This window comes from Ovis aries, chromosome 9 (genome assembly GCF_016772045.2).
Source record: "Ovis aries strain OAR_USU_Benz2616 breed Rambouillet chromosome 9, ARS-UI_Ramb_v3.0, whole genome shotgun sequence".
Classification (NCBI taxonomy): Eukaryota; Metazoa; Chordata; class Mammalia; order Artiodactyla; family Bovidae; genus Ovis; species Ovis aries.
The window spans coordinates 37,907,449-38,484,164 of record NC_056062.1 but is presented as its reverse complement, the minus strand read 5'-3'; the positions used below and the strand labels follow the sequence as shown (position 1 = coordinate 38,484,164).

General features: G+C 39.1%; 1 protein-coding gene and 2 non-coding genes across 7 annotated transcripts; all 3 read left to right on the top strand.

Moving 5' to 3' along the window:
* The first annotated feature begins 102,552 nt into the window (after positions 1 to 102,552).
* On the top strand, positions 102,553 to 102,658 carry LOC114116513 (U6 spliceosomal RNA). Its single transcript, XR_003590416.1, has one exon. It is a non-coding gene; the product is annotated as a U6 spliceosomal RNA (small nuclear RNA).
* A 137,915-nt stretch (positions 102,659 to 240,573) lies between these two features.
* TOX (thymocyte selection associated high mobility group box) lies at positions 240,574 to 549,669 on the top strand. 5 transcript variants are annotated; one of them, XM_042254236.2, is made up of 10 exons: positions 240,574 to 240,821; positions 382,586 to 382,651; positions 402,895 to 403,137; positions 491,181 to 491,462; positions 506,394 to 506,624; positions 518,563 to 518,643; positions 540,313 to 540,702; positions 541,777 to 541,818; positions 547,087 to 547,238; positions 547,541 to 549,669. In XM_042254236.2, the coding sequence occupies exons 1-10, from the start codon at positions 240,720 to 240,722 to the stop codon at positions 547,575 to 547,577; spliced, it is 1,626 nt and encodes a 541-aa protein (XP_042110170.1). In that variant the 5' UTR covers positions 240,574 to 240,719; the 3' UTR covers positions 547,578 to 549,669. The 5 variants fall into 5 exon arrangements, with proteins under 5 accessions (XP_042110170.1, XP_042110171.1, XP_004011744.1 ...); XM_042254237.2 differs by lacking the exon at positions 382,586 to 382,651; XM_004011695.6 differs by lacking the exon at positions 541,777 to 541,818.
* On the top strand, positions 282,687 to 282,758 carry TRNAC-GCA (transfer RNA cysteine (anticodon GCA)). The gene has a single exon. It is a non-coding gene; the product is annotated as a tRNA-Cys (tRNA).
* Positions 549,670 to 576,716: the final 27,047 nt, after the last annotated feature.

Genomic DNA, 576,716 nt, shown 5'->3' with positions numbered 1-576,716 from the left:
GATAAGAAGCCTTCCTCTGAGCATAATTAGGAAATACAATGGGCAGAACCAGAGGTGGAGTTGTAATAATAAGTCAGTAAATCCTCTTTATAACTTTCATTACACGAAAGTAAAATATATCACAGGAGGTCATATTATTCCAAACTGATGTCACCTCAGAGTTAAAAATAGCAACTTGCTTTTGTCAACTGAAAAATGTGGCAATATATTTTTCATGCCAAATAATACAATTCATAGAGACCCTAAATGGAATCCCATTCTTGGTCCACTAATTCAATTGATAATTACTCTTTCCAGAATATTGACAGACACATTGCTGCTTAGGTTTGGTAAAGATCTTCAAGTAAAAATAATACTATGTTCCAAATTTTCTTCTGGCTTTCAGAATAGCTGAAGTAATACTTCCTTGGTTTTAGAAAGGTCTCTTTTCTCATAATAGGAATCCAATATCTGGAATCAGAATGCCAATAGATTAATTAAGAGCATTTCTTTTTGTGCTAAAGTCCAGAATGAGTTTCCTAAGTGTTTTCATGGTCTGGTTTCTATTTTATTCTACTGTGATTCAGAGTTACCCAAGTTTAAGGAACACAGCAACTATACTCAACATTTTAATAGACTGATATTTTAATTGATCTTCTACACGAATCTTTTTCATTCTAAGCCCAATTTTGATCCTCAGATTATCTCCCTAGACATTCAGAAGTTATTGATTCTTTACCTGCTTTTTATGTAGTAAAGTCGCTCAGTTGTGTTCAACTCTTTGCGACCCCACGGACTGCAGCCTACCAGGCTCCTCTGTCCATGGGATGCTCCAGGCAATAGTACTGGAGTGGATTGCCATTTCCTTCTCCAGGGGATCTTCTCGACCCAGGGATCGAACCCAGGTCTCCCATATTGTACACAGACGCTTAACCATCTGAGCCACCAGGGAAGTCCTAATATCTATCATGCTGACTTTCACATATTTGTATCAACTATTCATTAAAAATCCATTTGGAATTTTAACATTTCACAGGATGAACTGTCTTTACAGACCAATCGAAAGGATAAAACCTGATATAAAGAAAATGTTTCTTACAAGTAATCTTACAGTTCAGAAAATTGGGGTGAATCTTAGGTCTTCAGACTTCCTGAAGTATAATCTTGGGTCAAGGTTAATGAAGGTGAGGACACAATTCGTTTAAAGCACTCTAAATATTCTTAGAATCCCTACTAATTCTAGATTAAACTAAAATATTTGAAATTTGTGCTCTCATATTGAGAGGAACTGACCATTCCCAGTAACTCCCAGACCTGGGCACATTTGTGATGTTATATTTGCCTTCATGTAGTGGTTTTTTTGTTTGTTTGTTTTAATTCCATTTCTCTAAGAAATAAAGAAAAGGACTTGAACTAGTAGCTATACTTCCAGCATTGAAAAGTATTTACTTCAGTGCGACTCTCTTAAACATGAATTGCACTAGAATGGCCCACAGTATCTGCTGCGTATTGAACACAAAATGGGACTTATCCCATGCATCAAGACTAAATGAAATCCTTTCAAATGTTGGTCTCCTTGCCAATGTGCAATTATACTGCAGATATTTTTTCAGTCAAACATATTTCTCATTAATAAAATAGCTCAAAAAATTTGAGGAAGATATCAGATCTGTATTTTTCACTTACCGATAATCTTGTCTACTTACTTGTGGAAGGATAAAACACAGGATTTAGATCCAAAATAGCAATTTTTTTAGAAGCCAGCAGATTTACATATATAATATGAAGCTTTCCATGTCACTTCCCATTAATTTGGATGTTTGGCCTTATTCCAGTGTTGATGAAGAAGATGAAACAAGAACGATAAATTGCAGGACTCACTTGGGTTTTTCTGGCTGTCATCAAACCTATAAACTTGTCTGGTCTTCCATTTGCAAGAAATATTTAAGTCATTTCAACAGCCTAGCCACTGTGCTCACGGCTTTAGGGAAATGACTGAGTCAAGGTTCATCTCAAAGAATAAACACATAAGGGATAAACCTAGGCAAAAAATAATTTGCTAAGCGCTTTTACAAAGCACAAAGTACAGAGTTACAAAGTACTCTGAAAGGAAAGAAATCAGGGAGGCTAGGTTACATGGAGGAGATGTTTTTAAGTCATGCCTTTTAAAATGACTTTCTCTTAGTCCCTGCTTATCCAGTACATTAGAATATTTGGCCTTAGATATGGAAAAAAATTGTATTTGCAAGATAATAGGTATCTTCTTAAAAAGAAAAAATGTTTATTTTGTTTTTAACTTTGAGGTAACCTCATGTCCATGGGTAAATTGTTTCACGTCTCAGATCTTCTCAAACCCAGCATCATGAGGATTGATGCAATATGAAAAGTGTTCAATATTTGACACACCGTCAATAACGATGCTGAATACCTTCAGTGACGTTATCTATGTTACTCATAGTATCATAACCATAACAAAGAAATTTTAAAACTTAAAGAGAAACATCTCAGATATTGCAATCCTAAAGGGGAGCCAACGAAAATATAGTCTTGAAGTGTTTGCCTCCGTTTGCAGTTTCCAAGGGCTAGATATTTCTCTCCAGCATTCAGAAACAAAGCCGATTAACTTTCAAGAAAAGTTCAGTTTGTCTGAAAGGACAGTTTCAGCTCTATGAGGTCGTCAGTTGGTAACTTGGATTCACTTTGCACAACTATTCTGATACCTGTTATTCATTTGTTTTTTCAGCTTTCAACGGATATTGCTAATGAATTTTAGATATGAATTGGAGAATATGTAGTTTGAATATGATATAATTCATTCATTGTACATAAATCTTATTTTCAAAACCACAGTGATTTTTTTTTTTCTTCTAGTTGGGCCTTATTCAGATAGAGGCAACTGCTACTGGCCACAAATATAGGAGACCCAGTGGTAATAAAAAGACCTTTATGATGATCTGTGCACACCAGGCTGGGCAAATATTGTGAGATTCCTTCTTACCATGAAAACTTTGCAAATACAGTCCTAACCAAACAGTGTACAGTCCTCTTTAAATTTTAATTTTTGGCACAGAACCTTTTAAACTAAGCTAATTTAGGTTTTTTAGTTTATAAATCTTGTCTGACTTTTCTAACTAAATACAAGCTCAGTGTGTGCCATTCGAGACTTGTATCTTTTCTCTTTTAAAATATACATAATTATTACCAAAATAAGTTGAGAAGTTTGTTCTTCTCTATGTTTTACCTTGACTTTAAAATGAGAATACTCTATGACTCTCAGGAAAAGAAAGAGTTTACACTTGGAATTTGAAATCTTGAAGAATGTAGAGAAAATGTTAACTAATCCATCTGAGAAAAAAAAAAAAATACCTGTAGCTCACCAGGCTCCTCTGTCCATAGGATTCCCCAGGCAAGAATAGTGGAGTATGTAGCCATTCCCTTCTCCAGGTTGTCTTTCTGATCCAGGGATCAAACCCTAGTCTCCCATACTGCAAGCAGATTCTTTACCTTCTGAGCCACCAGGGAAACCCCCAAACCAACTATATTTCAATACTAAAATAAATAAAATGAAGCTTATGTGAAAGGCCAAAAAAAAAAAAAAAAAATCTGTTGTTTAAGCCACCCAATCAATGGTATTTTGTGATGACAATCTGACCTAATACAGTGTTCTTCTTCTTAAAGAAGTCCCCCTGAATTGTATAATGTCATACAAAATTTGGATTTGGTCTTGAAATTAAAATTAAGAACTAGGCAAAGTGGATGGTGGAAGACTGAGAAAATAATTTCAGTTTCTTTCCACCATCACCACCATGTCTGACATAGTTTTTCCCTCAGTAAAATATCAACATATACCTAAATTCTGGGGAGCTTCAGTCTTGGGCAAGAAATTAGAATATTAGCAAAAGAGTCTTTCTGTTATTGTTTCTATATAGCATAATGCTTTAATCTTCAGTGGAGAGGCTAGAGCTCAATAGAAAATAAATAGTCAAAATGATGATATTAATAGTACTGTATGAGCTCATTGTTTGCAGTCCTCATTTTAGTCTCACAATAAACAGAACTGGCATAGGCAGGAATTCATATGATTAAATATCCGACTTGCAAACATGAATATATTATGAAGTGTTAATGTGATACATTAAGAAGTGATGTCATGTGGCATAGATTTTCTATTGGAATATGGAGAACATGTTCTATTTCTTTTTTTTGTAACTTCAAAACAATTGATTTTGGCAAATTTGGGGGCGGAGAGTAGAAGTTTTAAAGAAAACCATTTCATGCCACAGAGAATCCAAGATAAAAAGCAGTCATCTTGGACTTCCAGAGATGCATCTGCCTTTCTGGATCGCTGACTGTGGTATTTAGTCTATTCACAGAGCCCACCTGCTCAGAAATTCTTGGTGACTCAGTATTAGTTGCAACATGTTAACCTGTGTAGGGTTTTCCTTTCTCCCCAAAGGAAGCAGCCACTAGAGAAGAAAAGTTCCTGTTTGGGATATGGGAAGTCTTTAATCCAGATAAAATTTTCCATTTTTCTGTTATATATCATGACAAATTGCTAGAACTTCAAATGATTAACTGTAAGTAGTGTGGTTTATAGCCAAAGATGAGGTCTTAGGTGAATCCTAGTTGTCCTGGGATTAATCAAGAAACACTGAGTCCTCTCATTGTGTTACCCACTATAGCACCAGCCACTCAACAAATAAAGTCAAATAACAACCGGTGCTTTCTAGGATATCGCATCATATTAGAATACCAAGACAAAAACAAATGTAATTTTCCATTAAGTGCAGTAATACAGGCTTGTACATTCTAAAGGTAACTAAGAGAAAATATAACTACCATATGATTCAGCAATTCCATTCCTTGGCATATATCTGGAAAAAATGAAAACACCAGTTTGAAACAATACATGCACCTCAATGTTCATAGCAGCATTGTCTGCAATAGCAAGATATGGACGTGACCTAAGTGCCATGAATGGATCAATAGATAAAGAAGGTGTGAAGTGTGTGTGTGCATGCAATGGAATATTGCTGTTGTTCAATCAATAAGTTGTGTCTGACCCTGCGACCCCATGGACTGCAGCACGCCAGGCTTCCCTGCCCTTCACTATCTCCTAGAATTTGCTGAAACTCACGTCCATTGAGTTGATGATGCCATCCAACCATCTTATGCTCTGTTGCCCCCATCTTCTCCTGCCCTCAATCATTCCCAGCATGAGAGTTTTTTCTAAAGAGTCAGTTCTATGCATCGGGTGGCCAAAGTGTTGGAACTTAGCCTCAGCATCAGTTCTTCCAATGAATATTCAGGGTTGATTTCCTTTAGGATTGACTGGTTTGATCTCCTTGCCATCCAAGGGACTCTCAAGAGTCTTTTCCAGCACCACAATTTGAAAGCATCTATTCTTTGTCACTCAGCCTTCTTTAGGTCCAACTTTCACATCCGTATATAACTACCAGCAAAACCATAGGTTTCACTATATAGACTTTTGTCGGCGAAGTTAAACTGTCTAAGTTTATCTAGCTTTCCTTCCAAGGAACAAGTGTCCTTTAACTCCATGTCTGTAGTCACCATCCACAGTGATTTTGGAGCCCCAAAAAATAAAATCAGGCAAGAATACTGGTGTGGGTTGCCATGTCTTTCTCAAGAGGATCTTCCCAACTCAGGGATCACACTAAAGTCTCCTGTATTGGCAGGCAGGCAGATTCTTTACCAGTGAACCACCCAAGAAGCCCACCAAAGAATATTACTTAGTCTTAAAAAATAGTGAAATTCTGCCATTTGCATCCACATGGGTAGACCTAGAGAATATTATGTTTAGTGAAATAAGTCAGACAAAGACAAGTATTGTATGATATCAATTATGTGTAGAATCTAAAATGAAATACAAATGAATGTATATGCAAGACAGACTTACAAATATAGGCAACAAACTAGTGGTTACCAGTGGGGAGGGGGGAAATAGGGGTATGGAACTAAGAGATGCATTCTACTATGTATAAAATAGAGAAGCAACAAGGTTATGTTGTTTAGCATTGGCAAATATAACAATTATCTTGTGATAATTTTGAATGAATTATAACCTATACAAATATACTGAATCACTATGCTATATACCTGAAACTAACATAATATTGTAAAGCAACTATACTTCAATTAGAAAAAAAAAAGAATACAAAGAAAAATATAATCTCATCTCCCTGGTCATATTTTGATGCTTATTCCGTCAGTTTGCACCTCTGCTGTACAGGAGATAACTGCATTGCAACATGTCAGATATTTTAGAACATTTTGTTCAAATACATGAAGCAAAAATGTTTTCTATTTTTCAGTAGAACTTATTCTATGATATGAGAATGTTAACACATAGCACATTTTTCTTTGTCATGTCTCCAAGTCTTCTTTCTCTACCAGAAAAATCTTATTCCAAATCAGAATGACTGATATTCAATTTTTTTTTCTCTGTAGTTGATAAACCAGGGCAAGCTGGCAGGGCTCAGTTTTCTGAGCTAATGTCATTTTGTTTCCAATAACAGTTTATTTACCTCTCTTGGAGAGCAAAGTTTTCATGCCAGAAGTAGTGATGTAAAGATTAAGGTGATATTGTACATGTAACACCAGACCTCAGTGAGAATATATTTTGGAAAGAAAAAAAATAAATAAAGGTGACAATCAACTTAGGTATGCCAACTAGCCAGGGGCTCAAAGTCCACAGCAAAAAATGTCTAGTGCTTTATTTTCCTGATCTCAAACAATTTTTGGTACATAAGGTAGATTGTGGATGTTGTCAGCAGTCATAGAATTGATTTCCTTAATACATCATTTGTAAGACATCATGTCATACAGGGTGGATATTCATATTTTAGGATTTCCCTAGAGTTGCACGGAAACATAACAGTCAGTCAGTTCAGTCACTGGGTTATCTCTGACCCTTTGAGACCCCATGGACTGCAGCACGCCAGGCCTCCCTGTTCATCACCAACTCCTGGAGTTTACTCAAACTCATATCCATTGAGTCAGTGATGCCATTCAACCATCTCATCCTCTATCATCCCCTTCTCCTTCCATCTCCAATCTTTCCCAGCATCAGGGTCTTTTCAAAAGAGTCAGCTCTTCATATCAGGTGGCCAAAGTATTGGAGTTTCAGCTTCAATATCAGTCCTTCCAATGAATATTCAGGACTGGTCTCCTTTAGGATGGACTGGTTGGATCTCCTTGCAGTCCAAGGGACTCTCCAGAGTCTTCTCCAACACCACAGTTCAAAAGCATCAATTCTTCAGCGCTCAGCTTTCTTCACAGTCCAACTTTCTCATCTATACATGACCACTGGAAAAACCATAGCCTTGACTAGACAGACCTTTGTTGACAAAGTAATGTCTCTGCTTTTTAATATACTGTCTAGGTTGGTCATGACTTTCTTTCCAAGGAATAACTGTCTTTTAATTTCATGGCTGTAATCACCATCTGCAGTGATTTTGGAGCCCCCCAAAAATAAAGTCTGACACTCTTTCCACTGTTTCCCCATCTATTTCCCATGAAGTGACAGGACTGGATGCCATGATCTTCGTTTTCTGAATGTTGAGTTTTAAGGCAACATTTTTACTCTCCTCTTTCACTTTCATCAAGAGGCTCTTTAGTTCTTCATATTTCTGCCATAAGGGTGGTGTCATTTGCATATCTGAGGTGATATTTCTCCTGGCAATCTTGATTCCAGCTTGTACTTCATCCAGCCCAGCATTTCTCATGATGTGCTCTGCATATAAGTTAAATAATCAAGGTGACAATATACAGCCTTGATGTACTCTTTTCCTGATTTGGAACCGTCTGTTGTTCCATGTCCAGTTCTAACTGTTGCTTCCTGACCTGCATACAAATTTCTCAGGAGGCAGGTCAGAGTGTCTGGTATTCCCATCACTTTCAGAATTTTCAGTTTCTTGTGATCCACACAGTCAAAGGCTTTGGCATAGTCAATAAAGAAGAAGTAGATATTTTTCTGGATCTCTCTTGCTTTTTTGATGATCCAGCAGATGGCAATTTGATCTCTGTTTCCTCTGCCTTTTCTAAATCGAGGCTAAGCATCTGGAATTTCATGGTTCATGTACTGTTGAAGCTTGCCTTGGAGAATTTTGAGCATTACTTTGCTAGCCTGTGAGATAAGTGCAATTGTGTGGTAGTTTGAGCATTCTTTGGCATTGCCTTTCTTTGGGACTAGAATGAAAACTGAGCTTTTCCAGTTCTGTGGCCACTGCTGAGTTTTCCAAATTTGCTGGCATATTGAGTGCAGCACTTTCACAGCATCATCTTTTAGGATTTGAAATAGCTCCACTGGAATTCCATCACCTCCACTAGCTTTGTTCATAGTGATGATTCCTAAGGCCCACTTGACTTCACATTCCAGGATATCTAGGTCTAGGGGAGTAATCACACCATTGTGATTATCTGGGTCATGAAGATCTTTTTGTATATTTCTTCTGTGTATTCTTGCCACCTGAAAGGTCCATACCATTTCTGTCCTTTATTGTGCCCATCTTTGCATGTTCCCTTGGTATCTCTCATTTTCTTGAAGAGATCTCTAGTCTTTCCCATTCTACTGTTTTCCTCTATTTCTTTTCACTGAACACTGAGGAAGGCTGTCTTATTTCTCCTTGCTATTCTTTGGATCTCTGCATTCAGATGCGTATGTCTTTCCTTTTTTCCTTTGCCTTTAGCTTCTCTTCTTTTCTCAGCTTTTGTAAGAGCTTCTCAGACAACCATTTTGCTTTTTTGCATTTTTTTTTCTTGAAGATGGTCTTGATCCCTGCCTCCTGTACAATGTCACAAACCTCTGTCCGTAGTTCTTCAGCCACTCTATCAGATCTAATCTCTTGAATCTATTTCTCACTTCCATTGTATAGCTGTAAAGGATTTGATTTAGGTCATACCTAAATGGTCTAGTGGTTTTCCCTACTTTCTTCAATTTAAGTCTGAATTTTGCAATAAGGAGTTCATGATCTGAGGCACAGTCAGCTCCCAGTCTTGTTTTGCTGACTGTATAGAGCTTCTCCATCTTTGGCTGCAAAAAATAAAGTCAATCTCATTTCGCTGTTGACCATCTGGTGATGTCCATTTGTAGAGTTTTCTCTTGTGTCGTTGGAAGAGGGTGTTTGCCATGACCAGTGTGTTCTCTTGGCAAAACTCTATTAGCCTTTGCTCTGCTTCATGTTGTACTCCAAGGCAAAATCTGCCTGTTACTCCAGCTATTTCTTGTCTTCCTACTGTTGCATTCCAGTCCCCTATAATGAAAAGGACATCTTTTTATAGTGTTAGTTCTAGAAGATCTTGTAGGTCTTCATAGAAGCACTCAACTTCAGTTTCTTCAACATTACTGGTTAGGGTAAAGTCTTGGATTACTGTGATATTGAATGCTTTACCTTGGAAACAAACAGTGATCATTCTGTCATTTTGAGACTGCATCCAAGTACTGCATTTCAGATTCTTCTGTTGACTATGATGGCTAGTCCATTTCTTCTAAGGGATTCTTGCCCACAGTAGTAGATAAGTATAATAACCTTACACTCTTGTCAAAGCAGGTAAAAATATGTGACAGGATCCCTTCAGTTTTATAAGCGGGTAAGAGTAATTCTACAGAGTCCCAGATATACTGTGTTAGCTAATAATTTTGTTTGGTTTAAAAAAAATGAGAGAGAGAGTGGGTTTGATTCGTTTATCGAGGCTTGTCTTACAAAGCAAGTGCTTCTTTCTACAATTTCATCTTATGATATTCTGATTGTATGATGTTACAGTTAATGTATTTAAAACTTCTCACTGTTTTATGGACATGATTGTGGGGAATCCCATGAAACTGACTACTTTGTCTTCCCTAAAAGAGACTTGAGGAACTTAAAGCTGAGCTAGTGGGGTTTCCTAGGTGACACTAGTGGTAAAGAACCTGCCTGCCAATGGAGGAAACACAAGAGACAAGGGTTTGATCCCTGGGTCAGGACTATCCCCTGGAGAAGGAAATGCAACCCACTCCTGCATTCTTGCTTGGAGAATCTCATGGACAGAGACGCCCGGCAGGCTCCAGTCCATGGAGTCACAAAGAGTTGGACATGACAGAAGTGACTTAGGATGCTCTCAGTGAAACCAGAAGCCAACCACTCCACCAGGGTGAGCTCTACTTTGTCTTGACATTGTCTGTTTAGATGGCCAATCCACTAGCAGGAGCTGTGGTGTCCATAGTTTGAACTGAGTTGCTCTCAGCAGTCAAATGGGAAAGGATAGCAAATTTGAGCCTTTTGACATGTCATTGAAAGGCAGGGAAATTCAGTCTGTGGAAGGCAGGAATTAATATCTGTTGAGTCAAACTATTGATTGTTAAAGAGAACTTAGACCTGCAGTCATGGTAGCTTAGGGATGGTGCAGAAAATTTCACACTACCCCAGTGACCTGGGGAGAGACAGCCAGCAGCTGCCAGGAGAAAATTTTGACTATGGCTCAATCAACCAGGCAAATTTCAATCACTGGCCATAGACATGGGGCCAAGTCACAGGTTTTCCAGTTCCCAGTTATGCAAGAATGAAATGGAGTATACCAAGCTGGAAAAAATTCTGGAGTAATCAGAATACAGAGGTATAAATATGATACAGCGTTAACATAGATAAGATGATAACTGTGCTCAGCACATTCCAAGTGTAAACCATATATTCACATTTATACCTAATTCTTCAATTTCATTCACGAGTCCACTGAGAATTTATAGATATTTATAGATAAGTATTACATATACACTCACATATATAAACTAATGCATATTAAATTATTTTACAAACTATGACACACTTCTAAAAAACTGATTTTCAGTGTACTTGCATAATTCTATCAATAGCAAGCACTATTATCATATTTTGGGAACAGGTTTACTTATTTTATGCTGCTTCTATCTTCCTATTTTTCTTGTTAATTTGCTCTCAGGATTACACCCCTCAAAATCTGTCTGAACTTTACCACCCATAGTGAATTCAGTTTTATAACTAATGAGTCATGTGGTTCAAACTCCACGTTCTTTTTTTAGAATCCTAGTAGGTTTCAAAATATACAGTAAAATAAATCTCCCCTTAATGTTCAAAACATCAATTTAGGAACCCAATAATTATCTTCTCCTTTCTCTATGTGTTATCATGCTCTAAGCAACATTTCATTTCCTCTTCAGATAAGTCATATAATATTCTTTCTGAGGGCACATTATTGCAGATGTAAGGATACAGTCACTTCTATGAGGAACATCAAGGATGATTAATATAAACTATAGTCTAGACAAGTCTAGTAGTAGTAGTTTGTCGCTCAGTCATGTCTGACTCTCTGCGACCCCATGGACTGTAGCCTACCAGGCTCCTCCCTCTATGGGATTCTCCAGGTAAGAGTACTGGAGTGGGTTGCCATTTCCTTCTCCAGGGGATCTTCCTGACCCAGGGATTGAACCCGAGTCTCCCACATTCCAGGCAGACACTTTAACCTCTGAGCCACCAGGGAAGCCCAAGTCTAGAATGGACTATTTTGGAATAGAAGGGGAAAGAGTCTTAGATTGGAGAAAGAGTCTTCATTTCTCCTCTTGTTACCAACTTGTTATAATCTCATTTTATAATTTAAGATTCCAAACATCTCTTTTCTTTAATATTCAAAATATTCTTCTCCCTTTACCCACAAAAGAAGAGAAAAAATCCTGTCTTTTTGTTTCAGATTCATTCTTAAGAGAATGTGATCTTAAGTTTTAAAATTTATGGAAAGTAGATTAGTATCTTTACAGTTAAGCATCTCTCTTGCCATTTAGAAATCTTATAACTCAATTCAAGTAAATTGCAGGGAGTTGATAGGTATAAATTTACCTCATTATGCATTTTATGGGGAGAAAGGAAAAATAATTGTACAAAGACTGTTGCTGTTCATTGGTTTCATAGGATCTTTAATCTTTTCTCAAAACTGCCACCTCCCTTACATTTCAATGTAGGTTTTGTATGCTACAAGAAAGCGGAGAAGATTGCATTTAGAAATCCATGAACTTCAGATTTAAAAAGTTGCAGCATTTGTTCCCAGTTGTTTTTCAGTTTCTCTCAATTTATCATGAAAAAGAATTTCAATCTCTTCAGTCTTATGAAAAGGTCTCTGCCGTATACATTTGTTTGATATTGAGCCAGCGATCTGTAAAAACTGTAGACTATCTAATAGCTTACAAAGAATAAGCCTGGCAAACAAAAATTCAGTGTGAATCTTTTTTTAGAAGTATTAACCAAAAACCATAGCTTCAACCAATAAATAAATGGTTTCTTTTGTGTTTTTCTGTACCCATGGTTCCCATGGGTTTGTCTACTCACCCACACAATCTTGCAGGCTTTTCTCTGCAGTATCTGGTGATCTTGTTTTTCTTCCAGGAGCATAGGAGAAGGAGAAGGTTAACTCTCCTTGGACAGGGTCTGTTCACACAGACACATAGAGATGGTCTAGAGCAAGTGCCTGGCATCACCAACAAGTTCAGGACCAAGTACTCTAGGGGTCAGAACCTCTGTGAGTCATACAGTAACTAAGATCACCATCTGCTTTGCCTCTGTAGACACAAGACAAAAGCAAGGTCAGTAAGTGAAGTTTCCAGGAATGCTCTGAGCATTAGATGTCCAAAGTTAGAAGACAAACTAGATTGTGTATTTTTTTAATTAATTACTTTTACTATGGACTTTTTTCTAGTTGCAGCAACTGGAGGCTACTCTCTACTTGCAGTGCATGGGCTTCTAATTGCAATGACCTCTCTTGTTGATAAGTATGGGCTCTAGGGCCCATGGGCTTCAGTATCATGTGAATTGAATCGCCAGTCTATGTCTGACGCAGGATGCAGCATGCTTGGGGCTGGTGCATGGGGATGACCCAGAAAGATGTTATGGGGAGGGAGGTGGGAGGGGGGTTCATGTTTGGGAATGCATGTAAGAATTAAAGATTTTAAAATTTAAAAAATAAAAAACTAAAATTAAAAAAAAAAAAGAAAAAAAGTATTTTGAGATAAGACTCAGTAGCTGCAGCTTCTGGGCTCCAGAGCACAGTTCAGTAGTTGTGGCTCATGACCTTAGTTGCTCCAGGGCATGCGGGATCTTGTCAGATCATGGACTGAACCCATCTTTTCTGCACTGGCAGTCAGTCGTATTCTTACCACTCTTTCTGCTTTATGGACTATGCCAAAGCCTTTGACTGTGTGGATCACAATCAACTGAGGAAAATTCTGAAAAAGGTGGGAATACCAGACACTCTGACCCGCCTCTTGAGAAATCTGTATGCAGGTCAAGAAGCAACAGTTAGAACTGGACATGGAACAACAGACTGGTTCCAAAAAGGAAAAGGAGTACATCAAGGTTGTATATTGTCACCATGCTTATTTAACTTATATGCAGAGTACATCATGAGAAACATTGGGCTGGATGAAGCACTAGCTAGAATCAAGGTTGCCGGGAGAAATATCAATAACCTCAGATATGCAGATGATACCACCCTTATGGCAGAAAGTGAAGAACTAAAGAGCCTCTTGATGAAAGTGAAAGAGGAGAGTGAAAAAGTTGGCTTAAAACTCAACATTCAGAAAACTAAGATCATGGCATCCAGTCCCATCGCTTCATGGCAAATAGATGGGGAAACAGTGGAAAAAGTGTCAGACTTTATTTTTGGGGGGCTCCAAAATCACTGCAGTTGGTGATTGCAGCCATGAAATTAAAAGACACTTACTCCTTGGAAGGAAAGTTATGATGAACCTAGACGGTTTTATTAAAAAACAGAGACATTACTTTGCCAATAAATGTCCGTCTAGTCAAGGCTATGATTTTTCCAGTAGTCATGTGTGGATGTGAGAGTTGGACTATAAAGAAAGCTGAGCACTGAAGAATTAATGCTTTTGAACTGTGGTGTTGGATAAGACTCTGGAGAGTCCCTTGGACTACAAGGAGATTCAACCAGTCCATCCTAAAGGAGATCAGTCCTGAATATTCATTGGAAGGACTGATATTGAAGCTGAAACTCCAATACTTTGGCCACCTGATGCAAAGAGCTGACTCATTTGAAAAGACCCTAATGCTGGGAAAGATTGAAGGTGGAAGGAGAAGGGGATGATAGAGGATGAGATGGTTGAATGGTGTCACCAATTCAATGGACATGAGTTTGAGTAAGCTCGGGAGTTGATAATGGACAGGGAGGCCTGGCGTGCTGCAGTCCATGGGGTCACAAAGAGTCAGATATGCCTGAGTGACTGAACTGAACTGAACTGATTCTTTACCACTGAGCTACCAGGGAAGCCTTGTGTATTTTTTTAAATGAAAGTTTCACCATTTGCATCAACACTTTCTATTATTAAGAGAAGCATAGAAAAGGGTATGAATGCCAAGAGTGTCTGCCCAGGTTTGTCTACAATTTGAACCCCCAATCTTAACCATATATTTGGCTTATACCTACAGGTTACTTAAACTTACATGACTTAGTTTTGTCATCTCTAAAATGAGAATAACAAAAACGCCTACCTCATAGGACTATTGTGAAGATTAATTAGTTTATACATGCTAAGTCTTCTGTCCATATCTGGTGTATTTTAAGTACTCAAGTGTTAGCTATTACTATCCAGCAAGCAACAATAATGCCACTTATCCTATAGTATGTGGACTTACAATTCTCATGACCTCTTTGAGGGCCAAACTTGCCCACAAGAAGCAAAGCTAATCATTGCCATCAGCTGTACTATCACTGGGATGGCAGGTCCTCATATAAATGAGCATGGAATTCCAAAATATAAATGATTTCCAGTCAATCACATGTGATTGTACATCACTTTGCATCAGTCAGTAAGGACAAAATTCTCAATCTGATAGGAAGCTCAAGGGTGAAGTCAATTACAGTTGCTTGATATTTTCTGATTGCATATTCTTTGTAAATATTTTATGTACCTAAGTTATATTGTCACAGTTGTGTACTGCATATGAAAAACTATAAATAATTAGAACTAAAATCTTTGGGCCCAAGAAGAATGATACATAAGCAATATTTAGCAACACTAAAAATATATGATTTTTGTGCATACAAATTTGCAGCTTAAAATAGGACAAGATGTAATAGATAAATAAAAATAATATAAACCACATTGGAGAAATAGCTGAAATAATAATCATGGCATCAAGAAAACAGTGTGTCAGTTACTTGGGGGTTTTGTTGTTGTTTTAATAGACTTTATTTTTTCAGACAATTGTAGGTTTGTAGAAAGACTGAGCAGAAAGTTTAGAGTCCCCGTCACCTCTTCTCCCTACCCACTACATACATTGTCCACTATTATCAACATCTTACATTAGTAGTATGGTACCTCTGCCAATGCAGGAGACATAGGTTCAATCCCCGGGTCAGGAAGATCCCCTGGGGAAGGAAATGGCAACTCCTTGCAGTATTCTTATCTAGGATGTCCACAGGGTCACAAAAGAGTTGGACATGACTTGGAAACTAAACAGGAACATATCTGTCACAATTAATGAATTAATATTGGCAAATTGTTATTAACGAAAGCCCACACCTTCTGTTAGTGTTCACTGTACATTTCCATGTGTTTTGAGAAATGCATAATTGTATCTATTGTTACAGTGTCACACAGAATAATTTTATTCACCTCAAAAGTCCCCAGAATTTCTCCTATGCACCCCTCTTTTTCTCCCCCATAACCTCTAGCAACCACTGATCTTTTTACTGTCCCCATAGTTTTGCTTCTCCCAGAATATCATGTAGTTAATATCAAGTGTTATGTAACATTTCCCATCTGGCTTCTTTCACCTAGTAATATGTGCTTAAGTTTCTTCCTTGTCTTTTTGTGGCTCGATGGTTCATTTCTTGTTAGCACTGAATAATATTTCACCATATGGATGTACCACAGTTTATTTACCCACCCACTTATTAAAGGACATTTTCACTCCTTCCAAATTTTGAAGTTATGAATAAATAGCTGCTCTAAGCACCTTGTGCACAGGTTTGTTTGTGAACATAGATTTTTCAACACAATTGGGTATATAAATACCTACACTAGAACTGTGTTTTGTAAGAGACTAACGAACTGTCTTGTAAAGTGGCTGTAGGATCTACATTCCCACCAACAATGAATGAAAGTAGATTTTTTTTTTTTTTTGGCTTCATATCTCCATTAGGACTTGGTATAGCACTTTGAATTTTGACTATTCTAGTGGATATGTAGTGGAATCTTGTTCTTTTAATTTACAACTCAGTGAAAAATAATGTTGAATATCATTTTGTGTTTCTTTGCTACGTGTATATCTTTTTTAATGAGCTGTCTGTTCAGACATTTGCCCAGCTTTTAAAAATTAAATTATCTTTTATTGAAGGACAATTGCTTTATAGAATTTTGCTGTTTTCTGTCAAACCTCAGCATGAATCAGCCATAGGTATACACTTTTTTGTTTTCTTATCATTGAATTTTAAGAGTAATTTGCATATTTTGGTTACAAGTATTTTATCAGATATGCCTTTTACAAGTATTTTCTCCCGACCAGTGACTGTCTCTTCATTGTTTTAGGAATGTCTTATAAAACAATAGTTTTGCATTTAATTCTTCATGTTGGAGAAATAGATGAACTTGATGTATCAATTATTTTTAATAAGTTGATCCAGAGCTGTTTCTGAGTTTGTACAAAGATAATAGTGTGAAGATTGAATTGTCAATGACAATGGTTCAGGAAAATTATGAGAATATAATCAATAACTCTGGAAATATTTTTAAACACACTAAAAACAAGTGAGGGAATTACAAGAAAAGAATTTAAATTGTTCTTTGGAAAATATATATCAAATTTCAAAAAATTCAAAATGGGATATATTATATATATCATATATATGTTACATATAATATATATATATACACACATACATATATATGTATGCATTTCAAAGCCAACTCGGGTTTCAAAGGAAATTAAAAGATTATACTTGACTTGGGACTGCAACGTACTCCCTGGAGCCAAATGGCAAATTGATGGCTTCTTACACGCCGAGTCCAATGAACTGGCAATAGCTGTGTGGAGGGCGGTATAGAGAAGGCTTAGTGGGAAGTGAAAAGCTGTGATTGGTTGGATGGTGGAACTTCTGCTGTGGAATGCAGTGTTCAATGCTTTATCCTGGAAAGAAACAGCTCCTATATAAGTCATATTTTTAATTACAGAGTACACTAAGACAGAGAACTGATAAAAAAAATTAAGGTATTGTACCATGAACTGAATGGTGATTCTTTTCTTCTTTACTTTCTGCATTTTGAGCAGCATGAAAAGACAGGCTTAGTTTAGTTCTTGTTTTGGTGGGGGCAGGGGTCTTCATCCTTGGCATACTGGAGCAGGGTGCATATGTTGTCGCTTCTGATGAACTATAGCAAAAGAAAAATGGTTTTCAAAACATTATAGATATTGGAATCATGTCTCTACTTCTTAGCTTCTCATTTAATCATCAGTTAACAATCTTTAAAACATAAAAGATAATAGGAAAAAAGGAAAAAAAAATGTGTTGAAGAATGGTAACCTAGCTGAGAAAGCACATCCTTTACCAATAAAATCAGAATTAAGAAACCTATAAGATATCAAATGGTAACAAGAGTAGATTATTCTGTGGCAAATACTTGATGAGAAGAAGAGAAATAATTACCTTCTAGCATGTAAGTCCTTCAATTCTAAGCCAGAGGCTCAGTCAGCTTGCTTAAGAAGGGCTAGTGACAGGTTTTTCAGAAGCTACAAATTATTAGCAAGATTACAAATTTGACAATTGTCTTTTCTCGGTGTTCAAATTCAAAATCTAAGACTTAGCCTAGATTGTGAAGATGTACTTGTCTACGCTGATTACAACTTTATCCAAATATTGGTCTGACACCATGCAGTGATCCTGTAGCTTAAGAGTACTGACAGCTTCCTCCCCAGATCAACAATTAAATGGCAAAACTGGTTAATTGTGTTTCTGCCTTCATTTCAAGTTGAGCAACTATCTAAATTTAGCAAATAAGCCAAACGGGATCTCCAAGCTTGTCAAAATATGATGGCAATTAAATTGACATCTCTTCTGCACCTAATTTTTAAAGGAATATATTTTTCAAGGCCTTGACAGTCAAAAACTATTTAGATTATTTATGACATTTCCAATGAGTTAGTAACATTTTTTATTGCATTACATTTTGCATAATATAATTTGTCACTATTTCTTTATTAAGCTTGTTTTATATTCATAGTTGTCCCACAACACTATATTTTCCTCTTTGTCAGCCCAGAACTTCATTATGAAGGATGAGGTTTTATCATTTCCCAGTGATGCAAATGTCTACAGTGAATAAGTGTCATTATGCAGAAACAGGAATTTAGTTTTCCTCCATTAACCAGGCAGCCTAATGACTCAACAAGTTTATGGCTTGCCACAAAATTTGATAGCTCAATGTGAGTTAGAACAAATGAGAGTGACATGGATATAAAGATTAGAGAGCTGTACTTTTCCTTTTCTTTTGTGAGTATGAGTTTTCTTACTTTCCTAAAGTGAGGGTTGGGTTTCTATTAAATTCATGAGTAGGGACCCATCTTGACATTTTCTCCTGAGAAACAGTAACTTAGATTCTCTGTTGCCAGCTGTTGGACTGATCACTTATTTCTCTTGATCCAATTCAGCCTGAGGGCGTAGTGAAATGGGTGCTCCCTGCTCACACCTCTAAATCAAAACTTTGTCAAGACTGCAAGTCCTACAGAAGAAAACAAGCACATTCAGTTCTGGAGAGGGTAAAGGAAGATCCCCATAGTGAACTATCCAAGTATCTTATTTATAAATCCAGGGACGCCAAGAGATGTTTTGGCACAAAAAGTGCTCAGCTTAAACCATTAACTCTAGAATGTGCAGAGTGACAGGACCTACAGGTCTTCTCTCTCTCCACTATTCAAATATATTTATGGCTTCAAATAAAAGATGAAGGAGAAGGCAGTTAGAAACCATGTACTCTAGCCTCTCTTATACCTTTACAGTAGTTATGAATTGGTCATTCATTAACTTTATTAACACAAAGCTGAGGATTTCGATAATTTGCAAAAAGAAGGTAAGACTGTTCTATAAGTCAGGATGTAGGGAAAGGTCACTACATGGAATACTGACCTCAAAAGACTATCCGAACAGTGAGAGATCAGGCTCCAGACATCTACCATCTATTTACTTAATCATTCATTTCCAGTACACTGTACAGCATTATCAGTACTGTTAACCTTTATCCACATAGGACACAACTTTATCAGCTAGGGTATAGTACTTTTGTGTAGTCCTTTTGGCCTTAGTCTTATGAATTCTATTCATTCCCAAAGTTACTTAAGTTAGCATCTTTTTTCTCTCACACTTTTCATCAGGTTGCATTATATCTCTGTAATACAGTTAGATTCTGCGGTCACAGTCTGCGTTCTTTCCTAGGACTACCCGTAATTCTAAATTATATGCGTAATACATAAGCATACACACACACACAATATTTTACTTGGGTAAATTAATATTCACTCTTTGTGTTGTAAGATTTTATGGATTTTGACAAAATTTTTGATACTTATTATTTATTTATTTGTCTGTACCAAATCTTAGTTGCAGCACACAAATTCTTATTTGAGGCATGTGGGATCTAGTTCTCCAACCAGGGCTGGAACCTAGGTTCCCTGAACTGAAGGCACAGAGTCCTAATCACTGGAAAACCAAGAGAGTCTCTTGACAAATTCTCATAGCCATGCATCTACTATTACAGTATCACACAAAATAGCTTCACTACCATAAATATCCCCATATTTCTCTTATTTAATCCCTCTCCCCTTCCCCCCACCCTCTGGTAGCCATTGACCCGTGTACTGTTTCTTTTTTTTTTAGCCGTTTCAAGAGTCCTATAATTGGAATCATACAGTATGTTGCCTCTCAAGATCAGCTTCTTTCACTCATTAATATTCATTTAAGATTCCTCCATGTCTTTTCATGGCTTGACTGCTCATTTCCTTGTATGATTAAAAGCTCTCCCCTTGTATGGATATACAACAGTTTGTTTATCTTTTCACCTATTGAAGGACATTTTGGTTGTTTACAGTGTTTAGCAATTATGAATAAAGCTACTGTAAACACATGTGTGCAGGCTTATGTAGACATAAGTTTTCAGAATCAGTTGGAAAAATAATTGGGTGCCTTATTACTAGAGCATATAATAAAGACTGTGTAACTTTTTAAAAGACTTTCAAATTGTGTTCTCACCAGCAATGCCTGTACATTCTTGTTCTTCTGCAGGCTCATCAGCATTTGGTATTGTCGGTTTTTTATATTTTAGCCATTCTAACAGGTGAATAGTAGATCTTGTTTAAATTTGCAGTTTTCTAATGAATAGTGATGTTGAGCATTTTTTCACAGGCTATTGCCATCTGTATGTATTCTTTTGGGTTTCCCAGGTGTCTCAGTGGTAAAGAATCCACCTGCCAATGCAGGAGACTCAGGTTCAATCCTGGCATCAGGAAAAATCCACTGCAGAAGGAAATGGCAACCCACACCAGTATAGTTGCCTGGGAAATCCCATGGACAGAGGTGATCAGAGGGCTACATTCCATGGGGTTGCAAAAGAGTCGGACGTGACTGAGCTACTAAACACCAACAACATACCTTCTTTTATGAAGCATCTGTTTAGGTCATCTGTCCATTTTTAATATGATTATTTTATTATTCTTAGGTTTTTCAGTTATTTTTATAATTTGGACGCAAGTGCTTTATGAGGTGTTTTTCGTTCTCTTAAGAGTGTCTTTCACAGAAAAGAAGTTTTTAGCTTTAGTAAAGTTGAATTCTGTTTTTAGTGATGCATCTAGAAACTGTTAAACCAAAAGTCATCTAAATTTGTATTTACATTTAGGTCTATAACTTACTTTGAGGGAATGTTTGTGATATGTGTAAGACGTATCTAGACTCATTTCTTTTGGCATATAGATGTTCAATTGTTTCTATGATACTATATCAATCTGCTCAAATTGTTAAGACTAATGTTCTAGAGTATGGTCTTTCCTGATGAATGGATTGATTCTGTGATCATTATAAAAAGTCCCCCTTTTATTTCTACTAATATTTTTATTTTAAAATTTGTCAGAAACTACTGCAACACTCCACCTCTCTTCCAGCTTGCATGATATCCTTTTACTTCAAATTATTTGTATCTTTGACTCTACCGCTTGTTTCCTATAGAGTTGTTGTTCAGTCGCTAAGGTGTGTCTGACTCTTGGTGATCCCATGGACTGCAGCATGCCAGGCTTCCCTGTCTTTTACTATCTCTCAGAGTTTGTTCAAGCTCTAGAGAGTTGGATATTGTTTTTTTTTAATCCAGTCTAACCATCTCTGCCTTTTGACTGAATTTTTAATCCATCTGTTGAAATGGATAAATTAACTATTTAATTTAAAGGTAATATTAACAAAAGTGTCTTCTTAATGTTAACCTCTCATACTGGGGCACTATTTGCCCTTCTTTGAAAAGGATTATATTCTGCTAGATATTTATTAAAATTCTTCTTTAAAAAGAATTCTTCTTTAAAAAGGCCTCTTAGGTCTTATGATTTCATCTCTCTATTATGTCTTTGTGCTAAGTTAATTACTGATTTACCTAAGATTACAATAGCTTCCATCTGCAATCTTAAATAAAGTGACACTAGGGAAAGCAACATATAGGTTTAGATTTTCAATAACCGTGTGTAACCACTTTATAATTGAGCTATGGTAATAGAAACGAGATTGAGATTGGTTGCTAGCACTATTTGCAACAAAAGAAATAAGGTTCTCAACCAGGATATACAATGCTGAATTTTACAAAATCAAGAAAAAGCATTTACTGGCCATGAATTGGAGTGCAGAAAGTTCTACATATTAACATAAGCAAAATGAGGTTTCTGGCCTAAGGCATCAAATCCAATCATTTCATCTCTCCAAGTAGCTTTTTCTCTATTTTAATATCCCCACAGGCACACACTCACAAGGACAGAAATGATGGAAGTGATTTTGAATTTTAAATCCAAATCAAAGTCTAAATGGAGTACAGAATACAATATTTAGCATACCAGCCTCAGCATCCTAGCTCTTAAGTCTCAGAAAATGAAAGGATCTATTTAAAAATTATGTTAGAATAAGATTTGTTTATTGAAGTTCCTAGTATAATTTGGCCTTTGGATTTAGGTAACAAACCTAAGTGTGGAAAGTGATCAGTATACATTAAGAAAGCATTATTATTACAAGTACTCAAATTATTACAATACTGTTAGGTTAGCCTTCTGTGTAAGTTTACTGATTGAATATCATATGAAGGGAATTTCTACATGATAAGTTTAATTTAGTTCAAAATCAAGACACAAACAGAATGGACAAATTTATGTTATATAAACAAATGATATAAAAATTATACACAATCAAAAGGAGCAATTAACTAAATATTTATAGTATCTTCAAATTGGATACAATATTGAGTATACATTATATTGAGTTGCATCCAAAAGCTGGAACAGAAATTAGAAGGCTGATCCTTTATGTCCAATTAGGTGATCGTGTATTTACAATGTTGGGAAATCAGTTCACCTTCGACATCACCAGCAGGTTAATGGATATGAGGTTATTAACAAATTCCTCCACTCCTGAAAAACGTTTGGTGGTTCCCCATTATAGAGGGATAAATCTCACCATCATTATGCTCATATTTAAAGCCACTCAGTTATTCTAGCAGCTAGAATTTTGGACATTATCTGTCTTCCATACTGGTGGCTCACAGTTTAAAGCGTCTGCCTCCAATGCGGGAGACCTGGGTTCGATCCCTGGGTTAGATCCCTGGGTGGGGAAAATTCCCTGGAGAAGGAAATGGCACAGCCTCATCTTCTGAAATTTTGACTTTGAGACTAAGAATCTGTGTAAGGTAAAAGAAAAAGAATTGATAACATTTATTTCTAAACAAAAGATAAAAATCAAAGGAGGAATAAAGAATAAATAGTAAACAGTATATTTCAGATTGGATCTGGGGAACACATCATAAAATTATGTTCCAGGGTCAAAGCGATGTGTGTGTGTATATGTGTGTGTGTATGAGTGTGTGAAAGTGTTAAGTCACTCAGTCATTCTGACTCTTTGTGATCCCATGGACTGTAGCCTGCCAGGCTCCTCTGTCCATGGAATTTTCCAAGTAATGGCTACTGGAGTGTGTAGCCATTTCCTTCTCTAGGGGGTCTTTCCCACCCAGGAGTCGAACCCAGGTCTCCTGCGTTGCAGGCAGATTCTTTACCATCTGAGCCATCAGAGAAGTCCCCAAAGCGATAGTGTTTACATAATTAATCAAGCACCTCTTCCAGCAACCAAAAACCCTGCCCCCACCCTGCCCACATCACCATATTTTGGTGTCAGAACCCAAAAGACTTCCATGCAAACAGTGTATTTGAGAAGTGATCTCAGGGAGCAAGAATAAGTTACTAGGGGAATAAAATATGAAAAAAAAGACAATCAAAGCATGCATTCTCCTGATGGCCATTGATGAAGGCTGCTGCTGCTGCTGCTAAGTCACTTCAGTCATGTCTGATTCTGTGTGACCCCGTAGACGGCAGCCCACCAGGCTCCACAGTCCCTGGGATTCTCCAGGCTAGAACACTGGAGTGGGTTGCCATTTCCTTTTCCAATGCATGAAAGTGAAAAGTGAAAGTGAAGTTGCTCAGTCGTGTCTTTCTCCATGATGAAGGCTACTGGTGTCCAGTTCCACCAGGACCTTTTGTTGGGTTCGTGAATACATTGATTACACCTAATCAACATTTCCCCTTTTTTCTTTTTATGAAGCTCTTGCCTACTTCAATAGTAAATGAACCATGAACTTCCAGACACTCAAGCTGGATTTAGAAAAGGCAGAGGAACCAGAGATCAAATTGCCAACATCTGTTGGCTCATCGAAAAAGCAAGAGAGTTCTAGAGGAACATCTACTTCTGCTTCATTGACTATGCCAAAGCCTTTGACTGTGTGGATCACAACAAACTCTTGAAAATTCTTAAAGAGCTAGGAATACTAGACCACCTGGCCTGCCTCCTGGGATATCGGTATGTAGATCAAGAAGCAACAGTTAGAACTAGACACAGAACAATCACCTGGTTCCAAACTGGGAAAGGAGTACGTCAAGGCTGTATGTTGTCACCCTGCTTATTTAACTTCTATGCAGAGTACATCACATGAAATGCCAGGGTAAATGAAATGCAAGCTGGAATCAAGATTGCCGGGAGAAATGTCAACAACCTCAGATACACAGATGACACCACAATTACGGCAGAAAGTGAAGAGGAGCTTATTAGCCTCTTGATGAAAGTGAGAGAGAACAGTAAAAAAGCTGGCTTAAAAGTCAGTATTCAAAAAACTAAGATCATGGCATCCGGTCCCATCACTCCATGGCAAATAGATGGGGAAACAATGGAAACAGCGAGAGACTTATTTTCTTGGGCTCCAAAATCACTGCAGATGGTGACTGCAGCCAAGAAATTAAAAGGCACTTGCTCCTTGGAAGAAAAGCTATGACCTACCTAGACAGCATATTAAAAGGCAGAGGCATTACTTTGCCAACAAGGGTCCATCTAGTCAAAGCTATGGTTTCTCCAGTAGTCATGTATTAATGTGGGAGTTGGACCAAAAAGAAAGCTGAGCACCAAAGAATTAATGCTTTTGAATTGTGGTATTGAAGAAAACTCTTGAGAATCCCTTGGACTGCAAGGAGATCAAACCAGTCCATCCTAAAGGAAATAAGTCCTAAATATTCATTGGAAGGACTGATGTTGAAGCTAAAACTCCAATACTTTGGCCACCTGATGCAAAGAAGGGAGTCATTGGAAAAGACCCTGATTCTGGGAAAGATTGAAGGCAGGAGGTGAAGGGGATGACAGAAGATGGGATGATTGCATGGCATCATCGACTCAATCAACATGAGTTTGAGCAAGCTCAGGGAGTTGGTGATGGACAGGGAAGCTTGGAGTGCTGCAGTCCATGGGGTCTCAAAGAGTCAGACACAACTGAGCAACTGAATTGAACTGACTTGTCTAATTACGTTGAGTTAGTATATAGCTATTTCATTTGTCTTGATCTGAAAGGTGATTCGACATTAGAGTAAGGAGTGAACTGTTAGGATAAGAAATCAACAAATGTGAGCTTTTCTCATGATTTTAACAAGTGGGATAACCCATGGGTGGTAATCTCAAAGGCATAGTTGGTGGCTTGAATGATTCTGGGCATAGGATTAAAAAGCTGGTTTAGCCTAGGAGTGATTGACATACATTTTTGCTAAATACCAGAATTACCAGTTGAGCCCCTCACTTCAGTTCAGTCATCAAACTTGGTAGGGATGGGTGTTGCCACTCTTTGAGGCTTGCTCCAGCTTCCTCTGTGCTCCAGAGTGGAAATTGGAGAAGGGGGCAGAAGTGAAATTCACAACCCAGGGAGGAGCTTCTGTAGCCCAGAGCTTGGTTGTGTGATTCCTACCGGTGATCATAGGCTGCAAATACACCAGGGCCAGTAACACACAACTCTAGGGAAGTGAATGCCCTTCCCCAGTGGGCCTGTCTTGACTCTCCCTGCAGAGCAGGAGAGGTGGGAATATTTAGACATTTCCTGGGACATTTGCAGAGCCCCCCATGAATGACTGCTCTGTGACACAAAGCTGGAGCACAGCAGCTACTGAATGCTGTTCTCCTCACTGCTTTCACAGAATTTCATCAGTTTTAATGAATAAATGCCTCCTAGTCTTTTGTAAGCTCTTGGGTCAGTCTCTGGAAACAATAAATGATTGTTTTTTACTAATTTCAACCAGTTTAACATCTGCCTCTGAAGGGGAGAGTTTTCACTGAGCCCCTTGCCCTCTCTCTCTAGAAGTCCAAAATCTTGCATTTTAAATCCAGTCTTGCAGCCTATATCTAGCTTTCAAACCCTGAACAGATCACCTTGACTCAATTTCTTCATCTGTGCCTCTTCATATGCAAAGTAGAGATAATAATAGAACCTACCTCATGGGGGTGTTATAAGGATGAAATGGTTTTATTTTTGTATATACTTGGAACATTGCCTGGAACAGAGTTTGTGCTGCTTTGAAATTGGCTACTTTCCTGTCCTTGTGTGCAGGTTTCAGACACTTGGCTCCACATAAGTATACATACACAAAAGCTTGTTACTTACTGCTGTGAAAATCTAGGATGAAACCTATTCCAGTGAGAACCAGGAACACATCCACCTTCATTTCCTTTTGATGGAATGCCCTGCCCACTATAGAAACATTGCCCCTTGCATATCCCTTGCTAACCAGTCAGAGTCATGACTTCTCTTCTCTGTCCTCTAGAAGTGGGATGGAGAGAATGTTTGAAGTGTTCTCTTCAACTTTCCACATTTGTGGGAAGAATATGATTGAGTGCATGTTCTGTGGAAAATAGGAAGGGGTGGGACTAATAATTGCTCTTTTCCAAACAAAAGCTAATACTCAGGTTTGACGTATTTTTATTTCATTGTTATTTATTTGTTTCCATTTGTTGCCACCCTTTGAAAGGTATATACAGAAGTTTGTAGATGAGTGCAGCAACAGAGAATCTCAGTGGAATAACATTGTTTCTTCCATGTGCCAGTCTTAAACTTTCATAATTATATAATCATATTTTAAACTTGTGTTAGTTTCTGTGCTTCAATAAGCCCTCAACAAGGATATCTGAATAATAGAATTGAAAAGTATACTAACAGCACAATAAAGTTCTAATCCACTAGTCCTTGAGAATTAAGTTGATTCTGTTAATAATAATTCCAAATATTTGTAAAACAAAAATAAATTGGTGGTTGGAAAAAGTACTTAAAGAGATGCAAGTGCTTCCTGAGTTCTTCCATGTATTAATGGTGCAGTTGAGGCTTGACATTTGCAGACAGCGGGTCTCGATCTTCTCTGCAAAATGAGATGGTTGGCAACATCAGCACCTCAGCCTGGCTTAGGCTACCTATCTGGATTACCTAGGAGCTATTTGGAAACGATGATCCTAGAAGCCACCCAGGAGATGCCAAATCTAGCAAGCTAGATTCTGGGAATATGCTTGTAGTTTATAAGACTGACTCTTAGAAAGCCAGGCTTATGGACTTGAGTTTTGGAAATGCTGGGGTCAGCACTGTACAGAACTGTAGTTCCTTAAGAAGTGAAAATGGTAAAACACAATGCTCTTCCACCTTCTGCCTTATTCTTCGTGGTGTGTATTTTCTGCTAGCAATTCTTCCAAAATCCTTTATAAATCTGTTTAAAAAGCCAAGGTTAGGGCTGAGTCACACGGAAGTTGGAAGTAGAAGGAATTTCTACCCTGACAGTAGCTCTAGATGAGAAAACCACAAATTCATGGAGCTTCACCCTCTATTTAAACCATTAAGTGTCTCAGCTAGTCTCTGCCCATTCATGACTCTTAGCTTCCGTCTGGCTGATTCATTCCCCAGTTCCAGTAGGAATGTCAGGAAGAGGAAACCTGATTGACCCCTCTTAACTCTTCATTCTAAGCTACATGGTACATGCTGCTGGTAATCACTTGCCACTTGTATAAATAATGACCCAATCCTTCCACTAGGGACTATGGGTAAGGCAAGTTCAGCTGACAGATTCTTCTCACTTAATGGTCAATAATCCAATTACATTTTATTTTTAATAGGTCATTATTATTCATGTTATGTAGACAATCTTAATATGTTTGGCCTCATCGACTCAGTGGACAAGAATTTGAACAAACTCAGGAAGATAGTGAAGGACGAGGAAGCCTGGCATGCTGCAGTCCATGGGGTTGCAAAGAGTCAGACATGATTGATAGATTGAACAATAACAATAGACAATCTTAAAGCTCTAATATTGTATGTCATATTTATCATTTCCCAACCAAATTTTTATACACATTAAGAGATGAAGTGGAATAAATCCATACTAACCAAATACTAAACTAAATAGCCTAGACATTTTCAAGGAACTCAGGGATTAAAGATTAACTTGTTCTACCTTGGGGTCCAATTAAATTTGACGACTCTTTGTGTAAGGAGGGCTGAAGTGCCTTCAGGCTCAGATATACCGCCATTAAGAGGGTGTGGTTTCTCATTCATATATCAGAGAAGCATAAGTTTACTTCCTTTTGCTCCACAGAGCAAAGGAGAAAGAGCCAATTTGTAAACTTTCAAGAGACCTGATGAAAGTCATTGCAACTACTCTCATGCCTGCCAGCTGTTCAGAGGAAAATCAGAACAACTAGCCTGCTTCTAGTTAGTCTCTGTTTTAAGTACACTTGGAGCCTCACAAACATTGTCCTTTTCCCTGAGATTGGTATTCAGCTTTGTGACTACTTCTCAAAACCACAGGTCATTCCCTACATCAGAATTAAAACGAAACTGTATATTTTTAATTTTTTCTACTGCTAACACATTTCTGGGTACCACTTACTATCAAGACATTACACAAGCTGTTCCCAGTTTAATGACTATTGATGCCAGGCCATAAATTTCAAGGTCAGTTCAAAGTCATGCAGCACTTTGCCAAAGGGTGCAGGGATCTGTGTGTGAACTTCTTTGACAGTTCCTGCCAAGTGATAATTTCCAGATTCTTCTATATAAAAGCTGAAGGGGTGTTTTAACAGCTGTGTCAGTCACAGGAGCTAAGCTCCAGAGAGATTGCATTCTTTGTTATAGTTTCACACCATTTCTTTAATTTACATAAATAACATAGTAATGGAAAGTCAAGATACTTATTAAAACAGTTACAGATAATATCAGTGATCTAAAAATGCATCAGGGCCTCTTTGAGCTTTATGAAAGTTCAGTCCATGTATATACATACGAAGTGGTGGAAACCCAGCCCTGTAGAATCTTTCACTGGTTATCTTTAGGATCAGTACCATTTTCTGCATGATCAGTTTTGCTGAAGTGATCAGTATTGATCATGTTGTTGTTCTTTAGTCGCTAAGACATATCTGACTCTTTTGCAATCTCATGGCGGAGAAGGCAATGGCACCCCACTCCAGTATTCTTTCCTGGGAAATCCCATGAACGGAGGAGCCTGGTAGGCTACAGTCCATGGGGTCGCTAAGAGTCAGACACGACTGAGCGACTTCACTTTCTCTTTCACTTTCATGCATTGGAGAAAGAAATGGCAACCCAGCAGCAGCAGCAGCAATCTCATGGACTGTAGCCCGCCAGGCTCCTCTGTCCATGGAATTCTCCAGGCAAGAATATTGAAGTGGGTTGTCATTTTCCTCTCTAGGGGATCTTTCCAACCCAGGAATCGAACCTGTGTCTCCTGCTTTGGCAGGCTGGTTCTTTACCTCTGCACCACCAGGGAAGCCTGTATTGATCATGATCGTATGCTAAATTAATGAGTTAGTTTCATTCCTGACTGCACGCATGCACAACCATCATCAGCCATATGCCGCCAGTGTAGAAGCTGGATATATCAGAAGGCACATTCACCATTTCAAGCTACACAAGCATCATTTAGCTGAATGCAATGGTGGTGTTACTTTCCTTCTGGGAGAAACTTGTGTGCTAGATAATCTGACTGATACTATGTATTGAGAATGAAGTCAGAGAATCCATTACACAGTAGGAGTGAATGCACATCCAGGAGAAATGCAAGACAGACGCCATTTCAAGAAAACAGAAAAATCAAGGTCCTTAAGTTAATGCCCTGTGCCTTATATAACACTCAATACTTTAAACTTATCAACCTTGAAACTTCCCTCCCTCCCTCTCTCTCTCATACACAAACACATACACACACATACAAATACACCTGTGCTCTGAGTCTGAACCTCTGGAAGATGGCAGACCAGCTCTCGGGGAAGGGGATCCAGCCAACTCTCCTCTTTCCTCCCTGAGTAGCACTGTCTCTCCTTGATCCTCTCCTCCAGTCCTTCATCCATCCTAGGGAGGGTGCGGTGTAGGGGAGGAGTCGAGATCCAGTGTCACAGGCCGTTCTGATGGGACACTTACAGGACAGCTCAGATATTGACAGTCTTTACAATTTAACGGGTTCTTCAGAGCCCCTGCGCCCACCCCATGCCCAGGAACAGGGGCTTTCTGGCATCTCGCTAGATGCGTCACCATCCCCATCTCCTCAGTCTCCTCCCTCCCCAGGTATCCTGTGATACTTCCAGCTCCTCTAATGAGTTCTGGCCCCCTGCCAACAGCCTGCTTGGCCCCAGGATTGCATGTCTTTGCCCCAGCAGACTCTTGGAGTGCCTACAGCTGCTTTTCCTTGTCTCCCTCGCCAGCTGCTGCCCCAGCCAATGCTTGCCCTGGCAATTGATCTGACTGCAGCTCCACAATCCTGATTTTACACAGCAGTTTATTTTGAACTAAAGGCTCTCTTCAGTGAAGAAAGGGGATGGCATCAACCACCCAAGGTAACTTTCTATCACTTTTCCTGTAACATGTGGAAAGCCACAAACACATTGACACTTGTAGGTAGTGATAGAAAAGCTCTGGGATTTTACTATTTGCAGGGTAAGAAAATGGGCTTCCCCAGTGGCTCAGATGACAAAGAATCTGTCTGCAACGCAAGAGACCCTGGTTCAGTCCCTTAGTGGGGAAAATCCCCTGGAGAGGGGAATGGCAACCCATTCCAGTATTCTTGCCTGGAGAATTCCATGGACAGAGGAGCCTGACAGGCCGCAGTCTATGGGGTCACAAAGAGCAGGACACAGATGAGTGACTAACACACACAGGGTAAGGAAGGGTCCTCTTTCGTCTGGTTACCTCTACTTTGACTTATTTACTGCCTAGCTCTCCGGCTATGGAACCTCACTGTAGCTCCATGTCTGCCATTTTGTTTGGCCAATGAATGGATGAATAAATGAAAACCAGTCTGGAGAGGCTGAAGTTAATGCAAACTGAGTTTTGTTTTGCAGATACCTCCCTTCCTCCACTGGGGTGTGGGATCCGCAGGGTCAGGGATGTCTGTCGGTTTTATTCACTTATTATTCCCTGTAACAAGAAGACACCCTTCAGTGAATGTTGGCCAAATTGAAGGAATTCTTGGGACAACGTGGGCTCAGGAGAGAACAAGACAACATTGTTGTAAATGGAGAGGCTGTGGATTAGAGGTGGGGGCTCAATTCTTTCTCAGGTGACTGAACTTCATTCGTAAAAAAAGGGTACAGTGATCTCATATTTCAGGGGAGTTCTGTTTTATTCAAATATTGCTGCTGCTGCTGCTGCTGCTGCTGCTGCTGCTGCTGCTGCTGCTGCTGCTGAGTCACTCAGTCGTGTCCGACTCTTTGCGACCCCACAGACGGCAGCCCACAAAGTTCCTCTGTCCCTGGGATTCTCCAGGCAAGAACACTGGAGTGGGTTGCCATTTCCTTCTCCAGTTCAAATATGGAGCTTCTTCAAAATAAATAACCCCCAAGGGCTTCCCTGATATAGCTCAGTCGGTAAAGAATCTGCCTGCAATGCAGGAGACCTTGGTTTGATTCCTGAGTTGGGAAGATACCCTAGAGAAGGGATAGGCTGCCCACTCCAGTATTTTTTCCCTGTGGCTAAATTGGTAAAGAATCCACCTGCAATGAGGAAGACCTGTGTTTGATCCCAGGGTTGGGAAGATACCGGGGAGAAGGGAACAGCTCCCCTTCCAGTATCCTGACCTGGAGAATTCCATGGACTGTATAGTCCATGGGGTCGCATAGAGTGTGACACGACTGAGCAACTTTCACTTTCAATGTTGTAAAATGTAAGCATTGGTTTTTTTTCATATAGGTATGTGTTTTAATAAACCCTCAAATTGTCAGAGATTATCAAATACTTTTGGCTCATGCATCTTTGTATGAGTTTGGGGGAGATCCCACTGATACCAGGATTTTCTTGACTCTGTGTGTGTGTGTGTGTGTGTGTGTGTGTGTGTGTGTGTGTGTGTGTGTGTTTTCTTTGTCAGTTGATTTCTGGAAAGAGTTTGACAATTTTTCCTGCCAAGTTTTTCTTTGCAAAAGTTTAATCCCATGCAGTTCCTGTGAATGAAATTGCTGATATTGGCCAGTGTTGCCATATTTTCCATATAATGTTGTTAAAATTCTACTACTTGCTATTTTACTTGTTAGTTTATCCCAGGAAAAGCAGATTTTATTTCTATTTAGTTTCAAAAATATCTTCACAACTTTTTTGAAGAAGTTTAAAGTGCTTTGGTGTATATTTTTGGTTATGTTGTAAATCAAGTCTCACGTTCGAATTTAATTTTAAGAATCTATGACAGTTACAGAATAAATATAGTGATTTATTTTTGCTTCAGACTTTTTAGTTCAGCAGCTTCTAAATAGGAACACACATTCTAATTAGTTTTCAAATTTCAATTAGAATGCTCTAATAACTCTTAGCTTTCTGACATTTCTCTTGGCAAGAGGAATAAATGTAGTAAAATTCTTACATAGACTGCTACCAAGAGCAAAGTATTAAAGGCACTGAGTTAACTAACGCAACCAAATGTAAATTTATATTCTTTGAAACTGTAATTAACTGTTAATTAGGTGTCAATTGAGTGCTGAAGCATATTTATTGAGGTTGAACAACAAAGATATGTCTATTACCATATACTTGTTTGTCAAGAACTATGCTCTCCATAATTGTGTCATTGATTAAACATGAATACCTTCCTGCAGAAATCAGATTTGCATATTCATCCTATGAACAAAGAGGCCTTCATCTTAAGTGATATTTTGTATAATATATTTTCTTTTTGAGTAACTAGATTCCTCTTGGTTTTAAGACAGATCATAGTTCCAATGAATTGCCGTGAGAAAAAGATGTAGCTATATTTCCCAATCTCATTCTGCTTTTATATGTACAAAGCTACAGATTTACTGCTTTGGAGCTTCTTCTCCATTTTATATTGGATATTTCAAAAGAAGTGCTTTTCTAAAAAACCTGTACTGTACTATATACAATATTCCAATTTGCTCATTTTAAATCCCCCTTTCTTCTTTAACATTGGGATGTATAAAGGGAAAATTAAAAATATATCAAGCACATGAGATTTCAAAGATTTTGCAGCCAGAACAATCTGTACCTCTTGGAAGAAACCTTGGGATTTTAGCCCGAGGGAGAAAAAACAATTTAGCCACTACACATGCACTCTTCTTGCTTTCAAGAAACCAATTTTCATGTTCATGGAGATTGAAGAATGTGTAGACCAAACTCTTCCCAACTTAAAAATGCAGTCAAAATTGGTGTTTCCTATGGGAATATGACATTTCTGGTAGAGAAACTCTTCCAACTTGCTGGAAGAAATGTCAACATCATAAAGACTGTACAGTTGATACTGGAAAGGACTGAGTGGTGCCACAGATGAGTTTATTTAGTAGGGGAAATCACAGAGTTGCATTACCCTACAGTCCAATTCTTGAGAAGGGCTATTATTTTCTACTTGGCTTTTAAAAATAGTTGGTATATATGGAGTATAATACTATGCCTTAAAAAAATAAAAAGAAGTGTAAGAATTTGAAAACTAGGTCCTTACTTTTTCCTGTTATTTTTCCTAATGAAGTAACCTATTTATCTTAGCCCACTATAATGATTTAGGTTCCCTTCCTTTATTCCAACTTTAGTTTTCTAATCTTCAGACACTCAGGGAGTAAATAAATATAAATAAGACACCACACACATATACACCCACAACACAGCAACACATGTCTCTGCTTGTTGGACGTTTGTTTTACCAATGTGTTTTGTGAGGTTTGTAAGTATACACCTCTCCCTCAACTCTGCAGGCACACTCAGGTGTAAAATTATATTTAAATGTAAAGACCTTTATTTTAGGAAATTGATTCCTGAATTTGAAAAAAAAAATCCAATAAATATTTTTGGCAAGTATTTATCTAAAGAAAAGAAAAACTAAAGGTTTGTAGAGAATGAACTGAAATACTTCCAGAGGAATCAACATAAAATATAAATAATTAAAGGGGCTGGAGTTCAAAGGGGATCAAACCCACAAGTGTGTTCCACATTCTTAAATAATATTATAGAAACAGATTGATCATTTCAGAATTTTAGAGTACAAATTAAACACCCACTGTATTAGTTACCTATCACTGTGAAACACATTGCCCAAAATTAGCAACTTAAAACAACACTCAGTTGTTATTTCACAGCTTCTGAGGGTCAGGAATCTGAGAATGTTGTATACAGATCCTCTGTCTCAGAGTCTCTCATATGACTGTGATCAAATTGTCAACTGTGGCCACAGTCTCTCTCGAAAGCTCAACTGGAGAAGAATCCACTTCTAAGCTTACTCGCATGGTTGGCAGGATTCAGTGCTTCATGGGTTGTTAGACTGAAGAATTCTGATCTTTGTTGGCCAGGAATTACCCTAAGTTTCTTCCCGCATGGATCTTTCCAACATGGCAGCTTGCTTACTAAAGCATACAATCCAAGAAAACAATGGAAAGAGTCCAATAATGTATGTCATAGTCTTTTATAGCACAATCATAGGAGTGATATCCCATCATTTTTGCCATATTCTCTTCAAAACAATTCATTAGTTCCAGGTCTACAGTCAAGGATGGGTGTCAGCCAAAGGCATGAATACCAAGAGGTGGAGATCACGAGAACCATCTTTGAAACCTTCTTACTATACAGTGTTGTATTAATCTGCGCTAATCTGTTTAGTTCAAATAAGACTTGTCCTTAGGAAGATTGTAAAGATAGACACAATCTTGCTTTCATTGATAAGCAAAGTTCCTACTCCTTGAGAATCAGGGCTACATTTCTTATGTACACACCTGATAGAAGGAAGCTAGTGAGACAGTCAGGATTCTCTTGGCATAGTGGAGAAGTGATGCTGGGAGACAGGAGGAGAACAGTCAGGTTCTCTTAGTCATGATGAATCATTGCTGACTCGAAAAAAAAATTATTTCAAACTCTCTCTCCATGCCACTTGCCATTTTCTGGCTTTGCTAGCTACATACAAAATTTACATCAGCAAAACTACTTCAGTCATCAAGACCTCTCTGGTCTCTCCAAGTAACATTAGTGGATATCCCTCAGGGCCTTTCACACACTTAATACAAATCATTTATGTTGACTATAAGTTTCCTTGGGTGTCCTTTACATGACAACTTCTACCCAAGTTAGCAGTTGGTTAATGTAAGAATATATAGAGTGAAAACAGCATCTTTAACCTTCTCTTTGGGGGGCATATGATCATCCTGTAAGTGCTCTCAAGCTTCATTATCAGACAATGTGGCAGTGCTTCCCAAGTGGAATTCTTAAAGTATTGCCAAGAAGTTCACTTGAGCTTTTCCATAAGATCTTATAGAATAATCTGAACGAACTTTTTGGCCTATGTGATAGCAAGTACAAATGAACAATGAGATTGGGAAAGCCATAAGTAGGGAAGCAGATCTCCTGATAGAAAGAGAGTCTGCCATAAAAAGTCTGTAAACTTCAACTTGAAAGAAAGCTTTACAATATATTTTTTGAGAATGACTGTGGTCCTATTTATCTAGAAAAGGGTGCTTAACTACCTGTTTCAGATTAGTTTAGTTACCTAACCAGACTGACTGTAGATTGGCAGTTACTAGAGAGAGGGCCCCTAATAAATAAGTTTTACAGTGGCACGCTGTGATCGTACAGTTGTTTGTACTCTGCATTGTGGCCATAGAAACCTCAATTTGAATCCATGTCACAATAATGTTTCTTTCCTTGGACAGGGAAATGGCAACCCACTCCAGGATTCTTGCCTGGAGAATTCCATGGACAGAGGAGTACAGTCATGGAGTCATGAGAGTCAGATACGACTGAGTAACTGAACCACAAAATAATTTACTGCACTTGCAATAAATTGCTTGTAAACAACATAATCTCAGATAATATTTGCTGGCTAAATATATGTCATAAATTCCGAAAAGAATACTTTGGATTTCAATTTTCTATGATTGAATTTTGTTTCGTAGAAGCTGCCAATAGTTAGAATTATTTGGTTAGTTTACGTGTATTGAGTCATCCCTGATATATTCATTGAGCACTTGTTATAAGTAAAATATAATGATAGAGCCAGTGGAAGGCAAAATATACACACTTTGGCCTCAAAATTCACAACCTTGGTTGATGCTGAGTAGTGCCATGAAAGCAGAAAGGATAGCATTGTGCAAAGAGTGTGTAGTTTTGACTCATAAAGACCTGAATTTCAGAGAGGGCAATGGCAACCCACTCCAGCACTCTTGCCTGGAAAATCCCATGGACGGAGGAGTCTGGTGGGCTGCCATCTATGTGGTCACACAGAGTCAGACACAACTGAAGCAGCAGACCTGAATTTTGATCTTAATTCTGTAACTTGTGAACTATAATCTAAACATTATTTAAGCTCAACCATTTTGGTCAACTTTCTGTTCTATGTATTTCAGACACATCAAATTTTCTCAAGTTGGAGCCATTAACATATCATTTTTGGAGATGGGGAAACTGAACCTCAGGGTGTTCAAGCTGCCCAAACCCACACGCCTAAAAAATTCCACAGTCAGTATTTGAACCCAGATAGCTGGGCTCCTGAGTCCATGCTCTGACCTACAGTGACAAAATGCTCCTGGTCCCATTTTAGAGGTAAATACATCATATTGATTTGTGTAATTTGAGAGATACGAATATTGCTGAAGGAATTCAGAAAAAAAAAAAAAAGCTGACTTTATTTTACAGGGGTGTTAGAAACGGCTTTTTGGAAGAAATAACAGTTGATCTAGACCTGGCCCTAGAAGTAAAGAACACACCTGCTAAGTTTCAGTTCGATCCCTGGGTGGGGAAGATCCCTTGGAGGGGGGCACGGCAACCTACTCCAGTCGTCTTTCCTGGAGAATCCCATGGACAGAGGAGCCTGGAGGGCTATGGTCCATGGGACCTGACTGAAGCGACTTAACGTGGACTCACGTAGAGCCAGCTAGCATTTCTGTAGAAAGAGAGCAGGAGTGAGAGGGACATGAGTAAAGGCAAAACATGGAAAATGTCTTTGTTTTTACACGGTGAACAAACCATTCTGGCTAGAGTAGCATTTCTAAGTAGAAGTTTAGTGGCAAATAGGGGCAAAGGGACAGATTTCAGAGAACACAGATTGTCAACCTGTCTAAACTTCATTCTGTAGGCAGTGTTGAAGATTTCACAACGAAGGAGACTTATTAGCAAAATGACAACTTATAGACATTAAAATGGCAGAAACAAGATGATGCCAGAATGGAAAAGACTCTGGCAAAATTTTATATAAACAGGAAAAGCATTTTTACTTTCAAAAGATGAATTTAAAATATTTTATTCTTTATAGCCTTGGGGAATGTTAACAACCTCATATCCACAAACAGGCACAGAAATGGGCATCTCAAAATGATAGGAAAGAAGAAATGTGTTGCAGATTAGATTTTTAAATTGGAATGAGAGGGCGAAAGGTAAAGTCTCCCATTTCTCAAATATTAGAACAGCCATGTTGAGTAGTAACATTAGCGTCTTCTGAAATATATAAAAATTATGCTCTATTAAGCCATCCAGCCTTTTGCTTTAGGACTTTTACTGTCCTGTAAATATTCTGCAGTTGGCAAATTTGGTAAATAGTGTACAGCTGCAATAAGCAGGTAACCATATCGAATAAGTCAGTGTTGTTTCTAGAATAGATGAAATAGCATGTGTATAATTTTGAAGACTGTTTTCTAAAGTAAAGATGGTAATGAGAGTAAGACCGCTACTTCCATGAAATAAATTCAATCCCTTGAAATGGTACTTTCTTGTTGCTACAATCCTTTTGGAAAATGACATCTTTAACTGCAATGATAAGATGCATTTTTTACTTATGATTTAAATCCCACGATATTTCAAAGTTGTTACCTTGAGGATGGCATTTTTTTTAAAGGATATATTAAAGGAACACAAGATCATTAACTGGTTAAAATCACAAAACATCTTTATTCTTTATTGTTACTATTGTTTGTACTTTGTTCAGCTTGGAAAATGTACAAAGTAGGCTCATTTCATTTTAACATTTAGTCAATTTCATTTTCTACTACATGAGCAAATTTTTTTTCACAACGAAGCAAGATAATAAGTTTCCTCCTTACTCAACCTTACTTCTCTTCATCTTTTCCTCTCTGTCTTTTCAATCAAACTCTCCCACCCAAAAAGAATTGCTCCAATTGAAATTTCTAAGAAGTTCTATTACTCCCCTGAAAAAAATCCTTCTCCTGAAAATTGCTACAAAAGAATTTCACCCTATTACTCACTCTCTTCTTGGCACTTCATTAACATCAGTATTAAATCAGTCCCCAATTGGAATCCTGTATTGTGCATGAATTATTCTGCATGAGTGGCCTATTATTATTCAAAAGTCTTTATTTTTTCAATTTCATTAAAGCTATATAGTTATATTGTTACTTAATAAGGCAGGTTTGCATTCATTTCCAAGTCTGGGTAAGGCACATAAAGACATTTTGAATATGCCCTTCAATGATTAGGTTAAAGATATTATTTTGTGGGGTAGTCCTTTTAAAACACAGATAATAATTTGGCCACCAATAATCCACACCAATGGACCTTACTTTGTTTTGCATGCATATTTCTTCTGTAATTGATGACACAGGTGTGCTCTCTTTCATAAAATACATTAGGATATGCAAAATAAATTGAATAAAACCAAATTTTACTAGAAGCATCCAAGCACATTAGCAATTAAAATGTTGATTTCATAATTTAGGTTTATTAATCACTGTATATGCTGCTTAATGAGAAAAAATACAGTTCTGAGAATGTGAGTTTTGTCAATTCAGGTACATTTGGGTAAATGCTAAATATGTTCAATATTTGATTAGCTAAATAAATGGTTTGAAATCCACTGGATAATTTGTAGTTATCTGCACTATTTCCTTCTGACTTAGTATCTGGAAGATGCATAAGCCAGTTGCATCAGGCTGGAGCAATTAACTGGTAATTTGGAGCATTTAACTGGAAGATTGGCTTGCAAGGAGGTCTCTCAGCCATGATGCTCACAGGAAATGGATTCTGTATGTAATCTGGCTCAACAAAATGGTTCATGAAACAGTTTCACAGCAAGACTATATTAGAAGCCAATGAGCCCTTGTGAAAATGCTTGTTGGGAAAAAAATTTGGTGTAGTCTAAGCCAACTTTAGAACATTGGCCAAATTAGTTAGATGCCTTCATTTTTACATCAAGAAGCACCATTTTAATATGGAGAAACAAAGTCCAAAAGCAGGTTGGAGAATATTTAAAAGTCTTACATATTGAGCCAGTTTTAACCTCACATCATTCTAGTAACTCATAACTTTAAATATACTTTCCACATTTCTGATTTTTCTTTGATTTCTTGCAGTATCATCCTGAATTCTGTTAGTTTCTCCTTTCCTACCAAATCATTGTTTCTTCTTAACATCAAAACACTAAATCATTGCTGTTGGTTTACTCCAACTTCTATCAAAGCTTAAAATAATTACTACTTTGGAAAATTTATTTAAAGAATATGTCCTTCATCTCCTCTTCCAGAAAGTCTAAATCCTATCATTTAAGAAAATCAGACCAATAGAAGGCAAAAATTTGAATCAGTTGGTTGGAGAATTTGTAGTATGGAACCTGGGGTAGGAATAGGCACCTGACTCCAATATGGAAAATCCTGGAAAATCCCATGGACTGAAGAGCCTGGCAGGAGTTAAGAGTCAGCCATGACTGAGCGACAGCTAAGTTACTGAGCACAGTACAGTAGTATGGAAACGGTGATTATTACTGAACCAGCTAGGAAAATCCATTAATTGAAATGAAACCCATTAACTGATAGAAAATCCCAAGGTAAGAAAATGTGATGGGACAGTGAAAGGAGAAAGGAACAAGCTAAGTGGAACAAAAGAGCAAAAAATCAAAGAGCCTAAAAAGACAGCCCTCAACCTCCAAAAGAAACCTCTTCCACTCCTTATGAGGAATTCCATAATTCGGTATAATTATGGTTAAATTACTATAATAAGGGATACAGCTGACAAAGTACACACACACACACACACACACACACACACACACACACACAATGGAATATTACTCAGCCATAAAAAAAGAATGAATTTTTCCATTTGCAACAAAATGGATGGACCTGGAGAGTAATATGCTAAGTTAAATAAGTCAAATAAAGGCAAATACTCTGCATTATTATTTGATACTCAAGTATCATTTTACTTGCGATCTAAAAAATTAAACAAACTAGTGAATATTACAAAAAAAGAAATGGACTCACAAACATAGAGAACAAACTAGCTGTGAACAGTGTATAATGCATTGTATAGCCCAAAGACCGTAGCCAATATTTTTCAGCTACAAAAGGAGTATAATCTGTAAAAATTTTTAATTACTGTGTCATATGCCTGAAACTAATACATTATTGTAAATCAGCTGGGTGTGTGTGTGTGTGTGCTCTGTCCTGCCTGATTCTTTGCAATGTCGTGAACTGTTGCCCGCTAGTCCCCTCTGTCCATGGGGTTTTCCAGGCAAGAATATTGGAATGGATTGCCAGTTTCTACCCCAAGGTATTTCTTCCCAACCCAGAGATCAAACCCGCATCTCTGGCTTCTCTTGCACTGGCAGGGAGATTCTTTACCACCACCGTACCTGGGAAGCCACCCAAAGCAATTACACCTCAATAAAATAAATAAATAAAAAATATGAAAAGTTTATTTTAAGTACACACAATCAGAACTTTAATTAATCAGGAAGTGAGACTCTTCAAATTTTGTTATTCTTTTTCGCACATGTATATATATAGATCTTGGTTTTCCAACAAGTTGCCAAGGTATTTCAGTAGAGAAAAAAGAGTTTTTTCAACAAACAGAGCCAGAACTTGATCAATCACATGTAAGAAGAGAAAAAGAAAAGAAATGAATATCAACTCTTACCTCAAACTGAAATCAAAATTCAGCTTGAAGTGGATCATAGAACATTCATAAAACTTTTATAAGAAAATACTTGAGAAAACTTTTATGATCTTGTATTAAGCAATTATTTCTTAAATAAGACACACCAAAAAAGCACACACCATACAAGACAAAACTGGTAAGCTAAAATTTATAACTTCTGCTCTTCAAAAAGCATTTAAGTAAATGAAGACTAGCCATAGACTCAAAAATGTTGTCAAGACACATATCTTAGAAAAAAATAAAACTTATATTCAGAATAGATAACTCTTCAGTTCAGTTCAATTCAGTCGCTCAGTCATGTCCGACTGTTTGCGACTCCATGAATTGCAGCACGCCAGGCCTCCATGTCCATCACCAACCCCTGGAGTTCACTCAAACTCACATCCATCCAGTCGGTGAAGCCATCCAAACATCTCATCCTCTGTCACCCCCTTCTCCTCCTGCCCTCAATCTTTCCCAGCATCAGAGTCTTTTCCAATGAGTCAACTCTTCGCATAAGGTGGCCAAAGTATTGGATTTTCAGCTTCAGCCTCAGTCCCTCCAATGAACACCCAGGACTGATCTCCTTTAAGATGGACAGGTTGGATCTCCTTGCAGTCCAAGGTACTCTCAAGAGTCTTCAACACCACAGTTCAAAAGCATCAATTCTTCGGCACTCAGCTTTCTTTATAGTCCAACTCTCACATCCATACATGGCCACTGGAAAAACCATAGCCTTGACTAGACGGACCTTTGTTGGCAAAGTAATGTCTCTGCTTTTTAATATGCTATCTAGGTTGGTCATAACTTTCTTTCCAAGGAGTAAGCATCTTTTAATTTCATGGCTTCAGTCACCATCTGCAGTGATTTTGGAGCCCAGAAAAATAAAGTCAGCCACTGTTTCCACTGTTTCCCCATCCCCATGAAGTGATGGGACCAGACGCCATGATCTTCGTTTTCTGACTGTTGAGCTTTAAGCCAACTTTTTCACTCTCCTCTTTCATTTTCATCAAGAGGCTTTTAGTTCCTCTTCACTTTCTGCCATAAGGGTGGTGTCATCTGCATATCTGAGGTGATTGATATTTCTCCTGGCAATCTTGATCCAGCTTGTGCTTCTTCCAGCCTAACGTTTCTCATGATGTACTTGCATATAAGTTAAATAAGCAGGTGACAATATACAGCCTTGACATACTCCTTTTCCTATTTGGAACCAGTCTGTTGGTCCATGTCCAGTTCTAACTGTTGCTTCCTGACTAGCATACTGGTTTCTCAAGAGGCAGGTCAGGTGGTCTGGTATTCCCATCTCTTGAAGAATTTTCCAGTTTACTGTGATCCACACAGTCAAAGGCTTTGGCATAGTCAATAAAGCAGAAATAGATGTTTTTCTGGAACTATCTTGCTTTTTCCATGATCCAGCGGATGTTGGCATTTTGATCTCTGGTTCCTCTGCCTTTTCTAAAACCAGCTTGAACATCTGGAAGTTCATGGTTCATGTATTGCTGAAGCCTGGCTTGAAGAATTTTAAGTATTATTTTACTAGTGTGTGAGATGAGTGCAATTGTGCAGTAGTTTGAGCATTCTTTGGCATTGACCTTTTCCAGCCCTCTGGCCACTGCTGAGTTTTCCAAATTTGCTGGCATATGGAGTGCAGCACTTTCACAGCATCATCTTTCAGGGTTTGAAATAGCTCAACTTGTATTCCATCATCTCCACTAGCTTTGTTCGTAGTGATGCTTCCTAAGGCCCGCTTGACTTTACATGCAAGGACATCTGACTCTAGGTGAGTGATCTCTTACAACTTAATAATAAGGAAAATAAAAGCTCAGTTAGTTGAATTGAATCGCCAGTCTATGTCTGACGCAGGATGCAGCATGCTTGGGGCTGGTGCGTGGGGATGACCCAGAAAGATGTTATGGGGAGGGAGGTGGGAGGGGGGTTCATGTTTGGGAATGCATGTAAGAATTAAAGATTTTAAAATTTAAAAAAATGAAAAATAAAAAAAAATAAAAATAAAAATTCCATAAAACATTTGAACAGGAACTTCACCAAGGAATAGCTGTGTATGGCCAACAACATATAAAAATATTCAAAATCATTAGTCTTAGGAAAATATATATTAAAATCACTATGAAATGCTATCAAATAAATGTTAAAATTGCTAAACTTGATAATACCAAGTTCTGGTGAAGACAAAGAGCAATTTGAACCCTAAAACATTGCTATTGGAATGTAAAATGGAAAGCAATTTAGCTATTGTTTAAATAAATGTAAATGTATGTTTATTATATTACCCAGTAATCCTCCTTATCAATATTTACAAAGAAGAAGAAAATATATTTTCCAGCTAATAACTGAATACAAATATATAATAGCAGATTCATTCATAATTATCAAAATTAATTATAATCCAAATGTCGATCACCTGGTGAATGGATGAACAATTGTGGTGCATTCATACCTAGGCAGCATATTAAAAAGCAGAGACATTACTTTGCAAAAAAAAGGTTTCTATAGTCGAATCTATGATTTCTCCAGTAGTCATGTACAGATGTGAAAGTTGAACCATAAAAGAAGGCTGAATGCTGAAGAATTGATACTTTTGAACTGTGGTGTTTGAGAAGACTCTTGAGAGTCCCTTGGACTGCAAGATCAAACCAGTCAATTCTAAAGAAAATCAACCCTGAATATTCATTGGAAGGACTGATGCTGAAGCTGAAGCTGCAATACTTTGACCAACTGATATGAAGAGCCAACTAATTAGAAAAGATCCTGATGCTGGGAAAGATTGAAGGCAGGAGGAGAAGGGTAGAAAAGAGGGTTAGATGGTTGGATGGCATCACTGACTCAACGAATGTGAGTTTGAGCAAGCTCTGGAAGATGGTGAAGGACATGGAAGCCTGGTGTGCTGCAGTCCATGGGGTCACAAAGAGTCAGACATGACTGAGCAACTGAACAACAGCAACAACATTTAGTGGACATTTTTTGCCTTCAGTAATTATTAAATAAATAGAAATGAACTACAGATAGACACAACATCATGGATGATCCTCAAAAGCGCTATGCTAAGTGAAAACACGTGGGCCCAAGAGGCCACTCATGTATATTCTCATTAAGACATTCTGGAAAAGGCAGAATCATAGACAGAAATCAGATTAGTGGTTGCCAGGGGCTAGGGGAGATAAGAACGGAATGATGACAAAGGATCATGATGGAGTTTTTGGATTAATGGATATGTTCTTGGTAGAGGTTACAGGACTTTATATGTTTCTAAAAACCATCAATTTGAAAACCTAAAAATAGAGTGAATCCAGGTATATGAATTATACCTCGATAAAGCTTTAAAAAATTATAAATGGCCACAAAATAGAAGGAAAGCCAACAAAATGTGGTATAATAGAAACGTCACCAAAGGAAGTTTTTCCAAAAACTTCATCCACTGTCGCAGATGCTGCCAAGATGTCAAGTGAGAGAAAAGGAGAGAAGTGACCATGGGATTTGGCAGCATAGGAATTCCCCAGGCCCTTGGCAAGAGCAGTCTGTGGAGAGCAGTGGATAGACATCCGGCTAGAGCAGATGGAGAAGAGACCGGGAGCTGGAGGAGCGGCTCTGCGAAGACTGGAAGATGAGACATTGCTTAGAGGGGGAAAGGAAGTTCATGAAATAAGGTTGTTGAGGTTTTTTCAAATAGAAGACACACCAGGGCATCAGCGTACATAATGCAAAAATGTATCATAAAGACAGAAACAATGATGCTGAAAAAAAAAAAAAACCGGCAGGTGGAGGAATCGCTTTGGAGCAAGCCTTGATGAATCTAAGGGGCATATGGGATTCCCCAGCCTTAGCGAGGGACTTGTCTTTGGGAAATCTTTATCTCTGGTAGCAAAATGAATTCACACTTGAACTTGACTACATATATATAATTACATAATTGTACCCTACTCATTTATGAACATATTTTTAAGACTACACCAGAAAGATACCATCTGAAGAAAGCAGAAGGAATAGGTGTTTTTGAGGCAACTGAATTGAGCAGATTGTAACACTCGGGCAAGACATTAAGCACTGTGATTTTTGTCAAGAGAAGTGGAAAATAAAATGAATCTGGTCATGCACTTCTTTTCCCACAATAGGGAGCAGGCAAGTTGGTCTGCTCAGAGACAGAGTTTTCCTTCATATTAAATTCAGGCAGAAATTTAGCCATGAGTTGGGCTGCCCTTGAATAAATTCTGTACTGACAACTTTTTAAAAAGTTATGAAGTTCTTCTTTCAGCCATGTACGAAGGCAGAGAGAGAAGATGAATGCACCAAAAAGAGCTTTGTGGAGACTGTGTGTGCACGTGCTAAGTCGCTTCAGTCATGTCCGACTCTTTGCGACCCCATGGACTGCAGCCCACCAGGCTCCTCTGTCCATGGGATTCTCCAGGCAAGAGTACTGGAGTGGGTTGCCATGGCCTCCTCCAGGCGATCTTCCCTACAGAGGTGTTGATCCGGCATCTCTTATGTCTCCTGCATTGACAGGCGGGTTCTTTACCACTAGCACCACCTGGAAGCCCCGTGAAGACTGAGAGGAATGCATAGTTGACATCTGGCTAGGAGGAAAATTATAAAATACATATAATTAGAATGAGGGGCAGGTGGAGTTGAGGGGAAGGTGCAAATGCCACTGAAGTATGGAATTCTCTCACATATTACCCACTAGAAAACCTACTCCAAATATCATACTTTCCTTGTTTAACATGTTTTTCTATATATTCTCCACTCAATTTTAACCTCCATGAAGGATTAAAGCTTGGTTCAAGCCTACCTCATATTACACATATGGCTCTGAATTATACCAACCCTCAACTATCTATAGAAAGAGTGTTTCAAGCCACTGGGGAAAAAGTGAAAAACTCACCTTTTGTATTAAAGTGAATCTATCTAACCACATAGCATCAAGGTTGCAAAATGGCTCCCACAGAATACATGTGTAATTCAACAATTAAAATCCTCAGATGGAGACTTCCGTGGTGGTCCAGTTGTTAAGACTTCACCTTCCAATACAGGGGATGTGAGTTCAATCCCTGGTGGGGGAGCTAAGATGCCATGTGCTTCACAGCCAATAAACCAAAATATAAAGGAGAAGCAATATTGTAACAAATTCAAAAAAGATTTTTTAATGGCTCTAAAAAAAGAGTTAAAAAAACTGTATTAAAAATTACATTTAAAATGTCCTCAAGTGGATTAATTAATTTATTGATTCCTAAAAGGAAGAGAAGTAGTTCTGAGTGCATAAATGATACAAAGAAAAGCCAGATGTAACCATCAGAAAAAGATAATAATACTTTTTATTTTCTTTTATTCCTTTGCAGCAATTAAACTATATATTCTATATGTATTTATTCATTCTATTTTCCAAGTTAAGAAGCAGTTCTTTTTAAAAGATAGGGCATGTGATTATTCAGAATATAGTTAGAAGTAAAAATTTGCTCTGTTTATATCCATCTGATTTTCTGACTTTCGGTGTTAGTCTGAAGTGTGTGTCCATGAGACGATTGTTAGCAATTACGAGTTTCAGGTCTCTGGGGTACCCACCCTTGGGTACACAGACAATTACATTTCACCTCCTCTTATCACTGCAGTTCACTTTTTTCCTCCTCTGTGACCTTATATCCTTCTTCAGTGTAGCATCTTTTGTGTCTTTTGTACTCCCAACATTTTTATGATTGAACACAATGCTGGTGTATTCTGCCCTGTCTTTTTTGCTCCAAGTTCTGTGTGCCTGAATTTTTGTAATAGATGGTAAATGTGAATTCTTTTCATTAAAAGTAATCTTTTCTCCCCCAAAGCTGTCTTTGAAAGCTGCTGATTTGTTATGAACGTTCAAGGAAGAATTAAACTTCTGAAAGTTACCACACACTGTTCCAGCTGAGGTCCCTGCATTTGAGCAGTGTTAGGTACACAAAGCAGGAAGGCAGGTTTCATCATTGTTACAGAAATAATAAAATAGTAGCAGGTATGACAACTGGCATGCATTGTAAAGGGGGTACGTCTGGCAAACCATAGGAAAATAAAGCCAATCTGAAATGATTCAATGTAACACAATTCAAAATACGTCATGTCAGCTCTATGTGAAATGAGTTTTGAGGAGCAGTGTCCAGTCAGCAAGGACCAAAACATTCATTCTACATGTAATTCCACTGTCACCAAATTGCCCAGGCATACCTCTGCCAATTAGAAACGTAGCAGTATGGAAAATAGCAATCAAGCGCACTACGTTTGATTCATTCTAGGACCAAGAGATGCTGTTTGTAATTAATCTTCTTTTGAGAAATCCAGATATTTCCACAGATAATGTTCCTTGAAACAACAGATTCTTTGCTATGCATTAGTTATAATTTCATCACTACTGAAAGATGAAGACAGACTTTATTGTTGACCAGAAACTAAATTTATCAGCCTCTACCCTAACACTCCCTGGTGGCTCAGTGGTAAAGAATCCATCTGCCAATGGAAGAGATGCAGATTCTATCCCTGGGTTGGGAGAATCTCCTGGAGGAGGGAATGGCAACCCACTCAAGTATTCTTGCTTGGGAAATCCCATGGACAGAGGAACACGCTGGGCTACAGTCCATGGGGTCACAAAACAATCAGACATGACTGAACAACTAAACAACAATACTCTAACTCTCAGAACTCTGTCCTATCATGCTTGCATTAGTTTCATTGTTGCTGCTTGTTGCCTCCCTATCAGCTATCATACTCAAACCAAATCAGTGACTGTCTCCAGCAAATCCCACCACACCTCTAATTTCATCACTTACAAGAAACATGCAAAATTTATTTTGCTGAGGTCATTAGACACTTCACTTATGAAAGTCCATATTGCAGCCAGAACTTATTTGTTAGTTCTGCGCTACTTTATCTGGCCATTTCTTCCACTCTTGCAAACTGTTCTGTTGAAGAAAGCCTGAAGGGATGGTAGAGTTGCACAGAAGGAGCCCTGCCCTTGGATTGCTGTTGGACACATTGGCTCCTGGTTCTCATTTGGCTCCTTACTAAACTACTTTGGGCATATCCCCTAGTCTCTCTGGGTTTCATTTTCTCCCACAAGTAAAATTAAGGGGATATGCTAAGTTATTTCTAAGTTCCCTTCCAACTCCAGCATTTAATTATTTCATTCAGACAGCGTTAACGTCCTCTGGAGTTTTCCATTCATCAGAATGTTCAGAATGAATGACTTGTTGATGAAAGCTTGTTGAGAATTTTGGCCTTTGGAGTGTTCAGCATAACATTACTTTTCTCGTAAGTCTCATAAATTCCTGAAAAAGACTTAACTATTAAAGAAGACTTGATGACAGTTGGTTAGCTCAAAGAAAGATAAAAGGCAGTGCTCTAGTTAAGAGGACTCTTTCATTTCAATAGAAAAACTGGCAAATTCTAATCCCTAGCACTGAGCCAATGTCAGAAGTTTTTAAAATATTCCGAAGACCACAGTCTATAACCCTGACAAAAGACACATGGATCTACAAGCAAGAATCATCAGGCTGGAATGATGAGCTGATCCAGGAATCGATTAACCACAGGCATGAGGTTTAACACTTGGGGAAATGTCATCAACACTATGGAAAAGAAAGTGAATCATCTATGTGCCTAGGCAAAGTTTCAAAAAAGAGTCTGAAAGTGAAAAACAGATGGTGAGATGACAAGCCAAAGATATCTGACATTTTCACAACATCTACAACACAGCAGCTTTTGTAATGTTCTGAGTGACAAGGCAAACTATTAAGTACTTATTGAAGACCTTTTATGTATTCAGCACTGGGCACTGAAAAGTAAATAAAAGACATATAAATACATACTCTTGCCCAGCGGGAGCTTGCAATCTAATTGGGAAAATGATTAAATAGTAAAGCCTTTTTATTTCCTGTTCAGAACAAGAACAAGAATAGAATTCTTAGGTAAAGACGATGAAAATGATTTCTCAATAGTCTAATTTACATCTATATTCTGTTTCAAGGAGAAAAATGTTCAATCTGGTTAGGAATGTTCAGGAATGGAACTAAAGCAAGATGGTTATGTAAAGAGGCTGTAAGAAATTAACAATTTGTTTTAAAGGAATTTAGGTGTCTAGAAGGATTACATCCTGATATACCACAAGAAGCTAAGATGGAATTCCAAATATCACTGACAATAATTTTAAGAATACATGGAGAATGAAAGAAGGATACTAATGTTAGGAAAACAGTCATTAAATCTGAAAAACAAGAGGGGGTGAAAGATTACATCCAGATTTGTATCATCAAAATTAAAGAACGATAACTTGAAGATTAGAACAAACTGTTAATCAGGTGAGTTGTGATCACTTAGGACAGAAGAAGCACTTAATAAAAGACAGTATAGCATCTATTTATTTAAGAGATACTAAGACTTCAGTGAAAGTGAAACAGAAAAGCCTCTAAGCCAGAAATACATCTTAGTGGGAAAAAAAAAAAAACTATGTAAAGGCTGCTGTTCATCTTCTTTTCCCCAGTCCTGAGGACCAGAATCCTGACTGTAATAACTAAGTAGTGTTAGTAACAAAATATGTTTTTGAGCATTATGCTCTTAGCAAGGACAAAATAGATTTTGCATGCATTTTGTATGTGGTATGTGTGTTTGTGTGTGTGTGTGTGTCTGCTCAATCATGTCCAACCCTTTGAAACCCCAAGGACTGTAGCCTGCCAGGCTTCTCTGTTCATGGAATTTTCCAGGCAAGAAGACTGGAGGGGTTTGCTATTTCCCATTCCAGGGGATCATCCGGACCCAGGGACTGAATTCATGTCTCTCGTGTCTCCTGTATTGGCAGGTGAATTATTTAGCATTGTGTCACCTGGGAAGCCAATTTGCTACACATTATACGACAAAATGAAAGGTTCATACAGGTGGTCCTAGGTCCACCTGAGATGCTCCGTGCTCTCTTGACTGAGCCGTGTCCCCCACTGATAATCTGTGGGACTAGATCTGTGTGTCTCAGAAGACTTTCCCCAAGCTGACCTCATGGGACAGCTTCTAAGTTCTAGAACCACAACCACTTGATCATAAGACTTACAAGGATATTTCTCACCCCCTTGAATTGCATCTTTAGCAATGGATTTCTGTCAGAGGTTTTGTTTATCTACCATACACTCTGTGGAACCCCTGCTGCTGTCTTTACCAGACCATGGGAATCCCTATCAGGGTGGGGGTCGTCTATTTGCCCTGAGTTTAGGATCCTTCCCCTTTCCTGTGTTATCTTTGCCACTATCTGCTGCCTCAGAATGTTGTGGTCATGGATGCAATGGTCCTAAAAGCTTTGGGGCAGAAGGAATTTCTTTGTTTTTGGAGATAGAGCTAAAAATCACTTCCCATTGCACAACACCAATTTTATTCCTGTGTCACTCTGTTTGAACATTGTCCAGGGAATGTGGCTTATCACATTTGCAAAAGATACAAAATGAAAAAGAGTCACTGAATGAGAAAGATATGAGAAAGGGTAACAGAATTAAGATTTGCAACTATTTCTAGGTGTGAAAATATAGATCATTTAGAGATGGATTTTTAAGTAAAGAATGAGAACATCTTGCATTCTGATTTGATTAAGTTGATTGTACAAGTAACAAGTGGATGATGTCGCTCAGCAAAAGTTTAAGCAATAAAGATAGAGGGGTTTCAACTGATCCCAAGCTCAACAAAAAGAACAAATATTGAAAACTGAGGTCCCAGTAAAGTAAGTATGGTGTCTTTTGAGAAATGGAAACATTCCCACATCATTCCATACTTTCCAGATCTCATTTTGTGTATCATATTTCATTTTACTTGCCACATTTTAAGAAAAACATTGTCCATCTGGATCTCTTGTTTATTACGTAATTTGGCACTAGTTATAGGTCAAACTCCAGTGAGGGTGGAGAAGAGGGTAACAACGTGTTGTTGCTGTTGTTATTTAGTCACTAAGTCGTGTCCAATCCTTCTGCGACCCCATGGACTATAACCCACCAGGCTCCTCTGGGATTTTTCCAGACAAGAATACTAGAGTGGGTTACCATTTCCTCCTCCAGGGGATCTTCCTGACCCAGGAATTGAACCCAAGTCTCTTGCCTTGGAAAGCCCAGGATAAGAAGTACCAGCTATCAATTCTTGGGCTTCTCCCAGTTCCTAAAATAAGTTATATCAACCAGTGCCTCTTCCTAAAGTGATCACATCCTTTTCTTTTGTTGAAAATCTCTAATTTTGGGTCTCTATTTTTCATACCTGTGTTTTAGTATCATGAGAAGAAACAATGCTATTGCTAAAAATCATTGCTCCTTTCAAAAGAGTCTGAATAGTTTTCCATGCAGAAAAAAGTCTTTCATCCTCGTGAATCAGAGTATCACCTCTCCTGTCATGCTTCATTGCTTTGGCCCAGTGTCAATAGATTCTGTTATCAATCACTGTTGAAAATAAAAGTTTATATTGATGCTGTGGGGATTTATTTACGATATTTGTTACATGAAAGATTTCATGGGCGGTGCTAATCAGGCAGTAAGAAGGGACACCTATGCCACCAAATGAGGGTCACAAGTATTTCTAGATGAGGGCAGCCAAGATGAGAAAGGGGGCTTCCCTGATTGGCTTAGACAGTAAAGAATCTGCCTGCAATGCAGGAGACATGGGTTTGATCCCTGGATCAGGAAGATCCCCTGGAGAAGGAAATGGCAACCCACTCCAGTATTCTTTCCTAGGGAATTCTTTGGACAGAGGAGCTGGGCAGGCTAACAGTCCATAGCGTCGCAAACAGTCAGACATGACTGATGGGCTAACACTTTCACTTTCAATATGATGAAAGCAAGCAACCAACATCTAAGAACAGAAAAACTGTGGATGTATAGCCTGAATAAGAGTGAGGAAATATATACAGCTACAATGCAGCAGACCCGGGTTCTATTCCTGGGTGGGGAAGATCCCCTGGAGAAGGAAATGACAACCCACTCGAGTATTCTTGCCTGGAGAATCCCATGGACTTCTCCACTATAAGCCTGGCAGGTTATAGTCCATGGGGTCACAAGAGTCAGATATTACTTAGCAACTAAATCACCACAATATATAGCTACACTCATGTGTTTGATGTATGTCAGGAAGCAAGGGAGTGGTCCCAAAGGTAGAACTGGGACCAATGAAGATAAGCTATTTGCATTTAGAGTTCAGAATGGAAAATCTAACAGGATCTAGCCAAAGACGTGGCAGACTGCCTTCTGAAGTCAGAGTTCCCCAATGTAGAAACTGTTCTAATTTCATAACAGAATGGGTTTAGCCAAGAGGAACTTTTATAACACTACAGAATTGTTTTCTTAAAGACCTGATTATCTTTTGTCTGTTTTAACAGCTGTTAAACACAATGAAGACATTTTCTAATTTGGCCTGAATTGTTCCAGAAATCACAGGAAAATGTATATAATAGTTTTATTCTCTTAATTTGAGACACATAATGAGGATGGAAATCCCAAATGTTTTAAAAATGCTATATTTAGAAAAAGTTAACAAAGAGAAATAAATCCAATACCAAGTTTGGATATATCACCTTTTTCTTACTGTAGAAAATAGCTTTACAAAACAAAAAAATTTTAATTCTGTCCTTTTAACCATTTAACCGACCAACTGGTAGATTTTGTAAAGTGATAAAAAAAAATGGCTCAGTTGATTAAAAGTGCTTTCCTTAAAGAATTTTGAATGACATTAGTATTTACCATTGGTCATTTTATGTTGTTAATATTTCAACCCATTTTCCATACTTAAAAGAAAAGACTTTTTTAAATTTGGGAAACTGTATTAAATGTAAGTATAGAATATTCAACTCTGAAATACTATATATCAAATATAATGTCATAGGTTAAATTGAGCAGGGCACTTTAAGGATTATTTTCTCTTATAATCACAAGATACATGTGATATCTTTACAAACGTAATACATTACTGCTCGGTGTGTCTGTGTGTGCTCAGTTGCTAAGTTGTGTCTGACTCTTTGCAGCCCCATGGATTGTAGCCTCTGAGGTTCCTCTGTCGATGGGATTTCCCAGGCCAGAATACTGGAATGGGGTGCCATTCCCTTCTCCAGGTGATCTTTCTGACCCAGGGATTGAATCTATGTCTCTTACATCTCCTGCACTGGTGGGCAGTTTCTTTACTACTACTGGAAAATAGGGCACAACTGTATTCTAAAATCCTTCAGTTCCATGCTGTGATTATCTCATGGGGAATTGTCAGAGCCTTCAAACAGAATTCTACTTGCACAGCATTTCTGTTGGATACTCTCCGTAGCCTGGATCTGATGTAGAGCCTTCTAGGGCAGAACACTTGCTAACAGATCAGAATCACACAACAGATGTGGGATGTGGGGTTTCCAAAATCCAAAGAGGATTTTTTTTGTGAAATCCAATCCTCCTTTTTCGTGGGGGTTTCCCAGGTGATGCTAGTGGTAACGAGCTGCTTGCCAGTGCAGATTAGATGCAAGAGACATGGGTTAGACCCCTGGGTTGGGAAGGTCCCCTGGAGAAAGACATGGCAACCCCCTCCAGTATTCTTGCCTGGAGAAACCCATGGACAAAGGAGCCTGGCAGGCTGCAGTCCATAGGGTCACACAGAGTCAGACATGATTGGAGCGATTTAGCATGCATGTCTGCACAATCCTCCCTTTTTAGTAGCATGTGGTGTAAGGTTCAGTGGCATATTTTCCCACCACCTAACAACTGTCTTACTGGAGCAGGTAGAGCAGTACACCTCCAACTATCTGGCTGCAGGACCAGTTTTTATTTTTCCCAATTCCTTATGGACTGATAATTTTATAATCTGCAAAATCCCAAACTTCGATGTTGCATCAATGTCAAAGTGCTACAAAAGTTTTTAAATGCATATTCTCATGTAATATCTTTATCTTGCCATGAACAGGTAACACAAAATTTATGGACTAGCACCTGGAATATCTTCTCTGTGCCAACTCTATTCTAGAACAAACTGGGCAAGATTCATGCTCTCAAGTTTATGTTCTAGCAGAAAAGAAAAATAATAAAAATAGAATTATAAATGATTTAATGTCTGGTGATGATGCATATTATAAAGAAATAGTAAGGCACTGTGAAATGAAAAGTGAAAGTGTTAGTCGCTCAGTCATGTCCAACTTTTTTGGACCCCATGGACTGTAGCCCACCAGGCTTCTCTGTCCATGGGATTCTCCAGGCAAGAATACTGGAGTGGGTTCCCATTACCTTCTCTAGGGGATCTTTCCAACTCAGGGATCAAACCCAGGTCTTCTGCAGATTAGAACCCAATCTTCTGCATTACAGTCAGATTATTTAATGTCTGAGCCACCAGGGAAACCCTAGTAAGACACTATCAGGCTGTAAAAAATGGTGACTGGGAACTATTTTAAATAGACTGATCAAAGAAAGCTTTTTTTTTTTTTTTCATTATCGGATAACATCAGAGATGAGACTAAATGAAATGAGAGGACAAAACAGCCGAAATGAGTAATCCATGCAGTATAACAGCTTTGGAAAGGTTCTTATTTGGGAGGATCGTTCGACCTCCCAAATTTGGGAGGTTGGGTTCAACCATGATATCCAAACACTACCAAAAAATGTCAAGGAGTAGGGAATGTACAGAGATTTTTTAATGGAACTCCAATATTCAAGGAGATTACATCTACAGTATTTACTTTAGTATAAGTCCTAGGATTCGGAAGAAATTTCATATGGCTAGAGTACAGGTACCAAGGGGAAAAGTGGTGGGAATTGGTGGTTGGTCATGTAGGGCTGGAAGTAATGTTAGTGCCTTGAATTGTTTGAAGTTTTTTAAGTGAGGACTGTAAATAATGGAGAACTATTCATGTTTTAAAAAGATAACAGGCCACAATGGGACAAATAGTTGAGTCTGAGAACCTAAGTCTGGTATGTGGTTTCTAAAGTCCTGATATAAAGCAAATTAATTTCAACATATTAGTGCCAGTAAGCAGAGAGAACAAATTGATAGATGAATAATCTAAATTTTTTAAAAGCTTTCTCTATGGCGACACATAGAGGGAGCAATAAAATTACATTTGTTAAATAGTTCCAGCCATTTCTTCCCTCCCATACTCAAATTAAGAAGTTAACATATGGAACCATCATCCAGTGACAGGGCAAATTTCTAAGGCAATTCAGGATAAAGCCATTTATCTCATGAATTCCTTGGGGTTTGGATGAGGGGTTCACTAATCCCGTCTCATTCCTGCTGCTGCCACTGTAGGCTAGCTGCCTGGTTTAAGCTTCCTGTGGCTACTTTATTTGTTTAAAACTCTTTTTCGGTGATCATTATTACTTAGAATTGGGGGGAGAAGGGTTCAACCATGATATCCAAACACTACTGAAGAATGTCAAGGGATAAGGAATATACAGACATTTCTTTTTTAATGGAACTTGGTACTTGGGGAGACTACATCTTCATTATTTGCTTTAAGATGCTATTAGATTAATTGTATTTAAATCATGCCTATTCTCCCACAGTGCTTCGTAACCATTCAGTAAGACAATACTTATAAAATGATAATGAGCTTTACTAGAGGATCTTTTACCACACTAAACCAATTTCCTGAGGAATAATTTAACAGGAAAATTAGTCTGTGAAAACCAAATGTATATGTTTTGTTGCATTTAGTATTTCCTTTTAACTTTTTAAAATTTATTTTTGCCTGTGTTGGATCTTCGTCGCTGCACATGGGATTCTCCAGCTGCTGCACATGGGGGCTTCTCTTATTGTGGTGCACGGACGGGCTCTAGGGTGTGCAGGCTCAGCAGTTGTAGCACGTGGGTTTAGTTGTTTCACGGCGTGTGGGATCTTCCCAGACCAGGGATTGAACCTATATTTTCTGCATTGACAGGCAACCGCTGGACCACCAAGAAAGTCTACATTTAGTTCTGATTTCAATTTAATACAAGGGAAGAAACTGTTTACCAGAAACTAATGTCAACTACCAATTTGAAAAAAAAAAAAAAGACAGCATCCTTCTCTTTTTAAAAGGCTAGAATAGAATATAATTTCTAATATCTCTAAGGAGTGTACAGAGTGATCTTGGAGCAAAGTTAGACGATTTGGTGTTCTAGAGGTGTCTTAAAATCTCACTGGCTCCCATATTCCAACCTGTCCACATCATCTGTCAAAATAGTAGGTGCCCACAACATGTCAAAGGACAGCAAGTCATTAAATCCTGCATCCTTGCCCAGAGCTATTGGGATCCGGGATGTTTCCTTGCCCCATATAGGGAAGGGGGAGGGAGAAGGTGGAAAGAGGGAATCTTGAGTGTGAGAATTGTGGATTGGAACAAAAAGACTGTTATTAGACTTTGCTGAGTGCCAAACATGAAGCCAATAGAACCAGGGCTTATATACCTGCACTTAGGCAAAATTTCATAGAAAACATAAGAAAATCCTCACAGAGATAGAAAATCTGAAGTAAATGTACAGAAGAGACCCAGAGGATCCAGGGACAGAGAGTCTGCCTTGGCCACCATGAGGTCCATTTGTACTTTGTACTTAGCCCTACGTCTTCACTACATTCACTTTCATTTAAGCTGTTTTCAGTCAGTTTCTGGTTCTTGAAAATAAAGACAGATCTCGTGAGAAATCTGTATGCTGGTCAGGATGCAACAGTTCGAACTGGACATGGAACAACAGACTGGTTCCAAAACACAGGGAAAGGAGTATGTCAAGGCTGTATATTGTCACCCTGCTTATTTAACTTATATGCAGAGTACATCATGAGAAACGCTGGGCTGGATGAAGCACAAGCTGGAATTAAGATTGCCGGGAGAAATATCAAAAACCTCAGATATACACATGACACCACCCTTATGGCAGAAAACGAAGAAGAACTAAAGAGCGTCTTGATGAAAGTGAAAGAGGATAATAAAAAATTTGGCTAACCCCCAATTTCACTATCAGAATGACCCTAGTTTATTTATATATTTGCTCAATTTATAAATAATTTTTAATTAAAATTTATTTAATAAAGACCCCCACACACAATGAGTCAGGTTCTGTGTTATTACTTTACATTTATTCGTTCATTTAACAGCTAATGTACAAAAATAAATCAATGCTGATATCTTTAAATCACTCATAAATCAATTTATAAATGTTACAGTGAAATCAATTTATAGATGTTACAACTTGCTTAAAGTGATGAAGCAAGAGAATGCAACAAAGTCAAGACTGATGGGATGGTGTTAAAAGTGTAAATGAAAGGCTTTATGCAATAAACGAGAGTGGCAATTTGAGAGGGTTCAGGGAGAGACTGTTTAGCATTATCCAAAAGATCGTCTGCATTTTAACAGAATTGCTCTATAAAATTCTTACCAAAATCTGGTGGCTGAACATATGTGCACAATAAAATAATTTGTTAAAAAAAGTAATTGGAGAAGTCTTGCTTGGTAATAAATATTATAATAGATGTATATACTTTCATGGAACCAAAGAATCTTTTTTCTCAATAAAATATTAATATAATACATCACTTACTGGAATAGGATGAAATTCATTAAATAACCAAATAAAATTCCTCTTTTCCAATTTAATAAGTGAAAAGAGTAAATGCATATAATTCATTTGTAGTGGTTGTTCCTAATACAATATAATGGAGAAAGCAAAAATAATACTGATAAAGACCTTTCCATATTAGAGTGAAATGTTTTTCTCTCTATTAATAATCAGAACCGACTATAGTAAGACTCATCTGCTATCAATAACATAGAAAATCTTGTTCATTATCTTAATTGAGAGATGCCAGGAAGCAAAATATCATAGAAAACAACAGTGGGAGGGACCATTTAACTACTTGCTAGCTCAATTTCCAATTTCATTAAATCTGCTACAGTTACCTAATGCGGACTGGGAGGGAAGGAAACTTTAATTTAGAAATTTGCTCTAATTCTTTCTCCTGATTTTCTGCTACAAGCATAGGAAACAAAAGACATGTATAAACTTTTACCGATATTCTCTATTTTATTTGTGGGATATTAATAGAATCCTTTAATTTCTCTTTTTGCTAAATGAATGGCCAAACAAACATCTCGGACATTTATTGAAGAAAAGAATATAAAATGTTAAGATTATTCTAAAAAGTACTGCTACTTATTGGAAACAATAATACCATATGTAACTTCAACTTTTTTTTTAAAAAATCAAATAATTTTAAAATTATTTTTAAAAATACTTTTCTTAAATATTAAACTCTAAGAAGAATTGATACTTTCAAATTGCTGTACTGGAAAAGACCCTTGCAAGTCCCTTGGATTGCAAGGGGATCAAACCAGTCAATCCCAAAGGAAATCAACCCTAAATATTCATTGGAAGAACAGCTGTTGGAGCTGAAGCTTCAATATTTTGGCCACCTAATGCGAAGAGCCAACTCACTGGAAAAGACCCTGATGATGGGAAAGATTGAAGGCAAAAGGAGAAAGGGGTGGCAGAGGATAAGATGATTAGATAACATCACTGATTCAATTGACATGAATCTGAGCAAACTCTGGAAGATAGTGGAGGACAGAGGAGGCTGGCGTGTTACAGTTTGTGGGGTCACAAAAAGTCAGAAACGACACCACAACTAAACAAAAGTCCAGCAAAAGTCCCACTAGGAGCAATGTCAAAACTTCTAAGCCATTTGACAATATTGATCATTTTTCCCCATAATCTATGAATAAGCATTTTCTGAATCCAAATCACCACCTGTAGTCTTGCCACCTAAAGAAAGCAGCCAATTCATAGAACTGTTTAGCTTCTTCGCTGCCTTCTGTTGGTTAGGATTGGTAACAATAAGATAGGTCAGGACAGACCAGTGCTGCTTGGGGAAAGAGAGAGTGGAGTGTCAAAGGAAGGTCTATTTATCTTGATGAAGTCTCTGTGTAGAAATCAGAAATTGTTCAAGCATTCTGATTGTATGGTGGTGGTGGTGGTGGTGGTGGTATTCTATTAATTGACTTGGAATTAACTCATTTCCCCTTAGTTCTCCGAATTTCTGCCCCACTGTCATTCAGAAATATACCCTGTTGATTACAGAGCACTGAGATCATGTCTTTTCCATTTTTCTAAATTGTTATTTGACGAGTGTGAATAAGGAAAGGAAAAATTTTAAGAATGCAAATCCTTGAGCATACGCACAGCTTCAGATGGCACTGCCAAGTCAGGAGGGCAAGTGCTGGAGCCAGCAACTAGTGAGCACAGAGATGGTTGCGTGCCCTCTCTGATTGATAACAGATTTGTTAGAGATGATGATACGAATGTCATATTTTCATACGGCACATAAATAAAATAAAAATGTCAGAGGATTGCATAAACTGATGATGATCCAGTGGGGTATGAAGGTCATTCCTTCATGAATACAGAAACCTTCCACATCTGAATATCAACTTGCAAATGCATTATGTAACATAATACTGTATGTTTATGCTTTATACATTTTAATGAAATATTAAACAGTCTTATTTTGAGTTCTTAATCTAAATCGCTGTAGAGGTCATGACAGTAAAACGAATGCAGTTGTTTCCTTGGAACAATTTTTTTTTAAGCCTTGCCCTTCTCTAACCTAGGAATAACCAAAATAACACAATTATAAAATTTTCTATCATCATGTCTTTCCTTCACAATTCTTTCTCCCCTGTAGGGTCAAGGAATACAATTCTCTAAATATCTGAATATCCCCTAACCTATCTCTTCATCCATAAGATCATAAGGTCAGAGGCAAATCGACCAGCGAAGATTTTGCTAAGGTGGAAAGCTGTCCTGTACAGGGAAAAAAAAAAAAAAAGTAATCTATTTCCCCCATTTCTTCATATTAAAGGCTTCTGCTGCACAGTAGGCATAAAATTAATAAGCAGTTTACATAACATTTGCAATAAATTGCCATATGAAGAAGCTTTCTCAATTGTGTGACTCTAGGACTGAAGAAACAAAACTATAAACTTTACTCTTTACTTGCCTTGCTGCCAGCGTCTTGTCTAAAACATCTGCTCAGGTAATATGTCATATCCAATAGCCTGTGCAGGTTAGGCCAGTACATAATAGAAGTAAATGTATTTTTAAATGCCAGGTTTTAAAAGAAGACAGGCCCACTTGGTATCTCATTACAAGTGAAATGACTTTTCATGTCATCCCATCAGTAGCAATGCTGCTTTGGGGAGAGTTTCAAAGGTCAACATCCATAACTCTTTATTCTCTACTCATTCACTATTTTCTCATGAGAGAAATGCAAGAAGACTATTTTCTAAGTGGACTTGTGTTTCATCTAACAAATGAAAAAAAATTGCTGCCTGAGTTGCTGTATATGCCAACAATCCCCTCAATTTGATATATACTATTACCAGAGGAACAGAAAACCCTCACAAGCAACAAACAAGTTAAAGCTCTTGTTCCTTTCCTCCATCCAAAATGCATGATCGCAGAAAATGTGCTTGAAATACTCTGAGATACCTAGAGACAATCCCTCAATGTGAATGAGAAAGAAAATTACTGTCTTTAGAACTGCAAGATATTGATTTCGGGAAAACATGTTTCTCATTCTAGTCAGTACATCATCATCTGGTTAATTCCAATAAATGTTGATAATAGAATTAGCAATACAAAGGAATCACATACAATAGAAAGTAATGATGCCTTCTTGTCTCAGGCTGTTCATTCCTCGCTTCCTTCCACAGCAACAAAGTTTTCTGAAACTCTTCTCTGGGCAAGGTGGGTTCTAGATTCCAGAGAAATAAGAATGACAAGGGTTATCAAAGTCCTTGCCTTTATCCAAATATAGAAGTAAATAAGCAAAAGAATAATGAAAGGACAGTAGTTTTAGGTAGAAAAAGCAAAGTAGAAAAGTATATGAGGATTAGTTCCTTCTATGGAATTTTCTCAGCTCATGATCTTATAGGTAAAATCAGAACAAGAGAGAGAAATAAGAAGATAATGTGATAAAAGTCAATCATGGTAGTGGACCTGGGACCAGCCCACATGGAGGTGTGAGCATCACGGTAACTTGGTAGCAAGCTGGGGCCCCAGTGTACTTGGAGAATTAATAGCATACTTCCAGGCCATCCATAAAATGTTTGCTTTCTACTCCTCACCACCCACGCCCCACCCGCAAACTAACTGCCCATCCCATTACAAAATAACTGTTAAGAAACCTTGGTAATTTGTGCCAACTAGATTGTCTAATTTTACTTTCGTGTCCTTCTCCCTTCCATTAAGACGCCTATGCTCTCACTGTTATCCCTCAAGTACCTTGCTGAATCAATAGCTGTGTAATCCAATAATATAGTTCCAGATAAAAGTATAAATGGCAGAGAGTGGTTTTTATTATGTTAGCTCTATCAAAGGCTTCCAATAGCTCAGCATAAACAAAGGTGGGAAATGTTGACATTCCAGAAATTATGGAAGACACAATGGGAGTTATCTTTGGAAAATGGGGCTTTTAAGATTTGCTTGGAGGACAGCAACCAGAGCTGTCACCTTGCTTTGCAAGTCATGATGGCACTATACCATCTGATCAAATTTTGTGGCAGACAAACAGACTTTGTGTATCTACTGATGTAATGTAGCATGAATGCCACAGCTTCACCCATAAGTATTCCTGACAAAAATGTTGAACCTGAATTTAGTCAAGTCTTTAGGACTAACTCTCAGAATGGGAAATGCAGAGGAAAGAGAAAAAAATTAAACAAAACCATGAGAAAACTATCAGACAAATCAAAAAGTGGAGCATTGTAAGAGATAATAGATCTGATCCTTCAAAGAATCAGTGGATGATTTATGCATAAAAGAAACATTAAGAAGCCAATTAATTATTACAACACATTATCCTTGCATGATTCTGCTATTTTTAAGAAATGACTATCAAAAGTATTTTAATAACAATTGTTGAAATTTGAATATGGGCTAAGTATTAGATATTTTTAGATTACGGTTCATATTATTAGCTGTGGTAATGCATGGTTTTTATGTAGGACAATGTCAATTTTTTCGGAGATGCTGAAGCATTTAGGAAGAGTGTCATGGTGATATGGTTCAGCATAGAAAAAGTTGACAATTTTTTTTCAAAATTTTTATATGATTAAAGACTTACAACTAAAAATGGGTTAAACTTTATCTTTTTTTTTTTTTTTTTCAGAAACTGAGTTCTTTCTATAGTAAACGGCCAACAAAAGTTTTCAGGCTCATGGAATTGTAGTACAACAAGCTTCAGTTATCCAGAACTCTGACTGGAGTCATTCTAGAAATCTATATCTTCCAGAAAACCAAGTTAATCCCTTATGTTACAAATGTAAAATGTTATTCTGAAAGTACTGTGAAATAATCAGCTCTAAGTACAATTTACATAATATAATGGAATTGTTTTTTACTGAACCCAGGTCACTCTTATAAGCAGTTGACATTCTGACACTGGTGATAGGAAACTTATGACTGAGTTAGGTTGATGATATATCCCTAATACTTATTTTCCTGAAAATTTCTGTGATATCCACCTGACCTGAGTCGTTTTTTCTTTCTTTTGCTTCTGCAGTAGTATTTGCTGACCTTGTGCCTTGTATCAGTTATGGTCTGAGTTCCAAGGATGAATGAATGTTCAAAGGGCTAGATAAAATTGCAAGGGCAGGAAACGTGTATTTGGGAGCAGACACACTGAGCCTGAATCTCTAAGGAATGGTGCAGAATCTCATTTAGGAACCAGGAGAAACAGGTCAGGTCCATGAAAAGATGGAAATGTAAGGAAATCTCCCTGGGGAGAGATTCACAGAAAGGGTAATTCTTCAGCTAAATCTTCAAATATGCCAAAGAATTTGGCAGCTAGATGAGGAATGTGGAGTGTCAGATATTTTGAACATGTGTTACTACAAAGATAGTGATGTCTTCAACTGAGAGTGAAAAGACAAAAGTTGTGAGATCCATTTTAATGAAAAAGATGAATTCAGTGATGCCTCCATCAATATGACCATATGATAAACTCTCTCACTGACAAGACAGCAATAATCAAAGTCAGATATCACTTCTGTCTTCTTTATTTACCAGCCTTGTAAGAAAATGGAAAAGAAAGTTTGACACAGGATCCAAGACTGCCTGACTTCAAATCCCGGCTCCATGACTTACCAATTGAATATCTCTGAGCAACTTAAGCTCTATGGGTTTGAGCTTCTTAAAAAACTACCTCATAGGGTTAAGAGGTTGAAATGAGTTAGCCCACATGAAAGGCTCAGAAGCGTCTGGGACAGTGTATGTACTCAGTCAATATTAGTAATTCTTAAATTATTAAATGTTCAAGGGTGAGGTGTCTTCAATTATTATTGCATGGCTTGACTAAATATATCATCTTCTGGTTGATTTTTAAATATTCTTTTTTTAATTCAAAATTTATCCCTCTCATTTTTTAATATTCTTGATAGCTGCTTTAAAATAGCAATGGCATATAGAATAGTTTAATAGAAATAGCATTGCTATTTTGTCAAAGAAAATTTAAGCAGACTGGCCAATGAAATGAATACTAAATAAAGAAAAACAAAGGTCAAGACTTTTTTCAGCATTTGGTTGCTGCTCCCATTGTGTTGGCTATGAGTAAGACACTCAGCTTTGTCGCTTTCAGATTAAGAAGGAAAAATGTCCTTGGTTACCATCCGCTGCATCTGGCTGCCTCTAAAGAGACTGTAAACATCTGGAGGGCCCACTTCCAGACATGAACTACAGGAACTGCATTTAGTGGTCCAGTTGTCAAGATATCTGTGCACAGCCCTCCTTGCTCTTCCTGACTAAATTGCTATGCCTACTCTTTTTCCCTATAATATTCTAAATCTATTGTGCATTTTTTAAAAAAGATTGAGAAAAATTGCAGGTGGTAAATTTAATGTCCCATCACTCCATGGGAAATAGATGGAGAAACAGTGGAAACAGTGTCAGACTTTGTTTGGGGGGGCTCCAAAATCACTGCAGATGGTGATTGCAGCCATGAAATTTAAAGATGCTTACTTCTTGGAAGAAAAGTTATGACCAACCTAGATAGCATATTCAAAAGCAGAGACATTACTTTGCCGACTAAGATCCATCTAGTCAAGGCTATGGTTTTTCCAGTAGTCATGTATGGATGTGAGAGTTGGACTGTGAAGAAGGCTGAGCGCCCAAGAACTGATGCTTTTGAACTGTGGTGTTGGAGAAGACTCTTGAGGGTCCCTTGGACAGCAAGGAGATCCAACCAGTCCATTCTGAAGGAGATCAGCCCTGGGATTTCTTTGGAGGGAATGAAGCTAAAGCTGAAATTCCAGTACTTTGGCCACCTCATGCGAAGAGTTGACTCATTGGAAAAGACTCTGATGCTGGGAGGGATTGGGGGCAGGAGAAGAAGGGGACGACCGAGGATGAGATGGCTGGATGGCATCATGGACTCGATGGACGTGAGTCTGAGTGAACTCTGGGAGTTGGTGATAGACAGGGAGGCCTGGCGTGCTGCGAATCATGGGGTCACAAAGAGTTGGACACGACTGAGCAACTGAACTGAACTGAACTGAAATTTAATGTCAGGAGAAAGGGTTTTATGTGTTCTGTAGCGATTCTGAACTAAGCCTATAGATTCCCTGGTTGTCCAGTCGTTAGGACTCGGTGCTTTCACTGACATGGCCCAGGTTCAATTCCCAGTTGTGGAACTAAAATCCCACAAGCCACACAGTGGGACCAAAAGTAAATAAATAAGAAATTTAAAAAGAACTAAGCTTTCTTTAGAGGAGAGCACATAAAGTGAGCACAGATGAGCTCATGCCAATAGGTTCCCCCACACGATGACAGGGGGACATTAAGAAAACCTGTCTGTTCTTGAGAGTTGTTAGCAATTACTTTGATCCATTTGTGTCTTTACGAGGTTCTTTCATTTCTCCTTCTCTGTTCCATGCCAGGTCTTTCTGAAAGGGATTTTATGGTAAGGCAATTATCCTCCAATTAAAAATGAACTTTTAAAAATCTGAAAGGGCTTTTGTGTGCTTAGTTGCTCAGTCATGTCCAACTCTGCGACCCCATGGACTGTAGCCCACCAGGCTCCTCTGTCCATGGGGATTCTCCAGGCAAGAATACTGGAGTGGGTTGCCAGGCTCTTCTCCAGTGGATCTACCCAACCCAGGGATAGAACCCACGTCTCCCATATTGCAGGAGGATTCTTTACCATCTGAACCACCAGGAAAACCCAAGAATACTGGAATGGGTAACCTATTCCTTCCTAGGGAAAACAAGGAAAGGAAAAATGCAGCATGGAAACCCATGGGATTTCCCATCCCTCTCTTATTTTTGCTTTTCTATCTCAACTTTCATTTTTATCCATTCTAGCCTGTTTAGAAAGGTGTGTTGGATCCAAAATCTATGAGCAAAAAATTGAATATACTATAAGTAATCTTTCCTTTTCCTCTAAAAAGAATTTCAGTATCATAGCTCGCAAATGGGACATGATCACCTCCATGTTATAATCAACTCTAAAAAATAGTATAATTCTCATTGCCCTTCAAAACATCAATACAAGGGGCATGAAATAATGATTTAATATTATAGAGCATTTCATTTCATCTACAAAAGTACCCATGCAGTCAGCAATGCTAACAAATGTGCATACTCAATTCAAATCTCAGCAACCTGACATGCTTTTCATTATTATAATGTCAACTTTTCGAGGGCGAATGGATGAAGTGAGAGTTACCTCCGACTCATGAACGTTTGAGGGTGACCACCTTTCCTTTCACTCCACCAACGTGAAAGGCATGAATGACCCCCATCGCCCTCTACAGCTTTTGTGTTTTTTTTCTGATTCGTTCTGATTCATGTCTCCAGCAGATGCAAAGAACAGCTGATTCTTTCCCTCACATGGGCTCTTTCACCTTGGAGAAGAACTTCCATCAGCTTTTCTGATCCAAAGCCTAGGAATACTTACCTTCACCTCCAAAATGTACTAAATGCCTCAAATTATATGTTCTAACCTAATTCTCTTTTTCATGTTTTTTTTTTCTTTTTAACATGAGAAGAATCTCAAACTCCAAAAATTCACCAAGTATTGTACTTCATATTAGTAAAATTTCCACATTCACAATACAGACTCTCAATCAAGAAACTCAAGAGAAAGTCATTTTTATTATAAGATGTGCTTGTGTTCTACAGTAATGAGAGAGAGGGCCTTGCTATCCATTTCAGAGTAGCTGGTATAACATTATTTAGATTTCCAGGGACATTGTTTATATGAAGGGATATAAGATATTGCCCCATTATCAGCATGTATGTCAACTATACTTCTAGATTAGAGATTGTATGTGTAGTCACTGAGTTCAAAATCTTGTGCCATCTTGATTATTTTTCTGCCCCAGTGGATGCATTATGTCCATCCACATTCATCTTCCAGTACTATATGTTCAAAGCTGCCTAAAGAGCGGGTATTAGGGAGCGGGTATTGAAAAAAATATATATACAACGTTATGATGGTTTTATTTTGGTGGTGGCAGAAATAGTTCTTTAGGATATCAGAAAAATTATAGATATATGATATATAATTATAATATACAGTTGTGTGTATATATATAAAATCTCAGTGCTCAAATTGGCCTGGCCCTGGAAATGAAACAGATGAAGCAAAGAAGCTAAGGTTGATCCTTACAAGGCTAGAGACTGACAGAAACAAACAGCACCAAGTCCACAAGGGTGGGGAGAATGCCAGGTCAAGCAGAGTTCATGCCAATCTACTAGTACATGGAAAGGATGTGGTTAAAGAAAACGTGGGTGGTGATTTTTAGACTCAAGTGGGTCACAAACCAGTGAAGTCTGTCCAAGTGATTGAACATCATACAGGAGTGGGGGTCATCTGTCTCTGGTTTATTTCACTTACCATAATGCCCTCCAGGTTCATCCACACTGTCATGCACAGCAAGATTTCTTTCTTTTCTAAAACTTAAAAACATTGCATTGTATTTTTTGTTGTTGTTTGCTGTTTAGTCACGTCTGACTCTTTTGCGACTTCATGGACTGTAGCCCACCAGGCTCCTCTGTCCATGGGATTTTCCAAGCAAGAATACTGGAGTGGGCTGCAATTTCCTTCCCCAGGAAATCTTGCTGACCCAGGAATCGAACCTGCATCTCCTGTTTGGCAGGCGGATTCTTCACCACTGTGCCACCTGCAGGCTTATATCACATTTTCTTTATCTGATGGTCTACTGATGGAAATTCAGGTTACTTACAAAAACCACATGATTTATAAGATAAATCAAGTATAGTAAAACTCACAGAAGCAAAGAATGGAATGGTACTTTCCATGATCTGGGAGGAGAAGGAAATGCAAAGGTATTAGTCAAAGAGGAAGTGCATGTTCAGTTGCTCAGTCAGGTTCACTCTTTGCAACACCATGGACCATAGCCCACCAGTCTCCTCTGTCCATGGAATTCTCCAGGCAAGAATACTGGAGTGGGTTGCCATTTCCTTCTCCAGGAATCTTCCCCACCCAGGGATCAAACCCACGTTTCTTGCATCTCCTGCATTGGCAGGGAGTTTTTACCACTGAGCTATCAGAGACATAGCCAGACAAATGCCTTTATTTCACATTAGATAAGAAACATGAATTAACATATATTTCAGCAGTATGCATCAGGAGAACACATCATTCCTCCCATAGTAAGTCGTGCTCTAATTGGGGTTTGATGATTTTACTACCTAGGGTTCTCAGTACTTTTCATCTAGGGTGAAGATATTAGATGCAGAAAAGAATGAGGGGAATACTGATGAGTCCCATTCTCAAGATCATGAAAGGGAAAGTCAGAGAGGTTCTCAGTTGCCATGTCAACAATGGAGTAAAAAACTGGGGACCATACTAGAGGCACCATGTATGATGTTTTAGGATTTGCAGCTTCCTCATCTTTGTTATTTTTGGTCTTTTCAGAGATTCACAGTTAAATGTGCATACAAATAATTGTGCGAAGGGCAAGCAAGAGACTGGAACTTTTTCTACAGTGAATATTCTGGGGTGCCAAGGCCCCAAGGAAAAATGTGGGTAATAGTGGGTTTAAATCATAAGTAAACAAATAAGGTTAACTTTGGGAGCACTTGCTATGTATCAAGCAAGAATCTAAAAGCTGTATGGATACAGAGACAGATGTAGGTATGGACACAGATGGAGATGCAGATGCAGACTTGCGGATGGAGATGGGAGGACAGAGAAACAGATACGCAAAGAATAAGAGAAAGGGAAAGCAAGCCGAGCATCTGCTGCCTGCCCCAAGAAGGACAAGCCAGCAGAGGAGGGCAGCCCAGGACAGAAAAGCAGCCCGAGGCTCAACTGTGCAGGTGAACTTCCTATCTTTTATAATTAGAACTCTTCCAGTTCGCTGATGCTCAAGACAAGAGCCTGACTTCGTGACCAACGAAGGTCAATTTCTACATACCAGATCTGAAATCAGCCTGATTTGTAAAGCTGCAGCAAATTTTTGGCCTTTCTGATTCCACTTGGAGAAGCTGAGTAACCCCCAAGTCTGTCTTGTCGTGTCTTTCCGTGGAGGAGACACAGAGACAAGGACTCATGGGGTTGGACCAAGCATGTGGAGCTCTGTCTCTCACACTGTGAAACACGGAGCAAGTACATCAGAATCACCTTCAGTCTTTTCATCGTCCTTATTTCTTTGTTTTAGATTTGAAGTGTCTGGCATTGAGACCTGGCAGATTATAATCATTGGCCCAAAGAAGGTCCTTATCTTACCACATCACACTGCATTTTGCTTTATCTTTTATCTTCTCCACTGTCCTGTTTACCTCCTGGTTCAGTCTCCTCCCACAACAGGGATTTAGGTCTAGCACATTTCATATCCATCTTTTCCAACCGCCTTCTGTACGTTTACTTAGGTATATGTATCTCACACATACATAGCTCATGCAATATTCATTCAATAATAAAATATGTATATTATTCATTTTTGTTTTTACTAAAAATCTTGTTCTCTCCCAAGTTTATTTGGCTAAATATTGCATTTTTGAGAAACTCTGTGCTATAAAATGTAACCTTAGTTCACATTTGTGAGTTTTGAAGGACATTCTACCCATTTACATGCCACATCTTACTTCTCTCTCTTATTGTCAGATATTTGGTGTTACCACCAGTTCCTTTGTGCTACAGTAACTGGAAATAAAACAAAAACAACGTATCATGTTGATACAACCTTCTTCTGGAAAAGGAAGAGGAGGACAGAGAAAAGAGAAAAGAAAAAAACAACTTTTATGAATTGCACACGCACTCTTGAAAGTGATCAGAAGTGATCATAACATTCTCCCCTGGAAAATTATCTGTTTTTCACTGATCGCAGTATAAAAAATGAGTTCTTCAGAAATTCATTCTGCAAAAGACAGAGTTGAAAAAGTGGACTCTCTTTATTGTGGGATTCCTTCAAGTGTTTAAAATCTAAAGGCGCATGCGATTCTCTCCCAAGACACGAAGTAATGATAAAAAACACTGCTTTAACGAGAATATCTGTGAACTCGTCAAACTAGAGTTCCACAAAATATATTTCAGGAACCATCATATTGTTGTTATTGCTATATTTTTTTAAGGATGCAGTGATAATATTGGAACCCGAATGAGATTTCTCATCAAAACAAATTAAGCCTTGAAAAGAAATGATGCCTTAAAGAGGAAGGCATTTTGCTTGTAGTTTGATATTATTCATTTTTTTCCCCAATATTATGTATTTTATTGTTTTGTGGTTTCTATTTTTCCAACAGACTAACTCACAAATCTCTGTACAAAACCATGTTTAGGAGAATCTGTGACTGACTGCTTATTAACACTGCTTACGCTTTGCTACTCTTTTTGCCTGATCAAATCCACCAGCATAGGAAAATCTAATCTCCTGCAATTGGTAAGCCAAGGAAGCAAACTTGGAACTTGGCTGTGAGAATAAGAGCCTCCACGGTCCAGTCTGCAAGGCCCAGAGTGCTCTGTTTCGTGAACCAGCTCTGAAGATGTTGGCCACACAAGTTCTCTGACCCAGCACCTGCAGGGTGAGCACTTCTGTTTAACCAGTTCAGGGTCAGCCAACTAGATTCAGTATATTCAATCTGAAAATGCAAGCCATTGTTAAAAGGCAACTCATTGTTAATAAACAGGAGTACAATTGCATGGGAACCTTCAGAAACTAGGTTTTCTGGTTTGGGGTCTCCATAAGCCAAACTTTGGAAATTGAACTTTGGGAGGAAAATGGGGAGCCATTATTTACCATGTTACATTCAAACCCGAAATTTGCAATTTAACAAGCAAAGGACTTTGGTGTGCCTTTGGGGAAAGCAAGAGATGATTCCAGATAAAAGGCCATACACTAATTTATCTCATCTTTATCATTTATTGTTGTGAACTACTAAAGCTATGCTTTATTTATTGCAACTCATCCATATATAATTCTCCGCGGTTTATAAAAACAGCATCTAACATTTCCACCCCAACTTTATAAATTGCATTGATTTATTTCTGTCTCTTAAGCCTGAAATCATTTATTACAACAACAAAACATTCTCGTATTCTGGTGATTCAAGAACAAAGTCGACCCACTTACTGTGTGGTGAGCATTGACAGATGGCCAAATGGGGCGATAGCTTTGATTTTAATGTGTCTTAAGAGAGTAAATGAAGCAAAGGCAATCTTCATCTCATGTGAAAAGTTGGATTTTTCTGTGCCTTGTCGGTAACACTGAGGTGCCATTCTCACAGGACCTCATTGATTTTCCACTCAACCATGACCATTCAGATGGCAAAAAGCAGGGTCAAAGAATTTTTAAAGTTGTTTTTTTTTTTCCTTGTTTATGAAAGTACCGACAGAATTGACTCTACTTCCTTCAGTGGTCATCAGCAGTTTGAGGGTACAAAGTCTTTATGGGTTTCACAGGTTATGAATTTCTAATTTTACACAAAATGAAGTGGTTTTGTCGAGAGAATCATTAACATCACAAAGACGAGGAGAATAAAAATTCTTCACACCTCCCCACCTGTGATTGTAGCATAGATCACGGATGACAAAGCACTTTGCTTTACTGGCGTAAAGCTCTGAAAGGCTACAGACTTCAACAGCAGGACATGAAATAATGTTTGTAATAGAGCAATAAAGTCTGGGGGCCGTGAGGATGGCAACTGGATCTCAACTTAACTTTAAATACCAAGTACCATTTCAGTAGGAAGGTTAATTTCATTCTCTCTGAGAGGATGAAAGATTGAGAACCATTTGGAGAGGGAAGAGATGACGGTTCAACTCTACAGGAATTTTAGCCTCTAGACAACATTTAAATAAGTGGAAGTATCAACCCCGTGTATTTCAGATTTGTACTTCTGTGGTACAAGTATTAGTCACAGTCAAAACAAGCTATGAGACCACTAGTCTGTTTCATTACAGTGCAGTCCTTGACTACACATTGATATGAATTTCTTAGGTCCATAATCTAGTTGGTGTATCTGTGTTTACTTTTCACTTTTCAATATAACGTAATAAAACAAGAACAGACTTTGGAGTTGAACCAGAAAGACCTGAATTTGTTCCTGCTTTGTTAGATTAGGAAGCTGGACTGTCTCTGTCTCTGTAACGGGAATAATGGCATCACCTGGTCTACAAATTTATATCAATTAGATTAGATTATCAGAAGTGACTAGTAGTGTCTCTCATTCAGTAAATTTTAGTTCACTTAGCATATGTGGCTAATCTGCTACAAGAAACTTTCTATTCAAAGTCTGAAACACACACTCTCATCCTCAAAGAGGAATGGACATCATGTAACACTGTGCTCCTAGCGCCATATTGCTCCAATGCTCCAGGAAGCCAAGTGACTGTCAAGCTCTCTACTAGGACATCGTGCTAGAGAATAAAGGCAACATCCCAGGGATCCAATATTCTGTGGTGCCACATTTGAATGACAGCCTAATGATGTGGGACCTCCTCCAAGCCCATGCTTCATCTGCTAGTCTCAGCATTTCTGAGCATTTCAGGGTTTACTCGCATGTGCTGCTGCGTGGTGGGAAGCGGAAAATGAAAACTCCAGCATGCCATCGGCAGGAAGGCCGCGGATGCTCATTGGAAAGTGAACACTGAGTGCCCACAAACGGAAATGCAAACGTTGACAAGATAATTGCAAATATCGCAAAAATGAAAAACCGTTCCACCCAGTCGAAAGGAAAGAAAGCTCAGAGTCTTCCATCTCCATATCATGCTGGCAAGGTGCTGAAAACAATCACTTTTTCTTTCCACAGCCTTACCAACCACCTCCTTGCCTTGGCTTCTCCCATGAAGCAGCGTTTATCTTTGAGATGAAAGACAAGCTCTGGGGTTAATACTCAACCGAGCGTGAACATTGCTTCCCTTACCCTAGCAGGAAGGCTAAATTATAATAAATAAGTAAATAAATAAGCACTCTGGGTAAGTTCCTAGCTCATTGCTTTGCTTTTTGCCTTTAGTAGAAGGGCAGACATAAAGGACATCCTTTATCGAGATGAGCACATAATATACTACCCACTTTAGAGTAAAAGAAAAGGTTGATGAGTCAGGACTCCGAGACCACAAGCCCCAGGTGCTGTCCAGGCAAACCTGGATGACAACCAGTTTGCCTCCTGCCCATCCTAAAGGTTAAGGGAGGAGCGAGAGCCTCTGGCATTTGGCACATGGGCTTCACTGCTGCTGCTGCTGCTGCTGCTGCGTCACTTCAGTCGTGTTCGACTCTGTGTGACCCCATAGACGTCAGCCCACCAGGCTCCCCAGTCCCTGGGATTCTCCAGGCAAGAACCCTAAATGGATAGAATTAAAAATGCTTGGCAGAAATAGAAAATTTTTTACAGGTACAATTCTTTTTTTCTTTTGAGAATTTCTAACATCTATTCCCTAACAACTTTGAAATATACAGTACAATATCATTAACTGTATCTCTATGCTGCAAATTACATCCCCAGGAGGACTTACTTGTTTTATAACTGAAGACCACCTTCATCCATTTCACCCACCTCCTATTCCTCACCTCCAGCAAATGCCAATCTCTCACTGTATCTAAGAGGGTTTTTTTTTTTTTTTAAAAAAAGCTTCCACATACAAGATCATAAAGTATTTGTCTTCCTCTGTCTAACCTATTTGACTTGGCATATTGCCTCTAGGTCCATCCATGTTGTTACAAACTATAAAAGTTCTTTCTTCATGGCTGAGTAATATGCTGTTGAATATACATTTTGTTTATCCATTTATTTACCTATGGACAATTAAAGTGGCTTCCATGTCGTGGCTGTAGCAAACAATGCTCAAGTTAATATACGGGTGGAGATTTATTTTCAAGTTAGTGTTTATGTTTCCTTCAGATAAATACCTAGGAATAGAATTTCTTTCTATTTTTAATTTTTTGAGGAATCTCCATACTGTTTTTCATAATGTGAAAGTGTTAGTTGCTCAGTTGTGTCTGACTTTTGCAACCCCATGGATTGTAGCCCACCAGGGTCCTTTCTCCATGGGATGCTCCAGGCAAGAATACTGGAATGGGTTGCCATTCCCTTCTCCAGGGGACCTTCCAGATTCAGGGATCGGACCCAGGTCCCCCACATTGCAGGCAGATACTTAACTGTCTGAGCCACCGATAGCTGTGCCAATTTACATTCCCACCAATAGCACACAAAGGGTCTCTTTTCTCCACATCCTTACTGACACTTTTAATTGTCTTTTCGATAATAGCCATTTTAACAGATATGAAGTGATATCTCACAGAGGTTTTGATTTGCATTTTCCTAATGGCATCACCAACTCGATGGACGTGTTTGAGTAAACTCCGGGAGATGGCGATGGACAGGAAGGCCTGGTGTGCTGCAATTCATGGGGTCACAAAGAGTCGGACAAGACTGAGAGACTGAACTGAACTAAATGATTAATGATGTTGCACACCTTTTCATTTATCAGTTGGTCTGTATGTCTGTATGTTTTCTTTGGAAAACTATCTATTCAGATACTCTGCCCATTATTTAATCAGAGTTTTATGAGTTCTTTATATATTTTGGATATTAACCCATTATCAGATACATTATTTGCAAGTATTTTCTGACATTCTGCCATTTCATTTAGTTGATAATTTCCTTTCCTGTGCATAAGTTTTTTGGTTTAATATATACCTGTTAAAAGTAGATCCACCACGGGTGTACATGCAATCCCAAACATGAAGCCCCCTCCCACCTCCCTCCCCAGGATTCATGTCAATGTATGGCAAAACCAATACAGTATTGTAAAGTAAAATAAAGTAAAGTTAAAAATTTAAAAAAAAAAAGTAGATCCATGTTTGTTCTGGTTTTGCTGCTTTTGCTTTTGGTGTCAAATCTAAACAGCATCGCCAAGACTGATACCAAAGAGCTTACCACCTAGGTTTTCTTCTAGGAGTTTCATCATCTTATGTCTTACATTCAAGTTTCTAATTCATTTTGAGATATTTTATGTATGATGTAAGGTAATGGTCAAGTTTGACTCTTTGCATGTGGCTATCTCTCAAAAGCATTTATTGAAGAGATTGTCCTTTCCCCAGTGTATAATCCCAGCTCCTAAATTAATTTTATTTATTTATTTATTTATTTATGTCTTGTCTCTCTATACTTTTCCATTGAAATTTGTGCCTATTTTATGCCAATACCATATGGCTTTGATTACTATAGTTTTGTAATATAGTTTGAAGTCAGGAAGCGTGATGCCTGCAGTTTTGTTCTCTCTCAAAATTGCCTAGGCTATTTGTGGTCTTCTGTGGTTCCATGATACATACCACTGGAATTTTGACAGGAATTGCATTGAATCTATAGATTGCTTTGGGTAGTATGGAATTTTAACAATATTAATTCTTTGTATCATGAGCATGGAATATCTTTCCATTTATTTGGGTTGTCTTCAATTCTTTTCATTAATGTCTTATAGTTTTCATGGTACAAGTGTTTCCCTTCTTTGTTAAATTTATTTCTAAGTGTTTTATTTTTTGATGGCAATTGCAAATGGCATCATTGTTCTCAAGGTTCATCCATGTTGTAGCATATATCAGAACTTCATTCCTTTTTATTACTGAATAATATCCCTTGGTATAAATATACCATATTTTGTTTATCCATCTATCCATTGATAGACATTTGGGTTGTTTTTATCTTTTGCCTGTTATCAACACTGCTGTTATGAGCATTCCTGGACAAGTTTTGTCTGAATATCTATTTTCAATTATTTAAGGCATTTATTTATGAGTGAAATTGCTGAGATAGATATATAGATAGACCTTGTGAGAGTTCCAATTCCATTCCTTTTTAGAGGGCACAGTGAATACCTAAATCATAAAATCTTTTCCCTTGCCTCCTGGAAACCAGAAAAACACTGTAGATGATAAACAATATTGATTTTAACTCAAGCAGACTTCCCTGGTAGCTTAGACAATAAAGAATCTGCCTGAAATGCAGGAGACCTGGGTTTGATCCCTGGGTCAGGAAGATCCCCTGGAGAAGGGAAGGGTGACCCACTCCAGTATTCTTGCCTAAAGAATTCCTCGGACAAAGGAGTCTTGCAACTACTTACCTACCATTAATCCCTAATCCCTACACTCAATACTTCTCTACGAAATGTGCCCTTCTTTCTTAAATTGCATGCATTCCAGACCTGGCTAAGGAAATAATATAATGATTAATGGATTTCAAATATATGCTTATACTTATTTCTATACATATCACAGGTTTTATCCCACTTAAAAATATGTATGCTTAATTCAGTATTTCCAAAGCCTTGTTAAAAGAGACGAATATTAATTTATGGAATATTATTCTTGCCTGGAAAATTCCATGGAAAGAGGAGCCTGGCAGGCTGCAGACCATGGAGTTGCAAAGAGTGGAACAAAACTAAGCAACTGAGCACACAGACACACACACACACAGACACACAGACACACAGACACACAGAAACACACAGACACACACACACACAGACAACACACACACACACACACACACACACCATGGCAGCTGTGAAGAAGACACTTTAAAAAAAGAATAGCCTCATCTATCCCAATGCATCTCAAAGAATACCAATATGCAGCCTTCTGCTTCTTCATGAAAAGTCAGACTTAACTGGAATATTTTCATGTAATGAAGTGGAGAATCTCTTAAACTTCTTGACAATGTCTGTGGGATTCAAAGGTGTCCCAGAAATCCATTTGTGAACTGTGGACTTTTAGGAACTGTATTTTAAAGCAATACAATTGAAACTACATGTAGTTTAAAGTTGTACTTCCCAGATCTATTATTCTGGCAAAACTCCAGTGGGAAGAACTTTAGACCTGCAAAACATTTTAATTAGCATGACACAGCTGAGAAGTTAATAAAAGGTACATCTTTATTGTCCATGGGAATCATTAAAATCAAGACGGCTGAAGTTGACTACTCATGAGGATAAATATTACCCTACACAAATTTGCAGTTATGTCAAAAAGTGGAACTTGAGTTTCTAATCTATCTTTTCCCTCTTCTTCCTTCCACTATCTCTATCAGAGCAGAACATGCTAGCCCACATCCTTCCTTTATGCAGAGGAGAACACCACTTTGGGGTGTGTAGAAATCTCCACAGGTTATTCTGAGCCTTGAGTTTAGCACCCAGGCTCACCAGGACTGGAATAGAGAAACTCCTTCTGCCTGATAACACTGACCACATGCTACAGTGGGAATGGTACTGAGATTCCCAGAGCATATTACAGCCACCATGTCCCTCAGCATCCCTGCCCAACCACTGAAGTTGATGGAACTGTAATACATGAGATGGTGAATTCATGCCTGCAGTGCTAGAAACTTCAAGTTCAACAGCCAAGTCAAACTCAAGCTCCACTGGTTTCAAGACTCCTGCCCCTACTCACCTAGCCCAGAATAACCTCTCCTTCCTCTGAACTCTGAACACACTTATTATACCATGTATCTGACCTTGGCAAATACACCTTTGTATTCTAGGTTTTTATTTCTCCTAATAATTTGAGTATATCATATTTGCTAGCTTTAATTTATCTGACTTTGGTCAATTTATCCAGTGCAGTGTTACTAAATGCAAGATTAGTAACTCTAGATTGATTGTCTATGTGTGTACATATGTGAGATAAGAGATATTTGAAATTTTAGCATGCGTTAGCATATGAGTCTACACATGCCAGCAGTCTGAAGCAACCTGAGCTATAATATAACTCTGAATTCAAAGTTTTAATCAATCCCAAAGTGCTCTTTCAATAGTTTATATTTTGGTGGGTTTTTTTTTCCATATGTTTCAAATACACAACACAGGAAAGCCATTTAAATGCAACATAAAAACCATGCCTTAGTATAATTTGTGAATAACCAAACTTATATCCTTGTATCAAAGCTATGGTGCCTTCTGTTCCTGGGCAATTTAAAATTGCCTTTTGGGGAAAGGGGTCTGGCCCTTTAAGTATGAAAATTAAGTATGGATATGAAACATGAATTTCATGTATATTAGCAAAGGCTACTCTGTGTTTCAAGTTCAAGCCTCAGTTCCAAAAGGTTCAGAGCTGACTGGGAGTGAGCAGTGCTAATACTTTCTCCAGGTAGAAAATGAACATTTTCTATGAATGTGCATTTGGCATGGTCCTCATAGAACAGCTTCATCTCATTTTAGCAAGGGAGAAGATTTAAGGGCTTTTCTATTGTCATGCCTATTTCCAGTATGTGGGATATGCTTGATACAGCAAGTAATCTGGAGACATGTTTGGTAACTCATCTGACCCTCAACTGTGACTTGACCTTGAAACAAAGTTCCAACTACGTCCCTCTCTGATTCTAGACTTGCACTGTCACATATGGCGGCCTCATGTAACTACTGAGTCCGTGAAATGTGGCTGGTCTAAATCGACAAGTGTTCTAAGCATAAACTGCTTCAAAGCTTGGTATGAAAAAACTTTAAAATATCTCAGTTATTTTTATATATTCTAACTTTTAAATAGTATTTTTGAATGCATCTGCTAAGTCACTTCAGTCATGTCCGACTCTGTGCGACCCCATAGACGGCAACCTACCAGGCTCCCACGTCCCTGGGATTCTCCAGGCAAGAACACTGGAGTGGGTTGCCATTTCTTTCTCCAATGCATGAAAGTGAAAAGTGAGAGTGAAGTGACTCAGTCGCGTCCGACCCTCAGCTACCCCATGGACTGCAGTCTTCCAGGCTCCTCCGTCCATGGGATTTTCGAGGCAAGAGTACAGGAATGGGTTGCCATAAAAAAATGCAGTAGCATCCAAAATCCAAACAGCCTCAATTCCTTTTGATCTCAATGGAAGTAAAAGAGCCACAAAATAAACACCTTCCCTCTTCAATCTAGATCAGCACAGCAACTGAGGTGTCAATCAGAAAGGCAGGAGTTGTGAGACTCTAAAAAGTAGACAGGAGGCCAGGAGACTAACAGAAGCTTACTGATGGGAGAAAACTAAGAGTGGCATCCAGGGGCAAAAAAATAGACCTCGAACAAGGCCATGAAGTGTGAGCTGGGCTAGAGGTGATGCTATGGTGAGAAGATGAATTGGGGTGGGGCCAGGTTGATAGCTTTGAGTCTGAAATGTTGAATTTTGTTACCTTTTGCAAATATTGGGTTGACTGAAACATTCATTTTGGGTTTTTCCATAACACTACAGACACAGAACAAAAATTTTGCCCCATCCAATACTATGTCTTTTGCTCAATTGATTTTTTAAAAATACTTGATTAATTGCATATGCCTTGTATATTTCTCTATCCTTTTAATTTCTATTTCCTGGTAATTAAGTTGCCTCACCTTCACTCCTGCTGATTCATTCATTCACTTATTCATTAAATAAATATTTATTTTGCTTATTTCTACTATTTTTTTAGGTATTCGGATTGATGCTGAGGACATGAAAATAAATGAAATATGGTCCCAGTAGAAGAGAGTCATCGAAATACATGGAGTAGAAGTATGTGCAAGAGTTTACAGGAGCACAGAGGAGGAGGTCTCTAACTCTGTGAAAGAAGGCCAGGCACATTGAGATGGTATTTGAATTGAGTCCAAAGGCGTTTGCAAGAAAGACAAAACAGAACAAGTCACTCCATGCATATAATGCAGCAAGGTCAGTGACATGGAGACAAGACAGGTCAGAGTACATTCAGAGAATGATAGATGGTCCGTGCGGCATCCGAGATGCACACAGGTGAAGGGACAGCTGGAATATGGGCAATGGAGACACAAGAAAGATTCTTTCATATGAGGCCTCCTTATCCTGCTAAGGAGAGGGGCTTTATCCTACACCAGTGAAAGAGTACAAACCAGAGTTAACAAAATGGAATTTGCATTTTAAAAGAATCACGGTTTTGTTCTGCTGCAGAAACTAATACATTGTAAAGAAATTATGGGCTTCCCCGGTGGCTCAGAAGTAAAAAGCTAGCTGCAATGCAGGAGGCACAAGAAACACCGGTTCAATTCCTGGGCCTGGAAGATTCCCCTGGAGAAGGAAATGGCATCCCACTCCAGTATTCTTGCTGAGAAAATCCCATGGATGGAGGAGCCTGGAGGGCTACAGCCCATAGTCACAAAGAGTCAGACATTACTGAGCCACGAAACACACACACAAAGCAATTATACTCCAATAAAAATTTATTTAAAAATAATATACATGATGATATCACATATACATTGGAGGAGGAAATGGCAACCCACTCCAGTATTCTTGCCTGGCAAATCCTGTGGACAGAGGATACTGGTGGGCTACAGTCTATAGGGTCACAGAGTTGGACACGACTTAGTGACTGAAGATACATCACATATACATAAATCCTTTAGAAGAGAGAAAATGATTGTACATATACAAAACACATATTATTTAGATAATTTAATAGCTTAGTACATCATGCAATTATCTAAATGATATTAAGTTTTTGGTCATAAACATGATTTAGTAATCAGGATTAAGTATTTGTATCAAATATACTCTAAACTTGTAATTATTATAAAAAAATAATAGTGCCAAATGGTAAAGGCTAAAGAAGTCCTTTTCACTTAGTAAAAGAATGGATGGGGATAAAAAAGGATTATACTAGTTGCAGGTGATAATGAATCAGAGAGAAATGAAAACTGGGGAAAGAGAAACAGCTTAGTCAGAGGTTGTCAGAAGGATTTAGGAAGGAGTAGATAGAGCTCTAACCTATGCTGGCAGGAGGAGTAAGGAGGAGCAGAAAGTACGGAGAGATGTTTTAAAAAGTGGCCTTGACATGGAATGGGTAACTACCATCGTTATCTATTTCCCCCTAAGATACACAGCCATGAATCAAAAGGTCCTTCCATATGCAGGATACTGTGATAGTCAAAACAGAGAATCAGTTGCATGCTTTGAGGAGAAAAGGCTAATAAGACTAAGGCAAATAGCAGTCTGGTTATGTTTTCTTAAATGCAAGGCAGTAATGGCTGGAGGACCTGGGGGAACCGTCACTGTTACCCACTCCGCCTTCACCGTGCTGGTGATGGGCTGGCGGCAGAATAGGAAGTGGAGGAAAAGGAGTCTTTATGAGCTTGTGCATCAGTCAAATGTTTAAAAAGTGGCATTATTCTGTATTGTGTATTTTAAGAGACAATAAAATAGAAAATTGTTGTAAATTGAAGTTACCAGTAAGAATAATAATGACTTACAGAATCCCAAGAAAAAGCAACTAGGTTATTTCAAAAGAAGATATAGATTTATTCATTTGGGGGCTATTTAACAATTTCTTAAAGCAGAGAAATTGATAAATTCTTAATATATTAATTCTAGAATTTTAGAAGCCCCAGGAATTAGGTTTCAAAGGATTTAAAAATATTGATTTCTTATAAATCACATTTTATTCACACTTTTAATATACATTCTTTGTTAGCAAACTGGAAATTGAGCTGCTTTGTTTGAATTACTTTGCCCATGAACCATTGCTGTAATACATTAACAGCAGCATATGAAATTGGGGATGGATGAAAGGCTCATATTCACTCTTTTCTAAATACAGCAAAAGCCCCACATTTCCCATTTGATGGAAGATTGCTCCCTCTGAAATCCTTTGGAATAATGAGCCTTGAACCTTCCAGTTTCTCTCTCCCAAAGAAAAGGACTCAGGGAGGTGGCCATTTGTGAATGACAGGGGTGCCATTCTCCTAATACCTTGCTCAGAGACATCTCAGGAGCAAAAGCACTGGCTCGATTATCAGCACTGGACACCTACACACAGATCAATGTGTCTCCGAGAAGGAGGTTTACTTCCATTCTTGTTCTCTCACATCGCGTCTTCTCTTTGTTGGGCACAGATAGCCTTGTAAATATGGGTTAAAATTTTCAGAACTCATCAGTACTGAGTCCAAAACTATATGCAGACTGTTGCTTTAATGAATGAAAGAACAGTCCAGACCAGGAGTCTTCCGAAAAGATGACATTTAGTGGTCAGAAGAGAATAACTCACGGAAGCATGTTTTGCCCAACTGGGTAGATGGTGACACCTACCAATTGCTAAGGGTCCACAGGGGAGGAGCATGTCTGGGGAGAGATCTCTTGTTTGAAGAGCTTGTAGTACATGCCAAGTTGGATTCAGGACTAGAGGTTGGAAAAAACCTGGAACAAATATATAAATTGATGAATTACTAGACAATGATGGAAGAAAAGGATGTGGATTCCACCCTCCATAAATTCTTTCAAAAAGGAGAAAAGGAAAACGTGAATCAAGGGTTTTCTTCTCTAAGCCTCAAAAGTAGAACATCTATTTCTGCTAGATGCTTTTGAATAACAACCAAGAGTAAAATTATTGTTCTTTTTTTTTTCCTTTTCTAACTTTTTAACGTGGAGATTTTGAAAGAATTCTTCAAAGCAATCAAGTGTGTGTTTCTCACAACCTCTAGGCTGTATGTTCTTAGGGAGAAAATATTTTCTCTAAATCAAGCTTGGTAAGGCAAACTTACTGCAGAAAAACAATACCTATGAATAACTAACAGACACATTTTAGTGTTAGCCTGTCTACTCTAGCAGACACATGTGACAATAGCACTCCACTAAGGACATGAAAGGGCTTCCCTGGTGGCTCAGACAGTAAAGAACCTGCCTGCAACGCAGAAGACCTGGGTTCAATTCCTGGGTTTGGAAGATCCCCTGGAGGAGGGTATGAAACCCACTTCAGTATTCTTGCCTGGAGAATTCCCATGGACAGAGAAGCCTGGTGGGCTACAGTCCATGGGGTCCCAAAGAGTCGGACAGGAGCAACTAAGCACAGTATAAGGACATGAAAACATCCCCCTTCAGTATCCTTAAATGCTTTTAACTCCAATTAAATTGTTAATATAACTACTGTCCTGCTATAATCTAAAAACAATAAAGATCAAGCAGTCTGATCACATATAAATAAGGTTAAGTTTGAGTTATAAGAAGCTCACAGCCTTGATGTAAAACGCTTCTCTGACCTCCTTTAACCAGCATTTGACTTCTCTCTCTAGAAATATAAATATCTTCATGCAAAACAGCCAAAAGAGTGTCCTTTCTAATTACACTCACTATTTTGCAGAGAACTAGTCTTTAAAATTATTTTTTAACAATAAAAATTTAAAAAATCTTTATAATTTCCTAAAACAAGAACCATAGGGATTCTGAGATAAGAATTGTTGTTGCTAAGTCACTAAGTCATGTCTGACTCTTTGCGACCCCATGAACTGCAGCATGTCAGGCTTCCCTGTCCTTCAGTATCTCCAGAGTTTGCTCAAACTCATGTTCACTGAGTTGGTGATGCCACCCAACCATCTCATTCTCTGTCGCCTCCTTCTCCTCTTGCCTTCAATCTTTCCCAGCATCAGGGTCTTTTCCAATGAGATAAGAATGCTCTTCGCATTTCCCTGTGCTAAATGATGCATCTCCTGCAAAGATGTCTGTTTTGGAGTTGTTCTAAAAACAAGCAGAAGGATGGGAAGAAAGTGCTCTGATAGACTTTTCCACCAGTCCATCACTTTCCACTTTTCACGATTCAGTGCAGAGCAGCCAGAAGATCTCTGAGGCCAGCATTTCATTCACTCTCCCCTGACCAGCCATGAAGAGAGGAAGCAACTACAGGGGGCAGATCAGCATTTAGCTTGAGGGCAAGATTTGACGTCATATGGTTCTAATTAAAGTCCAAAAAAGAGCTGATTTCACAGAGCTTAAAAATCACACTAAAAATATCCTTTGAGACTTTTTTTTTTTCTTGGCAGCTTGGAATTACTGCAAAATATTTAGTATGGCACAACACATTAAAAAAAACAGTAAACATAGACATATTTTATTAACTAATAACAGACTCTAATATGTTTAAGCAGCCAATTACTGTCTTCCATTTTCTTCACATCTAAAGGAAGAAACAAAGAGCTTTGCATGAGAATTTGTGCATTTTCCTGGACAAAAAATTTTAATAATCTTTGTACTGGTTGCAGACAGGGTTCTTGGCAAATTTTACTGTATTCAATATCTTCTAATAACTTATAATGGAAAAGAATCTGAAAAAATATTATGTATTTTATAGAAATATATGTATATGAAGAAACATTAAAAATATATATAAATACATATATTACTATATATAATAATATATGTGTGCATGCTCAGTCACTTCAGTCATGTCTGATTCTTTGAGACCCTATGGACTATAGCCCACCAGGCTCCTCTGTCCATGGATTCTCCAGGCAAGAATACTGAAGTGGGTTGCTGTGCTCTCCTCCAGGGGATCTTCCCAATCCAGGGACTGAACCCTCTTCTCTTGTCTCCTGCATTGGCAGGCAGGTTCTTTACCACTAGCATCACTTGGGAATCCCATAATAAGAATATTAATTATATACATATGTCACTGATGTATTCTTGAAACTACATGATATTGTAAATCAACTATGCTTCAATTTTAAAAGAGACAAAATACAAACAGGACTATTCGAAAGAGAGAAGTGTTATGAGAGGCCGTGTGTGTGTGTGTGTGTACCCATGCAAGCGTTTCTGTGCTTTCTTGCTCTTGCTCTGGGGGTGATGTGAGAAGGACAGAGTCAAAGGAAGAGAGGAAGTGTAGGGGACTGCATCTGCAGGGCGGGCAATCATTTCCTCTGATGTTCCCTTTCCGAGAAGGCAGTTGAGTCCTCGGATCTGGACGCAGGAGGCTGTGCTTTCATGGGCCGGATACCTTAGTGCTTAAAGCCACTCTGGTGAAAGGTGGCAGTGCCTGGATGTGCTACTCAGAGACCTATCACCAAGTTCTCTGAGTTTCAGTCGCCCCATCCATGTAAGTCAAGGCCACAAATACGACTTCATATGATCAGCTTTAGGCACGCTAATATAGACTGAAGTGTGAGGAAGAGTCTTTATCAAGTCTTCTTGGACAGAAATTATGATGGAGTCTTGGAGGTTGGGGTCACATTCATGGAGGGCTTGTAGGACACTGAGCTGCAGAGAGGTATGCTTGCTCCTGCCTTAAAATGAATGCAAAGAATGTAGATTTTTACACAGAGTCTGCATTTAACTCTTCCTCCTTGAAAAAAGGGGGGAAAGAGAAAACAAGACAGAGGGAATACAGTGTGTCTCATTTCTGAGAAATCACCATGGTTCAGCCATGCATACTTGTGGTCAGGAGATGTCCCAACCTCTGTCACAAAAATGCCCAGTCACTGGACCTTGCAGCATCTCCCAGTCTTGTGGTCCTTCTCAGAATACACCAGGCAACAAGGCTTCAGTTATTGCCAAGCAGTCCCCAAGAAAAACATTAAAGCGAAGGCTGCAAAGGACATAAAACTTTTTATTTTATTTTATTTTTTTTGGAGGTTGATTATTTTACAATATTGTATTGGTTTTGCGATACATCAACATGAATCCGCCACAGGTATACACGTGTTCCCCATCCTGAACCCCCTCCCTCCTCCCTCCCCGTACCAGTGCACCAGCCCCAAGCGTCCAGTATCATGCATTGAACCTGGACTGGCGATTTGTTACATATATGAAATTATACAAGTTTCAATGCCATCCTCTCAAATCATCCCACCCTTGCCCTCTGCCACAGAGTCCAACAGTGCCTCACCTAGCTTGGGATGGTGGAGGAACCAGACTGACTCAGAGGACTTCCTGAAAACTAGTAAGACATGGTCATTGCTTAAACCAGGAACTATACTCTAAGATGTGACTTTTCTCTTTGGTTTTGTTTCAGGAAGTTCTTAGGGGAAAAAAGTCATCAACAATGAGTTCTATCATTTAGAACTCTTACAGCGACAGAAACTCTTCTCCAAAATTGATTTTAGGATTAAAAAAGAAAGTGAACTAGGTACCACAACTAAAAAATATCAAAGATACAGGCAGCTTCAGGGTAACACGGCCTAAGGCACAAATACTGCTATTGTTGTTGTTTAGTCACTCAGTTCAGTTCAGTTCAGTCGCTCAGTCGTGTCCCACTCTTTGCAACCCCATGAATTGCAGCACGCCAGGCCTCCCTGTCCATCACCAACTCCTGGAGTTCACTCAGACTCACGTCCATCGAGTCTGTGATGCCATCCAGCCATCTCATCCTCGGTCGTCCCCTTCTCCTCCTGCCCCCAATCCCCCCCAGCATCAGAGTCTTTTCCAATGAGTCAACTCTTCGCATGAGGTGGCCAAAGTACTGGAGTTTCAGCTTTAGCATCATTCCTTCCAAAGAAATCCCAGGGTTGATCTCCTTCAGAATGGACTGGTTGGATATCCTTGAAGTCCAAGGGACTCTCAAGAGTCTTCTCCAGCACCACAGTTCAAAAGCATCAATTCTTCGGTGCTCAGCCTTCTTCACAGTCCGACTCTCACATCCATACATGACCACAGGAAAAACCATAGCCTTGACTAGACAGACCTTAGTCGGCAAAGTAATGTCTTTGCTTTTGAATATACTATCTAGGTTGGTCATAACTTTTCTTCCAAGGAGTAAGCATCTTTTAATTTCATGGCTGCAATCACCATCTGCAGTGATTTTGGAGCCCCCAAAAATAAAGTCTGACACTGTTTCCACTGTTTCCCCATCTATTTCCCATGAAGTGATGGGACCAGATGCCATGATCTTCGTTTTCTGAAAGTTGAGCTTTAAGCCAACTTTGTCACTCTCCTCTTTCACTTTCATCAAGAGGCTTTTTAGCTCCTCTTCACTTTCTGCCATAAGGATGGTGTCATCTGCATATCTGAGGTTACTGATATTTCTCCCAGCACACTCACTCAGTCTTGTCCAATTCTTTGCAGCCCCATGAACTATAGCCCCCCAGGTTCATCTGTCCACAGGATTTCCCAGGCAAGAATACTGGAGTGTGTAGCCATTCCCTTCTCCAGGGGATCTTCCCAACCCAGGGATCGCACCCGTGTCCCCTTCACTGGGAGGCGGATTCTTTACTGAGTCACCAGGGAAGTCCACAGATATTTTTACCAAGTCCCAATTCCCATCCATGATAGCTTCATTTACAACAAGAGCTCCCTTCAAAGGCATGATTTCACACAACTACTTTATGCTTCATTTCTTCACATTCAAATCCAGTGAGAAACTATATTTCCCAGAACTGGCTAAAATTTCCTTTTGTTTACAAATCTAGAACAATCAGAATGATAGCAGTCTCTTATTTGCTCCATTCATGACCTGTATAGGACTCACTGTAATATCACAGAGGCTCAATTATTTTTTATGTTATAATACTGAAATTTCTTCTATAAATAAAACATGGTTCAAAACCAGAAAAGAAGTCATTATGAAGAGCCTTGCAAAACAGATGTAAATATTTCATTTATTTGCCTAGAAGCATACATCTCACGCTCGTTTTTTCGCCTGTTTGTCTAAACATTTAATCCCCAAAAATCTTCTCATTAAATCAGTGTTAAAAGTCAATGAAATTATTAAACCTTCAACTATTTATTGAGACAAATTTCAGAATTTAATCTCCCATTTCAAACTAATCTCTAATGGTCTACTTGCTGTAAACATTGATTAAAAGCACAGTCTGAAAGGAAGGAATAAATTGGCTGGGGTACATACATTTGAGAGTCAAACTGTAGGAAAAATTTCCAAACCAATCACTTATAATGCCTATTTCTTTTACTATCTACATAATTGATGACTGATGGATCATTTTATGCATTACCCTCATGCTATATAATATCCTTGATGTAGAAAATTATAGCTTTTTAAGATTACTGTATTTTAAATAGCCATCTACAGTAATTATTTTCTAGCTGAATTATATACTATAACCGAATTTAAATAATAAATTAGAAAATAGAGGGAAGGAGTATTTCAGATTCTAGAAAATTCTAACTTCAGCCTTTTTTCATCCTCCAAACTCTTTGAAGTTACCATTCTATACAAGGGAGCCACAAATATTTATTTCTATTTAACTTTATTTCATTTCATTCCCAACTGAATTCTAGACCCTTCCACTTAGATACCTTATTTGAACCTCAAGGTACAGGTGCAAAATTTAAGTCATATTTTACTCCAGGTAAGTTCTTCTTCCCAACTTTGTGATCTCTACTATTGGCACCTCTTTCTTCCAGACAACTGAGTTCTAGTCATCTTTGACTCTTTCTTCCCTTCCTGGCTTTCAAATAGTTGCCAAGTCCAAAGAAAAATGTTTCTGACAAGATCTTTCACGTTTTTCTGATAGTTCTTGAAGAGATGAAATGTGCAATATGTTATTTTCATTATATGAGATTTACAAATATGGAGAAACAGTAAATAAGTCAGAGAATATGCAATTATCTTGATATATTGGATATGCAATATTAAGTAAGCTGCATTAAAAATGGAAACCCATCTTGATAGTTGGTGTTTTTATAAACTCAAACACCTTTCCATAAAATAAAATTATCTCAGTAAAAGAAAATTCAAAAAATTTTTTAGCCTGCTTCTATTATTACACAGAGAACTATCCTTTTTGTGAAATTAATAGATATATAAATATAATATACTTATGAATATATGATATACATTTACACATTATTTTAAACTTTATATAGTAAATAAACTTTATATGTGATATTATTAAGATATCTCTTTAACATTTTAATTACATGTTATGTACATAATATTGTTTATAAAGTTTGGTGTTCTGCATCCTTGAATTTTGACAAATGGATGAGGTAGTAAATAGAAGGGAAGGATATCAAAGATTCTGGAACTTCTTCCATTGATTTAACACAAGCTTTGCTAAAACACACCTAAAAAGTAAGAGGAGAAGAACAAAGTATGCCTCCAACAATTCCAGCCTTCAGTATCTTCATAAATCCAAGAATAATGGGTAAAATTAATGTGTCAAGCAGAATAATAAACTGTGAATATCTAAAAATACAAAGGAAGATTTAATTTTGCATCTCTCAGAGAAGAGATGGATCAAACCTTCTAACAAAGGTCCGTCTAGTCAAACCTATGGTTTTTCCAAGAGTCGTATATGGGTATGAGTTGGACCATAAAGAAAGCTGAGTGCTGAAGAATTAATGCTTTTGAACTGTGGTATTGGGGAAGACTCTTGAGAGTCCCTTAGACTGCAAGGAGATCAAATCAGTTCTTCCTAAAGGAAACCAGACCTGAACATGCATTGGAAGGACTGATGCTGAAGCTGAAACTCCAATACTTTAGCCACCTGATGTGAAGAGCTGACCTAATCTTTTCTAGGAAAGATTGAGGGCAGGAGGAGAAGGGGATGACAGAGGATAAGATGGTTGGATGGCATCACCGATGCAATGGACATGAGTTTGAGCAAGCTTCAGAAGTCTGTGATGGACACGGAAGCCTTGTGTGCTGTAATCCATGGGGCCACAGAGAGTCATACATGACTAAGAAACTGAACTGAGTTGAACTGATTAAAATATACTTGATTATTTACTTTTAGTCTGTGATAGTTTTATATAGAGCTTTACTCTTACATATTTTGAACAGTGAGAGAAAAACGTATTATCATCGGGTAAAACTTTCCTCCTGAAACAGCCGTCTCTATAATGGTAAAGACTTTTGCTTATAAAATTTTAATAAAATCCATCTGTAAACCATTGTTGATGGTCCACCTGGGAACAAAGAACAATGGGATTGGCTGAATGGTGTGGGAGCCTTTAAACAAGTTGCTTGTGTTGTCACATTTAACTGTAGAATTGGATTCCTTATATGAGATCTGTGCCATTGCTCTCTTCACCAATAAAAATATTATTTTCTCTTCATTTGTGGTAGCTGTGTGAGTATTGGTCAGGCTCTAGACAATTTCTAAACACAAAATTCATTTACTGAATTGAAGATAGTGAGAATTTACACAATGTCAAACAACACACGTGGCTGAACTGTTATCTGTTCCACCTGTTCAGAGGCACTGAAAAGCAGTCCAAATGTCCCTATTAAGAATACGCTCATACCAAAATACATTTCATTACAAAGTCTGAAGCAGGTGTTTCTGGGTTTATTAATAATTCAACAGACTTGAATGGCCATTATATTTTGTATCAATGACAACAAAGCCAAACTAAAGAGGGCTGGTCCATACCTTCATGGCCATTACACTCCAGTAGTGGACACCGGTAGCATGAGGTTGACCAGAAAACAGACATACCAAATAAGCATGAAATAACAGAAGTCTACAAACATGCTATCACAGCACATAGGCCAAGAGAAACCCAAAAGCATGTGGAAGAGGGAGTGGAAATGAGGAATGAGAGAACAGTCTAAGCCTGCCCACAGGTGTTGAATCACGTCTTGTGATGGCCGGAAGGTCACTGCAAGTTCATGTCTGTGGATCAAAAGTCTGGAGCGGAGGGAGGAGTTGGATCTTGAGAAACCGGGGAGCACTTGTTCAGGAGGAGACATGTAAGACTTCAGTTTAAAAGCAGGAAGAGGCATAGTAAGTTCTAGAGGAGGAAGTATACAATGTATAACTTGTATTTAAGCATGTGATTCAGGCAGCCTTGTAAGTAATTGATGATCTATGAGACAAAAAAGCTTTGAAGTATATTTCCATAGTCACAGTGAAAAATAAAAGAAACCAGTGAGAAAATGCTATCTTTTTCTATTGGGATATAATTGCTTTACAGTGCTGTGTTAATTTCTGCTGTACAACATGAATCAACTATTCAGTTCAGTTCAGTCACTCACTCATCTCTGACTCTTTGCTCCCCCGTGAACCGCAGCACACCAGGCCTCCCTGTCCATCACCAACTGTCAGAGTTCACCCAAACTCATGTCCATTGAGTCAGTGATGCCATCCAACCATCTCATCCTCTGTTGTCCCCTTCTCCTCCTACCATCAGTCTTTCCCAGCATCTGGGTCTTTACAAATGAGTAAGCTCCTCACATCAGGTGGCCAAAGTATTGGAGCTTCAGCTTCAACATCAGTCCTTCCAATGAACACCCAGGACTGATCTCCTTTAGGATGAACTGGTTGGATCTCCTTGCTGTCCAAGAGACTCTCAAGAGTCTTCTCCAACACCGCAGTTTAAAAGCATCAGTTCTTCGGTGCTCAGCTTTCTTTACAGTCCAACTTTCACATCCATACATGACTACTGGAAAAACCATAGCCTTGAGTAGGCAGACCTTTGTTGCCAAAGTTATGTCTCTGTTTTTTAATATTCTGTCTAGGTTGGTCATAACTTTCCTTCCAAGGAGTAAGCATCTTTTAATTTCATGGCTACAGTCATCATCTGCAGTGATTTTGGAGCCCCCAAAAATAAAGTCTGACACTGTTTCCACTGTTTCCCCATCTATTTCCCATGAAGTGATGGGACCAGATGCCATGATCTTCATTTTCTGAATGTTGAGCTTTAGGCCAACTTTTTCACTCTCCTCTTTTACTTTCATCAAGAGGCTTCTTAGTTCCTCTTCACTTTCTGCCATAAGGGTGGTGTTATCTGCATATCTGAGGTTATTGATATTTCTCCCGGCAATCTTGATTCCAGCTTGTGCTTCTTCCAGCCTTGCATTTCTCATGATGTACTCTTCATATAAGTTAAATAAGCAGGGTGACAGTATGCAGCCTTGACGTACTCCTTTTTCCTATTTGGAACCAGTCTGTTGTTCCATGTCCAGTTCTAACTGTTGCTTCCTGATCTGCATACAGGTTTCTCAAGAGGCAGGTCAGGTGGTCTGGTATTCCCATCTCTTTCAGAATTTTCCACAGTTTATTGTGATCGACACAGAATCAACTATAGGTAAACATATCCTCTCCTTCTTTAGCCTCCCTTTCACCCACGCATCCCACACACAGCACTGAACTGAGCTCCCTGTGCTATATACAGCATCTCCCCCTGGCTATCTATCTTACACATGGCAGATCACTTACCTAGAGCCAGACATCCTGGAATGCAAAGTCAAGTGGGCCTTAGGAAGCATCACTATGAACAAAGCTAGTGGAGGTGATGGAATTCCAGTGGAGCTACTTCAAATCCTAAAAGATGATGCTGTGAAAGGGCTGCACTCAATATGCCAGCACATTTGGAAAACTCAGCAGTGTCCACAGGACTGGAAAAGATCAGTTTTCATTCCAATCCCAAAGAAAGGCAATGAATGCCGAAGAATGCTCAAACTACCGCACAATTGCACTTATCTCACAGGCTAGCAAAGTAATGCTCAAAATTCTCTAAGCCAGGCTGCAACAGTACATGAACAGTGAACTTCCAGATGTTCAAGCTGGATTTAGAAAAGGCAGAAGAACCAGAGATCAAATTGCCAACATCTGTTGGATCATTGAAAATACAAGAGTTCCAGAAAAACATCTACTTCTGCTTTATTGATTATGCCAAAGCCTTTGACTGTGTGGATCACAGCAAACTGGAAAATTATGAAAGAGATGGTCTTCACTTATTGCAGAAAATGAAGAAGAACTAAAAAGCCTCTTTATGAAAGTGAAAGAGAAGAGTGAAAATGTTGGCTTACAGCTCAACATTCAGAAAACTAAGATCATGGAATCTGGTCCCATCACTTCATGGCAAATAGATGGGGAAACAATGGCAGACTTTATTTTGGGAGGCTACAAAATCACTGCAGATGGTGATTGCAACCATGAAATTAAAAGACGCTTGTTCCTTGGAAGAAAAGTTATAGCCAATCTAGACAGCATATTAAGAAGCAGAACCATTACTCTGCCAACAAAGATCCATCTAGTCAAGGCTTTGGTTTTCCAGTAGTCATGTATGGATGTGAGAGTTGGACTATAAAGAAAGCTGAACACCAAAGAATTGATGCTTTTGAACTGTGGTGTTGGAGAAGACTCTTGGACAGCAAGGAGATCCAACCAGTCCATCCCTAGAGGAAATCAGTCCTGAATATTTATTGAAAGAACTGATATGATGCTGAAACTCCAATACTTTGACCACCTGATGCGTATAACTTACTCATTGGAAAAGACCCTGATGCTGGTAAAAATTGAAGGCGGGAGGAGAAGGGGACAACAGAGGATGAGATGGTTGGAAGGCATCACCGACTCAATGGACATGAGTTTGAGTAAGCTCCGTGAGTTGGAAATGGGCAGGGAAGCCTGGTGTACTGCAGTCCATGAGGTCGCAAAGAGTCAGACATGACTGAGGACTGAACTGAACTGAACTGAACTGAGTGTACAAATGTTAATCCTACTCTTCCAATTCAAAATGCTAACCTCAAAAGCATGCTGATAGGAACAGTGTATATATGTCATTTACTCATTCATTCCCTCACTCATTGGGCACCTATTGTTGACCAGTAACTCTGTGTCAGGAGCAGTACTTTCTGCTTTCAGGCTGCAAGGATACAGCAGCTGCAGGTGGATTAGGGGGAAAGTTTGGGCTACTGACCCAGCAGTGAACAACAGCCCTAAAACATTGTCCCTGGACAAAATATTATACAAAGAGATAAATAAGTATGCATTTATTAATAATAAAGAGCATTTCAGGGAAAGACCGTGCCCTGAAAATTCAGAATGCAGCTCTGTGCTCTACGCTGGAGGACAAGAGAATGAAGAAACCGTGAGCCACAAGGGAGGGGCCCCACAGCAGATGGTCTAAAGGAGACAGGCCAAGAAAGTGGGAGATGCTGCAGAGAATAAGTGTCGATTATCCTAAGAGGACACCACCAAATTTAGAAGGAAGAAAGTGAATTCTCAGGTGGTGCTAGCGGTAAAGAATCCACTTGCCATTGCAGGAGAAACAAGAGACATGTGTTCAGTCCTTGGGTTGAGAAGATCCCCTGGAGGAGGAAATGGCAACCCACTCCAGTATTCTTGCCTGGAAAGTTCCATGAACAGAGGAGGCTGGTGGGCTACAGTCCATGGGACCAGAGAAGTTGGACTGAGCACACAGAATTTCCATACTATCCAGAAGTCACACTCGTTGGAATTAACTCAAAAGCATTGGAAACTTATATCCACACAAAAACCTGCACATGGATGTTTATAGCAGCTTTATTCATTGTTGTCAGACCTTGTAAACAATCAATTGTTCTTCAGTAGGTGGATGGATATACAAACTGGTATGTCTGGACAATGGGATATTTATTATTCAGCACTGAAAAGAAATGAGCTATGAAGCCATGAAAGGACATGAAGGAAACTTAAGTGCATATTATTAAGTGAAAGAAACCAATCTGGAAAAAATTCATATTTGTATGATTTCAACTATAGTACATTCTGGAAAAGGCACAACTATAGAGATGGGAAAAAACATCAGTAGTTGTCAGGGGCAGCGAGGGTCAGGGAGATGGGTAAGGAACACAGAGGGTTTTTAGGGCAGTGAAAATCCTCTGCGTAATGCTATAATGACGGATGTGTGCTTAGTTGCTCAGTCATGTCTGACTCTTAACAACCGCGTGGACTGTAGCCCACCAGGCTCCTCTGTCCATGGGATTCTTCAGGCAAGAACACTGGAGTGGGTAGCCATTTCCTTCTCCAGGGGATTTTCCCATCCTAGGAATTGAGCAGGCAGACTCTTTACTGACTGAGCTACATATCCATAATAATGGATACATGTCTTATATCACTGTTCAAACCCATAGAATGTGCACCAAGAGTGCACCCGAAGGCAAACTGTGGACTTTGGGTGATGATGATATGTCCTTGTAGGTTCATCGGCTGAAACAAATGTTGCCTCTGGGGATGCTGGTAGTGGGAGAAGCCACACGTGTGCAGTTGCAGAGAGTATAGGGGAAATCTCTGTACCTTCTTCTCCATCTTGGTGTGAAGCTAAAGTCACTCAAAAAAATTATTTTAAAAATGCCAATTTCTGGAGCATAGAAGACAAGGGAACAAATATAGGGAGGAAGTTAACATTTCTTGGAGACTTAATTTGCTCTGGAAACTAGTACTTGGAGCTGTGGTCCAGTGAAGTAACCAGAGGCGAAGAGTAGGTGAGAACAAAAGCTTAGAGTCATCTCCAATTTGAAAGATTGGAGATGGTAGAAGCTGTCAAGACATTATTTTTGTGGGAAACTAGAACTAAAAAGCCTCTTGATGAAAGTGAAAGAGGAGAGTGAAAAAGTTGGCTTAACGCTCAACATTCAGAAAACGAAGATCATGGCATCTGGTCCCATCACTTCATGGCAAATAGATGGGGAAACAGTGGAAAGTGTCAAACTTTATTTTTGGGGCTCCAAAATCACTGCAGATGGTGATTGCAGCCATGAAGTTAAAAGATGCTTTCTTCTTGGAAGGAAAGTTATGACCGGTGATAGCATATTGAAAAGCAGAGACATTACTTTGCCAACAAAGTCCATCTAATCAAGGCTATGGTTTTCCCTGTGGTGATGTATGGATGTGAGAGTTGGACTGTGAAGAAAGCTGAGCACCCAAGAATTGATGCTTTTGAACTGTAGTGTTGGAGAAGACTCTTGAGAGTCCCTTGGACTGCAAGGAGATCCAACCAGTCCATTCTGAAGGAGATCAACCCTGGGATTTCTTTGGAAGGAAGGATGCTGAAGCTGAAACTCCAGTACTTTGGCCACCTCATGCAAAGAGTTGACTCATTGGAAAAGTCTCTGATGCTGGGAGGGATTGGGGGCAGGAGGAGAAGGGGACGACCGAGGATGAGATGGCTGGATGGCATCACAGACTCGATGGACATGAGTCTGAGTGAACTCCGGTAGATGGTGATGGACAGGGAGGCCTGGCGTGCTGCAATTCATGGGGTCGCAAAGAGTCAGACACAACTGAGCAACTGAACTGAACTGAACTGAGAGCATATTGAGGAGAAGGCAATGGCAACCCACCCCAGTACTCTTGCCTGGAGAATCCCAGGAATAGGGGAGCCTGGTGGGCTGCAGTCCATGGGGTCTCTAAGAGTCAGATGTGACTGAGCGACTTCACTTTCACTTTTCACTTTCATGCATTGGAGAAAGAAATGGCAACCCACTCCAGTGTTCTTGCCTGGAGAATCCCAGGGTCAGGGGAGCCTGGTGGGCTGCCGTCTATGGGGTCGCACAAAGTTGGACACGACTGAAGCGACTTAGCAGCAGCAGCAGCAGAGCATATTGAAAGGCAAGGGAGAGGGCAAATGGAGGAAAAAGCAAAGACATAAGAGCAGAAAATGTTTAATGTTTAGTCATAATGAGAGCTAGAATTGGGGGAGATTTTATTATTACCAGTCCTACTTCAGCTTGAGGACCTTGAGATTCTAATAAGTTAAGTGACTCTGAACAGCAAATGAACCATATCATTTGATCTACAGTTAGATTCTTTGAGAGAATTCTATGTATTTATCTTGAAACATTTGTTGGCCACTCAATAAAATTAAAAAAATAACTATCTCTCATGACTTGGGTCTGAGAAGAGCACAGAGGTGGCATGTCTCACCCATGTAGATCTCTGAGCATCCCTAAGCCAGAGGCATGTCAGCACAACACCTGGGAAGCCTCTGAAACTTGAATGCCCTGGGGAATATTGCCCACAGATAGTAAGAAAGTATCCAGAGTTCCCCCTAATTGCCAAAGGGTCCTGCATCAACCCTTGCAGAAGAAGAGCCCTGAAAGATCAGCTGGGTTAGAAAACATTAAGCTTGATGAATATATGCGGGGGTCTCTCTGTGATTCAATGGTAACATTCCATCTAGTACATTCTGTCTTAGAAAGCGCTTTATATTCCTAGTCCCCAAATGCACAGTAACAATTGACACATTCGCTTATTGAAATTGGAGGTCACAATATATTTCCTGCCCAGCACCTTGTTCATACCTTATGAAAATTAAATATATTCCTTAGAACTTGAGAAGCGTTTAGAACATAGAGGTTGACGTGGAAACACCTCCAACAGGATTGTGAGTGTGCAGTCCACGGAGGATGTCAGACAAAACCATATAAGATAGGAGGGGAGAGAAAATAATATGAGAACTTTTTTTTTTTCTATCACATTTTCTCTACAGTATCCGAAATGACTCTGTCTAGAGAATGGAAGAGGAAAAAAACTTCAGTCATGCTCCCCAGCCTTCTGCCAGTCTTCCACCTAAACCTGACTTGCTCACAGAACAAAGAGTCAATCTGTTAAGGTCACTGGTCTCTCCGGTCAGTTAACCTGAACACTGTTCTGTGCTAATACAGAAAGAGCCTGGAGTAGTATCCTCAAAAGATTTCAAAGGTCATGAGGAGGATGCTTAGCAAGACACATAGCCAGGGCCTACACCCAGCAACCCCCAGAAAAATTCTCATATAATGCAAAAAGGTGGATGAATTAACCTGAGAGAGAGAGATTGCTTCTGTCTTGCTTACTCTGTGGTTCACAAAGACTCCCTGAGTTATGGGGAGTTGAGTTCCTGGTCAGTAGCAGGGTTTTTGATGATAGTCATTTGTTGTTGTTTTTTATAGTTGTAAGATTACATTCAGTGGTACCTGCTATTGTAGTTAACTGTGGTCTTCACTCTTCATGCAATTAATATCTAATCCTCTAAGTGCAATATGGTGGAGCAATGGAGGAGGTAATTCAGAAAACACATGGAAAAGGACTGAAGAAACAGTGGGTCAAGGGCTCCACATAAAATGCATATCAAATATAAGAATTTGCAAAGGGTAAATTAATTTGCATGCCCTGAAAATTCCATTTTGCAGCGAGGCATTAATTTTTGACCTCAGGAGAAAGGTTTCTCGGAAAATGGAACTTAAAAAACTACTCGTTGTCTCTCTCTTTTTTTCTCTGCCTTTTTCTTCTCTTCTTTTCACTCTTCATTCCTCAACAAAACAAGAAAAAAAAAATCATATGGGCTTCTGGCACAGCAAGAGAAATGTGAGATTGGCTCTTCAGGGAATTTTTATTCTCAAGTGGATGTAAATGTATTCATCAATTCAAAGAAATGCATAGTGTGTTATATACACAATACATTAATAAATAGCCATGCATTAAAAAATAATGAGGTTTCCATAAAACAACATCCTGGGGTGCATAGGGTCATAAAAAGATACTAAAAGATGGAGAAAAGATTATGTGTAAAATCTGATTAAAATACAGAACCACTATCATATATGTAAGATGTAATAAATATTTTATTAGTTAACTATAAACAAAAGAACAAATGCAGTAGAATGTAATTAAAAATGTAAAAGTGAAGGATGTGATTTATTTCACTACAATCATATTAATATTACAAATGGTATGTAAATGGGGATCAAGCCTATATTGTAGAAAGAGTGGAAAGCAGCCATTCATTCTTATAATGAGATTTCATCTCTCTTTTTTTTTGATTTACATTTGTTTAAATATTTCAAATACTGAATGAATAATGTTGCTCTTAAACCTTACACAGCTTAGCACATTCTCAAATTTCCATCAGCCCTTGGACGATATTTGCATTTTGGCAGGCAGTTTCCAGGCAGAACAACTAATTGTGAAAATACAAGAAAATTGACTGGCAGAAACCAAGAGTATTTTTAGTGCTGTTGGCTGAATGAGTTTGGCTTTGAGTAGTAACCCTGACTAGTGAGTGTGCTGGAACCAAAACCAGCATTTTACAGAAGTTTCCTCAATTAAAACAGGTGAAAAGACCAAAAGGTAACATTCATCAACCTCTATTGGCTTAAAAACCATCAGGAGGTCTAAACTGCTAAGATTATGGGAACTGAATTTTCCTACCATGGCCTCCGAAACTGGGCAGAAAACCAGAGGTTTTAATTCAACTTTGTTGAGACTCAAGCACACAAAACTACAAAAGATGCTGAGGCTTGAGGTACACCTTGTATTAAAAACCATCCCTTTCTCTGGCTAGCCCTCAAAGGGAGATTATATCTTCAGGAATTCTCTTCCACATCCATGTAAAATCCATGCCATGTAAAATCACCCTCAGGTTGGACTACAGTTTATTATCAATAAATGTTATTTGTTTACAACTTTCCAGCGCTCCCTATTTGAGTAAATATTGCATCTCTTTCTTGAGGTACATACCTCATAAAAAGGTAATAAAACATCTCTTATTAGATAGACAGGAGCCTGAGCTTCAGAAAGGACATGAATTCACCAGCTTGTTCAGCTAGTACATAGCAGAATGAGTTTTGAATTCCAGAAGGTTTTAATTACAACTTTCTGAACTTGTAGGCTCTGAGCTCTTACTATACCCCACTGCCCCAAATTTCATAACATCCCCAGTGATTTTGGCAGGTTTCCCCTTTCTTTCTTACGATGTCCCTGCTTCTGATCTGCCTGCCGCATTATCTTTACCTAACTGCCGTGTTTCCCTGTCCTGTTATGAGTTGGACCTTCCTGTGGCCAGCTGTCCAAGTTTTACATTGGCACGGGTCACTGTCCTCATCTCTGATATCCCATAACCCCTCCACCAGCAGATCCCAGAAATAAGCTCCTCTTATATTGCTTATTTTATCCCCATCTCCAGACAGCATCTGAAGCAAAACTGCATGTGGGAATTTCTTCTAATTCAAATATCCCAGGTCAGTTCTCCAACTCAAAAATGATCATGAAACACCCACTTCTCAGAGAAGCATTTCTGAATAAATCAAAGAACAGTATTTGCTTCTCTGATCTATCAGAGTATAAGTCAAGAATATTTTATCTGAACAGGTAGAAGAATGTCCAGATATAATGGTTTACACCAATTTGTATTTGTTTTCTTATATAGCAAGATGCTCAAAAGTAAATAGTCCTTGGTTTTGCTTCTTCAGTTTAAACTGTAAAGATCAATAGCAGTGCTTTTCTCTTATCTATCCTTCATGTTATTAAAATGGCTGCTGCAGCCCAGCCATCACTTCTACATCCGAGGCAAAGAGCTGGAAGAAAGCACAAATTCAGTGGCTACAGGAGAAAACAGAAAATTGTCTCAGAACTGCATATCAGACTTCCCTTTCTCTTTCATTAGCTAGAACTATGTCATATGCCCAACACTAACTGGAAGTTGGCTAGAAAAAAGTTGGAAATGGTGACTTGGTTAGCCATCCAAGAGTGTCTGCCACTGTCATTGAACCAAAGTAACAGATTCCTCACTGTGCAAACATTGTACCAGATGTTTATCTACTCACTCACTCAATAAACAAAGCCTAATTGAGAGCTTTTTATGTGCATGGCATTATGTTCATATTATGGCAGGTAGAGAAATAAATCAAACACAGATGCTACATTCAGAGGACAGTCCTAATAAAAAATATATAGAATATGACATATGTAACATTTAAGAGGTAAACTTTGACTACCTTAAAATCTAGATAAATACGCTGGGCACTGAAGCACGATAATAAATGAAGGTGCTTTTATTAATAAAACTAGCAAATATGGAGAGAAGGTAATGGCACCCCACTCCAGTACTCTTGCCTGGAAAATCCCATGGATGGAGGAGCCTGGTAAGCTGCAGTCCATGGGGTCGCTAAGAGTCGGACATGACTGAGAGACTTCACTTTCACTTTTCACTTGCATTCATTGGAGAAGGAAATGGCAACCCGCTCCAGTGTTCTTGCCTGGAGAATCCCAGGGATGGGGGAGCCTAGTGGGCTGCTGTCTATGGGGTTGCACAGAGTCGGACACAACTGAAGCGACTTTGCAGCAGCAGCAACAGCAAATATGGGACTCCCCTAACGATCCAGTGGTTAGGACTCCGCATTTTCATTGCTGAGAGCCCAGGTTCAATCCCTGGTTGGGGAACAAGATCCCATAAGCTGCATGGTGTGGCAAAACAAAAATATTAATGATCAAATAAAATATTTGAGAAAACCTAGCAAACAGATGAAGCAGTCTGTTTCAAATACATGTAGGTCCAAAAGAGTATAAAATGTAGATAAGGGGAAATTATAATAGGAAAGAGTCAACAATCAAAATTTTCTTGTAAGAAACAATGGGGAGATATCCTGTTAAGCCTAAGGAAGGAACGGAAATAGAACAGTGGTTTCTGAAACAAATTTCATCAGAATCCCCTATTGATTAAAAAAAAAAATTGAGCATTTGAGCACTATGGGTATAGATAAGTTGCTCATAAGTTATATACATTCACCATTTTGCTAATATAGTATACATACAATAAAACACAAAATTGAAAATTTAGAGAGGTGAGATTTCAAGGTATCTCTGTATAAGACACTTGCCAATTACAGAGTAACCTGGCAGATGTCATCTTAAATAAATGACAAAAGTGAACATTACCACTAGTAACTGGCAGTGGTGTTGAGTCACTAAGTCATGTCTGACTCTTTTCTGACCCCATGGGCCGTAGCCTGCCAGGCTCCTCTGTCCATGGGATTCTCCAGGCAAGAATACTGAAGTGGTTGTCCCGCCCTCCTCTAGGGAAACTTCCTGACTCAGGGATAGAACCCGCATCTCCTGCATTGGCAAGTAGATTCTTTACCTCTGAGCCACCTGGGAAGCCCAGTAATTGGTAGGGGTATAGTAATATGATCTACCTTCTAAAGGACAATATCATTTATATGCTATTCCTGCTAAAAATGCATACCCTGATTTTAATCACAAGGAAACATCACACAACCTCAAATTAGGGAACATGCTGTAAAATACTGCTGCTGCTGCTGCTAAGTTGCTTCAGTCGTGTCTGACTCTGTGCAGCCCCATAGATGGCAGCCCATCAGGCTCCACCATCCCTGGGATTCTCCAGGCAAGAACACTGGAGCGGGTTGCCATTTCCTGCTCCAATGAATGCAAGTGAAAAGTGAAAGTGAAGTCTCTCAGTCATGTCCGACTCTTAGCGACCCCAAGGACTGCAGCCTACCAGGCTCCTCCATCCATGGGATTTTCCAGGCAAGAGTACTGGAGTGGGGTGACATTGCCTTCTCCGTGCAAAATACTGGGACAGTGTAATTAAAACTAAGTCAAGACCATAATAAACAAAGGCAGCACCCTAATCTTTCCCATAACAGAGACAAATTAGGAGAAATGGGCACATGTTAATCTCTTTTAATCTTGAAATTAAGCCTTGTTTTGAAGAAGATAGGGCATACAATATAGATGTTTGTAGAAGGGTAGGAGCAATCTAGCAGGCAAATATTTTACAGAGTTCCATTACTTTAGTATCATACTCACAATTTTTGTTTTTGTAATCATGTACAACTTCTCCATGGTGATTGCATCAAAAACCTAAGAGCTCACATGGCTGGGGTGCCTATCTTCAGCACCAGGAAGGAAGCAGTGAGCTGAGGAGGCTGTCCTTTCCCACCAGCAGGCTACAGGAGAACACACAAATCCAAATGCAAGAGGCGGCTTGAAGGAGGAAGCAAAGGACAGCAGAGTCCCTGGGTCACGACACCAGGAGGAGGTTTAGAGCACAGGGCCACCCAAACCATGAGCAGGAACCCTATGTGTGTGCTCAGTCACGTCTGACTGTGACCCCATGGACTGTAGCCTGCCAGGCTCCTCTGCTCATGGAATTTCCCAGGCAAGAATACTGGAGTGGATTGCCACATCCTTCTGCAGGGGATTTTCCCAACTCAGGGGTAGAACTCTGGTTTCTTGCGTCTCCTTTGTTGGCCGGCAGATTCTTTACCACCTGTGCCACCTGGGAAGCCCATAGGAATCCTGGGACCTAGCAAAACTGCAGGGGCTACAGGACAATAAGAAATGTAAGATGGTCAGAGAGAAAACTGATTCTGCACCAATAAAAGCTCTCTTCCCAGCCCACCCCAATGAATCGTTAGCCTGTTTATATTATCACCATTGACAGACGTGTATTGAGTGCCAGCTGTTAGTTCCCCTAAGAATTCAAAAGCACCAACTGTGGGGAGAAGACTTAAGGGAATTGTTTTTGAGTGGATCAAGGTAGCCATTAACATGGATCTCCCCATAGCTTTGTTGACCTGTGTCTGAACCCTGTCTGCTGTAAAGTCACAGCAACCTTCATGGACGCACCTGCCATCCTTGACCTTTCACGTACGACACTTACAGCATCTCTTTACCCTTGGTCTTTACTCGTGGTCCATTTGACCATTCTCATCAACTCTCATATAACCTAAGATAGAGCTCTCAGATCTGACCACCCAAAATGTCACTCCAGGAATGGAAGAAGAAAGACAAGAAAGGGGAAAGAGGAAGATAATTATGACTTTAATAATTAGTAAAGTTCCAAAGCCTAAATCCTGGGGAAGGGAGAAGAGAGACAAAGTTCTGGGGTGGTTCCACTATGTTTCTGAAACCGTGGCAACACCATCATTGCTTTTCCCTTTATAGTTTACTATAAAACATCAGTAACAAAAACAGTTACTATGAAAACTGTAATAAACTTGTGCTTGCTTCCACAGCACATATACTAAAATTGGAACAATACACAGAAGATTAGTATGGCCCCTGTGCAGGATGACATGCAAATTTGTGAAGCGTCCCATATTTTTTTTAAAGATACTCAACATTGCTCATAATTAGAGAAATGCAAATCAAAACTACAATGAGATATCACCTCACATCAGTCAGAATGGCCATCATCAAAAAGTCTACAAACAATAAATGCTGGAGAGGGTGTGGAGAAAAGGGAACACTCTTGCACTGTTGGGAATGTAGATTGATACAGCCACTATGGAAGGCGATATGGAGGTTCCTTAAAAAACTAGGAATAAAACCACCATATGACCCAGCAATCCCACTCCTAGGAATATACCCTGAGGAAATTAAAATTGAAAAAGACACATATATCCCATTGTTCATTGCAGCACTATTTACAATAGCTAGAACACGGAAGCAACCTAGATGTCCATCAACAGATGAATGGATAAAGACGTTATGGTACATATACACAATGGAATATTACTCAGCTATAAAAATGAACACATTTGAGTCAGTTCTAATGAGGTGGATGAACCTAGAACCTATTATGCAGCGTGAAGTAAGTCAGAAAGAGAAAGATAAATATTGTATTCTAACATATATATATGAAATCTAAAATAATGGTACTGAAGAATTTATTTACAGGGCAACAATGGAGAAACAGACATAGAGAATAGACTTATGGACATGGGGAGAAGGGAGGGGAGGGTGAGATGTATGGAAAGAGTAACACGGAAACTTACATTGTCATATGTAAAATAGATAGCCAACAGGAATTTGCTGTATGGCTCACGAAATTCAAACAGAGGCTCTGTATCAACCTGGAGGGGTGGGATGGGGAGGGAGATGGGATGGAGGTTCAAAAGGGAGAAAACAACAGAAAACAACAAAATTCTGTAAAGCAGTTATCCTTCAATAAAAAATTAATTAATTAAAAAATAAAATCTAATTGCTAATCTCCCCGCCCCGGAAAAAAAAAAACCAAAAAACTGCAACAAACTTAGATGATGAAAATTTAGGGAGTTAGATATTGCAGGCAGACCAGAACAATGACAGATTATGATTAACTTTGGAACTGAAGTAAATTAAAAGATGTAATTTAAATGTTCCCATATTTCAGTATAAGTTAAAAAACTCCTCTGCCTCCCAAACTAAGTTCATAATCACTAAGAAAATAATTGTTAGTGCTCTGTGAAAGCAGATAATCAAATCAACATTCTATAGTCAAAGCTATGGCTCTTCTAGTAGTCATGTATGGATGTGAGAGTTGAACTATAAAGAAAGCTGAGTGCTTAAGAAATGGTGCTTTTGAACTGTGGGGTTAGAGAAGACTCTTGAGAGTCCCTTGGACTGCAAGGAGATCAACCCAGTCAATCCTAAAGGAAATCAGTCCTAAATATTCTTTGGAAGGACTGATGCTGAGGCGGAAGCTCCAGTACTTTGGCCACCTGATGCAAAGAGCCAGCTCACTGGAAAAGCCCCTGATGCTGGGAAAGATAGAAGGCAGGAGGAGAAGGGAACCGCAAAGGACAAGGTGGTTGAATGGCATCACTGACTCAATGAACATGTTTCACGAGCTCCAGGAGATGGTAAAGGACACGGAAGCCTGGGCTGCTGCAGTCCACGGGGTCGCAAAGAGTCGGACACAGCTGAGACAGCAACAAAATGTGGGGGTGAGGAAAAGCTAAGATATGTAAATCATAATTCGGTGGCCTGTTGGAAGGTTCTGACGAGTGAGTGACACTATAGGAATTTGAAGGGGATATGTCTGCAACAATGGAGAAGAGAATTCACATTTCAGAACATCAGTTACTGGTCAGACATTCTACATCTCAGCCTCACTGAGTCCTCATTAATACTTTTAAAATAGAGACACATTTATTCTGTCTTTCCTATTGTAGTGTTATTATACTATTATTTTAATATTTCTGTTACCACTAATTCAGTTAAGTGCATTTCACTTTTCACTTTTTTTAAGACAATGTGTAAGAATGAAATTAAGCCAAAATTACTCCCATAAAGCCACTTAAATTGCACTTGTAATTTCTAGGAGTAGACACTTAACCAACCATTATTAACTTCCTCTCTCTCTTTGCTTTCAGTCTAAGCTTTTCTCTCCGTCCTCCCCATGCTCCCTCTCCCTACCCCTCCTCCTACTTCCTCTTCTCCCCTCTTCTCTCTCCATAGTTGTTTTTAGTTAAGTTAAACATACACATGAAGCAAGTACATTTTACGCACCGAGCCTCTCATATGTACCAAGAACTGTGCTAGATATTTTGAACATGTGTTATTTCTAATGCATTAAAAATTTTGAAAACTGTGAAACTTTATCACAATTATGCATAAGAAGAAATAAAGCTCACTTCCCAGAGGTTAAAAAGTTCATCCATGATTGCACACCTGATAAAGTTCCAACCTAAGTTTTTCTGAAGAGAAAACAGCATATCTTCTGGTCAAATGCGTTGGTTGGTGCGGTGACAAATATTGTCACTTTCCCTTCAGAATTGTAAGTTTCCTCTAAAACTTTGCATGCGCAATGTCTTCTGTTGTTGTTCAGTCGCTAAGTCATGTCTGACTCTGAGACCCCATGGACTGCAGCACGCCAGGCTTCTCTGTCCTCCACTGTCTCCCGGAGTTTGCTCAAATTCATGTCCATTGAGGTGGTGATGCTATCTAACCATATCTTGATTCATGGACCTAACAATCCAGGTTCCTAAGCAATGTTGTACTTTACAACATCAGACTTTACTTTGACCATGTAAAATTCTTCAGTTCTCAAATAAACAATGGAGAAGGAAATTGCAGCTCCAGTGTTCTTGCCTGGAGAATCCCAGGGATGGGGAAGCCTGGCGGGCTGCCGTCTATGGGGTCGCACAGAGTTGGACACGACTGAAGTGACTTAGCAGCAGCAGCAGCAGCAAATAAACAAAGCCTGTAATGTGGGTACATCGACACTAGGTGACAGGAGGTCTTCAACTGTAACTTCATGATCTAAATGGCAATAACCCTATGTGTTTGAAAGACTCCACCACTTGCTAGCAGTCTAATCTCACACGGATGTAATAAAGAGACACAACAAGTGTTTGGTGTATATTAACCTCCTGGAACACTTGATCTCCTTTTAATCCAATAGTTTACTCGATATCCCAGACTATTCTTTAACAACAAGGAGTATACTTCAGCCCTTTCTGCTGCTCTGAGATACTACATCCTGTTTGCCTGCCCATACAATCCAGCCTCTCTCAGCCAAATCCCACACTTTGCTGCCCACATTCCAATTTCAAAATCAGATGTGTATGCATATAATTTATGTATGAATATATACGATACTATTTTAAAATAAGATATATATGATATTATTTAGATATTATATATTTAATATTTAATACAAAAGTGTTAGTCGCTCAGTCGTGTCTTACTCTTTGCGACCCCATGGTCTATAGCCTGCCAGGTTCCTCTGTCCATGGAATTCTCCAGGCAAGAATACTAGAGTGGGTTGCCATTCTTTTCTCCAGGAGATATTTCTGACCCATGGATCAAACCCTTGGCTCCTGCATTGGAGGCAGATTTTTTTACTGTCCGAGCCACTAGGAAAGCCCTAATATTTAGTATGGCAGTGGTTTAATCACTAAGTCGTGTCCAACTCTTGCAACCCCATGGACTATATAGCCTGCCAGGCTCCTCAACCCATGGGATTTTCCAGGCAAGAATACTGAAGTGGGTTGCCATTTCCTTCTCTAGGGGATCTTCCCGACCCAGGGATCAAACCTGGGTTTCCTGCGTTGCAGGCAGATTCTTTACTGACTGAGCTGTGAGGGAAGCCCCAAAATACTTAATATATATCTTTATATATACATATGTGTGTATGTATATACATATTCACACACACATGCATATATATATATATATATATATATATATATATATATAGCTGCTGTTATTGTTGCTAAGCTGCATCTGACTATTTGCAACCCCATGGACTGCAGCACGCCAGCGTTCCCTGTCCTTCACTATCTCCCTGAGTTTGCTCAAACTCATGCCCACTGAGTCGGTGATACCATCCAACTATCTCATTCTCATTTGGATTATATTTCTATGTATAATCTAAATAGTATCATATTTATAAAGATAGCATTTAGAGAAACTTCTAAAGAAATACTCAGGATTATCAATATGCATGGAAGACTTACAGGGTACCTGGCGTGACACTGTACTAAGTCCTTTAGAAGCATGATTTTATTTCACTTACACAAGTTTCTAAAGTTGTTTCATAATAAATGTTATTTCCAACTTACATCCAGGAGATGGAGCTTAGAGGGGTTAACTAACTTGTGCAAAGACATGTAGTGAGTAAGAGATCAACTTCGATGCAAATGAGCAGGCTAACTGCACAGCCCAAGCCCTTCAACTCTCATCAGTGATTACTATCCTTGACTTTACACCACTGTGTCTTGGGGAGCATTTCTTGAAAGCACTGGAAGATTTCCACACCCATGGAATTAGTATCTGAATATCTTCATTTTCACAGGCAGTTGGGTTATGCAGACAGACTGTCAATCAACTGTGTTATACTTTTCTGCTTCCCACTATTAACAGCTAACTTGGGGCACAATTCTTTACTTCTCTCACTAATCCTGAAATTTTCTTTCCCCTGAAAATGAATTCTAAATGTGCAGGGAGTTTATCCCCAACCCCGTGAAAGCCCATCTTGCTGCTTATCTGACAGAAATGCACCTCCCGCCCTCTCTCACTGTTATAAGAGGAATAACTGCCAGAGAGCAAGATAAAGAAACAGTTTCTCTTCTGTGGTTTCCTGTTCCTGGTGTACTACATCTTTTTCTGCTACTCTATCCTTGCACCGCTTGAAAGAAGTAAAAAGAAAAAAAGAGAGAGAGAGAGTAGCATAATCACTTGGAGACCCCAAAGTGGCCAGAGGCCGAGCATTTAGAAGATGGTAAAATAATTCCACACTTTGATGTTAAAGAAATAATCAAGTTGCCTTTTGCCATGCAGATCTCTAGCTGGATATAACTCACTTACATTTGTTTAAAAATAGTAATGATTCATGTCAACCTGTGGGCTCAACCAGTTTGCTTTACTAAAGGTCAGTAGACTATTACTCTTCTGTCTTAGTTAAGGAGGTATTAGACAACATTTCTCTTCTCAGCAAAACCAAAGATTGAGGACCTAGTCCTACCTCAACACATAGTCACATGTTCTTTGCTCAATGCACTTATTTTTTCTCCAGACTTTCAAATTTTTGTGAAGTTTAAGGATTGTATTAGATGACTTCTAAAGTTGCATCTAATTCCAAAATATCATGATTTTATCACCCTAGAAAAATATGAACAATGTCCTTAAATAACTATTTTTCCCTTCAAGTGCTTGCAATGGTACAGAAGAAGGAAGAGGTGCTGATGTGTCAGAAGTTCTTGGTGTTTAACACTTGGATTTTTAGATTCTTTTGAGCTCATTTAGCAAGTGCTGAAAAGAGAAAGATATTCTAGGCTACATCATAAAAAGCACAGTTTTCAGATTAAAGGAGGTGAAAGAACCATCATACTCTTTGTTATTCAGATGACATTTTGATACATAGTTCTATCCAGTGTACCTTAGGAAGACAATAGCAATCTAGAGAGCATTCAAAGAGTCAAAAAAGAGAAGTCTCACAACCACTACCTGTGAGGAGCAGCTGAAGAAGCTTAGAGCGTTTGATTTTGAAACTCAGCATGCCACACATATGAATGATCTCCATGTGAAATTTAATTTGATGAAGTTCTAGAAAGTGGAAAGAAATGTAAGGGTTGGAAATTATAGGGAAGCAGTTTGTGTTTGATCAGAAAGAATGTTCTAACAGTACAATTATTCAAAAATAAGGGACTGCCCTGGTGATCCAGGGGTTAAGACTCCACCTTCCCATGTGGGGAGCCTGGCTTGCTCCCTGGTTGGAGGGCTAGATCCCACATGCTAAGAGTTTGCATGCTGCAACTCGAAATCTTGCATGCCGCAACTAAGACCAGCGCAGCCAAATAAATGAGAATAAATATTTTCAAAAAGAATTATTGAAAAGTAAAATGGATTTCCTTGAAAAGTAAATCATTCCATACCATTGACCATATATAAGCAGAGGCTGTTTCCCCAGGTACCAGGGATTTCATCAGTTGAGTTTCTCCATTTGGACCAAGCTCAATAAAGGATGCTATGGGTCCCTGAAAAATCAAGATTGTCTGAAAATAGAAGTGTGTCACCTCCCAGCTGCACTGTGGTTAAAAAGATACTTAAGTCAATTATTTTGCTGAATTGAAGAGAGACAGACGATAGAAAAATATCTTTTCCTGTTTTGTTCTGAAGAGTTTCTGATTAATATTCGCCCAGTCTGAAAAGGTAGAGCAGGCCCCTAAATTAACATCCGGTTCTAAATTTCTCAAAACTGTGTCCATGAGAGGAGGATCATGGTGCCTTTCCTCCCTCAATCACTGGCTCCTCTTCCATGACTACACATAATGTGTTCTTGATTCTAATAATTTTTAAATTTTTCATCAAATTAAATCTATAAAATGATTTTACATTTTCATGATAAGATGAAGATCCCTTAAAAGTGAAAATTACTGTGCTAAAAAGCTACCCCATAAGCCAGATTCTTCGACATTATGTTTCAAGGACAATCTCTAAGACTGTGGAAAAATAAACGTCAATTTGAATATTTAAATAAAATTAAGGCAGGAGATTAAAACAAATGGGCACGTACTAAAAAGTCACAATCTCTAAGCATTCATACTGGCTTTAAAGGTATTGAATGGGACTTGGCCTCCTCAAGGAATTCCAGATCGTATCGAAATCTCTTTCATGTAGTTTTACTTTCTGCTTACTCTCAAGATGTTATGGGCGTTCCTGCTTCTGCCTCAATCCCAGGGCCACCCCAATAGTGATATCCCCTTAGGCAGCTGATGTACCCAACCTTGTTTGTGAATCATGGTTTCTAAATGACAAAGACAAAATCTGACATGCCTTAAGAACATCAATTAGGAATATAAATGCTCTTTGCAACACTTAAGAAGGCTAAGAGAGAAAAATGCTTCTCCCTTATAAGAGCAGGAAGATTTCAAAGATAAATGATAGCACACATTAGACTTTCCTGGCTTTGAGCACCGCTGGGTGAGTAGTTGGTAGTTGCTGGTAGGTGCTTGGCTGTGTCTGACGCTTGTGACCCCGTGGACTGTAACCCATTAGGCTCCTCTGTCCATGGGATTCTCCAGGCAAGAAAACTGGAGTGGGTTGCCATGATCCTCCTCCAGGGCATCATCCAGACCCAGAGATTGAACTAGCATCTCTTATGCCCCTGCATTGGTAGGTGGGTTCCTTACCACTAGTGCCACTGCACATTATATACCAATTATACGTAAATAAAATGTTTAACATTTAAAAAACCAAGGCATTGTCCCTTCCTTCAAGGAGCTAACAGTCAAATTCCAGCCAAGGAATTTTCCTGTTTATTCATATTGTGATGGCAAACTTAAAAGTATAATGCATGTAGGAGTTTGCACTGAACTTTACTGTTCTTTTCCAAGTCTGTGTATTCCAGAACTTGCAGGGCTTGCTTCTTTTGTTATATAATATCACACAATGTAAATACCGATATAGCATATGGACAACCGTTTTGGAACTAATGTTTATGCTTAAAGCTAAGATTCAGCCTTGATCTTTGAGGATATTCCTGAAAATGGAAAAGCAACCCCACATTGTCTGGGATAAGTAAACTTAGTGGTCTCAAGTTGTGGATGATAAATCTGCTGCCCTTTGTTCCAAATACTCATATAAAACCACACAGAAAAATCTTAATCAATCAAATCCTTGTCTTTTGAAGTCTTGTTTTAGAAGTCAGTCTGTTATTGATTATCCCTTCCCAATATGTATACGACTAATAAAAAATCATAAATATGACATTTGCAACAGCATGGATGGCCCTGGAGGGCACTGTGCTCAGTGAAATGAGTCAGATGGAGAAAGACAAATACCATATGATCTCACTTATATGTGGAATCTAAAAAAAAAAAACCTAAATTCAGAGATACAGAGAATATCTTGGTAGTTGCCCTAGGTGAGGGATGAGGGGTGAGCAAAACAGGTGAAGGGAGTCAAAGGCTGTACACTTCCAATTATGAAGTAAATAAGTCCTGGGGGTGTAAGTAGAGCATGATGACTATATGTAATAGTACTGTAGTGTATATATGAAAATTGCTAAGAGAATAGATGTCAAAAATTCTCAGCACAAGAAAAAAAATTTTCTAACTATGTATAGTGATAAATGCCAACTAGATTTACTGTGGTGATCATTCCACAATATATACAAATGCCCAATTGTTATGTTGTACACCTGAAACTAATATAATGTTATATTTTAATTATATCTCAATTTAAAAAATCATAAATACAAGTATAAATATATATGACTCCACTTCTTTCTCTTTTTTTTGTTATTGTTGTTGCAAACTTCAGGCAAACGGACAGTGCATTGGCAAAGAGTTACTGGAGAGAAGCAGCACTGCAGAGGCCAGGAACACACATCTGATTGTAAATATTAAGTGAAAAGTGAAGTGAAAGTCATTCAGTTGTATCCAACTCTTTGAGACCCTGTGGACTATAGAGTCCATGGAATTCTCCAGGCCAGAATACTTTAGTGGGTTGCTGTTCCCTTCTCAAGGCAGTCTTCCCAACCCAGGGATCAAACTCAGGTCTCCTGCATTGCAGGCAGATTCTTTACCAGCTGAACCACCACGGAAGACCAAGAATCCTGGAGTGGTTAGCCTATCCCTTCTCCAGCATACCTTCCCAACCCAGGAATCGAACCAGGGTCTCCTGCATTGCAAGTGGATTCTTTACCAGCTGAGCTACCAGGGAAGCCCTAAGTTGTAAACATTAGGTACATGGTAAATATCTAAGGATGTGAATTATTAACTTAGAGTGCTAGTGCAAAGGTTTTTATTTTATTATTTGTTCTTGTTTCTCAATAAAGGCATAGCACTCTTGAGATATCACTTGGTTTCCTGATTCAATTATTACTTTAGTAATAATATCTTAAATATCATATATATTGAAATATCACTTAAATTCACTTTAAACTTGGGAGGGCTACTGCTGTCCACTACTACTTCTTAACAATTTTTCTTAACTCAGTTTAATTCAACAGGGATTTGAGTGCCCTACAAGCTTCAGCTTAGGAGTCTGTGCTGGAAAAGGACTCAGAAAAAAAAATAATAATAATGAGTAATTTGTCATCTGTTGTCACAGAAAAAAATAATCAATATATTGTGTTTTTTGAAAGACCTAATTACAAGTTCACATGTACTTAGAAATCAGTTTTGTTATTTACATAATTTAAGGTTCACAGTTAGATATTTCAAAGGCAATGGAAGTATAGAAATAGGACTCCTGTTTAACTCTATGTGGTTTATCTGCAGACCAATTTTACCAGACTTTTACTTCAAACCACCCACATTCTGTAATTGAGACTTGTCTCTACCTTGGGTGGTCACCTAAATGTTGATTCTTCTTTCATTATGCTTCATTCTTCCTTTGATTTTTCTCCTCCAGTTTCAGAATTCTCAAGTTCAGCTCCCAAGTGGGCACCACAGGAAGTTACTTTACTATGATTATAAAGAGAAAGGGTAAAGTGGGCACTATTTTCATTCCTATCACAATCATTGTCACATGAATAGATTCTTGATCCGACATTTTCTATTCTTATGGCAATCTTTGTCACAAGAATACGTTTTTTCTTTAAAAATGTGTTTCATCCATGCTGTGAAAGCCAGTGGCCGAGACTCCAGTTCTGACCTTTCTAATGTTCTTCATTTGATTAGGCAGCCATTTCTCGTCTTTTCTTTTCGCACCATTGGTAACTTAGGAGAAAGAGGCAGAACACTGAGTCAATCAAAAGAAGACTGCATAAAAGGTGGAGGCAGAATAGTTTACTGCCTTTCACAGATAACACTAGCCATTGAGATTCTCATGTCTTGTTCTTGTGACCAAAAAAAAAGCAAAAGAACAGAAAATGGCACGACATGAATCCATTCTAATAACGACAGTTGTAACAAGAACGGGAACTAGTACAAACAATCTATTTCTCTTCTCATCTTGAACCTGGAAACTTGTTGCTCTGTATGACGGTAGCTGGAGTTATCTTCCATCGACTCAAGACAATTTCCTTTTTGAGTGGTGAATTAATTTAAATGAATTCCACTTTGGGAAAATACCAACCACAGATGAATCATAATCATTTTATTTCCACTCATCTACCTGTAACTTCATACACTTCTCTCGAGAGAAATCATACCCATGTAATAGACTAAATTCACCAAACCCTCCCTCCCAAAAAAAGATACAGAATTTTTTTTCTCAAAAGTAGATAGAAATAAAACATTTGACAATAAAAGATATTGCTGAGGTTGAATCAATCTGGAGAGAATTATTGACTAGTCGGCCTGATTTCCCAGCAGCCTATATAAATTGTGATTTGGAATGTCTTTGATTAACTTAATTGATATGGTCAGCCAATGCTGGTCATCACCGCTGATGGCCAGCTCAGACTAGGAGACTTAGATGGTCTTCCCTGACTTTCTGGTCAAATTTATTGGCAATTCTTACCTTTATTTTTAATATATAGACATCATCTAAGTCATCTAAAGAGCCATTATGAGACAGTTTTAAGATGAGACATTCAGCCATTGAAATATTTTTATTTCAAAAGAAATCATTTTATCTATATTTTAAAGAAAATCAGAGTTAACATTTTGATCAGATTTACTGAATTTATTGCATATTTGATACTCTGTAGATGTTATCTTCCTTTCATGCGTTTAATATGCATTCAATACAAGATAAGGAGAAGACTTAGTAAAGAAAAGTTCAATAGCCCTTCTCAGGCACAGCTTTATTCTTAGGAAATGGAGCCAATTTCAAACCATGAGTACTTAATCCAAGCAGTTGCTGGCTGAATCTAGCACACAGAACTCCCTACAACAAGGTGAAAACATTTGCTTTGATAAGTTCAGGGGATAGCTCAGATTTGGTCCTTCCTTGGTCTGCTGAACAGAATGCCAATTCATGTTTCCCCATCATGGACTCTCAAAGAAGAGAGCCATTAAATTGAACAAACGTTAACAAAACAGTAGCTGGAAGTATATAAATGTGCCCTTTTGAAATCTTTGTTTTCAAAGGGTAACATAGGTGTTTAACCCCTCTGGTAACATTTAACTCATGTAGTTTCTTCAAATACTCTGAGGTAGGAGCTTCAAGACAGAGTTAATGTATTCTCTGGATGAGTGACATATAGAAGGTCAAAGCTATAGCCATAACCAGACAGATGAGAAATAAGGAAAAACCTTCTGTGTTAGAGAGAGCTCACATCAAAACTTTACAGCTGTTGTATAATCACTTGGGGTGTAGGATTCTTTTCAAAGGCTGTAATAAAATTAGTCCTTTATTGTAGCTGACTGGTGTCAGAGTTAATATCCTTTAGGTGTGTTATAAAATCTATGTCCAGAGAGTGGTTTTAGTTCAGCATTTTTCTTGTTCCTCTAGAAACACATATTCTCTTTTGAAGCAGTCTACTCTTTCCCATGTTATATTTTGAAATGCCTATGTGGATATCTTAGTATCCATGTCACTTTTTATAGCTTTTCTACATTAAATGAAAAAGTAAACTGGTTCTTGGTATTTTGTTTGTCTGAATTTGAATTTGTCTTAAAGCAGAAACAGGAATATAAAACATTTGGAAAAAAAAAAAAAACACAGAAATGAATACAGTTTGTACAAATGCAAACTCATTTTGGAGGTTTCAAGTCCAAAGGAATCAAACCAAAGCAGAAAGAAAACAAGAGTGACAGCTGTATAATCACAGTAAAAGCAGGAACATTCTAGAGTCAGAGCCCCCACTCTGCGCTGGCTGAGCCTTGCCAGAGTCCTGATAATATGATAAGGACCATGGTCCCACTCTGTGTGGTGTGCTTGGGCTGAGTGGTGTTGCAAAGTTGTCATGAGTCTATGGAAAGATGGCCCCTTGTCATCGCAGGCAAGGGGACCCGGTGCCCTCAAATCAAACTTGGACAGAGCTCGTCTCTGGCTCACCTGTTGCCATTGTCCCCTCTGGTTTGCCTCCATACCACCTGTGTGCCTTTGTTTCTGTCTCACCTTCACTTTTTTTCTGTCCTTTTCTTTTACCTAGAAAACTTCCTTGGACTTTTCATAACTCACCCTAAATGTCATTTTATCATGAAACCTCTCAAGACTCTCTGCAGGCTCAGGTTAGCTACTCTTCCTGGTAGCTAGACATCCCTTGGACACCCTAACCACCTCACTTTGGTATTATAACTTCTTATCCCCTAGTTTCCACTCCTACTGTGTTTGGACCTCCATGAGGGCAGGGGTCCAGCTATGTCCAGGTACCATGTTCTGGGCTCACCAGAGAGTATGTACCCAGTAAATATTTGTGGAAGAACAAAAGAACTTAGGAGAGGAATAATTTCTAACCTATGCAGGTTAGCTTGGGTTACTAAAGAAAAGAACCATATGACAGAAGATCTTAGCCCTGAAGTCAAAGACATGTCCCGTCAGCACAGATGTGACGATACAGAACACCCAGAAGAGGATGCTGGTGTGTGAGCAAAGACATGAGGTTTGAATCTAATTCCCTAGTTGTATCAGAACATGTCCTTAACCTTCAGAGTCTGTTCTAGAATACATGCATGTGTGCTCACTTGCGCAATTGTGTCCAACTCTTTGTGACCCTATGGACCGTAGCCAGCCAGGGTCGTCTGTCCATGGGGATTCTCCAGACAAGAATACTGGAGTGGGTTGCCGTTTTCTCCTCCAGGGGATCTTCCTGACAAAGGGATCAAACCTACGTCTTATGCGTCTCCTGCATTGACGGTGGATCCTTCACTACTGAGCCACCAGGGATGCCCCTGCTCAAGCACTGTAAATTGAATATTATCCTTGTTAAAGAGTGAGCTCAGAAACTTTTAACAAATTCTTTGTCATTTCCAAAAAAAACATCATCTTAAATCCTCTTAGGTATTATGATAAAATGTCTTATAAGAAGAAATATGCCACTTGATTATCATAATTGAACTCCCTGTGTTCAGATACTCAGCCGTGGCTGACGTTTTGCGACCCCAAGGACTGTAGCCTGCCAGCTTCCTCTGTCCACGGGACTTTTCCAGGCAAGAATAGTGAAGCCAGTTGCCATTTCCAAGTCCAGGGGATCTTCCCAACCCAGGGATTGAACCAGCATCTCTTACATCTCCTGCATTGGCAGACAGATTTTACCACTTTTTTTTTTTACCAGATTTTTTACCCAACTGAGCTTCCCAGAAGTGGAAAAATCATAAAAAATCATCCTTCTTAAAGAAAATATGCAAGTCTACTAGCTGTTACAATGATTCAACATTCAAAACCATCCTCAGGAGTTTCTAAGTGATGATGATACAGTGTTAAATTCCAGTTAGAGGGCAGTTACCCAAATCTGCACATAAGATAAAGTTTATGGAACTATTCATCAAAAAATTCACTTTTTGCAATCATTTTTTAATTGCTTTGTATACATTTTTCATTTTGCACTAATTAAGGATAAGTGGGATTTTTCTTGAGCTGTTTTCACTATTTTTTCCACTTCTTGTTGCAAAAGTTAAAGTTGTAGAAATGAACTCTGTGATATAAACAATTATCCTAGTGTGTCCAGATTAGATAACTAGAAAAGCTAGCCATTTACTCCAAGGTCACCCAGCTGGGACACAGTTCTGCTGTGCTTTTATCATTTCAGCACAGTTCAGTTCAGTCACTCAGTCGTGTCCGACTCTTTGCAACCCCATGAATCGCAGCACTCCAGGCCTCCCTGTCCATCACCAACTCCCGGAGTTCACTCAGACTCACGTCCATCGAGTCAGTGATGCCATCCAGCCATCTCATCCTCTGTCGTCCCCTTCTCCTCCTGCCCCCAATCCCTTCCAGCGTCAGAGTCTTTTCCAATGAGTCAACTCTTCGCATGAGGTGGCCAAAGTACTGGAATTTCAGCTTTAGCTTCATTCCCTCCAAAGAAATCCCAGGGCTGATCTCCTTTAGAATGGACTGGTTGGCTCTCCTTGCAGTCCAAGGGACTCTCAAGAGTCTTCTCCAACACCACAGTTCAAAAGCATCAATTCTTCGGCGCTCAGCCTTCTTCACAGTCCAACTCTCACATCCATACATGACTACTAGAAAAACCATAGCCTTGCCTAGATGGACCTTAGTCGGCAAAGTAATGCCTCTGCTTTTGAATATGCTATCTAGGTTGGTCATAACTTTTCTTCCAAGGAGTAAGCGTCTTTTAATTTCATGGCTGCAATCACCATCTGCAGTGATTTTGGAGCCCCCAGAAATAAAGTCTGACACTGTTTCCACTGTTTCCCCATCTATTTCCCATGAAGTGATGGGACCGGATGCCACGATCTTCATTTTCTGAATGTGGAGCTTTAAGCCAACTTTTTCACTCTCCACTTTCACTTTCATCAAGAAGCTTTTTAGTTTCTCTTCACTTTCTGCCATAAGGGACACAAAGCCTGCTTAAATCTAGTCTTCCAAGTAACCTATCAAGTACTATTTTGACATTCTTAGAAACTTTGCTTAGGGAATCCCTGGGCAGTCCAGTGGTTAGGACTTTGCCTTCCTATGCAGAGCGTACAGGTTTGTTCCCTGGTCAGTGAGCTAAGATCCCTGACACCTCTGACCAAAAGACCCAAACAAAAACAACAGAAGCAATATTGTAGCAGATTCAATAACAGACTTAAAAAAGGAAACTTTGCTTAACCTATCTGATGCTTTCTTCCAAATAGAACACACCTCTTTAGCCATGTCAATATCACAGAAGCACAGATTATGCATGGGCGTGCACACACACACACACACACACACACACACACACACACACACTTAGTTCTATCTCCGTGTTCACTGCCATCAAGTCAAGCAAAGAGTAACTTGATCGGCTTAACAGGACAGATCTAGAACCAGAGGAAATGAGAAGTTGACAAGGATAAGAAATCTCCCTCTGTGATTTTGGTAGAATAACCACACCCTCGGACACCTTAGTGGCGCCATTTACATATTTGGAACTGGAACTGGCGTAACAGTGGGGGGCGGGGGGAGAAAACTGAGACCGGAGAAGGATTTTTTTTAGCAGGATGCGATTCAGAAATGTGTTCTTCCATATGTTCTTTAGATAAGGCCAATTTTTTTCACTTTTACATTTAAAAATAATTCTATTTTTCCCCATCTTAAAAAATTATTCTTTATAAAAGTATATCAGTTCCAAATTTTCTGTAACATCTTAAGCAATTACCCTTCAGAAAATTATATAATTTCAAAATTTTCTGTGACAAGTCAGACACCACGTTCGCCCCCTACGTAGGACACACTTACTTAGACAAAGCATTTGCTGAACCTAGCACAGCCCAGAAGACCAGTCCTAAATGCATGCAGTGGTGATTATTAACAGCCTCCAATCACTGTCCCATCAAAGGGAGACAATGCCAACAGAGGCAACGCTTGGCAGAGACAGGATGACGGCGTGTTTGTTTATCTTCAACGTTCTCTGCTTCTCACTCCCACTTGAGGTTAGGGCAGAATGTTCTAACGACTTTAGAAGGTACTGAAAATGCTCTTCTATTTTACACAATCTTTCTTTGTTGTCTTTTCTGCTTTCCCTTCAAGGTCTCCAGTGTTGTACTTTGTTCTTTTATATGACTTGTCTCTAGAGATGTAAACCCTTGCAGTCTGGAGATGAGAACTGAGAAAAGCAACGCAGTCAGTCAATCAGACTCAATGTGGTTAGAGTCAGCAATAATAATGGAGAGAATCAAGTATTAAAGCTCAGACTAGTGTGGCCCGATCTGACAATAAAAGAGTGAGCATTATGCTTTGTCACCCCTTTCTACTCCAGGATATCATAATCTGATTTAAAAGGGTACATCTTAAAAGTGTGTGCTCAGCTGTGTCTGAATCTTTGTGACTCCATAAACTGTAGCCCACCAGGCTCCTCTGTCCGTGGGATTCTCCAGGCAAGAATACTGGAGTGAGTTGCCACTTCCTACCCCAGAGGATCCTCCCCAGCCAAAGGTTAAAGCCGCATCTCTGGCATCTCCTGCATTGGCAGGCAGATTCTTTACCACTTGTGCTACCTGGGAAGTCCCCCAGAAGTGTATCCCTTGTTACATATTATGACTGAATTATGTCCTCCTGAACTGACTCGATGGACGTGAGTCTGAGTGAACTCCAGGAGTTGGTGATGGACAGGGAGGCCTAGCATGCTATGATTCATGGTGTCGCAAAGAGTCGGACACGACTGAGCAACTGAACTGAACTGAAATTCATATGTGGAAGCTCTCACCCCCACTGTGACTGCATTTGGAGGTACAGCCTTTACGGAGGTAATTAAGGTGAAAGGCTATCGTAAGGGTGGGGCTCTAATCCAATGTGACCAGCGTCCTTATAAGAAACAGAGATATCATAGCTACTGGCACATTGAGAAAAGGCCACGTGAGGACACAGAGAGAATTTAGCATCCGCAAGCCAGCAGAGAGGCCTTCTGAGAAACCAACCTCACTGACACCTTGCCTCAGAGCTCTAGCCTCAGAACCACGAGGAAACAGATGCTGTTTCTTAAGCCCCTGGCCTGTGCTGCTGCGCTGTGACAGCCAAAGAAACTAATACAGCATTCATGATTCTACAGGAAACTAAAGTAATACATTGGACTCAGTTAATTCAATGAGATGACTTTGAGGATGGCGTCACCAGTTCAATGGACATGAACTTGGGTGAATTCCAGGAGATGGTGAGGGACAGGGAGACCTGGCGTGCTGTAGTCTACAGGGTCCCAAAGAGTCAGAAAAGACTTAGTGACTGAACAACACACAATGACAATTCAATGAGAGTTTCTTATACACTCAACAACTGTGTGATGGAAACCATCAATGGGATAGCAGTTCAGAGAAAGGAGAGCTCACTAGGGCAACACAGAAAAACACGGGAATGAGCACCTTGCTCTGTGAAGGGGCTGACAGAAAATCCGTGGGGCTGGTTGGGCCATGTGGCCTCTGTATCAGCTGTTCGACTCTGCCATTAAGAGCAGCGACAGGTAAAACAGAAAAAAGTGAGGGTGGCATGTTTCAGTATGACTTTATTCATGGACACTGAAACCCAAATTGCATACCACCTTCGTGTTTCATGAAATCTTAAATTTTGAGTTTTTTAACCATTTAAAAATATAAAAACCAGGAAGACTTCCCTAGTGATGCAGTGGTTAAGACTTTGCCTTCCATTGCAGGTGGCACAGGTTCATTCCCTGGCCAGGCAGTCAAGATCCCACATGCCTCATGGCCAAAATAACATAGAACAGAAGCAATACTGAAACAAATTCAATAAAGACTTTTTTTTTTTAATGGTAACTAAAAAATCTTAAAAATAAAGAACGTAAAACCCATTCTCAGTTTATGGACCATACACACAGGTGGAGGATCAGATCTGGCCCAGAGGCCACGATTGGCCAGTCACTGGTAGAGCACATGTGTGCATGCTCAGTCACTGAAGTCATGTACAGCTCTTTGTGACCCTATGGACTGCAGCCCGACAGGCTCCTCTGTCCATGGGATTCTCTAGGCAAGAATACTGGAGTGGGTTGCCATCCACTCCTCTAGGGGATCTTCCCAACCCAAGATCCCCTTACATGCTCTGATCTCCAGAAGGTGCCTCCCATTGGCAGAACCCAACTAGACACTAAGCACAGGAAACCCACTGATACCAGTTCATAATGTCCTTTGTAGCAGGGCACAAAGCAGAAAAGATAAGTCAACGGGGGAAGAAAGGGGGTGGGGAATGAAAAGTATCAGAGATTATTCAAAGTATGAAAACTGGTATGAAGAGAGTCATGGTAGAGAAAACTCATATGATGCAAATGATCCAGTGTGTTATTTAAAGCAGGGTCTGGGGCAGGATGAGATGAAAGCAAGAACCCAGAGTACTTAGAAGGGTCAAGAAGAAATATTTTCATCTCTCAGGATTCAAAACAGAGCTGTGCGGCCAACATGCCTCTAGACATTTCTAGATCATTTCTCTTCCTCTTTCTAGGTCCACAATGACAAGCTTTGACAGTCAAAGTAAATACTTCTCTTTGCAATAATGCCAAGCAATCCCTCTAAATAATGCAGTTACTTTCCTCTCTAAAGCCATTAGTTCATAGTATGCAAGTTTCCTAGGAACTGTTCACACCATATTTGCCAGTTGTAAAGAGCTATTCATCTAAGACTACAAAACTGATGCAAAAAAATTGTAGATATTGATGTAGATATGGGCTTCCCAGGTGGTGCTAGTAGTAAAGAATCCTCCTGCCAATGCAGGAGATGGAAGAGACCTGGATTCTATCCCTGGGTCAGGAAGATCCCCTGGAGGAGGGCATGGCAACCCACTCCAGTATTCTTGCCTGGAAAATCCCATGGACAGAGGCCTGGCAGGATGCAGTTCACAGGGTTGAAAACGGTCGGACATGACTTAGCATGCACGAATCATGTTGTAGAAATGGATATGAAAATATATTGAAATACATTTATACGTAAAGAGCTGGAACACATTCCCATCTCCGCCAATGACTTAGAAAGAAAAGAGGCTAAAACTAATGGACTCTACCCTTTTCTACATGTCTGTATACATATGGATACCATTCATCTCACTGCTTCCAAATAAATTTATCACCACCCACGGTGTTTTTGGCATTGCTCCATATTAAATTATTGCCGCACTTGGCAGAATAGGGGATAATAGATTAACAAATATTTGTCCTTTAAGGGAAGATTATCTAAGAATAGACTCAACACGCCGGAAGTTGGGGGGCGGGGTGAAGAGATTATTCTGTTGAAAATTAAATGTGCTAATGGTGTATATTAACAGCAAATTAAACCACAACCACCTCCACAACAAAATAGTACTACCTGTCCATGCTTTCTTTTCAACATCTCTGAATCCTAGATACGTGTTACTTGAAGCAGAGTTGCCTCTGGTGTGTATGGGAGCCTGTATAGCGTTACTTTCTGGGTACTCTGCACAGACAATTTTGATCTTACAAATTCTTTGCAAAATTCATGGGCCCATGTGAGGAGGAGGGATTGATGGGTGAAGAATTTCAAATCTCCCTCTGCAAGAAGAGGTTGCAATGCCAAAAGTCTCAGGAACCTGCTTGTATTAAAACAATATCAATTTTTGTGTTTTTTAAGTTCCTTAAGACCACTTCTGACACTGTTAACATCAGGAGTAGTGATGGAGTTCTATTCACCCATTCATCCCAACAAGCCTTTGAGAAACTGAGGCACTCAGACTGGGACAGCCCTGCAAAATTAAATCACATCTTCAAACCTTCAGCCCAGTAACCATCACCAGGTAGAGAAATCCTTGCAATCTTCACATTTAGAAATTCCTTCCTCGTTTTTTTAATGGCCACACTTAGTGATGCTCTTCTTCAATAATCTTGTGTTTAAAGACACATATGCATAGCAACAATGCTCTACGTTTGTGAAGAAAATGAAGGGATGTGTCCAAGGTATAAGACTCTATAGTTAGTTACTCCAGCTGTGGAGTCGGATGTGATGTGCCAGCCAGGTCCCCCAAACATCCTGATGCTGGAGCATCCAACCTCATGGACTAGAAACTCTGGGTTGAGGTTTTAAGCTTATTTTATATATTCATTCTTAGCAAACCGAAGGCATTGTAAGAATCACATTTCGAATATTAATATAAGGCATGACACTTATGGGCTTCTGGTGGTTCAGTCTGTATGTACAAGAGACTGCCTGCAATGCAAGAGACCTGGTTACAATCTCTGGGTCAGGAAGATCTCTTGGAGAAGGAAATGGCAACCCACTTCAGTATTCTTGCCTGGAGAATCTAAGGGACAGAAGAGCCTGGAGAGCTACAGTTCATGGTTTCCCAAGAGTCGGACACAACTTAGTGACTAAGCTACCACCATGATACTTATACCATGGAAGAAAAAGATATGAAGCAATTATCTTTATGACCACCAGTACAGGGAAGGAAACACCGTGGGAAGAACAAGTAGAGGCTGTCTACTCTGCTCAGATTCACCAAATGACTGCTCAGCTCTTGGACACATGTTAAAATTCAGTTTTAAGTTAATTAAACATGGAATGGAAGGGACAGCATACCAGCCGCTGCAGGTATGCTACAGGGTGGGCTTTAATAGAGAGAGTTGTGGGTTTCCTAGGTAGCTCCGTGGTAAAGAATCCACCTGCCAATGCAGAAGACACAGGAAATGTGGGTTTGATCCCTGGATCTGGAAGATTCCTTGAAGGAGGGCATGGCAACCCACTCCAGTGTTCTTGCCTGGAAAATCTCACAGACAAAGGAGCCTGGCGGGCTATAGTCCATGGGTTGCAAAGAGTCAAACACGAATAAAGGACTGAGCGTGCACATGCACAGGAGAGAGTTATAATATGGAAAATTAGCTGTGGCCCAAATATAGATGATGAGCGCACACGTGGCCATGTCCCAGCCGCAACCCAGGTGCCCATGACGGGGCTGAAGGGTCACTCAGGGTGGACTCTGAACCGAGTCTACGTGCACCCGGACTACCGCCACTTTTGCACTTCAATCAAGAGCTCTTTACATTCCCGGCTTCTCATAGAAGGTCTTCTGGGAAAGTAGTGGAATGCAAGCCCAGAATATTTCATCAGCTGTTCCGTGCCAGACCGAATTTCTTCAGTTTATATTTAGAATACTTAGGTTGGCAAGAAACGCTGAAAAACAACACTGAAGTAGTTCTTGTATAAATTACAGTACATCAGTGTCACACCAATCACCAAAACTAAGAAATTCTAAGAATTTTATTTATAAGTAATACTTTTAAAAGTCAGAAAATGGGGACACAGAGAAACACAGAGAATTTTCGTGGTTGACTTCTTCCCTCTAAGTTGACGAGAGTTGAAAGACACTTTTCCATTCTCCTCACTAATTAGAAAAAATTAAAATGTGTCCATCTGTTTTTGGTATTTAGATTGATGGCATCTCTTTCAGGGTTTCTTCCTAGACTGGAGAAAAATCACAAATTTTTGTTTTCCAAGCAGAAAGGTATTCTTTTAAAATATATTTTTCATCACTTGCCATGAAAGGGAATATCATAGACTCCCTTACTTTATTGGCAAATATTCTTGTATTTCATCTACGCTTTCAAGTGCTTCATTGGCAATCTGTGACAAACTGTAAAATTTGCCACCTCTCCCCAGAACAGCTTATGAAATCTGTCAGCAATCTGTGTAATTTACAAGAGCCTTAATTATGAATCGGTGTTACGATATGAGTAGAGATGTTTGTCATTAATACCAGCAAAACTCAGTAAGCAATCCCACTGTCCCCCAAAACATTGTTTCTCTGCCCAGCACTTAATTCTGGACAACCACTTCTGCAAATCGGTGCACACAGACTCTTTGCCTGATCTGATGGCCAAGTTAAGGGAAAATGATGCATGACCTAGGGAATTTTTACATTGCAAATAAGCAAGGATATTCTTACTGGAAAAATGAATGTCTCCTGAGACTCTTGGTGACTGACACTATATTTTATCTGCACACTGAAACAACACACTTATCAAATGAAAGAGAAGAAGAAAAATTACTCGAGATTTGATCTCCTTTATAGCTTCTAATAGTAAAATACACTGTATGATTAATGAACCTGTCAGTTGTAATGGGAAGAATATGTAACAAGTAACTGTGCATTGCTCGTTTGTGATTTTATCTTTTATAAATTCAGCCATGTGTAGTGTGATAAGATTAACTCTTTACAATTTTAAGGTAATGTTATAAAGTAAGTTGAAAACCGAGTCTGTTCTATTTTTGCCTCTCTGCCAATTGTTAATGTGACTTTTAAGAACACATTTCCGGCAATCGATAATTACTTAATTAGCAGCCTATTAAGTTTATATGTCAATAAATTTCACTACCAGGTGTTTGAGGAAGGGAAAAAAATGCTCTGGCACCCTTTGAGTATGCAACATTTCTATAAGAAAAATTATTTTTTTAAAGTGTTCTTTGCTGGATTTATTAGCCTATATAATATTCATAGAATTCAAGCCTAGACATGTAACTACCATTACTCAGAAATATGGGCGAGGCTTAAGTTACTGAGCATATGGGAGTCAGAATAACATTTTATAACTGATGTAGAAAGAAAGAAAGGAGGGAGGGAAAGAGGATGCAAGAACAGAGGCAAGGAGAGAGAGAGTACTAGACTAAGCAAAGGACAGAAGGGAAGAGATGGGGGAAATAAAGGGAGGAAGGAGGCAGACGAAGGAAGAGGGGAGGGAGTAAAGGAAGCTCTCAAGGCATGGAAAGCTCAGAGAAAGGGGGCAGAAGGAAGACTGAGGAAAGGGTAGTGTTGTCACTGAAAGAGCGTACCTGTCTATCCCTTTCTCTAAACTTCCTAATAAATGAGCAAAGTGGTCTCAGTTGCATTCTTCATAGAAAATGCTAACCCTATGTGAGCATCTCAACATTTAAGTCCTAAATCCATGAAATGAGGGGCCAGGCCTTGTGTCGTTTGTCAGATGCTAAAAAGCAAGTGTTCACAAGCCTTCTCTACTCTTGATCTACTTATCTCTCCCCAGTCCTGGAAACTAGCCTGAATTCTCACTGTTGAGCTATTTTACCAGACTACAGAGGTTGGTTGCAAAGAATTGTCATATTTAAAATGCGTATATGTGAAGATGAGAGAAAGAGAGGGAAGACGAGAAGAAGGAGGATAATAATTTATGGAGCTTACTGTGTGTCATTTTGCACTGTTTCTTTCTATGAGAGTGAAAGTGTTAGTGGCTCAGTCATGTCCGACTCTTTGCGACCCCATGGACTGTAGCCCGCCAGGCTCCTCTGTCCGTGGAATTCTCCAGGCAAGAATACTGGGGTGGATAGCCATTCTTTTCTCCAGAGTATCTTTCCAACCCAGAGATCAAACCCAGCTCTCCTGCATTGCAGGCAGATTCTTTACTGCCTGAGCCACCAAGGAAGCTATGTTCGCATGTATTGTCTTATCTTTATGTGTATTGACTTATTTAATCCTTCCATAAAAATTGTGTCAGTGTATTGTCATTTGACCCATGAGAAACAAGGCTCAGAAGAGACATGTCAGTTGCTCAAGTTCACAAAGCTACTAAGTAATTGTGATAAAGCTTAGACTTAAATGAGCCACAGTCAGCAAAATGCAATTCAAGAGAAATCTAGTGTGTATCAGGAAAGAGAGCAAGCCTGCAATAGGTTATTTCAAGTTCCAGTCACAGAAATAGTAAGAGGTAATGGGCTCCAGGGAAGATAAAGTGTAAGCCTGTGGGGATGGTGGTGTTAGGGCTACTCCAGGGTGCTGTGAATGAAGTTTACTTACTTCTTCTTCAGACCTTCTTCAGACCATACTTCCTCACAACTACATGAAGTCACAGTTTTTTCCACCTCTCCCACAAAGGAGAATGGGTTCCATACTGCTCCCAAGGGCACCTTAACTAGAAAGGAGTTTGGACATAAAGAAAAGCCTCGAGTTGTATCCTGGAAGCTTCCCATGTCCAGTTGTGCAGGTTGTACACTGCACAACTCTAAGCCATTGTTGTGCAGCAAAATTATCATGGCAGCACCTAACGCTGGAACTGTTCAAAAGGAGATATGTCACATTAGACAATGTATGTGATTTCCCTGAGCCTCAATTCCTCAGATGCAAAAAAAGGGCATGAAAATTTCTACCTCATGGAATTCTTTGAAAAATTAACAGGTATTACATCTGGCATGGTCACTATGAAAGTGAAAGTTGCTCAGTCGTGTCCAACTCTTTGTGACCCCAAGGACTATACAGTCCATGGAATTCTCCAGGCCAGAATACTATAGTGGGTAGCCGTTCCCTTCTCCAGCGGATCTTCCCAACCCAGGAATCAAACCCAGGTCTCCCACACTGCGGGTGGATTCTTTACCAGCTGGGCAACAAGGGAAGCCCAAATTGGATGCATTGGCCAAAGAATTGATGCTTTTGAACTGTGGTGTTGGAGAAGACTCTTGAAGAGTCCCTTGGACTGCAAGGAGATCAAACCAGTCAATCCTAAAGGAAATCAGTTATGAATATTCATTGGAAGGACTGATGTTGAAGCTGAAGCTCCAATACTTTGGCCACCTGATGCCAAGAGCCAACTCAATAGAAAGACCCTGATGCCGGGAAAGATTGAAGGCAGGAGGAGATGGGGACAACAGAGGATGAGATGGTTGGATGGCATTGCTGACACAATGGACATGAGTTTGAGTAGGCTCTGGGAGTTGGTGATGGACAGGGAGGCCTGGCCTGCTTCTGTCCATGAGGTCACAAAGAGCTGGACATGACTGAGCAACTGAACTGAACTGAACATCTGGCATAGAGTTGGCTGTTCAATTTCTGTTATCAATATGACTGTCAAGAGAGTCTAATGTATCAGATTGAATTCAGCTGAGTTTTTTTTTTTAAGATCTTCAAAACAGAGAAGTGGAAATTCAGTTTAAAAATAGGACATTCTTACATGCATTAAATTATAATTTGGTATTTATGCAATTGACTAAACAAAATGTGGTCCTACAGTATGAGGAGAATTATTTCAGATTATATTTTGGCCATATAGTGAGGGAAGGGGTTTGTCTGTTGGGTCAGGGAATATTTTAAGGATAAGATGGGATTTAACTATTGAAATGTTGCCAACTTATGTCAGGGTTGGGAGGAGAGGTTAAATGCGAGCATGAATGAATAAGTTGTAAAAGCCAAAATCAAACAAGAGAACAGTGAATCCATGCAGTAAATACCTAAAGGATGTAAGGGGTACTCAATAGGGAAAAAACAAGAACACAAAAAAGCAGACTCTGGGGAGCACTTTTTTTCTGGATGGGAAAAACACCTTTGATTCTGGTCAAAATTTTTAAAAAGAAATGACTCACAAGCACAATATTTGTTTAAGCATAATAATAACTTGATTTTTAAATAATTTGCCTATATTTATAAATTATGTATATCTAATCTTATTTCTGGGCTTCCCAGGTAGCACTAGTGGTAAAGAACCCGCCTGCTAATGCAGGAGATGCAAGAGACACAGGTTTAATCCCTGGGTCGGGAAGATCCTTGGAGAAGGACGTGGCAGCCCACTCCAGTATTCTTGCCTGGAGAATCCCATGGACAAAGTAACCTGGTGGGCTACAGTCCATAGGGTCGCAAAGAACTGGACATGACTAACGCGACTTAACACACATGAATGCAACTTTATTACTTATCTTGTAAATCTCCTTCTATGGTATTAAAACACTAAAGAATTTTGCTTACCAAAAGAAAAAGAATTTTTAGGCCACATTCGTAGAAGATAATAATAATAAAAACAATAATAATACTCCTCAGTGGGATATTAATTTGGGATTAATAAACTTGTGTTTAGTTTTACCTGTAATTACTACACTACCGGTGGTTTTAGTGCCAGAATTTCCATATTTGAGTAATCCATAGATTAAGATTTATCAGAGGTTGGTGTGTGTGACATATAACATGAAGTTAAGAGCTCCAAACTCACATATGTAACTTATGACCTTATCATTCCCCACAAGTTTATATAGAAACCACAGAAAACATTGCCAGGAACAGTTGCTCAGCGAATGATAACATTCCTGTGCCGAACATCTATGAGCAAGTCAGAGCTTCCAAGTGCTCATAATTGGTCTACCTGAGATTTATTATTGCACCCCCTGTGGTACCTGGGGATACAGGTGAGCTGTGGGCTCTACACTTAGAGGCTATAATTTACACTCGGTAGAAATCTTGGTTCAAAAAACAATTGTGCTTGGAGTCTTTGTTGCAGCTTAATGAGTAACATATGGAACACAAGCAGTATCTTTTTAGCCTCCACTTATCCAAGTAAACATGAAACTATGGTTGAATTAAGACCATCCTTTTATTAAAACTCAATGTTTTCCATTTGAAACTGAACCTCCCTTTAGGACAAACTAGAATCAAGTTTCTTTTCATTGTGCTTCCTTCCTTTTCCTCTCTTTCCTCCTTCACCTCATTACCAAAGATTCTATTTTATGATCTTTGCTTACCACCGTTTTATACATAAATTACAGTAAGAAGTATGCTGTTTAATTCCACAAGTGGAACAGTGATAGGTACTGCTTTCCCTTTGTATCAGCTATATTATTTGTTAAGAAAACATTCTATTAGATGAAAGTATCAGTTAATATACAAGTCTCATGATTTCTAGGTATCTTTGTATTCCCAAGTGGTACAGTGGTAAAGAATTCACCTGCCAGTGCAGGAGACATAGCTTGGATCCCTGGGTTGAGAAGACCCCCTGGATGGGAAATGGCAACCCACTCAAGTATTCCTTGCTTGGAAAATCCCATGCATGGAGGAGCCTGGTGGGTTAGAGTCCACAGGGTCACAAAAGAGTCAGATACCATTGAGACATTGAGCACACACACACACACACACACACACACACATTTATTTATTTATTTTAATGATGCGCTATTTTTTAAGGTTTATAACTTAGGTTAACAGCTCTTTCAATTCTTTCACTGGTTTTTCCCCTCCTGAAAAATCTTGTGTCTTTCTCTAAGAACTCTATTCAGGTCTATAATTAATAGTAGTGGTTTTGCAATAAGCTGTCAATTTCTAAGTTTGCTAAGAGATAGGGGTACATTCACAGAAACATTCAGTTTCTCAAGAATTTTTGCTGGTCATTTTCAGTTAAGTATAAACTTGATTTTATGTTTATTTACAATGAACATCAATTTTTGATAATTACTCTCAGTTGGGGCAAGAATGAACTATGAAAAATCAGAACCATAGAATTTTAATAGTCTATATTACTAAATTCCTTGTGCTTCTACATAAGAACCAGTACTTTCCATTATGGAAATTATACAAACTATAGGTTGTACATTTCTCTGAATGTGTTGAGCTTGCAAAAAAAAAAAAAAAAAAGCTGTGAAAATTATGTCACATTTCCTCCCACAAAAACCTCTAAGCTCTTTACACCACGAAACAGTTAACAAACTCTTCACATTTAGATTGGACTGATATTCTCAGTCATAGAAACGAGTATGCTTTTGTAAAGGACAGCCAATCCTGGACTCCTAAACAAAATTTCTGGAGCAACAACACTCAAGACCTCTTATTCTGTGTCCACTTAACTTATGATATCACATCTACGAGAGAAGACAATTAATTCGAGCTAATCCTTCTGTTGGGACACTGCTATTACTAAGCTTCATCAGACTATATTAATACAAAATTATTTTTCAGTTGGAACCCCAAATATAATCATTGTGGAATATTTATTGTCTTTTTTCCTCTTTCTCTGTATTTTCTAAGTTTTATAAAGTATATCTCTGTTTTGAAGTATGTTTTAAAACTTTTATTTAAGAGCCTGATAACTGCTTATAGGTAGATTTAGGAGGAAAATCAACCCTTGTTTAACATTTTTCACCAAAGATATTCTACCAAACTAATTCTTCCTCATGGCATACAATGAGCCTGATTCAAGAGATCACACTTTTAATCTGAATTTTCAGACAAATCAGTTTACAATCAAGTTAAACACTGCTACTCATTTTATCATTTTTCATCTAGCATTTAAATGCCACTTTTACTCAAGATGAATTCATAGCATTAAAAAGAAAGACTGCAGAACAGGCATTCTGCCAGGGTTATCTTAATCACGACAGGACATGAAATAGAGCTTGGCAGCGGGCACTGTTCAAAGCATGCCAGACATGGACACAGCCTGGTAACGAAAAGCATTCTGATAAAAATAGGAGTAAGAAGAAAAAATAAGGGCCAGGTAGATAGGGAACTATAACACATAGTATCTCCTTCAAGGGAATCCTTGTGTTGCCAAGAGAGATAAATCAGATACACGATCAAACTCAGACCTCTTAAGACTGACATTTCAGAATTAAACTTCTCTCTGTTCCCTTCAGCCTTTTCCAGCCCTACCATCCTACAGCCAATCGGGCCTGACACCTACCCTAGTATCTTCCTTCTTCCTGGATCACAGCAGTTAAAACTAAATTTGAGATAGGATATTTATTGACCAAAAAAATGTTCAATATCTGTGATTATGCAGATTCCAAAACTTTATGTGCCTGGTAATAGGGATCTGTAAATATATATATATTAACACAGATAGACTTGAAAAAAATTGCTAATACATTTATACATAAACATGCATGTATGCACATATAAATCCACCTCAATTTATGATGACATCATCTCCTGATAAAGCCCTCATAAGCTGAAAATGCATTTAATGAAATAAACCTATATCATAGCAGAGGCTTGCCTGCCTTAAACATGTTCAGAACACTGTGTATGTGCGTGTATGTATGCCTATTAGTCACTCAGCTGTGTTCAACTCTTTGTGACCCCATTGACTGTAGCGAGATTTCCCAGGCAAGAATACTGGAGTGGGTTGCCATTCCCTTCTCCAGGGGATCTTCCCAACCCAGGGATCAAATCCAGGTCTCCCTCATCGCAGGCATATTCTTTACTGTCTGAGACACCAGGGAAGCCCCTCAGAATACTACATCAACATTTAGTTGGGCAGAATCCTCTGACAGGGAGCCTGTGTAATAAGGAAGAGTTGAATATCTCATGTAATTTATTGAATGCTGTACAGAAAGTGAAGAACAGAATGGCTGTCAGTGTAGTAGCTGTTTTCTCTTGATTGGAACTCACTTCCACCGCCTAGCATCAGGAGAGAGGACCCACCCACATCTCCCTACCCCAGAGAAAGATGAAAATTCAAAATCTGAAGTGTGTTTCTAATGAATGCATATCACTTTCACACCATTGTCAAGCAGAAGATGGTTAGGTTGACTGTCTAAATCAGGGATTATCTGTATTCATAAAAGTACATATGTATTTTACATTTATTTTTATATAAACATATCTGTATCTGTATATTTCTTTCAGGGGGTTAAATCTTCATGATGGAGTTGTGATGATTTATACTGTCCTCTTTTTTGTTTTCCATAGCCACCCCAATAAATGAAATTCACTTGTACAATAAGTAGAGGAAGTCTATTGTTAATTGACTCTCCCTTCAGTTCAGTCGTGTCTGACTCTTTGTGACCCCATGAATCGCAGCACACCAGGCATCCCTGTCCATCACCAACTCCCGGAGTTCACTCAGACTCACGTCCATCGAGTCAGTGATGCCATCCAGCCATCTCATCCTCGGTCGTCCCCTTCTCCTCCTGCCCCCAATCCCTCCCAGCATCAGAGTCTTTTCCAATAAGTCAACTCTTTGCATGAGGTGGCCAAAGTACTGGAGTTTCAGCTTTAGCATCATTCCTTCGAAAGAACACTCAGGGCTGATTTCCTTCAGAATGGACTGGTTGGATCTCCTTGCAGTCTAAGGGACTCTCAAGAGTCTTCTCCAACACCACAGTTCAAAAGCATCAATTTTTCACAGCGTTCTTCACAGTCCAACTCTCACATCCATACATGACCACTGGAAAAATCATAGCCTTGACTAGACAGACCTTAAGTCAGCAAAGTAATGTCTCTGCTTTTGAATATACTATCTAGGTTGGTCATAACTTTTCTTCCAAGGAGTAACTGTCTTTTAATTTCACGGCTGCAGTCACCATCTGCAGTGATTTTGGAGCCCAAAAAAATAAAGTCTGACATTGTTTCTACTGTTTCCCCATCTATTTCCCATGAAGTGATGGGACCGGATGCCATGATCTTTGTTTTCTGAATGTTGAGCTTTAGGCCAACTTTTTCACTCTCCACTTTCACTTTCATCAAGAGGCTTTTTAGTGCCTCTTCACTTTCTGCCATAAGGGTGGTGTCATCTGCATATCTGAGGTTATTGATATTTCTCCTGGCAATCTTGATTCCAGCTTGTGTTTCTTCCAGCCCAGCATTTCTCATGATGTACTCTGCATATAAGTTAAATCAGCAGGGTGACAATATACAGCCTTGATGTACTCCTTTTCCTACTTGGAACCAGCCTGTTGTTCCATGTCCAGTTCTAACTGTTGCTTCCTGACCTGCATACAGATTTCTTAAGAGGCAGATCAGGTGGTCTTGTGGTATTCCCATCTCTTTCAGAATTTTCCACAGTTGATTGTGATCCACACAGTCAAAGGCTTTGGCATAGTCAATAAAGCAGAAATAGATGTTTTTCTGGAACTTTCTTGCTTTTCCCATGATCCAGCGGGTGTTGGCAATTTGATCTCTGGTTCCTCTGCCTTTTCTAAAACCAGCTTGAACATCAGGAAGTTCACGGTTCATGTATTGCTGAAGCCTGGCTTCGAGAATTTTGAGCATTGCTTTACTAGCATGTGAGATGAGTGCAATTGTGCGGTAGTTTGAGCATTCTTTGGCATTGCCTTTCTTTGGGATTGGAATGAAACTGACCTTTTCCAGTCCTGTGGCCACTGCTGAGATTTCCAAATTTGCTGGCATATTGAGTGCAGCATTTTCACAGCATCATCTTTCAGGATTTGAAACAGCTCCACTGAAATTCCATCACCTCCACTAGTTTTGTTCATAGCGATACTTTTGAAGGCCCACTTGACTTCACATTCCAGGATGTCTGGCTCTAGATTAGTGATCACACCATCATGATTATCTGGGTTGTGAAGATCTTTTTGTACAGTTCTTCTGTGTATTCTTTCCATCTCTTCTTAATATCTTCTGCTTCTGTTAGGTCCATACCATTTCTGTCCTTTATTGAGCCCATCTTTGCATGAAATGTTCCCTTGGTATCTCTAATTTTCTTGAAGAGATCTCTAGTCTTTCCCATTCTGTTCTTTTCCTCTATTTCTTTGCATTGATCGCTGAAGAAGGCTTTCTTATCTCTTCTTGCTATTCTCTGGAACTCTGCATTCAGATCTCCCTTACCTTGAGATAAAATTCAGAACTTTTCAGCTCTCACACAGAGTCTTCAGGATCTGTCCATGGCCACACCACACACTTTCATCCCTATCACATGTGTGTTCTTTCCTGCTTCTCTAACATTGCAAAGGACTCTTTTTGTCTAGAGTGATGTCTCTCTACTTGGTTACCTAAAGTGAAAGGGAAGTCACTCAGTCATAGCCAACGCTTTGCGACCCCATGGACTGTAGCCTACCAGGGTCCTCCATCCATGGGATTTTCCAGGCAAGAATAGTGGAGTGCGTTGTCATTTCCTTCTCCAGGAGATCTTCCCAACCCAGGAACTGAACCTGGGTCTTCTGCATTGTAGGCAGATGCTTTACCGTCTGAGCCACCAGGGAAGTCTTGGTTACCTAACACGCTCATTTTTCTCTGTTCACGACCCAGAATTTGCCAGGCACATCCCTCGCTTGGTTCCTGTGCTGACTGGAACAATCATAGACAATCATACTTGCCTACTATCACCTTGGGAGTTACCAGCAAGAGGGACTGTGTCACCTTTGCTTCACAAGTACCTGGCAGAAGGCACTTAATAAGTGTCAAATAAATGAATGAGTGACTGATGAGTTAGTAGACTCCGTAGGGTTATGTTGAAGGTTAGATGTAAAGTGTAGAGCACAGTGCCTGGAACACAACCGGTGGTCAGAAGGGAGTAGCATCCATTACAACAGCTACTGTACGGTCCACCCATCTGCTTTGCTTTGAGTGTTGACTCTGCATTGCTCAACAACCTCCTTCGAGGCCAACATACCAGTATGTTCCATAGAGTCAGGAATTCTGCCATGGGCACTGCATGTTGGGTCTTAGGCTTATCCGGCCCAAGCTAACTGGTTTGAGACATCTGATCAACACGTTTAATTGTTCAGTTGTGTCCAACTCTTTTGCGACCTTATGGACCATAGACCACCAGGTTCCTCTGTCCGTGGGATTTCCCAGGCAAGAATACTGGAGTGGTTTGCCACTTCCTTCTTCAGGGGATCTTCCCAACCCAAGGTTCAAATCCGTATCTCCTGCATCGGCAGGTGGATTCTTTTCCGCTGAGCCACTGGAGAAGCCCATTTGGACGACAGGGAAGACCTAAAACTGTGACAATTCTAAAGTGTTTTTTAAAAGACTGAGAGCCTGAGGCTTTCATCATTAAACCACAAAAGGCAAAACAAGAAGCAATTGCCTTTAATTTAAAAGTGAAATTGAAAGTCGCTCAGTTGTGTCCAGTTCTTTGTGACCCCAAGGAATTCTCCAGGCCAGAATACTGGAGTGAGTTGCCTTTCCCTTCCTTCACCAGGGGATCTTCCCAACCCAGGGATCAAACCCAGGTCCTCCCACATTGCAGGCAGATTCTTCACTAGCTGAGCCACAAGGGAAGTCCAAGAATACTGGAGTGGTAGCCTATCCCTTCTCCAGAGGATCTTCCCAATCCAGGAATCAAACCAGGGTCTCCTACATTGCAGGCAGATTCTTTACCAACAGAGCTATTAGGAAAGCTTTAATTTAAAATACCTTCACATATCACTTGTATACTCATCCTTCAGGAAGCAAACTGCCCATCTGACTAACTTTCCCATTCTTTTTTCCTTTAACCCTTCCTTCAGTGTACAACAGGTATGATATGTGTGTGTTACTATATGACCCACCAGTACCCACTGCCCCATCTCATATGAAGGCCAACCCTATCTAGAGTCCCTCAAAAATAACTAATAAATGCCAACAGTAGTTATCTGCTGAACTCAAAGAAAATTTGACAGGAAAAGTAAAGAGTAAACACGTTCAAGCTCAAGCTGGATAATGAGCTTTTACATGATAGAATATAAAGGTGCCTAATGTGTAATCTTAAAGCCTTTTCTTCAACTGAGAAATCCATGGGTATGATGGAGTTTTTAAAGGAAGACCCAGGGATATGGCACCATTTTGAAAGAAGTGTAGTATACCCACAAATATGCTTACAAAATACTTTTCCAAGATTCTTTCTGTCTGTTGTAAGTCATAAATTTATTCTCATTTTTTACAGTTGCCTTTGGCCTCTCAGATGGTGACTGTAGCCATGAAATTAAAAGACACTTACTCCTTGGAAGGAAAGTTATGACCAACCTAGCATATTGAAAAGCAGAGACATTACTTTGCCAATAAAGGTCCATCTAGTCAAGGCCATGGTTTTTCCAGTAGTCATGTATGGATGTAAGAGTTGGACTGTGAAGAAAACTGAGCGCCAAAGAATTGATGCTTTTGAACTGTGGTGTTGGAGAAGACTCTTGAGAGTCCCTTGGACTGCAAGGAGATCCAACCAGTCCATTCTGAAGGAGATCAGCCCTGGGTGTTTTTTGGAAGGACTGATGCTAAAGCTGAAACTCCAGTACTTTGGCCACCTCATGCAAAGAGTTGACTCATTGGAAAAGACTCTGATGTTGGGAGGGATTGGGGGCAGGAGGAAAAGGGGATGACAGAGGATGAAATAGCTGGATGGCATCACCGACTCAATGGACGTGAGTTTGAGTGAACTCGGGGAGATGGTGATGGACAGGGATGCCTGGTGTGCTGAGATTCATGGGGTTGCAAAGAGTCGGACACGACTGAGCGACTGAACTGAACTGAACTGGACTGAACTTGGTTTCTCTATTTGCCACTGAATTCAGTAGCAGTTTATTTGGGTTCCGTTCTGATACAATCCAATTCTTAGAGGTCATTTATTTTAACATTTTTGCTGCTGCTGCTGCTAAGTCCCTTCAGTCATGTCCAACTCTGTGCAACCCCATAGACAGCAGTGCACCAGGCTCCTTTGTCCCTGGGATTCTCCAGGCAATAACACTGGAGTGAAGTCTTATGATATTTTTCACTCATGGAAAGAATTTGTTTTTCTACACTAATTTTCATAGATGTCCCACCTATAATTTATCTACTTCTATTAATTTTCTTGCCTCTCTTTCCCCTAATTTTTCAGGAGTATTCTGCAATGTCTACAACAGAAGGTATCTTTTATTTGGCATATCATTTCACAATATAGAGTCTGAAAAGCAAAAATCTGTAGAATATATTATCTTTAACCCTCTAGTTTTATTTTAAAGAAAAAAAAAACAAATTAGATTAATCTGGAGAGATTCTCATTACGTTCTTCACATGCCGTACCAAGGACATTGTTAATATTTGTGTGTGTTGATGATTGTTTTCTGTAATTACTCATGTTGTTTTGTGAAAGAGCCCCACACCATTGCTCTAATTAAGATTCTGACAGCATGTCCTTTTGGTTGTTGAAATGCTTATTGAACAAAAGTCACTGTTTTACAGGCTGAATTCCAACAGGAACAAAAATACCTAAGTCACACATGTGATCAAAGTGAGATTCTCATTCCAAAAATGATTCTCTAGCATCTGTTTAAGGGCAAGAAAAAAAGTCCTGTACATACAGAAAGGTATCATCATTTGGACTGACACACAAGTAGATATGTGGGTGAGTGAATGCTCTGGCGTATCCGACCCTGTGACCCCACGGATAGTAGCCCACCCAGCTCCTCTGTCAATGGGATTTCCCAGGCAAGAATACTGGAGTGGGTTGCAATTTCCTTCTCCAGGGGATGTTCCTGACCCAGGGATCAAACCCACATCTCCTCATTGCAGCAGATTCTTTACTACTGAGGCACTGGAGAAGAACCTCATCTTACCTACAGCCTCTCAAAAGCTCACATACCAATCAGAATATTATTCCTGGGAATAATATATAACTTATATTACAACATATATATATTTATATATAACTTATAACATACATGTAACTGCAGAAAACAACTTAGTTACATGTTGAATCAAAAGTTAAGTATATAAGTTGAATTGGATGATTAAGTGAATGCATGGTGGCTGGTGGGGGCAGGTTTTTCACTGTTGGAATGGGAGTTTACAGATTAGAAAAGACTCCCATGCTGAAAGCTAAAGAACACTAATAAGAGAAATTTAAAACACATAAAATGCTAATTATACCTCAATAAAGTTGAAGAAAAGACAAAAAATTACAAATGCACCCGTGTTTATGGATTGAAAGACTTAATACTCATCTGATGTCCATATCTCCCAAAATCAATCTACAGATTCAATTCAATTCTTATCAAGATCACAATGGATAATGATTGTAATTTACCCAAAAATGTATTACTTGTTTAACCATGTACATGGACAACTATACTGATAGCCTGCCCTCTATAGATCAGTAAGTATTGGTTTCAATAACCAAGAGTCAGCTTCTGTGTTACAGAATCTAATACTTGTGGTCTTCTCAAATATAATGAAAGGGAGCTATACAGCTTTTGCTATCAAACAGACCAGAATGCAAACCTTGGAATCTCAGCCTGTGACTTAGTGCAAGTTAACTTTAACTCCAAATCACATTTTCCCTTCTATAAAAGGTGTGTGATAACATGGCAAACTTGTCTGGCTTTTTTATGTCAGACTATACATACCCACTCCAGTGTTTTTGCCTGGAGGATCCCAGGGACGGGAGAGCCTGGTGGGCTGCCGTCTATGGGGTCACACAGAGTCAAACATGACTGAAGTGACTTAACAACAACAATACATACCCACATACATATACATACATACACAGATATATAGATAGGTATAGAGAAAGATTCAATGTAGATAGATAGAGACAGAATGTAACTAAGACATTATAAATACTCAAGAAAATAAGTTGTAATTCTATTACTATCCATGAGATTCTTACATGGCTTTGCTAATTACCCACTGACACATTTTAGTTCTAATTCTTCCCAAGTTCTACCACAAAGACAAGCCTTGTGGGTGTGCAGAAGGGCAGGTTTTTGGTAAGTATTATATATTTCTTCCATGCCTCCTACCAGGCAGCACATCTTAAAATTTTCCAGGCAATTCAGTGAACTGGTTCCCTTGATCAAAGGGCTTTGCAATTTACACATCACTGTGAGACCACCTCCATCCTAAGGCACAGGACCACCAGCCAATACTGAGCACTTCAGTTCTTTGGAAGGAAGGCTGCATTCACAATCAAGTGATAACTGCCCGGGAGGGACGCCAGTTCTTAATATCAGGAATATTCTGAGTACCTTTGCAGCCCAAAAGGCTAACAAATGGTGGGCATCACATTATAGAATATTGGAATAAAACAAATTCTGGTGCATCTGTGCCTGTAATATTTCTCATAGTTCTAGTGGCCACAATTCAAGAAAGGTAAAAAGGAACTGGAAAATGTGCAAATATATATATATATATATATATATATATATATATATATATATATGAATTTAAATGGTAAAGCAAAAACAAAGATTTGAGGCCAGAATTCATTAGTTACTGAAGTCAAAATAACCTTATTTTTAAGCATTTATCTCTGAGATAATCTCGGAGACTATGTTCCAGGGACCATTGCTAAGTGAAAATGCCATTAGAGGTTTAAATAATAGTGCATAAATACATTTATTTAGACAGATATGTCATGCTTAATTTATCAGGTTATTTTCAGATTATACCAAAAAATGGTTTTATGGACTTTTTAACTGCCCTGCTTCTTAATTCCAATTGTGGTTACACTGAAGCCACTTAATTACTATGTTTTCACTCAACACATCTCTATCCCACATCCCCACAAGTGGTCTATTAATAGACTTTTATAAACAGGATTTCTACTGACTTCCATTAATGCTTAATATTTATTTTCATTGTAACTAAATACTATAAAATATTAAAATGAACACTCAGTAACAAATACAAGGACATTTCTTTCTTTGTAGACACAAGCATATACAATGAACTGTACAAGAATAACTTCATCTCCAGAGAATTACCTTTGCAGCCTCACCCTGATGGTATGTATGGAGTACAGAGCAACATTCTTTGGGAGAAGATCTTATTTTCTAGTATTATTTTACTCCTATTCTCCCTACAGATGACAAAGGACTTGCCTGCTTTCATAGTATATGACATTAGCATCACATATATGAGTACCATATCATTGAGGATTTTTCTTTCAATGGGCTTGTACAACCATTTAAAAATTCTATTCCTGAAGGTCAGTTCTCTAAGGTGGATTTCTTAAAGATCAAACAGCTGAAGGACTTAGCTTTATTGTTGCCTATTCCATGGTAAAAAAGGTAAAGGTTGGAGTCTATGACCTCCACTAAGATGGTAAGGACTGAGATATTTCTTTAGCCATGGCTGGATATCTGTAGAATGTGTAATCCTACGAGAACTAAATTTCAGGCCTAACATCTTAGCACATGTCTACCAACTGAGCAGAGAATGTGGAAGGAGGCCAGTGCCTGGAAAAAAGTAATTTTCAACCTTAATATTTATTCATTCTCAAAATATCCCTTGCGTTTATGTTGCAAAGCACTAGAAACACATCATGATTTTGTAAGATTAATTTCTCCCACACGAACTATATTGAAGCAATATTGAAATCTGACTTTGAAACATTTAAATTATCAGATTTCTCCTGTTTTAATATGGAGACTCACTCTTAATTCTAGTCACCAAACTCACTCGCTGTCCTTAGAACTAGGGTCAGGCATGCCCATGATTGCTTTTGCCAAGGCCGTCTGACAAGAGAAGCTAAGTGAGGGTCTAGATACTGTTTGGCCCAGTGTCCTCATTGTGCCAGGGACTACTTGTTACATGCTCTACTTTGTAGCTTTGTAGATTCACCCTGGTTTGAGTCCTGTCTCTGTGGGGACATGACGTGCAGATACAGGAAACAAGTGATTCTAGAAGTGATCTCTTAGGAGGTACTGGGGGAATAAATAGGAATGTCAGAAAAATGACCGCACACAGCACATGGTCTAGGTTATCATATTCTTGTACGATCACTATTTTTACATTTCTATCTTATTATTATCAGTATGTTATTATTCTGACTGAGAAGCAGAATAAAGCAGAGTTTAAGAGGAGAAATGCTGGAGCCATACTGTCCTGATTGCGATCCCTTCTCTGCTACTGTCAAAGTACTTAACGTCTCTGAGCCTTGGTTTCGTCACCGTGAAGACAGAGATAAAACTAGGACCTCTGTGGAGGATTATATGAGGATTAATCTAATTAAAATTATGTTTAAAAGCACTCGGAAGCATGCCTGGCATATAACACGCACTGTTTAGCATTTGTCTCATCTGCATCCAGTCGCTCAGTCATATCTGACTCTTTGCAACCCTTAACTGTAGCCCGCCTGGCTCCTCTGCCCATGGAATTCTCCAGGCAAGAATACTGCAGTGGGCTGCCATTTTCTTCTCCAGTAATAAATAATAGCTATGATTGGTTATAGGTGAGGAAGCTGAAGGCTCAACTAGGGGAGGTGACTTGGAAATGCTCAGAGATGACAACGCTGGTCCTTACAGTCTTCACTCACTTTGAAGTCTTATTAAATAACAAAAATAGAAATGCTAAAACAAAGTATGCCCCAACCAGTAACGCTGAAGAAACTGAAGTTGAACGGTTTTATGAAGACCTGCAAGATCTTTTAGAACTAACACCCAAAAAAGATGTCCTTTTCATTATAGGGGACTGGAATGCAAAAGGAGGAAGTCAAGAAACACCTGGAGTAACAGGCAAATTTGGCCTTGGAATGCAGAATGAAGCAGGGCAAAGACTAATAGAGTTTTGCCAAGATAATGCACTGGTCATAGCAAACACCCTCTTCCAACAACACAAGAGAAGACTCTACACATGGACATCACCAGATGGTCAACACCGAAATCAGATTGATTATATTCTTTGCAGCCAAAGATGGAGAAGCTCTATACAGTCAACAAAAACAAGACCGGGAGCTGACTGTGGCTCAGATCATGAACTCCTTATTACCAAATTCAGACTCAAATTGAAGAAAGTAGGGAAAACCACTAGACCATTCAGGTATGACCTCAATCAAATCCCTTATGATTATACAGTGGAAGTGAGAAATAGATTTAAGGGTCTAGATCTGATAGATAGAGTGCCTGATGAACTATGGAATGAGGTTCATGACATTGTACAGGAGACAGGGATCAAGACCATCCCCATGGAAAAGAAATGCAAAAAAGCAAAATGGCTGTCTGGGGAGGCCTTACAAATAGCTGTGAATAGAAGAGAGGCGCAAAGCAAAGGAGAAAAGGAAAGATATAAGCATCTGAATGAGGAGTTCCAAAGAATAGCAAGAAGAGATAAGAAAGCCTTCTTCAGCGATCAGTGCAAAGAAATAGAGGAAAACAACAGAATGGGAAAGACTAGAGATCTCTTCAAGAAAATTAGAGATACCAAGGGAACATTTCATGCAAAGATGGGCTCAATAAAGGACAGAAATGGTATGGACCTAACAGAAGCAGAAGATATTAAGAAGAGATGGAAAGAATACACGGAAGAACTGCACAAAAAGATCTTCACAACCCAGATAATCATGATGATGTGGTCACTAATCTAGAGCCAGACATCTTGGAATGTGAAGCCAAGTGGGCCTTGGAAAGCATCACTACGAACAAAGCTAGGGGAGGTGATGGGATTCCAGTGGAGCTGTTTCAAATCCTGAAAGATGATGCTGTGAAAGTGCTGCACTCAATATGCCAGCAAATTTGGAAATCTCAGCAGTGGCCACAGGACTGGAAAAGGTCAGTTTTCATTCCAATCCCAAAGAAAGGCAATGCCAAAGAATGCTCAAACTATTGCACAGTTGCACTCATCTCACATGCTAGTAAAGTAATGCTCAAAATTCTCCAAGTCAGGCTTCAGCAATACATGAACCGCGAACTTCCTGATGTTCAAGCTGGTTTTAGAAAAGGCAGAGGAACCAGAGATCAAATGGCCAACATCCGCTGGATCATGGGAAAAGCAAGAGAGTTCCAGAAAAACATCTATTTCTGCTTTATTGGCTATGCCAAAGCCTTTGACTGTGTGGATCACAATCAACTGTGGAAAATTCTGAAAGAGATGGGAATACCACCAGACCACCTGACCTGCCTCTTAAGAAATCTGTATGCAGGTCAGGAAGCAACAGTTAGAACTGGACATGGAACAACAAACTGGTTCCAAATAGGAAAAGGAGTACATCAAGGCTGTATATTGTCACCCTGCTGATTTAACTTCTATGCAGAGTACATCATAAGAAATGCTGGGCTAGAAGAAACACAAGCTGGAATCAAGATTGCCAGGAGAAATATCAATAACCTCAGATATGCAGAGGACACCACCCTTATGGCAGAAAGTGAAGAGGCACTAAAAAGCCTCCTGATGAAAGTGACAGTGGAGAGTGAAAAGTTGGCTTAAAGCTCAACATTCGGAAAACGAAGATCATGGCATCCGGTCCCATCACTTCATGGGAAATAGATGGGGAAACAGTAGAAACAGTGTCAGATTTTATTTTGGGGGGCTCCAAAATCACTGCAGATGGTGATTGCAGCCATGAAATTAAAAGACGCTTACTCCTTGGAAGGAAAGTTATGACCAACCTAGATAGTATATTCAAAAGCAGAGACATTACTTTGCCGACTAAGGTCCGTCTAGGCAAGGCTATGGTTTTTCCTGTGGTCATGTATGGATGTGAGAGTTGGACTGTGAAGAAGGCTGAGTGCCGAAGAATTGATGCTTTTGAACTGTGGTGTTGAAGAAGACTCTTGAGAGTCCCTTGGAGTGCGAGGAGATCCAACCAGTCCATTCTGAAGGAGATCAACCCTGGGATTTCTTTTGGAAGGAATGATGCTAAAGCTGAAGCTCCAGTACTTTGGCCACCTCATGCGAAGAGTTGACTCACTGGAAAAGACTCTGATGCTGGGAGGAATTGAGGGCAGGAGGAGAAGGGGACGACAGAGGATGAGATGGCTGGATGGCATCACTGACTCGATGGACGTGAGTCTGAGTGAACTCCGGGAGATGGTGATGGACAGGGAGGCCTGGCGTGCTGCAATTCATGGGGTCGCAAAGAGTCGGACACGACTGAGTGACTGAACTGAACTGAAAACAAAGTAAGCAGCAGTATGAATTTACATAGCACCTTTCTTTCTGCTAGTTCTTTTCTATCAAATTTACATTTCTATTTAAATTGCTTAAAAATAAAGTTTGAAATGAAGAAAAAGCATTCAGTGACAAATGATTTGTTAAAATATTTACTAAAATATTTTATTTTACGAACTTCCCTAGCAGTCCAGTGGATAAGACTCCAAGCTCCCAATACAGGTGGCACTGGTTCAATCCCTGGTCAGGCAAATAAGATCCCTCACGCCATGCAACCAAAAATAAAAATATTTAATTTTAATATGAAATATTAAAAGTACATTTATCAAAATATGATTTGATGTTGTTGTCGTTCAGTCACTAAGTTGTGTCCAACTCTTTGCAACCCCATGGAATGCAGAACACCATGCTCCCCTGTCCTTCATTATCTCCCGAAGTTTGCTCAAACTCATGTCCATTGAGTCAATGTTCATCCTCTTCTGCCTTGTTCTCCTCCTGCCCTGGATCTTTCCCAGCATCAAGGTCTTTTCCAATGGTTGGCTCTTCACATGAGGTGGCCAAAGTATTGTAGCTTCAGCTTTAGCATCAGTCCTTCCAATGAATATTCAGGATTAATTTCCTTTAGGATTGACTGATTTAATCTCCAAGGGACTCTCAAGAGTCTTCTCTAGGACCAAAATTCAAAAACATCAATTTTTCGGCACTCAACTTTCTTTACGGTACACCTCTCACATCCGTACATGACTACTAGGAAAACCATAGCTTTGACTATGGTTTGTCAGCAAATCATATTTCAGCTATTATACTCAATATGGCAATAATGTAATGAATTGTCTAGACTTTTGCAAATTGCTAGATACTGAGAATTAATTTTGTGAGCTTTTTGTTGTGTTTGCAATGAGTCATTATTCATTGGTGTCTCACCTTTCATGGTGGTCATTTATTTGATGGACTTGTTTTGCCAAAAGATAGTACTTCTCATTGCCTCAAACTACTCCTTCTCTCTCACACACACCCAGAAAGCTGTTGTTTTGATCTTTTTTTATTTGTGTGCTTTATAATGGAATTGTAAAATCTAATAAAAATATTTGTGATATGTTTTGAAATGGTATTAAAAATTATATTAAAAATAGCATTAATCTTTTTGATGTAGCAGAACATTTTAATTCTTTTCCTTTTTTTTCCTTAGTTCATTTCATTTTTAGCTAAAGAAAAGAACCATATGTCTTCCAATGTTTTTTCTCATTGGCTTCCCAAGTGAAATTTTTCTTTAAAAATAGGTCAAATGGATAGAGGAAAAAAGTTTGTCTTTGCACTTGAGAAAATTATACCACTATTTTCTTAAAACACTCAAATTTCCAAGTTATCTTTCTTAATATTTACTCAGCAATTTTTTTTACTACTCCCACTTAATTGTAGCTTGCAAACTATATAATACAAAATGGAAAATATCTGCTTTTTGAGTCATTTATTTATAGTCTTGTTGCTTTTATTGAATCCTTTGAATCTAGGCCACACAATAGTTTTGTAGAGAAATCAGTTTGCATTTCTTGAGAAAAATGCTTTGTTAAAACCTATTCAAATGTGTTTTCAGAAATTAAATACTTGAAAAGTAAAAATAGGGTTTTTTTTTTTTTTCTAAAAATGTAATCTATGCCAGAAGCCAATCTGCAAAGGATCCAGAAAATTTTAGACTGTTGGTAAATATTCCAGTGACATTTAGATTAATCAAGTTACCAGAAAGAGGAAGGTAACATTGAAACAGTACTTAGGTAGGAGGAAAAAGGAAGAACAGCAGCTAGTTTCTAAAAAACATCTAATGTGAAAAAAGAGTATCAAAAAGTCAAAGACACAGAAAAAGCAGAAAGTCAAGAAACTTAAACCAAAATGGATCTTTTCTGTAATTGTTATACATCAAAAATGCTTAAGGTTTCTCTCATTAAAGTCAAGAAAAAAAGTTTTTAAAAATCTTTAATGGAAAAAAAACTCTGAATAAATAGTTCATTATTCAGAGATGCTAACTGGAATGTTTGAAGCTTCATCTAAGCCAAAAATGATACACAGGAAGCTAAATTTATTCAATCCTTGTGGGAAAACACATCTAGGCTAACCAGTATTTACAGAATGTAACCATTAGTGGAACAGGTACTTTACTGTATCTTAGTTCCTTTATTTCTTTGTATCAAACTCCAATTTGGGTTTTATCTTTTTAAAATATAGTAAATTAGTATAAATATAATTATTTAAAATGACTATAATTACTTAAATGTAGTTGAACTAAACTATAGTCATTTTAACAAAATACTATTTTAAAGACCATCAGCCACAACTAAAAAGTCATGCTACAATTTTGACTCAACTGATTATGCATGCCTAAAAACGTCTGTCTGTTAGAACTGAATACTTAACCTGGCAGAATCAGCCACAGCATGCTACTTTGCTACACTGCCAGCTCAGGAGGAAATAAATAGAACATTGTGTTGTTGGATTGTTAGCCATGACTTTTTGAATCGAAGAAGAAATGGCAGATATTCAAAATTTCATAAATTACTTGCTCCAGTGGGCCTTATTTGTGATCTACCTTCATAACAACAACAATAACAAAATCAACTTCTTAAGGAACATGTGTGTGTCTACATCTGCTGAAAGATCCATCCTAGTCAGAGAGGAATATAACCAACTCCAGGTTTTCAATCAGGACATCGAAGAAGTTTCAAGTAGGTACCATCAGACGCTAACTTGGTAGCCGCACAAGTAGAAACTCTAGTGATCATATTCTCTTAGACATATGTCACATGATGCCAACTTGGCACTGCCGATACTATTATGCTTATTTGCTTGATCTGAAATGGGCTGATTTTACTGGACCACATTTCTTCATAGATGCCGAATTCCCAACAAAGTGAAGAACCCTTCTGTTTACCATTGAAGTTATCATCATTCTGTTTATCATAATGAAGTCAATGGGAGCTCTGTGCACACAAGGTATGAAGCAGCCAGCAAAATCAAGCCCTGAATGCTAGAAATCTGGAGAGAGGCCAAGGATGAACTGGCATGAAAACAGCATTGCCATCTTGCCTTTACAGCTGGTCTTTGAAAACAAAACGGGAGAATATCAGAGAATGCGCTGCAGAAATGGTACCTCTGCATGGCATTCAGGCTCTGGGCAAGCAGATGACACGCGCTGTGTTGTCCCCAGTCTGCTGCTGGATCTAGGGGACCACTTTCATCAGTTCTTTATGAAATTAATTAATCAAAGGAAAAACTAAAGTGGAGCAAAGCTATCTCTGGACTAAAAAACATGTGTCTCGTTAGAAAAAAAAAAGTTCAATAATTCAAATGGAAACAGTGGCTGAAGAGATGATCTTAGCCACATTACATCATGATGTCCCCTCCACCTCACCCACACCCACCACAAACACTCATTTTCTGAAGGGCAAGATTGTCTCAAGGTCTTATCAGCACTAACTGTATTACCAAAGCCCAGAGAATACAATCAGATCTCTCTCCTTCATAATGTAGATGTTGTCTTTTTAAAGCAAGCTTGATTATATTCTGAATAGGTCAGTCTGTGTGCCTGACATTTCTCCTCAGTTTCCTGTGACCTTTTAATAAGAATGACTTGGTTTTGCGCTGCACAAAATGGAACTGTCCCTTTTCAATCAGTGAATATGAGAAGCACGGTTTGAACAGATCACATTTTCTGTACCAAGTTATTACTCATATGACAACAAAGTAAATGAAACCCTATCTTTCTTTAAAAACATGTGTCCTATTTGGCTTTAGTTTTTACCTTCTTCTGCTGCTCATTCACATACATTTGTAAATATTTAAACAAATGTGCAGTCACATTTGCTCAGGGAAAGCAACAAATTAATAAAGTCTCTGTTGAGCAAATCTGACTTTTATAATGTATGCTTAAACAGATGTCATCTTTGAATAGCACTGCAAAGAATTATTAACACGGTCCTTCCATGGTTAGAGAGAGACAATTATCAATAGTAATCCAATTTCTAAAATTTCAGGAATGTTCTTCTTTATTACGTTCCAGTAACAGAAGATGCAACCAGACAGATCATCTGTGCCTAGATGAACATGAGACTGGTTGCCTCCCCAGCTTGAAAGACTGTAACTGCAACACCCTGGGGGCCAGCCTCCTGATCTCCTAGAATACCGATCAGCCTGTGAAACCCACAGTAGGAACCCATTATATGCAATTTGGGGATGTGGAATCAGATTCTCGGCTGAATAAACATGTTATAAGGCATGGCTCTAGGCTTTACTCACACAGCTGAACTGGATTTCCTGATGTAGAAATTACTGGGGACAATTTAGAGGAAGATAAAGCAAAGATGGTAACTAACCTGTGTAATGTGAGCAGGGACAGCCCACCGTAAATGGGACCATCAAAGTGAGCAGCAAGGAAACAGTGGCTGAATTCAATGCTCATAGTGGCAAGACACAGGTGAGGCACTGGGTTCTGTTCCTGAAGATTTTACAGGGATGATCCTGTTCCTTGTGGGGGCTGGAGAAGAAGCAGATGAACAGCAAGTAAAGATATTCATTAGCTTATAATTGCAAATTGAGGTACATGATGTAAAGAACATCAAGAATGGGCTAGTAGGAAAAAAATGATCTAAATCAGGAGTTAGCACATCCTTTCTATTAAGAAAAAAGATAGTAAATACTTTGGGCTTTGCAGATGACATTTGATCTCTGCCACATTTTTATAACCTTTTAACGAGATAAAAATTAATCTTTCTTTGTTTAAGGGTCTTACAGAAGCGCAACAAAAGCCAACCAGCCCATGGGCCATAGCTTGCCAACCTCTGACTGCAAAAGAGGACAGTGGCGGCTGGAGAAGAATTCTGTAGAAAGGCTCAAGGAGGAAAGCCAAGGTCAGGTTAGGTGAAGTGACAGAGAGAGAGGCTGGGGAGGTGTGCTGGGCCGGGCCCCGCGGTCACAGTGAGAAGTTTAAAGTTTATTGTAAAGGCAGGAGGAAGCCATCAAAGAATTTTGAGCAGGGGAGATGACACGATCCAATTTATATTTTTAAAGAGCCCTTGCTCCCCAAGCAGAAACTCAGCATCAGTTTTGTGGCAGGATGGTCCCCCAGAGCCTGTAGAGAAGAAACAGGGCAGGAGAGAGGGAACAAGTGGGGAGAACGGGGCAGTGGGGCTGAGAAAGATGGACAGGTGAGCTAACACTCCTGATCTCCACCCCTCCCCCACTGGGGGGCTGTAGGGCCCCTTGCACAGAGGTAGAAAGCATGTCTCATCTGGCTGCTTCTAAGGCTCTGCTGGTTGAGCTACTGCTCCAGGATGTCATTTCTTTCAACTTCCAAGAACTCGATTTTGAATGAACAATATTCATTTTTTCATTATTTTTTTGTCTGGTTATTTTAATGTGGTTGGTTCAATCAACCTTATTTTGAAAAGTAGGAATATGTCTGTTTAGGGGAAACCAGAATGAGTATGTCAGTCCAAATGAAGGAGAATGAAAGATTTAGGAACTAATTGGTTGCCTTCTTTGCCCCATCCTTTCCTCTCTGCTATAAAGGAGGATAAACTTGATTAGACCTGCCTGGACAGAGGAAGCAGAAATGAAGTATCTGCTGTGTCCAGGATGTGACTCACCATTTCCACCCTCCTGCTCCCTGCCTTGCCTGGAGAACTTCTTAGCACACTTCTGCCAAAGTCACCCCTCCTATAACACTGAGCTCAGGACTCACCTTTTCCATGAAGCCTCCCCAGAAGACAAGAAAGATTCACCTGCTTAACCCGTGACAACAGACATGCACGCCTGCATTTTGAACTTCGGTCACAGATTCAGCCTCTCTTCCTGGCTTCAGGTTCGTGTTCTTCCTTTCCTGTCCCTGCTTTCAGCCAGGAGCACTCACATATCTTAGCATGATGCTTATTCTGCATAGTCCCCCTGAAAGGACTGCCTGGTTTGATGCTAAGGAAAGTATCGGGTATGGGAGCAGCCTTGTGAACAGACCCCCTAAGTTGATTGGTCTTCCCTGGTGGCTCAGTGGTAAAGAATCTGCGTACCAAGGCAGAAGACACAGGTTCGATCCCTGAGTCAGGAAAATCTCCTGGAGAAGGGAATGGCATCCCACTCCAGTATTCTTGCCTGGAAAATCCCATGGACAGAGGAACCTGGCAGGCTACAGTTCATGGGGTCAGAAAGGGGTCAAACACGGCTTAGCAACTCAACAATAAACAGCAACAACTAAGCTGATAACAACTCAAATATTACAAAGGGAGGGTCTTTCCGATTATGGCTCCTACTCACCTCTCCAGGGCTTAGGAAAATCCCACCGCTTCATTAGTTTAAATCAACAGTGTTCAAACTGTCTCTTTAGAGGGCTCTAGAAAAAGGAACAGTGAGATGTGGTCAAACACATCTGGAGCACTCTGCACACGAACTTTCCCCCTTGGAAACTCATAAAGCAGGCTAGCACATTAAAGACTAGGACCCTGTTGAACTTCATTTCACCAATGGTTTCCACAACTCTTTAATCACAAGACCTACTACTTATCAGCAACATGCCAGTTCCTCAAAACACTTTGGCACATGAAGAAATCAGGCTGCCCTCAGCAGGCCTAGGATGGTGTTGTGACCCCATGGACTGTAGCCCACCAAGCTCCTCTGTCCATGGGATTTCCCAGGCAAGAATTCTGGAGTGGGTTGCTGTTTCCTCCTCTAGGGCATCTTCCCAACCCAGAGGCTGAACCGAGTTCTCTCACATAGAAGGCAGATCCTTTACTGTCTGAGCCACCAGAGAAGGCCCCAACTGGGTGTTGTGCCTCAAGTCAAATAGTTCCTTGAATTTTGAGTTGGACTGAGAGGAGGAAGACGGTGTGTCCTACCCTGGACCATTTCCTGGGAAGGGCAAGCAGGGTCAGATGGTGATGTGTGGCCCTATGAGTAGACAGGTAACACCAACTCCACAGAAGGACGTCTGGTCATTCGAGAGTAAGCAAATGGCCATGTCTGCATGAGCCCCAGTCCTAAACTGAAAGGAATTGTTGAAAAGAGTGATTGGACTGCAGATCAAAACAATTAACTCACTTGGGTTTAACATATACACACCACTAAATATAAAACAGATAACAAAGACCTAGTTATAGCACACGGGATATACTCAATGTCTTTTAATTTCATATAGATAAAGGGTCTGAAAAACAATATATAATATAAAACAATAAATATAATATGCATAGAAAATGTTTTATATATGTATATACATAGGGAATATCACTTTGCTGTACACCTGAAACTAACACAGCACTTTAAACCAACTATACTTCAATTAAAAAATAAAACGCCTAATTCATGGCAGGGGGTGGTATCTTAGAGTGGAAAGCACAGGGATTTTGGCTCAAACAGGACTGGATTAAAATCCAGCTATACAACATGTCCTTTAAGTCTTGTTTTTTGTGTGTGACATAAGATGAATAATATTAATGTAGGATTTATAAAATACTAAAATGAACTAATTTTCTTAAAATAACTAATATACTATTTAACAAGTAGGAGAAACTACATAATAATCTCTGACAGAAAGTTTAGGAAGTGTCTTCACGGATATCCCTAAATTTAGCCAAACATCACTTTTCATCTCAGACTAAATTTTCTCCTAGTGTAAATTTAAATGAAGTATTGATTTCCCTCATCATGTCCTTATCTAAAGGTACATTTATCCCAAACATCTAATTTTTGTAACAGCAGAAAAATACCTAAGTGTATGAAAATCTTTAAAATTAATGACAATTTCTGTGGAACTTAAAGATGAACCCCTGGCCCAAAGACACATGGATAGTTATTGGCTTACTTTCAAAGTGTTTGTGCATTTCTTAAATATAAGGCTTTTAAATTAGACATAGCTCCTATTTCATTTAGTTTTGTTTCTGTATATTTATTTCATCGGTAGGAAAGAGATGACACTTTTTATATAAAGTTATACTTAACATAGAAAGTGACTCAGTTTGGGCAGTGAAGAGATGAAGTGCCTGGTGGATAGTCATCAGAAATCTGCAGCTGCCCAAAATACTCTTAAAAATCAGCTGTGCTTACAGTCTCTAATTCTGACGGTGAAATGTTTTTGGCCCAGATAACATGGTATTTGCTACACAAAAGCAAATCAAAACACATCTCCCATGTAAACGCCGCTAAGGAAGGCATATTATATGGAGGTGTTTTGTTCATATGTCTAGCTACAGGCATTTTAAGTTGAAAAGAATCTCATTATCTCAGGCCTACCATATGTACATGTGTATATAAGTAAAAGGAAAACAAACTCAAAATACAGCCTCTGCTGGTAGGAACGCAAGGGCCAATCTCAGCCCTTTAACCTAAGTATTGTATATTAACTTTAATATCAGATACATATACTCCAAACACAGACCCTCATGCCAAGAGATGTGTGTGTGTGTGTGTGTGCGCGCGCTAAGTCCTGTCCAACTCTTTGCAACTCCATGGACTGTAGGCCACCAGGTTCCTCTGTCCGTGGAATTTTCCAGACAAGAATACTGGAGTGGAGTTACCTTAAATGATTCTACTTAAAAGTAATTAATAATTAAGTAAATAAATCTCAAAACAAAGTTACAAAACTTGTAGTTTAATTTAAATGTTTGTATTTAACAAGTTAACATTTTAACATAAAAATGCAATCGCCAGTCTATGTCCGACGCAGGATACAGCATGCTTGGGGCTGGTGCATGGGGATGACCCAGAGAGATGTTATGGGGAGGGAGGCGGGAGGAGGGTTCATATTTGGGAACGCATGTACACCCATGGTGGATTCATGTCAATGTATGGCAAAACCAATACAGTATTGTAAAGTAAAATAAAGTAAAAATAAAAATTAAAAAAAAATGCAATGCAGTCTAAATATGCTTTCCACAGGATAGTCATAATATTCGTTAAGAATCTATCATAGGGCTTCACTGACAACTCAGTTGGTGAAGGATCTGCCTGCAGTGCAGGAGACCCTGGTTCGATTCCTGGGTCAGGAAGATCCTCTGGAGAAGGGATAGGCTACCCATGACAGTATTCTTGGACTTCCCTGTGGCTTGGCTGGTAAAGAATTGGCCTGCAATGTGGGAGACCTGGGTTCAATCCCTGGGTTGGGAAGATCCCCTGGAAAAGAAAAGTTAGGAATCTATCATCACTTACAAAGAGTGTGGTCTAGTAGTGAGAAAGGGAAAGAGCTCCTTGGTTAGCACTTTTTTCATTTCTGTCATAGCTTCTCTGCAGCAATGTGTTTAACATAACTTGGAAATAACATTAAATACATAAATTTAAGAACTTGGTGAATATGAAGGCGAGGTGAATGCCCCTTACAGTGGCCTATAGGCCAGGCTTTCAGCAAAACTGTTTTGTGTGTTTATCATGCCCTAAAGAAGAGACATAATGATGCACTTCAAATTTCATAGTTGGAATTAATATTAGATATTATCTAATTCAATGTAATTTAATGACAGATGGGAAAACTAAGGCTCAGAAAGACTAAATGACTAAATGTAAACACAGAGCTAATGAGTCTAATAAGACCAAAATCTATATTCTTTGAGCATATTTCCAAAATGTTTTTCATATATCTAATTTTAAAACACAAACTGAGAACCTGGAACTATTTCAGCATTATGAAGGGAATGAAAAAAAAAATCTCAATTTGGTAATTTAATAAAGTTACAATAGAAATTAATCATTAATATTTAAATATAGAATAAGCTACACATATTTAATCATGAAGAACTATTTATGTGTTATTCTAATCAAATAAACTAAATAAACAAATATAATACAGTGAGATAAAAAGATATATCAAAACTTTCTAGTAAAGGCAAAAAAGTAGTACCAAAAAAGTATAACAATATTTAACCTTGGGAGAGGGCCTGGTCATATATTAAGGCAATGAAAAAGAAATTTACTTTGCATTTTATTATTTCTATTCTCTCTGGATTTTATAAACATGTGCTTTTCTTAATTTTATTTCATCAAAAATAGCCAAGCTATATTATCATATAAGAAACTTGCATGTGTGTGTGCTCAGTCACGTCTGACTCTTCAACTCATGAACTGTAGCCCACCAGCCTCCTCTGTCCTTGGGATTTCCCAGGCAAGAATACTGGAGTGGGTTGCCAATTCCTCCTCCAGGAGATTTTCCTGACTCAGGGATTGAACCTGCGTCTTCCACGCTGGCAGACAGATTCTTTACCACCGAGCCACTAGAGAAGCTGCCTACCAAGATAGTCAACTGGAAGTGTAAGCATAGTGTTCAGAGAAGTCATCCTGGCTGCATAGGTGAGTTTGACACGTAGAGCCATGAGACTTGATGAGTTCACACAATGAACTGAGAGTGAGCCCAGATGTATCCTGATGTGCAAACGCTGTAAAGATGAAGAAACAAATACTAAAGAGATTGGGAAGAAAAATCTAGAAGTGTGGGAGGACACCGGAGAGTGGTGTCCTGGGATTCAAATGAGAACAGTTTCAAGAAGGAAGTAATTAACAGATGTACCAAATCCTGCCTGGGAACCAGTCACTGGATTTAGAACCAGGGACTTCATTTGTGACCCAAACGACAGAAGTTCAGGGTGCAGTGTAATGATGACGGGATTGGGCTCCAGAGAGAATGGGAGGAAAGAATTTAGAAACAGAAGGAACAACTCTTTTGAGGACATTTTCTGTAAAGAAAAGCAGAAAACAAGGTCAGTAGATAAAGAGGGGATATGAAATAAAGGAAGAATTGGAAATAAATCAAAGTTTTTACCTTTGATAGAATGATGACAAGAGGGTTTTTTTTTAACCCTTATTTGTTTTTGTCTATATTTTCAAGTCCCTAGAATGAGTGTATGGTGCTTTCATAACCAGAAAACAAATGAAATATTTAAAAGAAGAAAAACATGTAAGTAATTTCTCCTCTCTCTTATGCATCATACTCCCCCCTACATAGAGATAGTATCTGTTAACAAGATAGAGAATTATTGAAATACAAGTTTTTTTAAAATATCCCAGGCTGCTCCAGCAAGAGACAAGCTATAGAACTTCTACAACTGCATCAAAATTCAGGTGCCTTGGCTCAGCCTCCTGTGCCCCAGGCTATTACCAAAGGTGTGACTGCCACCCAAGAAGCACTTTCAAAGACTGGGAAGCCTTTCATGCTAGTTTCCATCTGTTTGTTACTATTCAGATTGTTTATGATCATTTTGGATTAGAAATTGGCTTTAACACCAAGTAACCCTGAATACTCATTGTAAAGACTGATGCTGAAGCTGAAGCTCCAATACTTTGGCCACCTGATGTGAAGAGCCGAATTCATTGGAAAAGACCCTGATGCTGGGAAAGATTGAAGGCAGGAGGAGAAGGGGGCAACAGAGGATGAGATAATTGGATAGCATCACCAACTCAATGGACATGAATTTGAGCAAACTCCGGGACATAATGAAAGACAGAGAAGGCTGGCGTGCTGCAGGCCACGGGGTTGCATAGTCAGACATGACTTTGTGACTGAACAACAACAGTTTTGCTTCTTTTTCCATGTGTTAAGAAGCTATGGAGGTGGGAGGGAGGTTCAAGAGGAAGGGGACGTATGTATACCTATGGCTGATTCATGCTGATGTATAGCAGAAACCAATGCTATACTGTAAGGCAATTATCCTCCAACTAAAAATAAGTTAATTAAAAAAAATAAAAAAGAAGCTATGGAAGTAAAGAAAATAATCCCATTTGCAGTTGCATCAAAAGGAAAGAAATACCTAAGAACAAATTTAACCAAGGAGGTGAAAAACATGAACACTGAAAACTTCAAAGATATTAATGAAAGAAATTGAAGAAGACACAAATAGATGGAAAGATATTTCATGTTCATGGGTCTGGGAAGATCCAACATGCTGCAGAGCAACTAAGCCTAAGAGCAGCAACTCCTGAAGCCCGTGCGCCCTAGAGCCTGCTGTGCTCCTCAACAAGAGAAGCCATCGCAATAAGAACCCAGGGCTCCACAACTAGAGAGCATCCCCTGCTTGCTTCAACTAGAGGAGAGCCCACACAGCAATGAAGACCCAGCACAGCGTAAATGAATAAGTAAAACTATTTTTAAAAATAAATAAAAGGAAACATTTGATAATTCAGATATTCATACGACATATCACCAAAGTTGGATAAAGAAGAAAGAAAAAGAAACAAAACCGATGTGTGCTGCTGTGAATTTATAGTTCTTATAACAAAAATTAAGATAGGTAGACTAAAAAGGTTGCATTCTTAAGTGAATTATTGAATTACTCCCATTTTTACTTTTCTGTGTTTTTCATTTTGCTCCTGTTTAGTACAGATTATTAAAAACTGTAAGCTTTCCTATGGTGTGACCACTAATAGTGAAGCCAACTAAGATGATCCCTACATTTCTACTTTTTCCATTTGTCCTCAAAAATCTATACCCTGTCTATTCAGATTAAGCCATCTAGTTGTGCTTACAACAGTTGATTGCCATGTTTATTATTACCATTAATATTTGTGAATCTGTGAATTTATGTCCACTGTTTTACATCACCCAAGGTAAGCTATTTCTGACCATGCAGCTCCTTCTGAAGTTGCTCTGAGTCACATTCACAACTTCTCCAACTCTCAGCTTCCATGGAAGGTCCTGTCTACACTGTGTCATCTGTGAAATGCCAAGAGAACTATCTAATCAATTCATGTAAATTGTTATTATTAATTAAAATATTTTCCCTATAGACTTGCACATTGTCTAAAATTCTTACCACTGTGTCTTTTTATAGGTCTGTCCTTTGAAACGTTCTCTCAATGACTTCACCTGTTTAGCTCAGTGTTAATTAGCACAACCTAGGACAAGTAGGATTCAAGTAAAGGATGAATAAATTTTGATGGAGATACAGAAAGGAAGCAAGCACACCAACTCCAGGAATACAGCTCGTAGTTGGTCATCACACATCCTGACCCTCCTATGGACTGGGTACTCCTGGGCAATGGGAATCATGTGCTGAAAAAAGGAACTAGTTTCTGATCTCATGATACTGCTGAAAATAATTGGAAGGTCACCAGGGGAAAGTTCAGAGAGAAATGAAAGCAACTTGCTTGTCTTCTAAGCAATTTCCTGAAAATCTCTAATCAAGTTTTCCAGAAACCTTGATCTGTTTAAGACAACAGTGAAAACTTTCCATCTATCAGTTGCCTAAGAATGACATTGCTGTGTGCTTAGTCGCTCAGTCATGTCCAGCTCTTGGCAAACCCCAAAGACTGTAGCCTACCAGGCTGCTCTGTCCATGGGGTTTTTCAGGCAAGAACACTGGAGTGGGCTGCCATTTCCTTCTCCAGGGAATCTTCCCGACCCAGGGATTGAACAGGGATCTCCTATGTTTCCTTCATTGGCAGGCAGATTCTTTACCACTGAGTCATCTGGGAAGCTCTCAACAATGACATTGTCCCTCCTAATAAGTGGAAAAACTTATTCCTACTCCTGAAATATTGTTTTCATTAATGTACTATTTGTATTAGTACAATAACATGGACTATAATGCAATAATGCATCACGTAGAGTAGAGAAACAAAATCTTGACTGTATCTCTCCCATGGAGGAATAATGGCATTCCATTGATTGTGCCTGGAAAGAATCAAGTACTCCGTGTTCTAAACGGTTTTGAACTTATATAGTAATTTACAGGAAACTAATGTTGTGTACTCAGGTTAGAGCAGAGAGCTAATTCTGTAATACTGAAGTGTTTTTTAAGATATCAGTGAGGTTGACTCATTTTAAGATAAACCACAAGCCAGTAGAGCTAATGTTGCTTAGAAGGAAATGATTTCCAGCATCACATTAATGCTGCTGCTGCTGAGACCAATTTAGGAAATTTTGAAAAAGCAGGTACTACTTGCCAGTTCTTCGGCTCATTTTCCTTAGTTTTAAATCCTGACTAAGTACTTGGAGGAAAAGACACCAGTAGACGGAGGTCATTGAGTTGGGAGCTGGAGAGTGGATCGACAGACTGCCCTCACTCTCACTTTTCCCTTTGCCTCATTTTCCTTGTTATGGCTGATCAAAAACTGCAAGCGGCTACTGTCACAGAGGGGCCCTCTGTCTCTGGCCTGAGAATCCTGATTTCTCCCTTCTTTATCTGAAGTCGTTCTGATCATAAACAGAGGAAAAATAGAAGTAAGAAGAAACAGACAAGAAAGACTACATTAAACAAAAGCACCCAAGGCCACATTGCCCCACCAAAAGTAAACACACACACAAGAAATTAAATGTATGGAGACTTCTTTTTAAATCATGTCATTTCAAGTGGGGAGAAATAGGACACATTATTTTAAATATTTTTAAGTTATAAGTCAAAAACTTCAAGTAAATCAACTTTGAGATTTGCCTCTCTTGCCGACGATTCCAGCCTGGGAAATACAAATTGGTTTGTGTCTTAATTGCCTTCTTGTTATCGTTTAGTTGCTAATTTGTGTCCAACTCTTTGAGACCCCATGGATAGTAGTCTTCCAGGTTCCTCTGTCCATAGGATTTTCCAGGCAAGAATACTGGAGTGGGTTGCCATTTCCTTCTCCAGGGATCTTCTTGGCCCAGGGATCAAACTCAAGTCTCCTTCATTGGTGATTACTTACCATTGAGCCACCAGGGAAACGAATTGCCTTCCTATAGTGGAGTAATTCCTTAGAGTACTGACGTCAGGCAGGTTCCCAGTTACCTAGAGGACTCTTTGCCATCTTTTTTTTTTTTTTTTTCTTTTGACGGATCAATGGCTATTTTACTAAACAGTTTCAACCAGCATCTGGTCAGGCTACATTTGACACAAGAATCTAATTTTAACAAAGCCTAATTTCAACAGAATGTGAATCTGAAGGTTTGCTCAGTCTCCATTAGTGCATTTACTCCCCCTGTTTTTTTCACCATCTTTTAAGACTTACCTCCTATTTAATTCCTTGGGCAGTCCTCCCTTCACTTGACTCCTGAACCCTTGAGCACTTTGTGATATGTATTTGGTACCTATCATGGACTACATTGGTGGTTCTTAGTGCTTTTGTCTCCCAACTTTACTGACATCTCTGTAAGGATAGAGTACCTCTCTTCTGTGTTATCCATAATCTGTACCACGATTCCTTGCATGATCATCATTATCTTTATAATAATGAAATAATGCAAAGTGCTTTCATGAATAAGATCAACTCACCCTGGGAACAATCCTGCAAGGAAACTGACAGAGAAGTTAAGCAATTCACTCAGCGTTAAATATTAGTAAATAACAATTATCAGCTCATATATTCAACTATTAACCTCCAATTAGCAATTCCTAATCATTACCCCATCACAGCACACATGTTTGGATGGCACTCTGGAGAAAAGGCAGCTGGTGACTGGGAGTAACGGTCTGAGACTGATGGAAATCCACATATTGGGTTGACCAAAGAGTTTGTTGGGGGTTTTTTGTACCATCTCATGGAAAAACCCAAAAGAACTTTTTGGCCAACCCATGATCAGTACACCTGTGACCCACTGGTGGCACATCAGCACATCATGGCCACTGTACAGTTCTCAACAGTTCAGGCATAATAAGTAACAATAGAAATTGTAAAGTGAGTACTTGTGCTTAGTTGCTCAGTCGTGTCTGACTCTTTGTGACCCCATGGACTGTAGCCCGCCAGGTTCCTCTGTCCATGGGGATTCTCCAGGCAAGAATACTGGAGTGGGTTGCCATGCCCTCCTCCAGGGGATCTTCCCAACCCAGGGATTGAACCTAGGTTTCCCACATTGCAAGCAGATCTCTTTAAAATCTGAGCCATGAGGGAAGCCCAGTATGAGTACTTACATTACATTTATTAATCTACTAGAAGGTGGGAATGGCAGGAAGTCAGCAAATTGAGCCTGGGAAAGAGAAGCCATCACAACTGAGACAGTGACAGTGCGCATATGGAAATGTACCAAGACTGAATCAGGATTGTATCACCCAATGGATATAAAGAATGGGCTCTCTAGAAGGCAAGGGGGTTTGGAGCAAGTCAAAGAGAAAAGAAATCAACAGCATGGTCAGTGTTGACTATAGCCAAGTGGATGTAGACATTTCTGGAAACAAGATGTAAAATCGGTTTTAAAGGATCATCAAGACAGATGATGAAGATGTCCTAGATGGTTATTAGAAATGAGATAGAAAAGTTAAAGCTATTGAGATTTTAATTTTAAAAAAATTTCCTTACTTATATGTTTATGTGGGAGTAAATCATAGATTCCAATGAATAAATGATTAGATTCTCACCTTTTGTGTGAAAATATTCTCCAAATGTCTCCAAGGGTGGTGACAGCTCAGTCTGCCTGGCAACAACCAAAATTTACCCGTCTATTTACAGCTTCCCGGTTCTGTTTTGATGCAAATATGTTTGTTTCCTACTGAAGAAAAGCTGCATTTTCTTTCCAATGCTTAGTTTATGGCAATCTGTGAAATGCATTAGGTGAAATGAGATTTTTTTTCCTGCTTTTTCTCGCCCTTTATGAAAAAATTCAATAGCTTCACATTATACGTGAACATTTTCTCACAACTTTCCTATTTAGAAGCTATTATAAAATAGTCAAATGGGAAGTAAATGTTCTCTTTATTTTACAAACCACTTACAGGAAGGCAAAAATGTACAGATAACAGATTTGAGAACATGTGAGAAGAAATGCAGGGGATGCCAAGAACTGAAGCAACATTAGTAATGAAGAGTCGCATCAAGATATACATTATTGCATTTAATTCCATTTAAAATGTCTCTAAGTTTACCTGTCTTTAGACGATCATTATCTAGAGAAGTTACCTTCGTTCTTATATCTGTTATCATCAGCAGAAAAAAAAAATATTGGCAGTATTTGACAACTCCGAAAGAAAAGAATTAAATTTGCATTAAAGAATGCAAGTTTTGTGGGGTGAAAGGTTTGGGATATTACTAGAGAGGTATCGCAAGATGAAATCCCGCCTAAAATGGAGTGTACCATTGACAGAAACTGTGATAATGTCAAAGGTATGCTGTAGATTTTACTAAGATTGATTCTTGACTACTCAATTCCATGGCCACCCTGCCTGATGAAATTTTATCAAAAGTTCATTCATTGTGTAATGAGGTGCAATTTAAAATACTGTACACATCAATATCTATCCTGTGTTTTGCATAAAAATTATCTACAATTGTAGTCATAAATGCCCAATGATATGGAATTATTACCCTATAGTATATCCATACAACACAATACAATGGCAAATAAAAAAATCACATTGCTGAATACTATCTGATAATGTGATAATGTTCACATTATATTCTTATGTAGAAAAAAAGAGTAGGTTCAAAACCAGAATCGTGGACCTGATTCTGATTGATAAATAAAATATATGTGTGCCTATAACAGACAAAGACATTGATTGTCTAAATCATAAAAATAGTAGTTCTCCAAATTTGTGAAATTTGAGATGATTTTTATTATATTTTTCATGTTTCTCATTGTTTTCCAAATGTCCTGCAGTAAATGTTTATTAATCATTCTTAGTACTGAATCCAAATGGTACAATATTTAATCTGAGTTTTTAAAAACGTTTTGTGAGCTCAAGCCTGGAGCTTAAAGAAGTTTGGAAGCTGACAGCCAGAAGTGTGGTAGTTGAAGGCACAGCACAGACGAGATGGATTGCCTGGGGAACCCATATTTCAAAAACTCTACTATTAAATTACTGCATCCAATTATCCTGGGTAAGCCCCCATTAAAAATTGAATAAGGACAGCAAAGAAATGAATAATACAGTAAATGTTCAACAATTAGATATATGTCAAACTCTGTACACCCCTAATAGGAATTACATCTCCTTGAAAGACACTAATTTAGTAAAAAAGGCATCAGGCTTAAGCGTCTAGCACACCCAGCTCTGAGCTCTAGCACTACACTGTACTAAGATGTGATCTGTGCAGGGCACTTCACTTTCAGTCTATTTTTCCATTGCAAAAAATGTGTACATAATCATTCTTACCATTTATGGGGATTAAATGACAAATATTGGAAGGATTTTTTTATGGTGGTGGTGGTTTATTCGCTAAGTCATATATGACTCTTGAGACCCCATGGACTGTAGCCAGACAGGCTTCTCTGTACATGATATTTCCCAGGCAAGAATACTGGGGTGGGTTGCCATTTCCTTCTCCAGGGGATATTCCCAACCCAGGGATGGAACCCAGGTCTCCTGTCGTTACCCACTGAGCCACCAGGAAAGACCTTTTTCTATGGTAAGTACTTCAAAATCAGTAACAACCTCCTCCCCAATTTCCTAATTGTCAAGTGTCCACAGATAATACACAAACACTGATACTGTATTATGCCAAAAAGGGAAAATAAATAGCTTCAAAACACTCAAAAGTTATGTAGATAATTGTCTCAAGATCCAACATGATAAAATCAAATATTTCACACATCATAAAATACAAAAATTCATAAAGACATATTTCCCACAGTAGCAATTATTCAAAGAAAAATGCAAGATTGCTTTATAGAATATTTCAGATGAAAACACTACAAATCTGATCACAAGAGATACAGGTGGAAGAAATTTGAGGAATTTATTTCTACATGGTTGAATATAAATCCAATACTTTTTTTTTTTAGTAAAATATTGCTTCCTAGCTATGCTACCTCTCTCTCCTTTTACAAGTCAGTGTGTGTGTGCTGTTGGCCAGAGTAAGGGTTTTTAAAATTTAAATGTTTGAGTTGACTACTGAAGAATCGTAATATTTTCCAGCAATCTATAGTCAGGCCACATCATTATTTCTAGAAATGTTGATGCTTATAGTAGGATAAAATGATTTAGACAGTAGAAAAATAATGGATGACAAATCCAGATAGTAATTTTGCAGGTCAATCAATAATAGAAAACTTAAATGGTGAATCTAATAATGGAAGGAAGACAAATCTAAGTTAAAATAAGAATGCAAAAGAAGATAAGATTTTTTTTTAAGATTTTTCTTGATGTGGACTACTTTTAAAGACTGTATTGAATTGTTATAATATTGCTTCTATTCTGTGTTTGGCTCTGTTCTGTGTTTTTGGCAATGAGGTGTGTGGGTTCTTAGCTCCCCAGCTAGGGATTGAACTTGCACTCCCGGCATTGGAAGATGAAGTCTTAACCACGACAGCTAGGGAAGTCCTAAGACTTTTTTTAAAGTATTATGATGTAATAGTAGCACTTAATTTTAATTACTCCTGCAAATGGCTTAAATTCTATAAAGTGTTACAAAGTGTAAAAGTTGACAATTTAAATTAAAATACCTATATGTTGCTGCTGCTGCTAAGTCACTTCAGTCGTGTCCGACTCTGTGTGAACCCATAGACAGCAGCCCACCAGGCTCCCATGTCCCTGGGATTCTCCAGGCAAAAACACAGGAGTGGGTTGCCATTTCCTTTTCCAATGCATGAAAGTGAAAAGTAAAAGGGAAGTCGCTCAGTAGTGTCCAACTTTTAGCCCATAAATATAAAAGAAATTGTGACACATTTATTAAAAATCGATATATATACCAAAGATTGATAATATAAATATACCAAATATTGATAATTTACTAAATAGTTATTTGAAATGACAGAAAATAAAATATTTTCGTCTTAATTACAAACACTGAAAAATAGTAGGAACCACTTAATTTATTCAATGAAAAAAATATGAATACAAACCTCAAGCTTGATAAAGATATCAAACAAATTATCTATATAATTAAAAATTAATATATCACACAGAGAAATATAGAAATTTTCTCTAACTAGAAAGTTAGAGTTCAGTTCAGTTCAGTTCAGTCGCTCAGTCGTGTCCGACTCTTTGCGACCCCATGAATCACAGCACGCCAGGCCTCCCTGTCCATCACCATCTCCCGGAGTTCACTCAGACTCACATCCATCGAGTCCGTGATGCCATCTAGCCATCTCAACCTGGGTCGTCCCCTTCTCCTCCTGACCCCAATCCCTCCCAGCATCAGAGTCTTTTCCAATGAGTCAACTCTTCGCGTGAGGTATCCTAAGTACTGGAGCTTCAGCTTTAGCATCATTCCTTCCAAAGAAATCCCAGGGTTGATCTCCTTCAGAATGGACTGGTTGGATCTCCTTGCAGTCCAGGGGACTCTCAAGAGTCTTCTCCAGCACCACAGTTCAAAAGCATTAATTCTTCGGCCCTCAGCCTTCTTCATAGTCCAACTCTCACATCCATACATGACCACAGGAAAAACCATAGCCCTGCCTAGACGGACCTTAGTCGGCAAAGTAATGTCTCTGCTTTTGAATATGCTATCTAGGTTGGTCATAACTTTTCTTCCAAGGAGTAACTGTCTTTTAATTTCATGGCTGCAGTCACCATCTGCAGTGATTTTGGAGCCCCCCAAAATAAAGTCTGACACTGTTTCCACTGTTTCCACTCTTTCCCCATCTATTTCCCATGAAGTGATGGGACCGGATGCCATGATCTTCGTTTTCTGAATGTTGAGCTTTAGGCCAACTTTTCACTCTCCTCTTTCACTTTCATCAAGAGGCTTTTTAGCTCCTCTTCACTTTCTGCCATAAGGGTGGTGTCATCTGCATATCTGAGGTTATTGATATTTCTCCCAGCAATCTTGATTCCAGCTTGTGTTTCTTCCAGCCCAGCGTTTCTCATGATATACTCTGCATAGAAGTTAAATCAGCAGGGTGACAATGTACAGCCTTGACGTACTCCTTTTCCTATTTGGAACCAGTTTGTTGTTCCATGTCCAGTTCTAACTGTTGCTTCCTGACCTGCATACAGATTTCTCAAGAGGCAGGTCAGGTGGTCTGGTAGTTCCATCTCTTTTAGAATTTTCCACAGTTGATTGTGATCCACACAGTCAAAGGCTTTGGCATAGTCAATAAAGCAGAAATAGATGTTTTTCTGGAACTCTCTTGCTTTTTCCATGATCCAGCGGATGTTGGCAATTTGATCTCTGGTTCCTCTGCCTTTAGCTTGTTTAAAATCTAATTTTTAATATTGTTTCATGTGGTTTGGTTCAAAATGTATTTCATTCTTGTTAACAATCAATTTCTTATATGAATTTTTGTTTATAATAATTAAGTCAGGAAAAATACAAATAACTAATAGGAGAATGACTAAATAAATGATGGCAGAATGGAATACAATATGTGTGAGTGGATTTGCATATAATCATTAATAAGTATCCTGGAGAAATTTACCCATTGCTCTGAAAAGATAACCATGAAAACAGACCACTATATACATTTGATATTCATTCCATGTTTGTAAAAAATAATAATAATGTGACTGTATATGCATTGGAAAGAAAAATATCAGGAAAAGCATACAAAAAATATTAACAGTGAAATACTCTTGGTGGGTTATGACATCTTTTATTTCTGCATTAAGGAAAAAATGAAAATCTATGAAAAGACATTTAAAACACTATATAATTCCAAGTTTTAAGATTTTTAAAGCATTTTAAATTCAATTAATTTCAATTACTTATGTTTCTTTCCCTTTAAAAGTATTTTTAATAATTTGTCAACAATTTCTTTTAAATTCTTATTCTCAACTAAAAACATACTAAATATTTTAATTATTTCATGTGAAGCAAGTGTCATAAAAAATTTAAAAGTGACTTATTGAAAGTGATGCAGATTTGAACATTGACACTCAGGATAAATCCTACTTAAAATAGGAGTGGTGGGGGATATTTATTTTATGGCTAATTTTATTTTCATGGACATTTCATTATTTATTTATCATCAGATTACTTTCAACCAAATGCTATGTAATACCATGATCAAGAAGGTAAGTTTTATCCTAAGAATGTAAGAATGCTGCAATTTTAAGAGAACTATCAGAATAGTAGTTCATTCAAATACATACTCCAATTTCTTTTTAATTTTAATGAGAACAGAATCTTTTTCTTAACAAAGAATATCTTAAACCAAAATTTCAACATTAAAAACTCTAAAAGTAATTTCACCAAATTTAAAATCAGCAACAAAGAATGGTACTCACACATCATAATACCATGCATCATTAAAAAATTAGAATTCTTAATCTTGGGAAAGAAGACACAGTATTAAATTCATTATCAGATGACATTAATGTGTATCAACGAGCTATAGGAATTTGTTTAAAAAACAAATACAGTACTAATGCAGAGTGTGGACACTTGGTTAGTTCTTTGGGGTTGAGTTGTAACATTCTAGTTATACTGCTGCTAAATATACAAAAATCAATATAGTCTTCAATTTCTACATACTTGGCTGAAATACATGTTAGAACCCAGAAGATCTTACTCGTGGAAACAGGAAAAAAATTTTAAATATTTTAGGGATAAATTTCAGAAATATGTATGACATTATAAAGAAAGTCACAATACTTTGAAGATATATAATTTCTGCTGAATAAGAAATAATATTATTTGACAACTGTTCTCAAATAAAATTATAAAGTTAATTAAACTTCACACAAAATTCATTAACACAAAGGAGAATATTTCTAAAGTTTATAAGGAAGGGCCCACAGGAAATGATATTTAAGAAATTTCTAAAGGAAAAATAAATGAGAGGAAATTGGCCCATGTAGGAAATATATGTCAAGACCACAATAATTCAAAGCATGAATTTTTCAATTAAAAATACACAAAAAAATTGACTTGTAAGTCCGTTACTAATTCTGTGACTTGTACCAATGTTTAACCCAAAGAATATACTTTTAAATGATACCTCTAGCTTTGGTAACTTCTCCATGTTTACTAATAACATCTATCAATTAGTACTTACTCTACTTCAAAATACTTTACTAGGCTGATCACTGTTTCTTGTTTGCAAATGATGAGAGAGCTCACAGACTCCATCATAGTACCCAAGAAAGTTTCCTAATGGACAAGAATAATTCTGAATATTTTCCAACTATATAGAATAAATGTCTCTCTAACCTGTGAAGCCATAGAGGATATCATGAAGGAAAACATTCTGAAATTTTGAAACACATTGAAGGCTTTTGTTTGTAAATATTTTACAAAATCATTGGAAACAATAGCCAAAAGAACAGCTAATGCAAAATGCAGTTTTCAGATATTATTCATTGGTCCTCTTATGTGTACTTTCAGGATGGTTGTTTATGCAGAAGAAAGAGAAGTGGAAAGGGAAAGAGGCTGGAGGGAGGCAGAAAAGGAACGAAAGGAAGGTAGAAATGTATAAAATGATTAGAAATTATTTGGGGTCACTTATCCATTTGGCAGTCCCTATTTGCTCATTATCCAGGAGTGTAAATTAGTTAACCTAAGATAAACGTACTTCTGTCCATCAACAGATGAATGGAAAAGTAAGTTGTGGTACCAAAAACAATGGAATGTTAGTCATAAAAAGGAACAAAGTTGAGTCAGTTGTACTGAGGTGAATGAACCAAGAGACTGATATAGAGTGAAGTAAGTCATAAAGAGAAAAACAAATATTGTATATTACCACATATATATGGAATCCAGAAATTTGGTACTGATGAACCTATTTCCAGGACAAGAATAGAGGCACAGACGTAGAGAACAGAATAAGGAGAGGGTGGGATGTGGGACAAATTAAGAGAGTAACATTGAAATATATACATTACCATATGTAAACTAGATAGCTAGTGGGAAGTTGCTGTCTAACACAGGGAGCTCAGCCTCGTGCTCTGTAATGACCTAGCAGGCTGGGATGGGGTAGGGTGAGGGGGGGTTCAAGAGAGGGGGGGTATATGTATACTTAGGGCTGATTCACATGTGTGTGGCAGAAACCAACACAACATTGTAAAGCAATTATCCTCCAATTAAAAATTGATTTTAAAATTTTGAAAAAAGACAAAAAGAAGAACTACACTTCTCTTGGGAAAGTAGCATGCCCTATTCTATTTTATACCCCAAGCTAGACATGTAGCAGGACTTCACATAGTAGTTTAATTCATTTTCTCAGCCTGCTGCTCTTTTCATTAGTTATTTACTCTTGAATTTTGATCTTCTAGAGACCCATTTTTCTCTCATCTATTACCTATGAGGGAAAATGATCAAGAGAACTTGAACAGGACTTATGACTCAGACCCTTAAGAGAAAAGCTTAGTGAAAGGGTTGGAACTTTGTGCTCCAGCAGAAATGTGTTTGTTTCTTTTCACCTTTCAGCAGCTGCATATGGGAGAAGTAATGGCAGCAACTCAATTGCCTGCCCTGACAACAGTGAATCAGGGTTCACCCGATTGTTGTTGCTCAGAGCAGGAGCTGTAACTTTATAATCCAGCCTTTTGAATGACCCTTAAGAGCAAGGACAGAGCTGACTACATTTTCTGAGAAGATTAAAAATGAAATCTATTATCGGTAAGAGCAGTCAGCACCACAAAGATTCCCTGTTTCATCAAATGGTTAATAGTTGAGGTTTATTACAGATAGAATTAAAACCACCTGCTTCTCCACCGTCTACCATTGTACTACGACTAATAATAGTATTGAATTTGGAAGTGGGAACTTTCAAAAGCTGCACTTTGTTGAGAATAAATAGTTCCTATAGCCCAAAATTTTAAAATCCAACTCTTAAAACTATTTCTTCCTTAAATCCTGCCTGATTAACCTCAGCCTACTCTTTTTTTTCTTTTTTTTTAATTTTTTTTTATTTTTTAAATTTTAAAATCTTTAATTCTTACATACATTCCCAAACATGAACCCCCCTCCCACCTCCCTCCCCATAACATCTCTCTGGGTCATCCCCATGCACCAGCCCCAAGCATGCTGTATCCTGCGTCAGACATAGACTGGCGATTCAATTCTTACATGATAGTATACATGTTAGAATGCCATTCTCCCAAATCATCCCACCCTCTCCCTCTCCCTCTGAGTCCAAAAGTCCATTATACACATCTGTGTCTTTTTTGCTGTCTTGCATACAGGGTTGTCATTGCCATCTTCCTAAATTCCATATATATGTGTTAGTATACTGTATTGGTGTTTTTCTTTCTGGCTTACCTCACTCTGTATAATTGGCTCCAGTTTCATCCATCTCATCAGAACTGATTCAAATGAATTCTTTTTTACGCAACCTCAGCCTACTCTTAAAACACTTTTTCCACTGTATTTCTCCTGTATTCCTTGAGACCTGTTTCTATCAATGGACACTTTTTAATTAAATGCCACTACTGTAATTAAGTCTCTTTCACATAAGTGTACTGGATACCCATTCATTTATTTATATAAGAACTGTTTCTTGAGCCTCTCTTGTGTGCCAGACACTCTTCATGGTGCTGGGGTTAAAGCACTGATCAATCACAGACAAGATGCTCCTTCTTATGGAGTTCGAATGAGTAAATGGCTAAACCAATAACAAAATAGATATGCTTATATTAAATAAGTACTGGGAAAATAATAAAAGATGAGGAAGCCACTGTAGATTTAACAGGCAGAAAGTTAATCTTCCAACAAAGAAAACTCTGATTTGATTCTGTTCTGATTGACAGGTAGAAGTTAGCTATGAGAAGATTTCAGGAGAAAATGCAAGTATAAATGCTTCAAATTCAGAATGGACTTGGCCAAATCCAGGAATAGCATTCCACTCTGTGAGTGGCAGAGATGAGCTCATAGAAGAATTAAAGGCAGTGATAAAGACGTAGGATTTTTTTTTATTTTCCTAAATTCAGTGATAAAAAAGAAGAACAACACAACCTGATGGAAGTTTCTAGAGGATCATTCTGGCTTCTTAATAGGCCTCAGATTGTATCAAAACAAGAATGAGAACTAGGAAAAAAGGTAAGGAAGTTATTAAATTAAGCCAATAGGTCTTGGTGAAGCTCTAGACTCAAGTGGAATATGGGACATATTTTAGTGGTAGAGATGTATTTTTGGTAATATATTAGATGTCAGGTGTGTGAATGAAACAGTAGAAGGGGACAGGACTCCCAAGGTTTTGGCTTGAGCACCTAAGTGGATGGTGTCACCACTGAACCATTAGACAAAAAAAAAAAAAAATCAGGCACGAAAAGTTTGGGTAAAGACTGTTGAATTTATGCATTTGGAAATTACAGATATCTACATAGGTATACACTGAATCCTGTAAAAATAGAAACCATATTATTTTTCCCATTTGTAGTAATTGCAGGACAAGGAGAAATGCATGAAAAAAAGCTAAACTCTGATAAAAGTCTTCAAAATGTTGTCATTAACAACCATGCAATCAAAAACCTAATTCATTAAGTCTGTAAAGGCGGAGGTGAGGGTGTGGGTAGGAAATCTCTGGTCACAGTGGCTGGATCTTTTTATGCTTACATTCCAAGCATTGTACGCAAGTTTTGGAACAAAACTTCTTCACCAAATAGATAATCTGATTTAGAATGACACTACCCCTAGAGATACACCCCCACTAGAACCCTCCTTGCTGCTAAGTCACCTCAGTCGTGTCTGACTCTGTGTGACTCCATAGCCGGCAGCCCACCAGGCTCCCCCTTCCCTGGGATTCTCCAGGCAACAACACTGGAGTGGGTTGCCATTTCCTTCTCCAATGCATGAAAGTGAAAAGTGAAAGTGAAGTCACTCAGTCGTGTCAGACTCTCAGCGATGCCATGGACTGTAGCTCACCAGGCTCCTCCATCTATGGGATTTTCCAGGCAAGGGTACTGGAGTGGGGTGCAATTGCCTTCTCTGAAAGCTCTCCTTCCTCACCCTCAATTCTGCTTTGTCCAAACCTCCTGATGAGGAACCAGGAGCTTTCCCTAATCTCGGAGAGTAAACCATGTGTGCCATGACCCCCACCCCCAGCTTAAGCCACGACACTTGACTCTTTCCACTTTCAGAGAACATGCAGACATGATCAGGTTTGCCCACCTAAATGTAGAGATCAACAGCCTGGCTTGTACATTCAGATTCTATTTCAGGAGGTATCTCAGACCATCAAATAACCACTGCCAGACCAACAGTGGTCCAGAGAAGCAGGGATTAATTGGAAGCGAACTCTTTGGGCTTGTCATGGGAAATCTTCCCAACTACCAGGCATTTGTACGTGTAACCCAAACTGACCTAGGATTCATCTTGACCCAAATATCATCCACAGTTCAGAGACTGAGAAAAAAAATCTTTATAAATCATATCTCCCCTCTCTGCAAAAGATATGGAAATTTGCCATGTACCTCTCATGCTCCTTGTGGCTCAGCTGGTAAAGAATCCGACTGCAATGCAGGAGACCTGGGTTCGACCCCTGAGTTGGGAAGATCCCTGGAAAAGGGAAAGGCTGCCCACTCCAATATTATTCTGGCCTGAAGAATTCCATAGACTATATAGTCCATGGGGTGGCAAAGAGTCGGACACGACTGAGCAAATTTCACTTCACTTTTCTCAAGTTCAATAATGAAAAAAAAAAAAAAAGTTAGTCCTGGTGAGTGAAAATTTTCTTGCAAAAAACCATATTGTGAAAAATAAAACAAATGCTAGAAAATGATTCACTGCCAATATCTTGTGGCTTCTGAAAGTTGCTGTTGCATATGTGCAAGGTCAACAGAGAATTAGAAGGGAAGGGAAATTCCCTGACAGTCCAGTGGTTAGGACTCTCAATTTCCACTGCAGGGGGAAAAGATTCAATCCCTAATGAGGAACTAAGATCCTGCATGCTGCAGTGGAACAACAACAAAAAAAAATTGGAAGGGAGGGAAATAGAGGGAAGGGTGTAGATAGCTGCTATATTAGTTACACACATTTCAGGCAACTCTGGAGACACGACTGAGCAACTGAACTGAACTGAACTGATCCAACTAGCCTGACATTATTATTGAAATTACAGGTGCTGCTATAAGCTAAATAAGTAATCATAAAAGTTACTTATTTGCTTGTTTTTGCGATTATATTCAAAGTGCAAAGAATGATTTTTAATTTTTAAAAAGGCAAAATAAAGTCATGCATTTGAAAGTAATTATTACAAGATGTTGAATTCATATTCTAGAATAGTTCTAAAAAGCAATAAATGGAGTAAATGTAAAGAAACAAAAATTCCAAGTGTATTATCCCATTCATATTACACTCCTGAGGAAGAGTTAAGCAGAGGGAGAATAAACATTGGCTGGGAGAGGATGAGAAATTAGTGCTGTGAGTCTGCCAACAAGCCACCTACCAGGAACATTGAAAAAACCGAGTGTGCTATAAAATAATGTTTCAGAATGTCAGAGACCTATCCAAGAAAGAAGGATTAGCAAGATGGAGAACCAAAGAGATGTCTAACTTGCAGCTTCTTTTTCCCTAAAGGCATTTGCTGATTCTGTGTGCTAATAATGTGGACTTCATCCCAGCAGAGTCCAGCTCTGGAAAGAGAGAAATACCAGTGCTTTGGGCAGTTTCATGAGGTGAGAGAGTCAACTGAAGATTGGAGAAGCATCAAACATATGGCCATTTTTCCTTCAGGATTTTTACAAAATTATGAAGAAGTGCAGATAGAAGGCAAATAAATAAACTGAAAAAATAGGATTCAAGACCCCACTGTAGGAGGGACTCATTCATTGCGCCATTTAGCCAATTGAAAATCCTGGAGAGCTACACCCTAGAATCGCAGCAGAAGCCAGGAGAAGACTGAACCTAACCCAAAATTCAATCCTGGACCGACTCCCACCATCCCTGATTGGATTAAGATCATCATCCAAGCTAGGAAAGAGGTGTTTCATATCATCTGGAGCTGTTACCATTTTACATACCAAGAGACAAGACTAAATTAACCAAAATCAAGAGGGGGGAAAAAGATAATAGAAACAGACTTATAAACAATCATGATGCTGAGGAGAACGAACAAAAATATTAAAATAACCGTGTTTAACATATTCATTAAAATGTAGGAAAAGGTGTAGAAAATAAATAAAAAGAGGGAGAATTTCACCAGAAGTCTAGAATAAAAGAAATGGATATTAAAAATTAAAATGTATCATATCTAACATGGATTTAACAGCAAATTGAAGAAATAATGGCCAAAAATTTATTTATGAATTGTTGAGGGGTATCAACCCCAGGTTGAAGAACCTCTGTAAGGTTCAGCAGGATAAGAACAAAACATTCTCCTGAGGTATCACAATATAAGAGCTGAGAGATGGGGCAGGTAGAAGGCAGAGGCAGAGACACAGACGGAAAGAAAGTGATATCTTAAAAGCAGTAAGATTGTAAAGCAATTATCTTCAATTAAAAATAAATAATTTGTTTTAAAAAGCAGCAAAAGAATAAAGATAAATTGCCTTCAAAGAAGAAACAATAACTCGGAAAGCCAAGTTCTCAATAGAAATATGAAAATAAAGATATTTTCAGATAAACAAAATGTGAGAAATTTTTGCTAGGTAGAAAAACAAAACCATACTAAAAAAAATTGATGATGCTTACTTTTAATAACAAAATGAAGATACATTTAATTAAAATTTTAGAATGCTCCTTAGGATACACATATCTTAAGCATAAAAAATGAAATATTTAAAAGAAAAGAGATGAAAAATACATGCCATGACAACACTAACCAAAAGAAATATATTATTTTTGTCTTAATATCAGAGACTACTTTAGTACAAAAAGCATTTCTAGAGAGGAATAGAAATATGTCATAATGATAAAAGCATCAATACTCCAGGAAGTTATACAATTCAAAATCAGTATGTATTCCATAACAAAATGAAAACATATGCAACAAAATTAATGAATTAAAACAGAGTAGACAAATTCACACTTATAGTGAGAGACAAAACATTCTCAATATCTGATAGGACAGGAAGATGAAAAGATATAAATAGGCAGAAAACCTAATTAACAAATTAACAAATTTAAGTTAATTGAAATATATAGAACATTGCAACACCAACCACAAAATACATATTTTTCATCTACATATGGAGTACTTACCAAATAACCATATGCTGCATTATAGAACAAGTTTTAAGAATTCCAAAGGACTGATTTCGCTCTGAGTATGTACACTGCCAATGGAGGAATTAACTGCTTCTGCTGTGAGGAGCCCAACCAGACCTTCGGCCTTGGAACTCTGCTCCGATCACCCAGCACAGACAGAACTGGCCTGGTGTGCAGGCCCTGCTTCCCAGTGTGGTTCCTACCCAGTGCTGTCCGATCCCCGTGGTGCTGTCTGATCCCCGTGGGTGTGTGCTCAGTTGTTCAGTCATGTCTAACTCTTTGCGATCCCACGGACTGTAGCTCAGAGGGCGCCTCTGTCCATGGGATTTTCCAGGCAAGAATATTTGAGTAGGGTGCCATTTCATCCTCCAGGGGATCTTTCAGAACAAGGGATCAAACCAGCATCTCCTGTACTGGCAAGTAGACTCTTTACCACTGTACCACCTGGGAAGCCCATCTGATCCCCAGTAAAACCTTAATCATTTCAAACACACTCACACTCAACACAGCAACAACAACAAAACAACCTTGGGGTTTTGACTGAGATTGCATTGAATCTATACATCAATTTGGAAAGAATTGACATTTTAACAATATCGAATCTTCCCATGATGAACATGGAATACCTTTCACTTAACATACTTTTAATACAAGTTCCTCAAAGAGAAGACACCGAGGGGGCAGAGGAGAAGGCAACATGAAACAAGAGAAAAGAGAAGGGAAGAGAGGGACAGTTAAGGTAATATTTTGAGAAGTACTGAGAATTTTCCAATAATTGATAGAAAAACACCAACTTATAGATTCTAATGCTGAACAAACCCTAACAAAAAGTTCTTAAAAAGTAAAAAAATCAATCTTAGGTGCATGCTAGTGAGATTACCGAACACCAAATATGATGCAAAAATTTTTAAGCAGCGAGATAATACTTTTTCATTGCATTGAAAGTAATGACATCTTTGCTTCTCCATGGGGGAGGGAACAGGGGAACCCTGAGGAGGCAAAATTTTATTTTTTAAAGTGAATGGTAGTAACATGAGTAGCCTTTTCATAATTATTCATTTAAATATATATATTATACACACACACACACACACACATATATAAGACTCTGTTGCTGGGAAAGACAGAAGGCAGCAGGAGAAGAGGACAGAGGACTAGATGGTTGGATGGCATCACTGATTCAATAGACATGAGTTTGAACAAGCTCTGGGAGTTGCTGATGGACAGGGAAGCCTGGCGTGCTGCAGTCTATGGGCTCACGAAGAGTCAGACATGACTGAGCAACTGAACAACAACAAATATATACTTTGCTTTTTCTATTTTATGTATATTTTACAATAAAAAAGAGGAAATAAGTGAGAGACTAAAAAGAAATTGACGGCTCCTCATGTTACTGGTCCTCATGTAAGTTAGTTGCATCTTTGTCTGCATATTTTACTATGAAAGAAGAATCTTAAAAAAAAAAAAAAAAAGTTGACTCGACTTCTGCAGTGAGCTTTTAAGTAAGAATTTCCAAAGCAAATAATTACCTTCCTCTCTTTGTGCCTTCAAATCGCTTTTCCTTCTTACAGTCCTTTCTCCCAGGTGAACCTTGCCTGCTCTAACTTTCCGGCCTGGCTCCCATTTCCTTGTTCTGTAGAGTCTCATTCTTTAGAGACTTCCTAACACCTTTTCTTTCTTCCTTTTTCTGATCACCTGTAACATGTAATCCACAATGGCTACTTGCATTTCCTCATCGTGTAGCTGCTCAGTAAGCCTACAGAATCTGGCTTATGCCATCACCAACCAACGGTGAAAGCGAGCTGGAAGTTCACAATTCTTCTGAAAGCCATGGTCAATAATTTTATTTGGCATCCTAGATCCTTGAGGGTTTTGGCTGAATTAACTTGGTTTTATTATATTTAAAAAATACATAAACCAGAGCTTGCAATGGACACACGGACTGATATCATCAAGATAAAGAATAAGGGAAATGGACGCAAAGATACCATGGTACTAGAAGACAAAGGAGTAATAATGTGTGCGAATTAAACATAAATAAGCTTTAAAGTGAAACCAAGGGTAGTGTGCTGGACTTGGCCCTTCCCATATTTTTGCCTCATATAATCTCACTGTAACCTGTGCTACAGGTATCATTATTCCCACTGAGTATTAGGCTCAGAGAAGTTAAGTATCTTTCCCAAGATGAATAAGGAAAATCATGATGATCACCAAGCCCATAATCAGTATCAGGGGTTCTCTGTAACTGAGGAAGGACAAATCAAGAGACAACCTGGAGAGAGCAAAGGGAGTGACACAGCTTCAAATTTTTCCATCTTTGCTTCACCTAGAACACCTGACACACTGTCATTCACAAAGTAAGCATCCGATTTACGCAAGGGTCACATGGATCGAAAACATCTTACTCAGGGCTTCCTTGATGGTCCAAAGGTTAAGAACCCGCCTTTAGATGCAGGGGATGAGGGCTCAATCTCTGGTCAGGAAACTAAGATGCCATGTTCTATGAGGCAACGAAGCTACTATTGAGCCCATGCACTCTAGGGCCTGTGCACCGCAACAAATGGGCCATGTGCTACAGCTAAGACTCAATGCAGCCAAATAAATTAATTCTAAAATAACATGTTATTCATTATTTATTCAATCGATTATTGCTTGGTGAACATTTATTAAATACCCACATGTGCCAGATTGCAGACATTTTAAAGGATTTTATTTCGTGTGAAATGTGACTGACTTTTGGTGAGATGGAGAAAAAGAAGATCCTTCCATAAATATAAAATTATATTATGATTATGATGAACTTGTTTAGGAATATTACAAATCAGATAGGAAAAAGATACCCAGAGGTATTGGAGAAGGGAGATATCATTTGCCAGTTGTCCTAAAATTTGATCAGGAGTGACATATAGATCACAACTCACTGAAAAGTAAAGTATAGATTTGAGAAGCAAGAAAGTTATTTACCATTCGGGATTATATTCGCACCTCTACTGTATTCCATTTATAGGAAAATCAGAAGTATTAAAAACAGAGCCCTTTTCCACCCAGTCAATTGCTTTCTAAATTACATGAGTTATTATGTAAAATGGACTTAATCTTTTATCATCCATTTGAGATATTACCATTCATTTGAGACCGCAGGAGTTATTACATATCTAAAGTGACATTTTTATCTTCAATAATTTCTAATTCGGTTCATATATTATCTGAAGAAACACAATTTTAGTGTGCTTAATCAAAATGCTTTATGGATTCTTCATTCCATACCCATAACAGTATGATGCTTTAACAAAAATAATAATTAAAGTATTCATTTGAATAACCACAAGGAGGCTTTTCTGTCCCTTTAAGGAGAACTTGTTAATGGTGAAGCTTGTTTGGCAATTTCTACTCCTCAAAGGTGCCATGATAATAATTTAATTATTTCATTAGTTTCTTAATTTTTCATTTTCTTAGAATTTCTCTCTAAGTATCATTTGCAACTTCACTTTAAATAACTTCCATATAACTTATGGTTTCATAGCTAACTGATAAATGCACTTTTATTTTCACTTCTGTGAAAAATACACTTTTGTAACCCAGCATTCATTTGGTTGTAACATAACTGGCCAACAGATGATTAATAACAATCAATGTGTTATTTAAGCCTCTAACTGTTGAAAAGCAGAGTGTATACCTTTCCATAGTTATAATGCCATTTGCACAATGGCATATTCTGAACATTTGGTGAAATGAAATATCATATTTGATTTATATATTAGCCTTTATATGTAATTTTGGTATATAAGATTTATTTCCATCTTATGTATATTTTTTGTTTAAATTTGTTTTTTTTTTTAATTTTACATGCCCTTTTTGTACTAATAATAATGGTCCTTCATCAAAGATTTACAACCTTCCCAATAACATCAACAGTGAATTTAATGAACTCACATTTACTGCGTATATTTTCAAATCGAATTTTCTATCTCATCTTTCAATATATTCACCTCCATGACCATATAACCACTAAAAGGTTTCTGTCTCTAAACTAACATGCCCCTTTAATCAAATTTTTAAAGATTCATTTCAAGGCTGACCTTTGTCTACAGTTGGATGCTTAAACTACTTTTAAAATTCTCCACAAACACACACAGAGTAGCAATAGTTTATCAAATATTCTCAAAAGTTTGTTTTACTACTTCTACATTCTTTTCCTGAAAACAGTTTTTATTCAGTAAATGGAAACCGCATATTTAATTCTTCTCTAGCCCTAATAGAGAAGGTGATGATCAACCATACTCTTCTTCAAGAACTCAAATACTTGACATAATCTTTGAGGCATTCCTTTTTAAAACACCTTTTTATTTTGTACTGAGGCATATCTGATTAATGATGGTGTGCCAGTTTCAGGCTCACAGTGAAGGGCCTGGGCCATACACACACGTGTATCCACTCTCCCCCAAACTCCCCTCCCACCCAGGCTGCCACATAGCTGAGCAGACTCCATGTGCTATCCAGTAGGTCCTTGCAATTATCCACTTTATAAATAGTAGCATTTACATACCTATCCCAAACTCCCTAACTATCCCATCCTCCCAGCCCCTCCTCCCTGCAACCATAAGCTCGTTCTGGAAGTCTGTGAATCTGTTTCTGTTTTGTAGGTAGGTTCATGTCTATCATTTCTTCCTGGAGTCCACATATAAGGTATATCATATGATACTTCTCCCTCTCTAACTTCACTCAGCATGACACTCTCTAGGTCCATCCATGTTGCTGCAAATGGCATAATTTCATTCTTCTGTATAGCTGAGCAATACTCCATTGTATATATGCACCGCATCTTCTTTACCCATTCCTCTGTCAACGCACATTTTAGGTTGCTTCCATGTCTTGGCTATTGTAAACAGTACTGCAATGAAAATTGGGGTGCATGTTTCTTTCCAGATCATGCTTTTTCCCTTGAGGCCTTTCTTAACCAGAATAATGATTACAAGACTGAGCTTGTGAAAACAAAATTCCCTATTTTTCTCAGTTCTTTTAGTTTGTTTTTTCCACTTAAAGCATGTAAAGTTTATGTTTATGTAATTACACAAACATACTCCTAGTTTTGATTTTTCATCACATAAATGGCATATATCCATTTTCAACTCTGAATCTCTTGTTGACTGTTAATATCATTTAGGGATACAAATTAAACTTCAAAATGAACCAGCCTTTAATAATTTAGTTATACCTTAAGGCATTTCTTTCCAAGGTGTTCACAGAGGACTTCAGGCTATACAGCTGGAATATTTTCTTTTAAAACATGTTTTGAATGTCCCTGTCCAGAGCCATAAGCTTGAATTTTGACAAATACTTGTTCTTAAGTAAAGTAATTACAGTGTTCATGTCTAGCCACTTTCCTTCAATTTTTTAATACTTTCAGGATGTCTGGGTCCAATAATCGTTTAAATTTTAAATACAGGTTTTAGCTACTCTTCGTTGCATTAATCACTCATTTGAAGTATTTTAACAAGTAAGGAAATAAATCAGCATGAAGTGGAATAAACTAAAACCTTGCTACAGAATTAATAGAAAGCTGGATGCAATTTGAGGAAAATCTGCACAGACCCAAATTTGTTAATTATAAGAGAAATTGGAACATAGAAAAAAGCACATTGGTAAAGGAAAGGAAGGAATGTGAAAGAAAAAAATGTGTTTTTTGTTTCTTTATATAGCATCTTCTGAAACTAATTGGACTGAAATATGTTTTAGTATAGAAAATACTGTATCCCATTTACCTCATACATAAAAGTTATTTATAAGTAGTATATGGTGCATTTACCTACATGTAGTTAGAATGTATGCTGTCTATTCATCGTGAGTTTGACCACAATTACCGGATTCGTCTTCCACCATTAGCATTTCCATCATTCCATGGCCTTGAGAGAGACTGAAAAGAAAAAAAAAATGTTTATAAAACCAATTTCAATCTTAAGGAGTACAGTTTTTAGGATTAATGTCTTTTCCTTCCTTATATAACAAGACTATCATAAATTCTATTCTCATAAACTAAAGAGGTTGGAGATGAAATTCATATTTTTATATTGATGAAAAATCATAGTAGAATGTTAACTAAATTATCTTCAAATCTATATCCGATTTGAAGTGATGGTTTATAAGCTAAATGAATTTTTCTGGGTCAATTACTCCAATGCTCAGTAAAAATACAATTCTAGTCAATGACAAAAGCTGAAATTAAGGAATGAGAAAAAGTAAGAAACTCTCTGTATGATTAGTTGCCTACTGAAAGAACAAATTTATGGAGTTAATGTAATGAGCTAGTCTGAGATCTCTTCCAAGAACATTTGCTTGTCTAATTAGGTTTTTGGACAATTTGCCAACTGTAAATAAGTTACAGGAAAAATTTCTAGTTTCTGTGAGTAATATATTTTCTTATCCTTCCATATCATGAAATTTGACCTTTTCTCAAATTCCTCATTTACTCTTGAATATCTTTAACTGGTGATTACTCTTTCATTGATGACAGCATCATCTTTTTACTGCAAAATAAATTGATGGTTGACTGGCACCTTTTATGGAACTACCTCCTTTAAAATGGGCTTCCAAGGTGATGCAGTGGTAAAGAATCCTCCTGCCAATGCAGAGGATGCAAGAGACACAGGTTCCATCCCTGGGTTGGGCAGGTCCCCTATAGAAGGAAATGACAACCTGCTCCATTATTCTTGCCTGGAAAACTACATAGGCAGAAGAGCCTGGTTGGCTACAGTCCATGGGATCGCAAAGAACTGGACACAACTAAGCACACACACACACGACTGAGCGACGTCACTTTCACTTTTCACTTTCATGCATTGGAGAAGGAAATGGCAACCCACTCCAGTGTTCTTGTCTGGAGAATCCCAGGGATGGGGGAACCTGGTGGGCTGCTGTCTATGGGGTCGCACAGAGTCGGACACGACTGAAGCGACTTAGCAGCAGCAGCAGCAAGCACGCATGCATCCTTTAAATATAGTTGTGGGTTCATCATAGATTTTTCCTGTTTGGCTGGCTTTCTAATGGCCAGGGAAATCTAATCATGTGGGTCATTTTAATGACTCAACTTTTCATAAACCTGAAAAAAACCTGTGTTTGTTTTAATGGTTAACAATTATTGAAACTACAATAGAAAATGAGTGAATGTTTTGTAACACCCTTATTTAACTCAGCTCACAGTATTCTTACAGTTTCATTATATACCATATAGTTTCAATACGCTTCCCAAATGGCCAAGAAGCAGTAAACATATGGTGAAGTACAAATTCAAATTTGTCGCTTTAATGTTGACATTAAGGATATAAAATCTAAGTTATGATGGAAATGAGCATTTGTGTGTATTCACACTAAGTAGCAGTAGTAAAGATTTGATGTTTATGATCCTACTTTTGTTGCACAGGGTCATTTTAGTCTGTGTGCATTTGTGAAACAGAGGCTTTTCAATTTACCTTATAATTCATAGGTGGCATTCAATTAAATAATATACAGAGGGTCTCCTGGCCCTTTTATTTACAGATAATAAACAAAGCCTGGGTGAGAGAATTCTCCTCCCCTCCATTTTGACAAAGGAAGTTGATGGTAATTAAACATATTTTAACATCAGCTCTAACCAAGCTCTCTACTCCATGCCTAGAGGACCCCTGTGGTCCTCTTGCTTTTCCCTGTGTTTATTTTCCCCCAGTTTTAATGAGATATAATTGACATATAGCATTGTATTCAAGTATAAAACATAATGACTTGAGATTTGTATATATTGTGAAATGATTACCATAATAAGTTTAGTTAATATCCGTCACCTCACAGAGTTAAAACTTTTTTGTGGTGACAACTTTTAAGATCTGTTCTCTTGGCAACTTGCAAGTGTACAATACAGTATTGGTAACTATAATCACACTGCTGAACGTTATGTCCCAGAACTGATTCATAACTGAAAGTTTGTTCTTTTGACAACCTTCATTCATTTGGTTGCCAGGTTGCCTATCCTGGCAACCACCAATCTGTGCTCTCTCTATGAAATTTTTTTTTTCTTTTTCTTTTTAGATTCCATATATAAGTGATATACAGTATTTGTCTTTCCCTGTCTAACTTATCTTACTTAGCATAATGCCCTCAGGTTTCATCCATGTTGTTCAAATAGCAGGATTTCCTCCTTTTTTATGGCTGAATATGTGTGTGTGTGTATGTATTTTTTCACATGTTCCATTCATTCGTTTATGAACACTTAAGTTGTTATCATGTCCTGGCTATTATAAATAATGCTCAGAAGAACATGCGGGTATGGATACAGCTTCAAAATAGTGATTTCATTTCCTTCAGATATATGCCCAGAAGAGGAATTGCTGGATCTATATAGTAGTTTTATTTTTAAATTTTTCAGGAAAACTAATTTTTCCCTTATACTGTTTTCCACAGTGGCTGCACCGATTTACCTTTCCATTAACAGTGCACAGGGATTCCCTTTTCTCTGCCTCCGTTTGTGAGGTAATTTTAATTTTAACTTCATGAGGTGGTAAAAATGTGGTGGTATAAATCTTTTTTAAGTAACAGTTAAACCACACTACAGGCTTTTCTCACCTGCCACACCACACAGCAGATGTAGGTGAAAGAAAGGAAAAGAAAGTGGGTTAAAGCAAGGGTAAGCTTCTCAGACTTGGTACTCATGAAGAGAGCAAGAAAGCTAGTCAGAGCAGGCTCCTGGGTGCCTAGCTTAGCTCTCCCCAACTCTAAAAGAAATTTGAAGATCTGCATGAATATTTTAATGCATTGTATTTGGAGATTAACTCATTGTCAGGGCTGTGCAGATTGAATGGGTGAATGGCGATCGAAAGATGGTTACGCTTAAGTAATGCTGTGACAACCGATCATCATGGCATGAGGAAAGGACCCCTCCAGCGCAGAAGGGTTGGCAGTCATGTCTTGGTTTTGTTTTTGTTTTTGTTTTTTTTCCAGTAACCTGAAAGACAAGGATAAAGGGCAAGTAGTAATCCTCTCTCGCTTTCTCACTTTTCCTCTCTCATCTGTTTTCCTGTTTCCTTTGAAATAGGCTTCTTACAATATATTTCATAGGCGAGCCATGTGATTATTTACAGGAAGAAAACCAGCTAAAGAGGTTGGTGTTCTGGAACGTAAAGCTCAAGTTTCTAAGCATCTCCCCTGAAGGCTCCGTCCTCTTCTCCATCACGTGGTTAAATGATGCTAGCCCAGGCGCTCATCACTCTGCTCGGCTCCCCCTGAAGGCTCCGTCCTCTTCTCCATCACGTGGTTAAATGATGCTAGCCCAGGCGCTCATCACTCTGCTCGGCTCCCCCTGAAGGCTCCGTCCTCTTCTCCATCACGTGGTTAAATGATGCCAGCCCAGGCGCCCATCACTCTGCTCATCTCCCCCTGAAGGCTCCGTCCTCTTCTCCATCACGTGGTTAAATGATGCCAGCCCAGGCGCCCATCACTCTGCTCATCTCCCCCTGAAGGCTCCGTCCTCTTCTCCATCACGTGGTTAAATGATGCCAGCCCAGGCGCCCATCACTCTGCTCATCTCCCCCTGAAGGCTCCGTCCTCTTCTCCATCACGTGGTGAAATGATGCCAGCCCAGGCGCCCATCACTCTGCTCGGCTCCCCCTGAAGGCTCCGTCCTCTTCTCCATCACGTGGTGAAATGATGCCAGCCCAGGCGCCCATCACTCTGCTCATCTCCCCCTGAAGGCTCCGTCCTCTTCTCCATCACGTGGTTAAATGATGCCAGCCCGGGCGCCCATCACTCTGCTCGGCTCCCCCTGAAGGCTCCGTCCTCTTCTCCATCACGTGGTTAAATGATGCCAGCCCAGGCGCCCATCACTCTGCTCGGCTCCCCCTGAAGGCTCCGTCCTCTTCTCCATCACGTGGTGAAATGATGCCAGCCCAGGCGCCCATCACTCTGCTCATCTCCCCCTGAAGGCTCCGTCCTCTTCTCCATCACGTGGTTAAATGATGCCAGCCCAGGCGCCCATCACTCTGCTCATCTCCCCCTGAAGGCTCCGTCCTCTTCTCCATCACGTGGTTAAATGATGCCAGCCCAGGCGCCCATCACTCTGCTCATCTCCCCCTGAAGGCTCCGTCCTCTTCTCCATCACGTGGTTAAATGATGCCAGCCCGGGCGCCCATCACTCTGCTCGGCTCCCCCTGAAGGCTCCGTCCTCTTCTCCATCACGTGGTTAAATGATGCCAGCCCGGGCGCCCATCACTCTGCTCATCTCCCCCTGAAGGCTCCGTCCTCTTCTCCATCACGTGGTTAAATGATGCCAGCCCGGGCGCCCATCACTCTGCTCATCTCCCCCTGAAGGCTCCGTCCTCTTCTCCATCACGTGGTTAAATGATGCCAGCCCGGGCGCCCATCACTCTGCTCATCTCCCCCTGAAGGCTCCGTCCTCTTCTCCATCACGTGGTTAAATGATGCCAGCCCGGGCGCCCATCACTCTGCTCATCTCCCCCTGAAGGCTCCGTCCTCTTCTCCATCACGTGGTTAAATGATGCCAGCCCAGGCACCCATCACTCTGCTCATCTCCCCCTGAAGGCTCCGTCCTCTTCTCCATCACGTGGTTAAATGATGCCAGCCCGGGCGCCCATCACTCTGCTCAGCTCCCCCTGAAGGCTCCGTCCTCTTCTCCATCACGTGGTTAAATGATGCCAGCCCAGGCGCCCATCACTCTGCTCATCTCCCCCTGAAGGCTCCGTCCTCTTCTCCATCACGTGGTTAAATGATGCCAGCCCAGGCGCCCATCACTCTGCTCATCTCCCCTGAAGGCTCCGTCCTCTTCTCCATCACGTGGTGAAATGATGCCAGCCCAGGCGCCCATCACTCTGCTCGGCTCCCCCTGAAGGCTCCGTCCTCTTCTCCATCACGTGGTGAAATGATGCCAGCCCAGGCGCCCATCACTCTGCTCATCTCCCCCTGAAGGCTCCGTCCTCTTCTCCATCACGTGGTTAAATGATGCCAGCCCAGGCACCCATCACTCTGCTCATCTCCCCCTGAAGGCTCCGTCCTCTTCTCCATCACGTGGTTAAATGATGCCAGCCCAGGCGCCCATCACTCTGCTCGGCTCCCCCTGAAGGCTCCGTCCTCTTCTCCATCACGTGGTTAAATGATGCCAGCCCAGGCGCCCATCACTCTGCTCATCTCCCCCTGAAGGCTCCGTCCTCTTCTCCATCACGTGGTTAAATGATGCCAGCCCAGGCGCCCATCACTCTGCTCATCTCCCCCTGAAGGCTCCGTCCTCTTCTCCATCACGTGGTTAAATGATGCCAGCCCAGGCGCCCATCACTCTGCTCATCTCCCCCTGAAGGCTCCGTCCTCTTCTCCATCACGTGGTTAAATGATGCCAGCCCAGGCGCCCATCACTCTGCTCGGCTCCCCCTGAAGGCTCCGTCCTCTTCTCCATCACGTGGTTAAATGATGCCAGCCCAGGCGCCCATCACTCTGCTCGGCTCCCATCCCGGTCTCACCCTCACCCTCTTGCCATGTTAATAGTTCCCCTGAAATCCTATCACTTTGCTGGAGGATTGATGTAAGTCTCCAGCAATTAACATAATTACAAGCCTGATTATCTTCTAATTACATTATGAGTATTTGGTTATTCACTACACAAATTAGAGAAAATTAAAGGGGAGCAAGAGCCCGCTGTGTGGGAGTTAAGCTTGCTAAAACAGTTATGAGCATTAGAATGCAAAGCAAGAACCCAAAGGTGAAGACCTTGTCAGGCTCCTGTTGGCTCACAGTTGCTACATTTCATTTTGGAGAAAGACAATTTCTTCCTTGTTCTCCCCTTTTCCTTTCTTTTTCTTTTTCTTTCCTCTTCTTTTTTTAAATTACTGGCACACTGTTTCTCCTGAATGGTTTGTAACTTCCCTCCAAAATATCAAAAACATCAAATGAGATGCAGCATCCCCATGTTCGTCCGTGTTGGTGCATGCAATAAGATAGGTGATTAAAAACTGCGGAATAAGTGACAGTTAAACGTACTCTAGTCAGACATTTCAGTTGCAACAAAAAGCATCAGTAATTTGTTAGTAATTTTCGTCGTCACTTCAGTTCGGTCACTCTGTCTTGTCTGGCTCTTTGCGACCCCATGGACTGTACACACCAGGCTTCCCTGTCCATCACCAATTCCTGGAGCTGACTCAAACTCATGTCCATTCAGTTGGTGATGCCATCCAACCATCTTGTCCTCTGTCATCCCCTTTTCCTCCTGCCTTCAGTCTTTCCCAGCATCAGGGTCTTTACCAAGGAGTCAGTTCTTCACGTCAGGTGACCAAAGTATTGGAGCTTCAGCTTCAGCATCAGTCTTTCCAATGAATATTCAGGACTGATCTCCTTTAGGACTGACTGCTTTGATCTCCTTCCTGTCCAAGGGACTCTCAAGAGTCTTCTTCAACATCACAGTCCAAAAGCATCAATTTTTTGGCTCCCACCTTTCTTTATATTCCAACTCTCACATCCATGCATGACTACTGGAAAAACTATAGCTTTGACTATATGGACCTTTTGTCAGTAAACTAATGTCTCTGCTCTGTAATATGCTGTCTAGGTTTGCCATAGCTTTTCTTCCAAGGAGAAAACATCTTTTAATTTCATGACTGCAGTCACCATCTGCAGTGATTTTGGAGCTCAAGAAAAAAAAAGTCTCTCACTGTTTCCATTGTTTCCCCATCTATTTGCCATGAAGTGATGGAACCGGATCCCATGATCTTCACTTTTTGAATGTTAAGGTTTAAGCCAGCTTTTTCATTCTCTTCTTTCACTTTCATCAAGAGATTCTTTAGTTCCTCTTCACTTTCTGCCATAAGGGTGGTATCATCTGCATATCTGAGTTTATTGATATTTTTCCCGGCAATCTTGATTCCAGCTTGTGCTTCATCCAGTCCAGGATTTTGCATGATGTACTCTGCATATAAGTTAAATAAGCATGGTGACAATATACAGCCTTGACGTACTCCTTTCCCTATTTGGAGCCAGTCCATTGTTCCACGTTTTTTTCCAACTGTTGCTTCCTCACCTGCATACAAATCTCTCAGGGGGCAGATAAAGTGGTCTGGTATTCCTATCTCTTTAAGAATTCTCCACAGTTTGTTGTGATCCACACAGTCAAAAGCTTTGGCATAGTCAATGAAGCAGAAATAGAATTTCTTCTGGAATTCTGTTGCTTTTTCTATGAGCCAACAGACGTTGGCAATTTGATCTCTGGTTCCTCTGCCTTTTCTAAGTTCAGCTTGAACATCTGGAAATTCTCAGTTCACATACGGTTGAAGCCTGGCTTGGAGAAGTTTGAGCATTACTTTGCTAGCGTGTGAGATGAGTGCAATTGTGCGGTCATCTAATTTCATCATCATCATTCTGGGAACCTTCTTTGTAGTGAAGAAAATAAGGTGGCAAACTGCAGCATGTGGTCTTCATAGATTATGCTTCGATATCAGACTTCAGAGATCAAATTTTTCATCAGCTAGAAGGCAAGAATTATCTCAAATTGAACAAATTTTGGTGGAGCAAGCAAAGTTGACTCTTCTTTACTCTTTCACTGTGTCCTAGTCACTTGCTTTAATTTTCACTGCCATCCCTCTGTTTGACCACCCAGGAAAACACATCACTTCTCATATCATGCCCAGATCTGATAACTCATATCATAACAAACAAAAGAAAACACTGTTAAATAACTAAATTAGGATGTCATTTAGAGCAGCATGCCTCTGACACCCCAGCAGCCCAGGCATGCAAACTGAAAACTCAGCCAGAGTCAATTCCTATAAATGCCTCCAGGCTGAGAAATCATAGCTGAAGAACAACCAGTCACAGCCAACCAAGCTTTCCCAGAGAAGGCGACCTGGCTGCAGCCAGTCAAATCGCCACCTGCTTTGTCCTCTCTGTAAAAGCCTTTCCCAGACTCCTGTTAGCTGAGGCCCCTAACTATTTTCATTCTGGTGCTGCTTAATCCAGTCAATGTTTGCTCAAATAGACTCCTCCAAAATCTGAGTTATCCCAGTTTACCTTTTAACAACACAAAATACACTCTTCTGGGGCTCCTCATTTTGGACCAGCTGCCATTTTCAAAGTGAACTGAAGTCACTCAGTCGTGTCTGACTCTTTGTGACCCCATGGACTGCAGCCTACCAGGCTCCTCCGTCCATGGGATTTTCCAGGCAAGAGTACTGGAGTGGGCTGCCATTTCCTTCTCCAGGGGATCTTCCCAACCCAGGGATTGAACTCAGGTCTCCTGCATTACAAACAGACGCTTTACCATCTGAGCCACCAGGGAAGACTTCTTTTCAAAGAGAACATCATTAAATGTCAATGGGGAATAAAGTGAAAATGATCAGAGGAAAAACAAATGTGAAAAGAGCCAAGTTTCCCAAATCTAGGTACCCAAGTCTATAAGAATTCTCCCAGCACTATTTAAAGTCTCCTCTGCCCATGGCTCCTTACTGACACTTATACGGTATGTGTTGACCTGTTTCCTGTCTCATAGACACCTTATTGTGGGTATCTTAGTGTTTTTCAAGTGAGAAATTGCACTCAAGTTTCCCAGACCCTCTCAGGCTCTATCAGTGAGAATCCTTCCAACAAATCTCAATTTGCTACCTTACCTGGTTTTAATGAGATATGATGTGACCCTAGGCGGTCAGGGATAGGAACACCAAAATATTTATCCCTAAATTGTTTCTACCCAGGAATCTCTAGCCTTTTTCTAATACCCAGCCTGGAAGGGTGGTGGTAGGAATGTGATAGAGAGGATGTTTGCTGATAGCAGACTCTTTGACAGTAATAATGGCCTCCAATGGGGAGAAATCAAACATTGGTAACTGTAAATCTGCTTTTGACAAAGCTATAGCACAAAGCAACCTTTTTTTTCTGGTAAAATAAGACATCTGCTTCATAAATTTTCCTCGCATGGTAACATCCCTGGACTCTGAATTCCCATCCCACTTTGCTCACCCATTCATTTGATACTCAGCCATTCACTCGATCAAGATTTATTTATTGAACACCTATAAGCACCTATCATGTGTTTGACACAGGAGCAAAGCAGATGCAAGCCTTTCCTCCTAGGGCTCAAGTAAGAGACACAGAGCTGTAGGTGTGAAGGTAGTGGAAGCACATGGTGCTCTAGGAACTCATAGGAAAGAGAAGATTGGAAAGATATTAATTTTAGTAAGAAGAGCAAGTCAGGCAAAGGTGGGTGGGAAGTGGGGAAAGGACAACAAAGAAAGCACAAGTGTGCTGATCTAAGGAAGACAAGGAGGAGCATGTGCCAAGACCACAAGACAAATGCCTGCAGTGTGGGCAGGAAACAAAAATAACTTGCGATGGCAGCTGGCACATAAAGTGTGAAGGAAGCGCTGTTTTATTACTTATATGACATTCAGTTCATCAAAATTGTCATTGTTCATTTAACGTTGGTCTGGACCATAAGCTCCATAAGCGTCAACACAGCATCTGTCCTGTTCATTGTTGAATCCTCTCACTAGCACCGTGTGGTACTTTCTAGGTGCTCAGCAAATATGCATGTAATGAGACTGAATTGAGATGAGGTTGGGGATGGACCAGGAAGCAGAGCATGAGGTGAAGCACAAGCCATGTTAAGGGATTTGAACACTATTCTGACCACAATGGAAGGTCAGCTAAAGGATTTGAACGTAAGGGGAACATGATCTCATTTGAATTGGAAATGCATTCATTTATTAAGTTAATAAATAGTGACTGAGTTTCAGGCAATGAGATGGTATCCGGAAACACAATGGGAAACAACATCAGATAGAGCCTTGGCTCTCATAAAATCGGTTGAGAGTCTGCAGAGGGTGTGAAGGAGATAAATGCCAAGAAGAAAGAAACAGCATCCACTCAAATCAGGCAGCAAAGGAACCTGAACTAGATAGCTGCGTCTAGTGCATCCTGGATCATTGGAACCTGAATGTGGCTGCCAGGAACTTGGAACATACGAGGCAGAGAAGGAGGGTTAGCAGTGCCACAGCCCAGACACCATGGAGAGCTGTGAAAACACAGGGAAAGAGGGAGTCGACCCCACTCCTCTCAAGCTCCTCCCTGGATTTGTCGGGAGCAGAACTAGACCCAGGATCACTCTTCTTTTCCCTATTTGCTTCTTCTATAAGCTAGAGGTTTGTAAAGGGAGCCTTAACAAGGGAAACGCCATCAACATCAGGAATCCAAAATTCAGCCTTTCAAAAGACACTATGGTTGTTTTAACAACTGTGTTCTTACCAGATCTATTCCTGTGTCCTGTTACTTGCTAAGGTCTTGCTGATCGCTGCACCTTTCCCCAAATTGAATAGCAGCACATTTTATTTTTAGCATCTAACTTTGATAACTCTTTTTTTGCCATGGTAAGTCATTTCTATGAATACCACCTTTGAACCAATAGTGATTACTTCTCATATACGAACAGTCTGAAAGTCTCTTTTTCATTTTTTTCATTAAAGATTTTTTTAAGATAATTGGGTACAAGGACATTGTTTTCATTTTAAACTTATATTTTGCTTTATTTTTATTATTATGCAAAAAATACAATTTTTTTCAAGCAATAGAGACTTCTTGAGTGCAAGTTTCAGATCTTCCCTGTTGACTGCCTGGGGCTGGGAGGAACAGGTGAAAAAATATAGTTATAAATATCTGAAAATGGCAAGTGACCTTACAAATTAAGTAGATTATTATTTTTTAAAATCTCTGCATTTGTTAGAGCACTTGGCATGGGACCCTGGGCAATCTGGATTCTAAATTATTGTTTATGAAACAAACTGATTATTTAATTAATAGCTGGATTTATGTAGCCAACATGTACTATAGTTTCATACACCATTGTATTCATTTATTATAAAATGAAACTTATAATTTCTGGGAAAATAAAAGTTACAAATTTTTCCATTGTAGCTGAAATGATTAAGCCATTATACCAAAGACGGAAAGCAAAAGAGACTTTGTTTATTAATTTTCCAGGGGAAGTGGTTTTATTTTATAATGTTCAGTGGAAGATTTACCATGAGGTTATCTTCTTTTTTAACAGACTATATTTTTTTGAGAAGTTTTAGATTCACAACAAAATTGAACAGGAAATACAGATTTCCCAAAATACCCCTGCCACTGCATGGACAAACTTCCCACCATCTACATCCAGTACTTGAGGAGAAAGTTTGTTACAATCGATGAACTTTTACTGACACATTATTTTCACCCAAAGTCCACAGTTTACTTTAGGGTTCACTCTTGGTACTGTACACGCACCATTGTGGGGCTTCCCTGGTATCTCAGCTGGTAAAGAAGTGAAGCGAAAGTTGCTCTGCTGCTGCTGCCAAGTCGCTTCAGTCGTGTCCAACTCTGTGCGACTACATAGATGGCAGCCCACCAGGCTCCCCCGGCCCTGGGACTCTCCAGGCAAGAACACTGGAGTGGGTTGCCATTTCCTTCTCCAATGTATGAAAGTAAAAAGTGAAAGTGAAGTTGCTCAGTCGTGTCCGACTCTTAGCGACCCCATGGACTGTAGCCTGCCAAACTCCTCTGTTCGTGGAATTCTCCAAGCCACGATACTGGAGTGGGCAGCCATTCCCTTCTCAAAGGATCTTCCCAACCCAGGGATCAAACCCAGGCGTCCTGCATCACAGGCAGATTCTTTACCATCTGAGCCACCAGGGAAACTGGTAAAGAATCTGCCTGTAATGCAGAAGACCCCAGTTCGATTCCTGGGTCAGGAAGATTCCTTGGAGAACGAATAGGCTACCCACTCCAGTATTCATGGGCTTCCCTCGTAGCTCAGACTATAAAGAATCTGCCTGTGACACGGGGGATCTGGGTTGATCCCAGGGTTAGGAAGATCCTCTGAAGGAGGGCATGGCAGCCCACTCCAGTATGCTTGTCTGGAGAATTCCCATGGAAAGAGAAACCTGGCAGGCTATGGTCCATAAGGTCACAGACACATGACTGAGCAACTAAGCACAGCACAGCATCCACCACTGTATTATCATTTAGAGTACTTTCCCTGCTTTAAAATGTCTCTGCATTTCCATCTCTCCCTCCTCCCAACTCCTGGGCACAACTGCCATTTAGCCAAACTTTTATACTAGTAACACAAGTTTTACAAAATGTTTTAAAATGCCTTTTTATACTTTCCCTATTGGTTACATAAACGTCTTTGTGGCTGCTCCTCCCATCACTACAATCCCCTCTTCTCTCTCTCTCTCCTTTTTTTTTTTTCTAACATTTCTTATTGAACAACATCATTTTCTGAAATAAAAACCTACAAGTGTCATTGTTATTGGTTAGTCACCAGATCATGTCTGACTCTTTGCCACCCCATGGATATAGCCTGCCAGGCTCCTCAGTCCATGGGATGCTCCAGGCAAGAATACTGGAGTGGGTTACCATTTCCTCCTCCACGGGATCTTCCTGACCCAAGAATCGAACCCACATATCCTGCATTGGCAGGCAGATTCTTTAATTCTGAGCCACCAAAAAATCCCACAAACATTAGTGCAGGTAATATTATAAAATATTAAAATTTAAAAAACAGTGATGCACTCATTTGCTGGAAAATTATGAGTTGAAGGCTTACTCTGAGGCACGCTCTTGGGACTTGGAAATGAACAAAACAGGTGCAAGTCCATGCTCTCATATTACCTGCTTCCAACCAAAAACATCTGGCACATCAAGGTTCTGGATGGTGAGTGGACTGGTACCGACTTCCATCTCTTGATCCTGCTTTTTATGCCTACCTTGAGAAGACAACAACAAAGGGTGAGAAATATAAGATTCTTTAGTCCAAAAATTCTCATTGCTACTGCTTTAAGAAATGGCACAATTAGAACCGGCATCCCAAAGAAGTTAGGGCTAAAGTGATTTTGTTTTCCTTACATTATTTATCAAAAGGTTCCAAGTAGAAATTTCTAAGGTAGGTAACTGTAAAAAATAGAAATAGCTGAGTTTTCTCATTATTGCAGCCTACTCGGCAGTTGCAACAGAAATAACAGTTACTATATATGGGGGATGGGCTTCCCTGGGCGTTCAGTGGTATAAAATCCACAGGCTCCAGTCGAAGGGGTTGCAAAGAGTTGGACACAACTTAGGTACTGAACAACAACATGTACAGAGGTTAGGCCAAAAGCTTCATATATGCACTTATGTAGGTTTTATGTGTGTATATTTCTATCACCAACTCAATGGACATGAATTTGAGCAAACTCCAGGTGATAGTGGAGGAAAGAGGAGCCTGACATTCAGTAGTCCATGGGATTGTAGAGTCAAACACAACTGAGCAACTCAACAACAACCACAATTTCTATCACATCCTTATAAAATAAGTATATTGCCCACATTTTACTGCCTCCCCCAAACCATGAATCAAAGCATAATTATTCAGACCAGCATTGTTCTAAAATGTGATAAATTCTGACAGATACAAAAAATATAAGATGCTGCTACTGCTGCTAAGTCACTTCAGTTGTGTCCGACTCTGTGCGACCCCATAGACGGCAGCCCACCAGGCTCCCCTGTCCCTGGGATTCTCCAGGCAAGAACACCAGAGTGGGTTACCATTTCCTTCTCCAATGCATGAAAATGAAAAGTGAAAGTGAAGTCGCTCAGTCATGTCTGACTCTTAGCAACCCCATGGACTGCAACCTCCTCCAGGCTCCTCCGTCCATGGGATTTTCCAGGCAAGAGTACTGGAGTAAGATGCTACTATTTTCAAATCTAACAGTGATCAAGATATCAGCAGGAAGTACTGCAAACACAGTGTAAGTCACTAAGTCCTGTCTGACTCCCACTCTTTGTGACCCCATGGACTGGAGACCACCAGGCTCTTCTGTCCATGGGTTTTCCCGAGGCGAGACTACTGGAGTGTGTTGCCATTTCCTTCTGCCAGGGATCTTCCTGATCCAGGGATCAAACCCAGGTCTCCTGCGTTGGCAGGCAGATTCATTACCATCTGAGCCACCAGTTAGAGGTAAATTTACTAGTTCCTCTCTGACTTCCTCGGTCCATCCTTTCAGCAAGGAAATAACAAATGCCCACTTTGTACCAAGCCCAGTTATAATTTTGAAGATATCATGCTAATAAGGCATAATCTTGCCTTCCAAGTGGACTGTCCAGTGCTCAAAGGCAACAAGTAAATAAGCAATTAAAATCATGTTTGCTAATTGCTAAGCTATGGGTATTTACAGGGTGGTCAGAGAGTCAATATGCATATGAAAGAGATATTTTCTGCATATGTTCCTCCGACCTCCATCCAACTGTTAAATTCCCTTATGTCCCTCTGAATATAATGTTGGAAGTCATTATGGAAATCGCTGATAGTTATTTTTAAATCGTCTACTATTGTTAGCTATTATTCAGCCTTGAAAAGAAAGGAAATTCAGTCACATGCTACAATAAAGATGAATCTTGACATTCATCTATTATGCTAAATAAAATAAACCAGTCATGAAAGGAAGAATACTTTATGATTCCATTTATTTGAGGTACTTATATTAGTCAAATTTATAGACAGTCGGAGTAGAATGGTGGTTTCAGGGACTGGGGTAAGAGGAAATGAAGAGTTATTTAAATGAATGTAAAGTTTCAGTTTGGGAAGATTAGAAAGTTCTTGGAAAGGATGGCGGTGATGCTTCCACAACATGAATGTATTTAATGCCACTGAAAGGTACACTTAAAAATGGCTTAAATGGTGAATTTTATATTACATATATTTTATCATAATAAAAATATTTGGAAAGCACATTAAAAAAATAATAACCACAGGCAGATGTGACAATGCAAAGGTTTATCTCTCATAATTGTGTCTTTGGACACAATTTTAAAAATTAAAAAAAGTTTTAAAAATACTTAACTTTTAAAAATTGTGTCCAAAGACAATTTAAAAAAATGTGCTAGAAGATTATATGCATATACATTAATAAATATATTACATATATAATGTGATGTGCCATAGGCTTTAAAATAACTATCTTTTAAAGTCTTACAATTTGATCTTAAGGCCTTATTGTTTGGACCTAAAGAATTTTTAAGACAAGGAATATTTAAGTAGGAACTAAAACAGTAATTGTAGGTTGACTATATGAATTAAAAACAGACAATGATATTACATTTCCTTCAGTTCTAGAGTTGAAAGCTGATTTCCCTTGAGATATGATTCTCCCACAATAAATGTAAAAAGTAAATAAAAGTATAGCTCTGTTGTTTCATCACCTTATTAAGGAAGATTGACTCTGTGCTTAGCTAGCAGGGAAAATAATTTATTTCCCTGTCACTTTATTTATTCACCTGCAGCAAGGTAAATATAAGATGTTACTTGTTATTTATTTAGCTCTTATAAGACACCTACACCATGGCAGAAAACATATCCGGTTAGGAAAGCAATTCTCTTCTTCTGATTGTAAGTGGATCCGAATTATTTATCATAAAAGTTTTCTACATACAAAATGTTAACACTTCTAAGGAAATGTATGAAAACCCTAAGTAAAATCAATCAATGTGCAATACTCCATTATTTCAGTCATTTTAAGTAATTACAAGATTCTTCCCTGATAGCTCAGTTGGTAAAGAATCTGCCTGCAATGCAGGAGACCCCAGTTCAATTCCTGGGTCAGGAAGATCCGCTAGAGAAGGGATAGGTTACCCACTCCAGTATTCCTGGGCTTCCCTTGTGCCTCAGCTAGTAGAGAATCTGCCTGCAATGCTGGGAATTCATGTAAGTAATTACAAGAAAATCAAAAGCGCAGGGCCTCCCAATACTTACATAACTTTGGCTCTCAATTTCACATGGTTTTAAAAGAGGGAATAATTGTGCTGAGTCAAATAGATACTTTTGGAATACATGGGTAAGTACAGATTCAACTTTGCAAAATTTTTGAAGGACTAGTTAACTTTAATAGTTTAGGTATAGTTTAAAACCGAAATTGAATGCCATTTGCGGCAGAAAAAAAATCCTGCATATTTTTACAACTGAGGTGGCCTATGTAAGTTGGGAAGACCCAGGTTCAGTCCCTGGTTGGGGAACTAAGAGCTCATAGAATCATATTTTCTGTGTCTTTTGCAAAGCTCTAATCTTAAAAATATATATGGAAATGTATACATATACAAAGGACTTCCCAGGTGGACCTAGTGGTAAAGAACCCACCTGCAAATACAGGAGAGGTAAGAAACGGGGGTTTGATCCCTGGGTCAGAAAGATCCCCTGGAGGATGGCACGGTAAACCACTCTAGTATCCTTGCCTGGAGAATCCCATGGGCAGGTGAGCCCACCAGGCTATAGTCCATACGGTCTCAAAGAGTGGACACAACTGAAGCAACTTTGTGCACACTCACATGCATACATATACCAACATGAATTCATAAATCCATATATAGTATATATTTTACATACTTATAGTTTATATATTTACAATTTTTGTTTCCCTATCTTATGTATTTTTATTGCATACACATATACTTAGGGCATCATCTCTAAGAATGCGATATTTTGTGGAACTGTCTCCATTAGCAGGGCTTCCCAGGTGTCTCAGATGGTCAAGCTGCCCTCAGCACAGGAGACCAGGGTTCAATCCCTGGGTTGGGAAGATCCCCTGGAGGAGGCAATGGCAACCCACTACAGTGTTCTTGCCTGGAGAATTCCATGGACTGAAGAGCCTGGTGGGCTACAGTCCATGGGGTCCCTAAGTGTTAGACATGACTGAGCGATTAGACACACACACACACACACACAGACACTCCATTGGCAAGGGCTTCCTTGGTGGCTCAATGGTAAAGAATCTGCCTGCCAATGCAGGAGAAGCAGGAGATGCAGGTTTGATCCCTGGGTGGAGAAAATCTCCTGGAGAAGGGAATGGCAACCGACTCAAGTATTCTTGCCTGGAGAATCCCATGGACAGAGGAGCTGGTGGGCTATAGTCTGTGCTGTGCTTATTCTCTCAGTTGTATCCAATTCTTTTTGACCCCATGGGGGTAGCCCACCAGGCTCCTCTGTCCATGGGGATACTCCAGGCAAAAATACTGGAGTGGCTTGCCATGCCCTCCTCCAGGGAATCCTCCCAGTCCAGGGATTGAACCCAGATCTCCTGCATTGCAGATGGAATCTTTACTGTCTGAGCCATAAAGAGAGTCAATGAATACTGGAGTGGGTAGCCTATCCCTTCAAACCAGGGTCTCCTGCATTGCGGGCTGATTCTTTACCAGCTGAGCTACCAGGAAAGCCCGGGCTTCAGTCTATGGGGTCACAAAAGAGTCAGACACAACTTGGTGACTAAACACCACCACCTTTAGGAAGGATTGTATTTTTGGCTAGTCACTGAATTTTCACATTCACTAAATAGGATCTACACTGAGTCTAAATAGCCCAGTATATTTACATGAATCTTTAATACTTTGTCCCCCATACGGTTTACACCACATTCCCAACAATAAAGGTGCTGTGTCTGAACCCAATAGTCATTTAAAAGGTGTAAACAACCAACATATTTAAGTGATTTACTGGATCTGATGTTATTAAACAGTAAAAACTCATTCAAATTGAAAAGATCAGCTTTATTCCTTTCATTTTCAGAATTCATTAACTTTAATGACATTTAGAAATGCAGAATGGCCACAGAATTGGGCCATTAATTCTTCTGAAATATGAATTTTCAAAATTAACATTTGAAGAGGCAACAGTCACTATCTCACAAAAACCCTTATTTTGAGCTCTCAGGTTGCTGACGCAGAGCCCGACTTATTTTTATAGTATTATAAAGAGGTGTAGGAAGTTATCCCTACAAGGATTCATGGCTAATTAAAAATTTCAAATTGTATAATCTGAAAATTAGTGTTTGCAGCAAAATTAGGCACTCAACCTTGAACGTGGCATTCGGTGTGTGCAGCTCTAATGAGCTGCTTTCCTGCAGTGTGTGGTCCTTGACATTTGTCATAATCCTCAGACCACCCAAATATAGCACTCTGCTATTTGGAAAAGACACCCTACAAGTTTCTCTTTCCTCTTATTAAGGCCATATTTTTAAAGAGACATCAGTTACTTGTAGCCTTCAGTCATCATGTTAATGGCTTCTATAAATACTCCAACAGATCATTCTTCTCTAAATTGTCCAACAAAGAGAGGACAAGAAATGTGTCATCAGAGGCTGCAAAGGAGGCCATGAGCCTACTTCCCATCTCTGGTGAGTATGGTTAGAAAGGCCTTGAAGACTCTACCCACTAGAATATGCCATGTGCAGCAATGTACAAGAAATCCCAGGTGAAAAGTGATTAAACATATGTGGCCACAATGGTTCTCCTGAATATTTTTTAGCCTTTCACATCACAATGTTTAAGTGATGGGCTACATTGTATTTATCTTGTCTTCCTCGAGAACTCTATTGGGATAGAAGGTATCTGCTTTATCATTCTTTTGAATAAAGCCAGCTCCTAGAAAGAGACAATCAATTAGCACTTTCAACATTAATCACAGCTCAATACATACACTCTCTTCTATTAAGAATAAAACTAGGAGTTCCAGTCACCATCTAAAATCTGAGTTTACCAGAAACAGGTAGCATGGCATTTAAATTCAAATTTATGCCAATTGTCTCAACAATAGGCAATAAAATAGTGGTGAATGCAAACTAACACTTTTATTTTATTTTTGGAGTATAAATGCTTTACAGTGTTGTGTTAGTTTCTTCTGTACAACAAAAGGAATCAGTTATACGGACACATATATCCCCTCCGCCTTGAGCATCCCTCTCACTTCTTCATCCCCCGCCCCCACCCCCAGATCAAGCTTCCCCACTAGCTAGCTATTTTACACATCATTTCAGTTCAATTCAGTTGCTCAGTCGTGTCCAACTCTTTGTGACCCCGTCAACGACAGCACGCCAGGCCTCCCTGTCCATCACCAACTCCCGGAGTCCACCCAAACCCATGTCCATTGAGTCGGTGATGCCATCCAACCATCTCATCCTCTGTCGTCCCATTCTCCTCCTGCCCTCAATCTTTCCCAGCATCAGGGTCTTTTCTAATGAGTCAACTCTTCGCATCAGGTGGCCTAAGTATTGGAGTTTCAGCTTCAAAATCAGTCCTTCCAATGAACACACAGGACTGGTCTCCTTTAGGATGGACTGGTTGAATCCACTTGCAGTCCAAGGGACTCTTAATAGTCTTCTCCAACACCACAGTTCAAAAGCATCAGTTCTTCAGCACTCAGCTTTCTTTATAGTCCAACTTCACATCCATACATGACCACAGGAAAAACCATAGCCTTGACTAGACGGACCTTTGTTGGCAAAGTAATGTCTCTGATTTTTAATATTCTGTCTAGGTTGGTCATAACTTTTCTTCCAAGGAGTAAGTGTCTTTTAATTTCATGGCTGCAATCACCATCTGCAGTGATTTTGGAGCCCCAAAAAATAAAGTCTGACACTGTTTCCACTGTTTCCCCATCTATTTCCCATGAAGTGATGGGACCAGATGCCATGATCTTCCTTTTCTGAATGTTGAGGTTTAAGCCAACTTTTTCACTCTCCTCTTTCATTTTCATTGAGAGGCTTTTTAGTTCCTCTTCACTTTCTGCCATAAGGGTGGTGTCATCTGCATATCTGAAGTTATTGATATTTCTCCTGGCAATCTTGAGCTTGTGTTTCTTCCAGTCCAGCGTTTCTCATGATGTACTCTGCATAGAAGTTAAATAAGCAGGATTGACAATATACAGCCTTGATGTACTCCTTTTCCTATTTGGAACCAGTCTGTTGTTCCATGTCCAGTTCTAACTGTTGCTTCCTGACCTGCATACAGGTTTCTCAAGAGGCAGGTCAAGTGGTCTGGTATTCCCATCTCTTTCAGAATTTTCCACAGTTGATTGTGATCCACACAGTCAAAGGCTTTGGCATAGTCAATAAAGCAGAAATAGATGTTTTTCTGGAACTCTCTTGCTTTTCCATGATCCAGCGGATGTTGGCCATTTGATCTCTGGTTCCTCTGCCTTTTCTAAAACCAGCTTGAACATCAGGAAGTTCACTGTTCACGTATTGCTGAAGCCTGGCTTGGAGAATTTTGAGCATTGCTTTACTAGCATGTGAGATGAGTGCAATTGTGCAGTAGTTTGAGCATTCTTTGGCATTGCCTTTCTTTGGGATTGGAATGAAAACTGACTTTTCCAGTCCTGTGGCCACTGCTGAGTTTTCCAAATTTGCTGGCAATGGAGTGCAGCACTTTCATAGCATCATCCTTCAGGATTTGAAACAGCTCAACTGGAATTCCATCTCCTCCACTAGCTTTGTTCATAGCGATGCTTTCCAAGGCCCACTTGACTTCACATTCCAGGACGTCTGGCTCTAGATTAGTGATCACACCATCATGATTATCTGGGTCATGAAGATCTTTTTTGTACAGTTCTTCCACGTATTCTTGCCACCTCATCTTAATATCTTCTGCTTCTGTTAAGTCCAGACCATTTCTGTCCTTTATTGAGCCCATCTTTGCATGAAATGTTCCCTTGGTATCTCTAATTTTCTTGAAGAGATCTCTAGTCTTTCCCATTCTATTGTTTTCCTCTATTTCTTTGCATTGATCCCTGAGGAAGGCTTTCATATCTCTCCTTGTTATTCTTTGGAACTCTGCATTCAGATGTTTATATCTTTCCTTTTCTCCTTTGCTTTTCACCTCTCTTCTTTTCACAGCTATTTGTAAGGCCTCCTCAGACAGCCATTTTGCTTTTTTGCATTTCTGTTTCTTGGGAATGGTCTTGATTCTTGTCTCCTATGCAATGTCATGAACCTCTGTCCATAGTTCATCAGGCACTCTGTCTGTCAGATCTAGCCCCTTAAATCTAGTTCTCATTTCCACTGTAGAATCATAAGGGATTTGATTTAGGTCGTACCTGAATGGTCTAGTGGTTTTCTCCACTTTCTTCAATTTCAGTCTGAATTTGACAATAAGGAGTTCATGATCTGAGCCACAGTCCACTCCCAGTCTTGTTTTTGCTGACTGCATACAGCTTCTCCATCTTTGCCGTCCATCGCAGTTGCCGATTTTATACATGATAGTGTATATATGTCAATGCTCCTCTCCCAATTTGTCCCACCAGACTAAACTTGATGATGCTTAGAATAAACCTACAATTTATCATCCTGATTTTTTAAGTTGAAAGAGAATGTATAAACAATTATTATAATAATCAAGTACTAATTAATATCTTTCAGGATAAAAACTGCAGGACAAGAAGCATAAGTCATGCCTGTCCCTTGTGATGACCTTGGAGGCACTATGCTGAGTTCAAGATGCAATTTGCCATATTTATTTATTTCACACTCACAGCAGAGATGGAGAGCAGGTACTGTCATCCCTATTTGACAGATGAGAAAACAAAGTCTCAGCAAAACTAAGTGATTTAGTAAATCGAGGTATTGGGATTTGAACACGGCTGCCCATCTGGCTCAAAGCCTAGGCTTTTCTTGCCATGTCGCTGCCTGTTATGAGTTACAGAAATCGTGTCATTCTCTTAAAAATTGACAAAGGTGTGTGTTACTCTCATGTCCTCTCTCCATCCGTCTTTGTCTCTCTGTACTGTAAGTAAATGTAAGTCCAGCTATAGAAAACAAACGTGTTAGTTAGAGGTCAGAGAGATGGAAGACAGTTTTGCATCTAGATAAGACCATGTATTTAGAATTTCACAAATCCTTTCTAAACCAAGTGACACTATTGACTTCTGGTTCAAGAGAACCTTTCTTGGACCCCCTATGAAAGCATTGTTCCATCTGAAACTAAGGCCTCTAGGCAGCAGGACCTTAAGTAGCAGAATGAGAAGCAGAGCTTTTGCTAGTGGACACTGTGGTGTTACAGTGGGTGGAGGATTTCCATCTTCACCCCTGGATTCCGGATGCAGGACTTTTGGTTATGGGAGAAACAGCACCATGTACTGGATGCCAGTTTAGGTCATATATCACCTCTTGGAGGACACTGCCCCTCCCCCAACATTGTCACCTACTTGAGGCCATCACTCAATCTAGTAAAGGTTACTCCACCATCTGATCAAGCCAACTGCTCCAGGAAGGTGCGGAATATGGTAAGACCAGAAAAGCCCAGATCGTGGGCCTCCTGGCACGCTTTTTTTTGCTGCAAATTAGTTCCTTGTTGGGAAGTGAAAATGTGTGTCATGCTATGACAGTGAATAAGACATTCCATTCACAAAAGGTGGGTTTGGCAGAAGCATTGCAGCAGAGGAAACAAATCGATAACCAGAGTAAGAACCTATTCCAGCAAGAACAAAATACTGCCCCTCCTGTGATGAGGAGCTCCAGCATCACCATCCTGCGCCTGAGCAGCCGGCTGGTCACCTGGGGAGTGGTACCACATTGCAGGCCCTGTACTGGCCTCTGCCACTGGCAGACAGAGTGCTCAGCAGCGGCCGTGACCAGGTTAGCCTTGGTGAGTAGACACCTATGTTGCTGTGCCCATGAGAACCCTTGTTCCCTTCTACGATGGCCATTTTGTTCAGGAGCCATTGGGCAGTGATGGGAGTCGCTAGGGAAAGGTGACTGATAGCAGCAAAACCAAACCTGTTGTCCGCTTTAGCTGACATCATGCTGGACACAGCTGTCTTTACACCTTGGGACCACTTGGAGATATTTACCCACATATTTCCCCAAACACTGTCGTCACCAATTTTCTAATTGCCTTCCTTCCAAATCCCTAGATCTGCCTTAGGGTGAGAAAGCCAGGTCTTTGTGCACCGATGTTGATTAGTCATTGGAAGGAGATACGTTCTTCAGGGAGGCCATTGTCTTGAACCAAGGCAACCCCAATGAGGAGCTATACAGGGAGCCCTCTTCCTGCAGCATTCCTAGCTGCTGAGGGAATAAGTTCTTCATTGATGAAGGGGTCGGGCTGGGGCAGTGCATCCCTGGCCATAATGGCATCCACCATCTAGATCCTTAACACTACTTGCTGAGCAATTTGACAGGAAAATGAGAATTAGAAGAAACAATATTTGACATAACTTAAATTATTAGGTTGCTATTTATATGAACAAGGTCAACATCAGCAATTTGAATTATAAAAAAAAGGTTTTTTAAGTCAGGCATCAGTTAATTCCTGTAATTCTTCTCCTCTTATGTTGTTCAGTTTCCCGTGCCAGTCATCACTTGAATGCTGGCCAGAGCTTATTTTCCAGCCTCCCCACCACCACCACCTTGCCCCGCCCACCCCACCAAAGGCAGATTTCTACAAAATGAAAAGACCTACCAGCTCCCTTCTTGTCACCTGGGCTTCCTCCAGATAGCAAAGATGTAATAACCATCCCTCAGCTTCTTGAATACTCTGCAAATTCCCCCAACCCTCATGGAGTTTTTAAAATATCACATAGAATAGATTGCTCTGCAGTTTCTCTGCAGCATGTACTAAACGTGTATGCTGGAATGATTTGTAACACTATTTCTCTTCTTGAAATGATATACACATCCAAAAGTTGCCTTTATTAACTAGATTAAATCTTAGTATGAAACTGAAGGCTTCTGAGATTCTCAGCCAGCTCAGTGGTGTTCTCCTAAGCTCCGTGTCCAAGAGCGATGTGCCTTCTACTCTCAACTCTTCGTTAGAAAGGGGGTAGAGCTGTCCATGGACAATATCCTGAACCTATTCTTTGATGTCCATTTAGCACGAATGAACTGCATGTTCCTTTACTCAGTGAGCTCAATACAGCTTACTTAAATGCTTTTTAAGAGACAATTTGGAGGAACTTTCCTGGTGATCCAGTGGATAAGAATCCACCTGCCAATGCAGGAGACACAGGTTTGAGCCCTGGTCCAAGAAGACTCCCCATGCCTGGGAGCGACTAAGTTCCTGCACCAAAACTACTGAGTCCAAGCTCTAGAGCCTGTGCTCTGCAGCGAGAGAAGCCACCACAATGAGTAGCCCGAGCACCACAATCACCAGCAACCCCCGCTTGCGCCACAAATAGAGAAAGCTTGTGCATGGCAAGCAAGACTCAGCACAACCAAGAATAAAATCAGTAAATTCAAAGAAAAGGAAATGATTTCAAAAACAAATTGGGCTTCAGTATTTGTTATTTTATAAAACAATTTCCAAGTGATTGGTCTTCCAAAAGGAATCAATTATTTACCTCAAAGTCGTTACTTTTATAGGATTTACCTTACAAAATCAGCTGAAACGTGTCACTGTGAGTATATCCCCTTATACTCAAATTTAATTATTGACTCTCTGCAAATCATTAAACAGTGAATGTCCTAGGCATTTATAGAGTTGCACCTGTAATGTATTTGGTTTATGGTCACAATAGGTTACAGGGAGAACCTGGGTCACTTCTCAGTCCCCAGCATTTTCTCAGGCAGAACTGCATTTTCTGTAGGGCCACTGGGTCTCTGCAAACAGCATTCTTTCTGCCAGGCACTTTGTAATGTGCAATGAACGGTGTCATTTATTTTCATTTCCTCATACTTAATTGCATGCTTCTTGCTTCCAACATTAAGCCAGAAGGCAGGTGGCAGAAGCAATGAACTAAGCTGGGACTAGTGTCCTCATTATAGGCTCTGCTCCCTCCCTGAAAAGCAAGCCGACAGTTTACAACCCAGCAGAAGCCAGTGGGCTGGAAAAACGCTCCATTCCATTGCAAGCTCTGACTTCGCAGAAGCTACTGTCAAGACTAGCACCCAAGCAGGAAAAGGCACCCAACTGGCTCTATCTCTCCCTAGTATCTACACAGAGTGGTGAGATATTAAACCAAAAATAGACATCAAAACTAAGTAAATAACCTTCTAAACTACAATAGTTGACTATAGGATGATGATGAGAGAATTGATCAGAGTAGAACTCTCATTCAAATGATACACCTCACTCCTAAACAATCTCTCTCCATAAATATTGAGCACAACTGCTTAAAATGGATCATCCTAAGGAACATGGTGAAGAATCAATGCAGGAGACATGAGAGAGGCGGGTTTGATTCCTGGGTTGGGAAGATCCCCTGGAGGAGGAAGAGGTAACCCACCCTAGTATTCTTACCTGGAGAAGCCCATGGACAGGGGAGCCTGGCAGGCTACCATCCATAGGGTGGAAAAGATTCAGACATGACTGAAGTGACTTAGCACACATGCAACGAACAGGGTAAGTTAATTGAACATATTAAACATCAAATTTCTACAATTATTTACAGATCATTTAGCAACATAGCCGAAGATAAGTGATCGTTTTCAAAAGCTAAGTGATATCTCAATGCTGTGAGATTTTATAGCTCCAAACAAAATTATTCAATACTGAATAAAGCTAAATCAAACTAAAATGAAATAAAAATAAAACTAGAAAAATTGTGTCCCTTTTTGCCAATAAATGCAACTAGTAACTAAGATTTATTGACATCTTTCTCCAAATGAAAAATGCTCATTTTTTCTGTTACTGTTTTCAAGAAATGTTTCATGACCCATAAGTTGTGCTTTTTCAATGATGTCATCCATGTGTTGCTAATCGGATGGCCTTTAAAATCTGAGAATGCACACTATTTCAGTGATAACGAAGAACAAATGTCACAGGAATCTGATTTCTTAAGGCTTTATTCTCTTTCCTTAGGAAAAAAAAAAAAGCAACTGTATTGTATGAAATGTACATTTTGCTTACTCTCAATCATTTCCATACAAGTGTAGGAAGGAATAGAGTAGGGGCTCCCACTCTTGTTCACTTGCAATAAGACACAAATCTGGATTCTGGGTGCATATCAGGAATGAAAGCATTAATTATGTTTCTTTCTTAACCATCTCTCCATCCTTTCCTCAATCGCTATTTCTTCTCTATTTACCATTTCCTTCAAATTTTGTCTGTCATGACACCCCAGGCCCTCTTCTTTAGTGTATTTAAGTGTTTATTTTTCCACCTAGGTTACATGTCTTCTATCCAGACATCCTCAATCTTTTCTACTGCTGATATTCTACAGTTTGCTATTACTAAGTAATCATTAGGGTTTCCGAGGTGGCGTTAGTGGTAAAGAACCTGCCCGCCAATACAGAAGCTGCAGGAGATATGGGTTCAATCCCTGGGTCAGGAGATCCCTTGGAGGAGGACATGGCAACACATTTCAGTAGTCTTCCCTGGATAGAGGAGCCTGGCGGGCTAGGGTCCATAAGGTTGCAAAGAGTCGGACACAAGTAAAGCAGTTTAGCAAGCAGGCAAGTAATTCTTTGTGAAAAAATTAATGACTCAATCATAAATGACCACAAACTGATCCTTGATGGCAGCATTACCTGTGGGTAGCATGATTTCCCAAAGTTAAACTGATCATTGATTAAAGGGTGCTGTGATCAAGTACATTTAGGAAATTCTGTGCACCAAATTTGAAAATCGAAACCCATGATGCAATCCCATAGTAAAGAAACCTGCTTTATTCAGAGGCTCCTAAACTTACATGAGCTTGGACTCCACATTTTCATGAAATGCCTGTTAACATTTCTTGGAACATTTTGAGAAACATGAGCTTAGTAGCTACAAGTTTAAGCAATTTTCAGACAATAATTTAAAAGCAATCAATAGTTACATTTATGCAACCACAGGGCTAATAAAGCAAATCAGGAATACATTCCAAGTATGATTTATGACATTAATATGAATAATGTATTTTAATAACCATTGAAAATAGTCACAAAGACTTGACTTGCTTATACTCTGAATTGCAAAATATAATTAGGCTGGAGGGTTGGCTTTTATTTATGTCTCAGCATCGAAGACCTTCTATTTTCAGTAAAGTTCCTCTGATTTAGATTGGAAAAATAATGCTGGCCATTCACAAGTTTATTGTCAGTCTACCTATTTTCTTGTTTTCTGAAACTTTCTGTGATCTGTTAGATGATGAGTTATTATTATTTTTTTATATAAATGAGATCAAAGTCACTAATTTGTAACAATTAGAAATTATCATCTTGGGTATTTTTGATGATGATTTTAATTTTTTCAAATGGAAGATTCATTTATTCACTCATTTAATAAATATATATTTAGAATGTATTTTATGCCAGGCATTGTCTCAGGTTCTCGAATGCACCAGTGAACAAAACATGCTAGAATTTCTGTTCTTGTAGAAAGTGGAGATGGGAAGAAGGGGAGGCTGTCAATAAATGATACATATACTAAACAGACAAATTACAGAGTATATTACAAGATTATAAGTTCAAGAATTTTCCAGGCAAGAATACTTGAGTGGGTTGCCATTTCCTCCTCCAGAGAACCTTCCCGACCCAGGGATTGAACACTTGTCTCCTGCATCTCCTGCACTGGCTGGCAGATTCCTGACTGCTAGGTCCACCTGGGAAGCCTCAGCATTTAGGCGGTTTTAAAGACATGAGACTAGTTGAGAACTACAAATATGTGAGTAAATATGTGAGCATAAATGGAGAAGGAAAGAAGATCAAGAACTGAAATTAAGCTACTGTGCTACCAAGACATTGTAGAGCTCAGTGGGGAATGACTAAGACTAAAAAGGAGTAGCCAGTAGCCTGGATGAGAGGGGAGTGTGGGTGAGAATGGATACATGTATATTTTGGCTGAGTCCCTTCACTGGTCAACTGAAACTATCACAACACTGTTAAATGACTCAGTGCATGTGTTTGCTCCATCATATCTGACTCTTTTCTACCCCATGGACTGTAGCCCGCTAGGCTCCTCTGTTCATGGAATTTTCCAGGCAGGAATACTGGAGTGGGTTGCCATTTCCTACTCCAGATCGTCCTGACCCAATGATTGAACTCACGTCTCTTATGTCTCCTACATTGACAGGTGGATTCTGTATCCCAGTGCAAACTAAAAAGTTTTTTTTTTTTTTTGAAAAAAAAAAAAAAAAGATTGACTCTCACTCTGTGGGAAAAAAATAAAAATTAAAAAGGGAGATGGTTGGACAAGATGATTGGATGGCAACACCAACATAACGGACATGAGTTTGAGCAAACTCCAGGAGATGGCGAACGACAGGAAAACCTCATGCGCTGCAGTCCATGGAGTCGCAAAGAGTCAGAAACAACTGAGAGATGGAACAACAAAGCCAATAAGTTAACAAGAAAATTTAAAAAGGCTGATGTCCTCTAAACCATACAATACAAGTGTATCAATTAGGAAGGGAATCACAGCACAGAGAGCTGACAACTGAATTTAGTAACATGGATATTACTAACCTTGAGAAGAGCTCAATGGGCAGGTAGGAACAAAAGCCTGACTGGTGGGAGCTTAAAAGAAAATGAGAACAGGATAAATGAAGGAAAACATATATAAGCAAATCTTTGAAAAGTTCTCTCTCCAAAAAGAGCTGAAGTATGGGAATATAATTTAGCATGTTGGTATAGTGATAGGAGGAGAAGGCAATGGCACCCCACTCTAGTACTCTTGCCTGGAAAATCCCATGGATGGAGGAGCCTGGTGGGCTGCAGTCCATGGGGTCACTAAGAGTCGGACACTACTGAGCGACTTCCCTTTCACTTTTCACTTTCATGCATTGGAGAAGGAAATGGCAACCCACTCCAGTGTTCTTGCCTGGAGAATCCCAGGGACGGGGGAGCCTGGTGGGCTACCGTCTATGGGGTTGCACAGAGTCGGACATGACAGAAGTGACTTAGCAGCTAGTGATAGGAAGGTCCATCAAGTCCCAAAATACTGATGATGCAGAAGAGAAAGGAGAGAATTGGTGGGAGAGTATCCATGAGTTGGGAAAAGGAAAAGGGGTCTAGTGCAAGAGACTTTTCTAAAAGACTCAAAATGCTGTATGTCACTAGTTTCCAGGCAACTTTTGGCATTTTCAGAGAAGTCTGGGTAAAATTAATGAGCACACATAGATTTTTATGACATTTTCACTATTATTTAGAAGTTAAGAACTCCTTAGGGAATACATACCCACTACACGGAGTTTGGTTATCCCACATAGAATTACGAATTAATAAATATTTATGGCTTCATTCATGCAGAGATTATAAAATAAGAATAAGAGAATTGTTGGTTATTCATCATTCTTCAAAATCATGTTATATGCCCAGGGAGATAGCAATCATGAGGGTGCGTGGCTAAATAATAAACATGTATTAGTGAAAATCTGGTAATAGCTGAAAATAACCAACTCAGTGTATTTCAGTGTGGACTGAAAGGATGGAGGATGGGCGATCCAATCCATTCAAGGTTGTTTTATATTATATCTTCACCATCTTCATCATATAGTTTAAAAGTTGGCCTCTTTTCAGTAAGCTGGAAAGTGGTGGGAGTAGACTTGATGGGGTGGTGGGGGGGACCATCACTATTATCTCCCTCTGTCTAGAAGTGATTATGTCACTTCTCAAACTCAGTTGGTTAGAACTATTCACCTACCCCTCCCCCCTCAAATGTTAGGAAGCTAGGAAGTGCAGTTTAACAGTTAACCATGTGCTCAAAAAGAAGTAATGGGTTTGGTGAGCATCTATGCAGTTTACCATAAAACAGATACGATTTCATGACTTCCCATGAATTGTTAGACTTCAATTTCTCCTTTTGGCTCATACATTAGAATGAAAACCATCAGATATTATACCAACATTTGATAGTCTGCTGTAGCAATTGCCTGAAGATGACCCCATATCATTGTATAATAAGCCAGTGTTGATCACATTAATGATCCAGATTCTAAAAGTCATCCAAGAAAAAAATTTCACTAAAAATGTTCTAAGTTTTGATAGTTAATGTACTGGTTAATGAGGAAATTACGCAAAATATATACAAAGCAAGATAGATCCTTTTTGAGACTGAATAAAGATGGATATTTCAGGGAAATGGTATAGGATGGGGGAAAGATTCAGGTTAAAGAAGAGTGTGGGAAATGGAAACAGTTCCTGAAAATAGGATTATGAACAAGTAGAGGCTGGAGAGATATGCTCAGTCTAGATTACAAAAGCCTTTGTACACTAAGGAATAAATGTTTTATCCTGCACTGGGGCATCACTTTTCCAAATGAAGCATAAGCCCAAGATAGCACAAAATGTCGACTTTGAATACAATGCTAATCTGCAGATAATGCAAAGATAATGTCTTTATATTCCAAAAGCGCCTGTCTCATTCCTTCCTGTCAAATACACATACAATAAATACTCACCCATATTACAAAATTTCGGCATTGCATATAAGGGATTCACAGCCCAGCAAAATTTAAGGCAATGGATTCTCTGACAAATACCTTCCTGGGAATCAGTACACTGACTGGCAGTGCAGATTCCTAACAGTTGTAATGGGGACCTGAGAAGAGCCGCAGCATTGGGAAACCCTAGCTCTCATTCTAGAGTGAGCATCACTGCTTTCCCCTCCCCATGCTCCTGACAAAGCGGTGACTGATGACACTTCCCTTTGTCAAAGGAGTCTAACTGGATTGGAACCTAGAAATGAGATGTTTCTTAATAACTCATTGCTACCCCCATTCATGACCTGAGATAAAGTCCATTAAGCAGAAGATAAATGGGATGGATCAAGCCCCCAGAACTACATTGAAATGACCCAGCCCAGACTGCTCAGGTAAGTAGACCCAAAGATTAGATGAACATATTAGGTCACTTTAGAAGTACTTACCAGGTAGAACTTTCAGTTTAGACTAGATAACATTAAACCAGGTTCCCCTGCTCCTCTCTACTAATCACAAATATAAATCCTTGATACAGTGCAAGAGACAACCAGAGGAGAACTCTAAAAGATGATAAGAGAAAGATGAGCTAAATCCATAGTCACAAAGATTTATCCATGTTTTCTACTAAGGGTTTTCTACTGAGTGGTGATGTCTAAAGGATATGGGATTTCCTTTTGGAACTGCAAAAATCTTCTGGAAATGATTGTGATGATGCCTGTACAACAGTTTATACCCAAAACTGTTGAATCAAATGAATTGTATGATGTGTGAATTACATCTCTTAGAGCAATTAGCAAAAAAGGAAGAAAGAAAACCCAGAAGTGGCTACACTGATCTATAATAAAATAGATCTCAGAACAGAGAGAATAGCTAGACACAGAGGAACATTACAGAATGCTAAAAAGCTTAACCCTCCAGGAAAACATAATGATCCTGTGTAGGTAGTGAAAAACAGAGCTTTGAAAAACAAGAAGCAGGGACTTCCCTGGTGGTCCAGTGGTTAGGACGTTGCCTTCCTGTGCATGGGGTACAGGTTCGATCCCTGGTCAGGGAGCTGAGATCCAACATGCCTCATGGCCAAAAGACCAAAACATAAAAACAGAAGCAATGTTGTAACAAACTCAATAAACTTTAAAAGTAAATCACATTAAAAAAATCTTTAAATAAATACAGAAAGCAAAACCAGATAGAACTCAAAGGAGAAACACATGAATTCACAATTCTAAGTCTTCCCAACCCACTCTTAGCTACTGAGAGAACTGCTAGACAGATCATCTGCAAAGGTACAAAAGATATGAACAATATAATCAACCAACAGTGTCTAGTTAAAATATATAGAACACTTCACCAAACAGCAACAGAATACATATTTTTTTTCCTAAGAGCCCATGGAACATTCACTGAGTTAGAACATAGTCTGGGCCATAAAACACACCTCAGATTTAAACTGAAACCAAAAGCATGTGTTTTCTGATCACAGTAGGATGAAACTAGACATCAATAACTAGAGAGACAGGAAGACATTTTTTAACCCCTGGAAATCAAAGACACACTTCCAGTCCCCAGTCAAAGAGGGAGTCTCAAAAGAAATTTAAAAATACATAGAATGAAATGAAAATGAAAACAAAATTTATCAAAATATATAGAATGTAACTCTAGTGGTGCTGAGAGGGAAATTTACAGCAGTGAGTGTTTACATTAAAACAAAGGAAAACTATATCAATAACCTAAGTTCCTACCAAGAAACTAGAAAAAGAGCAAAATAAACTCAAAGAAAGGAAAAGGAAAGAGCACAGATTAAAGCAGAAGTTAGGGGAACTGAAAATTTCCTGTTAGGAATAGGAAATCCTCTATTATAAGAATATAACAAAGAATCAGGGAAACTAAAAGCTGATATTTGGGGGGCGGGGGGCAGGGAGGGAAACCAATGAAAAGTAAAGTCTCTAGCAAGACTATCAAGACCAAAACCGAAGAAGATATAAATTCCCAGCATCAGGAATTAAATAGAGAATATCACTACCAGTCTTGCAGCCTTGAGAAGATTCATAAGAGAATACAATGTCCCTGGACTTACGGAGTTCATTCTCTCTTATGGGTTACACAGTAAACAAGCAAACTGGTTAAGAAGCAAGAAATAATCAGGTAGCACTCTGGCTATGACTAAAATATCTCCAGGTGATGTGAGACAGTGACAAAGCAGTGACTTGAGATGGAGAAGACAGGAGACCCCTGTGCAGTGTTGATGTTTAAGCTGAGAGCTAAATAGAGAGAAAGAGACAGTTCTGAGACTCTCTGGGCAGAAGGAGAATCTCTCAGGCAGGTGTGGGGGTTAGTGCAAAGGCCCTGAGGCATAGAAGAGCTTGGTGTGTTTTTGGATTAGAAGGTAGGTGTGATTGGAGTCTAGTGAGCAGGAGATGCTGGCTGGTAAGACAGATCACCAGGGGCCAGATCAGATGAGACTTTCCAGGCCAGGGGCAGGGATATAAGCTTGCGTTTTGATATAAAGGGGATATTAGGGGAAGTTTGAGGCAGGAAAGTGACTTGTTCCAAACCATGTGTTTAGGTGACCACTATGGTTGCTACTGGGGCTTCCCTAGTAGTTCAGTTGGTAATGAATCTGCCTGCAATGCAGGAGACCTGGGTTTGATCCCTGGGTCAGGAAGATCCCCTGGAGAAGGGAATGGCAACCCACTCTAGGACACTGGCATGGAGAATCCCATGGACAGAGGACCTGGTGGGCTGCAGTCCATGGGATTGCAAAAAGTCAGCTTCCAGGTGGCTCAGAGGTAAAGAATCCACATGCCAAGCAGGAGAGGCAGCAGGCACAGGTTCAGTTTCTGGGTCAGCAAGATCCTCTGGAGGAGGAAATGGCAACCCACTCGAGTGTTCTTGTCTGGGAAATCCCAAGGACAGAGGAGCCTGGCTGGCTACAGTCCATGGGGTCTCAAAGAGTCAGGTACAACTGAGTGACTGAATGGCCACCACATGGTTGCTATTGGAGAATGGACAGCAGAAAGACAAGAGTGGAGGAAAAGACAAGTTGAATGGCTCTTGCTGTGGATGTGGTAGAGACTCTTGGCTGTAGAAGTAGAGAAAATTATATTCAAATAAATTTTGACAAGTGATAACTTTTTACCTCAACATTAAAATTTAGAATAAGAGATTCCACTGCTAAGCTTTTATTCTCAGTATAGACTTGCTAACAGTATAATGAGTGCTTCTGTGTTTTTCCATCTGTAGTTATTATGTATTTTCTTGACTTCATCATGAGTCATAGTGATACAGTCCCAAAAGAGAAGCAATGTAATAGGAACCACATTTATTATTACAAAAGAAAAGGTCCCAAAATGCTTGAAAGAACATTTCACATCTATACCAATTTCAGCACTCAATTTAAGTTGAAAAAGTTTGCTTTTACCAAGTCTGTGTGTTTTTGGAAACATTTGCCTTTTTCCAGTTGGGTTGTTTAGTTTTCATCTTAATTCTCAGGTAGAATTTCATATGCTAAAACTAACGTTACAGTCATGACAGTGTTTTTCACATCTAAAAATTTTTTTGGTTTTATCATTATCAGCAAAGATTTATTTCATGTTCACTTGGCATCTGTATAAATAAAAAGAATGGAAATTATTTTAAATGCATCAAAACTATGATTTTAAAGCAGATTCACAGTGAATACTAGCTGTGCTGAAAATAATACTAAAATCTTTTAAATGTCAGTCATTAATGGACTGCTTTTGGTTTTGACAGCATGTGTATGCATGTGAGTGTGTGCGTGTGCTCTGTCCTGTCTCTTTGGGGCCCCGTGGACTATAGTTCGATACACTCTATCCCTGGCATTCACCAGGCAAGAATACTGGAGTGGGCTGCTGTTTCCTACTCCAGGGGATCTTCCTGACTCAGGGGTTGAACCCACGTCTCTTGTGTCTCCTACAGTGACATGTGGGTTCTTTACCACATCCGCCAACTGGGCAGCATAAGATTTTGTAAGTGATCTGGCTAAAGACAAAAGTGCTAAAAATCTTATTGAACAACAATGTGTTTCTTAAGGTTTGGGCATGTAACTCCTCTTAGACCAAGAGTGAAGATTGTCTCCACTTCCTTCTAGGTCACGTGCTCTCTTTCCTAACCGGAAAAGATAGAAGGCAGGAGGAGAAGGGGACGACAGAGGATGAGATGGTTGAATAGCATCATTGATTCAATCGACATGAGTTTGAGCAAGCTCTGGGAGATGGTGACGGACAGGGAAGCCTGGCATGCTGCAATCCATGGGGTCACAAAGAATCACAAATGACTGAGCGACTGAACAACAGGTCAATGCAGGCATATACTAAGAACAGAGGGCTGAGTGTTTGCAGGTACTCAAAATGATTACCTTCTAAAGCCTACAAGTGCTAGAAATTGGAAAAAGTAACCAGCCTTCCTCAAAGCATGATACAGACCCTTTCATGCTCATGAATTCTGTCAGTTCCAGTCCTTTCATCCATGAAGACAGAGAATGACTTCTTGGAGCTTCACATCAGAGTCCATAGCTTAATAAACTACCAAGTGACATTCTTATTATGGTTTAAGTGCTTCCCTTATGTTTCCTAATTCAATCATGGTTAACAAGGGAAAAATTACTCCCTAGGTTGGAAGTTTTAATTAATAATTATACTGAAACAAAGCTTAGACTTTGATGCATTTTCACAAAGAAAAGTCTTGAAGTTGATAGAATTCTCCTTTTCATGTTTTTGTTATCACTAGAAGCAAACTGTCTTGAAAAATATCTTAACAATAGGGCTTTGTGTTGAAGTGATACTGATAAGATATGACTGGAAAGAAAGAAAGAGTTGGCTGTGCCTTATACACATATTGACAATCTGGAACCCTGTAGCTAAAGAAGAATCTTCATTTCAAAAATTATATTAACTCTTATATTCCCAATACACACTAGTCATAGGAAAAAAAATCAGGGATCCTAGACTATCATTCTTTTATTTGTCAATTTGATGTATATCTATTGATATCTTTTACTGAAATATTATATGTCAGGCCCTGTTCCGGGTACTGGACATACAGCTAGGAATGAAGCGAAGTCCTACCCTCTTGGAGTTGCCTTTGGAGAGAGTCCACTAATATAGACCGGAAAAGATCGTGTTCTATAGTAGGTGATGACTCTTATGGCAACTTCAAGAGGGTAGGACTTCGCTTCATTCCTAGATTCATTTATTTCATTCATTTCCTTAAACTTCCCCAATTCTCTCCCTCATTGTGATCCTAGCTTTGACCCCTTTCTCTCAGATCCTCATGTGACTGCTTCCTTTGCACGACCCAGTTCAGACAACACCTCTTCCAAGAGGGCCTCCTTGACCATAATATTAAAACATATGTACAAGATACACTATATATTAAATAGAATTGTACCACAATTCAATAGGTAGACCCTGCCCCCTCCTGACCCAGTCCCTCTCCCCACAGATCCCACTTCAGAGTAAGACTCTTGTCTCAGAGGAAAAAAATCTGAAAAATGAATTTTGTGGAAGAATTTAACCTCTTCTCTTGGTCTTTGTGAGATCAAAAAACAAAGGAAACAAATGAAACTGATGTGATACAGAATTTGCCCTTATAGCGAATGTCTGTATTAAATTTTGTGCTCTTCAAATATTATATTTTGTTTTAAAAAGTCCACGGACTCCCTACAAATTATTAAGGAAGTGAACAAAATTTTGAAATTTCAATTAATTCCAGAATTATTTAAATAAATAAAACTGTAAATTGAGACAGAACTATAAAATGAGAGGAAAAGATGGTGTTTAAAATTTACAAAAGCGTGTTTTTTAGCATAATACATGCTTAAATTTTGTAATTGTTCTCCATGGTTCAATCTATAAATGTTCATTCACTCAAGCTTATGACTTAATGTTGTTTAAATCGTCTATATCCAATTTTTGTTTTGGCCAATTGTGAGAGATGAGTGTTAAAACTTCCCATTATAACAATTGATTTGCACTTTTTCCTTGAGATTCGGTTGATTTTTATTTGATTTCGCTTGATGCTGTTTTATTGTGCTGTGCTATGCTTAGTCACTCAGTCATGTCCAACTCTTTGCAACCCCATGGACTGCAGTCTGTCAGGCTCCTCTATCCAAGGGATTATCCAGGCAAGAATACTAGAGTGGGTTGCCATGCCCTCCTCCAGGGGATCTTCTCAACCCAGGGACCAAACCCAGGTCTTCTGCATTGCAGGCAGATTCTTTACCAACTGAATCACCAGAGAAGCCCAACAATCCTGGAGTGGTTAGCCTATCCCTTCTCCAGGGAACCTTCCCAACCCAGGAATTGAATCAGGGTCTCCTGCATTACAGCCAGATTCTTTACCAGCTGAGCTACCAGGGAAGCCTGCTGTTTTATTCAGTTCAGTTCAGTCACTCAGTCGTGTCCAACTCTTTGATACCCCATGTTCTACAGCGTGCCAGGCCTCCCTGTCCCTCACCAACTCCCAGAGTTTGCTCAAACTCATGTCCATTGAGTCGGTGATACCATCCAACCATCTCATCTTCTGTCATCCCCTTCTCTTTCCGCCTTCAATCTTTCCTGTTTTACTAGGTGCATACAAATATAATTTTTATTTCAAGTCAATTTACTTAAATCAAATTTAGTAGCTATCACTAGTTATCATTTCTTCATTTCTAGCCTTAAAGTCCTTTTATTTCCTGTTAACAAAGCTACTCTCCGTGACTTTTATGAGCAAACAAAAACATTCTTGTTATTCCAATCAAGTGATATTTAATCTTTAAAATTGTTTACACATGTGATTTAAGAACTGCGCAGCAAAGAGGGGCCAGTGAGGCAGCTTAGGGCAGCAGCAGCAGGAAGGTGTTAGCATCCCCAGGGCTGGAAGGACAAGGAGAGGAGCGGGTGCTCTGGAGCCCAGAAGCTGGTTCTATGAGAGCAGTAGCTAGATCACAGCAGGAGCTGCCCATCAGGAGATGAAAACACAGAGGGAGGGGCTTTCCAAAGGAAGTTGCCTAGAAGAGAAAGCTGCTAGAGCACAGGTGAGAAATAGCTCTCTCCCCATTCTTTCTACCCTCTTGTCCTGTCAAGCTTCACACTGGCCAAAACTACACAAAACCAGAGGGCAAGGGAACCTGGGAATAGCGGGCTCTGTGATAAACAGCAGGGCAACAGAGTGAGGAACAGATGTGAGAGCGAACAAGCTGTTTCTTGGCACTGTTAGGTTTGCCCGGCATATATTTTTCTGTCCTTTCATCTTTCTGTGCCTTCTGATTAAGATGCTGACTTTTTTTTTTCAATATCCTATATTGCCTATAATTTTGTTTCTGTTGTTGGTCTGATAATCCCTGAATGAATGTTAGTATCTTTAAATTTTTTTTCATGTGGTTATTTTGGATTTATTGAGTTTTTTTTTGTACTATCTGCCCTCACTCCATGTTTTGTTTCTGCTAGTTTAGAAATATACCACCTTTCATCATTATCCTTGATCCATCTTGAAGAATGTGTTGTCACTTGGGGCTTTTTTTTTTGGTTTGTGTGTGTGTTTATTGTATGCTTGTTAGTAATAAATTCTCTTCATTTTTATTGGCCTGAATGTCTTATTTTACCTTCACTCTTGAAAGATAATTCCAGATTGAGGGTTATTTTTTCCAAGCATTTTTCTTTTGGTTTCTGTTTCCATTGAAAAGGCAGTTATCTTTCCTTTATAGGTCATCTGACTTTTCTCTCATACCGCTTTTAAGATCTCACTGCTTTTTGTGCTCTGCCATCACATTAAGATGTTCCTACCTGAAGCTCTCTTCAAGAGACAGTTTCATATAAGGATTAATAGCATGAACCCAGGAGCCAGATTGCTCCTATAATTTGTGAGCTATGAAATCCTGGCCATATTAGTTAAATTTTCTGTGTCTAAATAATCTCCTACATTGTGAGGATAGAGGAGTCAATACATGTAAATTGTTTTGAATTCTGTCTGGCTCGTGTTAAGCAACCTTTCTCTGTTAGGCTTTTTAAGGCTTTTAAAAAAATCTTTTAAACCTCTTTTTCTTACGATTCACTGAGAGCCACTGAATTTTCTGAATCTGTTTCATTTATACATTTAAATAGTTCTTTTCCTTCATTCTTCCTGTTAGATTTTGAAACCTTGATGACATGTTTATTGGAGTATCTCACTCTATCATACAAGTCTCTTAACCTCGCATTTTTTCAGGGAGCTTTTCCAGTTTGTGAACTCCTTCTACAGTTGTTTCTAAATCACTGTTTAGTCAGTTCATTCAGTTTCTAATTTCATTTCTAGAATCTCTATTTACTTTATTTATCCAGTTTCCCTGGTCAGTTTTCATAATCTCTTATTCTTCTGTCGTGTTTCTATGCTATCTTTTAAAAGACATTTTATATTTCTATTAAATAATTCTAATGTTAAGAGATTAAGGATTTGATTCTATAGTTCTTTGTTTAATATGACTTCATTTAGATAGCTTGGCTTCTCCTGTTTCTAGATATATTAATACTTCTGGAATTTCAGCTGTGGGTGTTCCCTGGGGCTGGTTTTAGCTGTATTTTTCTAGAGATGATTTGCTTTTGCTTTGTCTGGAATGGTTGAAGTCTGAAATGAAGATTCAGTAGTATGTATTGCCTTAACATCTGAGACTGGAGGGCATCAAATGGACGAATCACAATTCACCTTCCCACTGTACTGTCTAGAAAAGGTTCTCTAGCTAAACAACCCTGCTTATGATAGAGGCCAGGCACAGTGCTTATTGATCCCTGAAGAGCAGGCTTACTTTTCCCACCAGCCTGCAGAATTATTCAAACAAGCCAATCATCAATTCAATTCAGTTGCTCAGTCCTGTCCAAATCTTAGCGACCCCATGGACTGAAGCACACCAGGCTTCCCTGTCCACCACCAACTCCTGGAGCTTGCTCAAATGCATGTCCATTGAGTTAGTGATGTCACCCAAACATCTCATCCTCTGCTGGCCCTTCTCCTCCTGCCTTCTATCTTTCCCAGCATCAGGGGCTTTTCCAATGAGTTGGCTCTTTGCATCATGTGGCCAAAGTACTGGAGTTTCAGTCTCAGCATCAGTCCCTCCAGTGAATATTCAGGACTGATTTCCTTTAGGATTGACTAGTTTTATCTCCTTACAGTCCAAGGGACTCTCAAGAGTCTTCTCCAACACCACAAATCAAAAGCATCAGTTCTTCAGTGCTTAGTCTTCTTTATGGTCCATCTCTCACATCCATACATGACTACTGGAAAAACTATAGCTTTGACTAGACGGACCTTTGTTGGCAAAGTAATGTCTCTGTTTTTTAATATGCTGTCTAGATAGGTCATAGTTTTCTTCCAAGGAGTAAGCATCTTTTAATTTCATGGTTGCAATCACCATCTGCAGTGATTTTGGAGCCCAAGAAAATAAAGTCTGTCATTGTTTCCATTCTGTCCCCATTTATTTTCCATGAAGTGATGGAACCAGTATTCTTGCCTTGAGAACCCCCTGAACAGTATGAAAAGGCAAAATGATAGGATACTGAAAGAGGAACTCCCCAGGTCAATAGGTGCCCAACACGCTACTTGAGATCAGTGGAGAAATAACTCCAGAAAGAATGAAGGGATGGAGCCAAAGCAAAAACAATACCCAGCTGTGGATGTGACTGGTGATAGAGGCAAGGAGGTCCGATGCTGTAAAGAGCAATATTGCATAGGAACCTGGAGTGTCAGGTCCATGCATCAAGGCAAATTGGAAGCAGTCAAACAAGAGATGGCAAGGGTGAACGTCGACATTCTAGGAATCAGCAAACTAAAATGGACTGGAATGGGTGAATTTAACTCAGATGACCATCATATCTACTACTGTGGGCAGGAATCCCTCAGAAGAAATGGAGTAGCCATCATGGTCAACAGAAGAGTCCTAAATGCAGTACTTGGATGCAATCTCAAAAATGACAGAATGATCTTTGTTCGTTTCCAAGACAAACCATTCAATATCACAGTAATCCAAGTCTATGCCCCAACCAGTAACACTGAAGAAGCTGAAGTGGAACGGTTCTATGAAGACCTACAAGACATTTTAGAACTAACACCCAAAAAAGATGTCCTTTTCATTATAGGGTACTGGAATGCAAAAGTAAGAAGTCAAGAAACACCTGGAGTAACAGGCAAATTTGGCCTTGGAATGCAGAATGAAGCAGGGTAAAGACTAATAGAGTTTTGCCAAGAAAATGCACTGGTCATAGCAAGCACCCTCTTCCAACAACACAAGAGAAGACTCTACACATGGACATCACCAGATGGTCAACACCGAAATCAGATTGATTATAAACTTTGCAGCCAAAGATGGAGAAGCTCTATACAGTCTACAAAAACAAGACAAGGAGCTGACTGTGGCTCAGATCATGAACTCCTTATTACCAAATTCAGACTTAAATTGAAGAAAGTAGGGAAAACTGCTAGACCATTCAGGTATGACCTAAATCAAATCCCTTATGATTATACAGTGGAAATGAGAAATAGATTTAAGGGCCTAGATCTGATAGATAGAGTGCCTGATGAACTATGGAATGAGGTTTCTGACATTGTACAGGAGACAGGGATCAAGACCACCCCCATGGAAAAGAAATGCAGAAAAGCAAAATGGCTGTCTGGGGAGGCCTTACAAATAGCTGTGAATAGAAGAGAGGCGCAAAGCAAAGGAGAAAAGGAAAGATATAAGCATCTGAATGAGGAGTTCCAAAGAATGACAAGAAGAGATAAGAAAGCCTTCTTCGGCGATCAATGCAAAGAAATAGAGGAAAAGAACAGAATGGGAAAGACTAGAGATCTCTTCAAGAAAATTAGAGATACCAAGGGAACATTTCATGCAAAGATGGGCTCAATAAAGGACAGAAGTGGTATGGACCTAACAGAAGCAGAAGATATTAAGAAGAGGTGGCAAGAATACACAGAAGAACTGTACAAAAAGATCTTCACAACCCAGATAATCATGATGGTATGATCACTCATCTAGAGCCAGACATCCTGGAATGTGAAGTCAAGTGGGCCTTAAGAAGCATCACTATGAACAAAGCTAGTGGAGGTGATGGAATTCCAGTGGAGCTGTTTCAAATCCTGAAAGATGATGCTGTGAAAGTGCTGCACTCAATATGCCAGCAAATTTGGAAAACTCAGCAGTGGCCACAGGACTGGAAAAGGTCAGTTTTCATTCCAGTCCCAAAGAAAGGTGATGCCAAAGAATGCTCAAACTACCGCACAATTGCACTTATCTCACAGGCTAGTAACATAATGCTCAAAATTCTCCAAGCCAGGCTTCAGCAATACATGAACAGTGAAATTCCAGATGTTCAAGCTGGTTTTAGAAAAGGCAGAGGAACCAGAGATCAAATGGCCAACATCTGCTGGATCATGGAAAAAGCAAGAGAGTTCCAGAAAAACATCTATTTCTGCTTTATTGACTATGCCAAAGCCTTTGACTGTGTGGATCACAATCAACTGTGGAAAATTCTGAAAGAGATGGGAATACCAGACCACCTGACCTGCCTCTTGAGAAATCTGTATGCAGGTCAGGAAGCAACAGTTAGAACTGGACATGGAACAACAGACTGGTTCCAAGTAGGAAAAGGAGTACATCAAGGCTGTATATCGTCACCCTGCTGATTTAACTTCTATGCAGAGTACATCATGAGAAACGCTGGACTGGAAGAAACACAAGCTGGAATCAAGATTGCCAGGAGAAATATCAATAACCTCAGATATGCAGATGATACCACCCTTATGGCAGAAAGTGAAGAGGAACTAAAAAGCCTCTCAACGAAAGTGAAAGAGGAGAGTGAAAAAGTTGGCTTAAAGCTCAACATTCATAAAACGAAGATCATGGCATCTGGTCCCATCACTTCATGGCAAACAGATGGGGAAACAGTGGAAACAGTGTCAGACTTTATATTTTTGGGGCTCCAAAATCACTGCAGATGGTGACTGCAGCCATGAAATTAAAAGACGCTTACTCCTTGGAAGAAAAGTTATGACCAACCTAGATAGTATATTCAAAAGCAGAGACATTACTTTGCCGACTAAGGTCCGTCTAGTCAAGGCTATGGTTTTTCCTGTGGTCATGTATGGATGTGAGAGTTGGACTGTGAAGAAGGCTGAGTGCCGAAGAATTGATGCTTTTAAACTGTGGTGCTGGAGAAGACTCTTGAGAGTCCCTTGGACTGCAAGGAGATCCAACCAATCCATTCTGAAGGAGATCAGCCCTGGGATTTCTTTGGAAGGAATGATGCTAAAGCTGAAACTCTAGTACTTTGGTCACCTCATGTGAAGAGTTGACTCATTGGAAAAGACCCTGATGCTGGGAGGGATTGGGGCAGGAGAAGAAGGGGACGACAGAGGATGAGATGGCTGGATGGCATCACGGACTCGATGGACGTGAGTCTGAGTGAACTCCGGGAGATGGTGATGGACAGGGAGGCCTGGTGTGCTGTGATTCATGGGGTCGCAAAGAGTCGGACACGACTGGGCGACTGAACTGAACTGAACTGAACTGAACTGATGGAACCAGATGCTGTGAGTTAGTTTTTTGTATGTTGAGTTTTAAGCCGTCTTTTTTACTCTCCTCTTTCTCTTTCATCAAGAGGCTCTTTAGTTCCTCTTCACTTCCTGCCATAAGGTAGGTGTCATCTGCATATCTGAGGTATCTTCCCACAAAAGCCAAGGGTCCCCTCAGCCTCTTTATGCCTCAGAGACTGCCTCTCACACCCCCTGAGTGTTCACTCTCTTTGTAAGGACAGCCTCTGAGTGAGCCTGCATGACACGGTGTTCTCCCCAAGGCTGTGAATATATGTGGCTACCCATCTTCACGTTAAGTGTTGAGTGTCCTGTGTTCAACCATCCTCATATCCTTAAAGGTAGAAAACCCTCATTCACCAACAGAATGAAGAGGAAGCAAATAAAACATGGGTTCTGAGGTCATTACCAACATATAATGCACTTCATCTAAGTTTAGAGATGCATCTTGTAATGTAAAGCATTAGTCACTCAGTCATGTCCTATTCTTTTCAACCCCACAGACTGTAGCCCACCAGGGTTTTAATGTAAATTCAGGCCCAAATCTCCAGTAAAGTTGAGAAAAGTTTATACCTCTCTCAATGAATGTTTCTCTCTCTCTCTCCCTCATTTATTTTTCTCTTTCACTCAAAGATAGGCTAGACATACATTCCCACCATCTCTCTAGGGCATATTTTTTCCTGTCTAGCACTGAAGAAGGTGTTGTAACCCTTTAGGAATTCCCCTGTTTATAGGAGCTGCAATTTGACCTTTTTGTTGTTGAATCACTAAGTCATGTCCAACTCTTTGCTACCCCATGGACTATAGTCCACCAGGTCCCTCTGTCAATGGGATTTCCCAGGCAAGAATACTGAAATGGGTTGCCATGCCTTCCTTCAGGAGATCTTCCCGACTCAAACCCATCTCCTGCACTGGAAGGTGGATTCTTTGCCAGTGAGTCAGCCTGCTTAGTCCTCAGGTTTATTTCTTAAGCCCTTACACACAAGACTTCTTAACACTAAGTTGAAACCTAACACTTGTGCTTATTTACTGCATAATTTCCTTCTCTGTAAAATTCAGTTTTTAGATTTTGTGAAAGAATCCTTTATCTTTTACAGAAGACTTATCATGCTTTTAAGAATATTTGTTCATATATGTTATATATATCTGCACTTATTTTTTGCCCAGAGCAAGAGAGATTTTCTAAACCATCGCTCTCTTTCTCTTTTTCACACACACACAACCCCCCACATATACACACAATGCAAACTTAACTTGAACTATTCTGCATGTCATTAAATATTCTGCAAGCATGTGATTATTTTTGCTCCACAGCATTTAATCATAGAAATGTAGCATAATTTAGCTAACTCTATTTTCAGACTTTAAGATCTCAGAAATCTTAATATTTTTACAGTTATAAATAGTGCTGCAATGAATATCCTTGAATAAAAATCTTCGTATCTCTGATTGTTTCTGTCGAATAGATTCTTGGACGTGTTATTATCCTGACAAAGGGTATGAACTCTTTGAGGGCTCACAGTGCATTTTGCCAAATTGCTTTCTAGAAAGCTTGTAGCAATTTACAATTCACTGCAGTGTGTGATAGGTGAAAAGCCATGTATCATCGATGATTTAACGTGCATTTCCTGATTACTCATGAGGTTAAACATTAACTGACTGTGCTATATGTTTAGCCAATTCACTTGTAAGAGTATCAGGTGATTTTAATTATCCACTTTGGAGATTTGTTCATTTTTTCACTCAAAATATTTGTGAATCTACTATAAGCATAGCACTGCATTAAAACTAAGGATTAGCTCAACAGCCCTGCATACTTCAATACCCATGGAATAACTGGCATACCAGGGAACAATTATGTAATGATGTAAGGAACTGTAGCAGCAAATGAGAACTTCTACTCACCCAACCTTCTGTACAAAGGGAAATGTCTTTATTTCACTGTTTTGAATAATCAGAATGAGCCTTAGTATAATCTCTTGCTTTCTATTGAAAATGAAAACACCGTATTGAAATCTGACTTTAAATGATTTTTAATTTGGCTATTTTACAGTTAACATTGTTCTTCCACTCCAGAGTTGTTTTGGAATCGTTCAGCACTTGCTATTTTCTGTACCAACATCTATTTCAACTCTATCACTTGTTTCCATTATCTCTGGGAAGGGATCTGCTGATTGTTACCTAAGCAATTATATTTCAGTAAAAACTATATAAATAAAAGTAAAACTGAAAATACTTTGAAATGAGCTACTCCAGCAAGCTCTTCAATGTTTTCTACCCATACCTGACTACATTTTAAATATATAACAGAGATCCCCTAGTACCTGCTCTGTCTCATTTAATGTGAATAATTATTTTAAAAGTTTAAAAATGCACCTATTAAAAAAATGAGGTAATTCTGAGATATTATTTAATGAACAACGTAATACGGTGGTGAAGCCATTGACTTTTTTTTTTTTTCTGGGTTGTATTCGTCACATTCTTATGAAATTAACCTTTTCCTTCAAAAAAGATTCCTTCCATGGGCTACATCCCTCGGGACAGTTATTCATTTGTCTTCTTGTTGTATTACTGTTTATCATAATTTTTCATCCTAGTGAAGGCCACTTGTGAAAATTTGTCCATCTCCATGAAACTGTGTGATAGTCCCACCAGGACATTTCTTCAAACCCCAGATAAAAGGATTTACACCTCTTCATTCCCTTTACATCCAGAGACAAAGGGTCAGTTGAGCATGTATGCTTCAGGCAAGAATAAAAACATGCCCACACAGCTCATTCGTCTGTGTGACCAGCACCAGAGGACAAAAGGGAAATATATATATTTCCACTTCAAACACTAGCACCAGGTAAAATTGAATGCAGGAAAAAAAAGTAGAGTATATCTACTACGTCTAAAACCAAAAAGCTGCTTTATTTAGGAAATATCTTTTGTTTTGTTAGGATAATTATTATACTAATTTCCCCAGTGCACAAGCTTCATGAAGAATCCATTTGCTTTGAAGGTTACAGAATTAAGAAGTCTCTTTCCTCATAGAGAACAGAATCATGGACACAGTGGAGGCAGGAGAGGGTGGGACGAATTGAGAGAGTAGCATTGAAATATATATATTACCATGTGTAAAATGATAGCCAAAGGGAAGTTGTTGTGTAACACAGGGCCCTCAATCTGGTGCTCTGTGGAGACCTAGATGAGTGGAAAGGGGTGGGAGGTGGAGGGAGGGAAGTTTAAGAGGGAGGGAACAGATGTGTACTTATGCCTGATTCATGTTGATAAACGGCAGAAACCAACACAACATTGTAAAGCAGTTATCCTCCAATTAAAAATAAATGTGAAATAAAAGGAGGAGTGTCTCTCCTACTCTCAGTCACTGCAGGCATAATCCTAGTAGATGTGATGGGCTAGCAGAGTATGGCAATTTTAAAGAAAATCTTATATACATTGAAAAAGAGAGGGGTGAGGGGAAGAAAGGTGTAATGGAAGGAAGGAAGTAGGGAAGGAGTAAAGGAAGAGTCTGCTGGGTGACCAGGCAGCCCTCTGGTCTCTGCTGGTGTTGCTAGTACATCTCGACTCAGTCCTGTTGCTCATGTTGGGGTCTCAGCAGGCTAACCTGAGCTTCCTCTCATGGTAGTGGCGCAGTGACAAAAAAAAAAAAAAAAAAGATAATACATGTGTGCCAAGGTCACTCTAGCCCTAGTCTTGAAACTAGCATGTTGTAGCCTCCACTGTTTGTAATAGTCCAAAGCCATTTCAGTATTAATCCGGACTTAAGGAATAAATAAATGGACTCCACCTCCTGAGGGGGCTTCCCTTGTACCTCACTTGGTAAAGAATCCACCTGTAGTGCAGGAGACCCTGGTTCAATCTCCAGGTCGGGAAGTTTTCCTAGAGAAAGGGAACTCCAGTGTTCTTGCCTGGGAAATCCCATGGACAGAGGAGCCTGGCAGGATATAGTCCATGAGGTGGCAAGAGTCAGGCATGACTTAATAACTAAACCACCACCACTGCAAAATACTATGGATAAGAGAGAGGCAAAGAAATGGGGCAACTTTAAAAAAATTATCTACCCAATAGATAACACTTGTTTAGAATAAAGTTGTAAACATTAGTCTTCCTAATTTTTCTCGTTTATCACATCTTTAAGTGTAACTTTAATAAAAACAAATAATTTCCAAGTTTGTTATATAAATAACTATGTGATAAGCATCTTTCTTCCCTGGAAATCAAATGGTAAAGAATCTACCTGCAACTCAGGAGGTCAGGTTCAATCTCTGAGTCAGGAAGATCCCCTGGAGAAGGGCATGGCAACCCACTCCAGTATTCTTGCCTGGGGAATCCCATGGACAGAGGAGCCTGGCAGGCTACAGTCCATGGGGTTGCAAAGAGTCAGACACGACTAAGTGACTAACACTGCACTACTACCAGCATCTTTCCAGGTTAGCACATTTAGCCAGATCATTTCTTTCAAGGTCTGTATGTCTCATGCTCAGTCATGTCCAATTCTGTGCGACCCCATAGACGATAGCCCACCAGGCTCCTCTGTCCATGAAATTCTCCAGGCAGGAATACTGGAATGCGTTGCCAGTTCCTTCTCCGGGGGATCTTCCCAGCCCAGGGATCGAATTCGAGTCTCCGTCTTCTGCACTGGTAGGTGGATTCTTCACTACTGAGACCCCTGGGAAGCCCGTAAATGTCTGTATAGAGTTTAACGAATCAGTGTGCCATAATTTGTTTAACCATTTCCCAATGGATGAAAATATACTTGACTTTTACTTTCCTGTTGCAAGCATATTTTTACAAGCCCATTTTTGTGTGCTTATGATGTTTTAATTGTAAAAATTTGTTTCCTAAAACAGTAATTTCTGGTTCCAAGGGTATACACCTTTTTCATTTTAATGGACAAAATTTATTTTTTCAAAAGAAGCTGTTGGTGATGTATTTATCAGATAACACCAGTTCAGGCAACAAATAACCTTTAAACATGATGACTTAAAGAAAGTCAGACATCGGTCAGGCAGGCATCTTGGGCTGCTCTCCTTCTGAAATACTCAGAAACCCCAGATTCTTTCACTGTGTGCCTCTGCCACCTCAGAGCATGGCCTCAGAATTCCTTCACTGGGTCCTCTGCATTCAACAAGCTGCCAAGAAAAGAGAAATTTAGGGTCAGGGGGTAATGAGCCACATTTTAAGGCCACATCTTTTGGCTCCCAATCTGGTACTTGTAATTTGAGCTGGTTTATGAGGTGGTTAAATTTAAATATGCTTTACATTTTTCTGTCTTCATGAACTTCTGTTTGTTAGATACTATGCTGGATGCTGGACTTCCTTGGTGACTCAGTGGTAAAGAATCCATCTGCCAATGTAGAAGAAGCAGGTTTGTTCCCTGGGTCAGGAAGATCCCCTGGAAAAGGAAATGGCAACCCACTCCAGTATTCTTGCCTGGAGAATCCCATGGACAGAGGAGCCTGGCAGACTACAGTCCATGGGGTCACACAAGAGGCAGACACAACTCAGTGTCCAAACAACAACATGCTAGCTGCTGCAGGACATAATATTGTAAGAATGTAAGAATTTTTGCCCTCAGGAAGATTACAGTCTTTTGGCTGGATGAGAAGGGTATACAAATATGCCTAAACCATAGCCAAGTAAGGAAGACATCATGAAAAGAGAACATACACTCAATCTGGGGCAAAAGAAGTGAAGAAAGACTTAAAGAGCAGTGTGTGTGGAGCATATTTAAACATGCGGTGAGCCAATAAAACATGTTAACTAATACTAGAGGCATGTTTATTGAATCCTCTCCAACCACAGGAGTTAAAAATAGCAACCCCAGGAGTATTCCTTTAATTCTTTGGCTGGTGATGCTTAAGGATAATATGAGGGGAGGGGAATAAAATGAAAAAAAAAAATTAACAGAAATGTTAAGGAAAAAACAAAAATCTGAAGGAAAGAAAATTGATCCCCCTTCAGGCTTTGAGGAAAATCTCAGAGCAGAGCAGACTCAGCAAGGTAGCAGGGACCTAACTCTGGCCTCTGGGCTCCACCTTTTCCCAAACACCCCAACCCAAGACCTGCACAGGCAGGTGATGTACCGTGAGACCCTTTGCCGCACAACTCAGGAGCACTCTGTGAATTAAACCATATGTGTCCACTTGCCCAGCAGGCACCATAAGTCACATCGGCCACACCCATGAAAGACTAACTTTGCATAGTGAAGAATACACCTGTAGTACAATCGTGCCTGGGCCAGAATCCCAGCTGGCACTTCCCTACAATGGGGCGTCCCTACTCAGCTACCTTACCCTCTGTGCCCCCATATCTTCTCCCTTACCCACGTGCCTGCTCAGTTGCTTCAGTCGTGTCTGACTCTTTTCAACCCTATGGACTGTAGCCCACCAGGCTCCTCTGTCCATGGGATTCTCCAGTGAAGAATGCTGGAGGGGGTTGCCATGCTTTCCTCCAGAGAATCTTCTTGACCCAGGGATCAAACTGGTGCCTCCTGTGTTGGCAGACAGATTCTTTACTGCTGAGCCACCAGGGAAGCCCCTTCTCCCTTGAACTGGGGTTACTAATAGAGCCAACCTCATGGGGTAAGACATGAAGTGGGATAATATCTATAAGAAACGTTAATCAGTGCCTATGCCTAGTACATATCAGAATTACTATTTTACAGCCTTTGTGAGCAAGTGGATTCATTGGCAAAGACCCTGATGCTAGGGAAGAGTGAAGGAAAAAAGAGAAGGGAGCAGCAAAGGATGAGATGGTTAGATACCATCACCAACCAATGGACATGAACTTGAGCGAACTCTGGGAGACAGTGGAGGACAGAGGAACGTGGCATGGGTGCTTGAGTCCGTGGGATGGCAAAGAGTCAGACACGGCTTACAGACTGAACAACAAAAACCACCATAAGGTATTTTTACTCTTATTGGGATCCTTGTCTTCAAGATGAGGAAATTGAGCAGCATAAGATGGACTCAGTTGCCAGAGTTGGGCAAATAGCAGAACTGGCATTTAGACCTAGCTTGGTAGATTCCCAAGCACAGGCTCCTAATCCCCACAGCATCCTCTCACACCACCAGAAAACACACACTACCCCAGACAGCAGAGGAGGTTTTTCAAAACCTTGGCAAAAAAAATTATCGCTTGCATTGGGGTATTTTCAAGTTAAGAAGAGCAAAGCCACATCATGCAAACTAAAGAAGAGTTGGGGCGGGGGGGGGCAGAAATAAAATGTTCACAATATATTCTCTCAAGCTTATATAATTATGCAGATAAATGAAACCCTAGACCAGCATTTATCTGCCAGTTTCCACAGAGCAAATATAAGAGCAATCAAGGTCAAGACAATTGCTGAAATTGTCTTGATGGGATCTTTCTTGGACTGAAGCAGGAGATCAGCATTCCTCCAAACAGCCTAGGAACTAGTGCTCAATGGCCACTGGAATTGGCCTCCTTGTGAGCATCCCACAGAGTGCCACCTAGCAGTGGCCAGAGTGGTCATTAGTTTTCATCTGTACAATTCTTTTTCTGTCTGATCACTTGGCACTGGGTGCTGTTTAATCTGATTTGTAGTCACTTGATCCTGCCAGAACCTCACATTCTCAAAATATTTTAGAAAGGAAACGACATGGTTATAAAGTAAAAAATCTTAACCTTAAGATATTTTAAGAGAAGGTTGCTGAACGGAAAGGCAGTTCTCCATCCAGAAGGTGGTGGCGAAATGTACATTGACCTGAAACGCCTACTGGTAAAAGTTAAACAAAGTAAACTCAACTGCAAATAAGGAAGAATTTCAACAATTCAGGAGGATTTTGACTCAGCTATTGAAGGGCATTGTAAAATAATTTCTGCTGTTTCTGTCCCCCAGAAAAAGCCTAGCCACAAAGGAAAAATCAGTTCAAATATATCACCAGAGCAGAAGGGTAATTCATTGTTGCTTCATTGCTTCCCTCAGTTTTTTTTTTTTTTTCCCCCTTCCTATTCTAAAAATAAATTCAACAGTGCTTTCTACAAGAACAAGTGGTTCCTTTATGTGGGGAGAGATTAAGTTGGTGTTATTTTTTTAGACTTGTTTTTTAAATTTTCAAGTCCCATCACTGAGATTAAAAAGATGTTTTGTAGATTCCATATTTCTTCCAGCACATTGAAGCCCCAAAACCCAGAATAAACCCCTGAGTGCTAAGCCAAGTTTATTATAAAGCCCACATCCTTGGCTCCAAATACTCCTGTGCTACCTTTGAGCCACTGAAGTGCACAGAAGTCTAAACAGTCTTCCAACTGGGGACAGACAATCCGTTATTATGGGCGCGTCTCTGATGACTCAGTGGTAAAGAATCCACCTGCAATGCAGGAGATGTAGGTTCAGTTCCTTGGTCGGGAAGATTCCCTGGAGGAGGGCACGGCAACCCATTCCAGTACTCTTGCCTGGAAAATCCCATGGGCAGAGGAGACTGGCGGTCTATAGTCCATGGGGATTCAAAGAGTTGGACGTGACTGAGCACGCATGCATAATCCAATATTATATAGTAAACTGGATAGTATCTATACATCTGTGCATCTATCTACAGATCCTGAAAGAACTCAGAGGCAATAAATGACATCATAATGAACTTAGGAAAGGAATGCTCTTAAATTGCTTTATGTTCCCATTCTGTGAAACTAGTGTCACAGAAAAATAAACTCATTTTTTGTCACACACTGTCAGAGAAAGTATGTTCAGTAGTATCAGGAAAATGTTTACCCTTTAATGATTAGAGATAAATTACATAGCCAGGCCAATAATTTTGAAGACATATTCTGTCTATTGTAGGGATAACAAAGTTATAGGGGTTAAAGTGCAGTGAGCTACTCATGTTCAAATCCTGGCTTTACCATTGAATGTGATTATGGACTTGTTATAATTATTTTGTCAAATATAGTGAGGAGAGAGTTGTTTGAACATATTTGAATTCAATTCAGTTAAACAAATAGCTATTGAGTCCTTGCTATGGTCAAGAAATTGTGCCTGGTATTGCAGGCGTCTCAGAGATGAACAGGGCATGGTAATACTGTCCCAAAAACTTACTGAGAAGGGAGATGGGATAAAATACATAGAATCGTAACACAGTGGGTAAGAGAGACGTCCCCTGAAAGAATCACCAATAGTTGCTCCAGGAATGAGAGTAGGACAAGCCTAGGTCGAGACAGAAGAATCAGTAGTAGTTTCAGCGGGGCAGTGGCTGTTAAGAACAAAAGCAAGAGGGTGATGAAGCTGATGGGAGGATGTGGAGGGCAGGACACTGCTTAGGAACATACATGCAGAAGCCAGAAAGAGTCAGGGCACGTTAAAAAAAAAAAAAATGAAGTGACCTGCTCTGGGAGAAATACAAAAATTGAGAGAAATAAACTGGAAACCTAAGTAAGCCACGGTCTGGAATGATGGGTGTAGAATTCTTGCTCAACTCCAAAAGCAATAAAAATGGGCAACATTCACCTATAATGTACCAAGCACCTCTGGAAGCTTCTAGAAAGAGATTAAATACTGGCTTAAACTCTAGATGCAAAGATAGCAACTCAATAGGAAGCAACCTTATGAGTTTTCTTGTGTGAAAATAGCAGATTAAACTTTGAATGGAAATTTATAAATTAATTTACAATTTTTAAGAATGTATTGGAACTTTATCACATTTTACCAAGCAGCAGGCTTTCTGAAAGACCTTTTTTTTTTTTTTTTGCAGGAATTGAAATAATTAAATTGAAGATTCAGTGTACCTTTTCAATCATTTTATTAAAAAACTCATTCTGGTTTTCTCTGAGGGAGAGATAAACCACTGCTAAGGGAGTGGATAAATCTTCTTTTAAAAACTGTATTCACCATAAAATATATGACACTATTTCCAAGTAACACCTAACAGAAGCAGGTCACATTAAAAAAAAAAAAAAAAAAAACTTGCCCTGTCATACTAGCCTTTTGTACTCTTTTCTATACCAAAGGTTAGGAGTATAAAGATGATTGAGATACAATCTAAAGCAGAAGAAAAATCACTTATAAACTAATGACTACAACACAGTAATGAAGGAATACACATCATGCTTGGGGAGGGGGGCGGGGGCGGGTAGGGAGAGAGGCAGGGCTTCACGTGGAGGTAATTGATTTGGATTTTGGAAGTGATGTGATTATCTGTTACTACTGATACTGTTTCTAGACCAAGGGAGCACTAGGTGTAAATGCTTGAAAATAAGGCCAGCAACATGTGGCTGTTTTCAGGAGAGTTAATGGTTTGGTGTATTTGGGTATCAGAAAGCTGGACACCAGAGAGGTCCCAATCCTCTGGGAGTCTAGAGATTATAGGTGTTTAAAGACACCACATCATAAACATCATAAACGGGTAAAGCAGTCAAGAGAGTGGAGGAAGGGGAGGAGAAGGAGCCACGAGAACTAAGGTATCATTCCATAGGAGCACTTAACATGTAAAGGGACCTTAATAATGGTTTCCTTAGTTATATTAATAGATGACGTGCATGCTCAGTCGCTTCAGCCCGACTCTGTGTGACCCCAGGCTGTGTAGCCCGCCAGGCTCCTCTGTCCTTGGGATTTCCCAGGCAAGAATACTGGAGTGGGTTGCCATTTCCTTCTCCAGGGGATCTTCCTGATCAGGAATCGAACCTGCATCTCTTGCATCTCCTGCACTGGCAAGAGGATTCTTTACCACTGTGTGCCGCTCAGGAAGCCCTAATTATAGGTGATATTCGAATGCAGTAATAGAGACAAGGCAACATAGGTAATATAGTACAATTGTAACTCTTGCCTACTTGTCTTAATAAAATGGAAGTGTTTATATATTATGACATCCTGAATCTTTACCAATAGCTTCCTGAATCAAATCTCTCCAGACCAGGAAAAAATATGCGAAGTTAAGTTGTTTTCTTGCAGAGAGCATTTTTTAGGCATTTGATATTTGAGGACCATCAATCCCATCTAAAGAGATTCTGTCCCTTCCCTCCAGGAGCTTAGAATCAGCATCAAACACATTAATACAGACAGGTATATTGGAATGCCACTAGGAACAAATGGAAACATTAAAGCAATACATGGATAGACAGGTAATTGCATTACGTAAAGGTCAAGTGTAAAGAGATTTATAGTGGAAGGAAGCAGGGTGCACTTAATCAGGGCAGAGATCAGGGACTACCTGTGGAAACAGGGCAGGTTGAGGGTAGAGTCACTTTCCTAATCAACCCTGGAAGATTTCATGGGAGGAGTAGGGATTTGGCAGCCACCATCAGCCTAACTTGGAGCTGAAGAGTCTCTTGCTATCTTGAAAATGTGTGATTTTTGAATTAGTGAATTGAAGGCTACGCATTATAATCCAGTCTAGTGAAGTGGGAGGATTCCTTTTCTCTCATCTTTGGCTCAGGGATCATTTTAAAAGGCCATCTCTCTCATGTGAGAGTGTTCTTTGAAAAAAAGTAAACTTCTAAAAGTGTATTAAAGATTGTAATGCCTAGTTTTACATCACATCTTAAATTTTGCCTACAAAATCAGATGTTGCTATTTTCCTTTGTGACCAATGTCCTTGACAATACTCAGGAACGAGAACTAACATTAAAGAAAGCATTTTTCAGATCTCAAAGAGCCACGGGAGACATCTTGGTTCATTGTCTGGCTGAACTTTATCCTATCTAAAATTTATGAGCACGGAAACCCTTCAGATAATTAGAGTTAAGTTCAAACCCTCTGCCCACTGGGTCTTTTATAAAGAAGGAACATTTCAAGAAGAGGAGGGGTGTCAGGAGATGCTTGGGTGACTTGACAAGTGTTCATTGGGTACTAAGATTTTAAAATCAGTCCTAAGGAGAGCTCATACTCTCTTTTGGCAGTACATTCAGGATCACTGGGGGAAATTTTTTTCACGTGAGATGAAATGCTCACTGTTCTAGAATTACATACAATTCCTCATGTCATATCTCCAGCGGAGGTTCTGAAAGAACTCTGAAGATACACAATTTGAAGATATTACATTGCCCCTCAATATTACCCTCTCCGGTCCTTTCATCTTGCTTAAAGATCTTATTTTCCAATCCTTTAATTATCTTTATGATCAAAACTGAAGTGCCCTTCCCTCTTTGTCTTGCCATGGAGGTAGCCGCTGGCTAGCATTAAGTCCTGTATTTATATTTTCCCATCCAAGGGCTCCCTTTCTTGTTTAAATCAAAATGTTGATGTTGATTCATCATATCTTTTGGAAAAGCAACAATAACAAAATGTAGCTTTGAACACATTTCAAAATAAGACACAGAGTGTACAAGTGAATTGGAGAAGGAAATGGCAACCCACTCCAGTGTTCTTGCCTGGAGAATCCCAGGGATGGTGGAGCCTGGTGGGCTCTCGTCTATGGGGTTGCACAGAGTCGGACACGACTGAAGCGACTTAGCAGCAGCAGCAGCAGCAGCAGTGTACAAGTGAACCAGAATTATCTTTCCTTTGTGTTTACTCTGGTCCCCATGTGGGCCCACTTCATGGGAAAGTAGGAGCCTTGATAATTTGTTTGCAGCAAACTATCACTTACCAAGGTAGTGATATTAACTCAGGTAAGCAACATGCTTGTTCCTTTCATCTCAGCAATTCCACACCTACTCACCTTGCAGTTGACTTTTCATAGAACATTAGTTTGCATTAAAAAAAATCCATTTAATTGCATTGGAAAAACACTTCACTGCCACGCTCCAGGCCGATACCATGTTGCAGCTGCTCCTATTTAAAGGATAATTGTAGCCTCCCTCTTCTACAAGGAACTAATTCTGATTTTGAAAGGATTTGTCCTCACAGTTTATCCTGATGAGAGAGGACTGGATTATTGCCGTGCGAAATAGCTGAATAGTCCTATTATGGCTATTATGCCACAAATGTTGTATATTGTTGAAGATCAAAGTACTGTACCAGACTCAATGGTGAGATGTACAAGCATGGCGCACTTCCCATATTATGTAAAAAATACTGCATTTTATGAGTCATTGAGTACCATGTGAGGTATCTGTGGACCCTCTATCATTTCCTTCAAACTTTCCTCATCATTCCAAAATCCTTTATTTTCTGGTTGAAAGGCTTCCAGTCTAGTCATTTCTCACTAGTCTCCCCAGGAAATAAACTTCAGTACTTTGTGTTCTCTTGTGGCATTATATTACGTATTGCATATCAGCCTAGTTTACATTTAAATTACTTTCGAAAATAGTGAATGACTCTGGACAACACTAAATTCTAACTGGCAAGTTGAGAGAATGTAAACCTTTCCCAACAAAACCCTTAATGATGTTTTCTGAAACTTTAAAACATGTAGGACTCAGGACTGTAGGTTCTAAGGAGACAAGCATAGCTATTTCACCCCATAACCTTGTTAGGAAGGTCAATCTATATATGTGTGCATAATGAGATAGGTTAAAATAGAAGGTGGCCCAATGAAGTTCAAACGAATGGTCTTTTTAAAAAATGAGGATTTTCTTCTATAGGAGAGATTGAGGCATTAGCTTTGCAGGAAAACTCACCCTTCCATAAGAGGCCAGTGAAAGACTGAATATTAATTTGGTTATAAAGTATGGCATACTTCCATTTTAGCTTTAAAATCTGATATTTCAAAATGAATTCCTACAAGATGTTTTTCATAGTCGATCTATAGAGATAGTCTGTTGTGGTGGTGGTTGTTGTTTAGTTGCTAAGTCATGTCTGACTCTTTTGCGACCCTGTGGTGGACTATAGCCTGCCAGGCTCCTCTGTCCATGGGATTTCCCAGGCAAGAATACTGGAGTGGTTTGCCATTTCCATCTCCAGGGGATCTTCCTGAAAGAAAAACTAACTGCCCAAACTAACAAAAAATGTCCCTTAGGAAGTACCACTTTGTTGTTGAATAATTTCTAATAAAACTCTAATATATCATGGATAGGATGAACTTTCTAGGGGATATTTTCCCTAAAGTAACACATCTTGTGTGTAATTTGGAGATATTACTTCAAGATTTAGGACTTAGCATAGTACAAAGAATCAGTAAACATAAAATGTGGTCAAGGAAAGCAACTGCAAATTTGAAAACATTACAATGTATGAAACCATAATTAAAATGATGATGGGTAATGTTTAGAGAACCAAATCAAATGCTAAGTGTGGTTTGTAATTACTGGTTAGGGTTTCCAATGTCATTTGTAAAACTAAATGAGACAGTGAAGTTAAATGTATAAAAATGAGGACCAGGTCTATGATAGAGGAGGCATTTTATAAATTGCAGCTATCCATGTTATTACATCAATTCTAGTGGGGAGATGTTTTGCCTATAGACACATATTTTCTGGTGCACAGGCTCAGTTGCTCAGTCATGTCTGACTCTTTTGTGACACCATGGACTGTAGCCTGCCAGGCTCCTCTGTCCATGGGATTTCCCAGGCAAAAATACTGGACTGGGTTGCCATTTCCTTCTCCAGGGGATCTTCCCAACCCAGGGATCAAACCCACGTCTCCTGCATCACAGGCAGATTCTTTATCACTGAGCCACTGGGAAGCCTATTTTCTGGTAATGAGGTATGTAAAATTCCTAGTTCAGATGACCAAGTGGTAGTCTGAACTATTCAACAATTCACTCATGTTTTGTTGCCACAGTCTCTGAAAGGCAGCGCAGGATCCTGGGAGTCAGCGTCCCCAGTGTCCGCTTGTGATTTTCAACCCCAAGAAAAATGCAGCCAGTCAATTTTATTTACTAAAATATTTAACATTCCCTCTCTGCCCATCTTATCTTTCCTTCTAGATCAACTGGCCTCAATCTTTTTAAAAGCTGAGAGCTTTTATTAAGTCCTATGCCGAGGCCCTACCCCAAATGAACTGAATCAGATTCTTTGCAGGAGGATCCCAGGCACAAGTATTTTCTGAAGCTTCTAAGGTGATTTCACTGAACAGACAGTACTGGAAACACTGTAAGACTCTAAAGTCATTTAAAGACGAAAGTGTTTTAAAGTAATTTGTTTTTATATGTTAACCTACACACAACATACAGCATAGTGCTTTCCCCCCAGCTCATAAACCTTTGATGCAGAATGCACACATGTGTGAATAAATGGACAAATAAATGAGTGCCTCACTGGAAGCTCAGTGGTAAAGAATCTGCTGCTACTGTAGGAGACTATGTAGGAGTTTGATCCCTGGGTCAGGAAGATCCACTGGAGAAGGAAATGGTAACCCACTCCAGTATTCTTGCTTGGGAAATCCCATGGACAGAGAGGCCCAGCAGGCTACAGTCCATGGGGTCACAAAAGTGTCAAGATATGACTTAGCGACTAACAACAACAAAAAGCCATGACATAGAGTTAAATGCCGCAGAAATTGAAAAGTAATGTAATGACTGGGCCGGAATTTGGGGGAGATTGGATATGTGTATACGTATAGCTGAGTCCCTTTACTGTCCACCTGAAACTATTACAACATTATTAACTGGCTAAACTCCAACATAAAATAAAAAAGGTTTTCTTTTAAAAGTTATAATGATCCTCTACTATTTTATCTTTCAAATCAATAAGATTTACTCAGAGGTCTTGCTTTTCAAATTTCCCCAAGTTTTTCTTGGTGGAAGTATACCCACCCATTTGGGACACGATCATGACCGATCCTGGGTGGAGCATTATCAAGAGAGTATTTTTTCAGATTGCACGGAGATGACACTCCTGGTCTACTCTCTATATATGAGTGATTAGAGCTAAGAACTTAAAATTTTTTTTGCCAACAGCTCAAATTCGTACCTGAGTTGGGAAAAACTTGATCTGCTTCCTGTCTTTCTCCTTTGCTCTTACACTACTAGACATTCAACACTTCTGACACCAGACGTGTGGGTTTTCTCCACATCAAGCAATTTTGTAACACCAGCTAGGTGTCCTACAATTGGACTCAATTCTGCCATTATGTACTTGGAGATAACATCAGAACCCACAGGGTAAGGGCTCAGACCCACAAGACTGCCCCCCAACACCCTGCCCCCCAAGACATACACACTTCCAGTTGCAAGTCTAGGTTGTTACTTGTGCTTCTTCTGTTTTTCAAACTTCAAACTTTTACTTTGTATTGGAGTACAGCTGATTAACAATGTTTTGGTAGCTGCAGGTGAATAGCTAAGGGACTCAGCCATACATATATATGTATCCCTTCTCCACCAGCCCCCTCCCCCTTTATCCAGGCAGGCACATAACACTTTTTAAAAAAAGTATTTATTTCACTGTACCAGGTCTTAGTTACAGGACACAAGATCTTTGATCTTTGTTGTGGAATGTGGGATCCAGCTCCCTGCCCAGCGATGGAAATCAGGTCTCCTGCGTTGTGAACGCAGTCTTGAGCTACTGGACCGCCTGTGACCAATCAGTTATAAATCAGGGGTCCCTATGGCACCTCCTTGGGGTTGATTACTTTTCTGGAGTGGCTCACAGAACTCAGGAAAATGTTGGCTTACTGTCTATCACTTGATTATATAAGGGTATAATAAAGGACACAGAGGAACAAATAGATGGAAGACCTACAGAGGGCAAGGTATGAGAGAGGCCAGCACCTCTACTGTTCACCACTTTGGAAGCTCTCTGAACCCTGACCTTTGGGATTTTTATGGAGACATCATCACATATGACCGATCAACCACTCCTTGAAGGATCTGGAAACACAGAGGTTCTTCTGAATCCAGTAGAGAAAAATTCTTTTATCTTACAGTTCTCTCTCCGTATACCAATTCACACCGTGTTAATCTGGCGGTAGAGAGGAAGCTGTATTCTTGCCACGTAAAATATGATGAGGGAAGAAAGAAAACAATAACTTAAGATGAAAATGATGTAAGAAATATAAAGCAATGCCTAACAAAATGTTCCTAAAGGAGCCATGTATAGACCTCAAGGGATGTTCATTTTATCCTTCCTTATACTAGACAAACCTAGACAACATATTAAAAAGCAAAGACATCACTTTGCCAACAAAGGTCCGTAGAGTTAAAGCTGAGGTTTTTCCAGTAGTCATGTATGGATGTGAGACTTAGACCATAAAGAAGGCTGAGTGCTTAAGAACTGATGCTTTCAAGCTGTGGTGTTGGAGAAGACTCTTGAGAGTCCCTTGGACCGAAAGGAGATCAAACAAGTCAATCCTAAAGGAAATCAACCCTGAATATTTATTGGAAGGACTGATGCTGAAGCTGAAGCTCCAATACTTTGGCTACCCAATGCTAAGAGCCAGTTCACTGGAAAAGATCCTGACGCTGGGAAAGATTGAAGGCAGGAGGAGTAGAGGATAGAGGAGGAGATGGGCATCACTGACTCAACTGGCATGAGTTGGAGCAAGCTCTGGGCGTTTGGTGATGGACAAGGAAGCCTGGCCTGCTGCAGACCACGGGGTGGCAAAGAGGCAGACACGACTGAGCGACTGAACATCAACAACAACAACGCAGCCTTAGCCTTCGCTAACCCTGCAGTGGGGCAGAGACCAGGGGAAGGTGAGGGCTGGAGGCAGAAACCAGCAAGAGAACGGAGACTCTTACAGCCCATCCATCCTGCCTTCCCTCGGGGTCCCTGGGACAGAAGACCAGTTAGAGCGCGCAGAGGGTTGGCGCTCCCCGAGGGTTCCCGGCCCCCACAGTGGTGCAGGCAGGAGCAGTCACCTCCACCCAAGAGCGGGAACTGGGGTAGGGAGCGAACGCTGGGTGGGGATGGCCGCGCGGCTAGAGGTGCTGGGCGCCTGAGAGAGGTGGGGACGGCCGCAGCGGGGGCGGCGGGAGCGGGGCGGGGCCGGGGGCGGGGCCGCGGAGCGGGATGGGCCACAGCGCCCCCTGGCTGCGTGCTCCCCGCCGGGCCCCGTGGCCGCCTCGGGCTTGGGCTCGCCGGCCCCTTTGTGTGCGTCGCGCCGCTGCCAGGAGACCGCGGCCCGGGCGCAGCGGAGGCTTCCCGGGGCCCAGACGCGCTTTCCTGGTCCTTCTCCGCTCCACCCTCCTCCGGCCCCCGGCCCCGAGCGTTCGCCATTGGGCCGCCAGCAGCCCGCGTCCCGCCGCGCACCCCACCCCACCGGGCCCGGGGCGCTCACCGCCCCCCTCTACACACCACACACACCACACACACACACACACACACACACACACACACACACACACACACACACACACCGCCCTGTCCCCCTCTCCGGTCCTCCCCACCCCATTCCAGGCCTCCAAGGTGGAGAAAATAAACTCCAAGCAGAGCAACTCAGAGACTTCAATAAAACGCCCAGGACCTAGAGCCCGAGCGCGTGTGCCGGGCGGCGAGGGGCGCGGGAGGCGGGGAGGGGACGCGGGCGGGGGGACAATGAGCGCATGAAGTTACCTGCCCGGCGGCGGAGCGGGCTGCGCGCTCGGCGCCGACGGGTGCGCGCCGCGGCTTGGGGGAGAGTTGAGCGCTTTTCCCCCCTCTTTTTTTTTTTTTTTCTTTCTTTCTTTTTTTTTTTTTTTTCTCCTCTTCTTCTTAAACAAACCACAAACGGATGTGAGGGAAGGAAGGTGTTTCTTTTACTCCTGAGTCCAGACACCTCTCTCTGTTCCGTCTAAGCTTGTTTTGCTGGACACTTTTTTTTTTTTTAAGGCACAGAAAAGGAGTTTGCTTGATGTGAGAGTGAAATGGACGTAAGATTTTATCCACCTCCAGCCCAGCCCGCCGCTGCGCCCGACGCGCCCTGTTTGGGACCCTCTCCCTGCCTGGACCCCTACTATTGCAACAAGGTGAACGCTCTGCTTTTGTTTCCGCCGCGTTCTGGCTGCTTGGTCCCGGGAGGGGGGCGGCGGCAGACCCGCCGGCCGGCCGCGGAGGCCGGTCTCCCGGGCGCGCTCGGTTCGCAGCCCCGCGGCTGCCGGGGCGTGCGCTCGGGGAGTCAGTTTTGCGGAGCAGCTCCCGGCTTTGCCCTGCACCGCAGTGGTGCGGAAAGTGACGCGCTTTGCTCCATCGTTCCCTTCCCGTTGATCGCGACTCAGTAGCCCTGCCTAGGGTTGCCACGGGCGCTGGGGGGGGGGGGGAAAAATTAAGAAAGATCCGCAGAATACTTTGGGGGGTGTGTCTGGGGTCCCGGAACGCAGGCAGAGAGAGAATTCCGTTGATTTTCTCGTTTCCCCTTCTCCCTCCTTCGCTCCTGTGCGGGCTGTGGGGGCTCGTGGCACCGCTTCCCGGCCCGGGATTAGTTGCCAGGGGAGCCGCTGGGAGTCGGGGTGCCAGGGACCCGGAGACGCCCCCCGCCAGGGAACGGCGCTCCGCAACTCTTTTGTTTTCCCGAAGCCGATCGGCGGCAGAGCCCAGTGTCCGGGCTCGGGTCTGCAGGCCGGGGTGCCGCGGGAGCGCCGGGTCCCGGGGACAGCTCCCGCCCGGAGGTGCGCGCAGAAACCGCGAGTTTGTTAGGAACTGGGCGGGCGCGCCGCGTTCATGTTCGGAGCAGCAGTACTCGCTGCGGGACGCGAACAGGTCCCGAACTGGACTGTACCCAAAGCCCGGGGACCTCAGGTGCCCAGGCCGCGGGGGCCCGGGGCGAAGCTGGCCGGGAGAGTGAGCGGGGTTTCTGCGGAGCTCCGCTTGTCCCAAGGATGGAACAGTCTGTGGGTACATAGGAAGGGGGCGACTCCTAAGCTTTCCCGAACTCTCACCTCCCGGAAGGAGGACGCGTGGGGGACCAGGTCCGAGAGCAGCCGCAGGGCCACGGCTGTCCTCGCCTCGGGCTTTTTGGACAAGTCTAAGCAGTCCCGCCCGGTGAAACGTGGCGGGGAGAATTGAGTTCTCTGAGACTCTGGGCGAGCGGTTTAGACGCCCAGCTCCCGCTCGGTGGACACCGTGCCTCTGCCAGCAATTCCGTGTCGGCCTCTCGGTGAATTCCACTGGATAGAGCGTTGGGACTGGTAACATTTGCCCGGTGGCGAGTTATCATCAAGCAGCTATTTTACGTGATCCGGAGGTATTTAGCGCGTTTCAACCTCAGCCCCCGGGCCCCAGCACGCTGCAGACTCGCAACTCCGAGTCCTGGTCGGTCCAGGCGCGCGCGCACTGGCTCGCGCGCGCGCGCGCGCACACACACACACACACACACACACACACTCACACTCACACTCCAGACACCCTCCAGACACACACCCCACAGAGCTGTGAGTTATCTCATCCCGCGGAGAAGTTCCCTGATGCCCTGTGTACAGTGTGTAAGACCAACGTGTGTGTGTTGATGATGTCTAGGCAAGTTAGAAACCAGAGGAATCTAGTCTTGGGCAAGGTAGAAGGGCTTTTCATCCCGCAGGAAGCAGCTCTGTAGCTAGGGACAAGTTGGAGGGTAAGGGAACTTTGACCAGAGAAGTTTCTGTGATGAAGTTTCATTATTTGTTGGTAACATAGCTCTTTTACTCTAAAGTCTGGTTTGCCTTAACAAGGAGGTGTTTTGTGTATGTAACATTTTATTTTTGCATATAACACGACTACTGACAAAAATAATAGAAAGGCAGCAGCATTCTTGATAGCAAAGACCTATTCCGCAGTAGTAATTGGAACCAAAAGGTCAGAAACATTTTGTCACTGAAACTGGACAAATCTTATAAAGTTTATCTGTGGTTTTATAATGTCTTAGATACACATTTCACTCGTCATTCTACTGATAGGAGGGTCAGATTTAATTTGAAAGTTAAATGCTTTGGAAAATCAAGAATTGGTCCAATATATTAAATCATTTTCCAATTAAGTGCTTTAAATAATTTTAGTGGGTTGTACTGTGCATTGAATAAATTAATTTAGAAAGTCTTCAGAATTTTTTTTTTACTAGCTCATTGAAGTTCCTTTTAAGTCACCCCATGTACAGGGAGCAAACTGTTCTTTTTAAATGCAAATTAGCCACCCTTTCTATAGACTGGATGCAAGTCTTCTATTTTACTTATTCAGGGAATAATGGATTTTTAAAGATGCACAGTCATAAGATACACTTTTCATAGTAGGAAGAGACTTCATGGAAATGTTTGCCTCAGGATGTCTGCTCCTGCCCTTCTCTGGGTAGCAGTCTATCAACTATATTTGTCACTCATTCTTGATTATATTTAGAGTACTGAGTAGATTTGCTAGGCCCCAGAAAGCCCTGGCACTAATGTTTTCTACTCCACCGTGATTAGCATTGGCACAAAATTTCTGTCCGGTTCCACAGTTTGAGCTGCTTACAGTGTAGTCAGCCAGTGTTCATTTTTGCAGTGACTCAAGTAGATTTGCAGGGATCTGAAAGGTGGACAGAAGTTTGAAAGAGGTGAAATAATCTTTATCTACATTAGTAAAAACAAGTTAGCTCTGACTCCCCCCAAAGAGAGAAGATTGCAAAGTAAACCTTGTCTCTTTCAGAGGTGTCACTAGTGTGTAGTTGATTACACGGAACAGTCACTTTGTCAGGCTATTTGTTTTCAGTAGGATGATAAGATCATAAATTACTAATTGTCTTTATTTGAAATCTGTCGACACTTTACTGAAGTCAGTTTGCTAAATCCCAGCAGAAACCAGTATCTTTCTGTGCTTCAGCACCACGCACTGTGACTAGACTTTCTGCAGTGACATTATTTTTTTCAATGTCAGGAGAGACCCTAATCCAGAAAATGAATATCCTCTTCCTGGAGCTTTTCTAAACTAAAACGAGGTTGTTTTACTTTGCTGACATTCTCCAGCACTGCTGCTCTATAGATTGCCAAAACACTACTTATATTGTTCAGTTAATAAACTCTGGAGGGGCAGTTTTTTGGAAAACAGTTTAATTTAGTATCGCTCTGTTGCAAGAACACGTTCGGTTATGAGCACATCATCAGGCAGAGTGGCCTCTGTTTTCACAGAGCCCATTGGGGGAGAAAAGTGAGAACAATACATCGATGTTAGTTATGGCAACTGTGCGAAGCGTCTCTTCTTATACAAACAGCCAGAACTGGATGGCATGTTGCTGTATTTAGGTCAGCCTTTGAAAGAGCAGTGTAACTCGTAGACTGGACAGGAACATGTAGGCTCAAAGTAACACTGTTTACCTCTGGCAACTTAAAGCATGGCTTTGTTTGAGACTTTGAGAGATGGGTACCATACTGGAGTTTCATCTGATGAAGGCTATTTTAAGTAACATTGTATCCCTTAATTGAACTGAATATTACCAAAAGAAATTGGATTATAGGCACTCCCAATTGGAGTTCAGTAGTAAAATAGAGTCCTCTTTTTTGTTCTAGTTGAAGATGTCAGAACATTAGTTTAAATATATACCCACAGAGTAATAACAGTTCCTTTCAGTTTCTAGTGCAGTGTCATTTCTGAAGATTGTTTTCACTGATTTTATGCTAAATTGGGACAAAGAAGTGGCACTTTTTCATTTCTGCAATGATGTGATGTGTTCAGTTATTGCTCAGTATCTGCCCACATAAGGAGTAGTAATACAATTATGTTATGACATGGCTAATGACAGGGATGCTGACCTCTGCCAGCAGTGGGAGAGGAAATAATGGTCTTTACTGTTCTCAGCGGTTGCTTTTGTGGAATCAGGCCCTGAATCTTTCTTTGACTGATTTAGACACAAGGAAGTTCATAACACAAACCCATGCTTAATACTGGCTGTATACAGAGTGAAAAATAATGGGCGTTTGGAATATTGGGCTTTTGTCATTGAAATGAGGAAGGAAAATGTATCATCTTTTCACATAAACATAGGAGGAAGAACCTGTTTGTGATGAACTCTCACTTAAAATGTCAGATCTAACAGTAGACATTTGATGACTTCTGAGAAAAACAAGATTCATTGTCATCTCTGCAGAATCTCCTTCAAGCTTATTTTCCTGTTTAGAGTATTATGTGTTTTCTTTAATGTAGCAAAACTCACCCTTCCTAAAATACAGGATTTGCAAGCACATTATGATGGAGTCATTATTTCTGCTTTAATAACTGTAAGAAAAAGGAGGAGGAGGGGAGAGAGGAGGGAGGGGGAGGATTATAAGCAATTTAGAGCATCATGCTTGGTTAGTTCCTTCCCTACCCCCATAACTTCTAGGACTTTGGGAAATTCATAGTTTGAACATCATTAGTGTAATTAAAACTCCCATGGGAGTTTTATTAAGCTGGCATCTTTTGTAAGTTTTGAGGTCTTTAAATATGTTTTAACTAAATTTATAGGTAAGAGCTTTGAGCTAAGCAATCATATGGTTTTGGCCACTAAGTCAGATGTCATACTAAAACCTCAAATGTAGCTATTAATATCTTGATTTTGTGGGATATCTCAGTGTCATAAACTCCAATTTTAAATGTCTATGCAAAAATTTTAGTTTTGAGCTTTGGAGCTCATAATGTTATTTTTAAAATAGTTTACATTATTTACTATTCTCACATTTTACCATTTATTTTAAAATTACTGCGTGATGATATTAAGGAGCATTTTGATATTTCTCTTAGCTGGGAAAACTAAACTAATACTTAAATATTATCTCATCAGCTGCTTATTGTTGTTTTTATAAGTGACGTGATTGCAAGGGACTGAGAACGGAGAAAAATGTAAGGCACTTGAATCTGAAAGAAGCAGGGAAAGTTCCAAGTTAACAGTGGTTTTCTTAGGACCAGAATGGGTCTCAAATGTTGGTTTTGGTGTGTGGGGCTATGTCTTGTGGTCATACTTTTTTTGTGTGATGGGCTCAATTCAAGAAGGGGTAGGTTAGGGGGCTGGGGCAGTGGGCACAGAGGAAACCTTACCATGAAAGATGACTTATTCTCGTGCTTTCCAACATTTTGCTAACTTACTAGAAAGCTGAAAAAGACCTGGGGATATTTCTCTACTACTGGAGATCCTCCTATCTTGATGGAAGCCTGCCCTCAGCATCTGGTCTGTCTTTGTGTCTGGTGCTTCCTCCCTACCTCCTCCTCATCCCCTTTCCAAACACTCCCAGTCCTGGAACAACTCCCCCTCCCCTGCTTTTCTCCTTCCCAGTCTGGGTCTGAACGTGAACGGTTTATATTTTCTCACCTGAACGCCCTCTGCTCAGATCCTTGGCTCACCATTGTGTTCATCTTGGCCGCCTTTGGTGCCTATCTTCATTGTCACCATTGCCATCAAAGCCGTGTTAGCAAGTCCATCCTTCTCCCAGTACTTGACCTTTTTGGGGCACAGAAATTGGAAACTTCCAGTCCGTAGGCCCAGGTCCACTTCTTAGGTCCACAACTAGGCTGCTGTCCTTTTCCCCAGCTGAGTGGATGACCTAGGGTCATAGAATAGTAGACTAAGAAAACAGATGTGATTCTGAGAGGAAAGCCATGGTGGGTATTTCTAAGCTCTCACTGTTCCTTTCTTCTAGCACATTTTAGGCACAGTGTATCTAGAGCTTGGGATCAGCTCCTTGAATATCCCTTATCAGTGAGAAATCTTAATTTAGACTCTAAAATAGTATGAAAGTGGGACTATGATCTTCTGATCTTTAGTTGCACATGGTAAGTTAGGTAGTTACACTTATAGTGATTATATGGGTTGGCATGTTTATGTGTTCTCATCAGCATGTACATAGATAACTAAGATGGGAATGGTTGGAAATGAAGAACCTATTTAATCACTTTTAGGTAACTTGTCATCCTCCATCTTAGCTTATCCAAAGGTGAATCTCAAGGTTTCTGAGAAGTCATAAGGTAGAATATTTAACTTATATTTTTCAAGGAAAAGTAATGTACTTATCATGACTCAATGAACTGTTATGAACAATTGCATTTTAAAAATATTGGATCAACTGTTAAAGATAAAACTTATGTTGTATATAGCCAAATATAAGAATCTAACATGTATATCTTTAGGAGAAAACAACATTGTGATACACCATAATTATAAATACTGGTGGGCCCCAAAGACATAGTTATAATCTTGGCTGCAAGAAGCTTCCCAATGAAGCATCTGAATGTATGAAAGCTGCCTTGTTTAACTGAATTTAAACAAAATTTTAACATGGGAATGTTTACTTTTACCAGTCTTAAAGATAGTTTCTTTTTTCTTATTTATTTCCATTTTCATGTTATTAATATACATCAGCTTTCCATGGGCTTCCCAGGTGGTGCAGTGGTAAAGAATCCACCAGCAATGTAGGAGATGCTGCTTCAATGCCTGGGTTGGGAAGATCCCCTGGAGAAGGAAATGACAACACACTCCAATAATCTTGCCTGGAGAATCCTGTGGATGGAGGAGCCTGATGGGCTGTAGTCTATGGGGTCGCAAAGAGTCAGACACAACTGAGCATGCATGCACGCAGCTCTCCATGTATGCAGGTTCTGCATTGGCAAGTCAACCAACTTCAGACAGAAAATATTTGGGTGGGGGCGGTATGGAGAATCCCAGAAAGTTTCAGAAAACAAAACTTGAATTTGCCCTGCACCAGCAGCAACTATTTACATATCATTTACATAGTGCCTACAGCTATTAGCATAGCATTTACATTGTATTAGGCATTATAAGTAATCCCGAGATGATTTAAAGTAACAGAGGATGTATGTAGGTTACATGCAAATACTGTATCACTTTATATAAGGACTTGAGAAACTTCAGATTTTGGTATCCGAGGGGAATTCTGGGCCCAGGCCCCTGAGGAGGCCCAAGAACAACTATTATTCAATTGATCATTTTCTTTGAAGATGTACTTCCCAGAATCAGATAGCCTGTGGTCTCCAAGGGCCAGCAGTAGATAGTGAATTGTGTTAAATGGACTGTCCTGCTAGGAAAGCAACCTACCAAGATGCTACAGCATATATCTACCCTAATGAAGTTGAGCATTTTTTTGTTTTAAACCATGCATGCCAAGTTTCATCCTAAAGAGTAATTTCTCATTAAAAACAGTTGAGTTATAAACTGCTTAGAAATGTGGTTTATAATGGAAGTGCCAACAGACTGTTAATTATAGCAGTTCTTCCATAAAACTTTGAGACATGGAATTCACATTAACCTGAAATGAGTCTTTCCTGGTTATAACATGTTCCTCCCTATAGCATTCATTTTGAAAATGAGAATGTTATATTGCTCTGTGCCTGGATGCAGCAAAAAGATCGGAGGAGGGGTGATGCCAGAAAGAAACCCCCTGTTCTATCAAGAGGTACCGATATTTCCCCAGATCTCTTTATTTGATCTACAGTGAGAGTTTGCCTGACTTTTAAAATCTATCTTCAGATTTCCATTGTATTTATGAAACATTATCACTGATTTATTTTTATGCTAACAAAGGTCATGAAACCCGTGTCACTCTCAATGCTTTTCTGTTTGTCCATTTTTCACTTTGGAGTTTTTAATGGTTCAGCTTTAGCCAAGTATTTATTGGTTTTCATTCTTGAGTTATGTGCTTTTATGAAGCTGTTTTGAAAGGACTCCTAAATAAACTAGTGCCATGGTTGGTTGGTAACAAGCTTTGCTAGTGGCCAAGAAAATATAAAAGTGTTTTGAGTTACTATGTGGGCTTATAAGTTACGTGTATCTGATCCACAGTTATAACACTATCAGTTGCTGCATGGAATACTTGTCCATTCAAGTCTTTGAGCCCCTCTCTGGAAGTTAGTTACCTGGTAGAGAAATTGGCATGCAGGCACGCATGCACATGTGTGTGTGTATGTGTTGAGTGAGCATGTGTTTTACTGTGTTTCACATTGTCCTGGATATATTTCTTCCCATAAATGCCTGAGAGTTTACCATAAGTGGCAGAATCGCTGTACAACAACAAAGGCAATCATACTAGCTAGCAGGAATGCCTCATTACCACTCCTTTTTAAGAAACCTAGCCATATTTCACATGTGACAGTTTTTCACCATGATAGGGCTTTAATTGGGCAAATTATACCTTAATAAGACTAAAGAACTGGATCTTTTCTGAGGAAAACCCTAGGCCTCTCTGAAGAAAAGACTTGTTGAAGATTTCAGATAAAACCTGAGCTCTTGAACCTGTGTTGACTTACCCCCTAGGCAAAATAAATATAACCCTGAAAGGATATGGTTCCCTCTACTTGTTTCCCATTCTGTTTAGAAGCCTGACTCTGTTCTATGTCTGGTAAAAGTTCTGATAACTAAAAATCTTTCATCCACCTGTGTCCCAATCTTGCCTGCATCCACTAGAGGAAATAACTTATGTTTGTATCAAGGCACCCTTAGGAGCCTCAAGGGGTCAACAGCGGTAGATTATTTTGAAACCATGTGAGAAAAGATGTTCAAAAATTCAAGCCATGATAGACCTTAGAAAAATACTGTATTCTAAGCCCATTCCTTCTATTTCTGCTACCTTAGTGGAATGACTTTTTCTCCCAAAGTCGTAGATTAGTGATTCTTTCAGGAAAGGAGCAAAAGGAATAACCTTTCTAGCGGGTCAGAGGTGAATTGGGGAAAATGAGGTGTGTGTCTGTACAGCCTGTAATCTCCTTCTCTCAGATATTGATAAGCCCCCAGGGAGTGTCTTTTTCGCTTTCTACATTGTGAGTCAGTGCACCTAATGAGAGATGTTAGGATGGAATCTGTTGTCTATGGTGCAGTGTAAGGAGATAAAATAAAGTTGAGAATGCCTGCTCCAGAGGGAAATGACCTCTTGTAGTTCCTGACTTCAGGGGTCTAAGCTTGCCCCTCACTCCCTTCCTCTGATATATGGGCCAGAGATGGGCAATATAATGTGCAAGATTAATTAAACAATGGACCAACTGGATCTAAAGATAGTCCAATTACACTGAAAGCATGTCTGTGCACCACCTGATATTCTTAAGTCCTTTAACTCAATTAAATGGTTAATTTGAAAAATGATGGATAAAGTGTTACATGCATTGGCATCTCCAAGCCCTTGTAAAAAACCAACTCTTTCCTTCTACACCAATATGCCTTCACCTAAAATGCCAGGAACAATTGTATAAAGAGAAATGTTAATAATAAAGAGGCAGGATAACCTTTCAACAAAAAGTATATTTTATCATTTGGCAGATGCAGTCATGAACATTAATCATAGAAACCTGCAGATAGTAGAAGCTTAATATCAAAGCTAATGATTTATTTTATGTTAATGACTTTCTGCCAGGGCATAAAAGACTGTTCATAATGGACTCTCTGCACGGTGTTCAGTTACTAAGGCTGATGGGATAATCTTTTTCTCTCTCCAAATTAAGCTTTTTGAAATACATTATGCTGTTATTTTTCAAGGTAACTCTCCAAAATTTCCTGCAAAACTAATCTTTTAAGAACTGATTAAAGAAATAAAGAAGAAGAGAAATCCCAAAGCAGCTTTTCTAGTTCATGAACAGTTTGAGTTAAGTAAAGAGAGAAAGTTTGCATGTATGCTAATATCCCTGAACTTGGAATGCCAAACGGTTTTCAAGTCAGCCTTTGGTGACAAGGTCTGCCTTTTGGAGATTCAGTTCCCATAACTACATTCCCCAATAGAACCTGTTTTCATTGATTACTGGCCAATAATGAACTGAATGGTAGTAAAATCTGGAGTTGTTCACTGGGAAGTTTTAAAAATCATGTTTACAGCTAGTTATAACCAACATTATATTTCAATAAGAGATAATTTGCCTACTAAAGTTCACATAATGTGCTAATCATGTCTAGTGGTTAATAAAGGCCTCCCACCTCACTCCCCTGATGGCTATAAAAGGCTATTATATTCATGGCAACAGTTCAGGTACAGCTGCTGTGTGTTAATAATGTAGCATTGTCCCACTAATCAACACAGCAAAGGTCAGCACCCCTAAGCACCTAAACTGCCTATTCTCTCTCCAAAATATTTATTGACACCTTAAAAGCATATCTGATCTGAAGTTTTCCTTAACTTGGAGTTAGTTAATTCCACACCAAGCTAATTGGGTGATAAAGGTTTTGTAACCTAAGCTAGGTTGTGGAGGAGATGAATATAGATTCATACTAATCTCCCATAAACATGGTTCTCTTTCTGCAGTCATTGACTGAATTAGTGTGAGGTTGTTAGAGCCATGAACCCTTTTATAATTAAGTAAATGTGTTCCAAAGGGAGACTGTTTTCAGATTTTACATGTTATTTGAAGAGACGTTTGGAAGAAAAACAACTTTTCAATAACCAGAAGCTTTTAAAGTAAACGGAGCGAATCAGAAAATGAGAAGGGATATTTAAAGTCTAAACAGACAGGAATCCGTGTTAGTTTATAGACCTGATCCAGTAGTGAAATATTATTTGCTTAATTGTTCTTTTGGCATAGGGAAGCAATAAGAGTAAAAGCTTCTTAAACCATATTTTCTGCACACAAAGAACATATTCACGTGGGATTTCCATTTTGCTAGAAAATCGCACAAATCAATAAGCCAGCACTTATCTGCATTAAAATTAGGCAGACAACAGTTTACAGGCATAGTGATAGTGTAGTTCTCTTGATCCCCTTGGTTACTGTTTAAGATAATCCTTGCCTTTGTGTCCTCAGCAGCCAAAATGTTAAGTGAACAAGATCTCCTTTTCTCATCTTGCATTATTGTCTTCTGGTTTCTGTTATTCATTTGGATAGCCTTGTGTGCGTGTGTGAGAGTGTCTTCTTCCTTGAGGACTTGAGAACCTTAAATGTTTTCAGAAAAGAAAAAGAAATGAAACTCAACTGTTTCCATCACCAGGAGAAACGTGAAAGGCGATCTGTGGGAGGAGCCTCTGTGTAGCACATAATGTAGGGCGGTACATTTGTCATGCTTTAAATATATAATGCCTACAATGAAACATGTACAGGCACAGTTGTGATCTATGAAGTCCCTGGCTCCAGTGCCATTGTTTGTAGTCTCTACGGTTGTCATACATTGTTCTTTGCACATCATACCCTTACAGCAGAATTTGACACAATTTCTAGCTTTCCGTCCTGCACCATTTTCGTTGCACAATATACATGAGTTTGACAGGGTGTGTGGAGGAAAATTCTGGCAAGCAATTGATATTTTGAAGTGGCAAGCGTTTCAGCAGCTGCTTGCTTGTGAAAAAGGAATGATAAGATATACTGTATTGTTAGTTTCAGGGAAAGCATTAAGGTTTAAGCTCTGTAAAAATGTACACATTATTCGTCAGTGGTGAAGCAGGTCTTTTATGTTTTTAGAGCTTAGCTCGCTGGCTGATGTGAACTAGAATGACATTGGTCAGTAAATGAATAGGAGTACTTTGAATTTGAACTGCTGCCAATTTTGCACCAACAAAGGAACTGACAAAAGAAAGATTTTATGTGAAATGCAAAGCACACGCGATGTTTTGGGGGCGGGGAAAGGGAAGGAGAGAGAGAGGAAAAAAAACCCACACCAGAGAATATTCTTTAATACCTACTTGCAAAGATATCAAATAGTTAAACCGCATCCATTTTTCATGGCTCATCAGCTCCAACCTAAGCTGTTTGATCTAATGTTCTTTAAAAACCTGTTGTATACACATAGGCTTCTAGAATCTGTTCATATGGAATTTAGAGTGTTTTTCAAAATATCACACAGTGGCCTGAAGGCCTGTTGGCAGAATATCAGAGTTGCCCACTGCTGGAGTCCCCAACTCTCTCTCTCTCTCTCTCTCTCTCTCTCTCTGGTAGTGGGAAATTGTAGTTTAATCAGTTATGGCACTTTCAGTGTGTAACATTCATTAGCAAGGCAATTTGTCATGACTGCTAATGGTCAGAATGCATCTGCTCTCTCAGTTACAGGGCATGATAAGTAAAAAGACAAATATTTCAATATCTGATAGTATTAACTGGTTTCAAATTTATAATCCAAGGTTAGTTGCTCAAAACAGACACAGCAGCCGATTAACAAGCATCCTGTATTCAATTTTACTGGGCCCTGTTTTTATGGATTTATGACTTTAAAGCAAACTAATGTGCTATTACGAAGGGCACAGTCTTTGATTAGATGTTCAACAGAAACTAAGTTATGAGCAGAGCACCTTCTGGGTTCATCTGTAGAGAATTTATGTGCATAATATTTTCTGTGGGGTGCTATAAATTGAAAGCTTTAATGCATGCAGTATTTCTGACATGCTAAATATTCTTCTTTATGATTAAAAAAATGTCACTTTCCTATTGGTTTATAAACTGGTCAGTCACTTTTCAAGTGAGATAGAGACCTGATCTCTTTGAAAAGTTTGAAAATTCTAGTAAAAAGCTTCAGAGTGAATTAGAAACGTCACAGCTCTTCCCAGAACTCTGCTTTATAAGATCATTGTTCATTGTTCTACACAGGAAAAGTTAAAAGATTCCCCCCGACACACCCGCCCAGTTGAAAAGGCTAGAAATTGTTATGTATCTCCTATTTTCTAGATATTACATCACGTTGCTTGCTATACAAAATCTTGACACATTTTCATTTTTAATGAAAGCCCATAAAATACAGAGCATAATGATTTCTTAGAAACTGAACCCAATCTTGGTTAAAAAAAAAAAAAAAAAAAGAAAATCGTTCTTGCTAGTAACAAAAGCTGTTACTGTTTAAGTTCCTGTTGAGCGGTTAGTTGGTACGCTTCACTGAATGTTGTCAAAAAGGCTTTCCTCATGATTGACAACCCGGCAGGAATGTGAATGGAGATTTTAATTGCGTATCATGTGTGCATATCAGAGCGAGTGAATTCATGACTCTGCTTAGCTCCACATCTCTGCAGGTCAGCCGTGCCCCAAAAATGCTCTTTTATGTGCAATATCTCCGAAAAGAGAAAGGTGTATGTGTACTGAAGTCATTCGTTATTCATTTCTGAAGTGAAGCACTTGTGTTCCCTTAGCCTTGGAGTTTGAAAATGGAACAGAAATCCATTTGGAGATTTCTTTCTTTTACTCTTTGCACTTATACTTGGATGATGTAAATTCTTTTCTGTTACAAGTTGGGAAAAGTGCCAGAACATATTTTTCTTATGGCACTTGTTATATGAAGTGTGTTTATCTTTTTTCTTTTTCCCTAAGGAGTACTTTGAAAAGAGAAAAAAAAAATGTAAGCCGACGGAAAAATTTACTGAGGTCAATTGCCTCTCTCTAACTTGAAATCGTTAGAAAAAAAAATCTGGGGGGTGGTTAGTGGAGGGAGGAGAAGTAAGGCTGTATATCTGAGAGGGGGGGAAGGACCATGAAGCTGTATCTGAATTTTGGTTAAGAAGAGCAAGAATACAGTGTTCACGGTAAAATGACATGAATGAATATGTGAATGTTCAGTTCTTAGAAAAATAACTCCTAGACTGAGAACTTAAAGGTCAAAGTTTCATTTCTGCTATCACCTCTTTGCCAAGATGTAACAGTGGTGATAAACTATTTATCTTAGTTAGCTGTCTAAATCTAACACATGTGAAATCCTTGGAGTCAAACTTACTGTGTGAGGTAACTGGCTACAGTCACCCCAGACTGATCAAGAACTCAAAGTAAAAACAAAACACTCAGCAATGGATATGCTATATATACAATTTTTCATTTGATGTGATGTGAAAATTTGGCACTTGGGTTGTAAATTTAACACCTACCTACTTTTCTATGTCATTTTGAATGGGTGAGAAAAAGATTAGTGCCAGGGTCATTTTAAATATAACCCTAGTAATAAGTAGGGTCCTGTTGAAAAGATGGTGACTTTATAGCCATAGGATATCCCATGGGGATGTAACTTTATTCTAGGCTTATTGTGTTATCCCAACACATTTTTAGAAAGTGTCAAATTGCAGGCTGATGACTCAGCCTTTAGTATAGAAGGCCGTGGGGTTCCACTGTGGCTCAGAGGTAAAGAATCCACCTGCTAAGATAGGAGACACAAGTTTGATCACTGGGTTGGGAAAGTCCCCTGGAGAAGGAAATGGCAACGCACATCAGTTTTCTTGCCTGGGAAATCCCATGGACAGAGGAGCCTGATGGGCTACAGTCCATGGGGTCGCAGAGTCGGAACTCAGCAGCTAAATAGCAACAATAGTAGGCAGTACAGGGTTATGGCTCTGGGAAGATACTGCTGTACCTTTAAAAGGCTAAAGAAGAAAACCTATTTTTAAAAATTTAGCTTTATGTATGGGGTGACATTTTTCTAATGTTATGGAAGACTATTTTGTACTTTATACTGAGAGCTCAGGCAGGAAAAATCTATTTACAAAATGAAAAAAAGTGCTCAGCTGAATGCATTTCACTTTAAAAGATGATATTCTGGTAATGAACTTTATCAAGCAGAGAACATTGCAGTAAAAGTATTAAAGTAATTCCTATTTGGGTTGCCTCACTTAAGGCTGTGTCACTGTTTCCATTATAACTTTTTATTTTCAGGTAGCTCTAATGCAGTCCCTATACAAATATTTGCACAGGGATGAGATGAGGATATTCTCGCCTAAGAAGCAGACTTGTTTTTTTTTTTTTTTTGGAATACACTTGTAAAGAAGCTGTAGGCTTTGTTAATAAGGCACACTTAATTCATTTTTAGAAATGAAAAGCATTTACTGAACACCCAACTGTGTGCTGAGCCTTAGGCTGAGTGTTCCAGGGGCAGAGACAGGTACAGAGATCTCTAAGCACTGGACTCTGCCTCTGTGTGACTAGCCAAGAGAGGAATGCAAACAACTGTAGCCCAGCTCTAGTGTAACTGATGTGATGCGGATGGAGTCTGTAGTCAAAGTGCTGGTGGTACAGAAGGAATACTAATGGATTGAAGTTCAGGAAATCCCCGTTGCTTCCTGGAGGAAATGGCGTTTTAATTGGCCTTAGAAATCATGTCGTGAGGAGGGGGAAAGGGACTCCTATTTTTTGAACTATTTTTTAGACTTCCTACCACTTTTCAGAATGACTTGAGGCAACTAAAAAAAAAAAAAAAAAGGCCAACACCTACCTTAAGGCTATCAGTATTAATGCAGATTATGGTAGCCAGGAAAAAAAGATGCCAGGTGTTTCTTAGCTCAGGTGTGATCCCTATCTGTGCTTAGTCACTAAGTCATGTCTGAGTCTTGGTGACCCCATGGTCTGCAACCTGCCTGGCTTCTCTGTCTTTCGGATTTTTCAAGCAAGAATACTGGAGTGAGTTGCCATTTCTTCCTTTTCTTCCTTCCCAGCTTGGGGATTGAACCTGCATCTCCCACATTGGCAGGCGGATGCTTTCCCATTGAGCCACCTGGGAAGCCCAGATTACCCCAATAATCAAACATTAAGTTTGGCTCTTGCTCATTCATGGAGCAAAGAATGGAAACCCACTGAGTGACAGAATGCTGATTATTTGAGAGACTTGTGAACCCTAATCATTCATAAGTTTTCCTCTCATGAAAGATTGCAAAAGACATCAAATGAGAAATAGATGGAGGTGTGACGTCACAGGATGTCTGAAGCCCCACCCCATATGGTGCCTGGGTTGAGGCTGAGGTGTCTATAGTGAGAAATATGGCCTTAAGGAGGAGAGCTTCACTCCCAGGCAAACAGGAATTGCTTCGCAAGTCAGGCAGGTAACGGTTGCCACGTGAGAGAGGGTTGGGAGCAGTTGGGGTGGAATTCAGGTTCTTCTTGAAAGTGGGCTTATGCTCAGCGCTTATAGGTACGTACCAGAGAAAACTGCCTGGAGAGGGAGCTCTGTGGTAAAATGAACCTTAAGATATTCACCTATTTTTTTGAAGACTTTCTCAGTTATAGATGAATAAGCTTTTTTTAGTGGCTTCCCAGGTGGCGCTTGTGGTAAAGAATCCACCTGCCAATGCAGGAGACAGACATGGATTCGATCCCTGGTTTGGAAAGATCCCTTGGAGGAGGGCATGGCAACCCACTCCACTGTTCTTGCCTGGGGAATTCCATGGACAGAGGAGCTTGGTGGGCTACAGTCCATAGGGTCTCAAAGAGTTGGGACACAACTGAAGTGACTTAGCACGCAAGCTTTTAGAGGCTTTATATGTCACCCAAAAGATTCAGTTACATTGAATATAACTTCTTGAGAGACACACTAGAGTCTTGTAGTCTACCTGCAAGTTCTTTTTTAAACTGATCATCCTGATAATTAGAAATTAATATGAATGTTTTGCTTTGTGTGTAGTTGCAGAAATGCACCATTTGAGTTAACTTCTAAAATTGTTAGTAGTTGCTTTGCTGAAATTTCTTGTTTAGTGACAGATAGGCATACCATTATAAGTAAACTGGGAAAATATAGTGAAGTGTCCAAACATATTCAGAAATGTCTATCAGTAATTTTAAAGGGATCTCACAGTCTTCAAGTAGTTTTTCTACTGAGATACGTTAATGGAATTACACCCTGAGAGGGTGGAGGAAGACTCCAGAAGTTCCTGTGAAATCTACGGAGTTATTAGAAGGATGATGCTTCATCTTTAAGAAATATGTAAATTTTATAATATTTTCCACATCACATTCCTTGTCTGTTTTCATGTTAGTATAATACTTTAAATGACTTACAGCTGAGTCTACTCTGTTCCAGAAACCAAGTCTCTGTTATTCTAAAGTTCTGCTGCCTTTATGTATCACTCTTTGCTCTTAGGGGTATGAATTCGGGGAGCATGAAATAGCATAACGTCTTTTGTCCTTATTAAGAAATAGACTGGAGGCCTTGCACAAGCTGATTTTGTTAGGTTATCTCTCCCCAAGAGATCAGAATATTTTGTTCACTCTTAATTCTCTTTCTGACTTCCACTAATTCTGTTTTTGATAAGAAAGCTTGACAAAGTATTTGATCTTGGTTTCAAATGGAAAGCAGTGTGGCTAGGGCTCAATCATTGTTGGTCCCGTGGACATAGTGACCTTATGCTTAAAGGGAGAGAATGGTGAAGAGGGAGGAATAGCCCATGGTCAGCAAGATCCTCTGGAGAAGGGCATGGCAAACCACTCCAGTTTCTTGCCTGGAGAATCCCGTGGACAGAGGAGCCTGGTGAGCTGCAAGTCCATAGCGTCACAAAGAGTCGGATTCAAGTGAAGCAACTTCGCACGCATGAACGCAGCCAGAAGAGGATGGTCCTGGAGTTCCTGGCAAAACCTGAGTATACTTAGTGATGGGAAAGGTTGTCAGATGTGGTACTATGCTGTTAGATATTAGTACATAGCCTCACCTGAGAAGAGTTTGGAAAATTCAAGAAAAGAAAAGGATCATGAAAAATTGAATGGTTATGGTGATGACTTAGGGTGCATTGGGATGGAGCAAGACCTATAACATAACAGATGGCTAAAGTTTGGGTTCCTTTTTGCCCATCCTCCTTCCTTCCATCTCAGAGAATTTGTAAGATGACTGACATTATTTTCAAGATTCCTTTAGACTTACATTGTTTTACTTGTTTTCTCATCTGCCTAAAATGGGCTTCTGTTTTGGGGCATCCATCCTTCCCTGCCTTCTCCATCATCATTAGGATCCCCTTCTTGGAAAACAATAGTTCTAGTTACACAGGACAACATGGATAGATTTTACGTGTGTATGCAAGGTTTCAACAAATACTGATCTACTTGATGTCCGCAGCATAGCATTAAGTCAGGCTTGGTTTGTTCATTATCCTTAAATTCATTTAAGTCTTAACCTCCCTTTGAAATGAGTTCTTTGTAAACCAGTCAGGCATATGTAAATAACGGCTATTCTCTTTAATGACAAAAATATGTGTTTTCTTCTAGAAACTTCATTTAGGCAGATGAGCATTTTAGCTGTTTCGCTTATCCGAATCAAGGAGCTTTTCCCATATTTAACGTCCTTTGAAGTTTTATCTGAAATGGTAGGCCGGGGAAGGAATACACGTCTGCAGTTTACACACAGTTATTTGCAAGGTCCTGTAAAAGTGGAACAAAATTAATGAAGAAGCAAATTCCTTATATTCAGTTCCATTGCCTATTTCACCGTGGGTTTCAGAGCCCATGCCAGAGGGTTGCTGTAGACCCAGCTTCCCACTATATGGCATTTCCAAACATTGGTTATTTAATTCACTAAATATCTTCCAAGTGGTTACTGTGCTCCATGAACTGTGCTTAATGGTAGGAATAGAAAAAAATAATTGTCACTTACAGAGGTAATAATCTTAGATGTGATATGAATAATCCTATTAATAGAAGATGGGTGAGGTGAGAACCAAATAGACAACTTTCATATTTGACCTCAGTACTATTCATATTAAGTGCTGAATATCCCTATGTTCATTCACGCGTTTCCCTTCCCTCCTCCTTTTCCTATATTTAGTCCAGATGGTTTGACTGAGAGTAGACCCAGCATTCCTTGCCTGTTCTCAAGTCTTGCTATGAGAGCAATTGATAGCCTGTGGGATATGATAACTTGGTAACTTAAGCCAATAGTGATTGTTTCTGAAGTAGCCCAAGGAATGAATTTTTTAAAATTGAAATTCTAATCTTACAAATATTTAAATTTTTGGAAATGTAAACTAGGTATCTTTCAGAAATAAAGAACAGGGTTTATGTGCAATTCTTCTTCTTTTTTTTTAAATCAGTGCTTTTAATGAGCTGAAATCAGTTGCTTAGTATTATCCAATAACACTTTTATATTTGAAGTTGCTTTTAAGTTCAGGGAGCATTTTTTTAAAATGGTAAACTAATCAGTGTTCATTTTGTTCAGGTTCATCATAATGGATTTCCAAAGATAAACACTACTGTGTACTGAAAATGATTTTTCTGACAAATACTGCATATTCTGGGAGACAGTCATTGCAAAATTTCTTACAATATAATTCTGTGAATCTCGTATTTTCTTAACATCTCATTCCTTCCCCTTATATGGTATGGAAGCAGACTGCAATTACACTTTCACAATTACTTTATTATATGGGTTGAAATATACTCCTGAAGCTCTTATTACCTTTTCCATACACCGTTTGCACAGACCTGCTGATGGCTGTCAGCCGTGCTTGCCTGGGACAATCAGCCATTCTTAGTGGTTGTGTTTGAATTCAGCACCACAAATAGAAAGCACCTCTCTCTCCTTGCCAATGAATTTTTAATATTTGAGCATTTATAATAATTCAAAGGGCTTCATTATAACCACTTGCAGAATTTGGCATGTCTGTTTTAGGATGTTGGGATATTTATTTGTGGTCTTTGTCAAAAAGAAAGAGAAACAAAGACACAGGATATCATAGTGTGTGTTTGTGTCTGTGGCAACAACTTCAGCATCATATCACCCGATGTTAGAGCTCCTTTTTCCTGAGAGAGGTTAAGATTTTCTACTTCAAATAATTCACTCAAAAGCTCTTTTCTCAGTAATTGCATTTTAGGGGAAAAAAAGACGCAACTCTACTCCATGTCTTTAAATGGAAACTGGAATGCCTTGTATTCAAATATGGAATACATTTACATTTAATGACAAAATCAAGAACCTTTCTTTTACATTACAAAGAGAAATGTTCGCCTTAAAAAAAATGAAAGCCAGTTCTTAGGGTCTTTGAGAGTTTTCCAAAAGGAGATTTGGTTGACTTTGAGAGCCATATGGTATGGTCTCTTACCATCTTCAGCGAAGTTTTTCTTTATCATTTTATTTCACTCCCAAACTGTACTTACATCAGAACTACATTAGGCATCTTTTCTAAAGTTATGACATTTAAAATATATATACTAGGAAATAGTTAAAATATAATCACCTTATGTGTTTCCTGCTGTCAAATGCCACCATAGACTGATTGCTTCCCTCTCTGAAGAAATTAGAGAGATTTGAGCCAAATGCTGCTACTCTATGGGTATGTGTGTTCATTTAAGTCTATAATGTCAAGTGTTCAGGAATACTCAGGTAACTGATTATATGCCTGGATTTTATTCAGTGATTACATTTATCAGTATAGTTTTTGAAATAACATAATTGTTCATTTATTTGGTACTAAATCGTTTGATGTCTGTCTTCCAGGTAACCTCTTACATAATTCTGATGATTAGTAATGGTGATGAAATGAGTTGGATAAATGGTCTGTTTATAGCTTAATGTGGTAGAAAGGAGATCGACAAGGAATTCCAGGATGTAGATGCTAATTAAAGAGCTAACCACTCGGTGTGGGATAAGTTACTAACGTCTCATCTTTCCTCCAAAACAAGGAGCTCCATCATCTGCAATATTCTTTCCTGCCTAAAATGTCAGGGATATCTGCTGATTTGTTAAACAGTAAATTCTATAATGGACTTCCCTGGTGGCTCAGTGGTATAGAATCCACCTGCCAATTCAAGAGACACAGGTTCATCCTTGGGTCAGGAAGATCCCCTGGAGAAGGAAATGGCAACCCAGTGCAGTATTCTTGCCTAGGAAATTCCATGAACAGAAGAGCCTGGTGGGCTTCAAGTCCATGGAGTCACAAAAGAGTTGGACACAACTCAGCAACTAAACTACAATAGAAACAAATTCTATAATATGAAAAGATTCTGTGACTACAAGCAACCAGAGGCCTCTTTATCAGAGACATCAAACTTACAAACTTGATGGGGTTTTTCTTCATAACATACCATGAGGATTCATTAAAATCTGATCAGTATAATGGCTAAACAACACAACACAGTGAGTTTCCAAGGAGCAGACCTTAGAGCTAACTTTGAACATAGTTTTAACCAGTTCCAACTTGACGTCTTAGCAGGAAAATGTCACTTTTTAAAAATTGAGATTTCTTTTAAAAAAACTGAACCATCTGGGCTCAATGGGAACTTGAGTCTATTAAAGTGGGAAACTGACAAATGTTTCTCTGATTCTTCATTGTATTAATAGGGTAAGTTAGGAAAGGCATTTGATAATCACAGGTCAAGGAATCCCAGAGAGTTGGGAATGGTTGCTCAGATGGTAAAGAATCTGCCTGCAGTGCAGGAGTCCTGAGTTTGCTCCCTGATTCGGGAAGATCTCCTGGAGAGGGGAATGGCAACCCACTCCAATTTTCTTGCCTGGCGAACTCCATGGACAGGGGAGCCTGTGAGACTACAGTGCATGGGGTCACAAAGAGTCGGACAAGACTGAGTGACTAGCACTTTCACTTTCTCTCAGAGGCTTAGCTCAACCTGAGTGAGCATTGGCGTCTGTAGTCAGGGGTCTTGCTGAACTCAGTTTCTTGCTCGGCTCACGCAGGCTTGTTGTCATCATTGTCATAGTTCTGATATCACTGGGACAAACCCTAGCTTTGCTGTTTTAGACTCCTTGAAAGTTCCTATTTTAAGTGGAGAGTGTGCAGGCTATCCAGATGGGCCTGCCTGCTATCAGTCTGCTGTCTCTTTAACCAATAAATTATCAGCAAGATTTAAGAAGGCAGAGTCCCTGACTTCAAGAAGTTTTTGGTTTGAAAAAGAAAAGAGTTTATACTTAAAAAATTAAACATTTAGAGAGAATAACATAAAAGGAAAATATATTCTTAGGGCTCGATTTTCAGTCATCTTTAACCCTTTTGCTTCACATGTACAAGCCCATATTCTAGAATGTCTGATGCTGTACTTGAAGGAATGAATAGGTCAATGTCTTATAGACAAAAGTCTCAGGAAATTGAAAAAAACATTTTCTACAGCTCTCTTGGGCTACCCTGGTGGCTCAGTCAATAAAGAATCCTCCTGCAATGCAGAAGACCCGAGTTTGATCCCTGGGTCGAGACGATCCCTTGGAAAGGGCAGTGGCTACCAACTCCAGTATTCTTGCCTGGAGAATCCCATGGACAGAGGAGCCTGGCAGGCTACAGTCCATGGGGTCACAGAGTCTGACATGACTGAAGCAACTTAGCAGGTACCTTAGCTGCAATAAGGGGGGCTGCATCTGTGCTGGTTGCTTCACGTGCTCTTTTCCTCTCAATGTGCCCCCTGACCAGATAGAGCCATAAGTAATTGACCTCAGCTAAGGCAAAGAAGAATTTTACACTTTGATCAAAATGAAGTAAACTGGAAAACTAAAATGTGCGTTGACAAACTGGTTTGACAACCAGTAGTTGAAGAAGTACCAAAGATAACCTTTATGTTTAAAAGACACGTGGAAGCATACTAGTAAAGTCATATGTTCCTGAAATATAATGTTTACCTATTTTAAAACCCTTTAATTAGTTTTTTCAATTCCTCAAGAAAGCACTGGAGCCTTTCAGTGTCAACCGGTCTAGCTATGCAGTCAAAGCCACAGCAGAAATTGAGTGAGTGCTAACTGTAGACTTATTTGAATTTCATACATGGCTTTTCCCAGCAGCTCTGGTGTAGAATTGGAGAAGGAAATAGTAACCCACTCCAGTATTCTTGCTTGGAAAATTCCAAGGATAGAGGAGCCTGGCACGCTACAGTCTATGGGGTCTCAAAGAGTTGGACACAACTGAGTGAATAACACACTGGTGTAGAATGTGCCCAAATAAGAATTCTAAGCAGGGAACTTTGTAGAGGCATCAGAGAACACTTAGGGCAAGTTTTTGTTCTTCTCTGGGCCTCAGTTTTCTCATTTGCAAAATAGAAACAATAAGGACTCCCTGGGTGGTCCAGTGGTTAAGACTGTGCTTCCAATGCAAGGGATGTGGGTTCGACCCCTAGTCAGGGAACTAAGATCCCGCATGCCATACCACATGTTGCAGTCAAAAAAAAAAACCAAAGTGAAACCATAATACTATTTCTTTTATAAAGTTTATATAGTGAGGATTAAATGATAAAGATTGTAAAACACCACCCAGCCAGCCTGGAACTGAAGTGGTCAATGAACACATACTGCTACTGCCTCAAAACTCACTCCGGCAGCATCAGCATGGCCAGAGGGCCTCATGCTGCTTGTAAACATCATTTCTGAAACTCATTGACTAGGCTCCTTTGGAGTACCTCAAACTGGTGTTGAAGCTGGTGGCACTGCTGTAAGATCACACCAGTGCCGTCACACGTGTGCACTTCTCCTCGTAGAGAAGAGGACTGTCCCAGACATGGCATCCTGTTAGGGACACCAGTCCTGAAGGTGCTAGCAGGCCTCCTGAAGCCCAGGTGCTCCCCCACATGTGGCTCTGGGCACCTTCCAGCAAGGTCAGGTCCCAGAACAGAGGCTGACGACACGAGGGCTGTAGCTGGCCACCGTGAAACGTGCGTCTCACCTGGGATGGAGCTCTAGCCTCATGCCCTGATACACTTGCTGAGATGAATGTATCCCATGAATAAACTGCCACACTAGGCCCCAAGAAGTCAGGCAAAGAAGTTCTGACCCAAGATGCCCCTAGAGTTGTACCCAGGACACACCAGTTGGGTGCAGATGGAGAGAACAAAAGGCCTTTCATGAAAAGAAGTGTTGCAAAGATACCAGTTACACACTTCGCCTGGCTCTTAGCTGTGTTTGCCCTGCGGTGGCCCCTGGAGGTGTCAACAAACCCACAAGGGTCCACAGGACACCCCTCCTTCTGTGATCTTCTATGCCTTTCCCAATTTTTTTATTTTCTCCGTAATTACCTCAAATAATATTATGACCATTGTCTGCAAAGTGGGAGCCAGATTATCTTTGTTTTGGATTTCTAGTGGCGTTTTAATTTCTTAACTAAAATAAAGAATTGTTATTTGTGTGTGTGAGAGAGAGAGAGCTTAGAGAACTATTTCTAAGATACTTTAGGGCAATCTGGGTGTCATTGTCACAGTATGACTATTACACATTCCATGAAAGGTGAGAGGCACTCACTTTTATACCAGAGGAATGCACTCTGTGTGTGTGTTATGACTTTCAGCTTTGGTATGAAGTTGGTAAAAAGTGAATAGACAAAAGTACAAGGAAGTTAAGATGGCTTAGTAATGACTTGCCTATTAGGGATTGAACAAAAGCTCTCATACTCCTAATGTTAGGAGTGCTAATGGGTATTAGAAAATTAAACTAATTAAAGTCATTTTTGAAACTACGTTTAGTCCATCTCACCAGGTGATAATAAGAGTGTGGAAGAGACATTACCATTCCATTTATACTTTTAAAGTAATTTGATAATGAGCGATTATCCTTTAATTGGTATTCTCCCTTATTGTTTTCAGGGCGTTTGTATATACATTTGAAATGTTTAACAATTCTTGGGGGCAGAGGGAGTTGGCGATCCCTTACATAGTAAAGGAAACTGAGGGTCGGAGCATTTAAGTGAATTATTTAAAATCATGTGGCTAGTAAATGACAGAATTGTATCTGTGTATGTGCACGCTTAGTGATATCTGACTCTGCAGCCCCATGGACTGGGGCCCACCAGGCCCCTCTGTCTATGGAGTTTTCCAGGCAGGAATACTGGAATGGCTTGCTATTTCCTATTCCAGGGGACTAGTCTCAACCCAGGGATCGAACCCACGTCTCTTGAATCTCCTACGTTGGCAAGTGGATTCTTTACCCCTAGAGCCACCTGACACAATAGGAATATACTAATAAGTGAGCTGATGTAAATCCATCTCCAGACATCTATTCTATAGTCCACTGGTTCTGTTGAATTCATGAAGTTAGGAGGTAACCAGTATGTCTGCCTAAACAGTCAAATCATGGTTCAGGGAGAACACTCAAGGAAATGCTAGTTTATTTCATCTTATGGAAGTCTTATTTTTAAAGAATGTGCAAGAATCTGCTTCTCTTTTATTATATTTAGTATAACTTTTCTTCCAGGGTATTCTTGGGAAAACTAAGTACATGAAAAGTCAATAAGCTCCCCTTGAAGTAAATATTAGAAATCTTAAGTATATTCTTTTCATGTGCTAGACTATATCTCTGAAACATCTATGGAAAGCTAAAAAAAATGACTTTTAAAGTAAATATTTTCTTTATGTATCTAATTGCAAAATTGAATTATGTCCTAAAATGAGTGACCTCAATTACTTACCTAAACAAAAATTGACAAAACCATGGGAGGTACAATTATGATTAGATATAATTCCTACCCTTGGGCATTTAGGATATTATAGGCTGTATAAGATATTTGCATAATGAGGATATAAGTTAGTGATGGTGCTGTAAAAGAAATGCAAATGTTAGTAAATGGTGAATAATGGTATTCAGATATTAGGAAAAGAAATTATGATCTAGTTTTCACTTGTACCATTATTTTGGGACACAGTGTAGCGGTGGGCTTTTTGTGCTGCTACCTGGTGTAGTGACATCAGTAAGACAAAAAGGCTCTTTGAGTGTCCTTTCTTTAGAAACTAGGATGAAAGGTGACTGAAATATGTGTTTCCCTTATAAAGTTGTCCGCAAAAATGTATACCTCCTTGGGGACATAGATAACTTTGTGGAATACTGTTCATTCTTCAGAACTGTCAAACCTGTTAAAAGTACAGTCTGTGTATTTATTTCCAAATTCTGCACTGCTTCACAAATCCTTCTATACTGTGACTCATGCCAATTATTGGTTTTCTGTTTTAAAATCTTAATTACAACGTCTTTCAAACCCAGTTATTATTATCACCCATAGTAATAATTAAGAATTTTATGATGATGATAAATCTTTCAAGCCCAATATTACGTAATAATTATACAACTTATTCTTGTGTTTATGTTATAAATTATGCAGACATAAACAAAATAAAAGGTCCACCTTCCCATCCAATTCTACCTCCAGAAATAACCTCTGCCAACAGTTTAGCATGTAACTTTCTGCTGTTTTTACTATTTTTATTTAAGAATAAATGTTTTATTTTTATTTGAGAATGAATGTTTATATTATTAGAGATGCATTTAACATATATCGAGTACTACACAATCTGGAATTTTAACCAAAATGGGAATCATGCTCTGTTATACTGTGTTTTAGTGTATCATAATTTTTCAGTAAATAATTTCTGATCACTTTTTTGATACTTTGATGTCATGATTATTTATCTTGTTTAGTGTAACAAGGCTATGAGTAAATGATGTGATATTCTCTGAAGGAGATTTTGTTATTGGCACTTAGCAACAGACCAATAAAAGTTGATCAAATCTATTGATTCCTCCTGAGTTATTTTTGAAAGGTTGAATTATTTGAAATAAAATAGGACTTGTAGCTAAGACACTCAAGTTACCATGTAACTCTTTTATTTAATTAGCCATATATATACTGAAGCAAGAATGTATTTTCAGGCAGACAAGTCCCAGTTACAAGTGCAACTGAGCAGAAAAGTTTGTACCTTACAGTAGAAAGAAAAGACTTTATGTAGATTTTTAGATGGGGATTCCCACATTATGAAGGTGTACAGATAACTGTAAATGTTTATTTACTTAGCCAGGCTTAAAAGAAACATTTCTGAAGTAACACCATTCCCAATAGTTGACTCAAAAGCACTTTTAGCAACTGAAATATGTCAGAAGTAATTGAAATATGACTGAGCACGTAGGCAATGGCAAGATATAATGAATATCATAATAATATATATGATAGATACAATGATAGATATATATGATTGCTAATAACAGTGATAGATAATCATTCATTAGATGTTAACTGAGCATTTACCACCATTGCTTGATTCTGTTAGGAATTAAAATAATACTATGATCCAGTTTGTTCAAGGACTGTCCACTTCTGTAAGTGCTTGTATCTACGTTATTTCTTAGCAACTGTGATAGAGAGTGGACACAGTTACAGAGAGATGAAGCTCAGGCATAATAAATAACTGGTAGCTCGTAAGTGATGAAGCCAGGATTGGAAGGAGACTTTCCCTTTGGAGCCTATGTAGCAAGGGCAGAAAGGTCACAGTCACAGGAGGTCTACTGTGACCCCATTCCATGCCCGTGGAGAAAGTGCTAATAGGTCTTCTGGTTTCCTGGCTCAGCTCAGAGGCAGCCTCCATCCCTCTTCTAGACGCAGTGATCACTGGTTTTGGTGAGGTTACCAAAAGGCGCTCACCACCTGTTTGCCGGTCCTGTCCAATGCTCTTTCTGCTACACCTTGTTGCTTCTCAAGAATACACAGTTTATATTAGAACAACAAACATTTCTAGTACACTTATCTTGACGTAGGCATGGGGAGTTCAGGATAAACAGGATACAGTCATTTTCCCTAAAAGCTCACAATCTGGTAGGGTAGAGACACATAAATAGGTGATTATTAATACACTGTATTGTGGAAGATGCTATAGCAGAACAATGCATAGAGAGGACAAAGGGAGGCCCTGATCCAGTCTAGACTTAAGACTTCCTGGAGTAGAAGATGGGAAATGAAGAATCCAGTAAGAATTAGCCAGATGAAAGGTGGAAAGTGTTTCCCAGATCAAGAGACCAACATAAACAGAGAGTGTGGGTCATGCTGGAGGAGGGCATGGCAACCCACTCCAGTATTCTTGCCTGGAGAATCCCATGACAGAGGGCCCTAGCGGGCTGCAGTCCACAGGGTTGCAAAGAGTTGAACATGACTGAAGTGATTTAGCAGCACTCATGTGGTTCATCCTGAGCCCTTGGGGAAGTGCTTGCAGATTGGTTTTGCTAGAAGAAGAGGGATCGAAGCTGGGCTTAGACTCTGGCCTCATGGGTTGTGTTAGAGAGGTTGACATGTATTTGTTGATGTTTATAAGAAGCCATTTAAACGTTTTATTGAGGAAGTAGCCTATCCAATGTAGATTGTAGAGAGAGTACTCTGGCTTTAATGCAGTGAATGGATTTGTAAAGACAGGATGGAAAACAGGAATGCCAACTAGTAATTTATCAGACCTGATAGACTCCTGACTTTTTGTACCAACAAAAGCTTTTTTCAAAAGTATATACTGAAATTTAATAAATATAGTAGATATAAAAAGAGGAATCCTAGGAGTTCTTATAAGAAGTTTTGAAAACCATTGATCTTCAGGTAGATGAAGGGAGAATGAAGTGGGAACATTGATCTAACATGGCAGAAATCAATGGAAAGATTTGTGATGTATACAAGAGAGAAAATCAGATATGGACGATTGGTTAGATGACAGTGACTGCAAAAGAAAATCATTCCTAACGTGACAACAACATTTATTGATACCATGTACCAGGTATGTATGTATACTCTACATGGATTATGTAATTATTATAACAACCCTATAAAAGAGCTGCTATCATTAAGTTACAGATGAAAAAAACAGGCTAAAAAACTAAGCAAAAAACTAAGATTAAAACCCAGACCTGTCTGTTTGTATTATCCAGGAATAGCTTATTGTGAATGAAGAATAACAGACCAAGAATGGAATCACGGGGGAGCCCAAGTTTTAAGTGATGACCAGAGGAAGGATTTTAAAAGAATCAGAACTAGGGTAGAGGGATGTCATTGGAAGGACTGACGTTGAAGCTGAAACTCCAATACTTCGGCCACCTGATGTGAAGAACTGACTCACTGGAAAAGATCCTGATGTTGGGAAAAATTGAAGGCGGGAGGAGAGGGGATGACAGAGGATGAGATGGTTGGATGGCATCACCAACTCAATGGACATGAGTTTGAGTGAACTCCGGGAGTTGGTGATGGACAGGTAGGCCTGGCATGCTGTAGTCCCATGGGGTTGCAAAGAGTCAGACACTGACCTGAATTGAACTGATTTCACTGAAGCCAAGAGAATAAGGAGTCCTAGGGAGTATATTGTCAATAGTGAATATTATTATAAGATAAAGATGGATAAATGGCCACAGAATTTGCCAATATGGACATCATCAGCAACTTGATGAAAGTAGTTTTAATGGAGTGATGAGTCTTGAAGTCAGATAATGATGGATTTAGGAATGAGAAGAATTGAGGCTGTCGAGACTGAGAGTGTGGGTTTCTCTTCAATACATTTGCCTGAGGAGGAAGGAAAGAGATTGAGTTGTACTTGGGGGAGGCAGGCAGCTGGAGTGGTTATTTTTGAGTATATTTATATGGCAAAGGTAGTGCTGCTGCATAAGCAGAGTGGGTGGTGAAACGCTGCAGCCAGATCTTGTGGAAACAATCTAAGGACCCACTGAGGCTAAAGTGGAGCTGGTTGGGTGCTGCTTTCAGTGGAAGAAGGGGCACCAATGCTTTGCCACTGGAGAAAGCAAATAAGGAAAAATATAGAAGGTGATTGATTTATTTTACAGGTCTCCAACTTGAAGATGTGCCCACCAATGTTCCTGGTTACTTAGTGAACAGAGCAGGGTCATATGCTCAGAGGGGTGAGATGGAGTTGGTTACAGCTTTGAAAAGATGAGTGAATAGGTGCAGTGAAATAAGGGAAGGAGCCAGTCAAGACAAGAAAGAGGAATTGTGGACAATGCTATGGACTCATCTACAAGCGGTTCTGGGAATATCCCAATTTCTTCTTTAAGGAGCACATAACCTTGGGAAAGCTGTGTCTAATCCTCCTTGGCATCCAGGACCCTTCCTTTCTTTGGAAAGGCTTCTGTTACTATTGGGTGCTCTTGGCATTCTCTAGTTTGACCTTGCAAATTTCATTAGAAATGCACAAAGGATACACAATGTCCATCTCTTGATGTAGATGATATTACACATTGGAAACAACATGGGTACTACCAAAGACAAAGAGCTCTCAGATCTAGGATAAACTTGAATAACAGAGCAATAAATATGCTGATAATAACTCTAGTGTAGTTACCTACAGCAAGGTTTTCCAGACTATTTGCTGAGAATATGAGTGTTTTATGAAGTTTTTAATAGGTGCTCCATGAAAGAAAAGTTGTCCTAGGTGAAAAAAAAAGAAAACATAATGGTTTCTTCTGTGGTCATGTATGGATGTGAGAGTTGGACTGTGAAGAAGGCTGAGCACCGAAGAATTGACGCTTTTGAACTGTGGTGTTGGAGAAAACTCTTGAGAGTCCCTTGGACTGCAAGGAGATCCAACCAGTCCATTCTGAAGGAAATCAACCCTGGGATTTCTTTGGAAGGAATGATGCTAAAGCTGAAACTCTAGTACTTTGGCCACCTCATGCGAAGAGTTGACTCATTGGAAAAGACTTTGATGCTGGGAGGGATTGGGGGCAGGAGGAGAAGGGGACAACCGAGGATGAGATGGCTGGATGGCATCACGGACTCGATGGATGTGAGTCTGAGTGAACTCCGGGAGATGGTGATGAACAGGGAGGCTGGGCGTGCTGCGATTCATGGGGTTGCAAAGAGTCAGACACGACTGAGCGACTGAACTGTACTGAATTGCATACATTCTCAAAAGATTCACTACATGTTAGCTTATAAAAGACTGAGAAGTCCTGCTGGATTGTTTAACTTTGTGTACCCCAGTAGAAGATGCGAGGGGAAAAATGATTTCATATTTGGCCATAGTACACAGAAAGCACTTGATCACATCAATGGCCAGTAAATCGAGTCTGGTGGGGTCTTCAGTTTGTTGTGCTGTCACTGGAGATTGCTGATCATAGAGCCTTGCATTCTCAGAGGGGATGGTAGTATTAGTCACAGAACTTATGGTTAATACTTCGAATTAAGTAAGGCTGGTCTCGCTTCCCTGAGGCTCTTACATGCCACCAAAGAGTGAATGGACTCCCCTGGTAATCACTGAATCTGAGAAGTCACTTCTGACAGCCCAATTCTTAAAACAGGAGACACCTAAGGGACTTTCCGATCACTTCATGGGAAATAGATGGGGAAACAGTGGAAACAGTGTCAGACTTTATTTTTGGGGGCTCCAAAATCACTGCAGATGGTGACTGCAGCCATGAAATTAAAATACGCTTACTCCTTGGAAGAAAAGTTATGACCAACCTAGACAGCATTATCAAAAGCAGAGACACTACTTTGCAGACTAAGGTCCTTCTGGTCAAGGCTATGGTTTTTCCAGTGGTCATGTATGGATGTGAGAGTTGGACTGTGGAGAAGGCTGGGCGCCAAAATATTGATGCCTTTGAACTGTGGTGTTGGAGAAGACTCTTGAGAATTCCTTGGACAGCAAGGAGATCCAACCAGTCCATTCTGAAGGAGATCAACCCTGGGATTTCTTTGGAAGGAATGATGCTAAAGCTGAAACTCCAGTACTTTGGCCATCTCATGCGAAGAGTTGACTCATTGGAAAAACCTCTGATGCTGGGAGGGATTGGGGGCAGGAGGAGAAGGGGACGACCGAGGATGAGATGGCTGGATGGCATCACGGACTCGATGGACGTGAGTCTGAGTGAACTCCGGGAGTTAGTGATGGACAGGGAGGCCTGGTGTGCTGCAACTCATGGGATCGCAAAGAGTCGGACACGACTGAGCGACTGAACTGAACTGAACTGAAAGGGACTTTCAGGAGCTCTAACTGAATCTCCCACCAGACCACTGAAGAGCTGAAAGAGGTCGCTATGGTGGTAGCGTAACCAAGTGAACTCAAGGCAGGCGCCTAGTGAGGAAATTCAACAGGAAATGACGGAAGGATAAGGGCTGTCCCATGCAACCCTCACATGCTACATCCTGAACACACACACATGCTACGTTCTGGGGACGTGTATTACGTCCTGAGCACGCACGCATGTTACGTCCTAGGCACGTACGTTACGTTCTGAGCGAGTCGCACATGCTACACCGGGAGCTCCTTCTGCGTCCTGAGTGAACTCGTTACCTTTCCTGTCAGCCTGAGGCACTCTTCGAAATCCTTCTGCAAAGTAAGTTCCCTCGAGGTCAAAGCTTATTGCGATTTGGATTTCCAGTTTGTCATGGATACCAGTTGTAAGTTGTTTTTAGGTTTCAAGGTGTTTTGTCTTGAGTAAACTTGGGTGCTGACGCGTTTTGCCATCTAGGTTTAGGGTGACCCGTCACTAACTCGTAACAATATTCAAGTCAGTATTATTTTTAGTTAGTGGGAGGCTCTTAGGGCCTCTTTAACCTATGGGTAGTAAGTACCTGCTGGAAACAAACAGCAGCGTCAGAGCAAGGGTACCCAAATGTCATGAGCTTGTTTTGGTTCGTGAGGGTGATGCATTGTCTGTGAATGCCCCAGCTTTTCTTACACCACGGCTACCTCATTTGCCAAATATGGGGATGATCCTTTGTTCACGTTAATTGAAAATGACATCCTTATTCATCATATGCAATTTTTTTAGTCATTAAAATTCTGTCCAAAGCCTACCCAACTGAAGGGAACGGCTGAGTAATACCAGGGCCTTGTTAATCTATTGTTATCAGCCTTCTGCTTTATCCTCCTGACATGAACATCAACAGGAGCTCTGATGTCTACACTTTGCTTCGATTCTGTACCCAAAATGTATTGCTGGAATGGTTATATTCGTGATCGAGAAACATATTTGTGACCTAGCTCATCCAGAAAATGTCTGGAGGCTTTCGTTTTACTCAGAGGATCAAAGACTCAGGCCTGATTATATTCCCATTGGAAATATAAATTCCTATGATAAATTTTCCTTTACGTTGTTACAGTTGAACAACTTACCACTACAGTTGATTAAGATAGTGAGTGGACATGAACTTCTGAAAGTTTAAAAAAAAAGCCTTTAAAAATGAATCTGGGTCTAAATTATATGGCTATCATCATCACCTGAATTAAGATAGTCATAGACTGTGTCTGTTTAATGTCTTATTCTTTCTTTGTGACCTTCTGAAATGTAGTAACAAAACACATTAAAATAATTTATATTAGATGTCAAAAGTGTGTTTTATTTTTTTCTGCAATAAAGGTTTCCAGACCTTTGATTAAATTTATGTTTATATTTGACACTTTCTCGAGGTACATAAATTCACATGACAATGGAAGTCCACATACTCACAGTACCCAGGGCCAGGTTGAGTTGAATTTGGACACATGACATAAATAAAAGTGGTTTTATGTTTCACCTTCATCTGGTAGGTGAGCACTCTACCTTTTCTTGTGAAACATAATCGGTTGTGACATGGCAAAATTAGATCCTGGCTATTTATTATCTTCTGAAATCAAACCCTATAACTGGGAAAGCATGTGGTAGGTCTGCAGGGGCAGCTTGCATGCAGAGAGGGAAAGGGGGGCTTTCCAGTTTTATAAGCTCAAGGTGATTTTCTCCAACATCTCGAGCATTTTAATTAATTACCCTGAAAGATTGAGTAAATTATTATTTGAATACTTTATGGCATTACATGTTAACTTTTCAAGGACAAAGTGCTGTACTTTGCTTTTCAATAATGCCTCATCTGTCAGAATATATCTTTGAAATTTATGTAGTTTGCTGCAGAGTGAAGGGGGGGGACAGACCTGGAATCCTATGAATTATTAGGAAGCATCAGAGTCAACTGTGATCTATCCCACAACAAAAGGAGTATTTATCGGTATTTGATTTCCAGTTAGAAATTAACAAAATGAATGGTGAAATTGATAAGCTTCTATTTTCTCAGAACATGTTAAATAAAATTGGCTTTCTTTGGTGAAGTTCTTCTATTTTTCTTTTTTTGGTAACCCTTGGCAGAGGTGAAAGGCTAAGCAAACACTTTCAAGTCAAAACAAATTTTACTATTAACAAAATGGATTTGGGCATGTCAGTTTCACCCTGTGTGCCATGTTTCACAAAGTAAGTTGTGAGAGGAGTCCTATTTTGTTTATGCTTATAGATAAAAGGTGTTTCAACTTGGATGTTGAAATCTTTAATATATGTGTGAAAAAGCATTCTTTGGCCTGCAGAAAGCCTCCATGCTGAGTTTGACAAAGTCTGTTTAAACGTAGAAAGTGCATAATATGTCATAGGCTGTTTAGTTGATCTTTGTAACCAGTAACAAGCTTCTCTCTGCAGATATAATCTTTCTTTCTCCATAAGGGCACTCAACCTTTTACTAACTTCATCCTACCATCAGTAGATTAGATTAAATCCCCATTTACTGCATCATATTAATATTTTCAATGGCACACTAATCCAAGAAATAAATGTGTCAGTTTCTATGGCTACATTGTAATGGGCATAGCCATCAGAGAGTGCCTTAGGCCACATAAAAGACTTAATGTACAGCTTGAATAGAAAGCACATTATTTATTACGAAGCTATCAAGTTGAGAAATTTAGCAATCTCATTTAAAAAATTTGCTCATTTGACCTGGGCCAATTTGCCTGACTGATAATATTGAATATTTAGTATCACAATGTTTTTGCAATCTTAAGGATAAAGTGTTTTGAACTAATTTCATTTCAAACACTTGGCAGAATGGAATGATTTTATGTCCCTAAAATGTTTATTGATGCTTCTTTTTTAGTTTTAGTGACTAAAAGTTTAAGTGGGAATAAGGTCTAGGCCTCTGATGAGGGAAGTCTATTAAGCAAAAACAGTACCAGAGATAGAAACAAACCCATTTGGCCTGATTCTGTCATCTGACATGAATAGGTGGGGAGAGATAGAGCAGGCATGGAGTTGGGAGAGGAAAAATGTGTTTCCCACAGCTCCCCACATCCCAGAAGGCAAATAGATTTTATTCTCTGTGAGCTTTGGTGGAATGGTTTGATTCAACCTGAAAATTTGTAACGGGAGATTCAGAGGAGGGAAAATTTGTAGAGAAAATCCTCTCTCCATCTTGTTCTCCCAAACCTCACACCCTTAGTCTCGCTTCTCTAATAAGAGAAGTGCTAGGATCATTTGATAAAATTGAAGAGACCCTCTCCCAACACAGAGCCTGCTGCCTTTCTTTAGTGTATTTCCATCTGCACTGAAAACAAAATGGAAAATGACAATTTCAAATTGGTTATTTTGGTGTTATATAATTTAAAAAACCAAATGTTTGATTGGATTTAATTTTTTCTGAAAGTGAGTGTAGACAAACATTTCAGTTAAGTGTACCTTTTGGTGGCTGGTGGAATATATAATTGAAATCTAATTATTGTTGATTTATTGATTCATTCATTGACGTATGTACATAAAAATTGAGGGATTGTTTTCCTTAAGGGTTGCTAGTAGAATATCTCTCAGATCAAAATTTGTCTTGGTTTTTGCTATCGTATAGTATGTGGAGGAGTCTGACAATTCAGGGAGATGTGTAGGGCCTACTTCTGACTATCCTTTTTTTGTATTTCATTGCTTACTTTTTTGTTTCCTTATTATTTGGCATGATTTATCATTTAAACAGATGTGAAATCTGGAGTTATTACTACAGTATTCATTGGCATATACAGTTACATTTATACTTGGCATTGCATTTGGAAAACTATATTTCAGTTTGGGATTTGAGTAGAGAATGTTTTAAATTTATGGATATTTTACTGTCTTCTAAAAATCTGTTGAAAGACAAAGTTGTTTTCTAGTATCTCTTTATGCTTTCTTAAAAAGGTATTAATAACAGTGTAGACTGTAATGTTGACAAAAGCTGACATTTCTAGAGTTTCACACGTCAATAGAACAGTGCAAGGGGCAGTGGGAAGATAAGAGAAAGACAGCAGAGCACGGTAGTGGCTTAAACTGAGCCCTCCAGTCTACTGAAGTCTTAAACCTTATGTTTAGGAAAAGTCAAAATAACCCTCATGACACATTTGGTCAGCCTCAATACTAAGAAGCAAAAGATACTAAGAGTAGGTGGTTAAAAATTGAGAAGAGACAGAAGGTTGTTACCTGAGAATTAGCTTGGAATACAATGTCTGCATGAATTGGTATATTTTTATTTTATTAGAGAATGTTATCTGTCCTTCCAGTAAGAAATGGCTAATACAGATTCGTGTGGCTATTTTCCAGCACAGAATTAGCACAATCATCCTCATTTTTCTGAGAAGTGAATAAGGACTCTTTGTTCTTAAAGCAGCACATATCTTTTACTTTGTTTCTATAGCATTTTGTTTATATTTTGATAATAAAAACTTAGTATTTTAATACTCTCAACATTCAAGTACAAATACCTAAAAGGCCTAATTTAAAATAAATATATACTTTTATAAACTTACTAAATGGAATGCTGTTATTTTAGTAAAAGCATTTTGTGGGCTAGTCTCATATTAAAAGTTATTTAAGCCTGAGAGTAAAAAAAATGTTCCTACCATAACATTTCTTTATAGGCTGAGCTTTAAAAGGAGTATATGTATTGTATACCTAAAACATTGCGTATGTAACATTGTTTTCATAAAAACTTTCATAGAGCAACAAGTGTCTTCTATGTCAACAGTATTATTCAGTTGACATTTTAAAATGTGAGGTTTTTTCCCTTCCTATTCTGCTACTGAGGCTTACTGGTGAATTTAGAAAGGCTAAATGTAAATACTCTAGCGTCAGAAAATGTGAAAGGAAATTTCTATAGCGTTTTGCTCTCTTGGTTCCTAAAAGAGTGAGTTATCGTTTCTCTCTCCCATGGTCATTAATAATGACAGATGTCCATGGTGCAGAGTTCACCTACATTATTGTCAGTAACAGGGCTGGCAAGAGAATATTTATTACAAGAGGAGGAGGGACAGAGGCATAATGTTGAAACAGAAGACAAGAGCAGAGTTCAACTGTTTTTTTTTTTTTTTCTATTGAATAAAATATAATCATTCCCTAAGCTTTCTTAATAGTGTTTATTTCTAAGCACTGTTATTACAAGTATATTTCATCTGCGTAAATGTTCCTTGTAGTGTTGGATTAAAAACTGAAATGATTAGGCACTCATTTTTATTTTATTTTTCCAGTAAACCTGTCTAATAACCAAATACATTGGAATGACTCTTAAAATGTCATTTGAGTTGTTGATCATAGGACAGTTTGATTGGTAAGCTCTCTTTCCCCACCGTGACTAAGAGGATTTAATGTAGAGACAGCTAGCATGTAAATGGTTATTTAAAAATTTGCTTAAATAAATATAAAAATAATTGTAGGTTCCAAGAGGAAGAGTTTACAAAATGCATTTATACAGCCTCTCCTTGCTTCTCTGCCTGCTTTTCTGTTCTTTCTTTCTCTGTCCTATCCCTCATTCTAATTTTAGCCTATTAAGGCAACTATACTTGGAATTCCTTTCCTGACTTAGTCTGTTGATTGTCCACCGAGGTACAAAGGAAAGCCTGTACTGGAGTCAGGTTTTCTCTGCTTACCCACACTCCCTCACCCCAGATACAGCAACAGAAGCCCAGAAATAGCCTCTTAAGTGCAGATCTCTAACTGACTGTGAGTTCTTTTAAGAAAATAATGAAGGGGGTGGGTTAAGGAGAAATGAAATTGGATAAACGTGGGGTTCTTTTCCTCCCTAACTTCAGACTGGAGAAAGGGAAGACATAAGGGACATAGATTCTTTTTCTCATTAATTTATAGAGAAATCATACAAATTCACAAGTATGGAGATATAGTAATGAAGATACGTTAAGAGAAAACTTAAAAGCCTTTTTCTCACTTAGCTGACAAAAGTCATATGACTTCTGAAGATTATTCTTGAGAATGATTGTAGTAACAAAGATACAGTTTAAGGTATGGCACATAGTAGGTGTCCCACAAATTTTAGCTTTCTTTTCCCTTGAGGACAAGATCCCTATATTGTTCATCATTCTATCCCCTTAACAGTGACTATTGTGCACACACCTAGGAGGCATTAAATGAATATGTTTAACAGTTGTGTGAAGGGTAGATATGTACAGGACATAGAGGCATTAATTAAATAAAATTTGTATCCATAAGTGTATTTTAAGATAGTTTTAGTTGTGCAATCACACTCTTTGAAGTAACCCCCTACTGTTGGTTGTTATAGATTTCACAGTGCTGTTTGACTCAAGAAAACCTCCCAGCTTATGTCCTCAAGGTCTCATGGATGAAGTCTGCCCAAAGTGACCCACTGACAAATGATACTTTCAATTCCCTGATTCTCTGTAAAAGATTTTCTTTTAAAAGCAGACTTTTACAGCATTAGTGGTTTTCCTTTAATTAAAAACAATATATATATATAAGCCTTTTCCAAATTAAAATCAAGCTGAACAAATATAAATTGTTACAAAATAAAATTGAAATAATATCCACAAATTACTAGTTATGGGCTTATCAAATGGTATTAACAAGAGTAAGGCAAGATGAGAATCTAGCTGAAATGATGTTGCTGTCTCAAAAAGCTATTCTCAGATAGTCACAATGAATCAAATCACTGCGGGGGTTGACTGGAAACATTCAGAGTAGAGAACCAAATTAAAATAAATCTCTTTGATTATTATGGCTCAAGGTAAAATAGTTTTCTTTTTTCTCTCCTTTATAAATATTCAGTGATTTGATTTAAATTATGGGAAAATGGAAATAAATACATACACAAGTTTTTGGTAAAGGTATAGAATTACAGTAGCCACGGAAAGCCTGCCATCCAGTATTTGCCTTTTCAAATAACTCCCAGTGTCAGTTATCTGGCTTTTTAAAATAGGATGGAATTACCTGTTATTCCTTTGCCTCAATTTTATCCTCTCCTTCACTGTTGCTTTGAACATGATGCCAAAGGATGCTTCATTCTGCCTGACAAGCCGCAGTTATTAGAGCTTTCCCAAGTAACATAATCAATACCTTCAGAGGTGTTGTATTCTACTTTTCTTAGAAATCATGTAAAGATATTTTTCCAAGTGCTACTTTTCACGGATATTGAATGGTGCTCTGAAAATTCAATCAGAATGTGAAACTTGAAGTCACCATAGATATTTTGAGTTCCTCTTCTATTGTACAATAACAGGAAAAAAAAAAAAACTTAAGCAAATAAAGGTATAGTTTAAGGAGTTGCAGGAATCTTGTGTGGGAGCTAACCTAAGTTTGCTGTCTCAGCTCATTTGTGCTGTGATCCTGAATTAACTTGAAAACTCCTTTTCTATGCAAGAATCAGATTTCTTCCATTAAAAAACTTTCCAAGTGCACTGTCAGATGCAGCATGTAAAAATTTCTAATTTCCACCACATCACAGGTGTCCTTCTCCCAGTGGGAGGGGCTGCTGTCCCAGGTTCCTGGAGGAAGAGTGATGACTGCAGATATGACAGCCGCTCAGGCCACCTGCTCTCTCTGCTCTAGTCCCAAAGCTCATGAATTGGCCCATGAAACTTTACCAGTGCCCAAGCTTGGAATATAGCACAGGTAGAATTAGGCTTTATGATCCTTGGTGATAGCACTACTAGTTTTCATAATTTAGCTGTTGTGTGGATAATACTTTCTCCTCCATTTCCCTTTGTCTTTCTTTCCTCCTGAGTTGACTCACCTTCCACTGGCAATGACTCTAGGCATTCCTAAGTGCAGCCAAGGCTGCCTCAGAAGGCAAAACTTACTATGTTTAACATTTGTCTTACCATGAGTTAAAGGGACAAAACTATTGTTCTCTAGGTAGGATTGTTAGACTTTCATTTGCCTCTATTCTTTATAGTCCAAAAAGTAAGTTTTCCTTTTTTTTTTTGTAATGGCACATTTTCTACACCATAGCCCTTAGCAAACAAGCAAGAATCAATAAGTATTGAACTTCATTCAGTATCAGCCATGTAAATAAAATGTCAATTGTTCAGGCTCTTAGTCTAGATAGATTTTAGTCTCTCATCAAGACTATCTAGAACCTTCCAACTCTCACCAGGAAAGAGTCAGTGCAGGAGCAGTACTCTGTGCCAGAGTGATAGCACTTCTGTGCTTGTATATATTCTGTATGTTTGGGGAGCTCTATAAGCGGGGCCCTCAGAAATCCAGGGATCAGGGCCATGAGACACACATTCTTGAGTACCAAGCTTCATGCCTTTCCTGGTCATATCCCAGTGAGGAAGTGAATGACCTCACTGTTACAGAGACTTCATGATGAAAAAGATCTGAAGGAGATACTGTTAAACTTAAATGGAGCCTCAAGAACAGGTGACCTATCTCCATCCAAACATGCAGGAGACAGATGGAGCTGGGGTTCCAGCGTAGACACTGGGCCTCCGAGAACGTAGGAGGAAGTAGGTGCTCACTGGCAGAACCAAGGGCATTTACTTCCATGGTTATACGGTTTAAATTCAGGGGCATATTTTTAATTTCAAGAGAAGTGGTCATCTGTGACGGCAGTAGAATTCCTCAGACATGTTCACCCCGGACCAGAACTGCCTTGAGCAGTTGGCGGGTTTTTGATACCCTAGCTCCTGATGGTACAGGAGCTGTGTGACCCTGGCCCATTCTGACTTTCTCCACTTTTGATTTGTTTGGGAAAAATGAAAAAATTCTATGAATTTTTGGACTGTTGTGGGGATTTGTTATTGTTGTTTTCAGTCCCTAAATTGTGTCTGACTCTTTGTGACCCTATGAACTGCAGCACGGCGGGCTTCCCTGTCCTTCACTATCTCCCAGGGTTTGCTCAGACTTATGTCCATTGAGTTGGTGATGCCATCCAACCATCTCATTCTCTGTGAGGATTTAACTGTAAGATAATATATGTGAAATTGTTTTATAAAGTATGATACAAATGATATTCTAGTATTGCTCTTGATGGGGTCAGAGCTGTTGTTTTGTTGCTATTTGATTATTATTTTTCTCCTTCCTAGGAAATGGAACTCTGTCTCCCCTTCTCACAGACTCTTCATGACCCCTTAATAATAGGTAATCCATTTGACTTGACCCTTGTTAAAGAAAAGCTTATTCTGAAACTTGTCAAAATGATAAGGAAGGCTTTAATCCAGACTATTGTGACAGGTGGTGTCAAGACCGTTGCAGTGGGGAAAAACTAGGCTCAATTCTGAATACAACAAGAATAAGTGGGGATTTATAGTCAGGGAGCTAGCTTGCAAGAAAGATTGGAGGCTGGGAGATTATTAAGGGTAATTGTGGGCAGGGGTCATTCTTGTGAGACTGACCTCACAGGATTCTTGTTGGAGACAGGCAAGGGTGATCAGATACAATGGACAGGATGATGGGAGATGGGGAATTTGATCAGAGATTGAGGATGGGGGGGATTCTCTCTAAAGTGGCTTAGAAGAATTCTTGCTGAAACTGGACACTGCAAAGACAGAGGTTGCAGCTCAAGGTCGAGACATGGTTGGAAGAGGGCTCAGAGGAGCCTGACTAAAGTTTGATCGAGGAGTCTTTGTCAGACTTCAGCTGCTGCCTTTCTCTCTTTGCCTTTACTTCTCTAGTCGACACATCTGTGGCCATGGTTTATGCAGTGACTATAATGCTGACCAAAATACTAACATCAGTAGACATCAAATCCTATGATTTTTATGTATTATTTTTTACAGATTTTTTTTTTTTAGGCTAACATCTCCAGAGTCAAACTTATCAACTCTCTTTCATCAGTTTTGCCATTATCATCTTTGTTCTTCTGGGTCTTTCTGGCTAAAAATCTGGATTTCTTCTTTGCACACTTTATCACATCAGTAAATGCTGTCAATTTGTCTTCTTGGAATGTGCTGGAATTCCTGTTTTCACCAGTACCATCTCATGGCTGTGTCCCTGAAAGAGCCTTTATCTGTTGTCCCTGCCTTCAGATCTGCTTACATGTAACAAAGGGTTGTGTGATCTTTCTTAGTCACAAAGGGGTTTCCTTGTTCTTCTACTGGCTCCTTACTTTCTCTTGCATGAAATCTTAAACCTGGCATGGCCTCCTCATGATGCTGGACCTCTGTCTCCAAAGGCCTGGCATCTCATGCTCCCTCTGAGTGTTGTACATAAATTCCTGTGTCTCCATCTTTTCTCTGCCCCTCTCACCTCAAATGCCCACACTTGACCAGGTTGTTTGCTTCCTTTGGAGCTCAGGTTCTAGGGTCAAGTCTTCCTTCTAAACTTTTCCTGATCCCAGTTCACCTTCACTTTTCTCTAATTTCAGTCTCTGACGTTCAGAAGCAATCTACTATATTTTAGTTCTTGATATTGCACTATTTTCACACTATATTTCACTGTCGCTTCATCATTTTGTGTGTAAATAAGTAATACTTCAGCGATGGAGTACAGCTTTTAGGGGCCAGACATTTTTCTTCTGGATCCATCTGGATATCTTACAGCATACATGGTAGATAAATGTTCATTAAAAACTTATTTCTTGATTGATGGTTAATTTTCTTACCAGAGGGCTTCCCTGATAGCTCAGTTGGTAGAGAATCTGCCTGCAATGCAGGAGACCCTGGTTCGATTCCTGGTCGGGAAGATCTGCTGGAGAAGGGATACGCTACCCACTCCAGTATTCTTGGGCTTCCCTTGTGGCTCAGCTGATAAAGAATCCGCCTGCAATTCGGGAGACCTGAGTTCGATCCCTGGATTGGGAAGATCCCTTGGAGAGGGGAAGGGCTACCCACTCCAGTATTCTGCCTGGAGAATTCCATACAGTATAGTCTGTGAGGTTACAAAGAATCGGACATGACTGAGCGACTTTCACTTTTACTTTTCTTACCAGGAACATGTTTTACTCTTTATCTGCTGCTTTTTCTCAATTGTACAAATATTCAGCATTTTGCTAAGATAGCAAGTGTAGGAACTATATTTTCTGGTTAGTTACCAATGTATTTCTTGGGTACCCACTTTGTGAGCACTTGGGTAGCACTCTGAGCAGAAAACACCAGTTCTTTGCCTCTCTTCAGTGGAAGTTTGATAGATATTTGTTCAGAGAACTGATAAATGACATGTTTGCAGACAGATTTACTGTTGGAGAAATTAGGAATTGAGAGGTAAAGAGACTTGCAAAAGGTTACTTATTTCTGTGGCAGTGTTTGTTGCCATGATTGATGTGGAGAATTAAAATTATTATCTGGACAATTCAAGGTATAAAAAAAAGTGGAAAATCTATAAATAATAAGGACAGTGAGGAAATAGGAGAATGGTTTATAAAGTTTGAGAATTAATGCTTTATCTTTGCATAATAATATATACAAGCCATATTATTTAGGTGAAGGAAGTGCTTGATCACAACTCAGGGGTGTCTTTGGGGGTCCTGGAGTGTAGAGGGGTGAAGGGAGCAAGTTATGTTGGATGGAACACTTAATATTGTTTAAGTCGGGTCTTCCACATCTGTCCAAGGGAAGGCTTGAGTTCCATTAAGTAGATTTATGGAGACCATGATCATTCTTCTCTAGCTCAGGGATTTGTGTTTAATTTTCTGGGATACTGTCCAATGATAATGTCTTGAGGACTTGAATTCTGTGAAAGAAAAACTTAAGATAAAAATATTCTACTATACGTGCTGGCCTCAAAGTAAATTGGACCCTGAATACTATGGCCATGATCCCCACACCCTCACCAACCCCAACAGCTATTTGGTTTCAAACAACATATTTCGTGTGGTTTTGCTCAATAAAGTTTTGGATATTTGTTGCTGCTGTTGTTAATTTTATTCATTTTCTGAGGTTTTCTTGATGGTTTCTAGAGCTAGTGAAGGGATATTTAACAAAATGCAGAGGTTATAATGGTAATAGAAACTGATGAAGTTTATATGTTGCTGATCTCTGAGATGCTTCTAGCTCCTTCTAAGATTAAACAGAAGCCTAGATAGAGGTTTGCATGTTCCCAGGTAGAATCAGTTAATGGGGTTGTTTTTTGTTTCTTGGCTTTTTTTAGTATAAATTTGTAAACTTAGTTTAGAAATTCAACTCAATTTTGTCATTTTGTCATAGGTATAAGAGATCCATTGGGAAGAATGCATGTATTAGTCTAAACTTTCCGTTTTAGCTTTTTAACCATTCAGAAGAGAAGCAAAATACAGGAGAATCACTTACTTATAAAACTACCTGTAAATAATTGCCCTGTCATATGTTTGTTGTAAGTTAGATTAATTACTTCTAGTCAGTATTATAAGTATGTGTATTTGAGTTCAATAACAATTTTCTATAATGCTAAGCAAAATAAAAAACATTTTTGACATTTTAATGATAGTATGAAGAGAAAATGAAATTAACACCATCTCTTGTATGTTGGAAATAATAGATTTTTCTCTGTTTAAAAATATGATTAATTTTGTGGCACTTGAAATAGCTGTAATACAAATGGAAGAATGGAATTGAAATATTGTAACATAAATTATAAGTGTCCTGAGTCGTGATTCCCAATGTAAGACACAATAGCTGGAAAAGATAGTCTGATGGTCCACAAAAATTTCTGTAGTTTCAAATTTTCTGTGATATGTAGCTCTGTGACTGTGTTCAGAGTAAGATACCATACAACTAATTCTGTAATCATTACTATGTAACTTGCCAATGATTAGCATAATTCATTTCTCTAGATGTCTTCTATGTAAGGCTGTTTATTCTTGAGTAGGAAGCCTTCCTGCATCATTGGTATGTGATGATGTCATTGATCTATTACAGTCCAGCAGTGGCAAAACACCAATGATAAGAAACGAAAAAGAAATTCAATGTCATTTCTACTCATAGGGCAGTATATTTAGGAACATTATTGCAGAGAGTCCCTTTTCTTTCTTTTCCTTTTGTGTCAGAATGCCTGGTGATCAAGGAAGGATGCAGTAAAAACTGGTATTCTTGTATTGGTCAGAAATGCAGAAGTCGTATTTCCATTTTAATTAGTGTGTTGATCTCTTTGTTTATATAGTTACAAACTAAAAAACAACAGCAACTGTATACTTGCAATACCTTGGATTTCAACTTATTCAACAATTACCTGAACACTTATAATGTGCAATCCACTGGTTCCTGGGGAGAATGAGAGAAAGGGAGGGAGAATACAAGAAAATCAGAGGCAGCTCAGACTTTTAAAGAGACAACCTGGGAAGAATTCTGGCGTGCTCCTTCTTTATCATCCTCTGCATCCAATGTGCTACTAACACCTCTCTGTTCTTGCAATAAATCTCTTCCCTATTCACCATCATCTTTTCCTTTGCTACTTCATCGCTTATATCAGCCCTCATCATTTCTCACTGGATCACTTGAATATCCATCTTTCTTGCTGTCAGCTCTTTTGTGTGGCACAGGGCCCCTCCTGGTTGGACACCTGGCTTCCTCCCATGTATCTGCCCTCCACACTACTTCACGTGTACCATACCCTTGAACCTGCCAGAATCTTGATATTCAAGCCATCATGAAATAACATGGGCTACTCTTCCTGCCTCAGATGCTCCCCTTTTTGTCTTACCTGGCTAACTGCTGCAAACTCTTCCCATAATCACTCTCAGAAGTCATCTTTCCAGCCTCACCAGACCCACCTAGAGTTCGAAGTGCTTCTTCTGGACCCCTTGATGTCTATGAATACCTTATCCTAACCTTCAGACAGCGGGAAATATTGTCATTGTTGGTGAAGTCATCACATACCTAGGGTCCACAATCCAGCTGACTGGGAAGTGGTTGGGTTCCAGCAGTCATGTCAGCACAGCAGGTTAACCTCACCTGTCTATGCCTCAGCTTCCTAATCTTAAAATAGAGATAGTATTACCCAGCATTTTGGGCTGTTGTTAAGATTAAATGAACAAAAATGTGCAAAATACTTAGAATGCCTGCCACACAAAAGTAAGTTTTAACAAAACTTGGTTTTATTTTTGTTTTCTCTCTTCTTTGCTTTTCCATCCTCACCCCTCCTCCTCTTTCTTCTTTTCATCTTCCTCTTTCTCCTCCTCTTGTCCCCAGTCCTTGTCTTTTTCAGCCTCTGCCTCCTCCTCCTTTGAACCATCTCTCCAGTCTGGCCTCTGTGGAAGCTCTGGATACTGGGACTATGCTGTATTCAATTCTCTGCTCCATAACCCATTGTGAGAATACTTCTTATTGGACAGTGGGGAAAAATACCATGTTTTTTCCACCTTCAAAAATTATTTTCACTTTTCAGAGTTAGAAAATATGTCTCATTAAATTAATGATAAAATCCAGAGTTCATTAGGAAACCTACATGAATACTAGATATCAAGGATGAGGTCCTAGGAATATTAGTAAATAACAGGAGTCTTTTTGTTAGTCATTGTCACAAATATTCAATATTATGGGATTTAACTTGTATTTGTTATTTGATTTTTGTTCTTCAGCTAGTTAAGATTATAAACATTTAAAGCATTATTAATCTGTTCTCAGAAATAATGTCAAACATTTCTATATCACTTTCTGTGTGTCAGGAATGGTATGTAATAACTATTATTATAATTATACCTTTTCCTACTAGAAAAGAAATGACAGATATGATTTTATTTCTTGGAAAGTCAAAGAGAGAAATGCTATTTTCCATCAGTGAAAGATGTGTGGAAAACCTTTAGGTGTCTGATATGCAAATTAAATAGGTAAAATTAAGTCTTAGCTTTTTAAACTAGTGCCCACAGTTCTAATCAGGGATGGAGTTTTTCTTTTTTTAGCAGAGAATCATCTCCATCTTTTGGAGTCTTATCCTTGGTGTGAATTCTTGTCTCCAGCATTTACAAAGAGTGACATTGGGACAGCCAAGCTTGTGAAAACTATAAGGTCCAGTTTTTCCACAATGTCTTTAGAAATGGAGGAGTGTGTTTAGAAATAATAATGTATTACAGTTATTACAGTAGTTTTAAATTAGAACATTAGCTTAGCTATATCCTGGAGATTTTTTTCCTTTTCCACAAATGAGAAATTTCAGGAAATTTGGTTTTCTATGCTTAAATAAGTTCAGAAAATGATAGCACACCAAACCCTGCTTCTTTTGGGTCTGCAGTGAGATTAACAGCTACTCAGAGGATCTGCAGAAAAGGCAGTTGTTCAATTGTTTAACCTCACTATTTCTGGAACCCTATCGTCCTCTACCTCAATATCTACTAGCATTTTCAGGCACAGTAGGGATCTGTGGGACAATCTGTGTAATTTTGTTGTTTACCATTTGGGGTGCAATGATATGAAATGTAGTGCATTATTTTTATTAACATTAAGTTTGTCATATTTTAGTTATACTAAGCTTTTTGTCATTAATTAGTTTGACCCATAGGGCTTCCCTGGTGGCTCAGTGGTAAAGAATCTGCCTGTCAATGCAGGAGACGCAGATTTGATCCCTGGGTTGGGAAGATCCTCTGGAGGAGGAAATGGCAACCCACTCCAGTATTCTTGCCTGGAGAATTCCATGGACAGAGGAGTTTGGTAGGCTACAGTTCATGGGGTTGCAGAGAGTTGGCTTAGTTTAGAGCGAGTAAACAGCAACAAGAAGTTTGACCCACAAGCTTATAAGTTGAGAATAACTGACAGTGAACAAGGACTGTTAGGAAAAAAAATTATTTTTCCTTGAAGGTACCTGGGCCCTCTGAGTTTAAATGATATTTATAATTCGGTGGTTCAATACTATATTACACAGAGCAGAAAAAGTAGTAGATTGATACTGAAAGAATCTTGGGAAAGTTTGAAATGCAAAGAATATGTGGGATTATAGAATTGAACTGTAAGACATAATTTCAGGAAGTATGACAAGCAATCCATAATTAGTAAAGAATAGGGCTCTTTTTGTTAGTAATTGTCACAAATATTCAGTACTGTAGGATTTAACAGCATTTGTTTTTTATTTTTTGCTCTGTCTGGTAAAGATTGTAAACGTTTAGAACATTATTAGTCTGTTCCCCAGCAGCAGTTGTTCGGTTGCTCACTCACTTGTACTTTGATTTGACCTAATAATGGAGAAGGCTGCTAATGAAAGCTCACTGGAGTTTCTTTTGTACAAGTGAAGCTAAGTTCCTACTTGTTTAGGCTACAGCCACGACATATTTGTTCATAAATTATCCAGCAGCACATGTATACAACTACTGTGAGTTTTTTAATTTGGCATAGCTATACCATGTAATGCTTTCTATTCTTCACAAGACTGGCATTCAGCAATATCCGAGAAGGAAGCATGTTGTTCCCCATGGTTTGTTATCCTTTCCCTCTTCAGTTAAGTGTTCTTTCTTTTTCCTGTATAACTTTCGCCACTGAGGTTTATCATTTGACAATTGGGCTATCTTGTTTCTATGAGGAGTTTAGCTTTCAGAATTATTTTATCTGTGGAAAATATTGCTACCTCTGAAGCTATCATTGGTAAACCCTGAAAACATATTCATGTATTGATTTTGTGAACGCACGAGACTTAACTTGATTATTAAGCAAATTTTGTTCCTTTTGGAACGTGAACTTTGATTCTCAGGTGAATTTTTAGAAGGAGGGACCCAGAAGTGGAAGAAAATGAACTTTAGTTCGGATTGGAATTTTGTTTCTGCCGTAATTCATATAGATGTGCGCCATTTTCTTTTTCCTCCTGCCATCTGCTGCTGCTGCTGCTGCTGCTGAGTCTGCCGTCTATGAAGGTATAAATGTTTCAGCTCTGAGAAAGAGCTGTGCATTGGAAACCTGATCAGTTCCAGAACAGTCTTTATAACTAACTAGCTAAATCGTTACAAACAGACGTTTAACTTTTCTGAACGCATTTTGGGTGTGTGTGCTTGTGCGTGCGCGCGCACGGGCGCGCCCACGTGTGCTCAGTCATGTCTGACTCTTTGCGACCTCCTGAACTGTAGCCTACCCGGCTCTGTCTGTGGGATTTTCCAGGCGAGAATACTGGAGTGGATTGCCATTTCCTCCTTGAGGGGATCTTCCCAACCCAGAGATCAAACCTGTGTCTCCTGCCTTGGCAGGTGGATTCTATAACCACTGAGCCACCCGGGAAGCCCTGTTTCCTCATTTGTAAAAGGAAGAGGTTCCATGATAATATCTTTAGTCTAACATGCAAGTAGTAAAAATATATGATATGAAACTTGTACTCAGTTACTTCTACAAAATCATTAATAACAAAACTTGCTATCTACTTTGTATTAACTTTACATGGCAACAAAAGATAGTAATGGCTTCTGCATCACTGAAAACCCCTGAACTGATGCACAATTGTAATCCAAATTAGTCACATTTATTCTAACAATCTCATTACTCCTTTGCCCACTTTAAGTTATTGTGATTATATTTTGCTAGCTCTTTGGGAGAAGTGGGTTATTTTTTTAATTATGAAAATGTTATTTCAGTAAATGTAATTTAATTAAAATGAGAATTTCTGCCAGCTGTTTTAAAATAAATACAGTATTTTCTCGCTAGTATGAAAGGAGTTACTATTTGCTGTCTCATTTCCTCACTAATATGCTGGCGTATTTAGCTTGAACCTGAGCTTGTGGAAGTTTATTCTTAACCAAAGCAGTTCCTTTTTCATGTAAGTAGGTTAAATGTGAATTGGGCAGCCTCAGGGTGCTTTTTTGTTGTTGTTGTTCAGTTTTAAAAGCCCCCTCAAGAGGGCCCCTTTTGGAAACCCAGAATCATATGTTTGGAAAGTTGATCCAAATTAACATTAGAATGGTCCTTTTATTTTTAAAAATTATACAGACTTTAAAAAATATGCTAAATTGACATAGACTGAAATAAAACTGAATAAGGGAAGTAACATTTCTTGTTTTATTCTACCTTTGGGATGGAAGAACTGAAAACAGAAAAAATAGTTTGTTAAGTGTAGTACAGTTTCTATCCCCAGAATACAAGAGGAAATGTATTTGTACAAAAGGTACAAATTAATGTCATTCATTTTCTTGTGACTTTATATGCCTAGAATGGTATAAGGAGATCAAGAGTTTTTATGTGTTTTGACTTCTGAGAAGTTGTTTGTTTATTTTTAAAGAAATATTACATTAATAAATTTCTAGAATTACAATTTTAAATCATCTCATTGATAGAAATGCAGGCAGTTGATGAAGTATATTAATGTTTCTTCTCTTTTGCAAATTGGATAGCAAATTTTTCCAGAGTCAAGACTGTACAAACGTTTTAATTTGTTGGAAAAGACTGAGCCATTAAATGTGAGTAAAATTGCTTAAACTGATTTTTTAAAATACCCTGGAAAACTAGAGAACTACAAATTACGCTTTGGCGGTAATTTAAGTCTCTACAATAACCCAAGTCCCTAAAGGTCTTAAAAGAGTGACAGAGAAACCATGATTTTCAGACATGTGCATTATATATGCTAATAGCTTTCAGCGAGAAAGGTTTATATCCTTGTAATAGAGGAAACATTCATTTTTAGCATTTCAGACCATGGGGAACACAGTAATTCCAACAGGCACTAATACCTGTCTCCTTTCTACCCTTGCTTTCACTCACCTCCCCTTCCATGTACTTGAATTATCTCAGCAGAATTAGTAAAAGAACTTTAAACCTGTGTCATTTCCAAAGCCTGTTTTATTCTCTCTATAGTATGTTTAGTACAACATTGGTCCTCAAGGAGTGTGACATACCTTATGCAGATATATATCGTCACAGCAAAAGGAATTAAGGATATTTTTCTTTACTTAAATGTGTTCATAGATATTCCCATATATATGATTAACAATGATGATTTTCAGAAGCTCAGTACTGAAGTACTCTTTTATAGTTAAGTTTAGGTCTAAAGCAGTAAAAAATGTGTGTCCATCTTCAAGAAACATTATCATTAGCTAGAACAGTCTGGCCAGTGTCCAATCTTTTGGAATAAAATAAATCTGCCATTTTTTTTGTCAGATGAAAAATATAAAAATAAGCAGTTAGCACTTGACCTGTGGTGTATTCTATACAGGTTTAGTTAGCAGGCAAATCCTGTCTCAGCCCCCATCAGAGGCACAGTCTTGGCAGTGTTTGATCAAGATTTCTCACATTCTTAATCCTCTATTAGTACTTTTATTGAGGAATGAATATATAGGATTTCACTGGATAACTCCTTGAAAGTAGTATCAGCTAAAAATGTGCATTGTAAAGCTAAAAACACCTTTTCTAAAGAAGTTTTGCAAGTTTATTTTTACTAAAAACAGGCAAGAATAAAAATGTGAAATAAATCCATAAGGCTTTCCCCCTTTACTGTGAAGGATTCATATGGCTTAATTTTCTTGATAAAGGCATTAAATTAAATCATTTAGAGAAGTTAATCTATATTATAAGGGCGATAAAAACTAACTTACTGCAGCAGTCTTAAAGCTTGATAATAGGTCTGATTCCCTTTCATTCTCGAATCTTAACTCCTCTCTGTCTCTGTCACACACAGACACACACATACATCCTTTATTTCTTGGAAATAATTGTCAGAGATTGTGTAATTTTTGAGGAAACAAAAAGTTACAGAGGGGGACTTGACTTCAATAGTAAGGGGCAAAGGTTTGAGGAATTTTATGGTTGTTTCAACTTCTGTAACTGGGGAGCAAGTATAAAACAAAAGCAGCTGTTCTTGACTTTATTTTATAAATGGAGAAGATGAGCAATCTGCAGTATCCCTTTAAGCTGTATACTTAGAACAGGTAGTAATCATCACCCAGAAGAGCCATTCTGGTAAAGCACACTGATAATAAAAGCCGTAAGTTGAAACCGCCTCCTTCCTTATTCCCATGCTGCCTTCAAACTCAATTCATATTAAATTATCCAGTTAAATGTTCCGTATTTATAAAATTATTATGCTTTCTTGAGTAATCACCCTGCTCCCCCTTGTGTTGATATTTGCTCTAAAAGCTAATTTATTTGGACATATTCTCCCTGGCCCACATGACAGACTTGCATTCATGCTTTGAGTCTTCTTTAAGGATTTTTTCCCCAGCAAAGCTTTCCTGGGGCTTCCCAGGTAGTTCAGCGGTACAGAATCAGCCTGCAATGCAGGAGACACAGGTTTGATCCCTGGGTGGAGAAGATCCCCTGGAGAAGGAAATAGCAACCCACTCCAGTATTCTTGCCTGGGAAATCCCATGGACAGGGGAGCCTGACACACTATAGTCAAAGGGGTCGCAAAAGAGTTGGACACAACTTAGCGTAACAGCAAAGGCTTTCCCAATCTCTGGGGAGCTAGGACATCCTTCTCCTCTCCTTCACCAACCTCCATTACAGTGCTTATCACACTGTTTTGTAGCTATTGGTCAAGTTGTTAAATCTTCTTGACATGAATTCTTAAGGCTGGTCTTATTTGTCATATTTACCCTAAGTTCCCCAGTGCTTGCAAGGTGCTTGGTGAATGGTAAGTACAGAATGAATATTTATAAAAGCCTAGAGAAAGTGTTTGTGATGGCATGAGCTGAAACCAACATGGAGAGGGAAAGAAGGAGAATGAATGAACCAGGAGGAGGAAAAGCCACATTGCTGTGAGGGTGTTGGGTATTACTTTTATATTTTAGCCCCTTTTACTTTACTTTTGCATTTGAATTTTAAGACAAAAACCTTTGCTTCTGTTAAATAAGGATTGTGTGGGTACTTTGGTATCTTTTTTCTGGGGTTGGAGGACATAATGGAAATCCCCAAAGTGCTGTATTGGGGGTAACATCTAGATGTGTTTAGTTTAGGAAAAATAATAGTCCTCAAGATGAAATTTTGAATTTGTAAAATATACATTAAAATAAATTAATAAAATTTAAAAAGTTTAAAATACTAACTCTAAACTAGAGAAGAGTTAAGAAAGATGAGGAAGAGTGATGCAAATTTGCACTGCTCTTGCTTTCCTGGCCTTCCTAACTGGGGCAGAGACTGGAGTCTGCTTTTCGCCAACTCTGCCTTCTTTCTCCAGGTGATGTCCAAGGGGACTTAATTCCAGACCTCTGGGTTGCTTGTTGGCTAGATCCCTTATTTTATGTAGGAAAGTATCAGATGGTGCAATGGTCAAAAGTAAAGTTACAAGCTCTATTCAAGGACTCACTGTCCTCTTATCAGGTAGATAGATCACTTGGCCACTAACTATGAAACTGGTGAAGAATCTTAAAGGCCAGGTGGTAGTTCTGCTAGTAGTGAGAAACTATGGAGTAGGGGAAGAGAGGGGAATTTTTTCACCAGATAAACATTTTTTTTTTTGGTTATTTAAAAATTGTGGTAGAGGAAATTACAGAAGACAGAGACCATCAAAGAGAGGAAATGCCAGGTAATTACTAAACTTTTACTGCACATTATCTTTTAGAGATATGAGGATGTATCTCTGTTCACAGGAGGTAAAATGGTTCATGGTACTGTTTTCATTTGTTTTTTTTTTTTCCTTTATCAAATGCCTTTTCTCAAAGCAATCAGTACTAGGTGCTTTAGTTGCATTTATTGTTGATGATCCACATTGATAGTTCAGAAGCTGAAACATCCCCATTCATAATACCTTGATCCAGTCATTTAATAACATATTTTGATCATACACACACTCAAATGCAGATTTGCTTTGCAATTTTGAAAAAAATTTTGTTTTCATCTTCTATTTTGCATTGTTTTACAATCTGTCATATTTACGGTACAATCTCTTGGTAATCTCCTGTAATCCTTGCTGACTCAGTTCTTAGTAAATCAAAAAAGATGGAGCTTTATGGTCGACTTTAAGTAGGGAGTGACAAAAGTAAAGGACATTTAGTGTGAAAAATTCCATTGTGTTTTTCAATTAAAAATTTCCCCCAAGAGTAGAATTGTTCACCAGCTAGTCTTGATAGGTTAGCAGTGGGGTAATTTCTCATCCTTAATATAGACAGTGAAGGAGACTAAACAACACAAAGCAATTTGCTATCATGGAGGACGGTCAGCACTGTGCATCAGAAAGAAATACCCATTCAGAGCTCTGTGACATTGGTAGATTATAGTCAGTCTCTCTGAGTCCTGGTTTTCTCATTTGTAGCATGGATAATGGTATTATCTAATTGACAGTGTTGCTGAGAAAATTGAATGACTTAATATGCAAAATTTGCTTCAAAAAGTTACTTGCACTGAAAAAGATTTGTCGTTACTATTATTGTATTACTATTATTGTATCAAATGATAATACAAAGGACAGTAGTGAGATTGGGAGCCAGAGGGATAAAGACAAAGAAAAGAGTTGTGTGGGGCGGGGCTGGGGGTGGTTCCGTAGTGGTCCTGTGGCCAAAACTCTGTGCTTCCAATGCAAGGGCCCTGGGTTCAATTCCTGGTCAGGGAACTAGCTCCTAAATGCTGCTATTAAAAGATTCTTCATGCCACAAGGAAGATTGAAGATCTCACATGCTGCAACTAAGACCTGGCACAGCCAAATAAATGAACATAAATATTTTTTAAAGTTAGGGTAAGTAAACCCGTTAAGATAGATTGAATAATCCATAAACAAAGACAGAGATACATGAGGATATCAAATTTTGCCTTAAGAAAATTGAACAGTATGTAAAAAAAGTGGCAGTGCCACTTGAAACAGAGCTGAATGATAAAGTAATAACATCCTAGTAACAGGGGAAATGGTTACACAACTTTAGAATTTTAACAAAGAATGAAAGCTTATTATTTGTCTTTGATTATGGAAAAAGTGACTATAGTTGATCTTGGGAAAAAGATAAACATACATTAAGCCAGTACTTAATTACCACCAAATTCTTTGTTACTACCTAACATAAAGCATGGAAACAAGAATTCAATCACTTCCCAGCACTGCAATGTGAACTATTTTCTAGATGTTCCCTACTCATTTCTGGCTACAATACTGAGAGTTCTTTTGAAACAATGCCACCAAGCAACACTAAATATGTTCTCTCCCACACACTGCATGTAAGTGAAATCAAGTAGAGAACAATTTCACTAACTGTTTGCCAAGGTCAACTTTTCTGTTTTACAAAGAGTAATGTGTTTTCCTTGACAAATAATGTAATACTTTCTGCATTGAAATATGGGCCTCCCGATAGGGAATTCTTCCTTGAATAATAATATAAATCCATGTTATCTAATTTGACAGTAGACTACTGTAAGGACATTTAAGAATCAATATTAGTGTTAATTTGTTCAAAGGAAATACATTTATTGCTAATTCTTTCTTTCTTTTTCCACACTGTATTTTTACTAGCCCAGTAATATCTTTTTCATAAAATAATTCTCTAAAACAGTAAAAAGATTCCTTCATTTTTTCCTTCCAGTTAAATTGTTTTCTCCCTATACCTGAAACAGGAGGTCTTTGGGGGCTCACCTTATCTTTAGTTGAGCATCAAAGATACCTTCACCTTCTTTCTTAGTCTCTTAGGAGACCTGTATGTGTACTTATTCAATTTTATTTTGATTTTGGTGACATGGGGAAAGGGGAGTAAGAAGATACAATGCTTCAGGGAATTATATTCAATGCTGCTAAGTCGCTTCAGTCGTGTTCGACTCTGTGCCACCCCATAGATGGCAGCCCACCAGGCTCCCCCGTCCCTGGGATTCTCTAGGCAAGAACACTGGAGTGGGTTGCCATTTCCTTCTCCAGTGCATGAAAGTGAAAAGTGAAAGTGAAGCCGCTCAGTAGTGTTCAACTCTTCGCGACCCCATGGACTGCAGCCCACCAGGCTCCTCTGTCCATGGGATTTTCCAGGCAAGAATACTAGAGTGGGGTGCCATTGCCTTCTCCAATTATATTCGATATCCTATAGTAAGCCATAATGGAAAATAACTTTTTTAAAAAAGAAGATACCACACTTTGGCAATTCTCTTCCTTTTATACTCCAGAAAACTACTAAGAGCAAACTGGCTCTTACTTCCCTAGTGAGCCATCCTCATTATGTAAAATTCCTCCACCTCTTCCTTACTACAAACCAACTGGAAGGCTGCCAGTGTAGTAGAGCCCGGAGAAGTTCAGATCCTCTTTGGCCAGATTCCTCTTGCTGCTCTTAAGAGTGCTTTATCTCTTTGCCTCCTATGTTCTAGAAAGACCCAGCCTTGCTAGAAGTTGACCTTCAAGGTATATTTGTTGAACTTGACTGAAGACCTGAACTTGGTATCTCCCTCCGTACCCTAACCTCTCTGCCCAATTTCTGTATCGGAGGAAACCTTCACTTCTTTAACTGATACTTTAAAAATAACCCCTCCCTCTTCTGCCCAGAGCACGGACTGACCTGACTTTGGTCTACATTCTAGGGGGCCCTGTGGATATTTACAAATAATATTAAAAAAACAATAATTCTATTGTTGACCGATGAGAAATTAGGATATCTGGAATGGTGTAAGACAAACTCCTTTTATCTACTGTGGTGCTTGTAGTGCTTTAAGAAATAATTTGCTGTAGTAATCACTTTTACTAAAAAAGATTCTTTGCTGATATTGTTGGTAAATCATATGAAGCCCTTAAAATTTCTTAAGGTTCTCACGATTTAAGCTTTTTGAAGATCTTTGAAAAATAAGTGATTATTAAAGGCATACATGTCACCTGTAGAAAATATGCAAAGTGAAGCTATAAAAATGTGTCATTATACCACTCAGCATGCATTTTCTTCCAGCATTTATATGTGTGTGATGTATAAATATATGTCATTCACATACAAACTGCTCCATTTATGTAGACTATATGGTGAGAGAAAGAGAGAGGAAGGCGTCTACATACTGTTTGTATTCATGAAGAGTGCCGTTAGGAGCATAAGCTCTGGAGTAAGATGATGTAACTTAGACAAGTTATTTAATATCTCTGGGCCAGCCGTGCTTGTTGAGAGGATTAAATGAGATACTAGGAACTAATACTTACAGAATGTTTTCCGTGTCCAAGACAGTGTTCTGTTTTTCATATAATGTCTATTTTAAACTCTCAGAACAAACCCATGAGGTGTGTATTTAGCACTTAGCGTGTTGTCAGTTACAGTAAATGCTCGCTATTTGTAAAGTTTTTTATTTTTTTATTTTTTTTTACAAAATGTGGCTAGTAAATAATAGGTTTTGTAATATATGTTTCATTTTGTGTTTAAATATTTCCCTGAATAAGGTTTTTATTTAAAAATAAATTGACTATATTTTAAAGCTTAAATCTAAGGACATCATTCATACTCTTTCTTCCAGGGAGAAAATTCAGATTCCTACATTAGTAAAGGCTAAGGAGTAGCTTGTCATATTTTATCTGTTGTTCCAAATCAGATTATACTTTTTCTAAATATGTCATGATCTTATCAATTTTTCCTAAGTAATTAGTTAAAATGTGGAAATGTAACTTGTTGCAAATAACTGCTTTGCCTTTTCCTAGTTGCTCCTCACATGGGAACCCAGACTCTGCACAGTTGGTGTCTTTATCAGATATGCCCTAAGCCGAGGGAATATGGCTTTCCAGTTAATAAAACCTGTGGTGGGAATTTCTGCACTACGTGCATTTCCTTTATATAATAAATGACACATGACAGCAAACATTTCGAGGGGTTTCCATGAGATTTAGTCCTTTAATCAGGGAAGACTACCAGTGTTCAGAGATTGTTTTTCACATCAGAGGTTGAGATTGAGGATAAGTGTAACTATAGTCCTAGGAACATTGTAAAGAGCATCACTTAATCATATTAGTTTCACTGTAGTGGCATCAGTACAATTCTTGGGTCTCATGGTTTGGGAACATTTCCAATGAAAACTTTACAAATTACTCATTTTTCTTAATTTTTATAGGCTGTCCATCAAAATGTTTTGATCTCTTTGGCAAAAGAAATGTATATGAAGAGTATCCTGTATCATAGTGTCACTTGGCAGTTACTTTAGTAAAATTATTTTAAGACTTCTAAAGAATAACTCGAACTTTTGTATTTTGGTGCCAGTTCTTTCTAGGATGGTGTCCAGCAGCCACTGCTGTCACATCCTGAGATGGCTTTCTGGGCAGTCTGGTTAAAGTTGCAGGATGGGATAGACAGTCTTGGAGATTGGACAGTCCAGATAAAGGGAGCGAGTACTAGCAGTGCAGAGACCCAGGTGGTGACTTGGGAAATTCAGACCTTTAGAGAGAACTTTGTGTGATACTTAGAAAGGCCTTCCCCACTGTACTGTACTTCCCCCACTAACGTACTTTCTACTTTATTTTCTTTGAAATATTTGACTCTAATGATTTGTTTTTGACTAAGGTGTGAGGCAGGGATCTAACATTTTTCCCTAAGAGCATTTTATCATGTATTCAATTTCCCACATGTAGTAGGATCAGCTTCTGGCCTTTGCATTTGGTTCAATCCATTTAGGCTGAAATGTGTGCTTCTCTGTGGTGGCTGTGCTTAGAGTCCTCATTTCCCATCCCTGGCCTCCTGGCTGCAGCTTTTCTTGTTGCCTGGAACTCTGTAGTGGACTAAGGCTAACAGGTTAAACAGAGGGGCAGGACACATTTGGCTCTTATTCTTTATTCTCAAGCTCAGACCTGAGAAAATGGCACGGTGGAGGGGAGTAGGTAGAGAAAGCCCTCCCTGGGTTTGCCTCAAGCCAAGTAATAAGCTCATCTGGTCCCTGTGTGCTACTGTTGATTCAAGAGTAGAGCTCCTGTTGGTTTACAACAGTGCTTGTCCCCAGGGCCTTTTTGCAGCTGATCTGAGCATGGCTCCCCCTTTGAGATCACAGCAAGCCTGGCGTTTGAATCAACTCCAGAGTATACAAAGTAAATCAGCAAACTGGTCATCGTATCAGCTCCATAGTGCAATCCGAGAAATGTCCCTGGAAAACTGGAAAAGCTCTTACAGTGAAGCCAGTTCGAATTTTCTTTCTTTCTGTTTTTTTTTTTTTTTCACTGTCTATGAGCTTGTGGTGGCTAGTGGTATGTAGTAGAGAACATCTCTGTAATTTATGACAGAGTGTACATTTAGAGGAATGTATTTGGTTTGTGGTAAAGAAACTTCCTTTTGCAAAGTTTTAACAGGCTAGTCTTTAATATAATTCTCAGAACTATGTTGGGTTTTTTTGTTTATTGTTGTTGTTCCTGGAAAAGTTACTAAACATATTTCTGAAACAATATATTTGTCTCTGTCAAAATTTTAATACCAAACCCCAAACCTTTCTTCCCTTTTAATTACCGAATACTGACAATGTCAAATTACATGACGCAAGTCACAAAAGCCATTTCCAGTGAACTCATAACTGTAAGGATAGATTGGCTGTAAGGATAAAAGAAAACAGTTCCTCATCTCTGGCATTTGGGAACACTGGACAAGGCTTTAACATTGTGGTGTAGTTAGAAATCTTTTCTTGTTTTCTTTCTGCTAGAGGAAGGAAAGAGTAACCCAAAATGGGGATGATGCCTGCGTACTGATAACCTCTGTACTCATGCCTACTCATGAACTGTGTGTAAGAGAGTTAAATATAGCTTCCATTATTTGTGCATATTATAAGTATTTGATTAATAATCAACATAAGATGCTATAATGCACATGTAGCTTTAAAACACTGGAGAGTTTTATTAGATCATTTTGGTCATTCATTTTCACAAATTGAGCCCTAAACACTGAACAGATGATTAACTTTCAAGTTAGTACAATTAGTTGAGCTAACCTCTCTTTTATCATATGTTATTATTTTTTTAATATGAATAAAATTAATCCTAGATTTCATATGTGAAGTTGGAAAACAATGTTTAACAAAAGTACACATGGTTTTTTGAGATATGTGTATGTGTGTGTCTGTGTGTGTATATATATATATATATATAGAGAGAGAGAAAGCAAGAATATTGCTTGGTCTTGAATGACTGACTATAATTCTAAGAAAAGTGACGTTAAAACATCGTTAGAGAATCATCTTATTTTCCTTTCAAATGGAAATAGGTTAGCTGTTTGACTATCTCCAGACCAGGGATAGGGCTTTTCAGGTGGCACTAGTGGTAAGAACCTGCCTGCCAATGCAGGAAACTTAAGAGAAATGGGTTCGATCCCTGGGTCGGGAAGATCCCCTGGAGGAGGGCATGGCAACCCACCGCAGTATTCTTGCTTGGAGAATCCAGTGATAAGTTCTAAATCCTTAAATAGTGTACATGTGTTCTCAGTACCACTTACACATTGATCCAAATTCCCTAGATTCTTTAAGGGAAGCAGTTACTTATGAGTAATAACTCTTAACTCTAACGCCATTTGAAATATATGGCACTTTAGAAAAATGGCATAAAAATGTCAGTAGAAGAGAACATGTTATAAAGACTGCTTTTCTGGATATAAGACAACTGAATTATTAGTCTTATAAAACGAATGAAACAACAGTCAAGATTATGTTTTATGATTTTTCTAGTTGAGGCAGACTAATATATTTCCCCAGGCAAACTTGCTGAGATGCTAGAGGCCGTGCAGTGGAGAGTGGATTGTGGGCAAATGCAAACCATGTGTTCTGTTGGTCTTTTCACTAGGGATTTTAAGTCATTACTGTTTTATGGAAAAGGCATTATATTATTGTAACATATTTAAATGATAGAAAGGGAGAAGGAATTTCTGCAATTTTTTTGGTCAAAATACTGAGCACTATGGTTTTTATCTTAATACTGAATGGCTTAGTCAATAAGTTTGTGCATTAAGCAAAACACTTTTGAAAAAAAATCGTGGAATCAAACAATGGTTTGGTCTATAGTATATGTGATTTTTCTTCATTCGAGAAATGTCGAGGACAATCAACTATACTTCAGCTTAAAAAAAAGAAATGTCAAAGGCATCCTCTGAAACTAATAATCATCATTAGCTTTATTGTCATATGAATTTCAAGGAAGTGTTTAGACTTGTATAAGTCTTGGACTATTTATCAGTCATTTTCCCCTAATAGGTATTTTTAAAGCATCTACTGAAGGCCCAGATTGTTTACATAAGTTTTTGAAATTCAAAATAGATTTTTCTTTCTTTGCTAGGACTCAGGTTGAATAGAAATATTTAAGATTTACAAGGAAAAATTGTACAACGTTTAACTAAAATGCAAATTGTGTTTGTTTTAAAGTTATCTGTTCTGTTTGTATCCTGAGGATACCAAGCTCTGTTTGAGGTGTCTGACATAATCCCAAAGTTTCTGTGGATTGTTTTAGAGTTACTAATTGTCCTCAATATTTTCTTAAATCAATCTCCTGCTTTCCTATACATTAACTAGAGCAAGCTACATCCTCATCAGACAGCGGGAAATCTTGTCATTGTCAAAAGGAGCCAAACCTGTCTCATTCTCTTCAGTATAATGCCCCCAGTAAGTGGTATGAAGGATCATTTTGTAGATGATAAATACCATCTGTATGTTGGTGTCAAACATTAAGACTATACTGAACCAGCAACCCTTCTTCCTTTGTTCTTGAAGTCATCTAAAATCATCCTGATTCTGCTGATAATTTTATGCCACAAACCAGTAAGAATATATATATTCATCTTAATCTTTGTATGACCAGTTTCTAGTGTAGCACCTTGCATATAATAGCTTCCCATAAATATTTGATGATGAGTGATTGATCTTGAAAACAAAGAATGATTTAGTTCCTTTATCAGAAACAATGAAAAGATTTCCATATTGGTAAAATATTGCAGAATGCAACACACAGAATGCAGCTGAGCTGTTTCAGTTTTGTTCTTACAGATATTTCACAGCAAAAACATAAACAATTCAAACTGTCAAAATGAAGGTATAAAAGATAAAAAACACTTATGATCCAGATGTTAGGTGAGGCAAATATAAGATCCAGAAGGTCAACTTGAGCTTCTTGCCAGATGCCCTGAAGTTTAGAATACATTCAGGTTTTTATATTAATATAAGAATCAGAAGGAAATGAGAGCATCAGCTTTCCCTGTTTACGTTAGTGCTTTATGATAGGGAAGAAAACTCAAAGATTATACAATTCTAATTTTACTTTATTAATCTAATGACTTTTTAAGTACTAGATCAAGGAAATAAAGTGTTGAGCCTAAGGAAGATGGAATACATAGGTGTTTTACTCTCTGGTTTATAATTTCTAATATTTGAGTAGTCTTCCATTGTTCTTGAGACGCTTTCGCCAACTCCGTCTATGACTTCACTCACATAGCCTGGAAGGGAGACTGAAATCTAGCCTGGCTGTACAACTCCAAGTCCAGTTCCACTGTCAACTCTGAGATGTTGCTTCTTTATATCTGCCTTCCTCATGCACACGTTAATCCTGACTATATATAAACTTTATAATAGGGCATAAGTTACAATAAATTGTCACAAAACATGAAATTCCAAGCTCTCCTATATCTAGTTCAAGACTTAGGAGGTGGCAGAAATGCCCCCAGGGGACAGGCTACAGCAAGGCGGCCTCCCTTGAAAAGAATCAGGGGATCAATACCAGGCTTATGAACCTATTCATGTCAGGCATCCCCCGGATGTTTTGTTTTGTTTTGTTTTGTTTGCTTTTATTAGAGTGACTATATAATACAAGAACATATACTTCTTTGCTTTTAATTTTCAAAGCCCTCTTAGTATAGAAACCCCTACCACTTTACTCTGCTCTCTTATTTGACTACATTCCGCAAGAGAGGCGAACTTTCTAAACACTCATATTTCAAACAACTTCACTTTCTTTGGGGAAACTATAAAGCACTCTGTGATCCACAGAAGTGGTTTAACTCAGGAGTTCATAAAGGTATCAGTAGCCAGCAGAAATGTTCTTCTACATGAGTGTTTGAAAGCCATTGTTTGAAATCCTATTGAAATCTCTTTACAAGGGATTTAAAATAATTTATAGATTAGAAAAAAAGAGAACTGGGTAGTTTCATCACACTGCTGTTTTCAGTAGGATGAATAATTGCTTAGCTATTGGTCTGCTTTGCTTATCTTATTCAGTGAAGGGATTTTTTTTTTTCCTAAACCTAGTTTCTAATACTTAATACTTTGTTATATTGTAGATATCATCATTAACACATAGAATTTAATCTATATTGAAATGTTGAAAGACATTGGAGTTTCAAGTCTTTTCAGCCTAATATGCTGATAAAAATGTATGTTTTCTCTAGTTTATTTAGAAAAAGAGGAGATAAAACTTGGGAGTCTTTGTTATCTATTGACGAGGAGAGCTCATTGATCAGCTATTTAATTGCCTTTGATTCTCTGAGTGACCACGTAATTGCCAAGTGAAGCCTGAGTAACATTTGTTATCAGTTGAGTGATTAATTTACTGTTCTATGATCCCCAAGTTGAAAGAGCAAACTGACTTATGAATTGAAAGACAGTTAAGATGCTTAAGGTGTGTCTCTTCTTTTGTATCACCACCTGCTTTTCGTTTCATTACCTGATAAAGAAATAATTGATAGGTAAATTAATTTGCTTTTAGCATCATTGAAAATAAGTCAATGGACTAGATTCTAAAATATGTGAGAAGAGTTTATGATGAATTTTGTGTCCTTGAATGAATTCAAACGCTTTGAAAATGTTTTTATTTCTTTGAAATAACTATATTTCATGTATTAATGCTTCTGTTATGCTTATGCATACTCATGTAAGCATGAATAGTGGTATGTTGTATGTTAAATGGTGTAAATACAAATTATTTTTAATAGAGGATGTTACTTAGATGTTTAAATAATGTCTCCAGGGGAAAACCAGCAATAGGTTCCATTTTTTGTTTCTTTTTTTTTCCTTTGGCTCAATTCATTCATGATGGTATAAACAGTAAGGACAGTTCCAAGAAAGCTATTTCCTTTGCTTGCTCTTTGGGGAAAGGTATATTAACTTGGAATTAGAAGACCAGAGATTTTGCTCTACCATTTGTGAGTTCTGTGTTTTGGGGGTGAGTTTCCTAGCCTCTTGATGTATTAGTGTTTCTATCAGTAAAACAGAAAAATATCTACAGTATCCAAATGGTGAGTTTACATGGCACTGTCTGTGGAGTGCAGACATGGGAAGGTGACTGAAGATCCAGGCAGGGAGCTATTGCTAAATACAGTCCCACAGACTGGAGAGTTCAGCTGCTTCCTCATTATTGCTTCTGATGATGACCAAGAACAGAACTTACCAGTTACCTGAGCATTGTAACCTGCCGTCATATAAAGGTACTGTCATGGGCCATGAGACAAGACAGGTTGGCAGATTGATTTAGAGAACTCTTTCTTACTCTGAGATTCTGAGGAGCTGTGCCTTTGGGAGAAAGTTCATTTGACCTTGTGGACAGGAGGAAATAGAACTCATTTACTTCTAAGAAAGCAGTAATTATTTTCTGTAAAGATTTACTTCAGACTTTATTCTGAAGTTACATTACTGTAATAACAACTAATGGCTTAACAATTACTATTGAACTCATTTATATTCCTAATAACATTTCAGACTGGAACCGGGTATTTTACTGTGACACTGTATTGCAAAAACTCCCTGTTAGACATGGCACTCTCTTTTTTATTCATAATACAAAGAGGGGAATTCTGAATAAAACTTTGTCTTTAAATTACTACACTCACTTTTCTGACAACATAATTAAGTTTGTTTATCATTTCATTCTGTGATGTTTTGAAATTAGTGTAGATGGTGTTTTTTAGGCTCTTTTTTTTTTTTTTTGTCAGAAGCCTCTGTTTCTAGGGCTTTTATTTGCAGCACAATCCTAAGTTCTTTCTTAGGTTAATTGTGAAATTATTCAACGTAAACTAACCCATGGTTAAAAGACTGCATTTAATTAACTTGCACAGTGAGTGTGTGGCTGTATTGTTCCAGCAGTGAGCAGAAATACGTGAAAGCTGGAACCTCTTTCCTTCTTCTCCTTCCCCAAGTGCACCTTTCTCCGCTAACCTGGCCTGTACCATGAACTAGGGGATTATTACCAGTGAGTTGCCATGAAATACATCCTGTGCCATATGCAATTTTAAAAACATGACATTGAGGTATGGATGATGATCCAGTTTACTTAAACTCAGGCTCAGAGTATTGTTTTCCTACAGAAAGATGGCATTTATTCCTTCAGTGCCTCAATTGCTCCCTGTTTGTAAATTATGAACCTTCAGCAATGCTGTTTCATTAACACCTAGGTTATTATTTAGTTGTCTGAAATTGCAGCTCTCCCAGTAAGACCCTCAGGACTCAAAGTGTTGATGCAGCTTGAACACTAGGAGAATTTAACTGCCTTGAAATAATGAATAGGAGAATTAAACAATCTTGATGAAATATTTAATTCATAAAAAAGCTTCTGCATTGCCATTATTAATTCTTAGTTGAGTATTTTAAAATTTTCATACCATATGTATGTATATTATGGTATATCAGTTGGTCTAGCACATAAATATGAGATATATGTTAGTATTGTTTGTGTTGTTATTGTCAAATGAATAACCAAATGAAGTCATTCAACATGAAGGGGAAAAATCAGCATGTTTCTGTAATGCTATAGTTTCTTAAAAGTCAGTAGACACAGACTGTGTACAGAGGCCTATGAGCCCAGGTAATGGCCATCAACATTGGCTGTAAACACAGGCATGGTCATGATTGCCCAGGAAGAGAAAGATGCACCAACTTAACCCAGATGCCTTGAGTGACTTGTTGGTACTAAGCTGGAGCCCCGTTTTACTTCTGACTTTCTGGTGAAATCTCTCTGAAGTCAAGGGCAAAAGAAGCCCTTCAAATATTTTGGCTTCATTCCATGATAGTCACAGGTATTCTGCCAGCACATATATTTTGAGTCCTATAAAAGTCAGCTTCCACTAAATCATTATTTAATCCTTTCCTAAATTAGAAGAGATCAGTAGATTTTTTTTTTCTAGGCAGGAGAGAGGTGGAGAATGGAACACCAACCCCCAGAATTTTGCTTATCTGATTTGGATGTTTTGGGGGTACTCACTGTTCTTGCCTCACACAGGAAACCTGATCTGGCCTCATTTTAACATGAATGACTGTTGAAGGGACTGAAAGTTCTCTAGAATTTGGAATGACCTTGCTATATTCTACAGACTTAACTACCATGTATCTGGACTGTCATTATTCAACTAGCAACTATGAGTAGAAAATAGAATCCCAGCTCTTCAACATCAAACATGATTCCTTTACGTCTGAGTAGCAGAACTATTTTTGTACCAGTTACAAGTCTTGCCTGTGAATTACTTTAAAAAATGAAATCTTGAACCCTGAGATTTTTGAAAAAGATTTTTCAAAAATCTTGTTACCACCATCACATAAACATAGAAAGGAACAGATGTATACTGTTAAAGGTGAAACTCTCCTTCACGTCTTAAAGGAAACACAGTGTATCTGCTTCTAAATATAGCTTGTTTAAATAATAACAGAAAAAAAAGATGTGTCTGCAGGTAATTAAGGAAGTAAAAATTAAGAAGGAGAATCATGTGAAAGTAGAAAAAAAAAAGTTGAGAAAGAGAATGAAACTGGGTAGAAAAAAAAACAAACCTGATTTTCATACACACAAAAGTTGGAAAATAATACAAATCTCCATCATTTTAAGATAATTCTGTGTAAAGGTGAATATGTGCCATTTTGGCTTAGAGGATTGATATGTATAGGGTTAAGACACTGATGGGCTCAGTTTCCTAAGCTATTCTGCTAATACTTAAATTTAAAATGGGTTTTTGATTTTTTGAAAGTAGCGAAACCGTGTGATTAACCAGATAGGAAAATCCCATGAACAGAGGAGTGTGGCAGGCTACAGTCCGTGGGGTCATAAAGAATCCGATGTGACTGAAGCAACTTAGCATTTGGTTTTCTGAAAGTAGCAAAACCATGTGACTAGCCAGGTATTCATACATACTACACATCTGTTAGTTTTTCATTTTAGGCTTTCTTGAATTTGATAAGAAGCTGTTGTACATATATATTTTTCCCTAACGAGGACATTTAAGTGACGCCGCTCATTCTTAAAACACATACACAAAGTTTGTCCAGTGTTTAAGCATGTGTGAGGAAGAAACTTGTGTTTCAAAAGAGTCCCCATGTAGAATTTCAAAACGCTGTATTACATTACAATAAAAGTAGAAATTTAGATATTTTTGTCATATAGTCTAGGTGAGAGAAAAATATATACCTGGAGAAATAAGCTAATTTAAATCATTAAAAAAATGTCTTTTACATGGAACTATATGAAATGCTCTGTGTATATAAATATTCTGTTACCTTCTTTGAGGTGTCAGATGCACCATCATGGCCTATGGAAATGTGGACAGGGAATCAGCTCTGTGTAGTCAGTGAGGGACAGGTGGGAAATCATGTTTTCGAAAAAGAGGGCACTTGTAGTAACAAGTTATCACTGTCAACTTTCACCTCTACCAAATGTGTGATTGGCTTAAGCTACTTATATTTTCAAATCTGTTAATTATTCACAGTTTTGGCAGAGCTGTTGGTTCATACAGTGTTGGTGGCTGTAGTCCACCTTTTTTTTTTTTTTTGATGAGTGTCATGAAAGGGAAATTGGAATTGTTGTTTTCCTTCCAAAACCTTTAATGACACCACCATAGTTTTTCTGAATTCAGAACAGTTTTACAGTTCTGTTATGGACTAGGTGCTAACCTCCCAGCATAATTCTGTGGTTTTAAATGTTACACCAAAACTGGCTCAGGGAAGTAGCTAAGTATGGAGGATTTGATGGGTTCCAAAAGAGAAAAAGGAACAGAAAAAAGGAAGAGTCGATTTTGTGGTTGTAAGGCTTATGGTTTAGGGTACTCCTTGGGGTTCAGAGCTGCGCAAAGACAGGAAGTATCCATTCATAAGTCTTGGTCCCTTTCTACTGTATTTGGTATCATAATTTAAATGAATTCAGGGCTGAATGCCAGCATCAGTCTGTTCCACGCGCTTGATCAAATTTCCATTCTTGCTTTCAGAAAGTGTACTTTAGTAGAGGGATGGTAGAACTACTTCAAGGATCCACACAAAGTGGAGGGAAGTCATATAGTTGACTCCATGCTTCAAACATGATTGTGGGAATATAGAGATCCAAATACATGGTCTCCTCTTTAATACTACACAGCTGATCCACAGTTAGTGCCATTGTTTGAAACATGTTGAGAACGCCTCTTTTGTAACTTTTCTATTCCGGTCTATATCAGAACTCATAAGTAGTTATTTCATTACATTATTTTACACTGTCAGTCTATTATCTAACAGATTTCCCATTATATTCACTAAGTTCAGTTCTGATGTTTTTCTCTACAGTTCATTATGGGAAACTTTCAGACATACAACCAAGTTGAAAGGTTTTAAAGCAAAGCTAGATTCTACCATAACTTTTTAATGTACTTGCTCTGATGCATAGGTGATTAACTCTTTGATAGTTTTTCTTAATTTAATTCACCCTAAAAAAAGTTTTTACCACTAACACATACACATGAAGACACACACATACACACAAAAGTAGATTCTAAAGCAAGACTTTTAAGATAAAGATAAACCCATAAAAATACTATCAAGCTAACTTCAGTACTTTAAAAAGGACTAGTAATTATTTATGGTTAAATTCTGATATATTTGCTTAAAAATTAGTCATACTACTTCAGAGTCACACCTCATTTATGGTATCAGTCATATGACTACTTTATTATAAGATTAGATCTAGACATATACAAGCACATGTAAGTACATTTAAAGCCATGTAATGAAAACTATGTATATGGACTTGGCAGTCAGTAAAAATGAATTTATTCATACCTGTTATATGATACTTTTGAGCCCTCATACTTTCTATAGTAATAAAAATGCAACTTTTTATAGGGAAGTAAATTGTTCTTAGTTGTTCCTCCATTGTTACATTATGGATTAATACTTAAATATCATATCTACATAAAAAATACTAAAGATTTCTCTGGCTTTAAAATTCTTTCATTCAATCCTAAAGATTTTTCTGGCTTTAAAGTTCTTTCCTTCATGAAGGTCTCAAATACCTTTTATGACTTTGGTATCAAGTTTTCATACTTGAAGGATGTTAATGTTGATGTGAATGATAGGAAAAGATATTTGATTGACCAGCTTCTGATCCTTGTTGGGTAATACTTTGGGTTCCTTGACATGTTAAAAAAACACCCATAAACATTAAATTCCTATAATCTTGGGTTTGTTGGGCTCCAGACCCTTTACCATTAGCAATCAGAATACTTTAAGACTTAGACACAATTTGGACTTTATTGGAAATCCCTTTGACTGTGGTATAAGTGTTCCCATCTGAAAGAAGTAACATTTGATATGGCATGTGTTAAGGAATTCTGTGGGCACTTAAATGCAAGAAAAACTTTTATAATAATAGCTCTGAAAAATTAGAAATAAGCAGATTAGGAAAAAAGTCTTAGAATTGTAAACATGGAAGAGACTTCAGAGAAACTATTCAGTTCAGTCCCCTCCTTTTTCATCGAAGGTGATGCTGGATCACTCAGTAAGGTCAGCAGTTAGTGCTCATTTCATTGGCTTCCCTAAGCTCATTCATTAATAAAAGACATAACCAATACAAGAACCCAAGACACTTCCACACTTATTGTTTTCCTACAATATGTCAAGAATTCCTAAAATAGGGTTTAAATTTTTAACTGTTTTATCCAGAGATACTGGGCCACAGAGATTAAGTAACTTGCTCAAGTTTACATAGTAAATGAGGGGCCGACCTGGGATTTGATTCAGGCTGGCTGGTTCTAGAGTCCATGCTTCTAGCCACAAAGTAGAATTGCTGAGTGAGTGAATGAGTATGTGGTAGAAGCAGAAATGCGGTGTAACTCACTGAAGTTTGGGAAGGACGTGAGGTTGCTGTTAAATAATGAGTGCACATTTTCAAGGGGGAAAGGTAAGAGAGCATCCTAGGTACAAGACCCAGACTCCAGGAGGTGCCTGTTGGGTTTGGGAGCTCTGATGTTCTCTAATGAGGGGGCAGGACTGGGAAAGTGAAAAGGTGTTAGAGCAGAGCAGCTTGATTCAGAGGGTGGGACTGCTGATGCCATACTGTGAAAATTGAGATTACTCCAGCAGTCTAGTAAGAAAAGGGATGAAAAGAATGCACCTTAAATACCCACTGTGTGCCAGGTGGTTTAATGCTGTATACTTGGGCACGCATGTGCACGCACACACACACACACAGTCATCTGTCCCTCTTATGAGGCACTCCCACCATGGCCAGAGGTCTCACTGCCAGTAAGTGGTTGGAGCACGGGATAGCGACCGGTCCCCTCTGATGCTATAGCTTGTTTTGACCTCATTTGGCAAGGGGCCAATGGAAGTTTTGAAGCAAAACGGTGGCCAAATTACATTTCTTTGCTTTTTGGCGAGAAGAGAAGAGCCAGGGAGAGTAGAAGTGAGGGAGAAGTAGGGTCAGGGAGATCAGCAAGGGCTATTCCAGTCCCAGAGGCAGGAAGAGCTCTTCTGAGGCAGTGGCCATGGGACTCCAAAGGCAGTTCTGATTTGAGGTTCCTTTCAACCTGCCCTTTCCTTGATAGTCAAGGATTGCTTTGTCTGTGTTGAGCTAACAGGACCATGTGACTTAGCAGCAGTGGACAGCGGGGTCTGTGGTACGTCAGCAGTTGGCCAGGGCGTGGTGTTGATCCGGTATGAACAGATTTTGGTCATGCTGACAGTTATACACTCAAATGGCTTGTTTATTTGATTCATGATTAGTGCCTTTCACACAGAAGATTAGCACTCAAATTAGTGTTTGTTGAGCTTGACAAAATGTGCATCACTGATGGTTGGGAAGTTACTGCTGTACCCACTACAGGTGGCCTCAAACTTCAGTTGCTGTTGATGGTCTCAGATGGCAAAGGACTTTTGAATTTCCTGAGACAGAAGGAAGCTGATGCTTCTCAGAGTCCAGTTGTGAGTAAATTATTTTTCACATGTGAATTTCTGTTAAGCTAAGGAACATTAAAATTATCTTGTTTTATGAGTTTTCTCATTTTCCTTTTACTGGATTTAAACAGTATAAACCAGAATAAAGTGTCAATTTAGTAAATAATGTGCTGTTCTATCGTAAAGGATATAAATTTAAATGTATTTAAATTAGTTCTCCTCTGCCCCAAACTAGAAGGTAAATACATAGTTATAAGTTATTGCAGAATGTTTCTCTGAAAGAAAAAAAAAAGAATCATTTTCAACAATTTACAGAAATGGTTGAGATTCTTTTATTTTTAGCCTAAAGGGAAAATTAGTAGATGCCAGAATGAAGTAGTTAGGGTAATGATAAGAGAGAAATGAAAAAAAAAATGGACAATGAAAGGACATTATCCTCTTAGAAGGATAATGAGAGGGAATAAGAAAAAAGGAGGAAGGGAGCATTAATGACAATGAACAAGGGAATGCATCATGTCTTGGCAAATAATGAGGATATAAACAAAAATCCTGAAGTCCTTTTTCCCCTCGTCTGTATGTATTTTCTTCACAACGTAGGGAACTATAGAGCACTACTGAAAAGCAGGCAACTCAAAGCAACTATGGCAAGGAAAAAGGAAACGGGGAAAAAAAGCATACCACAGGAGTATTTTCCACTGTATAAACAGTCTTGTAGATTCATTAGAAGACAATTTGGAAAATATTTGATAATCGTTGCTTTCAGTCATAACAGGTATGTGAACAATACACTTTCTATTCATATCAAATCGGTTTGATTAAGGTTGGTTGAGTTTGACATTCTTTGCTTAATCGAGCTTGCTCATACTTTTTTAGATATGTCCCACTAATGAATGACTGATGTGAGTTGACATAATGTAGGATTACCGTAGTGCAGTTCTTAAGTGACTTCAGTGTATTTTGGGAATATTGTTTTAATTCTGAAGCAAGGAATGGAGGTCAGAGATCATTTAGCCCAACTGTCATTTCATAAATGAAGAAAATAAAATCTTAGAAAAGCTACATGCTTTTGCCTACAGCCTGAGGCTGGTTGGGAGCAGCCTGAGAATTACTCACATTCCCCTAGTCCACTGAGATTTCATCACACCAGGCTGCTCCAGGATCTCCAGGATCTCCAGGCAATAGTAGAGAAATTACACGAAGATTTAGAAAAGAATCTTCCCCCTTTTGCTGCCATTACCAATCAACTTGTTACTGGCTTCAGAATGGAGCAAACAGAAGAGAAAACAAGCAAACATTTTTAAGAGAACAAATTGCTAAGGGTGAGGCCTGTGTTGTGGAGGGTTTAGCATCAGTGTAAGAGCCCAGAGCCCCTCTCAAGGCTCCTGTTAATTAGTGAGCTTGGGCAGAGAACCGTAGCCTCATTCTGGAGGGAGAGCAGATTATTCTAGTTACGAGAGGCAGAGGCAAGATCTGGTGAAATCAAAAGTTTCTTCCAGCTTTAAAATTCTGATGTAATTGTTATGAGTACCAGTGATAATCTCAGTTTTTAAGGACACTTGTGGCTCATTCCTTATCAAAATGAGGGAAAATAAGTAATGTAATCTCTCAGAAAAAAGCTACTTTTGTTTAAAAATGATACTGTTGGCTGAAAAATCTTAGATGGAATGTGAGAAACTTGTTGATACCTCTCCTCTACCCAAGGAGGAGCCAGCATAAGCAAAATACAAAATTTTTATTATAAAAAAAAAAAACAACAGAAAACTTGACCTTGTTGCTATTTAATAATCATCTACCTTCTTGGTCTGGCATAGTCAGTTATCCAACTCATGAGAATTTAGAGCACTGCCATCTCAACTTTGAGTTCAGAAGGCCATAGATTTGTGAGGAGAACTTAAATAAAAGTTCTCTCTTCTCTCTTTAGAGCAAAATATGGTAGCCATTGTGCTAGAATGGAATTTAATATTCTAAAAGCTTTTGCTAAAATAACCTGAGTTTACCATTATAACTTTAGTATTTGCTTAAACCAGATGCATAAAATATATTAGACAATTCATACTGGAGACTGAATTCAGGGTTTAACTGGTGTCACTATAAGTAAATTCTTCTACCGAGAATTTTTGTATCTCAGAAGCCATAGACCACTGGGTGCTCCCCAAACTGTCTTGGAGCCCTCATATTTTATAGTTGTTTTCTGTAATGCTTCTGTTTTGTGATCACTTTTCAGCATAAAAACAGAATAAACGAACACAAATTTGATGTTCCTTCAGAATCATAAGATTTTTAAGAAAGGAAAAGTGGCATGTTAAGATAGTCTGCAAAGAAGAAACCAATTTACAGACAATTCTTAACAAAGAATTTGAAGAAATGTGTAGAGCCATGTAGAGGGGGAAACAACTTTGTAAATGGTTGTAAACGCAGACTTCTGAGTGCAGCAGCACACTCTTCATGCACTGTTTACTTTGCCTTCCTTTACTTGAAGCTTCTGGCAGTGGTATCTTAACTGTTCAACACAAGGGCTGTTTGTGATCCTGAAACCACACTGCAGGAGAGTTCCAACAGGTGGGAAATGGCTGGATGAAGCCTCAGAACCCCACACAGTCTAACCGTGGGTGCCTCTTGATGGATATCCTAGGCTATTTGAGGGATTGCAGACTTCATTTCATCTTAAAAGGATCATTTTTTCCAGGCTTCTTCATAAAGTGGAGAAACACACCAAGACTCAGAAAGGATACAGAAGGGCCTGTGTGTTTTAAGGGATAAAAAGATGACCCTGGCAAAAATAAAGCCATCAGTTTAACTTGGATCTTATCAGGACAAATAACATTAAACTTTTCCAGTCATGAGCACACACACATTGCACACACACCAGATTTATGAAGAATAAATTATACCAATTTTAATACCAGTAGTGAATAAAGTAATTTCATCCTGTAAATACTGGTGGCCAGCTTAAAAAGGAAAGGGTGGATGTAATCTGAATGTAACTTAGTTTCATTGATCCGTTGATAATATTTTCATTAATAATTTAGGAAAGAGCCTCACTACTACACTGCACATGTGTGTGCGCTAAGTCGTTTCAGTCATGTCCAACTCTCTGTGACCCCATGGACTGTAGTCCACCAAGCTCCTCTGTCCACGGTATTCACCAGACAAGAATACTGGAGTGGATTGCCACGCCCTCCTCCACGGGATCTTCTCGACCCAGGGATTGAACCCCCATCTCCTTCAGCTCCTGCTTTGCAGGCATATTGTTTACTGCTGAGCCACCGGGAAGGCCTTCTCCACAGAGATGAACTTCTTATTCCAATAAATGTTGTACTCTCCAGCAAGACTATCATGGTCCCAAAATTATTAAAGTTTTAAATGATAATTTTCTGTAAGGTGCAGGATGAAGTACAGAGATAAAAATATATCCCAGAATTGAGCAGGATAAGGGCCTGTGCGCAGGAAGAGACCCACCTTTCCAGGCTTCTCTCTCTACTCTGTGAAATGTGCCCTCAGTCCACAACTGGCCCACGGTGCAGTTTCCGGGAGTGATCAGCTCTTTCTGGATTTGATCTCTTCAGATACTGCATTACCTTTCCCACACCTCACCCCTGTCATCTAGTTGTCTTATTCTCACCTAAAAATTCAACTCAAAGAATACCTCCTCTTGGAGACTTCTCTAATACCCTACTCCCACCTCATAAGTCTGGCTTGCATTTCTTTGTGTGTGTGTGTCTTCAAGACACTGAACAGGACTGCTATGAGCACAACATCGTGAGATGGTTAGGGTCTAATACCAGAGCTAGTGCCTAGGCCTGCAGGCCTGTTTACCCTCTGTTATCTGAGTGACTGAGGGGAATTGTGTGTGAGTTTTCAGATCTCTGGGTCATTTCTTTCTTTATAAAATGAGGCTTATAGCAGCACCCTCATAGGGTTATTCTGATGCTGCAGTGAGTTCACATATGTGCAGCAATTAGAACAGGCACACAGCAAACCCTGTAAGTGTGAGCTCTCATCAGCATCCTGATTTGCATGGTTATTATTTCGTCATCGTTATTGTTATCATGATTGCTTGTCACTCACACTGTACTGTATTTCTGATTTCAGAAATTTAGCCTCAGGATTGAGTACCCTTGGCACATAATATTTCTCATTAAATGTTTTCTCGAGTAAGAGAATAAGTGATAGAGTGGCTACTCATCAACTCTGAGAGATTATATGTCACAGTGGAACATATGGCATTTGTTTGTTTGTGTACATAAGCAAATGAAATATAGGAGTGGAAGTTAGATGTAACCTGGGAATTACTGTTTTACTGTAGTCACCATAACTGTTACTAAGTTATTGGTTCTAATTTTCAACTATGCACACATTTGTGTTGCTTAGCAATGGAAATCAATTGCTTTATTAAATTAAGTACATGTGCTCATATTTTTATGGGGAGTACTAACCTGGTGACTCAGACAATTAAAGGAATCCACCTGCAATGTGGGAGACCTGGGTTTGATCCTGGCGTTGGGAAGATCCACTGGAGGAGGGCATGGCAACCCGTTCCTGTATTCTTACCTGGAGAATCCCCAGGGACAGAGGAGCCTGGCAGGCTACAGTCTATGGGGCCACAAAAAGCTGGACACAGCTGAGCAGCTAGGCACAGCACAGCACTAAACTGTTTGCGTCTACAAGGACAGAACTGGAAGAAAGGGGCGGAGAGAGCTACGAGTCAGGGCTGTTCAGCGAATGTTCAGATGTATAGGCCAGGGTCCACCCTCCACAGGGGTCGCCTGTCCAGGAGCTCCAACCAGGGAAGAGTGTGTTTTTTACTGTCTTTTAGTATTAATATCATTGGACAGTCTTGACATACTTATTTTTTCAGTTAAAATCTACTTAGGTAAATATTTAATTATTCAGTACTGGAGGAGGCTGTAGAGAATAGTGTAGCATTCTGTGAAATGGCTATTTGTGACAAGTGTGGGTGATTGGTGGATACAGTTGGTCATAGGGCATACCACACCATTTTCCTTATGCCTGTGGGTATTCTGCCCCCATGTGCCTCCTCCCAGGTCCCTGGTCACGTTGCTCTCTTCCCTCCCTTCCTCCATTTCCTCCTTATGAGACTTTGAGTTCATAACTGGTTTGTAACTGTATGAAGTGTGTGTCTAAACTTGCACATCTATAAAATAGGCATCATGATTGTTTTTACCTCCTTGGATTGTGCAGATAAAATGAATCCATCTTTGGAAGCCCCAAACAAGCAGCATTTGGCACAAAATGAGGTGCTACCTATGAGTGTGTTGTTTTAACTGTTATTGCTTTCCTTTCTTTAACTTGCTGTTTTCTTCTTCTGCTCTAAAAGTCCAAATGCCCGATGGGGTGATTGTGAGCTGGTGGTATAGTGCTGGTTGCGGGGTAGAAGTTCATGTCTAGATGTGCTGGGTGGAGCGTGCTGAGGGCTCTTCTTTTTGGCCCCATCTTGGCACTCAGCAGCAGGCCTTTCTTCTCAGATGAGGACATTGAACAAACCAATAGGGCTGAGCCCTTCTGTTGCAATTTTTAAGGGGATGGGAGACTGTGTAAAGCATTGGTTTTCTTTTTAATACCGTTTAAGCATTGTGTTTTGCTCATCATTGGGGTGGGAACTTGGTGGGAAGGGCACAAGCATTAGATACCTGTTGAGCTGTGAGTGGACACAGAACCTCATCACCTGCCTCCCACGTCAGAGTTTGTGTCCTGGAAGTCTGCGTAGTAATTATAGTAGAGATTACTTTATAATAGGACTGGCATAGATTGCAATCTTATCTGGGAACAGTTAACTTATTAATGATCGTTCTGGCCTGTTGGCAGCCATGCTGTCTTTAAACTGTGAGAGAGATACCATCTCTCAAGCTGTGAGGGATAAGTAATTGGATGGGGGACCATGAAGAACTAACTCCTGGGCATCAAGGATTCCCCATCAGGCTGGAAGCACAATTGAGGCAGAGGGCTTGTAGGGCCCTTTGTAGGTGGTACACATACAAATCAAAATCTTGGCTACTTTGAGGTTTATTTAGGTATATTTTCTTCCACATGCTTCCAGAAGATGCCAATGACTTCCAATCTGAAAGGGCAGAGCAACTAAGAAATTACTACAGAAATCTACACCGAGGGGCCTAATCTGCTGAGATCAGGGGAGCAACTCCACCCTGTTCTTGCCGCCAGAAAGAGTGCTCTGTAGAGTAGATATTTCTGTATCTTTTAGATTTAGCGTTTTTGTGAACTTTGAATGAAATGTCGTCTGAGCACCTAGCTTGGTGTCTGGCACTCACCAATCATAAGTATGAGCTCCCACTATTATTAGAGAAAGTGGAAATTAGCTAGAGGGTAGATATTAGGAGGAGTGGTGCAGTCAGAGGGGATGGTGTAGTAAAGGTTCAGAGGCATCTGACTGCACACTACACTAGTGAAACTAGAAGGAAATAACCATTTCAAAAGTTGAAGAGAATATTCATAGAGCTGCTAATAATAGTAAATGATTTAAATATTATTTTGATAAGCAGCATTTACTGTACAACAGCTCCACTTGTAAAATTAAAGTGACCATAAGAGAATTTGAGATTTTTTCTTGAACTGTGCCTTCCCTAGTGTTTCAGTCTCAGAAAGAGATACCCAGTTATTTATGGCAACAGCCTCCAAGTCAACTCTGATCCTACACTTCTGCCCTTCACTCTCTTGTTTGCTTCTTTCTCTATTCACATCTGTTTCCATTGCTGATACTCCCACTGTAGCCAAACCGTGAACATAGTTGGCTTGGATTGATTCAGAAGCTTCCTAGTAGTGTCCTTGATTTTCTGCTTACTTGTCTGCTATCTCTGTTTCCCATGGAAAACAAGAGAAAAAACGCAGATCAGATTATGTCACTGCTCTGCGAACAGCTCTCCTGTTTCTCTCATTGCGTTTAGGAAGGGAATCCAATTTCTTTTTGCAAACTCACTTTCATGAATTTTCCAACCCTTGTCCATCTCTCCAACCTCATTTTGTGTTTTTCTCCAGTTTGTTTGTTTGTTTTTAATGTTCCTTACACTAGCCAAACTTCTTCCTGACTCACGGTTGCCGTTGACCTGCACTCTCAGGCTGGCACAGTCTTCCTTGAAGCTGACTCGTCATTGAAATTTTAGCCTATGTGTCACCTCCTCAGAAAGGCCTTCCTTGACCACCTAATCCAAAATGTCCACACCTTTCACTTTCTATGCTTAACATCTAGCTTTACATTTTTCATAGATTTTTATTATTGTAAATTATCTCATTTGTTTGCTTATCTTTTGTTCACTGATTGATACGCAGTGGTTAGAACATGCCTGGAACACAATGTGTGCTCAGTAGGTATTTGCCAAACGAGCACAAGAATTTCATTAAAATCCATAAATGGTTTACTTGTGCCCCGACTATGTGAAACACGACCCAGTAGTGGGTGCTGGGTTGAGAAATTTGTAGATTTCATCCTAGAAGTTTTTAAACTCAACAAAGTAATAAACACATAAATTATTTCAATGTGCTATGTATTTAGGCTAATGAGATAACATAACTTTCTTAGAGCTATAGGTTTTATTTTCCATAAAACCTCAGCCAGACCTCCTTTCTCCAATCCAGTTAATCTCTTCATTGTCCTTTTTACACATGGTGGCCTCTCTTGCTCTTTCTGTCAGGTTTAACTGGAATGTGTTTCTTACCCTGGACTGGCCTGTCCTTTGTACCTCCAATTATTTCTTCTCTGCATCTAGTAAATGCGTCTAAGACACACAGTTGATACTTTTATTGGTTGACTGATACTTAATATGAATGTGATTTTTCACATCAAATGTTTGGTTTTGTTTTTACAATGAAATTCTGACCTATTGATGCTTCTGCTATAATGACGCAGGATATAGAGTAGCTTTATAAAGAAAATGAGGGGAGACTCTTATTTAAACACCCACAGGTAATGTCTACTTTTTCAGAAGTTCACAGAGGAAATCCTTGTGACCACAGTGTAAACATTGTAAATAAGCAATCTGTTATCAATCATGTTTTATTGCCATTGGAACATGTTGAGTGCTTTGATAATGACCTTGGGAGCCAATAGCCTCTGTAACCTAGATGTAACCAAGGAACTCTAGAATAGCTCAAAGCCTAAAACATTGACCTTCAACCTGCCTGGAAGCAGATGGAACACTGTGCACACCTGGCCGTGTGTAAATGTTAACCTGTTTACTCTGTGACGTCAGGAGCAGCAAGCCAACAGCGTATGCGTATGTTTTTCCATTTCATAGAGCTTCATGGTTTTTGTTGAGAAAAGTTCTTCAAATATTAAACAAAAGGCTGTGAAATATTAGATTCATTAGAAATGTAAAACTTACTACTGCTATTCTAGCGGCAACTGCTCAGCAAGCTTAAAAGAAGTAACATTGACAAACATTACTTATTTCTGTGGTTGTCAACATTTAATTAAACAGGGCCCCTACATCTTAAGATGTCACTGTTTTGTATATGTGCAATAAAAGGTTCAAATTAAAATACTGTACAATTAGTTTGCATAGAAAAATGACTTTTGCAGACCTCTACAATAGACAGTTTAGAGAAATAAGCATTTTGTGTTTAAATTGTGCTCCTTAGTATTTCAAACAGATGGCAATGGCTTTCCTCTTGATTATAACTTTGAGGCATGCTTTACTAAATGGAATCAGCGGGGTTCATTAAGGTCCCATTTGATGTATCAGTATTATAAAAATACCATGTTAATTATCCTCAAACGTTGCAAGTTACCTCCATTTTCCTGCAATCAGAAGATGAGAGAAACCCTGTGAAGCAAATTAGTCCTAATTGAAAGAGGACTGATTAATATTTAAATAAGGCATTGTGTGAGGGATTCTGCCATGAGAAAAATAGGCTGAACATCTGAATTAATTGCATAGCAGGTTAAATTAAATTTCATATAATGGGTTGGAAGATGAGTTGGCACAGGGCTTTAGCAGTGAGCACAATGGCTGAAATACCAGTCTTTTCTTTTGCTCTTGGCTGAATTCCATCGAGGTCCTTGTAGCCATTACCTCTTTGTTGTCTCTCTTTCAATGCAAACAAAGGTACTAACAGAAAATTGCTACCACATTTTAAAAAATGTTAATCCTTTTTGGGAGACAGCACCTGTCTACACATTTTCTCCATTTCTCTTCCACCTTGGCTGTAAAATTGGGAAACATTAGTATCTTTCTCCTTGCCAGGTTTAATGAGGATTGATGTCATAAAATGCTAATGGCTGGAATATAGTTAGAATTGTGCTATTAGTGGGTTATCACTGTCTGACATTTTCACTGCACTGGAGCATGCATGTGGAGCCTGTTTAAAGTGATTGGGTTACTTAAGGGTCCCTGTTAGGGATATTTAATCCAACATAAATTACTTATGCACTTTGTTAGTGTTCAAAGGAAGAGTGTCACGTTGTACATGCTGGCAGTTTTCCAGTCAAGAGCTGTTAATTACTGTACAGCAACTGAATACATTTTGCAGCAGTCCTGGGGGTGTGGGTGGGTTCTGTATCTATATTGCATCTAACTAAGAATGAGTGGGTGAGCGTGCAGAGGAGAAGAAATAGACTGAAGTCATTTTTGCCCTCAGGAATCATAGTGCCATTTGTTTTCATTTTGAAAATAAAAACAAATGACAGTATGATTCCCTCCAGGAAAAAGTGCTTTGGTTATAAAGCATTTCTGCCCCCAAACTAGCAATTACCTATCTATATGCCGTTAACAACAAAATACATTTTCTAGAGCTGTAATTCAGAATCTTACATCTTTGTGAACTTCAAAGTTTGTGAAGATATTATTTGCTAATCAAGCCAGAAAATACAGCAGTGATAAAGACACTTTTAAAAATTATGATTAACATAATTATCTTTTTAATAAGCTTTGGTAGATCAGAAACTATCTTTTTAATATAACTTTGAAAGATCAAGTAGTCTTTGTTTACATTAATAACAGTTATGAAATCTGCATTATTTGAAACCTAATTGTGAAAAAGAAAAGTTCTTTAAAAAGGCCTAACAACTATTGGCTTTGACTGCCATTGCAGTCAAAAAAAGGGGCCAACCTAATCTACATTTCTGGATTTGAACCTCCAGTGTTACTTAGAAAAGTGTCCACAGGTAATATACATATCAGGGATCTTCAGTACTATCCATGTGCTGAAATAGCCAGATGCATAGATCATGAAATTTTTTGCAAATGATTCATTTTCTGTGTCTAAGAAGATATAAAAATGTATAGTTATTAAGCTTTTGTAAAATAATCCTTCATTCTGAATTATGACTCTGAACAAAAAACGTTTCATTTTTGTAGTTCTTATTATAGCCATCAGTTTTAAATTACGAGTTGGAAATATGTGCCTAGCATATTTATAAACTTTCTTTAAAAAAGAAAAAACCCTCATTTTCTTACTGAAGAATGATATTAGGCGCAACTGTGTCAAACTTCCTTTTGTAATAACAGGAATAAAAATATTTTGATTGGCAGTATTAAAAGGAATTTCTTATTAAGGGGATCCCTCTGCTATTTCACACAAATCGTGGTAACAGATACAAATCCATACGGTTAATTCTAATGCTTAGTATATCATCTATTAATGAAGTCATGCTTCAAAAGATTTCAGAGATGTTTCTGCTTTGAACAGAGTTGTAAGACCTGATGTTGGGGAGTTGATGACTAATAATTCACCAGGGATAGCAATGAAATCTGAAGCCTTCCTAAATTTAACTGGCTAACAAGCATGTGAACAAAGAGCAGTAGGTCACAGTTATGCAAGATGGGATCTATTACCGTACTCAAATACATAGAAGTCTGCATCCATCTTTTGATGAGGATCACATGTATATGCGAAACTCCTCGTAAGGCTAATGGCGGTTCACCAAAAATATTCTTTGTGCACTTCTGGGTGATGGACCAATCTCCTGAGTGTATCATGAGTGATGAGACTGTTTCAGTGAAGTTGATAAAATATCAGGGTGAACAAAGATAATAGTTCCTTCATAATTGGCTAATGATGAGAAGGAACATGGAAGATCTAAATCAGTGCAACAAATCCATAATGTTTTACAAAGATGCTTAGACTCAAACCAGTGAGTGCTGTCAAACAGGGTGATTTTAAAAAGAAACTGTTTCTGTATTTTGAATCACCTTTAGTTCATAGAAAAGGCAAAACAAAGTTGTTCATGTTACATAAAGATGTAACAAAAACAAAGACAATAAACTGCAAAATGCCTGCAAATCGCAAACATTCCATCTTTTGATCTGCAGTGAAATTGAAGGATGACTTCATGTTTTATATTTCTAACATCTGAGATTAATAGGTATATCTTCATACTAAATATTACAGAAATAGGTAATATTTAGATAGACAATTTTATATATTTTGTGAAATTTTGGCCTTCTTAGTCACATAGTCTTTTATTAACCATTAGTAATGTCCCTGAGTTCAGGACCAGACAATCTGGACACAGCTCTAACATTGAACCAAAAGCCAGAAGCATTTCCTTGTAGATTGCACCCAGTCTCATTCTGTAACAGGTTGTAGTTTTCATGGTGAGACCACAAGTAAAAGAGGTGCAGAGGTTGAAAGCAGGTGATTAGCCAGTGGAAATTGCTGTAATTGTGAAAGCCTTTAGCAGTTACCACCCCACCTTCCAACCACCACCCCTCATGCCTCACTTCTGGCCTAATCACAGGGACACTGTTTTTTTGTTGTTGTGTTTTTACAGCAATTCTATGGCAGTGTTAAATTGCTTCCTGTTCTCATGGAAATTTTTACCAAATATTTTGTGTTCTTGGAGCAAGAAAGGCAGAAAACGAACATTTGTTAAATATTGGAACTTAAGTGAAACATATTTCTGTCCGGCAACTTAAAACTTTGAGAAGTGAAAGGACAGTGTCCATCCAGTGCATAGTACCTGAATGTCATTCAAGGCAAGTGCTATTAACTGCATTTCTCAGTGTCCTAGAGTTACAGGCTTATCAGACTGACAGTAAGAGCGGATTCTAGATCTTGTAAGCTTTCTTATCCAAACCCAGATTGCTAGAGGAAAATTGCTTGCTTATCAAATTGAAAGAAGACCTTTCAAGACTCTGTAGCATGACGCTGTACAGAAAAGTTACAGCCTACAGGCTGAAAAAGTAGCCAGTTGAATCTCCACCTGACTCCTTTTCTTCTTTTTTGCTGTTGAACAAGTGAGGTACTCTTGCTCATGGCTTGCTAAATTTCATTCTTCTGTTGCTTTTTTTACACTTGCCTCAGTCCTTCCTGTTGGCCCGTGACCATGCTGGCCACTGAAACCATGCCTTCTTAAAATGTCAGCAGCATCTGAAGTGAGCCATCACAATGACACAGAACCACGGAATGTCCTAGGAAAAGCACCGATTGAAAGTAAAAGCAGATATTGCACACTTTCAGTGTTGACTCTTGTGGGATCATTTACTTTGTTGAATGAATAACTGAATGAATAAAAGAAGTGGCACAACTCTAAAACTCATCAATGGCCCTGAATGAGTGAAGATCGTGTGTGTGACCTTTGTCTTCATTTTTTTCACTTTTGAAACTTACACTTTGGTAGAACTGTCGTCCACACCCATTGATACATCTATCACAATCAGTTCTATTCAGTCAGCGTTTCTGAGGACCTTCTCTGTGTCCGGAATTCCACTGTCCTAGAGGAGAAATTGGAGCAAGGCAAGGTCCTGTCCTTGACGAGTCCTCTCCTTGGGAAGGTGGTCCTGAGCACAGTGTGTTCCATAGCACAGTAGGTACTGTCATAAACATGCGGGAACGCTGGTAGTCCTGCCAAGGGAAAAGAGAGCGGACTGCTGCTGAGAAGGTGATGTCTGAGCTGGGCCTTGGGGAGGGAGTTACCAAGCAGACTGAGAGACATGGGGAAAGGACAGAAGGACAGAATGTCAGAAGGCGTGTACTGTATATTCTCTGCCAAGAGCGATTGAATTGGTGTGTTAAAAGTGCAGCATTTATAGGGTTAGAATCGCTGTAGAGGAAACTAGGGAGAAGGCTGGGATTGTGTCATGTTAGTGACCTAACACAATGTTATGACAGTCAAAACTTCTGGACTCTGAAAAACTAATAGAGCCTTTTATCTGGAATACAGTGGAAAGAGCTGTGGATGAGTTCTTTACTATGCAGTGGTGGGACTTTGAGCAAATCCCGTAACCTTTCTGGGTAGATTTCTCCAACGGTAAAATTAAAGAAGTGACTAGATGAAATACAAAAGTATTTTTTATCTGTTCCATGGTTCTCAGATATTAAAAACTAGAGTCACAGAGTATTTTTGGGATAGTTTTTAATAAAAACATTCTATTCAAGTGGTTTCACAGTTCATGAGAGTCTGAAGGATCTGTGAACCACTGTTATTAAGATTATGGATTAATAGGCAGGACATAGGTAGGACATTGTGTACTAAACCAGATTCACAAATTATTCTTAAATGGGTGTAAAAGGCATTGAACACACATGAGTTAAGCTGTGGGCTCAGAGGTTTTCTCAAAGGCCTTCTATTTCTCAGCAAGATGGTATCTCAAAGCAGATTTGGCAGACTCATTAGTATGAACTTCAAAAATTGCACAGTGGAAGTCATACACTGACTGAGATTTCATAATTCAAACATAACTGTCAGTTAAAGGAGTTTGAGTTCACAATTGACTGGTTTCCAGCCATTTGGGAATGGTGCATGGGCTTTTCATAGATGTTTTTTACCTTTCCCCTTAGACTAGAGTTGTCAAGGTCTCAATTCCAAACCCCACAATTAGCAGGGCTTTGCTGTCATGCCTCAAGGCAGTGACCCTCTAGACAAAGTGAACCAACAGTCAGATGACTGTGTGCGCATCAGGTCTGCTAGCCTCGTACACCCAAGCCTAATTGCTCACGTGTTTATTTCCACTTTGTGAATCATCTGTCATGTTGGTGACCAGTTTCTGCCTGGAAAGCCTAGTTGATGTCCTCACCCCCCAGAAGTTTACCAGTTGCTGCATTTTAAGAAGCAGAAATAGATGAGGAAAAAGCAAGTCAATCACCATGCACACTAAAGAATAGTCTTACACAGTTTGGCTTCTACTGCTAAGTCACTTCAGTTGTGTCCGACTCTGTGTGACCCCATAGATGGCAGCACACCAGGCTCCCCCGTCCCTGGGATTCTCCAGGCAAGAACACTGGAGTGGGTTGCCATTTCCTTCTCCAATGCATGAAAGTGAAAAGTGAAAGTGAAGTCACTCAGTCGTATCCGACTCTTAGCGACCCCATGTACTGCAGCCTACCAGGCTCCTCCGTCCATAGCATTTTCCAGGCAAGAGTACTGGAGTGGGATATAATTGTTCATGTGTAAGGCAGTGTGGTGTACAGGAAAAAGCAAGGATTGTGGAGCTGGAGGCACATGGATTTGAATTCTCTGTTGTGACTGGCTCTGCAAAATTGGGGATGGATACACAAATCCTTTCATTTTTCATTTGTAAATTGAGTCCAGAAAGCCAACCTCATACAGTTGTTGTGTGGATTAAATGACTGTATGTAGAGCTCTAGCAGGGGACCTGGCATAGTTTTTAGTTGGATTTTCTACACTGATCCTCCCTCTTTATTAAGGAGACAATTGTGGGTGACCAAAGTGAAAATGCAAGTAACTACCTGCAGTGTAGGAGATGTGGGTTCGATCCCTGGGTTGGGAAGATCCCCTGGCAAAGTAAATGGCAACCCACTCCAGTACTCTTGCTTGGGAAATCGCATGGACAGAGGAGCGTGGAGTCCATGGAGTTGCCAAATTGGACACGACTAAGTGACTAAACCAAAGTAAAAATGGATAAGTTTAAGAACTGAGAACATGCCAATGAAATTCACAAAATTTGCTAAACTTAAGTTTAACTCTGTTTGTGATTAGAGTTTCTAAGTCATATTTAAGATATTCAGTCTAATTTGGAAAATCTAAATTGATGTAATGATGGCTCATAAACACCTTCTACCTTTAATCTGGGTTGCAACTTAAATTTCCTAATTAAAAATGTTGAAACTTCAGACGATGGATAACTGACAAATAGCTTCTGTAATGATCTCTTCTTAGGAAATGTGAATTACTTTGTTCAGAAAATAACATACTACATGTATACTTTTTAAAATCCTTTACATATAGACAGACTAGATGATGATTTTCATGATTTTTCTTCTTTCTCTTCTACTATGGATCCATGGGGAATAGTGTAGCATTTATTACCTAATAAGATTTAATAGAAAATTTTAGGAAAATTAAGAAAAAGATAGTATTAGCCAGGCAAAATCTCTGGAATTTCAGCCATGATTTTGGCTCTAAGTATTTAAAAGAAAATGAAAATATATATGGTAATTAATAAAAGCTGCTTATGAGAGAGTGTGTGTGTGTTAGTCGCTCAGTCGTGTCCAACTCTTTGTGATCCCATGGAGCGCAGTCCACAGGCTTCTCCGTCCATGGAATTCTCCAGGCAAGAATACTGGAGTGGGTTGCCATTTCCGAGTCACTTTCTTTTAGTATTTATTTGAGAAAACCAATTTGTTGTTGTGCTTTGGCCATGTTCCAAATTGTAGTTTCCCTAGAGACCTTTTTCTCCTGTAGTATGACCTGCACTGTTAAGTCTCAGGTATTTTCTTCTTCATTTGTAGAAAACCTATCACATGGCAAAATTTCAAAAGTGACCTTTCTCTTCTGACAACAGATGGCAGTGTTTTCAGGGACGATAGTCTTGTATTTATTATCTACCAAGGAATCTTACACTGTTTCTCTCAGGAACCACCGCACTCCATCATGAGCTGGTACACACAGGAGCACTTGGACTTCATAGGTTTTTTTTTTTTTTGTAACAGGAAAAGAAAAAGTTAGGAATGCATTGTTCCTTTGTTAGAAGGTTTTAGCTACATTTTCTGCTGTTACATTTGTTTAGAGAAATTAAATCTATTCTTAATAAGAGGAAAAACTTCCTTTGTACATACATATTACCTCAGCTGTCTTCTGCAATTGAGAAAAGTATAATACTTTAAGGAAAGCTGATATTTGTCAGAAGTTTTCACTATACACTTTATTACACCTATTTCATGAAGGATGTAGTAACACTTTCAGATGAAACTTAAATCCTAGGATGTCTGATGGTGTAACTAGTTGATGTCTTTTTGTCGAGGTGCTTGGGATTTTAGGGTTTTGACAGAAACTGTGTCTTAAATACTCTATTGTGTTCATTTGTGTATGCATGTTAAGTTACTTCAGCTGTATCTGACTCTTTTCGACCCTTTGGGCTGTAGCCGCCAGGCTCCTCTGTCCATGGGATTCTCCAAGCAAGAGTACTGGAGTGGGTTGCTATGCCCTCCTCCAGAGGATCTCTCCAATCCAGCATCTGTATGTCTACCTGCATTGGCAGGTGAGTTCCTGGGAAGCCCCACTGTATACATTTAAAATGTATTTATGTTTCATAGCTGTGAGGACAGCTTGGAAGGTGTGCAGAAACATTGACTTGAAGCTGGGCCTAGAAAGTAGAGTACATTCTACATGGGCAGAAAGAGTAAGGAAAAGTATTTTCTGCTGGAAGGAACAACATGAGTCCCACTAGGTGGGAAGACATGGAAATGATCAACAGTTCAATTTGTCCCAAGTGAAAGCTAAGGGGAAAAGATTGTACCCAATTGAGAAGATTCTTGAACCGTAAACATGGACCAGCAGTTATCACATTCAAAATAAGAACTGTGTGTCCTTTTGTATAAATGACATTTCGAGTGGAACCCTAGTATAGTTTATGAAGTGAAGTCGTTGTTTTGAAGGTTAGTCCTTAAAGCACCTGCTCAAAACTCAGCACTGTTTTCCAAGTGAAGGGTAAAAACTGCGATTGTAGAAATGTCTCATGGGCAAGATCTGCACTCGCTCATTTATTAATTCAGTTGTTTTGCAAACTGAGTGCCTACAGTGTGCCATCCAGTTATTTTTAACTGCATTTTGTTTCATCTTTAGACTTGTAGAGAGAAATATGATTCATTGCAGAGATGCAGCCAGAGTTCATTAGGAGAATATTTTGCATAGCAAGTCAACTTATGAGTATTGTATTGCCCGACTGTAGGACATTGTCAGTACCCATTGGGTAAAATAATAATCTGTAATGATTCTAAAACAGAAAAATGCATATTATGTATACTCACATTCCATTTTATGTAGTCGAATATAAATGCATATACACACACATGCATAAGAGTATACTTTGTTGACCTAAACAATTATGTATCTATATGAAAGCAATAGTGACCTAATTAAATTACAGCTTATTTTTATTTTGCTTAGATACATTTCCTTAATATTTTTCAATTGAGACACAAAATAAAATTTCACTTTTGGTTCGGTGATCATTTTTGTATACTCTTCAACTTTCCACAGTAGTTTGTGTCTGCTGTGTAACAAGTAAAATGACTGTCCTACTTCTGTCTGTTTCTATCATGTTGCTCTTTCTTCGCTGCATTCTTTTTCTCTCTGTGCATTGTAGGACGTTAAAGGTTCTGTAATTATTTCAATAAGATCAGGGTTGTACATTTTTCTTGGTTTCACTTAGTTGTTTGCTAATAATCTGGCTTTAGTGCTGAAGGCTGTCAAATACCTTTTTTAACAATGCACATTTGAAACCTGATGTTCTGAAGAATACTATGGTTATTAATCTATTTTATATCTTTTCCCTAGATTATTTAATTATATCTCAGTTTTAGAAAACAGATCCTAATGTTTAAATTTTAAATGCTAAAGAAAGCAAAAGGTGTTTTCTTGGTGAGAAAATTAATCGGGATCTACCTGAGAAAAAATTTCCATAAAATAGACATTATTGATCAATATGAAGTCCCCCAGATTTGAAGGCCATCAGTCATGCCAACCTTAATAATCAGCACCTTTTAAAATTATAATTCTTCTGTTCTCAGTCTTGTGTGATCATGATGGGATTGTTGGCTTCCCCTGAAATTTGTTGTTTTTTTGGTTGTGTGTGTGTATATTTTCAGCAAGAAAAGTATTAACTATCAACATATTTCTAAAATCAAGGGGAAAAGGCCGGAACTTCCTCGTCCACATTTGTGGAATTCACCCTGAAAAGTCCACAGTGGCAACCTACTCCAGTATTCTTGCCTGGAGAATCCCAGGTATAGAGGAGTCTAGTGGGCTGCCGTCTGTGGGATCGCACAGAGTCGGACACAACTGAAGCGACTTAGCAGCAGCAGCAGCAGCAGCAGCAGCAGCAGTCCACAATGAGTAGGTTCTTAAGTACCTCAGTAGGAGTAGAATAATTCAGAGACACCTTAGAGAGTCAAGAGGTGAGAAAACCACATGGAATATACGAATTTAGAATCCTTTTGCCTGACTCAGAGCCCTTGGGAAAGCTTACAGTAAAGCTCCTTAACCTTTGTTTAACCTGGCAGGTCCCAACTTACTTAACCTGCTTAAGTGTAACCTTCCATCATGCTGTGGAACCCACTTTGGGAAATGCTACTCTAGAATCTTCCTGATCCTAAAATTAAACATGAGGACTGAATTGCTAAGCTGTACTGCCAGTGTGGAGGGTTGGGAGGAGGATGGAGGAGCATTTCCCCAGAACCCTCCTGATTCCTTGTTCCCATTGGCACCCTCCTTTGGGGCACAGGGTATTTTCTTTCTCACCTGGGCCCCTTTCCACAGAAGGATTAAATCCACTTCTCCAAGAAGTTACTGTGCAAGTATCATAATAGGGCCTCAGATATAAAAATAACAGTTTAGTTCTTTAAAATATTACCATTATAATGGTTGAAGACATTTTTTGAACAATGTGACATCATGAAACCATTCAATCTTTGCTTGAAATTTGTGGCCCTAAATGAAAATAAAATTTTCATAAGATTTAGCAAATAAAGACTTTATACCAACAGGGAGTATAAAACGGTGCTTTGTATTTATCGTTTGCCTTTGTGGTTGTTGGTATAATGGAGAACATACACTCTCTCTTTCTCTTTTTGACTTGAACACATCAAGGTAAGCAGTTGAGGGAGACGGAAACCAACTGTTTTTCCATTCACCTTATTATTGAGCTGTGGTTACAGAGCTTCCGTTTTGTTATCAAAAGATCTTAACTAAAGCTTCAGTTAAGCAGAGAGAAAGAGTTAACATTTAAAAGTGTAGGAAAATAGTTCTAGACACCTGTTCTGAGTTTGTAGTATAATATTCAGAATAATATTACCTGGTGACTCACACTTTAAAACTAGTGTAAGAAATATATCTTACTATATTGTCTATCATGTATAAATATCATTGTTCTTGTTTATTTGCTTTATTTAGTTTCAAAGAACATGTTTCTTTCTTCTTCGAGATCCAGCACCTAATAATGGAATGCCTTTGAAAATTATCTTAAAGGTATCCTCAGCAAAGGACAAACAAGTCATTAACTATGAGTTTCAGACAGATCTCCCAGCTTTTCTATTGACCGACCAGCTTGGCACACTTGTTATGCTGTCTCCCTCTGGGAGAGGATGTGGTGCCTCAGGAAGTAATACTGGGGGAAGCTGAAAGAGTTAGTGAAAACCTCTCTGATGCACAATGCTATAAAAAAAAAAAAAAAGAGAGAGGGATGGAGAGAAGGAAAGGAGAGAGATAGGGGCAGGGAGAGAGGGGAAAATAAAAAAAAAAATTCAAGGCACAATTTACATAAGCATGGCTTCTCCAAATTTCATCTAAGCTTGGAGTTACTACTAAGCAATGTGACAATGCCAACAGGGTATGTTTATTTCAGCCTACTTGAAGGTTTCCTTTCAAAGTGTAACACCAGCCTGGAGTCAGCTTGTTGAACGCTAGGCACTCTGGTGGTAGCAGCCTGGTGGAGGCATCATGCCTCCCAGAGGTGAAATGTGGACTCTTCAAAGAGGAAGGATGCCTTCCACGCCTGAGGAAGTGTCCAGGGCTCTGAACATGAAGAAGCAATAGAGACATCTTCAGCCAAGGGCTGTTAGCCTTCCTGCTGGAGGAGTGATAGATAATACTTGGACTGGGAGAATAACTTAAAGCTCTGCTTGACTCGCTCTCTACAAAGCCATGAAAGTCCAGAGTAGAAACAGTTTATTTAAAACTCAGACTCTTAGGTAAAGCAAATGGAAAGGAATCATACAGTAAAAAATAATTTATTCTGTCTTCACACCCTGTTTTGTCCCATGAGCTTAAATAGCCTTTTCCTCTGCAGCTAGTTCAGATCCAACTGAACACCACAAATGTCTTGTGACAGTGCTTGCATTTTTGCTTTGTGAATATGAGCAAATTCAAAAAGCTAACCAATCGGTCCTAGTATTAGAAATATGACCACTGTTGATGGAGTTGACATGATAAATAGCAGTTTTAACATGTTAATATTTATTTAAAGATGCTATTTCAACTATTATAAGCATAAGTGCTTATAACCACTTATTGGCATTCAGCTTTTAGTTGAGCCATCTTTACCATCAGTGATCTCTTTCTGTAAATAGACATTTGACACTCAATGTATTTAATAATTGTGTTTGTATATTTAGAAGTCGAAGTGTTAAACAGGAGAAATTAAATTGATATTTAAAAAATGGATCACTCTAATTTGGGGATAAGTAAGTTAATGTAAATAAAGCTACTGCATAAAATAAATAGCCTGGTTATTATAAAAAATCTGACTGTATTATTTTTACCAATAATGTGGAACTCAGCCATGCTTGTCTTCAAATTCTTGTGTGTACTCTGGCATCCAGTGCAGTTGTTTGCATACAGTAGGCACTTCATATTGATTAAAAGAAATATATTTCAAGGAAAGACCAATTTAGTGACTGAATTCCACTAAAAATTGAGGTCTTATAAATATGGATTTCTTTAAACTAATTTGTTATTTAGGTCATCAATATTAAACAGTCTGAAAATGGCCTGCTGTAGATTATCTTTTAAGAGCATAAAACTGAAAGCTGAAAAAAAAAAAAAGATTAGTAGTACCCAAGTATTTTCTGTATTATCTTTAATGCTAACGTTTAAAGAATGGCAGCCATAGAAAAATCTCAAATGACTAAACCATTAAAGCTTAGCCTCACCATGAAAAAATCTGCATGTCCTGGTGCTTCTCTGAGCTACATAATCACTGTATGTGTTACGTTAAAAGAGTTGATTTTTTATTGTCTTCCTAGCTTTCATTTCACATTTTTACAATCATTTTTATACTGTTTGTTTTTATTTCAGGGTTAGTCAGCTATTTATTTCATTAGTATCGAGCAAAGCAAACCAATAGATAAAGAACTGTCTTTTTTTATCTATGTCTTTTATAATCATTTCTTTTTTAAGTAATAAATTTACATTTTATAATCATAATCATGAAATTGCAAATGAAATCAGTTCTAGAAAGATTAATTCAGTCGTGCTCACAGCTGTGAAGATTGTGGAAATAAATATCATTTTGCAATAATGTATTCTTGACAAAGGGCATAACAAAAGAATGATTTCTATTCAGAGATAGTGGGTATATTTATTTTGCATGTTGGGGGAGGGGCATTCAGCTCTAGCTTTTCGACCCTGACCTAGTTTTGTAGCTGCTTATTATTCAGCTATATGTTTGAGAAATCTCTGTAATTTAATTTGGCATCCTCTTCTGCATGTCTGCACCTAGCAGTAGGGGCTCAAGATATTAGCAGTGTCCCATGCTGAATCGTATTTATTTTAAAATATCCTAACGCACTCATAACTCAGAAAGAAAGTGTTAATTGTTACCAGGGAACTGCCTGATTACAGACTTGCTGTCCCGTCCAGGGCCCTGCCATAATTAGTAACCACTGTTGACATTTAGATTTAAATTGAATTTTCTTCTAATTAAACCCAGAGGGGGTTGATCCTCTCAGATGTACAGGTTAATAAAATTAGTCAGAAATTGTTAAACAGTAAGCTGAATTCTCCAAGAGATCTGTCCCAATGTATTGTTAAGAATTCTGTAATTAATATTAAAGGCATTCATTAAATGTGAATTGTCTTTTTCTGATTTGAGTTGCATATGGTTTTGTAGCAGTTATTTCTTTAATTAGGCTTGTTTCCTTTGATAACTATAGTATTAACTAATTTCTCTCCTGTTTGTAAATTTAGAATTATAAATACTATTCCCTCATTCCATTCTGCCATGCATAATTCACACCACCATTATTCTAGGAGCACCAATGAATAATAATAAATGCTAAAAATAAATACAGTTGTGGAATGAAATTTTGGTGCTCCAGATGACTCTTAACTGCTCTCTATTTGTCAGTGTCCTTGCAACAAAGATATTTAGGCTTTAAGCAGGTCATCAGCATTTCCCTCAATGTATTTTTCTATCTTCTCTTGACGAGTTTTGACGTAACAGTTGCTTGATTTTGAATTGCTTTGTCTGGCGATAGGAAGTGTTTCCAGCTCTAGCTGCAGTGGAGATTCTACATATCAACATAGGCTTTGATTCCTCCTTTCCAGAGACTTGGGGAAAATACAGCTCAACTTTCAAAATGGAAACAGATGACAGAAAAATTTCAGATTAATGCTGAGAGAGATAACGTGAACTTGGTAATTTTATTAATACAAGGAGGCTTCCCTTATTAACTTTCTGTAGGGTCTTCATTTAAAGGAACTTTTGTGAAGCAAATCTTTAGCTACTCTTACCATTATTTTCTTTCTAAACTTATTCATTATTTCTTGTGTACCCCACAGAATAATAACATATTGTCAACTTCACCACTGTATAAGTCTTATTTTCAGAATACCAATAACACTTTCATACATTAATACTTAATAAATAATACTTTAAATATGCTGAATGATTACAGTTTTTTTTTTACATTATTCATTTCTAAAACACTTTAAGGTAACAGATTTTAGAAAAAGGTTCCTTTAGCATTTGACAGAGTGTTTTAATATTATACTTACTCCTCAAAAGAGAGGCATAGTTATTTTATAAACCACTGCTTAATTTTCTAATCAAAATAAACAGAAGGAAACAACATGACTTCACTTTTCATGCTCAACTAAATTGAATTAAATTTAAAATGTCGCAGTTAAATTTAGGTGGGGAAAATTGGGGCCAGGGTATGCTCAGCACATAAATAGTTATGCCTCATACAAGACTATCTGAGAGGCAGAATTGAAAACCTAGAGTTTTAAATTATGGAATGATCTCTTTAACATCATCTGAAACTTCATCCTTAGGACATTATGGTTGGAGTACATTATATATTGGGTGTGCCTTGTATGACAAAATCCAAGATAAAATGTTTACTTCACAGTCCTAATAGACCTGAAAATCCAGGACAGAAGTAAAGTCCTAAGAGAAAAAGGCATAATAGGATAATAAACAAAAGCAAGTGTGTAGTATGGAATTATCTCACCCCATGCCTGCCAGAAATCCTAGAATTAAGAGCCGTAGTTGCATGAGGGAATATGTACACACATGGGCTGATAGTTGTAAGCTGTAAGCATCAGCAGGACTAGAATTGCTGGCTTATTACAAAGGACTGCATAGCACTCAGTTAACCACAGGTTAGCTTATTCGTCACTAGTGTTTCCTGATTCAGTTTATTTTAGGGTATTTTTTAACCTATGGGAACAAACGTGGGCGCACCAAGAGTATACCGCCTGGGAACGCGAGGTTTCTGCTGGTTCCTGCCGGTCAGCTGAGCACACTTGGGCCAGTCATTTCACTCTGTCTCAGTTTCCTTCTGGGTTAAGTTGAGAGACAGTAAGTCTCCTTACATCCCCATGATTCTGTGCTCCTTGAAGTCAAAGAGAAAGTGAGGTGTTGGCACAATGACTATTTTTTTAAATGTACTATAATCATGATCAATATTTTATTAATGAAAGATACAATTATGAGATTAGTGTGAATTAATTTCCTAGTTTTTACTCTATTAGTTATAATTCCAGAAGCCTTTTCTAGAGTGAAAATATCCTGATCCTGACTTTAAGATTGAATAGTATTATTTCCAAGAAAAATGTAATTGGGACTTCTCTGACAGTCCAGTAGTTAAGACTTTGTGCTTCCAACGCAGGGGGTGAGGGTTCAGTCCCTGATCAGGGAACTAAGATCCTATATGCTGCATGGTGGCCAATTTTTTTTTTTTAATGTGATTATGTGTGAGTTCTGTGGTTGAGATTTGAAGCCTCCCACCCCACCCCCTGCCCAGGCAGGTCAGGTTCTCTGTGAGTACTTGTTCATTCTCACAGGACAGCTAACATCTCTAAAATCTCATTCTCCAAATACCCCTGCCTTGGGCTTCCTTGTCCAGTGGCTCCTCCCTACCACCTCCTTCAAATATTCCTGGTGTGCCCCACACTTATTGCTGAAATATCTATTTCTTGAGTTCCCTTGACCCTTCTCCAAATGTGGAATTAGACTCTTGTTCAAAACTGACAATCAAAGGTACCCCAATTGCCACTAATCCACACATCAGATTGCCTGTTGGTTCACTTCACCATTAAATTTCTAAACCTTAGAGTACTGTGTTTTTTCCTATAGTCACATTAAAGAATCAAAAGGTTGACTGCATTTTGTTGAGAGGAGGCTACGGTGATAGGAAGAGGAAGGTTTGATGCTACCAGTGTACCCCTTCTCCACCCAAGAATGATTTTACTATAAAAAATTAAATCAAGCCACATTGAAATTTAGCTCTTTGAACTTGTGTATCCAGCCTCACCTTGGCCTTTAATGAATTCCTTTTTATGGCTTTTCTGTGGTCACTGTGTTTCTTTAAGGAGTGGTAGTGTGTTGAATTGCTGTTTGCAAGAGAAAGCAGGTGGCATAGGCCCCAGAGTAGAGGTGGCAGGAGAGAAGCTAAGATGTTGGGGTTATTATTGTGGACAGAGAGTCAGGAGTTTCCATGTATGCATATATGCGTACATGCTAAGTCACTTCACTCGTCTGACTCTTTGCTCCCTATGGACTGTAGACTGCCAGGCTCATCTGTCCATGGGATTTTCAGGCAAGGATACTGGAGTGGGTTGCCATGCCTTCCTCCAGGGGATCTTCCCAACCTAGGGATCAAACCCATGTTTCTTACATCTCCTGCATTGGCAGGCAGGTTCTTTACCTTTAGCACCATCTGGGAAGACTGTTTCCATGTATAATCTTACTTAATCTTCAAGTAAACCCCAAAGAGAGGTAGTAGTATTATTATTACTACATTTATTCTCATCTTATCAGTTAGGAAACTGATAGAGATGGGGGAGGTAAATTCCTGAATCCAAGTTCTTGACAGGGCCACTTATCTTTCAGACTGAAGTTAACAGAGTTTGAAAGATATTATGAACAAGTAAAGATGTTAGTAAGAAAACCAGGACACTTGAAAAAGGATTTGCTGAGTTATGCCAACCCAGCCTGCCATGTCCAGAAGCCTTAAACACAAACATACATACAGGGCTGTTTTCAGCAGACTTTCCTGGGTAGGGGTGCTTTGAGGGGCAGGGATTCTTCTACACAGGAAAGCTGCTCTTTGTGCTCAAGAGACAGAACTGAAATAAATAGGATTTTCCTCCAAGAGAAGGAGTTTTGGATGGATTGAAATCACATTGGTGGCAGGCTAATGCTTGGTCTCTTTGTTACCTTGGCTTTTGTTAAATAATGCCCAGTTACTACTTTTATCTTCGTGGTCTTTAGATCAATTATGTGTAATTGTCAATACTGACATGTTCCATGAGCCAAGTGAAAAGGGATCTAAAAACACAATATATCTGAAATTAGCTTCATGGTTTTTCCGTGAATTCTTCCTTTATCCTGGCAGACTTCTTTTCTCAGAGGCACTAGCTGTATTTCATTTCAGAGAGCAATTGAGAAACACCTTTTCTTACTGTCACTCTGTTCCCACTGTGATTCACCTATGCAAATACACACATTCCAGCAACCTGGACTTCCTCAGGAGGCCGGTGGAGGGGACAGGCACAGCAATCCTTTGTCAAAACCCCTGCCAGTCCTTTCACTTAACTCATTTGTTTTTCATAGCAATTGTGTCTATAGGAGAAATATCCTGTGTTCCCTTAGTGCAGTGAATGCGAATGATGGCACTTCGCCGATTATAAAGCATCAACAAACGTATTGTTATAGTGGATCTTCACAATATCTCTATGTGGTAGGCATTATTAGCCCAGTTTTGTTGAAGAGGGCTGTGAGGACTGAGATTCAGAAAGGTTAAATGACTTTCATAATCTCACATAGCTATCAGGTGATACAGCTGGGCTCACAGTCCCATCATAACCCATTGTACAGTGGTGGAATCCAGAGTGATTAGGGCTGGCAGAGGGTAACTGTAAACAAAACCTTTGCAAATATTACATCTTAAGTTTGGTTCACCCCTTCATTCTTAAAATTATATGCAATAGTTTAATATTATCTTCCCAGCATCTTCCCACCTAAAATACTTCAGCTGTCTTTTGCAATATTTAAATTCTTCCCTGATTGTTTTCCTGAAATAATAATGGGCATAATAATTGGTAACATATTTATGAACTGCTTTTTGAGTGTAAGGCAACTTGTTAAACATTTTTTTTTTGCACTGTATCATTTGATATTTGCAATAATCTTTTCATTAAGTACTCTTTGCATTCTCATTTTATTCCTAAGAAAACTCAGGCCTTCTAGATTTTTAAGAAACTAGCCCAAGATTTTTTTCCCAAGATTTTATAACTACTTAAGTGGAAAAATTAGAAATGAATCCAGACCAAATTCTACAGCCAATGCTCATAAATTCTGCATTATTTTATATCTTAGACATGAACTTTGAAGGTCATTTGTAAAGTCCAGAGTATAATTCTGATAAAACTCAGTAGCTCTTTATCTTCTATATCAAACAGAAACTCTAAAGGAGACATCCTATCCTCCTTCCATGCTTATTCCAAATCTGTGTACAGATTACTGACAGCTGGTCAGATTTTTAGATGCATGTTTTATTTGCATATTTCTTGCCTATTTCACATCGCCCTTTGCTGGTGCAGTGCTGCAGGTAAGATTAAATGGCAGCAGAAGGTGCAAAACTGGGAGCCCCTCACTTTGTATTTGATTGTTCTGAAATAGAGACTGGAGCTTATAGTGGAAAAGGAAAGGGTCTGAAAGAGAATACTCCACCTCCTGCAGAAAGTTAAGAAAAAGGAGATGAAAGAGTGTGCAAGAGAGAAAGGGAGTGGAAAGGAAAGGGGAGAGAGAAGAACCAAGAGAATTTGAGATGGAAGATAAGAATGAGTACTCCTGAGAGACTTGTACTCATCAAGAAAGAAAAAAGAGGAAAAGAAGTAAGAATTAATGAATAAAGAAAGGAAGGAAGGAGGATAGGAAGGAAGACAGGAAGGGAGACCTGGAGGGAAGGAAGGAAAACTAAACAAAATTTAAGCCCAAAAAAGAACTAGAGTGATATACCTCCTGAAATCGTCTACATCCCACTCTTCCCCTTGTGCTCCCTGAGAAAAAGCATTGTTTATAGCATTAATCCAGGTTAACTTAAGTTCTGTTAGAAAATTGACTCATCGATGGGCACATTTGAGGCTGTCTGTATAGCCAAACAGTGTGACTGACCAGTGAGTTTTCCAGGGGAAAATGCTACAAGGCCACCACCATGAGAAGCTGTGTTGCCATCGAGGAGGCCACCACACTGAGAGACTCCTCTTGGAATGTGTCATTCCCACAGAACTCTTCTAAATCTCCTGTGATCTCTGGAGCAACGACTTCTGTGTCTCTGTACGGAAGGATCCACCTTCCCATGAAGAAGCAGCCTGCCGTAGGGACTGCGTCCCTGCACACCGTAGGGCAGGCCTGGCAGACAGGAACACACGTGCTCCGCCACTGCCCCTCTGACAGGACAGAATTTCAGTGAGCACAGATTTTATTTGTTTGTTTTTCTTTTATTAAAAGGTGGGTATAGGAAATGGCAACCCACTCCAGTACTCTTGCCTGGAGAATCCCATGGACGGAGGAGCCTGGTGGGCTGTGGTCCACGGGGTCGCAAAGAGTCAGACACGACTGAGCGACTTCACTTCCACTTTCACTACAGTCAATGGAGTGCTTCTCTGATAGCTCAGTGAGTAAAGAATCTGCCTGCAGTGCAGGGGACAGAGGAGACGCAGGTTTGATTCCTGGGTCAGGAAGATCCCCTGGAGAAGGAAATGGCACCCCACTCCAATATACTTGCCTGGAGAATTCCATGGACAGAGGAGCCTGGTGGGCTATAGTCCGTGGAGTCACAAAGAATCAGACATGACTGAGCAACTAAACCCTGCCACCACAGTCAATGGAACTCCCACTGTTTCTCATTTATCCATTAAAAATCTTATCTCACAGATAGTGATTTAAACCTGTACAGTTTCTTTAATAAGTTTCGTTCCACCACTAAATTAGTGCCTCAAAATGTGGATGATTAAGATGACCTATAAATATGGATATAGAATAGTCTTATTATTCAAATAAATGCACAGATAATTTAACCATTCTTTTACCAATTGACCTGAGGAAGATGGAAATCACTCCAGTAAAACCTGTTTGCATTTGACCAAAAAAAAAAAAAAAAAAAACTAAGAGTAAAAAGAAATAATTTTAGTCCATTAAAAAAAAATGTGTAGTATACTTTATCTATTTTGAAAGTCCAAACAGTCAGGAGTTCACATTTGAATTCATTGGAAGTGAAGCAGGTAAAAGATAAATGCATGGAAAAATTGTCATGCCAAATTTGAAAGTAACTAGGGTCTTCTTAAGAAAGAAATATTTTCTTCAGTTAGGTTATCAGTGTCATAGCTGATAACCTTCCAGCTTCTCAAACTTCCCAAAAGTTGCTTATCCCACACATCAACTTTGTTATTACCCATGTAGTTTAATATCTTTAGGAAATATTTGAGTAACGTCAGCATAAGATTCAACTTCATGGACAGAATGATTAATCAGGTTTACTGAAAAATGCCAACACTACTTTTATTTATTTACTTACTTATTACCAGTGGTATCAATATTACCCCATTACGTATTATCTACTTAATACGCAGTTTCCAGAAAGAACTTGAAGAGGTTTTATTGTTCATTCAGGGTTTATTTCCTTCCTCCTGAAATTGTGGTTTAGTTGTTAACACATTACATTGATCAGATTTCATTATTCAGATTTTAATCATTTATTTCTATCCCTGACTAAATGTTTCAGATCCCTTCATATCTTTTCTGAATACAGAGACCTGGTTTATATTTTGAGATGTGCATTCTAAACTCTAGTAACTAGTTTGTAGCTCCCATACATCATGTAAAACATTACACATAGTCTTCTACTGAGAAAGTTCATGCATTGCTGTTTATGTGTTATTCCTCTTTGTACCAATTTTAGACAGTGTCCCAGTAGGTTAAATTCACTTTTCAAGAAAGAAGAACTTCATTGAACTGAGTCAAATGACAGCCTTTGGTTTCTTAACCAAAAAAAGTTGTGGCAACTTGATACTTTCATGCAGAGCAGTGGTGATGCTACAAACAAGTGAAAAGTGGTGGTTTGTTTTGTGAGCACTAGGAGAATGCAACATTGGAGAAGGAAATGGCAACCCACTCCAGTGTTCTTGCCTGGAGAATCCCAGGGATGGCGGGCCTGGTGGGCTGCCGTCTCTGGGGTCGCACAGAGTCAGACACAACTGAAGCAACTTAGCAGCAGCAGCAGCAGCAGCAGCAGGAGAATGCAAGGGGCCGGCAAGGCCTTATTGTCAGTCACTGTGGGTGATACTAAGGCACTTCTGGTTTCTCCTAACTTTGGTAGCACAGGATTTTGCTGCTCAATTCCAACATGAGTCTATCCATTGGTGGTCATGTACCTAAGTTAGCACTGTTCCTAATGGATGTTAGGAGAAGAAAGAAATGGATGCATTCTAGTTAGAAAGGAGATTTCGTGGAGGCACTGGAATGTAAGCATTACACAACTAAAATTCCTGCATTTAAATGAGGTTTTCTTCTCTCCAAGAGTTATTTTTTGGTCTGGAGGTACACAAAAAGATCCCATTTATTAGAAATTTCAGTCAACTTTTTATAGTTAGCTATTTAAAGTTAGTGTCTCAGGAATTAAGGGCTGGTGATGTGTCCAAGGCCATAGTTAAACATTATGTTTTAAGGAAGGTCGCTGATATTGCAGTCACTCCATAAATATTTAATGATTGTTATCAGAGGGTAAAATATACATTAGGCCCTTTGGGAGAAATATAAAGTATAAAAAAGAAGTGATACATGTTCTTGATAAGATTGTAATCTAGTAGTCCTTGACAATGGGGATAGGACTCAGATCAAAAAGATCTAAACATTTACCTAATTACAACTTTTTTCCTTTCCTAGCTTCCTTCCTTCTCTCAGGGAAAATGTCCATCATAATAGAACAGCAGCTACTTTTCCAATAGAGGACATAAATCCATCAGGACACAGGATTACTTTAAAAGCCAGTGATAGGACTTAGTGAGTTAGGAAAAAGCATCCCAGTTTTTCTGAAACTATGTCTTTTGCTCCTTGTCAGTAATCTCACAGTGTATGTTCCCACATATGTGTGCAAAGACCAGAGGCTTAGGAGTTATATGTCAAATCTTTTCTTTTACTAAAGGAAAGCAGCATGGACACAATGAATCTAATATGTGAATGTTGAGAGAACATTTGTTTTCTGACAAATGAAAGTTGAAATGCAATACTGGGCTTATTCAAACATTAATCTGGAATCCATGCAAAACGTCTCCATAAGCAAGAGCATATGGCAGGGAGTGCTTTAGACAATAACTGTGTGCACACTTAGCAAACCAAGACAGGAGGGCAGCCCAAGGCTATGCCTAGAGAGGTCTGATAAGTTCAGACCCTGAGGGTGCTGCTTTACTAGTAATAATAAAAAGATCTGAGAAGGAAAATGTACCCAAAGGCTAAATGTTCAGCTTTAAATCTACCCAGGACAGTGGTGCTGTTTCACCTTGGGCCAGGGGGCTACTAGGTGACAAGATATTGGTCTTCAATCTTCACTGTGGGACCTGGGAGAAAAATGAAAGACACTGTTTTAGTTCCAAGAAAGTTGTCAGTGAGCAAGTCTCTGTCATTCCCGAAACCAAATTGATTAACAGGTCTTTCCTCATTGTTTTATGCTCATTTGGAAAAAAAAGATGATAGAAACTGGTAATTGATGGCTGTTTAGAAAGTGAATTCTAGAAAACTAGCTATACTTTACTGTGATAGATTTTACTTTTCCAGGTTGTAATAAGTTATTATATAGAATGCAAAAATGTGATAATATCCATGTCAATATGTATAGGGTTCCATTTACTAGCAATTATTGCTAATTTATATTACCTTCCTTTTAGCTCTGTTCAGTAATTTAAACACCCAGTACCTAGGTTTTAATACTTGCTATAATCATTTTTATTGTAGAATTTTTAAAAACCACTTATAATTATATTTTCATGTTAACATTACATAAAATTTCTGAAAATGTTTAAATATTAGCATTATTTGCAAAGAAAAATCAAAATATGATCACTTGTATTTTAGGTGTAGGTTACCATGTTGGAGTTCTTTTAATACTGGACTAAGTGAAGAAGCATTGCTGTTTACTCTGGCCACAAAAAAAAAAAAAAAAAGTGCTGTTTTATTGTACCACCAATGATAATAATAAAAAGTAACCCAACATTAATAATCATAGTCACCATTTACCATGTTACATCAAGTATGTGTTAAGCACTGTGTTAGATATTTACATTGTCTCACTTAAATCTTTAAAACTGCCCCTAAATGATAAGAATTTTTATCTCCTTTTTTTCAGATGAGTTGCATGATTCCTTTAGGGGTTCAATAATTCACTTGAATGTGCATAGCTAACAAGTAGTAGAATCAGGAATCTTACACAAAGACCATGCTCTTTCAGGTCTTATTTTAAATCTAATAAAAATGTCTTTTACCAGTGGAATATAGGTCTTCAGTTATTATAATGCAAGCAAGTGCTAATGTCTCTCCCTTATTTAAAATATAAATTTTATTTATTAATTAGTGACATATATTAGCCCTTAGAACGATGACTAAAAACTTGACATACATAAGCAACCACAAAAATTGAGATAGTGTGTTGTGGATATTACTAAAAGTCACCTCAGTGGGAAAAAGATAAAGCTATAGAAAATTGCAGTTGACTGGAATCCTAACTACACTAGTTGCTTACAATTGATTGTGTGTTAGTCAACCACAAAGATAAATTAGAACATGGACTACTGCAATAGAAAAGTGGTTTAGATGTCATAGAGACAGTATGACTATTTTTATCTTTCAGTTGTAAACCATAGCTTACAGTGGCTGAAATGACATTGAACTGTTTTTCTCTTTGATGATATACAGCCTGTATAGTGCATTTGTAAGAGCAGATGTCACATTTTATGTATTTCAAAGTGTCAACTCTGCTGACTTATGTCTGAAGATTCTGTTTCTGAATCAATAGAATGTAGTGATTTCCATTTTTTAAAGGTGATTTCCCAACATCATAAAAAACACATAGTGACTATTGGTCATTATAATGCTGCAGTTAAACGCCTATTTTTGGTCTTGTGTTTTACATACATCATACTATTGATCGTTATTTTGTGACATCTGACTTGAATGGACAAGGAAGATTCTAGAGAGCTGACTGTGTTTGGGCTTAAGCAAATTAAAAAATGTTTGCATTTCATCTCAGACATAGCTGTCCAAAGTCTAAGATGGATTGAGCAAAGGAAAATGCATCAAGGTTTTCATAATAAAAAATTATTCCCAGAAAGTCCACATATACTTTATTCATCCCATATTTCAAATTGATTTTCATTTTACCATTTAGGGTGCAGTTACTGGTAGTCCCATCTTTTAAAAAGTCAAATTTGCATTTAAATAGAAACTGTTTCAATCATTTAACATCGGAACCCAAACATTTTATTCATTCTTTTTTTCCCCTCTTTTATGCCTTTCCCTGTTGTTATACTTTTCCATAGTCATCATGAATTCTGTACTTCTATAAAGACTGTAAATTCCTTCTTCCTTTTGTCACTTATTAAAATTGAATTGCTAATAGATTTTTGGAAAATAGCCAGGGTCAGGTGAGAGCAGAGCAAAGTAGAGTGTAAAGAACCTCATAGCTGGCAAGTCATGGTAGCAGAATAATCTTCAATTAGATCTGAAAAAGAAAACATTTAAATGATTATAACTTAATAAAGTAATGTCACAGACAAAGAGAGGGGGAAAGACATTTAAAATAATAACCATGCAAGTTGTTATTTTTTACATTGAAATAATAGACTAATTTTTTGTTACCTAGTAACTAAGGGTATAACTTTTCATGAAAAAGTATAAATGTGTGAAAATATTTTGAAAGTTGGTTTGATTTTTGTTTACTTAAAGCCATTTATCTTTGGAAGATGATGAACCAAACGTCAGTTTTATCAACATATAATGTAGTCTCAAGTTAAAATTTTGAATACACAGTGAAGCATCATTTTAAATGTAAAGAAAGGGAGTTTTCCTTTTTCAGCATTTATAGACATCTGTGTATCCCTCTTTGTTCATGTAAGACACCATTGGTGCTTAGCTGGTAAAAAATCCTCCTGCAATGCAGGAGACCTAGGTTCAATCCCTGGGTTAGGAAGATCCCCTGGAGAAGGGAATGGCTTCCCATTCCAGTATTCTTGCCTGGAGAATTCCATGGACAGAGGAGTCTGGCAGGCTACAGTCCATGGGGTCTTAAAGACTGAGTGACTTTCACTTTCACTTTTCAGCAGTTTAAGAACATCAAGAAAGGGCTTTACTTGACTTGAACTTGCAGTGCCATTCACTCTGCCACAAACCTGCTGAAATAAATGACTGATTCATTCCCAGTAAGAAAGACCACTTCATAATATTTATCTTATTGCCCATTTATTGTCTTTTTTTCCTTCTGAAACAAAAAATAAACACTATAACTTTAATTCACCTGATAATATCATATATGTATTAAATGGTTAGAAGATATTTAAAAATACTAGAGTTTCAGTTTATATGTGCCATATTTTTAAATGAAGTATTTCAGTACCATTAAATTGTACCATTTTCAAAGTAGTTTTTGACAATGAAGACATTTTCATTAATAAAGAGAAAACTGTCATAGCCAACTACTATTTTATTAGTTATTTCTCCTGGTCTCCTTTGATTAGGTTTGAGCATATGTTTGCAACTAATGGTGTAACATATATCATTTTGTCATCTGAAATTTATTTCTTACTATAATTGAATAGGATAAAACTTTCAAAAAAACACAAACCAGAGTTATTCAAAATACTAGTACTTTTTAATCTTTTTTGGTTTTGCTCTTCTAATGGCTCTCTAGAGTTACTTCATACTCAGGTCTGTCATTAAAACTTACAAGGGCAACTCATTTTCATCTTATGTACTCACTTAAGTGACTTAAGGCACAAAATAGCAACTTCTCAATTTTGTTTAGTCCTGTCAATTTAAGTTTCATCAAAACTGATGTGTGATTTCTGTGAATTGCTAGCATCACTTTTCCATCATTAGATGTTGGCCTGTTTCTGAGTGTAGCTTTTTAGGGTGTGAATGGGAAGTATACATTAGGTAGAAGCCACGAATATTTAGGATTACTTAAGTCAAGAAAACTATTTGTATAGAATTAGAAGAGGGAAGACAAAAACCAAATGTCAGGTGGCTCTTGCTGTTTCTTTGATATATGAGCATCATAGTCTACATCTGAAAGGCTGTAACCTTAAAACTCAGTCTAAACACAAGGAAGCTGGGAAACTCCTTTATGTCACATGGGAGGTCAATAAATTGAGGCAGATATCTTAGTTCTTGTAGATTTTTAGTCAACTCACTTCTGCTTGGAGATTGTTGCAGAGATTGCCCTTGTGGCAGAGACTACAGTAATTACCAATTGTACTAAGCTTGCTATCATAATTCTGTTACCAGTCCATATTCTCTTTCTTGTTTGGAGAATATACGTAAACTAGTGGTAAGATAGACACACCCACAATAAGATGAGAAAGCACTTTTGAATTTCATAATTGAATTGCTTGGTTTGAATTTAATTTCTTGAATTATTTCAGTATTTTCCTGAGTGTCCTGATTTTTTTTTAACGGGTATAGTGACAGGTGACAAAAAGAAAATTTTCTTGGTAGTGGAATTTTGATCTCTTTAGTGTGTGTGTTTCTGATTACTGAAATAATATCACTACACAAATGTCAAACACAGAAATTTTTAACTTTCAATTTCTATATTGTTGTTATTTAGTCACTAAGTCATGTCTGACTCAGTTAAGGAGATACTAAAAAAAAAAAAGGAAATGCTGATCTAGAGCAAGTTACCTACCTAAGTAAACAGTAAATAATTTGAATCAAGTTATTAATATAGACTATTAGTGGAATTAAAAGATTCTTTAGCCAGACTGAGTATGTCTAAGCAAGAAAATTCTGTTATTGTTAGGTTGATCTAAAAACTATTTATAATGGAAAACTTTGGCTCAGTTACAAATCCAGCAGATAGGGCAATATCTAATTGCATTTTTTTGCAGCATCCAGCTCATTTTTTCCAATGAACTTTAAATAATATTCATGTAGCCTCTAGCACCTCCCTTTGTACAGGCTGGATATTCCCATAGTGTCTTCACTATAATTACTGTATTATTCCTAGAGTATACCACCATAGACGTGATTTTTCCTTCTTATCACTTTCTCTTTAATGTCACTTCTCCCTTACTGCCAATCAATTTGATTTAGCTTTATTTTATAACTCCCTCAGCTAGTATCTATAGGAACAGAATATACACATTCATTCTTTTCATTTCCTCCAAAGAGTTTCCTATTCTTTTACCCTATATATAGTAGATCTTTTTGGATCAAGTTCTTCCTCCTGTAAATACATGACATATTTAAAAGGGTATCCATTTGTGTGTATACACGCACACATACACACATTTATATATTAGTATTTTAACTAAATATCCAGATTCTTAATTTCTTTTGCTCTTCCTATCTTGATTTCTGGGCTTGAAGAATTATGAAGAAAAATGCTTTTATATTATTTTGAGTTTTAAATCTGAATTTAAAACCAAATTCAGTCACTCTTGTGTCCACCTTGTAAGTTCCTGCATTGATCACACAAAATGGCTTGGCTGTCTCTTTCACTCATGTCATGATAGAAACTCATGAAAGTTAATAAATCTGATTTTGTCTAGAAATCCCCCAATCACATTGTGAATTAGACCCAGTATCTCCCCATATACCTCTTTCTAAAAAATGTATCACATGCTGTTCTGTCTACGGTGTTTCCACCTCCAGGGGTTCTTCCTGTCACACACAGATGGGGATGGTCCTGCTGTAGAGATTCGTGAATCCATATCCTTCAGATACATCCTCTGTACCAACATTCTTGTCTCAAAAGTGACCAAACCTCCATGAGTTTATTTTATATTTTATATCAAAATAAATTCTAGATACTCACTGACCCCATGACTCCACATTCTTTTTTCTTTCCCCTTCAGAGCATACAGTATTACACGTATGTCTTGACAACTCCTGTTTTTTCACATTCAGAAACTTTGTTGACTTTACCTTTGAGTGTCTTTTTTTTTCTCCTTTGACTTACTATACCATGCAGGAACTTAACTTCTTTTCTGATCATTGTTCTTTAATTTATTATCTTTTCCTAAATTATGTATTAGTGTTCCAAAGACCAAAGAATTTAGCTTTCCTTTATTTTTATGCTTCTTCATCAGGTTCATTTTAAATGGGCTGGCCATTTTTCTTTATGTTAGTTATTTTTATTCTTGTCTCTAATCTCAAAAGCAAAACATTTTGTTCTCCATTTATGGCAGTCTGGTTACCAATGAGAGCTGCCAAAATTCTCTATAACAATTTGAATTTAGTTTCATTTTGGTTATTGAGAAGATTCAGCTGCTCTTGGAAACTGGTGTCACCAAAACAAATGTTTTAATTTTAAAGTAAACATTTTTATTATAAACATGCTGCCAAAGAAAACATTTGGTAGCTCTAGGAAGCAACAGATTGAACTGGATTAATAAAATGAATTAGTTACTGATGATTTTGGAGTGCACTCTGTTGGAAGGATTTAGGAAATTCACCTAATTTTTAGATCAAGTTCCACCTTTGGACTTCAAAATAGAAAAACCTTCTGAATTTATTATGTAGTTAACAGAGTCTTTGTATGCAGTGAATTTTGATTATATGTTCCTAATTGTTTGGGGACCAGATAACCAAAATGTTTTTAAAAGCTTACCATATGTTGTTATTGAGTCAAAACTAATCCTCTTCCTCATATTAAATTATTTTGTAAATATTCACCACTGATTATCTGATATTAATATGACCAAAATACTATATCTGATAACTATTGTCTATGTATTTATATAATATTTATGACCTGAAAATAGGCAATTTCCAAATTTCTAATACCATTATAAATACTATGTATATTTTAGATGTATACTTGATGCTGACTCAGAAGTAAGAAGTTGCTAATAAAATATTGGTTTGATTATCTGTTGGCTGTGACTCTCAACCTTTAAGATATTCGACATGCTGAATAAGATCTTGTCAAATAATGATCCCATAAACACAATACTTAAGTAGAATAGAGGAATAACTAAATTGTTGACCCTGGCATACTTCGGCACTTGGCAGGCTGATAAATATAATTGTTCCAGTTGAATAGTATGGGAATCTGTAACTCTGAAGCCTTGAGGCCTAGAAGTAAAGTCTTCTGAGGCCTTCTTGAGGCCTAGAAGTAAGTCTTCAGAAGTAAAAGACTCATCAAAGGCCTAGTCCCCCAGCATGAATGCACTTAAATGGGATCCAGAGGTCATTTAACCCAACTGTTGATTCATGTCTTAATCCACTAGTCTCCAGCCTGGCTTTCCTTTTGCTTGTGTCTACTCACTTTTCCCATCTTAACAGTAAGTTTCAAAGCAGCCCTCCACTTTTTACCATTCTCATTCTCTGCTTATGAATATGTGCCTTTTTCATGGGTTCCCACAGCTTTCATATTTCTACCTATGAATGTCTGGGGGAAAGACTGTGCTCCTTTAGGGTTGTCTTGCATTGGAGGTATTCTTACCTTTGTGTTTCTTTAAAGCCTCTTTGAGAGTGTGCTGATGCAGGGGTCTATCAGCCTGATTTTGGTTACTGGTCTGAAGATGTGTGTTTCATATTGTGGTGCAGTTCTAAAAATACTGAGGTAGGAAATCAACACCACAGTTGTGAGAACTTGAAAGAGAGCTCTTAGGGCAGGGCTCCAGTGCAGAGGCTGCAGTCAGGGCTGCAGCGCAGTCATTGCACAGCTGGTAAACCTTCAGCACATTCCCAACACCTCATCACCTGAAAGACAGCTGGTGTGGTCTTTTCAAAAGACATTGGCATGCCTAGTTCATTGTTGTTGTTTTTATTAAACAAAGAATAGATTTTTACTGATGATAAAGGCAGCTGTAATTTGCCTATAAATTAAAAAATTTTTTCATATCATCTTTTGGTCAAATTATATTACTGATATAATTCAGCACAAAAATTAGCAAGGTACAGCAAGTAGGGGCTTCCCAAGTGACTCAGCAGTAAAGAATCCACCTGCCAAGCAGGAGACACAGGTTTAATCCCTGGGTCAGAAGGATTGCCTGGAGGAGGAAATGACAGCCATTCCAGTACTCTTTCCTGGGAAATCCCATGTATAGAGGAGGCTGATGGGCTACAGTCCTTGGGGTTGCAAAAAGAGATGGACATGACTCAGCAACTAAACAACAACAAGAAGTCTCGCTAGTATTAGAGATATAGAGGAGTAGGTTATGGTTATGGGAAAGGGGCTTTGACTTCGTTTTTTCCCCCCATTATTAAATTACTTAATTACTTATTTGCTTTTCCGTTATAACTCACCTTTTCCCAGAAGGAATGTTAAAGAAAGGGAAAGGATCAGAATCTAATCTTTGTGTAGGATTGGGACCTCCAGATTTCTGAAATGGGGGCTTGCTACTCCTCAAAATGAGACCCTGGAAGGGAAGACCTTTGAAATTGGACTTAAAGGTTGACTTGGCCTCAGCTGGGTCTGCCCCAGTCGCTCCACACTTGTTCTCTGCTTCACTTCCGAGTATGGGAGAGGCCTGAGGCCTTTGTTGTAAAGACTAATTAAACAATACATGTAGAAAATTTGAACCCTACAAATGCAGAGCATTTTCAGGGAAGAGTGCATTGCTCCACATTCTTCAGAACTGAAAAGAGAGTGGAAATATGCTTGTCAGAAAGAGTAAAACTGCTATAAAAATTACAGTGTTCAAACTGGACGAGGAATAGATTTCCATATTTATTGAGTAAGGGGAGAGCAGGCCCAGTAACAGAGGGAATACCAACTAGATGAAATGTGGCATCTGGGACAAGTAAATTAAAATGATTCCCTGCCCCAGGAAAAACCCACTAAAAACAACTGCTTTTTACTCTATCTCATTACTGAGTGAGTCACCTCGGTTTTGAAATGGCACAAAGTAATCGAAATGATATTTTACCTGTTGGTAAGGATTCATTCAAGCAAGTACATCAGTCACTGAGGTACAAAATGCTATAGTGTATTTTTCATGATGGAAAAGATGACCAGCATATGAAGAGATGGGTCTAATTTCTCTCTTCCAATTTACCGTATTTTTACAACATAAAATGAACACATTTATTTTTCTATTTTAGAGGTAATCTTTTGAGTATATTCCTAGCAGTATTGTTCAAATCATGCATTTTTCAGTCATACATGTTATCCAGAGGTGTGGTGAGATCTTGATGAATAGTGCCTGTGTACACTATGTATTAGTTCAATTTTATATAAATAATAATATTCATTATAACATTAAAATGAAACAAGATGATTACTTTTTGCAATCTTTATTTTTCTTTCTAGGGAACTGTAGGATCATCAAGTGTTTGCAGTGCACTCTCTTAAAAGTACAATCAGAAGAAATTTGTGACCCACAAACAGAAATTCAGAAATATCATTTTGTCTTTGGAAAGTTGAAGTAGAAAAAAATCAGATGAGAGAAAGTGGGATTTAAATAAATACTGTACTTTAGATCTGTATCTCCATTGTCATAGCGTTTATTCCTCAAGGGAAATTTAAAAAAAGTTAGTGGAGAATAATACTGATGATGATGATTCAGCTCAGTTGGGCATTTTCAGTTCAGTCACTCAGTCATATCCGACTTTTTGCGACCCCATGAATCACAGCACGCCAGGCCTCCCTGTCCATCACCAACTCCCGGAGTTCACTCAGACTCACGTCCATCGAGTCAGTGATGCCATCCAGCCATCTCATCTTCTGTCGTCCCCTTTTCTTCCTACCCCCAATCCCTCCCAGCATCAGAATCTTTTCCAGTGAGTCAACTCTTCTCATGAGGTGGCCAAAGTACTGGAGTTTCAGCTTTAGCATCATTCCTTCTGAAGAAATCCCAGGGCTGATCTCCTTCAGAACGGACTGGTTGGATCTCCTTGCGGTCCAAGGAACTCTCAGGAGTCTCCTCCAACACCACAGTTCAAAAGCATCAATTCTTTGGCACTCAGCCTTCTTCACAGTCCAACTCTCACATCCATACATGACCACAGGAAAAACCATAGCCTTGACTAGACGGACCTTAGGCGGCAAAGTAATATCTCTGCTTTTGAATATGCTATCTAGGTTGGTCATAACTTTTCTTCCAATGATGATGATTAGTGATGATTAAAAGTTTAAATAAGCTTTGTTTATTCAGTTGAATATACATAAATAAAGACATGTTCACTATTATAGAGACACTCATAGTCTAGTAGGACAGATAGTTGTATAAATAATTTATTGAATCTTACCAGGAGGTACACAAAGATAAAAGATGTATGATGCATGGAAGGGACAGTAATATGAAAGAGGGTTGACCGACAAGAAAAAAGTTAACTGAAATGACTGGAAAGTAACAAGTAACATCAGCCCTTGGCATCTTCAGGGCAGTAGACTACAATGCTAGCCCTGGACAGGTTGGCTGCCCCTGCAGTGGTGTGAAGTGAGAGTCACATCAGGATGGGAGAGAAACCAACAACTGCTCTGGAACAACTGAGTTTTGAGTCATTTCTGAATTATTAGGAGGTATTTTAGAACTTTTGCTCGATTTAATATTTACTTCAAATTGTATGGCCTTACTTTCCATGGATTCTCCTATCTCTGTAACATGATTCTACCACAGAACTTCTGCCACTGATTGTACTTAGAGGTTAGCAGTAGAGAATTAGCAGTCATGCTAGGAAAAAATTTAGCATTCCAGACCATAGGACTTTTCTACTAGAGAGACTTGTAATTCCCAACAGCCCTAAGCAATTTAGTCTTTTGGTATTTTAAAATCTATAGTCTAAATATAGATATATGACTTTACAGATTCTTTTTCCTTTAATGGAAATGTACATTTGTGTCCATTTTTATTCATTCCCTTATTACACAGATTTGAATGGACGCATCTGTACTTCCCTCATTACAGCTAAGCTGTTATTTCTCTCAGTTCATCTCAGGCAATGTCAAACCACTTGACTGAGCTTCCAGTAGAAACTCAGACTTTTCTAGACCAAACATTAAGTTCACCTGGGTCTTCGTAGAAGGACTGACTGACAAGGAAGGCCATTTCTAGTTATCCACTTTTGTTTTCTGGCTCTTTTAGACATGGCTCAGATCTCTAGAACCCCCTGATGAAAACTAACAAGAAAATGTTGTAAACTCAAGTTACAGTAAATTATGCTCTAGTTCTGAAAAGTTTTCCATAGGTAGAATATTTCACAAAGTCCATACGTTATGCTACCATGTCAACTGGTTACCCTGCCACTTGGCGAATGCTGATCTCTGCATTCTCAAACTGTGGCAAGATGCTTTTCCCCTTAGGTCATCATAGAAGATTCTAGAATTTCCCAGAAGGTCTATTACAAGTAAATTGAGAATGCAAATTATGTGAAAGGACAAAATTGATGAGTCAACAGTAAAGGTCTGTGATCCTCACTTTAAAGGAATGTGTTCAGTTCAGTCTTCCGGTCCCTGCCTACACCCACCCCGTGGCTTGAACACTGAATGGCATGACTGGGGTATCTCTTTGGCCCCAGAACCCCATGTTGATCTGGCCCCTGGCTGTCATCACTGTTTTCATTTCTTTTCAGGAGAAGCTACTTTCTGTATTTCCATGGAAAGCTTGGCTGTTCTGCACGTGTGGATGAGAAAGACTTTTTCCCATCTGGCCCAGTGCTTTCCTGTCCTGGGTTTGGGAACATTCTGTGCTTATGTGACAGGTTCCTCATTTCACTGTTCCTGGTGGCACTTCACTAATAGTCATCGAAGAGTCAGTGGCCACTTGAAGAGGCTAGCGCCATAAATATCCCTTGGTCACAGATGCCCCCATCTCCCCCAGGTGAAATCTATCCTCAGTTTAAACAATATATTAGCTATGAGAACGTAGCTTCAAGACAATGATGCCAGCTCCTCATACACAGGAATTCTGCAGTCCTTTCCGGGAAGTCCTTCACTGCCCTGTCAGCTGCTAGAGAAAGATAGCTGACTCTCCCTGAAGGTTCAGGTTCCCTCAGGCAGTGGAGTTCCCGCAGTCTGTCAGCCTGCAGCCCAGTCCCCCGCCCACCTACACACCAGAGGTGCTGGCCTTTCCGACGAGGGCCCCCCCTTCTCCCACAACACCTGTGCTCTGCTGGTTTTCTCATCTGGGTGTCTGGGGGAGCTCAGCCTAACTTCCATTGTTGGAGTTTTACAAAATGGAAATATCTTACAGATGAGATAATAAAGTTATCAAATAAACACCATCACAGATAAAGAGAATTTCCTTACATTTTAATCATCCCCGCCTTCAAATTTAATTTGTAAGTAAAGAGAGTTGAGGTGAAAAACATTAAGCCAGTTTAACAGTGATGAGAGTTCTATTTCAGCTCAGTTCAGTTCAGTCGCTCAGTCGTGTCCAACTCTTTGCAACTCTATGGATTATAGCAGGCCAGGCCTCCCTGTCCATCGCCAGCTCCCGGAGTTTACTCAAACTCACGTCCATTGAGTTGGTGATGCCATCCAGCCATCTCATCCTCTCCTGCCCCATTCTCCTTAGTTCTATTATCTACTGTCACCCCGTTCTATTTAGTTGGCTGCAAAAAGTTGAATAATGCTTAATTCTAAAAATGTGGCTTTTACTTAGCAAAGAATCCTTTGTAACTTCAATAAATATGATTGATTGGGGTGTGATATTTTCTTTCACTAGAGGAAGTGACTGCTATTCTCTATGGAAAAGATTCTTAGAGTAAGTTCAGAAGATGACAGTGTAACCATCAATCCACAAAGGTGAATAGAGAGACTTTGCTACCCAAAGCAAAGTATTGTTGGGGACCTAAAACCTGCATGTGATTTTAAAAGCAAAACTTCATTCTGAAATATTCAAGTATGAATGTTTGTACACTACTGAAGCAGACAGACATTCTCTGTCATGTTAAGTAGGAGAAAAATCCATAAAATATTATGGTGTTTCCATTTTTGAAAACACTGATTTATTTCTGCCTGTAGTGAACGGTGGTGTTCATAGACTTGACCCAGACATAAAGAGGAAACTTGAGCGGCTGTCTCCCCGCTGTTAGTCAACCACTGAGCAACTTACCTCACTGGGATTCTCTCCGAATTGGGCCTGTGTTTTCCCTTCATCCTCAGTTGCAGTTTCTGCTTGCCACCCTTTGTCTTGCTTTCATTCCATTTCAGAAAACAACTGTTTTTACATAAACTACAAAGTCCCAGCCAGCAGCATGTGCCGCAGGGACAGGTAGCCTGTGGTTGCCTAAGGATGTCTTGTTTGTTTTATCTCTGCGCAGACCCTGCACGGCCTGCCAGGTACAACTAGAGTAACGAGGACTCCAGCATCTCCATCACACCAGCAGCCCCGCCAGCGCGGAAATCCGCGCCCTGATACACGGGCCGTTTGGCAGCCTGGGAAATTCTGTAAATCATGTTGCTGCCATTGATTACAGTCTGCAAGTACATTAACCCTCCTCATGGCCCCAGGATACACTTTCTATCACTCTGTTACGGGGCCTTTTTGAAGATTAATTCATTGCTAGAGATAAAACTCTCTCACAAAACAAGGAAATTCAGAGCAAGTCTGAGTATTGTCTGGCATATCTCTTTGAAACCATTTTTAAATTGTGGCCAATCTCATTTATGTTTTGTGATACTAGTGCAGAGAATAAAAGCCTATTGGGAAAGATACACTTTTAAGCTAGATATTATGGTCCATAAACAGTGACAGGGACAGAAGTGATCAAGATGATATCCTGAGTAACAACCCCCTTCACTCCAGAACTTACTGTAGCTTTTTTTTTTTTTTTAAATTAATTGACTATGCATTTTGGGTTTGTGTGGGCACTCACTGTTGGGTTCTCCTAACTAGGGCTGTCACCTTGGAAAATTGAACTTCCTCTAATGCTTGAAGAAGATGGAGATCACTCTTTTCTAGCTCAAAAGCCAGTGCTTAATTTTCTTGTTAATTGCATCCTAAAAGCAATTCTCTTCAGCTTCATTAAATAGGATAATTTAGATTGCACAATTATAAACAACTTTTATCAGAATTACAGTTTGTCAGCACGTTTCCTGGTTGTCATCACCCACCACAGTGGGGACAGTAGAGGGCCTTCTCACACAGTCCATGTGACTGTGTCAGCTCTGGGACTCATGGCCTAGCTTTGATCCTAGCGGCACACTTTGTTTTTGCCTCAGTTTCCCCATCTGTAAAACTTCATGTGATTTTCAAGGGACTTACAAGAACTAGTAAAGGTAAAGCACTTCGAAGAGTACTCAGTTTTGTAAGTGACAAATAAATGTTAGATTAAAAAGAAACCGAAAGCCTTTGGGCAAAGGAGCTGTCTTTGAGGGGCTAAGAGAAAAAGTACCTTTTATTCTAAAGGATATTGTTATGGGACACATTCAGCTTAACTGTGGTCCACACCACAGTGGGAAGAGGCAAAAGGTGGGAGGTTACCCTGAGAGGCCATACAGGTGGGCACAAGCCTCACTGTGCTCCATCACAGGCCCACTGACTGAGTGGTACAGAGATGCTGGGACAAGGGAGCTGTTAAAGGGATAGCTTTAATGGTCGGCAGCAAGTACAAGCGAATCTGCACCCTGCTTCTGCTGAGCTCCCCTGGCCCAGCCCTCCACCCCATCCCTGTCGTCTCACGTTACTTCTGTGCTGAAGAGTTTTGGCTTTGATGGTGGAAACTGACAGTGACTTCAGTGTCCTTCACATATGGTTTCTACAGGAAATCTTGTTGAGAAAAAAGAGGAGTGCTTTCTCTTCTATTAAGTTTCTTTTGGTTGCAAGTGACAGATGCCAACTCTGGCTAGCTTAAGCAAAAATGAACATTTATTAGGAGACTAGAGTATTTCATGGGATCCAGGTATTGAAAAAGCAAGCCTCTAAGGACAACAGGACCCCAAGTCCACTACAGGCCAGTTAAAGGCATGAACTCTAGATCTGAACCTCTTTAGTTCATACCTAGCACTACATCTTGCTAGCTGTGTAGTCATAGTCTGGTTCTTTACCTGATCTGTGCCTTAGTTTTCCCATCTGAGAAATGGACATATTAATAATAGTTAAAAGAGGTAGTCTGTAAAGGAACTTGAGATGGGGCGGGGGCGGGGGTAGTAATCTCTGCATGAGGGCTGACTAGGTTAGAACCATGGGCACTTGTGGACATCTCTCCCCTCTAGTTCTGGATTAAGTTGGTGTGATTGTCACGAGGTGTGGAGAGGGCACCTACAAGCCAACCTGTCTCCTTGGACTGGGGTCAAAGAGGTTGGTGTCCTGAGTGGGGCTTTGGTTATGAGCCCTCCAACCATAACATGTTCACACCTCTGAGTTCAAAAGGAAGAGTGGTCATAGAACATTTCATTTGGAAATAGTTTGTATTAATAAGTAACAGGTTATCAAATACAGCTACTGAGAATACACTTACTTTTTTTCTGTAGACAGACCAAGTCTCCTACAGCTCTAATATTTGAAGGGCTTAATGAGATGCAAGTGAAATAGCATATGTTCTTTTGTTAACACCAAAGGAGAAACAATTACTCAAGTAGACATTTAGCTCATAGTTAATGGGAACAAAACACTTGAGGCAAAATGTGCAAAGCTGCTAAACACCCACACATAAATACTGGGTGTGTCATCATGTAGAGGGATATTTCCTTCTCTTGTGGATACCCTGCATCTCACTACCCATTGGCTCTCTCAGGAGACGCTAGTTTATGCTGAGAAGGGCACTTCATCCTGTAATGCACTAAGCTTAGCAAAAGGAGTCTGTATTTTCTAAGGCTTTGTAATAGTGGTTTGAACTCTGCTTCACTCTCAGAGAACAATTTGATTATTTCTCTCTTACATATAAAGAACCTGGTGAGCCAGTAAGGAAATAAGTAACTTCCTTCCAGTCTTGGCAGTTGTGCCCTCCTTTACTTCTTCGTCCAGGTCTCACAGTTATAGTAGAGGACCAGCCAAGTGGTCACTGAGACCACTGGCTCTAGGTGTACACGGCTGGTCAAATGAGTTTGAGAGAGTACTGCATAAAATTACACCCATCACTGTAACTTGGAAATTCATAGTCCATGTGGCCTTTTTGAAAAAATAATTTTTCCAGCCTTTCCCAAACTTGTTGGTTTATTGAACTCATTTTCACATAATATCAACAATTCTTAACATTCAAAAGAATGTGTGAGACATGGTTTGAGAATTACTCATGTGGATTAACAAATATGACTAGTTACTAACACCTTTAAATCTGCCCTGGTTTCATCATGACTTAGTTCATGGGTTGGCATATTTTTTCTGTAAATGACCTGATAGTAAATATTTTTGACTTTGCAGGGCAGTCTCTGTCACAGTTTTGTATTACAATAGCAGCCGTAGCTATATGTCAATAAATGAGCATGGCTGTTTTCCTATAAAATTTTATTTTTAAAAACAGGTGGCTGGCCAGATTTGGCCCATGGCCTTAGTTTATGGACCCCTGAATTAGATGGGTAAATTCATTATTTGAAATCTGCCTTTATTCTTAAAACCTTTTCTTTGGTAGTTTTTGACTCATTCTCTTTGAGTTTTTATAATTGTCTTAATTTCTTTATGGGCTTCCCCGGTCCTTAGCGGTAAAGAATCTGCCTGCAATGCAGGAGACACGGGTTTGACCCCTGGGTTGGAAAGATCCTCCGGAGAAGGAAATGGCAACCCACTCCAGTATGTTTGCCTGGGAAATCCTGTGAACAGAGGAGCCTAGCAGGCTACAGTCCATGGAGTCGCCAAAGAGTCAGACATGACCTAGCAACTAAAGAACGACAATGACATTTCTTTATAGTTGTCTCATTTCGGTTTTGCAATGATGAAACGGACATTTTCGTTCATCATCTTAAGTTCCAGATCACCGTTCATACAGTGTATGCCTTTCAGGTAGTGTCTCTTCATCTGAGCTTTGCATCTACCTGCTGTTTATAACGAAAGTGCATAGCACAGTAAACCCACCTAAGCCCTGGGGGTTCAGAAGACCTGGGTTGGGATTCCTGCATTACTTCCAACAAGTGTGATTTGGGCCAGTTTATTTTCTCTGTGCCCTCATTCACATATCTTTAAAATAGAGAGAGCTTCAGTTATAGAGCAGAAGTCTCCACTAGCCCTGAGGAGTGGGCAATCATCCGTAGTATGTGTGTCTAGAGGGGTGTGGATTTGCCATCCTTTTTGCTAACCTCACTTCTGCCAGCCTCACTTCCAGTGCCTCTGATAGTATGAGCCTGGCACTGAGCTGACTAAGATCTCTCTGACTAACGATACTTGCCAAAGGACCCCACAGTTGCTAAAAACAAGCCAACTGTTTCACTGGGTACCAAAACAGAGGCTTAGCCATTGAGTATAATTCTGATTCTACCTATCATTTAACTTAGCACTGATTCAAAACTGGATCTCAGTTCCAGAATTAGTACATCAATTAATCATCAAGTAATTTTTTTTTTACTTTTTCACATTTCAGTTGTTTATAATGCAGTGTCAAAATTGAACCTTATGCTGTCCATGATATAGAGGAGGCAGAATATGGGCTTTTCTAGGGTCATTTAACAATCCCCAATTTCTGCCTTGGGGCACACCTGAGAACCTAAGCCCCACAGAAAGTGAAACTCTTCTGGACTTCCAACCTGTCTCAGTTCAGTTCAGTTATTTGCTCAGTCGTGTTTGACTCTTTGCGACCCCATGAACCGCAGCACGCCAGGCCTCCCTGTCCATCATCAACTCTCGGAGTCTACCCAAACCCATGTCCATTGAGTCGGTGATGTCATCCAGCCATCTCATCCTCTTTTGTCCCCATCTCCTCCTGCCCTCAATCTTTCCCAGCATCAGGGTCTTTTCAAATGAGTCAGCTCTTTGCATCAGGTGGCCAAAGTATTGGAGTTTAAGCTTCAACATCAGTCCTTCCAATGAATACTCAGGACTGATCTCCTTTAGGATGGACTGGTTGGATGTCCTTGCAGTCCAAGGGACTCTCACGAGCCTTCTCCAACACCACAGTTCAAAAGCATCAATTCTTCTGCACTCAGCTTTCTTTATAGTCCAACTGTCACATCCATACCTGACTCCTGGAAAAACCATAGCCTTGACTAGACAGACCTTGGTTGGCAAAGCAATGTCTCTGCTTTTTAATATGCTGTTTAGGTTGGTCATAAGTTTCCTTCCAAGGAGTAAGCGTCTTTTAATTTCATGGCTGCAGTCACCATCTGCAGTGATTTTGGAGCCCCCCAAAATAAAGTCTCTCACTGTTTCCACTGTTTTGCCATCTATTTGCCATTAAGTGATGGGACCGGATGCCATGATCTTTGTTTTCTGAAAGTTGATCTTTAAGCCAACTTTTTCACTCTCCTCTTTCACTTTCATCAAGAAGCTCTTTAGTTCTTCTTCACTTTCTGCCATAAGGGTGATATCATCTACATATCTGAGGTTATTGATATTTCTCCCGGCAATCTTGATTCCAGCTTGTGCTTTCTCCAGCCCAGCATTTCTCATGATGTACTCTGCATATAAGTTAAATAAGCAGGGTGACAATATACAGCCTTGACGTACTCCTTTCCAATTTGGAACCAGTCTGTTGTTCCATGTCCAGCCTGTCTAGTTTCTCCAAAACACATGCAGGCCTGTTGACATTAAGCTCTGGGCTACTTAAAGAGGCCATGAAATTCAGAGTCAAGCTCCCAAAGCGGTGCTTCATTCACCTTTCCATGTTAACACCCAGGCCTGCCTTCACAGCAGGGTGACACAGGAGTGAAGCCTCAAGGCTGTGGGAGGTTAGGTAGTGCTAGGCCCTTCTCTCTTTTTTATTCAGCTCTTCTTCTGTCTTAAGATGTCTTTTCTTTCTGTATTCAAGGCAGCGAGTGAGTGTATCATTTTTTGGCTAATAAGTCGACTGACAAGATAGCCACTTCGTACCTAATTGTTCAATTATTTATGTGTTATTGATGAGCCTGAACTTGAACTCTGCTTCCCTTGGAGACTGCTGGATAAATCTCTTGGCTAATCCTGAATCGCTGAATTACCTGCTGGATCATAATACATGACATTGCTTTTACTTTGTATTTCTAAAAGGCATTAGATATACATGTCAGTGTCTGTTTTTAACAGTAAGAAATAAAATGGAATACATAATTCAGATTCCTCTTTCTGCTTTCTTTTTTTTTTTTAAGGAAAAGTATAAAACACTTTCATTAAGTCAGTTTCTGACTTCACTGCTTCAGGTTATTTTGAACTGTGCAAACCAAATGCCAATCTATAGTCTCACTTGCTTTCCTGTGGTTTCAGCTGCAAGCAATGAAATTGCAGACGAGTAACGGAGATTGAGCACTGGGAATCTATCTTCTCTTTCTGAATTGAATGGTAGTTTTCACAGATACATGGTTGAGACACCAGGGCCCAGCCCTGAGCATCATGAAGATTTTGTGGCTCTATTATAGCATGTCCTCTGATTAGCAGAACCACTGGTGCTTCCCTGAAGTGTCCTCTCAGGTCCTGTGTTTCTCCTTCAGTAAACTTAAGTGATGACACTGAAGTGCTGTGTTTAAGAGAAGTAGTGAATATGAGCTTATTGAAGTGCACTGACATTGGACCACAAGCGTTTATTGTTATAAGGATTAGTATTTGAACAGTAATGAGAGCACTTAAATTATAGATCAACTGTGAGGATACAAGGTTCCTTACAAGATTCATAACTACTGATGAGTCATTAGGTGACCTTTGTGCTCTCAGATTCCCACTTCCTCACAAACAGAAGAAACAGATGCTTTAAAAATGGGAGGTCTCCTTGCATATTTCAGTCATGTCTATTCCTGGTAAAGTGCCAAGGGTGGGGGATGTCTGCTTTCCCACAGGCCCTGGCAAACACAATTCTACTTTCTATTTCTGTGAGTTTGGTTACCTTACATACCAAATATAAGTGGGATCATGCAGTTTTTCTGTTATTAGCATGTATCACTTAGTGTCCTTAAGGTTTATCCATGTTGCATATGTCAGAATTTCTTTCCTTTTCACTGTTGGATAGTGTTCCATAATATGTACATACTGCATTTTGTTAATCCATTCATCTGTTGGTGACATTTGGTTTGCTTTCACCATTATGAATAATGCTGCTTTGAACATGGGCATATAAATATCTATTCTAATTCCTGCTTTCAATTCTTTGAATATGTACCTAGAAATGGAATTGCTAGACCATATGGTTATTCTATGGAGAATGAAATGGCAACCCATTCCAATATTCTTGCCTGAAAAATTCCATGGACAGAGGAGCCTGGTGGGTCCCAGTCCGTGGGATTTCAAAGAGTTGAGCACAGCTGAGCAACTGAGCACACACACACACGGTAATCCTATGCCTAGTTTTTGAGGAACTGCCATATTGGTTTTCCATGGCAGCTGTACCACCAGCTTAGAATATGATTCTCTCTGCTCAGAAAAAAGCTGAGCTAATTAACATGGAGGTAAGATTGGAAAACACAACTGCATATTTTAATCAATCAATTCAGTTTCATAATTGACTAGGAAAGCAAGGTAGTGGCATTACTGCAGGATTGGGGAAGTATAGGACAGGTAAAGAGGGAAATAGTCAAGGGCATCCAAAAAATGGAGTAGTAGAACTTCATTGAAATGGCCAGCTCTGAAATCTAGTCTACATCTTCTCAGAGTCAATGAAACCAAGATTAGAGGGAGGCAGAGTTATTAAAGGTAATTGGAAGAGTAGATAGAAGTTTAAAAAGTGAAAGAAGTAGAACAGGAAGAAATTCTAGTCAGAACGAGGAATTTGATAACTCAATATCCATACAGTGCATTCTTATGGAGCATACTGAGCATTATGATGACAAGTCCACATTGCTCCGTTGCCTACAGGAAGCTAAGGTGTAGTCATTCATTAAAACTGGAATAATAGCAATCAAAAAATGAAGGTAACTTTGAAGAGATCAGCAACAGAGATATTGAAACCAGCAAAGGTAATGAATACAAAGGGAAGGATAGTCGAAGTGTCCTAGGGAATGGCAGATGACAACAATTAAGACAGAAAATTCGGGATCAGAAGTGATGTAGAGTCCAGAAGAGAACAAGTTAGAAATGGCAGTGGAGTGATGTTCTGGAAGAAACCAGTTCTGATCTCCACCTCTTGACCTGTGAGATGAGAGAGGGATTATCTGCATTGGAAATGAAAGGTGCTTCAAAGAACATTCAAGATTTTTTTTTAACTTGGGAAAGAAACAGTGTTTAGATTTAAGAGGGGGCGTATACAGATTTATTAAACCACATTAGCAACTATGAGACTCTTGAGGGCAGGAACCACACTATCTTGGTCTTTTTCTCCCTCTACTTTCCAGGAATATGCTTGGAGCATAGGAGAAGCACCGTAATAAATGCTGAATTAAGGACTGAATCAGTGAACAGATTTTTAAAATCATAAGTCAATGAGATAATGAAAGTGAGAAAATATTTGACTTAGTATTGTTCATTTGTTCTTGATTTTAAGGAACAGGGTTACCAGAAATAGAAAGTTTAGGAGTAGACTCAAGACACACTCTAAGCAGAGAAGTAATTCTTAGTCCTTTTCAAAGTTACCTCTCAGTGCTGGAGAGTGGTTTCTGGGAGGTTATGCTGAGAATCAGTGCACAGAAGGCAAGCCATGAGCTGCTCGACTGCTGTAGTAAATAATTCACACAGCAGGAGAGAAGAGAAGGGGCAGGCTCTAGGTCCCTTGCATTTTCACTCTTCCTTCTCCCCCATGCTTCTCAGTTCTGTATCTCAGCCTTTATGGCTCAGTAGCCTAATGGTATTGCATTAATAAATCTGGACAATCTTTATTTTGCCTCATTTTTTAACAGTTTTATTGAGGTGCCTTTTGCTTATGATGAAATTCACCTGTGCTAAATGGACAATTCAATGATTTTTATTAAATTTACCAAGTTGTCCAGTTTTAGGACATTTCTATCATCCCTAAGAGATCCTTCGTGGGTTAACCAATCTTAATGATGAGATTATGATAAGGATAATAGTTACATTTATTCGGTGCTTACCATGATCTGAGCTCTATTTTAAGCAGTTTATTTGAACTGACTCACTTGATCTTCACAGTGACCCATGAGGTAGGCGCTCTCATGTCCCATGTTACAGCTTGAAAAACTGAGCCACTGGTCACATGTATAGTCAAAGGCAGAACCAGCATTTGAATTCAAGCATGCTGGTTCCAAAGCTATGGATTGTAGCCATGATATCATATTGCTTTTTTAATATACTTTTAATACTGACTATTTGAGATGCAGGATTAAAAAAAAAGCCATAACTGTCTGTGTTCTTTCTGGGTTCCATGCTACTTTATCAGTATGAAGTGAGAAATACAGCTTCAATGCAAAAATATCCATACATTTCCATCCAATACATTTATCCATACATTTTCCTTAAGTAGCTGATATCAGAGATGCTGAGAAATTATAGTTTTATACAGAACAGAATGAAGTTGGAGTCTTGGCAGTTATCTGGTTAACAAAGTAGATCATTGAGACAAAAAAATTCTGTTTGGTGGTTTGAAATAGCTGGTATGGCTGTCCACGTTCATCAAATTGACAGGATAATTGCCAATTCTCTACTTTTTCTGTATCAACATAGCCTGAAACACAAATGGAAGTTTTTGCTCAAACGATATAAATTTAGTCAGTTGCAACATTCCCGGTCACTAGCCTAGAAAGACTGTTGGGGCTAGTTGGAAATGTTCCCAGAAATTCAGTTTGAATATGAGACAGTAGAAGAAGTCTAATTGTGGTATCTGCCTCTTTGTGAAATCAACTACTGACATTTTAATCCATGAAAAAGCCTGAATCTACTTAGAGATATTTCTGGAAAGATACTATGTCAAATGAGCAGAGCATTAAATAGGCATATCATTTTCCATAACTCCTCCCTAATGTTAATTTAAGAAAAATTCAACTCATTCTTAGTGTGCTAAGGACTACCAGCAGAAGCTTAGACTAGGGTGTTTATTTTTATCAACAGTACTTTTTGGAGGTAGATAGAGGCAGTACTGGCTAAAAAGAATCCTCTTAACTCTAGTGGTACAGACAAAAAATGCTAAACAAAAAGGCATCAATATAGCTCTTTTTCTGTGTAATCCTGTAGTGGTAGATACATATCATTGTGCACTTGTCCAAAATTATAGAATGTACAACACCAAGCATGAACCCTAATGTAAAATGTGGACTTTGGGGGATAATGATGTGTCAGTGTAGGTTCAACAATTGTAACAAACGTACCGCTGTGGTGGGGGATATAAAAAATGGGGGAAGCTGTGCAGGTGTGGGGTCGGGCTCTGGGCGAATACTGTATGCTTTTTACTCAATTTTTCTGTGAACTTAAAACTGCTCTAAAAAGCAAAGTTTATTCATTTTAAAAGCTAACAATACACTGTTTAAAAAAAAGCAAGACTATTAATGTATGATTTTCTATCTGGGATGCAATAGCAATAAATATTTATAAACATACAGGTAGTTTATTTCCTCTAAGATTATCAGAGCACTTTGCATATATATTCCTTGCCTTCTTCATTAAAGTTACTGAACCAGTCTGCTAGGTGGGCCCCAGCAGCGGAGTGTTTACCATTTTAAGATGTGAGGGAGCCAGACCAACTCCTCCCAGAGTTTTGCCTAATGTAGACGGTTTCCCTGAACACTTCTGATTCTGACCTGCTCTGTCTTCTGATTCCACTCAAACCAGAGTAGCCGTGGGTTGTCCTTTCTGACTTCCACTTGTCCACTGCACATCCACTGATCATCTACTTTGGAATTGCCTGGGGCCATCTAAAATCCCTCACTGAGACACCTCCCTCAATGCCTAACACTGCATCAAGTGACCAAAATTCATAACTTTATTAACTAATTACGTCATGTTTGGGAGGTAAACATACTGCCTAAAATATATGGAGTACTTACAAAGTTAGGAGGACTTATAATTTTAGATTATTTGCTCTTGCTTTTTAAGAAGATAACCTGGTCACAGACTCTCCTTTCTTAGAAAAATTGAAGAGGTGGCTTTATATTGTTTAAAAATATAACAGTATTTGGGGAAGACAGGGTTTGGCACATTGCATCTATACTCTCCCAACAATACTATATACACATATTATATACATATATCTCAAAGAATACTATATATGCCTACTTGATATCCAGGAAGAATGCTTGAAAAATAATGAATACTATGAATTAGATGTAACTGCTTCGGGTTAGTATAGAGAACTGCCCCTTTTAGACAGATAACATCATGTGGGAATATTCATTGTGCTAAGAACTGCATGAAACACAGTGTTGAAATTCCATTTTCATTTATAAAATGAGTACTGCCATCTACTTAGAATATTAATGGTTTTAATGAAGATGCAACATTTTGCAAGCAAATAATTAGTTTCATGCATGAAAAGATAAACAAAATCCTAAGTAACAAATCAGTGATTTTTCTTAGTTTTAGATTCATGACAAGTGGAAGTTTTAATGTGTAGTTTGAAGAATTTATTTCGTTATTCAGTAGTTAGTTACAGTAATTATAGCTCCAAAGTTTAAGTAATATGACGTATGTTTGTTTTGCAGTAATTGAATTGTAAGCATGGAATGATGAGGGCTCTTTAACTCTTGTTTTGAACACCATACCCAAAATGCCTGGAATATTGCTGTCAGCCCTGAGGAGTTGGGCAATTACATTGTATCGTACAGACTGTTTCAGTCAGTTCAGTAACTCAGTCGTGTCAGACTCTTTGCAACCCCATGGACTACAGCACGCCAGGCTTCCCTGTCCATCACTAATTCATGGAGTTTAGGCCATATCTAAATGATTTTTTTTAAGACTTGTAAATTGATTTAGGATTTAAGTTACCTTTGTTACTTTTAATGAGTCATTTTGTAGTGAATTTTATTTCTCATGTCCAGTTTACCGTGAAAACAACCAAAACCTCAAACTCAACACATTCCATAGACCAGGGTTCTTTTTTTTTTTTTTTTTTTTTACATGAACAAATGATACAAAACAAAACAGTTTAATATAGTAAATATTACTAATAAGGGCATAAATATTATTTTATATTATATATTTATATTTTAATATTATTTCTTAAATTTTCAACTAAGGAGAAAACATATGCTATATTAATCATTTAAATATGCATATCAGTTCTTTTTCTCAGGGTTCTTGAGAGCAGTACGGCTGACATTGGGGCTGGATAGTTCTCTTCCGTGGGCTGTCTTGTGCACTGCAGGAGGTTCAGAGGTATCCCTGGTCCCTATCTGCTAGGTGCAGTAGCAACCCTCAGTCATAACAATCAAAAACGGGGACAGAATTGCCCCCAGTTAGGAACTACCCCCCCCATTCACTGTATATCTATCATATTATTAAATAGAACGAACCAAGCAATTATAAAAACAAAATCAAAACAAATGTTGAATACAAAAATATCCAAGGAAATGTCAAATAATGGAATTGCCAAACTATATGGTTGATGTAGTTGTCATTATGGAAACCATTCATTAAACCATTCATTAAGCCTCTCACCTTAAAGAACATTTGACTGAAAACAGTAACTGCTAATGGATAAAAAGCATGGGGTCTTATTGGCTTTCCTAAAAATGCACATCCACAAGCCCTTTTTTTTTTTTTTTTTAAGAATCAGAGTGAAAGCACACTGTTTTTAAAAAGTACGGTTTATTTACCAGATGTCTGCCCTTCTTCTCTTCCTATGAATTGCCTTTTTCCCCTTTCAAGCCCTAGATCCGTATCACTTTTCTTAGCTCTGGGTGGTGTGTAAGTCTCCACTGACTGTCTTTGATTTTCTTATCTTTGTGGAGGTCCTATATATATATTCCTAAGTAATTAAATTTGTTTTTCTCCTGTTAAAAAAAAAGTACAGTTTTAAAATTTTACATACAGGTTTGAGTGTACATTTTTTGAGAGACCCCATTAGCTTTTGGAATCACTGATTTAAATGGATTATTACAAATGCAGTTTCATTGCCCCAAAATGGTATGCTGTAAGGATATTGTAAAATATGGTTTTTAAATATTAGATGTGCGATATTTTCCTGTCATGTGTCCAGAGATCTTTGTTGCCTAAATTATGTGGAATGGGGAGTAGGCACTATAATTAAACTTTCTGAGGAAAGTTGGGTTACCTCCAAAGAAAAAGCAGCATCATTCTGCTTTAACATTAAAATCTGTTAAATAATTTGATTTGCTGTAATGTTTAGTTTCCATCCTAGTCTTATTTCAGTATATGTTTAAATTATTTGTTTCAAGTTTAATGTCTCAAGTAACATTGAAGGATTTCTTAGAGACAAGACTCATTACATATATATTAATATAAAATATGTACATTCTGCTCAGAACTATTAAGAAGGCATTTCAAACAAAAAATCCTGAAACTACTTAATCTAGCATTAATATTAATTTACTTAATGGTTATAAAAATATATTATGCCAGAATTTTTCATAGCAAGTATGAAATGTGCAGAAGATATTAATAATGCAATGCTTCTTACAGAAAGTGAAATTAAAGGTTACAGAGTAGTAGAGATTACATAATTTCTTTGCTGTGAGCATTATAAAGAACATTAACTGATTAGTGAAACAGATTAAGTATCTAAATATTAAATATCTGGGTTATGCAGTTGTTGGACTAGAGCAGAAATTGTTATATATAGTTCCATAAAATACAAGCAGTTGTTATCTTATGGATAATTAAATGTATGAAGCTAATAAGCTATGGAAAATAAGATGCTGTAGGAAATCTATAGCATCTTCAGTTCAGTTCAGTTCAGTCATGTCCAACTCTTTGCGACCCCATGGACTGCAGCACGCCAGGCCTCCCTGTCCATCACCAACTCCTGGAGTTTACTCAAACTCATATCCATTGAGTCAGTGATGCCATCCAACCATCTCATCCTCTGTGATCCCCTTCTCCTACCTTCAGTCTTTCCCAACATCACGGTCTTTTCAAATAGCATCTTATATCATACTATTATATATTTAATATTTAACTATAACATTGCATTTTTATGCCAAAAACTGCCTGAAATTTTCATTCTATGACAATAAATCTGCCTGAAGAAATTTTAGTGAATATGATATGATATAACTTACTATGACTGGGTAATATTTTCTCTATGAATTAAGAGAACAATTCAGTAATGCTTTGCCTTTTCAGACAGTTTCTCCTGCAGTTTTGTATAGCAGTTTTTGATATATTTTACCATAATAGCATCTCCCTTATGTAGCCTAAAATAAATAAAAAGCAAATAAAAAACATTTCATGAGAAAAATATTATGTATGCAGATACAATAAATAAATATGTACATATATAAAAACATGTGTGTACATATATACTTGCACATAAATACACATGATGCTCTACAAAGTTTTCATGTATTTGGTAATTACACTATTATTTACTGTTTTACACTCCTTTGCTTCTGTCTTACCTAATATTTAAGGTAGGACTCTGCACTTCCGTATATAGTGATAAAAATAATGTCTGCATATCATCTTCCATATTAAAGACCTTTTCATAAGTCAATTTAGGGCATATTTAATGTGATTCTGCACTCTTTCTACCTATTGATCTCTCCAGTAAATGACGAAAGCAATCACATGAACTTGCCATGAGAGGGGAATTTCCAGAAGGTGGCACAGGGATTGTATATTTAGTGCTTTAAATTTACAAATGCTTTCCAAATCTGAAATAATTGCACAAAGAAAGTGTAATCCTTACTCTCATTCCCCAGAGGAGTGTGCTAGGAAGTGTCATAACCAAGACTTCCATCTGACTCTCCTTATTTCAAATCCAGTTCTTGGTGGAATCTCTCCTAAATTCTGCCCCTATTCTGCCGTACCTGCAAGGGAACAAGAGACTCCGAATTACTCAAAAACCAGGGAGGAGTGAACTGCACTCTGTCTGCCAGTCCAGTCAGCTTTTCATTAGCTCGCTGGTGTAGATTTGGGTTTCCCTGGTAGCTGAGTCAAAAAAGACTCTGCCCGCAGTGCAGGAGACCTGGGTTCAGTCCCTGGGTTGGGAAAATCCCCTGGAGAAGGAAATGGCAACCCACTCTAGTATCCTTGCCTGGAAAATCCCATGGACAGAGGAGCCTGGTGGGCTGCAGTTCATGGGATCACAAAGAGTGGGGCACAACTGAGCTACTAACACTTTCACTTTTCATAGATTTGGAGATGATGCAGAGAGCAAAACGTTCACCAGCAGCTTGACGTCAGCATGAAAAAATAAACTAGCTTGATCTGGAACAGCATGGCACAGTCTGTTTACCGGAACTGGGCTTGTCTGTTTGGTACCATGAAGCTTTTCACTATTAGCTAAGTGCTCATAAAATGAACTTCTTTTCACGCTAACCAAACTAGAGTGACTGAAAAAAAATCAGTCCCTATAAAATAGGAAGAGATGGAAAACTGAAATGTGATCTGGTTTACAAAAGCTTTTTTCCAGTGCCCCTGGAGGATCAGTTATTTTCATGGCTAGAAATTGATTTGGAAATGAAAGCACATGGAATAAATATTACTATAGAATAGCAGAATGGTGAGATACCTAAAATGCTTTCACTTCCCACAACATTGCACTGAATTTTTTTTTAATCATTTGTTTAGTGTTAACTTAGTAAATTCTGTATGCTTGGCAAATGTTAAGTACTGGGGATAGAAAAGTAAATAGGAATGTCCCTGCCTTCTAATAGTTCATAGTCTGGTATAGGAGATAGGTAGCATAGAACAGTGCCAGCACAATGAGATACAGGCTGCAGTAAGCGCATGATGCTGTAGTGAACTTACTGAGGCACAGAGAAGGGACCCTAGATCATAAGTGGCTTTAGGGAAGGCTTACCTTCTGATGGGAAGATGCTTCTTGTCTGAGAGAATCACATTTATGCCTGTTGTTCAATCATAATTAGTTTTAGTATGTCCCTCACTTTTAGAAGTGTTCCAAGTTGGCCTATCAATTCAGTGACCATCTTATTACTAGAAAATAGGATGAGAACTCACATGGACTGGGAGGTGGAAAGGTATTCCAGGCAGAGGGAACGAGGTGGGGGAACAGAGGCGGGAGTTTGCTGGTCGTATGTCAGTAGTGACGAGATGTAGACGGGAGTGGTGTTAAAAACATTTAACACTGGCATGGCACTGGCACTGGCCATTTAGAGTTGGACACCATCCATAAATAAGTGACAGAGCTGTTCATATCATGAAGGACCTTGTGTTCTGAACTAAGTAATTGAAATTTGTCTTGAAAACCTTAGGGAGCATTGAAAGTGGAAGAGAAGAAAGACTAGTTTAGTATACTCAGTCTGGCTTAGTCTAGCAGTGAACAGAAAGGTAAGGGACTAACTTTGAGAATCAGTTAGTCATGGATGTTGTACCAGGCATTTCCCCTAGCAGTTCTGGTCTTCACGACGATCCTGTGACATGGCCACTGAAGCTCACAGAGGCTATGCCTTCCTACATTCACAGCTCAGTTCAGTTCAGTTCAGTTCAGTCGCTCAGTCGTGTCCGACTCTTTGCGACCCCATGAATTGCAGCACGCCAGGCCTCCCTGTCCATCACCAACTCCTGGAGTCCACTCAAACCCATGTCCATTGAGTCAGTGATGCCATCCAACCATCTCATCCTCTGCCATCCCCTTCTTCTCCTGCCCTCAGTCTTTCCCAGGATCAGGGTCTTTCCAGTGAGTCAGCTCTTCACATCAGGTGGCCAAAGTATTGGAGTTTCAGCTTCAACATCAGTCCTTCCAATGAACATCCAGGACTGATCTCCTTTAGGATGGACTGGTTGGATCTATTCGCAGATATTGAGTGGCAAACCTGAGTTTCGAACCCCACTCTGAATTATTCAATTCTGTGGGGCTTCCCAGATGGCGCTGCTGCTGTTGCTGCTGCTGCTGCTAAGTCACTTCAGTTGTGTCCGACTCTGTGCGACCCCATAGATGGCAGCCCGCCAGGCTTCCCTGTCCCTGGGATTCTCCAGGCAAGAACACTGGAGTGGATTGTCATTTCCTTCTCCAATGCATGAAAGTGAAAAGTGAAAGTGAAGTCGTTCAATCGTGACCCCATGGACTGCAGCCTACATAAAGAACCTGCTTGCCAATGCCAATGCAGGAGCTGTAAGAGACAGAGGTTTGATCCCTGGGTTGGGAAGATTCCCTGGAGAAGGAAATGGCAACCCATTCCAGTATTCATGCCTGGAGAATCCCATGGACAGAGGAGCCTGGTGGGCTACATTCATAGTGTTGCAAAGAGTCGGACACGGCTGAAGTGACTTCAGTTCAGTTCAGTCACTCAGTCATGTCCTACTCTTTGCGACTCCTTGGACTGCAGCATGCCAGGCCTCCCTGTCCATCACCAACTCCCAGAGTTTAGAAGTGACTTAGCATGCATGTAATCTTCCTAATACACTTTCTGCCTCTAGTAACTGTTCTGATCCCATTAGAATTGACTATGGAATAAAGTATGTACTTTATTCTATTGTCATTAAGTGAGTATTGTCACTGAAATAATGAAGTCTGCTGTCCTGGTAGTTGTTGAATTGGTTTTGATATTCATTAATTTTATACTCACATTGGGATACCAGAAAGTTTCACGTTGATTGATCCTCTTCGAGTACTAGTACTAGTAAGTATTTTCTGTCCTCAAACAGACCTGGAATTGAGCCTCTGCTCTACCCCTTCTGAGTGACCTAACTCTTTAAGGCTGTTTCCTTTTTGGTCAAAGGACATGAATACTACCTGCCTCACAGAGCTGTTGTAAGGATTAAGTGAGTGAATGCATGTGTGCACCTAGCACACGGTGAGGATAAAGTAAGTGTTAGCTGCTGTCACTGTGAACGGGGCCTGGCACACAACGGGTGCAAAAGGAGCATTTGTTGAATGATTGAATGAATGAGTGCCGCATTTTTGTCTGGGACTGTGTTGATTACCATTACATTTACTGTAACAGCCAGACCATGCTAGATGGTGCACCCCTGACAGTACCCTGTGCTGACTGTCTTGCAATTTTTCAGCAAAAGAGCATCATATGGTGCCATTCAGAAAGCAAAACAAGGGAAACTAGTCTCTCCTCACCATGCAGTATAAATAAGGGTTTGAGTGGAAGCAGACTTGGAATTTCCAGCAACAAGACTTCCTGTTTCGGGTTAGACGTAAGTTTCTGGCACTATATCATGCTATAAGAAGGATGTTATCCAAAGGGAGGATGAACAATTTGGGAGAATGCTACCATAAAAAAAGAAAATTCAAATGGGAGTGGGAATATAACCTAGGGGATAGTTAGAACTATTGTAAACATGAAGACAATAAAAAAAAACTCTATAAGTACATGTAATGGATATGCCTTGGGATGGTCACATCTTATGCATGAAATCTTAAGCTAAAGCAAGGAAAATTATGTCATAATCTTCATAAGATATGATAAGCTACATGGGATCATGGGTTAAATATCAAAGAAGATGATATAAAAATAAATATACCTATATAGTATATGAAATCTCAAAGAAAATTTAGAAATTCTTCTCCTTTTGATAAAACAAATGGATTGAGTAACTTAAGTTCCTTAAAGTGAAAGATCCAGAGCTTTGTTTCCATTCCTAATGGACAGATTTACACTCAGTGATGTGAAAGATTTAATCCAGTTCTTTAAAATGTCAGTATGTTTTCATTCAAAAAATAGAAACTCTCTGGAGCCTGAAAAAAAAATATATGATCTCAAAAGGGAAATGGAGTAGATCTAAACTGAACTTCTTATGTTTTTAATTGATCAGGTTTACCCTGAATATACTAAAATATATTTCAACACCTGTCCTACCATTAGGAGATTTTAATGACCAGAAGTCTATTCCTGTAACATCATTGTTATGTTTAGTCTCAATGTTATTTTCTGAGTAATAATAATAGGGAAGTGAGAATCTCCATCTTAATAACTCTGTACCTTCCTATTTGTATTTTTATTTGGTTCCCTCACTTTTAATCTCAAAATTATTCAATAATTGTTGGACTTCAACTCTTTTTTAAAAAAGTTTTCATCCCACTCAATTGTCACCTAAGCAGTCTAAATACAACTTCTCTGTTAATCTTTTTCTACATCTGTCGTTCAAGTCTCAGAACCTTCTCAATGTTCTGAACTTGTAAGTCCCACATTTTTCTTGATTTGAACAGAGCATGTTCTTCCAGACCAGACACGTGTGAAAAATAGTCTCACTTTTTCCTCTCTGTGTCAGATGCTGAAGAATGTTCACTGTGCTTTAAAAGGAATACTAGAAATAAAAGAGGCAACCCCCCAAAAAAAATGACTTTCATGCTTTTCATTCCAGGTCTATGCAGGATTTAGGTACTGTGGTAACTGAGGTGAGAGCTGGAAATAGTGAGCTTAGGTAAGGATTGCCAGCAAGTTTGAATGTGCTTCTTGAACTGTTCTCTTAGCCGATGGATTCAGAAAAACTTGTCTACAACATAAGTCAGAGGCATGTTCTGAACCAATCATTTGAAAGTGCACTGAGTCTCAGTGACATGGTATAGTTTTATAGCTTTTTGCTTTATAGAAATTCAGAAATTACTTGGAAATTCCTTTTAAAAACAAGAGTCCTACATGGACTCAGAAATCATTGCTCCTGATTTCTAATATCAGACACTAGTGTCATGAATCAAGTGTGTTTTCATGATTTAGTTATAAGTTATTTCCACTAAGTGCACCAGGATGGATTTGGAGTGACAGCTAAGCTTCTTTTCTTTTCTTTCTTAAATAGTGTATAATGAAAATGGATTTCTTTGTGTTTGGGAGTTTGGGATTAATGAAATTTTCTTGAAACTTGTGTGAAAGTGAAAGTGAAGTCACTCAGTCATATCTGACTCTTTGCGACCCCATGCCAGGCTCCTCCATCCATGGGATTTTCAAAGCAAGAGTACTAGAGTGGGTTGCCATTTCCTTTTCCAGGGGATCTTCTCAGCCCAGGGATTGAACCCAGGTCTCTGTCATTGTAGGCAGATGCTTTTACCAGCTGAGTGGTATTTTCATGATATTGAAAAATCTTGGTTCTTCTGTTTATTACTATTTCATAAATTTGTTTATGTCACTGCATAGACATTTAAAATAGAACTAAATGACTCAATAATACAATGGAAGCATAGTAAAGACAGTAAAGACAGGATGAAATGTAGCATTAGTTAAGAGCTGTTACTTACTAACCTTGGGCCACTCACCTGTCTTGGTCCAGGTGCCCTGGAAAGGAGAGCCCATAATGAATGTTTGCATGTTAACACCGGGAGTGCAAGTCCAGGGAATCCAAAGTGAGGGGGAAAGGACCACGGCAGGGAGGTGGGAAGAACAAAACATGGTGTGTGCTTCCGAGCTGTAGTAGCTTTGCAGCAGACCACTGCTGGTTGTTGGGCCAAAGGGTATTCTCTGAAGAGGCCACAGGGCCTGCAATGGGCCGGTCCTCTCCACCGGGCAGTACCTACCCAACTCTTGAGGTGTGTTACCAGCTCTTCTGCACAGACTCTGTGGGAGGCAGGGCCTCTTGGTGCCAGTTGGTGTGGATTTGGGGCACCCTCTACTGTACGGTGGTGGAGGTAGGAATGGAGAGCCCAGGGACTTTTATTTCCTTGAGAACTGTGAAATTAAAAGCCAGTGGCCAAGGCCTGAGGGTCAGGCAGGCTGTGCAGGCCTGGGGGGACACATGATTGGATCCATCACAGACAGGTTACTTAACTCCTCTGTGTCTTCGTTTTGTCATCTGTAATGGGATTAACAGTAGTCACCATATTACAGCTGTTGCAAAAATTAAATGGCTTAATATGTGCTTAAAAAATGAGGTTAAAACTGTTTTGAATCATGATGGCATGACTATCTAAAGTGTAGCGCCATTAAGTGTGACTTTAGGTGTGCCACTTAATATAGAGTACATTTGAGTTAATAAATTTGGTGTGTTGCCTAAAAAAAGCAAACAAACATTGCATTGTAGTCATACCATTAACAGCAGATGAAGATAGTTGCTCCAGTGCCACTGGGCCTTGGTGTAGGACAGCATCTTTGAGGATAGAATCAAGATAAATGCATAGTACTGCTACTGAAAATGTCAGTTATTAAAGTTAACAACAGAAACATGCTACACAGTTCTTCCCCAAATAAATGTATCACTAGGACAAAGATAAGAGTATAGATTCAGTTCCCAAACACAGCTCAGATTCTAAGTGGTGGGTCCAGGGTTGCACTTGTGGAGATGATATTCTCTCTTTCCCCCTCCAGTGGCCAAGTCGTCAAGCTCCACTCTGCCCAGATCATACTTCCTCTCCACGCCATTCAGATCTGCAGCAGAGTGTTTACCACTCAAGTTCAAGTGACAGGAGCCAACCAAGAGGGGTCTCTCTTTCGTGATTCAGCTCTGCGTGCTGCCAGGTTGTCACGCACATCCATTCAAAGCACCGGCAGTAGTTGTTTCCTTTTCTTTGGGTGTTGACGGGCTGTGCTCTGCAGGTCTCCCTTCAGGGTCCGTGAGCACTTTCCAGGCCTCTTTGCACAGTGCCAGTTTCATTCAGTCTGGCTCGGCATGGAGGCGGACTGCCTCAGCCCCTCTCACATTTCCACGGTCAGCCTTGGAACTGGAAGATAAATAAACACACACTCCCTCTCCAGTGTCTCCTGACCTTGTTCCTGGAGAATGGAGGATGCCTAGGAAGCTCGGAGCTCACCTCAGTCTATTTTTATTGGCTACACGTTACTCTGCGTGTGAACAGTGGTGACAGCTGTGCTCAGCGCCTGTTCCCACCCTTCACATTATGCTGTAGCTTTCAAAATGCTTTGCTCTACATGAAAGAGCAGAAGTCTTTGATTTCATTGACCAAACTTAAAATATTTCTTTCATTACCAAGAAAAAAAAAAAGATAACTTTTAATCTCACATTGAGCCAAGTAATACAAAACTGGATATTTTATTTTGAGGATATTGCCCTGTCTTATAATGATTTATAGTCTTCTAAGAAATGTCACATTAACTCCCTGTTATAAACATTTCCATATTTAGCTTCTTTAAAAAAAAGAAAAATAAAGTATCCAATATTCCTCCAGAAAACACCCAGAAATATAAGATTTTCACTTTTATAGGGGATACAATGCAATACTGTTCATGAATCCCATGAGGCCCCCATTCTTCCCCAGCAGCAGTTTTCTGGTTTTCTTTTAATGGTTTCCCTAAAAAGATTCCATTTCCTCTACCAGTGCCAATGATTGATTTATACTTCATATTCTATCTTTGATTTTTCTTATGTTTAGTGGTTTTGGGAGCCTAATATTACTTATTTCTGCTCATCGTTTACTATGTTCAGATGGTGTTGGATGTCTACTTTCAGTTTTAAATAGAAGAATAATAACTACCTAGTTTGAAAAGCTCTTTGGGATTATGGGTTTGGTTAATATCCTCTGAAAACAATTTTTAAAAACTGTAGTGGAAGATTATGAATGACTTTTTATGTGATTGCATCCCCTGGTGCTTTGAAATAAAAACACGAGAAAGAGTCTAAAGCACTTGGTCAGAAAGGCTTATCCTGAGTTGATGCCATTTACATTTAGATTTAAATAAGTCAGCCTATTTATTCCTGCAAACTTTGCTTCAGGTTTTAAATTGAGAATACACAGAAATTAAAAGTCCTAGGATGCTTAGATGTATTTTGAAAAGTTATAATGCCTAAATTCAGCTGAATTCTAAAAATAATAGCTGTGACAAATGCAAGGAGTAAGGAAATGCAGTTAATTGTTTTTAATGAAAGAATATTATTGCAACGATTATGAATAAGGGTTATCTAATATGTGGTCCAGATGAAGTGAACTGGGGTCAGTTCAGTTCAGTTCAGTTCAGTCGCTCAGTCGTGTCCAACTCTTTGTGACCCCATGAATCGCAGCACACCAGGCCTCCCTGTCCATCACCATCTCCCAGAGTTCACTCAAACTCACGTCCATCGAGTCAATGATGCCATCCAGCCATCTCATCCTCTGTCGTCCCCTTCTCCTCCTGCCCCCAATCCCTCCCAGCATCAGGATCTTTTCTAATGAATCAACTCTTCGCATGAAGTGGCCAAAGTACTGGAGTTTCAGCTTTAGCATCATTTCTTCCAAAGAACACCCAGGGCTGACCTCCTTTAGAATGGACTGGTTGGATCTCCTTGCAGTCCAAGGGACTCTCAAGAGTCTTCTCTAACACCACAGTTCAAAAGCATCAGTTCTTTGGTGCTCAGCTTTCTTCACAGTCCAACTCTCACATCCATACATGACCACTGGAAGAACCATAGCCTTGACTAAACGGACCTTTGTTGGCAAAGTAATGTCTCTGCTTTTGAATATCCTATCTAGGTTGGTCATAACTTTTCTTCCAAGGAGTAAGCGTCTTTTAATTTCATGGTCATTAGTGTAATAATGCAAATACTTTGCCTTTTAGACTGCGGGGCATGCAAATGAGCCACAAACAAAGCGTTGTGGATCTGGTCCCCCACCTATTATTTGTGATGGAGTTTAAAACAGTAGCCGTAGAGTCTAATCCCTCACTTTTAATGGGTGATGGAGTATAAAGCAGTATGTCATAATGAAAAACTCTTCTACTAGAAATCTAGACTTTGATTCTATACCCAGATGGACTGCATGACCAAAGTCATAACACCAGGGATTCAGACATGACACCTTCGGGGAACTTTCCCAGACTGAAATTCTGGGACTCTATCCACTATAATTCAACTTCAGATGGCAACTAGATATAAACCCAAGACATGGATACATTCTAAGAATGTTGCATGAGCAGAAGACCTGTTGAGATACCTGGAACCAGCTTCTGGATAGGGTGTTGTTGGGTGGAGCTGTTAAAAGTACAAGAATGATGTTAACCTGTTGGGGTCTTGCAGGGAGAGGGTGAGCTGGGACACTGGAATCTTGGCTTATTTTTCTTCTTGAGCTCAAGAGTTTGTCCAAACACAGAGAGGAATTACCAGGGTTGTTTTGACATACGTGTATCTTTGTTTGGTAACTTGGAATTCTTCGGAAAGAGACCTTAATTTAATTTACAGTGAGATCTCTTGATTCTTGGTCAATCTGCATGTTTTTTAATTGGATAAAAATCTTGAGGAAGAATGGATTCCAGGATTTAAGTATTGCTGTCTTGGCTATTTCTGTACCTTTTTTTTTTCTTTGTAAGAGCTTCTGCTCCTATTGTAATTCTGCTCCAGTTTTAATCTACTGTAAGACTATGAGTTGTTCACATTTAAAAGCCTTCAAACCATTTTCTAAAAGCTGAATATTCTCCCTCCTCTCGAGTCACTGCCTTCTGTAGGAAGAGGATCTATGCAATCAAGCAAATACAATTTAATTTTTGTTAATTATACATTTCCTGAGGACTTTTTATGTGCTATTCCTAAGCCATAAGGACACTAAAGATTACCGAGATGTGTACTGGTCTTCTGGTAGCTCACAGCCCTAGGGAGTTAATCCCCCAATAACAAAACCTGCCTGGAACCAGAGGGCTTGGGGAGCCCGGATGCTAGAGATAGCCGAACCCTGACTAAGGGGAGCTGATGGATCTAAGAATAATTTCAAGAGAAGGAAGACAGTCTGGACAAAGAGGTGTGGATGTATGTGACATATACTGGGTCACAGGGAGTGGTTGTGGTGAGACCAGACACTCTAATAAGAAAAAAATCAAGGTCATCTCTTTTTGCAGCTCTACATCACCAGTCTTTCAGAGATAAGCTTTCAGAGGAGTTGTGAATATCTTGATAGTGATAGAAGTGGTAGGGGAAGGAAGGGAGGATTTATTACAAAGAGTTGACACATGTGATTATGGAGGCTGAGAAGTCCCCAGATGTGTAGTTGGGAAGCTGGAGACCAGTTTTTTTGGGTTTTTTTCTTCATTAAAAAATATTCAAACAATAACAAATGATACAGTTCCCATCCAAAAGCTGGCAGGCTTGAGACCCAGAAGAGCTGATGTTTCAGTTTGAGTCTGAAGGCAGGAAGACAGGTGTTCAGGTCAAGCAGTCAGGCAAGAAGATTTCCCTTTTACGCTGAGGAGTGTCAGCTTTTTTGTTCTATTCAGACATTCAACTGATTGGATGAGGCCCACCCACAATAGGGAGGGCAATCTGCTTTATTCATTTTTACCAACTGAGATGCTAATTTTGTCCAAAGACCCTCATAGACACACCCAGAATATTTGTCCAAACATCTGGATGTTGGTGGCCGAGCTAAGTTGACACATAAAATTGACCAGCAAACCACCTCCCTGTCTTTTAAGGCTTACTTATAAAGCATCCAGGAATATTCTGCCAGCCTGATTACTAAATTGTCACCTCACTGAGACTCTTGTTCTTTGAAAGCCTCAGCTTTCTTTGAAAGCTGGTAGCTCAGCTGTTAAAGAATCTGCCTGCAATGTGGATGACCTGGGTTCGATCCCTGGGTTGGTGAGATCCCCTGGAGAAGGGAATGGCTACCCACTCCAGTATTCTGGCCTGGAGAATTCCCTGGAATGTGTAGTCCATGGGGTTGCAAGGAGTGGGACACGACTGAGCAACTTTCACTTTCACCATAGAAATTCTATACAATATCTTACCATCATTGAGATACTGTCATCAGTCTTCTCTGATAATATATTGGCATTATTTTCAGAATTGATAGCTAACTCATCATTTATGGCTCAGATTATATTTATATTTGTTTTGGGAGTTACATGCATATGTTGCAAAACCAGCCTTCTTGGCTTTGAATCCCAGCCCTGCTTCTTAATAGCTGTGTAACTTTGAGTATCTAGCTTTACTTCTCTCTGCCTTTTGGGGTAATAATAATAATACCTAACTCTTTGTTGTTGTGAAGATTAAATCACTTAATACATATCAGTTAATACATGTAAAGATACAGGTAGGTTGTGTGTGCGTGCTAAGTCACTTTGATTGTATCTGACTCTTTGTGACCCTATGGACTGTGGCCCACCAGGCTCCTCTGTTCATAGGGATTCTCCAGGCAAGAATACTTGTTACAGATACATAGAATGTACTTGAAAAAAATAGTTTTTCCTTCAGCAACGTATCTTTTACTTAAAATGCTGTTTCAGCCTTGGCTCAATATTACTTAAGTGCTGATACTTTTTTGAGGAAAGAGTTCTTAGGAGCAGTAAGTTGAATATACTCAATTAGCACACATTTTGGATAGACTAAAACCAAAACTTCAAAGCTTTAGTTGGCTTGAAAATGACACCAGATTTAGAAAATGAGTAAGAGAAGATGAAATAGAAAGTAACACATTTATAGAATATGCATAGGCAGTGGAGTGTTTGATTCACTTCACTACTTCTGTTCAGTTTAGTTTGCTACAGTCAGAGAAACTGTCCATATTTTAAATGATTCTTTGGCATCTTAACATTAAAAACATTTATAAACAAACCAACAGTGGGCGGGGGTGGAGAAATGCTAAATGATGCTCTTTGTTAGGTTTTGAGCTGGTAAAAGTGACAGGCAGATCTCATGAGGCTAGACTATCTTGGGTTGAAGGCATTCACCTGACTGATGGAAAACCAACCGTGGGTAAGTCAATCGGACTCAGGGCTCCTAAGCCAGATGACAAAGCAACTAAAATGTCCAGATCTTCTTTTCTGGGTGTGCTATTTCTGATTTGTCCTAACAACCACATCTTTCAGTGAGTGATTTCAGATCTGTTTAGATACGTCTATTCACATAACGACTGAAGCGACTTAGCAGCAGCAGCAGCAGCAGCATTCACATAACATGAAATATAAATATTTTCAAGATGATGCATGAGGAGATCTTTTGGTTCTTTGAACTCAGTGAGTGCCTCAAGTGTCCTTAGGGAGGTCCTTCTGTATAGCCCCTGTGTATGTGGATCTTCAGGGCACCCAGTGCTGCTGACTACAGTTCAGAGCCAGTTCCAGAACTGAGGCGTGTCCATTTTGTTGCTAGCAGCTCACAGGTAGTAGAATGCTGTGTCTATAATTATTCTCATGCTGTCCACAGCACTGCACCTTCTACCTCCGTCACTAACTCTATTCTGTCTTGAAAAATAACGTTCCAGATATTCAAATTCCCATGTCTGAAATTAGTCTGGCAATGAAAGTATATTCAGACTCAGCTCTTTGAAGCTGTCTGTATTAGTCCGTTTGATTATTTCCTTGGGAAAATTCTTCCTTTAACTAAAAGGGAAATGCTTTACCCATTTATCAAGTGACTAAAGATAGCACTTTTAAGCTGAGGATTAAGTCTGAATGGAGTGATTACTGCTTTCAAAAACCTAAATAATGAAAAGTTTGTTGTTGATGTTGTTATTGTTACTGTTGCTTGAATTCTTCTACAGTTTTGTACACGAACTGCCCCTAGGAATTTTCTCCTCCCGTCTTGCTCCTAACTTGTGAATTTGTACATGGATTTCTATGCATTTGTAATACTTACATTAATTCTATGTCTTTGAAAATCTTTGGAGAGGAAAATGTGATCATTGAGTGTGTATATTTGTATTGTTATCCATTGTTATTACCATTCTTAGACATGCTTTAGTGTCATGTGCTCTTCTCAAATACTATTATAAAGTTAAAATTTTTTAATCGTAAGGCTATTGTGATGAAGCCAATTTTAGTCTATTATAAAAACTCTGCACTTTTTCATTTTTGAAAACCAAACTCAGAATGTGTTGAGCTGTGCCTTAGTATATTTTTCATTATTCTTTTCTTTCAGAAATCATGCCATCCATTTACTACTTCATTACAGCTGAATTGCAATATGTATATATGTGGTACGCAGAATGAGCCATTTTGTTTTAAAACAGATTGCAGATGAAAGGAAACCATTCATTTCTTGCTTGCTTGCTGTAATTACTAGAGCACTAATTACTCCAAATCACTGACATCCAGGGTCAGGGAAGATGACAACAGAAGCGTCAAAGAACAGACATGGTTCTCTTGCTGTGACAGATTCTCCGTATTTCCAACCACAGTATTTTGTTTCATGGCTACTGTTTTCCAGTTTGACGGTGAAAAAAAACAAACAACAAAAAAAAAACACAGAGAAAAACCAACAACAAACATGCACACAGTCAAGATTGCTGAATGTTTACTATTATTTCATTCGCAGTTTGACGGTGAGAACATGTATATGAGCATGACAGAGCCGAGCCAGGACTATGTGCCAGCCAGCCAGGTGGGTTAATTAATCTTCTCTGCCTTGTTTCAAATTGTAATTAAACAAATTCAAAGAGTTGCATTGCAAATGAGTAGCACTATCAGTAACTGCCGCAATCAGGAATAATCATAATTTATAAACAAAGCATTTAAGCCTTGTTTCCAGTTAATGAGATCGCGCTGATAAAACCCCAGAGTTGGCATTTGTTGAAAGATAATACCTTGTTTCCTCTCCAGAACGGCAAGCAGCTGTTTTGCCAGCATGATCTTTCCTAAACAGTTGTTTTACCTTTAGGGAATAAAGTCTTTACAGGTGCAGGTTATTTGAGCGTCTGACTGTAGACGAATTAATCATTATAAGCTACACATGTCACAGATAGCTTTAATTATCAACTATTGGGGCATTTCAATAAAATGTTACATTGATCACCAGAATCCCATAGCTAGAGAGTGTCCTATGGCCTCTTTCAAGCCAAAACACCGTGATATTATGGAAACATTTCAAGGGCTCGTCTGTATCCATTTCACTGGGAATGGTTGACAAGGTGTTTAATCATGAGAAGTGACAACGAAAGTCCAATAAAAATGTAAATGGTTACATTTATAAAAGTGAATGTTTGGCTATTTATTTTTAGATACTTAAGACCAGACCTTTTGATCCAGAGAGGGTATTTGAAGCAAAATAGTAACTGCCCTCTAGGGCCACTATAACATGATATGTAAGGATACTGTAAGTAAAAATAAATGAATGAATAAATGAAAGTGAGGAAGAGTTCACAGGAGCATATTGTGGACTTGAACATATTTTTTCTGGAAGAGTAAAAACCATGGTAGCCTGGAGTTTCATGTGTCAATAACTATAATGTAAACTCAAACATTGAGAACAGTTGTTTTCAATGCCCACATATCCGCCCAAATACATTTAATAACTGAGAGGGGTGGGGAAATAGAGAACAAAAATAAAACTATCTTTCTTCATGGTGGTTGTCAGTGAATTAAATCTAATATATATGTCAGGGGTGCACTTCACGGGGCTTTAAAATTTCTCTAAGAACAAAATGTCTCAGGCTTAACTCAAAACAGAGGCAGGCCTGCCTCTCCGTGAACTTTGCATTTAGAAGTTATTATCATGGAGTCTCAAAGAGTGGGACACGACTGAGCAGCTGAACTGAACTGATGATCACTGCCTTCTCTGGTAGACATTCTGGAAACTATACAGTATTGTTCAGATGAGAAGGTCATCATTGAGTTCAAATACCCAATCTACATTTCCTTCCATTCGACAGAGTAAATCACTCTCAGAATACCTTTGGAAGGTTGGGCTTTGTGTTTAGAATCATTACTTAAACTGAATTCATTCAACTAAGTAGCCGCCAAGATTCATAGGTATTTCTGAATAGGACTGTTTGATTAAAAAATGAAAAATGTTACTATTAATTTTCTTCTAACCATCAATCCCAAAACTGTACTGACAAGTTTAGTATTACTATTAGATGAAAGCAACCTGGTATCATCTCTTCGGTGCCTTTAGGGTTTTGAAGTGTAAGGGCTAATTGAATTTGTTTGAAACAGTAGGAACACAAACTCAATAAATGATTGCTGTTATAAAGCAGCTGCTCCCTTTCGGAGAATCATTATGTCCGTCTTAAAGACTTTTGGATAAAGGATTGGAAATTCAAAGCATATACATCATAACAACTTGGCTCTTCAGATTTTTAAATTCAAGTACCATGAATACTATTAATCCCCAACTAAAATCAAACAATGTTATTTTTCTTAATATTTCAGTCCAGTTACCAAGAATGTTTTAAATACCAGTGATAATTTATGGAGGAGTAAGGAGCTCCAAATACTTCATGTGCTTTGTAAAGATATGACAGGTTTGTGTGCCAGAAGCAAACTATTTTTTAATAATCCAGCACATATGAAAAATGTTTTTAAAATGTGCTGTTGAAAAAATTCTACTAATGTAAGATAATACATACCATGGCAGGTAATAAGCTTCACAAATTATATAAGTTGAATGGCCTTTACTAAATTTTACCCTTAACATTCCTTTTGTTTGCTGTAATATGGTGTGTTCAAGAATTCATTAACAGGTATTCTTTTAGGGAGTTTTAATCAATTTACCCCTTTCGGCAACAATAAATAAGACTTTAGTCATCTGCAGGGGAAAAAAGATATATAGTATTGTTCCTTTTCCTACACAATATACAATATCAAGCATCTGCATAGTTTAGTAATCCAAGCTTACTTAGTATCTCTCAACAATTGTGATTCCTGTTCAATTTTCAAATCAGTACATGCTTTGGGACTTACAGACTAAGTTGCTAAGTAGCAGCATATGGTACACTACTGCTCCTGTGATGTTGTTACAAGCAAATAGTGCAATTCTAAAGAAATGGTTTTTATAGAAAGCCAGTGCTGGAATGGCTCCAGAAATGGAAGTACACTGTAAAAATTAACGATATTCTTTTACATAGTCCCAAAGGGCTCTCTGGCACTATCTACTGCATGAATTCTATACCTCGTAAGTCTAATATATACAAACCCTTAGAATTTTTTGCATATAATTTTGTAATTGATAGGCAGCTTTTATATCGAGTGTACCACCCTATAATAAGACTGACAAGTATGCAATAAAAACCCATGACATTTCCACTTCTGGGTTCATTCTTAAAATATTCACTGTTTTCTCCTATAATAACCCTAAGTGTGCTGGCCACTCAGGACTTCAAACACCGTTTAACTTTTTCTTATTCTGGCTAGAATTTGAACCACACAATGCAAGACTTCTTTGTGGGTTTCTAGACTCTGGCTAAGGAGGCCCATGCTGCCTGATACCTCATGAACTTGCAGGTTCCCTTCTGTATAGTTCGGGGAGAAAATGTGAGCAGCTAATGGAAGGGAAGCCAGAAGTAAGGAGCGGCCACCAGCCATCATGAACTCCTTTCTCATTCTTAATCTGACATGTTTGATTGACCACCATGACGAAGGACACAGCAGAGAGGTGGAAGGGGACTGGTCTGCCCACCTGAGCTCTGCCCTTTCTCCAGAATCACCCAAGCGCACTTAGATGCTCATGCCAGGAAATCCTTCTTTTTCCCTGAAGTACCTTCTGTAATTCCTTATGTGGAATCAATTGTACTCAAGATAAATGTTCATTTGAATTAAATACATCAAAGGAAACAGGAGTCTGGGTTTCTTGATAGGAACTTTGTATGGCACCGAGGTCATTTATCTATCCGTTTATTTATTTAGTTTCCTTTTCCTCTTTCTTTTTCTTCTATAGAAGTTTCAGGAGTATCATTTTCCACAGCTACCTATTCATTCCATGCTTTCCACCCCAAATGGCAGATTTTCCTGACAGAGGTTATGGAGAATCTTTGGTTACTTGACTGAACCATGTTTTCAATAAATCACTTCCTCCTTGACTCCAATAAATCATTTCTTTCTGCTTGTTTTCCCTCCCTATCCTACTTTGCTTCCATCATTTCTTTCCTCCCTCTCTTATTTTTCTTCCTTCCCCCTTTCTTCCATAATTTTTGTTGTTAATTCTGAGCATCATAGTAAACTCTAAGTATTAAATGTCCTGACCTAAGATTCTGTTTTACGTTATTTCCAGGTTGTAATCAGCTTTCTCTCTGCTTCTCTTTTTCTTCTCCCACTGGAATTTCTCTCTTACCTGTTTCCTCAGATCTCAAGATTAAAAATAACTGTGATAAAACATAGCAATGTTTTTCCTAGAATCTTACAACTAAGCATTTAATGTACATTTTATACCCTCCCTCTTGAATGGAAAAGTTGAAAAGCATGTAGGGCAGCTCTCATGTGAGTTTCAGGTTTGATTTCTAACCTCCCTGGGTACCTGTCCTTAACAGCAGCTCAGACTCAACATATCCATTTGTCAAATCGAAATTCATCACCTCCGGCCCACTACTTCACCCCAAACTTCTTTTTTTCCTATGTTGCCCGTAGTTGTGAGATTTAACACCACTCCCCAGTTACCCAAGACAGAAACTTGAAGAGTCTCCCTTAAACGCTGAGCTCTGGACTGATTCCAGATAGTGCTGATTCTATTTCTCTGCATCACTGTTGAATCTGTCTCCTCTCTTCTTTCTATGTTATTACTGCTTGAGTTTCGGACCTCACAGGTTCCGATTAACTCAGCTCATCTTACCTCACTTTCATCTTTCCATCTCTCCTCTCGCTGTTGCTGAATGATCCGTGTTTCTTCCTTATGCACACATGTCCATGCCTCTCTGGTTGGAGTTATTGAGATACACCTTGCCCTGCTGTGGCGTATAGCATGCCTGGATGACTGCAGTGGGACTCGCCCTTCTTTCTCTCTGGATCTCCTGTGCTTCAGCGATGCTTGGCACATTGGAAATGTGCAGCTTTACTTTGTGTACATGTTTTACGCGCATTAATTCTTTGACTCTTCTGCTTGCAGTAGTTTTCAGCCCTGCTGTGCAGACAGTTAGCAAATCTGGTCCTGCCCATTCCATTTGAGCAGCACCCCTCCACCTGGGTGTTAGTGTCTCACATGTTAACAAAAGGCACAACACTCTCATCACCTCAGAGAATTATTTCAAGTCCAGGACTCCAAGAATTAATGTGATAATAAACTATATAGTACCAGGCAGTTATTCTTACAGTAATATCGTATTGCTATTTGTCATACACAGTACAATGGCAGCAGAATCAATGGGACTCCCCAAGTTGTTTTTTGTGCAATGTTCTCTTATATCTACTGTCAGAATTGTAATATTTAAAGTTTGCAAACTTATTAATAACTCTATATGTATTTTAGTTACAGATGAGAAAATTCTCAAGGTTAGATACAGTATAAATGAGGTATGACAACAGGGCCTGGAAGGTATATTTTTAAGAGCACTTTTGAAAAAAAAAGAAATCTCTTGACTTAGGTCATAAAATTTCCATGATCGTGACATAAATTTGAACTATAAATTAGGCCAATTACTTTTAGATTGGTTCCTTTTGGCAGAAATTTCAAGAGTAAGGTCAGCTTGACTTTTTGACCATTCACCCGATAAAATAGCAAAGCTGCCAGGCTTTGAGTAATCTAGTTAGCCCAACAAAGTCTGGCATCTTAACAAGCCCAAACTAGTTACTCAAACCAGTCTTCAGTGTAACGTTCAAATGATTACTCTGTGCAGTCCCAGAGGTATTCATTACAGACAAAATTGCTCTTGTTGCCTTGCATACAAGCTGAGTTTTCAATGGGAAATGAAAGGATGCCTGGAAAAATAGGCCACCTAATTAAGTTAAACTACTCTAGCGTTTGGCTTGACATCTTCATTACTCAAAATTAAAAAGATGCTTCACTTGAGCACACAAGTTACTATTGTTTATGTTGTTTTCTTCCTAAATTGGCTTCTTACATGGAAGTCTGTTTTTCAGAATTATATCTTGAAATAGCTCACATATTTCTTACAGTTTATAAAAATGTCTTAATAACTGTATGGATACTGAATACCAGCGCCATACAAATATTAATATATATCTTAGGGCTCCTGGTACTCAAGCATACATTAGTTTTTCTGCATATTTGCTTCATCAGTTACACTTTGATATGGTTGAAATTTAGATGATTTTATTAACCACCCAATCTTTATTATTATTTTTGTTATTATTAATTGGGTCTTGACTGTATAATCTATAAATGATCAGTTATATGAGAAATAGAATTTCTCAAAAAAAGTTTCAAATAAAGCATAAAGTTTAAGCTGAAATTCATTTGTCCAGTAGAAGTGTTTAATATTAACTCCTCTAACAGAGCTATTTTGGGAACATTTTAAAACACAAACACATGTAGAGCACACCATCCACTGATTGCCAGTTCCTACTCATTGACACTAATGAGGCTGCTGACAGGTTAAATGTTGTGTATCATATACATTTCCAAGCTGTGGGATTTGCAAATATAAGACTCATTTTTTATTTCAGAAATGAATGTTGCTGAGTATGTTTAAGAATTTTATTATAATTTTCTGATAGTATATATTTTTAAACATTAGACAAAAGCATTTCAATGATAGAAATTACGAAACTATCTGAATGGAGTAGCATGTATGGCAAAAACAGGTTCTGAAAAAGCATCTAGCTCCATGTAGAGGATGGTTTGCTCTGTGGACAACTGTCAAGTGACACCAAGACATTTTGGCGCTGGCCAAGGTGCCATGACTCTAGCATACAACCTGACCAATTTAGTTGATTTTGATACATTGTGAAAACAGCCCTTTGACTTGTTCATGATGGTATTTTTTGCAGATGTTTTGCTTTAGCATATGAGCAGTGATGAAAAACTAAATGAGCCTTCCTGTTAAATTTTGGAATATATATATATGTGTTAGATTTTTTTTTCTATCACTTATAATAAACTCTTTACAACCCTATAGACTATGCAGTCCATGGAATTCTCCAGGCCAGAATACTGGAGTGGGTAGCCTATACAGGGATCTTCCCAACCCAGGGATCGAACCCAGGTCTCCCGCATTGCAGGTGGATTCTTTTCCAGCTGAGCTACCAGGAAAGCAAACCTGTCACTAAAGAATGTCTAAATAATAGGTATAAATTCAAGTTAAGAATAGCAGTATGTTGAATAATATCATCTGTCTCTGCCAACTCCACTTCCAAGACACTTAAAAGATTGTTCCAAACAGACACTAAAATTTCATTATGCCAATATGTCAAGTAGAAGCGATATCACCCATTTTTAGTATAAAAACACTGAGGCTTAGAAAAGCTGTCTTTCTGCCCATCCCTATCTCTTCTGAGACCACCCTCTTCATATCTTCACCTGCCACCCAAACACCTTTAAAAAAATGTCAAGTTTCCCTTCACAATTTCAGTTCCTTGGTTTTAGATCATACTTAGGCTGGACTTCCCAGAAACACAAAGAGGGTTTCGGTTTAATCTTTATATTCATATTTTCTTTCTTTCTCCTGTATTTATTCTGATCTATGTTATTTTGGAGTTTGGACCTGAAAATTTCTAACTACAATCCTCATGGTTTATTAATTGGTAGCTGTCATGGAAAATGCTGTGCATACATTCCTCCCTTTTTGTACATTATGATCATTGATCCTGTTGCAAGCAAAGTCAAACAAGTAAATTCTTAGTTTTGGCATCAGATTTTTCAACTAGAACAGCCTGGTGTGAAACTCACTTGGGTTCTGAGGGTCATGATTTGAGACCAATAGAGAAGCCTTTCTTAGATGTGTCTGGGCCTCCTAGCATTTCAGGAGAAGGCCCACCTTCAAGAAGAGCTAAGCTTATTGTGAGTAGTTATTTTCTGAACTCACAAACCAGAGTGGCCTTGGAGGAGTGGGAACTGGGGCAGGCCACAAGATTGAAGGCCTGAAGCAGGGCCCACGGCCCTGGACAGCAGTTGCCTTCGGAGAAGCCCAAACTCACCTGTACCATAAGCACTGACCTGTTTACTTCTTAAACTCCAACTGCAGTTAAATGTCTTGCTTGACAAGATGATGGTAAGTTTTAGCAGGAAACTTCTGCTTGACTGGAAGTTGAGGTTGAGTGAGTGAGTGAGTGAAGTCGCTCAGTCGTGTCCGACTCTTTGCGACCCTGTGAACTGTAGTCTACCAGACTTCTCCATCCATTGGATTCTCCAGGCAAGAATACTGAAGTGGGTTGCTGTTTCCTTCTCCAGGGGGTCTTCCCAACCCAGGGATCGAACCCAGGTCTCCCGCATTGAAGGCAGATGGTTTAACCTCTGAGCCACCAGGGAAGTTTAGGTTAGCATTTCCCTTACCCCGAAGGTAACAAGTGAAGCCAGTCCATAACAGTAATAACTGTCAGTTGGCAGCTACCTGTATCTGTAAGGAAATAAGCTAAGGCCTTGCATGTGTTATTTCATTGAATCCTTACAACAGTCCCCAGAGGATTAAAGTTGTAGAGGGAGTGACCAAACATCAAAAAGACAGTACATGTTCCAGTTCCAGTTCTGGCCTGGGAAGGCCCAATGCCCAAGTCAGACTGCATCCTTGGGCCACAAGGCCACACTGTATTTTAGAACTTTAAGGTCAAAATGTTTATGTGCTAATCTCAGTCCTTGTTAGTATTTGCATAACTACACGTGTTAGCTTGTGTGGGGATACTCTGAAAAATAGCAGGTCGAACCAAATGAAATTGCAGATATTTGACCATCTTTTCCCTACCAAAGCAGCAATTTCATATTTTGTTCAAACACACATTAAAAACTGTGCAGGAGTGTTTGCTTGCAGTGCCTAGCTTCTTTTATCCAAAACAGTGATTCCTTTTTTCCCTTCTTTTCCATACCTTGGCAACCATAGTTGTCCTCATTTCTTGTGTATTTTCTGCTTTTCTTGTCTGGGTTGAGGACTCTTCCTATTCTTGGAGCTTTTCCTTTTCTCGACCAAAACGTAAACAAAGTCTAGAAGGTCTCAGCACCAAAGATGTCGTCCCCCTTCTCCAGCTTTCCCAGGGATCCAGCTTCTGCGTAACTGAAGGAGGAAGAACTCGAGCTTCTTTAAACTCAGAAAATTATCTCCAGTTGTTCATGTTTTTTCCCCCTTTCCCCTATCTTCAGCTCCATTTCAGCAGAAGCTTTCTCGGAAGTAAAGACCATGGGAAGTGAGATGATCCTCAGATACCTAGGGATCCACTTGTAACTGCTTCCTGGGGAAGGATCCAAAGAGTAGAAATTGCATATCAGAGAATGATGATCTTTCCTTTTTCTGTCCCCCTTAATTGAAGGAGCACCCAAACCAAGAGCAGAGGCCATCTATTTAGTTCCTCTGCTGATTTGGCTTTTTCCTGAAGAAAGTCAGTTTACATACCCAACATTTACTGATTTCTGTACAACAGGATAAAATGAAAAGAATGACCATAAACACATGTAGTTTATATTTTAAATTTTACATAAAAATATGTACATACAAAATAGGCCAACCCTGATTGCTCAAATCCATGTTGGCTGCCTGTGTATGATTTAGCAAGAAGAATCTGACCATAAGCTAAAGTCAGTTTAGCACAGGTTTCTTAAAAAATTTTTTTTATTAAAGCTCAGAGGCCATTCATGCTTTAAATAGTATATTAAACCCCATGTATTTTATTCAATTATTGAATGTAAAAAAATCCTATGTAATGATGCTATGAGTTTTCCCTTTGCTCAACTGGCTCTCTAAATACAAGCAAATCATTCAACCTCTTTACTCCTCATTTTCTTCATCTATGGAGTGAGGCTATAGTCTCTAAGGTCTTCTGTCAAGCAGGCATTCTGTAATTTCATTTTAGCATAAGCATAGAACTCTAGAACATTATCCTAAGAAAAAAAATACCCAAGGTTATTCACTGCAATGTGATTCATAAAGGAGAAAAATTAAAAATACCTTGAAGTGAAGTGAAGCGAAGTCATTCAGTCGTGTCTGACTCTCTGCGACCCCATGGACTGTAGCCTACAGGGATTCTCCGTCCATGGGGTTTTCCAGGCAAGAATACTGGAGTGGGTTGCCATTTCCTTCTCTAAGGGATCTTCCTACCCCAGGAATCGAACCCAGGTATCCTGCAATGCAAGCAGACGCTTTACCCTCTGAGCCACTAGGGAAGCCCCTAAAAAATACCCTAAATACACTAAATGTTTGGTATAAGTTACTGGAAACTGGAGTAAGTTACAGAAGATGCACACAATGACATAATACGCAGTTGTTAACAATAATGTAGACGCTATTTATAGGCATGAAAAATATTCACAATCCATTTTAAGTGATTCTATGATGGTATAATAATGCAACTGACATTTATTGATAGCTCTTATGAGTTAGTATATTACTCAGATTATTTTTCAGTCAGTTCAGCTCAATTCAGTTGCTCAGTCTTGTCCAACCCTTTGTGACCCCATGGACTGCAGCATGCCAGGCCTCCCTGCCTATCACCAACTCTCAGAGTTTACTCAAACCAATGTCCGTTGAGTCAGTGATGCCATCCAACCATCTCATCCTCTGTCATCTCCTTCTCCTCCCACCTTCAATCTTTCCCAGCATCAGGGTCTTTTCAAATGAGTCAATTCTTTGCATCAGGTGATCAAAGTACTGGAGTTTCAGCTTCAGCATCAGTCCTTCCAATGAATATTCAGGACTGATTTCCTTTAGGATGGACTGGTTGGATCTCCTTGCTGTCCAAGGGACTCTCAAGAGTCTTCTCCAACACCACAATTCAAAAGCATCAATTCTTCGGCACTCAGCTTTCTTTATAGTCCATCTCTCACATCCATGCATGACTACTGGAAAAACCAAAGCTTATATTATCTCATTTATCTCAATTAACCCTGAGGCACCCTGAATGAATTGAATATTATTATCATCCCTACTTTATAGATTTGGAGACTAAGGTTTAGGAGCATTAAGTACCTACATCTGCTAAGAGAGGAGATGAGTACTGCATAAAGCATTTCTAGTTCCAAAATCAGTGTATTATCTGACTTTGGTTATTAAAAATAAAACAAAATTCCAAAACAAATAGCAAAAATGGACTAAAAAGAATCTTGAAAGAATGTGACTTTTTCATGTATATTTTCTTTTCTCTATCTCTCTTTTAACATGGATTATTTATAAAATAAACCCCCTCAAAAAATTGTAGAACTGAATCTCAGAATATATGAACTCAATGTGAGACTTGACATCTGGAAAACTATAAAGAAAGATAGGCAGTTTTTGTACATGAAGTTTATACTAAGCAATGAAACTTTAAATATTTTTAAATTATACTCTTTAAACACTGAATGTAGAATGATGACCTGTTAGCCGAGCATCCTTGGGCCTCTACTAGGGTTTCAGAAGTAGCTCCCCTACATCAGTCTGCTCCCCCTAATCAGCACCCCTGTGTGGTTGGGAATATAGGGCAAGGGGTGGCACATTGTTTCACAGAAGCTTTATTTTTCAGTCACGGAGAAGGTCCTTATGATCACAGCACACAACACCTGATTTTAAAATGTCCCCTAAAAATGCAGCTCAGAGACTCATGTAGGCCCACACACGATACTGAGAGGAAATAAATCTCTTCCCACTCTAGCATCCTTAATGAATTATGGCAAGAGAAACACCTGTATGTAAGTGCTAAGGGCTTTTCTGGACTTTTCTTGAAATCCTGGAGAATGGCCCCAGAGCAGTATGCCACCTAGAAGAGTGCTGGGTTTCCCACCCCTCCCACCCCTGCTTTGCGAGTGCTGAGCCCACTGTCCTGATCCCATTAGATCCATAAAGCTTCAGCCTGGGAACCCCATCTCAAGGGTCAATTCAGTTCAGTTCAGTCGCTCAGTCGTGTCCGACTCTTTGCGACCCCATGACTCGCAGCACGCCAGGCCTCCCTGTCCATCACCATCTCCCGGAGTTCACTCAGACCCACGTCCATCGAGTCCGTGATGCCATCCAGCCATCTCATCCTCGGTCGTCCCCCTCTCCTCCCGCCCCCAATCCCTCCCAGTATCAGAGTCTTTTCCAGTGACTCAACTCTTCTCATGAGGTGGCCAAAGTACTGGAGTTTAAGCTTTAGCATCATTCCCTCTAAGGAAATCCCAGGGTTGATCTCCTTCAGAATGGACTGGTTGGATCTCCTTGCAGTCCAAGGGACTCTCAAGAGTCTTCTCCAACACCACAGTTCAAATGCATCAATTCCTCGGCGCTCAGCTTTCTTCACAGTCCAACTCTCACATCCATACATGACCACAGGAAAAACCATAGCCTTGACTAGATGGACCTTAGTCGGCAAAGTAATGTCCCTGCTTTTGAATATACTATCTAGGTTGGTCATAACTTTTCTTCCAAGGAGTAAGCATCTTTTAATTTCATGGCTGCAGTCACCATCTGCAGTGATTTTGGAGCCCCCCAAAATAAAGTTTGACACTGTTTCTACTGTTTTCCCATCTATTTCCCATGAAGTGATGGGACTGGATGCCATGATCTTCGTTTTCTGAATGTTGAGCTTTAAGCCAACTTTTTCGCTCTCCTCTTTCACTTTCATCGAGGCTTTTTAGCTCCTCTTCACTTTCTGCCATAAGGGTGGTGTCATCTGCATATCTGAGGTTATTGATATTTCTCCTGGCAATCTTGATTCCAGCTTGTGTTTCTTCCAGTCCAGCGTTTCTCATGATGTACTCTGCATATAAGTTAAATCAGCAGGGTGACAATATACAGCCTTGATGTACTCCTTTTCCTACTTGGAACCAGTCTGTTGTTCCATGTCCAGTTCTAACTGTTGCTTCCTGACCTGCATACAGATTTCTCAAGATGCAGGTTAGGTGGTCTGATATTCCCATCTCTTTCAGAATTTTCTACAGTTTATTGTGATCCACACAGTCAAAGGCTTTGGCATAGTCAATAAAGCAGAAATAGATGTTTTTCTGGAACTCTCTTGCTTTTCCCATGATCCAGCGGATGTTGGCCATTTGATCTCTGGTTCCTCTGCCTTTTCTAAAACCAGCTTGAACATCAGGAGTTCACGGTTCACGTATTGCTGAAGCCTGGCTTGGAGAATTTTAAGCATTACTTTACTAGCATGTGAGATGAGTGCAATTGTGCGGTAGTTTGAGCATTCTTTGGCATTGCCTTTCTTTGGGATTGGGATAAAAACTGACTTTTTCCAGTCCTGTGGCCACTGCTGAGTTTTCCAAATTTGCTGGCATATTGAGTGCAGCACTTTCACAGCATCATCTTTCAGGATTTGAAACAGCTCCACTGGAATTCCATCACCTCCACTAGCTTTGTTCGTAGTGATGCTTTCTAAGGCCCACTTGACTTCACTTTCCAAGATGTCTGGCTCTAGATGGTTATATCTTTCCTTTTCTCCTTTGCTTTTCACCTCTCTTCTTTTCACAACTATTTGTAAGGCCTCCCCAGACAGCCATTTTGCTTTTTTGCATTTCTTTTCCATGGGGATGGTGTCAGAGTCCTCCCAAACCTGGCCCCAGTGTCAGAAATCATCTGGGGCAGCCTCACATTAACCTTGTTTTCTGATTTCATTCAGGCTTTGCGCCCACCGGTTTTTAACAATCTGACAAAAATGAGTCCCAGTAGAGGCTCTCACTGGGCTCAGTACCCCAAAGTTTGTTTTGCTTAGTGGGCTCAATCTTGCCCTTGAAGTTTTCTTAGAGATTGAAGACCTGATCTCCCTGTTGAAGCTTCTTGCTGCATTGCCTGGATTTGCTTATCAGTTTCGTGGTCTTCCCTTCATCACTTACTGCATCTGACCAGAAGTGTCTGATCTTCAGGTCCTGTTATCAGGGTAAATTTGCTTATAAGAACCTTTCTGCACCCGTCATCCCAGCTTCAGATAATTCTTCTTTCATTTACACCCAGATATCACTTAGCTTGACAATTGACATGCTGTTTTATTGGAAGCGTAAGTTTTTCTCTCGTCTAATTTACTTCCTCTATAACAAACTCTTGAAGTTCTTTGTATCTCAAATCACACTTTGCAGAATGCCTTACACATAGTAGGCACACAAGAAATGCTTCTAGGACAGATGAAGCACTGATTGCCTTTTACTTAAAGAGGTTACAAAAACTAACGAGCACAAATAAATGTGGTACATTCTACCCAGAATTGCATTTTGATAAGTGTTGCTTGAAAAATTAGTGCATTATGTGTTTTTAAATGAAGATGATTTATTGCTATTGTCTAACATGTGAAGAAAGACAAAAAAATTGTTTGCAGGATCATTGGCTTGAGCACATCAATGGCACTGTTGGACAATTCTTGCTGAGTGTTCAGATGATTTATGTAACAGACCGAGGCTTTCCACAGTAATACATTATAGTTTCAAGCTATCAAACCTTGTTCACGCAGAGACAAAAGAATCTGAAAAATACCTACTTCTGAAGGTCTTCTCAAAAGAAATTGGAGATAACGTTGATGCTATTTAAACTCTTTTGAGAGAAAGCACCATTACATGCAATATCTTAACTTCGGAAAACATACAATGGAAGTTTATTATTTTCCTAATGAACTCAATTTACTTTGCTTTTCATTCAGTTATTTAAATTATGCAACAAGAATTTTTAATAATACAAGATGAAACATTTTTAAACACAGGCATTTTTCTATCCTGAACTTTCAGGAATTATGTTATAGATTAAAAATTAAGGCATTTCATATACATTTGATGGCAGTGCTATCTATTTATCTTTCAAATAAAGATATATATGGGAAACATATTTTACAGTATTCTAACTACTGCCATATTTTTAGTGTGTGCATGATCACATGTAGCCATAACATAATTTAAAGATATGTACAAGATATTGTTTGAATTCTTCTAAGTTATGGGACTTGTCACCAAAGATTGAACACTGTATAATGAATACAGTGTGTGGACAGAGACCCATAAATACAAGGCCCTTCTGGTAGAGAAACTAGATTTTTAGAAGAAAAGACAAAGTCCAGAAGAGATTTCCCATTATTTGTTCCTGGTCAGCATTTATTAACCCTCTTATCTAAACAGTACAAAAAAATATAAATTCTCTGTAGTCAAAACAAAAATCAGCTTAATTTATCTATCCAGATGTACTAATTCAGAATAAGAACAAAAATTAAGGACAGACTGTCGTGAAAGGAAGTGTGGATTGTAGGAGAAAACAATGTAAACAGGATACCCAGGCTGTGGAATATGTAAAGCAAAATGATGAAAAAGAAATGTCATTTAACAGGCAGGGGAATGAGATCTTCCAGAAATCAGGCAAGAGATTTTTCTTCTTTTTTCACTGGATTGGAGATGCCAGGGGTGGTTGGACATGGGGAAGGACAGTGGCATTAGTCAGGTGGCTAGAAAGGTTCCCCCAAGATCAAATCAAAACATATGAGAAGGCTCTTCTGTTACTTTCCTAGCCCAACTCTTGATTCTTGTCTCAAAAACAAACCATCTGATTAGCAATTTGACCACAGTCTCCAAGGGAATATGGTCTTCCTTTGGACACAAGACAGTATGTTAGAAAATACAGCTTTTGTTGCAAACTTCAATACTGAAATTCTGCTTCACAGATTCATCCGTGGGTTAGTAGGTTGGAACTGTCAGTACTGATGGATGCTGGCCTGCAGCAAAGTTCTCTGAAGAATCAGTTGTGGCCCTCTGTACTTGAGGTCCTTGTTGTCTGAGCTCTTCAGCATTCTTCACCTATTTACCATTTCCCACTGTCTTGTTATTCTTTTAATTTCAAAATTACAGTTTAATTCCCAAATTGTAGTTTGATTCCCATTAAAATAAAGAGAAAAGATATTTATAGGGAGCAGTTAAATGAACAGATTATGTATGAATAGGGAAACACTTTGCTTCAATGTGAGGTCTGATCAATGGTAAATATACTGAAATTCCTTTCTTATGATGTCTAATCCTCTCCTGTTTCGTCTGTACTTGTTTGTTTTCTCATGACCCAATTCATGGTGTACGTAAACCCATTTTACAATAAGCATAGCTATGCCAAAGCTGCCATTTATTAAGAACTTTCTATGTGGCAGACATATATTATTAGGCATTTAACCCATCTTATGTTTCTGTTTTCATGCTCCTGAGAACCCATAAAGCAGGTTTTGAAATGGAGGCTCACCAGCAGTAAGAAAGCTGCCCCAGAACCCACGCTAGTAAATGCTTCCAAGGGCCTGGAGCAGCCCCATCTGCTGGACTCCAGAAGCTCCAGTCTTTCCAGCATACCACGTGGCCTTCCTATCAGTCTCTGAGGAGGCATTATAAGTACTCTCAACCAGTCCAAAATCTGTCTCCTCTTCAGAGAAAGATATAGCACTTCATAAGCTAAATATGCAAATACCAATGGTAAGATTTTAAGAAATTGACTTGAATAGATACTGGATCTGTTATTTAGGGCCATAGAAATAGTCTCTCAAGGATGATACTATTTTGGAATTGCTACTTCCCAGGAGTTCCCTCGTGGCCTTGGAGAAGTTCGTGTACATTCCAGTGGTAGTCAAGCCTTGTACTAGCACTGCCCACTCTTCCCATGTTCCATGACCTTGACTTCTTCCCCCTAGATACACAGGGACTCACGGAGCATCCCCCCAACTCTAGGACAGAGCCGTGTCCTAGCACCAGCAGTAGAATGAGTCACCCCTTTGTCTGGGACCAGTGAGAAGTCCTAGGATCAGGAGAGTTTGGTTAAGTAGCAGTGATCAAATTTTGAGTTATTTGAATCATTTGGATCATGCTGACTGGCTATGGTTTAGAGCAAATCACTTTGCATGCATCTTTGTTTCCAGTTCACCATTCATTAATTTGGTGAAGATCCAAAGTAAAATTAAACATATTGGCTTGAATTTCATACCTTTATTTAACTCAGTACTTTCTCTTCGTTTGTGGAGATGGTCTCCACTGATTTCTGTCATTTCCTGGGGAGAAGGGAGCTGCATGGCTCTGATCTCTACACAGGGAAGGTTGAACGGCACTATCAAGGCTGATCAGGAAGATGATGCCACCTTGAGGGTCCATACCTGCTCTTCTCCAGCACTGTACCTTGGAACTCAGCCCCCTAGATTCTCAGAGACCATGGATTAATCCTTGGTAGCCTCTAATTCAGGCTGAAAAAAATACATAGCCCTGGGTCTCATAGGGATATGCAGGGTCTTCGGATCAAGTGATTTTTGGTGTCAAGAAAATTGAAGGAGGAAAGTTTTTTAATACCTGGCCTCACTGAGACTTGAAGGAAGGAAATAAGCCCGAGTCAGAAAAGCACCCTGAATTGGTAGAAAGTGCAAGGAATGACCTTCACTGAAGCTTCTCTGACTACTCAGCCCCTGGTATCATGATTGATGTCTAGTTTCTATGCTCAGAGCACACTCTCATGCCCTCTATGGCCACTTATCTAGTGAGGCCAACCCCTTGGGATCCTGATGTGGAACTGAGGCTTCCACCTTAGCTGCATTGGGGTTAGGTCCAACAACTCCTGAGAGCCAGGAGCCCCATACCGCCCTTAGGAATCTTCTGGGACTGCTGCATTACCATGGGGTGGTAAGTGCAAGCCACTTCAGAGGGACAGATGGATAGCCAGAGAGGGACGCCAAACCACCCCACCCCAGCATTCTCAGGCTGCTTAAGCCTTTACATCTTTCGCAGGATATAGTACTTTCACTTCCCGATATGCTGAGCAGTCAGCGTTCCATACCATGTGGTCATCTAGCCAGTGCATTCTTGGGAATACAGTGTATTTATTCATAAACTTCATGCCTTTGAAAAAGTTATCTTCTCATTCACTTACTCTTCTATGCATCCGTTCAGTGATTCATTTGTTAATTCATTCAACAAGCACTGAATGCTGACTGTAACCAGGCAGCTTTGTGGAGAATGAAGGAAAATACTGAGTCATAAGGAATTGTTACATAACCCCCCAAACTGCAAATTGCCTCTAATATAAAACATACTATGGTTAAGTCAGGCTTACTAGATTTCAAGAAATCAAAATACAGTGGTGTCATGGAAGTCAGTGTTGAAGAATTACCTAACTCTTTTCCAGATTTAAAAAGTAATTAGTAATTATTCTGACAGTGAAGTTTTTCTAAGTTCTGTGACATTTTGACGTTTATGCAGTTACCACGATACTTTTATATGGCATCAATTTACACTGTAATAGGCTCCTGGCACATAACCATCTCATGACTACTAATGTAAAGAACAGAAACTACTAAGTAACCTTTTGTCGTCAAAATTCTTGATCCACATACTACCCATTATCGGTTAAGTTGTGGGATCTGTGGTTTTGGTATATAAGTGCACGGATTAAATAACATTAATGTGTAATTACATGAAAGTAAACCATGTAGTTTAGTTAGATTGCAATACAATTGTTATCACTGGATGTAAAGTGATACCAATTAAATTCCTTTAAAACACCACAAATTAAGATTTAATGACTGGAGAAATTCTAGAATGTAAGTTATAGTACACCATAGGTAGAATATCCCTGGGTATTTTCAGATGTTTAATGGCATTTATGAAGTTAAAAACATCTTTTTCCTTTATGACTGGAATTAATCATACCTTATTCAGGCACATTTCAAACAGACATCAGATAACTTCTTAAAAGACATGTATCAACAAGTTCAGCCTTTGAAATACTGACAAAAAGACAAATTATGAATACTTGTGCTCTTATAGAGTAAATATTAGATTTTAATGGGATGGGCATTAGGGTAGAATTTGGGACCAGGCTGACGATAATACAAACTCTTATATTGTAAAATTTTATCAGTCAAAAACAGTTGAGTATTAGCCACTTTGTATCATTTAACTTAACAAAATAATAGAAATGAAACATTGCATAAGTATTAGAATTAAAAATACCTTCCTCCTTCTTATATTCATCCCTCAAATGTACTGATTGCTTGCCAGCTAAATGAAAGTTATTTAACTTTAGCCTCTCAATTTTTTCTTTAGGAAAATGGTAAGAATAGCCACACAAAGGATTATTGTAAGGATTAAATGAAGACAGCATAGTCAAAGGACTCAATACAGTGTTTTAAACAAAGTCAGCATTGATAAATGTGCTTCCTCTCCCCTCCCCCATTTTGCATCTTATATGTTTACTTATATGAATAATTGTACCTGGAGCTGATGGTTTAGATCCACAGATTCAAGGTCTAAAATATTTTAGGCAAGTGAGAATTTAACCAAACTTGCAGTTTTCACACAAAGCACTAATATATTTTTCAGTCAGGAGACAAATATTGTAAACAGGAAAATTTGGAAACTTGGATTGAACTTATAGAGCTGGAGATTTTTTCTGTTAGCAGAACTTTAGATACTTAAGAAAAATTATCTGCAGAGATGAATCAAATCTTTCCCTCATACACCCCAGTCTGTAACCCACACATGCCTCTATGTGACCAGGTCTCCATGCCAGATGTTCCAAGTAGCTCTTCATTTAATCATGTCTTCTGACAAAACCTAAACAAATATATCAAAACTTGTACAACATTTAGCAAGTGCAACTTGAAGATTTTCTTTCTGTTAGACAAATAGACGCCATCTGGAAAAAATAACCCCAGGCGCTTGGAAGCAGGAGTATGCAGCTTATTGGCTGAACACGCCATGAATACCTTAGACTACTTTCTTTGGCTCCTACCCTCTGCCTGCTCATTTCAAATCTTGCACACTCCAGCAGGCGTGCTGCTGTCAGACAAGCGAGCCGTTGTTACCCACGCACTCAGACACTAGGAGGACTCGCTTACTTTGAAAGATAGACTTGCAAGAGTTATCTGGACCCACTTTGTTTCCTTCACATTATGGCACCTGCTCTCTAAAGACTGCTGACTCTCACTGTGTTCTGATATGAATTGGTAATATCATTTTACTAATCAGTTCCGTGTTTACCACATTCTATTTTTAAGCAGTAGTGTCCTCGCATGCTTTTTCCTTTCTTCTTTTCTGCCTCCCTTCCTGTTTTATCTAAAAGCTACTTTCTAAAAGGAAAAAGCCACTCATATGTTGCTACTTATTTTACTAATTGACTTTTATTCCTCAATTAGTATTATAGTGATATTCATGTTATTTTGCCTTTCATAATTAGCCGAACTGCATTTCAATGATTTTGAGTTTGTCATCTTCTAGAGGAAAATCAAATAAATGTAAATAGCCAGAAATCAAGAAAACCATCTTAATTTTTATTTTGATGGCATAATCTTCATGATAAAAATAACTTTTAATGTCATAGTCTTCATATGTCAAACTTTCTCTGCAACCATACTTACACAACATATTTAAGTTATAGCTTTACTAAGTTTTTGTCTTTTGTCAGTTGTGAGCTTGTAGCACTTCAAACCACAAAAGCAGTCACCTCAAAACTTCTGGAATTCATTTTATTACATCTCATGATCTGAGCAGTAGGGAGCCCTACGAAACATGTTTGATCAAATATTAATTTTATAAATTGCTTTTCCTTCCCCACAATTCCTATGAAAAAGGTATTCAGCTAGATTAAAACTGGAAAATTTTAATGGGACCTTTGAAATCTGTTTGAGCTCAGTTTCTTGGAAAAATAAAACTGCCTAATGGAAGCACTCTTTATACGAGAAGTGGTTATACCTTTGAGGCCATTTTCTTCCATTCATAATAGAGAATTTGCAACAGGATAATCTGAGTATTGGAAATGTCTGCCAGATCTTTAATGCTGCTTGTAATAATATCTGAAGGGGTCCTGTGTGCTTGTTCACCATGATGAGAAGAAGGGGATGGTAATTTGCACCAATATCACCTTGTCTTTTCAGTCCTACCCTGGCCCAAGCCTGGAAAGTGAAGACTTTAACATTCCTCCCATCACTCCTCCTTCCCTCCCTGATCACTCTCTGGTGCAGCTGAATGAGGTCGAACCTGGTTACCACTCTCTGTGTCACCCAATGAGCCATAATGGCCTGCTACCGTTTCATCCACAAAATATGGACCTACCTGAAATCACCGTCTCCAATATGCTGGGACAAGACGGAGCACTGCTTCCCAACTCCATTTCTGTGGTGAGTCTGCTTCTTGATTTGTGTTGGGGACCCCACACTGACAAGGTCTAAATTCATGAGAGGAGCTTTCAATCATCATAACGTGGCTTTCTGAAACTAGAATAGTTCTCAGCCATGGAAGATGTTCTCCATAAATCCTGTAAAATCCTAATACAGTTTTCCATCTTATATTTAAGTCAAGGCAAAATCAATTAACCACACGTTTAATCACTTATATTTATAACCCAAAGTACTAAATACTATTTGACACTGAATGTCCGGTAATGTGGTCAAACTGTCTTACTAGCTTTTATATAAAAATTATCATGAAGGTGCCATGTCTCATCTAGTGCAGGATTTCTCACCACAAGCAAGCAAGATGCCCCACTTCTTCTGGGAACGGCTATGAAGGTTGGTTTCACTCCTGTTTTCCGCTCTCAAATCCCACAAATTTATATAATCAGAAAGCAAGAAAACAATTTTCATCTTTATTTTGAAGGTATAATTTGAGTGATCAAAATTTATCTCCACTAAATGTTCCTTTGTTGTTACTCTGAATCTTCTAATGTTTGACACTTCTCAAATTTAGTAAGAATATGTATTGCCAGAAAACTAGCAAAACTTAAATTCTTAGCCCCTACCAAAAAGTCCAAGAGTCTGTATTTTTAACAAGCATCCTATGCTTGAGAATACGGACATCATAAAATCTTTCCTTCTGACTATTACGTCATTTAAAACATTAATAATTTATCTGTCTGTATCTCATGGAGTGAAAAATATAATCATCAGTATATGGCCAAGGGCAGAGCTTTCTACCATGTCATGAAACTCTCTGAGGTTAATAGAAACTTCTAATAAATGACAGGTGGGATGTTGAAGTCTTTACTTTGGTTCCATTGTTCAGTCACTTAACAGTCCAACCGTTTCTGTGGTCATTTTTGTAAGTCACTGAACAATGCTGCCATATTCCCAATGAACAAATCGATTAACTTGCTTATCTTATGTTGTTTCTGATAGGAAAGTGTTTGATGTTATTATCACTTATCTAAATCATTTGGATGTGTCTCCAACTTGAGTGACTTCACTGGAAGGTTTTGCTGTTAACCATGAACATAAAGTGGGGAGATGGAGAGTGGAAAGGAATCTATTTATAGTTTGGGGAATGAAGTCCTGAGCCTAATGCCACAGAGCGTGGTAGGATGTAGGATTCTCCGCAAAACTGGCAGCTAGCTGGTTGACTTGAAGGAGAGGACTTGTTCCCGGCACCAGCAGTAGCAAAAATCTCTACACTTGGTCTTGGTTTTTAGATGATATTACACTGTATAAATTTATCCTAAGAGTATTAGTGTGACTTCATAAAATGGAAGGTGGTTTTTTTTTTAGAAAATATGCTGTGTAAATCTGAATAATGTTTTACTTCAATATAGTGACCTTGAAAAATCATGTGCCTATTCCTCTTTGGGGCTAAGGTTCAGACCCAGTGCAGGAGCCAATAAGGCATCCAGCTCATGCTTTCTAGGCTCCCCTTTCACTGAGAAGAGGAGGAAGGATGAATATAGGGCAAGAAGTACCAGTTTTGTCCTCCTCACCTCTTCCTCGTGTGCTCATGAGGTTGGGCCATAGGAGGATAGTGGGATCCTCAGTTAGAGAGTTTTAGTCTCAAAACCCTTTTCGTTTCATATAATTTGACTTCTTAGCATTGCGAGGACTCGCCCAATTCACCATTCACTCTTTAAGAGATGAGTGTGTAACTTCAGTGTACACTCACCTGGAGTTTGCCTAGGTTTGCTGTTCTTGGTCACCCCATCCTCAACTGGCCCTAGTCCCACTCGTGAAGCACCACTATCTAGGCCCTTCCTCTACGGTGCTTCCCTCTTTGCTTATCATGAGCTTCTCTCATCCTAATTCTTCATGCTTCTTTCCACTTAGAAACTGGGCTTCCATGTTTTTCCCCTTAACATTGTGTTTGCACACTTTACAAGGCAGAGGGATCCTGTTCGGCCTAAACTAAGCAAGTGAAGCTCTGATGTACTATTCCAGTTCTTGGCACGTGAGTCTGTCAGGATTTTTCATAGGATGGTGAGACTTCCCAGTACCTCCAAACCGTATTCTGAGGTGGACATCTGCCCTGCCTCCTCACAATTATGCTTTAAGTTAAAAGCTGCTCTAACAAATCCACTTTTGGCAAGACTTAGGACAGGCTTCAGCACTGTCCAATACAACTCTCTGTGCTGATGGTTTTGTTATTATCCATGCCATCCAATAGCAAGAGTCATTGGCTATTGAACACTTTAAATGTCGCTAGCATGACTGAAGGACTAATTTTCATTTTATTTCATTTTAATTACATTTAATTACACTTAAGATAGCAACATGTGCCTAGTGGTTACTGTCCTGGACAGCATAAATCCAGTTAATTATGTTGATAGAACATTAAATCTATACTAAACTCATTTTTTAAGCCAGTGCGGTCTTGGAGAAAGTAGATTTGGAGGTGAAATTTGTTTTTATTTTATTTTATTTCATTTTGAAATTTGTTTTTAGAATTCTGTTTCAAGGTTTGGATCTCTGACTGTATTCCAACAGCCAGAGTCTGATGTACGGCAAAGTTGCAATAGAAACCTAATACAGTTGGAAAGATCGACTTTATTGGAGTTTGCTAATTCCTTTGAGAAACAAGGGGCCTCTCTAGTTCTTATTTTGAGCTAATATGTGTTTGGAACATCACTCAACAGTGTCTACATTTTAAATGCTTTCCCTGCTCTAAATGTTTTCAAGGGCTCAGATGATTGATAAGACACAGTCACTGTCCTTCAGGAGCTTGTAAACTATAGAAAAAGCATAACTAAGTATGAAACAATTTGAGTCAAATGTGAAGCAACTAGAGACAAGAGAAGGATAAACACAGTTTCACTGACTGTGGACCCAATAGGAATCCTACCTGGAAGAATTGTAGTCTCTGGCTTGGGTATTTTATAAACTTAGTGGAAAAGGTATGATGGCAAAGGTAGTTTTGATTTGGACAAACAGAGAGGAAAGGAAAGGCATCTAGGAGAGAGCATCTGAAAAGCAGGTTGGATACTGTAAGTGGGAAGATTTGACCAAAGGTTTCAAAAAGCACTCTAAGGACAGTGGACTTGATATGATGGATTCTAAGAAACCATTGGCTGTTTTCACTGAAGGCAAAAGCATTATGAAATCGGTGTCATAGGAATATCCTTCTGGCATCTCTCTGGAGGGACTGCAGTGGCAAGAAACTGGAGTTGTGTCGAGTCTGGGAGCCTGTTATCATAACTCAGGCAAGGAGTGTTGAGACTCAGGGTGGTGATGATGAGAACGGAAAGATGAGCTCATAAGCTGTTTGCACATCATTCCCATATTGGTGGATCTAAAGATGAACAGCCCTTCATATTGCCATGTTTTATATTTTAAAAACACCAAGCATTTTCTTCTCTGAAAGTAACTTTAGGTCTATATGATACTCTTTTCATGCGTGTTTGTATAAACTGACTAAAATTCTTTTCTAGCAACTTTGCTCATGTATAATGTGATTGATTGGTTTGCCAGTTGTTGACATACATGTAAGACATATGTATGAAGTGGAATAGTGTACAATTTAGGTCATCAGTGCTCATATAGGTGAGGAAATAATGGGTACAGAATCAGGATGTAAAAACATCCCACCTAGAAATTACAGGGCTCTTTCTGTAATTTCTCATCTCTTCTTTCAAGGTCTCCTAAAGTTTGGAAACAACTAATTAAAGCTAACACTTGTGAACTCTAAATAAATAATTACTTGCTGTAAATTTTTAAATCTCATGAATATGAGCCACCCTAGGTAGATTTATGTGTAGAATCAACTATCTGTGACTTTATTATACAAAAGCACTTCAGTTTTATTAAAGCTGAGCCTTTTGCTATTAGTACAATGCTCAGATCTTTCTTTAACATATAATTTTTTTTTATTGAAGGATAATTGCTTTACAGAATTTTGTTCTTTTCTGTCAAACTGCAACATGAATCAGACATAGGTATACATATATCCCTACACTTTTTAACTTCCCTCCCATCTCCCTCCCCATCCCACCCCTCTAGGTTGATATAGAGCCCCTGTTTGAGTTTCCTTAGCCATACAGCAAATTTCCTTAGGCTGTCTAATTTACACATGGCAATGTAAGTTTCCATGTTACTCTCTCCATCCATCTCACCCTCCCCTCCCCTCTCCTCGTGTCCATTAGTCTATTCTCTATGTCTGTTTCTCTACTGCTGCCCTGTAAGTAAATTCTTCAATACCATTCTTCTAGATTCCTTATATATGTGATAGAATATGGTATTTATCTTTCTCTTTCTGACTTACTTCACTCTGTATAATAGGTTATAGGTTCATCCACCTCATTAGAATGGACTCAAAGGCATTCCTTTTCATGGCTGAGTAATATTCCATGGAATATTCCATTCCACCACAACTTCTTTATCCATTCATCTGTTGGTGAACATCTAGGTTGCTTCCATGTTCTAGGTATTGTAAATAGTGCTGCAGTGAACAATAGGATATATGTGACTTTTTCAATTTTGGTTTCCTCAGGGTATATGCCTAGGAGTGGGATTGCTGGGTCATATGGTGGTTTTATTCCTAGTTTCTTAAGAAATCTCCATACCATCTTCCATAGTGGCTGTGTCAACTTACATTCCCACCAACAGTGCAAAAGCATTCCCTTTTCTCCACACCCTCTACAGCACTTATTGCTTATAGACTCTTTGATGATGGCCATTCTGACTGATGTAAGGTGATATCTCCTTGAAGTTTTGATTTGCATTTTCTAATAATGAGTGATGTTGAGCGTCTTTTCATGTGTTTGTTAGCCATCTTATGTCTTCTTTGGAAAAATCTCTGTTTAGGTCTTTTTCCCACTTTTTGATTGAGTTGTTTGCTTTTCTGGTATTGAGTTGTATGAGCTGCTTGTATATTTTACAAATTAATCCTTTGTCAGTTGTTTCATTTGCTATTATTTTCTCCCATTCTAAGGGTTGTCTTTTCTACTTATTTATAGTTTCCATTGCTGTGCAAAAGCTTTCAAGTTTAATCAGGTCCCACTTGTTTACTTTTATTTTTATTTCCGTTACTCTAGGAGATGGGTCATAGAGGATCTTGCTTTGATTTATGTCATCGAGTATTCTGCCTATGTTTTCCTCTAAGAGTTTTATAGTTTCTGGTCTTACATTTAGGTCTTTAATCCATTTTGTGTTTATTTTTGTGTATGGTGTTAAGAAGTGTTCTAAGTTCATTCTTTTACATGTAGCTGTCCAGGTTTCCCAGCACCATTTATTGAAGAGGCTGTCTTTGACCCATTGTATATTCTTGCCTCCTCTGTCAAAAATAAGGTACCCCTAGGTGCGTGGGTTTATTTCTGGGCTTTCTATCTTGTTCCATTGGTCTATATTTCTGTTTTTGTGTCATTACCATACTGTCTTGATGACTATAGCTTTGTAGTATAATCTGAAGTCAAGAAGATTGATTCCTCCAACTCCATTCTTCTTTCTTAAGACTGCTTTGGCTATTCGGGGTCTTTTGTGTTTCCATATGAACTGTGACATTTTTTGTTGTAGTTCTGTGAAAAATGTTGTTGGTCATTTGATAGGGATCGGATTGAATCTGTAGATTGTCTTTGGTAATATAGTCATTTTTATAACATTGATTCCTCCTACCCAAGAACTCTCCATCTGTTTATGTCATCTTTCATTTCTTTTATTATTGTCTTATAATTTTATGTGTACAGTTCTTTTGTCTCTTTAGGTAAGTTTATTCCTAGATATTTAATTCTTTTTGTTGCAATGGTGAATGGGATTAATTCCTTAATTTCTCTTTCTGATTTTTCATTGTTAGTATATAGAAATGCAAGTGATTTCTGTGTATTGATTTTGTATCCTGCAACTTTGCTAATTCATTGATGAGCTCTAGTAATTTTCTGATAATATCTTTAGGGTTTTCTATGTACAGTATCATGTCATCTGCAAACCGAGAGCTTTACTTCTTTTCCAATCTGGATTCCTTTTATTTCCTTTTCTTCTCTGATTTCTGTAACTAGGACTTCAAGAACTATGTTGGACAATAGTGGGGAAAGTGGACAGCTTTGTCTTGTTCTTGATCTTGGGAGGAATGCTTTCAATTTTTCACCATTTAGAATAATGTTTGCTGTAGGCTTATCATATATGGCCTTTACTATGTTGAGGTAGGTTTCTTCTGTGCCCATTTTTTGAAGAATTTTAATCATAAATGGGTGCTGAATTTTGTCAAAGGCTTTTTCTACATCTATTGAGATGATCATATGTTTTTCAACTTTTAATTTATTAATATGGTGTATCACATTGATTGATTTGCATATATTGAAGAATCCTTGCATCCCTGGGATAAACCCAACTTGATCATGGTGTATGAGCTTTTTGATGTGTTGCTGAATTCTGTTTGCTAAAATTTTGTTGAGGATTTTTACATCTGTGTTCATCAGTGATATTGGCCTGTAGTTCTCTTTTTTGTATTGTCTCTGTCTGGTTTTGGTATCAAGACGATAATGGCCTCATAGCATGAGTTTGGAAGTGTTCCTTTCTCTGCAATTTTTGAAAGAATTTTAGAAGGATAGGCATTAGCTCTTCTCTAAATGTTTGATAAAATTCTCCTGTGAAGCCATCTGGTCCTGGGCTTTTGTTTTTTGGGAGATTTTTGATCACAGCTTCAATTTCAGTGCTTGTAATTGGATTGTTCATAATTTCTATTTCTTCCTGGTCCAGTCTTGAAAGATTGAACTTTTCTAGGAATCTGTCCATTTCTTCCAAGTTATCCATTTTCATGCCATATAGTTGTTCATAACAGTCTCTTATCCTTCTTTGCATTTCTACATTGTCTGCCATAACCTCTGCTTTTTCATCTCTAATTTTGTTGATTTGATTCTTCTCTCTTTTTTTCTTGATGAGTCTGGCCAAAAAGATTTGTCAATTTTGTTTCTCTTCTCAAAGAACAAGCTTTTAGTTTTATTAAAACTAAATAATCTTTACTGTTTGTTTACTGTTGACATTACTGTTGTTTCTTTCATTTTCATGTATTTCTGCTCAGATCCTTATGATTTCTTTCCTTCTACTAATTTTGGGGGTTTTCTGTTCTTCTTTTTCCAGTTGTTTTAGGTGTCAAGTCAGGTTGTCTATTTGAGGTTTTTCTTGTTTCTTGAGGTAGGATTCTATTGTTATAAACTTCCTGCTTAGAACTGCTTTTGCTACATCCCATAGGTTTTGAGTTGTCATGTTTTCATTGGTATTTGTTTCTAGAAATTTATTGATTTCCCGTTTAATTTCTTCAGTAACCTGTTGGTTATTTAGAAACGTATTGTTTAATCTCCATGTGTTTGTGTTTCTTACAGGTTTTTTTCTTGTAATTGATATCTAGTCTCCTAGCATTGTGGTTGGAGAAGATGCTTGATCTGATTTCAGTTTTCTTAAATTTACTGAGGTTTTATTTGTGACCCAAGATGTGGTCCTGGAGAATGTTCCATGGGCACTTGAGAAGTAGGTGTATTCTTCTGCATTTGTATGGACTGTCCTGAAGATATCAATAAGATCCATCTCATCTAATGTATCATTTAAGACTTGTGTTTTCTTATTTATTTTCTGTTTTGGTGATCTGTCCATTGGTGTGAATGGGGTGTTAAAGTCTCTTACAATTACTGTGTTACTGTCAGTTTCTCTTTTTATGTCTGTCAGTGTTTGTCATGTATTGAGGTGCTCCTATGTTGGATGCATGGATATTTACAATGTTATATCTTCCTCTTGGATTGATCCCTTGATCATTATGTAGTGTCCTTCCTTATCTCTTGTAACCTTCTCTATTTTAAGGTCTATTTTGTCTGATATGAGGATTGCTACTCCAGCTTTCTTTTGCTTCCCATTTGCATGGAATATATTTTTCCATCCCCTCACTTTCAGTCTATATGTTTCTTTAGGTCTGAAGTGAGTTTCTTGTAGATAGCATATATATGGGTCTTGTTTTGTATCCATTCAGCCAGTCTGTGTCTTTTGGTTGGAACATTTAACCTATTTACATTTAAAGTAATTATTGATATGCATGTTCCTATTGCCGTTTTCTTAACTGTTTGAGGTTGATTTTTCCTTCTCTTGTATTTCTTGACTACATAAGTCCCTTTAACATTTGTTGTCAAGCTGGTTTGGTGGTACTGGATTCTCTTAACTTTTGCTCGTCTGAAAAGCTTTTTATTTCTCCATCAATTTTGAATGAGATCTTTGCCGGGTACAGTAATCTTGGTTGTATATTTTTTCCCTTTCAATACTTTAAATATATCCTGAATATGGTGCTCAGATCTTTGTGTTAGTATTTTCACATGATGGAATTTTAGAATTTGAATGGATCAAAAAGGTGAAAATATTTAGTTCTCATTTAGATACTGTATATACTTTAGTGGTTACTATATTATTTAACATATATGCACTATTATATGTTATATATGTTGCTGTTTTATGTAATACATAATGTTTTTTGGAAATAGATTTTAAATGTTCTTATATCTATCTGTTTTTTATCTCTGCTGGCAATGTAAGTGATACAGTTTTACTGATTCTAAGCATTTCCAACAAATGTCTAATATATTAGATGTAAAAAATTTAGTTCATAATTAGAAGTCAGTATCTGAGTATTACTATCCAATAGTATGAAAAATGGAGGTTCAGAGTAGTTAAGTGACTTGCTCAATAGCTCAGCCAATGAATACTCTGGCTTCCTTATGTGAAAAACAAGGGTAATGATCGTCTTTATCTTGTGGAGTGAAGTGAATATTTAAGAATTGCTTAGATCATTGGTTGGCACACAGCATTATTATGTAAGTTTTCTAAATAAAATATGAAAAGCAAGAATGTTTATGTATAACTCCTTTGGAGAAGTTAAAATATATGAGAGAGAAGATTTTTCAAATGAGCTATTTATACTTAAATCCTTAATCTTCTTCACATCTGTCCAAAAAAAAAGCAATAAGCCTGCCATCACCACAACGTCTTTACTTTCTACTGAGTGTCCTTATACATCATTGTGATTAACCCTGGTGTCTTTTGACCACAAGATGTCTTTTGACCTCCTCAGTTCAAATCTTGGCACAATAACATACCAGCTATGTGACACTGAGGAACTTGCATAACCTTTCTGTGCCTCAGTTGCTTTACCTATAAAATAGAGATAAGACACTTACTCTCATATTGTTGTGAGCATTAAAGTAATTAATATCTATGAATTTAGTGCCTGTCAAACAGTCGGCACTACATATATTCGGTGGAATCCCTTTTTGATAAAAATGTCACTAGGGTAGAATATCTAGCTTGCCTTCTGAAACTTGCCATAAACATATACAGGGGTGAAGCATACATAAGGTGAATTTTTCCTTCCTTCCCCAATTTCCCACTACTTCCCTTTTGTATATTCTTGCCTGTGCCAATTTTATGTGTTAGTAGTCAGTCTGGACTCTGGCAAAAAGTTAGATTTCTGGCACTTGAGAAAAGATTCCATTTTCTTAAAAGTCCATATTTTCCAAGACCAGGTTATAAAAGAGTGTAGAATTTCTATTAGTATATACTTTCAAATAAGTGCCAACTAGTTCTGATTTTCTAGGTCCAAGTTAAATAGTCATTCATGACCCAGTGTGCAAGAGTTCCATTTTTCTCAAAGTTCCCTTGAGTTATTTTGATAGTGGGTGATTGACCAGCCTGTGCTTTTCCAGGAGTGAATCTGGTTAGAAGAGCACTGGAGTGAGAGTCGGAAGGCCAGGCCCTGCCTGGGGTAAGCTTGCTAACCATGGACGATTCACTGTGCCTTAGCAGGGTTGGGATAGATCAGGCGGAGCCAAGGGAGGCCAGAACAGAATCCGCCAGAACCAGAGTGCTCTTACTCATCTCACTTGTTCCCATTTCCTGTAAAAAATGCCCTTGAACCTAGGATTCTACCCCCCAAGAAAAAGGAAAATCACAGGACTAGTTGAGTTCTGAGATCCTTTGCAGGGCTGACATTTTCCTGTGATTCATTCTCTGTCGACCACACAACTGTGATCCAGAGTTGCAACTCACTCAGCTTGTCACTTTAGTTAGTTAGTCATTTTTCCCACCATCGCATGGGCTTTCTCGGTGCTTTACCCATACCCTCACCCTAAAGCCACATCGATTATTAAGCTACTTGAACTTATTGGACAGAACATTTCTTTTGGCTGGAAAATATTGTTATGCCATTAAGAAGAAAGTGATGCTGTTTTCATGTTGTTATATAGAAACTACAGAGTTGTTTGGAGAGAAAGGTAGAATAAGAAAATGTCCATATTAAGTATTCATGGTCTCAGAAAAATCCCTTGATTCCTGCAAACTGAAATCAGGAGCCTCTCCTTTCCCCCTTCATCCTGGCACCCTCACTGCTGGGTTTCACCATAGGCTGGTGGAAGGCAAAATGCAACCTTGTATAAAGTCATTCAAGGCTCCTGCCTGGCCCGTATGTGGCGATTGCTTGTTCTTTGTGCAGGCAACAGAAGCTCTTTCATACAAAGAAACATCGTGCAAAGTTTTAGAATGGCCTCACAGAAAGGATTCATTTAGAACCTGGGCTTTTTGTAGAGCATGGTTCCTAATGACATAGTATAGAAAATTTACAATGAGCAAAGCAACAAAGGAGATTTCAGTTTCTTTGAATACTTCAAATTTCCAGTTCTGGAGTTTAAAATGGAAAAAGATGTTAAAAGGCAATAAAATTGGGGGGTTTATTTCCCAAATGCCTTATTTTTTCCAGGCAACAAAAGCAAGCATGATGTATATACTCAGATTTATTGTCTTTTGAAGCTTTCAGTCTGGCACACTTTGCATTCAGAGGCCACTGCACGGCTGTTTTGCCAACCATCACTTCAGTAGGTGCTGTGCAGGACACATGCAACTAAAGCAGGGGTGCCCCTCTGGGTCTGTAGGGAGTGCGGTACACCAAGGAAGTCCACTGTATTAGAGCAGCATGAATTGCTAATATGTTGCCATTATGGAAAGGACCACTGGCATATTGAATAATGTAGCTTTCAAAGCCAAGCAGAAAATGTGATTACACACAATTTGATTGCTGTTTTTAAAATAAATATTTTCAAAATCAGGAGATATTTTATTTCACGTAATGCATAAAGTGTGTAATAGTGGACTGGAGCTAAGTAAGTATCTTTTAGGACATGAAGGAGTTGATGATGTCAGCCCCATTTAGACATGAAATAATAGAAGCATTAGTTTAAAATGGAATGGATGTCACCCTGGATATTTTCTTTCTTAAAAAAAAAAATAGGAGCAGAAAAGCAGTAAAAAATGATTTTGCCCACTTTGACAGAAGAAAAAAGACAAAGAATGATTACTTAGCATTATGCCACAATTCATCAAAAGTTTAGCTATTTCAGCCATTTTTCCACAAATTATCCTTTTTTGAAATTATTAAACCATTGTAACAACTGTGAAAAATGGGCAGGTTTTTCATTCTTATTTTTGACCATATGTAATAATAAAAGTGTGTGGTTTGGGTTTTTTTTAATGTCAAATTCCTAATAAGGCTAAAAATGAGCATTGTTTGTAGTTAGTTGGTAAGCTCCACTTAAGCCCTTTCTTTGCTCAAAACAGACTCTACTTTGAATATGGTATTGATAAGAAATTCCGTGAACTCAGTATGCTAATGATTTGGGACTATATTTTAGCTCTGGAGAAGGAAATGGCAACCCACTCCAGTATTCTTGCCTGGAAAATCCCATGGACGGAGGAGCCTGGTAGGCTACAGTCCATGGGGTCGCAAAGAGTCGGACACAACTGAGCAGCTTCACTTTCACTTTAGTTCTGTAATAAAATATTGCTCCAAAATAGAGCTCTTCTCAATAGTGTTCAGTAAAGGAGCCAATTTAAAAATAACTCCTCTCCATTCTTATGCCAAGTATGACAACTCAGGATTCACTTTGTGTATAAAGGTTGCTGTACTTTTTCTTTACCCCTAGAGTTCATATGGATTAGTACCTAGCCCATGCATGGAAGAAATTAAAAAGCTATAAGACCAGTTATATAATATACTGTAAGCAAACTTAAAGAGTTATTCAATCCAGTCTCTTAATTCCAGACAGAAGTAAACCTAAACCATTTAAGATATGCGGTTTTCTATCTAAGAGCCAAGATTCCACAACTTTCCTTGGTAGTCTGTTTGGGTTTAATTAACCTTGTAACATTAAGTTAAATTGCACTGAGAGATTTAGATTCCTTCCAGGAAGTTGTTTATTAAAGTTAAACTAAAAAATCTTAACTGCAATTTCACTCTACGTTGTCTGCTTCAGACATCTGAATGCTTGAGGAACAATTGATTGCAAATATTTGACATTTATTAAGTCAGTCTTGCAGTTGTGTTTTACCTGATCCAAATAACCCCAGTTCCTTTAACCTTTCCTCAAAGGTCATATTTTTCAACTTTTAAATCAAATTAACTTTTTCTTTTCTAATTTGTGATTTTAAGGAATGCCAACCACCATGGAAGGCAGAGCTCCAGACAGAGCCTGGGGTTGCAGATTTATTTCTGAAGTTTTCAAATAATTCTCTGCCCCCACATGGACATTTTATGATAGGCTCTTTAATAGCATCATTGATTGCTGACATATTTAATTTTTGACCCATCGATCACTCCCACGGCATGTGTCCCTTGCTATAGTGCTATCTAGGCAGCAGTTCCCCATCTTGTTTCTGTGTAACTCACTTCTCATCCTAAAGGCAAACATCTGGGAAGGACATCATGGCGTTACTCCTCTAGGCATTTTTTTTTTTTTTTCTGGCTGCGTATCCATGATTTAAATCGCCTTTGGCAAACAAAGAGTGGGAAGAAAAATATAGTTATGTACTCCTAATTGTCCTTGGACAAACAGGTGCCAAGTAGACCCGTAAGTAAGACTTCCCAGGCCTTGGCAATAAAGTTTCAGTCTCTAGCTGCACCCTCCAATTGTTAATAACATGTTTCCTAAAGTGTTGAGAGGGCGTTTGGGAAAAGCAGCACAGAATCTGGATGAAAAGAGGTGGGAGCAGGAAGAAGAACCAGCTGTTCAGGAGAGAAATCGTGTACCTGAGGGCTCCATGGGATGTATGCTTCCTGCGTGTGGCCCCCTTGCCTGTCTCTTACCCCCTCCACGCATGCTGTCTGTGTCTCCTCTACCTTTGGGTCCATCCACACCCCTGGACCCTAAAAGTAAGAATGTTAGTGCTTCATCCATCAAGTCCTGAACGGAAGTCAGACCCTGAGCTGAGCACTGCCCTTGTGTCCTTCTTGCTGTCTTTCCTTCCTTGGCCTTCGCTTTAACGCTCAGGACATATCCCCAACTCTCATCACACCATGCGGAGAAGTCTGCCTCTCACTCTGCCCGGTGAGCACCCAGACCCCCAACAGCTTGTTTGGTTTCATTATCAAGACTTCCACATGGAAATCCTTAATAACAGTGTTACAGGGCGTGCTTGCACAGAGTAAGACCTCAGTAACTATCTCTGATCCAAGAAAATGAACTCAGTTATCCCTGATGGAACCCTTACAGTTTTCCACAAATAGGTACAGGATTGTTCTTGCTTTGTTTTTTTGTTGTTGTTTTGTTTTGTTTTTTGTTTTTTTTTTCCGACACTTCTAAGTTGTATAGTCTTCTAAAATAATACCAATTTTCCGACTTAAAAAAAAAGTAATACCATGTGTTGTGGCATCGAAATGTATCAGACTGCTGTAATACTTTCCATTTAGCTAAATGAATTTGAGCCCTAACCTTACATTTATTTTGTAGTTTTAAGACTTAATCAACTTACTACTAATTATTCCTAACCCATACCACTATTAAATTGATATGTTTGACAATTAATTACAATGTATAGTTGATCTTTTTCAGATGTGTAGTTTTATTTTCTGAGTAGAGCTATTTTTGTGGAGAAAATTTGTCAGCAATATTACAAGACACCTAAAGTAACATATTTCTGCCTAGTCCTCCAAAATCTTGAGGGCAGAAGAGGCAATGCAGAGAATTAATGTTTGTTAAAGATTGGCTCATATAACCAGTGTTGATTTTATATATATATATATATATATATATATATATATATATAAAATCACAAAATGATTCAATCTTTGACTTGCTGTTGCCTTGATTTGGGTGAGTAGATTATTAACATTAAAATGGTGCATTATAAATCCATTTAGTCATGGAGTCATAGGAGAATTAGTCTAAAATGCTTTTCAGGAGAACAATGAACCAGTCTCACTCCAAGACACCGCTTCCTTCATTATTCATTAACTGTTCTTATCTCAAGCACATGGGAACATTCTAAGAGGTTTTGTTTTTTTTTCCATTTCAGTTTTTTTCCAGTTTGAAAGTTCTGAGTTCTCTTATGTGGACAAGCAATACCTACAGGAACATAATGTTTGTCTTTTTATATTAGTCATTCATATATGTTTCTCTGCCAGAAGCTAACACACTCCATTGGAGAAAAGGAATAGCATACTGCAGAGTCTTTCACCATTCTGGACAGTAATTAAAATACTAGATTCAACCTTCCTTTTCTCAGTCATTTACAATATCACAAATGCCATAGTAATTCTGAGAACAGGTCTTTTCTTCTTCACCTAAGAAATATATTTAGTGTTTTAATAGATATATAATAACAAAATTGATAGTCAGATTTCTATGAATTGAATGGAATATACAAATTCCCCAGGGAAATCTATGTATCATTTAACAGAAGGAGAATTAATTATCCATTTATAATTCAGGATAGGTGAAAAACTTCTTCAAAATTTGTTACTTTTGAAAAATATTATTAACATTTAAGGGATTTTGTGTTTTTTAATCAAAATCATTATTTTCTTCAATAAAATAGTATTCAAGCCCCCAAAACATACTACGCTATTAACATTTTTCATATTTTTATATGCAATGCATAGTTAATCACATTTTCTAACCAGCAGACATAAATAATGGCTTAGCAGGTCAAGCTAGGACCAGTCCTTCATGCATTATGAAATTTGAAAATGAAGTGGCTGAAAAATAAAGTCCTGCTTTAATTAAGATGGTAAATTCATAGGGACTATTGCTAAAAATCATTATATTATTAAGACTATCAAAAGATTAAAAAAACTGCATTTTAATGCATTTTCTTTCTGTTGTATGGTACACATACCTACAGTGTTCGAAAAATTAACAGGACAAAAAGACATAACTATATTCACATAGAAAAAAATGACATTGTTTGCATCTGTATTTACATATCTCTCATCTCTCTACATAAATGTATGCAGTTGCACATGTCGGTCTCGACTGTGTGTCAGGAACTCTTCCCATCGCGAGAGTACCATGGTGGCAGTGGCCATTCCCCCAAGACAGATGCAGACTGGGACCTTTAGCCGACAGCTGTTTTCTCGTGTCTGGGGTTGTGTTTGCTTTCCCCAAAGCAGTCTCATGTCTACTTACAGCAACCCACGGGGCTCCGGCCATGTTTCCCAGCAGACAACAGACACAGCCTGTTCTGCAGGCAGACTGCGAGCTCGCGTTCCACCCCACTCTCACATGTTTGGAGGGTCTTCATTGTGCCTCCAGTCTACTAGGTGTGACAGGCAGTGAAGGTTAGAATCCAGGAGCTGACAGTTCACTGGGAAAGATGAGGGCTACGTATATGAAACTTGGAAAATGTGAGACCATGGAAAGTCAGATTCTCAGATCTGGTGCCCTCCTTAAGCCACCCAGGGAGTGCTGGCCACCTGCAGAAATGAACCCCTGGCCTCGGGGTCTGGAGAAGCAGTGCGAGTGGTGGGTACACCAGCTGGTTCGGGGGTGAGGCAGCCCAGACTTGACCCCTGCGCGTGGTTGTGGGCCAGTGAGTTCACATGCCTCGCTGTCCTTGGTGGTGAGGCTTCAATGGCTCCAGGTGCCTGAAGCCCTCAAATAGCACCCAGCAGATGGGGTGCCTAATGTTAGCTATTTGTTCCCTACCTGCTTGGAAGCCCCACAGCTGCTTGTCTGGGTTTTCCTCACACTGTCTGTCATTCCTCTTCCAGTTATTAGTGTCCATCCTACCTGGGCCCTTCTAAGAACCATTGGGCTGACATTTTCTCAGCATCTGCTTTTGCCAGGTCCTGGGCAAAGCATTTCCACAGTTTCTTCTTAAATCCCCACAGTTGCACCAGGAGAGGGTGGTGTGATCCTTTCCTTGCACGGAGCAGGGGTGGGGTGGGAGGGGACTGAGGTCACAGGCAGGTTATACAGTTGGCAGCCCGTAGGTGGTAAGCAGCCACCCTGCCATTCCTGACGAGGCAGAGGCTGTGCCTCTCATGGGGTGAGGCTCAATCACACTGCACTGAAAGCCTTTTTGGGGCCCCTGTTCCTTCCATTCTCCCCATGGAGGTTTCTGATGGACTTGGTACCATTCTGTTCACGCTGCTGATGCCACACAGAAACCTTCCCAAATCTGTTCTCTCTATTTTTTTTTTCAACAAAATTAACTCACTTTATGTTTACATTGCTGAAATCATATAATCAGAGAATGAGTAGAGGAAAAGAGAGCTCTTATAATCCAGTGAAAAAAAAGGGTGGGCTTGGAATTCTTGCTGATGACTTTGACAAATCACTGGGTCTCTCTGACTCTCAGTTTCCTTTGCTGTAAAAGGAAAAAAAATGGTATGACAACAATATTTACATCACCGTGTGATTTGGGGGATTAAGTGAAACACAAGATTAATATTTCTAGTACCTAACAGTTTAAGTACATTTTCCTGTCATCGTGTTGAATAGATTAGCATTCCAGCTAATGATAAATGTTAGCTCTTTGCCAAAAATCCAGAAATTTAAATTATTACCTCCTCCATGAGGAAGGCAGTGTTACTTCTTCAGGTGGCAGCAGGCTATACTGGTAGACAAGTTCTTGTGCCCGGTAGCTGGGTTGTCTGCCCTTTGTCAGGACACCATTATCAACCAACCTCAAGATATTCTTCCCTCTCCATCGTTAGGATACAAAACTTACTTTTAAAAATGAAAAAATATTTAAATTATTTTATAAATAAAAGAAGTAAAAATTCTGGGCAACTTGCCGAGGATAGCAGATCTGAAATTAGGTCAAAATGTTTCCTTTTCTTTATTAGATTCCTACTACCTTTTCTGATATGTTTGTATCAATTTGTCTCTTCATAAATATTTGAATGTTCTGTGTGACAAGGAATGGATAAAAGCCAAAGAAATAGACAGTGAATTATGACTAAACTTTAGGTTTTCTTCATTCCTGTCCAATAATGATGAATTAATGTGACCAGGGTCACAAAGCCTCTTGACAGGACAAGTCCCAAAGGAACAGTTTGCTCAGATGCCCCCGTGGACTGAAGGCCCTAGCCAAGATCCCAGAGTGGAACGAGGACACACATTGTGAAGAATGGTGGGGCCCAAGGGTGAATTGCAGAGCTCCCCATGTCAATGGCTTCCTTCTTCTCATCAACCTACAGACACTCCAGCTCCTGAGAGCAGTGCTGTGGAGACCTCTGCATGGGCCCAGACACTGGCTGGCCCGCTTACCTGCATACAAACGCCACACACAGTTATCGCATAGGAGGAGCTGGAAGATTTGAACACACCAGCACTTAGTGATATCTTCATCATTCAGTTCAGTCGCTCAGTCGTGTCCAACTCTTTGGGACCCCATGGACTATGCACTCCAGTCTTCCCTGTCCATCACCAATTCCCTAAGCTCGCTCAAACTCTGGATCTCCTTACAGTCCAAGGGACTCTCAAGAGTCTTCTCCAACACCACAGTTCAAAAGCATCAATTCTTTGGTGCTCAGCTTTCTTTATAGTCCCACTCTCAAATTTATACATGAGTCCTGGAAAAACCATAGCTTTGACTAGATGGACCTTTGTTGGCAAAGGCTTGTCTCAGCTTTTTAATATGCCATCTAGGTTGATAATAGCTTTTCTTCCAAGGATCAAGCGTCTTTCAGTTTCATGGATGCAGTCACCATCTGCAGTGATTTTGGAGCCCCCCAAAATAAAGTCTTTCACTGTTTCCATTGTTTCCCCATCTATTTGCCACAGAGTGATGGGACCAGATACCATGATCTTAGTTTTTGAATGTTGAGTTTTAAGCCAACTTTTTCACTCTCCTCTTTCACTTTAATCAAGAGGCTGTTTAGTTCCTCTTTGCTTTCCTCATCTGCATATCTGAGGTTATTGATAGTCCTCCCGGCAATCTTGATTCCAACTTGTGTTTCATCCAGTCCAGCATTTCCCATGATGTACTCTGCATATAAGTTAAATAAGCAGGGTAACAATATACAGCCTTGATGTACTCCTTTCCCAATTTGGAACCAGTTTATTGTTCCATGTCCAGTTCTAACTGTTGCTTCCTGATCTGCATACAGATTTCTCAGGAGGCACATAAGGTAGTCTGGTATTCTTATCTCTTTCAGAATTTTCCACAGTTTCTTGTGGTCCACACAGTCAAAGGCTTTGGCTGGCATAGTCAGTAAGGCAGAAGTAGATGTTTTTCTGAAATTCTCTTGCTTTTTCCATGATCCAGCGGATGTTGGCCATTTGATCTCTGGTTCCTCTGCCTTTTCGAAAACCAGCTTGAACATCTGGAAGCTCACGGTTCACATACTGTTGAAGCCTGGTTTGGAGAATTTTGAGCATTACTTTGCTAGCATGTGAGACGAGTGCAATTGTGCAGTAGTTTGAACATTCTTTGGCATTGCCTTTCTTTGGGACTAGAATGAAAACTGACCTTTTCCAGTCCTGTGGCCACTGCTGAGTTTTCTAAATTTGCTGGCATATTGAATGGACCACTTTCACAGCATCATCTTTCAGGATTTGAAATAGCTCAACTGGAATTCCGTCACCTTCACTAGCTTTGTTCGTGGTAATCTTCCTAAGGCCCAATTGACTTTGCATCCCAGGATGTCTGGCTCTAGGTGAATGATCACACCATTGTGGTTATCTGGGTCATGAAGATCTTTTTTGTATAGTTCTTCTGTGTATTCTTGCCACCACTTCTTAATATCTTCTGCTTCTCTTAGGTCCCTACCATTTCTGTCCTTTATTGTGCCCATGTTTGCATGAAATGTTCCCTTGGCATCTCTCATTTTCTTGAAGAGATCTCTAGTCTTTCCCTTTCTATTGCTTTTCTCTATTTCTTTGCACTAATCACTGAGGAAGGCTTTCTTATCTCTCCTTGTTATTCTTTGGAACTCTGCATTCAAATGGGTATATTTTTCCTTTTCTTCTTTGCCTTTCACTTCTCTTTTCTCAGCTATTTGTAAGGCCTCCTCAGACAGCCATTTTGCCTTTTTGCATTTCTTTTTCTTGGGGATGGTCTTGATCCCTGCCTCCTGTACAATGTCGCAAACCTCCATCTGTAGTTCTTCAGGCATTTTGTCTATCAGATCTAATCCCTTGAATTTATTTGTCACTTCCATAAGGGATTTGATTTGGGTCATATCTGAATGGTCTAGTGGTTTTCCCTACTTTCTTCAATTTAAGTCTGAATTTGGCAATAAGGAGTTCATGATCTGAGCCACAGTCAGATCTTACGGTTTTTGTTGTTGTTGTTGATTGTATAGAGCTTTTCCATCTTTGGCTGCAAAGAATATAATCAATCTATTTTTGGTTTTGGCCATCTTGTGATGTCCATGTGTAGAATCTTCTCTTGTGTTGTTGGAAGAGGGTATTTGCTACGACCAGTGCATTTTCTTGGCAAAACTCTGTTTGTCTTCATAGTGATTCACAATCCAAGTTACCCTGGGCACTCAGCTGCCTACAGAGGGATTTCCAAGCAGGACCTGGTCTCAGACACACCTACCAGGATAGTTATTTAGGCTGAGTGTTTTTATGTGTCACATAGCCCATCCCTACAGCCACAGGAGAGGGACACACTATCGTTGTCTATCTGTACTCAATGGACGTGAGTCTGAGTGAACTCCGGGAGTTGGTGATGGACAGGGAGGCCTGGCGTGCTGTGATTCATGGAGTTGCAAAGAGTTGGACACGACTGAGCGACTGAACTGAACTGTACTGAACTGATGCATGCAGCATTAGCTCCTCAGTGTGAGAGAGCATCAGCTATGGAAAACAGTTCTCTAAACGTGGTATAGAGGTATAAAAGAGCTACTTAGAGCATAGAGTAGTTTAAAAGAGAATGTTGGCACATTTCATTGGTACAATGGAAAGAGTACTGAAATCAGGAATGTCTGAGGGTGGAGAATCCCAGACATGACCTCATGAAGTTCAGAGTTCCATTCTTATGCAGTGATTACAAGAAGATAGGCCCTTCCTAGCAGGACCTGTAACAGGGGACTTCAGCGTGTTCCCCATTTGTGAAATGCAGGTAACAAGAAAGCATGTTTCCTCTTGTTGTGAAGATTAAATGACATAGTACAAGTAAGGCCATACCATAAGTTTACCCAGTAAATTATAAACAGCTCCTTCTTTTGAATGTACCTTAATATTGTTGTTCTTTAGTTGCTAAGGTGACTCTTTAGCAACCCCATGAACTGTAGCCCCAACAGACTCCTCTGTCTGTGGGATTCTCCAGTCAAGAATACTGGAGTGAGTTGCTACTCCCTTCTCCAGGTGATCTTCCCGACTCAGGGATTGGACTCACATCTCCTGCATTGGCAGGCAAATTCTTTACCACTGAGGATTTCCTTAATTTTCATGTGAGGTTTTATTAAGTTAATAAAGTTTGATATTATATGTCATATGATTTGCAAAGTAAAGCTTTCTTATTTAAATTAATTTAAAATTTTGGCTTTTTAAAATTAAGAATAGAGTAGATTTATAGCCAGTATTTTATAACTATAAATGGAGTATAACCGTTAAAATTGTGAATCATTAGACTGTATATACCCATAACGTATATTGTACATCAATTATACTTCAAAAATAAAAGAAAGAAAGAAACAATAGATTCTAATTCTCTGAGGCTCTTAAGCATGGTTACTTTTAAGAGTTTGAGTGAATCTTCTCATCTGACCTGCCATTGAAACAGTGTTCCAGGTGAAAGGGTAGAGTCCTGAGCTATGGCTATGGTGGGAGGGGGCTGTCCCTCCTCCATGTGTGTCTGCCAGTAAAGCACTAGACAGCAAGGAAGGGGAGGAACCCTATTGTCCTCACAGGCTCTTACCTCATTCTGTAATCATCATATGATGCGAAATGAAAAGAAGGTGAGATTACTCCCAAAAGCACAAGCAAACAGAAAAGAAAGCTTTGCACAGCTTCCTGCAAAGGCCAGAAAAGACGAAATTAGAACTTAAATCTCCCCAGGCCATCTATCAAAATGTTGAGAGAAACACATTACTGATGAGAAAATATCATCTACTGGGAGACAAATGCACGTAACTCTGAATTGTGGATCACAAAAGGGTTTCCTCAGGCCCCTCGATGACAACTTTATGATGCATAAAATCGTGAGTTCTTCTTGTTACAGTTTATTGGATAAGCACCTGCATGAATACAGGGCTGCATTCTGCCCAGGAAAAGAAGATTCTTGCCCAGAGCACTCGTGGTCCAAGTTGTGAAGGAGACGCCTCTCGGGCATAAAATTTAGGAGATGAGAAAGTGATTAGGGTTATGTCCATGAGAGAGCAAACAAATGTTTTGACAAGGAATAAACCTGGTTATAGGTCCTTTCCTTTGGGAATATTTGAACAAATATTTAAGACAGTAATCCTGTTGACAGTTACCAGGGAGTTTCATTTCAAACCTTTACTATTTCTGCTTAGTTTAAAAATACAGAGGTGATAACAACTCTAGCATATACTGTACAAGCTTGAAATCCCTTCTTCTTACATCCTTTACAATTTCATATGTCAATGGAAAATCACAGAGTCACCATACCAAATGCACATTTACCTAAAATAGCAAGATATTTGAGGCACAAAGTTCCTCACATATCTGCAGTTCATCATTTTTCTGTCTCCTCTTTGTGGACAGACAGAGGTCACATCTCTGCGGTACCAAGTGTCTCTGCTTTTTGGTTGGATTCTTCATCAGAGATTCTTGCTTGTGGACTCTAGCCAAGTCTAAAACTGAACCCCAATTTTTCCTCTTTGTGTCTCATTCATATACACAGGCCTTGAGTTTTAGAATTATTAGGCAGTATTGGGCATATATCATCTGGAGGATTGCCATATCATTCAAACCAACACAGTTCTGAGAGTGAAACACCTAACCAGTGATGATTAGGCCTAAAATTGGGTCTCTCCTGAGGACACAAATTTAGGTTCCAGTCAAGACTATGATGTTGATGGTGATGCCAAAGGTTTGGTAACAACTCCTGGTCTTGAGTATCTAATAAAGCGAAAGAGTTTTGTACTTAAAACATCATCAACCATTTCAAAGCATGGCATTTCCTATCACAGAGTTTTAAAATGATGTGAGAAATCAAGGAAGGCTACCTGATAGGAATTGAGTTAGAAAAGGATCTCAATAAATGACTAATTATTGACAGGGAGAAATAGAGAAGTGTGTTTGGAGTGAGGGAGTTTCATTGAGTATGTATCATGTGAGTTGAATCACTGTCCACCCCAGATGCTCAACCTGAAACTTCATTCATCTTTTCTTCTCACTCCCTCATACTTGCAATCTATGCATATAGCTTGCTTCTTCACTGCTCCCACTGTCGTCCACAGTACCATCTTCTCTTGGGATCCTCACTGGCCTCTCCTACCTCTTGTCCCTCCATCAAACACTCTCCACACAAGCATTGGTGTGCTCTTAGCTCATTCACCCTTTACTGACTCCTCATTGCTTCTGAGACAAAGGAGAAAAAGAAATTTCATGTTTCTTAGCATGACATTCAGGGCCCTTCTGAGGCTACTGACCCTGCTGCATACTCTGCTGCCCATAACTGAGCTGCAGTCATGCTGATTTTCTGTCACTCACTTCTCTCCCACCCAGTGACCTTCAAGCTTTTGGGAATACTCTTGATTCAGATCTTCATGCTCACCGCTCAGCTCAAATGTTACCTCTTGGAAACACTGGTCTAAAGTGGTCCCCCCCACTGGTCTAAAGTGGTGGTGGTCCCCCACCACCACCAGTACTCACCTTGCATCACATTGCTGTGTTTTATGGAAAGAGTTAACACTGCAAAGCTCACATGAAAACAAAATGAATGAATATTGTCTTTGTTTCTGAGTTATCTAGTTTACTTAGTGATTTGCCTTCCACTGCCTTTCTCTCTGTGAGAGATGGAAATCTTGGCTGTCTGATCCTTGCTCTGTCCTGCACATCTTGAAGAGCAGTCATAGGAGGCACCCACTTGATAGTTGTTAAGTGAATGCCTAGGCAGTCAGCATTATATCTGATGGAATAAATAAGTTCTTAAGCAATTCAAGACTCTAGGAAAGGTCATACTTCCTATTTTAATGTAACAGGAATTCCACCTCAACAGGTACAAAAGCTTGGTATGTGTATGTCCTCACACACACATTATATATACACACGCTGACTGTGTAAGTGTGCTCATTGATAATGATTAAAATATATTTTATATTTTTGCCTTCCTTTCTGGCTTCTTCCTCCTAAACTTCAATCCCAAGGACCTTAAATTTGTAAAGCACTTAGTCAGGACAGTTCCAAGAGAACATACATAAATGTCTGAGACACCAAGAAGACTGATGTAGAAACCATATGAATTTTCCTATTGTTAATGGACACTTACTTAGCTCCTTCATTTAGGAAGATCCTAAACTAAGAACAGGGTTTCCCTGGTGGTTCCGCAGTAACGAGTCTGCCTGCCAATGCAGGAGGCACAGATTCAGGAAGATCCCTCGGAGAAAGAAATGGTAATCCATTCCAGTATTGTTGCCTGGGAAATCCCATGGACAGAGGAGTCTGGTGGGCTACAGTACATGGGGTTGCAAAAGTCACTACTTAAAGTCACTAAACCACAAAAACAAACTAAGAACAGTTACTGTTCCCAACTCAGATGCCTAAGACAGCAATGCCTGCCAAATTCTCTAATCCAGCAGAGAGGAAAATGAGGAACCAAGAGAGTGACATAGAATTCTCTCCATCCCAAGGTGTCTGATTCTAGTTCCTCAAAATGATCAAATCTGGGGATGTTTAGCTCATATAACATCGTAAGAATGAAAGTTATGTGGTTGATTGGACTTAATACTTTCAAAGTACAAGCATTAAGGTAAAAAAAATATAGAAAAGTAGCTTTGAAAACTGAAAACACAACTTCTTCAGAGATTTAAAGAGGCCAAGATGTGTTTAAAAAGTACTTTAGTGACATAATTTTGAAAAACAATTATAAAATTTTAACATTAAAAAGTTTTGATGAGATCTGATAGATTGGCAAATAATTTGCAAACATATTTCCAAAATGTATAGAGAAGGCCAGAAAAAAGTTTGGAATTTTTCTTTTTCTTTCCCATTTCTGCTTCCAGGAATCTAGTTAGGAAGAAAATGCTTGTGTAGAGAAATTCATTTTGGAGTAATTAGAGATACTGGGAGTATAAGTGAAAGAGCCTGGCAAGTTCTTAACTTACCTGGGCCTTTGCACCAAATGTATTCTAATATCTATTTTGGTTATGACATTCTATAACTGTAGGTAACAATTAGGGCTTTGGAAAACTGTCATATAGATTTATGTCTTAAAGAACTATGAATTGTAGACCCTGTCAACTCCTGTGTAGGTTGAATTAACTGGATATCTTCTTTGAAGTTGTTCATGGGCTTTTCAGTTCAGTTCAGTTGAGTAGCTCAGTCATGTCCGACTCCTCATGACCCCATGTACCATAACACGCCAGGCCTCCCTGTCCATCACCAACTCCCGGAGTTTACTCAAACTCATCTGCATTGAGTCGGTGATGCCATCCAACCAGTCTCATCCTCTGTCATCCCGTTCTCCTCCTGCTTTCAATCTTTCCCAGCATCAGGGTCTTTTCAAATGAGTCAGTTCTTCGCATCAGGTAGCCAAAGTATTGGAGTTTCAGCTTTGACATCAGTCCTTCCAGTGAACACTCAGGACTGATCTCCTTTAGGATGGACTGGTTGGATCTCCTTGCAGTCCAAGGGACTCTCAAGAGTCTTCTCCAACACCACAGTTCAAAAGCATCAATTCTTCAGTGCTCAGCTCTTTATAGTCCAGCTCTCACATCCATACATGACTACTGGACAAACCATAGCCTTGACAAGATGGACCTTTGTTGGTAAAGTAATGTCTCTGCTTTTTAATATGCTGTCATGGACTTTTAGGCGACTTCATTCTTAACTTCATTCTTACTTTATCCTTAATATCAATATAGATTAGTAATTAAACTTCAAAAATAACCATTATAATAACCAATTACTAATGTAGTAATAATTTTTCAAAAATTAAATATAGCTAGCACATCTTGAAGAGATGGTGGAAAGCCTTTAGCCCTCAGGCTAGATTTCCTGTGATATGTGGTATGACCCTAGTGAATGGCACTTCACGACTCTGGTTTCCTCTCTTGACTATTTGTGTCTTCACAAAGCTGACTTATATATCTTAATAAGTGGCCAGACAGGTAACAAATCAGTCCACTGTCACTCACCATGAGTCATGGGTGCATTTTTGGAGCAATCTTCACGTCTTAACTCAAAGGAATGATTAATGAACTGGGAATATCAGAAACTTTAAAAATATTTTTTCTAGTTCTAACAAGCATACACTGAGCTCTTACTCTGTGCTCAGAAATATAGATGCCAAGAAAACAACTTCCCACAGAGAAGTTATTATCTAGCTTACTGTCTAGATCAGGAATTCTTAACCTTGACATTTTGGGTTGAATAATTCTTTGTTGAGGAGGGGGATATTGTTCTTTGCATTGCAGAATGTTAGCAGCAACCCTGACCCCTACCTACTAGAAGCCAGTAGCACCCCAAACTTTCTCATTGTTGCAACTGAAAAATCTCCAGATATGGCAAGATGTCTTCTGAGGGAAAAATGCTTCTGAATGAGAACCACACTCTAGCTAGACAATTTCTGTAAATGTGGAATGAGTAGTGATCAAATATTTGCCCAAGTCTTCTCTTAAAGGAACACTGCAAGAACAAGTGCAGTGAGATTCTGCCTATTTGTAGTATTAGTCTTGCAAGAACAATCGGAATTGGAGATTTGAGCTGGAAGTTATGTGGATCACTAAGCAGAATCCTTCATTTGACAACTCAATAAAGTCAATCCTTAGAGCTGTTCAGGACTGCCTGAGTTTTTAGAGCTACCAGAGGCAGGACTAGAAACCAGCCTCTCCTGACTTGGTCTTTAGGTTCTTCCCATCATAGTTCATTGCTTCTGGATAAAGGAGCCATTGATATTGACAGCAAGCTGTTTAGGACTATAACCTTCACCATTTTCCTTGGGTAACCATTTTGACAAACGCACTTACACCAGTTTCCATGATTTAGACAACTGCAGAATGAGGCCAGGTGGGCTGCCTGTCACATAGAATCCTCTCCACTCCACTGAGCACACTCTCAGCTCTCTTTCTCCACTGTCATTCCAATAACCACGACATGATTTTTTTTTTTTTTAATGGCTAAGTGAAAGCTAACTTTGAGCAAAATTCAATGATACTTAAATTCTAACTTAAATAAATCCAAATTGTCCATTTTTGGCAAGCATCTTAAAGTCCAACAATAAATTTTTTCACACTTTCAAATAGATCTTCATAAATATTCTCATACTTTTAGGTATTGATAATAAAGATAGTTACAGTCAACATTTTGACCAAGCATCTACTAACTTCAAGGCAGAATGCTACCCTTGTGAAAAATGTGGAAATCAGTGAGATACCTCCTAAGGAAGCAAGACATGAATAAAACAAACTAAGCAATAGTTATAAGATGACTTTACTATGAGACTAAAGGTAACGACAAAGAATATGATGAAAAAGAGAAGAGAAAATAGAAAACTAGCACTAGTCCAGAGCATGCTATATGCCAGACACTGTGCTAGGTGCTATACAAACGTTTATCATGTAGTCCAGTAATTTGAAATGGAGAATATTTCTCACATTGACAAAAATATAATGTATTGGGAACGATGCAAGCGAAGGCATACATGAAGGAATGCAAAACAAAGATATTTAATTTCATTACATCATAAAATGAATGAAGAGGAGAGATGGCATGTAAAGTGGGAGTATCTTGGATAATTCCTGGCAAAGAACCATATCTCATCAAGCATCAACTGAGGAATATAGATGAAAGAATGGATAGTAGGCTGGGGCCAGTTCATACAGATCCTTGAATATGAAGGGAGGTATTTGAACTTCATTTGTTATATAACAGTCAGTGAGAACAGATGGAGGATTTGTAATCAAAGGAGGCATGGTTGGAGTTGAACAGTTTGCCATTCTTTTCCTGAGTCACTCTGTATTTCATGTATAGACATGGAGTTCTGCATAACATTAAAGCATGACTGAAATATACTGGGAAGGCCCAAGGTTAACATAATCATCATGCTCGCAGAGAAAAAGGAGAGGGTATGTTTATTTGACACAAATAAGATCATGGTGATAGATAAAAGAGAAGCTGTGTTCCCATGATGTGTGCCCCCCGCTGATCTAGAAAGGTTGAGTTCATTCCTGAGCCATGGATAGTCTCAAGGTGCAGGGCAGCAGCAGTATCACTTGGGAACTTTTTAAAAGGTAAATTCTTGGGCCCTACCTCATACCTTCTCAGACTTTGGCTGTTGGTCCCAGGTTTCTATCTTTTAACTAGATCTCTGGGTGATTCTGTTGCATGCTCAAGTTTAAGAACCACTGTTCTAGAGTAACTTAATTTAAAACAAAGAAATACTGTTCTTTCTCAGCAGAAACAAGTAAATCTAAGCATTCTGCTCTTAAAAAAAATACAAAGAATCATAGGCAGAATTTAAACTAGTTTTCTTTAAGATATAAACTAATCCAGATGCAAACTGTTATATATAGAATGGGTACAAAACAAGATCCTACTGTGTAACACAAGGAACTATATTAAATATATATATTTTGTCAATATTCAGTGTATATTGAAAATATTTAGATACATATCTGAATCACTTTACTGTACAATAGAAGTTAACACAACATTGGAAATCAATAAAGTAATTTTTTTAAAGATATAAGCTAATCCTAGCTAGTAAAATGAGTTAAACCCAGTCTTTAGTTTCCTTTCACCTGTGAAAGAGCAAAACAGTCTATTTGAAAATCTTATTTAAATTCATGAAAGAAACAAAGTAGATCACACTTCTTTGATTTTCAAAATCTGAATTTGTTAAATTTAGGAAAAATTACGATAGAATCTGTAGAGACAAACAGATAAGATAAAGTTCTATAACCAGAAGCAATCATAACAGCCAAAATCCATTACAAAAATACTTTCTGGAACACCAAAATTCCATTATTTTAGCTCAAGCTTGTGACTTTAACTGGAGTGGTAACAGGAGAGTTAAATTGAAAAGTAATTGAGCTTGAGTATTATATATTCTTCTTTTTTTCTGATCTGAGATGACTTGATCTTCTTCCATTGCAGTTCAGAACAACCAGCCTCACTTTGCCATATCAATATTGAATCAATGCTAAACAATACATACCTATCAATTTAGGCTTATCTGTGGTCTAATAGTTTATATAGCTGTGCATTTTATGAATTTAATCCTTAAATTACTAGAATAGAGTAAGTTTATCAAGAAAAAGTACACATATTGTCAATATATTTGTATGTACATATATATCTACAATAAGAAAGAGAAATAATATAAGATTAAAATAAAAGTTAGAGCAGAAATAGATATTTCTGTTTTTATTTACGTTGTCATTCTGCTTCAGATATTACCATTGGAGTGTCTGGACATTTCTAGTGATCTTTTCAGCTGCACATCCAAGATATTAAACTAAATAACTACCTTTGATCCCAAACTCAGAGTGACCCATTTAAAGAGTTCCCATTCAACTTTTTCAAAGGAAACTGCTTAAAATGGGCCATCCTGTATTAAATCATGAAATAAACTCCCAAGGGAATTTGGGAGACATCCAAGAGGTTGTGCAATTTGTCAGTGAAAAGGAAAAAGACTACAAAATACATAATAGGGAATAATGCTTCTCTGAAGAAAAAACTGAGGACTGGGAAATATTTCACCAACCAATTAAATATAGAAGTATATTTAAGAATAGAAATATATTTACATTTAGGAAAAGAGATGTCTTTGTAGTCAACCAACATTTTGACCATGATTGTGTTTATTTGCAATTGTTCCTTGGACCTCCTTGATAAACACCAGCGATAGGTGTCCAGCTCTAGAGCTACGGCCCAGGGAAGAGGATACACAGCTAAACACAGTTAATAAGCTCTCCACAAGGTCTAGTTCTTTGTGCCCTCCTTGGACAGAATTTAACAGGCATGTGCTACTAAGGAAATAGGTCCTTTAAAAGATATTTATAAAATGCATTTTGCTAAATCAAATCGTGATCTTCAATTAACTTACTTTATAATACCAAAATTGTATTCCAGGAGAAAGAAATAAGTTCCCAAATAATCTAATTCCTGTTGTCACAACATCCTCCAGCAAAATGTGAGCCATGTACTAAACATAAGAAAGTATCCTCTACTTTATAAAGAGCCAGTTTAGTGCACATTGAAACCTCACATTATTTCTGTTCACACAGGGTCCAGTAAAAATCTGCCCTTTCTTTGACAGACTTTAAAATTTTAACTCTAGTAGATTCCAAACTTTTTACATTTTAATTTCAAAACTTATCAAATTCTTCCAACCTTACAGTAGTGATACTTTCCAAGAGTTGTTGGTTTTAAAAATAGGTAAGTTCCCAAGGATTCAGTAGTGCTACTAAGTTCATTTGTAATTTATGATTCTCAATAGTATCTGTATAAACTCAGGAAAATTTTGTCAAATATATTCATACGTTTATATGATCTGCATATGGATTCCTGGACCATTGCAGTGACCCTGAAAGATCCTAAGTGAAATTTGGGTATTATTACACAATCTGTTGGACAGTTACGACAATTAAACATGGTGCTAACCTGGCCTCTGAGGCTGGGGTCAGTTTCTCCTACCTCTACCACATCACCACTCAGAAACATGATCTGTTCCCTGATGGACAGTGTGGGAATTTGAGATCTAAATGAGATTTAGATTTGAAGTTTCTTCAACTTTAATGTATATGCGAATCATTAAGACCCTGTTAAAATGTAGAATCTGGTTTTGCAGGTCTAGGTGAGGCCTGAGAGGTGAGGCCTGGCCTCTAGCCCAGGGCCCCCCATTTAAGTAGCAAGAATTCTATTGTCCAAACAAAGTGCTCACAAGCAGGCAGAATGCACTGAGCCCCACCCAAAGCCATTCGATCTGTTTGTTCTGGGATGGGATCCAGAGTAGTATTTTTTCAGAAGTCATCAGGTGATTTTAATGTGCAGCCAGGGTTGAAAACCACAAAGCTACAGCTTTTCTACGTTTCCTGAGAGTCACTAATTTGTAAACCTACTAGTTCTTAATGAGGGAGTATAGATAGTGTCATCCTGTTAATGAGAAACTTTAGAGGACAAAATGATGAAAAAAGAGAGAAAGCTGCAGGCAGTTTTCAACTTAGTATAATAAAACATTGTATAAAATAGAACTGCCTATGCCTTGAGTAGGATGCTTTAGGCTGAAGTCATTTTTATCCCTAAGAGATGGTTTGAGACAAGAGGACTCTCTCAGGAAAGGATAGATAAGACAGTTGGATTATCAGTCAGTATATACTGAATGTCTTCTGTGTTCCATGCACTGTGCTCAGCACAGGCCTTGCTGTAATACCATTTCCCTTGACTCCAATATCACATAAAAGGCATACAAATTATACAGCATGTTATGATCATTGTTTTGGAGGAGATATAAACAAATTGGGCTTCCCACGTGGCTCAGTGGTAAAGAATCCACCTGCCAATGCAGGAGATGTAGGTTTAATCCCTGAGTTGGCAAGATCCCCTGGAGGAGGAAATGGCAACCCCCTTTAGTATTCTTGCCTGGGGAATCCCATGGACAGAGGAGTCTGGTGGGCTACAGTCCATGGGGTCGCAAGAATCAGACACAACTTAGTGACCACACACACACACACACACACACACACACACACACAAATTGCATATGGAACATAGGAGAAATTGCTTATGAATCTTACAGCCATATTTAGTAATGGCCTTCAAATGTCTTTTAAAGCTGTTGGAGGAGTGAAACCCAGATGAATAAGCAGAGCAGGCTCTCGGGGCGAGGGACAACATTATCAGAGAGGGGCATGGAGGTCAGAGTGGCACGTTTGGGAGCCTGGAGGTAGACATAAAAGGGGAGCGGAGGCCAGTCCGGGGGCAGGAACCCCATCATAAAGGCCATGGTTAGGTTGCACGTGTGGGTTATGTGTAAACGGTGGGGAATATAACCTCTAGATTCCCCACTAGTGTGATCACTATAGAGTTCTATTATGAGGATGTTTTAACATCATGTAATTTTCTCGTGTTGAACACATCACAATTCCTCTTCCCAATTTATAAGTTTGAATCTTTCTGTATTTTTGACGACATATTTGAGACCATTGAATTGGGTTCATATTACTTGCCTTGTGTAAACTTTCCATATAAAACAAAAAACCTGAGCATCAAGTTTATGCTCTCCAAGAATTGCCCTGGTTTTATTCTAAGTTGATGTGACTTACTAACCTGAAATAATCCAAAAATTTATTCGAGAATATCATCAAAGCGGGAGTCGGTGTTCGGACAGCAGGAAAATCACCATCAGCCCCTTGTCCTAAGCTACCCCAGGCGCTCTCTTTGTGCCTGAGGAACGCATGTCTGGCACTCCTTTAAATGGAGTCACTTCCCTTTCACTACGTGTTAGTTGAAAGCCATAATTATGATTCCCAGAATGGCAAAGTATCAAGCATGGTCATCCTTGAGTATCCTAGAAGAAGAGCTTGCTGGTTTGTACGTGTACACTAAGATGCTCAAGGGTGACCATGCTTGATACTCTGCCCGTTCTGGGAAGCCCTTCTCCTAAAGTGGACCCTAAAGGGGCAAGAGGCAGACATGCATGGTTTGATATATATTCAGTGTTAGGCGCATTTCCATGGGGTGTTTGACAAGTGCACAACCCCAGGAAAGGTGAAGTCACTGAGTGCCTGGGAAGGAGATGGGCAGTGGAAATAGAGGGGGCTTGAGGAGACGTTGGGAGGATCTCAGAGGAAAGCCATCCAGGTGACCAGTCTCCTCCCTTGTGGCTTTCAGCAGCTTGTTCCTACCTGCAGCTGTAGAGGACCCCTAGGCCTTGAACGTCAGAATATAATTAGAAAAAGAGACTCAGATTTGTTTTTAACTTTTAAATTTATTTGCTTTTAGATTTTTTTAATTGAAGGATAATTGCTTTACAGAATTTTGTTGTTTTCTGTCAAACATCAGCATGAATCATTCATAGGTACACATATGTCCCCTCCCTCTTAAACTTCCCTACCACCTCCCTCCCCATCCCACCCCTCTAGGTTGTTACAGAGCCCCAGTTTGAGTTCCCTGAGAGACTGAGATTTTTATGGTTGCAGACTGAAGGAATTTCATGATATCCCAGACAATCGCAAACAGTGTTGCCAGAACAGCCAAAAACTGTTGGGTTGGGTTTTTTTTTTTTTTTCGTAATCTCATGCCAGGAGAGAGGGGGATATAAGCAAATATTTTTATATTTTGAAAAGGATGTTTTATTTTATAACATCTTGATGGAAGGAAAGCAAACAAGCCTGGCTAATGCCTTTTAAAATGAGAGAATATGTTTTTCCTAGTTAACGACAAAGATTTCACTGAGATGGAGGAAAAAAATGTAGCGTTTATAAAAATGTTGATGTAGATATAATTAGATCCATTTTAGGACCAAAAGTTTTATGCAGAAACTGACAGAAGGATACACAATAATTATAGTTTCCTGACAAGCTGAATAGAGTTTTCTTTTTTTATCTTATGGTTTTAGAAAACCAAACTGTAAATAAATATGCAGTTTGACAGATTGTAATTGCGATCAGCAAGGCGTCTTTTCATTTAATCAGATGGTGTTATTAAAATGGGGGCACAATTAAACATTTTATAATGTGACGTAGAACTCCATTAAAATTCTTCAGCAAACAGCAATTTACATCTGATGCTCCAGAATCCTTTTTCTATTTGCAGAAACGTTATTGGCTGTGACCTTCCACTGGATGGGTCTCTGTTTTTATTTTTTCTTCTTACTTTGATAAATGATATTGAGAAGCCGTTTTCTTCTGCTCGTTGCACAACTAAGATATTAGCTTTGCATGCTCTTCTTGAGTTATCATGACCCTTACAGTACAGGTACTGGACCAAACAGAAAGTTTGAAAAAGCGTGTTTACTTGAAAGGAAATTCATTTTCTCTGTTTATATAATAGTCATTCCCATCAGCTTCGAATTAATATTGAACTCACAGTTAAATTTGTTTCAGAAAAAGATTAATAGGAAGCTTTCGCAAAGTGTAAATATCGGTTAATATTTTATATTCCCTAGAAAAGTACATCCTTAAACAAAGAATGAAAAGGTGTGAAATTGAATTTGACAGTAATTAAAAGGAAAGTGGTCTCAAAATTCTGGCAGGGTGAAACTATGAGATACTTCACTATTCTTGCTCAGAGCCTTTGGCTTGACTGTGACAAAATATAGCCTGATCTTGCTAAAGAATATTCAGAAATGTGACTAAACATTGCTTATGGGATCCAAATCGGATGGTTGGATAACAGAATATAGTGGAAGAGGAAATCCGAATTGTAACTCTACACTTTTGACAGTGCAAAGGAGTAATGCAAGCTGCGATGTATGTTGTGAACTTGCTCTGTGCAATCCCTGAAAACCTGTCCCCATGCTTTGCATGGGGAAGACTTGGGTTGATTTATAGAACAAGAAGAAATTCAGCACAACCTGTAGGAGACCTTCTCAGCTTATTGTTGACCCAAAAAAATCCCCACCTATGCATCTTAGGCAGTCAAGATAACAAAGATTACTGATAATGACCGTGGTCATCTTCTGGCAGCATAATTATTATTTTCCATTTTTAAAACAAAGCAAAGCATCTCTGGTAAATTGTAATTAAATATTTTTCCCCCAAAGGACAGCTTTCAGATTAGGAAAGTTTTGAATGGGAAACATTGTCTATGTGAATGAGACCTTTCAAAGTGAAAATTTTTTAGAAAAGTGGTCATTCAACTAATAAAAATAATTGTTCTCTTGTGGTAGTACAATAAAATAATTTCAAATTATTCACTGGCCAGTTACCTACTTTAGTGTGATAAAGACATGTTATCTCTTGTTCATCCACTCCCAGACTTCCAGTCCTTTGACTGTCTCATTGCTTATCCCCAGGCGCCACTGTCACAGGGTTAAGGGTTTGAAAGTCAAGCCTGTTGGTGCTTTCAGAGCTGTGGACTGACTTGTTGATGCTTAGTCACTTCCCTCCCATTTTACAGATGGGGAAGCCCCAGTTCTAAGACATTAAATGATTACATGAAAAACCATGCATGAGGACCAGAGGCTGTCTCTGAGCCTCCTTCTGTCTTCTCCATTCATTCACATTTGGTTGTTTTATTTTTATTCATTCATCAGTAAATATTCCTTCAGCTCCTACCGTGGGACAGGCATGTTAAAGTAATAGTGAGCTCATGGAAGCTTTGAGAATAATTCATCATCAGCTAGCAAAACATGGGAAAAGAAAAAGTAGACAATAGGGCCTTACCATGGTTAGGCTGCTGCTGCCACTACTTAAAAAAAGTTAGTGAAAAAGAAGCGACTGTTGGAATACAGCAGTAATCTAGGAGCCTGTCAGGAATCTGATTGGAACTGGTAGTTTTGTTTCAATAGAATGCCAGCAAATGTGGACTACCAGAGCTCAGCCACAGATGGACATGGTTCTCCAGTCCCCAGCAGTCTATGAAGTGGAGTGAAATCATAAATGTAAAACTTGGAAAACCCCTAAATAATGTGACAGCAAATATTTATTGTGCCCCCTACTTGGCACGAGGCTCTGTGCTTTAAAGCAGTAATAAAATAGTATATATATAGTCCCTACAATCATGGTGTTTATAATCTAACAGGAGAGACATGTATTAAATACACATACCAAAAAGTCACACATTTAACAACAAAAAAGCATTTTTGTAAGTTGTTACTGTGTGGCATTTTGTGGACCCAGAATCTGTCTCTTTCTTCGCAAAACCATTCAAATCAGTGTGTTTGAATATTTTTCTCATTGGAATATACCATACATCTCCTGATAAAATAGAATCTGAGGCCCGTTCCCTGAACATATGTTCTTACCTAGTTGCTAAAATAAGGTTTTGGTGTCACTTGTTTGGTTCATTTTTAAGTTAACTTTTTTTGAGGGGGCCATGCTGTGTGGTTTGTGGGATCTTAGTTCCCTGACCAGGGATTGAACCCAAATCCTGAGCAGTGAAAGTGCAGAGTCCTAACCACTGAACCATCATGGAATGCAGTATGGTTCATTTTTTACACTGCTGCTCATCTAACCTCTACAGGAATAAGAGAATCCATTTTATTAGAAATATATAGAAAACCCAAACTAGAACAGTGAAAAGAGCCCTGGCTGATCAGGCCAAGGTCCAGGGTTAAGAGTTCTGGATCTAAAATCATATATTTATGTAATGTTGGGCCATTCGTTAATTAAATATTTCTAAGCCCACATATTAGTCCCTGGATATTTGCTAATTTATTGGCAATTCAGTTTTCTTCCATGAATAAAGGATGCAAGACTCGATGACCTCAAGGTCTCTTCCTGTTCAGAAATTCTGTATTTACCATGTGCCCCCAATTTGGTAAGAGTGTTAATAATGTAAATATTAGCCAACATTCAGAAAGATCCCTTATTAAACTTGGAAAGCAGAGATGAACATTCCTGAAATTGATGGAAACCCCATCAGAGTCCAATTCTAAATACCATTGGGGGTAAAAACGCAGCAGCTGTTTAGCAGTGCAGAGAAAAGCTGTGTCTGAATTTTGGATTAGAATTGAAAAATACCTTCTCCAGTTGAAACTACACAGGGAATTGAGATAGGATGTAATTACGTAGCTGGAATTTGTCCAGACTTTTGACTAACCCGCCTCCTTCTACAAGAAGTATATTTACCATGGGATCTTAAATGATAGCATATGATCAAGACCCTCAATTTTAACACCCCATCTAAAACAAGAGTCCACTACAAATTTGTAATATAGTAAATTCCCTTAACACCCATCTTGGAGCATTTGTTTAATACTGTGTTTCAACAGCACCAGTTCTTAAAAAACTGTCTTCACTCCAGGGCTTCTGGTCTCACTCTGCCTGAATTCTGCAGTTCTTAATTTCTGTGATCAGTGCCTGGATGGACCGTATGAATCCTATTTGCTCAGTTAGTGCTCTTCATAAAAGGTTAAGCTTCATTCAAAGACATATTTTTTTAAAAGTAAACAGTATTTTAAAATTTAGGACAGTTACTTTCATTTTCATGCTTCAGACTGGGCCTCCAGCCAGCAGTTAGTGAGAGCAGAGGGTAGTACAAAGTAATTTTAAAGCTTTGTAGTGGGGGTGACACAGAGAACTAGTAGAGCTGGCATTATTCTAAGCAAGGGGATACTGAGTAGAGTTCACAGGAGTTCATGAAAAGATTGCTGGATTTTTCAAATCCTCACAAAGGCTATTCAGCATTATTTTTAGGCATAAGGATGGAATGAAAAAGAAACAAAGAGCCATATTTTACTGTGAAGCAGTAGATGTAATTCATACAGCTATTGAAAGAAAAATGAATTTAAATAATCCAAATGATCAGAAGACAGAAGGTCTTAAGTTCCATTTTTGACAAAATAACATGGTCAACTACCTCACCTTTGCAGACAGCACGTAAGATATATCCTTATAATCATAAAAGTTCCCTGATACAAAACAAACCTAAACAGTACCCAAATTTACATCTGGGGAAGCCACCAGACTTAACATTAATAACTCAGCCTGAGTTTGATCCCTAAACTCGATGCTTTCCCCACCAACACCCATTTTCCAGAGACTGATTCAGTATGTCTGGGCGAGCCGACCGGTTCTCTTGTAAGAAGCCCCCTATAGCTGCCACTAAGAGAGAACCACTTGTTTGGATTAACATGTAGATGCTGGATCAGATTGTTCATTTCTCATTAACACACAAAGATAGCGGCATGGTTGTTCTCTTTCAGTCCAGAAATTGATGGTGACCAGATTAAAAGTGGCGCCTATTAGAAAAACACTGTTATTTTTGCACTGGAAGAAATATGTACCCCATATTAAGGAGAAAAGAGGAAAAACGTCACATTTCTTCTACTGTGACCTTCTTCGTCCCTATGTGGAAATCCTCGATTTATTTTTTAATGCAATAAAATGAATATATAATGTAAAAATATAGATATGTTACCAATATTGAAAATATTAAAACCATGTTTAGAGTTAAAGCAAAAATCATATGCTATACAGTGAATCCAGCTACATATTAATAGATATAATTCCTTGTCCATTTGACAACAATGTGAAAAGTATACATGGTGCATGCGTTCCCAATCCTAATCAGTAAAACTTGGACTCATGAGTGTCACTAGTTGTGTATACCTGTTTATGAAGTTGGCCTGGATGGTTTTAAAGCTTGTAGTGTAATCCACCTATTGTTTTATTTTTACCTTTCAACTTACATGTACCACACATTTATAAACCATTCTGATCAAGCTTGAACCAGCTTGATTACTTTTGATTTGTGCTGTAAGATTTCTTCATTCTTCCTGGAAATTTCAAGACATTTTATTCTAAACCTATTCTTTCTTTCTTTAGATTTATTTACTACCTTTAGAAGTAGAAAAGTCCAATTTCAATCATGTTTGAAATAACTCATTTTAGACAAGTACGTGCTGCTCTGCTTACAAAACATATATGAGTGGAATATGCAATTACTACAACCCAGTTTCCTGCCACAGAAACATTTCAGCATTATAGCATTACAGAAATAGAATGACATGCATAATGAAAGATTTCAAGATTCACCCAAGGCATTTATTCTCTTCACCTTAATGTTCTCAGCAGTAGCAGAGTATCCATTAAAAGGTACTATGAATTATGGTTGCCTAGCAACTGGAAGGAGCTTGTAACAGCACCAAAGAATGAAATGGCTGGTTGATAAAATGAATTTTCTCTGAGCATTAGCCTGTTGAAACTGCCTTTTCTTGTGGAACATAAAGTGCATTTATTTGTCTCATGCATTTTTTATTAGAAAATTATTTGAGTTCCAGGGACTTGAATCGTTTTGCTACAGGAGATATTTGATTTTAATGTGTTGTACTAAAATAAGTAATAAAAGACACTTTCTTCAAAGCAAAGTCACCAAACAATTCTATGTGGATTTTTGAAGGAAGAAATAAAATAGTTGATAAGCTATTCCATTACTGGTTTCTAATTAAGAATGGCCTTAGATATAACACAAAATTCTACTGATGCTGTAAAAAGTATAAGGTTAGAGTGAGTTATTTTTGGTTGTGTGAACTGTAGAAACATTATGTTGACAATGAAATGCAAGAGAAGAATGGAGTTTTAAAGTCTTTCTCATGGCTATTTGTAAAATTCATTTTAACAAAGGTCTAAATATTTACTAAAAACTCTACCAATTATACATTATCTTCAATTTAATTTATTTAACTTTATTGTTTTAAACATCTTCATCTTACCATGCTGTCCTCTTGGGGAAATGTATCTATTTCTCTGTCGTTACTAGGCTTTCCTTATTTGCAATGATTAGATTATGGTCTGTATAGTATTGCCTTGCAGGTCTCTTGCCCCAGGAAATACACTGGGATGACAGGAATAGGTGGTGTCAGAAGCTACCATAAGTACATATTTGAAATTGTTATATTGTATGAGCATTTTTTCAATTTAAAGTAATTTAGATCTTCTGCTTAGGTTCATAGAAACTGTAAACAACAAAAAAATTGAGGAAACAGAAACGTCTTAAAACAAAGACTATTAAAATGGGAGCTGAAACATCGAGTATGATTTTCTTTTGAGTACTCATTGTCTGCCTTCCTATATTATCATTATGTGTATATCTAGAATATTCCAGTCTATATTTAGCCTACTGAGCAGAATATAACATCATATGTGTTCATCTACTCACGTATGTATGGAAATTATATTACTTAAATACCAAGCATTACATTTGTAATTGCCATTTTGTGTAATATGTTGCTTCTAACTGTTCAGTACATGATTCATTTTTATGATAACTTAATCTCTGGTTGAAAAAAGCTATGTTGGACCAATGTTTATTCCACTGGGTGAATAGTAGGTACTTCTTAGTCCTTAGGTATTTATTCAATTCAAGCCTGGCCCAGACAGAGCAAGGTAGTTTCATGGGGGGTGGGAGGCAAATGAAAATGTTATTGATCACTGTAAATGGAAAGAATTTTATACAAGATAATTACCCATATTGATAGCAACGAAAGGATCATCACTTAAAATGACCGTCTTGGCACAATCTTCATAGACCAACTGAAACAGCACTGAAAATGTGTTTGTTGAGACAGATCTGTGTAGGCAAACAAGTTTGTGATTTCAGACATTAAATTCAGTGCTAGTACTCCTCTGGAGCCTGAGTTTTCCAACTGACAGCCTCAGACCTTCACTTCAGTGTAGGGCTTAGCTTATCTTATGTTATTCCTTTAACTAAAATTAGGGTAGTGGTATTTCCCTCTCTGCAAATTCTATAATTAACTTAGTTTTCTCATTTTCAAGGTAAAGAAGTTCACATTTGAGCACTCGGTCTCAATTGTGTGTGAGCCTCAGATATCGTTTTGCTTGCATAAGTCTCAAAGTGCTGATCAAAAGAGAAAATTTATGTTTTTTTAAAAAGCTGGTGTCTGAAGCCCAGATTCTGGCCAAAACTTGAAAAATGAGGGAGTCTGTTTATATTGATTATTAGTGTTTTGCCTAAAGTGACTATCTCTGAGGTCTGGGTCTTCCCTGGTCGACCATAAGAAGTTGATGTTAACCAGTTAGTGGGAGATAGGAAAGTAAAGATGAGAAATGACAGTTAGCCTGTACTTCACAGTTCTATGTAGGTTACAAAGAACTTTCCTTTACCTGATCTCATTAGATTTACACAACCATTCTGTGATATAAATAGGACAAGCCCTATCATTAGAAGATGCACTGTTTATGGCAAAACACACAAGACTTGGAGTGACAAGACCAGGGTGCAGATCAGGGCTGTCCCTTGACCATTCATCTCCTTGGCCAAGTCCCTGGACCTTTTAGAGCCTCAATTTGCTTCAAAGGAGATGATACTGCCATCCTCAGAGAGCTAGTCTCAAAATTAAATGTATGAAAGCACTCATCATGTAATAAATACTGAGTAAGAGAGAACAGGGCTTCCCTGAAGGTTCAGCTGGTAAAGAATTGGCCTGCAGTGCAGGAGTTCAGTTCAGTTCAGTTCAGTGGCTCAGTTGTGTCTGCCTCTTTGCGACCCCATGAACTGCAGCACACCAGGCCTTCCTGTCCATCACCAAGTCCCGGAGCTTACTCAAACTCAAATCCATTGAGTCGGTGATGATATCTAACCATCTCATCCTCTGTCATCCCCTTCTCCTCCTGCCTTCAATCTTTCCCAGCATCCATGTCTTTTCAAATGAGTCAGTTCTTCACATCAGGTGGCCAAAGTATTGGAGTTTTGGAGTTTCAGCTTCAGTATCAGTCCTTCCAATGAATATTCAGGACTGATTTCCCTTAGGATGGACTGGTTGGATCTTCTTGCAGTCCAAGGGACTTTCAAGAGTCTTTTCCAACACCACAGTTCAAAAGTATCAATTCTTCGGCGCTCAGCTTTCTTTATAATCCAACTCTCACATCCATACATGACCACTGGAAAAACCATGGCCTTGACTAGATGGACCTTTGTTGGCAAAGTAATGTCTCTGCTTTTTAATATGCTGTCTAGGTTGGTCATTACTTTTCTTCCAAGGAGCAAGTATCTTTTAATTTCATGGTTGCAGCCACCATCTGTAATGATTTTGGAGCCCCCCAAAATAAAGTCTTACTGTTTCCACTGTTTCCCCATCTATTTGCCATGAAGTGATGGGACCAGATGCCATGATCTTAGTTTTCTGATGTTGAGTTTTAAGTCAGCTTTCTCACTCTCCTCTTTCGCTTTCAAGAGGCTCTTTAGTTCTTCTTTGCTTTCTGTCATAACGATGGTGTCATCTGCATATCTGAGGTTATTGATATTTCTCCTGGCAATACTGATTCTAGCTTGTGCTTCATCCAGTCCATCATTTCTCATGATGTACTATGAATGTAAGTTAAATATTAAGGAGACCCCAGTTCAGTTCCTGGGTCAGGAGCATCCACTGGAGAAGGGATAGGCTACCCACTCCAGTATTCTTGGACTTCCCTGGTGGCTCAGCTGGTAAAGAATCCGCCTGCAATGTGGGAGACCTGGGGTCGATCCCTGGGTTGGGAAGATCCCCTGGAGAAGGGAACGGCTACCCACTCCAGTATTCTGGCCTGGAGAATTCCATGGACTGTATAATCCATGGGATCGCAAAGAGTGCATCATGGCTGAGCAACTTTCACTTTCACTTTTCAAGAGAAAACAGAATCTGAATCTAAATAACCACTGTGCAACATTGAGTCTTAGACTGACTTCCCAAGGTCAAACAGTTCCAAAGGCAGGGGTGAGGCTGAACACCTCTAAATCCTTCCTGGTGTATCAGCAGACTCCACCCCTGCACTTTTCATTGCAGAGGAATCATGTGAAGGAACTGGATTGGGAAATGAAGGGACAACTTGGTTTCAAACCAGTGTGTGAGCCCAAGTGATTGTCATTCACTGGTGTGGCCCAAATGCTGCCTTTATCCCCTGCACCAGAAACCTTTTTCTTGAGCATCCCCCTAGCTTTTCCTGAGACTTTTTGGCATGATGCTATGATCCTGCTGCTAAGTCACTTCAGTCGTGTCTGACTCTGTGCGACCCCATAGACGGCAGCCCACAGGCTCTGCAATCCCTGGGATTCTCCAAGCAAGAACACTGGAGTGGGTTGCCATTTCCTTCTCCAGTGCATGAAAGTGAAAAGTGAAAGTGAAGTCGCTCAGTCGTGTCTGACTCTTAGCGACCCCATGGACTGCAGCCTACCAGGCTCCTCTGTCCATGGGATTTTCCACGCAAGAGTACTGGAGTAGGGTGCCACTGCCTTCTCCAGTGATGCTATGATACTAAATCACAAATACTTTGCACTTAGAAACAACTTGATTTGTGTTCCAGAATCAAAAGTTTTGTATTAACAGAATACATTTTGCTTTGATTTTCAATGCATTAACAGTTATATACCACAGTTCATGATAAGCTACTAGGACTAAAATGTGTTTTTAGCATAACTAAACATAAAAGAATATAGCGTTGAGATGTGAGAGGTTTTTTTAAAAATGTGTAGCTGAATAATCAAACATATGGATAAATCAAATATTAATTAATCACTGCTAATATTTTGCAAAGGCGTAAATTGAAATTCCAGAGAGAGCTTGGCTGATTTGATTAACATTGAATCTAATACAACAGAATCCCACTTGAACATAAAACTATTACACTTGTAATAATCCTATGGAGTTATCGAGACAGCCAAATTGAAATTCTTTCTGATATTTGCATAGAATTATGAGTTACATTCTGTTTGTGTTTACCATGTGCTTCCTAGCAAAAAGGACTTTTAATAGAGAAAGGTGCCTGAAAATATTTTTATGTTTGTACCAGATTTATTCTCAAAATGTTTTCATATTGCTATAGTTTGTGTGTGTGAGTGTGAGTGTGTTAGTTGCTCAGCCATGTCCAACTCTGCGACCCCATGGACCATAGCCCACCAGGCTTCAAGACCCTATTATTAGTTTATCTTACGATTATGGGAAACCAGTATAACTATTTTAACACAAAAAGTATTTTGTTTAAAAATATTTTCTTCACAAGACATCAGGAGCTGGACAATCTTGTGATGGATTGCTGAGCCACTGGTAGAATTTTTAAAAAAAATTATAGAAATATCCAGGGTAAGAGGGCAAACAGGATTTATCATTCATGAAAATTACATTCATGGTTCAACCACAATTGTTCCTGACTCATGTATGTAGGATGTGTTAGAAGAAGAAGAAAAAAAAAAAAGACTTCTATTTAAATGAAATCCCACTTCTACCGTCATCTGTGAAAAAGTGGCAGAATCTAACATTTTAGTCTTGGAATGACTATAGCCTCATGAATATTCCATCACTGACAGTTGCCAAGATCTTCAAATAAGCAACAACAGAAGGTCAAAAAGAAGCAGAGAACACATTACTGAGTTTTAGTTGATGTTACACTTTGATTTTGAGTGATAAATTTTTCCATACAGTGGGTTCCTATCTGCCTGTGGTTGACATGCATTTATGATATATAGTTTATGCTCTACTGAATGTATCTGAAAGCCACTATCCACACAGGATGTTGTCTTTCTAACTTGTTAATTAATTCCATAGTGCCCAGGAGTTCTACATTAAAGTAATAATAATAAATACAATCTTTTTGTTTACGAAGATAGACTCTCCTAGTATTTTTCTTTGTTTTCCAGTCATATTTTAAAAATAGGAGGAAGATTGCTCAACTAGAATCTAATAAGATTGCAAGTAATAAGAGCCCTAGCATACTCAGAATTGTTAATTATGCACCTATTAAGAAAGATAAATGATTGATGTATTAGTCTCTCAGTCATGTCTGACTCTTTGCCACCCTGTGAACCATAGACTGCCAGGCCTCTCTGTCCATAGAATTCTCCAGGCAAGAATACTGGAGTGGGTTTCCATTTCCTTCTCCAGGGGATCTTCCCAACCCAGGGATCAAACCTGGGTCTCCCACATTGCAGGCAGGCTCTTTACCATCTGAGCCACCAGGGAAGCCCAAATGAATGATAAATGAGCCAATATCAGTTGTTTTATTTTTAAGAATACATTGTTATAGCAAAGCTGATGTTAATTTAGTTTTTTCTTCTCATCTTTTAAAATCAGTATCAGTAGCACTCAGCTCAACTTCTTCCATGTCTTGGATGACACTTAACTTCAAAGAGCCTTTATTAATTAATCTGCAAAGTAAGGATAGTAGAACCTCCCTCACTGAGCTGTTTTGAGGACTAAATGTTGCCATGTGTCTATAGTACCTGCCCAGATCACTGCAGAACTGCAACAAGGTTGGCAATCAACAAAGAGTCACTGAATGCAAATCCGATTGGCGTGTAGTACAGCAAGGGGTTCAGCTTTCAAAGCAATGTTGAGTTATGATCATCATACTATTACTTCAAAGAACTTGAGTGCAATTTAGCAAAGGAAGTAAGCTCACAAATCAAGTTTGCAGTAAGCCAAAGACTGACCCATTTTATTTTAGGAAAGACAATTTATATTCAGTTAAAAAGTGATCCTTAGATGAAAACAGTGCATCTAGTTTGCAAAGGGATAGTGAATGTCTCCCCACCTGTAACTAGGATAGTTCTCAGATTTACCTGTTGACTAAGAAGCAGGGCATACAGTGAATTTGCTACTTCATGGATTTATACTTAAAAGTTTTTTCATTCATTTTACATCTGCATCCTTAACAGTTTTAAGGTACATCCTGATGTTGAGTTGTCTCCTGAAGGAAAGTTTTTAAAAGCTTTTGTTACTTTCTGCAAGTAAAACACATTCTTATGAAGATAATATTGATTTGGATGTATGGCAAGTTTAAAAATTTATATAAACATCTACTAAAATAATTATGTACTAAACATTTTTAAATCATGTGTTCTCTTTTGAAAAGACTTTGCAAATGCTGTTTCTAGGACATATGATACATGTTACTTAGAAACCACTGCAACAGTGAATTTCATCTGGAAATGGGCAAAATTGGGAATGAGCATTGGTTTGACAAAAGAGATAAAGATAGCATCTTTGAGGGAAATAAATATTTTCTTTGAACTAAAGATGAGAGTGAAATTGTTGAGGACTCAGTTTTTCCCAGTATTTATACTAGTGCATGCTGAGTGTGTGTAAGAAATTGGGGGCAATCTGAAGGGTAAGTCATCTATTTAAAATTATAACTTCACTAAATTACTATGGACACAAAGCAGTTAGATTCTGGGTTAAATGGCAATTGGGCAAAATAAATAAAGCAACTTAGTAGAGTAATATAGACAGTGTTTTTGCACTTAAACTTTTATTTGACCTGAAGCATATGGCGTTGGACCAACAAATTCATCTGCTTCTAGTTATTGCTAAGATTCAGTAATTACATAGTTCCATAGCATTTTATATTGTGGTTGCTGACATCTTTGCTATGCTAAATATCTAGTCCCCACAATTGCTCTAACTCTCCTGAGCAGTAGGGTACCCCACTAGAGAGTTAATTGAAGTGGGGAGCTGTAAGATTAAGTGACTTGCCCACAGTCATACAGAATTAATGCATAAATGAGGCTAAAAACAATGAGAAGCTGATTCCCAATATAGCATTTCTCCAGAGACCACCTTGTGGAAGCAATACAGTCCATACAGTTAGCCAAGAACTGATGTACACAGGCTGCATCTGAATCAAGCATAACCATTGTGGGCGATTTTACCTTCTCTCTCTAACTCAGTACATTAAATCCTGTATAAGCAGAGTTCTTTTGGCCTTGTGACACTTCCAAAGGAATCTAAAAGCCGTATCCATTCATTTTTCATCAGTTTTAGTACAGTATAGGTAACATCCTTCATGCAACTCTAATCCAAAGGAATTTCAATCTAATATGAGGACAGTTCAAGTTTATGTTTGTTCAGTTTAACTGTTGCAATGCCCACTAGAAAAATGCAGCCACCAACCACCAGGAAAAGCAGTTTCATTGTAAGTGGAGAAGAAAATGTCTCCTATTAATAAATCTTCTATCTGTCTGTCTGTTTCTCCCCACCACCACCACCACCGCAAATCTGCCTCATTCAGAATGTTGTTCATCCTGGAACTGACCCATCATTGAGTGCCTTACTTTGCACTTAGGAATGTTGTAAAATGAAAGAACACTGAGAACCAAAATGTTAGGCTGGTTAGTGCCTTTCAGCATAGTACCAAGTGGAGCAAAGCAATTATAACAACAGTAAATTGTTGAAATTTCTGAAAAGCTTGATGAGTAAGCTCTTTAGAAATGGCTCCCACCCAGGAATGGTGTTTTTTTTCTCTTCTCACACAATAGCAGTCTCACTATCTAATTCCATCTACAGAGAGCCATGTATACGAATGGTTTAGAAAGTGTGCTGGGTGGCAGAATCCGGGTGATTTCATTTGAGGACCAACATGTGTAAATAAAAGTGATGGCCCACCATAGCTCTCTGTGGAGCACTATTACCCAACACAGAGTCCACCCACTTCCCACGGCAAAGTCTGCTGAAGCAGAAGAAAGGCACTGCCTATCTCATGTGCAAAACGTAGCACTGCTCCTGTGTTTAAAGTCGTGTTTGAATTCAAGTCCTCCCATCTCTCTAAGCTCCCAGATTCTCAGTTCAACAAGGGAGCTGAACTTCACATCACGAAGGAATCTTAGTCATCTAGCACAAACTCTTTCCATGTGGCTCTTCCCTTCCGAAGTGTGCTCTCTCTATCTGTTTCCTCTCCCTTTGTAGGCCTCAGGGTGAGATATCAGGAGGGAGGGAGGAAGACTGCTTGGTGGGGGAGCCCTCCTCACTGGGCGCCATTGTGTGAGGCAGGTCAGTGTGCACAACTCTCCTGGCCTTCGTGTTCTCGAAATTACATACTGCACAAGGCTGAACATCTGAAGCACAGCATGCCGTTTTATTCCTCTCATTGGTCCTTCCCTTTGGCTCCCAAGGAAGAAGCCACTCCTTCCTTTTTTTTTTTTTAAGATTAGCATGTCTAAATGGCTTTACATCAATTATTAATACATCTCAAGAAAGCTGGGAAAAAACTCAACATGTCTCAATGTACACTTGGTCCTCCCATACTCCTCTTTAAGTATTGGATATCTCAGGGCTTCTCTGGTGGCTCAGACAGTAAAGAATCTGCCTGCAATGCAGGAGACCTGGGTTCGATTCCTGGGTTGGGAAGATCCCCTGGAGAAGGAAATGGCTACCCATTCCAGTACTCTTGCCTGGAGAATTCCATGGACAGAGGAGTCCAGCAGGCTACAGTCCATGGGGTCACAAAGAGTCAGACACAACTGAGTGACTACCACTTTCACTTTTCATTGGGTGTCATACTTTGGACTGACCTCCTGCTTAACAAATGTGTATAGGTCTCCTATTTGCTTAAAAGAGCAGTTGTTCCAAAGGGTTGCTATTTACTCATGTACTGCCCATCTCTCCTCTTCTTCACCCCAGACCTCAAAGATGTAGTCTATACATCTCCTCCTATAAATTGATGGAAACCATTGGTCTCGCTTTCCTCCCATCATGACCCCAGTTTGCTCAACTGGAAAATGTGAGGAAAGGAAGATCTTAGAGGTCAATGTGTTTAAGGGGAAAATACTTTGAGCTCTTAGGTCCTTTTCTGCTTGGATGTGAGTCTGTGACTCCAGGTTGTCGCCAGCCCCTTCTCTCCTGGCAGTCATCATGGGAGCACCACCCCCCCCCCCCAACCGCCACCATAGTGCTGTGTGTCTGAATGCCTGTGATCTCAGCCAGCCCTGCAGTTTCCACCACAGCCACAGGTAGGGGATGGACAATCAGTATCTCCCACGCTACTCTCATTTTCAGCCTCTATTCCGTGACTTCAGATGCCTTGTGAATGTCCCTCCTAGGTGGCAAAAAGCTGACACCCCAAGTTCACAGTTTCCCCTCTACACTTTGCTCCTTCTCATAGCTTCCCCCACACTACTGCTATTCTCCTAGTTACCAAGACCTGAAACCTTAGTTTCACGTTTTCCACACCCTAGCCTCCAAAAACCTATTTCTGTCTCTTCATTAGCATTCCAAGCACCAGCATCCAATGTGAGAGATTTCTACCCATTCCAAACAAAGGAAAGTAAAAGATTATCTCTTGTTTGAAGTAATGTTAAAGGTCTTAAACTATTTCTTCTATACCACTCCTTTATTCACATGCCACGTGGCATGGCTTAAAAAGTTAAAGAAAAAAAAAACAGAGAGAGAGATAAAAAATGAAGATACTTCTTTGAAGATGTAGGTTTGTTGTGTCATTTCAGTGCTCAGAAGTCTTTGATGGATTCCTCATTTCCCATTAAAAAAATACATACCCCTTGGGCAGAACCGCCACTTTTGGCGCATAGCCTCTAGGTCATGCAGGATGGTGGCCCTGTCTTCCCTGAGACTTTGTGTGAACTATTGCCCCCCCTCCCCCAATAGCCTTACTTCTCTTAGGTCCTCAGCTGTTTCCCACATTGAACGTGGTCTGTCTCCTGCAGCTATGCCCTCAAAACATTGTGGAGCTCTCCAAAGATGGTCTACTGCATTACACCTCTAACTGTCAAGGAGTCATAGGACCTCTTGTTGTTGTTTAGTCACTAAGTTGTGCTCAACTCTTTGTGACCCCAGGGACTGTAGTCTGTCAAGCTCCTGTGTCTATGGGATTTCCTAGGCAAGAATAATGGAGTGGGTTGCCGTTTCCCTCTCCAGGGAATCTTCCTGACTCAGGGGTTTAACCTGCTTGGTAGGTGGATTCTTTACCACTGAGCCACCTGGAAAGCCCCATAGGACTTCAGCTGTACTATAAGATCTCTGAACATCAGAGCTACATTAGCCTCCAGGAAAGTTATGACCAACCTAGATAGCATATTAAAAAGCAGAGATATTACTTTGCCAACAAAGGTCCATCTAGTCAAGGCTATGGTTTTTCTTGTGGTCATGTATGGATGTGAGAGTTGGACTGTGAAGAAAGCTGAGCACCGAAGAATTGATGCTTTTGAACTGTGGTGTTGGAGAAGACTCTTGAGAGTCCCTTGGACTGCAAGGAGATCCAGCCAGTCCATTCTGAAGGAGATCAGTCCTGAGTGTTCTTTGGAAGGAATGATGCTAAAGCTGAAATTCCAGTACTTTGCCCACCTCATGAAAAGAGTTGACTCATTGGAAAAGACTCTGATGCTGGGAGGGATTGGGGGCAGGAGGGGAAGGGGACGACAGAGGATGAGATGGCTGGATGGCATCACTGACTTGATGGACGTGAGTCTGAGTGAACTCCAGGAGTTGGTGATGGACAGGGAGGCCTGGCATGCTGCAATTCATGGGGTCGCAAAGAGTCGGACATGACAGAGTGACTGAACTCAACTGAACTGAACTGAACTGAATTCTCCACAGTGTAGAGTGTCAACCTTATGTTGTATATAATAACTCTCATATTTATCAAATGAATTGATGTATTATCAAATATATCTTATGTTTAATCAGAGCCCTCAAAAGATGATTGTCAAAGTTCTGGACATAAAATGTTTTATAAAATGTTCAAGACAATTATACCTTACTTCTTGGATTTCCTAACCAACAGAATGATTTAAAATATTTTTCTTTTTCACTCCCATCTTTGGTGAGTACAGGCATGCTTGGGAGACACCATGGATTCAGTTCCAGACCACTGCAATAAAGCAAATACCATAATAAAGCAAGTGATATGAATTTTTTGGTTTCCCAATGCATATAAAAGTTATGTTTATACTATGCTTAGTAAGTGTGCAGTAGTATGATGTCTAAACATATAGTACACATACCTTAAGTAAAAAGTACTTTATTTCTAAAGTTGCTAATTACCATCTGACAAACCTTCAGTCTGTAAAAAGTGAATTATCTGTGAAATGCAATAAAGCAAAATTCATGAAATTGAGGTATGCCTGTAATACATAGCCATCTGGGAAAGTGTGAGTCATATCTCATAACATATAGCACCTCTAAGCTTTTAAAATTGGAATCCTCGTTTTTACAATGCTGTTAAGAGATTACTTCAGTCCTAGTTTGAATTTTGAACTCTTGGAAACTAATGATGTACCTTTAACTGATTTTGAAATACACATTTAGTAATATTAATTAAAGTAAATGTAAGGCATTTGAAGATTGAAACCTTTGCTGTGAGTTTTTTTTGGACACAGAAGTTCACTTCTTAAACCATGACTTCCATTAGATAAGCCCCCTCTTAAGATGTAAAATCTTACTCCAAAATATCTACAGGAGATTCATCTATTAGATTTTTTATAGTATAATTGTCATTTTAAAATTATTTTTTGGCCATGCTGTGTGGGATGTGGGATCTTAATTCCCTGACCAGGGATCAAACTCATGCCCCCTGCATTGGAAGTGCAGAGTGTTAACCACTGGACCACTAGGGACGTCCCTAATTGTCACTTTGCATTGCTATTAACATTTTCTTCTGAATATAGCTATTTGAATGATTAATAAAATTCACATAATTTAACACGAAGGATGCTCCCTTAATCTTCTATCTTCCCATTTCCCCTATCATCAAAATAAGTAAGCACTGACGTTGTTTCTTCCATCTTTTTGCAGGGTTTATAGATCCTTATTCCCTCCCCATTTTTCTTTTGACAAAAGATGACATACTACTCCATTCCTCTTTTTCACTTGGAAATCTTTCACATAAGTACAGAGGTGCTTCATTCATCCTCATGGTTGTATAGTGCTCCACTGTGTAAAATTCTTCATAACTCAATTAACCGGTCTCCTTTTGCAAGGTGTTTCAGTTTTCCTATTGCAAACAGTGTTTCACTAAGAAGTCTTGTACAAGTATTTTGTATGAGAGCAAGTGAAGTGAAATTTCTGGATTTAAAAAAATGTAGCATATGCATTTGTAATTTTAATAGATATGCCAAATTGCCCTTTATAGGTTTTGTAACAAGTTACTTTGTCATTGTCTAAATGTTAGAGTGTCTGCTTCACTCTATCACACTTTCAGATTTTGGTCAGTCTGTCAAATGAAAAAAATCTAAGTATATTTTTTCATATAATTAAGAGCCATTCATATTTCCTCTTTTCATAAACAGTCTGTTAGAACTTTTCCTGGTATGAGTTAGGAGGTATGGATACAACTTAATTTTCGTCAGTTGACTCATCATATATTGAATGGAAAATCCACTTTTAATCCACTGGTTCGAGGTGCCTTTTCTATTATATAATAAATTCATGCATATAGTTGAGTCTTATTTCCAGATTTTCTATTCTATGATCTTTCTGTTCCTGTCCTAATATTCTGTGGTGATTTTTACCAGTGTTTCAATTCATTGTGGTATCTGTTATTGTTAATCTTTCCTTATTGCTCTTCCAGGTTATTTCTGTTAATTTTTCTATTTGAAAATTGTTGGGATAACTTGCCCAACCTCATGAAACAAAAATTTCCTAGTATTTTTTTATTGGTATCATACTATATTTCTAAACTGACTTGTAGAGAATCAAGAGAAAAATGATACTGAGTTCCTTTCTTCAAGAATATGTTAAGCATTTCCATTTCTTCAAGGCTTCTTTTGTGGCTTTCAGGAGTGTGTTAAGGTTTTTTTCTTATATGTCATGATGCTGTTGTAATTGAATGTTTTCTTCTATTATATCTTCTATCTGGTTGGAGACTTTATGGGGTGGGAGGTGGGAGGGGGATTCAGGATTGGGAGCTTTTATACACCCGTGGTGGATTCATGTCAATGTATGGCAAAACCGATACACTATTGTAAAGTAAAATAAAGTAAAAAAAAAAAATATATATATATATATGTATATATATATAACAATGAAATATGGTATATCAGAAACTATAAGCTATGGCTAATGCTGTGTTAATAGGAAAATTCTTAGCCTTAAACACTTATGTCAGTAAATATATAAGATGTATTTAAATTAAATAAGTAAGTTAGATTTAAGAGATAGGTAAGTTGTAAAAGAAGAAAATAAGAATACTGCCCACTCCCAATAAAATTAGCAACATGCCTAAATGGCTATAGAGGAATTCAAACAAGTATTTAAAGCTGTTAAAAATTGTTCCAAAGCATCAGCAGAGAAAGGAAAATTTTTGATATGAAATGAGTACAATTGTGCTACCAAAACTTGATGAGAGTCACACTAAATACTACTCTCACTGATGAGTAGCAACGCAAAGGCCTAATTAAAATAGTAAACAGAAATCAGGAGTAAGAATACATCTTGACCAAGGAAGATTTATTCAGGGATGTAAGAGTAGCTGTTTTTCATTTAGGAAGAACTCTGCTTCAGACGCATACATATATGCATAGTCCTTATGCAGCTCTGATGGCTTCTCATCGAATACTGTGATGCGGCTGTGGTTTCAGACTATCAATTACTATCATTTAGAGCAGAAAATAATAGGCTTAGGAAACAATTTAATAAAATAACTGGAATTATCTGTATTTTTAAAATTAAACTGTATGGCACTCATGTCTACTATAGCTTTTCTTAGTATCTGATACTATTGTGAGTGAGAATGTTAAGAATGTTAAGGATGGGAGGTGACAGGCTAGGGATCCCCAATCCTGCTCAGTGGAGGCTGAGTCCATCTGAGAAAGGCTGGATGGAAACAGACACAAGTAAGAAGCTCACTGTCTCCTCAAACTTCTTACGGTCTGTCCCTATTCTAGACTCGGCAGTAGCAATCAATTGGTAGAATTCACTTTGGGATAATCATTAGGAATAAACTGTGATGCACAAACCAGTATTTGAAATTGTTGAAACCTCAGCATGCAATTATATGCAAGGTCTCCATCTCAAGAGTATGCTGTCAGTGGAGTCATGATTTAATACCTCAGCAAAACACAGGTTAAGGCAAATATCCTACTCTAGGGCATCACTTTGATTGAAGCTTCAGGAAATATTATATGTGCATTCATGGAATGACAGCCAAATTACACAATATTTTAAGGCTTCATTGAAGCATAGACTTTGTGACTTGCTTATAACAATTAACTTCTGAAAATCCACTCATCAAATGAATCAGATTACCCTTTAGTGTTCCAGGGCAGGATGGCTGTTGTTAAAAATGGGCTTGAGCAGTCTTTGTTATGAAGTGACAAAAAAATCCTGTAAACAGCCAAGAACAGGTGATAAGGAAAGCTAGATTAAAAATCACTTGGGGCTGTATTTGACATTCTGATATTTTTTTAACTAACATAGTAAAACTCTTCAGATTGCCAAGTAAATTATTATTCTTAGCTGAATAGCCTCATTTTGTGAGAACAAGTTTGTTAGTGATGACTAGAGAAGGTGATAAAACAAGAGGTGAGATTTCATACGTAGTTTAAAGTACTCTGAAAAGAGATTGTTTGCATGTAAGCACACTTGTTCTGATTTTCCAGCCAGGAGTAGCAACAGGTAGGTTCCAATGGAACTACTGTAATCGGAGAAAATTATGTTAGGTGATTCATTTAAAATGGATAGGAACAGCCGTGAAATTAGTCCTTTTGCCATGTTTCCCAATAAACGTGGGGACAACAGAGGATATAACAACTTTTTCATTAAGTCCACACCCAAACTAAAAAAGTGGACATCATCTGGAACCCATGTCTCTATTGTAATGGTGAACTACCCTTACCATCAGAAAGCCCTTCCTGTTTTCTGGAAAAGGTTAATACTGTTTTATCTTAAGCTTATTTTCCTCTTTCTCTGCAGGACAAATAGTACCTGCAGACACATCTAACTCTTGAAAGCATTATAGGTATATTAAAGACATATTGTTACACATGTTTGGAAATAAACATTTTAGCCCATGTTCAGCTATGAATCACTTCATTACAGTGTTAGTTCATAATGTTAAATGGTTGAGAATGCTTTACTCTGCATGTTATTATGCATGCAAATAATCTTAAGGGAATAATTGCAACTAGAAATGCTCTAAGTATTATTTGGTGAAGCTAAAAAAAAATTCAATTAGGAGTCAGAATGAACCTTTGTATAATAAACAAAAATAATTTTTAAAACTTTTGTAAGATAGTAGTAATTCAAGGCTGTGCTGAATTAAAACTTGGTTTTAAACGAACAAGAAACAACCACAGGTATAGTGTATTTTGTAGTGTTCGATTTGGTGCTGGTGTCTAATTACTGTAAGCCGTCACACTTTCAGTAAAACAGCAAGAGCCTTCTTGTGCCTGCAAAGCTCTGTCTATTGTAATGCATTTCAACCATCTTATAAATCATTTTGCAGAGACTAATGATTTATTACTGCTGTAATGAACTTCACAAGCATCAATACATTAGTATCCACTTTGAAAAGAAACTTGTCAGGTCCCATTGGAATGATGATCAGTTTACTATTGTTATTAATGACCCTGATCAGCTCTTTGGATCTCTGAATAACCTTTTCAGATGACAGAGGTCTTCCATTTGGGAGAAAATCAATGCATATGTAAAATAAAAGTATGTGCTCTTCTTTTTCCAATCCCTTTATCAGTGCCAGGGAGTCTTGTCAGCTGTCAAAACGTGAAGCTTCAAAATTATTTAAAATCTACCTAATTCAACCTTATCAAAATGCTGGTGAATGCATCCTAAAAGGATATTGCCATTCCAATTGCTTGTCTCTATGTTACTAAATTATGGTGTTTTCTTTCCTGCTACTTGAAGTCTTAGCTGGACCCTAGTGGTTTGACTAAAGTAGAAATTATGATGTTAGGGCTTCTTCTTCTTCTTTTTTCTTAATGTTCACTGATGTCAGACATTTGACCTGTGAGGCTTTTAAAACTGACCTTGTTGCTTCTTTCCATTCATTAAACTACAACCTTTGCTCTCTTGTCATAAAAGATAAATGAAGATTCACACAATCTTTGTTTAAGAGAAGATTTATTGTTTACATTAATGTAGATTAAGTGGAAAGATACCAATTATTTCTCAAGTCAATCAGATGTCTCCTTTGAGGTTTCAATTTGTGGCCTGTTTCTTATTATAACAATTTCTGCAGACTCAGTGGACCTTTTTCAAAAAGTAATAATACAAATAGAAATGCTACATTCCATACTTTTTCTGCTTAGACAATTTCTAACATGTGATATTTTTCCATGAATGATTAAAATTGGGCTTTAAAATGGTAGTTTTCATTCTGTAAGGTTGTCACAATGATTAATGTCCATATAGGATTAAAGCTTTGGAAAAAAATTTTTGAAACCAGAGTGATTATTTATAAATTTAGAAAATGGCTTCTAGGAAGAGCTGCAATATGAAGTTTCAGTATTGTAAAACTTGCTAAACATTTTGATCATGGGCCACACACTCAACCAAATAGTGAAATAATTTTTAATGTAAAAATTGTTTTAAAGTTTTAATGGCCAAATGGGAATATGGAATAAAGTAGATTCCTTATAATGGAATAAAGTAGAATTATTTTAAATATTTGATCTGAAAGGAAACAAACAGGTCCTGTAATCAAAGTCCTAGTTTTACTGGTGAGAACTCTGAGGCCTGACAGAGTTTAGGGCATGTCTTCCTGTCAGAGGTCAGAGCCCACTGGTGACATGGAGCCAGGAGCTAGGGGTTCCTGTGCTTGACGTGATATAGGACATCAGATGGGAACCTGGAACTCTGCAGTGGTTGTAACCCCAGAGCCCAGCACTGTGCCCAGTCACTGCTGAGAAAGTCATTAGGATACAGATTGCTGAGAAAACTGAATGAAAGACAAAAGCCCAGAACAGGCGGGTTCCCATGTGTGACCTTAGAGCTTCTGCTTCTTCACCTCTCATTTGAACACTTCACCTTTGTCTCATGGTTCACCTTTATAAGGATTTTATTCACAAATGGATATTTGCAAGTGAGACACTATTTTTCTTTACCTTTAAAGGTGGAATCTCCAACTTGGGTGGCTATTTCTCTCATGAATTCTAGATCCAACAGTAAATAAAACTTGCATGGGACACTTTGAAGAATCTTGGAGTTGACAGTGACACACCCAGGTACTCCCTGTGTAGTCACCTGCCCCACAACATCCCTCTCATGACCTTGTCAATGTGTACATTTAACATGCTCCATGATGGGAGCTGACTTTCTTGCATGGCAGCCTGTTCTGGTACCTACAGTCTGTTGTCAAAAGGTCTTTTAAGGAAGAACTTGAAACAACTTTTTTTTTTTTTTTTCCAAAACTGTAGTGGCGTTGATTGTGTGTTCTTAGAGTCAGTTCTTAGGGTCAGTTTCTAGTGAAATCAGTGTGACTGCATAGACACTGATGCCCTCAAAGACCAAGAGGGTTGCAGAGCACAGCAAGAACCAGCCTCAGAAGAACTCATTTTATCAGGTTCTCTGAGGCCAGCTAGAGATGCTAAGAAATCAAAGCCTCAGCTAAGGAAGTTTTGACCACCAAAGAATGATTCTCAAGCAGTCTGAATTGCGTTCCCATTGTCCAGTATGACAGTAGCTGTATGTACAGGGAAAGATAAAGACCATTCAAGCCAGGTATAAAATGGGTCAGCCAGTTCAAGGAATTAAGATTTCACATGAGGGCTATGAGTTATGACCATCTCCTTATACCATATGTATGCCACCTTAGCGGCAGTCAGCCAGCATATGCTATTTCATTGTGAGATGGCTTCTGGAGCGGGAAGTGAGGTTCTAGTCAGTTTCTCAAATACATCAACCTCAGGCAAGTGATTGCACCTCTCTGAGTAGTGGTTTCCTCTTCTGAAAAAAGTGAGCACCATGCCTTCCCTATCCGCCTTACAGGGTAGTTTATAAAAAGCCCACAGTAATTATCTGTTGAATAAATTATCACCAAATAAATCATTCGGTGATATGTTACCTTTAGAGGCTAGCTGGTATATTAGTCACATTTTTAAGGTAGCTGCTCATAGATACTTTCAGTATGTGCAAATGAATTGATCAAAAGTAAGACCCTCCTTATGTCCAATAAATCTTGTTGCTTCTTCTCAAGTAATGCTACATTAAATCATAAATAACTTAGTAGGATAGCACAGAAATTTTATTTGTAAAAAGATTCAAAGACAATCTTAGGTCCACCTAAGTACTTTTTCAGCTCATTGTTTTGCTATGTGCTCCTTCAGCATCCCAGGCCATTCATAGCCCTATTCCTTTCACTGCCTTTGGTATGTTTAGCTTTTAGTCTTCACTTTAAAAAGAAAGAGAATGCCCACATTCCCTATTATTTGTTAACCCGTCTAATATCCACTAACAAAATATTCAGCCATCACCATTCTAGTCTTTTCTCATCATTATTACCTGCAGGTAGAAAAAATAAATAAATAAACTCTGAAGTGTGTAAAAACGCATAGCTACCAACTGTAATAATAGTAGTCACCCTTTGTTATGATCTAAATATATGCGGGAACTTTCGCACAGTCTTATTTATTCTCACAGCTCTACTCAAGCTCGGCAACGTTGGATAACCTGCTTACCCTCTGCAATGCCTCCGTCAGCCTTGCTCCCCCAGGAATCTGACTTCTGAGCAGACAGGAGCAACTGGCACGTCTCAGTCTTTCCCTCTGTCTTCAGGGCTGCCTGTATCTACCTTTAGAAGCCTCCCGGCCTCCAGGAATAATCTCATTCTAGAACAGCAGCTGTGCAGGCTGCTCTAGTTCTCTTAAGAAATCAGCTTCCTGGTGAACCAGTCATTCTTTTTGAATGTTCCAAGACTGATCTGAACAGTTTTAAAAGACACCAAAGATAATAAAACATAATAACCTTTTACTCAGTGCTGTTTGTTACAACAAAGAGAGTAAAAAAAGAGAAGTGTAAGAAAGGGATCCCCACCCCTTTCTATCATCAAGTATGCCTAGATGACATACTAAATGTGAGTGACACTACAATTTTTTTTTTAATTCTTGGAGATCAAATAACTAAAATACGTACTCTGAGACTTGCCAGAGAAAATTGGTCCAGTAGAGCCTAATTTGTTTTGCAATTTGATCAACCACAAACTTAAGATTTTGTTTTGTTTCCTTTCATTTTGTTTTTAAGAAATTCTTTGTTTGGTACAAGCCAGTCCCCTGATTTGTGCAAGAAATGAATGTGGCATTTCCCAAAGGACTAGTCAGCCACAATGAAGAATTTATTAGGCAGCTAGATTACATGGTTGATCACTCCTGGAGCACATATTTTTTTCATTTATAATAAAGTATATTTGCCTGATGTAATAACTATGACAAAAAATATGTTGTTTCACATACTCCCTGATACACAAAATTGGGTGATCCCTTTTGGTTTTAAGTAGGAATTAGAAAAGTTTTCTTGAAATAAAGTAATGCTCATTTGGAGAAAATCAGTTTTTATTCTTTGGGGAGAGATCTGCCTTTTACTTAAAATTCTGAAAGACTTAAGTGTAATTTCTAAATTATATGTGCTAACTGACATTTCATTTTAACTATGATGGCAAAACTATCTAAAATAAATTAACATAGAAACACAAAAATTCTTAACTATTGTGCCAGTTGTGTTGTATGATTTCTGAACCAAATATCAAAGCATCATTGATTTTATAGAACTCTAATTGGAGGTCTTTGCACATGAATGTAGCTCTTAATGGAAATGGAATTTTATTCACTTTCCTTTCTTGCATTTACCCAAACACAGTTCTTACGTGAGGCTCTGTGTACTGGCAAAGAATAAAATATTCTCAACAAATGCCTTCTCAAAGTTTATTTCCTTTTCAGCTGAAAGAGACCTGGAAGCTACGGAAAGGCACAGGGAATGTTACAGGATCCCAAAATGGGACAGAAAAATAGAATTCCTATCAAAGATAAACCAAACTGTGTTAACAGGCCAAGAGCATTTTGCTCTTGTGTCATTGCTGTGAAATAGATTTTGATTGATGATTTCTCTATTTTTAAATGACCTGGTTTATCTCAACATTCATCTAAGAATGAAGTAATTAATTATTTCAGAGAAAAAAAATGAATAAACCCCAATGAGTTTAAGGATAATTGAGAAAATGATAGAAACCAAAAATTCCAAAGTTTCTTTTTGACTTATAAAGATATCTCTGGATATTTTAAGAAAGTATATTATACAAGCATAGTCTCTACAGAATATTGTTTGGTTTTGGCTATGGCACTACTCCCAGGTCTTCTGATGAACTTGGGGAGGGCAAAGAAGATTCTCGATTTTCTCTTTCCCTCTAAAGAACACCTGACTCTGAGTCATTGTTTATTTCCTATAAAAAAGGAGAAAGAGCTATTAGTGAAGATGGGCTAAACCAGTAGTTGATGGGCCTTCTGGTGGAGCATTTCAGATCTGAATTCTTCTGGAATCTAAGAGGGGGTTGGTAGGCACCCTGGTTGCTGAGAACATCTGGACACCTGAGACTCTGTACTTGATCCTCTCATTCAGCTTTCTGCTAGAAAGTAGAGTCAGGACACCATCAGGTGTCATCCTCTTACCCTGAGCGATCAGAACAGAGTATTTAGTGCAGGCAAAATCAACTGCAGAGTTTTCCTGACGCTCTTTTGTCTAATGCTGACTTTGCCCAAATGTTCGTGTACTTCTACAATGAAACAGAGCTGTGGCGGGATTTAAAAAGTGTTTGAGAGGCCTGCAGCTGTCAGTCCACTACATGACTTCATATTTACTTTGGATGACAGACATACATTTTCTTTCTGCCTAAAAAGACTGTTTGTTTTGTGAAGTACAAGTTAAAAGAGATTGAATCTAATGCGGAGGATGCTCTTTCAGATCCTTGATTACATAGATCTTGACTGGGGTGAGCCTTATTGGCTTATATGCAGCACCGTGGTTCCAGTAACCGTGTGTGCAAACAGCAGGCAAGGTTGGGGGGTTATTAGAAAGCCTTGTCGATTCTCTCCTCCACAAGATAGGGACAGTGAATACCTTTACTGTAATCAAGGCGGACCAATGCAGAATCAATCAAGTTTAGAGGAAGTCATGCTAGACTTCTAGCATGACTATAATTAGCAACATCGGGGCTTTTCTTTTCTTGAGTAATGCATTTATTATGTTAAATGGCATTCACCATTTCACTGATGTTTTTTTAATGTTCAAAGGCTCCATGAAGATCTGCCACATGTTTATGGAAGAATTATATGAAAATAATATATAATACTGCTACAGACCATCTAGACACATCATTGTAATAATTCATAAAAAGGAAGACATGGAAAATTTTTCATAATGAAAAGCACAGTTGTGAAATTTGGTTTCAGCTTTGGCTCCTTTTGTAAACTGAGATCTCAGAAACTAGGACATAAATCATTCTATAACTGAAATCCTTTAGTCAAAATAGAGTCTCCATAAATATTTTAGCAGTATTTGTGATGCTTTTAATTCTACATCATTTCACTGTAGTTCACTTCAAAGTTAAATTATTAATGTCTCTTCCTAAAAGTTCAAAATACAGTATACCAAAGAGATTTTACTACTTGGAATTCAGAACAGCCTCTGAATGTCTGAAAGTATATTGTTCATGTTTATTTGCATTTCTAGGGGAAAAATAGAATGAGCTTGGCTTGGCAAGACTGTAACTATCCCCTTCCACTCAGCACAGTACCAGGCATGTAGAGCACTACATGAACAGTTGTGGAATGAAAATTCTAAGACAGGAGTTTTTATTCCAGCCTTTGAAATGTCTTTCTTTCCTGCTCCTTGAACATCTAGCCCTTTTCACCCTACCCGCTAGTTGCACATAGCTGGGCATCTGTCTCTTTTCTGCCCCTTGCCCCATTTGCTCAGTGAAACTGATCATAAACTCTAAAAGGAAAGCAATCAAATTAAAGTAATTCAAACAGAGATGTGAATGATTATGGCTGGCTCCATATATTTGCTGTTGCCCTTTTCTCCCTTGTTTTAAAAGTGAAAAATGTTAATCCAAACTAGTGATTGTGAAAGGATGCATTTTACCCAAGGTTCTTTGAGTGTGGGGAACTGATACAGACCTTCTCAAATCATAGCACATTCTGTGCTGCCCACCAGTACCCAAGACTGGCCTGATTACACTATTTTATTCTCGTGATGAAATTCAGAATGATAAAACAATATATGTATGTAGTTCCTATCATATATTATTAAATAAATATATTTTCACTTGAGGTGGTTGTTGTTCAGTCGCTCAGTCATGTCTGACTCTTTGCGACCCCATGGACTGCAGCACGTCAGGCTTCCCTGTCCTTCACCATCTCCAAGAGCATGCTCAAACACATGTCCGTTGCATTGGTGATGCCATCCAATCATCTCTTTCTCCTACTTGAAGGCACTAATGTATTTTGTGGAAATGTTTCTGTTTAAAAATATTTATCTCTTTACTTAGTTTATGAATGAATAGTATCACTTGACAAAAAATGAGGCATACTTGGAAGTTTTATCAAATATTTTGGGTTAAGTACACAAAGAAAAAAATACTCTAGAAGAACTGGAGAGCCAGGTCTGTCTGTCTTAAGCTTCACTTATAAGTTCGATTTTCCTGACCTGCCGCTACTGCTGCTAAGTTGTTTCAGTCATGTCCGACTCTGTACAACCCCATAGACGGCCTCCCACCAGGCTCGCCCGTCCCTAGGATTCTCCAGGCAAGAACACTGGAGTGGGTTGCCATTTCCTTCTCCAATGCAAGAAAGTGAAAGTGAAGTCGCTCAGTGTCGGACTCTTCACAACCCCATGGTCTGCAGCCTACCAGGCTCCTCCGTCCATAGGATTTTCCAGGCAAGAGTACTGGAGTGGGGTGCCATCGCCTTTCTGACGTAAAGCTGTTCATTTATTCTTTTATAACTCGCACAACATCCATTTGCTGAACTGCAGTCCCAAAACAGGAAAACCTAAGGAGTCATGTGGTCATACCCCTGTATTTTAGAGAACAAAAACTGAAGCTTAGAGACGATTTGTGATTTTCAATTGTGGCTAACCTAGAGTTGAGTCCATTCCTTTGATCCTCCCTGAACTTGTCAGATGTGAGTTGGGGGCGCTTTCACTCCTTTTTCTCTCATTGAATACAAAACCAATTGCCAAAGAATTATCACTAAAAACATGAAGCACATCTTACCAGAAGTCTTTTGTTTTAAGTTATTCTAATGGACAGCCAGGAGATTGTAAGTCATTGTCTTTTTAATTATTAATGCTCTATTTTAGATTGTTTTACTATTCTAAGAGGAAATTTCTTTTCTGAGTCTGCTCTGGGCCAAAAAAAAAAAAAAAAAACAACACTGAGTTTAGAACATCTTTGAGACACATAATGACAAAGAGCAAATGCAAAATTTCAGTGGGTTACTAGGCTAGTGCTTTCCTCACTTGGTGGACAATCCAAGAGTTACCTTCATCCTTAAGGTCTTTTAAGTGACTTAAGAGTTTCTGAGTAAGACAAATTCTTAACTCAGCAGAATCTATGAAGTGCATGCTTGCTCACCATGTTAGAAGCTACTGTCTCTATTTTTGCAAAAAAAAAAAAAAAAAAGAAATGTCTGGGGAAAAAAAGATCTCTTTAGTAGGTTTCCCACATTTGACATGGATGCAGTAACAAAATTCACCACCAGAAAGGGCTTGTACTTAGTCCCAAAAGCTGAAAAGTACTATCAGAAGGCAATGTGATTCGTACTCTGTGTGCACACTGAGTCCTAGGACAAGTGAATTGCAGGAGTCCTCCTCTTGAGCGCTTAGATAGAACCTTCAGGGCGAAAGAGATAAAGACACAGTCTACAAGGGTATCAATGATAACAGGGATTCCAGTCTTCTGGTGTTGGACACCCCACAGGTTTTTGCTTTGGCATCATTTGCAACACCTTTATCTCCTCCTAAACATGTTTTTTGTGGCACAATATCTGTGTTTTAAATTTAAATGGATTAAAATTAGTTTTGTCTTTAGCATTTTGTAATATCTGTTAAGCTTTTTAGACATCCTTTTCTGGAGACTGAGTCTTAATACAAATACACTTTCTCCTCTCAATAAATGGTACATGATTCTCATCTTTGGCTCCAGTTTTCTAATCTTGGCTCAGAAATGCCTCAAGTAGGCAAATCCAGAAGCCAGAATTACCTTAGTGCTCTCAGTCTTAGGAAGCCAAAATGTTCTTGGGAACACATATATTCCTACCACTGTCTACCCACACACACTCAAAACAGCCCTCAGACTCTTCCTTCTCCAAAGCAAAATAAAAATTCCATCTTTCTGAAAAGGCACTCTTGTATTTCTGTAGAAAGTAAAAAATTTCCTTAAGGAAATTTCAATACCAAAATTCTAAAAATCCACTAGAGGATAACAAAAACATGCGTGGGCTTGTTCACATAGTTCCAGCACTTAGAAATCTGGTGAGTATATGCCAGGCACGCATAGATGAAGACCCTTACCAGCCAGGTAAAAGGAACGCCCTGAAAGTGTGTTTGTCTCCAGTATGATTAATGATGGGGCCCAGCTCCTGTCACATTTGACCAACAATGGGTCCTCATCCATCTTGATGACAAAAAGTGCTGGCGTTCAGGTTATGTATTCCTTTCAGAAGGGACAGGTCACTCAGGAAATATCTGGTCACTGCCCTTAAACAGATTGTAGAGGGGAAATATCCAAAATTCACTGTACCTCTGGCAGCTAGACAGCTAAATATAGTATCGTCCATGAGAAAAGACCAAAGGTAGTCAGGTATTCTGCCAGCATTCTGGCATAACAGATACAGTACAAGTTTGGTACCTTCTTTTTGAACAGTTCCATCAAATGCGAGTCCAGTGAGCACTTGGGAGAATGACAGAAATCCAGTGCTAGTTTTTTAAGTCTCACGTTGATCCGTGCATGTGACATTGTGGTATACAGAGAACTTTCTACATAAAATTAAAATTTCTAGGTTGTAGTAAGAAAGATCAGAACACAGTAGTTACTTGGTTAGAAAAAGCAGCTAAGCCTGTCAGTGCCCTGTCATTGAGGATAAGACCAACACTCTGTCGTAGTGTTTGCATCCAGGATTGCAATCCTGCTCAGTTTTTGTAATATGAACAACAGCCATGAAAACTTTGTCTATGAATATTTTCTCTTTATACCTCTTTAAAATCGTGCAAGAAGTTAAAGAGACTTATGAGGCAATCTGAAAGAACGTTCTTTATGAATTTTTACAAAATTTTTCATAATCTTTTATAGCATCATTAGGTCATGATTAAGCAGCAAGATTTTAAGTAGACTATCTTTATTCAGCCTTTCCAGAGCATTAAACTTCATGTATATAGAAACAACTCTCTTCACACACATGCAGATTTAATCCATTTATATGCTATTTGAATGAATGTTAGCAGTTGCATTAATAAACACAACTGGCATAAATGAGTTTGGGAACTAATATACCTGATTCTTGTTTAGCTTATAGCTCAACTACTGGGAGTAAAACTGGGTCAGCTTTTTTAAATAAAGTTTTTATTGGAAAAAAGATTTAGAATTACAAAATTATTATGGAGATAGTTCCATGAGTTCCTACATACCTCAGACCTCGTTTCTCTATCATTAACACCTTCCATCAGTGTGGAACAACTGTCATAGTTAATGTACAAATATTGATACATTGTTCTCATCTGAAGTCCATACTTATTTAGATACCCTCAGTATCTAAATGAGGGCAATGTCCATTACCAAAATGGTAATGTCCATTTTCCATAATTTCCATTTTCTGTTTCAAGATACTATCAAACTATCCTATATCTTTAGGCTCCTCTTGAGGTGTGTCAGCTTTTCAGACTTTTCTTGTTTTTGATAACCTTGGCTATTTTAAGAAGCGCTGTCAGGTATTTCGTATTTCCCTTGATCAAGATTGGTCTGATGTTAACTATGATTAGATTGGAGTAATGTAGTTTTAGGATGAAAACCACAAAGTGCCATTCTCATCATACCATATCAAGGGTCCATATTATCAACATGATTTCTCACTGTTGATGTTAAGCTTGATTGCTGGTCTGAAGTAGTGTTTCTGCTTTGTAGTGTGTTAGGTTTCTACATTGTAAAATTACTTTCTTGTTCTCCCTTTCCATCTCATACTCTTTGGAAGAAAGCAATGGACAAGCCTGCTGCCCAGTCTTAATTTCTCATAACATTTTTTGGAATAAAGGAAACAGGGCTTCTTGGAGAAAGAGTGGTTCTAGGACAGGAACAGAAATTATACAAGAGGAGACTGGAGTATACTGCAGTATCAAAAATTAAGCAGTTCAACATGCCAAAGAAAAGCCAATACATTTAAGGAGTGGGGAGTTATAGTCCCCATCCTTGAAGGTGAGGAGTATCTACATAAATTATTTGAAATTATTCTGCATTTGAGACTTACTTGTTCTCTCCCATTGATTTATATACTTGTCTGTTCATAGAATCATTTACCTTTTTTAGTATGGGCTCACGGGTGTTTATTTTTAATCTTTGAGTTATAATCTAATATTATTTCATTTATCTGTCTATCTCAAATTATTCCAGCTTTGTTGATGAAGGAGCTTTTTCAGTTGACTTCTTATATATCTCTGGCACTCACCCATTACTCTGTGTAGGAGGTGTGGAGAGGACGGGGATATGGGTTTTTTTTTTTTTCTGGTAGTTTGAATGCTTTAATTTCTGTTACTACAATGTATTCCGGACTCCTCTTGTAAATTTCTGTTCCTATCCATTCTCCAAGAAGCCCTGTTTCCTTTTTTCATAGAATATTATCAGAAATAAGATCTAAGCACCAGGTTTGCCCATTGCTACTGGGGTTTCATTGCTCCTAGGACCGGCTCACCTGGCAGAGTAGGGGAATATATGTATGAATGCTAACTTGTGTATATACATATACCTGTAAAGACTCTGTGTGCAATCTTCTGTATCTATTTTAGGCTGAACATGAATTCATACTATGTCCTCAAGTCTAATCCACTGTCAACTAACCTTTGGCCCTTATTTATCTGTAGCCTCTCACATCAACAGTGAGAAACCTGACTACTACCATCCATTATCCATTTACTTCATTGTTTATTCTAGGAAACCTGTATCATGGTATCAAAATTGTTAACCCCCATTCCTGTGGGGAACAACTTTATGGAGCAGGATATGGTGCTTATACATAGCTCCTCTACCTTTAGCCTTGTAGACTCTACAAAGTCACAAAGGTCAGTAACTTATTACCCATCTCTTTTAATGAGACTTTTTCATACATTTTCAATACATTAAGATTCTTTTGTCATGTTCTGCATTTCACCTTGAGATTCCCCAACCTCCTATATAGTTTTTAAGTTTGAAGCATGATTTACTTCTTGTACAATAATGTTCTGTGGGTTTTGACAGATTCTTAATGTCTATTCATTGTATCATACAGAATAGTTTCACTACTCTGAAAAATTTTTCTTTGTTTTACTGATTTAACCACCTCTCCCTTCTGAATACCTGACAGTCAAAGTTTATTACCTCTCTAAGCAGTGCCTTTTCAGAATGTCAGGTAGTTGGATTTGTCTATACTTGTAGCTTTTCCTGACTGGCTTCTTTTGCTTAGCAATATGCATCTAAGATTCATTCATGTCTTTCCATGGCTTGATAGCTCATTTCTTTTTATCACTGAATAATATTTCATTGTATGGATGTACTTGAATTTATTTCTCCATTCACATATTGAAGGACTTTTGGGCAATTCTGAATAAATCTGCTACAAACACCAGTATGCAGATTCTTAGGTAGACATAAATTTTCACATCAGTTGGGTAAATACCTAGGAATGTGATCACTAAATTGTATGGTAAGACTAGGTTTAATTTTGTAAGAAACTGTCAAATTGTCTCCCAAGTAGCTGTACCATTTTACATTCCCATCTGTGTTGAATGAAGGATCTTGTACCTTTTTTTTTTCTTTTTTATATGGATGTTCAATTGTTCCAGCGTCATTTGTTGAAAAACTATATTTCTCCATTGAATTGCCTTAGTTCTTTCACCAAAGATCAGTGACTATATTGGTGTGGGTCTATTTCTGAACTCTCTATTCTTTTCCATTGATCTCTGTGTCTATTCTTTTTCCAATACCATGCTGTCTTTATTACTGTAGCTTTAAAGAAAGTCTTGAAATCAGGCAGTGTACATCTTTCCAACTTTGTTCTTCTTCAGTATTATGTTAGCTATTCCAGGTTTTTAGCCTTTTCATATAAACTCCAGAACCAGTTTGTTGAAAACTATGAAATAGCTTGCTGAGATTTGATTGGGATTGTGTTGAATCTATAGATCAAGTTGAAAAGAACCACCATTTTAACAACATTGAGTCTTCCAATCCATGAACACAGAATGTCTCTCCATTTATTTAGATCTTCTTTGATTTTTTTAATATGTTTCATAGTTTTCTGTTTACAGGGCCTGTACATGTTTTGTTACTTTTATGCCTAAGCATTTCATTTTTGGAATACTATTGTAAATGGTGTTTTTTTTATTTCAAATTCCAATTTTTTACTGTTGGTAAATAGGAAAGCATTATATCCTGAATACTTAGTCTACTTGCTTATTATTTCCAAGAGATGTTTGTTGTTGTAATTGATTCTTTAGCACTCTCTCCATAGACAACATGTTACTTGCAAATTGAGACAGTTTTACTTCTTGCTCTCCAAGCTGTTTTATTTTTCTTACTATCTTACAGCATTAATCATGACTTCTAGTACAGTGTGGAATAGGAGTGGTAAGAGGAGACTTCCTTACCTTTTTTCAGTTCTTAGGGGAAAACATCCAGTTTCCTACTAGGTATGATGTCAGCTGTAAGATTTTTGTACATATTTTAAATGAAGTTGAGGAAGTTTCTTCCTGTTCCTAGTTTGCTAAGAGTTTTATCATGAATGGGTTTAGATTTTTCTGCACCTATTGATATGATCATGTGATTTTTGTTCTTCAGTGTGTTGATGTATTGCATTACACTGATAGATTTTCTAATGTTGAACTAGCCTTATACACCTAGGATAAATTCTTCTTGTTTGCAGTGTATAATTCTTTTTATGCATTATTAGATTCAACTTATGAATAGCTTATTGATAATATTTATATTTATGTTCATGGGAGTTATTATTCTGTAATGTCTTTGCAGTATTTTTATCTGGTTTTTGTATTAGTTATTTTGGCCTCCTAGCATGAGTTAGGCAGTGTTTCCTCTGCCTCTAATTTCTGGAGGTATTATGGAGAATTGGTATGACTTCTTCCTTAAGTGTTTGGTAGAAACCATCTGGGCCTGGTGACTCCTTTTTACAAGGTTGTTAATTATTGGATAATTTATTTAATAGATACAGTATTATTTGGGTTATCTATTTCTCTTTGTAGGGGTTTTGGTAGTTTTTTAATTTTAAGGAATTATTCCATTTCATCAAAAGTGTCAAATTTGTGGACATAGAATGTTTTATGTTATTCCTTATTATCCTTATTGTGTGCTTAAGATCAGTAGTGATGACTCCTCTTTCATTTCTAATATTGATAATTTTTGTCCTCACTTTTTTGTTGGTTAACCTGTCTCAGTTCAGTTCAGTCACTTAGTCGTGTCCGACTCTTTGCGACCCCATGGACTGCAGCACTCTAGGCCTCCCTGTCCATCACCAACTCCCGAAGTTCACCCAAACCCATGTCCATTCAGTCAGTGATGCCATCCAACTATCTCATCCTCTGTTGTCCCCTTCTCCTTCTGTCCTCAATCTTTCCCAGCATCAGGGTCTTTTCCAATGAGTCAGCTCTTCCCATCAGGTGGCCAAAGTATTGGAGTTTCAGCTTCAGCATCAGTCCTTCCAGTGAATATTCAGGACTGATCTCCTTTAGGATGGACTGGTGGATCTCCTTGCAGTCCAAGGGACTATCAAAAGTCTTCCCAACACAACAGTTCAAAAGCATCAATTCTTCGGCACTCAGCTTTCCTTATAGTCCAACTCTCACATCCATACATGACCACTGGAAAAACCATAGCCTTGACTAGACGGACCTTTGTTGGCAAAGTAATGCCTCTGCTTTTCAATATACTGTCTAGGTTGGTCATAACTTTCCTTTTAAGGAGGAAGCGTCTTTTAATTTCATGGCAGCAATCACCATCTGCAGTGATTTTAGAGCCCAGAAAAATAAAGTCAGCCACTGTTTCCACAGTTCCCCCATCTATTTGCCATGAAGTGATGGGACCAGATGCCATGATCTTAGTTTTCTGAATGTTGAGCTTTAAGCCAACTTTTTCACTCTCCTCTTTCACTTTCATCAAGAGGCCCTTTAGTTCTTCTTCACTTTCTGCCATAAGGTAGTGTCATCTGCATATCTGAGGTTATTGATATTTTTCCCAGCAATCTTGATTCCAGCCTGTGCTTCCTCCAGCCCAGCGTTTCTCATGATGTACTCTGCATATAAGTTAAATAAGCAGGATGACAATATACAGCCTTGACATACTCCTTTTCCTATTTGGAGCCAGTCTGTTGTTCCATGTCCAGTTCTAACTGTTGCTTCCTGACCTGCATACAGGTTTCTCAAGAGGCAGGTCAGGTGGTCTGGTATTCCCATATCTTTCAGAATTTTCCACAGTTTATTGTGATCCACACAGTCAAAAGCTTTGGCATAGCCAATAAAGCAGAAATAGATGTTTTTCTGGAACTCTCTTGCTTTTTCCATGATCCAGCAGATGTTGGCAATTTGATCTCTGGTTCCTCTGCCTTTTCTAAAAGCAGCTTGAACATCTGGAAGTTCACGGTTCACGTATTGCTGAAGCCTAGCTTGGAGAATTTTGAGCATTACTTTACTAGCATGTGAGATGAGTGCAATTGTGTGGTAGTTTGAACATTCTTTGGCATTGCCTTTCTTTGGGATTGGAATGAAAACTGACCTTTTTCAGTCCTGTGGCCACTGCTGAGTTTTCCAAATTTGCTGCCATATTGAGTGCAGCACTTTCATAGCATCATCTTTCAGAATTTGAAACAGCTCAACTGGAATTCCATCACCCCACTAGCTTTGTTCGTAGTGATGCTAGTTCCTAAGGCCCATTTGATTTCATATTCCAGGATGTCTGACTCTAGGTGAGTGATCACACCATCGTGATTATCTTGGTCGTGAAGATCTTTTTTGTACAGTTCTTCTGTGCATTCTTGCCACCTCTTCTTAATATCTTCTGCTTGTGTTAGGTCCCTACCATTTCTGTCCTTTGTTAAGCCCATCTTTGCATGAAATCTTAATGATTTCTGAAAGAACCAGATTTTGGCTTTGTTAGCTTTTTTCTTATTGTTATTCTGTTGGCAATTTCATTTATTTCTCTCTAATTTTTATTTTTTCTTCTACGAGGTTTAGAATTAACTTGTGTTTCCTTCTCTAGTTTCCTAAAAGAAAAGCTTATGTTTTTTAAGCTTTTTTATTTTTACATCTTTCTTCTTTTCTAATATGTGCCTTTAGTGATATAAATTTCCCTCTAAGCACTGCTTTAGATAATAGCCCAGGACCTGCCAGTAATAATGTTGTTATTAGTCCACCCACAGAAAAGCCAGATCAGAGTGCCCCATTGTCAGTTGGCCAATCTATACCATAAACTCCCAGCATGAAAATAAGCAAAGAGATCTACAAAGGATAGACAAAACTTGGGAGAGCTGGGAGCTTTACCAACGGGTTCTACTATTCAGTTTTCTGCTGCATGATTTTCCCTGAGCCCCATTCTTCAGGGGACCCTAGTCTTGTACTGAGAAAGGGCAATAAACAAGGCAGGCAAAGAACCCTGCCTTCATAATTCAGAGTCTGACTTTGTCACAGATCTCTGTGACAACCTAGAGGGGTGGGATGGGGTGAAAGGTGGGAGAGAGGTTCAAGAAGGAGGGAACATACATATACCTATGACTGACTCATGTTGATATATGGCAGAAGCCAACACAATATTGTGAAGCAGTTGTTCTCTAATTAAAAATAAATACTTTTTAAAAATTTTTTTAAAGTAAAAAGAATTTAGAGTCTGGTCAGCGGAGTCTGTTACCAACACACCAGTTAGAGCCCTGCCACTCAAATGTGGCTTTGTGTACTGGCCACAGTGGCACCACCTGAGACCTTGTCAAGAACTCTGAGTCAGGCCCCTCCTAAAACTCCCTGGGTCAGAATCATATTTCAGAAGGATCCACAGGGGATCCATGTGCATGTCACAGTTTTCAGCATCCTGCCCTAGCTAACTGTAGATGGTGGTGGGACAGGAAGGATGCAGGTACTGTGGTAGGCCTGTCAAGGCGAGCCCCTGAGGTGGCTGCCCTCGAGAGACTGTAGGGTAGAGCTTTATGCATCTTGACCACCCGCCGCCTTTTTCTTTCCCCCACCCCACCCAATCTGTGCCATACCTGAGTGCATGCCACACACAGTGAGCATCCAGTGGACATTTTGGGGAGGAACAAGGCAAGGAACATAAGACCCCCAGAAGCTATCTGCCTGTTTCATTAAAAAAAAAGAACATGAAGGGACCTCCCTGGTGGTCCAGTAGTTAAGACTCCATGCTTCTACTGCAGGGTGGCACCGATCTGATCCCTGGTCGGGGAGCTAAGATCCTGCATGCTGTGTGGCACAGCCAAAAAAAAAAAAAGAAAAGAACATGAAAATATAAATATTTCTAGTCTTCAACTAGAATACCCCTGGCATGTGAAAGAGGAAATGAAATGTAATGCACCTTTTAAAGGGTTCTGACTTCTGTCTTTTCTAAGAGCATTTTTTTCTTCAGAAAATAAATTGCAACTAGAAATTTCTATTAGCTTTTATGAATGTAGATGCAGAGAAATGATCTGATGGTTTTAAATTTAAAAACTGCTGGCTAGATATTCTTTCTTGTTCCCTTATAATAGGCTCTAAACTTTAATGGTGTAAGTTTTTCTCTTTCCCTTTGGTTGATCAATGTAGTTGAGATTTTTCCCATTTATTGGATTGTCATCTTGTGGTCATATAATTATGCTAGAGATATTAAATATGTTTTAGACACAAAATTGTAAATATAATACACAGGAAACATGAGCTTATTTCCATATCATTAAACTACATTTTACCCAGGAGCAAAGTGCATTTTTCATAACTTGCAAAAATTATCTTGCCTTGCAGCAGCACCACATATTTAACATTCTTTTAAAAGCCACTTGATTTGACATTGATATTTGGATTATTTTATTATCTGGGAATAAGGGAACAGCAGAATTGCAAGTATCAATATATAACTGACCAATTAGTAAGATTCGACTACTATTCTAAGTGGCCATTCTGCCAATTAACATTTATTCTGGGTACAGGTTATAATTTTGGAGAACTGTTCAAGTGTAGATTCTCCACGGCATTGCTTAAGCATAGAAAGCATAAAAGTTGCTTATGTCTCCAAAAGTAAATTCGAAAACAGCAGTTGTCCTTATCAGTTACTTTTTTGCAATTAAATTTTCATAACAAAGAATGCTCCTGGTTTTATTCTGGTAGCATTGAGACGTTTTGGGTTTATCAGCTCAGTAATAATGCAAATTTAAAAATAATTTATCCTTTCCAGTGTCCACAACTGTGTTCTTGTTGGGCTTTCCTTTTGAACCAATGCTTGAAGAAATGTCAGTATCCTGACATTTATACCTATATACCTTCTCATATAGCAGTCTCAGTATGTACTAGATACAAGTAAACTCTTTTACAATAAGGATTCCTATTGTTTGAATAGTTCTGTTAACATATGGGCTTAGCCTAAACATGGGTTTTCAGGCTTTATCTAAGGTAATAGTAGTTCTTTTTTAGTGTTAAAATACGTCAATGCTATTACTAAAATTTAGAGGGGGGGAGTAATAAAATAATAAAGTGAGTATAACTTCTAATTTTAAAAAGAAAGTTCCCCTGGCAGATTTCTATTAAGGTGAGTCCTCTCAAGCAAACTTTTCAGCTCACTAATACTGTATTTTACTTTTCTTTTTGTTGCATAGCACTTTAAGGATCAGAAAAGCATTCACTGGGAAGGTTGTATCCATAGTTCAGCAAAATATTAGTTCACATTCCAAAGCCACAGAACTGCAAAGTGTTTATTGAGAGGAAGGTCCATGCTCTTGAAACCCTTTAAGAGTCATGATAAAAAGAATGTGGATTATATTTCATTTAGAATTAGTTGTTAAACTGGGGGAGAAAAGTGGGCAAGGGCAGCTAGAACAGTTTTTAATAAGAATTAAACAAAAAACCATGACACTAAATTAAATTAAAATTACATTCATAGAGACACCCCCTTTCCTGGGAATTTTTAGACCTTTTACCAAAATTATGTTACCTAGATTAGGAACATGACTATTCAGAGATGCTGCTAATGTAAGTGAATTCTTATTCTAGGATAGCCTCCCTGCCAGGGCAGGGGCCACGTCAGAATCGTTGTCATCAACACATGTGTTTGTCACCCTCCTATGGATGAACCCTTTGCAGACCACTTTTACATTGGGTCCCCTTTTACTGTGCTTTAGAGTCAGCAGCTCCCCAGTGTCCCAGCCATCCACCACTTCTTCCAGGACAGCAGGTGGAAGAGACCACTTAATGATTAATCAGGTGGAAAAGTTATCTTCATCAAAAATTGAATGTAATGTGTAGAAAGCACTTCTTTTCTGTTCAGAGTTCCTGATACCAGCTCTCATAAACCCATCAAACATCCATTTAGCTAACGTTTGCTATTAAAGAGAAAGGAAATTTATTTTTTTTAAGCAGATGATGTCTACTCAGTGCTCTTTCCCCACAAAGAATCTGTTTTATACTTCCTGTACTTTCTGTTTTTGTCTTGAGAGATCTTTAGCTTTTATATCACTTATCCATGAGCCCAGCCTAGACCCACAGCAAGATCTGTGCACTTATCTCCATTCAAAGTGTTCTGCCTCTTTCTTCCTTCTGGGTAATGTACTTCACTCACAAGTGAATGGCGCTGATTGACAGGTGGGGCAATATAAAGAAAGGTTTTGATCAACTTGTTCTGTGAAAGCATAATTTATGTGGCAGCATTTTTAGTTAATGAAATGAATGTTATAAAGATCCAGATGAAAATGACTGGTGTTCATGTGCCCATAAATACTTTTTAGAACCCAGTGAAAAATCCCAAGTTATTTTTCCAATGTTAGGTCCATATTTTGGGGTCAGTTAAAGCAAACGAATAAGACAGAGGAGCCTGGTGTGCTATAGTCCGTGGGCTCACAAGGAGTCAGACACAACTTACCAACTGAACAACAACCAAACAGTCTCTCAACTTATGTAACATCAAACGTAAATGTGTTTTATTGACTTCTTTCGGTTAGCACAACTTGATACTTCAAAATATATTCTGATTCATAGCCTTGAAACTACAAAATGTCTCTGGCATCCCAAGATTCAGAAGATAAAGCATTTGAAAATCAAATTGCTAATTCCCAAACAGATATCAAACCATTAGAGTGCTTTGTTTTTAAAAAAATATTTTGACTTCATTGTGCATTACATTTTTAAGATTTAAAAATCATCCTTCAGTGGAAAAGCCACATAATTATTTTATTTTTGTTCAGTTTTATCTCACATTATCTTAGACAAATCATTACTTCCCTGAAAATACAGTAGATACAGTGACTCTCCAACAATCAGTTGGTGTGTCTAGTGTCAATAATAGAGCCTCCAGAGGTAATTTCTACTCATTTCCATTTTCCAAATGTCGTCTTATATTGAAAAGCACTCTCGATTCTTAGTTTTGCTCACTGAAGTCTCAGTGCAATGCAGGCAAATTGCCTGTGCGCTTTTCAGAACCATCTGTCAGCCATTAGTTCTTTGCTTGGAAGTCACACTCCTTCCCCTGCAGTTTTGTAGTAGTATGCTTTTAGTTACAGAAATTAATCCCCTCTGACTTGTGTTATAGTGTATCTCCCTGCACTGGGAGCTCTTCAAGCTCAGGGACAGTATATCTATCTTTATTTCTCTGAGGGCCTCTGATTAGTACCTGGCTCAGAGTAAGTACACAGGAAAATATTTTGAACTGAATTTCCTACCCAAGAAATCAGTACATTAAATTCAGTCATTTGCAGTTCTAACTGTATCTTCCCCAGTAAGCTCTTTCAACCATCTTATGTTAAAAGGACACCTGTAAACATCAAATCAGACACAGGGTCCTGCGGGCTTTGCCGTTAGGCAGCCTGAGACCAGTTATGCAGTTCCACCCACTGTATAACTGAAGAATCCTTTCTTTGGGCCTTCAGGGGTCTGACAGTCTCACCTGATTATTGTGAGGGTTAAATAAACCTGTGCTTATCAACTTCTTAGCACTGTGCTTGGTATATAAGGTAGTACCAACAAGTATCAGATATTATTAATAAGAGAACCTAAGACCACAGCTACCAAAGGCTGGCACTGAGCAGTTGGAAAGACTGATGGGTAGACAGTTGCCCACTTGTTGGGTATGCGTGCGTGTGTGCGAGCTCAGTTGTGTCCAACTCTTTGTGACCCCATGGACTGTAGCCCTCTACTTTCCTCTGTGCATGGAATTCTAGAGTGGATTGCCCTTTACTTCTCCAGGGGACCTTCCCAACCAAGAGATCAAACCTGAGTCTCTTTCATTTCTTATATCTTCCACGTTAGCCGGCAGATTCTTTACTATTACACCACTTGGGATGTCCTCTTGTTAGGTATAGCCTTCTTGTTCAAATTGGTTATACTAAGTTAGTTTCTCAGAGAAATAAATTTAAACTGTGAAAGGTGTGTTTGCTATTTTTTATAATGGATATGTCAAAAATTTTATGCCATCATCACACAGGGTTATAATCATGCAGAATTGTGATTTTTTTAACTCTTTTAACCATAATTAGTCTAATTTCACCATATATTTGGTAGATGTTAAACCTGTAAATGATAGATAATTCAAATTCTTAACTTTAGTGCTTTAAAATTAGCCACCATTAAAACCTAATTATTGGTTAAGTGAGTCTATGTTAGCGGACATTGAAAGATTGAAAAACTTGAAGATATTTGTCCAAATTAAAATCGGAATATGTAGCTCATATATTTTAAATGAACATGTGTGCTTCTGTAATAATAATTTTATTATCACCAAGCTACAGGATAGAGTTTTAATTATGACCTTTCTATCAGTAGAAGCCATGTATTTGGGATTAAAAACCTACTGCTTTAACTAGTCTAGTTAAAGACTATAGCTTGATACATTCTGGGCTCCAACTTTTATAAAAACCAGAGAATACTTCTAATAACACTTTTCTAATTTCATGGTTCAGTGCACAGTCAGTAAAGATTTAAATAATTCAGAAAGAAAGCCTATTCTCTCTCTTTATTAGAAGTTTGAGTCATGCAAATTCTTTGACATTAAATAGGTTTTTAACCCTTTTAATAACTTTTTTATAATGAAATTTATTGGCAGTTGTTTTAAAGAAAGGGTTTTTATATTAGCATGAATAGCAGTCAGTAGTTTTATGATTAGAGACCTTGACCTTATGTGACTCAAAGTGTATAAAAGCATAAATGAGAGAGTAATGTTAATATTAACTAAATTAGGTATACCCAGAAATATAGAGACTGTATATAACTACATTCATCCCATTATCTAACATGCTATAAAATTTTGGCGGACAAATATTTGAATCTTTTAATTGTTTTAAAGGAGCTTAAGGTCACTTACCAAATCAGACACTTTGAAGAAACTGAAAGACATTGTAATTTTCCTAGACTGATTTTACCAAGTCATTAATATTATACTCAATAGGAAAGGATTTCCAGCCTCTCCTATCTTGGTTTCATGCTATTTTAATGTTTTATAATATATTATTAAAAGGATTATTGGAAGATTTCCATAATAACATACTAATTTTAAAATGCACTTTTTTCAAGTCCCCAATAAGTTGGGAGCATACAAATATTCTGTATAGGGAAACTATCTGGGCCAAGCAGAATACAGGTTTTAATTTTGCCTCTTGAGATGTACTTTTAAGGGAATGTCATGTGTATTTAATGATTTAACAGCCTCTAAATGAACTCAAATATCACTTTTCTGAACTGATATTAAGAAGTCAATATTCCACTTGACATCTCCACTTTTACTAGTGCCCCATTAATATTCCAGTGGAAAGTATGAAATTCAGTTAAATTTTCAGGTCTGAGTATAGTATAAAAAAACCCATTTCAGCGGACTTGTGATGCTATAAATACACGGAGCAAGTTCTCATAGAAAAACTGCAACTCCCACAGGGCATGTCTTGTAACATTTCCCAATTTTCTTATCACCTGTTCTTCCAGTCCATTCTTTTTGTTTCAATGCACACAATCCTTTGAAAGAGTTCTGAAAATAAGGCACATTATTCAGTCCCTTCTCTGAGAACATCAAAGCAGAGGAAATGTGAACAGACATTAGCATGTTTGAATACACGTTAATATAAGATTATAGCCCTGTGAACAAAGCACTGCCTACACTTTGTAGTACAGATATGAAAGACAGGATCTGTACAAATACAGGACTTCACTGACTAATCACAGGTAGACCCTAAGCAGACTCACAGACTCCTAGCCAGAGGTGGACAAGTGTGTATGAACTGCTTATTCAGCCATTTGGAGAATCAGAGGGTCCCCCAAACCCTTTTAGATAAGGCAGAAAATTCAGTCTGTGAGCCTTCGTGTCCTGCCTTTAATTAGAATTATGAGAGCTGTCCTTCTCACCCAAGAGCCAAGCTCATCCATTGCATATCTGTGTGTCTTCTTTACTTGTGCTGGGCAGAGGAACCTATTCAAGGCTCCCCTGAAGCACAGTGTCAAGCTTGGTAATACTGAAATGTTGATGGTGTAACCATAACAGCAAGCGATAGAGAGTGTTGACATGAAACAATAAAAAATGCAGTGCCTCAATCTGAGTAAAAAAAGAACATCTTTCCAACTGTGCAGTTAGAAAGTATCAGTCTGCCCCACAAGTTCCCAGACATCATTGTGATCCAAAGGAGAGATTATATGCACAGAGTTGATGGGAAAGAATGAACTGAAACATATTTTTATGCATTAAAATTTTTTTCGACTTTGTATCTCCTAGTTAGCCTATTAGCACTGATCAGGGACTATTTACTTTCTCACAGCAAACCCCTGTGCTGTGTGACAGGAGCTGCCCAGCTTATCTCAGAGAAAGTCTCTACAGATGCCAGCTTTGGGCTGCCAGAATGCTTGGTCACAACCATGTTAGTGGTTCACCATGAACTAGAAACTAGTCAGGGAAAGCAACCCAAGGTTGATACCAAAAGATAAATAGCAGCCTCTTCCACAAGAAGGAATGCATGGGAGCCTCAACCACAGAATAAGTTTACATTTGGCAAAATGTCTTCATGGTTTTTATTTTAGTTAATCCTCACAATTGCACTTTGAGGTGCAAACATTTAAGGTCAGTACATTTCTCTCATATTGGTCTCTTTAATACTTAACCTCTATCAAACAAACTACACCTCACTCTTTTTATCACATTGTCCATTTCCTGCATTAGTTAGAGCTTGTAGGGAGGGATTTCTTTGTGCTTCTCACTGTTGTTTACCTGGTACCTGGAGCAGTGCCTGGCATAAAGGAAGCACTCAATCAATAATTGTTGCTGAAAAATTGTTATCCACCTATTTTGCAGAGGTGGACAATGAGGGCCAAGTAAATTAAAAGTAGGATAACTCATTAGAATCAGAGCTAGTCTGATGATGTCATGAGCAGGGTTCCTTCCACCATAACACACTCCCTCTCATATGGGAAAAGGAAGAGAAAGAAATCAAATAAAATGGCATAGAATTGCTTTTCCAGTTTATAATAACGGATCCAGATGCATACACTAGGGCAACTTAGGTGTTTCTTTCTGCATCTAGGGGATGTAGAAGTCGAGTTTTATCAAGAAGGGTCAGTACCTGGCAAGGACACTGAGGACATTTAGAGGTTGACGGTCCTACTTCCTTTTGTGGCTTTGACATTTGATCTTTGGTTCATCCCTGGAAGAACATACAAAAAATTAAGTTAAATTTTTTTAATTAAAACTTTTAAGTGCTCTTTCAGGTCAGTTTAATTCAGTTCAGTTCATTCGCTCAGTCGTGTCCAACTCTTTGCGACCCCATGAATTGCAGCACGCCAGGCCTCCCTGTCCATCACCAACTCCCGAAGTTCACTCAAACTCACGTCCATCAAGTCGGTGATGCCATCCAGCCGTCTCATCCTCTGTCGTCCCCTTCTCCTCCTGCTCCCAATCCCTCCCAGCATCAGAGTCTTTTCCAATGAGTCAACTCTTTGCATGAGGTGGCCAAAGTACTAGCATTTCAGCTTTAGCATCATTCCTTCCAAAGAACTCCCAGGGCTGATCTCCTTCAGAATGGACTGGTTGGATCTCCTTGCAGTCCAAGGGACCCTCAAGAGTCTTCTCCAACACCACAGTTCAAAAGCATCAATTCTTTGGCACTCAGCTTTCTTCACAGTCCAACTTTCACATCCATATATGACCACTGGAAAAACCATAGCCTGACTAGACAGACCTTTGTTGGCAAAGTTATGTCTCTGCTTTTGAATATGCTATCTAGGTTGGTCATAACTTTTCTTCCAAGGAGTAAGCATCTTTTAATTTCATGGCTGCAATCACCATCTGCAGTGATTTTGGAGCCCCCCAAAATAAAGTCTGACACTGTTTCCACTGTTTCCGCATCTATTTCCCATGAAATGATGGGACCAGATGCCATGATTTGCTCTTTAGCCAGCGTAAATTTTAGCCATGGTGTTTAAAAACTTTCGATGATGTTTTCTTCTATCATATCAAGTCCCTTGTGTAACTAGGGTCCCGATTCATGGGAGAGGCTGCCATGAGGGAGAGACCCCATCTGAAGGAAGTGGATGGTCTGCTGTGGTGGGAGCACCTGTGGACCATGAGCACTAGGTTTCCTAGGTGGTTCTCGTCTTCCCCGAGGATGGTAGTCCTGGAGAGTGCTACGTATATCCTTTTGGAAATGTCTAATGAATTATGCTTCAGAGTTTTTGCTTTCTTGTAATAATTAGTTTTCTGATGACTATCCTAACTAATGGAAACATCCCTAGTGGCTCAGACGGAAAGAGATCTACCTGCAGTTCAGGTTGAAGGGCTCCCTAGGTGGCGCTAGTGAGAAAGAACCCACTTGCCAATGCAGGAGACGCATGTTCAATCTCTGGATTGGGAAGATCCCCTGGAGGAAGGCATGGCAACCTATTCCAGTATTCTTGCCTAAAGAATCCCAAGGAGAGAAGAGTCTGGCGGGCTACAGTCCATAGGGTCACAAATAGTCAGACACGACTTAAGTGCATGCATCATCCTAACTAAACTACAGATGTTCCATTCTAGTGCTTTGTAAAGAAACCTGAATCTATGCATCCATATTGTCTATGGGAAGAAAAGTAGACTCCACATGTTAAATTAAAAAGCAGGTCTTTTTGGAACATCAAAGTTGAAATCAAGTTATTCTGGTCAAATACTGAGGATAAAAATACATTTTCATAAAAATCCTCAATCTTTTTTTCAAACTGCATTTTTCCTCATTTTAAAAATTTTAACATGTGCTATACATATGTATTTCCTAGATTTCTCCTCTTCTGATGTTAAATATTGGTCTTCAGAGTTAGAAATCTAATAGTCAAAAATGTTAACGCCTATTTAAAATACATGTTTTTAACTAACAAGTAGATCACACAAGGAGATCACATAAAAATGATTTAATTTGTTTGGACAACAAATAATTTAGCTCTCTCTTGGAAATGCATTTAGGAAAATAATAAATTTGATTATTAAATTTACCCATGCATTTGTTCGGGTGTATACATTTACATATTAATTGAATCCCTGGCAAAAATATGTAATCAAATTGGAGACTTAAATAATATCAACATTTACATTCTTCTCATAGCCTCTTAGAGTGCATTATTCCTAAGAAAAATGGAAACGCTTAGCCTTCCTGGCCTGATTAATCATGCAGGGCTGGATGGAGTAACAAGAGCAAGGCTCAGAAGCTTTTCTTTGGATGCTGAGGATGGTGTATGTTTGATAGTATGTATTAAAGGGACCGAGAGTAAGCACTTGTCACAGCCTAAGCCAGCGGGGTCTCCTCATGGCGCTGGGAAAAACACTCCACAGCAAAGGGTGTCAAATGCTGACAGACAGGGGTGAACGGAAGGGGTAAACAGAAGGGCTTCAGAGATTCCTCACGTTCTCTTGTTCCTGCTGCAACTGGCAAACTTCCAGGCCTCGCCTGCAAAGCCCACAGAAAGCAGCAGCTGGTGGAGCCGCATTAGCAAATAAGGCCTCGGGGCTCCCCATGTTCCAGGCTCTGTTCACCAACTGCTGTTCACTCAAACAGCTGGATCAGAGCAGAGAGAGCCAAGACGTCATTTGAGCTTTATGTGTACAACTGTTTTGATACGGATTGTCTGCTGGAGGCAGCGATAATGATAGCTTTCAAGGCTCGCACGTTGGACTGTGAAGGATGCTGATATTTGAAAGAAGAAAACAGACTCTGAAGGATTGGGAAACACACAATTTTAAATACTGAAACTCGGGCCTTCATTTGTTCTGATGCCATTCAAGTGTGCAATTTTAACACCCTTTAGTTACTAATACAACTAATGTTTTAAGAATTTTTTAATTAGTTATATACAAAATGTTACTCATTTTTTAAAACAATAATCTGAGCTGAACAACCTGGGTATTTTTTTCTTTTCCTTTTCAAAGAGAACCCAAGGAAAATAACCTGCAAACGTGTTTAAATCTGTATCAGAGTGGGCCCACAGAGTCCCTCTCCAGCTGTTTCTCAGCCTGGCGCTCTTACACTGTAGGTGTGGGCCAGGGGAGAAAAGAATGTTATATTAACATCAAGCCATGGATGTAATAGACAGGTCAGGAGGGGAGAACACATGGTATCTGCTTTGGTTTCCTAATTGATTTTAACTGAGCCTTTGCTTTCTATTAATTGGAAGAAGGTTTTGAAGGAACTCAGTGAAAATCTCTTCATCATCATAATCCTCCTCCATTACTTTAATTGACATTTTTTAGCTTCTATAATTAAAGAACAATATTAATCCTCAACAAAAAAAAAATCTGTAAAATTTAAGGAAACAGTTCCAGTTTTCAAAAAAGTGAAATCTATCCTCTATGTTCAATGGATCAGGTTTCCCCAGTGGGGAGATAACTATTAAGAGCCATTCAAGACTAAAATGCCAAAGACATGCAGGACTTTTAGTCCAAAAAAAAAAAAAAATTCACTGGGCTTGAAATAAGCAAAATGAGAAATGCACACACAAGTTAGAAAGCACCTTGAGACATTCGAGTCCTAAGAATTTAGCAAATGAAGTTCCCAAAAGATCAAGGATTTTTAATATTATGTATGTAAAGCCCAAGCCATCAGTCCTAAATATACCCGAGCATCTATTTGATGGAATTCAAGATATACATGCTGAGTATCTGCTATGTGTCAAGGTCTGTGCTAGATATGAGGGCTATGCTGGTAAATGAAGTAGATTTCTCTCCCTGCATTTTTGAGTTTATAATCTATTAGGGTGTATCAGGCAAGATTAGCTCTGCTGTGTACAACAGAAAACTCAAGAGGACTGAAAAAGATTGACCTTTACTTCCCTTCCACATGACACACTCCCTTGGTAAGCAGACCGTCCGTGGTCTGGTGTCTTCATGATAGTCAGACACGCGGGCTTCTTTCCGTGAGTCCAAAATCATTAGGGTGCTGCCTCTTGGTCCAAGACATTTTCCTGAGCTCTAATTACCACAGCCACACTATTTCCAGCAGAAAAAGAACAAAGGAAAGTGAGCCCTTCCTTCAAGGAGATTTCTTGGAAGGACCACCCAACACTTTCATTTATATTTCAGTAGCCAAAACATGGTCACATGACCATAAAGCTGCAAATAAAGGAGACAGTGTCCTCGGTCAGCCAGCTTTTTGGCTCGACAAGCTAAATACCAGAGGCTTGTCCCTCTGGACCAAAGTAAATGAGGATCAGAGGGTACAACTTGAGATTTCTGCCACAAATGGAAACAGACATTATTCATATTTTCTTTTCATCTTGGGACTAAAGCTAGATGAAGTTCACAGGAAAAAATAAAGATCATCATACTAGCTAAAGTCAGTTTGTACTTGTAGTGTTCGTTTCTTCATTTATACACTGACTAGGCAAGTGTTGTTAGAATACTTGAAATGCCTAATTTAACTAAGAGATCTCAGGAAGGACTGAAAAATGCTTTCAGTTCAGGTCAGTTCAGTCGTTTAGTCATATCCACCTCTTTTCGACCCCATGAATCGCAGCACGCCAGGCCTCCCTGTCCATCACCAAGTCCCAGAGTTCACTCAGACTCACATCCATCGAGTCAGTGATGCCATCCAGCCATCTCTCTTTTGTCCCCTTCTCCTCCTGCCCCCAATCCCTCCCAGCATCAGAGTCTTTTCCAGTGAGTTAACTCTTCGCATGAGCTGGCCAAAGTACTGGAGTTTCAGCTTTAGTATCATTCCTTCCAAAGAACACCCAGGGCTGATCTCCTTCAGAATGGACTGGTTGGATCTCCTTGCAGTCCAAGGGACTCTCAAGAGTCTTCTCCAGCATCACAGTTCAAAAGCATCAATTCTTCGGCACTCAACCTTCTTCACAGTCTTGTCATGTACAAATCAAGATTACATTGTAGAAATACATACACACTTAAGAAATTTAAAAGTAGTGCCCACAAAGAAAGTACAAGCAGATTGCTTTAGCAGTTCAGAATAAGGAGGTTCTTGAAGCTTTGTAGATGAGCTGACTTTTGAACTTTAAAATTTATTCAGTGTTTGGATATGTGAATATGATAATGGCATCATGGAATTGTGACAAGAACTCAAACATGTAAAATAAGCGTATTTCTACTCTAATCTTTGTTGGTAGAGAGATCTGAGACCATTTAATCTCTACCATCCTCAGTAAACTTGTGTAAACAGACATTTCTGCCTCAAAGGGGAATTATAAGGCCCAACAGGTGAAAAAGTTCTGTGCAAACTGAAAATCACTGAGCAAAGTATTTTTTTAAAACTGTTTTTCAAATTTTCAAACAGCAACTGCTCAGAAAGTGAATGCTGAAAGAGCGGCATAGACAAGGCACATGTTTAAGGGAGAGAGAGGCAAAGAAAAACAGTTAGTTGGGTTTAGTTGAATAATTAGGTGTTTGACGGACACATAAGGAATAAAGTTTATTTGGAATCTTGAATAGCATGCCTAAGAGTTTGGATTCCATTTGGGAGGCAGATATCACTGAGAAGTGTTTGAGTCTGACTCATGAAGATTAATTTTACAGCACTCTTAGGGGTGGATGTGAAGATGTTCTTTTCATTAAACGTTAAGTAGCTGTTCCAAGTGAAGAGGTAGTGAAAGCCTGAAATACGTGAACGGGGTGGGGTGAGAGAAGGTCAGATGGGAGGAGTATTTCAGAGCCGACTGAGTGGAACCCACCAGAGTTTGATAGAAAAGGAATGAACCAAAAATTACTAAAACATTTTGAGTAGAGGTGATGAAGAGGATGAAGGTGTCATCAAGAGAAACTGGACACAGAGGACAAAATAGTTTTGAAAAAGAAAACTTTGTTCAGTTTTCCAGCAGTGGTGATGTCCAAGTAGTGACGTCTAGCAGAGTCAGACCCAGAATTGGGGCCAGAATTATACATTTTCATTTAGAAATTCCCCACTAACAAAATCGTGATGCATCTTAGCTGAATGGAAGAAATGTGACTCAGAATGTTAGGGAATCATTTAGGGGTGGAAAGTTGTAAGAAGAATAGAAGTCAATGGCAGAGCCAAGAGGAGTCAGAATAGCAGTTGAGATTAAGCATGACTTAAGTGAATTATTCACAATACACGGAAAATACTGGAGAGTAACAGGAAATAATATTTTTCAAGTTGATGTTTCATATTTCACATTAAGATCTGTAGTCAGTCACTATCTTTCTAGAAGGAAACCAGTAATCAAAACGTTTGCTTACCTTCATGAGCTGACTAATTATTTTTAGTTTTCAGTAATCAAGCTCCCTCCAGTTTAATTTGCCCCATGTTATACATTAGGCAGTGATGAACACTGAACTGACTCCTATGAAAGCAGAGTGGAATGAAAAAACTCCTCCTAATTCAGAAATGTCACCAAGGGTGTTAAGATCTATTTCTAAGTGCATCTGAGGGCTAAAGAGATGAATGTGCTCTCTAATTTGTGCTTGCCACCCTCTACACGGGAGAAGTGGTCTTTTATTCAGTGTTAAAGCTGCTGTCTGCCTGGCATAACACCATTGGTTACATGATATTTTAAACTAACGATAAGTCTGTTGAAAAAGTGGTATCCTGTTGAGTGCCTCATGGTCCCTACCCAGGCTGATTCCTTACTCCCTTTCACCATGCCCACCTCCTTCTACTAAAATTACAAAGGTGGAAATACAGCTTTAATACTCAGAGATCTACTCACCACACTAATTAGCATGGGAGAATAATAATTTTAAGAAAATACTACAAAATGGTGAAAAAGATAGGTGCTATGAGGTGGAATTTGTAGGCATAAATCTGGAAACTCTGTGTGTAGGTAATTTAGAGATCACTTTCCGCCATGTCATGTGAAAACCACAATGTTGCTGAAAGAGTGAGAAGTGAGCTCCAGATAAGTTGCACACTGTTCAAGCTTGTAACTTGGGATTTCTGTGACAGAGAAATAACATATCAATTAGTTACATACTTTGGGGAAAATAATTTAAAGTATGATTCTGTTAGTAAACATTTTTAATTTACAGGACTCTACAAAACAGATATGTTTGAATATGCATGCAACTGCTTTGTTTGGTGTAGGGTTGGGAGAGGGAGCTGCCCCATATATAGAACAGTACCCTTAGTGGGCTCCCGTTAGTCAGTGCCCACAATGAAACACCAGTTCCACGTGCTAAAAGTCTAAAAGACAGCACAATATGACCTCAGGACCTTAGAATACGGGCCTGAAAAGAGACTCAGTGGCACAACTTGAGGATAACCGTGAATGCTAGTATTGATCAGATTATAGAAGTTATATGAACAGTTACACAGGAACAAACACTATTTTAGTAAACATGAGTGGAGGCAACATGAATGGACTCAATAAGAACCATGGATTTGGGTAGACAGTTCGGACAGGTGTGTTTGATTATCTTTAATTAACTATAACTATCCCTTCAGGATACATAAAATATTGGATCAGCTGCTTAATACAGTAGGAAGTATCAAAGACTGGAATTGAGAGATGTAGGTTTTAACTCCAACTCTGTGATTTGGGTAAATCGTTTTTTAAGATCTCTAGGTTTTATTCATTTATTTATATAGTTATTTAACAGATATTCAAAACCCCTCAGTCTCTTCTTTTCACTGAGAGCATGTCACTGGGGCCTCTGCAGAGCTAACATATATCACTGAATAGTAATAACTGCTTAATGAGGGTTTTCATAGAAAGGAGAACTGTGAGCTGCTTTTGGAAAGTTAGAGGGACATGGTTTAAATTATGGGGGAAAAGGTTGATTTGAACCAGGAAAGCAATGCCTATAAAAGCATACAGTCAGCCTAACCCATCTCCTAGGAGAGCCAGAGTCTAGGATACCTAGAACTGAGACTGAAGATGAAGCAGTAGCAAGAGTTGGAAAGGTCAGAAGTGGGGAGTATTGACTAATATGATGACTTACGGTGGAGATAGCGAACCTAATACAGAGAACAGAGGCAGACACCTCTTCAGTCACAACTCCTGTTTCAGACAGGTCTAACTGGGTTGGTAAGATGCCTAGAGAGCATCGGTAGAAAATGAGTTTATTACCGAAAGAAAAAAATCCTATGACTAAGTTACCTATTACCCTTTTCATTATTTCCATGTCATGGTAACATTTGCAGATGGGTAATTACTAGGCATTCTGACATTGTATGGGGTTTTTTTTCTTAATGAAATAGAGAAAGGTAACTTTTATTTTTACTTTTTCCATTCCCAAATATAAATTTAACGTATACCTCTTCATGTTAAAAAAGAACTGCCCTTCTTTTTTCCATTTCTTTTTTCTCTCTGTTGCTTTATAAATCTTCTACCTGCATGAACTCCCCAGCACCCTTCAGGAAGAACAAAACTGAGCTGCTTCTGTAAGCCCCACAAAATATTCCCATTATTTTAAATTTGAAAATGCCACAGAAATATTAAGTGAAATTCACCACACTGCTCTTATACAACACTTTTGACCTCTAGATGCGTTAAGAGCTTCATCCTCCAATGCTTTTAATTCTAATCCTTGCAGAGACAAAATTCACTGCTTGAATTATAAGAGTGAGTCTCATTAAGGCTAAAAAGCAGTGACCCAGATAGCATAATGGATTAATATCGTGACCTTGCAACTTTAGAGCTTTACTTTCAAATCTGACTAGGTAGTCAAATCATTTCAATAGTCAATTAATCAATTGGTTAATACCAGCCTGTAAGTGTTCTAAGTCAGAAGTTCATAGATCATGTGGCCAATACTAGCCTATATAGAATTAAGCTGAGAACCATAGTATGCTTAACTTTCAAAACCTTTTTCAATTGATGAGAATCAAAGAAATGGATTTTCATGAATTACTATGAATGCTGTAGTACTAGTGTAATGTTAATTGCTCAGTCGTCTCTGACTCTTTGAGACCCCATGGACTGTAGCCCGCCAGGCTCCACTGTCTGTGGGATTTCCCAGACAAGAGTGCTAGAGTGGGTAGCCATTCCCTTCTCCAGATCTTCCTGACCCAGGGATTGAACCTGTGTCTCCTGCATCACAGGCAGATTCTTTACATTCTGAGGCACCAGTGAATGCTGTAATCACTAATAATTATATAATATTGACACACTAATAAACATCAGTATTTTGAAACTTACCCTATCAGTATCTGTTAATGATATATGTTTGCATTTCACTGCAGTGTAAAGAAGGACTGTAAATATAATTAACCAGGTCTTGAGTAATGAAATGTAATGTCAATGGATTTCCAACATTCTGTATTTTACTATCTTTAGGGTGCTACATACAGTTACGATTATCCTTCTCTAGGAGAAGGGTGGAAATGTGTATAGTTAACCAGGAGTTTTAAACTTAAAAAAATGGAGTTTTAAAGCCTAGGGATTTTTTTTTCCAGAAACAAGTTTTGTGAAAAATTATTCCTGTCCATTTTTTGTAGATGCAAGATATACGGAACCCAGAAGGGACGCACTATAGCTCCCATCCTCAGATGGCAGCCATGAGACCAAGGGCTCAGCCTGCAGACCTCAGGCAGCAGCCGGGAATGATGCCGCATGGCCAGCTCACCACCATCAACCAGTCACAACTCAGTGCTCAGCTCGGACTTAACTTGGGAGGGGGCAGCATCCCCCACAACTCACCATCTCCTCCTGGAAGCAAGTCTGCGACTCCTTCACCATCCAGCTCAGTGCACGAAGACGAAGGTGACGATGCCTCCAAGGTAGGACTTGTAAGAAATGCTTGCTGCCTTAAAAAATACTGTTCATTAGCACTTTCCCTGACTTCAGGTGGATGGAGGTAATATCATCCAAATGGGAAGCATTGTGGGGGACTGAATGAGTTAAATCACCTGCTTGTCCAAATACATTTTAAAGTTCCGAACAAATCCTTTCGGAGAAGGCAATGACAACCACTCCAGTACTCTTGCCTGGAAAACTCCATGGACGGAGGAGCCTGGTGGGCTGCAGTAACTTCACTTTCACTTTTCACTTTCATGCATTGGAGAAGGAACTGGCAACCCACTTCAGTGTTCTTGCCTGGAGAATCCCAGGGAGCCTGGTGGGCTGCCGTCTATGGGGTCCCACAGAGTCAGACATCACTGAAGCAACTTAGCAGCAGCAGCAGCAGCAACAAATCCTTTAAATGCAAATGTACTAAACATAGGAGTAGGTTGCACCCACACAGTACAGGGTCTGCTAGTGAGTAAGGGAGAATAAATAAACATCTAAGACTCAATATCCAGTCAGGCTTATTTCACTGCTCATTCAAAACTATCTTTCAGTTTAACTACTTTATTTTAAAAAGGCAGTATCCCCGGGATATAATATTGGGTCTGTGTGTGTGTGATGGTTAGAGAAATCTCTGAGATCATCTGATCCAAACATGTCATATTTAGGATGAAGAAAAGAAGGGTCAGAAGTACTAGGTGATGCCCTTCCGGAGAAAGGAGCCTGGGTGCTTCTTTACTTATCTTTTGTTAACCCCAGGCCGTTGTGATTGTCCGTCTGCATGACCTTAAGTTATTTGTATGAAGATGGGTCTTTGTTGTCCTTATTTTTGGAAAATTAGCTACAAAAGTAGTTAGCTCTTTAAAGTATTCAAGGCACCTTTGTCAAATGATTGTTTCATAACCAAGTATACTCTCAGTCAAGAAGACCAAAATCATCTTTTTATTGCCTTGGTTATCAGTCAGTCAGGGTTTGCTGGTAGCACAGTAGTAGAGAATCCACCTGCAATTCAGGAGAAGAGGGTTCAATCCCTGGGTTGGGACAATCCCCTGAAAAAGGAAATGGCAACCAACTCCAGAATCTTTGCCTGGAAAATCCCATGGACAGAGGAGACTGGTGGGCTACAGTCCGTGGGGTCTCAAAAGAGTCAGACATGACTTAATTGACTAAAGCATCACATCAGTCAAGCATCTGTCAAACTTGACCCCTCAAGGACTCTTGTCCCTGGTTACTGTGAAAAGCACTGGCAGCTACATGCATGCTTCATATTCCTCCTAAGTTTCAGTGTCCCTAATGAATTGCCACTTGGGTCAGTCTTTTGTTTCTTTTCACTTTGTGAGAATTTTGTTTTGGGGAAACAAAAGGCAATACCATGGGATTCTGATCTATACAGTTAACTTAACAATTGCTAGCTACACTGGAGAAGGCAATGGTGACCCACTCCAGTACTCTGGCCTGGAAAATCCCATGGGCAGAGGAGCCTGGTAGGCTGCAGTCCATGGGGTCGCTAAGAGTTGGACACAACTGAGCGACTTCACTTTCACTTTTCACTTTCATGCATTGGAGAAGGAAATGGCAGCCCACTCCAGTGTTCTTGCCTGGAGGATCCCAGGGACAGGGGAGCCTTGTAGGCTGCTGTCTATGGGATCGCACAGAGTCAGACACAACTGAAGTGATTTAGCAGCAGCAGCAGCTACACTAATCTTTTAACAATCCAAATAGTGACACATAGATTTATTCAGCCTGATGTCAAAAGACAAGGCTGCTATGTTGACATTTTATTATTTTCAGTATTCTTGAAGCTCTAACATTTAGGGCCTTAATCCTCAAAGCACCACCAGGGTAGCTAATTCCTAGAGATAGTGAATGACTCCCCTGGAGCACATCTTTGATAGACATACCATACAACCAGAGCCACACCCAAGTCATCTCCTTCATCAGACTGTTACATACCATACCAATACCCCCGGCACATCTCCCCAGAGGACCTGCTATGGACAACTAGGGAACACCTCTAGAGCAGAGCCCTTGGAAAACTGTTCAGACCTTCCTGTCCTGAGCTGACTCGGCCCCTTCCTTTCCCCCCAAACCGCAATAAGGACTCTGGCCTTTCCCTGCCCTCTCCCATCTCTGCCTCTTGACGACCCTGTGTGGCATGCTGGGCCTCCTGTTTCTGGGTTTGTGTGAGTATAAATTTCTTCTTTCATAACATTCATTTCCATGACTGCTGTCTGCCATCCCTGATGAAAACAAATGCCTGATATGTTTTAGAGCAGCTACACAGCTAGATATGAGCACCCATGCTGATCCCCTCTACCCCATGGTCTCTCCCTGTCAGTGAGCCATCCTCTCATGAGGGAAAGAAAAAGAGAAGGAGGCTAACTGATAGGACTTGAATAATGTATCGGGCTTGTGAAAGCCTGGTCTTTGGCTGATCACTTCAAGGGCAAAATAAATTTTTAAGAAAATGTGTGTTTTTCTAATGGTATCTCCAGCCAGTGAGCACCAGGATCTAAATGTGAACACCAAGAATCTGTTTGTGGTCAGTGATTTAGGTGTCGGATTATGCATGGATGGTGATTCAAGTTAAATTTCTTAATGTAGGTGATATGTACTACATTGCAAGGGGAAAAAATTAATGTTCTACTCATAGGAAGGATCAATTTGTGCATCTGGATTAGATCTTTATCAGTATTCATTGTTTACATTTCAGGAAATTTGTATGTGTAGCACACTGAGTAGAAATCAGAAGTTCATAGAATTAATATTGATAGATTCCGCCGTTTTCTATTGACATATCAGGTCCATATCCTATACTTTTGCTAAGGTATGAATTTGTATGTAATGAGTTTCCAGGCAGGTGTGAAACTTTGCCAGTGAGTATCCTAACCAATCATTTAACTTCCACATCTCAGAGTAATTTATAGCTCATTACTAATGAGCATGTGAACGTTATGTAGTGGAATATTCTATAGTGGTATATTCTTGAATAAGCTATGATGTGAAGGTGGGTTTCTCAAGAATGCCTTCATTAAGGTGACTTTTTATCTACACAAATACTCTCAAGTTCATGCCTAGTTTAAGTGCATTTTCCATCTCAAAAGCTATCTTCCCATTCCAGCTATACACACTGTCCTTCACCTTCTCTCCAGTTCAGAATTCCCCTGCCCATTTTTCAACTTATTTTTATTAAATGATTTTAAAAATTCCTCCAATGAAAGTGTTCAAGCTTTCTTCATCACTGCCAATTAAATCGGAATTTTCCTTTATGTATGAGAAGGGTTTATGAGGACTGTTGTACTGCTACAGCTCCCGTTAAATGTGAAGTACTGTTTAGTCAAAAGGATCACTTAAATAATTTCTAATAAGAGAACTAAAAAAGAGTATTTAGTCTCACACCTGAAAAAGAAGCATTTAAACCTTCCCTCTTAACACTTTGTGCTCTCTTAAGCGATTGCATATTAATTCCAGTTTATCTAATTGAACAAGTAAATGAAATAACTTTGTTTTGACAGACAGAAATATTGTAAATACATCAGTAAAATAAATTATCACCTTATAAACACTCCCCATGGTCCTGATTGCTATGGAGCTGTGTTGACAGCCTGAAGTCATAAACTAGACATACAGTCAAACATCAGAAAAATATAAACTTGGGTAGCTTATGGTTCTAAGCCTGTAATCCAGTATGTGTAACACAACAGACACTTTAAGACACTTAAAGTATCTGGCATTTCAGCAGTGTTTTTAGCACAGTTTTCCGTTTAAGGGAATTATGGGCTAAGAATCACAATATATATTTTTCCATCCTTTTACTTTCAGCTTCTCTGCTGAAAGGATTGTATGTGTTTCTTGTCAGTGGTATATAGTTAAGTTTTTACTTTCAAGTGAAACTGACTTTTAATGACAAAAGTGATGTAATTTTTTTGGTTTTAATTATGTTTCTTGACTATTATGTTTATTTCTATATATAAAACCATGCCTGTATCATGTCAAAAAAAAATGACACTGACCTCATTTACATACATTCACATATTGAATAAATGCTAAAATACTTGAGTCAATTTCTCCATTTAAGTATGTTGCTTTCTATTTGTCTCACATATGTCTATGTTTCTTTTTCTCTTTCTTACCTTCCTTAAGATTGATCTTACTTTTCTCATTTCAATATTTCCCGTTTTAAGATTGGAAATTAAATTTTATAATCTTTCTCTTTATTTAGTAACTACTCTTAAAAATGCGTGAAAGTCTAAAATTGACATAAAAATGCATGGAAGTCTAACATTGATCAATATCTTTACCCTTCATAAATTAGTTTAACTCTAAATACCCTTCTTTCAATTTATACTGGAGCAGTTATTGCTATTGTTTATCTTGATTATAATTTAAATTATAAATTATCTTTAAATTAAATGTAATTTTATGAACTTCATAAAATGCTATTTTTGTTTTTACAGTCTTTTTTCTATAGATTTATTCACATGTAAAAATTTTTTTTCATCTGACAGCATTTTCCCTATGTCTGTGAAATTTTCTCTCATGATGATCTATTGGGAACAAGATTACCTTAAAAAGTACTTTAACTAGGAAAAATAATTTTAGATTGATGGTGATTCTCCATTATCTTTTGAAGATGTCTTAATCCATTGTATTCTGATTAATTTACTTATATCAATTTCTCAGTTCATAATTCAACTTTAAGCTGTATCAAATCTGAAATTAATGCTCATATATTGGGGTTTTAATTTCAATTATTTTATGTCTCTAGTTTTATTTGGTTCTTTCTCAAATCTGTTTGGATTTTTTTTTTTTTTAGTTGCTTACTCTTTATCCATGGATTTAATCTCTTTTGTTCTTTAAGCATTTGTTAATTCCAATCTGTGAAGCCTTTGGGGGTCTGAGTCTGTTGTCTATTGTTGCCACTGGCCCTTGGTTTTAATGCCTTGATTCATTCTGCTTTTTTGCTTTTGGAATAAGAGCTGATATTCTTTAGAACTTTATGAGAATTCTATTCGACCTGGTTTGAAAGTGGACTCCTCTAAAGATGGTTTGTGTTTGCTTCTGCCAAGTGACTTGGACCATTACAATCTAGAGCCACTTTTGGCTTAAAAGTTTTTCAGATCACTAGAGTCATATGCGTTCAGGGTATAAATCTTCACAAATGCTGTCTTCTGTTTGTGAATTATCACAAAAGATATTCTTCCCCTTGCCTTCAGAATCATCCTTGCAGGTATTGGGAGGGAACATGCCAGGCAAATCATTTTATTTCACCCTGCTCAGAAAGTCTAATTCTTTTCAGTCCTGACTTATAATAGGAACTCTCCTGTTAAACATCCCACTTTTTTTGGTCAGTCATGGGCTTCATCCTCTATCTGCTATATCTTTGACTCAATTTCACCAGGTTCAGCAGCTGTCTTCAAGACAAAAGTTGGCCTTAGTACTCTGCTTGCTTCTCTGGGTTCTTACATTTGCTTGTTTTTGCTTTTCAGAGTTTCTTACTAAGTTGATAGTTCATCTAGTATGCATTAACATACGAACAGAAAGAGAAGGGTTTTTTTTTTTCCTCAAAGAAAATAGGGTGTCGCTAGAGGATCAATTAAATAAGCCTTAAAAAAGTACTTTTTATTTACTATAGTTCTGAAGGCTAGGCGATTCCTAGAATAAAGTAAAAATGGTAGGCAGACAGAAGTCAAGTAAAATCAGGCAGTATTGGAACCAAATGTCAAGCCACATTGTCTAGCATTAGGACAGAATATTTAAAATTGAGTTTCAAAAGCCTGGTATTTCCCACATTGAACTGTATTTATTACACAATTGTTGAACACTTCACATGATGTAATATGTATGATACTTTTAAGAATTTCTTAGATCCGAGCAACTAATATGTATTCATTTATCAGAAATAAAGTATCCCAGTGGTTAAGAGTGAGCTTATTAGCAGGTAGTTTTGGGGAAAATAGTGAAATTCAGTCAAGCAACCAGTTAGTACCCAATTCCAAATAACAGCTCCTAAATCCATTTAAGTAGCTAGATTATACTACAATGTGATGTTTCCTGGGTGTAAATGTTGTTAGATGATTCATACTCTAGATAACTGGGAATACCTTGATTAAGTCATGGAATAAAGTTCAAGTGAGCAAGCTCCGGGAGCTGGTGACGGACAGGGAAGCCTGGCATGCTGCAGTCCTTTGAATCAAAGAGTAGGACACTGCTGAGCACCTGAACTAAACTGAGGCTACACACAGGTGCCTACCTGGCATTTTATTCATGGGAACTGTGTATCAACAGCTTGTGCATTCTCTGTGAGGCAAAAGAAAATTTTAACCTAAAATAATAAATAAATGTATCACCCTAGATAGGTAAATTTAGAAAAGACCAAATGAATCTAACAAAACTGATAAACATAACTAACAGGTGTATGTGCTGCTGCTGCTACTAAGTCGCTTCAGTCGTGTCCAATTCTGTGCGACCCCATAGACGGCAGCCCATCAGGCTCCGCCGTCCCTGGGATTCTCCAGGCAAGAACACTGAAGTGGGTTGCCATTTCCTTCTCCAGTGCATGAAAGTGAAAAGTGAAAGTGAAGTCGCTCAGTCGTGCCGGACTCTTAGCGACCCCATGGACTGCAGCCCACCAGGCTCCTCAGTCCATGGGATTTTGCAGGCAAGAGTACTGGAGTGGGTTGCCACTGCCTTCTCCGAACAGGTGTATGTAATAGTTTGTAAAACAGATTCATTTTGGGGGATCTTTGATTCTGCCAAAGATAACTAAGTATTGTTTCAGGATGACTTTAGCAAAAACAGTCAGTGGCCTTATATAAGGTAAGAAATATAGTCAAATCTTTTCTTCACTTTAAAGTGATTTTGCTGGACAGTAGCCCAAATTTCTTACCTTATATAAGGCCACTGAGTGTTTTTGCTAAAGTCATCCTGAAACAATACTTAGTTATCTTTGGCAGAATCAAAGATCCCTAAAAATGAATCCGTTTTACAAACTATGAAACCTATACAATGCCCTCTGCTTGTGAATCATCTCAAGAGTATAACACTTTATATATGGTTTTCTATAACTGATGTTTTGAGTCATTGAATTAGTTATTATTAATGATAATAATAAACCCAATTGTAAAATGAAAGAGGTATTAAAGCCTTACTGATTTCACAGTAACTAGATGACTTACTTTCCATGCTTATTTGAATTTATTCTCATAAGGGGATTTTAGATGGGATAGTTTAGAAAGAAAGGAGAGAATGAATTTAAGTAGCAGAATTTTTCAGTTACAGTACCATCACAAAAAGTGCTGTAATATGCCCTGTTTCTATGGCAAAGATTTTATAATATTTACTTTATATGATAAGAGTTATAAGTGGAGTTCTATGTTGTTTGTTCAGCCTATTATGCAGATGGTGCTTGATTAAAATCTATTTTAAACTACAGCGATTACTGCAAGATAGTGTGCATTAAACAGCTCTCCCGGCTCCATTAAAGGCTTTGGGACCGCGGCAGTTTATTTTAAATATGCTTATAGACGTTTCCAACTTCTCCAGGGACGTTTCAATATCAGTGATTCTCTTTCCTTGAGTCTTAACTCCTCTACTCTGTATTCTTAAGAAGTGCTATCTAAGTAACACCATTAACACATTGCTTTTTTAAAGTGGAAAATTATTGTTTTATTGTGATAAATAAGTTAAATACATCACTTTAATTAAGCAATAAGACATGACTGGAGGTGGATTACCAAAAGCATAAAGACACCCCCAGGGATTTGGGAAATAGGTATCAGTCTAAAAGTTAATACAGGGAGCACAGATATCTTTGTAAAGCTACTGTGAGAGCAGTATGTCTATGCATTTGTGTCTGTATTTATTTTTTCATGGGAGCTTTAATAGAGCATGAAAAAGTCCATGGTAATAAGGATTACAGGTAAGGCCTAAGTCCAGACATATTCTTAGTTGCTATGATTTTCAAACAACTGTTGTATACGTTTCAGATGTCCTTTTCCTTGCCACTGTAAGCCTTTGCCCACTACTGTAGAATGCAGGTGGGAACGTGGTGATCCGCTGCATGTAGACTCCGTACTGATGCTGTGAGTTTGGAAAGATTAACAGGGCCTTGTTCCTATTCTCAATGTGCTTGTCATTGTGGAGACTTTATATTTTTGCATTCTATGGTCCATCTGTATTGTCAAGATCATGACATTGGAATTAAATTTTAACTCTTCTAATCTTAGAACCCAAGTAACTCTAGAAATGTTATACTCTAAAACAGTGTCCTATACACGATCCTGTACAGTCCTTATAGTAGCCACAAGTCCTGTGTGACCATGTACATTTAAATCTAATTAAAATTAAATTTGAAAATCTAGTTCCTCACTTGCTCTAGCTTAGCATACTCCATTGTCACACGTGGCTAGTGCCTACCTTCAGACAGACAGTACAGAGAACGTTTCCATCTTCCTAGAAGATTCCATGAGATAGTACTGCTCTAGACTACAGTAGTCAGTGTCTGCGGGAAAATTAGGCCATAAAATTATAAACTTTCATCCATTCAGACAATACTCAAAATTAAGGTCCAGGGACATATTACAAATCCATTTTGCTCATTTTCTCACCACAATCATATTTATCATCATTGTGTTCATTCCAAATAGTTGATGGTCAGAAAGGCTAGGTGTCTTTCAAAATGCAATCCATTCCTGGCATGTAAGTGGATCTAAATTATAGCAGCATATCTTTCTTTGGGGAGGTTTTGTATACGAGAAATGATCATGTGGTTTTTAAATACGTGATGAAACTACAGCCAGAAAGTAGGCCTGACAAATTCCCAGTTCATTATACAGACTTCATAACAGCTCACTTCTGTACCTTCCCAAACACAAGTCAAATGCAAAGTAAAAAATAAGACCCCCACAATTAGGTGGTAATGCCCAGTGTTCAGACCCCTCCACCACATCAGGTGGTAATGGCCAGGGCTCACGTGGCAGACAGCCTTTTCACTTCATACAGCACTGCCCACATGTGTGGATGCATTAGACAGCCAGCCACAGCAGGGGATTTGTATCCTGTTATATTGCTTTCTAAAAGCAGACATTGTACATATCCAGTAAGCCTCTATGCAAGGAACACTGAGCAATATAACAATGATTCCCTTCAAAGCATATTTTATTTCTTAAAATTATTTCATACATAATTTTTATTTTTGTGTTTTCCTCTTACCACAGCTTTTGGTGGAAGGGCGCTATTTTAAGCCATAGTTTGGCTCTATGAGGGCAGTTTTACAAGTGGTCAGAATATTATGATCTAAGAATATCATTTTAGTGAGCTAGTTGAATTACTGAAGAAAAGGCAGTGAATCTTAAGAAATAAATATTTTATGTGTGCCCTGTAGATTAGTTCACTCAGATGCCAATTTTCTTGCATGACAGATAATTCAGCCTAAGATTAACCATGAGTATTTAAAAGGAGAGTGTAAAAAAATTTTTTTAATAAATAAATAAAAGGACAGTATATCAACATGCTCTCACTTTCAGGAATCGCAGAGATAAAGCTGATGTAATGCTATGAAATTGGCCAGTAGTCTGGCCATAATGGGGGATAACACCCCAGCTTCAAGCTTGGTGCCTCTCAGGTACACTGTCAGATACACAGGTGAAGCCTCAGGGTGACCCTCCATAATACATAAATGGTGTCTGCTAAGCCTTGAAAATAGGGAGGCAGAAATCATAAGATGCTTGTTTCTCCTAAAGGAGAAGACTGCATCTGGCTAACCCTGTTAATAAAGATAAGCCAGAAAAATAGGGGAAGCCTCCAGAAAGCCAACCAAATTGATTGGCTGCATGGACTTGTTTAGAGATTCCTATAGGGTTGCTATCAAAACAGTTATATGTATTGTGTCAAAACAGTAGCTTGTGGTTTCTGTATGCTTGATACTTAGAGCTTCTCACTGGCCATAGCCGGTGCTCCGGCTTCTGCAGAGACTCCCTAGAAAGGAGGGCCACGTTTTCCAGTAGTAGGTTAACTGTCCTTCTTGCTACCATGGGTGTCACGTGAATCCAGCAGATCTGAAACATGCCCCATGTCATCCAAATACTGATTTAAAAAGTAAGTAAGACAGCCTCTTCAATAAATGGTGCTGGGAAAACTGGACAGCTACATATAAAAGTGAAATTAGAACACTTCCTAACACCATACACAGAGATAAACTCAAAATGGATTAAAGACCTAAATGTAAGACCAGAAACTATGGAACTCTTAGAGGATAACATAGGCACAATACTCGATGACATAAATCAAAGCAAAATCCTCTATGACCCACCTCCTAGAGTAAGGGAAATAAAAACAAAAGTAAACAAGTGGAACTTGATTAAACTTAAAAATTTTGCACAGCAAAGGAAGCTATAAGCAAGGTGAAAACACACCCCTAAGAATGGGAGAAAATAATAGCAAATGAAACAATTAACAAAGATTTCTGAAGTATACAAGCAGCTCATACAACTCAATGCTAGGAAAACAAACAACCCAATCAAAAAGTGGGAAAAAGACCTAAACAGACATTTCTCCAAAGAAGACATACAGATGGCTAACAAACACATGAAAAGATGCTCAACATCGCTTATTATTAGAGAAATGAAATCAAAACCACAATAAGGTATCACCTCACACCAGTCAGAATGGCCATCATCAAAAAGTCTACAAACAATAAATGCTAGAGAGTCTACGAACAATAAATGCTGGAGAAAAGGGAACATTCTTGCACTGTTGCTGGGAATGTAAATTGACACAGCCACTATGGAAGACAGTATGGAGATGCCTTAAAAAACTAGGAATAAAGCCACCATATGACACAGCAATCCCACTCCTAGGCATATACCTCAAGGAAACCAAAATTGAAAAAGACACATGTATCCCATTGTTCATTGCAGCACTATTTACAATAGCTAGAACATGGAAGCAATATAGATGTCCATTGACAGATGAATGGATAAAGAAGTTGTACATATACAGAATGGAATATTACTCATCCATAAAAAGGAATGCATTTGAGTCAGTTCTGATGAGGTGGATGAACCTAGAACCTATTATACAGAGTGAAGTGAGTCAGAAAGAGAAAGATGAATATCGTATTCTAACACACATAATCTAGGAAAATAGTATGGAAGAATTTATTTGCAGGGCAGCAGTAGAGAAACAGACATAGAGAATAGACTTATGGACATGGGAAGAGGGGAGGAGAGCATTAAATATATGAAAAGAGTAACATGGAAACTTACATTGCCATATGTAAAATAGATAGCCAATGGGAATTCTTGCATGGCTCAGGAAACTCAGACAGGGGCTCTGTATCAACCTAGAGGGGTAGGATGAGGAGGGAGATGGGAGGGAGGTTCAAAAGGGAGGGGATATATGTATACCTATGGCTAATTCAAGTTGAGGTTTGACTAAAAACAGCAAAATTCTGTAAAGCAATCATCCTTCAGTAAAAAAAAAATTTTTTTTAAGTAAGGAAGCGTAAAGATCAGTTGTTCAAACACAATTTTAGACAGTGGAATAGGGAAACAATTTAAATTATTCAGGGGAAATCTTTTAATAAAAACATTTACAGTGAGTCATAGGAAATTTCTCTATATAACTGACATTTGATTATTTTCTGCAAAGATTGATATAATCTGCAGTCATGGAGATTTCAATGTATCAGATCTGAAATCCTAAAAATTGAAACTTTTTCTGTTAAAATTTATAGGGAGTCCAGGTAAATATTCCATGTGGATAAGCATTTATTTCCATACGCTGTTCCCATTGTCTACATATTCCCATCCTTGATGAAGTATGACCTCCAATGTCATCCCTTCACTTTTAGCATTCTTCATTGTGGTCTTTCTTGAATCCTTTTTATTTCTCTTCTTGATATTTTATTGTTTTTAATATAGAAATAGTTATTTTAGAAAATTTGGAAATTATAAAGCATACAAAGAAGATAAAGGTGTCAAATAGCAATGGTTTTTATGCATTCAAAATTCAGAGGAAATGAACTTGACACTCATCCACCCACAATTGTTACTGGAAACTCTGCATCTTAAGAGATTCCCTAAATACAAATTCACATGAGAAGACAGTCTACAGCAAAAAAAAAAAGTCAGGTACACTACCATTTAGTGGTCAGGTAGAGTTGGATGGGCCTAAAAATGATTCTAGAAACAGTGAGGACAGCAAGGTGGGCATAAAATCCAAAGACTGTGAACTTTGGAAGAGACAGGACACTCACAGTGAGAAATCAAGTCAGGGGAAGACTGAAAAGTCCCCTGGATTTAGCTCTGTGGTCCTTGGTGACCTTTTTGAGAGCCTAAGTGATGGAAAGGCGCAGGAGTTGCCTACAGTCAGCATAACCATGTGGAGGAGCCTGACTGTGATGAGAAGAAAGCTGTGGCTCTGTGCAACCGTGGGGCAAAGAGAAGGTTTGCTTGTTTGTTTGTTGCATGTCTAAAGTATCAAAAGGCGGTTGGAGGAGCAGAGTTAAGGGTGACTAAGGCCAGTGTCTCCAGCCCCTAGACTTTGGGATTTAATCAGTATAGAGCTAAAGCCTGGACACAAGGCTATTATTTAAAAGTTTCCCAGGTGATTCTAACATTCAGCCATTAAGAATGAGCATTGAGGTCATATTTACCTACATGTTTAGTTTAGAGCCGTTACCCCAGTTTGCCCAGTATCCACTCAGTCCAGTCTCAGCATTCTTGTCCTTTGGCTCATTAACCTGAGGACCAGTCATCTCACAGGATCACCTGAAACCCTTCCTGGAGAAGTCACCTTCTAGTGTTGATCTATGTCAGTCTGTCTACTAGGTTCAGAGCCTCCTGTCCCCAAAGGGTTGTTTATCTGCTTCAGCTGACAGTTTCAAAACAATAATCTATTCGATAGCTTTCTAACTAAAGACAAAGACAAAGAATTCGCTTAGCTTTTTGTTTGTTTGTTTTTCCTGTCTCTGGTTCTCAGGGCATATCTTTTAAGCCATGACCATATGGCATCACAAATTAGTGTTAAGGTCATTTCTTTCCATTCATTCAGTAAAAACTTATTACTGTGTCATAATTAACATCTGAATACCACTTTAAAATTTTGACCATATTATGTGTATATCATCTCAGTAATCACACAATGGCACTGCAACGGGTTTGCAGTAGAGGAAATGGAGGCCCAGAAAAATGACGTAACTTGCCAAGATTTCACAGCTAAACGTAGTAACAGAGGACGTGAGTGTGGATCTTCTGATGTTACATCCACCAGCCTCTCAGGAGCTCGTACTTGGTATCCAATGGTGGCTGTTATTTCACACAGGTTACCTTGCCTGGCAATTTATCTGAATAAGATACATATTGCATGTTGCCAAGAAGAGAAAAGCAACAGCCATCACAGCAATAGAAGTGATGGTGCAGAACCTCCCTGATAATGGTGACTTCATCAGGGGACAGTACATGGGGGCCGTTGTGCTGGTGGGAGAGGCAGGTGGAAAGAGGCTTCCTCCGGAGACAGCACTACTCAGTACTCATGTAGACTCATATAATTCTAGAACTAGAAAGAATTGCAGCCCAGACGTCTCATTCTATAGATGTTGATAAAGTGACATCACATATTAACTAGTTAATATCCAAGTTCAAATGCAGATGTCTAAAATACATTGTATTTTTTTCCCACTTGCATCACAATAACATAACAATTTAGATTATCCAAATATTCATACTCAAGGACAGTGGGAAGAAATGCAGTCTTTCCTTAAACTGAGTGTTAAAGCTGTGCTAGAAATGTCTAGATTTGAGAGTCTAGTTTCCAGAGATGCACTCTCCAATATGGTAACCACTAGCCACATTTAGCTATTTAAATTTAAAGCAATTAAAATTGTATAAAATTTAAAATTTTGTTTCTTATTCCTGCTGGCTGCATTTCGTATGCTCATTAGTTATGTGTCGCTAGTGGCAACTATATTGAATAGCACAGATTTTAGAACTTTACCCCCTTAGCAGAAAGTTCTGTTGGACAGCACTGAACTAGGGTCTCGATTATGCCATTCTAAGCCATGAACATTACTAAGATTTCCCAGCAGCATTCCACAGACTAAGTGCAACACCAGGAGCCACTCAACTTTATTCATTGGATATGTTGCCACTATCATTTAAAAATCATGATTAGGGGTATCCTTGGTGGCTCAGTGATGGAAAGTCTGCCTGCCGATGCAAGAGACACGGGTTCAACCCCTGGGCCAGGAGGATCCCACAGGCTTCAGAGCAGCTGAGCCGGTGGGCCACAACTCCTGAGCCTGTGCTCTGGGGCCTTCAGGAGCCACAACCACTGAGGCTCACACGCCCAAGAGCCCTTGCTTCCCACCAAAGAAGCCACCATAGTGAGAAGCCCTCACATCACAACTGGAGGGGGCCCCCACTCGCCACAGCTAGAGAAAAGCCCACAGTGGGAAAACCCAGCCTAGTCAAAAAAAATCGCAATTAGGAAGAAAAGGATAAACTCCCCAAAAGAAAACAGGTTGGATTGTTCATACAGTGGGGTTACTACAGGAGGAATCTCCTGCTGACTCTCACAGTGCTGCTCGTCATTCAGTTCCTGCAAGAGAAAAAGGAAAAGCTGAGAGAGTTAGGGTATAATATCTAACAGTACAATAGTATTACAAAGAGAATCAATAAGGTTGTGTTAAAGCTATGTAAATTAGGCTAGAAGAGATGAATATGAAAATTACATGAAATAAGTTTTACTTGAAAAACAGAAAAAACAAAACCAAGTGGCCCTTAGAGCCAGTGGCCCTCACTGATCTGTGTTTGTGTGATATGTATGGGTGAGTATACCTGCGTAAGTTTCAAGGAAGAGCAATATCATCTGCCCCTAAATTCGTTTAGTTCTTCTATAATTCAGATTTTGTTTTATTTCAGATCAATGGTGGAGAGAAACGACCTGCCTCTGACATGGGGAAAAAACCAAAAACCCCCAAAAAGAAGAAGAAGAAGGACCCTAATGAGCCACAGAAGCCAGTGTCTGCCTATGCGTTATTCTTCCGTGATACTCAGGCTGCCATCAAGGGCCAAAATCCAAATGCTACCTTTGGTGAAGTTTCTAAAATTGTGGCTTCCATGTGGGATGGTTTGGGTGAAGAGCAAAAACAGGTAAGAAAAGATACAAAATGGATGATTCAACATGATTTGAGAAAGTGTGTGCATCCTAAAGAAATGGCTTCTGAGGTTGTTGGGTGTGTGCTGGTGTGTGTGTGTGTGTGTAGTAGCTCCAGTCATGTCCGACTCTTTATGACCCTGCAGACTGTAGCCTGCCAGGCTCTTCTGTCCATGAGAGTCTCCAGACAAGAATACTGGAGTCAGTTGCCATTCCCTCCTCCAGGGGTATCTTCCTGACCCAGGGATCGAACCTATATCTCTTATGTCTCCAGCACTGGCAGGAAAGTTCTTTACCACTAGCACCACCTGGGAAGCCTGGTCATTGGGTGAATTCCTCGGATGCTAGAACTAAGGCTGAGAATGTGCCCCACCAGAACCAGACTTCAGGGGACTCTGACAAGGTTTTACATTCCTTTACTGCTGTTATAAATAGCATCTTAGTTCCTTTGTTTCAAAGTTTATATGCTGTAGTTACTTTTGGAAGGGCTTCTACATATCCAAGCCAGGATTACCTCATTCCTTAACGCTGCCAATGTGATCCTAGACAGAAAAAAAAAAAAAACACTAAAGGCATTTTGAGAACTGTCCACACCTCTCTTCAGCACTTAGTATTTACTCTTTTGTCATCAAAACTCTCTTTGCTCTTTGCTAAATGAACCTCGAATTTAAGGATCTCTACCCTTAGCCATTCCCTAAAGACCACTGGAGTATGTTATTCAATCCCTCTTGTACCATATTGCGAGGCTGTATTAAATGGGCCCAGATACCTGATTATTTTCTCCTCTTGTGGATTGCCATGGTGTGACTGAGGACCACACTGGTGGGGAGCAGGGGCGTGAGAGACACTTTGTATCTCAGCCACAGTGTAAGTCATCCAGAAGGTCTTAAGGAGGATGGGAATTGTGGAAAGAGTCTTATCCATCTCTTTGGGATTCCGTGGAATGTAGCCTGCCAGGCTCTTCTGTCCATGGAGTTCTCCAGGCAAGAATACTGGCGTGGGTAGCCATTTCCTTCTCCAGAGGCTTCCCAACCCAGGGATCAAACCCGGGCCTCCTACATTGTAGGCAAGTTCTCAGGCTGTCTGAGCCACCAGGGAAGCCCATGTATAGACAGAATCCACTTCAACAAAGAAGCAGTATTGATCCCAGATTTCTAGATTGCCAGGACTAGATTGCACCATCTAGAATTTCATTTTCATGAAGGAAAAATTAGACAAGCATTATTATTAAAGTTCAGTCACTGGATGTGGATGAAGTGGATGCAGCTTTAGATGCTACAGAATGCTGAAGTGCATTCATGATGGGTTAGTCCCATATTGGATTCTTAACAAAGACTTTTATCTCTCCTCCTCAGGTCCAGGGAAGTAAGTAAGAAAGAGAACATCTCAAACCTGCGTACATCTCTAAGAGCCTAAATATCGTAGTATCTGTCAGCATCTACAAAGTATATTGTGTTTGATATTTTAACAACAGTTTTACATGATTTATTTCGTTTGTTCAGCGCAGTATTCATAGATGCTGTTTTCTGAATTTTGCAGGTTATGAAATGGGGCCAGTTAAATTCAGTCACTCATCCATTCAACAAAGATTTATTGAGTGTTTACTGTGTGCCCCAGGCACTTTTCTAGACACTGGGAGGAGAGCAGAGAATAAGATAGAGTCCTATTCGTTGACTGATTTGTCTACTACACACCATGACTAGAACTTATCATTCAACCTACAGTTCTTTTCTAACCAGTTTATAAAAACAATTATAGCTGTAATGGTAAAACCAGCTGCTAACAGAACATTAGCTAAACCTACTCTTCCAATTCTCTCCAACCCCCCTTTACTATAAGTCAGAGCTGTCCTGTACAGTCTGAAATCTCTACACATTATATCCTTTTCAAGATTGCCACTCCCAGCTAAGGGCTTCATAGGGCCTGCTGCGTGGAGCTCTGCTACAAGAGTCATCTCTGAGGATGGAAACCATACCACGGAAATGTTCTCTGTGTGTGAGATTAAACTGAAGCCACTCAGTTGTGTCTGACTCTCTGCGATCCCATGGACTGTAGCCTACCAAGCTCCTCAGTCCATGGAATTTTCCAGGCAAGAGTACTGGAGTGGGTTGCCATTTCCTTCTCCAGGGGATGTTCCCAACCCAGGGATCGAACCCGGGTCTCCTGCACTGTAAAATACCCTCACAAATAGAGTGGTTGACATTGTATTTTGTGATTCCACTGAAAACCTAATACAGTTTTTTGAGACTTCAGAGCCGGTTTCTCTCCTAACTTGGATCAGTTTGCTGTCACAGTCCCAAAGCCAAAGTGTGGTTCCCCACTGATGTTGGAGACGCACGGTGGAATTCTACACAGGGGCTTATTCATGGATTGAGAAACTGAGTGCACCTCCACCAGGAACCCCAGCCCCACCCCTGTCCTGCTCTACCCATGGCCTGGGCACCAGGACATAACCTCTCTCCCTGCTCAGACAGCCCCTGTGTGTAGTCGTGGATAGGGCCCAGGCTTCAGTGCTATAAACTCTTGCTTTGTGAGATAGAATTTCCCAGAAGAGACATCCAGAAGGTGGTTGCCTTCCCTAGTGACTGTGATGGCAACTTGTGATCAGAGGACATTAGTGATCCCTTCTGCAACCCGGCAGTGAGCTGGGGATGCTGCTCAAAGGCTGACATGCGCTCCTTTGGTTTTATGTCAAGAAACTTCAGTCGCCAGCACTACCACCAATCTGACTCCTCTTGTCTGTTTTTCTAACCTTGGATATCTTTTCCTAATTACTTCCCTCATTTACTAGAGGAACTTAAATGAGGGAGGTCTACACAGCTCTTTCCTAGCCCACGATCAAATCCTTTACATTATCAATTCAAGGTCAGTGCCTGTTCTCATGTTTCTAGGGGAAAAGAATAATGTTCTTAGGATGAAAACTGAGTAGTTCCTCAAGGCAACAAATATAAAGCTTCAGGATTTCCCCACTAATTCTATTATAATACGGCCTTTTATTTTTATTATAGCAAGAGGGGAACACTGAGATAATATTCCACATTTTTGGTCTGACCAGGTAAGGTCTTTACAGACCCAAAGAATATGAAAGTCACTATTCTCCAGTGTCGTGATAAAAAGAGAAATGACTCCCATTCTCCCATTCTGCCTTTCAAACTCAGCTCTGAGCCTTTCCAATGGAAGTAGGATCACAATTATGACATAATACTTAAGGCTTTTTAATTGTATATTGTGATAGCAAAACACTTTCCTCTTTTTCTTTTGTTTCCAATTTTATAGGTAACTTGTAATGAGTCTTTCTTTGGGTTCTCTCTTAATAGAAATAGTTGGGGGGTTGACGAATGTGTTTTATAAATAAAAGATGAGATTATATAATAGCTGACCCTACTTGGCGGCTTCCCAGGTGGCCTTAATGGTAGAGAAACCACCTGCCAATGCAGGAGACCTGAGAGATGTGATGTCGATCCCTGGGTTGGGAAGCTCCCCTGGGGGAGAGAATGGGAACCCACTTCAGTATTCTTGCCTGGAGAGCCCTGTGGACAGAGGAGCCTTGCAGACCATCGTCCATGGCGTCGCAAAGAGCTGGACACAACTGAAGCAACTTAGCATAGCACAGACCCTGTTTAACTCACTGAGTATTGTAAAGCAATTCCATAATCAAAATGCAGTTGTTTAAAAAAATATTCTGAGATTACTTAGGGAGATATATTAATAGAAATAACTTTTTCTCTTATAGAGAAGTTAGTATTTTAACACTCAAGCACCATTACCAAAACAAGGTGCTGGGATCAGTTTGAGTCACTTGAGATAGTTTGTCCCCATGCCTTCTGTTCCTTTGACTTGACAGGGGTTCAGCATAGCTTATTCTTTCCTCTTAAAAGATGATCTGGCTTAATAAAGATAGTGAAACCACAGAGTATGTAAAAAAGGGTGGTTTTGACATATACGGGTGCAAGTCCACCCCAGGGACAAGCAGGGAGAGGGTTTAGTGAGTGAGAGCAGATGCCTCGCTTATAGAAGGGACATACTGCATCAGCTGGGCCTGCCGTGCTCCACGTGGCAGCCCCTCTCTGACAGTTTGCCGGAATTGCCCACAAAGCGCACATGCCCACCTAGAGTGCACGTTTTGGGCATCAAGAGAATTTCAGCAAAATATCCAAAAGTGTTATTATGGTGTATTACCACCTGTTCTTCCCCTTTATGTTGACTCATGGTGCCAACATAATATCTCTGTTTCAAACTTAATTTAATTGTATTTTACTCTCATTTAATATTCAAATTGGAGAGCACACATACTGCTATGTATTTTTAAAGGAATGTTGCTGGAGCCAGTTAGAGGCAGACCACTAAACTTCAAAATTTAGGACAAACGTGCATGTTGCAGAACAGCCCCCACGTGATGCTGCTGGCTTTGTGTAGGCAGCTGGTTCAAGGAGAAGGCTAGGATTTCATGCACCACCATTGTTCAGAAATCCCGTTGTCATAATAGCCCACAATTATGAACAGCTCCAAATATAAACACAAACTGGGGAAAATGGGCAAAATTATTGATGACTTATTAGGGGCTCAGAAAATTACAATATTTAAGGAAAAACAGCTATTAGTGAGATTACAATTGAATGTTTTCTTGCCAGCCAGAGGGAACAGGACTAATGGGGCTGCTGTGTATGTGTGTGTCACATGCTTCCTCTTTGTGGAGTCTAGGCGGGGCTAAGAAGCCACTGCAGATGGGCAGGTCTTTATTTTCAGAAGCCCCGGAAAGGAAGAAACTATATGTACTTTGATTTCTGTAAAGAATCTCTCAAAGAAGAGAAATCAGAAGGAAGCTAAAAGAAGTGATAAAAATCCTCCAGGAACACAAAACCTCCATTATGAGTTGTTCCTACCAAAGCCGCTGAACAAACTTCACATATCAGAGATCTCTCCATTTGAATACTTTCGAAGATGGGGCTGAATCTGGAAGGGAGGGAGCGGGATTGTGTTTGGGATTCCAGCAGAAGGTTTTAAATGCTAATGAATCCTACGACAGTGGAGAACCTGGTTCAGAGACATAGTAAGTCGTTTCCAAAAGGCACCAGCTAGAGAAAGGGAAATAAAACATAAGTGTGACGGTGATGTTGGTCTTTGCTACTTTTGTTTCATTGACTGGAACCTACAGAGAAAGAAAAATAATAACGTAACAAGATCATGCCCTTTATATGAGACTCCTTGGAGTTTGAGCAACCCTCAGCATCTTTGTTTATGAAGGTCCAGCTAAATTTCCTGTATTTCCCCATTATTCTGAATTCTGTGATTCTGGTCATCAAAGTCAAACCCCACTAAATTAAAGAGTCCCGTCCAGCTTTGAAGCAGAAGGGATCGGTCCAAAGAGCTATAAAGCATTCTTGGTTCCTTTTTAGCCACGGAAAGTCAGCTCCTAAGTGGGAAAGGAAAGTCACCTTAAATCAGAACCAGATGTAAATTACTAAATGAACCTTAAGTTCCTAATTGGAGACACAGTTGGGCTGTAATACATTTAGCAAATTACAAACAAAATGTTCTTGTTTACATTACATTAAATGGCTTTAAAGCTTCAGCCAAAGAGCTAAATAAACATGCTGTTAGGCTAAAAATGGAGTGGAAGGCCTGTTCAGGGTTTGGTGTATTCAGGAGAAACCACAGCCCACGGTGCCCAGAGAGCATATTTTTGTAAATGCTACCCTGTCATGGGAGAAGAGAGCAGGTTTACCTCGCTATCCAGAGCCTAATGAGCAGATATCACTTGCAGGGAAACTGTTTGAATATTGTAACATATGCCTTCTTTCAGGATGCATAATTCATATCCAAGGATATTAGCCATAGCAGTTCAGCTCAATAGCAGCACCTCATTATTTCATCCCTCAGTATTTATTCCTATGTTTGACGCCTCATGAAATTACTGTTAATGTGTTTATATAAGGGCAGGTCTGACACAAGTGGGAAGAATGTAATTTCCTGCTCATTCTTTCCTGCTGCTGTGTCCTCTTCCCCTGGTAGAAGTGGCAAGTGTAAATAGTTAATTTGCTTCAATTATGAGCCTGTCCTGCTAAATTAGAAGCAGCAGGGATATGAAGAGCCAGAATTGTACTTACGAGGCAGCTGACAAATCCTCTGAGCCCGTGGAATCAAATCATTTACTCCTCATTGGTGCTCAAATACCCACTACAGAAGCGCTGCCGGGGCCTTCCCCCACCCCCGCCCCATATCTTATGATAAAATTTGGATTTTATGTCAACAATACTTAAGGTTAACTAAAATCCTGTTTTACAATAGCATTCACACACGTGTTTATCTTGGCCAATTCCTTATAAACATTAGGCATTTTCTCCAGTTTTTTTAATGCTAGATGTAGAAGATATATAAAACAATTGTTCACTTAAAAACTGTAGAAGGTGAGGCAAGTTTATATTAATATTCATAAAAACTTGAAACAGCAGTTGGAAATATTATACCCAATGGTGAACATATTTCTAAATCACAGGCATATATACCTATAATTAATTGGTACATAAATGGGGTTGTGGCACACCTTCCTGGGTGTAAATACACAGAGTGCAAATGGAAATACTCCATGCTGATACACAGAGAGAGCAGACATTTCACTTAAATGGTTCCATGATGTCAGCAGAGAGAGAATTTGAACATAATACTCACTCAAGTCCATTGGCGGAGAAGGCAATGGCAACCCACTCCAGTACTCTTGCCTGGAAAATCCCATGGATGGAGGAACCTGGTAGGCTGCAGTCCATGGGGTCGCTAAGAGTCGGGCACAACTGAGCGACTTTACTTTCACTTTTCACTTTAATGCATTGGAGAAGGAAATGGCAACCCACTCCAGTGTTCTTGCCTGGAGAATCCCAGGGATGGTGGAGCCTGGTGGGATGCCGTCTTTGGGGTCGCACAGAGTTGGACACGACTGAAGCGACTTAGCAGCAGCAGCAGCGGCAAGTCCACTGGGCTTTGTGTATTATTGGTAAACATGTTTCAGGAGGGCAGGTTATCTCTTTGTATACCAAATCCTCTGTCCCCACTGATGCCCACCCTAATTTAGAACATGCAGTTTGGTGTTCTACCGTGAGTACCACACCCATGCTGACTCACAGAAGAGAAACCTGAGACCAGGGATTATACACTCTATCGCAGGCATTTCCCAAGCACCTGCTATGTGCCAGACTGCCCTGCTAAAAGGGCTGCCCTGTGGTTGGGGGTCTGAATGAGGCATCCAAGGGAGATCACATGTAACCAGGAGGGGCTGTTGCATAAACAGAGATAAATCTCAGATACCAGACCAGTTTGATTAGATACATGTATATATATGCCTCACACAAAAAATGCACACAATAGAAGCATATTTTAATACTTTTTTTGGTTTTGTAGCTTCTGTTCCTCACTCCATGCAGGAACATAACAGATACTCACTATATTGTTAAGTATAATTGAACAACATTACACTCTCTCATCCTCATTTAATAAACTGACAGATGTATTTTACAGCCTTATTTTCAGATGAAGAGCTTGCTTCTGATCCCGACCATTCCAGAAACAGGTTACCCCATTATTGTGCAGACAATGTGTTTGCATTTGATGGATCCCAAAAAGAATCGATAGCAAAATTTTTGTCATGTTGTATAATGTTTTCAGTTCTCTGAATACCACTTTATAAAGTTCTCTGACTTCTGGAATGCTTAAGAAAACGCTGAGCAAGTTACACAAATGGAAATTTAACTGCATTTAAGGACTAAGTTCTGTGTAAACACAGATGCACTTGCTCTAACTGTCCTAAATAATAATAGCATTCAAAGATGCTGCAAATGTTAATTTCTCAAGTACTGTATATTACAGGGAAATGAGATTAAATTATTATTTCTTACATAACCATGTTTCTAAGCATTTTCTATAAATATGAAATTATACTGGGGAAAAACTACATTTGAAGTTAACCAAAAAGAAAAGTGCCTTTAGTTTTGTAGTGTTTGAATAAAATCCAGAATTAGAAGAACTGTGTTTTTTCTTATTATTACTGCAAAGAGTTGAATAAACTACAACTAGAGATTAACTAGGGACCAGAGCCAAAAAGAAGGAAGGAAGAAGGAATTAAATGGTATTTATAAGGTTTTACTTTTCTATATAAGTTAGACGGATTGTTTGGGGAAGGAGCAGAAAGTGAGAAAAGCAAAATGACAGGTTGTATTAGAATGTTTTCTGTTTGAGTGCATCCGTAGTCACTGATACTGAATTGCTGATTTTAATTAGAGATTATTCGCTTATAAAAATGTGTATACATGCTAGAATGTAGTGCAACTTAAAAAATGATTCATAGAATCACTAGGTTACATGAACAGAATTTGGATTCTCTAGAACTGCCATTTGAGGTCTGTTTTAGTTTAGCCATTATATATGTTTTAACTTAACTGCTGAGATGCAATCCTTAGATAGGGTATGGTAGCTTTCTTAGAATAACAAACCACAGCAACTAACTAAGTTAGGACAGGATGAATTCAAAAGTGTTTGGATGAGCTGGGGAAAATGATAAATGATGTATTATGATTTTTAAATCCTCATCTGGCCAACTTTGCACTTTATTTCAAACAGCTGTGGCCCATTTGGAAGCCATTTTGTAGTTCAGCTGAGTACTAATATTTACCGTGTGAATCACATTTCTTTAAAATATTTGTCTTTCCCTGAGAGAGAGAGAGAGAGAGACCACTTCTTTCCCAAACTTAACTTTGATGTAAATCAGACCCATCCCCTAGGTTAGAAGGTTTGATCATTGCAGTGGACTGCTCATTGCAAATGCAGTCAGCGTCATCTTTGGTTTCTACAAGTGAAAGAGTTTTCTCCATCCATAAATAGAGCTTTGAAACGTTTTTGTGGAACTTTTTACTGATGATTTTTAATTATCTGTTCTAAAGGAAGAATTTCAGTATGTGGAATTCTTACATGTTTTTTATCATTCTCATATATTTGAGGCCCTTCTTCAGACATCTGCATCAAAGACAGGATTCAGAAAGCATCCTTGTACAATTTTAGAGGGTAGCATCACAAGGACATACAGGGTGAATAATATTTGAGCCATTAGCTAGTTCTCAAAGGTGGAGGTTCTAAATTACTGTAAGGGAAGCCACCTCAGATTTTAGTTCTGACCCAGGGTACCCCCCTTTAGACACAATTACAGAAACATACCTCCTGAAATCACCACCCTTTGAATCCTCCCTCTGAAGATCTGCAGCTGTTCAGGGAAGAGCAGACCCATCAAGCCGTGTAATGTGACGTGATGAGTTTCCTCTTTCCTAAAGTGGTATTTAGGCACGTGTAGGATGATCCCACATAGCCAGTCATCAATAGCCAATAGGGAGCCATCTGGAGGAAACAGGGTGCTCTGAATGCTAGTCAGGAATCCCATAACGACATCGATCTCCCCTGAATCCAGGGGGCATACATCCAGCCTGAAACACACCGAGTTGCCACCTTTCTCCCGTGGTTGTTAATAAACAAATTTCAGGAAAGTTAACACCTTGTGGGATGTTAACCACTGGGAGCCCCACTGTAGTAATGCTGCTGTTTCTTCGATAGAAACCGAGGGCAAGAAGGATGATAGATGTTACAGTCAGGCCATCTGAACACTGTCTTACCTGTGCTACTTAGAAAATGAGGCTTCAGGCAATGCTGTGGAAGCTAAATGAACCCTAGTTAGCTGTCCAAGGAGGTCACCTAGAGTAACATGAATAAAAAACATGATAGAAATGCTTCAAGTTTACAAAAGCGTACTACCATCGAAGATATTTTTGTTAAATATTTGCTTCAAAGTCCTGAATAGGATTTCTGTCTGTGTGGGAGAAAAACCCTCTTGAAACAGTTTTAAGGTATTAAAAGTAAATGTAAACGTTGTCAGTTTAAGGTCATTCATAATAAAAAGTATGTCTTGCGGAAGAGATTGGAGGGAGAACTACAAACAGAAATCTGTATTTGAAGAAAGAAATAAATCAATCAAAAAGCAAGAGAGCTCCATGTTTCTCATTCTGACTGAACCAAAGCATATGATATGCATGAATCATACTGTTCAAAGACTTTGCTGGAATTTAGTGTTTATTTGTTTTCATATATGGGTGTCTAAAAAAGAATCTGAATTTGACTTCTAATAATTAGCTCAGTAAATTAAGAATTTTCCTGTAATTGATTAATTGACTTCTTACTAAAAAGTTTCTTTTAAATTTCTTTAGTTCCATGTATTGTAAAGATGACACTAAAGATGATTGTGTGATACTATTGTATGAATTCATAATTGCCTTATTATAGTTGCCTTTATTATAATATACCAAAATGCCAAATATGAAAGACTAGGCTAAAGCGCTCCCTAAGGGAGAACAATGAGCACATTCATTTCATAGGGTCCTTTATAATTCTGTTGACAAGGTTACTCATTTGTTTACTTTAAGTAAAATGTTCTGCTTTAATTAAAATATTTATGAGTAGGTAATATTTCTCACACCTTAAATTTCACAGTCGGGGACAGGCCTCAGCAAACCACCTTCCACATCAGAAACCATAAATTGACTTCTGCTGCTGACTTTGGTAGATATTTGGTCTTTACACATAATTTATATTTAATACTTTGACTAATTCTAAGGCCACTTTCACACTGGCCTGTGTCTGGTTTTGAGCTCAGCATTACAAAGTAGTAGCCAAGCCTCATTCCTTGCTGTAAAATTCGAGATGTGGGAAATTTAAAATAGTCGTATCCATGAAAATGCATCCAATGGTGAAAAATATTTTGTTCTTTTGGGCTGATTTCAAAAGATTGACAAAAGCAGGCTCTAAAGCCTTGAAATAATTACCTTAATGATAGCAGACAAAGTATATTCACTTTGCTTATCTTTCATTTTTGACTCTAATAACTTTTTTTCTGTTAGCTTAGCTATGTGACCTTTAGCCTACCAGCAAGTTGTTTTTCAGTACTTTTGCTCAATTTAGGATGATTTTGCTTGTATTTGCAAGATGATTTCCTATGAAAAATGAAAAGCTGCTATAAATTGAAACTCAATTCAGAACATTTTTACCTTTTCACACTGAGGCATCCACACATCCATAACATGTGTTTTTTTGTGTTTTCTGGAAAGGGCCTGACCAGAGCAGGCTACACGTCACGGCACATGTGCAGTCCGCAGCCACTCAGGGTCCCCAGCCCACTCCCAAATGTGACTTCGACTGCCATCACTGATTGCTGAGTCTTTGAAAATAGAACTTCAAGGCACAAAACTTTAAATTAGTGATGAACCTGCAAACTCCATAACTGTTTCTTTGATTAGCATGTTGAACTTTATTGATCATCTTTGGAATCTGTCCTTGTTTTTGTATTTAGCAAAGAGATATATGTCAGGATTTGAGTGCACTACAGCATTATCTGCCCCTTATATAAGTACAAATGGCTTCTTTTCTCACATGTGATTCCCTGAGAACTTGCAGCCATAGTATCTTTCACAGATTCTTTACCAGCTGAGCTACGAGGGAAGCTCTGTATATGTCAGGATTTGAGTGCAGTATAACATTATCTACTCCTTATATAAGTATGAATGGCTTCTTTACTCACATGTGGTTCCCTGGGAACCTCCAGCCATAGTATCTTTCCAAACCAACTGCCTCCACTCTCAGACTAACCCAGGTATATCTCTTCATATGCTTTATGCAAAATGGGAAATTTTACCATTGTTAGTCTTTTTATTATCTAATCTCTTGCCATACTTCTTAAAAACTTGTTTCAGTAAGAAAACACTATCTTTGGGGAGCTACGTATTATTGTATTGTGTGTGTGTGTGTGTGTGTGTGTGTGCGTGTGAACACACACAATTATCATTCTGCATTGCACTTCTCTGGAAACAAAAGCAGATGCACTTTCTAATCTAAGACTCTCTGTTGTTGCAGGTCTATAAAAAGAAAACAGAGGCCGCGAAGAAGGAGTACCTGAAGCAACTAGCAGCATACAGAGCCAGCCTGGTGTCCAAGGTAACGTGCAACTGTGTGGTCTTGGGACGGGTTATGGCCATCTCGTCTCAGACCATGATGGTCATTTGAAAGCACAAAAGATTACTTCAGCGTTTCTGCACAATCTCCTTTGCTGAAAAAGTAAATCCTAAGCAAAGCTGTGTGTTACGGAAATATTTGTTCATACCTAGAGGACCAGAACAACCCTTGGGCCTTTAGTATAATGTTGCCTACCCGTGGATTACTTGTTTTGTGGGTTAGTTGCAGCACGTTCTTAATCCTGAGCCAACTTTCTGTTTCACCACATTCCACTCTTTAAATGTATTCCACCCCCAGCACCCCGACCCCATCCCATTGGTCTTTGCTGAGGAGATGGCAACTGTCTTTAATTGTAGCCTCATTACAACATGATTAGTATGTATGCCTGCCAAAATAAGCAAGCAGATGGGGGGAAGATGCATCATTTCATTTGAAAAAGAAAGCACCCCTTAGAAATATTTTATGCTTTGGAATATCTCAAATATGAACCCTTGCTATAATAAAAACTCAGTTAATGCTGTTTGGTATTGGGTTATTAAATCTATATTTCCCTGTATAGATTTCTCAGGGAGTAGTCTCAGTTGCTACTGAGGCTGAGGCTGTGAAGACTGGACACTGTGTCATCCTAAGTCCAGATGTAGCTGGTATTTGGCTCAGCATTGGGTGAGGCTCTGGATTTCAGTCCATTCACCCACGAAAAATACTTTCTATTATCCACAAATACCCAGTTCCCTCCAACAACTCTAAAGTAATTATGTAAGTTACTTTTCCTTGGGGAATATGTATACTGAATATATGATGTGCAGAAGAAAAAGGAGCACAAAATACGAATACATAAGAAATTTCATGGTCTCATGCAACCTGTTCCACTTCTAAAGTATGACATTGTGGGAAAACTGAATAATTTATTATTTAACCTTAAAATTCCTTCCTTGTCTGTATTATCTCACTATGGATCTCACACTTTCTGATTTTTCTAAATCCTTTCACAGCTATTTGTATTTTCTGCTGATACCATTACAAATTTCAGTATAATTAAAGAATTCATAGCATGTATATAAAATTACAGCAGAAAAACAAGGTGCAAAATACTATTTGTTGTTGTTTAGTTGTGTCTGACTCTTTGTGACCCCTTGAACTGCAGCACACCAGGCCTCCTGTCCTTCATTATCTCCCAAAGTTTGCTCAAACTCTTGCCCATTGAGTCACTTGATGCTATCTAATCATCCATTGTCCCTTCTCCACTTGCCCTCAGTCTTTCCCATCATTAGCGTCTTTTCCAGCGAGTCACCTCTTGCATCAGGTGGCCAAAGTATTGGAGCTTCAGCTTCAACATCAGTCCTTCTAATGAACATTTAGGGTTTGATTGGTCCAATACTACTAGGTTGGTATAAAAGTAATTGCAGTTTTGGACCTTGAATTTTAAATTATTATAACTAGGCTCAAACACATCTGTGTTAATCAAAATAGGAACCATTACCATCAACACATTTTTGCCAAAGAGAAATAAGTTTGTTTATTCCTGTAGCATAAAAGTGCATGTTGGGGATTCAGAAAACTCTTGGAATGCATTTTCCGCCTCCTGCTGGTTGTGGAAGTTGTTTTCCTGGCAAAAAGTTGTTGAGATGCCTGAAGAAATGGTAGTCATGAGAAGTCAGGGGAATAAGGCGGATGAGGCAAAACGTCATAGCCCAGTTTGTTCAATTTTTGAAGCATTGGTTGTGTGATGTGCAGTCGGGCATTGTCGTAGAGAAGGATTGGGTCCATTCTGTTAATCAATACTTGCTGCAGATGTTGCCATTTTCAGTGCATCTCATTGATTTGCTGAGCATACTTCTCAGATGTAATGATTTTGCCAGGATTCAGAAAGCTGTAATGATCAGACTGGCAAGAGACGACCAAACAGTGACCATAACCTTCTTTTGGTGTAAGTTTGATTTTGGGAAGTGCTTTGGAGCATCTTCTCTGTCCAGCACTGAGTTGGTCATCACCAGCTGTCATATAAAATCCACTTTTTATTGCACATCACAATCCAATGGAGAAATTGTTCATTGTTTTTGCATAGAATAAGAGAAGATTTCACTTCAAACCTATTTTTTTGCCTTGCGGTCAGCTCATGAGGCACCCACTTATTGAGCTTTTTTACCTGTCCAGTTTGTTTCAAATGCCAAATGACGATACAGTGGTTGACACTGAGTTCTTCAGCAACTTCTCGTGTAGTTGTAACAGGATCAGCTTCAATGATCCTCTCAACTGATTGTTGTCAACTTCCAGTGGCAGGCCACTGTGGTGTTCATCTTCAAGACTCTCCTGTCCTTTGCAAAACTTCTTAAACCACCACTGCACTGTATGTTCATTAGCAGTTCCTGGGTAAAATGTGTTGTTGGTGTTGCTAGTTGTCTCTGCTTGACAACCCATTTTGAACTCAAATAAAAAAAAAACACTTCAATTTGCCTTTTGTCTAACATCATTTCTATAATCTAGAATAAATATAAAACAAACAGAAACTAATAACTCATTAGCAAAAACATCAAGTGAGAAATGTGTATTCAAATAATGTATAACATAACCACATTTATTTAAGAATATATTCCAATATCAAATAGCAAATTTCAAAACCTCAGTTACTTTTGCACCATCCTCATAAATCCATCCAATAGTTGGGTTATATAGTCACTTGGTATCATGCAGATTAATATACCTAAGAAGTAAGTTCAGTTCAGTTCAGTCACTCAGTTGTGTCCAACTCTATGCGACCCCATGAACCGCTGCACGCCAGGCCTCCCTGTCCATCACCAACTCCTGAAGTTCACCCAAACCCATGTCCGTTCAGTCAGTGATGCCATCCAACCATCTCATCGTCTGTCAGTCCCTTCTGCTCCTGCCTCAATCTTTCCTAGCATCAGGGTCTTTTCAAATGAGTCAGCACTTTGCATCAGGTGGCCAAAGTATTGGAGTTTCAGCTTCAACATCAGTCCTTCCAATGAACACCCAGGACTGATGTCGTTTAGGATAGACTGGTTGGATTTCCCTGCTGTCCAAGGGACTCTCAGGAGTCTTCTTCAACACCATAGTTCAAAAGCATCAATTCTTTGGCACTCAAGATTTCTTTATAGTCCAACTCTCACATCCATACATGACTACTGGAAAAACCATAGCCTTGACTAGACTGACTTTTGTTGGCAAAGTAATGTCTCTGCTTTTTAATCTGCTGTCTAGGTTGGTCATAACTTTCCTTCCAAGCAGCAAGCGTCTTTTAATTTCATGGCTGCAATCACCATCTGCAGTGATTTTGGAACCCAGAAAAATAAATTCAGCCTCTGTTTCCATTGTTTCCCCATCTATTTGCCATGAAGTGATGGGACTGGATGCCATGATCTTAGTTTTCTGAATGTTGAGTTTTAAGCCAACATTTTCACTCTCCTCTTTCACTTTCATCAAGAGGTTCTTTGGTTCTTTTTCACTTTCTGCCATAAGGGTGGTGTCATCTGCATATCTGAGGTTATTGATATTTCTCCTGGCAATCTTGATTCCAGCTTGTGCTTCTTCCAGCCCAGAGTTTCTCATGATGTACTCTGCATAGAAGTTAAGTAAGCAGGGTGACAATATGCAGCCTTGACATACTCCTTTTCCTATCTGGAACCAGTCTGTTGTTCCATGTCCTGTTCTAACTATTGCTTCCTGACCTGCATACAGGTTTCTCAAGAGGTGGGTCAGGTGGTCTGGTATTCCCATCTCTTTCAGAATTTTCCACAGTTTATTGTGATCCACACAGTCAAAGGCTTTGACATAGTCAATAAAGCAGAAATAGATGTTTTTCTGGAACTCTCTTGCTTTTTCCATGATCCAGCGGATGTTGGCAATTTGATCTCTGGTTCCTCTGCCTTTCCTAAAAGCAGCTTGAACATCTGGAAGTTCACAGTTCACGTATTGGTGAAGCCTGGCTTGAAAAATTTTGAGCATTACTTTACTAGCGTGTGAGATGAGTGCAATTGTGTGGTCGTTTGAGCATTCTTTGGCATTGCCTGTCTTATGTAAGAGACATGTGAATTCTTCTAGTTTCATCCAAGGTAAGTTTCTTCTTGAGCATTTTAAAGAGAAGTTTTAGTCAGGACATTTTACATACAAGAAAATCAATACATAAAGTCTTGGTCCCAATACAAAACACTCTGGTTAATATTATGCAGATTGCCAGAATGCTATAGTACTGACTAAGCCTTTACTTTCAAAACAAGAGTTCTCAGATTTGCTCTTAGCTGCAACTTTTCTTGCTATTCATTCTCGGAGTTGCAACCCTCAGTACATGGCAATTTGTATAAATGCAGTGAATTGCCATTTCTACATTTAAAAAACCAAGCACTTTCTTTATAGCTTACTCTGACGTTTTTCTTCTGTTTGGCAGCAGGAATTTTGCTGGAGCTGGTGAATGTCTATTTATGTACAACTATCTATTGTATCAATATGTATACAGATTGAAGAAAAGTTATAAACACCCTCTCCAGGTTAGAAAAATGGCCGTCTGGTGTTGGATATGAATGGGCTATTTGCAGTATAACCTTGCATGCACTCACAGAAAATTTTCCGGCCTATCCACTGATTGCATGCAGAAACTTATGTAAAAACCTATTGCTTTTCCATTTAAAATTATCACAAGGAAAATAACAGCCATTCATATTTACATATATATTTTCCTATGTTATTTTTAATAAGTTATAAATTATTTCTCTATTTTGAAAGAGCTAAAGATCCACATGCACAGTCATAAAATGCTACATGATAATAACAGTCATAATTCCAGGTAACTACAGTGTGCCAGCCAAGCTCTATCTTTCCCATTCATTCATTCATGCAATCATTTGGTAAATTTCCTTGGGCACATAGTCTGTGCCAAGCACTGGGCCAGGCTTAGATGACACCTGGACCCAGGAAAATGGGCAGGTGCATCCCCCGCATTTAGCTTTCTTTTGTTCAGGGAGATCACTAGTGAGAATAGAAGTTCATAAGTGACCGAGGTCTTTGTGAATCAAAGCCTACTGGGAAATAAAGGAAGGCATCTACCTGAATGGTCTACTGAGCCCTCTGAAGATGCGACACTGGAGCTGAGACAAGGGACAACAGGAGCTCACAAGACACAGAGGGCTCAGGACAGCTGGCCAGACAGTGCAGCACAGGCAGGCTCAAGGGACAAAAATACCTCCTCAGACTAGGGAAGTCGGTGAGGCTGGAGCTGAGTAAACAGGGGAGGGTAGTTTGAGATGAAGCTGGGCTGGGAAGATGGTTAGTGGCCAAGTCACACAGGCCCTGCAGGTCAGTGAAAGGAGCTGGGTTTCATACTCTTGTACCAAGGGGCATCACTGAGTGGATTCCAGTAAGGGATGGCTTGATTGGATTTATATTTTAAAAGATAACATGGCATCCCTTCTATGTGGAATCTAAAAAGAAATGAGCTTACAAAACAGAAAGAGACTCATAGACTCAGAGAACAAATTTATAGTTGCCAGGGGAGGGATAGAGGGAAGGGATAGTTAAGGAGTTTGGGATCAATATGTATACAGTGCTACATTTAAAATGTATAGCCAGCAAGGGCCTACTGCACAGGGAACTCTACTCAATGTTATATGGCAGCCTGGATGGAAGGGAAGTTTCGGGGAGATTGGATGCATGTATATGTATGGTTGAATCCCTTTGCTGTCCACCTGAAACAATCACATCATTGTTACCCAACTATATACCCTAATACAAAATAAAAAGTTAAAGGAAAAAAAAGATAACTTTATGTGAATGACTTCCCTCACTTCCCATATCTTATTCCTCAAAGTAGGCCTGATTACTAACATTTCACAAAAGAGGAAAAGTATAACATAGGTAGCAACTGGCACTTGGCCTGCCTCCATCAGTCCTCATGCTGGGCCGTTCTGTTCCCAAGTCCTGACTGTGCACCTCACCTGCTTCCCTGAAACATGCCCTGCCCAACAAGCCAGGTGTAACACCTACATTCTCTCTTCTCAGCTCACATAAAGCACAGTCTATGTACAATATTGTGTTAGCTTCAGGTGTGTAGCAAAGTGATTCAATTATGTATATTTCTCAGGTTATTTTCTATTATTGTTGTTGTTCAATCACTCAATTGTGTCTGACTCTCTGCGAACCCCATGGACTGTACCCTACCAGAATCCTCTGTTCCTGTGATTCTCTAGGCAAAAATACTGGAGTGGGTTGCCATTTCCTTCTCCAGGAGATCTGCCCAACCCAGGGATTGAACCCACATCTCTTGCATTGGCAGGCAGATTCTTTACCACTTAGCCACCAGGGAAACCCATTATAGGTTATTGCAAGATATTAAATATAGTTCCACTTTATATAGCAAATCCCTGCTGCTTATCTATTTAATGTATAGTAGTTTGTATCTATCATTCTCACACTTGTAATTTATACCCTTAACCCCCACTCCTTTTCCCCTTTCCCCAAAGTTTGTTTGCTAGGTTTGTGAGTCTATTTGTTTTGTATATAGAACCATTTCATTTTTTTAGATTCCACTTATAAGTGATATCGTACAATATTTGTCTTTTTCTGATGTATTTCACTTAGTGTGATACTTTCTAGGTCCATCCATGTTACTGCAAATGGCAATCTTTCATTCTTTTTGTAGCTGAGTATCATTCCAAATAATGTTGCTGTGAACATTGGGGTATGTGTCTCTTTTTTCATTAGAGTTTTCATCTTTTCCAAATATATGCCCAGGAGTGGGATTGCTGGATCATATGGTGGCTCTATTTTTAGTTTTTAAGGAACTTTCGCATTGTTTCCCATAGTGACTGCACCAATTTACATTCCCACAAACAGGTTAGGAGGGTTCCCTTCTCTCCACACACTCTCCAGACTTTATTATCTGTAGACTTTTGGATAATGGCCATTCTGACTTATGTGAGATGATACTTCATTGTGGTCTTGATTTGCATCTCTATAATAATTAGCCATGTTGAGCATCTTTTCATGTGTCTGTTGGCCATCTATATGTCTTCTTTGGTTTTTTTTTTAATTTATTTATTTTAGTTGGAGGCTAATTACTTTACAATATTGTAGTGGTTTTTGCCATACATTGATATGAATCAGCCATGGGTTTACATGTGTTCCCTATCCTGAACCCCCCTCCCACCACCCTCCCCATCCCATCCCTCAGGGTCATCCCAGTGCACCAACCCTGAGCACCCTGTCTCATGCATCAAACCTAGACCAGCGATCTGTTTCATATATGATAATATACATGTTTCTATGCTATCCTCTCAGATCATCCCACCCTTGCCTTCTCCCACAGAGTCCAAAAGACTATTCTATACATCTGTGTCTCTTTTGCTGTCTCACATACAGGATTATTGTTACCATCTTTATAAATTCCATATATATGTTAGTATACTGTATTGGTGTTTTTCTTTCTGGCTTACTTCACTCTGTATAATAGGCTCCAGTTTCATCCACTTCATTAGAACCGATTCAAATGTATTCTTTTTAATGGCTGAGTAATACTCCATTGTGTATATGTACCACAACTTCCTTATCCATTCATCTGCTGATGGACATCTAGGTTGCTTCCATGTCCTGGCTATAATAAACAGTGCTGTGATGAACATTGGGGTACATGTGTCTCTTTCAATTCTGGTTTCCTTGGTGTGTATGCCCAGCAGTGGGGTTGCTGGGTCATACGGCAGTTCTATTTCCAGTTTTTTAAGGAATCTCCACACTGTTCTCCATAGTGGCTGAATTAGTTTGCATTCCCACCAACAGTGTAAGAGGATTCCCTTTTTTCCACACCCTCTCCAGCATTTATTGTTTGTAGATTTTTGGATAGCAACTATTCTGACTGGTGTGACATGGTACCTCATTGTGGTTTTGATTTGCATTTCTCTGATAATGAGTGATGTTGAGCATCTTTTCATGTGTTTGTTAGCCATCTGTATGTCTTCTTTGGAGAAATGTCTGGTTCTTTGGCCCATTTTTTGATTGGGTTGTTTATTTTTCTGGAATTGAGCTTCAGGAGTTGCTTGTATATTTTTGAAATTAATTCTTTGTCAGTTGCTTCATTTGCTATTATTTTTTCCCATTCTGAAGGCTGTCTTTTCACTTTGCTTATAGTTTCCTTCACTGTGCAAAAGCTTGTAAATCTAAAGGTCCCATTTGTTTATTTTTGCTTTTATTTCCATTACTCTGGGAGGTGGGTCATAGAGGGTCCTGCTGCGGTTTATGTCAGAGAGTGTTTTGCCTATGTTTTCCTCTAGGAAAAAGTTTCTGGTCTTACATTTATATCTTTAATCCATTTTGCATTTATTTTTGTGTATGGTGTTAGAAAGTGTTCTAGTTTCATTCTTTTACAAGTGGTTGACCAGCTTTCCCAGCACCACTTGTTAAAGAGATTGTCTTTTCTCCATTGTATACTCTTGCCTCCTTAGTCGAAGATAAGGTGTCCATAGTTGTGTGGATTTATCTCTGGGCTTTCTATTTTGTTTCATTGATCTATATTTCTGTCTTTGTGCCAGTACCATACTGTCTTGATGACTGTACCTTTGTAGTAGAGCCTGAAGTCAGGCAGGTTGATTCCTCCTGTTCCACTCTTCTTTCTCAAGATTGCTTTGGCTGTTCGAGGTTTCTTGTATTTCCATACAAATTGTGAAATTATTTGTTCTAGTTCTGTGAAAATTACCATTGATAGCTTGATACGGATTGCATTGAATCTATAGATTGCTTTGGGTAGTATACTCATTTTCACTATATTGATTCTTCCAATCCATGAACATGGTATATTTCTCCATCTATTTGTGTCCTCTTTGATTTCTTTCATCAGTGTTTTGTATGTCTTCTTTGGAGAAATATCTATTTAGATTTTTGCCCATTTTTTGATTGGATTGTTTGGGTTTTTGATATTGAGTTGTATGAGCTGTTTGTTTATTTTAGACATTAACCTCTTATCAGTTTCATCATTTGCAAAAATTATCTCCCACTCTATAGATTGTCTTTTTGGTTGTTGGTTGTTTCCTATGGTCCCTTTGTCAGTGAAATACTGTATTAGCCAAAACTCAGTGTCCATTTTCCTAAAATGTTGAGGCAAATTTGATTTCAGTTCAGTTCAGTTCAGTTGCTCAGTCATGTCTGACTCTTTGCGACCCCATGGACTGCAGCACGCCAGGCCTCCCATTGACTCGGTGGTGCCATGCAACCATCTTATCCTCTGTTGTCCCCTTCTCCTCCTGCCTTCAATCTTTCCCAGCATTGGGGTCTTTTCAAATGATGAAGACCATCTCCAAGAAAAAGAAATGCAAAAAGGCAAAATGGTTATCTGAGGAGGCCTTACAAATAGCAATGAAAAGAAGAGAAGCAAAAGACAAAGGAAAAAAGGAAAGATATACCCATTTGAATGCAGAGTTTCAAAGAATAGCAAGGAGAGATAAGAAAGCCTACCTTAGTGATCAGTGCAGAGAAATAGAGGAAAACAATAGAATGGGAAAGACTAGAGATCTCTTTAAAAAATTAGAGATACCAAGGGAACTTCTCATGCAAAGATGGACACAATAAAGGACAGAAATGGTAGGGACATAATAGAAGCAGAAGATATTAAGAAGAGGTGGCAAAAATACATAGAAGAACTACACAAAAAAGACCTTCACGACCCAGATAATCACGATGGTGTGATCACTCACCTAGAGCCCGACATCCTGGAATGCGAAGTCAAGTGGGCCTTAGGAAGCATCACTATGAACAAAGCTAGTGGAGGTGATGGATTTCCAGGTGAGCTATTTCAAATCCTAAAAGGTGATGCTGTGAAAGTGCTGCACTCAGTATGCCAACAAATTTGGAAAACTCAGCAGTGGCCACAGGACTGGAAAAGGTCAGTTTTCATTCCAATCCCAAAGAAAGGCAATGCCAAAGAATGTTCAAAGTTGATTTACCCCTCCTTGATTTACTCATACACATTTTGGTAGCAATGTTTATTTGTTTCATTCAGTGTGGCTTTGCATTCCTGGACCAGCAGCTCTTGCCCTCGCTAATGTGCAGCAGTGTCAGGTCAGCTACTTCTCGGTGCTCTCACTCCAGGCCCTACTCTGCACATGAGCCAGGGATGCACAATACCTACCCCACATCAGGCACAGGGCTCGGTGCTGAGAGCCCAGTGATGAGCACAGCAGATCAAAGTAAATACTTGAGAGGCTTGAAAATATACTCACTAAAATTAGCTGCTTCTTACAGAACATAATCAAAAAATAGAAACAGCCAGTGAACATTGGCTCCACCCATGAGACTGAGTCACAGGATTAACAATGTTCCTCTCCTCTCAATTACATTTTCACTTAAATGAATTATATACCATCTAACCCAGCATACTAGTTAACATGACATCAGACCTGGACAAAAATTGAGGTTAACCCCCCCCCAAAAAAAAAAAACTCAGTCGTAGTAGCATATTCTGACCTTCGTACTTGAAAAGGACAATACAGACACACTCCCAGCTAGACACCGAATTTTCTTCAGGAACAAAAATACAAATGGCACCTTGCTATCAAGTAGATACTATGTGACACATGCTGTGCTTGGTATTTTACATATACTTCTATTCATCATCACAATAACCCTACAAAGTAAGATTTAGCCCCATTTTCTGTACAGTCTCTAGGCAGAGACTATATGACTTGAAATCTAAGAGACCAAGTAGAGGCTGGTAGTTGCAGAGGGAGAGCTCAGACCCCTCACTCTCTCCTTCCAAAGCTTGTAGGCTTTTCTCTACCCTGACTGTCAAGTTTTATATCTTTAGACCTGCAACCTCTTATCCTCAGTAAAATTCTATGCCAACTCTTACAAATTAGCTAGCCAAGAGTAAAGCTGTTCTGGTTAAATGAAGCTGGGGTTGAGGGGTAGAAAGCTGCTCACCACCAGAGGTTGGCCCTAGACCCTCAAAGGACTCTGGGGCCTGCAGAGTGTTTGAAGAGCTCCCCTCTGTGCCATGCTGTTTAGCTGCACACATGCATTGCCTGTTCATGTGGAACCAGTGACAGACCTTCCCACAGTTAGATGTGCTTGGTGACAGGCCACTCTACCATGGAAAAACATGCATATTGAGGCTCACCGGAAAGGGATCATTGGGTGCTGCAGACACAGGCTGGATTAGACCTGGATGAACTAACTTTTCAGTTTTACAGTCTATAAAGAGAGAAGTTAGAGAGATTTCAGAGGAAAGAGTCACCAAGCGGTTGAAAGAGAGGGCAGGAGATGGTAGCAGAGAAGAGTGGATTTGACATGAAAGATATGGGCATGTTCACCCCATGATGGGTGTCAGGCATGGGCAGCGATTCCAGAACAAGAATGGATATTACTATGTCACCCTAGAGGAATTTAATCTGAATAGGGAGTATTACCAAACTCTTAGATTGTTTAGGCAAACAATTTCTTTCCATTGAGAAATTTAAAAGAAGGAAGCAAAGGTTTATAAATAAGTTTTGGAGAAGATCTTGAAGGCTTCTTCAGCATCTGTGCTTCCACAGACACCAAGGGGAACATTAAAGAACCTCCGAGGCACCACCAATGTTGCACAGAAAGAGTCCTCAGAGGGCAGAAATATCCACAGGCACTCAGGGCAGCTCCATCTGGGTTCAGATTCCAGATTTCTCACTTCCTAACTGCTTGCCTTTATGCCTGTTTTTCAGCTATTTCAAGTCTCAGTTTACTCGTGTATCAAATAGTAGATAATGGAACCTACATCATTAGCTTTCATTATTTTATAAAAATTAAATAGGAAACTTATATAAACTGCATGGTTTGACATCTTGAACACAGGAAAGTACTTAATAAATACCAGCAATTATTATTATTATCAAGTTTATTTTTAACATTATTGATAGGTGCCCAAAGAACTAGGGAAGTTTTGTGTATGATTCAGGATTTAGCTGGATCATATTCTAGGTGTCTACACAGCTGCTTTGATATAAAGAAATTTTTTAAGTGGCATTAACATAAGAAAAATTTGCTTCATAGATATATTCTTTTATAAAGATAAGAAATGATGTAAACATTTTTTTTAAAATCACCTATGTGGGTTCCTTAATTGAAATGGTCTTTATGACCCTTTAATTGAGAAAGCCTACAAAAAGTCTGAGGACTAAGAATATATGCCATTGTGGAGCCTATGGCTTCTGGGCCGGAGTGGTTTTATGCTATTTAAGGTCATTGGAGGACTCCCCTGGTGGCTCAAAAAGTAAAGCATCTGTCTACAATGCCGGAGACCCGGGTTCAAGCCCTGGGTTGGGAAGATCCCCTGAAGAAGGAAATGGCAATCCACTCCAGTACTATTGCCTGGAAAATCCCATAGACAGAGGAGCCTGGTGGGCTACAGTCTATGGGGTCCCAAAGAGTCGGACATGACTGAGCGACTTCACTTTCACTTTCACTTAAGGTCATTTGGGGTTGGTCTAAGTAAAGCTTAAGGAATCAGAGTTTTTACATAGACTCAGAAACTCCTCTACCTGAGTCTCAACAGATTGAAAAACAATGTATAACTTTAAAGCAATTGGAACTAGTTTCATTTTATCACATAGACCAGAATTAATTTTCCCGAAATGAGTGTTGCATTCAAAGGTGTCACTTAGGGAGGCTACAAACTTATTTTATTATTGCCCCCAGAGTTCAAAAGATTTTTGAAACTTCTCTTTTAGAACTGTACTCAGCAAATTATGAGCCACTAGCAAATCAATCTTGTAACATTGTTTTAACACCTCATTCTTTTTCTCAAATATCACCCATGTACATCACACAGTCTTGGCTTCCAGTGACTATTAACTGTCTCCAAAAAACAAATTCACCACCCAAAGACAGAGAGCTGGCTAAGGATATGTAAAGCAGCATCTCATGGGTGCTGGGGAGAATCCTGTAGGGAAGTTCCCAGATATTTATTCCAAGTAAAAGCAGCATTATTGAAATAAGCATACAGCTGCTCGGAAGTCCCAGCCTGGAAAGAGACATTTGGACAAGTATGTTCTGGTATGTTCAGTATAAGTAATCAGATTCATGACTTCAAGGTCACACATCAAGTTGGAGATTTTGTCTCCGATTTGAGCCAAAACTTACAGAGTTGATGGAATCTTTTTATAATGTACGATAAAGGACAATGTTGAACTAAATCTGATAGAGTGCCTGATGAACTATGATGAACTATGAACTATGGATGGAGGTTCGTGACATTGTACAGGAGACAGGAATCAAGACCATCCCCAAGAAAAAGAAATGCAAAAAAAGCAAAATGGTTGTCTGAGGAGGCCTTACAAATAGCTGTGAAAACAAGGGAAGCGAAAAGCAAAGGAGAAAAGGAAAGATGTATACATTTGAATGCAGAGTTCCAAAGAATAGCAAGGAGAGATAAGAAAGCCTTCCTCAGTGATCAATGCAAAGAAATAGAGGAAAACGATAGAATGGGAAAGACTAGAGATCCCTTCAAGAAAATTAGAGATACCAAGGGAACATTTCATGCAAAGATGGGCTCGATAAAGGACAGAAATGGTATGGACTTAACAGAAGCAGAAGATATTAAGAAGAGGTGGCAAGAATACACAGAAGAACTGTACAAAAAAGATCTTCATGACCCAGATAATCATGATGGTGTGATCACTCACCTAAAGCTAGACGTCCTGGAATGTGAAGTCAAGTGGGCCTTAGGAAGCATCACTACGAACAAAGCTAGTGGAGGAGATGGAATTCCAGTTGAGCTATTTCAAAACCTAAAAGATGATGCTGTGAAAGTACTGCACTCAATATGCCAGCAAATTTGGAAAACTCAGCAGTGGCCACAGGACTGGAAAAGGTCAGTTTTCATTCCAATCCCAAAGAAAGGCAATGCCATAGAATGCTCAAACTACCGCACAATTGCACTCATCTCACATGCTAGTAAAGTAATGCTCAAATTCTCCAAGCCAGGCTTCAGCAATATGTAAATTGTGAACTTCCAGATGTTCAAGCTGGTTTTAGAAAAGGCAGAGGAACCAGAGATCAAATTGCCAACATCCGCTGGATCGTCGAAAAAGAAAGAGTTCCAGGAAAACATCTATTTCTGCTTTATCAATTATGTCAAAGCTTTCGACCGTGTGGATCACAATAAACTGTGGAAAATTCTGAAAGAGATGGGAATACCAGACCACCTGACCTACCTCTTGAGAAACCTGTATGCAGGTCAGGAAGCAATAGTTAGAACTGATCATGGAACAACAGACTGGTTCCAAATAGGAAAAGGAGTACGTCAAGGCTGTATATTGTCACCCTGCTTATTTAACTTACATGCAGAGTACATCATGAGAAACGCTGGACTGGAAGAAACACAAGCTGGAATCAAGATTTCCGGGAGAAATATCAATAATCTCAGATAGGCAGATGACACCACTCTTATGGCAGAAAGCAGAGAAGAACTAAAAAGGCTCTTGATGAAAATGAAAGAGGAGAGTGAAGAAGTTGGCTTAAAGCTCAACATTCAGAAAACTAAGATCATGGCATCCGGTCCCATCACTTCATGGCAAATAGATGGGGAAACTGTGGAAACAGTGTTTATCTTTTTGGGTTCCAAAATTACTGCAGATGGTGACTGCAGCCATGAAATTAAAAGATGCTTCCTCCTTGGAAGGAAAGTTATGACCAACCTAGACAGCATATTAAAAAGCAGAGACATTACTTTGCCAACAAAGGTTCATCTAGTCAAGGCTATGGTTTTTCCAGTGGTCATGTATGGATGTGAGAGTTGGACTATAAAAAAAGCTGAGGGCCGAAGAATTGATGCTTTTGAACTGTGGTGTTGGAGAAGACTCTCGAGAGTCCCTTGGATTGGAAGGAGATCCAACCAGTCCATCCTAAAGGAGATCAGTCCTGGGTGTTCATTGGAAGGACTGATTTTGAAGCTGAAACTCCAATATTTTGGCCACCTCATGTGAAGAGCTGGCTCATTTGAAAAGACCCTGATGCTAGGAAAGATTGAGGGCAGGAGGAGAAGGGGACAACAGAGGATGAGATGGTTGGATGGCATCACTGATTTGATGGACATGGGTTTCGGTGGACCCTGGGATTTGGTGATGCACAGGGAGGCCTGGCGTGCTGCAGTTCATGGGGTCGCAAGAGTTGGACATGATTGAGCAACTGAACTAAACCAAACTAAAGTAAGATAGTTCTCAGTCTATTGCTATGACCAATAATAAATACAATCCTCAGTTCAATTAAAAGAGACTAAATTCAAAACAAATTATTTCTTTTACAAGATGAGAGTAACTTATAGAATTCATGCCAAGGAGAGCTATGGAGACATTCTGAATTTGAAAATAGGATGGATCAATTTATGACTGTTCACATAAAATTTGCAGCTCGGTAAGCCCAGATCATGATTTAAAGATAATAAAATCTCATGCTCCAGGGTGTAAGCTAATCACCTGCAAGTACCAAGAAGAATTTTCCTTCCAGAAGGAACAATGCGCAGTTGACTAAGTGCATAAATTTTGTTTAATTTCCAATGCATCATGTATTGGTCAGTGCTGGAAACAAGAATCAAATTAGATGGACTATTAATCTGATTTGGTTCAGCAACTCCTATATTGTTGCATCGACTGAGCTTTATGTCTTATGTTTATGCTTTGCTATTTTAAATAACAATTGCTTTGTCAATCTTTCATTTTTATAGCACTTATCATCCTAGAAAGGGAGCATTTATACACTATGCAATATTATCTTCATAATACAAAGTAAATGGGATTGAAATTATCTCGGGCAATCAACAACTTGATTAATACGAAGTAGTTTGATGTTTATAGAGTTGTATCCTTTGTGAAAGACTACTGGAAAGACCCAAAACGTCTCTCCTTGCCCCCCTCCCTGAACACGCACACACCATTTTGCTTATAGAAAACATCTTTTAGAATCAGTGGCCCAAAAGAGAGCAGGAACTAGAACTTACTCATAATCCAGTAACAAGTACACACTCACCCCCATGAAAATGTCACATTCAAGGGCTGATTTTCAGTTGTGTATACACTGATAGAATTACATTTAGCAGGTGACTGACACTAAACCCACACCATTAAGTAAAAGTGGTTAATGCATTTGGAATTAGAAACAAATTGAAATGATTTCGTTTGAATGAGAAAGTAATTCTAGTTTCTGAATGGAAGGCATAATCATCTTCATATACAATATCATTATTTGCAAAATGAGATCGCAAAAGAATCTGACACGACTTAGCAACTAAAGCAACAACAACAAGCCTTGCTTTCATAGTTTAATTTGAAGAAAATGATGGTGAGAGTGTATTAAACTTAGGATTTCTTCATATTTCCATTTAATCAGGTTATGAATTCATGACACTTTGCTATGGAAGATGAACTTGTTTGGCCTGTCTTCCAAAACAGTGTAACAACTCTGTGTCTGTTTATTAGTCTGATTAAGAATTAATGAGAAGTGAAGCCCAAGCAAGTTTTTTCCCTGCCTAAATGAGTGGACCTCTACATAAAGATACAAATTCTCAAGATAGGGGTGAAACACAGTAAGCTTTCCTACTTCTTGCCGTCCATCCCGGCTCAGTGGGGAGCAGAGCCTACGGGATCCAACTAAAGAGCAAAGCTAGGCTTGTAATCTCCCACTTCTTCCAAAAGAGTGTGGTTCATGATGAGAGCAGACAGTAAAGAGCAATCTGATATTCTGTGAGTTTTCAAAGATTTGAAAACCTCCTCCTTAGAAAGAGAAATGGCATGTCTCGTCAGGAGTCTCAGCAAGGGCAACAGTGACTGCTCCCAGTATTGTTCAAGGACAGTCATTCAGTCACTCAGCAAATATGTTTGTCTTCTCTGTACTTGGCACTGTAACAGATGCATGGGACACAAAAGATTCTAGTCCCAACCTTTAAACAATCCTTTCCTGGGAATTCCCTGGTGGTCCAGTGGTTAGGATTCAGCACTCTCACTGCCAGGGCCCAGTTTCAGTCTCTGGTGGGGGAAGTAAGATCCCGCAAGCCATGCAGCCCCCAAAAAACATCCTTTCCTGATGGTGCAGGAAATTATGGTGAAGAGAGAATGCAGAAAGAGAACCCCCAATGGAGTGCCTGCCATGTTTAGGCACATGGCTAGTTTCATTATTTCTCTTGTTATATTCAGCGAACTTCAAAAGTGTAGGGAAAACATGTAACTTCCCCCAAATTTTTCTCTGTGTGTGTTAAAAATTGTTTCAAATGTTGTCTAAATCCTTAGTTTTGGAAATCTGTTTGACTTGTTGTAGTCCTTGTAGTGATTAAAAAATACTGCTCTTTCAAAATAAGCTTAATGGTACTGATCTCTTCGTGCTTTAGAATGGAGAAGACAAATGGCAAACAAATGACTGAATAGACAAAATGTTTTGTGTTTCAGTTCAGTTCAGTAGCTCAGTCACATCCGACTCTGCAACCCCATGGACTGCAGCACACCAGGCTTCCCTGTCTATCACCAACTCCCGAGCTTATTCAAACTCATGTCCATCAAGTCAGTGATGCCATCCAACCATCTCATCCTCTGTCATCCCCTTCTCCTCCTACCCTCAATCTTTCCCAGCATCAGGATCTTTTCCAATGAGTCACTTATTCACATCAGATGGTCAGAGGATTAGAGTTTCAGCTTCAGCATCAGTCCTTCCAGTGAATATTCAGGACTGATCTTCTTTAGTATGGACTGGTTGGATCTCCTTGCAGTCCAAGAGACTTTCAAGAGTCTTCTCCAACAGTACAGTTTAAAAGCATCAACTCTTGGGTGCTCAGCTTTCTTTATGATCCATCTGTCACATCCATACATGACTACATGGAAAAACCATAGCCTTGACTAGACAGACCTTTGTCAGCAAAGTAATGTCTCTGCTTTTTAATATGCTGTCTAGGTTGGTCATAACTTTCCTTCCAAGGAGGAAGCATCTTTTAATTTCATGGCTGCAATCACCATCTGCAGTGATCTTGGAACCCAAAGACATAAACACTGTTTCCCCATCTATTTGCCATGAAGTGATGGGACCAGATGCCATGATCGTAGTTTTCTGAATGTTGAGCTTTAAGCCAACCTTTTCACTCTCCTCTTTCACTTTCATCAAGAGGCTCTTTAGTTCTTCTTTGCTTTCTGCCATAAGAGTGGTGTCACCTGCCTATCTGAGATTATTGATATTTCTCCCGGCGGTCTTGATTTTGTGTTTAGTTACCATGAGAAAAGAGAATCTTCTCAAAGTTGGCAATGAAGTGTCTCAAGTAGGTTTCTGTCTGTGTCTGTGTGTCTGTCTTTATCTCTACACAGTTTAGAAGGTGAAATTCAGGAGAATTTGATTCGTGGTTTATTTTGAATTTTGCTTTACTGTGTCTGAAGAAAAGTGAAAGTGTTAGTCACTCAGTCATGTCCGACTCTTTGCAGTTCCATGGACTGTAGCCTACCAGGTTCCTCTGTCCATGGAATTCTCTAGGCAGGAATACTGGAGTCGGTTGCCATTCCTTTCTCCAGGGGATCTTCTCGACCCAGGGATCACACCTGGGCTCCTGGATTGCAGGCAGGTTCTTTACTGTCTGAGCCACCAGGGAAGCCCTATGCCTTAGCAGTTCTAGGCTACAGTTGAGGAGTTACCAATTTGCTAATTCCTTCAGGAAACTGTGTCACTGTTCTTGGCCTAGAATATGAAATTCTCTATACAGATAGTATTCTGGTAAACATGAAACAAAGGATAATTTTGATATTATACCTAGAAGGATGTAATTTAAGTATGTATTTGGGGGCAATACAAATTAGTTTATTTGAAGCAAGAGATATTACTATTCAAATCTAAATGTATGTTCTATCTGTCATTTTAGATATGTTTGTGTAATTTATTAATTCATCTTCTGAAAGTTTCCAATTGAAGACTATTTCAGTGAAATTACCCACTGAGGAAAGACTTCTCTGGTAGTCCCTCGGAAATTCACAGTGTGCATTACACACTGAAGGCTCTGACAAGTCCCGCAGGAGAGGAGCCTCCTAACCTCCCTTGACCCAGTGCTCTTCCCACACATATTTTGTCACAGATACTTGTTTTTGAAGGACATTTATTTTTCCACAAACCCCTCTAATACAGTTTGGAATCTGTGTCGGGGGCAAAGTCCCTAAAACGTTTTTTGTCCCTAAAACTGCTCACCAGGACTGACTTCTGGTCATGAAGCCAGCCCACCTGCTTGCTGAGTGTCTGTACTAACTGTACTAACTATAGTTAGTGATTTCTAAATGTAACATAAGTACTGACCTGGCCAAAAATTCATTTGGCTTTTTTCCATAAGATGGTACCTAAAAACCTGGACAAACTTTTCAGCCAACCCAATATAGCACCTTGAGGCTTGTTTAAATATTGTTGGAATGCCTAAGATGAATGTATGAACGTATCTGAACATGTCTTTTTGTCTTCACATACACACACATGTGCACACACACGCTCAGGATACCTATCTACTGCTCTGTGCGCATCGTGTCACTAGATAATGATGTGATTATTGGCTCCAGAAATAAAAAGTGAGAATGTTGTACAATGACATATATTTTATAATTTTGATAGTATAGGAATTGTGAGTGATTTTTCTTCTGTTTAAAAAATTAAAGCAACTATAAAACAAAAAGGAAGATGCACTAACATGTATTGATTTTTGTAGCTCTCTTGGTTGTTGTGTGATTGTCCCCTTCCTGTATGAAGCTGACACAGTGTGTGACTAAATATGAAATTAGCCCTTCCACAACTGGGAAAAGAAGTGAGAATGCAAGACAATGAAAACACTTTGCCGCATGACTTAAACACACAGACAACAAGTACATAATCTTCTTGGCATATATGGGATGACTTTTGAGGCGTATCACTGCAGTCTATGTTATTCTGATGTAAAACAAGTCACTGTTTACACAGCCTGAGTTAACCCATTTGACCTTTTCCTTTAATTGTTCACTGCTCTGCATACCAGCAATAAGAATTTTTAAATGGAAGCAAAAAAAAGAAAGAAAGAAAATGACTGAAGTTGTTTTTTTGTTTTTTGTTTTTTGGTTTTTTTTAATCAATTGAAAGTTCCTTTTAGGTACTACATTTAGTAAAATTCTCTTGATCCAAAGCCTTCCCTTGAAAATTTTTGTGAACAATTTTTGACCTGTTTCATGTTAATGCAGAAGACAGGGAGTCAGTGTCTACTCCTGTTGTAGAAAACTGCATCACTACTAACACAGAAAAATATAAAGAGAAGGTTCTTTGGAGGAGCTTGAATTCTTTAGGGCTCACCTTTCTATCTACTCTGCATGGAGTAATCAGGGTCTCGCAGGACCCCACAGCTCCATGGTTGATGTATTTTTAGAGATGTCATTCATGTCTTTCCTATGCAGAGAGTATGTGAAGCCACCAGTCCAGCACCCCAGCCTGGCCTCCTGCAGTCAGCACACATAATACATAACCGTTCTTCCTGTGGCTCTCACTCAGTCCCCTCCACTGTGGGGAGGAAACGAGTTGTGTTGCTGGCTGACTTGTGCAGTGAAGTCCCTGCACGGGGTTTCCTGTCACCCTGTGTGATGAGCCAGGCTCCTGAAAGTGCCTGAGCTGCCCAGAGACTGAGCATGGGGTGCCCAGGAAGGCCCTGCTGTGCTGGGTAACAAGAGGCTTGCGTTGACTTATTGATGGAAGAAGCATGACATCAGAGGCACTGAATAAGGGCACAGATGCATCTTCAAGACCTTATTTTGACCAAGTGACTTTTTTCTCCGGAAGGAAATTTGGGCATCTTCTTTCTCCACCTGGTTTCACTCTTTACCATTTGTTTTGCAGTCTCTTCCTCTCAGCAAAAGTAGGAGGCAGGTTCATGCCCAAGAATAAACACCTTGGGGTTGACTCTTGATACTTTTCAACTTTCACTGAAATGTCTAGTTTTTAAGTCAATTTAAAAGATATTAGGAAATGACCATTTGAAGGTGTGTAAAAGAATTCAGGAAAAATTGTATTAATTTATGATGGAGTCTAAAATTTCCAAGAGAGATTATTTTTATCCAGTTCATTATTGAGGACAATTCATCACCAACTCTTTTTAAAAATCAAGATGAGTTCTACAGTTACTTTAAAAATATATTAATGTGGTTTTATATAACTTCAGAAAGGTATTTTTGAACTCTTTCTTCCTTATCCAGTTCCATCAACCAACATTGTTTTCTTTGTGCAATATCTAATGTCAAGGCTCTTTGAGAATATAAAAAGGAAAAATAAAAAGCAAGCATATAGTCAACAGAAAAGCTCCCTCACTGACTTCCCTTGCAAGTGACTCACACTGGTAGTTCCCAATAGGACACTGACTGCATCCACCGCACGCACCCCTCATTTTTTCATCTTTGGATGATGAGAAAAGGCACCAAATTAGAGCTTAACATTTAAGCCAAGAAAAAATGTCAACATACATTGTTTTAGATTTCATAAAAGAGGTGGAATGAGCTCAGGCTTGCATAAGGTCATGTGGCAAGTGACGATGGAGGAGTTCTTGGAGTCAAGAGTAGGAACAGGTATTGATCCACGCGACTGTTCACAAGTGAACTCATAGAGCATCTTGCTAAGAAAAAGCAGCGCCTGGGTGTCCGCCTCTTAACTCAGTTCCTGTTTGTTTCTCCACAGAGCTACAGCGAGCCTGTTGACGTGAAGACAGCTCAGCCTCCGCAGCTGATCAATGCCAAGCCGCCATCAGTGTTCCCTGGGCCCAGCCAGGCCCACTCAGCTCTGTACCTAAGTTCCCACTACCACCAACAACCAGGAATGAACCCTCACCTAACCGCCATGCATCCAAGTCTCCCCAGGAGCATAGCACCTAAGGCCAACAACCAAATGCCAGTGACTGTCTCTATAGCCAACATGGCCGTGTCCCCCCCTCCTCCCCTCCAGATCAGCCCCCCTCTTCACCAGCATCTCAACCTGCAGCAGCACCAGCCGCTCTCCATGCAGCAGCCCCTCGGGACCCAGCTCCCCATGCAGGTCCAGCCCGCCTTACACTCCCCCACCATGCAGCAGGTATGTGCGGGCCGGGCACTGGCTCCCATTCAGAGGTGCTGGAGGGGTCTGTTCCTCCAGTGGATTGGGTGGGGGTACCATTCTTCTCTGTAAGTGGAAAGAGAATGGGAGATCTTCAGCAAATACCTGCTTCCTGAAAATTAACTTGCAGGGGTGAGTCAGGCAGCCTCAAAGGATCACAACAGCTTCTGCCTTTCATAATCCCTGACTTCTTTCCCATGGTACCCATCTTTCTCGTCACTCCCCCTGTTTTCTGCCTTTGAGTGAGGCACATTTGTTGTTTTCAGATGCCACTACTGCTAAAGATCTCTTTGGGGTTGAGAAGTCTGCCATATGTACATACATACACACACACACACATATATATACACACATATACATATATAATCAGTATGTTATTCAGAAATGAGAAATTCTTGATGGTACGCCTGTTGAATCCAACAAATACTGCAAGGTGAAATCAGGCCCAGTATTTCTGGTCAGAAGTATCAAATTTGGTACAACCTTAAGAGTCGTAAGAAATGAAAATGTTAACCTAACCAGAGTTTTATTTTAAAATGGATATCTGGCTTCTACATTAGAAAACACAGGAGGTTTAGAAGCCTCCATGTCTACCCCACAATTATGGAAACCATTTGTGTGCAGTCTTAGCTTTACTTGTCTTTGAAATCATTTTCCTTCTGGATTTGAGTGTTATTTTAAAATTTGAGAATTAAGAGCAAACGATGTAAAGTAAACTGAATATAAAGCATTTAAAAATCCTAAAACTGTGTTTTAAAAAAACAGGTCAAGGTAGAAACTATAAAGCATATTAAATTAACCTATCACTTTCATAATCGAATGACTGTTGTTCCCAGGTCTATAATTAAATATGCGGAGTCTTCCTATAAAAGCGATATAGGAGCCCTCTGATATAGTCTATAGTTGGCCACAGTGGGGTGGAGGGGAGGCAGAAATAGGAATCAGATATACATAGTCCCAAATCCATTTTTATTATTGTTATTATAGATAGGATTTCCAAGAGGTGACAATTACAAACCTTAATACATTACCTTACCTCCTCTTTAATTTCAGAAAATTCACAGTGCAGGTCCTGACCTTGCCTTCATCTCACAGGTGAGGAGACGAGTTCAGCAGAGTTGACTAACTTGCCCATAGGTCAGAGCTAGAATTCAAACCTAGCTCTGTTCAGTGGTCAGATCCTGGATTCTTTTTTTTTTTTTTTTAATTGAAGGATAATTGCTTTACAGAATTTTGTTGTTTTCTGTCAAACCTCAATATGAATCAGCCATAGGTATACATATATCCCCCCCCCCCCCCGCCCTTGATTCTTAAATGCTAGGCCTGCTGCTTCTCACTCTTAATCGTTCTTGTCAATTTGTAACAGTTTCTCCTAAGCCTTGGGAGGCGCTGTAGATCCTAGTTAGTTCTGAGATTAAATGATCATGGAGAGCAAAGGACTCATCTGCCTACCGAAGTCTTCTTTGGTTCCCAAGCCAAGGATTTTGATAAAGCTCAGATGACTGACTTACCTTCAACAGACAAGCTGTAAACTCACTGGGAAAGACCAACCTCCTTGTTTACAGGAGGTTTGTGACCAGTGAGTGACATTAATAGGGTCCCGTTGTCCTTCTTTTCCATCAGACATTACTCTTGATACAAAGGACATTCGTGGGTTCCTTGCATTTTAATGAACCAATAGTGTTTGAGTGAAGAGCTGAGAGACCTTCGGTCGGGTGGGTTGACTTCTGCCTAAGGGTACTATCCAGTTGAGGGCCATGTTTTGCTCTCAGTGCTGTAGTGAGGGGTGTTTGTTCCCAGAGAAAAAAATACAGAGGATGTGGCCCACGCCCCAGGTTGGGGGCCAGAGCTCTGTGCAGAGAGAACACTTTTTATTAATTTATCCACTCAGAGACAGTTCATTGTCTATTTATACTCTATACCTAAGATGAGCTGTGACCCTGAATAGTTTTCAAACATTTCTGAATTACATAAGGCCGCATTTGGAAACTCAGGAGATGTGTCTTTCCATATAGAATCTTAATAGGAAAAAATAGGGCAGATTACATTGGACAAGTTACTCATCAATATTTAAGTGAGTTCTATTAGTGTATCTCAGAAAGTTTTCTTATTGAGATGGTAGGACTTGATTTTAACGTACATTAATAATAGAAGACAAAATGGCATGAACCCAAAATGGAGAGTCAGTGCAGCTGCAGAGACCATGGTAACTAAAATCACTATGATGCCTTGATCATTGTAGGTAGTCCATAAAATGACTACTGAAGATACAAGTTAACAAACGAAGGAATAAAAAAATAAGTTGCAGAAGCTTAAATATTAGAAGAAAATACAGGCTCATTTGTAGAATCTCAAATCCTTAAAATATTTAAAATTTTTCACTTATTCAAAAAAGATTCATTGAATCCCTTAACACATGCCAGGCGCTGGCTGAAACTGAGCAACTTCTATCCCCATGGAGCTCACATCAGAGTTGGGGGTGGAATGGAGAAGGGGAGCAGTGGGAATAAGATAAACAGGTAAGTTATTAGGATCCCATGGGAAAAATTAAACAGGGGGACAAACTGCAGGATGTGTGGAGGAATAGCAGGCCTTTGCCTGGGACGGATAAAGAAGGCATCTCTCAAGAGCAGGCAGAGAAGAGGAAGCAGCCTCTAGGAATCAGAGGGTGGGAAGGGAGTGGGGTGGATACTAGCAGGGAGCATAGCAAAGAGAAGGGACTCCTCTGGCCTGGAGGGCCAACTGGGAGGAACGTAGCTTATCCAGGACATGGAAAGGAGGCCAGTGGGGAGCATGGTGAAGAACAGAGAGTGATGGGCAGTGAGGTCAGAGTCAGGGTAGATCACTGGAGAGAATCCTGCAGGTTAAGAGGACTGGACGTCTCAACAAATTGATAATCCTAAAATCAGATCCAGAGTGTCCGTCACGCCTCCATGTCGCTCATTTATTACAATCACAGTGGTCTGTGGGGCCAATGTTCATGTCATCAAAGTGGGTTGTAGAAAGCTTATGGCTGGAATTAGACCTGTTGGATTCATCATCTTTACAGAGAAGGGTTTGCTTTCTGGCCATGTTCCCATTTTCACACACCAAAATAAGAAAAAGAGAAAAAAAGAGCAAGAAAGTTCATGGCTACTGTATTTTTACAGTAATGTTTCATATTTAAGTATTACTTTAGCTATTTTATTATCCTTTTGAAAATGAATGTATCCTAAAAATGATCATATCATCCACTAGGAGTAATAGTTGTTTTTTTTTTTTCTAGAATAATATTTTATACACTAAACCCATAGACCTGGGGTTTATTTTTTAGTCCAGTTTTCTTCCTTTTTTTTCTGTTCACTATATTGTCGAATGAGGTCAAGAGAAAAAAATCATTAATATCTGTCAACTTCCTTTATAACCTTAAGAAAAAAAATCTTTGTATGATATCACACAGACAGATTTTCAATTTCCTTGTGTAATAAACAGCTGCTTTAGGATTTGGGTGTAATTTAAAGGTTTAAAAAAATCACATTGAGATTGATGAATAAATCAGTTGTGAAGACAAAAACATTGATGCCTGTTGAAAAGACCTCTCCAGACAGGCAGGAAATGAAATTAGTTCCCAGTAAAGTGTGGATACGAGGATCACGGTTTGGTATTGCTGCAGGCTTTTTTAGGACTTGATATGGTGGCACAACAAAACTGCTAGGGCTACAGAAATCTAATTAAAGAGCAAATGTCCCTTCTGACATCAAATTAATCTTTATCATGTTTCCTATTTTTATTTCAATCTGGCACCAGAAAATGAAATTTAAAATTCCAGGCATGCTACAAAACAGTTGGTGATTTTTCTCTTGAGCATTAAAATGCAAAATATTCAGTCTTGTTTAATTAGATCACTAAGCAAACATTTTTCAAACCTTTCTATCATCATTGTTTCATACTTACAGCAATAATAAAAATACTGTTATTTCTGAATTTGACCTCAGCATCTCTTAATACAGTCATCAGAAGAAAGTTTCATTTTTTAAGCTGAAAGCAAGTAAAATTGTTCTTCAGGCTTTGCTTGTCTTTTCCTTGGTCCATGGTTGTTTTAATACTAGTGATCTTAAATTTAGGCATTGAAGTTAGCTAAATTTTAAATCTTTGAGCTTCGTAGATAACACATCATTTTGGTTTTATAAACTGAAGTTACCCATGTAAGTCTTAAACTGATCACTTAAAAATTAATGTTCTCCTGATACTCTCCCAACTTTGAGGAGCCATGTTCATTGGATAGAAAAAAGCAATGGTCATTTCTGTTCTTTGATTGTGTGGTGTTGGATAGAAGCAGGTTGGTTTGTTTTTATTTATTTTTTACTTTCTCATATGTTTCCATACCTTCACCTAACATGAGATATTTTCAACTACTCTAGTTTTAAGACTTATTTACTTTTAAGTTATGTTTTGTTGACTGTTCAAAAATCCAATGTGGAGAACTTTACATTGAAAAGATAGGAAAGCCTTGGTATTTACACAGTTATATTCCCCAGGCCTTTCGAAGAGTAGCATCAAATAGTTGATGTTAAAATTCATTTATTGGAAAACATGATTTATTGAGCCACTACTATGGGCTTGATTCTGAGAATATCCAATAAGCAACACACTCTCTGGTCACTGGGCAGCCCTGATGAGGGGGCTGAAGTAAAAATCAGCCTGAGGTTCCTCTCCCTGGGGGCTTTTTCCTGCTTGTCTGCCTAGCGTTACACAAGACACTCGGGAAGGAGGTCCAGAAAACTGGACGGTAAGCCCCATTAAGACATTACAGGACTGTCCTGAATCTCCATGCATGACAGAGATACCGGATGGTCTGGAGAAAGAGTGGTTGCCAGTCTGGAAAAGGTTAGAATACCAAACATCCAGTTATATTCCTCTCACTTCTCATGCCCCCCTGCTTTGGAAAATGTTTATGGCTGGAGCTGCAGGTGGTATCTACATAAACAAACTTCCCTCTCACAAACCAGTTGTTGGTTTAAGAAACACTACTCTTTCTAGCTGTGTGAGGTCAAATAACCAAGCTGACTGAATACTCCACTTTTCAGTGATTTGTTTCCAGTCATTCAGTGCTCTGTCTTTCATGAGCAGCTTTGTTGGGAGTTTGCCTGGACATTGGCTTGAAGTCTTTATCCCTTGAATGGAAAATAATTTAATACCTTAAAGCCAATATCGAGAATTGAGGACATTTGATAATAGATGTCTTTGAGTCTTTACCCAGGGTACCTGCAAATAAATAAAAGTCTAAGGAAATAGCCTGAGTTCCGAATCAACTCTCTGATCATTCTGCTAAATTTTTTTAAAAGATAAAATCTCAACAATATTATTCCTTCAAAAGAAGCTCCCTGCAAGTAAATAGAAAATGATTTTTTAAATCTCTTAGTTTTTCAGAGGGTAAAACCATGTCTGAAATCTGCTGCAAAAAGAGACAACCATGAGATTAATTAAGTTGCTTTTTTTGGTCATTTCCAGCAAAGCTTGCTTATGCAGCTCGTGAATTCACCAGATAAGCTAAAAATAAGTCTTAGCGTATAATGCTTTTTGTTTACCAGATATAGCTATCCACTTCAGAGATTCTGTCCTTGAATTTTTAATGGCTCTGCAAGGATTAAAAGTCAACACTTCACCACATCAATGTGTTAAAAGAACCTTCCTGGAGTCTGATTATTATTTGCCAGTTAATAGACTTTTCAATTTAAAAATATTTCCTCTGTCTTATACTTTTCCTCCTCTGTGTTTTCCAGTGGCAAGTTGTTTTGAATCTCCTTCCCTATATTAGTCCAACAACTGTTAAAAAGCTTTGGTTGAAATTTTTAGCTGAGAAAGAAGTACAAATAAAAGAAGAAGCAGATGGTCCCTTTGTGACTGAATGAAGAAAAAGGGTTTTGAGAACAATATGTGAATAGGTGTAGTCTAATAAAACACTCAGCCACCTGCTGCCTGAATCCTTCAGAAAAGATTCTGTTGCATATTCTGGGGATTAACTATTAATGTATCCTTGGGTTAGACAGAAAACATAAACTTTGAGGGGTTTAGGGCCTTTTCTCTTTGTTTTGGTTGAGTTGGCTTTTCTAAATTTTACATTGTTTCTCAGTTCAATGTATCTGCTCAAGAGTACAAGTCAAGTAACACATGGCTAAAGGAAGGCAAGGTAAGAAAGATGGAGTCTGGGCACTTCTTTTCCATCTTTGTTTAAAGTTTTCATGGTTCTTGAGATTAGCTTGCCCTTGCAGGGGCACAAGCAAGAAGGTAAGTAGTGTTTGCAAACAGTGACTAAATATTTAGGTGCTTTTCTTCTTAACAAGGCACTTTGATCCTTATTTGTGGACTTGCTTTGCTTTTCAGGGATTTAATCTTCAACCCGACTATCAGACCATAATCAATCCTACATCTACAGCTGCACAAGTGGTTACCCAGGCCATGGAGTATGTGCGCTCCGGGTGCAGAAATCCTCCCACCCAGCCGGTGGACTGGAATAACGACTACTGCAGTAGTGGGTAAGCGGCCGGCCATCGCCACCTGGTGGCACACAGCTCTCATAACAGTCATGTCGTGGAAAGAGCCTATATTTCTTCCAGCTTTCCAAAAGATAATCTGGAATGGTTCTATGTTCGCAAAACCAGAAATTTTTAAGCATTCCAAGAGTAAATGCCTTTAAATCCTGTTGGCTTTCACTGTGCACTTTCCCCATGCCCAACCCCATCCCTCAAGCTAGAGCAGACAGACGCATCCCCCTTGGTCACCCATAGCAAGACTGTCCTGTTAACACCAGTTGCTTGTCTATTTTCTCTCCACACAGGGGCATGCAGAGGGACAAAGCACTGTACCTTACCTGAAACTCCAGACACCTCTTCTTTCCACTGAGGCATTCAGGGAAGTCTTTTCACCGTGGATTGCTTTGTACAGTCAAGGCAGTTCTCCATTTTATTAGAAAAAAATACAAGTTGCTAAGCACTTAGGACCATTTGAGCTTGTGGGTCACCCACTCTGGAAGAAATAGTCATGCTTCTTTATCTTTATTATTTTTTTAATCCTTTATGGACATTGTTTTTCTTCTTCCCTGAAGGAACTTTGGACCATTCAGATTTTATGTTGGTTTTTTGCTGTGAAGTGCTGCGCTATAGTAACTGCCTTAGCAACTATAGATGTCTTGGATAAAAGTCCTGGATTTTCCATTGGTTTTCATAATGGGTGTTTATATGAAACTACTAAAGACTTTTTAAATGGCTTGATGTAGCAGTCATAGCAAGTTTGTAAATAGCATCTATGTCACACTCTCCTAGAGTATAAAATGTGAATGTTTTTGTAGCTAAATTGTGATTTGAAACTGGCTCATTCCAGTTTATTGATTTCACAATAGGGGTTAAATTGGCAAACATTCATATTTTTACTTCATTTTTAAAACAACTGACTAATAGTTCTATATTTTCAAAATATTTGAAAAAATATACTCCCAAATGATTTTAATTTAAAAACAAATTGGCTTTGTCTCATTGATCAGACAAAAAGAAACTAGTGTGAGGGGAAGCGCAAACACCGTTTATTTTGTACTGCAGAAAAATTGCTTTTTTGTATCACTTTTTGTGTAATGGTTAGTAAATGTCATTTAAGCCCTTTTATGTATAAAACCGCCAAATGCTTACCTGGTATTTTATTAGATGCGAAAGAGATTGAAAACAGCTAAATTATAACCTTTACATAGGGCTCTGTATTATTGTTTCTTCATACTGTGTCTGTATTTAATCTTTTTTTATGGAAACTGTTGCGCCTATTTATGAAATAATAAATATAGGTGTTTGTAAGTAAATTTGTTAGTATTTGAAAGAGCTTTCTTTGATGTTTTAACTTTTGCTGGCAAAAAAAAAATTCACGCTTGGTGTGAATACTTTATAATTTAGTTTTTACAGTGAATAAAGCCAAACCTACTTTTCATTTTAGCAGCAAATTTAAGTAACCAGCCTCTATTTCTATATTTCTTTGGTTGACGCAAATGAAAAACTGTGATATTTAAGAATTTCTTTCTTCATACAGTAGAACAGAAGATTGCCCTAAAAGTCACACAGCCTCCAAGACTGAGCAGATGAGCTCCCTACCTGAGAGGAAAAGGTGGCTTCTTAGTTCTCAGCTGGTTTTAGTCAATTCTTTAAACTTCTCAGCTGGTTTTAGTAATTTCTGTAAACTTCCTCCCCCTCTCCCTCCCAAAAAAGAATTAAGGTCAAATCAGTCAAATTCCTCAAGCTGCATGCTTTTCACAAAATCCAGAAAACATTTAGGAATTAAACTAGGGACAGGAGGAAAGGGAAAGCACACTGTCCAGAATATCTAAAAGTGAAAGGTGAGTAACCAGACAGGAAAAAGGAGACGCATTCCCAGGTTGAAATTTGATAGAAATTGAGGATCTTGTTGCCATTTGTGCCTCCACAAGCTACTCTCTTTCCAGAACTCCTGGGTCTTCCAAGAGAATTCGGAGGGTACTACGGATTTGCTAAAGAATCAAAAGCACTGAGAATCTGGCTGAAGGCTGGCATAGCTTTTACATCAGAAAGAGCAAATTATGCCCTTACAGAGTTATAGCAAGAAAACCAGTCTGGTTGGAAATCAAGAGAATGGCTGATGTCTTTTTCATGGAGTGTGTGAAATAAACTTAGCAATTTAACTAAATACAATATATGCATTATGTAATCCAGTCAGAATTCAAAAAACAAAAGGTATGCTTGCTTTGAAATTATTTTAGGCATTGTACAACCTTGAATCAGTTGAGCATGTAATAACTAATAAATAATGCAGATCCAGTGTGATTATTAAAATGACTGTAGCTGAGAGCTCTAATTTTCCTGTCTTGAAACTGTATAAGAACTCATGTGATTAAGTTCACAGTTTATTGTTTGTCTGTTTAGTATTTTAGAAATATACCAGCACTACTAATTACCTAATGTCTTTTATTTATTATATTATGCTAAAGTAACATTCTCACTTGTGTCAAGTCTAAACTGAGAAACTAATTACCAGGATAAGAACAACCAGCTTTGACAGGTGGGTTCTACAGGAAAGTACAATGTTGTTTACAGTTTTTCTAGAGCAGGTGTGCAACCAGGGTAGAGAGAGTGTTGATACGCAACACCAAAAACAGTGAAAACAAATGTAAATAAAAGAAAATACATCATAAATAAAAACTCATGTGATGCATGACCGTATTCTATTTGAACATCCATCAGTCTCTGAAAGACACACCCAGCCAGAGGAGAGATCCCAAAATTCATGGCAGAAGTGATTAGGCCCAGAAGCAATGAACCCCAGCCACAGGTGTTCCTTCCTGAAACACTGAGAACATCCTCTGTCAGATGTTGCCTGAGAAACCCTCCACTTTTCAGGAAGCCAGAATCCAGCCTGGGCCCAGCAGCTCCAGCTTGTAACCATAAGGAACAGTGATGGTGTCCACTGAGTTTTCTGTTATGTAGCTCTCCATGGGATTCCCAGACCTCCAGGAAAGGCATTCTGAGAGACTTGGCGATAGTGCTGAACATAGAATATCTTTCCCAACACACCAAAGTCACAGTTATAACTCGAAAAAAAGGTCTGATAGCACCTAGGAGAAGGTTGAGTTGTCTCTGTAATGTCCACAAGAAAAAATAATCCAAAACCCCAATTGCCATTCTATTGTGAGTGAGTTGACAATGGAAAATCAGTCACATAACAATTTCGAGTTTGTCAAACTAGCAAACGTGGCTAAGGATGAAAGCTGGTCTCTGTGATCATTTTTACTTTGTTGCCTTGAAGAGAATGAGTCCTTTCTGATCAAGGCATCAGTGATCCACCAACAGCTATGACAACAAAGAACCGTGTGTCCTGACTCAGATTCATTACTAAGAAATTGTTTTTGATTTATGAATTCAAAATTTAAGATAAGCACATCAACAGTCAGTTTTCCTTTCCTGTGGACCTCTTGTCTTTTGCAAAAGAGTTGCTCCACATGTTTGAAAGTAATTAGACTGAACCATATGAAATTGCCTATGTACGACTCTTTCACCTAAAAAATGGCAACTTCATATGGTTCCACCCAGTATGGTTGGGAATTAAAGATGATGGGGTTTTAGCTACAATGTCAGTATAATTTCAAATTGACTTAGAAGTTCTTTACAAAGTCTGAAGTGAAAAGACCCAGAGAAGTAATGTTGTTTGTCTACCAGGTTCCCCACTTCCAGTCAGTCCCGGACAGCTATGTTCAACCAAACAAAGAATATTTCAAATTTCCAGATTCTAGGAAACCCCAATAAACATCCTGTTTCTTTGTTATAGTAAGAAAAAATTAAGTGGAAATTTGTAATAAATAGACTATCTGCTGGAACATGAAAGTTTTGTTACACATAGATGTTGTCTTAATGTTTATTTGTTGAAAGGGGATGTGATCTGCATTTTCTTATTCCATTCATAACTCTCATTTTAAGGTAACTACAGAAACAGAGAAATCCACCTGTTTTGCTGATGGCCGAACATTGAAATGATGGCAAGGCAAGGTACAGAATTCACATCATAAATTTAACCCTCAGACACTTACTACACTGAGTCACCTAATGAATGAATTCATGTGAGTCACCCAACAGTACAGATCTCTCTGTTTTCCTAAAACAGAGTGAGTTCCAAAGCAACTTGGAATGTCACTGCATGCAGTGCTAAGTCACTTTAGTCGTGTCCAACTCTCCATGGCCCCATGGACTGTAGCCCACCAGACTCCTCTGTCCATGGAACTCCCCAGGCAAGAATACTGGGGTGGGTTGCCCCCTCCTTCTCCACATTGTACATAGTAGGTGCACAATAAGTGCAATGATAAGTAGAAACAGCAGCTATATCACAAACTACCCTCAACAGCCATTATATGATATGCCCTCGACGATTTAAAAGCTCTTTAAATATAGAAGGGCATCAAACATTGCAGATAAGAATTGGGAGGTGAAGAAGAATGGAAATTTTTCATTAAGAAACCTAAGTTTAACGAAAGAAAGAATTTCGGAATGAGTTATGCTATAGTCTTTTGGTCTGCATAATCAAACAGGAGTTTCTAGTTACAAAAGTACAAGATGGAATATACTCTAGTCACATCGAGAAAATGAGAAGCCAAGGAGAAAAAAAGGTGTCAGACAAGTGGGAGTGCCAAGAGCAGGAGAGAAATTTCAGGAGCCCAGTTTATAGAATGCTGAATTAAACACTGATGAATAAGACACTGCATTGTTCTTCTAATTACCAAGTGCAAATATGACTTGATGAAGCCAGTAAAAGACTCCGTTTCCTTTGCTCTACTTACATTACACCAAGGTAAGAAGTGGTCCTGTTTTTTTTTTTTTTAGAAGTGGTCCTTTTTTAACTTAAAAAAAAAAAATTATTGGAGTATAGTTGATTTACCATGCCTTGTTAGCTTCTGCCATACAGCAAAGTGAATTAGTTATACATATACAGATATCCACTGTTTTTATATTATTTTCCCATATAGGTCATTACAGAGTTTTGAGAAGAGGTCCCTGTGCTACACAGTAGGTCCTTATTAGTTATCTGTTTTCTATATAGTGTGTATATATGTCAATCCCAATCTCCTAATTCATCCAACCCCCCACCCCCACTTTCCCTCCTGCTAACCGTCGTCTTTTTTTTTTTTTTTGAAGATGCTCAAAGGAGATTTCCGTAGGTTTATTTAGAACCAGGTCCCAGTATAGGAGAGCCTTCCCTCACACAAAACTATTGCTTGTAGGAAGGGCGTGGGGAGCCGCCTGATGTCACAGTCCTGAAGGAGGGAGGCAGGGGATGTGGGGAGGGAGGGGTCACTTCTAAACCAAGATGTATAGGCTCTAGAGCACACGTCTGCAGAGACTTGAGACTCTGCTTTCTTTTTTCTTATGCAGCCAACATCTTGTCCTTTGTATCCAGAACAGGATTACCTTGTAGGAGGTAGGAAGTAAAGACGAATTCTTGTCCTGGGACCTGGAGACCGCTGAGGACAGTGGCCTGTTACATGTCGGCACTGGTCGGAACTGTGCCTTGTTAGCCGCACACACCAGCGTGCCTCCTCCGGTGTCATCATCGCTCATTGTATTAACAGCTTGCTAGCAAAGACATTTGAAAGTGAAATTTCATTCATGCTGACATGAGGCCAGAAAAAAAAATAGTAACTGGAAATGAAATGGAATGACTTATAATTCTATGTACAGAAAGAAAAAAAATCAGTCCCAAACAGAGACTAAAAACCAAACTACAGTATTTTAAGGCTGCAGTGTCCCTGTTTGACAATTGTGTGTTTACAATAAGCCTAAACATAATTGCTCTGATGGGCTGTCAGGGAAAAGATTAATTTGGCAAAGATTAGTATTGACTTGCTGTTTATTAAGCCTTTTAAACAGCTGTATCTGGCAGCATTCCTGTAAGTGCCTGTCATATCTGAAAATCAGCCTCACACCCTGGTGCTCGCCAGCTGTTACTAAACAATCTTCTACCACTTTCAATGTCTTTCTCCAGGCCAAAAAAGCAAGAGCAAACTATTGCCAAATGAGCCTTTTTCTCCTCCTGTCACTTTTTTTAAAGGTGGGGGTAGGGAGCTTCTGAGCACTGAAATGTCAGCTCGTGGCCGATGGCTGGGCTGATAAGAGCTGCCGGAAGCCGGTAGGTGGTTTGGGCGCTGGGTGAATACGTTCCCCACACGAGTGCCTGCGCTGTTAGTCACCTCATACAGACACAAAACCACACCGTGCAACTGTTGGAAGGCTAAAGGTTTTCAAGACAGTTAGAAATCGGCGATCAAAGGCTTAGCACCACCAGATTTCCAAAATAATGTTTGGTATCCTCAGACTGGCCCATACGCCGTATTAGCCGTAAGGCTGGGGAGAGACCCCACAGTGTCACCTTGAGGAAAAGCTCCCCGCTGGCCAGCCACCTGTGCCCTGTGACCTGGGGATCCCCCCTGGAACTCCAAAAGGTGATGAAGCCACTCGGTAGGATACAGAATACTCCTCACATCTTGATTCACTGGAAACCTGTAGGATAAGGCAGACAGGGATGTTTTGAAGTTCGTAAGAGAGTGCAGATAGAGATTTGTACTGGAACAAGACCCAGTAGTTTCAAATCCAAGCACAGTCATAACAGCAATGGAAAGAATAACATTCCAATGCAGTTAGACATCAGGCTATAAAGGGCCCAGTGTTATGGTGAGAGCCACATTTGTCTTTCCAATATGACTGCTTTTACGAAGATTAATCTCAACCTTTTCCAGTTGCAACAGGCAGAGCAGATGCAAGAGGACAATGTTGTCTCTTAACCCTTCCTCTGCTGGCACTTTCCATTAAACTGTGTGTGTCGGGGGGTGGGCAGGGAGGAACTGGCCTGGGAGCTAAGCTTTCAGGATGGACATTTAAAGCAGGTGTTTGTCAACATTTAAGCTCCAAATAACTCTCTTTTGAAGTCTCTATTATTGATGCAGTCTAATGCCTGACATTTGAATTACAATCAAATCTGGTCAAACTCCCAGGCATAGACAAACACATCCTACTGGTCAGCTCTAAGATGGTGCCATTCCTCCATGGCCATCCATGAATGCTGCCCCTAATCCACGCACCCTGATGGTGGGTGGAATAATACCCACTCAGCCTGCACGTAGAGGAATGGAGGGACTCACTGTTGAGAACAGAAGGCACTCATGTGTTTCATGATTCCACTGGACCCACCAGGCCAGCTCAGTGCTCAGAGTGTTTGTTCCTGGGGCTGCTGATGCCCAGGCAATGATCAAAAGGAAATCTGACAGCAGAGCTCGCTTAAAAATTAATCTATGGCCATAATCACCGAGTGTTCTAAGTCCTAAAATAGCCCTAGACTTACGGGTTCTGTGTCCATTTTCTAGCGTAAGAGCTGCTGCTGTAGGGACTGCCTGCCCGGAAATGAGGCCATACACTGACCTGTGTGGAAATGTAACCACTCTGCCTGGTCCGATGGTTCCTTAGCCTCACCCAGAAGGCGTGGCGCCATTGCTAGAGTCAAAGCACCTCTTGTTGTTGTTATTTAGTCAATCAGTCATCTCCGACTCTTTGCAACCCTATAGACTGTAGCCCTTCAGCCTCCTCTGTCTGATTCTCCAGGTAAGAATACTGGAGTGGGTTGCCATCTCCTTCTCCAGGGGATCTTCCCGACCCAGGAATCGAACCCATGTCTGTGTCTCCTACATTGCAGGTGGATTCTTTATCACTGAGCCACCAGGGAAGCTCAAAGCACCCTGCTGCAGATCAAACGAAGCACAGAGACTACAGCATCAACCTTTTAGTTCAAAAAAAGTAATATCATTTCTAATAGAAACCACGAAAATCCAGGGTGAGGGCAGGGGCAACAGGTTACTTAAAGCATGTTTTGCAGGAGAGCATTTGGCAAACTTTTCTTCATAGTTTCATAGGTTTCACTCTCTCCCATCATATGAGTAAGCAGTATGGAAGGTGAGGAATAAACTAACTCAAAGATTAAAACTGATGAAGCCACCAGTGAGGTGAGGGCCCAGTGCCTTGTCAAGGACTCTGCTGTGGTTGCACAAGAACCAAGGGGAAGGACAAAGACCACCCCCAGGGTGCTGGGTCCATGGATAAAGTCATTCCAGAAACTCGGCATTATTGGTGTGATGCTCAAACATACACATTGTACCTTATGAAAGCTGCTTGCACCAACAGTCATGGATTTACCTTTGACCTAGTTTTATCCAGTTTCCAAAGTCTGAGGAGACCACTTAGAATCCATCTCTCCGTAAACTGTAACCAGTTCCATGGAGTATTGTGCATTTTGTTTTGTTTTTGTTTTCTCATCAAGGTCGACCGACCGAAACCTAAATCTGGTCCTGGCAAGATCTTCATACAAGAAGGAAGGAAGAATGGTCTATTTAAATGAAACTGCAGTTTCCGAGTAGTATTACAAAATACACTTATCTACAAAGCCATTCTCGCTGTTGAGTTGGGTCATTTTTAACACCTGGTTTCAAGATGTGGTTTCAGCAGACCAACACAGCAGAAGTGTTAGATGGGGTTTCTCTCTCCCTCTCCCTGTCTCTCCTCCTCTCTCTTTCTCTCTCTCTCGTCTTCCTTTTCTTACAGGGCAAAGATTCTGCCGCTCTGTTTAACCTGCCAGCTTCTTGAATGGTGTCTGGTGTTGCGTTTGCAGAGCATTCGTCCTCTTCACGTGGACCACCGGGGAGCCAGGTCGCCAGCTGCCAGCACAGGTTGGCCTCCACCATCACTTTGCTTCTTGCTTTGTGAAGTCTCAGATGGATGGAGACAAGCTCCATGTGCTCTCTCCCCTCTTCTTACTGAAGTAAAGCAAACAGAAGTCTCTCAGGACGTTTCTATACAACTTCCCATTCCACCCTGCAGATGGTTTCAATAAAAACGATTAGTTTCATCTATTCAAACAGCTTCATTTCACCAAAAGGAGTCTGTTTTTAGCTTTTTGCCTAAAGCATTGTGTTTTCCCATTTTTGTATCTGTAAAGGAGTTTACTGGTGTTTCAGCCTTTAATCATCATCATTCCTGCCCCCCAACAAGACTTCAGTACTAGAGTGAAGTTGATGAGTGCTCTGTGAGTGAATTTGTGTGGATGTGCTCCATTGCTCAGTCATGTCTGACTTTCTACAACCCCATGGACTGTAGCCCACCAAGATCCTCTGTCCATGGGGTTCTCCAAGCAAGAAAACTGGAGTGGGTTGCTGTGCCCTCCTTCAGGGGATCTTCCCGACCCAGGGACTGAACCTGCATCTCTTGTGTCTCCTGCATTGCCAGGAGGATTCTTTACCACTAGTGCCACCTGGGAAGCCCATGAGGGAATTTATGTTTTCACAAAGTGCTCTTAGAATCACTTGACAAGTTAAACTCACATATCTTTGCTGACAGCCTTTGAGTATTTGCCATTTTCCGTGAGGTTAGTGTGATCATTTCTATTTCACTGTAAATACTGCGGATGCTGCCAAACATAATAATGCCAGTGCTTTATCTTGGTCTTATCTTGATGTTACTACTTTGGAGAATATTTCCATTCGGACAACACACAAACGGAAAAAAAGAATTCCTCAGAATGCATATTCAAAGAGAGAAACTACAAATAAACAACCACAAAACTTTACCCACTTTTGGTTGTTGTGCAGAGTCAAATAAACTACTTGCTAGATGTTACCTTATGTTCCTGGGTTAAAAGAAGAATTTTTTAAAATTATCTTGTTATTTAAGGATTAAAATGGTGAGTAGAAATATGTAATAATCTTCTCTAGTGACTCAAAATAAGAACTATCTAATGTTGTAAAAATTTGACTCATTTCTCAAAACATACCTGGTGTAACTAACCAGCTGGCTGGCTTCCAACTCCAGCTTCTGTCCCCCCATTTCCCTTTCCTCTATGGGGATAGTTCTGACTGTCTTCCCAGAAGTATCATGGTGCCTGTAGGCTCAATGCCCAGGGAGATGAGAAGAGTCAGTCCTTTGCTTATTCTTCCTTGATTATTCAGTAGCCTCACATTCTCCCATTCCTTCAGAGTTTTTAAAGTCACCAATGCTTTTAAAGTCACTGATGCTTTATAGGATGAAGTTAGAGCATGACAGCATCCAAATCTGACTTTCTTGACCTCTAGACTTTTAATTGGCCCTCTAATTATTTTTAATGCATCCAAATATAGGTATAACTCTCATCCCAGTGTAATAGACACAAAGTCACTTTCACTGGCTGCCCATAGTTGTGGGCATGCATGACTACATGCATGACGAAAGTAGTACAGAGGTATCACAAATTAAAGCTGTATTTCTCGACCTTAGTGTACAGTCTGTATAGCCAAAGCTTTGGCTTTTGCAGTAGTCATGTATGGATGTAAGAGTTGGACCATAAAAAAGGTTGAGCACTGAAGAACTGATACTTTCAAACTGGTGCTGGAGAAGACTTTTGAGAGTCCCTTGGACAGCAAGATCAAACCAGTCAATCCTAAAGGAAATCAATCCTGAATATTCAATAGAAGGACTGATGCTGAAGCTGAAGCTCCAATACTTTGGCCACCTGACGAGAAGAGCTGACTCATTGGAAAAGATCCTGATGCAGGGAAAGATTGAAGGCAGGAGGAAAAGGGGGGTGACAGAGGATGAGGTGGATGAATGGCATCACTGACTCAATGTACATGAGTTTGAGCAAACTCCGGGAGATGGTGAAGGGCAGGGAAGCCTTCCGTGCTGCAATATGTAGGGTCACAAAGAATTAGACACGACTTAGCGACTGAACAACAACAAAGTATGTTAAAAGATTCCCAAGCTCCGTTCCCAGATAAGCTGATGTAGTTAGCCTAGAGTGGTGCCCCTCAGTTCAGTTCAGTTCAGTTGCTCAGTCGTGTCTGACTCTTTGTGACCCCATGGACTGCAGCATGCCAGGCTTCCCTGTCCATCACCAACTCCCAGAGCCTACTCAAACTCATGTCTATTGAGTTGGTGATGCCATCCAACCATCTCATCCTCTGTCATCCCCTTCTCCTCCTGCTTTCAATCTTTCGCAGCATCAGGGTCTTTTCCAGTGAGTCAGTTCTTCGCATCAAGTGGCCAAAGTATTGGAGTTTCAGCTTCAGCATCCTTCCAATGCATATTTAGCACTGATTTCCTTTAGGATTGACTGGCTGGATCTCCTTGCACTCCAAGGGACTCTGAAGAGTCTTCTCCAACACCACAGTTCAAAAGAATCAATTTTTTCATCTTAGTTTTCTTAATGTTGAGCTTTAAGCCAACTTTTTCACTCTCCTCTTTCACTTTCATCAAGAGGCTCTTTAGTTCTTCACTTTCTGCTATAAGGGTGGTGTCAATTGCATATCTGAGGTTATTGATATTTCTCCCAGCAGTCTTGATTCCAGCTTGTGCTTCTTCTAGCCCAGCGTTTCTCATGATATACTCTGCATATAAGTTAAATAAGCAAGATGACAATATACAGCCTTGATGTACTTTCCTGATTTGGAACCAGTCTGTCGTTTCATGTCCAGTTCTAACTGTTGCTTCTTGACTTGCATACAAATTTCTCAGGAAGCAGATCAGGTGTCTGCATTTGTACAGCTTTCACAAGAGGTTTCCATGCAGGCATCCACAAGACAAGCATTCAAAGCAAGGGCAGGCCAATCTTGCCATCAACTTTGAAGACTCAGATTCTCTGTTGCCAGTGCCTGGGGAATCAGCTGCTGGTGATAAAATCACACCCAACTCATATATCTCTAAATTATCTAATACATGCTGTTGGTCTTACATAGCAAGAACTTTCTGGACAGAGAGGCCAGAGCCGTCTATTGCTCAGCAATGCCATCTTCCCCAGCATCCTGAACATGGAGGCATCCATCCCTATTCTTGTGGCCTCACTTGTGTTCTAGGAAGTCTGGGAAAGAAGAAGGAGAAAGAGCAAAGAGAAGAAGTAGTGCCTAGTAGGACACCAATACTTCCCCAGAAACCTCCAGTAAATTTCCATATACATCCCATTGGCCAGAACAAACAAACGTGGCTGTCCCTGGATGATCATGGCTCTCTAAATAAAACCCAAGTTCTGTTGCTGAGAAAGACTGGGAGAACAGATAATTGCAAGGCCATGATCAGTGTCCAACACACCAGCCTCCACTTATTCAACCAAAACCTCTTCTGCCTTGTTACTAACTTTTCTCTTGACCAATATCCTGAAGGGTCCCCTGATAGCAGGTGCCTTGTATTCTGAATTCATCTTCCCAGGTTTCTCTGCTGCTTTGAACAATATTGAAACCCTCCCCCAAATCTCTCCCTTCGGTCCTACTTCCTCCAAATGCCAGGCCATAATTCCACTGACCACAAACAACTCCATCTAGTTTCTTATGAGCACTTGACGTAATAAAGTTACCTAAACCAAATTCATGACCTTCCAACAAAGACTCATCTGTCTTCCCAACATCCTTTCCTTGGAGGACAGCATCTTGACCTACCTGGTCTCGCTAGCTAGGATTCTTTTGATTTTTAACTTTTTCTTCCTTTCATCGCTCACAAATATAGGGCCATCTTTCTGTTTAACAATGGTGAGTCCTGACATGTTTTCAAATTTCCTGAATTGCTTTCCTTCTATCCTCCCCACCGCCTTCAGTTCAGTCCCTCCGCATTCTGCCTTGGAGCACCACCACAATGACCCAAGTGATCTCCAAGTTTACATGCAACTGCTGGTCTGTTTTGTTTTTTTTTTTTTTACAACCCAGATTTAATATTATAATGCTTTCATTTTTTATATTCTTGTGGGTCCCCATTGATTATAGCTTAAAATTCAAACAGCTGAGCCTGGGGCATACAACCACGCAAAACCTGGCACCCGTCTACCTTCCTTGTTACTGCTTCTCAATTTTTCCTCCCAAGATTCTGAAATCTGGCCACCAAATTCCTTGCCAATCCCAACCACACTAGACTCCCAGGCTCTTGCTGCTATAGCAATTATTCTTCCTGCTGCTGTCTCTTTTCTGAAGCTTTCTCAATAAAATTAACCTTCTTTTCTCAATATTTCCACAGCACTCTGTTCCATTCTTGGAAGAAAGTATTTTAAAGTACTGTATGTGTTTAAGGGTTTATTTCCCTGACTAGATTGATTGTTCCTTAGATTCTATTCATCTTCGTGGCCATTCCAGCACTGAGTACAGTGCCAGGTAAACATTTATGAATGTGATTGTTGACGGAATGAACAGTGTATTTTATTCTTTAAGACAAAAATCTCTTAATCACATGATGATCCCCTAGACCAAAAGATATAGCAAATCATTGTTCTCTGAATTTTTCCAAAGGCATGGAGAAATCAAATTCCTTTCACAATCACAATCACCTTCTAATGGGGCTGGGTCCTGTTAAGAGAGGTTGATTCAGTTGGTTTTGTCTTGCAGAATGCCGTAAAGGAATTGCACATGCAAAGATGAAACAGGAGCTGAGTTTAGGTGCAAGGGCTAAAAAGAGCTGAACTGACCAAAAATAGAAAGTAGATAATTTCAAGTGACAGAGGATATTTTATGCAAAAAAGTAATAGAAACAAATTAAAAGGATGAAATATCAGAGTCAGCAGGGAATAAGAACATTAAGGCTCTGGGAGGAGGTGAAGCATCCATTGGTGGCTCTTAGTATTGCTATAATGGAATACCATATGGCTACCAAGGAATGAACCAGAGCTGTGTGCATCAACACTGGATAGAAAAAACAGCCAAGCTAAGGAATGTTATATACAGTTCAATCATGTGACGTTAAAACCATGAAGCACCATCTATGCTAACTATTGCTGCATATATGAGTAAAAGTATAAAAGCAGCCATGAGAATAATAAACAGTTTATGAGAGCAGCCATGTAATGAAGAAAGAAAAGGACCAAGATCCGGGAGGGAGTTGGACTGGAACCTTAACTGTATCTATAATGATTTATTTATTTGAAAAGGATGTATCCAAAAAATGAATGACAGGAAGTTAAGATTTGTAAGTCTGGATGTGGGTATTTTGGTTCTCATTATGTTACTAGCTGGGCTTTCCCAGTGGCTCAACAGTAAAGAATTTGCCTGCAATTCAGGAGATGCAGGTAGACACAGGTTCAATCCCTGGGTTAGAAAGATCCCTTGAAAGAGTGCATGGAAACTCACTCCAGTATTCTTTCCTGGAGAATCCCATGGACAGAGGAACCTTGAGGGCTACAGTCCACAGCGTCACAAAGAGTCAGACATGTCTGAAGCGACTTAGCACATATTATTAGCTATGTCTGCCTGTATATTTCGAAGATGTCACAAGTTGAGTTTTCTCAGTTTTAATCCTAAATGCAAATAATTAAGTCCAGGAACATTAAGTCTATACACGTAAGGATTTATATGCATAGTTTTTGTGGCTATCGCAGAAAGGAGCCGAGTTCCACACTGGTCAGCGCAATGGAAGAGAGTGACAGCTTGCATGAAGCGACAAGATCATCGAGAACCTCCCAAAGTCAGCAGAGGTGGGAACCTGCAGTAGGAACATTGGTGAGGTATGAGAACCATCCTCCCATCCTCTCCCCAAGAGTGGATTTCCATGGGACACAGAAATCGGGCTTTGAGTAGATTTCACCAGGTCTTTGGAACAAGTAAATTTTAGACAATACGTGCATGTGCCATCAACATTACTGTCATCCATAATAAAGTCTCAAAATCTTTGGGCAAAGTCTAACTATGGCTTTAATAGTCAGATTTGCACTTTTCCGTTTATTTCATTACAATATTACATTTCCCCCTTGAAATATCATGATTGGGCTGAAGATAAAAAAGACAGGGAATTTTCCATATTGTTGCTTTCTATCCCAAGAAAAGTTTTGACTCCAGCAGTCCTTGCTCTGAATTGCACAGCATCTCGAATGGGACCAAGGCTAATCTTCAAAATAATATAAAAGAAGGATGCTAAAAGAGAAAACAAAAGATAGAGCAGCTGCTGACAACCAGTTTAGAACTCTTTACATCATAGTTTTGGACATATTATTCTTTTTTCTTCTCTAAGATGGCTTGTTCCACAGCCAGGCTCTCGGGGAAAGATCATCTGAAGCTGTCATATCAAAACAGGTGAGTGAAAGTGTAAAGACAAGTCTTTGATCCCAACTAAGGTGCCCTCTGCATACACTCACCTCTTGCTCTCTTTCCCAAAGCCTCCAGCTGGGACCAGAGGACAAGATGGCACAGAATAGGTTGAGTTCATGAATAAGGTAATAATGTCTGTTTCACACGTCATCTAGTAATTTGTTAAGAGCTGGAGGGGATGATGGTGACTGAATTTTTTTAGGTGATCACGTGCATGCATGCTAAGTTGTTTCAGTCATGTCCAAATCTTTGCGACCCCATGGACTGTAGCCTACCAGGCTCCTCTGTCCATGGGATTCTCCAGGCAAGAATACTGGAGTGCATTGCCATGCCCTCATCCAGGGGATCTTCCCAAACCAGGGATAGAACCTGTGTCTCCTGTAGCTCCTGCGTTGCAGGCAGATTCTTTACTGCTGAGTGATCACTGGTCTAACCAGTTCTGGTGAGACATCACTCAGAGACAATTTTCTGTATCCATGGCAAGCTTAACCTGAGACCTCACTCTTCTCCTGAAGCCACCAGGAAAGTAATTCAGGAGAATAGCAACAGTTAGCTGACCCCTCTGTTCTTTTCTTTTGGCCTTTCTAATACTTTTAATTTTCAAGTGAGTCATTTATTTAATTGAAAACTGTCTTCTGAAGCTGTATAGAAAAACATGCTTGGAAACCAAAATGACAATCCATTGTTTTTATTGAAGGGTAAGTGGCATTTTCCGTTAATTTTTAAACCTGAGACAAGAAGGTTACTAGCTGGCCTTGCAAGGACCTTTCAAACCTTTGGCTTTTACTTTTGGTGTATTTGTTAATTAAAAATGGGAGCTTTCTAATTCTTCAAGTTAGCTGGTGTATTTTAAGAAAAAAGTGAAAATGCAAAAGAAACTTCGTTTTTTTTCACACACACATAAAAGAGACCTATTTAGTGTCCCTCTCTCTATTCCCCCCTCCTCCTCGCTCTCCTTCTGTCACCACAGTAGGTTAAAAGTTCACTTATGAAAAAAATCTCTTTTCTCCTTCAACCATGTGATGGAGAAACTATTGAAAAGCATGGTCTTAAGTTTTGTTTTGTTTGTTTGTTTGTTTGTTTTTCCAGAAATTCCTGTCTCTTTAAGACCACTCAAATTAATTTAAACTAAATTGTAACCAGAAAGCCTCTGTTTATTCCATTAATGGGAGGTGGAGGGAGGGTGCCATTCTGAATAAAAAACAGAAATCTATGCTCTCCGCTGAGCTTCCCAGGTGGCACTAGTGGTAAAGAACCCACCTGCCAATACAGGAGACTTAAGAGACATGGGTGCAATCTCTGAGTCAGGAAGATCCCCTGGAGCAGGGCATGGCAACCCACTCCAGTATTCTTGCCTGGGAAATCCCATGGACAGAGGAGCCTGGGGGACTACAGTCCATGAGGTCACAAAGGGATGGACAGAACTGAAATGACTTAGCATACAGCATGCATGCTCATTACTAGGATAAGCCTCATCTCTTCTAGACGAGACCTCAGAGGAGTTGTAGGGCTTCCCTGATAGCTCAGCTCTTAAAGAATCCGCCTGCAATGCAGGAGACCCTGGTTCGATTCCTGGGTCAGGAAGATCCACTGGAGAAGAGAAAGGCTACGCACTCCAGTATTCTAGGGCTTCCCTTGTGGCTCAGCCGGTAAAGAATCTGCCTGCAATGTGGGAGACCTGGGTTCGATCCCTGGGTTGGGAAGATCCCCTGGAGAAGGGAAAGGGTACCCACTCCAATATTCTGGCCTGGAGAATTCCATGGACTGCATAGTCTATAGGATTGCAAAGAGTTTATTTTAAGTGGGGATGCAAAGAGTCAGACACGACTGAGCAACTTTCAAGAGAAGTTGTCCTAGTTCCTACAATGAATAGATTTCTGCCTGTTGACACAATCAACTAGTTCCTCTGAAATATGTCTTATTAAACTAACATAAAATACTTTTTTGAAGTCATACCCCATCAAGGGGCTTATGACCAAAAAGGCTGGATGACTCTTGGGACTATTCGAGGGAGGGAAATTCTTGAGATGTTTATCTGCGGCTTGTGGTGCTGCTCTCTCTCCTGCTATGGAGCAGCTGATGCTGGTGCATTTCTCACCGTTGAGACACTCTCCAAATGTCAGCCTCATGCCCATAGCTGCCACCAGAAGAGCACCAGCAACACCACACTGGCAAAGCAGGGTGGGTTCTCCTCACTGGCAGCTGTGTTCACGGTCCTGTTTCCTGGGAAAACACCAAGCATCTCACTGGGCAGATGGTTGAAGATGGCTAGACTGCTAATCCTCTCCTCAGACCATATGAAAGTTGCTCAGTTGTGTCTGACTCTTTGCGACCCCATGGACTGTAGCCCACCAGGCTGTCTATGGGATTTCACAGGCAAGAATACTGGAAGGGAGAGTTGCCATTCCCTTCTCTGGGGGATCTTTCCAACCCAGGGATTGAACCCGGGTGTCTCACACTGCAGGCAGATTCTTTACTGTCTGAGCCACTAGGGAAGCCCATTATAGCTTCTTTATAATAATCAGCACAGAGGGAACAAGATGGCAGAGGAGTAGATGGATGTGGAGTACATCTCTCTCCATGGATAAATCAAGAATACACCTTCAGACACAGAAGCACATGCAGAATACCAGCTGAGAGTGGACAGGGCCTACGGAAAAGAATATATAGACCCATGCAAAACTTGGTAGGACAAGGTACTAGGGGGAAAAGCAGGCATGTTAGTAGGACTGGACCTGCCCTCGGTAGGTGGGGGAAATGAAGCAGGGGTCCCATCCCACATCGAGGCAATTGTCTGAGTCAGAAGAGAAATATTTAAGGCTTGAGAGTGAAACAGCTGATCTGTAGCAACCTAAATGGAATGAGAATCAGACAGTCCTGGCCACCGCCATACATGCCCCGGACAGGGATGTTGATCCCCTAGAAGGTGCAGTGGCTGGGAGCTGGAGTTTAGGGATTGTGGAGAAATCCCAGGGCAAGGGCTGCTGTTGACTGCAGAGAGACAGATCATGGGAATTTGAGGGAGGAGGTCATGGTGGGAAATGCCTGTGGAGGAAAGCCAGGCAGCTGTGGAAGCAAGGTGATATTGCTGAGTCACGCAAAGCCAGTGGAGCCATCACCATAGCCTTTCTCCCCCTCAGGCCAGCCTTGGCAGCTGAACAATAGAGAAGTGGGCCCATCAAATGCCTGACACACTGAACTACAGAGTAGGACCCCACCCAGGATGCCCCTTTATCTGCCTGATGCACCAATCTACAGAGTAGGACCCCAGTCAGGGAAGCCCCTCTATGTGCCTGATGCACCAAACAGAGAAGGACCCCAGACAAGGGAGCCCTCTAAGTGCCTGAAGGGGCGAAGCTACAAAGAAAGACTGGCCAAAGAGGCCTCTGATCACCAGCTACAAGAGGCTCAAAAAAAGACTCTGATAGGGCCATAACTCCTGTGGCAGAGGCAGTTTGTGTCCGTGCACACTTGGCACTACCAGGGTCCCCACAAGCCAAGCAGCTGGGCCACCTTCATGCTCAACTCTCACTGGGGCAGAGCTGCCACAGGCAAAAAAAGTCGTGTGCCTATGCACACACTCAGGGTCACTTTGGTAGTGTCTGACTCTCTGCAACCCTGTAGACTGTGGCCTGCCAGGCTACTCTGTCAGGGAAGGGGGTTCTCCAGGCAAGAATACTGGAGCGTATTGGCCAATACTGGTTGTCCTACCCTTCTAGAGCACTATATTTCCTGCTGTCCTAGCCACCAAACCCCCTGAGTACCTGGTGCTGCCAGAACCCCTGCAACCCAAGCAGCTGCACCACCTCCACCCCTGGCCCTCACAGGGGCAAATCCAGTCCTCCAGGGCAACCTCAGGAGCAAACCCCAGTGGACAACCCACATGCAGAGGTGGAAATAAAACTACAGCTGAAACCCAGAGGCACTGTGACTAAGGAAGAAGACCCCAAACCTTCCCATCAGTTGTACAGGCTGCAGATTAAATCCACATTGTCAACTAGGCAGACTCTGTGTCTATGAAATATATAAAAGGTCACTGAGAGCTCCCACAAAAGAAACGGCACTAGTTCTGATAGCTGTGGACATTGGAGGCAAGAACACACAGGAGTCGGACCAGATTAGAATCTGAGCTGCCCCCACAACAGGCCCAGAGATCAGCACAGTGTTGAAGGGCATTCTAGGGAGATGAGGTGGACTGTGACTCCCAACAAGGGAAAGGACACTGACAGCACTGACTCAAGAAAAACCTTCATTATTATGTTTTGACTTGTTCTGTAGATTCTTTTGGTTTTTTTCCCTTCCCCTCCCCCACCCCTATTGTAGTTGTCAATTATATTGGTACTGTGAAATCTAATTAAGCTTTTAAGTGTTTTTTTGGTTTCTTTCCTCAGTCACATTTTCTATAGTTATTATAAACCTCTGCCTCTACATTGAGCTTTTGCACTTCTGGGGAGTTTTCCCTTTTTTCCCCCCCTTTTTTCCTTACTCTTCTGTTTTTTGGTTTTTGTTTTTCGTTTTTCTCTCTCTCTCTTTTTTATAATTTTAGCTTTTAATTTTTTTAACCTATTATATTTTTTCTACATTTATTCCTTTGTTTGCCTTTCCTACTATTTTCCCCCCCTTGCAGTTAATCTTTAATGTATATAAATCTTCATCTGCCTCTTTTTAACCTTGCATATCTATTCTTTCTTTCTTTCTTTTCATTCCTTTCCTCTCCACATATCCGTTAGTTTTACTTTCATTGCTTTATTCCCCACTTGGCACCTTGCTTTAGTTTTGTTTCCAGTTTGTGCTTTAGTTAGTTTTGTTCCAGTAGATATAATTTTTGGTTTCCTTTGTTAGCCAGGTCAATCTATTGTACTTTATTTTTGCTGGGCTGTTTGATTTTGCTTATGGGTGTATATGTATATGTGTATATTCAGCCACATTTTTGATTTTTGTTATAAACCTCTGCATCTATGTTGGGCTTTTGCAGTTCTGAGGAGTTTTTCTTTTTTTCTTTTTTCTTTCATTTTTTTTCTTTTCTCTTTTTTATTATTTTAATTTTTAAACCTATTATTTTTTTTCTATATCTTTCCCTTTGTTTGCCTTTCCTACTGCTCTTTTTCCCTTGCAGTTAATCTTTAATATATAAAAATCTCCTTCATCTATGTCTATTTAACTTTGCATATCTATTCTCTCTTTCTTTTCTTTCTTTCCTTTCCTCTCCACATATTTGTTTTCCATGCCCATGGGAAGCAAAAGAAAGCTGGAGTGGCAATCCTCATATCAGAGAAAATAGGCCTTAAAATAAAGAAGATTACACAGGATAAGGAAGGATATTACATAATGATCAAGGGATCAATCCAAGAGGAAGACACAACTATTGTAAATATCTATGCACTCAATATAGGAGAACCTCAGACAAACACTAACAGACATAAACGGAGAAATTAACATTAACCCAATAATAGTAGGAGACTTTAACACTCTACTCACATCAATGGACAGATCATCAAAACAAAATAAGGAAGCACAAGTCTTAAATGATACATTAGATGAGATGGATCTCACTGATATCTTCAAGACATTGCATCAAATGCAGAAGAATATACTTTCTTCTCAAGTGCCCGTGGAATATTCTCCAGGATAGACCACATCTTGGGTCACAAATCAAACCTCAGTAAACTTAAGAAAATTGAAATTGTATTAAACATCTTCTCTGACCACAACACTATGAGACTAAATACCAATTACCAAAAAAAAAAAAAACTGTAAGAAACACAAATTGAGATTAAATAACACCTTTCTAAATAACCAACAGGTCATTGAAGAAATCAAAAGGGAAATCCAAAAATTTCTAGAAAAAAAATGACAATGAAAATGACAACTAAAAACCTATGGAATGCAGCAAAAGCAGTTCTAAGAGGGAAGTTTACAGCAGTACAATCCTACCTCAAGAAACAAGAAAAACATCGAATAGACAACCTCACTCTACACCTAGAACAACTGGAAAAAGAAGCGCAAACAACCCAAAATTAGTAGAAGGAAAGAAATCCTAACGATCTGAGCAGAAGTAAACCAAAAAGAAATGAAAGAAACGATAGTAAAGATTCAGTTCAGTTCAGTTCAGTCACTCAGTCGTGTCTGACTCTTTGCAACTGCATGACTGTAGCACCCCAGGCTTCCCTGTCCATCACCAACACCCAGAGCCTACTCAAACTCATATCCATTGAATCGGTGACACCATCCAACCATCTCATCCTCTGTTGTCCCCTTCTCCTCCCACCTCAATCTTTCCCAGCATCAGGGTCTTTTCCAATGAGTCAGCTCTTCGCATTAGGTGGCCAAAGTATTGGAGTTTCAGCTTCAACATCGGTCCTTCCAATGAATATTCAGCACTGATTTCCTTTAGGATGGACTGGTAGGATCTCCTCGCAGTCCAAGGGACTCTCAAGAGTCTTCTCCAACACCACAGTTCAAAAGCATCCATTCTTCAGTGTTCAGCTTTCTTTATAGTCCAACTCTCACATCCATACATGACTGCTGGAAAAACCATAGCCTTGACTAGATCGACCTTTGCTGGCAAAGTAATGTCTCTGCATTCTATGCTATTTAAGCTAAGCTAAGTCACTTCAGTCGTGTCCGACTCTGTGCGACCTAGGTTGGTCATAACTTTCCTCCCAAGAAGTAAGCGTCTTTTAATTTCATGGCTGCAGTCACCATCTGCAGTGATTTTGGAGCCCAGAAAAATAAAGTCTGCCACTGTTTCCATTGCTTCCCCATCTATTTGCCATGAAGTGATGGGACCAGATGCCATGATCTTCGTTTTCTGAATGTTGAGCTTTAAGCCAACTTTCTCACTCTCCACTTTCATCAAGAGGCTCTTTAGTTCTTCTTCAATTTCTGCCATAAGGGTGGTATCACCTGCATATCTGAGGTTATTGATATTTCTCCTGGCAATCTTGATTCCAGCTTGTGCTTCTTCCAGCCCAGCGTTTCTCATGATATATTCTGCATAGAAGTTAAATAAGCAGGGTGACAATATACAGCCTTGATGTACTCCTTTTCCTATTTGGAACCAGCCTGTTTTTCCATGTCCAGTTCTAACTGTTGCTTCCTGACCTGCTTACAGGTTTCTCAAGAGGCAGGTTAGGTGGTCTGGTATTCCCATCTCTTTCAGAATTTTCCACAGTTTATTGCGATCCACACAGTCAAAGGCTTTGGCATAGTCAATAAAGCAGAAATAGATGTTTTTCTGGAGCTCTCTTGCTTTTTTCAATGATCCAGCGGATGTTGGCAATTTGATCTCTGGTTCCTCTGCCTTTTCTAAAACCAGCTTGAACATCTGGAATTTCATGGTTCACATACTGTTGAAGCCTTGCTTGGAGAATTTTCTGCATTACTTTACTAGCATGTGAGATGATTACAATTGTGACGCAGTTTTAGCATTCTTTGGCATTGCCTTTCTTTGGGACAGGAGTGAAAACTGACCTTTTCCAGTCCTGTGGCCACTGCTGCGTTTTCCAAATTTGCTGGCGTATAGAGTGCAGCACTTTCACAGGATCATCTTTTAGGATTTGAAATAACTCAACTGGAATTCCATCACCTCCACTAGCTTTGTTCATAGTGATGCTTCCTAAGGCCCACTTTAACTCACATTCCAGGAACAAAAAGAATTAAATATCTTTAACTCTCAAAACACCATTGCAACAAAAAGAATTAAATATCTAGGAATAGACATACCTAACTAAGATCATGGCATCTGGTCCCATCACTTCATGGCAAATAGATGGGGAAACAGTGGAAACAGTGTTTGCCTTTATTTTTTGGGGCTCCAAAATCACTGCAGATGGTGACTGCAGCCATGAAATTAAAAGACACTTACTCCTTGGAAGGAAAGTTATGACCAATCTAGATAGCATATTCAAAAGCAGAGACATTACTTTGCCAACAAATGTCCATCTAGTCGAGGCTATGGTTTTTCCAGCAGTCATGTATGGATGTGAGAGTTGGACTATGAAGAAAGCTGAGCACTGAAGAATTGATGCTTTTGAACTGTGGTGTTGGAGAAGACTCTTGAGAGTCCCTTGGACTGCGAGGAGATCCAACCAGTCCATTCTGAAGGAGATCAGCCCTGGATGTTCTTTGGAAGGACTGATGCTAAAGCTGAAACTCCAATACTTTGGCTACCTCATGCGAAGAGTTGACTCACTGGAAAAGACTCTGATGCTAGGAGGGGTTAGGGGCAGGAGAAGGGGACGACAGAGGATGAGATGGCTGGATGGCATCACCAACTCGATGGACAAAAGTTTGGGTGAATTCTGGGAGTTGGTGATGGACAGGGAGGCCTGGTGTGCTGCAATTCATGGAGTCGCAAAGAGTCAGACATGACTGAGCAACTGAACTGAACTGAAGGAGACAAAAGAACTGTACACAGAAAATTATAAGACAGTGATGAAAGATATCAAAGATGACATAAAAAGATGGAGAGATATTCCATGTTCCTGGGTAGGAAGACTCAATATTGTGAAAATGACTATACTACCAAATGCAATCTACAGGTTCAGTGCAATTCCTATTAAATTACCAATAGCATTTTTCACAGAACTAGAACAAAAATTTCACAATTCATATGGAAACACAAAAGACCCCAAATAGCCAAAGCAGTCTTGAGAAAGAATACTGGAGCTGGAGAAATCAACCTTCCTGACTTCAGATTATGCTACAAAGCTACAGTCATCAAGACAGTATGCTACTGGCACACACACACACAAAAACAAAAATATAGACCAATGGAACAAGATAGAAGGCCCAGAAATAAACCCTTGCACCTCTAGCTACCTTATTTTTGACAAAGGAGGCCAGAATATACAATGGGGCAAAGACAGCCTCTTCAACAAATGGTACTGGGAAAACTGGACAACTACGTGTAAAAGAATGAAATTAGAACACTCCCTAACACCATACACAGAGATAAACTCAAAATGGATTAAAGATCTAAATGTAAGACCAGAAAGTATAAAACTCTTAGAGGATAACATAGGCAGAACACTCAATGACATAAATCAAAACAAGATCCTCTATGACCCACCTCCTAGAGTAAGGGAAATAAAAACAAAAGTATACAAGTGGGACCTGATTAAACTTAAAAGCTTTTGCACTGCGAAGGAAACTATAAGCAATGTGAAACAACAACCCTCAGAATGGGAGAAAATAATAGCAAATGAAAAAATTGACAAAGGATTAATTTCCAAAATATACAAGCATCTCATACAACTCAATACCAGAAAAGCAAACAACCCAATCAAAAAGTGGGGAAAAGACCTAAACAGGTATTTCTCCAAAGAAGACATACAGATGGCTAACAAACACATGAAAAGATGCTCAACATCACTCATTATTAGAGAAATGCAAATCAAAACCACAATGAGATATCACCTCATACTGGTCAAAATGGCCGTCATCAAAAAGTCTACAAACAATACATGCTGGAGAGGGTGTGGAGAAAAGGGAATGCTCTTGCACTGTTGGTGGGAATGTAAATTTATACAGCCACTATGGAAGACAGTATGCAGAGTCCTTAAAAAGCTAGTAATAAAACCACCATATGACCCAGCAATCCCACTCCTAGGCATATACCCTGAGGAAACCAAAATTGAAAAAGTCACATATATCCCATCATTCATTGCATCACTATTTGCAATAGCTAGAACATGGAAACAACCTAGATGTCCATCAACAGATGAATGGATAAAGAAGTTGTGGTACATATACACAATGGAATATTACTCAGCCATGAAAAGGAATGCATTTGAGTCAATTCTGATGAGGTGGATGAATCTAGAATCTGTTATGCAGAGTGAAGTGAGTCAGAAAGAGAAAGATAAATATCATTCTAATGCGCATATACAGAAATTAGAAAAATGGCACTGAAGAGTTTATTCACAGGGCAGCAGGGGAGAAACAGACATAGAGAATAGACTTATGGACATGGGGAAAGGGGAGGAGAGGGTGAGATGTATGGAAAGAGTAACATGGAAACTTACATTGCCATGTGTAAATTAGATAGCCAATGGGAATTTGGTGTATGGCTCAGGAAACTCAAATAGGGGCTCTGTATCAACCTAGAGGAATGGGATGGGGAGGGAGATGGAAGGGAGGTTCAAAAGGGAGGGGATATATGTATACCAGTGGCTGATTCATGTTGAGGTTTGACAAAAAAAATAAAATAAAATTCTGTAAAGCAATTATCCTTCAATAAAGAAATTAATTTTAAAAAATCAGCACAGGTCCAAATGGCCTTAATCTAGAAAAGAATGCAAAAGGGCCTTTACTAAGTTTACTAGACCATTAATACTAGATTAATGACAACCTAGTAAAAACTGGCATCTCTCTGTTTCATACCAGTGTGTCTTTGGGTTCTGATTTTTGTACTCCTGTATGTTTGAGAAAAAAACAAACAAACAAACAAACAAAAACCCTTAGTGGAAAATATGTTCAATGCCAGTTGCTCCTGGTCTGTCTTGCGGAGAAAGACAGGAGACGCAGGCAGAGCCAAGGACATTAGGCATGTAGATGGTACCATTCCAGATTGTTTAGGCCACGTGCCATGGACAAGCTCCACCTCCTTAAGGCCATTTGCAAGGCCTAAGAGGAACCCTGTGAGATTTGGTGTCAAGAGGCCTCAACTCAAGAACCAGATCACACGTCATCCGAATTAAGAAATTCGTGTGGATGAAAAGGGGTGATGTTCACTATTATACCAGAACAAATGGGGCCACGTGAAACAGACTGGCAGGCAGAGAACCATGCAGACCCTGGGCACGTGGGTTTAACCTCACAGAGCCTCATCCTCTTCCTCAGTAAATCAGAAAGAATTCTGGCATCTGGGGTGTTGACAGCAAGCTCTGGGCAGATCTGAGGGCCTCGTCAGTGAAAAATATTTGGAAATGGGTCATTCAGGGGCCAGACCAAGGCTGTGTGCCATCCCCCACAGAACAGCCTCTAGAACTCCCGAGCTTCTGGCAGCCAACACCTCAGAGCCAAGAGATGAGGTGTGTGTCCTTCTGGTCTGAGAGCCCACGTCCCTGTCCAGGCTCCACAGATCCATCACAAACTGCTCTCAGAGTGAAAATGCTCGCTTATCGTCCTAGGGACACTGTGGTCCTTAAGGCCACACCCAAGCCTGGCAGGAAACTTTAAATCAGATACACTTTTAAAACTCATTTCAAAAGCTCCTCCCCGCTGGAGACTTTGCATGCCTCTGAACACCCAGAAAGGCCCACAACATGTGAGCACCCCAGCATAGCACACTCGGGTAGATATAGCCACAGATCATGCAATATGGCAGAAGACATGGATATATGAAAGCTGGATGTGTCGCGCACACACACACTCTGCACAGAAAGACTGAGCAAAATACTGGTGGGAAAAGAGGAGTCCCTTGGGTAAGAGCTGCACCAGGCTTTGCAGAAAATTGAGAGCCAAATGGTGGCTTCCATGATGCACCGACTGGCCTCCCCTGCACGACTCTCTCTAGCTGCGGAAAGGGTTAGCTTCTGGGCTCTCAGTCAAGTCCTTCTCTGGGAATTGCTCTGCCTCACCTGAGTTCATCACTCCTGCCCAGGGGCAACACATATCCAGTGGCTGGAGCCTGTGGTTGCCTCAAGCTAGAACGACCCTGCAGGACTTTCCCCAGCCTGGAGCTCCCCGGGGTCAGCACCAGCCGCAGCCTGTTTGGTGGATATGTCACGGTCCTTCATTCATCCTGCACAGATCCCTGGAGTTCTCCCCTGCCATATTTTTGCACATGAAGCTCTATTTATTCCAGGGGCGGTTTCCTAGGAAACCCAACCTAAAACAATGCATCGTTCATCTTCTTGGTTTCTTGGATGAAAGATATACTAATAAATAAAAAGAAACTGTGTTAAAGATGGAGCCTGGTCCCTCTCAGGAATAAGCCAACCTTCAGCCATGCTAGATTCCAAAGAAAACCCAGGCACCACTTGCACCCAGCATAGGGCTTATACCTGAAAGGCTTTTTCTTACCAACAATCACTGAGTCATTTGACTTTTTTTTTCTTCTTTTTGACTACCCTGCGAGGCACACAGGATCTTAGTTCCCCGAGCAGACCCGTGCTCCCTGAAGTGGAAGGGCAGAGTCATAACCACTGAACAGCCAGGGAAGTGCCCCCCATTTGACAGTTACTTTAATAAAGACATTAAAAAAAAACTTAAACATATAAGGCCATATTTTTTTAATTGCCTATTTTGTCTTTTCTTTCTCCAGGGGATCTTCCCAACCCGGGCACCTAACCCAGGGCTCCTGCATTGCAGGCGTTCCTTACTCTCCGAGCCACCAGGGAAACTCCTCCAATTATCTGACATCATGTTAATCATGTCTGAAAATAAAATCTATCCAGTTATTATCAGCCACCTGCTCCGTTAGGGAAACCTACCTGGGCTCCCCTGGTGGTTCAGATGGTGAAGAATCTCCCTGCCATGTGGGAGACCCAGGTTTGATCTCTGGTCTGGGAAGATCTCCTGGAGGAGGACATGGCAACCCATTCCAGTATTCTTGCTTAGAGAATCCCATGGATGGAGGAGCCTGGCAGGCTACAGCTCATGGGGTCACAAAGAGTTGGACATGGCTGAGCAACTAACACCTGAACCACAAGTTACTCTGAGGAAGAAACACGTTTCTATGGAGGTCCAGCCAGAAAACAGGACGGTTCCATTGTGTTTTGGAACACAGACATTGGAGGACTAGTCCTGGGTCCCAGAACCCAATTCCAGGTACTTCTTTCCACTAGAGTTCCCAACTCACTCATTTTCTTGGCTGGGCACTGCTGCAGAGAATGCACCTCGTGTTTGACCTTCTGTCTTTCTACGTAGATCTGTATAAAGAATCTTGCCAGAGGGTTTCCCCTCAGGCTTCTGGTTGGCCCAGAGTTTTACAGTATGATGACAGGAATGCTCTAAAGCTGATCAATCAGAAAGCTCGCCCTCTGCACAAGGCAGAAAGTACCTTCAAGTTCTAGTTTCTCATCCTCTCCGAAGCCCTGTGAGCTGATGGGCAGAAAGATGCTGCAGAATAACAGCTCCTGAGTCCACTTTTGAAACTGCTCTGTGCATATAAATCCTTCCTTTTAAATGATGAACCACCATCCATTTGTAGTGACATCAAAACTAGGTGAGTGAAATTCAGAGGTCGGAAATTATTCCATAGGATTTGCCATGTGGGATTCTGGTCTGTCTTGAGTACCTGAAGGACTATGAACAAAAGCTTCACAGAAGCAGTGTTAGCACCAACCCTGACCCCAAAGATCTCGTGGCTGCAGATGTAAACCCTTCCCTCTCACCCACAGGCCTGTACCTCCAACCCAATGGTGAGTGCAAAACCACAGGCTTCAAAGGTGGACTACCCTGGCCTCCCCCCAGCCTACACAAGCTGTTCAGGATGGCTCCCCTCCAAGAACGCGTTGAGAATCAATGTTGTCTGCTCCTGTCCTATTAACCTTTCGTGTGATTGATGATTTCATTTGATTAGTTAGTTTGGTACAAGCTAATCTCTAAGAGCAACATGGAGGCCTCTCACTGGCAGCATGGTGCAGCCCATCCCCAGATCCATAGCCTTTTGTTGTTGTTCAGTCTGACTCTTTGTGACCCTGTGGACTGCAGCACACCAGGCTTCCTTGTCCTTCACTATCTCTTGGAGTTTGCTCAAACTCATGTCCATTGAGTCAATGATGCTATCTAACCATCTCATCCTCTGTTGCCCCTCTTCTCCTCCTCAATCTTTCCCAGTGTCTAGCCCAAGAGACACACAGCAAATCACTAGTGACAGAGCAGAGAGAATAGTTCGGAACCCCTGCTTCTTACTCAGTCTTTTGCTATTTGAATCCAGATGACCTCTATCCTGCCCTCTCATGTCTGGTCCCACCACCAAGAGATTGCATACCATATTTCAAATCTCTTTGGTTAACCCAACATAAAAATATTCACTAAATTCATTTTTTTCTGAAAAAAATTAAGGAGCCATATTTTTCCAGGATAATATCCAGTGAGATCAAAGAAAACCAAAAAACAAAATATATATATATCTATATACACGAGAGAACCCAGAAGAAAAAATTTTTTGAGTCTGTTAGTTTCACTACAGCAGCTGAGGTTTTATGTGCCTAGGGTTTCTATTACGTAAATATAACTCAACCTATATGGGTACTTTCCAGGTTTTTTGGCTTCATTTTCAAAGCCGTTCTGCATTCACACTCTCCCTGAAACATAACCCCTGCTACGGAAGAAGAGAGGTAGTTTTGTAGGGATACAAAAATCTTTCATTAGAACATCTGCTCCACATAAGGGTTTTTTTCAACCCTAGAAATTATTCCAGGAACAATTACAACTGAGT

Bases quoted from the DNA above. Each gene is read 5' to 3' on its own strand.
- TOX (XM_042254236.2), top strand. From the start codon at position 240,720: ATGGACGTAAGATTTTATCCACCTCCAGCCCAGCCCGCCGCTGCGCCC. The intron at 491,463-506,393 runs GTAGGACTTGTA...GTTTTATTTCAG, and splicing joins AAGGTGACGATGCCTCCAAG to ATCAATGGTGGAGAGAAACG. The intron at 541,819-547,086 runs GTGAGGAGACGA...TTTGCTTTTCAG, and splicing joins ACCTTGCCTTCATCTCACAG to GGATTTAATCTTCAACCCGA.